Raw genomic sequence first — 576,716 nt, 5'->3', positions numbered from 1 at the left:
CCCAGCATAGAAATTAATTTCTGGATATTCGGTAATGGGTGCCTCTCCGGAATGATACACTTGTTTAATTCCCTCATATCAATACACAGCCTAATTTTTCCTGCACTTTTCCTGACCACCACCATTGGCGATACCCATTCAGACGCATCAATACTCTCAATGATACCTTGATCCTCTAACTTCTTCAGCTCAAGTTTTACTTCTTCTCTGAGTGACAATGGTACATTGCGCAGCTTTTGAGCTACTGGTTTGGTGCCTAATTTGAGTTAAAATGAATGGGCAACTCCTTATACGCATCCAATGGTATTATTTTTGAAAATTTTCTTTCGTATTTTCTCCATATTTGCTTCCGTTCCTTGTACCAGCAACACTAAATCACTTGCATTGGGGTCCAATCGAACTTTTAACAGCTTCTGGTGTGTCCAACTCAGAAAAGAGGATGCTCCATTTTTTTAAACATAAATGCGACCTTCTGCTTACCTTTCTTTGAACATTAGTATGGCACTAAACCAACCAATTAACTCAATCTTGGCTCTGTCATATGCTCTTGATCTAACATCTACTTCATGTAGAAACTCTGGTCCACAACTTTTCCATACTCTCTCCGGAATAAGTGTATATTTGGCTCCTGAATCCACCATCATTACAATGGGATGTCCGTTTACTGCAATGGTTGTTCTTGGACTATCAATCTCTTCCCCCTCATCTGACACCATGAAGACACACTCTTGTCCTTCATCAAAATCACCACCAATCCAATTCATATTTGAGGACTCCCGTCTGCCTCTACAACACCTGGCAAAATGACCTCTACCTTTGCAATTCCTGCATATAATCTTCAAAGCAGGACATGTGGTGCTGCGTGTCCAATGTGATGGGCTCCCACATCTGTAAGATGTTCTCAATGATGCTCTCACTCTTCCTCTTTGAGCGCTTCCACCTCGGTTCTGCTGTTTCAGTTCTCTTCTTCTGATCCTATATCTTCCATCTTGGACATCACTCCTTTCATCATTGGGCCTACTTTATTCTCCCATCCATTTGATGATTGGTATTCGTTCTCCTGGTTTCCTTTCCAACCACTGCAATCATTTCTTCCGACTCTGGTTGCACCACACTGACCGGTGTCTTGATTGACACTTCCTATACTCTGCTCTGCAAATGTCTTGCACACTTTTCAGTGTGTTCCACTTCTTTCAGTACTTCATTCAAAGAAGGGTCATCTTCAGCCTATAGTTTCTCCTTGAGCTTACTACTGCTACATTCTAGCATAAACTGATCCTTTATTCTCTCTTCCAATTGTTGGTCGAATGTACATGTCCTTGCCAACTTCCTCAATCTCGTGAAATAATGTTCCACTGTTTCACCCTCTTCTTGGACTCTCTTTCCAAACTTGTATCTTTCCAAAATTGTGCTAATCTTCTTTTCAAAATGTTTGTTCAATTTTATAATTGCTTTTTCATACTCATTCATGCCCCCACTTTCACCCACTAGAAGATCTGGTAAATCCTCATATTTCTCCTGACTAGCTAGTCCCAGACAGTGTAGTAGTAAGGATTGTTTTCTTTCCACACTGCAGTTGGTTCCACAAACCACACTAGCATAGTTCTTGAACACATTGAGCCACCTCTTCAATGGTAGCACAGGTTTCCGTATGTCTGGCATGAACATCTGGGGAGCTGGTACACCGTGCATAGACATAGCGCCACCATCTCTGTGAGCCGTGTTGTTTAGAAAATCTGTTGATGTCTAAAACACATATAGCTTTTAGTATTTGATTTCCTATTTCCTCTTTGATTGTCGTGCCTCTTTACACTTTTTATTATGCCCCTACTTTTCACTGTAGTACCTGTGGTTGACTGGTTGGCTTTCTCTGTTTCTGCAATTGACTGTTTGTGACAAATTTTCTTTTTTTACTTTAAAAAAAAACTGTGACAAGGAAGAAAACGATCTGATGAGGATTACCAATTAATATCTGACTCTAATGATGTTTAACGGAGCCTCATACACGTCACAAGGAAGTCTCTATAGTACTGCTCTGAAGAAGATCAAATAACGATTACCGATCCGTGCCTGACCATGTAATGGCCAGCGGATCGTCACGTAATCTTCTATTTCTTCCCTTCCTTCAACTGAAACACTGTACGCACATGCGCATGCGTACAATACGATTTTCTTCTCCTCCTTTTTTTTAACAGGATTACTCTTTCACGGCTAGCACTCGTCGCTGTCACCCCCCCTACCTGCAACCGGCCGGAGATCCTTCTCAACGGCCGTATGTGATCTCGTGGGTGATCGTCCTCGTCACCACTGAAGTATGGGGCATGGACCAGACAGTGAATTAAGGTAAGTATTTAATGAGGTGATGATATATAGTACAAGGTAATAACTGTATAACTTCTTATATATGTGTATATAATGTAAAGTGGGCAGAGGGGACATGAGCGTTGTGTTGCTTCCTCCGTCTCTCGCCAACCGTCTCCCCCTCGCTCCTTCTTCGCGCTCTGGGTTCCACTCGCGAGGACTCCTGCAACATTCAACAATCCGCAACACCATCTCCTACGCTCGATGTTACAAAGAGCTAGAGACTCTAATTACGGAGCTCCCATCTGTCAAAGTCCTGGGACCCGACGGACTCCCAGGCGAGTTTCATAAAGAGTATAATGGCACCTTAGGATCGAGATTATTGGACACTTATCAAGAGGCGTTCGAGAAGGGGCAGTTGCCATATAGCATGTCGGAATCGGTCATAGTGTCCATCCTGAAACACGGAAAGTCACCACTGGATTGCACCTCCTATGGGCCAATCTCACTGATTAACCAAGACTCCAAAATCCTCACGGCAGTGCTCGCTAAGACTCAAGCGGGTGATAACCACACTAATTCACCCAGACCAATCGGGCTACGTCCCAGGAAGGAACACGAAGTGGAACCTGCAAAGGCTCCACCATGTGGTGTGCCAAACGAACCAGAGACAGTGCGAATGCGCCATAGCGTCACTTGATGCTGTCAAGGCCTTCAACTCTGTGAATTGGGAGTGTTTGCTGAGTGTCCTTGCCCACTTTGGGATAGGGGAGGGGTTCCTCCGTTGGGTCAGGTTGCTTTATAGGAATTCCAGAGCGAGAGTGAAAAGTGGGAAACATATCTCAGAGGCCTGGAGGATCTATAGAGGCACAAAGCATGGTTACCCACTGTCACCAATGTTGTATATACTGGCCCTTGAACCATTAGCAGCCTTTCTTAGGGCCGAATACAGGGACACCGGGATAGACATAGATGGGATCCCACACCAAATCTCATTATACGCAGATGACATGCTGCTCTTTGTGGGAAACCCGCGGGTGCATCTACCAAGCCTACTAGAAGTGATAGATACATACACACTGCACCATGATACCTTGGATGCACATAAATTCAATACACTGGTGGCCTTCGAGAAGACACATAAGGCTATGACCTTCTGGAAGACACTGCCGCTAGGGATGATAGGGAGGGTGGCCCTGCTGAAGATGACTGTACTGCCACGCATGCTATACCACTTCACAAACGTCCCACACGTTACACCTAAGAAATTCTTCACACAATTAAACACAATAGTACGGGAATTCCTGTGGGGGGGGGGAAGGAATAGGATTGCGCTGAACACTTTGCAGAGTGACTATGAAGCAGGGGGCATCAGACTGCTGGACTTTGAGCGGTATTACCTGGCAGGACAACTGCAATTTGTGGTTAGATGGCTGGGGGATGAGACATCAGTAGATTAATTACTTTTTCAGCTGGCGCTGAAGTAATATTACCTGAGAGAAATGTTATGGATTGACAAGTCCCTGATCAAGACTTTGCCTAATATGGTCAAGTTGGGCATGATACTGTGGAACAGAGCATGGAAACTTCAGGGGGCACGAGACCTCTGCTCCACACAGATCCCCCAAGCGGGATTTGTAGGCACGGATACGACGACCCTCACAATGTATAGATCCCATTGGGAAGGCAAAGGCATAGCTCAGATAGGAGACTTGAGAAAGGATGGACAATGGATGGAATTCCAACAGCTGATGGAGGAGCATGACATACACAGCGGTCAGTTCATACTGCATAACAGTATAGTTCTGAAAATTAAGAAAATATGGCCAGAACTCCCAGATGACGAGGACCCGAGGGGGATGCTGGACGCATGTTACGATGTATATGAAGGGGGTCACGCGGTCTATAGACTGTATCAGCAGTTGCTGATATCTAACAATGAACGAGAGCTGCAAACGAGGGAACGCTGGGAAGGGGAGCTCCAGAGGCCCTTCACTGACGGACTCCCAGGCGAGTTTCATAAAGAGTATAATGGCACCTTAGGATCGAGATTATTGGACACTTATCAAGAGGCGTTCGAGAAGGGGCAGTTGCCATATAGCATGTCGGAATCGGTCATAGTGTCCATCCTGAAACACGGAAAGTCACCACTGGATTGCACCTCCTATGGGCCAATCTCACTGATTAACCAAGACTCCAAAATCCTCACGGCAGTGCTCGCTAAGACTCAAGCGGGTGATAACCACACTAATTCACCCAGACCAATCGGGCTACGTCCCAGGAAGGAACACGAAGTGGAACCTGCAAAGGCTCCACCATGTGGTGTGCCAAACGAACCAGAGACAGTGCGAATGCGCCATAGCGTCACTTGATGCTGTCAAGGCCTTCAACTCTGTGAATTGGGAGTGTTTGCTGAGTGTCCTTGCCCACTTTGGGATAGGGGAGGGGTTCCTCCGTTGGGTCAGGTTGCTTTATAGGAATTCCAGAGCGAGAGTGAAAAGTGGGAAACATATCTCAGAGGCCTGGAGGATCTATAGAGGCACAAAGCATGGTTACCCACTGTCACCAATGTTGTATATACTGGCCCTTGAACCATTAGCAGCCTTTCTTAGGGCCGAATACAGGGACACCGGGATAGACATAGATGGGATCCCACACCAAATCTCATTATACGCAGATGACATGCTGCTCTTTGTGGGAAACCCGCGGGTGCATCTACCAAGCCTACTAGAAGTGATAGATACATACACACTGCACCATGATACCTTGGATGCACATAAATTCAATACACTGGTGGCCTTCGAGAAGACACATAAGGCTATGACCTTCTGGAAGACACTGCCGCTAGGGATGATAGGGAGGGTGGCCCTGCTGAAGATGACTGTACTGCCACGCATGCTATACCACTTCACAAACGTCCCACACGTTACACCTAAGAAATTCTTCACACAATTAAACACAATAGTACGGGAATTCCTGTGGGGGGGGGGAAGGAATAGGATTGCGCTGAACACTTTGCAGAGTGACTATGAAGCAGGGGGCATCAGACTGCTGGACTTTGAGCGGTATTACCTGGCAGGACAACTGCAATTTGTGGTTAGATGGCTGGGGGATGAGACATCAGTAGATTAATTACTTTTTCAGCTGGCGCTGAAGTAATATTACCTGAGAGAAATGTTATGGATTGACAAGTCCCTGATCAAGACTTTGCCTAATATGGTCAAGTTGGGCATGATACTGTGGAACAGAGCATGGAAACTTCAGGGGGCACGAGACCTCTGCTCCACACAGATCCCCCAAGCGGGATTTGTAGGCACGGATACGACGACCCTCACAATGTATAGATCCCATTGGGAAGGCAAAGGCATAGCTCAGATAGGAGACTTGAGAAAGGATGGACAATGGATGGAATTCCAACAGCTGATGGAGGAGCATGACATACACAGCGGTCAGTTCATACTGCATAACAGTATAGTTCTGAAAATTAAGAAAATATGGCCAGAACTCCCAGATGACGAGGACCCGAGGGGGATGCTGGACGCATGTTACGATGTATATGAAGGGGGTCACGCGGTCTATAGACTGTATCAGCAGTTGCTGATATCTAACAATGAACGAGAGCTGCAAACGAGGGAACGCTGGGAAGGGGAGCTCCAGAGGCCCTTCACTGACCAATAGTGGTCCAGGGTCCTGAGTTACTCCGAGATGGTGTCCAGAAGTGCAAAATTTAAACAGGCACAGCTGTACCTCATGCACCGAGCATACTTCACTCCCAAAGGAATGGCTGCGATGGGGACTGGGAAGCCCCAGAACTGCCCACGTTGCTCTGAGGAAGAGGCTGACGTGCTGCACATGTTTTGGACCTGCCCGGTGATAAAGATGTTTTGGGAGGGAATCAAAAGAAGGGTGGAAGAGGGAGGAATCCATATGTGAGCATTGAACCCGGGAATCATACCTGCTGGGCCTCTTCCCTAGAGCCGATAGACAAAGAACACATCTGGCCAAGATGAAGGACCTAGTGTGCATTTTGGCAAAGCGCTGCATAGCAATGGCGTGGAACTCCAACACGGAACCGAGCATAGGTTTGTGGTGGGCAGATCTTAAGAAATGGTTGGTAGCCGAGACAGCAGTGTGGACAAGGGTGGTGCAAAGGGGAGAAGCGGAGAGTGCACTCAAAATACTTACATGCAACACCATGATACAGGACTTATTTGGTCAAAGGGAACAGAGCAGCACAGACGGCCCTGGAGGAGCGGAAGAGCATACATAGGAGGATTGGCAAACGAGCAGAACACCTCTGGCAAGGTGGAATACAGGGAACAAACATGAGATTGGACTAGTTGGGAGGGTTGGCCATCGACCATGGTGCAAGGTCATGAGATTGAGTCACGGAGAATGATGATGAAGGGCGTAATCCACAAGAAGTGCCAGAGTGACTGTTTTGTTTTGTTTGTTGTTGGTTTTTGTTAATGTTGTAAAACAATAAAGAGTTTTTAAAAAAACCACTATAGTCCACCTCAGCCGCTGTGCGATTCCGAGCAATTTCAGGCAGAGTGTCATTCAGGCATCACACCCCATTCTAAGGCCGGACTGGCAACGTCACCCAAGTGCCACCTGTCGCATGGGGAGAAAAATTAGCCAGATGTCAAACAGTAGCTGTATCTGCAAATGGGGATAGGGAGTGGTAGAAGCCACAAACATCTGCAGATTAAGGCTAACATAAAGGTGCAAACCCGCAATCCCGCTGCAATCCCAGCAAACACACATTCATGGAACGCAAAAAATCCAAAACATGCATACGATTCTTTCCTTCGGATGCCAAATGCTGTCTGCGTGTTAAGACCGAGAAGGAACGCACTGCTGGCAAACATTTAGGGCCTAATTCATGAAGCGTTTTACCACAGGATTGTGCCACTGTAAACGCTTCTTGTAAATCAGGGCCTCGTGTTTTGCACCCTTCATCAGCAACAGCTGCGTCGTTGCTTCCTAGGTGTTGAAGTGCTTTCTGAAACTAGCCAGTCGGCTAATTTACAGCTTAAATGAATGTCCAAAAGGTCAATTCCAGCGGCATCCGTTATACATGAAGCAGAGTGATTCCTACTGTTCTTTAAACAGTGCGAGGTTATTTTTGTGAAACGATTTGCAAAAAAGTCAGAAGATCATAATAACGTTTACTTAAACCGAGTTCGTCTCTTTCAGAGGCACGAGGCATCTCTGATAAGCACCGATTTATAGTCGGGTCCAACACATGTGCAATGTGGCTTTTTCAACCCTGCTTATTTAAACCAATCACGTGATTGCTGTCTTTCAAACCAAAACGGGGAAAACGGCCTCATATCTCTCACAGCGCCGATTAACAGCGTCCCCAATATCGAGGTGCTGCAATCATTTGAGTGAGCTGGCATGGAGAGATGAAGGTGCAGGAGGAGGAGGGGGCGAGCAACTAGAGGTTGCATGTGGAGGAAGAGGCATCTAAGATGAGGTGGAAGAGTTGGAGAGAGAGTTGAAGGTGCAGAGGGGGAGAGGAGAGAGAATCGGGGGTGGAGGGAGAGTTGAAGGTGCAGAAGGGAGAGGCATTGGGAAGAGTTTAAGGCATGGAAGCATACAAAGGGTGGGAGAGTGGGAGCAATAGAAGCTGAGATCATTAAGCAGGAGAGGCTAGAACATCAAACAGAATAGGATGGTGTTTGGAGTAGTGTACCCAGGAGGAGAGGAGCAAGGAGTAGAGAAGAGGACAGAGTGGTCCAGAGGTGGGCACTGGCATAGGAAGCAAAAGCTGTTGGGTGGGGGGCAAGAAGCTGACAGAGAAAGTGTGCCAGCCTCCTACAGCGAGGCAACTGCAATCAAACTGTTCTCTGGAGGAGTGGGAGGAACAACAAGCTTGTGGCAGAATGAAAAGGAGGTTAACCCACAGATAGTCCGTCGGTCAACAACAAAGCCACTAGACAGATGCCCAGTCAAGTGAGCATTGGTTTGATGAGGAGGAAAGTAAATTGTGACAGGATCAGATTTCATAGCCAGAGCAGCAAAATAGCATCCAACCCTTATCTCTGGGAGTTGTTGTGCATTATTGCAACAGAAATTGGCCATGCAGTGCCCGATCTATCTCAAGAACATTCTTTGCCTTGTTAATAATCTATCGCCCCCAGTCCCTGTTACTTTTTTTCTGTGGTGACTTTGATGCTCTTCTTTTGTCTTTCCTTCCTTCGGATATTCCCTTGATCCTTCTTGGAGATTTCAATCTCCATCTTTCCTGCACCCATACTACTATCCCCATCTTATCCATTCTTGACTCTATCTGCTCTTCACTATCCTGCACTAGTCCTCCACAAATTTCTGATTCCTCCCTTGACCATCTTTACTAAGGTCCTTTTGACTTTTTTAGACTCTGCCTAACCGCTATAGTCATCTGACGATTTCCTAATTTCCTTCTCGCTCTTGCTCTTTCCCTCAACCCCTCGGCCCCCATCTACTGCTTTTCAATGTGACAATCTCCACTCTTTTGAGACTCTTTTATTGCTGCCCTTACCTCGCTTCTTCCATCTACAGGCACCTAATCTTAACTTTCCTCTCATTCGGCTGCTTCAGCCCTTTTTTCTGCTTTATTGGATACTCTTGACTCTTTATATCCACTTTCATCCTTCTCACAATCTATCGCATCCTTGGGTGAATGCTTCTCTCTGTCTCTCTAGATGTACCATACATAGGGCCGAACATCGTTGACACAAATCCCAATTGGCTGCTGATGGTTCATTGATCTCTTCCCTTCATCCAACCAACGACTCATTACTTTCTTCTAAGCAACATTATTTTAATTAATCTGCTAATGTTGGCTCCATGCAAAAGGTTTATGACAGTCACCAATATCCTTCACCTAGGATTTACCAGAACACTACACTATCTGTATCTCTGTAAAAAGGTTGTCTGTTTATTTCCTATGTAAAATCTTGATATTCCTTGCATGTAATATTATTACTAAGTCCTGTAAATATGTACAGTCTTGTTACTCCTAGCATGTAACATTGTTATTATGTCCTGTAAATATCCTTCTTGTACTTGATCCTCTATGCAACTTGTAACATGTAAAGAACTTGCAACGCGCACAGATACCCTTGGGTTTGGAGCACTATATAAATAAACAAACAAATTCTCTCTTCTCCTCCCACCCGAGTCACCTTTTTCACACATTAAACCGCATTCTCTCTCTCTCCCCGATCTTGCAACTTTTTCTCCTCTTATGGCGTCCATGTTTGCAGAATACTTTTCTTTAAAAATGTCTCCTCTCTGCTTTTCTATTTCTTTGTGCTCCTCGTTGCCTTGCCTTACCCTCCTCAATATCTATCTTTTATCATCCCTCCTCAATTTCTACCTTTTCTCTTCCATCAGACTTCTGAACCCGGCGGTCCTTTAAGATAAGGTAACAGTATCTGAGATGGCTGGGGATGCAGATCTTATTCATACATCAATAATCAGACCGGCTCAGGAAGTTTGGCAAAAACACGACTGTTTCAATTACACTTTGTTAAAACAGGATGTACAATGGACATCAACAGAATCATTCTCTCTCAAGAGTTCTCAAACATTTAATAAAAAGCACAACTTTATACAAAAATTTGTCATGAGTGACGTCATACTAGGTGGCAAAATAAGAAAACCTATGGGGGTTTGTGATATGCTTAAGGAGAACATCTAAGTATACTTTCTATAAGGGCAGGGATCATGAATGGATCTCTAAAGTCAGGTGGACAACTAAGCCCACCCCAAGTGCAAGTCATCTTCCGTGTCATACTATTACACAACATTCTATAGGCTTCTCAAACTATGGGGCTTCTTGCTATGTGGCCCTCTATAATTTGTTGGAACACTTGTACCCTTCTGGAATATTCCACTCGCTTGCAGTACACAAGATGGTACCCCAGGTGTTAGGGGATTGGCCTGGTCATGCCTTCCCACCCAATTAGCCCAACATCTATGATCACTCCTGCTGTCCGCCATTGAATTAGTCTTTGAACTCGGCCTTGCAATAGCCTCTAGTCTCTGGGAATAAAGGGAGTGTGAGCATGGCCTTATCTTCTGGTCTCTGTGTAGCTCGCCCCAAAGTCTATTTTCATCTGAGCATGTGACTGGAGACTACGTTTTGAGCCCCTTCCTTGTAGTTAATACTATTAAATGAAGAAGACATGGCACTTCTAGTGTTTTTCCATTACACCTCAAACAGGAGCTTGGTCCGCTTCTCACGTTAATTTTATCTTCTCGAATAGATGACCAGGCTCTTGGCTGCCCTGTCTCTTGGCACTGGGCCAGGCAAGCCTTCTCGAATCATCCTTCGCCGTCAGTTGTTCTTTTCTACTGCGCCACACTTTCAGCCCTTTCATTCACAGGGTCCAATTTTGCTAAAATGCGTCGTTGAACATCCAGAATCTATACACACATATAAATATATATATATATATATATATATATAATATATATATATATATTGGCAGCAGCGCCTGCAGTCTATTCACTACGTATAGCCAGACTTATGATTACTTCGACTACTTGCGTTACTGCATCTGTACATTTATGAAATGACTTTGCATTTTCTTCAGTGCTTCTCTGCATGTGCAATCTTCATTTTGCTCCCAAAATGTTGCTTATTTCGCTATTTCGCCATCAGATTCTATAAGGCATGGGTGCACAACATACGGCCCGCGGGCCAAGTGCGGCCCGTGATGCTGCTGGATGCGGCCCGGCAGGGTTGAAGACTTTCCTAATGGAAGGCGGCCCGCAAGCAGCAAAGGTCGCCCTCCATTAAGAAAGTCTTTGTTTTCCTTGCCGGGCCGTGAGTCACGCAGTGTGTGTGTGTATGCTGCCAGGGAAGCTGGGGCTCAGTGACCTAATCTGCCCTGGCAGGGGTGCAGAGTAGGGGGGCTACGGGGCCCTCCTCCCCCCCACACCCCTGGCAGAATGAAGTCGGGGCTAAGCAATCCCCACCCCCCCACGGGCCGCACAGAAGAGGGGCAGTATGGATGGCCCTTTGTTCCATCCATACTGTCTCTCTCTGGCGGCCCGGGTAAAAGCTGGAGAAAAAAGATGTTTAAAAATGGAGGGACGGATGCAAAGCAAGAGTCTCTTGTTTTGCATCTGTCCCTCCAGTTCTAAAAATCGTTTTGGGTTGGGTATACTTCTACATCTGTGCACCGGGGTGCACAGATGTAGAGGTACACCCAACCCAAAACGATTTGGGCAGTGCCAGAAGCCTCGCCAGCGTTCCAGGACGTCTGGGTAAGTACATGGTGGGGGGGGGGGCTGTATGTTTGTGTGTGTGTCTGTCTCGGCTCCGTCCTGTGTTTTTTGTTTTTGTATGTATGTTGAGATGCGGAGGTGGGGGTGTGTGTCGGGTGTGTATGGGTGTGTTTGTATTTGTATGTCTGCATTGTATGTTGAGATGCGGAGGTGGGGGGGTGTCGGGTGTCTATCGGTGTGTTTGTATTTGTATGTCTGCAGTGTATGTTGAGATGCGGGGGTGGGGTGTGTGTCGGGTCTGCTTGAATGTGTTTGTGTGCAAGTGCAGTGTATGTTGAGATGCGGGGGTGGGGTGTGTCGGGTCTGCCTGAATGTGTTTGTGTGCAAGTGCAGTGTATGTTGAGATGCGGGGGTGGGGTGTGTGTCGGGTCTGCTTGAATGTGTTTGTGTGCAAGTGCAGTGTATGTTGAGATGCGGGGGTGGGGTGTGTCGGGTCTGCCTGAATGTGTTTGTGTGCAAGTGCAGTGTATGTTGAGATGCTGGGAGGGTTGGGGTGGAGGGGCTGAGGGGGTGGGGTCGGGTCTGCCTGAATGTTTGTTGTTGTTGTGTGCACGTTCAGTGTATGTTGAGATGTGGGGGGTTCGAGTCTGTATGCGTGCATGCTTGCGAGTTTGTGTGCTGAGTTGGGGGGGCTCGAGTTTGTATGGGTGCATGGTGCATGCTTGTGGGTTTGTGTGCTGAGTTGGGGTGGGGGGTTCGGGTCTGTATGGGTGCATGGTGTATGCTTGTGGGTTTGTGTGCTGAGTTGGGGGGTGGGGGTTCGGGTCTGTATGGGTGCATGGTGTATACTTGTTAGTTTGTATGCAGGGGTGGGGGGGTTGGGGTCTGTATGAGTATGGGGCATAGTGTTTGCATGAGGGGTGGGTGTTATGGGGCATAGTGTTTGGTTGAGGGGTGGGTGTCTTGGGGCATTGTGTTTGCATGAGGGGTGGGTGTCTTGGGGCATAGTGTTTGCATGAGGGGTGGGTGTCTTGGGGCATAGTGTTTGCATGATGGGTGGGGGCCATGGGGCATAGTGTTTGCATGAGGGGTGGGTGTCATGGGGCATAGTGTTTGGTTGAGGGGTGGGAGCCATGGGGCATAGTGTTTGCTTGAGGGGTGGGTGTCTTGGGGCATAGTGTTTGCATGAGGGGTGGGTGCCTTGGGGCATAGTGTTTGCATGAGGGGTGGGTGTCTTGGGGCATTGTGTTTGCATGAGGGGTGGGTGTCTTGGGGCATTGTGTTTGCATGAGGGGTGGGTGTCATGGGGCATAGTGTTTGCATGAGGGGTGGGTGTCTTGAGGCATAGTGTTTGCATGAGGGGTGGGTGTCTTGGGGCATAGTGTTTGCATGATGGTTGGGGGCCATGGGGCATAGTGTTTGCTTGAGGGGTGGGTGTCTTGGGGCATAGTGTTTGCATGAGGGGTGGGTGTCTTGGGGCATAGTGTTTGCATGAGGGGTGGGTGTCTTGAGGCATAGTGTTTGCATGAGGGGTGGGTGTCTTGGGGCATAGTGTTTGCATGATGGGTGGGGGCCATGGGGCATAGTGTTTGCATGAGGGGTGGGTGTCATGGGGCATAGTGTTTGGTTGAGGGGTGGGAGCCATGGGGCATAGTGTTTGCTTGAGGGGTGGGTGTCTTGGGGCATAGTGTTTGCATGAGGGGTGGGGGCCATGGGGCATAGTGTTTGCATGAGGGGTGGGTGTCATGGGGCATAGTGTTTGGGGGTGGGAGCCATGGGGCATAGTGTTTGCTTGAGGGGTGGGGGCTATGGGGCATAGTGTTTAATAAAAATAGGGGGTTGAAAAAGCCTCCTGCCACACCACGCCCCACCGCGCCTACCGCCCCACCCACATTTACTTTTTGGCCAACTATAGCCATCATGTAAGGTACTTTCGGCCCTCTGTCAAAATCAGTTGTGCACCCCTGCTATAAGGGCTATATACTTTCTTCATTAGCATATCTTCTGGGTGCATCATTTCTGCTTCATGTGACGTCACCAGTCTCCTTTTTCACTCATCTTCACACTTCTTCCTGAACTTCCTTCAGAAGACCGTCATTTCTTCGGGGATACATCATATAGAGTTTTCTCAAAGGATATCTTGTTTTGAGGATTCTTCGTGTTATAGGTACCATTACTGGCTTTGCGCATGTCGCAATTTCCAGCTGCCAACATATAGGCAGAATGGGGGCGGGACTTCAGGTAGAGGTACTTGGCTCCTTCTCTACACTTTAATGTCTCATCCTAATTTGCTCAGGTCCATTCTACTGCTGCACCTTCTTATCCCCACCCTTCCTCCCTAATTCCATCAATCTATCCTCCTCTTCCTTATCTTACTGCTTTTTTTAACTCCATCTGCTGCCACTTTACCTTCTTTTAGACAAACGTCCATCCTCCCTAATCTAAAGAAACTGTTCATTGGCCCTTCTCTCCCTGTGAATTTCTGCCATATTTCACCAGTACCTTTTCTTTCAAACCTTCTTAAGCACATTGTCTACTCTGAGGTATCTGCCCGTGTCAATATGAACAACCTTCTCCTGCCTTGTACATCAAGATTTTATTCAGATCATTCCACCAAAACTGCTCGACATGCAGTAGCACACTATTTTTTAATTGAATGGCTCGAATTGAATTTGTGGTCAGCATTCAACACTTAACCATTAAATTATTCTGTGTTCTCTTTATCATTTTGGTGTCTGGGGATGTGTTTTGGATGGGTTTCATTCTCATCTTTCCATTGCAAATTCTTGGTCTCTTGGGTTGGTCTATCTTATTCTATTCACCCTCTTTCACGTGGTGTAACTCAAAGCTCAGTTATGGGCCCCTTACTCCTCTCTTTATATTATCCCACTAGCTTCCATTATATCCTTTTTCAGATTCTCCCATAATCTGCACCAGGAGGACTCCCAGATCTTTGTCTTCCTCCTCTTCACCCACTCTTTAGTCTACTCTCTCCTTGTCTTCTCGCAATGCAAACTTGGATGCCTGCTCACTACCTTCACTTAACCCCTTCTAAGTCTGAGGTTCTTTTTTATCCCCTGGCTGAACTATTCTCCCTCCCGCCATCTCTTTCCCTACATCCACTATCACACCTTCTTCCTCTGCACATAATATGGGTGTTAACTTTGACTCCTCTTGGCCTTTTTCATCTCACATCTCTATTTCATGCTCCTGTGATTTTCAACTTTATAATATCTGGAAGGGGTGTCTGTTTATTGCTGTTCAAGTTACAAAGACTTCTTCCCTCTCTGGTTTTCTCTAGTCCATTTTACTGTCCAAACCTCTTTTTTGGCCATCCAGCTTACTTGCTCCTCTCCACTCCATTTACAATTCTTCTATCCGCCTTCTTTTCGGTTCACCTCCTGAGGAGTTGTTTTTCACTGTCCCTGCTTTCTCTTGGTTATGTTTTGACTTGAGTTGATTGTTTATTTTTCTCTGCATTGTTTTTGAGCATCAGCATGGCCAGGGGCTATCTTTCTTTTGTTATATCCTTAAACTCTCCTGCCCATCCCCTCCGTTCCCAGTCTCACTTATTTCTATCTGTCCCTCACACCCTTTATGCCTCCTCTAGTTTTTGCCTCTACTTTGTTAGCACCAAACAACTGATGTCCTTCCTCTTTCTCTCTGCTCCCTTTCGCCTCTTTAGATGCCACCTTATGGATCATCTTAGTTCTTCCAGACTGATTTATCATTGAATTGACATTTTTCTTTTGCACCGTTTTTCTATATGTAAAGTGCTTTGGTGTAAAGCGCTATATAAATACATTAAAATGGCAAATATTACTTACCAGTAATCATCTTTCGATGGCTTGTATTTGCTTAGAATCACATGATTTGCATAGGCTGCTATCTATTGGATGGTGAAGAGTATTACACACGTTTTTTCAAATTACAAAATGTGGGCATCAACAGAGGCGTACCAGTAACACTACCCCTATCCTGCGTGTAGGGTACCCATGATCCTTCATGCGTCAAACTATAGATATAGAGAGAGCTGCTGAAGCAGATCCTGTCCCATCACACCAGACTGATGGGAATGCTGAACATGGAGCCCTCATTTTTAGGTGGAGACTAATGCACGATTTCAGGGTGCCTAAGAGACTACAACATTGAGACTTGTGTTTGTCAGGCGAGAGGTTGGAGGAGGACATCATTAAACAAAGTTCCAAGACATGTGTTCTGACTCATCCTACACTGTATTTTTTCTACTGTGATAATCACTTTTCTATGCTGCTACTAGTGTCAGAAAGTGCTTCATGCCGGTTATAATGCAAACAATAAATGATCAACTATTGCTATACGGACAGCAATGCACTTATATATTTTATAATAATAGCCAAATTACTATGATCATATCACCAAAATGAATCCTGTACCCCTGGTTTATCCACTTGAAAATTGGCCTGCCAGTCCTTGTTTACTAGAATCGGTTTAATCACTGGTACAGTGCCTAGTGGTGTATTAACAAAGGAATCAGGGTTAGGGAGACAGGAGACTGGTTGCAAAATTGGTGATAAGGCTACATTTAGTAGCAGGGTTGCTTGGCTTCCTTATTGCATCTGTAGTGCGCAAAATAGCAGGAGTATCATGATTATTGATTGTGACCAGAAAGTGCTTAATTTGGTTGATATGGGTCGGGTATTAACCTCTCTCACAGGTTTGAGGAGAGTAGTAGTCTTTTTTGCCAAGCTGTATGGCAAAAGGTTTGGAGGCAATTTCCTTTTAGTCATAGTGACTCTGGCACCAGCTAACTATGTTTTAAGGGGACAGGCGTGTCCACCTTGCAGCTTGCGCAGAATGTAAGTTTGTATGCCGATATATATCTATATATAAAGGCACCAAACACTCTGCATGTGTTACCATCAACCAAGGGTCAGTATAGGGTAATATTAGTCATAAAGAGCATAACGTGCATAACAAGAAATGTTTGGGAATGAATGATGGTGGGCAGGGAATGCCAGGCTGCTCGAGGAGCTGCTTTAGTCTGACTCTCCCCAGCCTCACCGTCCGTGGCTACAGACTCCCAATAGACAAAGTGTGGCGACCCAGTTGTACGGCCAAAGGTCTAAAAGTTCACAGTGCCTGTGAAGTGCAGCCTCCCCACACAACACCCCTGAATAGGCCCACATCTAAATAAAGCCGCCTGACTGCTGAAGAAGCTAGGGTAGCTTGAGTAACCCAAGAGCAAAAGTGCACAAAGTTGGCTGCCCGACTCAGAACTCTGAACAGCTCTAAACAGTGTAGCATGGCCTTAGACACAGGCTTTACCAAAGGCTTGCTTTAGAGCCTATTTCAGAGGCAGGTACGGCGGCCCCAGGGTCCTAGTCCCCTCACTGCTCGGCATAGTGCTCCAAACAGCACTGCCCTTGGACCAAAATTAATAATTTTATTTCATGAAGGAAACTCAATACAATACAAAAAACCAAATATAATTTTACTGCCTTCAAATCTGTGGGGTAACAATTGATCCCACAGTTACCCAGTTACCGAAAATATGTATAAAGAAAACAAAATTAAAATGTTCTCTTTATTTGATAAGTGTTTACATATTAATTTCCACTTTTTCTTACCAAAGTATTCCCTCTGAATTAATCTCATCTACGACTTTGGTCTCACTAGGCCAACATGTGTTTCACACTAAGGTGGAGCATGTGTATCCAGCACTTGCACTTCTTTAAGGTCAGAAAAAACAAAATACGGAAAATATGTTTGTCTCAATTTACTAACGACTGCCTTCCATGGTTGTCCCCAATGCTCTGCTTAATAAATCTATTTGAATTTACCCAAAAATCGCGATTGAATCATCATTCAACACTTGCACAAAATAGATGCATTTCATTTTATATTTAGCGTTTAGTTATTTCAAGAAAGTGCAATAAGATACGGTTACCTTTGTTTCAAGGTAGCTTGCATCACCAACCCAATAGGTGACTAAATGTATATGGCTAGAACGTTTTCTTTTGCAGTGGGTTGAAAAATTGGTAACATGCAAAAGTGAAAATCAAAGCATAAACTCTGATTTAGGGTTAATTCAGAATTGCGGTCTATATTCTCAAAAGAACTATTCTCGTAAATTAGTAACTTACCTCTGGATAAAGGGTGAACACAGTACAATTGCTGTAAGTTATTGGAATTTTCACATAACACCCTGTGCCTTCTTAGAGGGAATTACATATTGTGTGTTGTCAAAGTAAGTAATGGACTTGTAAGGATATATTTGGGGATTTTATTGATAGTATGCAGTATGCCATATCTAAATGCAGCCATTTCAAAATAGGTGCACAATAAGTGCAAAATAGTTTTCAGTAACAGCCAGCAGGCAAAGTAAGATACCATTAAAATTACCACCAACACAAGCTAACAATATATTATCACCAAAATAGGGTAATACTAAACTATCTCTAAATGTAGGACCAGTTTATCGCCAGTTTACCAACAAAATATCACAGTAAGAAAATACCACCAAATCCCGAATTTGCCCCAATAAGACAAAACCTCCGACAAAATGGTGCGTTGGGCTTGTGGGAACAGACTGTAGAGCATCTACTGTTCCACACTGCCATATGTACATTAAAGGGAACTCATTTTGTGAGAGCAGTGTGACACTGAAAGTGAATCTCAGAATATCCCAAATTGATGCCACATTCCCAGAGTTGGTGAAATATTTGGAGGCAAAATTATACGCACATGGAACATGGTCATCAAATAATACCACAGAGTGGCACGACCGTATCTATGGGGAAGTTCAGAAAGAACCATTGGACAACATTTTTGAAGAGGGTAGCATAATTCCGGTCTGTCTTTTGAGATTATTAAATGCTGCTGACAAACCTGCAGAAAAAGACTGTTTGATACAGCTATGTGCCAAAACATGGTTCATTTTAAATAGTTCTCTGCGAATGCAAGAAAATGATGCCAAGCTTATTAGCAGACTAAATGTCGAATTATATGGCTCTAGTGAACAGGAGAAAAAGTTAAGAGCAGAACTGGAGGTATGTCAAAAGGACATGCAATCGAAGTGTAAAGAAATCGACACTCAATTGTCTCAAAGGAGGAAACAGTTTGAGGACAGTGAGCTAGAATTAAAACACTTCAAAGGATTGGTAGGTCACATTAGACAAGATAAAGAGGAGGCTATTTTAGAGATGCAAGTTTTACAAAGAGAGAATCTAGAGAAAGAAGGTGAGCTCCAGAATCTTGAACAAGAGATAGCTAAAATGTTTCAAAAAAGGGACAAGCGGGACAAATAGTTTAATGAATGTGAAATGCAGATGAGCGATATGCAAAATGTGATTAATAAAATGGTTGATGAAAACACATACTTGCGTAAGGAGGCAGACCGACTTCTTAAAAAGTCCAAGGATTTGGAACAGCAGATATGCGATTTCAGGTCCCAAGACAAGCGACAGGGCACCACATTCAATGGGATTGAGGTGAATTCCATTTCTACATGGGGAGATAGCGCCCCAGTGGCTGTGTCGGTGTCTGGGCTTGGTTGCAGCTCCTTTGGGGGTTTGACTTACCCATTGGGGGTTGCCACCAATCCCATACACCTGGGACAAGGGTGGAATCACAAAGTAATGCAATTCCAGATATAGCGCCAAGTAGCCCTATCAAGATAATGAAGTCAATCAAGGCCCTGATCAAGCCGTTCAAAAAATGAGGGGAGTGCTGTATAGAGGACCACTTAGAAGCAGTGCACAATATATTTAAGCCCTATATATACCCAAGGAACAATACAGACTGTCAGACTCTCAACCTTGTGCGGAGGTAGCACGTACACCTGCCTCCCCGTTGGGTCTTGGTGGCTGGCTTGGTAATAAACTCAGGCTTCCGTAACCCGCCGGGGAAAGAGGGTTAGGGTCCGCTGGATTGGATAGGTAGGGAGAAATTAGGGTAACCGGAAAAAGGGTAAGGGAATGTAATGGGTAGGTAAAGGGTTTTTTAGGAAAGGTCCGTCTTGCTGTCCCCTTGTGGGGTTCCTGAGATCGGTGCTACTCCACCCTTACACTCACTCTTACACTCAGCAAACTATAACCTCAGAGACCTGTTGGGTCTCACGCTATACATAATGATGATAGATGCACATATTATATTACTTTTGTGGAAGCGTTCCTATCATGCTCCTTGGGTTGTTCACAGCCTCAACCCTCTGTTCTCCCACACAGACACCCCTGGAACAAGTATTACCAAGCAGTGTAATGGAATAACCCAAAAGACACTTAGCTTCGTGTGACGTTGCTGAGAGGTATGCTAGCTGTGCCCCAGTTCTTGCAGTAACACTACGGCACGATACAAGTTCTTGCTGTACACTACAGCGGAGCGCCGATACAAGAAAACCAAAAACAGATTTGAGTTTAATGTCAACAACCGTGTTTCCTCACACGGCACAATCCCACATTCATTCGTTCCGTGCTGAGTTAGACAGGCCGTGTTGCTTCACACAAACTAATTGGCACCGGTTAAGTGATCCTCTAAAACGGACTTTGTAATCCCTCCCAGTGTTGCCGAGGCTTCCCCCCACTTCCGACGTGGGCACACAACATCGGATCCCAATCGGCGTGTTCCAGACACACGCCAAAAGTATCAGCTGTTCTCTGCAAGCGTTCCGTTGGCAGTCGCTTGTTCGCATTAGTTTTGCCCATAAAAGAAATGCACTTATCTGTCACGGTGCGCGGAGCCTGCAGTGTTCACAGGCGGGGTGTGGCCCCGCGGGTCATTGCCTGCAGGAGCACTCTATCCGCACGTCTTCTCAGGTCCATTTCCTTTAGCACAAGCATGGATACTTGCGTGTGTCGCGCGCATGCGCTGATCCTCGGGCGTTGTCCCGAAGTAGTTCTTTTGCTCGCGAAGGCGCGAGCATGCTGGGAATTGAAGTCTTTCTTGGTCCTGATGCCGAATGCTGCATTCTGCTGCCTCCAGGCCTGAACTCTACAATAAGGACACAACAAAGTCCTAAAATAAAGATGCTTGGACCACAGCCTGTCTTTCCCTAGTCCAGGCTGTTGCTCTTCGTGCGTGGTGTGCACCAAATGCCCAAACCTGCATTAGTCACAGTAGAAACCCTGACACAGACAATACTTTCACTTAACTCTGGATGCCCCCACCGCGAGCATCATCAGGGGCGAGCATCATCAGGGGATTGAATGAACAGGAGAACATGTCATGGGCAGAATTTGAAAAAGAGATTAGGTGTCATTTTTCTCCATTCCAGTCATTACAGGAGGCAAAGAAAGTTGCATACACGATCTCAGCTGGGCCAAATACATCAGCTCACCAATTTCTTCAAGAAAGAGCTTTTTCTCATTTTGATGTATCTTTTAATCCCAATTCCAATGAGTTTAAAACTGCCTATTTCTATGGTTTGCAGAAAGACAATATATCACAGTTAGTCCGCAAGTTTGATCGTGAGAAGTCCCTGGATTGTGCACCAAAGTACAAAACTGTATGAAGTGCTCTACTGTCAGGGTAGGGAAGCCTATAAAATGAAAGAAACCAGATCGAAATCTAAAGAATCCTCAGCAACAGTAATGGAGATCAGGTCAGATAAAATGTCAATTGAGTCCGCTCAAAGTCCAGGCAAAAATAATATGATACCCGAACAGAGGGGTACTCCACAGAGGTTGGCGCCTTCGGCACCGATGTTTCAGTCACATGATCCTAGTAATATGGAGAGTTACATTAGCCCTAGGTACTTAGTACACAGACCCCGGGCAGGATATCGACCCGATTTGTCAGACATGACCAACAATCAGAGACAAAATCAAGATCAAAGAAGTAATAGTCCCTACCAGACGTTGGGGACACACAGCAGATTTGACCCCAACACCATGATATATGGAAACCAGGACAGATCACGGAATGTGGATTGATTTACTGAAAATGGGAATCGGAATAGGGGACAGTACTCACTAAATGACAGACAGGACATGAGGCAGAATATGAACTATGCTCCACATCAATACAATCAATAACCGGCACCAGGGGAGAACAAGCAAAGAATAAGTACACCCGCCTCCTCGCCCTACATAAATCAAGAGTTCATAAACTTTTCAAAAAGGAATCACTCTCCTGAGAGATATCAGAATAGATTTAACCAGGCGGAGAACAACCAATATCGGCATAGACCGCAAAGAGAAGATTCTAGAGAAATGGAAAGATTTCAGTGTCTCGAGGCCCAAATAAAAATGTTGGCTGAACAAATAGGAAAACTCTGTACAGCTAATAAACAGTCATCAAATGAAGGGGCCGAAGGTCATATAAGTGACCTGGTGGCTTCTGATAATAAGTGACTAACAGGCCGATTCATGGAATAATTAGCGCGGCGCAAGTGGGCAAAAACGTGCGAATCGCAGTGGAATAGCGAAAATCGCAGTGCAAGTGCGAAAATCGCACGAAAAGCAGCGCACATCGATTCATGGAAGTCCGTGCGCGAGAAAACCAGCGGATGTGCGATAAAAAAGTGCGTGGCGCACGTTGGCGCACAGGCCATCTAACAGCGTGCGCCAGGTCACAGCGAAAATCGCACAGGCCACAGCGAAATTCGCACATAGCGCGGCGCACGCAACAAAAGTAGGCGGAACACGGGCGTTACACTCGGAATGGGGAACAACTTGCCAAAACGTGGGCGTCACGGGGGAAAGTACAGGGCACAAGAGCGCGGAACGCCCACACGCTCGCCTACAACACGTATTCATGGAATAGAATAGGGGAAAAAAGCGCACGCTAAAACCAGCGCACAAGCACAAACACGACCGCCACAAGAAAGCAGGCGGTAGCGTCTCTGCGGCTGTAAGATATGTGCGCCAAAAGGTGCGCCAACAAACAGCACCTGTATACTGCCATGATGAATGTCCTATACTGTGGCCCTCCAGGACAAATGACGTGCAAAGGGGTACCCACAAACACGGACACCCGCTGACAAAAAATACGTGTGCGTGTATACCGGGGTGCGCGGGAAGCCTCACACGCGATTTCAGCAGGGTACGTGTATTTCAGGGGTGCGCGGGAAGTTCCACACGCGATTTCATCAGGGTACGTGTATTTCAGGGGTGCGCGGGAATTTCCACACGCAATTTCAGCAGGGTACGTGTATTTCAGGGGTGCGCGGGAAGTTCCACACGCGATTTCATCGCGTGAAGTTTTTCACGCCTTCGGGCCTGGGGGAGCGTGCTACGTGTATTACAGGGGTTCGCGTGAAGTTTTTCACGCGATCGGGCCTGGGGGAGCGGGCTACGTGTATTACAGGGGTTCGCGTGAAGTTTTTCACGCGATCGGGCCTGGGGGAGCGTGCTACGTGTATTTCAGGGGTTCGCGTGAAGTTGTTCACGCGATCGGGCCTGGGGGAGCGTGCTACGTGTATTACAGGGGTTCGCGTGAAGTTTTTCACGCGATCGGGCCTGTGGGAGCGTGCTACGTGTATTTCAGGGGTTCGCGTGAAGTTTTGCACGCGATCGGGCCTGGGGGAGCATGCTACGTGTATTACAGGGATTCGCGTGAAGTTTTTCACGCGATCGGGCCTGGGGGAGCGGGGTACCACTCACCGTCTGCCTTGCATGTAGAAGAACGCGTAGCCAACACCCGCTGTGAAGTAATAGCGTGTGAACCCCAACGGATGGAAAACACACGCACCGCACGAAAAGCACGTACAGAACATAAAGGCACGCGGGATCACCAAGCCCTGCCAGGGCAACGCCCGTGCGCAAAACGTCACAGACGCGCTTACGCTGTAAGGGCCTTTGGTCCAATGAAATCGCGTACGCGTGCTGACGCGCTTACGCGCTAAGGGCCTTTCCTCGATTTTCACGCTGACATGCAGGATTTTCACATGCCAAATCACTCCGTATCAAGCTGGCCACGCGAAAACACACGGAAGACCACGCTCCTGCCCAGAAGGCCGAATTACTGCCCCCCAGTGCCCCGAGCAGCCTCCCACGTGCCATCTGCTGCTGCCTGCCTGCCTGCCTGCTGCCACCGTGCCCTGCCGTTTGGTGCCTGCACATCAGCCATCTGCAGGTGTCCAGTTGCTGTGTCCACCCCTGCTGGAACAGAAGATTCCCGACTCGGATAACATCGCTCCACAGCCCAGCCCCAGGACCCAGTTGCCCACCCACTCCTGCCCCTGGGGTTGCCATGTCGGGCACATCAACATCTGGCACCAGTGGCAACCCCCAGCCAGAGGGGCAGAGGAGCACCAGCTTCACTGCCACCGAAGTTGGTGTCCTGGTGGAGCAAGTCCTGGGGCAGTATGATGCCCTCTTCGGATCGTCCCGCGCCAACAAGGAAGGACGGGACAGGATCTGGGCTGACTGTGTGGTTGCCATCAACGCGGAGGGGGTGGCAACCCGCACCATCCCGAAGGTCAAGAAGCGCTGGGAAGACTTGAGGTCCAGGACCCTCATGAAGGCCCGGCGCCTCGTGGAGGCGGGCCGGGGCCGCATGAGTTCCATCCAGTTGAGGGTCCTGGAACGCGCACACCCAGCGCTCCACGCCCAGGTCCTTGAGAGGGAGACCCGTCTGGAGTTGAGCGGTAAGTGGCCAAGCATTGCTGTGTGAGACAGGGCATGTTGCAGTGTGCTGGTTGTCTGATACTTGCCTGCATGTGTGACATAGGCCATGTACGCATGTATGTGTGCAGGGACATCATGGGAATGCATGTGCGACCTGTAATGTGTGAACCGCACGGTTGTTGCATGTGTTTAAATGCGACATGGGGAGCCCTGTGCAGATTGCACACATGAGAGCATGGCAGTCTCTGTTCCTGGACATGGGTGGGGGCGAGGGATGGGTGCTGATGCCAGATACATATGTGGTATCCATGTCTGTGTGCCTGACCTGCGTGTCTGTGACTTGTGAGTGCCATGGATGCATGACACATGTCTGTGACAATGTACAGATTCACTGATGCAGCCTAGTCATCCTTGTATGCACTGTGATTGGGGTGTACGGGGCCAGATGGATGTGACTGAGGTGAAGTGTGTGCATGTGATAGGCATGACCCATGATGCATGTGAGTCCCATTACATTGTATGATTCGAGAGTCCATTGGACATGCATTGAAATGTCCATGGCACGCACCATGACTGTCACTGTGTGTGTTTTGCCTGGACTGACAAATGTGTTGTGGTGTGACATGATGGAAGTGTACTTTGACAGTGGCACTCATCTGCCATTGCTTCCTGTCTAGGGGACCATTGTACAGTACCCTGATGCTTGTGTTCTATGTCTCCCTCTACACAGCGGCTAGTGAAGGAGAGGGCGGAGACGGCGCTGTGGAGCAAGGCGGCGGGGATGCCCCCACGGCTGCAGCGGAAGGGGTGGGTGAGCCCCCGCAGGGGCCTGCTACGGCGGTAGACGGCGAGGAGCCATCCAGGTTGGTGGTTTCCACAGAGGAGGAGGAGGCCGCCACTGAGGCGCACATGGGGCCTGGTGGGGGCATCCCTGCTGGTGCAAGTGGTGCAGTCCAGGGGCAGGGGCAGGAGGCAGCACAGGTCACCGTGGAGGGGCCTGTGCATGTCACTGTCCCTGAACCTGTGGGTGCACCACCTTGCACCAGTAGGGATGCCCCGTCCCAGGCCCGTCCGCAGGTAGAGGGGATGTCCATGTCATCTGACTCCCCTCCACCTGCGGACGAGGGGACCCCTGGCCGTGTGGAGAAGGTCCTGATTGGGGTCGCGATGCGCACGGCTGTGATTCGTGATGCCGTGCGTGCTTCCCAGGAGGAGCACGCAGGTCATCACGAAGAGCACCATGCCGACGTGGCCCAATTGGGATCGGCCATGTTCGGGGGTTTCCTGCATGTGTCAGCCAATCTGGCGGCCCTCTCCTCCTCTGTGGAGACTATACGCCAGTCGTTCTCCTTGCCGTCTTCCGGCCCAGATGCCACCAGGGCCCCCTGTGGACCTGCCCTGACCAATGTAGCCAGCTCGGTGGGGATCCCATCCCTGCCACAGTCGAGAGTCAGAGGTCCAGCAGGGGTGGACAACACAGCAACTGGACCCCAGCAGATGGAGGATGTGACGGCATCATCGGGCAGGGCACGTGCACGACGGCGTCGGTGGTTTCCATCATCCTGGATGCCGTTGTGCTGGCAGAGGCAGTGGCGTCGGAGGCAGCAGCAGGCTCGACGTGGGAGGCATCATGGCTCGGGGCCATCAAGATCAGAGGGGCAGGCATCGGCCGGAGGGCAGGAGAACCCTGGGATGGTAGTGTCTTCCGTGTGGGAGCAGTTGGTCCAGCGGATAGGTGCGGAGCGGCAGTGGGCGGAAAAGGAGAGGCTCACCATGGTCAGGGCTAAGTTCTCCATGCGTCGGGCGTTGAGGCGGGCTGAGTGCCTCGAGGAAGCTCGCAGGGAGTTTGAGGTGAACATGGGGTTATCCCTGCGAGACCCCGGGGCCAGGACAGAGTCCCGCCTCCAGGACATCGACATGGAGTTCGATGATGCCCTGGCCGGCAACATCACAGAGTGAGCCGCAGGACTTGCCCGCTGCCATTGTATATAGTTCTTTAGTTAGTTAGTGTTAGGTTTCCTTTATTTTATGAGATTTTTTTGGACCGCTCGGACAATGGCCACTTTTCTGTATATAGTTTTTTTATTAGGTAGTAGTAGGTTTCATTTATAGTGTTGGGCTCATGGACCCTGGAATATTCTTGTGTATAGTTGGATTTTTTAAAATACATTTTTTTGATTTACATTTGTGTTCACCATGAGGCAATGGTTTTTCCTTATTTTTTTTCACCATGATTTTGCTTTGGACAACATTAGTTTTTGGATTCCTTTGTTTTTTTGATTTTTACATTACTTATCGGACAAGGACAATTTATTTTGTTATCCCCATTGTTGTATGTTTGATTAGTTTACTTCATTTTCTTCGAGAACACATGTTTTATAACTTTCTTTTGTGGTATTTTCTCATTGGTTTCATGCATGTCATGATATGGGTTTTGACATTCACTTGCACCCATTGTGTATGTGTGTGTGACGGACATGTGTTCATTTACATACTTGCCATTGGGGTTGTATCATGTAATTGCATTTGCTATGTGGGTGGATGCAATCCTTGGCTGGGTGTTTGTGCTGGGTATGCTGCCCATTACTGCCATGATTGTGTATCGTCAGGACCTGGGGGCAGGGGGACATGGTTGGGGGCCTGCTGGCAGGTGCCCCACAGTGCTGGGGGGTGGGGGTGGTGGGGAACATGAGTTGGACATGGGTGGGGGCCTGCTGGCAGGTGCCCCACAGTGCTGGGGGGTGGGGGTGGTGGGGAACATGAGTTGGACATGGGTGGGGGCCTGCTGGCAGGTGCCCCACAGTGCTGGGGGGTGGGAGTGGTGGGGAACATGAGTTGGACATGGGTGGGGGCCTGCTGGCAGGTGCCCCACAGTGCTGGGGGGTGGGGGTGGTGGGGAACATGAGTTGGACATGGGTGGGGGCCTGCTGGCAGGTGCCCCACAGTGCTGGGGGGGGTGGTGGGGAACATGAGTTGGACATGGGTGGGGGCCTGCTGGCAGGTGCCCCACAGTGCTGGGGGGTGGGGGTGGTGGGGAACATGATTTGGACATGGGTCGGGGCCTGCTGGCAGGTGCCCCACAGTGCTGGGGGGTGGGGGTGGTGGGGAACATGAGTTGGACATGGGTGGGGGCCTGCTGGCAGGCGCCCCACAGTGCTGGGGGGTGGGGGTGGTGGGAGACATGAGTTGGACATGGGTGGGGGCCTGGTGGAGGCTGCCCCTGGTGACTGGGGGGGTGGGGGTGGTGGGAGACATGAGTGGGGGCCTGGTGGAGGGTGCCCATGCACTGCTTGGGGGTGGGGTGGTGGGAGACATGAGTGGGGGCCTGGTGGAGGGTGCCCATGCACTGCTTGGGGGTGGGGTGGTGGGAGACATGAGTGGGGGCCTGGTGGAGGGTGCCCCTGGTGGCTGGGTGGTGGGAGACATGAGTGGGGGCCTGGTGGGGGCTGCCCATGGTGGATGGGCTGCCTGCGGGACATGAGCAGGGGTGCAGGGTAGTCCCCCGTGGTGTGGGCTGCCTGCAGGGGCCGTGGAGGTTGTGGAGCGTACACCTGGGAGGGCCTACACGGCCAATTCACGTGTAGTACTCCCCAGAACCCCTGAAATACACATACCCTGCTGAAATCGCGTGTGGAACTTCCCGCGCACCCCTGAAATACACGTACCCTGCTGAAATCGCTCGTGGAACTTCCCGCGCACCCCTGGAATACACGTACCCTGCTGAAGTCGCATGTGGAACTTCCCGCGCACCCCTGATATACACGTACCCTGCTGAAATCGCGTGTGGAACTTCCCGCGCACCCCTGAAATACACGTACCCTGCTGAAATCGCTCGTGGAACTTCCCGCGCACCCCTGGAATACACGTACCCTGCTCGCACTGGGCCAATCGCGTATGGGACTTCCCGCGCACCCCTGAAATACACGTACCCTGATGAAATCGCGTGTGGAACTTCCCGCGCACCCCTGAAATACACGTACCCTGCTGGAATCGCGTGTGGTACTTCCCGCGCACCCCTGGAATACACGTACCCTGCTGAAATCGCGTGTGGAACTTCCCGCGCACCCCTGAAATACACGTACCCTGCTGAAATCGCGTGTGGAACTTCCCGCGCACCCCTGAAATACACGTACCCTGCTGAAATCGCGTGTGGAACTTCCCGCGCACCCCTGAAATACACGTACCCTGCTGAAATCGCGTGTGGAACTTCCCGCGCACCCCTGGAATACACGTACCCTGCTGAAATCGCGTGTGGAACTTCCTGCGCACCCCTGAAATACACGTACCCTGCTGAAATCGCGTGTGGAACTTCCCGCGCACCCCTGAAATACACGTACCCTGCTGGAATCGCGTGTGGAACTTCCCGCGCACCCCTGAAATACACGTACCCTGCTGGAATCGCGTGTGGTACTTCCCGCGCACCCCTGGAATACACGTACCCTGCTGAAATCGCGTGTGGAACTTCCCGCGCACCCCTGAAATACACGTACCCTGCTGAAATCGCGTGTGGAACTTCCCGCGCACCCCTGGAATACACGTACCCTGCTGAAATCGCATGTGGAACTTCCCGCACACCCCTGAAATACACGTACCCTGCTGGAATCGCGTGTGGAACTTCCCGCGCACCCCTGGGATACACGTACCCTGCTTGCACGGGGCCAATCGCGTGTGGAACTTCCCGCGCACCCCTGAAATACACGTTCCCCGCTTGGCGTTTGCTGTTTGCCAGCCCGGTGAACTGGTCCAGGGTTAGCGCAGCCCTTTGCGATGATTTAGCGATTTTGATGGCTTTTCCTTGCGCGAGGGCGTTCTTGGGGGCGTTACTGGCGCTGCTGCAGGGTCGCTGCGATTCTCTGCGCCACGGCTGGTTTGGGAGCCTAAAATCCATGAATACGCTGTGCGTGGAAATCGGTTTTAGCGCACGTGCCTGGCGCAGACAATCGCACGTGGACACTCTGCGCCAGCCGCTTGCGACACTTTTCTGCGAAATTCTATGAATTACCCTGTAAATATTCATTACACCTGCAATTATAAAAAGACAGATTCCCCTCATCCGGTTTTGCATAATGACCACTGAGCAGTGTATGTCAGCAGTGTTATCTCAAAAACATGATTTGAAGCATACAATTATTGCTGATGCAAGTAAGGCATTTTCTCAGGTTGAGACTAAATTCAGTGAATGTGAAAAGGCCCTTCTGACCACTCTATGGGCATTGCAACATTTTTGTCCCATTGTTCAAGGGGAAAAGGTGATCATTGAAACAAATGATCAACCATTGCAGTTTTTACAGAGTAAAAGGATTACATCAGGCAATCTAGCACAGTCCAGAATTACTTCATGGACATTGGCGTTGCAGGGCTTTCCTGTAGAAGTGAGATATGGCCAGAATAAAAAGAGCCCAATTGCTCAAGGGTTGGCAGATCTACATGACTGTGCAGCTGAATGTGTATCAGATGAGGTAGAGGTGGAGTCCCGTTTGCATGAGTTTGAACAATCACCACACAAAGCTTTTGATGAAAATACATGCAAGGAATTGCCAATTGTGTATGTCGATGGATGTGCTTTTCACATTGAAAATGACAGCAATAAACCGTTGGTGTCAGAGATAGGAAATGTTTGGTTGAGATGTGAGGACATTCCTAATATAGGAATTTGAATTGGGGCTAGGAGTAGCCAGGTAGCAGAGTTAGCAGCCATTTATAAAGCAATTACTACTGCAGTTGATAACAAATTCAATGAAATTGTTCTGGTGATTGATTCTGATTATGCACAAAATAGCTTTGTAGAATATTTGCCTGGCTGGAAAGCAAGAGGCATGCTTACATATAACAAAAAGCCTCTCAAACATGGGAAAATGATTCAAGCTATAGATAAATTAGTGTCAGAGAATGATTTAGGAGTATAATGGAGGAAAATGTGTAGACATTTGAAAACACCAGGAGAGGATAAGGAGGGAAATGATAGAGCAGATAAATTGGCCAAGATTGGGGCTGTTATGGGAGAATTGTTGCCCATTGAACACCTAATTTGGTGAAATACAAATAGATGCTGCTACACGCTCTAAAGCTCCAAAAGAAGTTGAACAACCTGTAGTGCAATGGAGTTATGATACACCAGATCAGGATCTGATTAAGGCACAAAAAGAAGATCCAGAATTGGGGATCTATTATAATCATTTGATGGACCCCGAACAAAATCCTTTAACTGCAAATGATTGTACAGGAAAAGAAGAGTTGAGGGTGTTATTAAAGAACAAAAAACAAATTAAACTACAGGATGGTCTGATGATCAGGGAATCTATAATAGGACAGATACAGTGGGTGGTACCTCTTTCATTCAGAGGGATAATGTTACACCATGCGCATGATGCGATAACTGCAGGACACAGAGGTTCACATAAAACTTTAGAGATACTGAAAGATTATGCTTACTGGCCGCACATGTCCCAAGATGTGGAATTATATACCAGGGGTGTCTGGTATGTGCACAATTTAAACCTGCTTCACCATTGCATAGAGCTCCATTGATGAAGAGGTTTAACTCTTCCATGGTCGGATTTACAAATCGACTATGTAGGGCCTGTAAAGAGATTGAGTAGGGGAATCTGTTATCTTTTGACGGTGGTATGTTTAATGTCGAAATGGGTAGAACGTATTCCTGCACCAGATTATAGTGCCCAAATAGCAGCTACATTGCTGGTAAATCACATATTTTCAAGATTTGGGTTACCACAAAGAATAGAGTCGGACAGAGAAAGTCATTTCACGAGCACCTTAATGGCCAAGGTGTGGCAGATATTGGGGGTAAAAAGGAAGTTGCACATCGCATATCGGCCCACCTCTTCTGGGAATGTTGAACGTTGCAATAGATCTGTAGTGGAAATACTAAAGAAGTTTCTAGCAGAGGCAGGTTCTAGTTGGGATTTGCGATTACCTTTAATATTGACAGCCATCAGGTCGACTCCTGCTAAAGCGACAGGTATCAGTCCATATGAGGTGTTGACAGGAAGGAAAATGGTACTGCCACAACATTTGTTATACAGGACGCATGAGCAAACACTTGTGAGTGCATCTACAGTTCACGAGTATATGGAAGAACTCAGAAAGCATTTACAACATGCATTTGCATTTGTGCAGCGAAATTTGGAAAGAGCTGCTGATAATGCAAAGTCCTACTATGATAAAAAGGCATCTGTGAAAGAATATAAAATAGGTGATCGGGTATATAAATTTCATTTTGGGAAAGGTAAACTTAAAACTCAAAATTTCTTGCGGCATTGGCAAGGTCTCTTTGAAATAATAGATAAAGTGTCCCCAGTAGTCTATAAAATATTAAAGACAGAGGGTGAAATTGTGACAGAACAGTTTGCCCATGTTAAACAAATTAAGTCCTGTCATCCAAAGCATGAAATCAGGAGACTTGAGCAGGTAGACAGGTTAAGTGTACTGATTACATGGAAAAGAAAGATGCAGTTGGCTATTTCATAATATACATGTAACCTAATGGCAAGGTGGTATATGTCTTGTGCCATGAGAAGCCAGATATATTGTTTAGTGTTGAGATAAATACAATTGAAAGTGCCACATTTGGAAAAAAAAGTGTAGTAATGTGCATTGATGGAAGGTGCTGAATCAGGTTAACCTACGATGGTACGGTGTGGTAAAGTATTCTGCATGAACATTGTTGTGATGTATAATAATGTGAGATGTAAATATTGTTGTTTTTCTCTAACATGTGCTTAATTGCAGGTGTCCGAAAGTAAAGGATCGTAATGTTTTGGGCCACATTTTTGTTTTTGGGAAGGTAGTAGAAAGGGTAAAATAGGTATAGTGCTATGTACTTAATCTGTTTATTTTCTGTTTGATTTAGACATGATTAACTGACATCTTGGCATGGGTCAGAGGTCACAGGACCGGAGGACGCAAGAGATGATGGATTCCTGGAGACCACGGGAGGAAGTACCAGGAAAGCCATGGAGGCGAAGACAAAGTCTGCAAGATGGAGGACAATGACAATAGCGTTGGCAACATGGATGTTTGGCACTCTGATCGTGGTGAGGCTTAAAGCCACGGGAGCACAAGTCATCATTGAGCCCAGACTGAAATATGGTAGTGGAGACAAATAGACTGGGATGCTAAAAGAGATGGTTTCTGTGGAGAAACGCCCAAGAGCGTCAGGCTGAAAGAATTCCACCGAAGGGATGATGTAATGGAAATTTGGTGATCAGGACATCTCAGAGGTGCGGTCATGAAGATGGTGAATGCCATCAATGGAACAGTAGATATTTGAACTTCATTTTGCAGTGTCGCTGGTGGGGCATAGTATTGTATTATGCTTTACCAATGGTGACTGAAAATGGGAATCATGGAGACCCACAAGTTTGTTATTTTATTTTATTGTTTTAGTTAGTTATGTTAGCCATTTGTTTTATTTATTTATTTTATTGTATTATTTTGTTGTCATACATATACACTAATGAGAAATGTTTATTTCACACATATATAAAGACTATGATTGAAAAAGACATTCAAACATACGTGGACACTTCAGTTGGAAATATACGCGTGCAATGTTTCATTATACATGCACATGTGTATGAGGACTGATGGGCCCTATTTGGGATCTACTTCACTTTTATTATGATTAAGCAATGGTTTGTTATGAAATATGTAAATATTCATTTTATTAAGATGCTATTATTTCAACCATGATTCATCTACTAAGAATGGAAAAAGAGAGATGTACATTTTAAGATGTTTCCTCCAATTAAGGGTTTATGAGCCAGAATTGTCGGAAAAAGAAGGTTATGTAAAGATATATTTGGGAATTTTATTGATAGTATGCAGTATGCCATACCTAAATGCAGCCATTTCAAAATAGGTACACAATAGTTGCAAAATAGTTTTAAGTAACAGCCAGCAGGCACATTTTCAGAATATTTAGTAAAATGTTTTAGCACAGTGTGCTGTCATATTAAAATGAAGAGGTGCACATTTTTACAAATTGGATATTTTCATGTGTGTGAACTGCATTAGAAATACATAATTAATCTTATACTAACTGCCTTACTAATATATTAATTTCAACCCCTCTAACATTATTAATGCAGTTTTTGTGCACAATGAAATGCATTCTATGTTTTTACATGCGCGGTTTAAAATTCACTTTATTTTCCATGAAGAGATGCACACTCAGTCCATGTGAGCATTTCTTTCTCGTGGAGAGCAGAAATATGCCACTGGAAGGAAGGAAAACAGAAACAGTTGCTTTGCAGAGCTGAAATCTTCATTGTCTTGAAAAACTATGGCTGGTACATGACACATTCATTTATTCTAATTGGTAGAGATTGAGGGTGGATGGGTCACTCCAATAGAGGGCTGACCTAGGAATGATAGGCAGGAGGAGTTTTCATAAAGAATAACCAGGGGGAAGAGTTCCGATCGTGCTGGGACAGAGAGACAGACGGTGCTACATAATAAATGCTGCTGGACTCCATGTGGGTGTGAGCGCTTGCTATGAATTTAAACAGCTGGAGCTCCCCACACATGCAAAGGAGTTCTTGGCACTGGGTCTGCAAAGCGGCGAGGTTGTACAGATAAAATTCTGACAACGAGAGTTTCAGACTTCACTGGCCTGAGTGAGTTAGTGCCAAGTAAGCAAAAAGAATGAATGGGAGATGACATAATTTGTTGGCAGTGCAGGGAGTTAAAAAAAAAAAATACTGAATGTTCATATTTCTCTATGTTTAAAAGTGCCGAACACCAAATTCGTTTTTTTTGCAATGTGCCTGTTTGTTTTCTGTTCTCTTTTATATTTTGTAGGCGATGCTGTGATATCATGTGGTAAGATGTATTTCTGTTTATAAGTGCTATATAATACAGAGTGTAAAAAAACAAAGGCTGGGATTTTGGTGTCATTCATGCATCTGTGAATAATTTCTATACAGGGGAATCACAAGGGTTTGATGTTTATACCACAGCGGTAAAGCATTCGCTAATTTACCACAGTAGCTAAAATAGCAAGCAAGGAAAGGTGAATAAATACCTGCAAGATAGGAAGGTGTGTGTAGGTGTTGTGAGTGATTCCTTCTTTGCATGCTGAAAAGAAGGCAGTGACAGATGAGACACAGATTATTGGATGTACATAAGCTAGTAATACCAGCCACAAACCATAGTTGGCGTTCTGAATAAACTCGTTGGGTTCTCTGAAGTGTGATAGGTGTCGCGGTTCTCTACAGGCGACCAAATGACATTCTAATAGAGAGGAAAGGTTTGTTTTATGATGGGGTTGTAGTATAAAAAACCATGCTCACCACTATACCACAAAAATAAGGCAATTCTGAAAATACCACAAAGATACCACTAAAATAGCACCAACACAAGCTAACAATATATTATCACCAAAATAGGCTAATACTAAACTAACTATAAATGTATGGCTAGTTTATCACCAGTTTACCACCAAAATATCACGGTAAGGAAACACTGCCAAATCCTGAATTTGCCCCAATAAGACAAAACCTCCAACAGGCTAAAAGTTGTAAATAGTTGCTCTGCCAATTTTCAATATATACGGGGACAGAACCTATAATGGTATCTAATGTTTTGAAATGGTTATTGTGAAGTGCATGAGCTGATTATAAATTTAACATTTATGAGGCTACTGAGCTAATGGTGGTTTCTAGTTAGTTCTCCAATCATGAATTCTACGAGTTACTCCTTGTGTGATCACCATGAACATCTGTCCAGTGTTCAGCAGCTAATGGTGTTAATGAACACAATCACAGTAAAAAGATGGTATAGGAGTATCTCATTCAGTAGCTAATGTATTAGCCTACAAAGCCACGATGAAATCATTCTAATTGCATGCATAATACTACAAGACATTTTTCTAACTATGTGTGGGCGAGTTAGATCTCTTTAGCTATTTCTGTACATCAAATGTTGTGGTGTTTTCCTTAGGAGGGCATTATCGAATATACTTGCAGGAGATCCTGTACACATGAATGTTGAAGTGAAGGCACAAATTGTGTAGATGTGGAGCACAATGCTGGTTTTCAAACGCAATGTACTGAACTCTAATAATTGTTCATTCATCTCCTTGTACTTCCCCACCATAGCCCCCTCTTATTTCCTTTTTCACTCGCTTTGTTTCTTTATCCTTTATGCAATTTGCATACTGCATCAATTATTTTTTCCATTTATGGATTGATATAATCAACACTTTGTATATAGGTGACCAAATGTATGGTTTATACAATTGCGTTTCAATGTACTTTATGATGTAATATTTGTGTTAATTATTCTGATGTGATTTAATTAGACAGTTATGATAGGGTATTGCCTTGAAAAAGACTGCAAAGATCGAAACACGTGTTGGCAAGAAGGGCACTATTGATACCATTGTGCATGACCCTAGTGCAAATTAAAATCACACATTTGTTACCCTCTATATATTTGTCTGTACAAACGCACTGATTTTGCAATATCCATGGTCTTGCATTGTTATGTTATGTTATTTGGTATTTATATAGCGCTCTATATATCATTGGTATGACCTCAAAGTGCTGGTAAGTTGAACGCCTTCAGGAACCGTGGTCCATTCAGTTGAGAGAGTAAGGTGGCATAAGGTGCATGGGAGCACCGCTTATGTGTGCAGCTGAAGTGACTGCACATTGGTAGCTGCATCCTAGCATTAGGTGCGGTGGTATTTGATATCAGTAGAATGTGTGCAGTCAGGGCGATGGTCACCAGGACTGGGTTTTTGCTGTGTTAGGCCTGTTTGGGACGGTTATTTGTGCAGCTAGGCCAAATTTCGAGGGGTATAGCTGTATTCTAATTGTCTTTTGGTGTAGAGAAGAGAGTGAGCATAGCAATAGGAGAGGTGAGTGTATCGGAGGAGTGTTTGATCTAGCAGACTCGCAGTTCCGGAATGAAGGTCCACGTTTGCAATTGCCGCTTTCAGAGTGAACTTATTTGTAATTTATTAGCCGTCTTCAGTGGATTTATTGCTCAGGATTTCCAAATATTTGTCATCAGATAGCAAGGTTTGAGCACTCTTAGATGGTCATATTGGGTTTAGGGAAAGAGCCAGGTTTTTAGAACTTTGCGAAGGGCCATGTAGTTGTGGGTGTGTCAGATATGAGTGGGGAGAGTGCTCCACAGAGGTAGGGGCTAAGGTTGAAAAAGCAGATCCTCCAATCCTGGCAGAGTTGGAGGTTGGAATCTCTAGAAAGAGGGCACAGCTTGATCTGAGGGTGCGTGATGGGAGGTAGGGTTTTATCTTTTCTTGCAGGTATGTTGGGCCGGCCTTGTGCACTGCTCGGTGGGTAATGCATAGGGTATTGAAGGTGGCCCTTCGTCCAACTGGGAGCAAGTGGAGGGTTCAAAGAGCGGGAGAGATGTGGTCTCTGTGTCCCTGGGCGAGGAGGAGTCTGCCGGCAGAGTTTTGGGCTTTTTGTAGTTAGTTGAGTTGGTATGCCGGTGCTCCCACGTGTAAGGTGTTGGCAAGGTTCAGTCTCGACATAACAATAGACATAACAGCGTCAAGTCTGTTGGGGTAGGAGAGGTAGGGAAAAATGTGTCTTAGAAGTTTGAGGTGATAGTGACAGCATTTTGAAACATGATTGATCTGAAGGGAGACGGTTAGGCCTGAGTCCATAGTGCGGCCAAGGTTTTCGACTATATCGGAGGGAGGTGGAGGTGGGCCGAGGGAGGGTGGCCATGGGAGCAGTTGTGGGAGAAGGAACAAGTTACTTACCTGTAACTGTTGTTCTCCAAAATGGGTCTGGCATGGATTCACATGCTAATGAACATTCCCCGTCGTCAGGCTGGGAATCCTCGGTAAAGAAAAAAATAAGTTTCAGTTTCATTTCTGAACTGTCTTTCTCCTAATAACCAATCACTAGTCTCTGGGTCATACTGCCCCCAGCCAATGACTGCCCTCTACCTAAGCCCCTCTGGCAGCCATCTTCAGATTTGGTAGCACGTAAAGTGGCAGTAGGACCAAGTGAAGAGCCGCAGAGGGGTAGGAGGGAGGGTTTGCATGTGAATCCATGCCAGACCCATGCTAGAGACAACAGTTACAGGTAAGAAACTTGTTCCTTCTCCAGCATGGGGTCTGGCATGGATTCACATGCTCATGAATACAAGAATACATAGCAGTACACACATTCACAACCACGGGAGGTGGCAAGGCTGAACATTAAGCATTGCATCAACTCAACATTAAGCATCTCTTACCTCCTCACCAGGCCCACCTTCAGGCGAACAGGTTGTGCAGTACTGCCTGGCCGACTCTGGACTCCTCCCTGGAATCCCGGTCGACGCAGTAGAATCTCGTGAAGGTGTGCGTCGACCTCCACGGAGCAGCCCTGCAGATGTCCAGCAGGGGCACACCAGATAGGAACGCCGTGGTAGCAGCGATCGCTCTGGTCGAATGGGCTCACGGGCGGCCGGGCAACGGTCGGTTTGCCAGATGACAGTTCATGATGCAGCCGGAGAGCCATCTGGAAATGGAAGCCTTCGAGAGGGCCTTCCCCTGGTTCACAGTTCCAAAGTTCACAAACAGCTGTGATGTCTTCCGAAAACTCTTTGTGCGGTCCACGTAGAACTTCAGCGCTCTAGCTACATCCAGCGAGTGCAAAGTCCTCTCGACCGGCGACGAAGGCGACGGGAAGAAAACAGGTAACACCAAGGGCTTGTTGAGATGGAAGTCCGACGGCACCTTGGGCATGAAGGAGGGGTGCATCCTCAGCACCACCCTCGACTCGTGGAAAGTCAGGTATGGAGGCTTGCAGGAGAGAGCCTGGATCTCTCCCACTCGTGGTGCGGAGGGGATGGCCACAAGAAACGCCGTTTTCCACGACAGGAACTTCAACGGTGCCGAATGCAGAGGCTCGAATGGCGGGCCCATGAGCCTGGTCAGCACGATGTTGAGCTCCCACGCCGGGGCCAGAGCCTTCACTGGCGGAAAAGATCGGAACAGTCCCTTCATGAACTCCTTCACCAGGCGATGGGACCACAGGGATGAGCGTCCCGGAGTTCTGGTGTAGTGGGAGATAGCCTCCAGATGGATCTTGATGGAGGCATGGGCCAGCCTCGCCTTGGCCAGCGATAGCAAGTGCAGCAGCACTTGAGGGGCCGTAATCCGCAGAGGGTTAATCTTCTGTGCTCGGCACCAGACAGAAAACCTCTTCCATTTGTGTCTGTAGCACTTGAGAGTTGAGGACGCCCTGGCCTTTGCAAGCACCTCCTTGCAGTCCGCCGGGATATCGTACCTTCCAAATTCTAGTGCTGCAGGAGCCAGGCCTGCAAAATCAGCGACCACTGGGTCGTGGTGGAGGATGACGCCTCCTTCTTTGGAGAGGAGATCCGCATCCGTCGGCAGTTTGATTGGGGGGGACGCTGACATGTCCAGAAGGTCCAGGAACCAGATCTGTCTCGGCCATGCCGGTGCAACGACGATCATCCTGCACTGGGACTGTCTGAGTTGGTTGATGAGTCGCAGCAGCAACAGCAACGGTGGGAACGCATAGAGGAACAGGCCGTCCCAGGGGAATGAGAAGGCATCGCACATGCTCCCCGGCTGGGGAAACCTGTTGGTGAACCTCCGGCACTTGACGTTAGTCGCCGTCGCGAATAAGTTAATCTGGGGATTGCCCTATCGTTGCAATAGCAGATCCACTTTATCCTGCCCCAGCTCCCACACGAACGCAGCTCCCTGCTGAGTGAGTCAGCGATGGTGCTCTTTATTCCTGCCAGGTGGAAGGGTACCAGAAACATACCTTCAGTGACGGCCCAGCGCCACAGATCCTGGGCCTCCTCGGATAGGGCTGGGGATCTGGTGCCTCCCTGCTTCCAGATGTAGAACATCGTGGTGATGTTGTCGGTGAAGATCCTCACCACCTTGCCCTTGAGGGATGGGAGGAACGACCTGAGGGCCCAGAACACGGCTCGGAGCTCCAGGATTTTGATGTGTAGTGACCTCTCCTCCGGGAGCCAAAGCCATCCCTCCATGGAGGTATCCGTCGTCACCGTCTCCTGATGTGCCGGGGTCTGAAAATCCATACCAGCCGCGAGATGCGCGCGGGTGCCTCACCACCAGATTGCTTGGCAGAAGGTGTTGTTGAGTGAGATCCTGTCTTCGAAGCTGCCCGCCGCTTGCATCCAATGGGCGTCGAGGAACTCTTGCACTGGACGCATCCGCAACAATGCACAAGCATACGAGGTAGATGCATGAGGACATCATGCCGAGAGGGGACTTGATGGACCTCACCCTGGCCACGTCCATGGTCGACAGCTGCTGCACCTTGACCAGGATGGCCTTTGTCCTTTCCTCCGACAGCAAGGCCAACCATGCCACTGTGTCGAGCCTGGCTCCCAGGAACAGTGCGACTTGCGACATGACCAGGTGGGATTTTGTGAAATTGATGGAGAATCCCAGATCCGTGAGCAGCTGGACGGTCTTCGCTGTGTGCTCAATGGCGAGTTCTCTTGTCCTTGCTCGGATGAGCCAATTGCCCAGGTAGGGGTAGACGTGGATCCCCCGCAGGCGCAGCCGCGCCACCACTGGTGCTAGGCACTTGGTGAATACCCTGGGCGCCGACTTCAATCCGAAGGGAAGGGCCTTGAACTGGTAGTGCCATCCTTGGACTACGAATCTGAGAAACTTTTGATGTCCTTTTAGAATGGGGATGTAGAAGTAGGCATCGTGCTGGAGAGTGACCATCCGGAACTTCTGGGACTTAATGTACTTGTTTAAACGACGAAGGTCCAGGATGGGTCGCCAGCCGCCAGTCTTCTTTCTTACGAGGAAGTATCGAGAGTAAACTCCGGAGCCCCGGAGCCTCTTTGGGACAAGCTTGATGGCCCCTTTCCTCAGCATCACCCTTACTTCCAGCAGCAGTTGAGGGATGTGGTTTTCCTTCCTGGCCACGGGAGGAATGCAGGGCCACTTCTTTAGAAACTCAAGAGTGTGCCCGTGGGCCAGGGCATCCAACACCCAAGGGTCGGTGGAGATGGACTCTCACACGCTGACGAACTTCGCCAGCCAGCCTCCCACCGGGTTGCTCAGGTGGGGGCCCAACACCACGGCCCATTCAGACCTGCTTGGCAGCGGCCTTGCCGCCCTGACCTCCTTGACGACGACGACAAGATCCTCCTGATTTGCCGCGTCCTCTGTAGGCCTCCTGCGATGAGGAGTGGGCTGCCTGGCGGTACGTTAATGAGCTGCTGCCGAATCCTTTGGAAGTACCTTGCTTGCCTCCGGAGTTTTGAAAAGGGCAGCTGTCACTGCTGTAAAACTCCCCAGGCCTGTGCCGTTTCTGTGTCGGCCTTGATGGCCTGCAGTGACTTGTCCACTGTCTTGCCAAACAGGTTTTTACCGTCGAAAGGCATGTCCAAAACTCTGGTCTGCACGTCCTGGCGGAAATCGGTAGCCTTGAGCCAACCATGCTGGTAAAGGCAAACATCGTTGCCCATCTGGCGGAAGCCGGTGTCAGCAATGTCCGTGGTCACTGTTATGGTGTGGTCCAATGCCACCTCGCCTTCCTGCAGGATCTCCAGGGCCTCCGCCCACTTGTCGTCCAGGAGGAAGTCGAGCAGAGGAGCAATCTTAAACCACAGCTCCCTGTCGTAGCGGGCCACAATCGCAAGGGCGTTGGCTGATTTAATCGTCGGGGTCGGCTGCGCCCTAAGGCACATGGGGGCGGAATCTGGGACCCGGTACTTCTTCTCGTACTGGTCTCTCTTGGCAGGGATCGTGGACGGGTTCTTCAGGAGCTCCAGCCCCTCGTCCCAGATGTCATCAAGTAACGGGACCGAGAGGACCGTCTTCCTCTTGGCCTCACGTCGTTGATAGAGGAAACCTTCCTTCTTCTGTTCTACGGGGCAGAGCTGGAAGAGCTCAGATACCCTGGCAATCATGGCGTGGAAGGAGCCAATTTCGTCGGGAGGAGAGGGCAGAGGAGGTGGTGATGGGAGGCCCATCCCGTCATCACCACCGTTGTCATCCATCTCCGTAGTAGCCGTCTCTGTCCCCATGTCATCCCTCGGTACCGGGGAAGGAGAAAAAGGCTGTGAGGGCCGCACCAGCTGGAAGGGCGTGGGGGATGAGTTCTCTTCCGCTTACTACGATGGCTTCCCTGCGGTCCAGGCTCCGCTGGGTCATCCGTTGGGGTTAAGGGCAACCTTGTCCTTATCTCTGTACACAAGGCCTGGATCGCCATCAGGATTGCTCCTGAGTTGTCCTGTGGCCCAGGTACCGGTTGCGATGGGCCCGACGGTTGGGGAGTGGAATCCTCCGCCTCCACGGGAACCTCGTTGGCGCCTCCGTCGCTTTCTTCATCTGCCTCATCGGGATCCCTCCCGTGGGACCGGACTTCCTCGAACTTCTTGTCCAGGATCTTCACGACTGCAGCAAGATCCTCTTTCTCCACCGGGGTTCTCACGGGGGTCTTATCGATGGGTTGAAAAGAGGATTCCCCCTGCGGTGGCAGGGAAACTCTGGGCCCCGAGGTCATCTCCATTGAGGTATCCTCCACAGGCTTCACCAGGGCCGCCACGACTCCCTCGATAGAGGCCTTAGCCGGGTGAATCAAGGCATTCATGACCTTAGACGCGCCTGAGGCCTTCACCTTTGGGGGAGGGTCACCGACTCGCTCCCCTTCGGCTGTCTCTGTCGGGATTGACTGGGACTTATCCCCAAGTTTCCCCGGGTTCTCCGACTTTCTTTTCCCCGAGCCAGAGCGTTGGCTCGTGGTTGATGGCGTCGGTGAAAGTGTGCCCTGCCTTGCAGCCGAGGAGCCCAACCGTTCGGCGCTCCCGATGCCCGTGGACTCGCGGTGCTTTGCCTTTTGTTGGGCCCCCGTCGCCAGAGCGCCCTCAAAGGTCTTAGAAGACCGCTCGGACCTCTTCTTCTTCTCACCTGCTGCTGGGCTCTTACCCTTCAGCCAGTTGGTGAGGCGGATACGCCGATCCTTCATGGTCCGCTCCGACATGTTCTGGAAAAATGCACAGTCCTTCTCCACGTGCGTTTTGTCTTCGTGAAGAGGCATCTAGAATGCTCGTCCTCCTTGAACACATTCTGCAATCCACATCCAGGGCAGTTCCTGAATAGCTTGGATCTGGGCGTCGAGCTTCCTTTGTCCTGGGCCATGTCCACGGGGTAGGCTTCAAGGTCTTCTGGAATCCTCCAAGAAGCGTAGCTCGATGAAAACTTCGCCCTTGAGGGGCGTAGAAAAATCTGAAACGGGTCCCCGTTGATCGCAAGTAGAAATGGTGGAGCTTGAGGCTCGATTGACTGAAAAAATGAGATTAAACTCTTTGAAAAATCGCAAAACACAGTCAAAGCCCGAGAGCTATAGCACAAGGACTCCCAACACTTGAATGTGCGGTAAAAATATGAAGATGGCTGCCAGAGGAGGGGCTTAGGTAGAGGGCAGTCATTGGCTGGGGGCAGTATGACCCAGAGACCAGTGATTGGTTATTAGGAGAAAGACAGTTCAGAAACGAAACTGAAACTGATTTTTTTCTTTACTGAGGATTCCCAGCCTGACGACGGGGAATATTCATGAGCATGTGAATCCATGCCAGACCCCATACTGGAGAAGGGCAGTATTGCTGCACAATATGATTTCGGTTTTATCAGTGTTCAAAAGGAGGTGGTTACAAGTCCTCTATCAGTCAATATTACGGAGACAAGCCTCTAGGTCAGGGCGACGGTTGGTTTTAGTCTTGGAGATTCTTAGGATAATTTGGGTATCATCGGCGTAGTTGTAACAAGAAAGTTGCGTGTCGCAGAGTGGCCAGATAGAGGTTGAAGAGGAGAGCAGAGAGGCATGCACCTTAGGGTACTCCAGTGTTGATGAGGCGAGCAGTTGAGACAACAGGGGGGTGATGATTCTTTTGCTGTTGCTGAGGACGGAAGCAATCCATTTGAGTGCCGAGCCATGGATTCCTAGGGAGTGGAGGCGGTCAAGGAGGATAGAATGGTTAACGGTGTCAAAGGATGCAGAGAGATTGAGGAGTATCAGTGCTGCGCATGCCTCAGAATCTGAAGTGACCTTGAGATCATCCCAGATTGAGATCAGAGTGGTTTCATTTCCATGTCGGGGTCTGAAGCCTGATTGTGCGGAGTCAAGGAGATTGTTTGATTCTACAAAGCTGTTCAGCTGGGAGTATACAGTCTAGTCAATGAGTTTCGCTAGAAATCTGGTGTTGGAGATCGATCTGTAATTCTTGGGTTCAAGTGGGTCGAGGGATGCCTTTTTTAGAAGTGGCTTGACGTGCGCCGTTTTAAATGCTTCTGGAAAGAGGCCAGAGGTGAGCGAGTCGTTAAGTATAGCTCTTGCATGGTCACCTGCGCATGTAGAGGAGAATATTTCTTTCAGAACAGAGGCGGGGCAAGCAAAGAGGGGTGATCCAGAGGGTCTGCTGGCTGTTAATAGGTCAAGGAACTTGTCTCTGGAGATGTTTGAAAGAGTCGAAGGTTGGTCGAGTGGGCGTTGGGGCAATGGGATCAGGAGGGGTCAGTGTAGGGTGGGGTTTCAGCAGGGACAGTTTCAAGTGAAGGGTTGCCATCTTGTCAAGTGCGATGTTGTAAAGCTGTAGCGAGAGGGAGTCACAGAGTGATTGTGTGGGAATGGATTGGGCGGAGGTGCAGGCAGGTTTTACGAATTCAGAGATGATCTTGTGGAGTTCTTTGCTGCTGCTGCCACAGTTTAGAATGTGTGTATTCGAATAGGCTTTTTTGGCCTTACGGATCTCAGATTTGTAATTCTGGTGGAGGAGGGCGAACAAGGATTTTTAGAAGTTTGCCATTTGCGTTCAAGAGAGTTATTTTATTTTTTGGAGTGTCCTGAGGAGGGCCGACAACCATTTGGGTGACTGTCCTTTGTGTGAGGTTGCAGGGGATGAGGGGGTGAGCGGAATTCTTCAAGCCAAGAGTCTAAAAATTTGATTGTTAAGGGTCTGCCACAAGTCAGCGTTGCCGGGGAATGGAGTAGCAGGGCTTCAGCTTAGTCGGGGAGTACTTTGACTCTGTTTCAGCATTTGTGGACATGTGTTGGTGCAGGGGTGGCAGCAGGAGGTGGGGATGGTGTGTGGATTGAGAAAGGGATGGCAAACTGGTCTGTCCATATAAGTGGTATGGGACTGGATATAGAGACCAGGTCATAGGAGTTGAAGATCGAAACCAGGGTGTGCCCACCTGAGTGGGTTAGACCAGTTGTATGTAGGCAGATTAACCCGTAAACCTAGGGTCCTTAAGATGAGGAAGCAATACTTTGAGATTGCAGAAGTTACTCAAACATCAATACTCAGGCCGACTCAGGAAGTTGTCAAAACTTGGTGCTGTTTTATTTGCAATTGTCTAAAACAGGGAGTTACAACGGACATCAACGGACGTTAGGTTGATTTCTCTCAGCGCGTATCATAATTAACACAACTTTTATAGTAAAAACTCATAAGTGACGTCACACTAGATTGTAAAAGCAAAAGAAATATTGAGGCTGAGTACCACAAAGGAAATACACCAAACACGGGCTATAAAGATTCACAGATCTTTTATTCTGTGCAGTTTACAAAGAAACCTAGGTACAGATAGCTATCTGGCTCTCAACACCCCACAATGAGTACCAGCCCATCAAAGAGAGGAGAGAGAGTGCTGGACATCTAAACATTCACACTTTTATGCAGTTCTTAGAAATATTATCCTGCCCCTCTACATGTTAATAATTCGTGGTCTAGAGTTTGTGCCTAGTTCACATACAGCTTACACAATAATATGCAGAAGGATTACAAGAGTTTGCATTTCCATCAAATTACAATGGTGATGTATATTCTGGGATCCCGAGGTAAGCCTCAGTCTATATCCCTTCACAATGTAGTTCAGCCTGTGTCCATGCTTGAGATTTACTCTGTATTGTCCCAGATGTGTATTCGAGGATGCGGCTTGTTAGGGTAGACAATGCTAGGACAACAGTTCATGTGTAGTACAAGGCCTCATTACTTACTCTAAACAGTCGGCTCTTGAACAGCCTAAACATTAACAGAACTCAGAAGTCGGGAGGCTTGGTTGCAAGTTGAAAACACAATCCACCATTTTAGAACAGAGAATCATACGAACAGAAATCAAAATGGCGGATGAGACTAAAATGGCGGCGAAGTCGACCCAAAATCGGAACTTTGCAACGTAGTTTTCCCCATAGAGCAAATAGGCTTAGGCCAATATAAATCAAAAGGAGGCAGTGGATGATTTCTGTTTAAGAAACCCTCCTTTTGGCCTAAGCCAAGTGCTAAACTAGAAATTAGTTACTTTACGAGTAACTCCACATTTCAATATCCCTACATCCTAAATCACATTCATCAGATATATCAATTGCCATAAGATCTGCGGCGGAAATTTCCATCATTACAAATTCGTGGGTCATTCTTCCTGGTACGTGTACCTTTGGTCCTAATGTTCCCATAGTCTGTGCACAGCATCCCCCTAACATTGAACATATGGCAGGAAGACATTATATACAGCAACAGCAAAACAACAGACTACCCAGAATTATCAACAATACCGAGAGAAGCTTCCAAACCCAAGATCGTAAGAAGTCCCAGAACCAAGTACTAAGATCCCAATTCCCCTCAGGAACATGTACTTCAGAACTCAGGACGCGCATGTTTTGTATTGCCTTAAAGATGGTCGGGGAGGAATCTGGTGCGAAAACGCAGCAAGCGGACCCCACTAATTAACATACTTCACCACGCTGAGCCAAGATGACGTCTAATACCATCCGGTTTTGTAGCACCACTAATCTGATTGCCTTTTGCTCTAGAGTCATGTTATAGAGTTTGTCAGTGGTCCGGTTGATGGTTTTCTCCAGTACTCTCGCTAGTCTCCTAATGTCCTCGGAATTCATAATCTGCTCCCAAAATGGTACAAAAGATTTTACTACAACACCCATAATTTGTGGAGGAGTATCACCGCTCTCGGCCCGCCTTGGACGAGCCCTAGAGATTTCAGTAGTACTAGCTACATATACCCCTGGTAGCAGAATTCTTAAATTCCCTGCCAATCCCTAGGTAGCCATGGAAAAGCTTCATTTCCGCAAACGAAGTAGACAGGTTCGCCTACATACAAAGGTCTGTCCTCACTGGTCAAGTTTGCAACATTGGTGCAACCCTTGAAATCACCCATTGACTGAGTACCATTCCTTTGTATGCAGAAAGAAACAGAGATGGGGCTATGGTTAACAGTATAAGAAGGTGGCGTGGCATCACTATTACCTATAGGAGCCATCTTAAAATAAATCAGAGATTGAAAAGGTCGGGACAGTCTATCAGAAGGCCTAATGGAAGCAACGTTAAGCTTGCTCCTATTTGCAAAGCGTGAGCATCCTAGAGGTGTTAAAACTCGCCTTTCAAATTCGTTCAAATTTGTCCCATCAAAATTCCCTGAGATACTATCATTCCACCGGCCAAAGAATAATGCACGTAGAGAAGCATAACATGCAGTAGTTAAAGGCAAAGGATGAATATACTAGCCCAACCCTTTTCCCCATGTGCGGTAAACGAGAGCAAACCCAGCAGTTTGTCCTATTCAAAATGGCATAAATTGCATTCATTATTAGCAGTGATGTATTGCTATGATAGCTCTGTCTATGTTGAGAGTCTCTAGGAGATAGAGTGTGCAGGTGCACGAAAGGTGTGAAACAGTAGGAACATTCTCAGTAGGCAAGAATGTTTCAAGTGGGCGTACTTCTTCCATATACCAAAATCCTAAGGCAGCTAATACTGTGAGACTGGTTAACGCAATTACAAGAAAACAACACGTTTTAAAAGACCATTGGCCTCATTACGACCCAGGCGGAAAACCATGGTGCTAATAGCACCATGGTCCATGCCGGTAATTTACCGACTCCGCCACGGAGAAAGGGGGAATTACCACCCCATTACAAGGTTGGCGGGGCGGTAATTCCCCCTTCCTCCGTGGCCCTTCCCCATTCCCATTTTTGCCCCACAGGGCTCAATGGGAATTGGGAAGGCGCTAAGTACGGTACCGCAAATTGCGGTACCGTACTTAGCACCAAGGTCCCTTTGAGGGTCCCTACTTTAACGGCTGGTTTGGACTAGCCGTTAAGGTCGGGTCACGCAAAGGGACCTCGTAATCAGGCGCTAATGGGTTAACGGCACCGCAGCCTTTTACGGCGCCATTAACCCATTAGCGCCAGGGTCGTAATGAGGCCCCATGTATTTGATCGTCCATTGTCATTTTTGGCCACACAGTCAATTGTTTGTTCCGCACAAGTGGAGACGATAACAGGCATTGTTCCTTTGAAGCTGTTCTCTTTTTTTTCTTTCGAAAATATTCCTGCGAAAAAACTACGTAGGCCATTTGCTGGTGATCTCCTGATCACGTGCTTTCTTAATCTTTCCCTACCCCCAGCTACCTACTTTGCTTCAGATGCAAAAGATGTGACGAAGGACAAGCCCTTCAGTTGTTCCCCTGTAGGCACAGCCGAACTGTGCAGCAATTCTAGCTCCGGTGACGCAGATTGTACCTTGTGACTCCTGGTACAGTGTGATCTGCGAACAGTGTGTCGTTGCTTCCTGATGGAAGTGATGAATTTGCAGCAAGACCAGACAAAGGTGCAAAAGGATCTGTAGGAGAGTGTGGAGACAAAGCAGCAATTTCCCCAGGCCCCGCGGACTCAGGGAGTGTCTCCAGAACACCCTCGGTGGTGCTCAATGCTGATCGATCGTTGGGAACAAGACAAGTACGTTTCTCCTTATCTTCTTCGTCGTGTGGCAAAGCGAAAGGTATCCTCTTGACATGCATTGCATGCACACAGTGTTTCTTTCCAGCTACTCGTACGGCGGTCTGTGTGGCCAATAGGACCTGAAAGGGCCCTCTGCACCGCGGTGCGAGACAGGATGCTCTCTCAAATGATTTGGTCAACACCCAGTTACCAGGTCGGATGGTGTGACATGGCCCCTCGTATTTAGCTGGGAGGGCTTCTCGCACCTGTTGATGAATCAAATACAGATTTTGAATTAACCGCTCACAATATTCAGAAAGAAGTACATGCTCTATATCCCTCAAACTCCTAGGTTTAGGAAGATTCCATATGTTAGCTGGCCTCCCCATCATCACCTCATACGGGGAGAGCCCAGTCCTAGTCTGCGGGATTGTGCACATAGAGAGTAACACTATCGGTAAGGCGTTCGGGCATTTCGAGTTTGTTCTTTGAAATTCCATGTTTTATGTTTTGCTAGATGGATAAGCAATAACACAGTCCCTTCTTTACAGGCACTTTCTGAATCTGCAGCCAAAAGGATATCATCGACATATTGAAGCAATATACAAGTTTTAGGCAACTCAAGTGTGTCGAGCTGCTCTTTCAAAGCCCTACTGTAAATACTCAGACTTTCCGTGTACCCTTGTGGCGCACGGGTGAATGTAAACGAGCGTCCCCCTAGGGTGAACGTGAACAGGTATCTGCTATCCTTGTGTATAGGAATGCTAAAGAAGGTGTTCTTAAGATCTACGACACTAAAATGAGTAGCAGAAGCTGGGATCATTGTTAATATCGTTGTCACATCAGGCACAATAGGAAATTTTGGAGCGACGATCTTATTGATAGCACGTAAATCGATAATGAAACGGAAAGGAATTGCATTATTCCCTTTCTTATACACCAGTAAAATCAGACTATTGCACAAACTACCTGCAATTTCTTCAATTACCCCACGGTGTACAAAATCGGAAACTATACACTTCAAAGCCATCAATCGAAATGTTATACAGAGGAATTCCTGGCAACTTTACTCCGGGTTTCAAAACAATTTTAACAGGCTCAATTTGTAAAATACCAACATCATTGTCGTCAATTGCCCATACACATTCCAGAACGTCACTAAATTCCGGCGGCCAAGGTCTAGTCAGAAACTGTGAGGTAGAAAATAGTTGTGGTGAAATTGTCAAACGCACTCCATCCGAAGAAAATGAATTACCGCATTTAATTCCTTCAACAGATTCAACCCCAACAAATTCTCACCACAGTTTGATGTCAAAAGAAACGGACAGTGATTTGTGAATGGACCCAGTGAAATCGGTACTGGCAAAGAAACCGGACTAACCACTGGCGTACCAGAAAACCCTACAGAAACATTAGTTTGCCCTGACAGTGTAATGTCTGCAACCCGTGAATGGTCAATGGAACACTTCTGTGCTCCTGTATCTATCAAAAATAGATGTTTCTTATTTCCCACTACCATTTCAACGTGGGGACCTTTCTGATTAACGGGAATAGGTGTAGGTTCCAAACCATGCTTCGGGCAATCCTAGCGAAACAATATATTATTGAAGGGAATGTCTTCAGAAAGATAAGCAGTAGAAGGATGATCAAAAATATTTCTATTATCCACACTCCGTGGCTGATTGTCTTGCGGAAAGGACTGAGAATTCTGAGAAACCTGGCTTCTACCAGGACCCCCTTCCCCAGGGCGGCCTCTGGATCGCCTACCCATGATACCATATGTATTATTTGACCTCTGCTGGAGGATCAGGCATTGTGCTCGCCAATGACCCTCTTGTCTGCAATAAGCACATTGGTTCACATGTACAGGACCCAACGGTAGGTTACCTTGTGGGACATACTGTCCCTGAAACTGTGTACTACCCTTTCTAGGTCCTCTAACAATCTGTTGCAACAACACCTTAATTTTCAAGTCTCCTTTCCTTTTCTCAATCCTTTCCTTCTCATTATTGACTTGGTTTTCATAAATCTGAGAAATATGCAACACGTCAGACTGAGACTTAGCTTGCCATGCGCTCTCAGAAGTCATAATTTGTGACTGGATGTCAGGTAACAATCCACACACAAATGTATCCACAAATAATCTTTTTCCAGACTCTGTGCTTAAATCCTGTCCGCTAAAATCTGAAAATACTTGTTCAAACCGATTAAAGAATTTGGTAGCACCCTCAGACTTTCCTTGGATACAATCAGTGGGCTTGTAACAGACTATCCTTCTTTCAGGAATTAAGGCTTTCAATGTTGTCACTATTCTATCAGGCAAAGTCAGTATTACCTGTGGTGGTTTCTCACCAGCTGGCCTATCTCTATCTTGTCTAGTAAATTATCCCATGTGTCCCCTAACCCTGGTACATTGTCTACTGTCCTAATCGGTTTCAACAAATCGGTAGGTAGGAGCACAGGAAATAACAAATTTATATCAACCAGAGTGAATACTGACGACTGTAAGACAGATTCTATCTCTTTATAAAATCCTGTCGGATTTTTCCTAATATCTGGAATAGATTGTCTAATGGTATTCACTTCCTGTCTTGAGAACAGGACGTGAACAAACTGCGATACATAATGTGCATCAATATCATAGGCAGCAACGCCTGTTGAGGCATTAGCCGGAACCTCGACTTTAGGAACGAATGTCGAAGGAACCTCTCTCATAGGTAACTGAGTAACAGGCAACTCCGAACGCTTACTAAGCAACAAAGCCAAATCGAGCACTAAAGCAGCTGAAGGAGTGTCGGACGAAAAAGCTCTTATAAATATTCAATAATTCTGCGGGACAACAAATCTTTCTCTGTATACATTCATCCTGTAGGTACTCTACCATTACCTGTATCACTTTCCTCTGCATTTCTGGCGTATACTGACTATACGTGTCATATACTTCTATGGGAGATATCGACATATCTGAAATCCATCTACGTGCATCTCTCGTGCAAATCCGCGTTTCTTCACTCATCGATTTACTAAGAGGAAGGAACCGTTTCTGTACGAAAATAGCACCCAAACTATCACCATCTATTTCATCATTCTGTAACTTTTCTAACTCCCTTCTAAACTCAAATACCCTCTCGACGTGCTCATATACTTTCTCCGCAGTATCTCTTGAATATGCTTAAACATTTAGATCCCTTAATCCTTGTGGGATATCTACATCATTCAATCTGTTCCACATTACGGATAAATGGATTCCCATCCCTTCAATAAAACAGTTTTCTCAGGAAAACCTTCCAGAATAGAGAGTGTAGCAAAGACATCAGATTGTTCACCCTTCTCCATTCACTGCCTAGCCCATGCTTTCAGATCTCGCTTTCTTTCGTTAGAAACTGTATTGCGAGTTACAATCTTCGACTGCGCTCCCTTATCAACTACAAGTGGAGCAGAACCACTTGGAAGAGAAAGAGTAGACAAATCTTGTACAGTAGATAATGTAGGTACTATCACTGGTATTAAAGACAAATCTACCGGACCCATGTCAGCAAGCAAAGGTGAAGTTACAGGTGGAGGAGGAAGTGGAACGATAGCTAGTGGCGGAGGAATAATAAGAGGAGTAATAAGAGGTGCTGGAATTACTATGGGAGGAGGAACAACAGCAGGAAGAGGTAAAGCAACAGGATTAGGTACATAAGGAGGTGGCGCAGTGGCACCAGGCCTTCGTTCATTTAAAAGCTTATCGATCAGTTCATCTGATGCATGTAAATCTTTAGACGGGTATATTTTCTGAATGCCAAGTTGAAAAACCCTATCCATGTTTCTAACTGACTGACTGTTTTTGTTGATTGTACAATAACGCTTTCTCAGCATTCGACATAGGTCGACGTGCATGTTTCTCTCTACTTTTAAGTTGCTGCATAGCTTCTTTTTTCCAATTTTGTAATTCATCAAATGCTGCAGGTCTAGCTTTTTTCTTTAACAATATAGACTCTAAATATTCTATACGAGAAATCTCAAAGCTACCATTGATTGGCCACTGAAGTTCGGAAGCATGTCTAGTTTGTCTGTGCCAAATATTGTTGAACACTATACTACCAATGCCGGCGATCCCGCCTGTGGTGCCGGACGGCCAAATTCCAAAGATTGTCTGTCTCTGCGGAATAACGCCCTGAAACAGGCAGACAATTTCCCAGGCATGTCAGATTACTGGTGTTACCTGGTCAATAATTGTACTCGCGAGAACAATGCGCCAAATCAAATATCAGGATACTTAGGAATCGGGGCACGACTCACCTGATCAAAGGACAAAGGGAGGTCCGATCAGATTACTAAGGACAACAAAGGACCCTCGTGGTTGGTGATTTCTGCAAAACTGCCCGCCTCGATATATGGACCCTCGTCAAGATGCTGTCTCGGATCAGGTGCCCACCGTCCGGGGATAGGGCCGTGCAGTACTGTTGAGGTGTTGCATCTCATCCAAGAAGGGGCCCCCTTTCTCACCGTCCGATCCCGGTCCGATAGCCATGTCAACTCTTCAACGAGATGGAATCGATCTTGAGGGTCGCTATTCGGGCGCCATCTGTAAAAGCAAAAGAAATATCGAGGCTGAGTACCACAAAGGAAATACACCAAACGCGGGCTATAAAGATTCACAGATCTTTTATTCTGCGCAGTTTACAAAGAAACATAGGTACAGATAGCTATCTGGCTCGCAACACCCCACAATGAGTACCAGCCCGTCAAAGAGAGGAGAGAGAGTGCTGGACATCTAAACATTCACACTTTTATGCAGTTCTTAGAAATATTGTCCAGCCCCTCTACATGTTAATAATTCGTGGTCTAGAGTTTGTGCCTAGTTCACATACAGCTTATACAATAATATGTAGACAGATTACATTAGTTTGCATTTCCATCAAGTTACAATGGTGATGTATATTCTGGGATCCCGAGGTAAACCTTAGTCTATATCCCTTCACAATGTAGTTCAGCCTGTGTCCATGCTTGAGATTTACTCTGTATTGTCCCAGATGTGTATTCGAAGATGAGGCTTGTTAGCGTAGACAATGCTAGGACAACAGTTCATGTGTAGTACAAGCTCTCATTACTTACTCTAAACAGTTGGCTCTTGAACAGCCTAAACATTTACAGAACTCAGAGGTCGGGAGGCCTGGTTGCAAGTTGAAAACACAATCCACCATTTTAGAACAGAGAATCATACAAACAGAAATCAAAGTGGCGGGTGACTCTAAAATGGCGGCAAAGTCGACCCAAAATTGGAACTTTGCAACACAGTTTTCCCCATAGAGCAACTAGGCTTAGGCCAATATAAATCAAAAGGAGGCACTATCTGATTTCTGTTTAACAAGATGGCAAACTACAAAAACCTACTTAGGGATGTGATAAGATTACAGGGAACATCTAAGTATACGTTCCATACTAATGGGGGAAGTGATTGGGTCTCTACTGTCAGGTGGGCAACTAAGCCCATCCTAAGTGCTGGTCATCATTTGTGTCACATTAATACGATACACTCTATTGGTTATACAAACTATAGGGCTCTTTCATAAATGCCCCTCTACCATTGGTCTGGCACCCTTGTAGCCTTCTGGAATATTCCACATGCTAGCAGAACGCAGGCTACCATACCAGGTGCAGGGAGGGTCGGCGTGATCATGCTTCTCCATCAAGCCGGTCCGATAGCACAGCGAGTAGAGCGCTCACTTTGACATCCGTGCAGAGCCTGCTAACGCAGGTTCGAATCCCGGCAGGGCCAATCTCAGACTTTCATCCTTCCGAGGTCGATAAATGAGCACCACACACTGTGGGTAATAATAAGCAGTGCTCAGATACCTAATGGTTCGTAGCGCTATATAAATACTAAATTATTATTATTATCAATTAGCCCAACATCTATCATCACTCTTGCAGTCTGCCAGTCAATTAAGGCTTTGAACTTGGCCTTGTAGAAGCTCTCTGTGCCTGAGAAATAAAGGGAGTGTCTTCTTGGTTTCGGTGTAGCTCGACCCAATGTCTATTTTGATCTGACCATGTGACTTGGAGACCGCATTTTCAAGCTCTTTGCAGCATTTAATTCTATTAAATGATTAACTTTTGACACCTTCAATGTTTTTCCATTCAACCTCAAACAGAAGTTTGTTTCTTTCTCACGTTCGTGTAACTAGTGGATGGACAACCAGGCTGGGCTGGGTCAAACAAGCCTTTCTTGCATTTCTCCATCGCCTTTAGTTATTTTCCAACTGTACCACACTGAAAAACCCTTTACAATCATGGGGTTTCAAGCCTTGCTTTAAGTGTGCGGCGGAATATCCAGATTCTATACATTTCTATGTATAATACATTGGCGCATCGCTGCAACTATTCACTACGTAGCCAGCATTAAGATCACTTTGTCTACTTGTGTTGGTGCGTCTGTACAAGTGTAAACTGCTCTGTATTTTCTTCAGCATTTCTGTAGCATGAGCATCTTCATTTCGAGCCCGAAATGTTGCTCATCTTTACCTTCTCCTCTTCAGAGCTTATAGATCGTCTGTGTTCTTCTACCTCGTGCATCTTTTCTGGGTGCATCAACTCCATTCCGGTGACATCACTGACCTCACCAGTCTTCTCTTTCACTCATTTTCACACTCCCTAGAGTACTTCGTCCAACAGGCCATTACTTCTTCGTGAATGCATATATGGTTTTCTCAATAAATACCTTGTTTCTAGGATTTTCTGCGGTATAGGCATCCTCACTGTTACTGCACATGTCTCAATTTATGGCTCCCAACATATAGGCAACATGGGGGCAGAGCTTTTGGTGGGGGTACTTGACTCCACCTTTATACTACCACTCTGGGCGATTCATTGACCACTCTCTCATCAATGTTCATGTCAAGACATCCTCGTCTGAAGAAGTGCTTCTTTGGGACCCATATCTTTACAACTCCTTTCAGGCTTCCTGCTGATTTCACATGCTCATCAACACTTCAGGTCATAAGCATGCATTTTCCATCGGGACTGCAATACATCCATCTCCCCACATACTTCTTGTGGTTCTTGGGATACAGGAACTTTGTTCTTTCAGGTGCATTGATACTGGCCTTTATGTAGTATCTCACTGATTTATTCATCTGTTAGCTCCTTTGGTTCGAATCCTGGTTCAGCATCATTCACAATCTTCATTCCTACTGCTTTCTTTGCTGTTTTCTTGCATTGTGCGATTATTATCCTGCTCACACAGAATCCAAATATGATCATCAACAACAGGGCTCCAAGTAACTTGAAAATGTTCACCATCCATTGTGGAACCCATGAGAAGATTGACCCAAACCAGCTGTCATCACCAATGTCTTCCACTTTGTCTTACATCTTGGCATATAGGTTTGTCAGCAACGTTGTGGCCTCTGTCAAGGTGCCATTCTCGTCATCGTGAGAAGGTATGAATGTGCAACATGATTCTCCGATTTTGGCACAAACACCTCCATTCATAGCTGTGATCATATCCAGGACATATGTATTATGAAGAGTCATCAGTCTTATGGCTCTCAGCTCCTCCTTGATTGCATTGAATCCCTTTATAGTGGTGTTGACCATCTGCAGAAGCTCCCATCTGGTTATCAGTAACTATTTAGTATTTGCTGCCGTCAGGATCCTGGGCATAAAGATTGTTGTGAATATTGATGAAGTCTGACTGAACAATCTGATCATATGGGATTGCATCAAAAGCTTCTATCAACTTGGCTGAGAAATAATTCTCCCTCTTAATTCAATTCAGGAGCTCAGTAGATCTCTTCTTCCTCAGGCGAGTATCTGCTTTTGGAAATTCACCAATGTTCGGGTCACTCTTCGGAATCACCAATGCTGGAACATGGACAATCACTATAGAACAGAGTCCTCCCCAATCTCTCAGCAGCTTCATGTAAGCTCTGGATCCACAGGCCCAGTAGTGATCGATTATCCCTGCTGTCTCTTCCTTCATTCCAGGCACATCAAAGATTCGCCCACATTGAGGATTCTCTCCAACTTTTCTTATGCCATTGTTTCTGAAGCACAGTTCGGCACTAGCCAAATGCACTATCTTCAAGGGACCTCCTTTGTCTTCGACCCATGTCTGCAATTTTGCAAGTCTCGACCAGAGAGGTTTGCATCCATTTTCTACTAGTTCGATAACTGGTTTGTGATGACCAGTTACTGCTATCACTCTGCATATGATTACACCTTCTTCCCATCTGTCTGGAGAAAAAAAACAGAATCTGGCGCTTTCCTTGCAACTTCGAACCTCTTCATCAGTATTCCCTTTACAATTGAGTGTTCTGTTGATTTCCCAATTGATTCCTCCTCCATTTATACCAGGTTGTACATATTTTATTACATGATTCTTGGTGTGTGATCTCCCAATTATCTTCAAATCTTGGACATAGTCATCTTCATCTGGTGCTGACCATTCTGTCACCCATACAAAGGATGCCATGCGGCACTGGAATTGACCTTTTGTCAGGCAGAGTGCAAGGTGAGAGAGGCAATGAGCCGTTTGAACATCTCTTTCAATAGCTATGAATATCTTAGACTTTCCAATAGCATAAGGCAGGAGTGCACATACATATCAATCCTCTTCAGAAGTTCTCTTTCCTACCTCTTTCATATGTTGATACCACATATTGTTCCCAAAATGTACTGTACTGTCCAAATAATTGTTCCATTCATAATCATCCCCCCTTATACTTCTCTTAGGTCTCTTTCTTTGTTTCTCTCTCAGAATCTGTATCTGGTGTTCAGTAAGAATATCTATAAGGATTTCTAGGGACAATTGCTACAGGACTGTTACGTTTTCAATGCGGAATGACAGCGCTGGTTCATCCGCGGCATTCACGCGAAGAAAAACACACTCACGAGCTCCCCTTTAGAATCGATACAGGTTGCAATGGCGCTTGTTTGCATGCCGGCGCGTCTCGTGTCAGCTGACACCTTGCAGGCGTAAGGAACGTGCACCTAAACCAGGCCCCTCTGTACTTTAAAGCACTGCTACTCGTACAGCTCTCTGCTGCTAATTGTAGCATTACTCTCCTTGCGGTTATGTTACGTATTCCCTTCTGACTTTCAGTCAGTGCTTATTGTTGATCTTCTGGTTCCCGACGCTTGGCTATTCAATTTGGACTGCATTTGGATACTCCTTTGGTTTGGTTACGCCCGCTCCTTTACTGACCAGGACTTCTTCACGGACTGCCTGCCTTTTCCTCAGTGACTTCCTGGTACTACAGCCCACTAAGGTAATTGGTTGTCCTCTGTTCTCATCCACGGCCTCTTTCTGGTTCCTGAGGCCATTTCACTTGCTGCTATCCTGAACTGTTCATACTAGTTAAAACCCACTCTGCTGGATTTCACCGTTATCCTTAACTTGGAACTTGGTTTCTACATCCTCTGGGACTTTAACATTTTACAGTGAACTTCTCACCACGTGCACATTGACGCTTTCCGTTACATGCACCAACCCGTCACTAGTGCGTCCCTCGTGCCGCCCGGGTTACTCTCCTCTACTAACCTACCTTTTTATTATTTTGTCCTTTCGTTGATTTCCCTCTATTTGGACTTGATTCAATCCTGCCAGTTTTCCCTTCAAGTCTGTGTTTGAATTCATTATCCGTTTATTTCTGGGATGCTCTGGTATATTACATTTATGTAGAGGGTAGTAGTTTATTTCTTTTGTAGGTTAATCCTATAGCAGAGTCCACTCCTCAAATCCTATCTAGGTATTCTTTAGTACTATTGTTTTCTTGCATTCCTTCATACGTTGGCACCTCTAACCATCTTTGTATTTCTTTGCAGCATTGGTTGGCGGTATGTGTTCTCCCCACTCTTTTAGGTGATTGGCAATTCTGCCTGTTCAGGTTGAAACAGAAGGGCACATCGCAGAAAAGAGCCCCTCCTTCAGGAAGCCTGAATCTTAGAATTCAGAGGGTGTCGGGTTACCAGAGGTTGTCTTATGAATATCTGTGGAAACTACCGTCTCCAAGGTCGCCTATCTACAGGCAGTGATCAATTACTGGAGCGGTGAGTAACAAGGACTAGGTGTCTCCACATAAGCTATTGGAGTAGGAACAAACACATAAGGCATTGGCTGTCTCACAATGTCTAGTTCTGCCATGGTAACTGGAGTGGGAAGAATCAAAGGGACTACTGCTTTCTTAGGACCAATGAAATACAAAGTGTTAATTAGCAGAATCAGAAAAACAATGATAAATGTAGAACAGACATATTATGCACCAATACATGAGGCTCCACCATCGACGCCTCTCCACTCGTTAACTCTGCTCAATTTCTGGGCATGTAATATGCTCTATGGACCACATGTTTATTTGCCTGTGATTACTTTTTATGGAAGGAAAAACTCTTTTTATTCAGGTAAACTTGTCAGATGCTCTGGTAGTTGCTGAATCTGTTCAATGATTTCCACAAGTAACTGGCTGATTGCTGGATGGTTTATAGGATCTCGCATGAACACAAAAGTGTTGGTGTTTTGCCAAACAAGATAAGGATGAACTTGAAGCAAATAGTAAAAGATCATAGCAAGTAGCTTGTGGGCATCGTCATTCGACAGGACCATCTGTACCTCTAGTAAGATGCTTCGGTAACAGTCGGATCTGCTTCATTATTGCTGCCAATAGGCGTCTAATATTCGGGCCATTCTTAGGATCCTGGAGAAAAGTATGTATGTCAGTGCTCCTCCCAACAAGAGCAGGGTAAGCTCTGAGTATAAATATGAAGACAGCAAGAAGTAGTTTGTGTACATCAGCATCGGACAGAACCACAGGCGCATCCAAAGAGAAATTCAGTGAGAAACAAATCAGGGAACTGCTCCCTCTCTCCCTCTCCCAATCGTCAAACATAAAATCCAAATCTGGCATGTTCTATTTTACTTTTGCACTCCACAGACCAATGTCAGCAAAGCTCCTGTGGCTCGAGAACAATCGCTTTTCGACTCCTTTAGCTTTTTTACTCCTTGCTTAGTAGGTACAAAGAGTGTCTTAGGAAAGCCACAGTCCAAATGTATACTTTTATCTGTCTACTGCAGAGTCTCTGCGTCCTTCCTCGTCATCGATCAAGTCGCACGTGCTGAACTTCTTCTTGACTTGCTTCTGAATGGGTTGGGGGTGATGCGGCCTTTCCAGCGTAGACTTTCACATCTCCTTAGTGAATGCAAGCTCACTTCCTAGGACTTTAACTGCTGACGAACTGATGTCCTCTGCAATGAAAGGGGCGCTGAAACTGGGCTTGTACCACTTTCGTGTAAAGTTTCTAATTAAAACTTGATCTCCAGTAAAGATTTTTGATACACATAGTTCTTTAGCTGTGGTTGCTGTATGGTCTTCATCTGTGTACTGAGAATGATACCCCGTCCGCTTGACTTGATCTGACAGAGATACTATCCGTCATACATGTTAAGTACGCCCATAGTCATCTCCTAACAGTTCTGCAGTTGTCTGGGCATCACTCAAAGTCCTCGATGGAGGAGTCAAAGGCGTTCTCATTCACCTCCCAGTAACTAACTTGTGGGGTGTGAGGTGGTGGTCAGAGCCGGGCTGATTTCTCAATGCATATAATGTAAGGGGAAGGCAGTGCAGCGACCCCTTCTTCAATGTCAGTTTCAACGTAGCAATTCTCTCTTTGAGTAAACCATTGAGTGTCTCCCAAATAAACTGTTCGCTTGCAGGTGATAAGCAGTTTTATACCAAGTAATAAACTAATTTGCTCAAATACCTCATTCATAAAATGGGGGTCATTATCTGATCTCAGCACCTCACATACTCCCCATCTGGGAAATACTTCTCAGACTAAAAACTTTGCATCGCAAGTGGCGCCAGGGTTTGTGCATGGACTGGCCTCAATCCACCTTGAGGAGGGGCACACTATCATATACCTACATTCATTACAGATCTGCAGCCTGTCAACATAGTCAATATGTAAATGATGAAAAGGACCATTTGGTCGAGGAATTACTCCTCTGACTTTTTGCACCGTGTGCCCAGCAGTAAACCTTTGAAATAAAACGCAATTTACTACATAAAAAGCAACGTGTTCTAGTGTAGGTGTTCGAGCGCCACCCTTAATAAGGCTACAGGTATCGCCGGTTTACCAGTGCTGTCTTGTCAACACAGTGCCTTGGAAGGGGATAAAGAACACCCCCTCCGTGTCCACAGGTCTTTCTCTTCATGTGGGGCTACGCCCTGAATTTCCATCTATTGTGTTTGCGATAAGTGATTAAAACCTTCATTCACAATCATCATCACAACCATTTTCTCTTTCACATCAGGCGTACCAAAACTCATTATGTACAATTAATATTCAACCCTTTTTCCCTCTTTTTCCATGGCTTGGTTTCCGCATAAAATGAACTCTGTAATCTTAGTGTGCCCTGCGCACTTAACTATTGCAATGGCTACTGGGAATTGTAGTGTCTTAATAAGCCTATCCAATAAAGCAGCGTCTTGCAACTGTAATGCTGCGCTCGGAGGTAGCCTCTCCTTTTCCAATGTGCTAACCCTGCGTGCATGGCTGACGTCAAATAGGCGGAGTCACTCTACACTGTTACTTCCTGGTCCGCATGTTTCTAAAGCATGACAATCAGCGCTACTAATTCTGCAGCCTGTACTGAAAAATGAGATGGTAGTCTTGCACTCGTTATTACTTCAAATTCCCCATTAGCCTTGTGCTTCACTGCAGCGGCACCAGTCTTGCTCCATCAGTTTGATCGATTCTCAAAGAACCATCAATAAAAAGAACCTCCCTGCTGCTAGAGCATTCTCCTTCACTCTCCTGATCTCGTCATAGAACTCTTCATAATTTGAGTAATCATGCACTTGTTCATCCTCTGCCAGTGGTTCAGCTATAAACGTGGCAGGATTCCGCATTTTACACCTGATTATTTTAATCGCTGGATTCGATATATAACTACCTCATAAGCAGAAACTCTTTGAGACACCAGTGTACCTTTGGGCTTCACCAAAACAGCAAACAAAGCATGCTCAACAAATAAAGTCATGGAGCACCCAATTACTGTGGTTGCAGACTTCTCAGTAGCGAATGCGGCTGCAGCCAACGACTGTTCGCAAAGAAAGTGACCCCTCATTACTCGGTCTAAAATCGGACTGTAATATGCTAAAGGCTTGTACCCCAAGGTAGTTCTCTATGTGAGCACCTCTGTCATGACTGTTCCATTGGTGTGCGAGAATTAAAAGAACTCCTCAGAATAATTGGGAATTCCTAAACCTGGAGCTGTGCATTTTGCCTTTTTCAATTCATCAAACCCCTCTTCCATTTCTTCAGTCCATTCCATTTTTTCCTAATTCACCTCTGCCTTTTTCAGGGCCTGCAACAAAGGCCTTATTTAAAAAAAACCATGCTCTAACATAATTACATAGTCCTAAAAACTGTTGCATTTGCTTTATCGTGTGTGGTTTTGATGTTTTCAAATATGCCTCTGCTCTTTCAGGCATAACCTTCTTTCCTTCATGTGAGATTAACTGACCAATGCACAACACCACTTCCTGGCAATACTGCAATTTCTCTTTGTCCACTTTATATCCTTTCTCAGCTAGAATAATCATTCGCTGAATCGAGTCTTCTTCTGAGGTGCTGCAGATCAAAATATCATCTACATATTGCAGCATGGCACTTGGCAAATCAATATTGCTTAGGTCCATCTGCAGGACCCTATTGAAGATCGCTGGAGACTCACAGTACCCCTGGAGCAAACGTGTACTTTTCAGCTTGGTCTGATGAAACGTAAATGTCGATTGCTCTCTGTCTTCTCTTTCGTTCTCATTTGTCTTCTCTTTCGTTCCATCTCCTCATCAAATGCCCTTCAGTTCTTTGCTTTGTCTCTAACCGTCTCTTCCTCCTGTCTCTTCGCTTTTCTTCTCTCATTTGCCCTACATACCTGTTGGTCTCTCGGTCTATGCAGTCTTTTATCTCTTAATTTCAGTTCTTCCTCTTGTCGCCTTTTCTTTTCTAACCTTTCCCGTTCTTCGATTGCTCTCTGCCTGTTGTCATATTTTCTTTGCTCTTCCGCTTTTCTTCTTTTCTTAACTGCTCTTCCTGATTCAGGTGATCTCATCTTAGTCTACTCTTCTTTTTGGCCTCATCTTCTCTCAATCATTTCTCTCTTCCCTGTCTTTTTTTATCTTGCTCGTCTTGATCTTCCCCTTACCGTACTTCCTCAATGGTCTTCCCATTAAGTTTGAGCAATATCTGACTGCCCATCTATTCGTTCTGTATGAGCGCTACCTTGTCAGCTTTCTCCTTTCCATCTCTTAATTTCTCTTTCTATATCTAGAGTCATCTTTGGTCGTTCACTTCTCTCTTTGTCCTGTGGGACTTTAGAGATCACATCCCTTTCTGGAGTTTTTTCTGGACTCTCGTCACTACTATACGCAGGTGGCTCTTGCGTCGGACTACTGTATCCTGCCGCTGCGTTAAGCACCCTTAATGGATACACTCCTTCACCTTTCGTACTACCATGATTTTCTTCAGGCGCCATAGGGGAGAAAAAGGCTCAACACCCCACTCTTGACACTGGCTAAGCATCCAGTCTTCAGGAGGCAGGTCTTCCCATTCCCTCTGGTACATTTTCCAAAACTCTAAATTAGCTAACCTTTTTTCTAACTTCTTTCCAGTGTATGCTGCATTCAGGTATGTGGTCATGTGTTGTAAAACTGCCTTTGCCAGTGATCCCCCTTGTGGTCATGACATGAACATTTTATCTGCCATGCCCTTAACACATTCTGCACTATACTTCTTAAGCTTGGGTGTGTGTTTGGCAGCTGTTTGCACAGGTGCATGAGCGGGATAACATCCTCCAGCATGACTAGTCACAATCGACTCAATACTTATCGTCATTTTACACAGAAAATACTTTTCAGAAAAATAACACACCAATCGTCGCAGCTCCAATCCTCTATGTCTCACTTTACTTCAGTCTACCTGTTCAGTCAATACCTTTAACAACTAAATAAATAATCTATTCTCAGCCTTTTACCACAATCTGTTGGTTGTCGCTCTACAATATCATATCCTTAACACATACAAAACATATAATATAATATACAACAGACAGACAGACTGGCCGGCCCACATATACTTCTGCCAACGCTGCTCGTGGCTACTCTCGCCCCTAATAATGACTCTGATCAGAGCGTAAATTGGTCTCTTTAACTGATCTACCTATTCGTAGCCTATATATCCACTTGGATTCTGAAAAAACTTCTTCTAGATGTCCCTGGACATTGGATTCTGGGCTTATCTTATGGATCACTCCTCGTCCATATATCTTCACTTGACGTTCCTCATCATCAACTGAAATACCCTACCAACCCTCTGTTACTTACTCCCCATTATCACTTTCCCCATGTAATACTCAGTTATGTTTGCCACCTCTCTCAATCTATTCACCATTCGCTTTTCAGCTCCTGACCCTCGGGATCATCTCCTTCTTAACCGGCCACCTCAGCCTTCGGTCCGCTCAGTTGCCTGTAGAAAACGGGAGGGGAATTCTGTGAAAGAGGGTCCAATCGCACCTGCTTTGTTTGTCTTGCAAGATTTTGTTGGGGCCGCTTTCCGTGGGAAGTCTCGCGGTCCTCCAGCTAAATTGCAGAGGACATACAATATTTCCAAGACCCTTAAAAGCCTACTGGTTCGACGGATTCTGAACCATCCTCTCTCTGCTACCATGTGAACCCATAGACCTAGGGTCCTTTAAGACGAAGTAGCAATACTTTAAGATAGATGGGGATGCAGAAGTTACTCACATCAATAATCAGACCAATTCACGAAGTTGGCAATACTTGGTGCTGTTTTATTTGCAGTTGTCTAAAACAGGGAGTTACAACGAACATCAATGGACATTCACTCGATTTCCCTCAGCGCAGATCATAAAAAACACAACCTTTATAGAAAAACTTGTCATAAGTGACATCACACTACATGGCAAACTATAAAAACCTACTTGGGGATGTGATAGGATTACAGGGAACATCTAAGTATACGTTCCATACTAACGGGGGAAGTGTTTGGGTCCCTACTGTCAGGTGGGTACTAAGCCCATCCCAAGTGCACGTCATCTATCCTGTCACACTAATACGCAGACTCTATTGGTTATACAAACTATAGGGCTCTTTGATACATAGCCCTCTACCATTGGTTTGGCACCCTTGTATGTTACGCTCACCTGGTATCCACGGGGACGCCACTCAGCCCTGGCTGGAAAACGTGCACTCTCAAACCCTCTCCCTTGGTAATGTTTCAGATGAGGGTCGAGCCTTAATTCTTTCTGCGGTGCGCTCTCCGTCCTGCCTCTCGGTGCAGGGGCGAGTAGCTGGTGCGGGCGTGCTGCGACCTAGTTGCTTCACTGGTGCGGGCCCTGTTAGAGTCCAGACCTGCTGTGACTCCAACTCTGACAAGATAGGTTTTGCTGCCTTGCAATCTTAATATTATGATCTTTCTTGTCCCCCTTTTGTTTGTTACTAATGTCTCTGCTTCTTTCCTATAGGCGTGGAAAGAGATTTAGGTGTTGCCATGCTGATTGGAGATAAGCACGAGTCGGTAAGTTAATGTGCGGTGCGTGGCACTATTCCGTAAATGAATGCGTGGTGCGTGGCGCTATCCCGTAAGTAAATGCGCAGTGCGCGGCGATATCTTGTCTTTTCTTTTGCTAACCTGTCTCTTTCCCTTTTTTTGTAGGCCACTGTGAAGTTCCAGAATAGATACTGACCGAGGGATGACTGAACCAAGTAAGAGTCTTGTGGTTTTCGCTGTCCTTGAGTATGATTGAGTAAGCGCTCACTAATGCTATCTCGCTCTCTTCTTTCCAGGTTGCGGTGTTCCGGAGAAGGATCCGGCGCCAAGATGCTGGTGTTCTCTGAATCGAGTATCCTCAGGTGGGTGGAACTGCAGCTTGCGATGGATCGAAGAAAGGATGCTACTTACAGGTAAGTGCTGTATTAATGATGTTCTTCTTTCAGGTGCGCGGTTTCAGGATAAGGCAGGCAACAAGGAACTCTGGAGACCGAGCTGGAGATGGTGAGCGTTACGCTGCAAACCGCAGAATAACGCGAAGCATGTTCCTCTGCTTGGGCATGGCTTATATAGCCCCAGGTATCTCAAGGCCCAACCACACCCAAAACACTAGACCGCATAGCACAGTTCTTGGAACTGAGCTATGTGGGTGCTTCCATGTTGAACAAAAGTCTATTAAGAAGTCCAAACCCTAATGTTATCTTCACATTATGTATGAGCCTGGCGCCAAAGGCGCCAGGACAGACTCCAAGAGAGTCTGTGACGAGATGTCAAGGCCTTTGAGGTCACAGTGGAAGGCCGTAACCTGGCTACAGTTGGGAGGCTGACTTGCCTATGAGGGTTAGTGGTAGGGATCATGACATTGTACCCTTCTGGAATATTCCACATGCTAGCAGCACGCAGGCTACCATACCAGGTGCAGGGAGGATCAGCGTGATCATGCCTCCCCATCAATTAGCCTAACATCTATCATCACTCTTGCAGCCTGCCAGTCAATAAAGGCTTTGAACTTGGCCTTGTAGAAGCTCTCTGTGCCTGAGAAATAAAGGGAGTATCTTCTTGGTTTGGGTGTAGCTCGACCCAATGTCTGTTTTGATCTGACCATGTGACTTGGAGATCACATTTTCAAGCTGTTTGCAGCATATCATTCCATAAAATGATGAACCTTTGACACCTTCAATGTTTTTCCATTCCACCTCAAACAGAAGTTTTTTTCTTTCTCATGTTTGTGTAACTACTGGATGGACAACCAGGCTCACATGGCCTCGACTTCTTGGTGCTGGGCCAGCTAAACCTTCCTTGTATTTCTCCATTGCCTTTAGTTCTTTTCCAACTGCGCCACACTGAAAAACCCTTTCCAATCACTTTGTCTACTTGCATTACTGCATCTGTACAAGTGTAAACTGATTTGTATTTTCTTCAGCGTTTCTGTAGCATGAGCATCTTCATCTAGAGCCCAAAATGTTGCTCATCTTTACCATCTCCTCTTCAGAGCATATAGATCATCTATGTTCTTTTACCTCATGCATTTTTTCTAGGTGCATCAGCTCCATTCCACATGACATCACCAGTCTTCTCTTTAACGCATTTTCACACTTCCTCCGGGACTTTGTCCAACATGCCATTACTTTTTTGTGAATGCATATATGGTGTTCTCAATGGATTACTTGTTTCCAGGATTTTCTGTGGTATAGACATCCTCACTGGTACTGCATGTGTCTCAATTTCAGGCTCCCAACATATAGGCAACATGGGGGCGGAGCTTTTGGCAGGGGTAATTGACTCCACCTCTACAGAGAGGTTAAGTGAGTCGAGACTGTCGACCAGCGGATGGGTCCTGAGGTTGTTGGGGATATCAAACCAGATAGTGAAGTCTCCCAGGAGTGTAAGGTATGGGTGCATTACCTGAATGGTGGAAATAGAGTCTCAGAGGTTATTGGCAAAATGTCTGTCGTATCCAGGGGGTCTGTAGAGGATGTATGGGAGGATTGAGCCAAGAGACCCCCCTCCCCTGCATCCTCTCCCCCGGGGAAGTCCATGGCTCGTCAGGGGTCCTCCCTGCCACCAGGGCCCAGGTGGTGGGTGGGCCACTGGCTGAAGACATTGACCAACCCTGCTGAATTTAGCTAGCCCCTGGAAACAATTTTGTCTAATAAAGATGGTTTGAGCCCTGTGCACCGCAGCGCGGCCCCCGCCCTTGGAGAGTTTCAATTATCCCTGTGGCCGCAGCTCTCAGGCAGATCCGCTGAGAGTCCGTTCCCACGAACAGACGGACATGAGCTAGTGTTAGATACCAACACTAACATTTTACCTTCCGCAGTGTATCGCTGTTTCCAGCATGACCCGGTCAGCAGGGCCTGGGTGGAAAAGAACTGTAAAACGGTCCCCTGACAAAAGCAGAGTCCCCAAATACTAATGAGCAAACCACCTGTGGTGAAACTTTTCTCTCCACGGCCCCTCTGACTAAAAACCTGTAAACTCCATAAAAATGGCAGAGTGTGTGTTTACATGACATTAGGGATGAAGCACCCATATCCATGTAGCTATGCGCAAATAGTAAAAGTGTCCCGAGGGTTTTTTGTGTTATGTGTTTCATCAAGAAGACTGCACCCCACGGTTCCACGCCATAAATGAACTAATGCTGCTAGAGTGCAAAGGAAGACAAATGTAACCATATTGAGAGCTCACAAAAGGGGTGCACGAAAATGCACCATATGTATGTCCAAGCTCACCATGTGCCACTGCCGCCAGTCTCATTGGCGGGTTGTTCCTGCGTGCTCCACCAACCTTACTACTACCTCACTTACCGCGCATGTATAGGCATATAACAAAATGTTGTAGTTGTTAGAAACGTAGTGTATAAGTAATATGCTGGAATTGGCCATATGGATGGCACTAGCAATGTCAAAAACGTGAGCTTTGAAAAGACTGAATGAGTATTGTATATTATATGAATGTTTATGTCTCTTCCACCTAAAATATGCAACACACGAGGAAAATACCTTTGAGAGCACATGCAAGGCCATTCCCCCTTCCCCAGTGAAGCCTGCCAGACTAAAAAGGAGAGGCCTGTGCTGCCCTGCTCCACCTCCCCCAATTTGGCTGGAGCCGCTTCAAGCATTCACATTCCCCCGCAGCACCCAAGGCCACGGCCTGCCACCTGAATTATTTACAACCCAGCAGTAAACCCCGGCCGGCCTTAAAACACAGATCCAAAGGTGCCCTTTCTTAGGCTCCACGACCCACCGGCTCACCTTAGGTTAATGGCCCCTGTAAAATTAGGACACCCAATATTATGGCAACACTACAGGAACACATCCATAATGACTACTAACAAGACATGATAACGCGGACCGCCTGTCCCATGCCCTGAGACCCAACCCCGCGACCTATGATACCCGGTCAACAGGACGATGGTAACCATGCATTGATGTATCGCCACAAGACCCCCCTCTAGGTGCATTCCTCCTGTGTTGCATTAACCTGTAGAATAACCTATTGGAAGATTTGCCAGGGAAGATAATATTGCAATGTTGAATGACAGCGGCGTGCGTGGCCCTAAGGCAGAAAGTCAGGAAGGACATTCATCTCTGACACTGGTCACGGTTGGCACAACAACACCGTCCGGATGAGCCCAGCTGACCTGCCAGGCCCAGCCCAACCCACCAGGTTAACCAGCGACGTCCTCCAGCCACGGCAAACCACATCGCAGCAGCACCTATAGCTAGTCGTCACCACCCAATCCCTACGAACTTGTGTCCCTTATGGCATGTAGGTTCTTATGACGCTTTTTGTAAATATAGACGCCTGTCTTTGCTATTGTCAGACAGAGCGCTCTCGGAGTTTGCAGAGTTCTTTGCATGCCCTATTCTGATTGATAAACTCCCATTTAAGCTCACCCGCACTTTGTCCTGGCCTTATTCCCATCCTGGGAGAGTCCATTATTGTCTCTCATTGTGGGGAGGATCGTGCTATCTGGGGACGCTCGCCTTCAGTGGTGACCCCGAAAGCGTGATATTTATTTTTCTCCTAACATATATATATATATGTATCCCTACCGTCCCCTTTGGCACGTAAATCTCCGGTCGAAAAGGGATACGCACGGTGCGCCGGCTCCGGAAGGCTGCCCGCCAACGGTGACCGGTACGCTCAGATGTGCGCACTCAACAGAGAGATGGTACGGGATCCCGGTTGAAAAATCCCCTTTGAATACCGCTCGCCGGAGCCGGGGCTGACCGTTGAGCATACGGCAACACTGCTGTGGACGGACCCAGTTTCGGAGACTCTCAGTTCAAGACGGGCACGTGAGTATTGAGTGCGAGCGACCATAAAGGGAGTAGGGGAGGAAATATAGGACAGGGAACGAGACTGGTTGAAAGGGGACACTTTGGGTCTACTAAGGTCCACCCTAAACTTTCTTTGCTTTTTCTTCGCATATGGCCATTAGGATTAAGAGGTGAACAGAGATAAAGAGACAGGAACCTAGCTCCGCGAGGGGGTGGAAGGCGGCGCCGCATAGTGCTATCTTGACTAGTACTGGGAATATATGAAGAAGTGGAAAATGAGACAAAGGTGTCTGGTAAAGGAAGACACGGAGAATACATTAGTGACTGCTATTATTTCTATTCTTCTCTCTGGGTTTACGGGAAAATAAAGTGGGTTAGTACAAACAAAGATATAATCTAAGTAGAAAGACAATTTTACATCAAAATTAGGAGACAAATATATATCAGAGTAAGACGGAAAGGGACAGCTGGCAAGGGAGGAAAGGGAGGACAAACTGGGCTGTGAATAGAGTGCTGCTTATGGGTGTGTAAGCATCGCATGTGTCAGAACATATTTGTTATAATGAGTGTGTAAAGGTGGTCAGAAATGCGTAATTATGGTATGGTTACGGTAAGTGTGACCAGAAGAAATATCACAAAGAAGAGTGTAATGTGGTAAAGTGAGTGTTTATTTCCTTAATTTGTTGGGTAAAATTGTCGAAGTTATTGATGGTTTGCTCTTGTACGTGCCCCCTAAAGTGTATAGAATAGAGGCTGTGCGCAGCCATTCTCATACTGTACAGGTGGCGGGAAAACATGCAGGTCCCCACGTTCAGTAAGACATAAATATGTGAACTCATATGGTGATACATTTATATTGAGATATAGAGATAGAGATACATCAGTATCGAGCAAGTACGAAGTATGGGGGCAGAAACACCCTTATCACATATTTGTAAGAGTCGACCTGGGTACGCAGAACGGATTAAGAAATATCATGACCAGTGGATCACAGAGTTGAAGGTAGAAGGATTACCTCAGATATGGCCCGAAGGGGGATCGTTTGACAAGAGTGTCCTAGATATGGTAGCTACATGCATTTGTTTGAAATACAAGGGGAAGCAGCTGCACAATAGGAGAGAAATACTAGACCTATGGAGATTGTTTGAAGAAATACCCCCGCCTAAGAAAAGGGAATTAGATACTGATCTACCATCTACCACTAACAATCCTGATACCAAAAGATGACAAGGTATTGCCAGAAGGGGAGCCACCGATAGAGGTAACTAGGTTGTACCCAATACTAAATAAGCCAGTGCCCGCAGAGGGATACAGTGACCCAACTTATGTACCCCCAACGACAACCACTACCACTCAAGGGCCAACAGCACCCCCACCATATGAGAGTCATAGGGAGCGAGAGCAGGTAAGTACACCAAGGGTGGACATAGAGAAATTAACAGGAGACCTAGAATCCAGGCTCTCTATAGCCAAAGACGAGCTCTCGAGAATAAAAAGCATATGTGAGCAGACTGCAATCAATACCGCTAGATCAGAGCCTGCATCAAGAGCGCAGAGTGAGAATAGAACATTTGAAGAAGGGTGGAAAAAAGGAGAGATACTGTTTAGGATACAAGAAGAACCGACACGAATAATTGAACTAGAGGGAAGAGAGGGGTGCACTGATGATGAGATAAGGACCACAGGAGGCAGAGAGGAGCTACTGTGTGATATAGGAGAAGATTTAGAAGAAAGTGAAAGGCTAAGTCTGGCGATGGGAGGGGAAAGCGAGGGGTTGGACGGCGCATGTTCAGGGAGAACGATGGACGAAGAGTGGACAGGACGACTAAGAAACAGGTTGGGAAAAATGGCACCATTAGGAAAATCAGGAATGAAGGTGAGTGCAGATACAACGACAAAGGGGAAGTTACAACTCCCACTTATACACAGGGGAGGAGGGAGGCCGAATTACATACCCTGGGCTCAGATGGATAAGGCTAATTTGTTAAAGTTATTGCCCCCGCTATCAGGAGGGGCAAGCAAGTGGATATATGCCTTTGAGAAACACGCAGCCGGGTACCTCTAGCAATAGGCGACGTGAAGAGTTTACTGGTATCAGCAGTTGGGGATCAAGCTGACAGAGTATGGGTAAAAGCTGGCTTCCCGGGAGTAACGTTAGACTGCGATCGTCATGATGGTGCCTCTTTTAACACAGTACGTGCAAGGGTGTGGGATGCCTTGCGGGAAACGTTTCCAGATACCCCAGATTTGCAGTCAGTAATGCAATGTACAATGACGGGGAAGATGCTATGGATTACATTTTTCGGGCCCAAGAGATGTGGAGAGCGGAAACGGGCACGCCCTGGTATCAATCGACCTCACTATTCTACTTCATAATAAAGAGGGGGCTCCCAAAAGAGGTGCAAAAAGCACTTGACAAAATAGCAGATATTGAAGCAAAAGGATGGCCCGAAATACAGAGCATAATAGTTCACCACTGTAAACGAATAAAAGAGAGGGAAAAGGAGGTAGCACAGAGGAGATTGGCAGACGAGGCAAAACTAGTACAAACAAAGCTGGTGAAGGTCGCCGCAGCAGTAGCTGCACTCCCACAAAGCAGGGAGGGAGATGAGGAGGAGGAGGGGCTGGTAGCAATACAAGGGAGGATGGCAACTAGTTGGGCAGGAGCAGGGCAACGGCAGTGGAATGAGCAGAAGCAGAGTGGAGGTCCGCAGTGGCAAGAGTGGGCCCCTCGAGGGGGACGAGGTGGGTACAGGGGCCGAAGAGGGGGTGGACAAGGGGACGGGGAATGGGAGGAAATGGATGGCAGGGTCCCAGAGGTGCACAAGTAAGTTGTTGGAACTGCAGGAGGTGGGGGCACTTTTCCAGAGAGTGCAGGAATAGAACAAACAACGGGTTCCCAGAGGTAGAACACTATGGCCATCCTCATCCGGGGAGCCCATATGGTCTCCCAATGGGACAACAACAAAGGGACCCAGGGCAGGGGTACCCTGAGCAAAGGCAGGGACACTACTACAGAACACAGAACCACCCACAGAACAACGACACTATGCACTACGCCCCAGGCAACCCTTTCGCAACGACAGCACATGGAGCCCCAGCACCAGCCCCCTATAGTGGTGTATCAGTAGTTTCAGGGACTGTGTTCAACCAGGGGGGGGGGGGGTCAATGATACACCCCGCATAGGACAGCCTCACAGAGAACACTTGCGTGTCCTGTTCTATCTACAACCTACGATGCAGCAGAGGAACCATTGGTAGGGGCGCAGATAGGAGACAAGCAGTTCATATTCATGGTGGATTCGGGAGCGGAGAAATCATGCATTAGGGAGGGCCGGTTTCCGTTATCTAACCGGAAGTTAGAGACGCAGGGGTTCGCTGGGGCTGTAATTGAAGTTCCTTACACAGAAGCTTTGGATGTGACAGTGGGGGGTAAAACGGTAAAAACACCATTACTGTATTATGAACAATCGCCAATAAACTTGCTAGGAAGGGACCTTCTTAGCAAGCTTAACATGACAATATCATTCACAGAAAAAGGAATAGTGTGTTCGACACCAGGAATATCCCCATTACGTGTAATGCTGGTAGTACAGGCTCAAACAACTGCTCCGGAAATACGTGGCCTGCCAGTGGACGAAAGAATGTTCATTGAAGGTTTGAAAACACTGGCCCAAGTAGTTCCTGAGCTAAAAAAGCTGGAGTGGAGAATACCCGCAGAATTCATCTTCCGCCCAATAGTGCGCCCAGACATAGCACCAGGGTCAGTGGTATCCTTAGACTTGCATGCTGTACAGGTATCAGCAAAAAGGATTGCAGTGATTGGGATGGACATAGATGGATGTGAATGGCGCACTGTACTGTACATCAACGCCAATATTGCCCTACGGGACTTATCTGATGAGGATCTCTTCTCTGATTCAGACAATGATGGCAAAATAATAATGGAAATAGCAATGCCCTGTGACATTTTGATTCAGGCTAGACAAATTCCCGTCCAGTTGATGGCAGTGGTGGGAACACCACCGTCGTTTTTTGACGATGACATGCGACTGGTGCCAAACAATTTGTGGACAACAGGCCCCCATGATGTGGGATTGTTGCATGGAGTGACGCCAGTGGTCATAAAACTCAAACAGGGGGTAATCCTGCCCCGAGTAAAGCAATCTCCATTGTCCCGTGAGGCTCAGGATGGGATAAAAGAGACAATAAATGCATTATTAGCACAGGGGATAATAGTGCCTTCAAACTCCCCATGCAACACCTGTATCTACCCGATCAAAAAAGCAAAGGGAGGGGCTTGGAGGATGATCCAGGATTTACGTTCCCTAAATGACATCATACAGAAAGAGTTCCCTTTGGTCCCGAACCCTGCTTCAATAGTATGCAGTATCCCAAAAACGGCATCACATTTCACAGTGGTTGATTTGAAAAACACATTTTTCTCCATCCCCTTGGCAGAAGAAAGCAGATACCTGACGGCATTCACCTTAGGGGGAAAGAGATACGAACATTGCAGATTACCACAGGGCTACTGTGAAAGCCCAAGCATATTCAACCGCATACTACACGAAGACCTGGGTAATTTATCAGTTGAAAGCACGATCATTCAGTACGTAGACGATTTGCTCGTCTGCGCGCAGAATGAAGAGATGTGCAGAAATGACACAGTAACGCTCCTGACGCTGCTGGCAAATAAAGGGTACAAAGTGGACAAGGAAAAGCTACAATAATGTTAGAAAGAGTTACTGTACCTGGGGCAGCTGATATAAAGAGACGGAAAAAGGATAATCCCTGACAGAGTGGAAGCTATAAGGTCAGTGAAAGAACCCACAACAGTGAAGGAGATGCAGAAATTCTTGGGAATGTGCAACTATTGTAGAGCATGGATATTAGATTATGCAGCCTACACCAGACCATTACTGCAAGCACTCAAGGAGGCACAACAAGAGAACAGAAAAATAGAATGGTCAGAACAGATGAGTGACTCATTTAAGTCACTAAAATAATTGATTTCGAGTGCTCCAGTACTCGCCAACCCTGATTATGAACGCAAATTTTACCTATTCTCACATTGTAAGGGAACACTTATGACAGATGTACTGACACAAAAGACTTCCCTAGGACACAAACCCTTGGCTTACTATAGTGGCACATTGGATGCGGTGATGCAAGGACATTTCGCGTGCAAGCAATCTCTCGCCGCCGCCGCGTTCGCCATTGAGAAAAGTGCCACAATAGTAATGAGGTGCCCTGTCACGTTGTTCGTGGAACACTCATTATTTGCGATACTTGAAAGGTCAAAAAGTACACTGACCACACAGCGGGCAAGTGCCTATGAAATAATATTGTCCAGCGCCAATATCCATGTGGTACGATGCAAGACAGTGAATCCGGCAACATTCATTACAGAAGCATGCACACTGGAAGACATGCAGGAACACAATTGTGCGACTTACACAGGGGAAACAGGGGAGGATACGGTGGTGTGCGAGAATGCCCTGAGCGAGGGGGAGGTGTACTTTGTGGATGGGTCAGCATCGATTGACATCGACACGGGAGAGAAACATGTGGGGTTGGCAGTGGTGAGGTTAGAAGAAGGAGTATGAGACACTAGTGCAGTATCGCCTTCCATCACATTTCTCAGCGCAAGCAGCAGAACTTGTTGCCCTAATAGAAGCATTACATGCAGCTAAAGGTTGTGCAGTAACAATATATACAGATTCAGCTTACATGACAACAACAGTACATGGAGGTCTGGCAAGATGGGGGCGGAGGGGGTTTCGAAGAGCAGATAGGACCCCAGTGCAACATGCAGAACTACTAAAGGAGTTAATTGAGGCCCTAAAAGATCCAACAGTGGTAGCAATAGTGAAGTGCCAAGCACATACGTCCAACACAGACGTTGTGTCTTTGGGGAACGCGGCAGCGGATGCTTCTGCCAAGGAAGCCTCATACCTTGAAAAACGTGAAACAGGTGAGTACATGTTGCAGCACAAGACAAGCGAAGAGCTCCCAGAAGGATACAATGCCATGCCCATATCACAAATACTAGAGCTGCAGGAAGGAGCAAGTGGTGATGAAAAGATGATGTGGGAAAAAACGAGGGTGCAGCCAATCGGCAACAGACTTACTATGGCGACAAAATAACTCAGGGAAAGTAGTAATGCCGGTCAAACTCTTAGAAATAGCATTTCATCAATTACACTTTCCAGCACACAACACCAAACAACACATTGCAGCAGAGATACAAGAAGACTGGTCTGTGCCCTGTCTCCAGGAGCACATATCAAGATTGACAATGGAGTGCACCACGTGCCAGATATATAATCCTGGAATGACGCTACGAACACTCAGGGGAACAATTCCAAAACCTGTAGGACCCTTCAGAGAACTGCACATAGACTACGCGGATATGGGGGAAAGGTGTAATGGGGCACGCTACATGATAGTGGTTGTATGCTCGTTCTCGAGGTGGGTGGAAGCAGGCCCATGTGCACGACCTGATGCTAAAAGCGCTACAAAGTTCCTAGTAAGGGAAGTGTTCCCGCAGTGGGGAATTTGCGACGTAATTCGCTCAGACAACGGCACTCACTTTGTGAACGAGCTCTTCAAAGAAGTGACGACATTATTGGGAATAAAACATAAATTGTGCTCGATTTATCATCCTCAAAGTAATGGTGTGGTAGAAATGATGAACGGACTGTTAAAAGGGAGATTGTCCAAATTGTGTTTCTCATTAAAGAAAAACTGGATCTACTGTTTGCCCCTTGCGCTGTTTGAGCTGAGGAATCAGCCAAGCAAGGACCACCATGTGTCCCCGCACGAAATCGTGACAGGGAGAGGAATGCACACTGCACATTCCCCACTACGCCAACAATCAGATGCACACAGAAGCGCCACAATATTGGGAGATGAGTTCAAAGAATATCCGAAAAAGCTAACTAGGGCAGCGCGCGCGATATAAAAGCAGCTCTCACCACCATTCACAAGGGAAGAAGGGAACACAACGGAGTCCCTTACGGAACCTGAAAAACAGGTACAACTGATGCCAGGAGAGTTCATTTATGTCCGGAGCTTTGTGCGCCGGTGGAATGCGCCACGGTTCCACAGACCATATGAAGTGGTATTTTGTACCCCTACAGCTGTAAAAGTTAAGGGGCTCAAATACTGGATACATCTGACGGATGTGCGAAAGGCATATCATAGTGTGCAGGAAGAGGTAGATGAGGAGGCACAGACAACAGCAAACAATATTAATGAAAATGATGCGTGAACGTGAACATGTGAGTGGAAGAAATGTACCTGACAGATAAAATTGCTAACGAGAACCATTATATTACAGGTTATCGATACAAGATGAAAGATTGAAAAAAAAAAAAACGATTTATGTGTAAATAATAGTGTGAAGAATATGTATATTGTCTGTTTCCTTCTCTGTACATCCTAACCCCCCTCCCCTACCGAAACCCATCCCCCTTCCATGACCTCTTGGCACTGATAGTGCCAACAAAATGTTTACATGCATGCACTTAATGCACTTTTATATCTCAAACAGGAAGTACCATGGCAACTAACGGGCAGCCTGCAACGGATAGATTTATTAGATACAGGGAATTTTTAGCTGAGAGATGTAGATATTCGTATGAGTGTGGATTGTCTGTATGCATTACATTATTCTTTACAATTATGTTTGGCCTGATTACGTATTGGTTTATAGCGTTCATCTCTATCGAGATGAACGAGGGGGGAGGGATTAACAGGATTAATGTGACAAATGAAACAGCAATTGTAAATACTAAAGAAAGTGAATTTTTGGTATGGGATGGAACTAAACTGGTATGGGGATATTACATGACACCCTCTAATGTTGCTATCTCGCAAAATTAAGGTTTGCAGGAAAGAATGCAAAATAGCACAACTTCCCCGCCAAAAGTATCTAATTACAATGCCCGCAGTCTAAATGATCGTAACGCCTCTGCTATATCCCGGTTATAGAACACCCCCACCAGCCGGCCCGTTCCCATAACCAAAAACACACTGCTAGATAGCGTGAAGAAAGAGAATGAAGAAATGACAGCGAGATATGAAATATTATATGATGATTGGGCAAAGGGGGGCGAGAGGGAGAAAGGGGGGCCCACACTGGCCATCGCCCATGAAGCTGGGAAATACCTTAGAAAAAGAAATAACAGACGGAAAAGGGAGGCGGGGAGGAGGAAATATGACGAATATTATGGGTTAGGATTAGACAAAATGGAAGACCCACGACACCCCCACCAGACAAATAAATGGTATGCGGACATGAGTGCAACGGCTAAGAAACAACAAATGAGAGCTGTTATGTCTGCTCCCTCATTCCCTATGCTTCAGGCACACCCAAAGTATTGTTACTCAAAGAGTTGCCTATTGTCGATGCCCAGTGTCTCCTTCATCTCACGTTGTGCAGAATTAAGCACACCTTGCAGGCACATGAGGTGACTTTTAAAATGCTGCAGAATGAGAAGACCTGTTACCCGAAGGCGGTAGGAGTGGTATGTTTGGAGGAGCCATTTTTTATAATACAAGGGACACATTTTTCAGACAACAAGTGGAAGGACGAAGAAATAATGTGCAAGGCTGAAGCACTGCGGGGTGTGGCACCAGAGAAACTGCAATGGATAGAAGAGACATGCACACCAGTATGGAAGGAACATATCTCGAAATTGACTTGGGTAACGGCCATTGAAAAACCCTTCAAGCTGCAGAAAGAACTAAACTATGAACTGTGTTTCAAGGGAGACAGGAGAACCACCATGGGGGTAAACAAAAACTGTAACAAGACCCTCACCATCCCAGATATGAGAAAAGGGACAGCAGCGCTAATGGACACTTGTTGGGTATGTGGCAACCAGGCATTCCTGCACCTCCCACAATCCTGGGGTGGCAGCTGTTCATTGGCCACCCTACACTCCGCACTAATGGTAATCCCGGAAAGCCACATTGATGGGAGCAAGAAAACACGAGGAAAACCTCAACAGAGTGAGGCCCAGCCAACTGCAGAGTCACAAGTATATGTCCTGTCTTCCAGGAACAAGGAAGGGGTGCTGTCCCGAAACAAACGATCATCAAACTACATATCAAAAGCATCATCAGAACTGCTGGCACAGATCCCGGATAGATATCGATTATTCAGCTCTGCAGAAACGTTCTTCGCCTCACTCATCCCAAGCATCCAGGCACGAGCAAATGCAAAGTGGCTCCAAATCACATGTTGGGAGCTGATCCAGCTGGCAAATGATACTGAAGAAGGGATTAATGTAAAAAAAGTGGAACTGCGAGGACTATGGCTAATGACCATGCAAAACAGGTATGTCTTGGACCTTTTGACAGCAATGGACGGAGGTGTTTGCTGAAAAATTGGAAGTGCCTGCTGCACTTTCGTACCTTCCGAAGACGCAGATAACGGCTCCCTGTCCGATGTGATCGAAGCAGTACATAACCTAGGAGAAAGAATGAGAATGGAAGGTGGAGCAGAAGAAAGCACATGGTTCGACAATATCTTCTCCTGGGTCCCATCGTGGCTGGGAATGACTGTCAAATTTCTGATGCCGGCTGTAGTGTTCCTCCTTTTCATTTTTTGCCTGTTCCAGGTGGGTCTTCGATGTTGTGCTAACGCAGTGCCGAATGGTGCAATGATGATGGTGACAATGGGCAACGCCCGTGGTACAATACAAACTATGCAGGAAGTACAGGTACAAACAGGAACAGATGACACGTCAAGATACCAGATAGTGCCCAGGTACCGCGACAAGGATACAGTAGATAAATTATGGCATACTACAATTAAAGAGCCCCGTATACTGGAATGGTACGAGGAGGTGTGGGTGGACTTGGAAGGGGAGAGCGGATGTATATACCTGACCTGCACCCCAGATGAATATGCTAGGAGAGGAGAGAGTTTGCGAGGGGTGTGCAGGGCATGGATGCCGATAAAAGGCACCCCTGCATAGGATAACGCCATAATTGACGAGGAAGAGTGCAGGAGATTGGACGATTTAAAGTGTTCGTTACTTAAGTAACGAAAGGGGGGAAATGTATGGGAGGATTGAGCCAAGAGACCCCCCTCCCCTGCATCCACTCCCCCGGGGAAGTCCATGGCTCGTCAGGGGTCCTCCCTGCCACCAGGGCCCAGGTGGTGGGTGGGCCACTGGCTGAAGACATTGACCAACCCTGCTGAATTTAGCTAGGCCCTGGAAACCGTTTTGTCTAATAAAGATGGTTTGAGCCCTGTGCACCGCAGAGCGGCCCCCACCCTTGGAGAGTTTCAATTATCCCTGTGGCCGCAGCTCTCTTGCAGATCCGCTGGGAGTCCGTTCCCACGAACAGACGGACATGAGCTAGTGTTAGATACCAACACTGTAACATTTTACCTTCCGCAGTGTATCGCTGTTTCCAGCATGACCCGGCCAGCAGGGCCTGGGTGGAAAAGAACTGTAAAACGGTCCCCTGACAAAAGCAGAGTCCCCAAATACTAATGAGCAAACCACCTGTGGTGAAACTTTTCTCTCCACGGCCCCTCTGACTAAAAACCTGTAAACTCCATAAAAATGGCAGAGTGTGTGTTTACATGACATTAGGGATGAAGCACCCATATCCCTGTAGCTATGCGCAAATAGTAAAGGTGTCCTGGGGGGTTTTTGTGTTGTGTTTCATCAAGAAGACTGCACCCCACGGTCCCACGCCATAAATGAACTAATGCTGCTAGAGTGCAAAGGAAGACAAATGTAACCATATTGAGAGTTTACGTAAGGGGTGCACGAAAATGCACCATATGTATGTCCAAGCTCACCATGTGCCACTGCCGCCAGTCTCATTGGCGGGTTGTTCCTGCGTGCTCCACCAACCTTACTACTACCTCACTTACCGTGCATGTATAGGCATATAACAAAATGTTGTAGTTGTTAGAAACTTAGTGTATAAGTAATATGCTCGAATTGGCCATATGGATGGCACTAGCAATGTCAAAAACGTGAGCTTTGAAAAGACTCAATGAGTATTGTATATTATATGAATGTTTATGTCTCTTCCACCTAAAATATGCAACACACGAGGAAAATACCTTTGCGAGCACATGCAAGGCCATTCCCTCTTCCCCCCAGTGAAGCCTGCCAGACGAAAAAGCAGAGGCCTGTGCTGCCCTGCTCCACCTCCCCCAATTCGGCTGGAGCCGCTTCAAGCATTCACATTCCCCCGCAGCACCCAAGGCCACGGCCTGCCACCTGAATTATTTACAACCCAGCAGTAAACCCCGGCTCACCTCAGGTTAATGGCCCCTGTAAAATTAGGACACTCAATATTATGGCAACACTACAGGAACACATCCATAATGACTTCTAACAAGACATCATAACGCGGACCGCCTGTCCCATGCCCTGAGACCCAACCCCGCAACCTATGATACCCGGTCAACAGGACGATGGTAACCATGCATTGATGTATCGCCACAAGACCTCCCTCTAGGTGCATTCCTCCTGTGTTGCATTAACCTGTAGAATAACCTATTGGAAGATTTACCAGGGAAGATAATATTGCAATGTTGAATGACTGCGGCGTGCGTGGCCCTAGGGCAGAAAGTCAGGAAGGACATTCATCTCTGACACTGGTCACGGTTGGCACAACAACACCGTCCGGATGAGCCCAGCTGACCTGCCAGGCCCAGCCCAACCCACGAGGTAACCAGCGACGTCCTCCAGCCATGGCAAACCACATCGCAGCAGCACCTATAGCTAGTCGTCGCCACCCAATCCCTACGAACGTATGCCCCCTATAGCATGTAGGTTCTTATGACGCTTTTTGTAAATATATACGCCTGTCTTTGCTATTGTCAGACAGAGCGCCCTCGGAGTTTGCAGAGTTCTTTGCATGCCCTATTCTGATTGATAAACTCCCATTTAAGCTCACCCACACTTTGTCCTGGCCTTATTCCCATCCTGGGAGAGTCCATTATTGTCTCTCATTGTGGTGAGGATCGTGCTATCTGGGGACGCTCGCCTTCAAGGAGTAGGAAGTTTTGGGTGAATTTCGAGGGAGAGAGTTTTATCAGTAGGGATTCACAGGAGGCGTTGCATGTCTGGGTTTCGATGAGTGGGACAGAGAAATGGGGTTTGTAGAGGATTGCCTCTACGCCACCTTTGGAGAGTCTATTATGGGTGATTAGCGAGTAGCCACTGGGGAAGGCCTCGTGCGCCACTGGCGCAAAGTCATCTGAGAACTAGGTTTCGGTAATAAAAACAAGGTCAGGATTGTCGGGGGAAAGGAGGTCAAAGATGCTGTTATGGAGCGGGCAATAAAAAGGATGCATGTGACTTTGTGAGGGGAGGTGGATTTTGTGGCACTCATCACAGGTGGTGTTTGAGGGACATGGGTACAGGACAGTGAAAGGGGCTGTGGGAGTGTCATTCTGGGCGGTGGAGACTGGGAGAGGGGGTTTGGAAGTGGGAATGGATGCATGTGCACTTTGGGTGATGTGACGGGGGTTACACGTTTGGGGAGGGGAAGAGTAGGCGGGTGGTAGTAGGTATGTGAGAGATGAGGAGGGGAGGGTCAGGGGGGAGTGTAAGGGAGGTGAGTGGAGCACATGAGGTGGGGGGTTTAGGCGGATTGCTTGTGGATCGAGTCTAGTGGGTGCTGGGGGTTTAGGAGTACTGGATGAGAAGTCAAGAGCGAGGGGTGGAGAGTGGGGGAGGGGATGGAGAGTGGGGGAGGGGGTGGGGTGGGACTGGAGGTAGGGGTAGGAAAGGCTGGTAGGTTGGTCTGATGGAGAAGAGGAGAGGTGTGGTGGGTCGAGGGAGAGGACCAGTCATTCTTTCGGCATTTCTATGGTTTTGGTGCCATAGAAGTGTGTGAGAGGGTAGGGGGTTAAGGGGGGGGGGAGGAGGATGAAGCAACAGTACTGGAAAGGGCGAGGTGAGCTACTTTCAGAGAAGGGAAGGGATATGAAGCGGGGGTCTGTCGACAGGGCTAGAGTAGGGGTTGATGGAGGGGGGAGGCATTGGAGGTAGGGTGAGAGGGATGGGGAGTTTCTCGATGCGCATAATGGTGGCGTGTTAGTGGGGTAGGGCAGGGGGGGAGGCACAGAAGTGATGGGAGGTAGATTGAGAGGGTGAGGAGTTCCAGTGTGGGCAGAGGGGTGGTGTGGTAGTGGAGTGGGACTTGTGATGTTTGGAGCACCAGAAAGCTCCCCTGGAGTGAGAGTTTGATATTGTGCACGGTTAATGGACAGGGAGTGAGGGGTTGATTTCACTGGATGCAAGAGGGATGATGGTTGGTGGTGTGTTTCGGTTGGTTGAGAGGCACTTGTGAAGTTTGTTGGAGCACCAGAGAGCTCCTCTGGCTTGTGATTTTGAGATTGCGTAGGGTGTATGGATGAGGGGAGAGCGGATGTTCTCAATAGATGTTATAGGGAGGGTGGAGGTTGAAGTGTTCTGAAGGGCTGAGGATTGGGGGATGAGTATTTGATGGGGCGGGGGCATTGCGCACCAGAGGGGGTCCTCTGATCTCAGAATTGGGTGTGGGGACATAGTGGGTGTGTGTGCAGGTGAGTTATGGGTGGAGTGGAGTGTGGGATGGGTTGTGGGCTGACATAGGGTGTAGGGGTGGTTCAAGAAGTTGGGTGCAAGGGCGCAGGTAGTGTGCAGGGGGATGAATTATGGGGAGAGGGTAAGGTCTTGGGAGGTCAGGAGTGAGGGGGGCAGGTGAGGAGGGTTTTGTTGATGTGGGTTTGCCATCCTGGGGGACGTCAGGGGCAGCACCTAGAGTCCGAGGTACTTGTGACAGTGAAAGCAATGGCCCTGGATGTGATACCAGCGTCTTGAGTTGGGATCAGGACAGAGATAAAGGGTCAAAGGGGCAACAGAAAATGCAGGAATTCCGGGTGCACTAGAATTGCCTAGAATTGGGACGCCTGGATAGAGGGGAATGACCCAGTGCAGGAAAACCCTAGAAGTAACAGTGGTGCCTAGACTAGGAGCACTTGGATAGCGTGGGAAAGCCTAACACAGGGACAACAGTAAATGGGGTAGCAAGTGATCTATGATATCCCAAGATGAAACAGCAGCGCTTAACCATCCCCCTTCCATGACCTCTTGCCACTGATAGTGCCAACAAAATGTTTACATGCATGCACTTAATGCACTTTTATATCTCAAACAGGAACTACCATGGCAACTAACGGGCAGCCTGCAACGGATAGATTTATTAGATATAGGGAATTTTTAGCTGAGAGATGTAGATATTCGTATGAGTGTGGATTGTCTGTATGCATTACATTATTCTTTACAATTATGTTTGGCCTGATTACGTATTGGTTTATAGCGTTCATCTCTATTGAGATGAACGAGGGGGGAGGGATTAACGGGATTAATGTGACAAATGAAACAGCAATTGTAAATACTAAAGAAGGTGATTTTTTGGTATGGGATGGAACTAAACTGGTATGGGGATATTACACAACACCATCTAATGTTGCTATCTCGCAAAATGAAGGTTTGCAGGAAAAAATGCAAAATAGCACAACTTCCCCGCCAAAAGTATCTAATTACAATGCGCGCAGTCTAAATGATCGTAACGCCTCTGCTATATCCTGGTTATATAACACCCCCACCAGTCGGCCCGCTCCCGTAACCAAAAACACACTGCTAGATAGCGTGAAGAAAGAGAATGAAGAAATGACAGCGAGATATGAAATATTATATGATGATTGGGCAAAGGGGGGCGAGAGGGAGAAAGGGGGGCCCACACTGTCCATCTCCCATGAAGCTGGGAAATACCTTAGAAAAAGAAATAACAGACGGAAAAGGGAGGCGGGGAGGAGGAAATATGACGAATATTATGGGTTAGGATTAGACAAAATGGAAGACCCACGACACCCCCACCAGACAAATAAATGGTATGCGGACATGAGTGCAACGGCTAAGCAAACAACAAATGAGAGCTGTTATGTCTGCTCCCTCATTCCCTATGCTTCAGGCACACCCAAAGTATTGTTACCCAAAGAGTTGCCTATTGTGGATGCCCAGTGTCTCCTTCATCTCACGTTGTGCAGAGCTAAGAACACCTTCCAGGCACATGAGGTGACTTTTAAAATGCTGCAGAATGAGAAGACCCGTTACCCGAAGGCGGTAGGAGTGGTATGTTTGGAGGAGCCATTTTTTATAATACAAGGGACACTTTTTTCAGACAACAAGTGGAAGGACAAAGAAATAATGTGCAAGGCTGAAGCACTGCGGGGTGTGGCACCAGAGAAACTGCAATGGATAGAAGAGACATGCACACCAGTATGGAAGGAACATATCTCGAAATTGACTTGGGTAACGGCCATTGAAAAACCCTTCAAGCTGCAGAAAGAACTAAACTATGAACTGTGTTTCAAGGGAGACAGGAGAACCACCATGGGGGTAAACAAAAACTGTAACAAGACCCTCACCATCCCAGATATGAGAAAAGGGACAGCAGCGCTAATGGACACTTATTGGGTATGTGGCAACCAGGCATACCTGCACCTCCCACAATCCTGGGGTGGCAGCTGTTCATTGGCCACCCTACACTCCGCACTAATGGTAATCCCGGAAAGCCACATTGATGGGAGCAAGAAAACACTAGGAAAACCTCAACAGAGTGAGGCCCAGCCAACTGCAGAGTCACAAGTATATGTCCTGTCTTCCGGGAACAAGGAAGGGGTGCTGTCCCAAAACAAACGATCATCAAACTACATATCAAAAGCATCATCAGAACTGCTGGCACAGATCCCGGATAGCTATCGATTATTCAGCTCTGCAGAAACGTTCTTCGCCTCACTCATCCCAAGCATCCAGGCGCGAGCAAATGCAAAGTGGCTCCAAATCACATGTTGGGAGCTGATCCAGCTGGCAAATGATACTGAAGAAGGGATTAATGTAATAAAAGTGGAACTGCGAGGACTACGGCTAATGACCATGCAAAACAGGTATGTCTTGGACCTGTTGACAGCAATGGACGGAGGTGTTTGCTGAAAAATTGGAAGTGCCTGCTGCACTTTCGTACCTTCCGAAGACGCAGATAACGGCTCCCTGTCCCATGTGATCGAAGCAGTACATAACCTAGGAGAAAGAATGAGAATGGAAGGTGAAGCAGAAGAAAGCACATGGTTCGACAATATCTTCTCCTGGGTCCCATCGTGGCTGGGAATGACTGTCAAATTTCTGATGCCGGCTGTAGTGTTCCTCCTTTTCATTTTTTGCCTGTTCCAGGTGGGTCTTCGATGTTGTGCTAACGCAGTGCCGAATGGTGCAATGATGATGGTGACAATGGGCAACGGCCGCGGTACAATACAAACTATGCAGGAAGTACAGGTACAAACAGGAACAGATGACACGTCAAGATACCAGATAGTGCCCAGGTACAACGACAAGGATACAGTAGATAAATTATGGCATACTACAATTAAAGAGCCCCGTATACTGGAATGGTACAAGGAGGTGTGGGTGGACTTGGAAGGGGAGAGCGGATGTATATACCTGACCTGCACCCCAGATGAATATGCTAGGAGAGGAGAGAGTTTGCGAGGGGTGTGCAGGGCATGGATGCCGATAAAAGGCACCCCTGCATGGGATGACGCCATAATTGACGAGGAAGAGTGCAGGAGATTGGAGGATTTAAAGTGTTCGTTACTTAAGTAATGAAAGGGGGGAAATGTATGGGAGGATTGAGCCAAGAGACCCCCCTCCCCTGCATCCACTCCCCCGGGGAAGTCCATGGCTCGTCAGGGGTCCTCCCTGCCACCAGGGCCCAGGTGGTGGGTGGGCCACTGGCTGAAGACATTGACCAACCCTGCTGAATTTAGCTAGGCCCTGGAAACCATTTTGTCTAATAAAGATGGTTTGAGCCCTGTGCACCGCAGCGCGGCCCCCACCCTTGGAGAGTTTCAATTATCCCTGTAGCCGCAGCTCTCTGGCAGATCCGCTGAGAGTGCGTTCCCACGAACAGACGGACATGAGCTAGTGTTAGATACCAACACTGTAACATTTTACCTTCCGCAGTGTATCGCTGTTTCCAGCATGACCCGGCCAGCAGGGCCTGGGTGGAAAAGAACTGTAAAATGGTCCCCTGACAAAGCAGAGTCCCCAAATACTAATGAGCAAACCACCTGTGGTGAAACTTTTCTCTCCACGGCCCCTCTGACTAAAAACCTGTAAACTCCATAAAAATGGCAGAGTGTGTGTTTACATGACATTAGGGATGAAGCACCCATATCCCTGTAGCTATGCGCAAATAGTAAAAGTGTCCCGGGGGTTTTTTGTGTTATGTGTTTCATCAAGAAGACTGCACCCCACGGCCCGCGCCATAAATGAACTAATGCTGCTAGAGTGCAAAGGAAGACAAATGTAACCATATTGAGAGCTCACGTAAGGGGTGCACGAAAATGCACCATATGTATGTCCAAGCTCACCATGTGCCACTGCCGCCAGTCTCATTGGCGGGTTGTTCCTACGTGCTCCACCAACCTTACTACTACCTCACTTACCGCGCATGTATAGGCATATAACAAAATGTTGTAGTTGTTAGAAACTTAGTGTATAAGTAATATGCTCGAATTGGCCATATGGATGACACTAGCAATGCCAAAAACGTGAGCTTTGAAAAGACTCAATGAGTATTGTATATTATATGAATGTTTATGTCTCTTCCACCTAAAATATGCAACACACGAGGAAAATACCTTTGCGAGCACATGCAAGGCCATTCCCCCTTCCCCCCAGTGAAGCCTGCCAGACGAAAAAGCAGAGGCCTGTGCTGCCCTGCTCCACCTCCCCCAATTCGGCTGGAGCCGCTTCAAGCATTCACATTCCCCCGCAGCACCCAAGGCCACGGCCTGCCACCTGATTTATTTACAACCCAGCAGTAAACCCCGGCCTTAAAACACAGATCCAAAGGCGCCCTTTCTTAGGCTCCACGACCCACCGGCTCACCTTAGGTTAATGGCCCCTGTAAAATTAGGACACCTAATATTATGGCAACACTAAAGGAACACATCCATAATGCCTTCTAACAAGACATCATAACGCGGACCGCCTGTCCCATGCCCTGAGACCCAACCCCGCGACCTATGATGCCCGGTCAACAGGACGATGGTAACCATGTATTGATGTATCGCCACAAGACCCCCCTCTAGGTGCATTCCTCCTGTGTTGCATTAACCTGTAGAATAACCTATTGGAAGATTTACCAGGGAAGATAATATTGCAATGTTGAATGACTGCGGCGTGCGTGGCCCTAGGGCAGAAAGTCAGGAAGGACATTCATCTCTGACACTGGTCACGGTTGGCACAACAACACCGTCCGCATGAGCCCAGCTGACCTGCCAGGCCCAGCCCAACCCACGAGGGTAACGAGTGACGTCCTCCAGCCACGGCAAACCACATCGCAGCAGCACCTATAGCTAGTCGTTGCCACCCAATCCCTACAAACTTGTGCCCCCTATAGCATGTAGGTTCTTATGAGGCTTTTTGTAAATATATACGCCTGTCTTTGCTATTGTCAGACAGAGCGCCCTCGGAGTTTGCAGAGTTCTTTGCATGCCCTATTCTGATTGATAAACTCCCATTTAAGCTCACCCGCACTTTGTCCTGGCCTTATTCCCATCCTGGGAGAGTCCATTATTGTCTCTCATTGTGGGGAGGATTGTGCTATCTGGGGACGCTCGCCTTCAAGGAGTAGGAAGTTTTGGGTGAATTTCGAGGTAGAGAGAGTTTTATCAGTAGGGATTCACAGGAGGCGTTGCATGTCTGGGTTTCGATGAATGGGACAGAGAAATGGGGTTTGTAGAGGATTGCCTCTACGCCACCTTTGGAGAGTCTATTATGGGTGATTAGCGAGTAGCCACTGGGGAAGGCCTTGTGCGCCACTGGCGCAAAGTCATCTGAGAACTAGGTTTCGGTAATAAAAACAAGGTCAGGATTGTCAGGGGAGAGGAGGTCAAAAATGCCGTTATGGAGCGGGCAATAAAAAGGATGCATGTGACTTTGTGAGGGGAGGTGGATTTTGTGGCACTCATCACAGGTGGTGTTTGAGGCACATGGGTACAGGACAGTGAAAGGGGCTGTGGGAGTGTCATTCTGGGCGGTGGAGACTGGGAGAGGGGGTTTGGAAGTGGGAATGGATGCATGTGCACTTTGGGTGATGTGACGGGGGTTACGTTGGGGGAGGGGAAGAGTAGGCGGGTGGTAGTAGGTATGTGAGAGATGAGGAGGGGAGGGTCAGGGGGGAGTGTAAGGGAGGTGAGTGGAGCACATGAGGTGGGGGTTCAGGCGGATTGCTTGTGGATCGAGTCTGGTGGGTGCTGGGGGTTTAGGAGTACTGGATGAGAAGTCAAGAGCGAGGGGTGGAGAGTGGGGGAGGGGATGGAGAGTGGGGGAGGGGGTGGGGTGGGACTGGAGGTAGGGGTAGGAAAGGCTGGTAGGTTGGTCTGATGGAGAAGAGGAGAGGTGTGGTGGGTCGAGGGAGAGGACCAGTCATTCTTTCGGTATTTTTATGGTTTTGGTGCCATAGGAGTGTGTGAGAGGGTAGGGGGTTAAAGGGGGGGGGGAGGATGAAGCAACAGTACTGGAAAGGGCGAGGTGAGCTACTTTCATTGAAGGGAAGGGATATGAAGCGGGGGTCTGTCGACAGGGCTAGAGTAGGGGTTGAGGGAGGGGGGAGGCATTGGAGGTAGGGTGAGAGGGATGGGGAGTTTCTCGATGCGCATAATGGTGGCGTGTTAGTGGGGTAGGGAAGGGGGAGAGGCACAGAAGGGATGGGAGGTAGAATGAAAGGGTGAGAAGTTCCAGTGTGGGCAGAGGGGTGGTGTGGTAGTGGAGTGGGACTTGTGATGTTTGGAGCACCAGAAAGCTCCCCTGGATTGAGAGTTTGATATTGTGCACGGTGAATGGACAGGGAGTGAGGGGTTGATTTCACTGGATGCAAGGGGGATGATGGGTGGTGGTGTGTTTCGGTTGGTTGAGAGGCACTTGTGAAGTTTGTTGGAGCACCAGAGAGCTCCTCTGGCTTGTGAGTTTGAGATTGCATAGGGTGTATGGATGAGGGGAGAGCGGATGTTCTCAATAGATGTTATAGGGAGGGTGGAGGTTCAAGTGTTCTGAAGGGCTGAGGAGTGGGGGATGAGCATTTGAGGGGGCGGGGGCATTGCGCGCCAGAGAGGGTCCTCTGATCTCAGGATTGGGTGTGGGGAGATAGTGGGTGTGTGTGCAGGTGAGTTCTGGGTGGAGTGGAGTGTGGGATGGGTTGTGGGCTGACATAGGGTGTAGGGGTGGTTCGGGAAGTTGGGTGCAAGGGCGCAGGTAGTGTGCAGGGAGATGAATTATGGGGAGAGGGTAAGGTCTTGGGAGGTCAGGAGTGAGGGGGCAGGTGAGGAGGGTTTTGTTGATGTGGGTTCGCCATCCTGGAGGACGTCAGGGGCAGCACCTAGAGTCCGAGGTACTTGTGACAGTGAAAGCAATGGCCCTGGATGTGATACCAGCATCTAGAGTTGGGATCAGGACAGAGATAAAGGGTCAAAGGGGCAACAGAAAATGCAGGAATTCCGGGTGCACTAGAATTGCCTAGAATTGGGGCCCCTGGATAGAGGGGGAATGACCCAGTGCGGGAAAACCCTAGAAGTAACAGTGGTGCCTAGACTAGGAGCACTTGGATAGTGTGGGAAAGCCTAACACAGGGACAACAGTAAATGGGGTAGCAAGTGATCTATGATATCCCAAGATGAAACAGCAGCGCTTAGATTTGGGATACCAGGATGGAGGGAGAAAGGCCAAACACAGAGACAGCAGAATTTACTTAGTGTGACTCAATGCATTGCTAATAGTTTTGTAAGTGTGCGACGCAGGCTAGTAAATTCACAGTACTGTCACACTAAGCACCTTCTAGGTATGAGTCAATGAAAAGCTAACGCATTTCTAAGTGTGAGTCAGTGTAATGCTAATCATTTTCTAATTGTGCGACATGGGCTAGTAAATTCATAGGGCCTCATTACACGGACGGCGGTAAGGGTTAACGGTCACCGTTAATGGCAACGGTGACCGTTAACCCTTACCGCCGTACTACGAGGTCCCTTTGCGGGTTGGAGGAATCAACGCCTGCTTCTTGCAGGCGTTAAGTACCAACCCGCTAAGGGACCTCGGAGCTAATTACGGCACCGCAATATTGCGGTGCCGTAATTAGCGCCTTCCCCATTCCCATAGAGCCCTATGGGGCAGAAATGGGAATGGGGAAGGGCAATGGCGGAAGGGGGATTTACCGCCCCTCCAACCTTGGAATGGGGCGGTAAATCCCCTTTCCGCCAAGGCGGTGCTGGTAATTTACCGGCATGGTCCAGGGTGCTAATAGCACCCTGGATTACCGCCTTCCGTGTAATGAGGCCCATAGTACTGTTACAGAGGGCACTTTCTAGGTTTGAGTCAATGCAGTGCTAACAAATTTCTAAGTGAGCGACGCAGGCTAGTAAATTCACAGAACTATCTCAGTGGGCACTTTCTAGGTTTGAGTCAATACAATGCTAACAATTTACTAAGTGTGAGTTAAGGCAATGCTAGCAAGTTTCTAATTGTGGATGCAGGCTACTAAATTCACAGTACAATTACAGTGGGCACTTTCTAGGTTTGAGTCAATAAAATGCTAACAATTTTCTGAGTGTGAGTCAATGCAATGCTAACAATTTTCTAAGTGAGAGCGCGCGTCGCAGGCTAGTAAATTCACAGTACTATTACAGTGGCCACTTTCTAGGTTTGAGTCAATACAATGCAAACAATTTTCTGAGTGTGAGTCAATGCAAAGTTTCTAATTGTGCGACGCATGCAGGCACATGCACAGTACAATCACAGAAGCACCAGAAGCACCTTCTTGGTGCAAATCAGATTAACATGAACAATTTTCTAGGTGTATGACGCAGGGCTGTTCATAGTGCAGGTGAAGTGGCACGAATTCTGAGTAAGTAGATAGCTGTACTCTGCACCCAGGCCACGCCTACCTTGATAGTTGCAGCTGGTTGACGGCTGGATTCAGGCTTCCCCTGCTAACACCTGCAGACACAATCTGGAGCCGCCTTTGTAAGGGTCACCCTTTGCTTTGGGCCCTTAGCCGCAGGCGGGCACGGGCAGAGGGCTGCCCTGGGAAGGTCAGTTATGACCAGTGATCTGACCTATCAGGGTTGGGAGGGCGGTCTAGGAGGCAGGAGGAGGGTGGGGAATGGGAAGTGGATACACCGGAGAGGGTCGGAGGAACAAGGCTGCACGCCGGGGCTGTGGGGGGCTCAACAAAATTTTTGAATACTAAACCAAGGCTCAGGAGGGTCTTGGAGCCACTTCACTCACCTGGGGATGCCGGGGTGAAAAGAGGGGATCACCAGGCACTGGCGGCGACTAGGCCAGGCAAGACTGCTATAGTCGCCTATCAAGTAGGTGGGGCGATCTGGGAGGCAGAAGGAGGCTGGGGAATGAGAAGTGGATACACCCAGGAGGGTCGGAGGAACAAAGCTGCACCCAGGGCTGGAGGGCTCAAAAACCTTTTAAATACTAAACTAAGGCCCAGACGGGTCTTGGAGCCGCTTCACTCAACTGGGGACGCTTGGGTGAGCGAAGCAATATTATTGAATATGGTATCAATCAATGATTTTTAACAAACTATACATCTGAGTAAATGGAGACACAAATATTTTCCATACATATTTTTTTAAGGCCCTGGAGAATCATGAGTGGCGGAAACACGTGCTCCACCTAGGTCCGAAACACGTTAGCCTAGTCAGACGAAAGTCGCAATTAAGATTATTTTAAAGAGAACACTTTGGCCACACAAAGTAAAAATGCATATTTATGGAACTGCTATGTAGTGTAAACACATCAAATAATTCAAATTTCATTTAACTGTGTATTTTTGTAAGTTTATAGATACTTACTTGGAACTGTTGGATCATTTGTGACACCATAGATTTGAAGGGTATCTGGCCATTGCATCGAATGCAATACCATCGAAAGCCTTACCATAGAAAAAATTGCATTAAAAAAGCATCAAATGCATTTTTTTAAAGGTAAAGGGTTTGGTTTAATTATAATAGGTTTTAAAGGTTAAAAAAGGGGGTTGAGAGGGACCCCCATTAAAAGATTTTTTTTTTAAATGTATTCGATGCCATTTTTTTCGATGCCTTTTTTAGATGGAATGGTATGTCGATGGTAGGAATTTGTTGCAATGACTATAAACCATTTTAAGCCAGTAACGTTCTATTTGGTTTAGTGTATTGTCTTTTTGAGATTCCTTTTTGAAATGTTATCATCAATGTTGGTCATTATTTTTAAACATCAGCATACTGCAATAGCTGAGGGGTTGCTGCAAGTTAAATATGTTTTTCGTTCACTGTGTAATAACATTGAGTCACATAAGTAGAAAATCCCCTGAGAATGCTTTCTGTACAAGAACTTCAAGAGCCCAGACTATTAGATGCAACAGCAAACTCATAAGTCCTCTTTCTATTGCCCTCCAATCAAATCTTCTTTGCAGTTTAGAAAGACCAATCAGTACTTCCAAAATAAAATCTCAGCCAGTTTATTGGTACACAACACACTACATGTATTGACATTAAAAGAGCCAAAGTGGATCAAACCCGGCTCAGGCATTCACAAATAAAAATATATTTGGTCTCTAGAAGTATCAATGTTGAGTTGGCAGAGGCGGGTTGGGCCTTGGGGAATTGACAGCACTTGCTGAAAACCCGCTACCTCTATAAGACTGGCAGGGATGAGGTGGTGTCGATGGAAGGTCAGGTAAACCTCTGGGGCTCTTCATCAGCCCTGTGGATGGAAAAAAGGGGAGTTGATTAGGAGGGAAGTAGACGAAGAGGCCTGGAGGCAGTGTACATTGCCATGGTGCTCTCCAATCGCTTGTTATTTAAAAATGGAGACAGTATACAGTCTGTACCATCAGGTGGCAGTTTTCACAAAGGTTGAGACTATGGAGGGTGTTGCACGAGGAGTACAATAACATTTCTAGATGATTGCTACCCAAGATTGAGGTTAACTGTCATATGCTCTTCAGGGTCTCTGCTGATATGCACTTTTTTGGATCACAGCGGTGGACTGCCACAAAGCAGAATTCTTGGTGCAGTGAGGCTGCTTCATGAGCAACAAGCACCAACTGTGGTCCTGAGACCATTTTGGTTGGTGCCCTCCTATTGCAGCAGCAGAATCCTTTGGCTGGCCAGTGGCTGTTCCATAGCGATCAAAGGTTGACCAAACTGCTCAGCCCAGAAATACCCTTGATTAAGCAAGACCCCCAAACCAATGTCAACAGCTTTCACGCCCTTAAAAAAGTGTGGCGGGTGTGTTTCTTAATTAGATGGCACAAGTTACTAGTCATCAAAATGGACATGTGAAGTGTGTTCACCACTTCATCAATGAGGTCCCAGACTATGCCAGTCTCTGGAAGTCATCCTAAAAAGCCACACTCAATTGGACAATCAACCTTAGCCAAGGCTGCAGCCGCCTGTTTCCTTTTTCAATTTTTCCTCCCCGCATTTACTTAGAGCTCAATGCCAGCAAGAGTCTTGTCATTTTAAAATTCCACTTAAAAACACATTTAAAATTATTAAAATATTTGTATACTAGTTGATCCCAAGTTTGTCCTGAGCTTGACTTTTGCCGCACACACAGGATTATCACAGTGTGGAAAAATTAAGGGGAAGGCAAGAGTGGGCAGGGTCTAGGGCCAGGGGGCAGGTCGGGGCACAGGGTTCCTGAGCTAAACATTTAAAAGTGCAGGCACTTGTGGGGCCTTCATCCCAACCCTCTCAAATTGTTTACTGGTTTTCAACATCCACCTCCAAATACCCTCTGGAGGACAGAGTTCAGACATACTATAAAAATGATTTATGAGATAGGATCTTGCACTAGACGGGGGTCAAACAGGTCTGAGGTATGGCAGAAATCTGACCCGGAGTCAGTTTCGCAGGGCATGCACCATCTGATCCAAGCCCGGGTGTCACACTGTGCAGATCACCGTGACCAGAATAATATCTGTGACCACTGAAAGGAAAAGACCCCCTCAGGGAGCAGATCTTATAGTGCACGGCCGCCACCCTGTTATTAAAAAGCCATCAACCTGTTCTTGGATCGGCTATTGATCAGAGAAAATAAAGTGATGCTCTTATGCAGCCCTGATTTAGAAGCAGTCGTTCCCCTGTTTAACAGCATCCAGAGAAAGAGTTCGACAGTGCTGATCCTTTGGTAGTTCATGACACCTAGATCCACAAACACTTATTGGCCTCATAGTTGTTGGAGTTCTCTGATCAAATGGTGAGGCTTAATTCTGGATTCCATGATGTAGTCTTTCGGGAAACCACAAGGTGGGCATTTCATTCTTAAAATAGTAGACGTAATACAGTGAGTGGAAGCAGTGCACAGGTGATTGACAGAGAAACCATTGGGCTGTTTCTCCCTGTGCCCGACGTACAATGCTCCTTATTCTGGCCAATGCAAGCCGCGTAGGCCATGACATGTGGTATGTAGTTCTGCTCATGGACACCATGTAGGAGATGTGCCATAGGGCCCTTGGCAAAAACAGCCACATCCTCGCCTCCATGAGTCTCCTGTCGCAGGGGCACAGCTGACTGGGCCAAGTAGTTTGAATGAGCTGCATAAAAGAAATACATGTAATGAGTAGATGGAATAGTAAAACATAGCCCAACAAAAAGCAAACAATATAAAGTATTAAACAATTTTAAAATGAGGTGGTAACATTTTGCCATGCCGGTGTTGCTTTACTAAAAAGAGTCAAGTCTGTTTTGTTTACAGTTGTTTATTTGCAAGCTATCTTTCTTAGTCTTTGCATAAATTGGTAAATGTTCACAGGTTGGTCATGTGACATGACAATTTGCAAAAGTCACCACAGAGGATCAATAAACCCAGCACACGCTTCCCACTTCCCACTGCTTCACCAGGACTGTGGCATATAATTAATACTGAAGTACATTTCGGCGATCATTAGAAAATACCCAGTTGGCCTCAAGACAATCTATCCATTTTAAACTGCCCTCCCCTTGAGAAACACTCCATAGTTTGCCATTTTCACAGATCTGTACTTCACTAACATTTGTAGGGAGTATCTCAAATAAAGTGAAACACGTGGTGGCTTTTTGGATTGATACTCTGCGGCTGCAAAGGACAAAATACCATGCATTAACAACAACATTTAATTTATTTGAAAACATGATATAACGAGCAAGAATTATTGTTTAAATGGAATTTCAGAATCCACCCTTGAGGTGGATTCTGAGAGGCCATCCTGCTATAGTGAACAGGGAGAAGATACTGATGTCTAGCCAAACTCAATCAAGGGAGGGTAGCAGAACAGTGAGGATTGAATCCCATGAGGGTTTGAGAGTTATCTAGGGCTACATTGAGACACACACACACACACACAGACAGATGTACTAAAATACACAATTATTTATTAGGCTTTTGAAAATACAACACAATAGAAGCCTCGGGTATGTATTGCCTTGCAACTACAACTAGGTTTGAAAGTTCCACATAGAGAAGCCAGAGTTTCCCTCTGTTAGTTATACAGTTAGGTTTCAATTGTGGGACCTAGTGGTTAATTCTTCCACTGTCTGTTTCTTTGTGGTTTTAGTGTTTTTATGTAAAATGGTAATGTCTGTCAATCATTATTGTACTCGTTTCTATTATGATTATTTGTATGTCTGATTATGTTTAAATTAAAAAATATATTTGATTGATTCTGGAGTGTTCAGTGAGATGTACTTCAGTTAACTCAGTGTTTGAGCAGTGTGTTTATTATGTTTGCAGAGATCTCCGGGTGATTCAGAAGATATAATTGCTGTAATCTCGGATCAATAGACAAGACTCAGCGCCACACTTGATGGTTGAGCAGAATTGTGAAATTGGCTCATACTGATTTACAAATTATTCCTGGTGTGAGAACCTTCTCTGTTACTTTGAAACTTCCCCAGTTCCAGCCAGAGTTGGGGACAGCCAGCATGTTTGATAGTGCAACTACAACTATACACACATATGCATTTACTGTTTGGGTGTTCCACTAACAGAACACTAATAATTTACCTTTTACAGAGTTTGGAAAAAGTAAGCCATGTTAAGACCAACACCTTAAGTAAATGAGTATGGTAAATAATGAGAAACCGAGCAAAAGGCATTTTAGAACCAGTTAGAGACAGGTAAGTACATTGTTAGAAAACAGAGCACCCACAACAACAAAAAAAACAGAGGAGTGGGGGGGCAGCTAGAGAAGGGTGTAATAAATATGCAAATTCACCTTGCCTTACCTTCAGATTTCTTCAGCAACCATGGTACGATGGGTTTTCAGAATCCACCCTTCTGGTGGATTCTGAGAGGCCACCCTAGTATAGTGAACAGGGAGAAGACACTGAGGTGTCGCCAAATTCAAACAAGATGACTCAGGAGGATGCAAGAGTGTTTAGGGCTACATTGAGACACACAGAGCACTTGAAAAATTCAAGTTAGACAGAAGACATACAAAAATGTACAATTATGTATTAGGCCTTTGGTTGCACTCTAAGCAATGCAAACCTCAGGTAAGTATTGTCACATAACTACTATCTTATACATATATACTTTAACTATTTGGAGTTCTACTAGTAGAACACCAACACTTCACTTGCTATTGCACAACTTTTAACGGAAATGTTAGGAGCAACTGTGTATGGTAAAACAAGTGACAAATAGAGCAAAACACAATTTAGGAGGAGACAGTTAATTAAATTGGTAGCAAACAGTGTGAACACTCAAGATAACCTATATGAATGTCCTCAATTCTTAGACCAACCCTGCTGGGAATTGGGGGGCTAGTGCCCAAAAGTCACCAGTTCCACAATATATACTTTTGAGGAGGATTTACTGTGTGATTTTCAAGCAAGAGTTGCCAAAGACAACAGATGCAGGTAAATGTTCTAGATCTAGACGTAGAATAAAAAGGGAAGAAAAGTTCTTACTAGTTTCTCTCTAAATCCCACCACTCTAGAGGACGCCTGGGGGGATCTTTGACCAGACCACCACCTATCTTAGCCAGGAAAGAAAAAGGTAGCTTAGGACTTTACGCCCATACAACACTATGGCGGGAGTGGTGTAGCAATAGATATGCAAACTCGCACTCCTTACTCAGATTTTATCAGCAACCACTTGAAGGGTTGCAGAATGTGATGGCCCCACTTACTTCTAGGCTTTGTCCGGTCAAGGGAGGTCCAGGGGCCGTGTTGCATATTTTACTTTTTTGCATCAGGATTTGGTGCAGCTAGTCGGTAGTCCAGGACTCTGATGAGGCGATTCTGGAGAACGGACAGCTTTACTTCCTTGACATGACGAGATGAAGACCTCCACAGAGCAGGTGACCTCAGGAGCCCTCCAGGACGAAGTGGGTTGCAACGCGACCAACACAGTCAGGCAGCAACAGGATATCCTCGAGAGGAGGACAAAGAGGCATGCCCGGCACGGCTTCTCTTCAGTCAGTAAGGCTAAAACGGCAGGGACATGTGTCTTGTTCCACAAGATTAAGGTCTGCAGAGTTCTAGGTTGAACTCTAAACAGCAGCCAATGCAACCAGGTAGCCCAGGAGAGCTTGTCAATCCACTGGGTATTATAGAGACACTTCCAAAGACTCAGCAGGTACCAATCCTCGAGCAAGGGTTGAGACATGTCGTTTGCACGAGTCCAGGGGTTGAAAAACCAACAAGGGCCTTCTGAAGATCTGTAGATAGTAGGAGGGCTTCACTGGGGCATGACTGACACTGTTTTTCTCAGGTCGTCAGTGGGCTGCATTTCAATGCAGGGGTCTTGGCTCCAATATCATCCCTGGAATGGATACAAGAGTCCTTTTAGCAAGGATTTGCACTTGTGTCTCCCCCAAGCCTACCAATGGTAAGGATCTACACCATACAAACTGGCATCTGCTGTCCAATCATGGACAGGCTCTGCCCACCACATCTGCCCAGCAAGAGACAAACTGTGGCCTGGATGTGGACTGGGTCCAGACAGACCTAGCCCCTGTTGGGGGCCCACCCACGGGTCACCGGAGCGGGCCTCCCCGACGTCAGGATCCCCCGATGTGCTCACCAGTGCTGCGGTCACGCGGCCAACCATTGGCAGGGATCACCCTGCCTTCTCCGGATCACCCGAGTTACCCAAGGGGTCTGGGGGCACCCAGCATAATGCAACCCTGGCTCTGGGGGCACCCAGGCCAGGGTTGCCCATTCGACCATGATCACATGGTCCAGGCATCCACAGGGGGACGCTGTTGCCCAGCAGGGTCGCCGTCCGAGATGAGGGCCACGTGGCTAGGCCCCATGCATACAGTGCTGCACCAGCATGGTGCACAAACAACGACACCATGCTGGAAGCCGGAAATGGCTCTTCCCTTTTATTAACATGGTCACATGGTTACTCCATGTGAGCATGACGTCTCCCCTAGAAGGTACCATGTCCCCCCACAAGGGGTGACATGCAACAGCCCCCACTTTTGGTACACACACAGACCACCACTTTGCCCGGGAAAGCAGAGGTGCAAAATGGCCAGGTAAGGTGATGTGTGCAGTTTTAAAAATACAAGGCGGGGTCTAAAGCAAAGGAAGTAAAGTTGATGGCTTTAATTACCTCCAAAAGGTCAGGTCAGGATGCAGATAATATCAAAAAGATTGGGCTGGCCTTTGGAGTCTATTGGACATAAGCAGAAAAAAAGAAAATCTTTCCTAACATTAGGCAGCCTTTGTGGAGGTATATTTTTATTATTTTCTAGTTTTAGTCATGTGCATAACATTTTATGCCCCCTCGAACCCCATATCTCAGAGGGAAATGTGTGCAAGTCCAAATGTAATACATCAGGCACCAGTCCAACTGCCAATATGTACGAGCAGACTTCTGTTTGTAAGGTGTAGGGTGGGCATCCTAAATAATCTTCTGCTGCCCAACATAGTCCTCTGCTGATCTGAAGAGCCATTACCCACTGTCCTCAGCAAACTATACCCCACCATGAGACCTACATGACTGCATGTTCCTGCAGAGTGTGTACCCTTCCACCGGAGCATGCGCTGCTCAGTGGTGCGAGATGCAACAATAAAGAAGTTGCTACTTGTTAGGGTAGATTGTGTACTTTCGTCCACAAGTGTAATCAGAGTTGCAGCTGACATTTTGAGAGGAAGTCATAAATGTCATGGCTGAAAACGTGGGAGTCATTACATATTTTTGGAAGTTAAAATACTTCCAGAATTGGAATTGTCAGTCAATGGCTTCCACAACTGCAAACACTTAAAGGCAATGCTTAGATACAAGTAAAATGCTCTTGCTTTCTGTTTTTAAAGTCTGAAAAAAAGTTGGAAATGGATGTTTGGTACTTCCAATCTGGTAACAAGGAGTGGAGGGGCTAACTCCAGGAGTCACCGAAGGAGTATAAATCTACCAGGAGAACGTTAAGGAATACGGCAGAGGTTCTACTACTGGGTGTCGTTCTAAAACTCAATCCACTCAATTTCCATAGATATTTTAGATTTTCAGGGTCCTGTTTTTGAAAGGTTGTTTGCTCTTTCAGGACCTAAAAAAGAAAAAGGCTGATCTGTACCGCTCCATGAAAGGGTCAATGTTAGGAAATATTTTCTTTTTTTGGTTTCCTCCCATAGACTTCTATGGGACACCTTTTTTCTTTGTTTTGACTAGTGATATGACTTTTTGAAGGTAAGTAAAGCCTTCTGCTTCACTTCCTTGCTTTGCGCTCATTTTTATGGGGAGACGTATGAGTCCATAAGGTCATAAATACAGAGAGACTGTTTTATGGATTTAAAATGGCACACATTGCCCTAAAGGGAAGTGCAGTTAGGATACTTTGCATCTTCTTTTTCTTTTGTAACTTTTGGGTTGCAAATACAATGCTTCCCGAATGAGCTGGTAGCAGCAGATATTTTTCCACCATGTTTTGAACTTCCTAATCGTGCACTTTTGCAATTACCACAAATGGCTACAAAGAGTGGCTAGCACTCTAAGATGGCTGTGACAAAAGATTTATGGCTGCCTTTTGGCCATATAGCCATATTGTTTTCTGGCCTTCTTCCTGCCCCCTCGGGTCTTGAATTGCCTTACATGGAATGCACTTTCATGGGGAAAGCCACTTCATTCGCAGCCAAGGGGTGGTCTGTGTGTGTGGCTGTAAGTGAGGGCTGGGACTGTCTGGTCACGGTCCACATCCATGTATCCATGTGCCTGAATGTCTGTTGCTGGGCAGATTGTGTGGGTTGTGGTTATCCATGATTGGCTAGCTACTGCCAGTTTTAATGAGGCAGATCCATACCAATGGTGGACCTTGGTGAGCTTGCAGTCTAATTCTTGGAAATAATGAAGACTCCTGCAGCCATTCCACAGATTGTTGAAGCCAAATCTTCAACAAAGATATGTAGCCGCTTAGTACCAGAGGACAATCTTTGCAGCTGACCAGCATTAACTGCACCGAAGTCCCGTTGAAGCCCTGCCCCTTTATCTGATCTTAAGATGGCCATAATAGGTGCTTCAACCCCATGACCAGTGGAAGCAACCAGTCTCGACCCATGGTCGAGGATCTGTGCCTTTGGAACTCTCTGGATCAACCGGTAGGCTAAACAGCTTTCTCATGGGCTACCTTGCTGAAACCATCACTGTTCAGAGTGCATCCTGGGAACTTTAAGGATCTTCAGCTTGAACTACAAGACCCCTGCTCCTGCATGTTCAGTCTTCTTGCATCAATCGGAGCCATGCAGGGCCCTGCTCCTTTGTTCGTCAATTGAAGATCACCTGTTGCCACCTGATTATGGTGACTCCCAATGCAATCAGTATTCTTCGCTCCCTGGAGTGGTTTTGAGGTCACCAGCTATGCAGAAGTATTCACCCTTTCTTCATAAGGGTGCTGAGCTGGAAGGTGCCTGGAACCAAGATTCAGGCACTGCGACCAACTGAAACTAAATCCCAGCTCCGAAAGTGGGCCTCCCTCGACCGGACGAAGTAAGGAAGATTGTATCCCCAATGGAACCCAGAACAATGGTCTCTGGAGAAATCTGAACCAACAGGGTAAGTTAGCATACCTATCCCCCACCCAGTCCTCCATATAGGTAAATGAGCATAAAGCCATGTCCCCATCTCCCTCTTTCCTGACTTAGATCGGTGCTGATCTGGTCAAGGATCCTCTCTTAGGCCTATCCTAGTATATAGAGAGACAGAGAGTTACTTACTTGAACTTTCTTTAACTTCTTGAACTCCGAGTCACAACCACTGGCATTATCCATTCACATAGTAAACCAACCTGAAAAGTATAACTTTGGAACTGGTGACTTTATGACAAGGCCCTAAGCCATCTTATGGCTGGACTTACAAAGCACTAGGGAATTGTTTTATGGTTTCTCTGAAGTGTTTCTATTGAACTCTATGCATTAGAGAACCTTTCTGTTTCACACTGGTTATTGGATCAAATTATTTCCATCTTCTTCTAAAGGTGGATGTATATATGTTTTATAGTAAGTGTGTGACAATATTTGACTAGAAATATCATTTTAGTGTGTAAGCCTTATATATTGTTGTAATTACCTGTCTAACTGGAATTATTGGTGCGATTCTGTGGGGACTCATTGTAGCCCTAGACCACTCTCACACACCCTCCTACGTCTAACCCGTACTGCTCTACCTACCTTGATTGGGTTTGGATAGACTTTAGTGTCTTTCTTTTTCACCATAATAAATCCACCCCACGGTTAATTTTGAAAATACATCTTAACAGTGAAGTGTGGGTCAACCTTACTGTGTCAACATTCCTCCGAGCAGGGAGCAGGCCAGCTGAGTTTTCAAACTGGTCATTTCATGGAAGTAAATTCACGTATAGAAGGACATATCACATGGCCCTTCTGTTAGATAAGGGAAATGATATATGCATTTCACTTTTAGGCAGAAGTAAGTCATCCTGTATAAAGACTTATTTAACAAGCGGCAAAGATGAATTCTGCTTCTCCCTCCCCACCCCCCACCAACCCCCACCAGGCCATATGTGTGCTGAACAGGCTTGAGCCAATTCAGAAAGTCTCACTGTGCGTCACACAATCATTTGAATCTGTCTGTTATCCATGCAATCTTTTCCATTGCGTATTGTAGTGTCCTTCACTTTCACAACCATAATGGTCAAGGATGTGGGTACTATGTGAATACATTGATATTTTTCAAAATTGATTAAAAAAAAGACTGATTTAGAAAGACTGCTCAGAGGGACTGTGGTACGGACATGGGTGCGCACAGGGGCCGACAGGCATGGCGGGACCCAGACGAGGAGTCACGGGAGTCAGAGGTGTGTTTGTGTGTGTATGTAAAAGGAACGTTTATGAAGGAGGAGTGAGAGGCAAGGGGAAAATGTAACTTGTTGCATGTGTGTGTGTGAATGTGGTGGGCGAGTGAGTGAATATGCTTGGGACGAGAGGAGACAGTAGGGAGGCGGGAGCAAGGAATTAAGGGAGTTGTCGGGGGTGAACTCTTCGATTTCATGTTATTTCGGCATTTTTGATGAGCACACAAAATCGACTCAAATAAATCTTTTTTATGTGTGGCCTTCAAAAGGTGGAAATTTCACAAAGAACCAGGTTGTGGCATCTAATGATTTGATGAAATATGTCCCCCTCACATGCCCTGAATTGAAGAGTCCATTCTAAAGCATAGTCCCAGAAAAGCGTGGTGTTCAGAGTTGTAATTGACTCATGCATCTTTATGTTTGTTCATATTTGAGAAAGCACATGGGCGCAGCTAACTTATTTGGGGTCTTCAGTGGCGTCCCCTGTCATAGAAGAAGTGGGATGAGGAGGGAATGTGACTTGGCAGAGCAGTCAGGAAATACAGATGGTTGGCAATTCACAGAAATGTTAAAATAAAATAAAAAGGTAGGCAAACTGGCCTCCTTTCACCATCAATTCACAAAGGTGCTGAAGATTTTCCTCTTCAAAGATCATCTCATGGACTGATAATCTCTGGAACCTTCCAAGCCCACGCTGAATCTGCATTTCCCTCCCTAGCCTGAATACCCAGTCTGCAGCCCCTCGTATCCCTCTTCTCCAGATGCATCGCACTGCATCCCCAAAATCATAATTTCCTTACAATTGTAGCAATATTATATCATTCTATCACCGTACCCTCCTCATGTTACACAGCAACATGTTGCTTCGCAGTCCTTTAAAAAGAAAATGGGCATTACCATTTCTAAATGTAATGCTACTCAATTAATGGATTGTGCAAGGAAAAAGGCATGAGTCGCTTATGGAGGGATTTGAACTTACGACTTCAGGCTGACCATGGATATCGCAACAGCAAGAGATTACCTCACTGACAAACATCACTATTACTTTTAATTAATTGTTCTTCAAGATCTTAATTTTTGTGCCCTAAAAGGGAAGGAACAATCTTGTGTTTGAACTCCATAGCAGTGTTTGATTTGTTTATAAAGTGCAAATTGCACAAACGGGACCACCAACAACTTGTTCACATGATCAGTGGGTGTAACAACCACACTGGTTTATATGCAATCAAGTCAGGAGTTGTTTTTTTGAGGAATGTTTGCTGCGTTTGATTTCAAAGTGCTGACGGCATCTTAGAAACGCGACAGAGCAACAGATGCAAGATTTGAGGAAATGGAGCAACTCAATGCGTAAGAAGATATTTATGATTGCGAATTCTGTATTATTTCAGTACAAGACCAGTCATTAGCAGATGAGATCAAGATTGTAACTGATTCTAAGCTTGACTGATGAGCTTATCGATGGAATGCCATTTTTGGACTATGTATTAAACCCTGATGAGGACCTCGTGGAGGTCGAAACATGTGTCGGCTTTGTGTGTCAAATGAACATTAAATCTTTGAAGATTTGATGATTTTGTGCTTTATATTACTATCTATTTCTTGTGATTTGGAGTTCCATTAGTCTAAATGAGTAACTTCACGTATGAGACAATTTTCCTGATTGCTATTTTTGGGAGATAAGGAGCGGATGGAGCATAGTTCATCAATTGTACTTTGTTTAGTCTGGCCTTGGGCTGAGGCCAGTTTCTTTAATCCATGCTAGCACCCTCCAAACAACCTAAGTTTTTAAACTAATGTAGTCAGCTTACATAGAAAAGTTTGGGAGGTAGCTTGACTCGATAGGGGCCGACCCAGTTTACTGTTCAAGTTTGTGCACTGGAGTCCCTTTCTTTCTTCCAAGTCTCCTTGTTTGCATTATGAAATGCAAAACAATGCATACAAATCCAGGCAGACCCAGAATCATATATATTTGTACTTCACAGTGTAGACAAGTGCATATGCCTCCCGCCATATACGCACGGCGGGAGGCATTTAACATGGATTGTAGAGCAATCCAATGGATGTATGGCAGAATCAAATCCAGAAGCTGCAGTGGAAGAGAATGGGGGAAGGGTGAAATGCCACCGCTTCGCCTGATAACACAATTACCCAGAACAGCAAAAAAAGACATGAAACCATGTACAAAAAAGTTACACTTAGTTTTAAATACGTTTTATCTCTGAGGGGACTTTAAAAAGACTACCTATTTTACCACTCAAGGGGATGATAAAAAGACCACCTCATGTGGAGTTAATAGTTGTGCACACAATGTTGCATTAATTGGTCAGCAACATGACAGACACAAACCTTTAGTAGAGTTCTAGGTGTTTCGTATTGCCACTCTACTCAATCAAACATAGGCGAAGTCCGGTGTTCCGTACAAAAGTGCTAAAATGGATAAAAGTTTGATCCCCCCAGTCAATCGCTAATACGAGGAACTACGGGCACCTGCCAAAGTGCAAGCATGAATAAGTCCTAAGAGCAGAATCTTGGGATTACAGGGACTTCCTTACCAGCATATGAATTTGGAATCACTTTGCCACACCCAATACCCTGTACATATGAGCGGAAGGTCAGTGGTGTAAATACAATGCTCCATGGATTAGGCAATGTGAGAATGCGCCACCATTCATCGCTGTTAAATATTAAATATGTGCGATCAGCAGATCATCATTTGTACAAGAGTACAACGACTGCTGTTTCACTAAAATGCATGAAAACCTCAATTCGTCCAATGTCGTGCGCTGTTGGGCAGAGCGCGCTTCTACAATTATTAGCCATTAACTAAGAAGCTGCAAATCGATGGATCAGATCTTTTGAAATTTCAGGATAGAAAGAATACTCACTGGAAGGCTTCAGGCAGCAGGGGAGTGCAAGGGAAGCACTGCAAATATTAAGCACCTGGCATTTTAAATACCCTGACCATAGCAAAGGTGAGTTATCGGGCTAAAGGAAGTCATGCTGAATGTTGAAAAGTGGAGGCTGCCCTTTGTGGTGCTCAAAAACATGGGGGGAAAGCAGGGTTTATTGAGCCAATAAGGCATGGACTTTACAACAATGATGACCAGAACAGCATCTAGTGCCCAGCCATTGTCAAAGCCAAGAGGACACAGTGGCCGGGGGTCCATGCCAGGACCAAGAGAAGTAACTGGATCAACACGCAATTAGAATTAGCTCTAGCTTACCAGCATTTCTGACTCAATGAGACAGCATATATTTGCCTCAGCTTTCCTACAGAACCAAAGCAGCCTCATGGGTTTCCTTCTTTCAGAAACGTGTTCCTTATAAAGAAGGTCCAGTTGAAGTGAGGGAAACAAGTCCACGGTTGAAAGGACGGGACAGGGACGAGCTCTGAAGCCGACACAAGGCAGCAAGTGTAGCATTAACTTTAATAAAGGTTATATTGATTAATATGTATGTATTTTTAATATTTACTAACATATTGTAATAAAAAGTGGATAAAGGAGGTCTTCACCATGAGCACAGACTCATTATTGGGTAATTTTAAAACAACTATTTAAGAGGCTGTCCGAAGGTCAAATAATACTCAGAAAGGGACAGAACGGGCAAAGAGGCTACAAGAGGGTGTCAAAGGAACTGACAAGAGCTCAAGTGAGTTCGGGGAAAATAATCAAGAATATCAAATCCGCGAGAACCATCTATGGAAGCCAGTTTTAGAGGAAGGCAGTACCTACATCTGCCTAAGGAGCCATGGGCAGGTTAGCCAAAATCGCTTAGTTCTGGCAAAAGGTTACTGCACCAATGGTGACCAGCCAACTTGATCCAGACTTGCATTTCTGAATATCTAGGTCAAGTTAACATCGCAAGCTTGCAGTCACCAGTCAGGCATTTAAGAATTAGAATTCAAGTTTAAGTTGAGATAAGAGGACGTTAAAGCAAAAGCTGCAAGGCAGTAGAGCATTAAAATAAGTGAGCAAGTGTGTACTTTAGAATCTAAGATGGACACAACATCCTGGACAACATTTAGCCCCAGAACAATGTTTTATAAAAACGATTTTTGCAAGGAGTAACAATGGGTAAAATTCAGCGGAGGATAATGGATAACCCACGGCAAAGCAGGAGGTCACTCCATAGGCAAGTACGGCTTCTAACCAAAGAACGTGAGAAGAAACGAGCAAATCACCCAGGACACACAGAAGGTCCCAAAAGGGAAACCCAAACTACTGATAATAACCGGTTGTCTTAGAGCGCTTGCTCCTGCAGTTTTGCCCTTTCCGACCGTTGGATAGCAGATGATACCATCAGTGAGCTTAATCAATTACTGAGACTGGATTGGCCCTGCTGTACAACAGATCTGTGACTTGAAGGTGACGGATATCAGAAGCAAGCATCCAATTCAATAAACAATCCCTGCACCTGCCGCAGTGCAGTGCCATAGGATGCCTTAAAATGGAGGATTCAATTCCATCATGACTTACAGATGAATAATACTCCAGATTCTACAAATTCCCAACACAGCATGCTCAGACATAAAGCAGACATGGCTGGAGTGGCAGAATTGCAGATGGATGAGTGCTGAGTCGGTTCCATGTGTTAATATCCCCGCCAAAATATCGCCATATTTTTGCAGCGATATTAAGGCATGGAACCTGCGGGGGACACCCCCGCAACCCATGCATTATTTTTAAATGAGTTGGGGACACCTCTGCAACCCCGCTCCCAAAAAACCCCAAAATTATCCCCCCCAAAAAAATATCACCTATGGCCGTTCCAGACGACCATATATACGGCGATATTTTTGGTGGAGATAATATGTAGTGATACCGCCGAGTCTCATGATATAATGGAGGATGCTGAGCAGGCTGACCATTGAAGTAAGGTCAGAGTTCAAGGGAAGTCTGCTTGCAGTCCGTGGCTAACAGGACATGATTTAGTCAAACTGAACCATTCATTATCGCATGCAAAGATCACCCTGCTGGAAAAGGCAAATTCCCATTGGGCAATGGGAGCAAGAAATCAATACGAAGCAGCTCAATTCATTGCCGAAAAGGAAGAGAGAACATATGATGCTACTGAAAGAGAAAGGAAAGGGAATCGCTGGCAAAGAGCCATTGGTGGTCAAAAATACCAACACGCCATGTGCAACCTGGAATCACCCCACCAAAGTAAAGAGAAAGATAGCTTGTCTAGGAAGGAAGCACATCTCTGCAAAGAAGGATAGACCATTTCATGCAAAACAATGGGAAAATGACAAATGTAGCACTCATCTTTTAGGAGCAGTATGTACAGAAACCTGGTACCCATTTCCCTGGGAAATGCACAAGTACCAAACCCCACACAGGCAAATGCTCAAGTGGTCCTGCTGGCCAATACGTGTGAGACACATACAGTACACATGATAGCCTCTGGCACAATCCAGAGTGCACATAAAGAGAATACGCCAAGACTGACACAGCCTTTACTCACTAAATATACATAAGATCCTGCTGAGAAGAACTGGTAAACATAAAAGCGCCCTCCAGTCAAGAAAATAGGAAGGCAAACTGATGCCACACTATGATTTTAATGTTTAAAGGGGAGAGTGGGCAGTGCCTGCCAAAGGACCTTTTAAGTCTAGGAGAGAGTAAATGGATGAGGGCAATGCCAAGCCACATGTACCCAAATATTGAAATGTGAACAAGTATGGGACTTTTTGACATACACAATCTCTGATGTGGCGTTTTGTTGTTTTATATAATGCAACCTCTGCGATTTTCTGGCTCCCTTGGCACTTCGGGACCTCCAAGAGAAAGGCGGTGGGTAAGAGCGGGTCAGCAGGAGCACAGGGAGCAGAGCAGGGTTGTGTGTGCTTCTGAAAGCTCTGCCCCTTTGTGGTTTGTAAGTTTAGATAGTTTGCAAGCTGCCCAGAGCAATGGTTAATGTACACTGTGCGTTGGCAAAGGAAGTGCTAGTGTGGTTTTTAGAGTTATAAAATAGGTATTTCATTTATTTGATCAACTGTACTTTTATACTACCGAGAGACTGGACCTGTTTTATAGAGTTCCAGGGCATCTGAAGACTTTAAAGTGATCCTAAGTATCAGAGCAAGTCCTGATGACAGGCCTCAGGTATATATATATATATATCTTGCAAATTGTAACAGAAATATCCTAAGTACTCCTAACAGTAGACATCGCTGAGCGGATTGTAGATCAGAAGGTTGTGTCATCTGATTAGCAGTGAAGCAGAGCAAACTCAGGGCCCAAACCCAGAGATGGGGTCTAAAAGCTGTCCAAGATTCAAATTAAGGAGTCTGGTACATGGGTGAATAGACAGACAACTAGCAAACCTGAGAAAATAAACAAGAAGCAGAATCCCACTCCAGAGTGCAAGAAGGGAGGCCCCCAGGTTGCATTTCATAGATATGGATTGCGTACAAGAAAACTCTAGATTCAAACAAAAAAAAGAAAGAAGTCTTCTGTGGGAGACCAGTTGCTGCGAGTCAGTGAATGTTGCCGGAGCAAAATCCAAACGGCCTTAGTAGGAGAGAGGCGTAGACAGGGTAGGGCCTGAGCGGGCAAGACCCACCCAAAATCTGGGAATGCCCGCTCAGCAGTGCTCTGGGGGAATTTACAGATGTTAATGTCACTGCGGGGGGGGCCCCCAACTACATTAGCTTCAGGCCCCACTTGTTAACCAATCCTGGCTATGCCTCTGGTCATGACAAAGCAAACCCTGAGGTTAGTGTTTCCAAATGGACACGTGCCTGGTAATGAAGTGGCCCTTCGCGTGGGAACAACGGATTAAGGCAAGGATCTGGAGCCGCTCGGAGTGCTTGCTGTGAAATATTTGAAAATGGGCTTACAGCTAGAAATACAAAAGGGGCACTGATGGATGAAAGTGACCAGAGTCTCATTAATATGCGGCTTCCTGGGCGGTTTAAAATATTAAATATCTAGAGGGCATCAACTTTGCATAAAATTGCTATATTTAGTGCCAATCGAATTGAATATATAGGTTTCCAGGATGATGAAACAGAATTCAAGCTCTTGCTCTTACTGTGAAAGACTATAGCCATTCAATCGTTCAAGGGCTTTACAATCAACAGTGATGTGAAGATGTATTCCCAAAAGGAGCCTACTTCAGCTTCAGGACTGCTTAGAAAGTGAGGAGACTAAATCCAGGCAGGAAGGAATTTCAATCGGAAAATACTTCATCTTGTTCAATTTTCTAGATCATTTTAGCGACGTCAGAAAGATGGCGCCTTATTTAGCCTGTTCCACTGCTCTTCAGAAATTGACCTGGTGGACAAAGCGGATTTGGGAGGAGGGAAAACAAAAGCAATGTAACCGGTCATCACTGTGATACTATTATTAGGTTATACTGAAAGGCATGCTGTCAGCCATAGGAAAATGCGGGAGAGACAAACAGGCTTCCGATTGATTGGCTGCGTGGGATAGTGGCCCTGATGTTACCCAGTCCACGAATGTTATGTATAGGCTCACCAGTAAAGATTATATCAATTTTAAAGATACCACCTGGTGTTTGGGATCAGTTTGGTGCCTTTCGAAAATTGAGCTGAGTGAATGGTATATTTTGGTTGGGTATCTACAGCACTTTGCAACTGTGGCCAGCCAGGGATCCAAACCAGAAGAGGTCAGCAGCCAAGGTTCCTGGTGTTCTAGTTCTGCAGTAACGGAGAAGGGGAATCTGTCTGAGCATGCTGAGCACAGCAGGACAGCTAGGCGACAGGGCCGTAGTGCCCATCCATTGGCGGCACAGATCCAGCCGTGGAAGGTGCAGTTAGGGTCCAGGTAGGAATAGCATCTTCCCTCAGTACATAGATTAACGTATGGTTCTTTGTCATTGTAGTTCTGCTGTACTAGCTGCAGGTGTCAGACAAATTTATCAGTGCACTGGGTGTCCTGTGCTCACTTCACTTTGTGTTGGATCCATGGATGAAAAGGAAGCAAGCTTTCATGAGAGCGCAAATCACAAGGGCTTGTCGACTTGGCTGGGCCTTCCAGGTCAGAGATGGTGAGCACCAGGCTGGGATTCACTCGGGTTGAGGGAAGTCAGGCATCTTCCCTGTTAAGGCAGAATTTCATTCATTTGTGGGGTTCAAGATGACCCTGCTGACCCCTGACTGAGCTTTCTATGTTGCTTCTCATCACCTGCTGAGCCCTGGAAGTCCATCCTCATTGTGGGAGTCACATTGGCAGATGTCCCAGGTAATCTGGCCTGTCCAGCTGCAAGTCAGCTGGAACCGGATCTCCCATCGGAGATCGGAACCGCAGCACAGCCAGACCCAAACCCAACACCACCTTCAGCTCCTGCACCCATAAACTCTGGACTGCCTACACCCCAACAAACAGCATGGAAACTCACCCCCAGTAATTCAAATCTACCGCAGGGTAGATACGTTGAGAACTGGGGTAAGGAGGCTGAGTGTACTTGCCACTCCCCACTCCTCCCCGCCCCCTTAGGGGTTGCAGCGCATAGACTCCACACCTTACACCCTTACTTTTCCGTGGGCAGTGTAGTCCTGTTTGGGAATTCCTCCCTGGGAGGTCCCATCAATGACCCAGAATTAGAAGTGTACCCTTACCTTTTGTAGATCTTATTCGCTAAACATTTTGGACTTTTTCCTGTTTTACTAACTTGTTGGCTGAAGGCACGTCCTGTTCCTGAAGCCCCACTGAACTTACTGAACACTTACTCAGGTACTTACCCATAAATAATGATACATTTTTCCACTAGGTTTTAGGGTACTTGGCTAAGGGATGGACCTAGTAAGGATCGTGGCAATCCATTCAATTATAAAGTATATGGTTCTGCATTAAGTAACCCTCTGTCTCCCTTTACTTTGAAACTCTTGGTGTATGTTTTTTAAGTGTAACTGAAATACTTTACTCACTGAAACACATTAAGTGCTGTGTAAGCCCAAGATTGGGGTTGCCTACAGCATACATTATGTACATATTGGACGGTCCTTTATGATGTGCAGTACTGTTGATTTTTAAATGCATGCGTTTTCCATGAAGTAAACAGTATATGTTTATACTGGGACCACATTACAAAAACTTTGCACTGGTGCAAGTTTAAAGCGTGCACGGCATTAGCACTAGGGCAAAGTTTGCCCTGTTTCTAAAAACACTTGTAAATATTAGAAAACCATTGCACCATGGCAAGTGCATTTTGGCATGTTATAAGCAGTAGGGTAAACATTGCTCTAGTGCAAATAAGATACATTTTCACTGTATTTTCGCACCAGGGCAAAGTTTGGCCTAGTGCTAATACGGTATGGTATTAGCATAGGGCAAACTTTTCCCCGGTTAAAAAATGCATCGAATATGTATCTTTTTTGCAGTAGGGCAATTTTTGCCTTGGTGCTTATACCATGCCGAACTGCACTTGTCATGGTGCAATGGTTTTCTAATATTTACAAGTGTTTTCAGAAATAGGGACAACTTTGCACTAGTGCTAATACCGTGCAACGTTGCACTTGCATCAGTGCAAAGTTTCTGTAATCTGGCCCCTGAGCGCCTCTAATACTTGATGCTCTCTATGAACCTCTACAACACAATCCTGACCTCCTAAGAGCCTTTCACTGCTCAGTTCTACACCACGAGTTTGATTAGATCAAAGTGTGAAGGCCCTTGCTAATTCCACTAGTTTGGACTTCCAAAACACCACACCGTTGGTGGTTTTGAAAATCCCTCCTACTTCTCCATATCAGGCAGATATTGGAATTTTACTGGTCCCGGCAGTGGTTCCTGACGCCTGATCTTCCTGTTGGAATCTTCTTCGTCGTAGGTTTCAACAAGGTGAGGGAGCAGGACATCCACTGTGATTGACTGCTGGATCTGTGGGGGGGTCATATTCAAGCCCCAATTAAAGGATTGAATGCATTCTTATGGCTACGTCGTATCACATTATTTCTCCACAGGGATAGTACATCGCTGCAGGATTTTCAATAGGGTGGGCAACGTGAAAAGGATCAATAACTGTATCCGACTAGAATCATACAATTGCTACCACCAACCAATCAAACCCACACAGCTAGCCGTGTAAGGGAAGGGAAACCAGGGTGCCCGGGGTACCCCGACCTCTAGGGATTTAGGGAACCTAAGGAGGCACATAAGGAACTGCCGTCTCTTATGAGGCCTCAGATGAGGACTCCCCAAGGAAAAGGATGGGCAAAAAGTCCAAAATACTGCCGCCTCTCAGCAGTGTTGTGAAGTGTGGGTCTTTCAGTCTCGCAACAACTAAGTAAGCAGCTTCAGACAAACATGGGGAGTTCAAGAGATGTCCAGTAATGCCTACAGTTTAACCATCACACATTTCACAAGTGGTGGAAAACCCATCGTGTCCTGTAAGCACAGAGGAAAGTAAGCCGTCCATTGAACGCAGACACAACTAAGGAGCCTTATTAATGCAGATAGGAGAGATGGAGAGCATAGGGTCCTATTAGGGTTTTATATTTCGTGCTAATGCAGACAGGTGAGATGGAGCCCACAGTTGTCCTTAATGCAGAGATTAGAGACAGAGCCATATGCCCTCTTAATCCATAGGGATGGGATGGGAAAAAGTGGGTGGCGGGTCATCTTACTGCTGCATTCTTTTCATGGTTTACCTCAACAAGGGATACAAACAAAAAGGGGGTCTACGGATAAGCGCAAGATAAAGTAAAGAAAGGAGAATCAGAGTAGCCTGCATGAAGGGGGAAGAGGGATACATTGATTGCAGAACTCTACAGAAAAACCACACCGGACTATGTCCATGTGCCCTCTCAAAGCAGGCACTGTAGATTGATCACATGTTCTCTCTCACTGCAGCCAGAAATTGTGCCATCATGCCTTGGACATGAGACAGGAAAGGCGGGCTGCATCCTCGATCAGGACCCAGGAATTGCCCCAGACTCCGCCTTCTCCCCTCATTGGTAGCCAGTGCTCAGAGCAGCGCATTACAGTGCCCAGAGAACTGCAGGAATATCTGTGAAATGGACCCTACGCTCACTCCACACCTCTATACACCATGTGGTTGTGTGTTCTTGCGTCCACTTTGCAGGTGCACCAGCAACACATATGTAGTCGGTGCATTCTTCTCTTCTGTAAACAAGTAAGGAATAACTGTTCAATTCATTCTCATACATATTGCCTCATCAGGAGTTTGGCGGTAACCCTTAAATGCGGTGGTAACGCTATTACCGCTGCATTGAAGGGTCCGGCAAATCACGGGTTTGACAGGATTTACCCCCAGCACTGAGCTAGTGGCAAATCTGCAGTGCTTTTGCCGATTTTCAGTGCTAATACCGCTGGCGGTAGTAGCAACGAACATTCCCCATTGAGCCCAATGGGAAATTCCCGAATTGACCCATTGGGGAATGGGGACTTACCGTTCCACCAAACCTGCTAATAGCGCCGGTGGGTTTGGCAGTAACGCTAATACCCCTGGCGGTAATTCCTACCGGGATTCCGCCCAACTCATGATGAGGCCAATAGTATTGAAGGAGATTCAATATTGGCTGGTGTTCGGAAATATTTTCTTTTTGCTGCTTTCCATCCATAGACATTTAGGGAGCCCCCAACTTTTTGCTGTTTTGAACCTGACTGACGTAAGTAAAGCCTTATTGCTTCACTTAACTTGCTAAACTCAATTCTTTTGTGGGAAACGATCAATACCAATGGCTATCAGTGCAGGGGGAAATGCCCCCCGCTAAAAAATTCACTGTTTTTTCATTGCACACATCACCTTATAGTGCAGTGTGATGTTTTTTTTGTATGCCTTTCTCTTTGTTTTTAGTAACTTTGTTACTTTTTTGATGTGTCCAGGACGGACTAATAGCAGCAGATATTTTTCGACAGTGATTTTTTAACATTCTCGCATGTACATTTTCATTTTACTGCAAAATGACTTTTAGAGCAATTTACACTAAGATGGCCATGCCATGAGATTTCGCCTTGTCCTTTGGCCAGCTAGTCTTTTGTCCTTCTTCCTGCCCTCTCAGGCGCCATATCTGGTATATGGTAAGCCCTTTTCTCGGGTAAAGCATCAGTGTGTGCTTGAGGCCAGATCTGGGGGCTGCATCTGTCTGCTCCCAGCCCATATCCTGGCCGAGTCAGTTTGTTGCTGGGCAGATGTGGTGACCTGAGGATGTCCAGGATTGGACAGGCCCTGCCAGTTTCACTGATCCAAGTCCTTGCCTTTGAGGGATTCAGGGGCAACTCCTGCTCGAATTTGGGCTAAAAAAGGGAGCCCTGTAGCCATTCTTCAGATTGTTGTTGTAGCCAAGTACCCATCAAAGAGGAACATCCGGCTGAAAACCTGGATCTTTGCAGCCAGCCACCATTTTCGTCTTCAACCATTCGGGTGAAGCCGTGCTCCTTTGCTAATCTCCAGAATGCCTTCTTCAGTGCTTCGACCCCTTGGCTACTGGGAACAACTGATCTTGACCCCTGCCTGAGAAACCTGCCCTGGTTAGCCTTTGGAAGCATACTGGAACCATCATATGGGCCGATCATCCTCCTCCCGGGCTACCTCACTGCACAGGTTGCCATCCAGAGTTCGGACATGGGACTCCACAGACCCTCAACTTGTGAAACAAGTGGCACCCTCCTGCGGTTGCAACTTTCCAACATGAAGAGGGGCACTGCAGCTGCTTTGTTTCCACCATGAGGGTCGACTTCCGCTGTTTGATTACAGTGGCCATCACTGCTGGCCACCTGTATCATGTTCTGAGGGTCCTCTGAGGTGGGCGACAACCTGGTGGTCCATTCTTCAGCATTTTATTTATTTATTGGATATGTGTAAGGCGCCTATACAACAAATTGCGTTTCAAAGCACCAAAAGACAAAAAAAGGGGCAGGGGGACAAGGGAGAAGATAACAATAATGGTCCTACTTGGCCATGTGACATTCGGATCGTGCAAGTGCAGTAATAAAAGGTGGGAGGGAGAGGGTGGGGGGTGCAGGTCTGGGCGAAATGTGAAGTGCAAGGGTGGGAAGGGATGTGCAGGGTTAAGAGGGGAGAGTGCAAGTGAAGAGGGGAGTGTATGAGGGGGGAAGAGGGCCACAGGGTCTAGACAAGTGCTAAGGGGAGGGCAGGAGGGCAAGTGCCGGGTAATTGCGAGGGGTGCAGGGGGAGAGGGCCCCCATGCTAAATGCTTGGCGAGAGGGGGTTGGGGGGGTCTGGTGCTCTGTAGAACTCATAGGGAACCAGGCAGCCAGCCACTGCAGCAGACAGGGATGTTAGCACAGGAGGGGGAAGAGGGAAGGAAGAAAAGGAGGTTCTTGGGGACCTTCCCGAACTTAAAGAGGTCCGGCTAAAGTCTGATAGGGGCAAAGAGACCATTCCAGAGGGAGGCTCCAGAGGGAGGCTCCGGCGGAGGAGAGAGATCTACCCCTGTTAGGACTGATTTTCTATACTCTGGGACAGATGTATAGAAGGCCAACCTATATTGTGACAGGGACAACTCTGAGAGCTGTAGCCAAACCAGTTCAAGGTAGCAGTGATGAGGTCTAGGCTAAATCTCAAGAGGCGGTGAGTTTGTAAGGGGAAAATCTATCCCTGCCTCAACAATGTATAGTATTACAGCGTATTCAGAAACAGGAATTGTTGAACCAAGTCTATATTTCTTCCATGAACATTTCGAGGAGGAAACATTTCCTTCTGGCACAGAGCCGTTTTCTCTTTATTCACCCACAAAGAAGCATGTGCATACTGTATAGATCAGTTGGTATGTTATGGTATAGTATTACGGTATTTACTATACATTTTAGAGGCAGGAATAGATTTTCTCTGCTTGTTCCAATTAGATAGGCAGCACAGCAGCCCTGACCTAGGGACAGCATTACCCTATAGGGATAGGGTGTGCATCTGACTAGGGACAGTGCTAGCATATACATTAAGTGTCTGCTGTTGAAATACTGATGATAAAAATAAGAAGTATGCTCTATGATTGTGTGTGATACAATACATTGAATACCCATCAACAGGGCCGATATCCCTCTAAGGTGCTTTTTTACCCTAATCAGGTACCCTGATTGTTGTTCACCTTGTAAGGGGGCTGCAATGAGCACACACAGTGAAGCAGTCAAGGAACACACTTAGAGAAACAGGTATAAAAATACTCATTTACTTATGGCTAAAACACACAGTGAAAACTGACTACTAACAGGTAATATGATCATACAATACTAAAATTAGATACATAAATACAGTCACTGTTTTAGGGCAAAATACAAACCCCTGAAAAGAAAGGTACAGATTAGTATTTGCAATAATGGTCCAAAAAGAATAATCCCTAACTTCAGAAGTCCAATCCTAAATTGCCTTGGGCCTTATGCCCAAAAGTTCAGCACACTTTTATACAGTTCTTTGAAGCTGGAAGAAATGAAGGTAGGGTCTCTGGGGTCCGGTGAACAGTGACAAGTTTCAGGGGACAAGTTAATCTAACTAATAAATGTGTTCCCAACTTTCAGAGTGCTTGTCTGAACAAGCTATGGCAAAGCAAAGTGTTATAATGAATGTTTGGTAAAAACAAACTTTTAAAGGGTGTTTAGGGGGCAGGTAAGTATCGCTATAACTCACCCCCTTTACTGAAACTTGGCAAGTCGGTTGAAGAAGGTCTGAAGTTGCTTTTCCCACCGTCTGCCTTAGTCCTTGTTCCCCAGGGGTTGCAGGGTCGAGGAGCTCTCTGGTTGGTGGCTGCTGCTGGTGCAAGGACTCTCAGTGGATAAATGCAGCAAAACACGATGCAGGGCACGTCTCAGGACAGGAATGGATGCAGGTAAGCAATTTCGGGTGACTGCCACCAATACACAGCAAAGCAAAGGGACACACTTGCGGCAGTTAGACTTTACCTCATATCTCGGGTACCCTTGATGCCAAGACCACAACATTTCGCACAGGTAAGTCTTGTAGTGCAAGCTGAGGATCTCCCAAGTTCCAGGCCTCAACGTGGAAACAGCAACATCTGCAGCACGGTAGCCGAAACTCAGAGTTGGTCAGCCACCGGGCAGTCTTGGGGTACTTCCGAAGGCTCTTCTTTGCAGGACTTCGAGCTGATATTGGGAATGGATGGTTCCTCCACTCCAATGGTCGCAGCTACTTCGCAGGACTCCTGGAGATCACCTTCAAGGCAGGGCTCTCCCAAGACAGCAGCAGAAGTTGGTCGCCAAGCCGCCTTCCGACTGGTCTCCTCGCGGGTCCTGCAGCTTGACAGGAGTCTTGGCTCTTTCAGTTTCTTCCAGGATCTCTCTAGAGTGGGTGCAAGGGTCCACTTCTTATCCAAAAAGCCAGGTAAGAGCAGCAGCCCCAACGAGCCAATAGTAGATCTGCCCACACTCCAGCAGTGGTCCAACTGGCAGCACTACCCATTCATTCCACCCAGACACACTGGCACCAGTATGTGGATTGGGACCACAATCCCAGCCCACATCCTGGCAGAAAACACACATGGCCCTTCATTAGCCCACCAAAAGCTTCTGCTTTCCCGGGCACTAGTAATATAAGGATTATCCTGGCCTCACAGGCCAGGAAGGAGGCTAAAAGACAAGTTGGCCAAAGGACAAGCGAAAAATCATGTGGCATTGCCATGTTTGACCAGTAGCCACAGTTAGTAGCAAAACGCGGTAAACGCAGTAAGGCTATAACAAAAAGTAACCAAAAATTGTAAAAAGTCACTCCTGCCACCAGCTTATCCTCTTAGCACACCTAGTGTAACCAAAAATCCTCTGAGTGTAAGTCTAGGGTAAAACAAAAAGTGTACCCACTGTACTGCATTGTAAAATGCATTGTACAAGGATAAAAAGTTACCACAAGTGATAACAAGTTACTAAAAGTAGCAACCAAGTAACTAAACTAAGGGTTACAATGTTTCCCAGCACTGACAGCCTGAAGGACATGTCAGTTTCCCTATAACAGATGAGCAAAAAGACAGTGTAGTGAAGCTTAAGGCTTTGTTCTGTAAAAAGAGCAGGACAGATAAAAAAATAAAAGCAAAAAGTGTGGGGGTCCATAGAAATGGAAGGAAAGGTGCAGTAAAGAGAAATCTTTCCTAACAACCCCCCACTCTCTCCTCAGAGAAGCATCTGATCTGCAGAGAGCTGGAGCTAGAAGACTGCAAGGGCTCTAGCAGGGAGGTATTTATGGGAGAGAGAGTTGCATGTAGTGGGGTATCAGACACCAGAAAGCCATGTGGATGATGCAGAGGGTCTTGAACTTGATCCTTGCAGCTACCAGGAGCCAGTGGAGAGATTTTAGGGCTAGAGAGATGCAGTCCCTGGACTTGAGTTCAAGGATATGTCCCGCAGTCATATTCTGGATTAGTTGAAGGGGGCGAAGGGAAGATAATGGAAGATTGAGTCAGAGGCTGTTCCAGTAGTCCTGCCTGGAGAGGAGCAGACTTGTGGAGACATTGAGCTTCTGGGGGAAGGTGAGGAAATGGAGAACGCCTGTGAAGAGGTGTAGCTGAAAGTGGGCCTTCTTGGCAAGGTCTGTGATGTGAGAAGAGAAGGGGAGAGAGGAGTCAAAGATGAAACCAATGTTTTTTGCCTCACAAGAGGGTAAGGGGAGGTGGCCCATTGAGGGCAGCCAGAGGGTAGAAGGGCAAAGAGGGTGCTGGGGTCCCAATGAGAAGGATATCAGTCTTACTGGCATTAAGGCAGATATCACTGGCAGCACATCATGCCTGAATAGCAGTCAGACGGTGAAGGAGGAAGAGGAGGAAGTAGAGGGAAGCTTGAAGGAGAGATGTGTGTCGTCTGCATAACACTGGAAGTGAGGAGAGATGGCGGCGATCAGGGTGGCCAGAGGGGGAAGGTAGATGTTGAAGTACCACGGTCAGTGGATAGAGCCCTGCGGGACGCCGCAGGTGGAGTGTGATAGGAGAGAGAAAAGGGACCAGTTGAACCTGGGAAGGTCGGTCGGAGAGAAAAGAGGTCATCCGGTCGAGTGCCAGGCCAGTGCTGCCAAGGGTGTCACAGAGCCGATTCGTCTGGGTGGTATGATTGACATTGTCAAAGGAGGAGGAAAGATACGGAAGGATAAGAATGGATGGAGAGTTGGAATCGAGATTTGAGAGCAGGTTTTCACAGGTGTTCAGTAGATCAGTTTCCGTGCCTCTGGCTGCGCTGAAGCCAGACTGGTGGTTGTGGAGACAACCGACAGATTCAGTGCATTTGATAAGTTGGGAGATGGCCAGCATGTCCAGGAGTTTGCCCAGGAAGGGGGTAATGGAGATAGGGTGGTAGTTAGCCGGGCAGGAGACATCGGCAGAAGACTCTTTGAGGAGAAGATGCACAAGGGAGTACTTGAGGGGTAGCAGGAAGGAGCCAGTGACAAAGGAGGGGTTACAGAATTTGGCCAAGGTTGGCACAAGGGAGACAATGTTGTCCTTGATAGTTCTGGAGGAGCAGGGCAGCACCTGTTTGGAGGAGACTTTCATAGAGAGGGCTTGTCTAGAGACCTCATCCGGTGCTATGGACGATAAAGAGGAGAGTAGAAGGGAAGGGGATATGGGGGTGAAGGGATGTCTGAGAGCTGGGGAGAGAAGGGGGAGGGGAGTATAGGAGGGTGAGGACAGATGCCCTGAGTTGTGGTTAAGAAGTGGGAGCCAGTGAAGTACAGACGGTCAGGGATGACAGGGGAGAAGTGGAGACTGCAGTAGGGTTGGCAAGTTCCTTGCAGATTTTAAACAGTTTGCCCATGTTGTTAGTAGCCCCAGAGATGCAGGCTTGGATATGGGCCCTCTTCTTCGAGCAGATGGACAGTCTGTAATGCCTTTGGAGCAGGCGGCAGGCCAGTCTGTCAAAGGAGGTGCCTGATGCCCGCTACTTCAGCTCAGCAACTCTGCACTTACATAGAGAGGCTAGTTCAGAGTCATACCAGTTGTTGCACTTGGAGGCAGGCATCATGCAGAACCTCAAGATAGGGGCAAGGATGTCCAGGGTGTTGGTGATGGAGAGGTGAAGATTAGCAAGGACAGAGTCAGTACAGGTGTCGCAGTCGGGAGGGGAAATGAAAGTGGCGGCAAAAGCAGCAACCGACACTCGATTCATCTGTCAAATGACAGAGGGAGACTGGCAGTGCGGGCAGGGGCTTAGCAGGGGGACCTAAGAGATCCAGGTGAGAGGACAGGAGATCATGGTCAGACCAGGAGAGAGGTGCCGCGAGAGGTTTTGAAGATGGGGATGTCTGCTGAGATAAGAGCATCCAAGGTATATCCAGCTGACTGTGTCAGACCAGAGGGATGAAGGGTGAGGGAAAGCAAGTCACAGTGTACAAATCAGGAGAGTCAAGGTGAATACTGAAGTCTCTGAGGAGGAGATGTTGGCAGGTGAAAGCAAGTAGAGAAGAGGTGAAGTCAGACCACTCTGAGAGGAAGAGGGAAACTGGACCAGGGGTCCTGTAGATGGTGGCGAGAGTCAGCGAGAAGGTTGGGGAGACACCAATCCTGCAGATGAGGCATTCAAAGGAAGAGTAGGTCTGAGTTGGAATGATAGTAGCAGGGAACCATTCAGGGAAGATCAAGGCCACTATGCCTCCATACTTGTTAGGCCCGGGCTTAGAGAGGATCTTTTAGCCCTCAGGGAGGAGTGTGTTGAAAGCAGTGACAGAGCTGGCAGTGAACCACGTCTCAGTGAGAGCCAGAACGTCAAGGTCAAAGTCTTCAGGAAGGAGACAGATATCAGAGGAGTGTTTAACAGCAGAGCGATAGTTGAGGGTAGCTAGGTGAAGCTGGTTGCCACCTTTTAAAGTCGGTGGTGGAGAAGGGGCAAGTGGGGTGGCAGACAGAGGAGTGGCAGGAGATGGAGGAAGTTGATGTGAGACAGAAGACGCCGATCAAGAAGGAGGAGATTGGGCTGAGAGCTGTGGGCCATTACAGTGCCATTCTGATAGACAATAATACACCTAGAGTATGTGAAGCATGCCAATATTACTTCCCATCTGGCGCCAACATTGATGGGTGATGAAGAGTAAGGGGAGAGGGCAGAGACCATGTGGGGAGTACATAGGTCTGGAGAGGGAGCGACAAAGAGGATGTCTGTGACAGTCTGCCTGGAAGAAGCATTCACGTCAGTGTCTGTGATGGGCACACCTGGAGAGAGAGGTAGGATAGGTGATAGAGTAGCAGTTAGAGTAAATAGGAGAGAGGTAGAGCACCATGGGGGGAGAGGGCAGAGAAGTGGAAAGAAGGAGAGAGAGAGAATGGAGAAACTGCACAATGCACAGAGACACTGCACAATACACAACAAATTCACCAGGCAGCCTAGCAGCAAGACAGCTGCAGACAAGTCAGAAGCATTAGATATCCAAGGTCGCCGAAAAACAGGGTGAGTAGCTTGAAGCAAGGAGAGACTCCCCTTATTTGATGCTAAGGGTAGCAGGGCCTCCCAAGCTTTCCGAAGTGCTGTGCAGCATCAGGAGCCATTCACCGTTGGGGCCACTTTGCCATGCCTGCAGCCGACCAGCCAGTCTGCAAAGCCCAGCGGGTCGTCCGGTAAGACTATTGCTGGACGGGTGAGCTGGATTGTGGAATTGCAGACTAGCCAGACCTACATTCGGACAACACAAATGACCTCTGCACCCATGTCTCCTGGGCCTCCCTCAACAGAAACAAAGCATGAAGCAAGTGGGCCCAGAAAATTCAGGAGCTACGGAAATGGTCTCTGAGAAAATCACAGTACAGGGGGTGAGTTAACATACCTGTTCGTACCCTCCCACCTCCTCATCCGGTTTAACGGCATAATGTCCTTGTCCTACTTCTCTCTTGCCTGACCAGGATCAGTGGAGTTCTGGTCTAGGATTCCTACTGGTATTGCCTTTAAGGTGGGGTCCATGGCTGTTAAATGGAATGCTAAACGCTCTGATGTTCTTCCTCTGTTGCGCATAATTTATTATTGATGGTTTAAGGCAGACGCTCAACACATTCGTTCCCTTTACTCGTCCATCGCAGTCTGCATCGTTCCCTGGCTCGGTTTGGTCATCCTGCACATCTGGTCTCCTTTCGACACCTCATTCCGCCACTTTCCATACTATTCTTACTTTATTGGCATCCTTTAAGCTGACTCAGTTGACATGCACTGCCAGCCTTCTGCTCAGGTAGGTTTCAAGGCACACAACAAGAAACCTACTTCACAGATTGTTAGTTAGAGTTTAAGCACTCCATTTATGGAGCAAGTCCAGAAAATGCCCCAAAACTTCAAAAGATAGACCCAAAGAAGTCAAATACTTACATAGATTCTCATTTCTGTTGCACCTGACATACTATGCTCCGCCACCACGGCACACAACCGTGGAGTCCTTTTTGATGGCGAGCATAACCTTCACCACTTTATTACTTCTACTGCCACTGTGGCCAATAACCTGGTAAATATCAGTAGAATCTGCTCCCTCGTCACTTACAGTGCTATCATAACCCACATACTGATCCTGGCACTCAGCCACCTCAATGATTGAGACAGCCTAGTTCTCCACCTCCCACTCTACTCCTTATCCCCACTTGACAAAGTACTCAACTTCACCACCCACACCCTCCAAAATCGTCACAATCATCTCCCACCTCCAAACACTTCCTCCATACAGTTAGACTTTTGAATGCAAAGCGTCCCTCTTTAAATTCCTGCTATTTTTTTTCAAACTCCTACATGAGCTTGCAGCGCATCATTTAGCCAAAATTAATACTACTCATCACCTGGTATTCCTCCACTCTAGTACACTTACTAACCTCTGACCCTTGGCCACCCTGTGCATCTTGCTTCCGCTCTTACTCCCTACTTACGATACACCGCTGGACTACCTTCCCCTCTATGCTTAAAAGGTGACTACTATTCACTCCTTATAATCTGCACTGAAGCTCTGCCTTTTGAACCTGTGAGGAGCTCCATCTACATACTCTCACATTGCTTAAGCCGTGCCACACCACTGCACACAAAATCCCATTATATATTTATTTATTTATTTGAATTTATAAAGCGCACACCGGCCCGGGGGCATCGCAGCACTGTTACAGTGAGCTTGCTTGGTTACAGTTACATGGAGTAGGAGAAAAACATAACAGGAATTACTTAGTTATAGTGGTTGTATAGTTATCGCAAATGATTGATTGACGCAGGTCCTGAGGTTGCAGGAGGACCAGGGGATCTTTTAAGGTAGGGCTAGTTTAACAGCTTGGTTTTGAGTGCTTTTCAGAAGGCTGTGAGGGAGGTCTAATTCCTGAGCGCAGTGGGTAGTTCGTTCCAACTTTTGTGTGCTATGAATGGAAAGCTTGCCCCCCCCCCCACCTTTGGCTCTTTTGACAGTCAGGACGATAAGCTGGTTGGAGTGGAGTGTTGGGCTCTCTTGGGTCTGATAGAGGTGGCTCATTGAATATTTTCTGCCAGGTGAGGAGGGGCTGAGAGGGAGAGGCACCTGTGAGTGATGGTCAAGGTTTTGAAGCGTATGCACTCTTTGACAGGAAGCCAGTGGGCTTTGTGACTGGCCTGAGATATGTGTTCCCTATTAGGGATGCTTAATGCAGCTCTAAGGGCATTATTTTGGGTGATTTGTAGTTTTTTGAGGTTTTTTATTGAGGTACCTAGAAAAAGAGCGTTGCAATAGTCCAGCTTGGCCCCAATAGTGGCTTTTGCTATGGTGAGGAAGTTATTGGGGAGGGGTACGGTTTGACTGCATTTATGATCTGGCTGGCAAGTGCTGCCGATGAGGAGATGGCGCTGACTTGGCCCGTCTTTGAGAGGGTGGAATCCAGGAAGACTCCCAGTGTTTTGACTGCTTCTGAGGTTTTGATAACGGTGTTCTCAATATTAAAAGATTTACATTGGCTGTCAAGTTCATTGAGGGTTTCCATAGGTCCTACTAGAAGGATCTCTGTTTTGTATCCATTTAGACAGAATCCATTAGCCGCCATCCAGGCTTGGATGAGGGCATGTTTTGTTGAGGGTGGCCAAGTCGAGATCATAGGAGCCAGAGAGGGGGATGATAACTTGTGTATCATCCGCATAGTTGGTATATGCTATGCCGTTATTATCCAAGTCAATGAAAAGTGGTAGGGTAAATATGTTGTATAGTGTAGGCAAAGTGCAGGAACCTTGTGGAACTCCACAGTGGATGGCGGTGGGGGTAGCACAGTCCTGATCAGAGAAGACTCTCATAAGTCTTCCTTCCAAGAAGGAGGTGATCCAAGAAGTGGCGCCCTGGAAGAAAAAGGCAGCATCCTTGAGATGCCTGCATAGTGTCTTTTGATCTACAAGATCAAAAGCTGCTGACAGGTTAAGGAGCAACACTGGCTTGCCTTTGTCCATGATTTCACCTAACTGGTTTTTAAGGTTGAGTAGGGCTCACTCTGTTCTGTGGCGTGGGCGGAAGCCTGATTGTCTCTTGCCAAGGATATAGGATACCTTGTATATAGCCAGTGCCCAGGGACATCTCATGTGTACCTGGTTACTATTTCACGTATTACCCATCACCCATTGGTAAATTGCTGACTAAAATGTAAGGCTAATGTATTGCACCTGATTTAGGATTACCTGGCAAGTCGATTACACTTGCAAGTGTTTCTGGGCAAAACACCCACCTATCATGAATAAATACAATACATAAATATAATAAAGAAAGCAGTGTTAAGAATTATTCTGAAGCTCCCAAAATGGAAGTCCACATTTTAAAGTATGCTGATGGTATTTTGATGGCACCCCTTTTGCTACTTTGTGGTCGGTGTGTTCTCAGACTCCAAAAGCAGAAGGCAGGACAATTCTGCCGGTCTTCTTAACTAGTGACTTTCTCTTTATTGGTCACAGAAGTAATTTGCTCCCAACATTTCAAGCATGCAAGTATGTGGGCTTCCAGATAAATGGACTCACTTCAAAACCTTTAGGCCTGGAATTGTATGACAGCCTCTCCCAGGTGGCGATCTGGAATTGCAGTGGTTACTTCAGGTTGTGGTGAGGCCTACACTAGCATAGTCGTGTGTGGACCCCACCCATTGAATAACAGAGGTTTCAGATTGGTATGAAGGTGCATTGGCAGATGTGCATATTTGGTCATCCGTGCTGGAAACTCAAGAGGTGCCTTATGTGAGCGAGTAGCATTCCCTGATCTATCTGCGGGTTCCACGACTGGGATAGTAGATGATATAGCAGCTTGTAAATGAGCTGTATTGGTAGAGCTACTTGTGGGTCCCAGTACTGGGATCACAGTTTGGTCTGTGGGTGCCAGTGGGAATAGCAGGGTTTTCTGTGGGCCAGGGTCAAGGCGCACTAGCAATAAGGTGTGCGGATCACAGTATTGGTTTAAGTGAGTTAGAATTGAGCATAACATGTAATATGCAATAATGTGTGGGTTATTTTAGCAGAGTGGTGTAGGTCGCTGTATTGCTGAAACACGCAACAGATTGAGTAGAGTTGGCAGAGCCTGCATGCTTGAAAAATATGTGGCACTGGGGTGCAGGTCCATAACGATTTCAGGTTGACTAATTGTGTTCAATGTTGCCAACAAAAGAACTCACCAATGTCGACTATGGAAACATTTTCTCTCACGCCGTTGACCAACTTGTAGCCTGGTCCATTTCCATACAGAATGGCGGTGTAGGGCCGTTTGTCTACATCACTCATAGCTGGAGCCAGACCTGCAAAAAGCAGCCAGAAGACAAGTTAAGAAAAGACAGGAGCGTGGAGGAGGATGGGTGGAGAGGGAAGTAGCGAGCATTATCAAAATTGCACTTTTCAAGTAATAGGTCATCCCCACTCGAGGATAAGCGCGGTACCAAAATACTTCACACAAATATGAGAGAGTGAAAAATTAATGTGTGTGCTTCAGTATGACAGACCAAATTAACTGTGGTGAAAACAGGACATATGACAGACCAAATTAACTGTGGTGAAAACAGGACATTACTTTTCTCTAACTCATAACTGCTTGGTGTGCCCGGACAAAGTCGGTCAGATGCTAGGCTTGTCAGAACATCCCAGTGTTGGGCTCCGCCCTCCCAGCTTTCACCGATACCGGTCAGCCACGAAAACAAATAGAGAAAAGGGAAAATCTTCAAATGTCAAATTTGTCACACATTGTAGATTAGATTAACAAGTTACTTACCAACTGGTAATGTTCTTTCGACTGGATGTTCCTCCAACGCATTCCACATCTTTGACATATAATGTCCACAGCTGTGCACTTTGGAAACTTTTTCGGCAGAGGGCGTCCTGCCTCGGGTCCATGTCCTTCGAAGGCCTCCGTCGAGGGCAACATCACAGGATGTTATAAATAGGATGCATGGCGCCCGTAGCCTCAGTTTAAGTTTTTTCCCCTAGAACGTGTGGCACCAGTCTGATGCCTGCTGGACTGCACTTATGCTTGCAGAAAACAGAAGCTGCAATCGCATAGGAAATTCTCCTGAGGGGCAGGCTGGGAGGGCGATGTGGAATGCGTTGGAGGAACATCCAGTCGAAAGAACATTACCAGTTGGTAAGTAACTTGTTCTTCAAATGGATTGTGTCCTCCAACGCATTCAACATCTTTGACAGACTCCCAAAGCAGTACCAGCAAATGGAGGAGGGAAAAGAATTTAGAGTACCCAATCAGATTGCGGAATAAAGAACCGCATTCCCAAAGGCCAAATACTGACCATGGATTGTACCCAGGGAATAATGTTTTACAAAGGTGTGGATGGAAGCCCATGTAGCAGCATCACAAATATTCCTAATAGGAACACCCCGCTGGAGGGCTGTGGAAGTACCCACGCCCCTAGTGGAATGAGCTCTCAACCCATCAGGAGGGTCCTTACCCACCAATCGATAATATTTCGTAATGGTGAGGATAATCCACCTGGACAAGGTCTGTTTGGTATCTGCCTGGCCCAATCGGTGTCCAGCATATCCTACAAAGATCATCCACTCTGACCCTGGCCATCCTAGAAATGTAAAAGATCAGAGCTCTCCTAGGATCCAACCGATGGAGTGCTCCTCTTCCTTACCAGGATGAGGAGAAGGGTAGAAAGATGGAAGAACCTCCTTTTGATTCAAATGGTATTCAGAAACTACCTTAGGTAGAAAGGAGGGACGTACACGCAGTACAACCCTGTCCTTGTGAAACACAGTAAAGGGTGGCTTAGATGAAAGTGCCTGCAATTCACTCACTCTGCGAGCTGAAGTAACCACAACCAAGAACACAGTCTTGAAGGACAGTAATCTCAAAGGACAAGAGTGCAAACGTTCAAAAGGAGCACCCATGAGAAAATTCAAAACCCAATTTAAATCCCAAACTGGCACCTGGAAAGGGGACGGCGGGAAAACATTAGTCAGTCCTTCAAGAAACTGAGAAATGAAAGGAATCTTAAAATAAGAACATTCTTCAGACGAGCGCTTAAAGATGGACAGCGCCGCCAGGTAACCTTTAATGGTACCTACTTGAAGGCCCTGTGGGCCAAAGAAAGTAAGAAAGACAAAACCATAGGAATGGAACACTGAAAAGGATCAACATTGTGATCCCTGCACCAGTCGCAGAACTTACGCCAACAGCAACAGTACAGGGATTTTGGTGCAGGCTGACTGGCCGAAAGCAACACCTCCATCACGTCATCCGAGAGGTCCCAATCCTTATACCTCAACCTTTCAGATACCAAGTGTGAAGGTTGAGAGTCTTGACCTCTGGATGGAGAACATGACCCACCCTCGCACGAGAGCAGATCCTCTTGGTGGGGAAGCTCCTGGCCCAATCCGGAGCAATGAGGATCATGTGGGAACCAAACCTCCATAACCTCCGCAACACTTGAGGAATGACGGGGACTGGAAGAAATGCATACAGCAGTGGGAATGACCAATCCACCATGAACACGTCTCCTAAGACTCCTCTCAGAGGAAATTCCCTTGAGCAGAATCTCTCGCACTTCCGGTTGACACTGGTGGTGAAGAGATCCACTTGTGGGGTTCCCCAAAGGGTGAAGATCTCCTGAAGGACTTCCAGAGCCAACTCCCACTCATGAGAGACCGCGCTCTGCCTGCTAGGAGCGTCCGCCGCCGCATTGTCATCTCCAGCCAGATGAACTGCCGAGATCAAAATTTCCTGCTGGATGGCCCAGAACCAGAGCTGCATTGCCTCTCTGCACAACGGAAGTGACCCTACCCCCCCTTTTTGTTGAGGTAATGCATGGCCACTGTGCTCTCCATCATGATCAGGACACTCTTCCCCCATACAGAGGGCAGAAACGACTTCAGGGCTAGCCTGATGGCCCTCAGCTCTAACAAATTGATGTGGAGTATGGACTCCGACGGAGACCAACGACTGCTGGTGGTCAAGTCGTTGACATGAGTGCCCCCTCCTGTGAAGGAAGCATCCTGGGAGACCGAGAATGGAATCTGAATGGGATCCGACAGCTTGCCTGAGAACTGCAACCACTGCATCTTGAGCGCCCACTGCAGGGATCTCATCCGCAGCCTGGCCTCCGACACCAGAAAAATGCAGGATGCCATGAGGCCGAGCAACCTTAAGAATTCGAAAGCCGGGAGACTCTGGGCATGTTGAAACTTGTCCACCATCTGCACAATGTGATGAGCCCTTACCTTGGGAGGCGAACACTTCCCCAACGACGTGTCCAAGCCCCGATGTACTCAAGCTGTTGGGAAGATGTCATGTGTGACTACTTGAAATTCAGGGAGAAGCCCAGCCTGTGAAGGGTGCAGCAGGTGACACTGAGATGATCCAACGCTGGTCGGGAGAGCGTGCCCGGATCAGCCAGTCGTCCAGGTAGGGGTAAACGTGAATCCCCCCTCACCTGAGGTACGCTGCCACCACCACCATGAGCTTGGTGAAGACCCTGGGGCAGAGGTCAATCCGAACGGCAGGACCCAAAACTGAAAGTGCGAGTGGCCAGCTGCAAACCTCAGGTACTTCCTGTGCGCGGAATGGATCGACACATGGAAGTAAACATCCTTGAGGTCCAGAGACACCAACCAATCCTGAAGTTGAAGGGCCTGGAAGACTTGAGAAAGAGTGACCATCTTGAACTTATCGTTCCTGAGAAGTTTGTTCAGCCAACGCAAGTCCATGATGGGTCTGAATCCCCCGTCTTTCTTTGGGATAATAAAATAAGGGGAATACCATCCCTTGTTCCTCTCTGCTACAGGCACCAGTTCTATAGCGCCTTTCTCCAGCAGGCTCAAAATTTCCTGCGCAAGGAGCGGATCCGGAAGCTTCAAAGAGAGTTTCCCCGGTGGATTGTCGTGAGGCCGCTGAAAGAAGGGAAGGCAGTAGCCGTGGGCAATGGTATCCAGAACCCACGCATCTGAAGTAATGGCACGCCATTCTTCGAGATGCTGAGACCGTCTGCCCCCAACCGGCAAACCATGGAACATGGCCTCACAACTGTTTGGAAGCGGCTGCAGCAGTGCCTGAAGGCAAAGAGGCAGCTGCCTGAGCGGCTTTGGCACCACGATTTCCCCGACCACCACGGGTACTTTTTCGCTGGCCCCTTTGACTGGCAGCCCCTCTTGTCCTACCAAAGGGGGAGTAGTAACGAAAGGAACCTGCCCTACACTGATGTCCCCTAGGACGAAAAGGCAAAGGTTGACGCACCGCAGCGCTTAAAGATTTTGCAGCAGCTTTTGAGGTCTGCAACCTCTCAAGGCTCTTGTCAGCCTTGCTGCCAAACAAATGTGCGCCATCAACGGGCCTTCACATCCGGAGCAAACCCCGACTTCCGCAACCAGGCAAATCTGCAGATAACGGTGCTCGCAGCCATGGATCGGCGAACACTGTTGGCTGCATCCAAACCCGACTGAAGGGATTCACACATGGCATCGTTGCCTTCCTACACGAGAGCAAGGAACCCATCCCTTTCTTCCCCCTCGGGAATATGCTCAGCCGCCAAAGAAACACAATTCCACAGAGTGTGTGAAAACCTTGCCAAGGCACACGTGGAGCTGGCCGATTTCAGGGCCATGCTCCCAGCAGAAAATACCTTCCAGACCCAACCGTCGAAGCGCTTGTCGTCCCTATCTGGAGGGATGGTAGGGTATGCCGCCTGCCTCGAGGTGGCCATAGCCGCCTGAACCACCAAACGTTCAGAAGTGGGGTGAGTAGATAGATAGCTGGGGTTACTAACGGAAGGGCGGTATTTCTTGGTCAAAGACTTATTAACAGCCGGAAGAGATTCCGGGGACTGCCAAGAAGCTTCCACCCTTTTCTGTAAGATAAGATGAAATGGCAAAACAGGGTCAGAGGACGGACCTTGATCTAAGATGTCCGTCAGATCATCCTGCACAGAGTCTTCCGGGGGACTAGACCAGCCCAGATACTCCAAGACTCGTGCCATGAGTTTCCTATAAGAAGACTCCGCATGAGCCCACGCTCAGGTCTACCAAATTCCACTTCCGAGAAGTGTCCAGTCCAATTGCATCATGGAGGGACTGCCTCAAATCCTCCAACTGACTGTCTCCAGAAAAAAGTGGAGCATCATCAAGGTCACCAGGTTCCACAACCTCACACCTTTCCTCCTCTTCATGAATATCATCCAGAGGGGTTGAAACCCAGGTCTGGGGACAGAAGAGGGCCTGGAGGCCAAAACCAGCCTCACAGACTTCGACATAGCCTTCCTTGGAGGATCCATGCTTTCCGGGTACTCCAACGGCAAATGTCGAGTAAAAATCCCCAAAGGTGCCGATAGCGGCGAAGGCTTTGACGTCGAGAGCGTCGACAACCTCGACATTGTGATCGCCGAAGGCGGCACCGTGAGTTGATACGATGGCAATGTGTCGATGTCCGAATCGGATGGACACGGCGCTGAAAGAGTCGAGGCCGGCCCAAACTCTCAATAGGTTGCTGCAGTTTTGCTGGAGATGAGGACCGAGACCTAGAGACATCTCTTGCAACCTTTCGATTCCTTGTCCGTATGGGACATCGACGGCTCCCGATGTGTGTCGCGTCGCAAACCCGAAGGCGTGCGAACCATGCAACGAGACCGATCCTGGTCGGCTTCCGTATGAAGGCGCGACCGGACCCATGTTCTGCGATTGAAAAATCGCCATCATGGATTTCTTAAACGCCGCCCATTCCTCCGGAGTCAAGGACTTCGTAGGGCACATAACATTCCACGAAGCACCATCCTCTGAAGAGGACGGGGAAGGCGACCGGTGACGGCGCTTCCTTGAGTGCCGGGATGAGGAAGACAAGTGGCGGGAACCACTCCGGGACCGAGAACCCCGGGAATCCTTCTGGCGCGGAGAGTCGCCCCTCGAGTCATCATTGGAAACCCCCTTGGACTTGGACTTAGAAGCACCTGACTTAACAGGCTTCGAGCCCCTACCTACCTGGAGCTTCCCCTTCCGCTCCCGCATTGCCTTGGCAGTCAGCGACTGGCATTTTGAGCAGTCGTCGGTGTCGTGCGACTCGCCCAGGCACCACAAACAAATGCAGTGGGGATCGGTGAGAGACATCTTCGACTTGCAGTCCCGGCAGGTCTTAAAGCCAGACCGCGGAGTCGGAGGCGTCAAAGCGAAAGACATCTTCTACGAAGAAAACACACGAGGCGTGCCAAGTCTCACAAAGTTAACACGTTCGCAGAAAAAATGGAACTGAGGCTATGGGTGCCGTGTGTCCTATTTATAACATCATGTGATGTCGTCCCCTCGACAGAGGCCTTCGAAGGACATGGACCTGACGCCATTGACGCAGGATGCTCTCTGCTGAAAAAGTTTCCGAAGTGCACAGCTGTGGACATTACATGTCAAAGATGTGGAATGCGCTGGAGGGCACAATCCATTTGAAATACATATTATATTACGCGTGTCTGTTGTAGGTAACCAAGTATAAAGTGCTCTGGTCTTAGCACATTTCATAGAAAATATGTCCATGCAGAGAGTAAGGATAGCTGATTGTGTCAACCGGACTTCTGGAGGTTAATTCATCAAAATTCTAGGCGTTGCGGAAGGAACATAATTCACCTGATGACCTAACAGGAAGTGACATCACATGGTCTTTGCTCAGGAGGTGGTGTCATTTGAGTTTCGACGCTGATAGCAGCAAAGAAAGTGACATCACATTGCTGTCTTGATATGTAATTTGTGCAATCATGGTATCCCGGGGTCACACACATCAGAACCATCAAAGGCCAGAGCATCTTGATCCGATTCCAGTACTGCCTCAAATGGTCACTTGCTACCATTTTATGACGGTTTAAGCCTCACATGCCAGGTATAGTCATTGTATTCTAACTATGGCCTCCCATGCTAGGCACTAATGCCAGATTAAGCTTCATGGTTTCGTATAGTCATATTATGTAAGTTAAAGCCTCATATGCCCAAGTGCTGTGATCATCTCCGAAATGCAGTCTCAATCGCTCAAGTATGGTCATCCTTTGACAGGTGGAGCCTGGGGCACTGGACACATAATTCAGCAGCTGGGTGTTTAAAGACAGATAAAAACTCCAAAAGGTGTTAATTAATTGGGGTTCATAAGTAATACTCGAATCAGTCATTTCTAGTCTATATGACTTAGGGTAGCCATAGAAAAGTGGACAGCAATATTGAAGAATGCCTTTTCTAAGTATCCAAGTGTTTGGCAGCTCTTTATTCTCTACGCACAGAAGAGTGAACTTGGGTGTCGTCAATGAGGTTTTTACTGATCCGAACCTGATAATGAGCGGGGCCTCTACATTTTGGAAGTAGTGTCCTGTGCTCTAGCACCTTGGAGCGTCTCTTGTGCTAGATGGACTTGTCAATAAAGATCTCAGACCAAAAAACCGGACAGACTCTAAGAATATGGAAAAGTACTACTTTATTTTTTGACAAACGGTGAGACTTTTTTTTACATTTTCACGGGATGCCCGTGACCTTTGACAGCATCACTATTATCATTCAGGTCTCTGACAACATGAATGGCCAATCATGCAAAGCGTCTTCCGCACGTTTTATTTTTTTAATTGTTTACAATCGCAGCCATCTTTTTACCGCAAGTATCTCGTAGGCTGCCTAACACGCAGAAGCTGCTCTCGAGCTGCTAAGAGTGACTGTTTTATTCATTTTCGAACCACTGGAAATACACAAGTGCTAGCCTTTTGACAGACATGACCATTAGCCCCACAACTAAAACCACTTATGCCTTGCAGGTCGGACAATTGAAAACGAAACCAGCTAAGCCCAGCAACACATTTCTTCTCTGTTTGTTATCCACAGCAGGAGACTCAGGTGAAAGCCTTATTGCCTTTAGCGTTTGCACAGAGATTGTTAGAATGACCATCATTAGTCACTCTACATTATTCAAACACAGGACATCATTGTCCTTTTTCAATCTTAGATAAGAGACGTTTGACACCTTTTGAATTCTATTCATCAATGGATGAGAAACCAGTTATGGACTCTACGTAGCAGCACATCAGTTGATGGATAAGACAAATAGTTATTTTGCTGATATTATATCGGTTCTACGCATAGGATTTAGAGCCTACTGTTTCCCTTACAGAACTTCACACCACAGGAATTAAGAACTATGTTTGACAGAGTTGCACAGCCCTCCCATTTTGGACATTACCAACTTTTTAGTAAGATAAACACCATTAACCTATTTTCCCCTCGCCTTAACTTTTAAGTTCCTGTTCTTACTGTGACCTCTACATTTACTGTATTAACTTTGAGACACTTTGGTTTCTGCCAGATTACTGGCTATACCAGATGGAACATTGATGAAAATTGTCCATATTACATACACAAGACCAGAGAATTACTGGAGTTTTTATCCTAAAGGTGATTAATCAAGCTTAACGTAATTTTGACTTGATTTAAAGAGATTTTTGTTTTATGAACAACATGTTTAAGCAATTTACATTCATTTCTCTTCTTTATTTTGTTAATTTACAGCATATTTCACAGTATACCCCCGATGAAGAGTATTGTAACTCGAAACACGTTGGGTTTCCGAATTAAAGTAACCACTGTGAAGAAAAAAAACATTTTCTGAGATGCACTTGTTTGAAGAAAATTGGTTTGAATACTGACATGATTTTAAAAAGTTTCAAATTGCCCTATTATACATATTTAAAGATAACATTAGACAAATGTCTGGTTGATAATCAGCCTTTGAGAGTGTGCAGGGACGGGAGTTCCCACACCTTGGGAACTTTGTTTTGTATTGCACATTTCCATGTGCCAGGACTGGATTTTCTCTGCTGCAACTGGAGTTTCATGTTTAACCGGTATAGATGTCATTTTACCCTGGATTGACAAGATTAATCTTTTTACATCGGTGTGCAATGGGAACTGTCTTCATAAACCAAAGTTTCCTGTCTGTAGTTGACATTGTACTCTTGTCTGTTCTGGGACGTTCAAGGGAGTATGAGAACATCACTATATTCAATCACAGCTTAATGAAGAGCCCTTATTTTCGACTTCTGCATCACGTGTGAGGAGACCGCAAATGTGTCCATTTCAGCCTCCTATTTACTGCTATTTGATTCAATTATGCAGGGTGTTATTGATTTGGCCTCTAGAGACTTGCTCACTCCATCTTGTATGAGCCTTATTCACTGTTAATTGTCCAATACTTGGCTCTTGCACATGTTTTCATCTTCTTTAATCTAAGAGAAATATGTCTCACCCTCATGGCTTATCCGTCTGCCTCCCTTTGTGCTTTGCAGATGTTCCTTGAAATAGCATCCTTGATCCCATTCCAACACAGACTCCTCTTCGCTTGCACACAAAACTGTTTTCCAGCGTCTCCTGACTCTGCAGCCCGGGTCTGTTTCTGAGGTAGTTAGAATGAATCTTTGCATGAGCCAGCATCCATTTTCCAATTATGGCCATCCTAGCCACGTTATATATTCCTCTATAACAAGCTTCTATATGTTCCATCTACCTTGCATTGCTGCATATTTACACTTATTGATCACCAAGTTTTTTGATCTTCTTTTGCATACATGATTCCTTTATCATTTCATACATATTGCTCTTGTTACTTCAGTTACATTGTATATCAAGTATTTTCATATTGTTTCAGTATGTCCTCATATATCTTCTTCATGACATCACTCTGCCCTCGTCAGATGTCACTCAGCATTACATAATATCCAATGGTGCGTGCAGACATCCTTCCACTCTTTCAGTGCGAGGGTACACTCGGTATGGTTGTCTGAGTGCATATCGTCTCTCGTACACTCGATGCGGTATAGGGACTACACAGGGGGGTCCCACATGCAGCTCTTCTCCTGCTGTTCCAGTATGACGGTGGTGAAGGGGTGGGATTTAGGGTACATATGTCCAACTGCTCCTCTAAAGACCCATCCCATAACCCTTGTAAAGGCTGGGAAAATCTCTTGGATAACTGATATTGCACAGGGCAGATCCCAATGCCTCCAGCTTTGCGTTCTGGGTTTATCCTTTCCTTACATCCATTGCGCTTCCCAAAACAACAATCTACCCCTTGGACTTGCACATATAGATGCTTCGTGCTTCCATACAGTTTGAAAATATTCATGCTCTTCTTTTAATATTTAATGTTATGATCCATTTTTGCTGAAATATTTTGGATGCCTTTTTACCACAATTTCTTAAGGCAAAAATAAAGATTAGGTGGGGTGGGTTGAGTTAGGTATATAGAAATTAAGGGGGGGGGGCAGTGGAGTAGCTTTGCTGTAAATGTTGTGGGGGGACATGACATCTAAAGGAAAGGGGCCTCTCCCAAATGACGGCAACAAAATGGTGTGCCATGAAAGTTGGGAGGGAGGCAGACACCATTGTGTCCTCCCACCCCTAAAATCACGCCCATGGGGAAGAGGGATAATGTGGGGTTTCCCCTGCTTTTTTGCAGTAAAAAAGGGGTAAAATCGGAAGAAATACAATTTGGTGAAAATGTCCTCCGGCAAAAATAAAAATAAAGGAAAATCAGGAAATCCTCTTAGATGGTACACTTAGATGGAATTACTAACTTCATTCTTCATATTCGAACATTTGAAAATAAAATTCGAACCCCTTCCAGATTGGGGCAATAAACACATGTGAATCTTTAAGAGATTCACTCAGCAAAAAGGAAATGATAGCCCTGTGGTCACCGATTGGTTTGCTGAATAGGCAGTACTCCGATTGGTTGCTCACATGAGGCCAATAGTTTGATTCCCGCTGCTGGTGAAAATGCGTGCTGCCCACCAGGTTGTGCAGAGTAGCCTCCAGTTCAGAAAAAGCTGCAGACAGTGTCCCTGCTGGGGGTGCATCACTGTTTTGCTGGTGGTTAGACATTGCATATCTAGCTAGCTATGAGGCGCTTGCTGTCTGCCAGGCATTGGGAGTCATTTCCGGCTTCGTAATGCAAACTTCATATCATTTAAGAATCGGATAGGAAATGGAGACCCTCGGTGTTGTTTCATCATGGGTTCCATCAAAGTGGACTTCATATTCCTGTCGTTGGCCAGAGGCTACTTTTATGAGATGTTGATAACATTTTGGGGGATTATCATGTGGTCATATCGTTCATCTTTCCAGTTGCTTACATGTTGCTTCTGTTACGACCATCCCCATAGATGCCAGAAGGTCAAAATTCCAATAAATCCACAACATTTGCATAAATTAGCCATTTCCTTATACCTATGCACAGTTACAATGGGGAACCAGCATACAACACAAGTGAATTGCAGACAAAACTGTACTTTCTTTCCAATATTTTATACATCAATTTGGCAAGGAGAGCCAGGGGAGTCTACGTTTTCGCAGATATGCCGAGAGCACTTTTTCAGCAACCTGTTGTACTGTTTCTCCTCCAATGCCCTTATTAAATGGGAGACTTCACATCCTTCAGAAATACAAATGAGTAGGAAGGTAATATTAATGGTCTAATCTAACAATTCCCTGCATGGCTTTAAGAAGCTGTGCCTCTGTCCTCTGTCCTCAAACTGATAAATCAACAGTGTTTTTGCAAACTGTGCAAGTTGTAATCCATATTTATCAACGTATTTATATTTCTGGGCTTTTCTATCGTGGTAACGTCCCTTTGCAGTCGGTTCAGTACACTTTAATCGGGGGAGGGGTGTCGGGAGGAAGTGGACTGGAAGCAGTCCAATGGACCAGTGGATGTGCACTCGTGACCTCCAAGCACGCTAGGCAGATCAAAGTCATCACAGAAGAGACACTTAATCACTCTGCAACCTAAGCAACACATCTCTTATGCAAGGCCCTTCCAAGATACACATAGAATGAGAAAGAGCCTCCCCCTTTGACAACTCTGAAAGTCATCCAACACACTTCAAGACAGCTCATGAAAAGGCCGCAAGAAAATACAATCACGGGACCACTATCCACAAGGAGCTGCACTGGCTACCCTTCCAAGCATGCATCAGGTTTCAGACAGCCTGCATCACCTACAAAGCCAACACAACGAACGTACCAGTCTGCCTGGCTGACAAACGCCACCTAGGGAAGCCAGCACAGAAACAGGAAGCCTTTTTTCAGCATGATTTAGGGGGGAGGCGAGTTCCAGATGGTATGGGATTCATGTGGAGGAGTGTCCCCCAAACCTTTTGTACCTAGCCCGATGGAGGGCTATTGGGTTATGTGAGGTAAACATTACACAATGTTTAGGCAATAAGGACAGAAGAACCTACAGGGTGCTCATCTCTGTTGTGCCTCATGGACAAGATGAAGCGCTTTGTAGCGAGATCCACACTAATCGGGCATCAGTGCAAAGCCTTCAAAAATGGGGTGATCTAATCTGTATGCTGCAGTCCAAGCATGAGGAGCTGCGTAGTGCAGTTTTCTCTTATGTTGATGACTTTACAGAATATTGCGATAATCCAGGTTTGATGTGACCACTGTGAGAACCAGGCAATATTACAAGGGGTTTGTTGTTAGTGAGTCTTCTGCTTCGATAACAGGTGGAAGAAATGTTTCCTGATCAAGTTGGTGAGGGCGGGATGAAGATCCAAGTCAGCTTCCATCATTATTCCAAGTTCCATTACACTAATTCTAGTGTTGGAGGATGAAGCCACTACCATCAAGGCACATGTCTGTATATTTGTGGACACAAATGTGCACCCACCCTAGTAGTTGCAGGCATTTCAGCATTTATTTATATGCGTTGCTGGTGGCAAACACAAATTAGGTAAAAAGGAGTGTTGCCTCTACACAATGATAGGTTGTGACATACCTCATAGTATCAAAAATAGAAAGGAATGACACCCAGATGGCCAAAATCATTGACTGGGTCTAAGTACAACAGAATTAGCAAAATCTGATTAAAGAGTGAAAGAGTGCCACTTGGTGAGTATCCTATGATGGTTTCCTTTTCGGGAGCGCAAAGGATGCAATATAGATCATTTTAACAATGAAACAAACTTAAAAAAGAATGTGTCTTTTACTAGAGCTGTTAAAGTTTTGCAGTTTTAGCTCACTGTTAGAACATTGATACTATTAACTAACTCAGCAGTGTTCCTTTTACAAACCCCAAAAGGATGAAACAACAAAGAAAAATATGGGAATTGCGGCAAGTCAGAAGAAAACTAACTCTGAGTTTCCATCTAACTGCTGATATATATTAAATGAAGGGTGGCAACTCACATCTTTCCCTATGCCAAGGGTGTTCCCGACCTAACAAATCTAAGGTGCTCGTCAGTCATTAGTGAGTCCAAATCAAGATCAGTCCACTGTCCAAACTAACCTATCTTAACCCTACCACTATTAGAACAAGAAAAGCAAAGGAGAATGGCCCTTCTCCTGTGAGCTGGTTCTTCACAGAGTTCAGTCCAATAAAGTATTCTTAAGTAGTTCTTGGTAACTACTTTTATTAAATCAAACAGTTCTGATACTGGGTTCTTCAAGATTTGAACCGTCTTTCACTTGATTACTCTTTTCTTTCCTTCTTGTTCTCTTCTGGTCTGATTCTAGTTGTGTTTGTCCCCTTCTTTTTTTGGGACACGTTTATTCCTTTCTCTTCATTCAGATTTAAATGTTTTCTCCTCATTCATTGTCCACTCTTTATCTTGACTGTGATGAGTATGAGCATTCCAGTAATGATTCTAGCTCTCTTCATTTACTCTTGATACTTTATCTTGACTGGGACGAGTAGGTGCATTCCAGCAATGCTCTTCAGTCCCCATCCCGTTTCTCCCGCCTTCCCGGTTACCTGGATTGTTCAGGGATAATGTCACCGGGGTTCCTAACCATCTCAGACCCTCTCTTTTGCTTGTCTGGTTGTCTTCTCGTTTCTTCTGTGGCCGCATATGCGGTTTCTCAGGTATTGGGGAGTGGGCTCACCTGCCTGACGTCACAGGGAAAAGCTCCCCCCTGAGGAGAAGTGACAGAATCCCATGATTCATCACAGAATCTGAGTGTGACATGAACCCTGAGCAGTTCTCGGCAAGACAAGCATTTTTCCATTGATGATGCCCAATAAGGCAGTCATCAGTCATTAGAATCCAGCGGTGAGGACAAAGGACCGCTGCAAAATCGAGGAAACATTGAAGTCCGAAGATTAACAACACAAAAGCCACATGAAGGAGCCAGTAAACGGAACACCATGAGTAAAACGCAACACAGAGCACTAGCATCTGTTGAAGCGCAAGCTGCTAAAGACAAGTTCAGAAAGTGTACAGAAAAAAGGATACAAAAGGTACAGGCACCACGAAAAGAGCAGCTCTCCCACAAAAACAAGCAACAGAGATCTAGAACCATGATACGTCAAAGGAAAAGGACCCGTGAAAAGGAAGTAGTGCCGCTAGGGCTCACAAGACACACATACAAAAGAAGCCATCAAGTATTGGAAGCTTGGGAACAAACACTGGGTAGACAAATCAAGCCACTCTTGATTGTAGCAACCGGGTGCATTCTGCAGATCGTAATCTCTCAGGGCAAAGTACCAGAGGGGGACCATAAGAAAACAATGCACTTTGAAGAATAAGAAGTGATGCGAGCAAGAGCTTATAGGGTAAACTTGTAGATGGTGCACGGCTGCAAGAAACAATCTAAGACATTGTGAGAAGAAACATCCCAAGAGAACAGCGAAATAAGCATCAAAGTGCAAACAATCACGATAATTGAGAGTCAGCTATCCCCAAATGAATTTCCCATTTTAATGGTTTTTAATAGTGTGAAGTGAAATAAAACATGTAGGGCTAGAGATGTGTGAAGTATGAATGAGAGTAATACAATTTTAGACAGAGCATGAGGTCCATGTGTTTATATATTTTAGGAACACAATGAATTGCTAACAGTTGAGAAAAAGTAGGAGCTGACCACAGTGAATTGTATGGTATTCTTGCACGTGATAATATTTGTTTTTCACAATTTAAAGCTAAAAATAAACAAAAATATTTTTTACAATCATTCAATAAAATTGATATTTAAAATTAGACACCAAATGGAAAAGATTTCTCTTGTTATAGGTTATTCCTCAGAAATAGAAAATATGGCAAATGATCTAGTTGTAGTGCAGTCTAACACCATTTAGGCAAGTTGAACCCAAGTGCACAATAGTTAAACATCTGGTGTGAAGTTTGGGGGGGTTTCCCCTGCAGGTGTGAAACACCACAGTGTGTTTCACATCCCAATCCCCAGCGATCCCTTACTCAGGTGTCCAGGGAAGGGCCATCGCTTTTGGATCGGATCGGGGTGGACAAGCAAGGGAGGAACAGCTTGGTGGGGGGTCGTCACGGGGAGAGGAGAAACCCAATGGCGAGATATGGTATCCCCCTTTTCCAACTACCCCAGAAATCACTGTCCCCATCTATTTTATGGGAAACTGCACCTCCCAGAATTCCTCCCTATTTCACCTTCCCAAAACCAATGAGATGAGGAAAAGGAGGAATAACAGGATGAGGATTACCTCCTATGTTGTATCGGAGCCATGCCACACTAATGAGGTCAGGCATGTAATCTCAATCACACACACCTGAGACTTGTTAATGCTTGGCAGAGTGATAAAAGGGGGCAGGCACAAGCACACAGTGAGCGAGACTGGGAGCCAAGAGAAGCAGTTCCAACGAAGTCAAAGGAGCGAGGTACTGTCAAGCGGGAAGGCCAGCGGACTGCACGAGAAAAGTTGCGAGTGGCAGAAACCCTGGTGGGAGACCCGTGTTTGAAGACATCTGTGAGCCACTCGAATGGAACAGCGTGTGCACCTGAGAAGCACACCTTGCAGGTGCTCCAGGACAGTAGGGCAGCCGGTTCCCCTCCCAAGCAAGAGGAAAGGTTGGGGAGGAAACAATGCTGCGGTCGACGGCCTTGGAAGCAAGCAGGAAGGCGTTGCTGAGGAAAGCAGTCCCTCTTAAAGCCCCCCAAGTACACGACCGGTGAGTGACCTGAAGGCCGGCTCGTGTGAGGAGTCCGCGGAGAGCAACGTTAATGAAAGGTTGCGACAGAACTGCAGAATGCTCAATGAAACAGAACTATTACGGTGAGATGAGAAAGGATACAGATTAACAGAGGGGTTTGCAAGGAAACATCGGCCCCTCTAAAGACTATGTAATTCTGCATAAAAGTAACATTCCGTGCAAAAGGGAATGCAAGATATGGGAAGCAATAGAGAACCGCCATTAAGCAAAGCAAATAATGGAAAATAATCTGCAACCTAGGAAGCTGAGGTTTTGTGGAAGATTGAAAGTAAACAGTGAATAAAGATTGTGAAAGGGCCAAGTGGCCAAATTAAGAAAACCCGATGAGTGTATTAAGAACCTTTTGAAATTGAGAGAACTGTTCTAATAGGATGTCAGATTGGTCATGCAAAGGTCTGAGTCAAATCCTTGCAGTTTTGAAAGTCTTCGATAGTAATAGCCCATGGAATAAGAAGCTGAAACAAGAGAATTAAGACATGCAGAAGGGAACCCAAAGGTGAAAGGAAAAGGCAGGCTCAAGCCCGGCAAAGGGAAGCCTGGAATGACCTTTTGGTGAACTGAAAGTGAATATTGAAATATTGTGAAATGAAGGTGAACATTGTGCTTTGGTGAAAGAAAAGGGAACATTGAAACAGGTTTGAGTCCTGCAGAGGAAGACCTGTGTAAGATGGCGGTCCTATGATTGTTTCAGAACTGGAACATTGTGCTGTGGTGAAAGAAAAGGGAACATTGAAACAGGTTTGAGTCCGGCACAGGAAGCCCTGTGTAGAGGGTCGGATTGGCCCCTCAGCCTTTCGGCCTGTGGCCGGGCCGAAATCATCCCTGAGGAGTGGGGGCCAGTTTCTGGCCATGCCTGGGCCAGTTTTGAAAAAAAGAAATTTGGAAAAAAAATATTTTTTCCATTTTTTTTTCTTTCAAATAGCCTTTCATCCTTCTTAGGTCGATAAATGAGTACCAACACAGGTTGGGTGATATTGTGTGCATATTTGTTATATAAAAAAAGAGCTTAAACGCAAGTGCTACACAATAACATATTGGCCTTGGACGTCTGCTTGGATTCACAGTAATTTAGTGTACTTAGGAACAATGCTATTTGATGCCATTTCCTGTTTGTTTTGTCAAGGGGTGAAAGATCGTGTTTCATCCCTTTCCGGGATGTCACTTTGGGGTGGGGTCTCCAGTGATGTCATCAGAGGTCAAGGGTCAAGAGGCGAGGGGTGGGCCATTTCTTTTTGGGTGACTGGGCCTATTTCTTGTCCCAGTCTGACCCTGCCTGTGTAGGACGATACAATGGTCCTATGGTTGTTTCAGAACTGAACTGCACATCGGAAATGCGACAAAGAGAGCTTAATGGAGCTGTTGAACTGTGCAGGCGTCTCAGTAAGCCAGAGTGTGCTGAACTTGATGAAATTGTGCCTGTCACGTATACATCGGAACTCTCTAAACCCCTGTGCTAGTAAACGTGGGGAAGGGAACTGCTATACAAGCCATTCTGATACTTCTTTTCATAACATTCTTTATTTCCCCTGTACACATTTGTTGTTAGAGAAAAAGGGCTGGGTTAGGTTTCTTTAGTATAGGCTGTTATGACTACTCCCATGTTAGAGTTAGGATTAGCTAGGAATTACTCCAACCCGGCTGATTTTTCTAAATAACGGTTTTTGAAACTTGCATCTGTTGTTGTGTATATATGCTGTTGATACCATGCCCGCTTTGCACAGGTTATTTCTCTCATGTCTCAAATATACGTTATCAGAGCATACTGAGGCAGAAACATGTCTTAGGTGGCTTGTGGTCTTGTGCAGAAGGGATGTGACCAAGTTATGACTGCTATGACCAAGTTGTACCAAAGCACTAAATATCATTAAACGAGCCTTCTACAACAGCCCCCATTTCTTTTTATGGGACAAATTGTCTTGTTAAATCCTGCTGCAACCCCCCAGCAACCTCAAGATCTGCCCTACTTCTTAAAGATTCCATCATAAGAAACATATATCTGAAGCAGATCTTTTCCAGTCAGAGCCACTCTCCTTTTATGCGGCAAGGGACTCCAACTTCAACACAGCCTGACATGGAAATTATCCTGCCAACTACAATCTATTCAATAAAGTGTTTACGGCCCTGCCTTTTTCAAATACTTGCATTGTAACCTACTGTTAATATGTATTTTCTGAATAAACACTGGTGGCTGTTTCTGAGAGGCCACTTGTTAGAAACGATTTTCTTTTGACACTTTCCTCCCATTGATTTTTATGGGAGATTCATTCTTTTTGCCCTTTTTAGCTCTTTCTTTTGGGGAAACTGATCAGTCAATTAGACGATCAGCAGTGAGAGACTACGACTCTGAATTTCTTGTATCATTACTATAGCACACATCACCTCAAAGTAAAGTGTGGTTAGGATACATTGGGGGTCATTCCGAGTTTGGATGCAGTCATGTTGCTATTAGCACCATGGCTGCATCCAAACTCGGGTCCTGGTCCGGGTAGGCGGAATGGGGACTTACCGGGACATTCCGACCTATGCGGACCCGGTAAGTCCCCATGCCAAATACCATTCCCCATTCCCATCCAAGCCCCCATAGGACTCAATGGGAATGGGGAAGGCGCTAATAACGGGCCCGCAAATATCGGGACGTTTTCAGCGGGTCCCGCTAGGGAACCTCGGAATAGGGCGGTAAGAGGTTACCGGCACTGGCATCCTTACCGGTGCCGGTAACCCCTTACCGCCCACCTCGGAATGACCCCCATTGTTTGTTTGTTTACTTGTTAATGCGCGCCAAACCCAAAGGTAGTCGGGCGCAACAGTTTACATGAAAACCTAAGCTTGTTACAGTGTTTGGCATGAATATGTACAACACAGTGGGAAAAAGAGCGCAAATATATATGAGACTATATACAATCATATGCATATAAAACACAGCGGCAAAAGCAGATATGTACAAGAATATATACAAGCATGTACCCAGAGGCGGGGCATGTCTTTGGGTGTCCAGACCAAGGGTGGGTCGTGGCTAAGTAGGAGGCTAGGTGAAAGTTATGTGTCATTGGCACGCAGCCAGTTGATTATCTTGTGCCTGAATTTCGGGTACGGTTGTTCCGTTCTGAGTTCAAGTGGTAGTTTGTTCCAGCAGTGAGCAGCTTTGACAGGAAAGCTGGATCCTCCCGCGGTGGAGCGTTTAAACCTAGGAATCTCTAGTTTGGAGGTGTTAGCAGATCTCGTAGGTCGCGTGGAGATTTTCCTGTAGATTTTTTCCATAAGATACGGGGGGGCTAGGTTGTTTAGACATTTAGATGTGAGGGATGCTGTTTTGAGTAGGATTCTGTATGTTATTTTTAACCAGTTAACCTCTTTCCTGGAATTAGTGATGTGCACTCTGTAGGGGATATTTAGTGCTGCTCTTAGGGCATTGTTCTGTAGTCTTTGAAGTTTATCAGTGATATATTTGTTGGTTCCAGAGTACAGGGCATTACAGTAGTCTAACCTAGACATGATAAAGAAGTTAGCTAAAGTAATACAGCTGGCACTAGAGAGGTAAGGTCTAGCTGCACGGATGAGTTTGCAGGTGTAGGTAGTGGAGGAGGCGAGGGAGTTGACCTGCTTTTTGAGAGTAAGGGAGGAGTCCAGATAGAACCACAGACATCACCTTGATAGGGTTGTTATCAATGCTGAAGGATGTGTAGTTTGGGCATAGTTTTTGGATGTTGACTTCAGAGCCTACGATTAGTAGTTCTGTTTTTTCGTCATTCAGGCAGAGGCCGTGTGTGGCCATCCATGCCTGAATGATAGTGTATATCTTGTTCACCAGGGCTAAGTCTGTCTCGTAGTTGCCGGAAAGGGGTATAAGGATCTGGGTGTCATCTGCGTAGTTCGTGTAGATGACATCCAGACCGTCCAACTTGTCAAACAAAGGCTTGGTGAAGATATTGTACATGGTGGGGGAGACACAGGATCCTTGTGGGACACCGCAGGTTATTTTGATAGGGTTGGCTGAGTTGGTGGTGGAAAAGACTTGCATGGAGCGATTTGCTATGAAGGATTGGACCCACGCTATAGCATCTCCGGTGAAGTTGGCGGCAGATTCGAGGTGATTGCATAAGACTTCATGGTCCACCAGGTCAAACGCAGCCGACAAGTCCAGTAGGAGGAGCAAGGCTGTTTTCCCTGTTATCCTTAAGTTCCTCAATTTGTGTCTTGAGGTCTAACAAAGCTGTTTCCGTGCCGTGGAGTGGACGGAAGCCAGATTTCCGTGAGCCAAGCAGGTGGTTAGCCTCCAGGTAGTCCTGGATTTCTATGTAGGCAGCTCTGTCTAATATTTTTAGTAGAAAAGGCACTGTGGTGATGGGTCTGTAGTTGGTGGGAATGGTGGGGTCCAGAGTTTGTTTTTTCAATAGTGGGAGGACCCATGATTCTTTGAGGTTGGTGGGTACCGTATTGGATTTAAAGGAAGAGTTTATACGCTTGCAAATGAAGGGAGCTAGATCTCTAGCTGCGTCCTTTATTAATTGTGCAGGGCATAGGTCGCCCTTACAGTTTGAGGGTTTGAGGGAGAGTATTATTATTTCTGTGTCAATTATGGAGATAGGTTTGAATCTGAATGGAGCAGTGGTCTTATTCTCCTGGGATTGGGGTATATGTTGGGGCAGAGGTGGAAGTGTGGCCTTTTTTTTTAGAAATTTTACATTGAAGCAGGGAGATTTTGTTAGCAAGGGCATTTTGTATATTTGTGCACCAGGCTTTGTTTTTGGGGCATTGTATATTGTTTGAATGGGGGATTCTAGCTCGCAGAGGATGGTAAAGAGCTCTTTAGTATTAGAGTTAGCTTTTGCAATCCTGTCATTAAAGGTGTTCTTCTTGGTTTTGATGATTTCTTTTTTGTAGAATTTGGCAAATTCGGTTAGGTTGTTTTTGTTGTGTTCAGTGGGAGAGTGGCGCCAGATAGATTGGAGCTTTCTTTTTTGTAGTCTTAGCGATTTGAGGTGGGGCGTGAACCAGACATTTAAATGGGCTTCCTGTTTGGCTTTACGTAGTTTGGCTGGAGCAACTGCGTCTAATGCTTTGGTCATAGCGTCATTGAAAGTATTTACCAGGGTGTCCAGGTTGTTACTTTCCAAGCCAGATATGGCTGGAAGGAGGAGAGGGATAATGTTTTCAACAGTCATGTCCTTCTTGCTTCTGGTCAGGAGAGGGGGAACCATGTTGTTGGTTTTGGGGCTAAGGAGATCCAGAGTGGCGGAGAAGGTTATTAGGTAGTGATCCGTCCATGTTTGTGGAGCAATATCGGTGATACTGATGTTACAGTTCAGTTCTGATACCCAATCGAGGGTCCTTCCTTTAATGTGGCTAGGGGAGAGGACTTTTTGATCAAGACCGTGGTCCTTGAGCAAGGCTGCAACTGACTCTGCGTGCTTATTGTCGGTTTCATTAAAGCCAAGGTTAAAGTCTCCCAGTAGTAGGGTTTGGGAATGGTCTTTAATGTTATTGGCTATAAGGTTCGTTAAGTCATCTTCAAAGGTGCCCAGGGGCTCTGGGGGTCTGTATATTACATGGATTGAGAGCGTGCGGTTGTTATAGAGAGGCATTTTGGCTGTTAGTGCTTCGCAGGATGGGTAGGAGACTGATGTGGCTGGTCTAATGGGAAGGGTAGATTTGCAGATGATGGCTAGTCCGCCACCTCTGGCATTAGGCCTGTCTGCTCTGAGAATTTGGTAGTTATCGGGCACTGCTAGCATCAGTGTTGGGCCTGCCGCATCGTGAAGCCAAGTCTCAGTTATGGCTAGTAGGTGCAAATTGTCCTTATTTAGGATGTCCGCAATTTCTGTGGCATGGGCCACCATTGATCTCGCATTAATGAGAGATTCTAGTAGTATTAGAGAGCTATTGAGTTTGCTGGTTATACAATGTGCCTAGGACGTGCTGGTGGCAGCAGTTTTGGTACAGTTTTTATAACTTTTCACTTGTGCACGTTTGCCTTTTGTAAATGGAAGCTAAGGGTGACTATCACCCTAATATGGCTGTGCCATGAGAGTGTGATTATGCAGATAAATAGTCGGGACCAATTTCTGCCCCTACTCCTCATTATTACTGTACAGGTGAGAAACAATACAAACTGAGGCAGCCATACCACCCCATGAGCTTAGGGGTGAGAGACTACGTATGTCAAGCCGGATTCCACAAAATAAAAACAGACAATGCAAATGCATCTGCCATAAAGAATTAGTTAGGCTGCACGTCATTTGTAGGGATTAAAACTAGGTTATAGAAAACACAAGTAGTGTGCTCTAACTTGCATAGAAGGAAGGAGGGTTCCTGCATACCAAGAGAGGAACTCACACACTGATAGGGCAGAGGAAATTATAGGTAGGTAGAGATGCAGAATACACCAGCAGGGAAACCAATGTACAGCGAATGTACAATATGTGAGTAACATGAATAGAAACAAATATGGGTCGCCAACATGGAGGTGAGAGTGCAGAAGTACAGCCATGTTTCCTAACACAGAAGCTGCACCAAACCGAAGAATTAGCAAAGCCTTAGAATCCAAGATGCTGAAATCATAAAAACACATTTATTTAAGAAGCTTGAAGATGCTCAAACAGTATTTCTTAGTACAGCGCCAAGGTTAGAATGCGAGGAAGGTAGTAGTGCAGGAGCAGACGGTAGGCACGAGATAACAGGTCCCAGGGCGCGAGGCAGTATGCTCCCAAGTTAATTAAGTTTCAATAAGAGCACAAAGAGCCACTGATGCTCAGGTGCATAAGGTCAGCACACCAGAAGACTCCATAGAGAATAGATGAATGGTGTCTCAAGTGATCACAAAGCAGAACAACATGCACGGTATAATTAGCTCAAAGCTCAATAAATAGGAAGAAATTGATTCTCCAACACGGTCCCCCAACATGTGATCATGACACTGAAAACATTCATTATGAGCTAAATACAGATAGGACACCTGTACACAGACACACACTAGATGATACAAACAGCCAAACACAAAGGAAAGGATAGGCCTCATCGCCTGGGAATGACAACACGCTACTTGTAATTGGAATCATTGAAGACCATGGACTTCTCTCCTCCCACATTATGCCTCTCTCATATTAAGTGTCCAAGGTTGGTGAGTAATGACCAACCAATAGAAATCACTTTTGCCACAACGCCTACAATGAACCAAGCCAACAAATCATGTGTAATTGTAATGATGTAATGAAAGTAGTATCTATAATGGGCTAGGCCCAGGAGGAGACATCAGATATGTTTTAGCCAATGATGGAACTAACACCTATATATTCTATGTGTAGCCTGGGATAAAAACCAATCTGAAATACTTGTAATGTTGTCATCAATATGTGTGATAACAGCTTGTCTGTCTCCCACTCTTTCCCTCCTTGTCCTCCGATCCCACTCCCCCTCCAGCATTATCTGACTTGTCGTGATAGTAGCTTGTTTTGTTCTTCTCCTTCTCCCTTACTCCAACCCCACTTCCACCCTTCCCTCCTCCTGTTAAAATCCGGCACTAAAATAATTGTCGTTAGGCATAGTAATGTAGCCGCTTGTCTGTCTCCTTCTCCCCCCCCACCTACCTTCTTTGTTCCTTGCACAAGCACTATCTGAAATGTCGCTAGGCTGATTATGAAAGTTATTTTTCACATTCTGAATGTATCAAGGACTTATAAGAATGTCAATGTATTCTCCAATGTTCCCTTCCCTGCCTTGAAGCACTTTGAAACACATTGTGTTTAGGCACTATACAAATAATCGATTCAATAAAAAAATTAATACAATCGATACAGTAGTATGACGCCATTGATGACATGTCTTTAGTTTAAAAGCTGCTCACAATCATTGTGTTCTTGAGAGCTGATTATAAGCTGTTCAGCCAAGTTTCAAAACTTTGAACAAAGCTGGGTTTTACTGTGCACTCGGAGTACTCCATTATTGAGTATGGGCTTTACTAGTGTGGCAAATTGAGTCCATCTCTACAAGGTCTTTGCTTGTCCTTTGGCCATATTTTTCTTTGGCCTTGTTCCTGCCTTTCCGGGTCAGGAAATGCCACTTATGCAATGCTCTTTCCTGGCGGAAGCTGCTGCCTTCACATGCACAGGTGTGGTTTGTGTGTGAGCGCGCACGTGGGGTCTGGGACAGCTTGGTCTCAGTGCACATCCTGGTGACTGAATGTCTGTTGCTGTCACTGCCATGGTGAATGGTACAGATGCTTACCATTGGTGGGCTTGGGCAAGCACCCAGCCCAAATCTTCAATAAAAAAGGTATCCTGCAGCTACTCATCGTTGGAGCCAAGTCCTCTGCAAATAAGAGGAGCCAGTTGACTACTTCTGCAGGTGACCATCATCAACTCCAGTGAAGTCCCAAAGAAGCCCTGCTCCTCTGACTGCTCAAGAAGACCCTCATCAGTGCTTCGGCCCCTCGACCTGTTGCAAAACCAGTCTCGATTCCTGCTTGAGGATCGCTACCTTCGGAAGGGTCCCTGAACCACCGTTGGACTGACCAGCTCTCTCCCGAGCCACATCGTTGGAGTCATTCTGAGAGCATCTTTTGACCTTGGAGGATCTTCAACTAGTGTAACAAGATGCCTGCTCCTTTTTCAGCCTTCTTGCATCAAGGAAAGCCATGCTTGTCCATCTCCTTTGTTCATCCATTGAAGATCGCCTTTTGTTGCATGACCGTGGTGACTCCCCGTTGCAACTAGTCTTCCTCCCACCTTGAAGGGTCTGCTTTGTAGAAGTCTTCATCTTTTCTTCATTTGGGTGTTCTACTGGAAGCTGTCTGGGACCAATACATAAGCACCTTGTAATCGAGAACACTGGCAGTGGTCTCTGGAGGAATCGGAGATTGGGGTGGGGGAGTAGTTAACATCCCTGTTTTTATCACCCTGTTCTACATGGGGTTACATTAGCTTAAGCCCTGTCCCTAAATCACTCTTTCCAGACTTTGGTCAGTGGATGCCGGACTCTTATAGTCATAACTACTGGCCTAGTCAATCTCTTAAATAAACCTACCTGTGAAGTGCAATCTTTGAGCTAGTGACAGTCGAGCACAAGGCCACAAACCATCTTACATTTGGACTATAAGAGCAAGGCAAGCAGTTCTATGTCTTTTCTGCTTCTAATGCATCTTGGAACTTACCCACTGGTGCACTGGTTACTAAATCATATGATTTCCTCAATCTCCTAAGAGTGAAAGTATATAACTGTTTTGTAATGTTGGTGCAATAATAGTTGCCTAGAAGTAGTTACTTGCTTAGTGTGTATTGTATTTTAAAGGCCCAATACATCATAGTATATTGATGTACTTACCTGTCTGACTGGAATTACAATTATTGTTGTTCTGTGCAGCTGTAGTCCTAGACTACTCTCACACGCCTCCTAAGACCAAGCCTTGCCGCTCTGATACCTAGCTGGATTGTGTATGGCTAAAATCTCAGTGTCTCTGTGTTCACCCTAAAATTATAGCCTCCCAAAATCTTCCCCAAGGTGATTTTGGAAACGCATCTTAAAACCACCCTATTCAGGTGAACAGGTGGTGCTTCTTCTGACGTCCAGAGTTGGGGAGGTGCTGGTTTGATTTATCTTCAGTGGGATCCCTTTGTGAAGCCCGCCAAAGCGCCACAGTGTCTGAGGACAGAAAACGGTGGAGGACTCCGAACCTTTGCTGTTCTTTGTCTTCTGCTGTGCCTGCCTGGAACAAGTATCAACTGTGATTGCAGCCACCACCCATACTTTGAATGGTGCATGGGGTGGATTGGCTGGGTTCCTGCACAAGATGCATGGATCCCTTGTTCTAAGCATCAGGAAAGCCTCAAAAAGGAGGATTCTCCCCCTTAGACTGGGGTTGAATCCGTCTCAAGACAACCTGCATTGCAACCCATTCCCCAGCGAGCTTTGATCTTCCAGGGCTGCCAACCGCCAATACCCTGGGGCCTGTGACCATCGTGCAGCGCATCTTCCTCCGAAGTTCAAATCCTCCCGAAACTTTGGACTCCTCTGGACCTCAAGAGGCATGATTCCACTCTTGAAGACCCCTTACCAGACTGCTGGACTGAGAAAGCGAGACAAATCGACCAGGCGGTAATCGTTCTTCACTGGTGTCTTGAAAAGGGCACCAAAAATCACAGCACCATGAGGCATCCTTTGCCTGGAACCTCTTTAGTCGACTGCTGATGCGAGATCCATTCAGTGTCCCTCTTCAGTCTGCCTGACCAAAATTCTGGTGACCGTGCTTGCTGCATCGTGGGGGCATCGTGCTGCATCCTCTGCTTCACTTCTAAGCTACTGTGAGACTCTTGGTAGAACTTGCCCAGAGTTGCTTTGCTGCTGGAGTGCCGATTTGTGTGTTTGGGAATTTGCCTATATATGTTCGGTCAGCCCCAACGCCTCTGTGCCTACATGTAGCCTTCTCCAAAGTCCCAACCCTTTTGCTCAACAAAAAGTGTTACTTACTTGCTATTGAAGACTTCCTCTGGAACTTTTGAACTTTCTACAGCTTGTGACTTACATGTTTTTCCCCCCAATCTGACTCTGAGACACTCATAACTAGGTAGGGATGGACTACAAAAGACGTATTTACCTGCTTTATGTTGGTCTTGCTTCATTCATTTATCTGTTATAGTACTTACCTTTCATATAAATTACTTTACCTTACTGTATATATAAAATAAACCATTATTTGTATGCAACTTTAGCGTGCTAGTGTTTCTTTGGCCTATGTTTATGCTCCAAGTTCTTTGTACCTCGCTACAGATCTTCCTCCCTCCTAAAATATGCCTGGCTGCTCAGCCATTGGTACCAAAAAACCTGTGTGGTTCAGGTGTATACTAAGAGTTGGAGCTCTGTGTCCCAAGTTTCAGTTTTCTAAAATCCTACATAAGGTGGACTTTTGTAAAACTCCCTAACAAAGACTATTCTAAAAACGAATTAAAATAGCAGAGGGGACAGCTTGCACTTTAGTACCACCACAACCAAGCCTGTACGTTTTACGTGTTCAACCAAAATCAGCGCATTTGTGATCAAAGTACCGTATATTCAAATACCTGTCCATTACCAGGGGTACCCAAGCAATGTACATTTCTCTAATTATCAAAGCTTAATTTGTTTAGAAGGGGAGAAAAATCTAAATTATTTTCTTTTTAAAATGCAATGTAGGTTTATGAGTGTCAAAGAACTATTCATGTCTATGGGTATCTTATTCAATTCACAAGACATTGTGTTACAGATAGTCATGTGAGCCGACATCTGTTGCTGCGGCAGCCTATGGGAGCCTTAGGCAGTTCATTCTCAGGCTCACCCACAAGGAAAAACCTGCCAAGCTCGCAAGCACACGGAACTATTGTCATCAATGCCACACTCACCAAAAATCGGATTGCCACGTGGGGTGTAACCGCCAAGTGTAAAGACATGAGAGTGGTCTGCCGTGACGACAGTCAGGGTATCCTCTTCGGAGGTCATCGATCCGGCAAGGCCGATGGCTTTGTCCATTTCCACTGCCTCGTACAGAGCTTGCTTTGCCTTTCCTTCGTGGTGTCCATGGTCAATCCTTCCTCCTGAAGAAAGGGAGATAGATGGACAAGGAGCGTAGAGGTGATCAAACACTGGCATAAACTGGACATACCCTAAAGGATCAAGACATCTTTCACAAGCACTGTGGTCACGAATTGCACATCTCCTTAGGAAGGCAGACGAAAGCACTTGTACATTATATATTACGAGACTAGACATGTCGGTCTCTGCTCACTCATGTATGATCTGTCATGTTTGTTAAGGAGAGAACAGGCCTGTTCAGAGCGCCCCAGGTGTAGAATGGAACATTACTTGATTGCACATTACAGTTCTACAGCCAGGATAAACCTTTGATAGTTCATTAAACACTTATAAATAAATGCGCTACAAAAGGATCAGTGTTTCTGTACACTAGTGAAGTATCGTCAGTTAAAAATATCATTCAATTACATGTGGCCATGATTTGCCTCTGGTTCACAGTTACGTCCCCGCAATACACTAGGCACCTGTGAATTCTCAGTGAAGTTTAGCTTTAGAGGATGGAACTTCAATACGCAAGACATCCAAGTTATGGTTCCTGGTTCACTTAAAAGTAATCTCTTTCAGGATACAAGAGTACCATGGTGAGAGGCAAACTTATCAGATGCAGGAACTAACTCAGATTTATTTTTCGTCTTTCAACTTATCTCACTTTTTTTTCTGTATGACTCTTCTTGCTCTTAAGCAGTGCGTCAAAGTACCCTGCCTTGCTCCAGGGCAGCAGATTCAACATGGGCACTTTAACAAGAGTAACACTGCTGGTAGATCTCCATAGAGAGGTGTGGCGAATAACCGTGGAGAAACCTAACCTACAGGACAGATTCTCAAAGGGGGTAATCTCCTGGTGGCGGTTTGCAAGCCCAACACACAAACCAACTTGTTGTTGAACAGGGCTCTCTCCAGCTCAAAAGTTGACTTTGTCCATCCATTGCTTCAGAACTGGAATGCACAGCACTCACCGACTGCCCAACTCTGCCCACTAATACTTTCGGATTCTGATGATCCAAGATGGTGAACCACTGAAAAGAAGCCACGGTCCATGGAGAAAAAGGGCATAAGGCCAGAAACATGAAGCGGCATAGACCACCACCCAGGAAGGACTTCAGACCAATCAAAGGACCATGGACTGGACAGCCTGTTTGCCACTCATTCTAAGTTCAACCCTGGAAGGGGGTGTGGTTGGGAGAGTATGAGAGGTGCATTGAGGCACTGGGTAGTGTGGGAGTTTGCACAAGACCAGGAGGAGGAGCTTGTTGATTTGATTTGAATTGTATTTATTAAGCGCAGCATTTACCCAAAGGCATCTTGGCGCTCCTAGTGGGAACTGTGTTTTAGAAGAGAAAGGTCTTCAAAGCCTTACGAAAGTGCGTGGTTGGTCATTCCAAAGTCCAGCCGCTGCGACGGATAAGCAGCGATCCCTAAGGCGGCTGTATTTCAGCCCCAGGGTACACAATAGGCAGGGTTCAGCTGAACGCAGTGCACAACCAGAGTGATAAGGCTGAAACTTCGTCTGTAAGTACTCTGCACCTAGTCCATGGAAAGCATGGTGGGCCAAGCACAGAGATTTGAAGTGAATGCGCTTGATCACCTGGAGCCATTGTAGTCTGAGCAGAATAGGAGAGATGGGGGAGAATAGTTCTTTGGAGGGGAATTGACTAGGTGAGGAGAGTAGTGAAGGTAGCTCGGGAGCAGGAAGAAGGAGGAGGCAATAAGAGGGAGCAAACAAGAGGGAGGGAGATAAAAAGAGCAAACCATAGGGAATGAAAGGTAGTGAAAGGGGCAAACAAGAGGGAACTAATGGGAACAAGAGGCAAAGTTTCCTCTTGTTTCAACATAAGGTGAACCTTACCGAAAATTTGTTTGGCTGATTTTGACCCTAAGCAGTCCTATTCTATGTCTGAATTGGGCCCTTTTTTCTTTCATAGTTACATATGAAGCCCATTTAAAATACCATTTAAGTCAATGTGTCTCATTTAACCCCACTCAGGTTTGAAGCAGCAGCCTATATTAACTGTCTTCATGTTCACCATCTTTCGACATTTATTTTCCCTTAACACTTTCCATACACTTGCAAGCTCATTACTCACCGTGTCCTTCAATTTTTTTTGTTTTTGTTAATTTCTGGGCATTCTAGTTGCAGTTTGTTAAATGTTTGCACATGAAGTGCATCAAGTAAGACGACATTTCCAAAATCAATTACAAAAAATCATTTAAGTAAAAGAGGGACAGCCTCACATAGGCATCACGTGTCCATCCTCACATGACTTAGTACAGATGCCATGTTATGCCCAGGCAGTGTTGTTCAATGGCATATTGTTTCCTATTCCCAGTACTCTCATCCTATGCGCGTTGCACCCTCACATGCAGTTTATGGCCTTCATATGCCCAAGTGCAGCCTTACCCACATCTCAATTATCTTAAGGCACTGTGTGCAGAGGTCAGTGGAGTTGGGGAGGCCACTGTAGCTCCTCGCTGCCTCAACATAGCCTGGTCAACCAGCGAGACAAAGCTCACGCCTCTCTGTCGGTGAGGAGTCAAGTAAGGGTGCTATATAGCCAGGCTGCAGATTCTGGAATGTGTTGAGTTAAGAAGAATGCACACTTCTGCTCCTCCTTTGTCCAAGCACCTTTTCTACCAGTTTCTAGTGACGCTGTCAAACAACAAGAGGCTCCATCACAACTTCCCTCCTAGACCTCTCAGCCGCAAATGGGAGGCTGGGAGATAAGGCAGTAGCACAGTGTGGGAACTGGAGAAAACAAGCATGGCTCTTAAAAATCACTACTATCATTTTGCTACCGGCGCTTCCTCGATTGCAGAGGAATCTCACGTGTAGCAGTCGCATGGCAAGGGGTTGTAAGTGAATTTCTAAAGGTAGTATTACCCAGTGTGGATTAACCAGTACCCATTTCTATGGTGGTTCGTTCATGCTGATTACAGGGGAGGCGTAGGCATGCCCCTAACAAGCTTTACATAGCGTTTTGGAATAGATTCTAAAGATAAGTTGACTTAGACTGTCTCAACACGTCTCTGGGAGCAGGTCTTACTGTTTCTAGTGCAGAATTTGACCAACATCTCCAGTTGGTTATCCGATTTGGAATAGTTTGCTGGCTTCCCTAAATTAGGCATTTCCAGCCCTAGCTGCGCATTAGCCTTCATTCTAGTTGTTGCCCTGGCTGTGAAGTGTCCGCTTCAGTCGCCTAAATCCTCTGGGAGTTTTCCATGATGGTGGTTTGTTTCAGTTCCACACCAGACTTGACGGTCGGTGATCACATTTTAGCAACAGTGCCTGTTTGCTATGCTTACTGTTAAATGACATAGTAATAATAATTTCCCTTCACTGGTTTCTACCTTCTACCATTTTAGAAAGCTTTTCCCAGTGTACTATTTTCTGGTTTCAGGTTTTCTGTTAGAAAGTATTACTTGAGTCAGGGGGGCCAGGTAAACTCCCTGTCAATTGGAAGCAGGGTCTCCAGTTTTGAGCTTTCATTTCAGATGTTGATTTGCGTCATCTGAACTAACTCAAAGCGTGATGGCATGTCGGGACAGCAGAACATCCAGAAAATGAAATTCTGCCCAATTTCATGGGAACCCTAAACCTTGCACCCACCGCCACCCCCTTTTTCATGCATCGTTCACTTCATTCTGTGGTCCAATGAACTACTTTGGTCACTGCAACCATTTAAGAATGTGGTCCTCGCACAGGGCTGCCTTTTAAGCACTCCATTCTTGCCCTAAGGTAGATATCACCCCATATTAATTTTATGGAGTAAATTAGTTTTGGCTTCACCAGGTGAGCAATGCGATTTTCTGCAATAGTAGCCTAAGATACCTTTTTGATAGGGAACTAATGCATTAAGTCCAGCTCGTGGCCATTTTGTTTCTTGGCCATTAATTTGTTTGGGGAACCATGAGGCAGGCCTAAAATGGCTGCTTTGCACAACTGGGTTCACGCTTAGCTGAGCTCTGCAGCCTCAAGTGGTTTGGGCTGGTTCCGACCAGTCCCTCGCCTCGGAAATGTCTGTTACTGTTACGCTCACCTGGCTCCCACAGGGGTGTCGGTCGGACCCGCACAGCTGCGGTCTCCACCACCGTGATGCGTAGTGCAGCGATGACTGACTGGATCTGCCCTCCTAATCTTGTCTGCTTAACCCGTAGAAATATTCTCCTGCAAGTGGAGAGATGGATTTAGCCACTTGTGGATTCAAGTGATGGCACCCCCACAGTCCTCCCCAACTAATCACCTCTGAAATGCCCTCACAGCAATCTCACCTTATATTCTTGAAAGATGAGCTCTCCATCCTGCGTGGATTTGCAGGGGCGCGTCGATTCCAGTTACTTCACTGGGTTGAAGGCTCGGGAGAGTTCCGGAGAGTATTGACTCTGAGGTTCCTGGTGAGGACCAGTAAGTATTAAGTTCATAGAGTTCAATATGTCCGATGTTCACTCTTGTTCCCCCTTTCCTTTCCTGTCTTGCAGCTGGCTCGTGAAAAGATGCTCTTGTGGCAGCTAGTGGCGCTCAGGTAAGAGTCTGTATTACCCGGCGCTGTCCGGTAAATGTTGCACGTGGAAAACTTGTTGTTTTGTCTCTCTTTACAGATGCGGCACGTGAAAATATGGAGAGTCACAAAAGGATGCCTCTGGTGGTAAATCAGGTAAGTTTATGGTGGTAAGAATTATATTTGTTGGTTCGCTCGGCTCACCTTGTGATTTTCTTTTGTCTCCTAGGTGCCGAAGTTCGGCGAAGAAATGATGGAGGCAGCGCCGACCCGAAGGATGCTGTGAAGACTGGTGAGTATGGCGCGGTGCTGCAGCTGGAGGTGCAGCGCGTGCAGACATGATATTCTTTACAGGTCCGGAGACAAGATAGATCCAGAATCAGGTGTGGAATAGAAATAAGTTAGTTTTCTAACCTTGTCCCTTTCTTTCCTCTTTGTTTTAGGAGCTCCGGATTCGAGGCGGGCGTGGCAGAAGAGTGGATGCAGGCTGCAGGCACGGTGAGCGTTACGCTGCTGGATGCAGAATAACGCAAAGCCTGTGTTGCTGGTCGGGCGTGGTTTAAATAGCCTCAAAAGTAGTCCCAGGTAAGAAGTCCCTAGAACCACACCCGAGTAAAAAATAGTCTCTGTAGAAAAATAGTCCCTTTTCAGGCTTCATGTTGGATTGGAGTCATTTGCACCATTGGTCTGCCTGAGGTAAGTAATGACTATGAGCCTTAGGCGCCAGGACTGAACCCAGATAGCCCCTAGCCGGGGCTGCTGAGGTTTTACTAAATGTCTAGATGCCTGCTCCCGGGGCTGATGGGCTTGGTCCGGATGCCTGGGGGTAGGCATCATGACAGCACTCCCCCCCAAGGCCTCTCCTAAAGTTGTTCTTCCCCTTGGCCCTGGTTTGTCTGGGAAGTTCCGATGGAATCTTTTCACCAACCTTGGTGCATAGACGTGGTCACTAGGTTCCCATGACCTTTCTTGTGGTCCGTAGCCCTTCCAATCGATTAAATAAAAAAGTTTTGATTTAACCATCTTGGAGTCCAGGATATTTTTTACCTCGAATTCAGGTTCTCCATCTTTCAAGATGGGGTCGGGTGGTTTGGTTAATCTTGTTCCTGGTTGAACTGGTTTTAAAAGTGAAACATGAAAGACAGGATGAATTCGCATATTAGAGGGTAATTCCAATTTGACGGCAAACCGGGTTGATAATGGCTTTAATAGTGTAAGGTCCCAAATATCTAGGGTTAAACGTCTGAGTTCCCTTCAGAGGTATGTGTTTTGTAGCCAGCCAAACTTGATCCCCAATCTGGTATTGTGGAGTTTCACTTTTATGTTGATCAGAATTTTTCTGATATTTCTCTTTTGCTTCTTTCAAATGTTCTGTTGCCTCTTTAAAGGCTTGTGTAATAGTAGAATGCAAATGACTAACTGCAGGCATTTCTAAATGCTGAGGCGAATCTAGTTCTGAGGTTCGAGGGTGATGTCCATATATGGTATAAAAGGGGCTTTGTCCGGTTCCTGAATGTACAGAGTTATTGTATGCATACTCGGAAATCCATAAAATATCTTTCCAATTACTTTCGGTCTGGTGTAGCATGCAACGTAGGTACTGTTCAAGGGTCTGGTTGGTCCTCTCCATCTGACCATTGGTCTGGGGATGGTGACTGGTTGATAACCTCATGTCGATTTGCGCCCGTTGACAACATTTCTTCCAAAAATGTGAAATGAATTGACTACCTCGGTCAGAGACCAATACGGAAGGAAATCCGTGTATTCGAACAATGTTTTCGAGGAACTCCTTGGCCAGAATTGAAGCAGAAGGTAATCCCTTTAGAGGAATAAAGAGGGCCATCTTGGAAACAAGATCCACAATAACTAGAATGATGTTAAATCCATTACATGGAGGTAGATCTGTAATAAAGTCTAACGATAAGGTGTGCCATGGTGTAGGTGGAATATCCAAAGGTTGTAAGAGGCCAGCTGGTTTTTTCTTCTGACTTTTGTTTTGGGCGCAAATGCCACAAGTCATTACAAATGACTTTACGTCTTTTCGCCAGGTGGGCCACCAGAATTGTCTCTTAATTTTAGCTTCAGTTTTTGAGATACCCGAGTGTCCTTCCATCAGGGTGTCATGATAATTGGAGATGACTAGTTCTTGTAGTTCCTTGTGTGGTAGAAATAGTCGCCCTTGATAATAAGGTAGGTCATTGATGACTGAGTAGTCCGAGCCTTTCTTCACCCAGTCCGGCAGGGCTGTTGGATCGAAGAGTTGTTGGATCTTTACTTGAATATCCTCTAGTGTCTGTAGAGTGGTTATGCCAAGAATTCTTTGTTCTGAAATTATAGGCACCGGTTCCGGATTCACATATGCTTCTCCCATATCTATTCGGGATAAGGCATCTACCTTGCCATTTTTTTACAACCTGGTCGATAAGTGATCACGAAATCGAACTCGGCAAAGAACAATGCCCATTGAAGTTGACGCAACGATTGGGCCTTGGCTGTTTTTAAATACTGCAAGTTCCGGTGATCGGTGATTCCGTAATGGTATGCCTGGCACAGAGAAGATAATGCTGCCAAGCCTTGAAGGCGGATTTGATGGCTAATAGCTCTTTATCAGTAACCGCATAGTTTAACTCGGGTGCCGAGAACTTTCTGGACAAAATGCTACTGGGTGAAGTTGACCGGTTTCAGGATCCTTCTGGGACAGGACAGCCCCCATGGCTAAACTGGATCCATCAGTTTCAACTATGTATGGAAGTTCGGGGCGTGGATGATTTAAGAAAGGTGCAGACGTGAATTTCGCTTTCAGCTCTTGGAAGGCCTTTTCAGCTTCTTCGGTCCACAAGAAGCGTTTGTTTTTCCGCAAAAGTGCTGTGATCGGGTGTACAACATGTGAGAAATCCGGAATGAATCTAAGGTCGAAATTAGCAAATCCGAGCATGCTTTGTACCCCTTTAACTGAACTGGGTGATGGCCACTTGAGGATTGCATCCACCTTTCGAGAGTCCATTCGGACTCCTTTTGGAGTCAGGACAAATCCAAGGAATTCAACTTCCATAGCATGAAAAACGCATTTTTCCAATTTTGCATATAACTTGTGCTGGCGTAGTTTCTCAAGGACTGCATGAACGTGCTTCACATGGTCTGATTTTGAAGAGGAGTACACTAGAATATTGTCTATGTATACAACAACACAGACGTCAATGAGTTCACGAAGGACATCGTTCATAAAATACTGGAAGGCTGCTGGTGCATTGCACAACCCGAAGGGCATAACCTGGTATTCGAATAACCCGTACTTAGTGCGAAAAGCAGTCTTCCATTCGTCGCCTTTCTTTACACGTTCCAGATGATATGCCCCTCGGAGATCTAATTTAGTGTAGATGCAAGCGTCCTTTACTTGGTCTAGTAATTCGGGGATCAGAGGCAATGGGTATCAGTTCTTAACCGTGATCTGATTTAATGCACGGTAACTGCACGACTGGAGTAGCGACTGTGGCCAGGCCTTGTTTCAAGGGTTTTTTCGGGTAACAAGTATGTGCACAATCCGGGAAGGTTATTCTCTTCTCTCGCCAATCAATACAAGGATTATGTGTTTCCAACCAAAGTATCACCAGTATTATTTGGAACTGCGGGGCTTTGATTAAATCAAACACAATAGTCTCTCGATGCCCATCCTGACCCAATAGTGTCATCTCTGCGGTGGAATGAGTTACAGGCCCAGAGGCAATTTCAGTTCCATCGACTGTGGTGATGACATCCGAAGTGGTCTTTTTGCAGAGAGATAGATTCATCCTAGAAGCCAACTCGTGGTCCACATAGTTTCCTATGGCCCCGCTACCAATGTATGCCCTCAGTGCGTGCATATGTGATGGCTGCCTTGGATCTATAAGGACCATTGGTATGATGAAGTGCGAGGTCTGAGTATCCTTCTTCAAGCTCGGCAAGCGGACCTCTACGCTTGTCGGGCATGGTCATTTCCCAAATCAGGCTCTGTTTGATTTTTATCAGCAACTCCAACTACTCTTTTAGATGTTTTTATAGAGCAATCCCGTAGAAAAAGTCCTGAGGCCCCACAGTACAGACACAATTGCATCTGCCGTCTTCTTTCTCTTTCCTTTTGAGTTAAGGGTCCCTTGACCCCCCCGATCTGCATCAGTTCTGATACATCTGTTCCTTTGAGGGTAACATTGGGTTTAACCAATACCCGATTCTCGAACTTAGCTCGATCAGCCTTTCTATTCTGAAGTCGGTGGTCTAACTGGACCACTAAGTCTATATATTCTGAAAAATCCTGAGGTTCTATTACACTCACCTGGCTCCCACAGGGGCGTCAGACGGACCCGGACCGCTGCGGTCTCCACCCACGTGATGCGTAGTGCAGCGATGACTGACTGGATCTGCCCTCCTAATCTTGTCTGCTTATCCCGTAGAAATATTCTCCTGCAAGTGGAGAGATGGATTTAGCCACTTGTGGATTCAAGTGATGGCACCCCCACAGTCCTCCCCAACTAATCACCTCTGAAATGCCCTCACAGCAATCTCACCTTATATTCTTGAAAGATGAGCTCTCCATCCTGCGTGGATTTGCAGGGGCGTGTCGATTCCAGTTACTTCACTGGTTTGAAGGCTCGGGAGAGTTCCGGAGAGTATTGACTCTGAGGTTCCTGGTGAGGACCAGTAAGTATTAAGTTCATAGAGTTCAATATGTCTGATGTTCACTCTTGTTCCCCCCTTCCTTTCTTGTCTTGCAGCTGGCTCGTGAAAAGATGCTCTTGTGGCAGCTGGTGGCGCTCAGGTAAGAGTCGGTATTACCCGGCGCTGTCCAGTAAATGTTGCACGTGAAAAACGTGTTGTTTTGTCTCTCTTTACAGATGCGGCACGTGAACATATGGAGAGTCACAAAAGGATGCCTCCGGTGGTAAATCAGGTAAGTCTATGGTGGTAAGAATTATATTTGTTGGTTCCCTCGGCTCACCTTGTGGTTTTTCTTTTGTCTCCTAGGTGCTGAAGTTCGGCGAATAAATGATGGAGGCAGCGCCGACCCGAAGGATGCTGGTGAGTATGGCGCGGCGCTGCAGCTGGAGGTGCGGCACGTGCAGAAATGATGTTCTTTACAGGTCCGGAGACGAGATGGATCCAGAATCAGGTGTGGAATAGAAATAAGTTCATTTTCTAACCTTGTCCCTTTCTTTCCTCTTTGTTTTAGGAGCTCCGGATTCGAGGCGGGCGTGGCAGAAGACTGGATGCAGGCTGCAGGCACAGTGAGCGTTACGCTGCTGGATGCAGAATAATGCGAAGCCTGTGTTGCTGGTCGGGCGTGGTTTAAATAGCCTCAAAAGTAGTCCCAGGTAAGAAGTCCCTAGAACCACACCCGAGTAAAAAATAGTCCCTGTAGAAAAATAGTCCCTTTCAGGCTTCATGTTGGATTGGAGTCATTTGCAGCATGGTCTGCCTGAGGTAACTAAGGACTATGAGCCTGGCGCCTTAGGCACCAGGACTGAACCCAGATAGCCCCTAGCCGGGGCTGCTGAGGTTTTACTAAATGTCTAGATGCCTGCTCCCGGAGCTGATGGGCTTGGTCCGGATGCCTGGGGGTAGGCATCATGACAGTTACACATCCAGTGGGGGTGGTTCTGGGTCTTGGTGGCCAAACCAATTGGCTGGCCAGCAAAACCTTTGTTTAAAGCCCCTTTTTGTAACAGGTGGGTTTGCTTAGGCTAGCCTCTTGTGTATGGGATTTCTAGGAGTGACCCTGTTTCTACACTCAATTTTATTTAACATTTTTGAGATTCAAGCAGGTTTGCTTAACTGTGTGAAAATGTCCACTCTGAAGAAGCGGTTTCTGCCTTTGTAGGTACAGACATGGCCATACTGCTGGAACCCTTGTCCTGGGCTTACCTTTGAGCGGCCGAAACCCGCTTGTCCAGTGTCTTCCCAGCAGCCATCTTCACCATTTCTTTCACTTCTTAGTGTTGGGTCCCACTAATAGGAAGGTGCACTGTTCTTTTGGGCCTTAGAGGTGGTTGTTTGTTCAGGGTAAAGGTTTCTGGCTAGTAGAATTCCTACATTTTGGCCTGCAAAGGAGGACACTTTACTTACTGGGTTTTTTCACGGTTCCTGCTCCAAGATTTCAGAAACTGCCACTGTGACTACCTTTCTCTGTGTCCTGGGTTGGTGGGTCATTGAAGATACTTACCCCCAGATGTCCCTTGGTCCTTGGTTGTGGGTTCTTACAGGTCCCCTGGTACTGGAATTGAGAAATGTACTTATATTGACTCAAATCCTGTTCCCGATCTCTTCTCTTTGGTACGGCTGGCTCTTCAACTCCCACTGAATTGTTCCAAGAAGACCTTCTCTGGTGTCCCCCGGGGTTAGTTGTGGTCATCTCCTGACCTGTGGTTGTGCACTGGGACTTATCTTGCTTTTCACCATCATAACCACGGGTCTGGCTACTAAGTTGTCCTGTTATTCCTACGGGGAATGTTTGCAATTTACCTAGATCAACTCTGATGTGACTTATGGGTACTTACCTGGACATTCACATAGTCAAATCCCTCCCCCCTGGATTTTTCCCTAGAGCTCAGTGTGCCTTCCAGCTTCATGCTGGTGCCCTATTAGCTGCCTTCCCGTCACCAAATGCTACCTCCGCTACTGAATATATGTGTGACTTTATTAAAGTGTATATAACTTTTCAGTATGTCAATGCTCTCTGTATTCTTTCTGTACCTACTGACTAACTGAACCTTGCTACCAGCCTTCCTAACTCTATCGAGTTAGGTCTTACGACTCTGCTAGAGCTATCACTTTAGCGCGGTGTGGCTTCCTTTTTGGTTGCACACGTAGTTTCACTATTCTTTTAGATGATTGCACATGCCTCACAATCTAACAATCGCCCTATCTTGGCGTGCAAAAGGAGATCTAAGGCCTGAAGCCATGCTTCTGCAATCTTTCTTACCCTGGCAAAGACTTGCCCAGGTGTACCAGCATCAAGTTGCTAGCTGAGCAGTCCTGTTCGTGGACAAGCGAGTGCATGTGCCTCGCTGCCAGCCCCGTCACCATAATATCCCGAGTTACAGTTTGCAGCTAGCGTAAATGCACTTAAGGCTACACATTTTAAGAATTATGCCTTTGATTAATCTGGTAGAGTAGGTGGTTGAATTTTATTTTTGCCTCCATCGGTGCTCTGCATGCTCCCCCTATTCCAAGTGATCTCCAATGCAGAGCAGTCTCCCCTCAGACAGCGAATCCTTGACAAGATCCATTGAAATATGGCATGGGTGTGTTGGGGATCAATAAGCAAATATTACGTGTTGCTGGACGGGAGGAAGCAGGGTCCTGTAATCTATACCTATCCGACCAGCAATCATTTACTGGAAGGATTAGAAATTGAGGATTTAATTTACATAGGATTATTTTAGATCATGTTACTGGAATCAGGGATTCAGACTGGTCTTACGTGGAGTACTACTGTGACTGGATGATTTTGTAGCTAGACTGGATCTTTTTAAGACTATGGTTTCTTTGGGTCTTACATTTGACAGGAAACCAAACTATTGATTAAACAAGCAGCTAAAACTCCATTCAAATCCTCACAGGAATGATGGCTAAGGAAGAAAGGGTATTGGGTGGAGAGGATGCTGGCATTGGAATTGCAGTGGTAAAGACGCTTCCAGAGCCATTCGCTTGCAAACATATAAAGCGAGCTAATAGGATAGCTTTAGATTGTTTGGAGGTAGGGTAAGGTGTACAGTAGGGGAAGCCCCTAAAAAAAAAAATGGTTGGGGTTGACCCCGCTGTTGTTACTGCTGACATTTAAAAGCTGGCAAATTCACATAGAACCATAGAAAGGGCAGGCTCCTGTTAAAAAGCAGCATATCATGTATAATTGTTTTTTTTATGATACGGTTAATTAAGCAATAGGCCCCGAGCAGGGAGGGCATTACGACGTCAGGCCTGAGCAAAGGGAGGGCCTTAACGAAGGTCCCGGGGGTTACCTGAAGTGGTAATGACCCCTATGCGAGGGGCCTATTGCTATTAGTTCCCCAGCCCTTAAGACTGGGGTGCTAAAAGTATTTTTTGGCATTTTGGAACAGAAAAAAAAATGTCAAAACAATCGCCGCTGAGGGAAGGGAAAACAAAGTCAGTTTTCCCTTTCCATGGCTGCCATTGAAAAAAATAGAAGTAAACAAAAAAAAATGGCCGCCATGGAAACGGGAATACATGTGCTCCCTTCTCTCTTCCCATGGCACCCATTTAAAAAAGTAAACAAAAAAATGGGCACCATGGAAAGGAGAGAAGGGACTAGGTGTAGTCCCTTCTTCCTTACTATGATGGCCTGTCGCAGCTCGTTAGTGGACACGCTGGGGACAGAAGTGTTGTGAGCGCATCTGCTCCCGAAATGGACTTCAATTAAGGTAAGTGGTGATGAGGGGTGGGAGGGAATTCTGTGGATGGGGAGGGCAGAGTGGAAGTGGGAGACCACTTACCTCATTCACTAGTAGGGGAAGATGGCGGCTTCTGAGCTTCCTCATTGGCTGAGAAGCTGCCACAGCCCCCTGCCGGGTACTAATACCGAAGAGGTTTCTAAGCACGGACCCGGGATTTTAACCTGTGTTGCTCTGTGTTGTTTTGCTTCGAAGATGAGCGCATTCCCACTGAGGTATACTACCCATGACAATATATGTGTGACAATATATATCTGCTTCATATTCACTGCGATAGAGTTCTAGGTTTGGGATGGCATGCAGCAGGCCAACAGCTAATACTTCACAAGCAGACTCAGCCTTAGGTGGAGGCCCCAAACCAAAGCTCATATACAATTATCATGGTTATGCAGAGAAGATGGCTACTGCAAATGATTAGGGCAAAGTGGGAAGACGTTAGTTGTAAAGATGCCCCAGGTTATAAAGGTTCAACCCTCTCGTGTAGAAAAATACGGGATACATTACTCATCGTAATCATATTTCTTATGCTTGTATCTGCTTAGATTCACATGCTGTGCATAGGCTGACATCTAGTGGAAGCTGCGGAGTATTACAGTTTGTTTTTCGAAACTCGAAAATGGGCGTTGACACAGGGCGTGCCAGTAATACTATCCCTAGTGTGACGTCCACTGTACCCATGATCCCTCACGCGTGTAGGACCCTCAGATTGTATTTTTTCTGACATGAGGTAGCATGAGGAGTAGCGTGAGTATGGATATCCAAGCAGATAGATAGATAGATAAGACTACAAGCATCCATGCGCCTTCTCTCAGAGGGGAGGAAGGGTGGGTCGCATGTGAATCTAAGCAGATAGATACAAGCATCAGAAATACGATTACGGTGAGTAATGTATCCCTTCTGAGGCTTGTGGAATCTGCTTAGATCACATGCTGTGCATAGATTAGCGAGCAGTGTTAGAAGAGGGAGGTGGGATGTGAGAAGGGTCATGAGCAAATAAATGTCTTAGAACCGCTTGTCCCACTTGAGTATCTGTCTTGGAATGGGTGTCAATGCAGTAGTGCTGAGTAAAGGTGTGAATAGAGCTCCAAGTAGCTGCTTTGCAAATAGTGTCAAGGGGTACATTTGCAATGAAAGCCAGAATGGCCCCAATGCCTCTTGTAGAGTGGGCTCTTGGCGTGAAAGGCAAAGTTTTTCCAGAAAGGGAGTAACACAGCTGGATACAGTTAACAATCCATTTAGAGATGGCACCTTTAGAGACGCGATCTCCCTCTTTGTCTCTAGCTACGGAGACAAACAGTTGGTCTGTTTTCCTTAGCGGTCTGGTCTTGTTTACATAGTATAGGACCGCCCTACGCACATCTAGAGTGTGTAGTTTCACCTCAGCCGAGCTTTGTGGGTCTTCGAAGAAAGCCGGAAGCTCGATGGACTGGTTCACGTGGAATCTTGAAATAAACTTAAGTGAGAACCTAGGATGTGTACGTAAAACCAGTTCATCTTTATGGACTGTAAAGAAAGGATCCTGCACTGACAGAGCCTGAATTTCACTGACCCTTCTTATCGAAGTAATTGCTACTAAAAAGGCTGTCTTATAAGTAAGGTGTTTGAGACTGCTTTTATGCATGGGCTCGAATGGGGGACCCTTGAGTTTAGCTAGCACCACGTTAAGGTCCCATCCTGGTGGTGGGTTAGAAATTGGAGGGTGAAGTCTCTTTACTCCTTCCATGAAGGCTTTAACCACTGGTACTTTCCACCACAACACCTTGTTATGGGAGGTGGTGTATGCTGACAGAGCTGCCAGGTGTACCTTTAGTGAGTTAAAAACCAACCCTGCGTCCAGCAGGTGGAGCATGTATGTGACAATTGTGGAATGATTGCAATCAACAGGGTTGATTTGCTTATTCTGGAACCAGATAACGAATCTTCTCCATTTGTCAAAGTAGCAGTGCCTCGTGTTTGGCTTCCTAGACTCTCTTAGAATGTCCATACATCTCTGCGGCAAATTGAGATGTCCAAACTCTATGACCTCAGGAGCCATGTTGCCAGGTTGATTGAGTTGGGTTGAGGATGCACTTTCTGACCCTGGTGCTGGGACAGCAGGTTGTACCAGCCCGGGAGTTTGATAGGTTTGCACACCGCTAGTCTGCGTAAGTGTGGGAACCACGGTTGTCTCGCCCACATAGGAGCAACCAGGACGAGAGTCATCGATTCTCTGTTCATCTTGTTGACCACCTTCCTGATGAGATGTGTTGGTGGAAAAACGTATGCAAACATCCCTGACCAGTTCATCCACAGGGCGTTCCCCTGGGAGTCTGGTTGGGGGAACCTGGATGTGAATCCTGGGCACTGTCTGTTTTTGCTTGTGGCGAATAGGTCTATGGTGGGGAACTCCCACTGAGAGAAGATATCTTCTACGATTTCTCTGTGTAGACACCATTCGTGTTCTTCTGGGAGGGGATCTCTGCTCAAAGCGTCCGCCAGAGAATTGAGATCCCCTGGAACATGTTGAGATGACAGGAAGATGTTCCGTCTGAGTGCCCATATCCAAATTTTCTGGGCAAGCTGGACAGATTTAGCGAACAAGTCCCTCCTTGCTTGTTCAGGTAAAACATGGCTGTAGTGCTGTCCGTACGGATCTGCACTGACAGGTTCAACAGGTAGGGCTCGAACGCTTGAAGTGCTCTGAATACTGCCAGAAGCTCTAGCAGGTTGATATGATTCTTGGCCACTGAGTGAGACCAGAGACCCTGAGCTGTGTGGTGGAGATGGTGAGCTCCCCACCCTGACAGGCAGGCGTCCGTTGTGACTACCGCCTGTATCTCGGGATCGTAAAAGGGTTTCCCCTTGGACAGATTTTCTCTTGTCCACCATGGATGACTTTGTACAAGTGTTGGCGAAACTACCACTAGATCGTCCCACTGACCACTTGCCTGAGACCACTGTTTCGCCAGCCATTCTTGCATGGGACGCATGCACAGGCGCGCGTGGGGGACCAGGTAAATACATGACGCCATCATGCCCAGCAAACGCATTGCTTTGCGTACCGTTATCTGGCGACCGGCCTGATATTGCGGAATTTGCAGCAGTATATTCCGAATTCTTTCCTCTGATGGAAAGGCCAACCCCTCTTGTGTGTTTAGGACAGCTCCTAAGAACTGTTTGGTGGTGCTTGGCACCATACTTGACTTTTTCTGGTTTATGGAGAAACCTAATCCGAAGAGGAGGTCGATCGTTCTTTGATGGTTTGTTCTGCAAATTACTGGGGTCTCCCCCGTGATGAGCCAGTCGTCCAGATAAGGGTACACTGGGATTGCCTCCCTGTGTAGGTGTGCCGCCGCCACCGCCAGTACCTTGGTGAATACCCTTTGAGCCGAGGCTATCCCCAAGGGCAGTACCTTGAACTGGTAGTGCTGACTGTCCACCTTGAAGCGCAAGTATCTTTTGTGCGCTGGGAACATGGAAATATGAAAATAAGCATCTTTCATGTCCAATGTTGCCATGTAATCCCCCTTTTAGTAGTAGTCATGCGAAATTTTGAGGGCTTGACATACTTGTTTGCAGGCCTTAAGTCCAATACTGGGCGCATTGTCAAATCTTTTTTTGGCACAAGGAAGTAAGTTGAATAAATAACCTTGTTTACCTGGTGTCCTGAGACGAGTTCTATCGCTTCCTTTGCTAGAAGATTGGCAACCTCTTCGAGGAGGGTCTTCTGGTGGTCTAATGAGTGTACTTTCTGACGTGGCGGGTGGTTTCGGGGACGCTCTAACAGTTCTATGCAGTATCCGGCGGACACTGTGGACAGCACCCAATTGTCTGATGTGATCCCTTCCCAAGCTTGGGTGAAGTTGGTAATGCGTCCCCCTACTGAGGATGCGTGAGAAGGGACCCTGAACGGAACATCACTGTTTTGGTGGAGGCGTGCTGCCGCCTGTACTGGGTCTGCCTCTACCCTTACCACGTCCTCTCTTATTACCCCTGCCATAACTCTGGGTAGACTGCTGGTTGTTGTTGTTCCATGGTGTACCCTGCCCCCGGGAATAGTTTGTTCCTCTCTGGGAATTTTGTCCGCGTGGGCGACGAAAATTGCCATTCCCTCTTTGAATCGGGGGTTTGTTGGTTAATTGGCCTAGGGATTTGAGAGTCTTGTACTCATCCTTGGCATTTTTCAGGGCGTCCTCTACCGCCTTGCCAAACAGTAGATCTGTCTCCACTGGTTTGTCTATTAATGATGCTTGTGTTTCCGGTTTGAACCCAGACTGGCGTAACCAAGCATGTCTTTTGATAACAGTGCTTTCTGCTATCAATCTGCCAGAGTTATCCGCGGCATCAAAGGTTGCTCTTAAAATGCAACCAGACACGGCTCTTCCCTCCAACGCAACCCGTGCCAATTGGCCTTTTAAGGGTTCTGGGGCGGAGTCTATGAGTACCGCGACTTCCTCCCACTGGTGGCAGTTGTAACTCGCCAGTAGGGTGGTGGAGTTGGCGATCCTTGCCTGGTAGGCGGAAGTGGAGGCTACCTTCCTGCCCAAGCCATATATCTTCTTGCTCTCCTTGTCGAGAGGAGCTTTGGACGATGACAGGGGTGTTCCCGCCCTCTTTTGTGTGTTCGTAACTACCAGGGAGTCCGGTTTCAGTTGCCCCCTTATGTACAGCGGGTCTGATTGGGCTGCCCTGAAAAGTTTCTCTATCTTGGGGTTTACCGCTGTGGTGAGGTTGGGATTTACAAGGGAAGGGTCTATCCTTCTTTGTATCGATTTAAGGATAGGGATGGCCTGGGCAACAGGTCTCCTTTCTCCCACTAATTCTTCGGCAAAGTCCCTCTCTTCCTGTGCTCCCTGTGTGTCAATGTGGAAGTGTTCTGCCGCTCTGGACAGAACTTCATTCAAGAGTGGTTGATTGTCGACCGGGGAGTCGGTAACTGGGGGATCTTGGTCTACTGGGGAATCTACACTGTAGGCTTCTGGGTCGTCCTCTTCCTCCTCTTGGTCCTCCTCATCCCCATAGTAGCCCGTCCCAGATTGTTCTCCCAACATGCCCAAGTCAGGATCCTCAATAAAGTGTGGATCCTCATTATATTGAGAGTAGGGCTGTATACAGAAAGGGTCCGAAGACCGTGTTCGTGCTTCAACCCGGGACTCCTTACTTGGGGGTATCGGGTCCCTAGAACCTGAAGTTGAAGCCCCGTCAGGGGTATATGAGAGGAAGTGTTCAGGATTCTTGGCATAGAATTCTGCCAAAGATGACATCCTAGAAATAACTCTGTCTATGTCATCACTAGACCATTCCCTTGAGCTGGGAATGACTCTTTCCTGGGAGAGTTTCCCTGTCTTGTCCTGACTGGACCTCTGTGTTAGTGCAGGGGTCTTTAAAATGACAGAAGACTGAGACTTGTCCGTCTGTTTTTGCCTGTCTGACTGCTTCTGAGGTGTGGAAGAATGCTTATTTTGTTGTTTTCCCCCCTCCCTGCGGGTGGAAGAGTGTTTTCCCTGTTTATTCGCCCCTACGGAGCCTTTCGACGTCTGGCGTTGCAGGTCGGGGGTGGTGTCCCCATCTCTAGAGTGTGGAGGTTGGGACTCGGGAACAGCCGTTAAGCGGTCTGCTGACGCCGACTCCTGGAGTGCAGCCTGAGGATCTAACCTCCGTTACCTTGGGGAGCGAGGCACTCTTGGCAACAGTGGATGGCTGCCTGGAGTCATGCGGCGATCTAGATCGAGAACGCCCAGAGGACACCTATTTGGTGGACCGTTCTCTGTGTGCCTCTTTCCGAGGACTCGACGTGCGCGTCGAGTCTCGGTGGGACTTATGTTTGGTGGAAGTGGTGTGGGTAGCGCTTGTGTCACTGGGTGTTTTCCCCATAGCTGCCCTGCCGGACGACCTTCCGAGGTCGGGGACTTGCGCTTGGCTGTCTCTCGACGCCACATTGCCCTCACCGTCCGAAAGCACGGCGTTGCTGCCATCGCTGAAGGCGCCCTCTGCTGCCATGGCCTCTTGACGCCTGGCGTGGTGGGCCCAACGCTTGATCGAACGGTCCTTTAGTGTTTTTGGTTTAAACCTACTACACGGTCTGCAGTTCGCCTCGGGGTGGTCCCTCAGCAAGCAGAGGTTACATGTGGCGTGTCTGTCAACCCAAGGGTACTTGCGGTTGCACTTGGGGCAAAATTGGAAAGGGGTACCCTCCATATGCACCTTGTGGCAGCGGGCTAATGATTGTAGGAATATATAGAAGATGTACCTATATATAAAAAGAGTGTAGAGTATGTACCACCCCCCACTCTCCCTACTTGCAGGGCTGAGGCCAGTGGCCTTCCGAGGCCCGGGCCGAGGCCAGAGGCCTTCCAAGGCCCAAGTCCATCGTGCAGCTGGCGACGGTTGATTCCTTCTCCGGGCCGACGTCGAGTGTCGAACTTTGGCGGCTCGACGTTAGGGTGGAGAAATGGGGAAATATTAAGATATTTTAGCAAAATTGTGGCTATGGCCAGGAACTCCGCAGGATGCTTCCGACCAGTATGGCGGAAAAAAACAATCTGAGAGTCCTAGACGCGTGAGGGATCATGGGTACAGTGGACGTCACACTAGGGATAGTATTACTGGCACGCCCTGTGTTGACGACCATTTTTGAGTTTCGAAAAACAAACTGTAATACTCTGCAGCTTCCACTAGATGTCGGCCAATGCACAGCATATGATCTAAGCAGATTCCACAAGCCTCAGAAATACTGTTACTCTGTCGCTGCCTATTTTAGTAGTATTAACCAAAACATAGGCACGTTTTTTCTGCAACAGTGGATCTGATTGGGTCTAGACTAGGCCCAATCCGATGACCTTTCAGTTGCATGTCGCTGTACTTGTGCTTGGATTCTCTTCCAGCCTACCTTTTAATGACTGCAGTGACTTATAGTGTGGTAGTCTAAATAAAAACTTTAATTTCTAGAACAAAACAGGATAACTATTTCATGAATCGCGTCTCCAGTACTATGAAGCTCCAATAGTCAACATGGATGGGACAACTTCAAGACAGCCACTCAAGTGTCAGGTCCAATCCTTTAATGCATGTTTCAGCTTATCCCGTCAGGAAGAGAAACTTGTACTAAACAGGATAGGGGAGTCTGAAGGGAAACTGCTGCGTGTATGCTTCAAGGTAGTTGTGTTAAGAGAGCATTGATCCCTACACCACCCGTTGTAATGAAGCACTAGAAATAAACAATTCCTTTTTATTAATAGCAGGTGAAGAAAAGATGCTTTCCAGAAAGGACTGGATAAAACAAATCGAAAGCATATGTTAAAAAGAGAAAAAAGGAAGAGCGATCAAAAGAAAAGGGGATAGTATTAACAACAAAAAAAGAATAGGCGATGAAGGGTTAATTGGGAGTCGGGACAGAAAAGGGTAATTGAATATCATGAAAAAAAGAAGTGCAGAGCATGATGTAAGAGAAATAAAAGAGCAAAGATGTTGAACAAAGAGTGATAGAAACCAAGTGAGAAGAAAATGGGAAATAGAAATGAAAGAAAAAGAAAAGTCAGAGCCAGGAACAGTTGAAGAATAGCTTCTAGCAAGAGGCTGAAGAGGGGAAAGAAACATGTTAAGAAAGAATGTTTTTAGAAAGAGAAACCACAGAAAAACAAAAGTCAAGAGAAGTAGCGACAAATGAAATAGGAACACAGATAGAGATCTTTGAAGATGAAGATTGAACAAAATATATAGTCAGGAGTTAAAATGAAAGAGAGAGAGGGGGGGGCACACGTGCAGACATGTATCATCCCTCTTTGCTGCTGGTTTTCTGAACCCTCTCCAACTATTAAACTCAAATCTCACCTTCCACAAGCAAAAAGAATCCATTTGGGTTTTTCTTCAAGATTCTGATGGCGATGCTCACCATCTCGGGCAGCGAGGGATCGGTTTCATTGTCCCTGTCCAGCTCATACATCATATCCATTGGTTCAAAGAGACCTGCAACAGGGACAGAGGATTAGAAAATGGGTCTTACGCTTGGTGATTAAACAGAGCAACACAGGGTCTCAAACCAACACACATTATGGGAATATCCAACACTCCAGACTGAGGAGAAGTTCAATGCACTTGCATTTTATAGCAACACCACACAAATTCCAATAAAAATAGCATGCAGAGTGAAAGCTAACAATCTGGCCAGCACTGGTGACTGAGGACTTGGCGAAAAGGCTTCATGTTGGGAAAGATTTTATTTAAGTAAGTTTCCCTCGCCCCCACACTATTTACTATTGTTTGATTCCTGTCCTGACATTTCAAAGTAAGAAAAGCTGCCTTGCTTGGCTCATCTGTTTTCGGGTCTCTGGTCAGGCCCGAGGGCACCAGTGCAGGAGGGCACCATCTCCCCTTTGCAAGATTCCTTGTTTTTAAACGGCACACATCACCGTCCAGTAAGATGTGGCAGCAGTACTTTGTATCCCTGTTTTTTTTTTTTTTTTTTTGGGTAATATTTTTATTACTTTCACTGTGTGTCCAAGACAGGCTGGTGGCAGTGGATATTCTTTTACCATGTTTTTCGTTTTTTCATGCGTGCACTTTTGCATTTTACAATATGGTCATAGGACAGGGCAAAACATGTGTGATACTATCATTTTGAATATATGGTACTTAAAAAGGCATTATGCACTCATGAACAGGGAGGGACTGTCTGGTCCCATTCCACATTCTTGGAGCCAACGAATCTAGGTGTGGGGCATCAGTAAAACCAATAGTTGTCCCTGATTGAACAACTACTGACTGTTTCAATGGTGCAGATCCTTACCATTGGTGAGCTTGAACTTGCTTCCTGGTTGGATATTTTATTAAAAAAAAGACTCCTGCAGCCATTTATTCAGATCAGCATTGAAGCCAAGAATCCCTCGTAGGGGAACAGCTGACTGAAGATCCAAAGACACCCGAAGAGGCTCAGCATCCCCCCTGCATCTGGCCCCATGAAGCTCTATTGGACTACCTGACCTGCCAAGGCCCCAAGTGGTGCTTCAACCCCTGGACGAGTGGGACCACCCAGTCTTGAGGTGTTTGAGCATCCAGCCATCCTGAGCCTTCGGAGGTGTCGCTGGACTACCCAGTGGACTGACCAGCTCTCCAGTGGGCTACCTTGCTAGAACTGTCGCCATTGCGTGCTTGCAACCAGAACTTTGGTGGTTACCAGCTTGTGGTTTAAGTTGCCTTGCTGCCAAACTACAGCATCCAAGCTTCAAGGGATCCTGCTCTGGAAGGACTTCTACAACCGTGACTGGAAGGGCACCTGCAGTTTGTGCGGTGGCCGTTGCTGGAACTCGTCTCCCCCGTCCAGTGAAGTGTCCTGACGAGTGCTGCATCAGTGCCTTCTGCAGTTCTCCATCACCAAGGGTTAGGGTTGCAGTCTGCCCCTGGACCCAACCCAGTCGACCCATCTAGTCCTCTGGGAAAATTGGAATCAGGGGTATAAGTAAACGAGACACCTGAGCAGTAAAAGCTGAATGATAACACATTTTTACTTACCAGTGACTTTGTTGCATCTCTTCTCTTGAACTATCACCAACACAAATAACATATGTGAGAAACCTCAGGGTATTCTCCCAAGTAGACCTCGGGAGTGCCTTATTCAGTTCGCCAGGAAAGGGATGGCGCTCTCAGTTCCCAACCCTTGGGGTGGACCAGCGAGGGAGGATCACCTGGGTAGGGGAACCCAGTTTATTTTTTGGGCAAATGCTCCATTAGAGACGCAGTATTGTACAGAAGGAGGAGAGGAGGACAAGATACCTAAAGCCTTTGCAGGCTGTAATACATCTACCCCCCTCCTACCATCAAACCTCCCCTGTACAAATATAATAAATCCTCTGGAATCCCAGACTCAGTTACATCCAGAAACCACCTCTCTCAGAATTCCTGCTTTTCTCCGTCCTACCCAAATACTCTGTTATTCTCTTTCCCAACACTCTGATTATCATTACCTACATTCTCAACCTGCTCAGACAAAACACTATCGTTCCCACAAATTCCCTTGCTTTAATAATCCCGATCACTCTCGTTTTCTTCACAAACTTTACCAATCTCATTATTCCGAATTTTCCCAAACTCCTAGGACGAGAACCATAATCCCATACAACACCTCTTAATCTCTATACCCCGTAGGATACTCGAGCACTCTAACCCCCCCTTTCCAAAACTAACACTTTCGCACAACACGGAAGACAACAGACTATTACCAGAACTGTTCACATGACAGGCCCCAACCTAAGGATCAGGCAAAGTCAGGTATTTGACCAAAATCACACACACCTGACGGCCCTTTCACTTCCACACAGGGATAAAAGGTGGAGTACGAGAGCACAGGACGAGCACAACATCAGAGCTAACTCAGCACAGCAGTTCAAGAGAAGGCCAAAGACAGCGAATACTGAGTGGGTGACAAGGAGACAAGTTACCCTGCCCTTTCCTATCGAGGCCTGTGAAACCTCAGCAGACTGAAACATAAGACCGCGAACAAAGGCCATCGTGTGTTGCAGCAGATGTCGATGGTACACGTGACCCTCCTCTGCTGATAACCAAGACAGAGAGAGACGCTGGTCTCCGTGGTACCAGAAGAAGAAGAAACCCAAGCGGTTCATCACAGCCAGTGAGTCGAGGGGAGAGTCAATAAGAAACCCGGCTGTGTTGAATGAAAAGTTGCAAGCATCTAATTTGAACTTTGTAAGGCTCAAAGGAACTATTGAGAAAGAGGGGGAAAACCCACAGAGGCGTCCGGCACCACGTGGGTGCTCATGCAGGAAACTCTGGGTGATTACCTGAAGGTAGAGACTACTGCAACCAGGCCTTGGGAAGAGGCGAAGCCTCTGTACCATCAAAAGTCTTTGACCGACAGATGATTGCGAAGAAGGAAAATCAACCCTGCATGGTGAAATCAGTATATGAACTCTGTTTCGTAAATGTTGGCAAGAGTGAACCCAGCGGAGGGATGCTAACAAGAAAGGGTGACGTCTAAAGTCCCGTAATGAACTGTTGGTAAAAGTTGGTGAGAGTGAACCCGGCAGAGGGAAGCGGACAACCAGACTAGTGTGTTCAACGAAGTGAACCCGACCAAGGGGTGTACACAGGAACTGTCTGTAAAGTTTGGCGAGAGTGAACTCGGCATAGGGAAGCCAACAACCAGGGGCAAAGCCACAGGAACTGTTTAAAAAGACATTAAAACTTGTGAATGCAAGAAAAGCCATTTGTGAACATGAAGGAGGGAGGCTAGCATTTAAAAAGGGGTCCGGACCCAAAAGAGGGAGATCCAGGGTTGGAAAGTTCATTGAGAAAGGAACTGTTCAATTTATTTGTTGAATACAACTGGTGAGGTGTCTGCGCCCGGAAGAGGGGCACCCAGAGGTGAAGCCATCACCCAAAGTATATGTGGAACTGAACTTTGTGTTTGTTGAATACATCAGGCCCTTGAAAGCAAGAGACTTTTATTGAAAGGAGACTTTGCCATCGAAGACGCTGATAGCTGATGATACAGAACTCTCGACTCATGCTGGGAAGGCTCGCATGTGTGCTGTGCTCAGGAGACGCACCTTTTCCTGTGCTGAAAACATGGGGAAGGGAGACCCCTGGCAATCACATGCTGGCTCATTATTTGGAACACTTCTTTCTTTATTGAAAACCTATCCCACACTCTTTCTGTAATTAGCTGCAATTAATTGGCAATAGGATTTTCTTAGCATAGGCCCTTTTATTTTGATACAACGCCACAAGGGCTGCCTGATTTTCATTTGATGGTCGAAGCTTGCTCCCATCTAAGATTTAGATTTAAGTTAGGCGTTTTTCCACCCTGCATTAACAGTTTAATAAACAGCCTTGAACTGTGATCACTTGTGTCTGGCTTTACTCTTCCCACCATGCGTTCCTTACACTTGGGTGTGTCAGATACATTCTGGGGAGAAACCTTGTGACTTTTGGGCACAAGGCCCACCTTTTCTTAGGGAATGGACAGCTGGAGCTAGGGAATAACATTTGTGATTTGGTTCCATCTTACTACATCACTTGATTTACATATGTTGCTCATTTGTTCAGAAACCTCTGGGTATTAAGCGCGTTATAAATAACCTATCATATCATTTAAGTAATTGAATGCATTTTAAGAACCTATGGTGACTGTATGTATGTTTATAATTCAGTGTTGTGCAATATTATCACCTGCTTGTTTAATTTTCTGACTGTGTGTTGAAGGCCTAGAGTAAATATTCTATTTTTATACATTCCCGTCTGAATTGAATTATTGTGTGCTTCACTATGTGGACTAATTGTAGACCTCTGACCCCATTCACACTCTCCTGAGAATAGCCTTGACGTCTCTCCATTACTACATTGATTGGGTTTTGGAAAACCTCTCAGAGTTTCCCTTGTTGGTCACTATAACACCCTAGTTATAGTGAACAGGGGAACTTTGAGAGGTTTGCCAGGCCAGATTCTAGAAATCCATCCTAATAATGTAAAGGGGCCTTTAAACATGCTTGGTTTGGCAGGTGACTTCACCTTGCTACCAGAATCTATGGACCAATGGACTTGCATCTCTTTTGATGCAGAGAGGAAAGTAAAAGGACCGAGACCCTTACCTGTTGGGAGAGAGACAGCCCTTGGGAGGAAACGAGCCACAACAGAAGCTCAGCATGCACACAGCGGAAGCCGGCACTTTGGTGCAGACACAGTCCAGCCTTAGAGCAGGACCGCGTTCCATACATGTTGGATGGAGGAATCCCAGAGCCCACGGAATGCTGCAGAGTCCAGGAAGGCGCAGAGCAAAAGCCACCTCAATCTCAGAAGGAGACCAAACCACTGTAGACGCGGCACACTAGCATGCACGAATCACAATGCTGGAACAAAGCACCAATGAGAGAGAGAACAGTTGACCCAAGAAGCACAGCTCTGACATTACCAGACCAGTCCCCTCACCCGACGAACGCTGTGGAAAATCTAGTACGCGGTTAGGACAGCAGAGCTCTGAGGCACTCGATGAGGGGGTGAGGACAATACAATGCAGGCTAAAGAGCCCAACAGCGCATATGGGGCAACCGGGGACCCAAGAGAAATCTAAACACCAGAAGGGATGAATCTGAAACAGATCCCGCAAGGGGGTACTAAATACCTAAGTGAAACATAACACCCAGAAGGGGTGAACCGGAAAAAAAGACACTGCAAGGGGTTTCGAGAGACCTCAGAAAATAAGAAATACTCTGGAGAGGTGAGCCTGAACCTAAGGCCCCATAAGTGAACAAGAGTGACCAGAGAACCAATAGGACTGAAGGACCTCAGAGAGCCCAGTTTGTGCTGCGAACTCAAGCCACTCACAAAAGGTGGACCCACTAAAATTACCAGTAAAATCAGAAGTTCCATGTTGGACCAAGACAGTCCATTGCTTCAAAGGAGTTGATATGCCTTGGAGGGGCGAACGAGACATTAGCTAGAACAGTGAATGATCCAGAAGTTCAGGTGTTGCATTTAGGAATTAATTTTCCCAGCTAAGCAAGACATTTGAAGGGGCCAGGAGGTCCCTTTTGCATAGAAAGCCAAAACACTTTTTTTTTACTGTGCAAGCAAGCCTGAAAGTCCATGCAGAGACTTTGAGAGACATTTGGGAGGGGGCCATGCACCAACCAGCACAAGCTAACAGAAAAGGGGGAGTAAAGAACACTTCTGTAGGCAAAGTTATGTTTTTATTATTAGTGGCTGGGACAGTTCATCGGGTAACAGAGGTTTGGACAGAGGACAAGGTTTATTTGCCTAAGAGATCCTGACGTGCACCCTTTTGTTATTTTCTAGGATATGGAAACTTCATCATAGAATCAGGGATAGTGGAGGCATTTTCTTTAATAAAATAATCTTAGGATCATTGAAAACATGTCTTGTCCGTCTTCTATGTCTGACTAACCACATAACTTACAAAGAAATTACAGATTCAAGAGAAGTATGATCTATGAGCTTTAGTCAACGTTTGGGCATAGGAGTTAAAGCTTTTTCCTTGGTTTCCCTGGCAAATAATATTTTGTGTTTGTGTCTGTGCTATGTTTATGGATCATCTTTGCAGCCTGATCCATCAGGGATGGGCTGGCATCTTTGAGCATTGAGGCTGCAGTTCTGGGCGTCAGGTTTTTGCGTAGCAGCCATAGATATGTATAATGATTGGCAGTACAGCACATGCCATTTGCCAGTCTGTCTCTGCTTAGTATCTTCCTTGGTGACCGGACAGGGTGTGGTTACACTATAGTTGGCAGCGGTAGCAACCCATTCCAAGAGGTCTGTCCCTTTTTATCTCGATTTTCTTGCAGGTTTCTGCTGATGGATTTTCTGGAATAAATATGGAAAGTTTATACTTCCTCTCCTGTCATATCTCATCATAGGATTATGAAAGGTGTTAGTAAAAGGGGGAGATGTGTCACAACTCTCCACAACAATACTCTAGTTCTGTCAACTACCTACTGGTCACAAAGGTTTGTTCCAAATCCTGAAAAAAGCTAGGATATGTGTGTGGTACTTTTTGGCCTACAAGTGGTCATTTCCTTTTAGTACTCTACCTACCCGCCAGTTGCATTACAGAGGTAAAGCAATGGCTTCCAGTAAGCGTCACCCATATTCAATGCGTTTATGATGCTCCAAGTCTAACAGTTTAATAGAGATCAATGGTTCATTCTGAGGAAAGAATACATTTTCAACAGAGAGCATCTTTTACTTGATTCTTTGAAGGAATAATGGGTAGAACTCTTCACACTCATAAAGGAATGCTGAATTTCACTGAACCCTTGACTGGTATGTATCTTGGACATAGGCTTAGGGCTGGCTGTTACCATAGACAGGCAAGGAATACCCAGTCTGCTCATAAGGCCCTCCAACTCCAGATTAAAGCAGACCAAAAAAATTTAAAAAGGGGCACATGCCTGGTGCCTGTTCCTTTAGCAAAGACAGCCCCCATAGGGCCTACAAGAAGGGAGAGCACCAGAGCGCCTGATGGGCTGTTTTTGTGTGGGCCTGTGGGGAGAGCTAGGCTGTTAGTAGGCATCCTCTCCCTGCTCCCCCCACACACATTTTTCACTTCATAGCGAAATAGTGAAACCTAGACTGCACTTGTGGCCTTGAATGCGGTTCAGTCGACCACCATTCCTAAATCCTGGTTATTCGTCCGACTGCATAAAACATAATTGATATAAGGTTCTTAGTCCTGAATGTCCACTGTTGAGATTTTGCTAGCCGTCCTCAAACCTGTAGTAGCTGGCAAGGTGGCTCACTATCACAAACTGCTTTTCATTACTTCTTTGCATAAACTGAGTAGATCCTAGGGGCACTTTTATGATAGAATGTGTGGCGTTCTAATGCAAATTTGGCCAATAACACTGGTAAAAACAACCAGCTCTGTAGTGCATCAACTCAATCTAGTTTACATTGTCCCACTAACTGGTTGACATTATCCATAGGGACTGGTCCTTCGGGCATTGCCCTATAGACCAGTCTGAGGTGGGAGGATTGGAGCTGCTGCAGTTCCTATGCAGACTGCAACACTTCTGCCCGAGTCACTGCCTGAAGTGGAGGAACAGAAAGTGCACTAGTCTACAATTGATGCCATTGGCTCTCACTGTGAAGATGGATTTATTTACAGAACCAGCCCTGTAGGAATGTTCTGAGAGGCCACCTTAGTTGAACAACAGGGTAATTGACACTTCAGTCCATTACTCTAACCAAGAAGCAAAGCAATCTTCAGCGGATAAGGGAGTGATGTAATAGTACTATTAACCACACATAGAGCGCTCAATAAGTCAATCAACACAGGAGTGTCTTACATTAAGTAAGAAAGAGGATACACTGTATCCCCCCAGCACTCAACATAAGGTGGGGTGTGCTGGCTCACTAAAATCAATGTAAAGGGGGTGTAAATCCCACTTCACCTCTTGGGAACAGTAGGTAACCCAAGAAATAACAGAATTAAAAGGAAGCCACAATATTTATGATGCTGTGTGCTCATATAGCACATTGCAATCAGTCCAAAGTTATAGGAAACTATAACTCCAATCACACTCTATGGAGAAGGTCACACATAAAAAGAGTATGATATGATATGATATGATATGGCATTTGTAACGCGCCTATACACAGGTGTTTCAAGGCGCGACGAGGCAGGGAGGGGAGGAACAAGGGGAGACAGACAACGATCCTACTAGGCCAGGTGTCATTCAGATCGCGCAAGTGCAGGGGTGTGGAAGGGGGAAAAGTGCAAGGGGAGGGGGGAAGTGCAGTACAAGGTAGGTGGCGTAAAGTAATAAATAAATAGGGCCAGCTGGTGGCAAGTGCAAGGTAAGTGCAGAACAAGTGCTGGAAGGGGGGGGGCTGTAGGGATACAGAGACAGTCCCGCAGTGCAGAGGGGTTCCAGGGCATCAGTGCAAGTGGAGAGTGACTGGGCCCAGGACCGAGGCTGTTAAGAGTGGTCCAGTTGCAGAATCAGTGCAGTTTCAGTGAAGAATATTAGATGTTCAGCAGGGGAGAGGGAGGGAGAAAGCAGAAGCAAAGAGGAAGGTTTTGAGGTGCTTCCGGAACCGGAGATGGTTCTCCTCAAGTTTCAGGGAGGCAGGAAGGCTGTTCTAGAGGGAGGCCCCTGCCGCGGAGAGAGATCTACCCCCAGCTCGTAGTAAAAGACTAGGTGGGGGGGGGAGATTCCCATTCACCTAGGGAGAAGGTAAAATAATTACCAAGGCCATGCAAAAAGTTCTGGGTTTGACACAGGTCACGAAGATTGATCATAAAGATGAAAATCTTACCCAACACCTCTGCCTCAAGGTCTTCTTGCGAAAGCGTTTGACTACTCCAACTTCTTTTCCACCTGTTTAGCATAGGTTGCTGACATTTTTGTACGGCAAGCTACCAGGCCTTGGCCCATGAGTCGCTGTCATCCCTTGGAGGGCAACTGGTGCACACGCGGTGCATTTTCATCCAAGTGAACTTAGTATTGCACCATGGGCAACATTTAAAAGGAGTAATCTCCATTGGGACGGCTAGGAATGGCCGGCGCAAGTTGAACGGGTGCATGTAAACTTGCAATGGGGGTTGGAGGCATTCTCTACATTTTCTGTAACTTTGAGAAATGTTAGCCCTCCCCCACTCTTCCTACAGCATCGGCTTTTTGACGTGTCGCACCTTTCAATGTTCCTCTGAAAAGCTGTCTATCTATTCTCAGTGCTCAGCTGCAGATTTCTGGGAGCTTAGGTCTCGGTAGGCCGAAGCGGTTGTTCGATGATGGGGACGCCACGTTTGCCATTCAACTTTAATGGCTGAAAAACCAATCCAAGGACGTCAATCTGTGAAGGATCATGGGTACCTGTACATGTACAGTAGGGATAGCTTTAAAGGTACTCTGTTGACGACCCTTTTTCAAATTTGAAAAGAAAATATGTAATATTCTGCGCCAACCACTAGATGGGAATCTTTGCAAAGCACAAGCTACATAAATATTTTTATAGAAACTTGATTGGACATTCCCTTTATATTGGACTGTATTACTGTGTTCTTTGAGTCACACATGGATTGCATTCATACTCCTCTTAAAACCATCACCTCCCTTCGGCCCACATTACCGCAAAAGGCAAAGGAGGCGTATCCATTAACTGTGCCTCTGTTACCTTTATTATTGTGTTGGCTCTTGGGTTATAGAAATGTGAGGCCTGAGTATTTTTGCCCCTATACAGCCTTATATTCCTGAGAGTATAAGGATGTGAAGTAGGACCCAATTCGTCACTCTCCTCACCGAGCACCGGTCTACCAGGTAACAAGGAAGTCCTCCGGGTCCCGTGCCACATGAACAGATCTAGGAAGCAAAGAAAGCTTCCTGCAGCTGCGCACAACAGCTGGAGCACTCCTAACTCACTGCCCATGGTGCCACATGTGGCCTGAATGTGCGAGGAATGCGTGAAGTGCCCCTACACAAATTCAGAGGTGCAGTTTCCCAGCCTGTTTGCAGAAGCAAAACACCCACGGCATTGCATGATCCATTGGACGTGCGTGTTGGGGAACAGAAACCACGTTTCCCTTTGACAGTTTAAGCCAGCCCAGGAGTGCTCCCTCTGCTGCAGAAAGAGGGAGTACTCAGTGTTTACACTGGGCTGGCTCAGGTCCTGCATAATGGGCTAGGATACTGCCGGGTCAGCGCTGCCTTGCCCATTATAGAGGAGCGCTCACTAAGAGATTGCACTAGGAGTTCACAGTAGCAGGACGTGCAAGGTCCAGGCTGCTTTGGATGTCAAATGTCAGCTACATGCCACAATTGTTCAGAACCCAAGGGGGATGACCTTGGAGATGGAGATACAGGGCTCTAAACTTGTTACCAGGTCAAAGGAGGGAGGAACTGTGGAAGGTGTCCCTGTCAGTAAAAGATCAGAGCCTCACCTTATGGTAGATGGCTTGGGGAATGCTTATCCCAGCAGCAGTCTCTCAGTGTACTTCTGCAGCCTCCCGTGCACGGGATTCCTGGCATAAATGATCAACTAATGGAATCACTCTCGATAGTATCCTGTTATATGAAATCCCAGTCCACCCATCAGGGACTAACCAACCTATCTAGGTGGCGTGACTGAGCAGCTAGGCTTAGGAAGTGTGAGAATGGTGACGAGTTCTGTTAAGTACACTCAGAGCACTCTAAATACAAACTAGGTAGAATGTATGAAGATACAATATATGTAGGCATTAGACTAACCCTTAACAATGAAAACCACAGGTTAGTAACAAACTAAAACAATCACTACTATTCTATGCACATTCACTATGGTTTGCTCTGCTAAGAGAACAGACTTCATTTTAGTTTTTGAATACTATAGAATAGTACAGCAAGCAAATAAAACAAACCATGTGCGCAAGCATCAGCTAGAGAGTTAATATGTTAAAAATAAAGGAGTTGGAAACACCATGCAAAGGCTTGTAAATGAAGGACCTACACCTCAAAAGTCCTTCCCCCAGCTAGAAAAGATGGGGCCTAGTGCCCTAGTGTCACAAATCCCAGTGTAGTTCCCTTCAGAAGGCTATACGTCTTAAGAGTCTCCACAAGAGTTGGCAAAGCCAAGAGGCAGTCTGTTAGTGTCTCAAAGCTAGATTACAATTGAAGACCTCTTCTTAGCAGACCCCCTTCTCCCAATCCACAAACTAATGGGAGGATCCATGACCAGATCAGCACCACTTAAGGTCGCGCAGGGGGAGCTAGGTTAAAACCTTTACACTTGTTAAACCCTATGAAGGTGGGGGGTGGAACAGGTAGGTTCTCCCACACTTTGTACTCCTATCGACTGAGGGACCACTGTAGAAGTCTCTGGAATTGCTGGGTCCCTTTTCTCATACCATTGTTCCAGAGAAGGAGGTCTAGGAGTCTTGGATGCAGAGGTCACTTTACTAGGGTATTATGTGGTCCTATGTGCTGATGGATTGCTTCTGGACACTTTTACTAGACTGAAGAAATACCACTCCAGCCGCAACCTCAGAGGACTTCCAGGTCACAGTGCAAGTGGCGATCAGTAATAGCGACTCCAAAAAAATGGTGGCAGTCAATCCTGGTGAGGGAAACAACAACAAAAACTAGTCCTGCAAGGCCCCTCTTCAGGGTGGTGAGCTGCAACTTCAGGGACATTCTTTGTGTTGCATAAACTGAGGATCTGCTGAGGCCCAAGACTCAACTCAGAACGATCACGGGTGCAGCATGGTAGGTCAAAATGAAGCTGGTCAGCCCACAGAATGGTTCCGGGAGGCTTCCAGTAGCAGTATCCTCAAGCAGGGGTCATGCTGGGTGTTCCTGCTGGTCCAAGGGTGGAAGCACAGATTAAGACCAAGAGATTCGCAAAGGAGCAGGACTTTGCCGGGACAAGTGAAGAAAGTGCTGACTGGCTGGCTTCTCAACAATGTGTTCTGTGTCTTCAGCAGGATCCTCCTCTTTGCAGGGGTGTTGGCCCCAACGACGATCTGAAGAATGGCTAAAGGAGTCCAACCTTTTATCCAGAAATCACAAAGGAGTCCCCCAAAACCCACCAACGGTAAGGATCTGCACCATTCAAACTGGAATGGGCTGTGCAATCCTGGACAGCTTCTAGCCATCACATCTGCCTGACGACAGACACTTTGTCATGGATGAGGACTGGGATGAGAAAGTCCCCACCATCATACCCAGCCACGCACACACGGACAGACCGCCACTTTGCCTGGGAAAGAAGGAGCATCTCCCAGGAAAGGGCTTTCCTGACTGACATGGTAACCCCAACCTTTTGAGCGCAGGGAGAAAGCTAAACAACAAGATGGACGAGAGTCAGGCAAAAATCCAGTGGCATGGCCATTTTGAAGTATATGGTATTCTATATGGCATTAAGTGGTAAAATACAAAAGTGCACAAGGAGGCAAAACGAAAATGGTCGAATAGTATTTACTGCCCCCAGTCCATACTAGATACGTAAGTAACCAAAAGAGTTACGAATAAAGCTACGAGTATGACATGTCACAAAAGGTGATACGTTCTGGGTTAAAACAGAGAATTTTACTAAGGATAACAGAGTTCTCTGGTACTGATAGCAATAGGGACTGATCAGTGCTACCAAAGCAGATGAGTTTAGCAAAGTCAGTGAAGTAAAAAGACTACACTGGCCTCCAAAAGTCAACAGGTTCAGAACCGTCGGAAAAGGTGGGGTGTCCCATTGATGTCTATGGAGAGAATGCAGCAAAAAGAAAATCTTCCATAAAAGCCGACACAAAGGTCAATTAGTTATGAACCAGTAGGAACGTTACCACATGGTTAATTATTGCACAGAAGTTCACTGGTGTTGTGCACCCAGCAATGCTCAACTACACTCTGTTAGCTAATATCAAATAACGGATTTTCGATAGAGATCTGTGACTGAAGCCATTTGCCTGGGAATCAGGTTAGAATATGCACTTTTGGGGTTTACGCACCTTTATTCACAACCATAGTGAAATTGACAAGGTTTGTTGAAACGTCTCTCTGGGGCATTTTGTTTTGTCCGATTGCAGCAGGGTATTATAACTGCCACAGAGCAAAGGTACGATGCATTAAGTCTTACACTGCGTGAATTTAACAGTAAAAACCCAAGTTACTAAGCCATTTACAAGCAGTTCATATACAATCTACAATTGTACTTTATAAGACTGAGCCCATAGTGATAATGTTATAATTTCATATTGCACTTCAAAAAAGCATTAATTGGTATTGTGGATCAATGCTTTTATTGACATTCTACTATCAGTACTTGAGTCTCCTATCCTGAGATCATATTCTCTTTGTAAGGAATGCATGTGCAATTTTGCGCTTTTGGAAAGATAGGGAAATGGCCTTGAAAGTTCTAACATTCAAGAAAAAGTCAAAGATCCTTCTGCCTGCCTCCCTTACTCTTTTCCTGCTGCTTTCCTATCAGTCTGTGAGCCTCATGGGCTCTGCTGGACACACTGTAGTTAATGCAGGTTGGGTTACGCCCCCCCCCTCCACTTGGCATCGTCCAATGCTCCCGGCTGTAGGGAGCGATCACTTTCAGCATCCGACTTCCCGAAGCAAAGCTTAACTACCATAGCTGGCTATTTGGTGCACCAAACACGTATTTGCTAATGTGGCGAAACCCACAATACAGACATTAATCATTTTCATGAGTAGGCAGAGAACGCAGTTAATTGCTTTGAACCTATTGTGATTCCATACTTGGGGCAATGCTTGATCATTCCAGCAGTGCCCCAGCATAAGGACGGAGAACATAGGAAGCCTTTATGATTTCACGAGGAACACTTCGTGCCAAAGAGGCCCTTAGGCTTGTAAAAAGTTCATGAATGACCCGCAAATTGCTAGAATGAGGACTGTAGTGCACAGTCAGAGACCATGGCAATACATGCTTTTGTAATTGAAACAAAGGCTTTGTAGGGAGACCAGATGGGAACTAATGCTTCCGGCAATTCATGTGAATTACTTGAAACCACTCAAGATGCTGATCTCAAAAGACTGCTTTATGGCGCTGGCAGAAGTTTTCAGATAAGGTAGCAGCAGCAGTGAAGACTTATTTAGGCTACAGTAGAATTGTGCCAGCTTAAATTCAATAGCTTGGATGAGTACTCCAACCTCTGACAAACCCACCCGGGCATCATGCCAGCACCGCATAACAAACTCAATCAAGGTGATTTTTGAAAGTGCACCCATTGTGCTCACCAGAACTCCCATCCACTGATTGCTTTTCTAGCCCCAAAAAGCATTTAGAGGAGTTCGATTGTGATAGATTTGCATGAATGAGGAAACAATTTATGGATCCTGCAGCTAGAAAAGTAGGGTTTTAGATATGCTAGAAGAGTGGTCTGCAACCTTTGGCTTGACAGATGTTTTGGATTACAATTCCCATCAGCTCTTGCAAGTATAGTCAATAGTGCAGCCTCATGGGAGTCGTAGTGCAAAATATCTAGAGACAGAGGCTACATGCTAGGTCCCTGCGCTAGATTGAGAAATTAAGGACACAGTGAAAAGGAGGGTTACATTAAATCCTTATAAAGCTTTATGTTTCGGGGACTCCAAAAATCCAAATGAACAGATGTTTAAATCAGGATGTGCATTAGCATCTATATAGTTACATTTGCATTCCCTTAGCACACTTCGAGCAACTCCCCTCCCAAAATGTGCCACTCTGTCGTGGGGTTCACAAATGACCATGATTCAGTCCTGCTGCACGTACCCCAATTAGCCTATTGATTGGTAGTTCGCTGGACAAAGCATTGCTTTCAAAGAGGGGAAATCTGTACTCAGTAAAAGCACCACTGCCCGAACCCGACATTTATTGAGTCTCGCAACTGGCCCTGACAGATCCATCTAGTAAGGACTACAGCCTCTATGAGGCTATATGATTGGTGAACTTTAATTACACATTTAAAAAAAAAGCTGTTGGTTGGTACCTTGACTTCCACCTTGACTTCCAAAGTATCTGAGTAAAGTCTGGTCAATCCTGAGCTGTCCCGATAACATCTGGGATGTGAAGGACTTCAGAAAGGCTAGTTAAGTGATTGCATATGGTTTAAATATGCTTTGTGCCATAGGCCATAGACACTGATTAAGAGCCGTTACAATATATGTTCTTTTGTGTGTTGGCCAAGTTTTACACACCGCGAATGGGAAATTGAAAATTGTTTTTAAAAATGTTTTTTGTTTTTGTCGCATTGCAGTAGGACATTATATGAATGTCTCACTGAAAAAGAAAAGGAGGGCAACAGGGCAGGGCTGCATCTAAACCAATAACTTAAAAATGACTGTAGCAGACACACAAAGAGCTCAGTAGTAGCGAAGACACTCGGGCCAGAAGAATTTCCAATATACCAAAAATGGAGAAAAGGATAATAGCCTGTTTGTCTTCGTTGCCCTACACCTAAGACATGAAGGACATCTGGGCATAACGACTTGGCTGAATATCTACGACAGTCGTGGTTAACGTGGCCAGGCAAAACATTTCAAGAGAATAGTGTCCACTCTTCTGGTGATACAATTATTAATACGCTACAGGATTGTTTGCCTTTGGTCCACGATAAGGTGTTACCCATAGACCGTTAGTGTGAAGAAGTAGAAGATATGATTCTGTCATTAGCAGCTCTTCCAGTGCTTTAGTAGATTGGGATCCTTCTAAAATAGCAGGCAACTCCACATTGACTAAGATCGGCCCAACGTAGATGCCAACCCTACACCCAACAACCTGACATTGGTTTACCATAGAAATGAACCCTATATTGACAATCAGTTTAACGTACAAAGCAGCCCCAATGAACATACAGGATTGGTTAAAGGTACACGGTTAGACAATACAAACTAACATTGAAGAACGGGTTGGCTGCATAATACGTGGCAGTTATTTGTGAAGGGTAAAGACGAAGACCAGATTCTACAGTGTGTCTTATTTGATCGAAAGAAGAAGTTTCATTGTCTTGTTCATCTGTGCTCCGACTGCTTTTCATTATAATTCATTTTAAAATACTTTATGGTTAAAAAATAATGTACCGGCGTAAACCACTGAAACCTGGCTTGACATACTGGTACAAAACGTTTTATTGCAGGGTTTTGAAACCAATAACAGCATTTTGTTTGAAGTGGCTTTTAGGTGCGATAGGAGCGCCATCTCTGGCTTCAGTAGCGCAGAGCGAAGGTCACAACGTGGCAATGGGTTATAAAAATGGTCAACCATTGATTTAGGTGATCCAGTCCACTTTGTTGCCATTGGTCGCCAAAATGGCAGACGTTTGGCTATAAAACATCACTCTCAAGGCGTTGATGATCCGATCGGTATCACTGTTGTGATCGTTATGAGCCAAACCTCAGTGCTGTGGCCAGATGTAATCTTTTACCTCAAAACCTTCTGGTGTCATTAGGCCACGTGTGTCTATATAGAAAGAAAAACAAATCATTGACAAATCCCGAAATGCCTCTCTTCCCATTTATATTGAACCACTTTGGCATGTGCATAATGTTGATTGTGTGAGGCGCATATTGCTAGATATAGGTAAAGAGGCGCTCTCCAGGACAGAAGAAACTGGACCCGTTGTCTCATTAATAGATGGGCCAAGCAATACTTTATAATACCAATGATGATGGTGAAGGGATTCTGTTGGGGAGATTGTCCACAACACTCTGGTGATGGATGTGAAACCATCCAACCAAATGGCAAAACAGGGTTCCAACCAAAAGGTAGAGCAGACCGCACTATAATGGTAGCTTGTGGTAGTGCGGTCAGGCTTAACTCCAGGGAGGGAGGAAGGCGAGTAGTAAAGGACGGTTATTCCACATATAGTTACTCCTACAGAATACACTACACGGGTAGGATGCAATATACACACATTCTAATACAATCACCACAGGATATCCATCAGATCAAACAAGTGCATGTAGTTTAACAGAACTCACACTGTATTTAGAGCATATGCTCAGTGTAGACCAAACTAACTCCCAAACTAAATGTTTTGCCCAGTAAATGTGTACCCCAAGACTAAGGAATGGGAAGAAAGGGGGAACCCACTGGATCAGATCCCAATATGCCATGCACAAACGAGTCAGAATGAATTCCTATAACTCTAGCGCACAGCTGCAAATGATTCAAATTCACATCATACATTGAATACAGCATCTAGAGGGGACACGTACAATTTAGATTGGACTCCTGGTACCAGACTCACTAGGTCTTATTACACTCCTAGAAAATACACTGTTAACACACAGTGTTACGATGCAACAGCATTTTCAGGAGGCAGAAGTGTAAAAGCAGGTCTTTGATAATCAAGAGTATATGCTAAAATTCCAGACCTTTGGCTGAAAAGGACAAGGACAGATGCACATTCCTTTAAAGCAAATCATTTTTTATAAGGTGCTTGTTGGGAGGAGAAACGCATACAGGACAGGCCAAGGACGTCATTTAAGGGTCGCCAGAGGTCACAACTGCGACCTCTGAGGTCTCCCTTGCTACACTTGGGGTCACCCTTGCTATCCCTTAAAAAAAAAAATAGCCAGCACCATGTGGCTCTTTACTTCTGGAGTGGTTAGCTTTCTTGTTCGGGCATCTTAAAAAAAAAAGAACAGGGGTGCCACAAGTCTAACACTTTCAGCACTGACCCTAAATAATAAAGAATAGGAATACCAAATAATGTGTCTTTCTGGAATTCTATACAATAATTGCTAGACTCTTTAAAGGTTCATTTAAGGCACACTTCAGGGGGTGAGTCACTGGTTTAGTCTGTTCTTAAACACCTCAATTCAGCCTTTCATCCTTCTGAGGCTAATAAATGAGTACCAACACAAGTCGGGTGATATTGGGTGTATATTTTTTCTATATAAAGCGCTTATGCGTAGGTGCTATATAATAACACATTATCATTTGGCCATGGACGTCTGCTTGCATTCACAGTAATTTGGTAATATGGGTCTATATACACTGATCCTAACAATACATATGGCGATCCATTCTTGTATGAAATGTACATCACATTATAGTGATATCGCAACCATATTTTTCGTGGTGTACTTAGGAACAATGCTATGCAATGCCACTTCCTGTTTTGCCAAGGGGTGAAAGGTAGTGTTCCATCGCTTCGCGCGAAATCACTTCGGGGTGGGGTCAAATTACATCACTTCCTGTGATGTCATCAGAGGTCAAGGGTCATGTGATGTCACTTCCGCTACCCCAGGCATTTTGGTGAAATTACATCCCTGGGACAGGCCTGGGCAGTTTAAATAAACTATTGTGGAAGCAGGAGCACAATGGATTAGTGTGAAGAGATCACATTCGCACAAGTTCACTACGACTTGTAACAAGGTAAATGAAGCCTCAACCATCTACAGAACTCAGGGGATAGTTTCACAAAAAATAAAAATAAAATGCATTTGAAAAGCATGGCTTCCACATCAGGAGTGTGTGCAAGGAAGTCTAAGGCTGTTTAGGGGCCGGGGGTCTGTCTGAGGGAATATTCCAGAAATGGTTCATACTGGTTCCCAGTGGAAGGTGAAACAATTGCAACATTACCTGCCGCTCAACCAACCCCCCTTCAATAATATCCCTTTACGTACCCAGGAGGTAGTCCACATCTTGCTCTCTGATGGCCATGAGCTGCTTGCGGTTCCAGACATACTGTGCAGTCTGAGGAGAAAATAAAAAAACAAAACAACAAGAGAGTCACGCAGTGCTTTAAGCGGGAATACATAATTGCGGTGGGGCCGTCTCCAACAAGAGGGCATAGCCTCAATGTTGGGCATGCCCTAAATAGTGATGAGCATGGTGGACGAGGGGAGCCACCTGACCCAGACAATACATCATGAGAATCTGCAAAGGTGTATTTTGGGTCACTCAGCATGGCTTCAGATTACATTGTTTGGAGCCAATCTGCATGTTGTAAACCAATTTCTCTGGGATTAGTAAATTACTAATACGCGCACTCAGTATATAAAAAATTCAATCAGAGAGTAAATGACCCCCATTCTTTAAACAAGTCACCTCTGAGAAAGGGGAGGGGACGAATAGCACCAATGTGGCTGCCTGGTAATTTGCATAAAATCAAGTTGAAAACATCAGAATGATCACAAAATATTTCTTTTTTTATAGTGCAGTGGTTAATTAATAAAAACCTTAAACACATATCGTACATAGAAGCTAAATAAATAATTAGTTACAATACAGTACAAATTCAAGAAAACAAAAGAAAAAACAAAAAAATACAATTTCGTTCATAGCACCAAATTTCTAAGAACATTACAATAAAAAACCTACTACAAAATTTCATATTGGAAATATATCGTACAACAAGGGATAGTCTCTCAGCACATTTCATTATTCAAAGTCTATTCCAGTATTTGTAATGCCTCTTTCCAAATAAAAAACGCAGAGGCAGTTATAGCAGTCGATTCTGCACAGTATATAGAGTTCCAAAATTGATCTGACTTAATAGATTCCATTCTAGAGACCGCGGCTGCAAACCCTTTATTATAGGTATTGAAGAATTTGACACAGCCCCTCAGAATGTGCTGAACCCATTCAATAGAAAGACTACACAGTTGACACAATCTTTCCTCATGCAGAATCCATAACCAACACCCTATGTACTCCCTGGTAAGTAGAATGTTAAATCTCAAATAAATAATGAATCGTTTCTACTGCACACTGCCAGACTTAAGTAAATATGTACGCATGTGATTAAAACAGAAGCCTTGAGAAGATAATATTGCATAATTTTTCTTGTTGTGTAAATAGCAGAGATTAGCGTTAGTGTCCCATACATTGGTCTTATTGTTCAGTTTCTTGTTTTCTGCATTGGGACAATCTGTCAGCTGTCCAACGTAAGCCCAATATTAAACAAGTGTTTCGTGGCAATATCCTGCAGTTCCACAAGGAGAAGGCTGGTATGAGGTTGGTGATACTGCTTAGCAATGAGACCCAACAGGAGGTTGGCATGTAAATGAGAATAATACAGAGATAGAACAAATTTGAATACGTGGAACAGCAAACACGCTCTGAGAGATGGGAGGCCACATTCTAGCCTTAGCGCTTCAACAGGTAGTGAGGTAGGTACACCTACAATTGGGCACAGAATGTTGCCCTCCAAAATCTCCAGCGATTTCATTCTCGACTCAGAAAGGGTAGTGATGCCATAAAGAATACCTGGGACAATACTAGTCCTATACATAGTAATTAAACCTGTGTTAAAACCACCCTTATTATAAACTTTAATACCAGCCATTTCCTTAGAACATTGGGCATAATAAAATCTCCATGCAATGCTTGTTTAGGATGTGACTTAATAAGGGCCCTGAGATAGATGTAACTCCCTACTACCTCAACGAAAGGGGCTTTTCCTCCTGGAGCCAGAGCTCATTATTACGATCTTCGTTTTGTTAATGTTAATTTTTAGTTTATTATCTTTAGTATACATGAATAGAGCATCAATAGAGCTTTGGAGACCAATTGGGGTATGGTCCAGCAGTACAGTGGCTTCAGTGTACCAATGCCATGCAACTGGATCACAGCCCAATTTAGGTGGAAAGTTCTGCACTGCTTCAATTGCCCGAGCTAGGTCAGAGGTGTACAGGTTATAAAGGAGGGGTGCAAGAGCACATCCCTGTTTCAATCCACAATTTGTAGATGTCGATTGGGTTACCTGGCCTTCCTGGCTCGTGCGCATCATGACTGATGAGATACAACAATCTGGCATTGATACCCCAAGTATATAATTTCCCTCAGAGACTGGAGCGAGGAACTGAATCGGTTGCCTTGCTAAAGTCGACAAATAGAGATACAGTTTCTTATCCTTAGGATGCACTGCCTCCGACATTATGCTATGCAAGGGACAAATATTCAATGTGCTAGCATGTTCCTTTCTAAAAAAACAGTGTGTAGTTGGTGCAGAGGCCCCTTTTCCTCGGCCCATTTATTTAACCTCTTCAATAGCAGCATAGCAAAGATTGTTAGGCTGCTGTTCACCATAGCCAAAAGCCTATAATGATCAGGATTGTTTGCATCTCCCTTCTTAAATATAGGGGTTAGTATGGACATCTGCCAGCTACTAGGAATCAGGCCTGTAATCATAATAAATTGATAAAGCTGCTCCAGGGTAGCAGCCCAGAACTGCGGGTTGAGCACAACCAATGGGGTCCATACTGCTATGAATTCAATTAGAAAATTGCTTGAATGGTGAGTTATTTAATAAGTGTACCAAAGAGGTATCACTAAACCAATTAATTTAGGCTACTGCAGACTCAGAAAGCAATCAAGGTAGTCTCAAGTTAAAAACAGTAAACATATTTATTTTGCAAACAGACACCATAGACAATGTATAAATAACTAAAGAAAAATGGATAAATTTATCTATTGGTTAAACAGTTGAACATTGAAAACGTCTGAGACCTGTCAATGAAATGAAGAATATAGAATAATCCAATTTTGGTAATCCAAAAAAACGTATGTATTGGTTGAATACAAGCCAAATCTAAGAGTGTTGGCTCAGTTTTAGGCCGTCACTTAGTTTTTGCAGTTTTTGTTTGTTTTCTTGCAATTCTTGAAGTAAGACCACTATTTCTGTTTTTGCGTTTTCAATGTTCAACTCTTTAACCAACAGATAAATTCATCCATTTTTCTTTAGTTATTTATACATTGTCTACGGTGTCTGTTTGCAAAATAAATATGTTTACTGTTTTTAACTTGAGACTACCCTGATTGCTTTCTGAGTCTGCAGTAGCCTAAATTAATTGGTTTAGTGATACCTCTTTGGTACACTTATTAAATAACTCACCATTCACACAATTTTCTAATTGAATTCATAGAAGTATGGACCCCATTGGTTGTGCTTAGTTTACAGTCCCTCTCCATTACTGCTTCTGGGACACTTCCCCCTCTCTTTGGGTCAGAACTGCGGGTTGGCCTTGATTACTGCATTTGCTACTCCATTGGGGCCGGGGACCCTGGAGTTCTCAAGTCCCTTAATAATAGTTAATATACCATCAATATCAAACTCAATCTCCTCGGCAGAAATAGTGGGTCATACCTCAACAGCAGCGACCTACTCGCGGACATCATGGTACAAAGCTCTTATTGCTACTGTCCACTCCACCTCAGAGATAGAATTATCTTTCTGAGAGGAGTGGGCCGCCGAGTGACACCTAATCATAGTCCACAATCTTTTGTTATTGTTACCTCATAAAAAGCTTAAAAAGCAACATCAAGTTACTATTGATAACCAAAGATGTATGTGTCTTGAGCCAATTCTTATATCAAAGCTTAAGTCCATCTTAATCAATACTCTGGCCCCGGCGACACTCCCGTTTTTTATTTTGGATGCAGGCATCAAAAGGTCCATTGTCTTGCGCTTATAACATAATTAAGGCCAAGATGTATACCCAATTCCTCAATAAATATCCCAGAATTCCACCTGTGCTGCTCTAACCATGCCAGCAAGATAGATTCCATGTCAGTAATGCATTTAGTTAGCCTCTTCACATTCCGCTTAGACCAAATTATACGATTACCTTGAGTGTTAGTTGATACCTTCTGATCAATGTTTTTCATGCTGCTGGGAAAATCTATGACCAAAGACCATCTTAAAATAGCATGATCGCTGAGATTAGTGTGCTGCAGCGTCAGCTCACTACAACTCGAACAAGTTTTCTTGTCAAGAAGGACATAGTCGAAGCATGAAGAAGCCTGCCCATTGGTCCAAGTTGTACCAAGCACATTAGTCAAATGCCCCTTTGTATTTAGGCAGGACAGGTCACATGAACCAATTAGTCTTCCACATTTAGCACTTCTGTTTGTTTTCCGCCCATAGTGCCATAAAAATTATCAACCTCAAATTCACCAGTGAGAGCCGGCTGGGTGTAGAGAGTGGGGGTGTTAAAGTCCCCTAGTAACATCATGTTCCCACTCAGACACGGCTCCAGTCAGGATGTAAATAGTGCTTCCACAATGCCAGAGATACCATTATAGCCTATATCTGTGAGGTGCTCATATATTAACTATCAATATTTGTGTTCTGAGACATTTAGGATCACAAATACCCGCCGAGAGAACGTAGGGGGATATGGGGCTAGAGACAAAAATCTTTAGGTTAGATTGTACCTGAGCACCAATGGCCAGACCTTTCATCGGTCGACCACGAGGTTTACTAATAGCAAAAGTACAAAGGACTTGGTATCCATCTATGTTAAACTCTTTGGTTAGCCAAGTTTCTTGCAGTATGCCAATATTGCTACTAGTAATTTAACAATAGCCCTATGGATGATGTAAAAAGGAACAGAAACCTCTGGTATTCCAACATAAGAAATCAAAGCATGATTTAGAGTGACGATGTCAGTTTTTCCTGGCACCCAGTCTATCACGTATCCAGGGGACCACCACCTTTTGCCCTGACACTGTTACCCTAATTTTTCCCAATGAAGCACGAAGGCTAGACCTTTCTGTCATCAGGCTATTGGGGGAGGCCGAGTGGCCAAAGTTGTTCTGCGAGACGCTACCTCTAGAAAAGTCTGTTGGTGTAGAAATGAGTTTCCTACAAACTGGAAGTTCATAACCCAATATATTAAGATCAGAAAAGCAAGTACTCAAGAGAGCCACAATCACTGGGAAGATAAATTCTATAAGGGCCCAGTTAGTTGGGCTGCCCGCAGTGGCCAGCTCTATATGTAGTATATCTTTTGTAGTAACACCACTCACGACAAGGAATTTGATGCCATAAATCAAGAAGGAAATGGGGATTAAGAAAAGGCCTTTCTGCTCTACGATTAAGCTCTTCCAGTTTAACCCACCATTTGCTATGAGAGGTAGTAAAGTATTAGGATAAATGGGCAGATTATGGGGTAATGAGGGTAAAGGCAATGAGTTTACCAAACCCAAAATATTGACTCTCTCCTGGCCATAAATACCAGATGTGTGTATATTAATATGCTCGCTAGGATTATTATTGAATTCCGGCAGAGCTCCCTGATTAGGTAGCAAATGTCTGACAATAATTCAAGCATGAAACCCCTCTGGGCGCTAATGTACACTGGCCTCCTGGCTCATTTAATCATGCAATTTGTCACGTACCTCAACCGAACAATAAAATGTCAGCAAAGCACAAGACATACAAACTCATTTGGACAGGTCAGTTTAAAGATATGAGACTTAGGCAGAGAATGGTTCATTTCCCTAAAGGCTTCTAAGAGCTTGCAAATCAATCACTCATCCCCCTTGTGAGTCCCCCGCTCAAACCTTTTTTCAGAATAAGAACCTAAGAACACACACATAGGAGAAAAGTCACAGGGAGGATAGCTCAGGGGCAACATACTCGCCTTGGAAGCATGACGACACAAAGCACAACAGGTTCGATTCCCAGGTCCGCGCTTAGAAACCTCTGGGTATTAAGAGCGTTATAAATAACCTATCATATCATATCATAGGCCGATTGTGGATGGCCTGCCTCTGGAGCCGTTCTTGGTGATTGCTGGAGCTTTGCCCAAGCTAGTTCCAGCCTACTTAAAGCCATGGGTTCCGGAAATGAGGAGGCAGAGGGTTTGGGGAGCGCGCTTCCACAGAATACATGCTGTAACCTTGGGAGTGTAGGCCAAGAGCAAAGGCAATACGTTTTGAACATTGTATGTCAAGTGCAGCCTCAACTTCCCCAATAAGTGTAATGCCATGATTAAAGGACCACAAGATACTATCATTGCATTATTTAAAATAAAATGGGTACACACTTCAAACAAAAACAAAAACGAACAAAACAGCTTTGTTCAAGCCTCAAACATCTTACACACTAACGCCAAAGGCAAATAATTGTAAGTAAAATACACACAACGTGCACTGTTCCGAAAATCATTAAGCCAGAAACAGGCAAAATGAAGGACACCAACGGTCTTGGCTCCACCGGGTTTCTTAAGAAGCACCTACGAGCCAACAAGATTGCATGTATGTACTTCCTTTGTCCTCCTCAGAAATCCTTGCTAAAAGGCTAAAAGGAGTGCATTCTGGATATTGCAGTCCCGCTTAAACCCTTTCAAATCCCGGAAATGCACATATTCCAAAATGGAGCCATTAAGATGGTTTTTCAGAACCTAAACTGGGGAAGAGCCCCGAGAAGCCAACTCGAAGGGGCAACCAATGTACTCTCAATGTAGCTGAGCAGTTGGGCTTTGACTCCGCTCAGGAGGGGACAGGTTTCGTGTGAAGTACAGTTAAGAAGAGGAACATCTGTTGAGGAACTGAGGTCCACACAGGGGAGTATACAACCATACTATGCGTTGACACAGTCAGTCAGTAAAGTGAACACTCTACTGATAAGTAAACCCATTATGAAAAACACCTAAACCAAAGTTTCTTAATACCAAAATGGGTTGCCCACCTCTTTAAATTACAACAGAGTCAAAAGTCAAACACTGTTGAAGGCTACATTGGGGGCAACACTACAGATAAAAAAAGATACAAGGTCACCAAAAATAGTAAGTGAAATCCGTCATACGCTTTCGCAGTAGTGGAATACACAGCTTTAGAAATGCATTAACAATCACTAGTAGATGCTAAAATTCCAGCCATTGGCCTAAAATGCACTGAACCCAAACACAGGAAAAGCATCATGGGGCTGGTAGGTACGCCCAAATATACATTGCAGGGAGTTACAGGCGAGTAAATGTACTTCTAGAAATAAAGGAGTGGCAAAGTCATCGTTTTTGGCATGTAGTAAGTGGGTCATAGGGGTTACACTGCTCTAGTGTACATGGTTTACAGCCCTGGTAAACAGAACTTAAAGGTGTGTTGTAACATGGTTGGTGCCATGGTCGATGGTTGTTAAGTGTGTTAGGTCAGAATTTTAGAGGGCTCTGCAGTCTCATTTTATGGGACCCCCTACATTTTTTGCTCCCTCCCCCTCTTCATTTTTTGAGTTGTCTAATGTATTTTGGTAGTAAGAGCGACTTTGGCTTATGTCCACCTCTGACTACATCCCTTTTTACCCAACTTAAGGTAACCCATAAGGTGCCCAATCCCAGGGGTGCCTTTCAGACACCTCATTATTGCCCTAGAATGATTTTATGGTACGATATTGTTTATTTATATAGCGCCTATACACAGGCAAGTGTTTCAAAGCGCTCAAGGAGGGTGGGAACATGGGGAAAAAACAAACAGTCGCTAGGAGCCCTTGAAATTCTGAGATGATAATAGTCTGCACAGGCAGAGTAAGTGCGTGAAAAATACTTTTAACAGTTTGGGACACGGCAAATAGGGCTGACAGCGATTCTGCAGTTTTAACAGTGCAATCAAGGGGTGAAGACATGGGAGACAGAGACGACCTTCAGGCACGGTGCGTACGGATCGAGCAACTGCACAGAGGGTCACATGAAGGGGGAGGATCAAGTGCACCCGGTCGGTTGAGACTGGGGTAAGTGCAGAGAGGGAGCCACTTTCTTGGGTTAGTTTCTCAAGTGCATTGAGTGTGGGGAGTAGGGCCCTGAGGCAAGTGCGAGAGAGGACTGGCGCGGGTGCCAGGGACCAGTGAGTTTCTGAGGTACACCCAGTGGCCAGTCAACATGCTGTAAGGAAGAGGAGGGAGGGAAGGAAAAACAGAGAATTGGTTTAGCAGGGTGGAGGGAGAGAGAAAAGTCTTGAGGAGTTTCTGGAATTTGAGGAGATCCGGCTCAAGACGGAGGGCAGCAGGGACGCTATTCCAGGGGGAGGCACCTGCTGAGAATAATGATCTCCCTCCAAATCTCTGCTTGGAGAACCGGCTCACTTGTGGAAGGTTGGAGGTAGATGAGCAGAAGGCTCGTGAGGCACAGTATTTAGGTAGGCAGCGTTGCAGGTTGGTAGGTCCCATGCCGTAGAAAGTCTTGTGGACAATTGAAAGGGTCTTGAATTTGATCCTTGCAGCCACTGGGAGCAAGTGAAGGGATTTCAGCACCGGAGGGATGCAGTTCCTGGGCTTGAGCCCAAGGATAAGTCTTGCGGTTCTGTTCTGGAGGAGTTGGAGAGGGCACAGGGCAGAAGAAGGGAGGTTGAGGAAGAGGCTGTTGCAATAGTCCACCCTGGAGAGAACCAGGGCTCTGGAGACAGTGAGCGCCTGGGGGAAAGTGAGGAAAGGTAGAGTACCTCTGAGAAGGTGAAGCTGGTAGTTGTACTTTTTAGAGATGTCTGAAATGTGAAAGAAGGAGTGAGTGCAATCAAAGATGACCCCAAGGTTTCTTGTTTCTAGGTGGGTGCAGGGGTCCACGGCCAAGGGAGGCCGGCCAGAGTGAAAGTGGGAAAGCGGGAGCAGGGGTACTAACATGAACAATCTCAGTCTTAGTGGCGTTGAGGCAGAGGTTGTTTGCAGCACACCAAGACTGAATAGTGGACAGACAGTCGGGTATGAGCGAGGAGGAGGAGACAACTGAGGGAAGCCTGAAAGATAGTTGTGTGTCGTCCGCGTAGCACTTGAAGTTAGAGGTGAAAGTGGCAATCACACGTGCCAGGGCAGCCATATAGACGTTGAAGAACCAGATGGATAGATTAGAACCCTGGGAAACACCACAGGTTCAGAAAGTGATAGTCGAGTGAAAGGCTTTGAGTTCCACCTGGGATAGGCGGTCGAAGAGGAATGAGGTTAACCATGCCATAACCTGATCTGTGATTCCCAAGGGGTCACGGAGACGTGTGTTCAGGATGTCGTGGTTAACTGTGTCGAAGGCAGAGGATAGGTCAAGGAGAGAGGCTAGAGGGGGTGTTAGTGTCAAGATTTGAGAGCAGGTCCTTATGGGTTTTCAGAAGAGCAGTTTCCGTGCCTCTGGATGCTCTAAAGCCAGATTGATGGTCGTGGAAGAAACCAATAGATTCAGTGTGGAGACGCAGCTGAGAGATAGCCAGTTTCTCCAGGAGTTTGCCCAAGAAAGGAGTGGTGGAGATAGGGTGGTAGTTTGCCAGAATAGAGGGGTCGGAAGAGGGTTTTTTGAGCAGTTTTTGATAACCCTACATTGGTGTTAGGGGCTAGACTGGTGGCAGATATGGTTTATATTTGGATTCAACTGGAGGGCAAGAAGATTTTTTGCATTAGTGGCCCACTGTGCCTTTATGGTTGCCATTGGGCTACTGAAGATTGAAGTCCTAATTTCATCCATTTTGTTTTAGGGGCTTCCTTTGTTCAGGCAAACCATGAGGCTGTTCTGCCCACATGGACTCTTTTTGAGAGCCCAGGCTGGCAGCCACCATGGTGCTTTGAACTTGTTTAGAGCAGTAGCTGGCCCTCCGCAGCTCATCACATATCTGGGAGGGGCTGGGGGGATGCGAGGGAGGCTGGTGTTTGGCAGCTTTTTTGGGCTACCGTGTTTGGCTGGCTGCCAACCACTTTTCTTGAAAGAGAAAACATTAGAAGGTATTGAATGGCGAAATACCAAAATCACCAAAAAAGGCCTTGGCACTGGGGGTCGGGAGGGGACCCATGGAAGTTAAAGGGTTAAATCCCCTAATGGGATTTGTGGGCTGGCAGAAGCCAGCACCTATGAGTGAAGGAGCGTGGTGGCGTGCGCCTGTAATCCCAGCATGAGTGCGGGAGGCTGAGGTTGTGGACGGGGGTTTGCGGCTGCTGTTCGCATCCACTGGTGATCTGTGCTAGAGCTATTCTGAGTATATTCTGAAGGGATAGATCAGGGAAACCCTGTTCCTGAGCTCAGTGTTGCTGGATTTGTGGAAGGTGTGCAGATCTGCTTTCCCGCTCAAGGATTTCCCACAGTTTGCCACTATTTCTGCATTTTTTTTAAAGCCCCCATATGCCTGGTCCTCTGTACACAGTCCATATGGCCATTTATTTATTCTTTTGGATGCTCGATGCCCTTTGAGATTTCCACATCCTGCTACTATTACCCTCATCTGCTGATGCCTGGGCAGTTTTCCAGGTTGTTTTACTGTATTTTACTGCCATTCCTCGTCAGGGTCTGCCACCTTGGTTTTGGAAGCTGCCACCACCTGTAACATTATTGGGACCCAAATAACATTTCAAATTTGCTGGCTTGGTCCAGCTACAGTCACTAGCATCGGGGTCCTGCTGCAGGGGGCGTTTTTTGCAGTGTGTCATCCAGGTTTGCCTGCTTAGCCATCGAGGGCTGCTATGTGCCGTTTCTCTCTCCTCCTGGAGCAACCTCCGTCATGGATTTCACTTATGGATAGTGGATTCCACTCCTGTAAAGGATGATTGTTCTTTTTTAACATTTTAAATAGATGAACAACCCAACTTTTAAAATATCACAACATAGCCAACACATTACAGTTATACATTCCATTTCCTCATTATAAAACATCTAGGATCAAAAAACTTTCCTCCACAGGATAGGAAGATGGAGAATGCACGCCTCCTAATTACCACTCAGGAACAATTGCCACAAGTCTCCAACGGGCATCGTCACCTGTAGGCCTGCATCTCTAAGTGCGACCACCCGTAGAGCATGAAGTGCCTCACAAGACATTAGTAGGTGTCTGGCTGACTCCACACATACATCCCCACACAATCTGCATTGCCTACAGCCTCGTGCTACATTATCTGATGCTCTGACAGTTTAATTCGTCTTTACAATATTTAATTTAACTTTCAGGTAGTCCCACACCAAAACGTTTCTAAGGAAGCTGTAGATGTACCTCAGAGTTTTGTCTCCATGCATGATGTATTACATGAAAATGGCTGTGTGGCTCTTTGTTGCCAAGTCAACCATTAGTTGCCCGTTAGTGCGTCAACACAATGTTCGCCACGTGACTTTTAAATTTCCTGACTGCCAGCTAAATACTTAACCGTGTACCATCTCTAGCCATCTCGGTGCCACAGACCAAAATATCAATAAACTGCTATTTGGCATGAGATTTGCTCTGCTTGATATTACCACATACCGTGAACCCAACAATGAGTCCACTGGAGCATTCTGTGCCTTCCAAAGCAAGGATAAACAGCTCAAGTGCAGTTCCACATAAATAGGTGTTACATGAAATTCCAAATAAAGCATTTCAATGGACGTTCGAGGGGGTAGTCTTAGTAGCCCCTTAAGTATCATTACCTCCAATTTACTGATATCCTTGATATGGCACATAGCCCAGATCTTAGCCCAGTATAGCACAGTCGATAGGATCTTTGCCTGATATAGTTGTAAGATTGCCTTCAAAGAATAACCTGTACCCTTAGATGCGAAGAAACCATTGGCTCCGGCTATTGTTACAGATTTCAGTTTTATGTTTTCTATGTGCTTGGTCCCCCGCACCTCTGTATCCAAGTGGATGCCCAGATATTTAAAGATCGGGATGACTTTGACGGAAACACCATCCAACGTCCAATTGAACTTTTTCACCTTCCCACATTTCGGGCAGAAAACCATGATTTTTGTTTCGTCGATGTTTATGACCAGAGACTTACATTTGGCATAATGTGCTAGTTTGCTCAGTGATGCCTGCAAACCCCAATGAGTGGAATATAGGAGAACGAGGTTGTCAGTGTTAGGGAGAATTTTCATTTCTGTGCCAATTCCCTTTAACCTTAGTGACCCCCAGCTCTTTTGCTGGATTTAGGGCTTTTTAATTTTTTATCCCGCTCTCGCATGTGTTTTTTCTGACTAGACTTTTGTGTTTCTTACTGTTTAAATGGAGTCTGGTAAACTCTGTAGGCATCTGCTTTTTGCATTGTGACACAGAGCAGCTTTTGTGCATTGCCACTAAGAAGTCCCTTGGACTTCTAATAAGAAGTCCCTTGGACCTCTCTAAATGTTTAACTACATTTTCTTGAGTAAACTACTGTTCCCAAGAATAGTAAGATGACTCCTGTCATCAGCGTAACCCATCCAATGCACTGATCTATTGCCCAATTTTGGTGGGTTTGTAGCACAATTAGAAATCTCTTCAGATTAAACAACATAGGCACCAGTATACTCCCCTGTTTGAGTCCTTTAGATGTTACAATCCATTCAATGGTTCTACCTGCCTGGTCCATACAAAGCTTCACCAAAGTGCGATCATGGAGGAGGATTATCATCTTTAACAGGCCCAATGGTATGCCACCTGCTTCCCTCTGTCAACATTATCAAACGTTGCACTAAAATCGATGAATGCTGCATGAACTGTTGTTTTGCGTATGGACCAAGCCGATAGTCTCCAGAGAAAGGCAATTGATGGTAGTGTTGGAGCCCTTGCGGAAGCCGGTCTGGTTTAGTGGAATGATGCTGTGTGCCACCGACCAGTCTTCTTCAAGCTCTTGTCAATAATACTTGTGCAAAGTTTTTTCAGGAATATCCAACATCGCCAACAGGCGATAGTTTTTGGGTCAGTGTGCATATCTTTCTTTAGAACCGGTACGATTATACCCTCCTGCCAAGAGATGCCAGGAATTTTTGTAGCATACAGATCCAGCCAAAAAGATAATGGAGAGCCTCTGCCCAGAGAGCTGGATCAAAAGTAAGTAAGAAACTGCAAATCTGGCCCGGACTTGGGGCTCAAGAAGGCTTACAGGCCATTATAATGCTATGTATGTCACAGATGCTTTTTTCAAATAGTCACATGGAGTTAGTGAGCTGTGTGGGAATGTTACACAGCCCTCCCCTCCGAAGTGTTTTGTCACATAGGTTTCCCAAATTTCCCTGAGACTCCATTAATGTCTCTGGTTCTTGAGATGTTACCATTAATTGTCCTCAAAATCAATGTTGGATCATGGATTTGAGCCGAGTAGACCCTTCCTTAGCATGTGTGTGTTTTCGTAACCACTTTGCGTAAGATTTTTTAATGCCTTTTACCTCTAGGGCATAAAAAGCTGTCTAACTGCCCGTGAGATAACGCTTGCAGATCATGACGCATGGCCCTTTTTTTGTCCCCGACTTCCTTGCCCGGCCTATTTTGATATTTCTTATACAGGGCAATACCGGCCCTATTATAGGTTTTAGGCATCACTACAGAGAAACCCTTGATACTCTCCATGCATGTCTCAAAGTGGCTTATGGCTGTTATCTGAACTTCGTCCACAGGTTTGTCCTGAAGAAAACCCCAGGCCCTTGAGTAGCTATCTAAGGTGGCCTGGCCAAGAACAAAGGCCTTCCTTAAAGTCCCTTCGTGCCAGGCGATCCGACCCAGTGCAGCGTTAATTGACAATTGCACGCAGTGAGTGGGATCTGAAGTGACATTCACAAAATTCAAGCTAGCCAATAAGGGTTAATGGTCACTTTCATCCCTTTGGAATACGCACAAGTCAATAATCAGATTATATGCATTTGGCACAATGATGTAATCTATTATGCTACTCATTTTGTTCCCAATGCGTGTACATTTTGGAGGAGTATCACGTGGGCAAGACACATTTACCATAAAGAAGTTACTAAAATAAAGCAGGTTGGCCCAGCTGGAACCCCGACTACTGGACATGTTCAGTCTGCGAGACTATCGGTGATGAAGCCAGTCAATGCAAGTTTTGGTATTCTCGCGGAGGTTCACTGGAGTTCTTCACAAAGCTTTGGATTTTTAGAGACTTCCCCTGATTTATTAAGGATGTGTTAATCTGTGTATTACACTCTGGTCTTGGGGGAAACAATGTTTCACTGTGGTGCTACTGCTTCCCTCCTTGATGTGTAACATCCCCTTGTTCTCGACATCTAAATGATAAAACTGTTACGTGCCTGTGTATTATGGTATACTACTTTATTTAAAATGCAGTGAGACAATTGCGCTGTGTTGGCACTGCTGGTTTTGGCTGAAGGAAGGATTTCTATCATTTCTACCCTCAATGACATGCCCACTGGGCTTTAAAAACCGATGCTCTCACCCGTTGTTGGCGCCGCTGGATTTGGCTGCAGGAAGGATTTCTATCATATCTACCCTCAACGACACGCCCCCTGGGCTGTAAAAACCGAGGCTCTCACCCGCAGTGGTGAAGCCCATTGTGAGAAAAGGGCACAGTGTTGGCACTGCTGGTGTTAGTGCTGGTGGTGGTTTGCAAGAAAGGAACGTGATCCCCCCATTTCAACTCTAGTAATCTGCACATTGGAAGCTTTTTTCCCCCAGTTCGGCTCAATGAATGGGAGTAGTGGAGGTGGCAACGCCAAAGGTAAACTGCGAGAAGTGACCTCTTGGCCACAAGAAAGCATGGCTGTGTGTCGATTAACCCTTGCCGTGTGAATAGAATATTGATATCATTTGCACTGAGGCCATCAGTGGGGGTAAGGGTGCGGCAGAAGTACTTAGCCTTTTTTGGAGTACTCAGGTTGCCGCAGCGAAGGCGGTGATTCGGACTACAGATGCCCTGTGAGCCACTTGGGCGTTCTTTGCTGGGACCTACCAGTATTATTGTACATTCTAATTGGTGCAAAAATTAATATTACGGTTATCGGTGTGCGCCTCTAGCTCCACGCCAAAGGGGTCGAATTCCCTTTAATGTGTGATTGGTGGCAGACCCTAAGACTTAAAAGATCTAACTCCTAAAGAACAGCCAAACACTTAACGTGGGTGTACTAAGGGGATTAAGGGGCCAAGGTTGTACATTTCACATAACCTTGGACAATTGCAAGAGCTGAAGTCCTAATGACTAAGGGGACTGAATTTGCACTCTTTGCATAGTTTCACACTTGGTTTTAAACATACAAAGAAAGCAAAAGCTGGACCGCACTCCAGGGCACAAAAGAATAATAATAAAGGCAAAACCGTGGTTCAAATGAAACACAGAATTTTATTGATACAAATGTATCACTGACAAAAGCAGGGTACAAGGGAGAAGAACACAAATGACACGTTTCACACTTCCCGAGTGCTTGTTGATTTTAAACAAATGGGCATATGAAATTGGACATTCTCTTTAGCAATTTTTTTACTTTCTCCATCTGCGCATCTCTTGTGAATATTTACTATGATGTTTTAAATTGGTTTTATATATTTTTAGTGCTAGTGTTTACCATACTGGCAATAGGATGTAAGTGGACTGCCATAAAATGTTTTTATGTGCTATAATACATTTGCTATGCACGTAACATTGTTTCCTTTTGAGCAGCAGAGCAAAGGAGTATTTTATGTATTGCATCATACCGTTAATTTAAAATTAATTTTTCAACGTAATCTAGCCACAGGGACTGTGCAGGCTCACAGCATTGGTAGAGGAGACCACGTGTATGGGTGTATTGTGTGTTTACCTGCCACTTCCCAAGGCATGTCTAAGAAGAAGGCTGCATTTGATACCTCCCCTTGGAGGGGGTAGACAAAACTTTTTTTAAATGTTGCAACCAATCTATTTATATATATATATATATATAAAAGGCTTAGGTATGTTTCCGTACTCAGCTGATGCAATGTATCAGTGTTAGGTTGCCCTATGCTGTCCAAATGGCAAAGTGCACCCACTTCAAAATCAGCTATCTTTTCACCAAACAGAATGAGCACGGTTCTACGCTGTCACCTTCACTTTCCACTATCGCAAACATTCACAATACTTTCAAGTTTGGCATGGTATCACAAGTTAGACACAGATACAAATATACACGTTTCAACACCTTTATTAAGCTTTGAATGGGGGTTGGAGAATTCCTAGCTCACCCCAAGTCTATAATGGGAGTAGTCTTGACCATGTAATAAAATTAATTAGTCCGAGTCAGTCTAGTCAAAATAAAGAAATGTCTATATCCGAACCTCATGCTTGTCCTCACGCTTTAACAATAATTAATTGGTGGGAAATAAGTCAAAACAAAAGCGTATCAAAAGAAAGTCAGGATGGCAATGGAGTTGGATAGCACTCACTTCCCCAAGCTTGAGTGATAAGAGTTTGTTAGGAGCTTGGGTGGCTAGTTTGCACAGTTCAATGTATCACAGTCCTTCCAGGCTTCCTTCCCCTGGCTCGAAATTCAACAGCATACAGTTCACTCAGGCTCCCCTCGTCTGGTTTGGTATCAATTTCTCAAAAAACAGTTCTCTCAGGCTTCCCTCGCTTGGTTGGGGGTCAACTCAATGTTTCACACTGGGGTTCCCTTCCCCAACAGTTGAACAATCATTCAATGGTTTACGTGACAGAGACCTTTGCAAACGCACAGTATTCCCTAGCCCGGTACGGGACCACTCTGTCAGTGAGGCTTTCACACAATCGTGCCCTTGGCACTTCTTTACTTCATAGCACAGTAACAGAGACGTTTGGAAATGCACAGTATCTTGCTAGGCCCCATGCGTGACAACTGTGATAGTAAGGCGGTCCACACAGTTCGTGCTCCTCGCATTATACTTCACTTGGTCGTGCCCCCGGCACTATCTTTCACAATCTTCACTTGGTCGTGCTCTCAGCACTGTCTTTCACAATTCTCCTCGGGGTGCCCAGACCCACTTCTCAATTTTCATTATTTGTCCCAGACCCTCTTCTTAATTCTCATCACGGGTCCCAGACTCCCTTTGATGATTCCACAAGCATAACAGTTCTTATTTCACTTTTGCTCGTGCTTTGAGCCCTCTGTAATTCACAATCTCAAAACGTCTCTCTTTACCCATGTAAACATACACGAGGGCTTGCCGTCAATTTGTTTCGTATCACACTCTTTCAACAATGGACAATTTAAGCTTTCATCTTCATGAAGGCTCTCGCCATACGCGTGCACTCGTTTTGCAACATTGAATTTCACTCGCTCCTCGCGCCTTTCACAAACCAGGCTACCTTCTGCTTTGAACTCACCGGCTGCATTTTTCTTTATCGCTCGTGGCGAGGTCAGGGTCAACTCCGCTGCCCCTCTGACACTCTCAGGCCTTCTCGCACACCCAGAATTTCTCTTTGGTATTTGTTTCCTCAGGCGACCCCCTTCTGGCTCCTTGGAGACACGCCTCCCTCGTCACACTTTCTGCAGCCTTTCCGCTTCTCAGGCCCTCAGCGTCTCGGCGCTTCGTTCTCCGCTGACAGATTTCGGGGTACCTAGGCAACCCAGTTGACCTGCCTGCTCGACCTCCAACTCATGCTCCTTCTTGGGCTCCAACTCGCTCGCTGTGTGATTCTATGCTCCACCTCTTAAACTCTGGGTAGCCATCAATGTGTTTCAGGTGCATGTGATTATTATTGAATGCTTGACCCTGCCTGGCCTCATTACTGGGACAGGACCATTGTATATTAATAGTGGTAATCTTCCTAATCTCAGTAGTTGGGCTGATACAGAAAGGAGGGGAATAATGGGAGTTGTAGTATCACATAAAGGTAGAGGGAATATGGGGTGAACAATTGTCGGGAAATGGGGGATACCGTGTCTCGCCTTCCGGTGCGTCTTCCCCACCCCCCAAGGACACCCTACCCAGGTGATCCTTGCTCGCTTGTCAACCCCTAGGGTCAGGATTCAATAGCGATGGCCCTTTCCTGGCCACCTGAACAAGGGATCCCCGGGGATTGAGTAGTGAAATACCCTCAGATTTTTCACAGTCTCTAGAGAGCAAAATGCTGTAGGACAAATACCTCTTCACAAGCTAAAACTAAAAGTAGGTGCTGTAATTATGCTACTATGCAATCGTATGCCATCACAGGGGCTTTGCAATGGAACAAGGTTGACAATTACGCATCTACAAAAACACATCTCAGAGGCTCGAGTGATAGATGGAACTTGGATACAATTCTTATACCGCGCATACGTCTCATTCCATCTGATATGTTTAGCCTTTTCAATGACCAATAATAAGTCATAGGGCCCTACACCCTGTTCCCAGAAGCGATTGGTGATAATTCTTATATTCAAGAAGGGGGACAGAAGTGACCCTATGAATTACCGACCAATATTGACGTTTAAGATTTGCTAGAACGGCGTATGTTACATCGGAAACAGCTAATGAATGAAGTAAACTTATTAATCACTGAAATCAAGGACTTGCTGAATGACACTGAAGGGGGCACTGGGGCAGTAAAAAATGAGGGGAAAATCAATTTGTGTGGCGGCAGAGGCTGATGGAGGCCTGCTGGACATAGCCAGGGATGACTCTCACCCCAGCACCCTTCCATCGCTGTCTGGCCGCTGCATGGTAAAACTGGCAGGCTACACAAAGAGTCTCTGGACGAGCTTGCAGTAGGAATGAGAGAGGGGCAAGAAGGGAGGACACATGTTACCAGTTGGGAAAATTGGAACAGCAGGTTTGGTACTTCTGTGTATAATATAACATGTTGCAACCCCCCCGACCCCCTGTCCCCAGGGGAAACACCAGTGCTGGCCCAGCTAGCTCCCTTTGAGATCATGGAGGACCTCGACCCTCCCACCCAAATAAATGACGTGAGGGACATAGTGGTAGTTTCACCAACAGTTCCAATCTCAAATAGATATTTGAGTCTATGCACAGTGGGTAAGGATATGGCTCAATATATTTCCATAAGTGCTAACCTCCCTACAGCTGGGACTGCAGGGCACATGTAATTATGCAACAAATTAGGCCAATATATGCCCCAGCAGGGGGGGATCAATGACAACCAACGATTTGAAACACAGAAAGGCCTGGAGGGAGTAGACTGACTGATACCAGCCACTCCAGTGCCAGCCCCGCTTAAGCTGTTGTCTTGGAACATTGTGGGGGTTAACAAGCATCTCGTTGATAGTGAGTGGGTGAAGTACTTGGAGGATTCAGATTACGGGCCTCGGAAGAGGTGGCTATTCAGGGTTTTTCATCATTTGTTATTAAAGCCAACAAGGGCCTGAGGGGGAGGCCCTCGTAAGGGCTTGTAACATGGCTAAAAGCTGCTCTTAACTGGGATGTTAAACAGATTAATTCTGGTTCATCTGACCTCCAGCAGCTGGAGATCAGCATGCCTGGAAACCATCTCATGTTATTGTTTAATGTCTAGAAAACGCCAAATGATAGACAAAACACTAGTGTAATCCCCACACTCCGAGACTGTACATAAATGGGAATCGGCACCAAGATAAATCATGGGATTGTAGTCATGGGTGACATTTACATTCAACTGGACCCTCTAATGGAATTCAAAGGATTGCGGGAGCATCAGGATGAGACCTGGGATATCCCCTAGGTGGAGGCAAGCACACCTGTGAGAAACCTTAGCACTGCGGTGGACACCGCTAGGATCCTATACAACCTAGACCCGCCCGCTAACGATACTTACTATGGCCCTAAAGGCATGTCAAGAATAGATTACACGCTGGTACTGGCATGTGATTGGAGCCAGGTGGTAGGTTTTCAAGAGATTGACCGCTTTGAAAGCAACCACAAGTCTATAATGCTTATCCTTAAGAACAATGGCATACCTGACACACTTAGTAGCACAAGTACCTCTGATACCATAATCATGGGACATGCCCGCCACTCATTGAAATGGGCATCACTGACTCAGAAAGATCTGATTTCCTAGCATATATGGCAAAATATATTACTGGAATTTGGAAAACTGATTGTCCACACCCAGCCTCTCCTTACTACCGCAAAACCTCCTATTCTCAATGGTACAAAAAAGGCAGTAAATTGTTTGATTGGGAACGCAGGAATACAACAGAATAGCCTATTTGATTACCTGAAAACTCACAAGAAAGTTGACAGGGAGCATTTGCATGCTCTGAGATGTGTCTATAAAAAGGCGTTGCCTACTAAGAAATGGGACTTCATGTTTAGAGGCTGTTAAAGAAGGAGACTCAGCCAAATCTTGGAAATGTGATACAGAAAGATCTAAAGGGGGACATGTCTTTCCAAGCTTGCATTATCCCAGATATGTGGTACAACCACTTTGAGGCCCTGTATCAGCTATAGTGTGGCATTTGCAGTTTTGAGACGTATCTTCAATGCCGTCTTGGCCACAAATAGAATTCCTAAATCTTGGAAGGTTGCCGAGATTGTTCAAATCGCTAACAAGTGTGCGAGAGCGAACCTGCACAACTACCGCCTGATTCCTTCTTGGACGTGGCAGGTAAAATATTGACCAAGACGGTGTTGAAATATCTCCAGCCTTGGGTCGAGGCCATAAACCTGTTAAATCATCTGCAAGCAGGCTTCCAGTCAGGTACAAGTACCATAGATCAAAGCTTTCGACCATACCTTCTTTATTGTTAGGTACTTTTGTATAATCAGGTAAAGTTGTATGTGGTATTTGTCGACCTGAAGACGGCGTTCAAAAGTGTACCAAAAGGCTTATTGTGGAAGGCATTACGGGCCAAAAATATTCCTAAAATTCTCTTAAGCCTGATACAGCTCCTCTGTATAAACAGCGGTCTGCTGGAGTTTGGCGGGGGACGTCACAAAGCCTTTGGCAGTAGAAATAGGGGTCCTCCATGGTTGTGTCCTTACCCCCCCACTTATTCTGCCTGTATATAAACAAGATCATTGGCCAACTGCTCACGATTGCTTCAGACCCCCACGGTTGGCGAATTACCGAATCCCCACTCTTTTCTTTGCGGACGACGCAGTGCTGTTTGTTGTCCACGACCGCTTCAGGGCTGCGCATGGCCTTATCCTGCTTCTCAAAGAGGTGTGATGATTTGGGACTAGAGGTTAATACTAACAAAACATCGTCCATAGTTTTTGGCCCACAAACATTCTAAATGTAAATCCCTGAATATAAGTTTGGGGGCACTACACTCGAACAAGTGTTTTTGTATTATTACTTGGGGGTACGCTTTGCAAGTGGCACAGGCTGGGCTAACCAATTGCTAAAGGCCAAGGGCACTTTGGAAGAATAGTGGGGCCCTAAAGGTTTTTCAGCCACAGTGTGCGTCCCATGCAACCAGCTCTTTAAATATACCAGGCACAGGCGAAGGCATCAGCCCTGTATGGCTCGGAAATATGGGGATACGTGAATTCTGCCTCTTTGTCTGCAATTGAAAGGACATTTCTCAAGAGTGGCCTGTTGCTGCCACAAAGTACCTTGAGTGTGACAGTGGAAATGGGGCGTGACTTGGGTTTTATTGACGATGAGGCAGGGGTGAGACCCGTGTATTATTGGCTGAGAGTCTGGTGGAACCCGGGTTTGGTAAAATATCGGGAAGCCCTTGAACATGTGCCGTCTCGGGGCGGGCAAAGAAATCCAATGGTTCAGGCATGTTAGAGAAATCGGCTTGGGAGACTAGGGCTGAACTCTTTTTGGGGGGAGCCAGCATCAATAACCATGGATGCAAAAGCACGAGCAAAGACAGCCCACCTGTGTTATAAAAGAAGTAGGATGATTGCACGTGCTCTGCCCTGGCCGCTGGGCCAAAACATTAGAACCACAAGAGTGTGCCAGGATATGAGGAATTTCTTGATGTAATCAACCACCCCCCATTCGCGTGAGCACGGTACATTAGATTCTGAATGGGCTGCCTGCCGCTTAGGTCCTATATCTGCCACTGGCAAAGGACATCCGGTGCAAGTGGTGACGCTGTTGAAAGCCCTCTCCATTTTATAATATATGTGAGGGCCTCAGTTAATTAAGGAGAATGTACCTTAAACCGCTGTTTGTATTGTACAATATTCACATGACAAGGGCGACCATGTCCTTTTTGTAAATCAAGAACAAATATGGATGTAGTATTCTTTGTATCTAATTACATTCATCAGGCATGGCTAAAGAGGAATAAACTGTTAATAAACATGTAAAAAAGCACTTGTACATTCAGAATCTCATGTACTAACACTTTGTCTTGCCCCATACTATGGGCCTCATCACAAGTTGGGCGGTAGCCCTCCAATGCGGCAGTAACGCCATTACCGCTGCATTGAAAGGTTCTCCTGTTAGGCAGAAACCTGTGCAGTTCCCTCTGGGACCACTGCAAAAGATTTAAGACTACAGGTGTTTGGCAGTAAACCCACTTGGTAGCAGTCTGTACCACACAGATTCACCTGGTAGCTGTGGCTGAGCAGTCAGACTTCCCTCAAGAAGAGTTGGGCAGTATACAGAGTATTCACAATAGGTCAAAAGAACACAGTAAAACAAGTAAACACTAACCAGAGCTTGGTGTAAAAGAGATATAATTATTTATTTAAAACCACATCTAGAAAAACACACAGGCACTAATAGTAAGCAATTCAAAAACACGGTCACTAAAAGATATACACTCCCTTAGAAAAATATTAGACAAGTCTTAAGTAAAGCCCCACTTATTTTCAGACAGCGGTGAGCGCTTAACGTAGATGGCATTCTAATAATTTGTTTAAAAAGGGAGAGAAAAGCAGAGTATAATATGAAACAGATCCCAACACTTTCATAGGAACAAAACAAAAGAGAAAGGCAAGTAAAACCGTGAAGTTAGAGTTCAGTAGGCCGGATCCACTTTAAGAGGATCAGAACGAAATGTGTCCAAGGTCACATGGTTGAAGTGCACAAGAGTCTTGCAAAGGTTCAAAAAGAGTTGGACCAAAAGAAAGGGACCTGTTAGAGGGTCAAGGCGGCCAGCCCAGTCCAGAAGGTTAAGGGGTTATTATTACCTTGTAGCAATCTTTAGAAAGGGAGGCCTGGCAGACACGGTACCTTAAAGTGGTGAGAATACTCCAGCGGGGGCAGTTGTTCCTGGCAGCGGATGCAAGTCAGTGCTTCGTCTGGGGGAAGAGAGGATCTCGTCGGGGAGGAAGACAGGAGTCCGTTGCACTGCCAGGGAAGAAACCAGCCGCGGAATTCTCAGGTAAAAGGAGCGGTCCTTTTATTTGCGGTCCAGTGGTAAGTGGCTATTCGGTTGCCGGGGTGCTTGGCACGGGCAATTCGACCACAAGGCGGTCTGGGGTGCGAAGAGAAGAAGGGAAACTGGCTGTGCCCACCAGTCAGGGGAAGAAGCCTCTCCAGCCGGGAGATCTTCTCTGTCGTCGGGAAGTGGTGAGTCGGTTCCGCAGGGCTCCACCGGTGGTGTCGTCGTGGTAGGTCATCTCAGCTTCTCCCTCGTCGGATTCTCAGGTCCTGTGGCGACTTCTGAAGTTCCAGTCCCCAAAGCCCTGCTTTTATGCAGCACACCCCCATTCACTCAGCCTAGCTGTCAATCAAACATGCTAAGTGGTGAGCCGGCCGGCTCACCACTTGGGCCAATCACACAAGAGTGCGACTTGAGTTACCAAGGTAACTCAGTCCAGGGTGCCTAAACCCCCTCCCACACTCCCTGTGGTACCCAGACAGAGTTGCACCACTTTTGGAGGCTTCTGTGGAGAAGCCCACCAAAAAGTGGAACAAAGGGCTCGACTTGGGTTGGAGTCACAGAAGAGAACACAAACGCCATTTTAGAATCGAGTCCTGGCAAAAAATACCAACCGGCGAATTAATATTAAATAAATAAACCGGCGGTATGTTCGAGGCTATGAGAATTAAATAATTAAAGTTGGTAGCCTCGAACAATGGGAAAATCCCATAGGGATATATTCGCTGTCGAATGTAAAAAGTAGTATCCACTGCCACCAGCCAAAACTCGATCAGGGGGGACGGAGACGTGCCCCCTCGACTAACAGACCCCGGGGCAATCGAATTGCCCCGACCAGTACGTCCACAATATGATGGTTTGTACCAGTTTCTGTTGATAATTTGGGACTAGTAAAGCCAATGGTGACTTTACATGCCCTGGGAGACAGTAGTCAGTACCAGGGTAGGGAGTCTATGGTGGGGTGTCACTATGACACCCCTGTGTTACTGCACGGAGGGTGCTGTGTAACACACATAGAAAAAACCCATTGGACCCTATGGAGTAAAGGACCCCATAGCCCATAAAACACATTAACAGTCAAAGGAACACCATAAATCATGTCCAAGAGTGGGAGAAAAAGAGTCTCACTCTTGGCAGGAGAAAAAAACAAACTCTAGAAATCCAGCAAAGCTGCTGGGGGACTCACTAGGTTAGGAAATTCAGCCTAAAGAGAGAATTCTCCCTAACATCTCCCAATCACAAGTCTGGCAGCATTTACCCCCCAGCTCTAACCTGGGGGTAAATGCACCAACTTAATACCCATTTTCGGGCGCAATTAGCGCAGTGCTATAAGTGCGCGCCAAATTGCGCTGAAAAAGGGCCATTGGTTACAATTGACCCAATGGGGAATGGGGAATGCACATTACCACCCAACCCTTGATCCGGTGCTAATAGTGCCGGACTGGGTAGCTGTAACGCCATTATCCCAGGGGGTATCCCGCCAGGATACCACCCAACTCGTGATGAGGCCCAATGTCTTACCCCATAAATTATCACGCACAGTCTAGGAGGAAGGAACAAGCCCAACACAAATCTGTATTGAAGCGCCCATTCACTGCGATTTGTAAGCACTAGCACTTTATGTTCTGTGTTTAAACTTTGTATAACGTATATTTGTGTATCAATTGGCTCTTTATATAAGAAGCATGAACTATAACCTCACTGATATTTACTCTTGCTAGTCATTTGTAACGGCCTTGCGTGTTGATGTGTCTTAGAAATTCTGTAAAGTTTTTGCACCTAAAGGATCATCCAGAATAAAGGTTTTACAACAAAATGTAGTAGTAAACCTATGCCAGGTTCTGTTTGGTACCCTTGGATCAAGAACATGATGGTAATTTTTGTTGATAATATGGTCTAGGGGTCAGCCCTTTAACTTACATCTGGAAGTCTATATGTACTGCATGTGCCACCAGGAATGTGGCTTACATTTTAGGGTAAATTAGGCCTTAACTGGTCCTTTAATTTTTTTTACTTACACTATGCTCTGCTTTGTAGTCTGTGTAACCAGAGTACCCATTTACCCCATCATAAGTATTTTATGTGTGACTTTAGAAATAAAGTGTATGTTTCATGGTTAATTGTACCTCCCTGCCAGCCTGTCTTCCCTCCTGAAGTGAAGCCTGACAGCTGCGCTGCTGCTTCCATTGTAGTATTTTTTCCCTTTTTCAAAGTTAATTATCACACAGCCCTTTGCAAAAATCTCTCCAGCAGTACAGAGATGAAAAGCATTTTATGGGCCTACACAATGCGTCAGCTGCACAATAAAACGTTAGACTATTTAATCAGCGACCTGAGGTTAACAGTTCACCCAATAGTCACGTGATGACTGGCACTTTGGATGTTCTTTGTGCCAACCCCATTCTTTAAAGGCTCAACACAAATGCATACCTATAAACCTAAAACGCAGTGCATAACTGCAGAAGCCAAAATGATTGGCTTGGCCAATGTTTGTTTGGCTATGCTTAAATCATGTTTTGTCCACGAGTCTATTTTAAACTCTACCTCTGGACCAGAAGCAGGACCATAGGGTCTCAATGTTCTGATGTTGGAAAACCGTCTACATCTTCAATTCCATTTTTGGGAGGTGAGATCTCCCAATAAAATGTACTTCATAAAACGAAAATAACTAAAGCGTGCACAACTTAAAGGGAGAGGGAGTATCTTCCGAATGACAATGCATTACTTACCGTAAAAGCATTTCTAATGGTTGTATCTGCTTAGATTCATATGCTGTGCATAGGTCCGACATCCAGTGGTCACTGCGGAGTATTGCATTTTGTTTTTCGTAGTCGAAAAAGGGGACGTCGACAAGGCGTGTCTGTAACACTATCCCTATAGTGACGTGCGTTGTACCCACAATCCCTCACGCGTCGAGGTCCCTCTGTTTGTATTTTTCTGCCCTCAGGGAGCCTTCTAGACGTGAGTGAGTACAGAAAAGAGAGAAATATAGAAAAGGATGTCTATGTTCCTTCCATCCGAGCGGGGAGGAAGGGTGGGCGCATGTGAATCTAAGCAGATACAACCATCAGAAATGCTTTTACAGTAAGTAATGCATTGTCTTCTGATGTTTGTTAATCTGCTTAGAATCACATGCTGTGCATAGACTAGCGAGCAGTACCCGGAGTTGGCGGTGGGTTATGAGAAGCAACAGTAGAGAAAAGATGTCTTAATACTGCCTGTCCCACCTGGGAGTCAGATCTAGAGTGTGCATCTAGACAGTAGTGTTTTGTAAAGGTGTGCACAGAACTCCAGGTAGCCGCTTTGCAGATGGACTCAAGGGGAACATTTGCAATGAACGCTATGGAAGCCCCAGTGCCTCGAGTGGAATGTGCTCTTGGCTTGAAGGGTAGTTCTCTCTTAGCAAGAGTGTAAGAGAGTGATGCATTGAACAATCCATCTAGATATAGTGGAATTTGAAACTGCATCTCCTTCTCTTCCTGCTGCCACAGAGACAAAGAACTGATTAGTCTTTCTCTGTGGTCTGGTTCTTTCCATGTAGAACATGACAGCTCTGCGTACATCTAGTGTATGCAGACTTTTTTCTCCCAAGCTGGAAGGGTTTTGAAAGAACGTTGGTAGTTCTATTGACTGGTTTACATGAAATTTCGAGATGAATTTTGGTGCAAACCTTGGGTGTGTGCGTAGAACCACCTTATCCTTGTGAACTGTTACGAAGGGGTCTAGTACAGAAAGAGCCTGTAGTTCACTTACTCTCCTAATGGAGGTGATAGCTATTAGGAAAGCAGTCTTAAGAGTGAGGTCTTTAAGAGTTGCCTTGTGCATGGGTTCGAAAGGAGGGCCCATGAGTCTAGAAAGTACCACATTTAAGTCCCATCCGGGAGCTGGGTTAGCTATCGGAGGGTGTATTCTCTTTACCCCCTCCATGAAGGCCTTGATAACTGGTATCTTCCACCACGACACTTTAAGTTGGGAAGTGGTGTATGCAGAAAGTGCCGCTAGGTGGACTTTAATGGAATTGAAGACTAGACCTGAATCCAGTAAATGGGTCAAGTACAGAACAATGTTAGTGGGAGAGCAGTCAACCGGGTTGATGCTCTTACCTCTACACCAGATGACAAATCTTTTCCACTTGCTAGAATAGCAGTGGCGAGTATTAGGTTTTCTGGCTTCCCTGAGGATGTCCATACATCTCTGCGGGAGTTGTAAATGTCCACATTCTATGATCTCAGGAGCCAGGCTGCTAAGTTCATGGTCTGAGGGCATGGATGCAGTGTCCTGCCCTTGTCCAGTGACAGCATGTAGTATGGGCAGGGAAGTTTCACTGGGGGAGATAGGGACATCTCCATCAAGTGAGCGAACCATGGCTGCCGGGCCCACATTGGGGCCACTAGTATCATGGTAACCTGCTCCTGGTGCATCTTGTGCACCACTTTGTTGAGAAGGGGAGTCGGGGGAAAGGCGTAAACAAATTTCCCTGACCATTGAATCGACAGACCGTTCCCCTTGGACTGGTTCTGGGGGTACCTGGAGGCGTAACTTTGGCATTGTGAGTTCTCCAGAGTTGCGAACAGGTCTATTTCCGGGAACCCCCATTGCGTGAAGACGTCTAAGACGATGTCTTCGTGCAATTGCCATTCGTACTCTTCGGGCAGGGGGAAGTCTCTGCTGAGTTTGTCTGCTAGCAGATTGAGTTCCCCTGGTACATGTTGTGATAGTAGGAACATGTTGTGTTGAGAGCCCACTTCCATATATTCTGGGACAGCTTGGGCAGTCCTGGAGAGTGAGTGCCCCCTTGCTTGTTGAGGTAGTACATGGCTGTGGTGCTGTCTGTGAGGACCATCACTGTCTTTCCTTGTAGGTGTTCCTGAAAGGCTTTCAGTGCTTTGAACACCGCTAGTAGTTCCAGCAGGTTTATATGCTTGGATGCTAAGCTCGGAGTCCACGCTCCGTGAGCAGTCTGATGGGATAGGTGAGCCCCCCATCCTGTAAGGGATGCGTCTGTGGTTAGAGTGGCTTCCACTGCGGGTGTGGCAAAAGTTTTCCCTAATAACAGGTTTTCTTTTGTCCACCACCGTAGCGAGAGAACCAAGGCCTGCAAGACCACCACTAGATCGTCCCATTGTCCGCTGGCCTGACACCACTGGCTGTAGAGCCACTCTTGCATTGGGCGCATGCGCAGGCGCGCGTGAGGTACCAAATAAATACACGACGCCATCATCCCTAGCAAGCGCATTGCTTTGCGTACCGTCACCTCTCAACATGCCACATAATGGGGGATCTGAAACAGCATGTTTTGGACCCTCTCGTTGGAGGGGAAGACGAGGCCGTCCTTTGTTCGAATTAGAGCCCCTAGGAATTGTTTGATTTGGCTGGGGTCTAAGCTGGACTTCTTTTCGTTGATGGAGAAGCCCAGTTGGGACAAAAGGTCTACGGTCTTTTGGGTATTGGAGAAGCATGTTTCGTAAGAATCCCCTGTTATGAGCCAGTCGTCGAGGTAAGGGTATACCGGGATGGATAACCTGCGCAGGTGGGCCGCTGCCACTGCCAGTACTTTCGTGAATACCCTTGGTGCAGATGCTATCCCGAAGGGTAGTACTCTGAACTGGTAGTGTTTGTTCTCTATCTTGAGCCTGAGGTATTTTCTGTGCGCTGGCAACATTACAATATGAAAGTATGCATCTTTCATGTCTAGTGTTGTCATGTAATCCCCTTGTGATAACAGTGGGATTACTTCCTGCAAGGTCACCATACAAAACTTTTGGGGTTTGACAAACTTGTTCGCTGGGCGCAGATCTAATACAGGGCGCATGGTTAAGTCCTTTTTGGGTACAAGGAAGTACACTGAATAAATACCTTCTGTTACCTGAGATAGGGGGACAGCCTCTATAGCCTCTTTTTTCAGTAGCTCTTCTACTTCTTGAAGAAGAATGGTGAGGTGTTCCGGTGTCATGCGTCGGTTCCGTGGGGGTCTGTACTTTGGGGAACCGTTGAATTCGATGCGGTATCCGTGGGCTATGGTGGATAATACCCAGCGGTCTGACGATATTCCCTCCCATGCTGAAAGGAACGATGTTAGCCGGCCCCCGACCGGTGATGCATGGGAGGGGACCCGAATCTTCGGGTCATTTGTTGGTATTGGGCGTGGAACCTTTGGGGCTGGAGCCACGACCTCTTCCTTTGCCACGGCGTTGGCCTCTTTGACTGAACTGGGTGTTGTTACCATGGTTAGAGGGCCAGGTGGTAGCAGAGTAAAATTGCTGTTGGTTTTGCTGCTGGTGTTGGCCACGAAAGGAGCGTCTATTGCCATAGCTGCGTCTGTTAGGGGGCCTAGAAATTTGGTCAAGAGCCTTGATGGTATCAAACTCTTTCTTCGCATGTTCTAGGGCCTCATCAACTGCTTTCCCAAACAGATGTGTTTGTTCTATGGGCTTATTTATCAGGGAAGCCTGGGTTTCCGGCTTAAATCCCGAATTGCGCAGCCAGACATGGCGTTTGAGAAGTATTCCCTGAACCAGGGAACGGCCAGCCGTCTCTGCGGCATCTAAGGAGTTCTTTACGATGCCCTGGTTTACAAGAGTTCCCTCTGAGATTATAGCTAACAGGCGTGAACGCAGGGGTTCTGGTGCGTCCTCTGCTTCGCTGCGCAGCTTGCTCCCTGTGCATCTGCGTAGCTAGCTAGTAGGGAATTGTTATTTGCAATCCTAGTTGAGAAGGCGGCGGAGGTCGTGATTCTCTTCCCAAGTGCACAGAGCTTCTTGCCCTCTTTGTCAGGTGGTGCCTCTCTAGTGGATAGTGGTACCCCCGCTCTTTTTCTTGTATTAGTAACTACGAGGGAGTCCGGAATAGAATGTCCTCTGATGTACAAAGGGTCAGAGGACGAAGGGCTGAAGAGCTTTCCTATCCGAGGGTTGACCCCTCTGACTAAGGCAGGATTGGAAAGGGAAGGAGTTATTCTTCTCTTTATAGAAGCCAGGAGCGGAATAGACTGACTAACAGGGGCTTTTTCTTTAATAACTTTCTCTACAAAGTCTATGTCAGGAAGAGTCTCCCCTGTGTCTATTTCAAAATGCGCTGCTGCCTTGCGCAATAGTGCCTTAAGTGAAGGTTGGTCATCTATGGGAGAGGTGTTTCCAATAGGTGAATCCTTGGGAGGAGAAGGGTGAAAGACATCAGGGTCTAGGTGCACTTATGGGGATTGCCAAGGCTGCACTGATGGGGATTGCCAGGGCTGCGAGGTAGCTGTATCTTCTTCAAAAGCTCCTCCACTAGTGTAAGGATCTTCTTCAAACCCCTCTTCCTCATGTTCTTCCTCTCCACCCAAACACTCCTCATCTTCCTGGAGGTATTGCTCCTCTTCAGTGAGGTCATATACGTCTGTAGAAGGGGGAAACAGCCTAGGAATCTTGACCCTATGGTCATCCTGGGGCCATTCTCTTAGTCTTTTGGGTGTGGGTGGGTTTTGGCTTCCCAAAAACCTTTCCATTTTCTCCATACAAGAATGGAGTCTTTCAAGGGTCTCATGTGGGACCCCTGAATAGTCTAGAGGGGGGAAATCAGTGTCTTCACCTTCAAAACGCTTAGAACGCTCCCACAACGTCGAAGAAAGGTTTCCGTCGCCCTCTGAAAAGCCCTCCGGTAGTTCAGAAGTGCCCTTAGATGAAGGGGGCAGTTCCTGGCTACTCTTGCGCTTTTTCGGCATTTCCATAGCTTTATGTACGGTATTCGACGATTGTTTCGTCGTCTGCTTACGTTTGTCTTCGGAAACAATTCTCGCCAGGCTCTCGACAACGAGTTTGTCAGTAGAGGGCTCTCGTGTCGACGTTGCCTGCGTTACGCATTGTTCCTCGACGGCCGCTCTATGGAGCGTTACGTCGGATGATTTTGAGGTAGCGCCCGTGTTTGATGAAAGCCCAATCGCTGGTCGCGGCTGCGTTTGCGGGTGGGGCTTGAGACCCTTACGGTCTGAGGTAGACGCCGGAGTGCCCTGCATCCCCTTCGGCGCAGATGGATCCTTCGTCTTCGACGAAGAAGAGCCGTGGGTTGTGTGCTTAGGCCTATGGGGTCTACGTGCGTCCTTGTCGCCGGGGTGTTCATCCCCATAAGCAGGGCGTGAGCCGAGCCCGTCGGGGCCGGGGACGGACGTCGAGGAGTGCGAGCGCTCCTTCTGGGGGTTAATGACTTCCGTAACGGACGTCGAGTTATCACCCTCCTCGTCACTTTCTGTAACAGCGGCGGCGGGTGAGGAAACTGACTTCGACATAGCGTAGTCCGCCCACCTCTTAACTTTTCGTTCTTTAAGAGTTCTTGGTTTCAAGAGCTTACAGGCCGTGCAGCTGTCCTCCTTATGATCGAGGGGCAAGCAACGATTACAGAGCTTGTGTTTCTCCTTCCAAGTGTATTTGCCCCTACAGCGTGGGCAAAACTTAAAAGGTGTCCTCTCCATAGCTGAGGCAATAATAACTGGTGATAACAACCCCAAGGGAAAGATAGGGGAGAAAGAAAGACATTCTCAAAGAGAAGATAAAAGTTTGAACCCCCACTCTCCCTACTGTATGTTGGCCGGCGAGGCCAGGCCACGTGTTCGGCAGCGCCGAAGGATCTCCTCCGTCTCTTCCCCTCCGTCGAAAACTTGCTCGGCGGAGAAACAGCTTCACAGCTAACGTCGAGGGGAGGGATCTTTAACAATATAATAAGTATAATTAAGGACCGAGGTCCGTAGTAAGTATTTGCAATGTCTCTCTAGGAGCTCCGCGTAAGGCGACCAGAAGCTGGGCGGAAAAAAACAATCTGAGGGACCTCGACGCGTGAGGGATTGTGGGTACAACGCACGTCACTATAGGGATAGTGTTACAGACACGCCTTGTCGACGTCCCCTTTTTCGACTACGAAAAACAAAATGCAATACTCCGCAGTGACCACTGGATGTCGGACCTATGCACAGCATGTGATTCTAAGCAGATTAACAAACATCAGAAAAATGCTTACAGTACTTCACAGGAGACTCACCGTTCACATTTAAAGAGTTCTACCACTCAGGACAAGAACACATCAATTACGAAAACAGTTCATTACATATTGTACTGCCTGTCCTTCCAGTTACTCTCCGCATAACGGGGCACAGGTCCTTTTCCTAAGACTTCCCCAAACCCCCTTTTGTGTGTGAACAAATGCATGTTCAGTCAGGTTGTTTGTGTTTTGAAATAGGACCAATTTTCCAGATGCTCAGCTAGGACATATACAGATGTTTTCAACCAGTAACCCAAGGTTCCCACCCACCCCACCCGAGTGCCTATGCCTGGTGAGATTACTGCCACCTTCTCAGCTTGGTGCAAAATCACAGAGCAATCTAGACTGTTTCCCAGCATGCATCTTGCACACCCACTCTTAATAAAGGGAAAAGGACTCAAGCAGGCACTCCTAACCAGGTCCCTACCCATATGTTTAAACCTTTTCCAATCTTGGCTGCTTTGCAATTACTTCACTGGCTCCCAACCAGCTTGCATCTCTCAACGTCCGCCAGCTCCACACACTGGCCCTCATTACGACCCTGGCGGAAAGCGACTGACCGGAGCGCCACAGCGTAAATAGCGTTTCCGCCATTGCACGAAGGAGCAAAGTGCGGCCCATTCCGACCCATCGGGCACGAGCACCACGGCATGGCGGAAGTGCAAAGTCCGCGATGGCGGAAATGACCCCAAAACGGCCCACACCGCCGCTGTACGGCGCCCTAGGTGCAATACCGCCACCCCTCTTAGCGGTCACCGCAGTGTGCGCCTACCGGAAAGTACGGTGCCCGGAAATATACGGAAACGGAAGTTAAAACATGGGCCCGGAACGGGAAACATCCCGGCGTACACCTATAAATACACTAAAACCACACAACCACTAAAATCACTACCCTGAAACACACCCCAACCCGTCAACCACCCTAGCGAAACCAAGAAAAATGGGAAAAGTAGCGAAGAAAGCGTGCGACCGCAAGCGGCAGGTCCACTTCTCCCGTGAGGAACTCACCGTGCTAACAGAGACCCTCCAGGAGAATGCTGCCGTCGTCTTCTGCACGCAAATGACCAGGACGGCACTTGCAAACAAGAAGGCCATATGGGCTCTGGTGGCACAGCGGGTAAGTGCGGTGGGGACCGCACCCCGCACCCCACAGCAATGCCGCAAGCGATGGGACGACCTGCGGATACGCGTCCGCAGCATACTCTCTGCCAACCGCAACATTGCCACAGCCACCGGGGGAGGTCCTGAATCACCCATCAAGTTGACCCCCTGGGAAGAAATCTGTGCCTCCACCATCGGAATGGAGAGCATAGAGGGAGTCGGAGGGATGGAGAAAGGAGTGCAGACATCCGAAGATTCAGGTAGGTGGGCCAGATAAAACAATGCCAAATCCACACAGTCCATCCATGTGAAGTACCATGCGTCCACATAGTGCAACAGAAACACATGTCCAGGAGAACGTCCACACACATCGGCCTGCAAGCGCACGTTAAAACCCACAATAAATACATAAATAATTAAAAACCCCTAATACACGCACTACACGTGCAGCAGGCACACCCTAACTGCAGGCTGCCAGACAACTGCACCCTCACTCCACACACAAATCAAAGCACCTCCAAGGCCCCGACCCAAATCACCCTCAGGTACCACCCCAATGCATGTGATACAATGCCATTCCAATTCCCACAGACCCATCAATAACCCTCGCCCTCCTTTACTCCACCACAGGGTCCGATCCAAACGACGAGCTACAGGACACCCCTACCAGCACACCTGCAAAGAGGGCCAAGACCAACGGCCAGAGACCCTCCACCTCAGCTGCACGCATCAAGACACGGCAGCAGCACAAATCAGGTGGCAGCACAGAGGAGGGAACATCAACAGGCACCCCAGCAGCCAGCATGCCCACAACACCACCACCACAGGTCCCCCCAATGGATGCCACAGAAGGCACTGCCTCTGGTGGCAGCAGCACCATAGGTGACACCCCATTGATGGCAGCATGCTCGGACACAGAAAACGGGGATGCCGAAGTCAGATCCATCCATGACCTGTCCCAATCCCCCTGTCTGTTCCATCCCGTACAACATGAGGATACCACGCAGGGGCACCCACCAGACGACGACTGGCCATCCCCCACAAGCCCTGTGGCAAGGCAACATGAGGACAACAGCCCCTCTGTGACACCCCCGCAAATGGCCATGGCCCAGCAGAGGCAACAGTCCCTCGACCAGTTGATCGAACAACAGCAGCAACTGGCCACACTCCTCAAGGACCATGCCGATGAATGTGGGGGCACTAAGGCAGACATAGAAACATCAACTGAGACACTTAGGGCAGAAATGGAGAGAGGTACAGAGACGCTAAGGGCACAAATTGAGAGAAGCACCGAGAGCCTGAGGGGGGAACTGCATGCGACGTCCAAAGACGTATGTGCCGAACTTGCCGCAGTGCGCCGTGTGCTCACTGAGCTCTCGCAAACCCTTAGGGACATGCATGGACGTGAGCAGGCAGACACATCATCCGTTGCAAGTTCCGTCCAGGGCAGCCCCCAACGTAGATCTGGAAGGAACCTGCGCTCCACAGGCAGGGGTGCCCCTGATACCCGCAGAGGGGGCATGCAATAGCGACAGCCCACTGACAATGAGCATCTTTGGACACTGGTGTTCGGGGGGGAGGTAGGAGGGTGGAGGGGGTGTGTTGGGCTCACTTGGGTGGCGGGTCGATAGGGTGTTCAACATGATATCACATATGCCATAAAAAGTGCACGATCAACCAATGAGAAGTGTGGACATTGATCTTTGTGTACTAGGCCATCATAGGCGTACAGTCCATATTGTGCATGTCCCAGACACACGCAGTGCCACGAGTCCCGTGTCCATGTATCAGCCACCAGGCGTGAGTGCTAGAAGCATACATCAATGAGATGCTGACGAATGTCACGGGCCTCCGGTGCCTCGCAGACTCCATGAGGTGCTGCCACATCCCCACCCTCATCATGACCATCATCAGGTGCTTGCAGTTCTGCGTCAGGGGGCATGGGCACATTTCTACGTACGCACATGTTGTGGAGCATGACACATGCCATCACCATCTTTGCAACCTTCTCATGGCGGTACAGGAGTGCCCCGCTAGACCTGCTGAGGCAGCGGAAACGGGTCTTCAGTAGGCCGAATGCCTGTTCAATGACTACACGGGTACGTGAGTGGGCATGGTTGTAGTCCTCCTCATGCTGGTCCCGTGGGTTCCGGACTGGTGTGAGGAGCCATCTCTTCAGTGGATATCCAGCATCACCTGTATGTGGACGAGAAACGTATGATGTGGAATGCCATTGATACGTACGCACACCCCCCCCCCCTTCCTGGCAGGTCAATGCCAATTCACATACCCCACATCATCATGCATGTAATGAGACTCACCGAGTAGCCAGGATCTGTTCCCTGCGTGTCGCTCCATGTAGCGTGGTATTGTAGAGTTCCTCAAGACCATAGAATCATGGGTTGATCCAGGGAATCGGGCACAACAATGTGTAATGATCCTGTTGGAGTCACACACCATCTGTACATTCAGGGAATGAAATTGTTTTCGGTTGCGGTACTGGGCCTCCATGGCATGTGGGACGACCAATTCAACATGGGTGCAGTCGATGGCACCAATGCAACCCGGTATGCCGCCAAGTGCATGGAATCCCACTTTTGTGTTGGTTATTTCCTGCTCCGAGCGTGGTAGAGAGATGTAGTCGTCTGCGTGCTTCAGGAGGGCATTGAGCACTTGCAATAGTGTCCGTGAGAACAGTGGCTGAGAAATGCCATGCAACTGTCCGACTGTGTGCTGGTAGGTGCCTGTGGCCAGGAAGTGGAGTACAGACACCACCTTCAGTAGGGGTGGGATGGCGGTTGGGCTATCTATCATGCTGACAAGGTCAGCCTGTGTCATGTCCACAATGGCGGTTATGGTGTCCCGGTCCAGACGGTAGAGGGTGTGGATCTGCTCATCAGTGAGGTTGAACGGATGTGCTCGGAGGCGTGGGATTGCGGGCTGCCTGCGTGGTGGTAGTGGCTGTGCTGGCAGCCCTTGCTGGCCCTGCCTTGGCCTCCTCCTCCTCCTGCGTCTCCTCCGTGCGGCTGGTTGTAGTTGGTGTTCGTCTTCTTCTTGGAGTCGGAGCGCTTGCAGTGCTATCAGGTCCCCCAGGGCCAACATCGCGAGTCCTGCCGGTAGCATTTCGGTGTGGTTGTGGGAGGAGACTGGCTGTGCAATTTATGTGTTTTCAGGCTGTATGGCCTCCACCTGTGGTGATTGATTCCACCTGTGCAAACTGCTCTCCCCTTTGGCCGAGCACGTCCCGCGCACAACGCTGCAATTCGGGGAATTGTATCTTGCTATTGCAATCATGTATTTGTACCCGATGGCCGTGTAAGATTGGTTGATATGTTCATTCTGCTGTGGTCCCATTGTTTCACATGCATTCATTGCAGTCGCGAACAGACTTGTGAAGGGTCACTGGAACGTAGTACTCGAGTAACGGTGGACCCTCATGCATCACTGCACCGAGGTTCAACGACGGGCGGGGCGTCCCATTCGTGGGTGAAGGCAGTTGCCATTTTCACACACAGCCGCACTCGATGGAATAATTAGTGATTTCAAACGGCCACAGATGCCTTTTTGACGTGATGTTGCAAATGAGGAATTCGAGGGGCGGCGCTTTCGGTTTCCAGCTAGCGGCGAGGAGATGCCCACAGGTCTGACTGCAAATGTAACGTTCTATTGTTCTATGTCCTTGAGACAGGGCCCATGGCGAGGGAGCAATGATTGATATGAATAGTTTGGGATGCGCAATAGCGAAGTGGGCGATGAGGCCGTCCGTTCCCAATAACATGTTACTTCACAACACTGGAATTACGGGCTGGGGCACTGTGGATTTAGCAGGCTGCATGACGCACGGACTCAATGGATGTTTCTAATGTTATGTGAGTAATTATTCAGGCATTTTGATCCCGGGATGAGGGAATGATGGATGGATGCATGGGCAGGTGATTTGATACAGAGTTTGCCATGTACAGGGCTTCTTGGGATCTATCCGCCTCCCCTACGCTATGTGATGCAGGGCTGCCATTGTGGGACCATCGTCCATCTGGCCTTGTTGAGCCCTCCCTGTCTCGAGGCGCCCTCAGACACTTGTGTCCATGCACGTTAACATTCCCATCTGATGGAATCTGTTTTGACAGACGCATGCACAGGTACACTCGTTTGTGATGGTGTTTGCACCTCGATATAGATGGTTATGAGTCGCAAGTGGTTTTGGGGTGGTGATGATCCTTTTGGTTGGGCTAGCATGCATATGGCTGTGGATTTCGTGTGATCATTGAAGTGAGTAGTTGGAATGTAGTTCTGATGGCCATTCTGTTCTTTTTCTTTTCTTTTGGTTGACAGGTATCTCCTCCCCTTTTGCCACTGCCATCTGTATGCCACTCCTGCAGATGGATTTTACTCCCGACACCTGCTGCTTCGTGTTAATCAGTGGAGCAGCATTATGATCTTATGGGACGATCGCCAATGGGCCACATGCCCTTACGCAGTACTGGTGGCTCGGAGCAACATTTCGGCCTTTCAGCTGGACTAGTGCCTCCCCATTGGGACGGCCCTGCGGTTCTGTGCGCTTCCATGTTGCATTTTCGTACGTGATTGTGGCTCTGTGTACCATGGGGGAACAGGGCGACACACAGGTAGTGGCTGGTCATTTCTTGCGGAAGCAGCCCACAATGGTGATTGGTGTTTTGGAGTTCATGGCCTGATGGCTGTATGGGCTTGGTGATTTTGATGTGCATAAAATTTCTATTCGGATTTGGCCCGTGTAGCGTTTTTCTTTGCAAGTGATGTGGCATATGCCAATTTGGGGGGCGATGTATTGTGAGGAGATCTGCATCGGGTTCCGGCTTCGGGGTTTAGTTGCGTGGTACTGTACTGGCCGCGTTTGCCTACGAAGCCCAGTGAGGTCAGGGATGGGGGCTGCCAATATGACAGTTTGAATGTTGTCATGCTCAGGGGCGGGGGATTGGGTTTTGTGTAACAGATGCCGGTCAGCCAGGTGGACTGGTGGAATGATGTGATTTTCGGAATATTGCTGGTCACAGGTGCCTGTGTTTGCGTGCGTTTCTTGGTGGGGGACTGTGGTCATGTCCATTGGGATGGCTTCTGTATTCGTGCCATCTGTGCCCTGCAGCTCTCATTGGCCCCTGTTGTGTTTCTTTTGTTCGTTGGCATGCATGGGTGACTTGTACATTTCAATGGTTGCATTGTGGCTTCATTGCACCTACGGGGAGTTGTACTTTGTGGGCAGGGAGCGGTGTACAGGCACTCAGTGGGGCCGTTTACGGTTGATTCGCGATGCCGTACTTCTCGCCATGGCGGAATGGTACATTACGCCATGCCTGATGGCGTTAGGTACATGTCCGCTAGGGTCGGAATTGGCGTACCGTTGCACCATGGTGGTGTTTGCGGTTTGGCATGGCGCGCGCGCGCGTGCTTGGTGCAGTTAGCGTTGGCGTTCACTACGGTGTCGCTAATGGCTTCGTACTTTGCGGTGACGGGTCATAGTCGCACCGAGCGCTATTCGATGGCGGTATTGCATTTCCGCCATCGTTTTTCGATTTCCGCCAGGGTCGTAATGAGGGCCACTGTCTGTTAGGGAGAATTCTCAAAATGTGCTAATTCCTCTCTACCTTAGAGACCCCCAGCTCTTTTGCTGAACTTTGGGACCCTGTACTTTTTAATTCTATTTGTTTTCTGTGTTTATTTCTTTTGATTGTGGAGTTTTAGACAACTCCATAGGCATCATCTTTTTTATTTGTGTTACAGAGCACCTTCAGTGCAGTGACACAGGGATGTCTTTTTAGACTTACCAAAAGGTTTAAATACCTTCTCTGGGATAAACTACTGTTTCCCAGAGAATGTAAAGTGAAAGTGACTTTACTAGTCTTTCCAAATTCCTAGGCCCAGCACACACCATCTTACAATGGAGTGCTGGAGGCGTTACATAGTATCCCCTGTGTCTAAATACTCATGTAGCAGTCAGATGCTACCCTTTCCTATTGGAAAGGCTGGTGGCAGTGGTTTTACAACGAACCACCACGATTTTGCCCGACTGCGAACACCGGTAGCTAAAAATCACGGGAGCCATATTTTCCAAGATGGCACCTTAAGCCCCTTTGTTTAAACGGGTCCCGTTCTTCTTTTTTCGCCATTTCTTTTTGGAAAGGTCCTTCTAGTGTTTGTCTCTGTGCGCCAAGCCAGGTATGGTCCCTTTGTTCGTATCCCTTTGGCCGCCTCTGTCATCTGAGTGTCTGGGGTAAGCAGGAAGTGAGGGAGGTGCCTGAAACTCCCTGTGCTTAGTCTCCTAGGAGACACAAATGCACTCTGGCGTGATTGGCTGGCTGACTGTCCGGCAAGGACAGCCACCCTGTTGGGTGAGTGACAGCTAGGCTGGAATGAAGGGGGGAGAACTGTTTAAAAGGCGAGTCTCCAAGACTGGAAAGCAGAGTCAACCAATGGAACGAAAGAACCGAGGACGAGCTGGAAGAGGACGGCTGCTGCAACTCCTGGACCTTTGGTTTGCCCGGTGAAGCCCTGCTGCTGGTCCGAATTCCCAAGTTCATCTCAACAGAGAAGCCCCTTCAAGGACGACTTCTTCCTTTGAGTTGATGGGACCAATCAACTCGTAAGCCACCTGGATACCATTCTCAAGGCTGGTTAGGATTAACCAGGCAGAGGGACACCAGCTTGTGCACTTTAATCTACAGCTACTGGAACTGAACTGACTCCATCTTGTTTGCTTTTCCGACGATCCCGTGCAGTGCAGGAGTCCCACGACGTCCTCCCTCTTGTCCCCACGACTGAGGATCAGGAACAGTGAGATCTGCAGGACCTGCCAGGAACCAACATCGTCAGCTGCATTTTGTTCTTTATACTAAGGTACTGTGTCAACCCGATTGAGAGAACGCAACTCTCGCGGTGAAAGTTTGTGAAACTTTCCCAACTTGCAGGCCTAATCAGCTTGTGACCCGACATATGATTCTTTTTTGCCTAAACTACTGAACTTTCGCAAAAACTTCTCCGTTTGATGACAGAACTGCTCTTTCCTATCCTGAACACTAGCCCATTGACTTTGGCTTGGCCTATTGACTTGAATTGAACTCTTCTGATGAACTGAAACTATTTGCACTGTCTAATAAGTATATGTGATCTGTTACTTAGAAGGGAGCAAAAGGCACAAGGTAAGTAAAATAGAACTGCCATTTGGCTCCTATTTCAGGGGAGCTCAAATTGTCTTAAAACCTTAGGAGTTTGTATTGAAGTGTATTGGTTTATAATATTAAGTTGCCTCCTTCTAGTGAAATGTTTTTAAATGATTGTGTAATAAATTAATAAGCGCTTTTAACAAGAAACCTTGAGTATAAGTGTCTTCTTGAACCACTGTGATTGAAAGTCCTCTGTGTAATTGCTTGTACTGCTCACATTCACTCTTGATAAGCCTGGCTGCTCAGCTCGCTACCAAAAACTGTGTGGTACAGACTTATACCAAAGGTTGGTTTGGCTAACACCTCTAGTCCTAATTGTGTGTAGTGGTCCCGGAGGGTACTGCCTGCAATTCTGCCTAACACTGTCTTGGCTGACGGTCTTCCTCGTTAGTCTGACCAATCATCTCTGCCTGAGTCGCTCTCTCACACACGACCCGCATGTGCTGTATATGGACATTCAAACTGCCCAGATTTTACAAAGACTCATGCACATCTCCTTAGTCAAAGGCACCCTAAGGAGCGCAGTCTATAACCACGTCAGTCATACTGCCATTCGCTTCCGTCATTGGCCAGGAGGGTATTTAACTTACTACGGCATTAGTTCTGCTTACTCGCAAGTGAGCCCTGAAGGGCGCTCACCATCAAGTAGGATGCACCATGGAACATGAACCCAGGAATGTATATTCTGCCAAATACATTTTTGCAATTGCTTTTCTCACACACATGCTCCTCTCTAGGGAAGTCAGCCTGGCATGCGCAGGAAGTGTCTGGTATTGGGGTGCAATTTAAGGAATGGAGTTAATGAAGAGTACTTGCTATCTACAAGCTCCCTAGCATTTGCGGGAAGCATTTGTGTAACCTTAAGTCAAAACCCCCAAATGCACAACTAAATCGCTAAATTGTTGCCAATGATCACGTGGTCTATCATTGTTGTGCGGCAGGGTGCCACTCATTGGTGCAGAATGGTGACACCCCACAATTTCATGACATGTCAACCTACGGTTTCATCGGCTGGGATACCACAATCCAGGCCACTGTTGCAGTGTATTATTGATATTTTATTTCTATCACGCTCGTACACAAGTGTTTCAGAGCGCAACAAGGCAAGGGAGGGAAACAGGGGAGAACAAAACACAATTCTACTATGCCCAGTGACATTGAGAACGCGTAAATGTACATGTGAGAGGGGGAGGGGAAAAGTGCATAGAAGGTGGAGAAGTGGAGAGAGTGGACCAAAGGAGAAACGGATAAATAATAAATAAATAAATAAATAATAAAGGGAACAAACAGTGGTAGTGCAACCAGCAATTGGCAAGTGCTGGGTTTAAGGCAGCAGACAGGGTAGGTCTGATAAGTGCAGGAAGAAAAAAGGGGGGGGACTGTATGGGCACAGATACAGACCCCAGTGCAAGGCGTGGCCTGCAGGCAGTGCGCAGTATTACTGTGAAAAACGTAGCCTGAAAGAATTCTAGACCCTGGTATAGCCCTCCACCCCTCCAATCCCAGTCACCAGTACCTTGCCTTTGTCTTTTTTTTCTTTCCAAACATTGATGAGGTTCACGCCATCCAATCGGGTGCCGTTAGCTTTCTCGTCCGTGGGGTACTCCTCGTCCGAGTGGTTCTTTGGGTACATGTACTTGCGACCGCCTCCCATGATGACCTAAGTGAGGGAGAGCAAACAGAGCTAATGATTCAGCAGCAATGGGAGTTCTTCACCTCTACCAGCCACATATCGAAACTCCTAGGAACCTCAACTATTCCATAACCATGCCTGTCACACTCCTGTATGCGAGCCACTCGCTGGCAAATACACCTGGGTTTGGAAAGCTTGTGATGACAAAATGCACCCTCATTGCAAGCATATATGCACATCTGGGGGCAGATTACAGAATCTTTGCACCGGTGCAAGTGCAGTGTTTTCACGGTATTAGCACTAGGGCAAAATGTGACCTATTTTTAAAAACATTGGGACACAGTAAAAAATCATTGCACCTCGACAAGTGCAGTTTGGTATATTAAAAGCACCAGGGAAACAATTACCCTAGTGCAAAAAAGATGCATTTTCACTAAATGTGTGCAGCAGCGCAAAGTTTGCCCTAGTGCTAATAGGGAATGGCATTAGCACTACGGCAAACTTTGCCCTGATGCAAAAAATGCATCAAAAATTTACCTTTTTAGCACTAGGGCAATTTTAGCCCTGGTGCTTTCAATATGCCAAACTGCACTTGTCGAGGCGCAATGGTTTTTTACTGTGTCCCAGTGTTTTTAAAAATAGGGCACATTTTGCCCTAGTGCTAACACCATGCAAATTTTGCAATTGCACTGGTGCAAAGTTTCTGTAATCTGGCCCCTGTAGTCGTACAGAAAGTGTGCCTTTATTTTCAGATTAAACCGAGGCGCAGAGACATGACATTTTATTTGACAAATACACAATTGCTACAGTAAAGACCAGTCCAGAGTGTGACGAGGAAATCAGTGATTCGTAACTAAGGTGCAGTGGTTCACACCTCTGTGCCAACGGGGGTTGTCTCATGGTTTGGGGGGTGAGAGGGGGAGGGGGTCATTCTGACATTCTCTTTAGGAGGTGAGCAGATATCAGCCAGCTTTGCTTGTGAGGCTGGAGCATCACAGCCGAGGTGGTGCTGCAATTACCAAAGTCCTTTCGGGGTGGGCATGCTCCTTCCGGTCTATATAGCTTGTAGCTTCCCTCTAGAGTGGCTAATCAAATCATCCAATTGGGGTCTACCTCAATTTATTTGGCAGAACCCTGAATCGCCCAAATTTCTGCTATGGTCTGGATAGTATTCTGAACTTGACACATTTAAGCAATTCAGGGAATTATCTGGGTAACCCAATGTGCCCGTCTCTATAAGGAGCTTGCTGCTTGAGCTCTTCAGCTGTCACTGCGAATCTTTTAAAGAGGAAGAAGAGCGATTTCAGTTGCTGCTCATTTTTGAGCTGGAGCTTTTTACTTTTACCCCGCTGAAGCGGTCGCCATTCTGAGTGCATCCTTGAAACTTCAGTTTGTGCTGCAACCATCTAGTCCCAGCAGAAGACATGCAGAGCCCTCCCCTTTGTTCACCAACTGAAGACCACATGCCGCCGCCCGATTGTGGCGTCTTCCACTTGACAAATCCCACTTTTTTCAGGTGCTGGACATCTCCTGCGGTGACCTGCCCAGTCAAAGTCTGCATCTCTTCTTGCCAAGGGTGTCCAGCTGTCCAGTCAGAAGAATGTACCACCGGAGTCTGAAACATCTCGACCAGACACATCACAGAAGTAAGAGGACCCACTAGATCTAGGAAGCTCTGAAGTGGTCCCTGGTAGAATCAGAGTAAGTTATACTACCTACTCCGCCTCCTGCCATAGGGTTACATGGGCATAAAGTCCAGTCCCTAGCCCTCCCTTGCCTGAATAAGATTTGTGGTGGTCTGGTGAAGGAAACCCTACACCCCCTTGGCCTTCCCTAGCATGGTGGGACTGAGAGAGACACTTACCTGAACTTTTCCTGATTTCTGGAACTCTTAAACGCAACCACTGACATTGCACAATTCCAATAGTAATCCTATCTGAACAGTATAGCTCTTGGAATTGATGACATTTGCATACCGGGCCCCATTTCATACCAGGCTTGGACTTGCTAAGGATAAGGATAGGGATCTAATTTTGGGATTGCATAAAGAAATCACGGGTACGATCCTGATCAGAATGCGCTAAAGCCTTTGTAAATTATCAACAGCGGGAGGCCACATGCTCCAATCCCATAGGCCACCGTGGGAGCCTATAAAATGCAATACACAGTGAAAATGAGCTGGGTATTGGGTATCAGCGCTCTTCCCAAACAAATGATCTGATATGGTAAGATCATTGATCTATCCAGCGCACAGTGAAAGACTGGGCATCCTACCGCATTTTACTCATTTTTCGGCACTATCAGACTGCGCTTGGTATATAAGGGGCATGTTTTCAGAAGAGTATGATTTACATTCTGTCAGCAGTACACAGTTTGGTACTTCCCAATCCGTGGATGATTCACCAATTAACCTCAAAGGATAAAAATGTTGAGTATCTTAAATTTTACTATCTGTGTCTCTGTTTTGTTCTTCCGGCTCCTGCAATACCTCTCTTGGAACACATTTCAATGGATATGTAATCATGTTAATAGCGATTTAATGTTGTGGTTTATGTATGCGGCCTATTATTTGTGGGTTAATCATAATCAAATTTTCTTTGCTATTGTTTTCATATCTCCTTGGTACCATTTGTATTTATGTTTTTCTCATATATGTACTGGAATATGTCAAATGTGTGTAATGTCAGCCTTGAGGACTACCCAGAGGGTCGAAACACGCGTCAGCTTAAGAACTTGTCTTTGGGACACCAATAAAATAATTCAAATTTGTACACAATGCGCTTGATAGATCAATGAACTTACCATATCAGATCATTTGTTTGGGAAGAGTGGGGATACCCAATAACCAACTCCTTTTCACACATTTTAGGATTGCTCATAAGTGCTTCACTACATTGTTCAACATTGTTCTGTTTGAGTACTTACCTGTATCTATTGGTTTTGTATAAACTATTTGTTTGACAACACAGTTACTGAAACAATTGCTTAGGACTATGCTGTAGATCAACTCTCGAAAACATAAAGTGAAGGGGTTCTACTTAGACCCACATACAATAGTGAATGTATATATGCATTTTGATAATAGTTTAGTAACAATGCACACCTGAAGTTTTCATATGTTTAGAGTGTTCAAATGTCTAATAAATAATTGTAAATTTGTACACTTCTCTGTCTAACTGGGCTGATTGGAGTGCTCTGTGGATTTCATTGTAGCCCTAGACCACACACCCCTCCCAAGTCCAAGCCTTCTGCCCGGGTCCAAGCCTTAACCCTCTGCTACCCTACCTTGACTGGGTTTGGTTTGACTTCAATGTCTTTCTTGTTCACCATAATAGGTTGGCCTCTCAGAGTCCACTCCCAGGGTTGGTTCTGAGAATCCATTTTACAGGTTGACTGAACCCGCACCCATGCGCATCTTGGTCGAGTGGAGCAGCTGATGCACAGGAGCACTTTGTATTAGCACACTGTGGACAAAGGGGAAAATTGTGGGGAAGATATCGTTTGCAGGGTCTTGCAGTTGAGGCCAGGTGCAAGATCACACAGCACAACACTAGCAAATTTCAAGTTATGTATAGCAATAATCAACAACGAATCCCGAAGTCCTCAAAGCCAGTAGTCAAACGTTGGAGGGGGAGATGAAAGCATGGACATGTTGCTGCTGCAGTTGTTGGGGTTTTACTAGTAATGGGTGGCAGCATAGTGCAGCAACAAGTAAAGCAGAAGTAGCACATCAACTACGGCTATAAGTGGTCCAAGCATTGAGACAAGTGTTAGTACTTCTAATGTCATCATTGTCTTGGATGTGTCTGACACTTCACTACTTCTAGTCCAAACCACACCTTCCTGGATATCAAAGTGGGGCTAAAGTGGGAATGTATCCTATGCTCCCGGGTTGCAACCATGTAGGTCTATGGAACACCTACTGCTCCCCCCCCAATCCCCCATTGTTATGCCTCTTTAGTCTGTGAATCAGATCATGGGAATAATTATGGTTTTGAATCTGGTGAGGGTTGTGCGTTGTTTTATCGAAGTGAATTGCTTCATGGTAATTAACAGACAAAATCGAAATGAATTAACATTAAGTAATTTCCTTCGATAAAACAATGGCAATAGCTCACCTTTTCTCAAGAGAAGGCAAAGATAAAGGTATGAGAACACCAACAGAGTCCAACCCAAGCTTCAGCAGTGATCCAAAAGTACTGACTGAGGAGCAAGCAAATTCTAAAATAGTGCTTGCCAGCACAATTACTTGCATACAGAGTGCAGATATTACACAACACATGTGTTTCTCTCTACACTGTTTGCAACACCTAATCACAGACCCGTAGTGTCAGTGGGTTAGATAGTCGCAAAGCAACGGCAGAACATACTGGGGTGTCACAGCAACCTCTGACACACATTCACCTTGCAGAGCACCATGTTTCCTCTCTTCCTGCCTTTGCCCAACAGCCAATGCCACCTACTGCCGCTACTATGGGTCCAAAGGACATACTTTACGTGGAATTATTTTGCTCATGGTCAAAATCTCCATATCTTGCACACTGATTTAAAAAGTGTTCCATGGGTAGTGTTATGAATCTGATGATGTCATCACTCCTTTCCCTGGGGTAGCCTCACCCTGTGCGGCCAGAGGACGGCAGCCGCTACAATATCCTGACCCGTGTGGCGGCTACATGAGGGAGGACCACCTGGGGGGAGGCGACTCTTGAGGGAATGACATGACATCATTAGGGAAATGTACATACCCTCCATTGCCCTTAGCAGATGTTCCCTCCATTCTGCATGCCTTAATAGCATACTGTAAGACTCTTCCTCAACCCCTTGCCAGACCTACTGTTAGTATTCCTCAACCTAACAAACAGGTGAATACATCAACTACTGAGCCGAGAAAAAGGGAAAGAACAATAAAGATCACTAAGACCGGTAAGCCTACACAGCCGACTGTTGGAGGTTATTCAAACTTGCCGAAAACTTAAAAAGCAGTGCAGCTTACAGCAAGAGGAGTCAGCTGCAGACGTGGAGCTGATGCCGACCAGTACGCAGAGTAGAGGGACGCCACGGGAGACAGTGTCCCAGCTGATCCAGGTGGCAGAAGAGAAAACCGAAGTGCAGTGGACTCGCTGCACGAGAGCGCAAGGCAGCGGGAACTGAAAGACACAGCAAAGGCAAAGCAGTTCACAGGACGCATGCTGAGCCAGCAACCAGAAGGAAATCAAGCAGAGAGGCGCAGAGAACACTACAAGCACCCAATAAGCCTAGGGAAGTCAGGTGGTTTACCGGGTGGCTAAACAGTGTGCGCCGCTTCGTGGAAGTAAGATGAGAGTCACGCAAAGAGGTTTATCTACTTGTAAGCTATGCCACAAAGGGGTCATGGGATGTTGAAGTGTGAGAAAGAACCTGGCAGGAGAATATACCAGGTGACCTGCGACTCTGAGACTTGTAGCCAAGTTGAAATACATAGGAAGTCACATGACTTAAGATTTTGAACTATTTGAAACATAGGGAGAAACCAGGGGAAGTGAGTTATTCCCCTGGAACTGTGAAGGATTTTAATTACTCTTTGTTGGACCTTTTTGTTGTTGTGAAACCTGGAGAAGAAGCCATCCCCTGGAACAGTGAACATTGTCCACTCGCCGTAGCCAGGGACCAATCGGCATAGTTCATCAATGCTTGGCACTGTGCCCTACGGTTGCCCCAGAGGCAGGAGATGTACTAAGCCCATAGCAAAATACTCAAAGCAGTAATCAATGCTATAGTAGTAGAAGCCGGACAATGGGTATGCTGCTAGCCAATCTCAGAGAGGCATTAGAGTGCAGCCTGAAATATCAATGAAACCATTGCAGGGAGTCCCGTTAACTCCTCATCCTGATCTGTGGAGTAGCATAGGTTCACTCTTCCCCCAGAGACGACGTTAGAGAGATTTATCATTTTTATGCTTCATCCCCTCTCCTAGTAAGACCCCCAGCACTTTGTGCTGGATTTCTTTACCTTTTTCTTGCTATCCTGCATGAGGGGAGCCTTTTTCCCCCTCATTCATTCTTATTTGTTTTGACTTTTGGAACACTGTTCTCTCTGTTCTAACTTTCTTATGGAGTTTGCTTTCCTCCATATCTCTTTAAAGGCATCTGTGTTTAACTTGTGCAGCACACAGCACCTTATGTGCAGTGTTGCTGGGAAACCTTTGGGTTCTCCTTTGAGATTATTTTACCATCCTCAAGTAACTACAGCGTCCATTCATCACCACTAAGATGCCAGCAGGTCTCTAACCCCCACCCAACCGGTCCAGAGTCAGCTCCAAACCGCTCACCCGACCCCCCACACCTCCGCATTCCATGATAATCAAGGGACTCTCCTGGCCCAACACTAATCAAATATCCATAAAAGATCTAAGCATTCGTGACTGTTTTTCTCCCAGCATAAAATTGATCCTTTGTAACACGAGGTACAGGGAGGGATAAATTAAAGATTAAACCAAGGGTGGAGACATTGAGTGCGGGAGGTGCGGTATCAAAGCCCTGAATGAATGGGTCAGCATGACTGTATTTTACCCTCCCTTCCCCCTGGCACCAACTCCCCAAGCTGCCCAGGTGCACACCACAGTGAAATAGGAAGTAGGATTAGCATGTTTGGATTAAAAGCAACATTGTAATTGAGTGCCTTGACCTTCACCGCAAAGATGAGCCCAGCGGACCCACGTGGATCCTGATCGACGGGGAAGAGACAATTGTATCCTGGCATCCCCTATGGAGCAGGCCCATGTGTAGGCTCCCACCAATCAGTGGCACCAGTTTGTACTGTATGTGATGACACTATTTGGCTTTTTAGGCTTCTGTTTGTAGTAGGAGAACCAGAGTGTTCTTGAGCAACATAGTCCTTTGCTGATATTCTGTACAATTAAACCTTGTTATCCTTGCAAGCTATCGCTTGGCCTATTTCTCTAGAGGGTTGTATTCACTCTGTAGTGTGCGTTAAAGGGGACTTGCCTTTAATAGTTTCCCAAATCAAAGGGCTACCCTTTTTTAGCACTGGAATTAATGTTGCTATTTGCCAAGACATAGGCATTTTTCCTTCCTCTAAAACCTTATCAAATAGGATCTTTAATAGGGTAGACCAGAAGTCAGGATTTTGGCTTAGCACAACATTTGCAAGGCCATTAGGGCCCTGGTGCCATTGAAGAGTTCAGTTTACTGATCATCACTCTAATGTTGTCTTCATCTTTTTCCAAGGGCCAGTCATGTTGTCCTGCTTCCAAGTGCACAATAGGAGCCATCACAAGTGATGTACAATGGATCCTAAGGAATACTACCCATTGATCTACCTAGCTGGGTATTATTTTATTTTGTGCAAGTCAAAGATTGAGAAATGAACCTGCTGTATGACAAGAGCTGGGAATCATGTAATCAAGAGTTGGAATTGCAGATTGGTCTCAAATCACAGCTCAAAATTGCCAGTCGCTAAATCTTTCAAAATTGTCAGTCCTTAAAAGTTGCCAGAATACAAAAATCTCACTCATATGTTTCAACTGGCAGCAATGCGGATTCATATATAATACGTGAATATTAGCACATTGCACACCTAAAAGTCTTTATTTATTGGTTCACCAGTGGCAACCACACTTGAACACCACAGCCTTCTCCTAATCCAGCATGTGTTTGGATGCATGAACCTTCCTATTCACTCCCAATTGTCTATGCTATGTTATATGCATCTTCCCCGACCAGTCTGTCGCCTGTATCCATGCTTCAGCAGTCAAACTTTCTCGGAGGCTGCAAATCTGACTTCTGTTCTTCTGCTGGGATATGTGGACCTTTTTCATATGGACACAGGTCTGTGCCCTGACCGTATATTGTTTAAATGTGTCCTGTTCTGATGCTAGAACACAAGTGGCTAATGTGGGCTTCCCTATTGTTCAGATTCCAGCATGGATGAAGGGGATCAGTTGAGTCCAAGGGCATTCCAGTACCTACTTTGATATCAGTCTGGGGAGGATATCAAGTTAAGGGCTGTGATTGAAATGGTTGGAGGTGGGGGGGGGGGGAGCTGGCAAACAGATTCTCAGATCCCTTAATTACCTTGGCTTGGGGAGGGCCCCCCAAAGGTTGCCTAGGCCACAGCCACCAAAAAACCCTTAAGATGGACATGCCACTAAAGGAAAATAATAAATCCTGCGGCCATACCTCAATGTCTGGAATGTTCTCCATCAGCTGCCGGGCAATGTCCTTGCAGCCCATCTTGACTGCTTCCGCAGGCATTTCACCATCGCCAAACCAATCCCTGCTAACACAGTGGGCATATGAAGCACTAGGGGTGGCATGGTTGACTCTTGTGGTGGTCACCACCCCCACAGATTTGCCTGCAAGAGAACAGATGGAATTGTCATGAGTACATATTTGTAAATTGTGTTCCTTTTCTATGTACCCCCCACCCTTGAGCACCCACATTTTGCATAATCCAAAACCTCCACCACTGCCCCTCTCTGGCATATGTGCACATATCCTCACCACTGTTTGTGGGTGAAATCTGAATGGGGAAAATGAAACTGGATAAATGTTCTTCGAACATCTACTATCTTTGGTTGTAAAACATGGCCTTACCATTGTTGAGGCAATAGAACAGGAAATGTGCCTCTTTAATCACAAGAAAAATGGCATATAAACAGTCCAGAGGATGTGCTTCTATTAGATGGCCAATTTTGGGAAATGTTTAGGTCACCTCATTCACAGAGGGGGCATGAGGATGTGGGCCAGCACAAATCCCATGGTAGCCAGCCACCTTGCATACATTACTGCTGGGAGAAGGTATGACAGGATCTCAGCACCCACGTAGGTGCTGGGAAATCATCACAAGGACAGACCATCAACTTCTTCCTCACATTTTGTAAGCACGAATCTGTGGATTCAGGATGCACTTTCAAATGTGAGAAAAGACCACTTGCTGTTCTCGATTTGCGCACTTGAGCACAGAAGACAAAGGTGTCTCAATATGCCCAGCTTGGAAGGGGATTGGTAGATTAATGCATGGCCGAATTGGTCAAATCCGATTTGATCGCAGTATCTTTATCGAAATTGACTGAAAATATATGTGGGCGGGGGAATCGTGAATAGGTGGTTGTTGAGTGGTTGCGTGGGGTCTCCCCTCCATATATTTGCCGCCAATTCGAGAAAAGAAAAACTCTACCAATTCGGAGTTGAGCAAATAGTTTCGATGTGATCTACCTAAACCCTAGGAAGCGCTCTTTCTGACGTCCTTTGTGAATGGAGTGCATGTTTACCAGCGCAAATAAAGATGTGCTACTGCGTCCATTTATTTGCGGTACAAAAACCTTTGGAAATCGGGGCCAATGATTCATCAGTAATTACAGAAAGCCATTTCTCTCGACCTTAATTTTTATTCTGCAAAGCCTTACAGCAGAACGGGACGTAGAGACAGAACAAAATAAAATTGTTTTTAATACTGGACCAGTCACCACCAACGTGATGCAATTCCAGAGAACCACACACATATTCATATAAGTACTCTTAAAAGCCAGGTTAGTGGAGAATTCCCAGTTGCAGTGCTTAATTTGTGGGGGTGTTTGGCAGGGCTCAGCCCTGGCACTTATTTCTGAGCTCCATTGCTTGGTGTCTCAGACTCAGTGTGATTATGATTTGCTGTTTTGATACCTTTATTATTTTAACTGCCAGTCACATAATAAACACCTTTAGAATCAGAGCAAAATGTAAATGATGATTGTATTTAAAAGACATACTTAAACAAGTGTCTCACGTCAAGACACAACGAGTATGTTATTTCCTGTGTATGTTTGTAAATCACACATCTGCCGTGTGAGTACATCCATCAACCACAATAAGCCGGTGGGAGTTGCAGCTTTAACCCCATATATGTTGACAGCATGGGGAGCAGCCATGGGTGGTAGAAACAGTGGGCAGGGAGCTGCTCATCCTGATATGTTATGGGCGTGTTATAAAATATTTGAGCCCCAGCACTTTGTTTATGAAATGATATGATGTAATATAATAGGTTATTTATAACACGCTTAATACCCAGAGGTTTCTAAGCGCGGACCCGGGGATCAAACTTTTGTTGCTCCGTGTCGTCTTGCTTCCTAGGCGAGCACGTTGCCCCCGAGCTATCCTCTCGAGACCTGCAAGGCACTGCCCAGTTGGCAAATGTTCCCCAAAGGTATAACCAGGACGTCAATAGGCAGAGCTCTGGTTATGGAGAAAAGGCAGAAGTCTGTTTTCTACACCACAGGTGCAGGAAAGGGTGCAACCCACCAAGCGGATACCATGGGACATCCAGCCCGTCCAGTGAGGAGGACAAGGGACAACCCAAAACAGACATTTAGCAGTCCAAAGATGAAGCTGGAGCTTAGGGCCCTCACCAGTATTGCCAAATCTGGTCCTAATATTTCAGCAGAACATCTTTGCAGCAAAATCCTCCAGCAATGCAGCTAAGTAAACCTAGAAAAATCCAGCAGACTTGTGGAGTGTCCAGGGTCTCCCCAAGACATACATTCACTCATGTGCTGTCCTATGTGTGACCTCAAATCACACAAAAGGCAAACACACAAATGTTTTGGCAGCCTCTCAGTGAAGTTGTGCATGAAAACCAGCAACCACTCAGGTCTACTCACACAGATTGTACATACCTGGGATGCACCAGCTAGATGTCTGCATTACTGGGTTTTAGCAGAGTATAACATACTGCTTACCCATTTCTAGGCATCCTCTGCATGAGAGAGCCCGACCAGAACCAGCAGGGTTGGAGCATCCCTATTGTGGACAAAGGAGTACTGCAGTAGGCATAAGGAGTTGCCTAGTAAGGGAGCAAGGTCCCTTACACCTTCAAACCTTTATATCATCCTTGCTAAAGACATGAGCTGGACTCATGCCTCCGATGTCTACTTGGCACAATTGTCCTTGGCTGAAAGGAACTCACATACTGCATTTTCTAAAATCAGCCTTGCTTCCTTGACATACGGTGTGTTTTCAGGGTCAACTTTGCTTATGCGCTGAAGGCACAGGACTGTTTCTTTCAGTCATTAATAAAAATACACTTCTAATTATCTGCTGTTCGTTTTTTTACTGAAAAGTGAGTCTGAATTGTCACAGTGCACCACCTTTTGATGGGTGGCAGTTTCAGTGAAAATGCTACATTTATTTCCCAGCCAGTAATGTGATGTGCTTTTAAAAGCTGCACATGGATTACTTTTTTGTTTTAGCCTTCTCTGGATTTCCACTGCAGAAAGACACTCGCATAGTTGTTTTTGTGCCAGTGTTTAAAAATCCTGTTTTTATGTGAAAGGGACCTTTGAATTTCTTCTGCCTTTATGAACCAAAAATGCTGGTTTTCCTTTGGTAATGACAGGTAGGCCTTTTTCACATGGCCCTTCAGTTCTGATAGTGTGGGGCCTTTCATTACACCCCACACCGGTTCACCCTACTGCCACCTGTTAACCTAACAGCTCAGGGAAGTGGTTTGAATGGGGGTGGTTTATATGAAAATGATTACCACATTAACCCAGAAACCACCTAAAGTATGCATACTCTCTGTGGTATCCTAGGCCTGAGTGAGGGAGCGAGCGCAGGTCGCGGCAATAACAGGCCGACACGGAGAGGTGCTGTAAACTTCCTTCTTTATTCGTGCCTCAACATTAACTAACTCACCCCGCCCCTCCCGCGTCACTTCCCTTCTTTTCCCGCCCGGGTCCCTCCCGCCCCCGTCATCCAGGATACGTCAACATGACATCTCCCCCCTTTTTAAACCATTACCACACTCATCGCAACAGGCGATGATCTGGCAAGTCTCTATTCCATTTCCTCGATCCACCGGCGAGGTCTGGTCCGGACTCGCTGTGGTCGTGTCAGCTCAGCCCGGGGTGACGATCTGCTCACAGTTGTCTCGGCTTCTGGATCTTGATCCGATTAGTCGGCATCCCACGGATCCTCTCCTTGTTGATCACTGTATTCTTCCTCTGGTGGGGCCTGTACCCTGCCGCTCAGGCGTCTTGTTCCGGGCGGTGGGAGTTCCTTGAAGTGGAACGAGTTCCGGGTTATCGCTCCCGTGGAGCCTTGTGCAGTGATCATCGACCCCTTCCTCTGGGTAACGAGAAGAGGCTCTTCCCGAAATGCAGGCGTGTGCTTATGAGTCGAGGGTTGTCGAACGGCCACCACATCTCCTATGGTTATTTGGGATGTCTGGGCTCTTCGGCGGGCGTCGGTATATTCTTTCATTCTGTTCTTTGCTGCTTCATCCCGCTCTCGGACTTCCGCATCCATCGCCGGGCGTGGTGCACTTGTCTCTGCTTGGGGAATGCGGGTTTGAGGGTTGCGCCCAAACATGAGTTCAGCAGGGGTCTTCCCTGTGGTGCTATGGGGCGTTCCCCGGTAGTCCCGCAGTAGCTGGTTGAGTACCTGTTCATATGGTTGTTCCGTGAGGCGAGCAATTTGCAAGGCCCGCTTGAGATTTGCCATGAATCGTTCGATCATCCCGTTTGCTTGCGGCCACAGCGGGGTCACCTTCCGATGTCGGAACCCCAAGTATTCCGCAAACCGGGCAAATTGATGTCCACAGAACGGGGCCCCGTTGTCGGTCTTGAGTACTTTGGGCACTCCGTAGGCAGAGAACATGTGGTCCAGTGCTGGGACGACGTGATGCACGGCCGTGGACGAGATCATCTGTACTTCTGGATATCGGGAGTACTCATCCATCACTGCAAGGACATACTTCCCCCCCTCGATGGGTCCAAAGAAGTCGGCGGCCACCGCTTCCCATATGTTCTGCGGAAGTTCGGACATTTGCAATGGCTCCGGATGTCGGTTTGGGGTGATGATGCAGCAGGTGGGGCATGTTCTCAGGGCGGCCTCCACTCGGGCATCCATTCGTGGAAACTACACCTTTTGGCGCAGCATGCGCTGTGTGGAGACAATGCCTCGGTGGGTCTCGTGTGCCAGGTTGATGACCTTCTCTCGCAGGGTTGCTGGGATCACCAGCTTGCAGTCCTTGAGTAGTAGTTGGTCTTCTGATACAGCCAACTCTTCTTTCACGAGGAGAAGTCGTTCCACGTCTTCCCATGTCTGGCCCCCTGCCGCTTTTCCTCTCTCTTTAGCCCTTCTCCATTGTCCGGATGTGAGGCCTTCACATATGATGCGGCATGCAGGGTCGTTTTTAGTTTCTCTTGCCAGTTCTTCTGTGTTAACCCCCTCCGGCGTGGTTTGATGAACCAGGTATCTGAGGTAGCGGTCCGCCACCGACGGCTCAGGTCTGCTCTCGTCCCTCGGTCTCCTCGACAGGAAGTCAGCCGGGTTTTCACCCTTCCCTGGTCTGTGAATGATGTTGAAAGCGTAATCCTGCAGGCGCAGTCCCCACCGGGCGATCCTCGGGGGCATCTTGGCTTGGGGATTGCCATAGAGAAACAGGAGCGCCTGGTGATCGGTGACCACCTGAAATGGCTTTCCATACAGGAATAAGTGGAAGTGTTCACATGCCCACACCACCGCTAGTCCTTCTTTTTCAGCCTGGGAGTAGGCTCGTTCAGTGGCGGATAAGCTGCGGCTGGCATAGGCAACCACGTGTCTCTGTTGTGGGTCTTTGGGATCAACTTGAGCCAGGATGGCCCCTAATCCCACTGGACTGGCGTCCACTGTTAGTTCTGTTCTCCGGTTGGGGTCGTAGTAGGCCATGTTTTCCGCCTTCGCAACCCTCTCCCTGATGGTTTCGAAAGCTTCTTGACATGCACCAGTCCACTCGAATTTCTCGTTCTGGTGTGTAAGTTTCTGCAAGGGTTCACTGACCGAGGCAAAATCCTTGATGTACCTGCTGCAGTAGCTGGCTAGGCCTAGAAACGAGCGAAGTTCTGACACATTGAGTGGTGCAGCTGTGTCATTCAGGGCTGAGATTTTGTCCGGATCTGGGGTCATCCCCACCTCTGAGAACACGTGGCCAAAGAATTTTAGCGTGCTCTTCCGGAACTCGCACTTGTCCTTGTTGAGTGTGAGGTTTGCATCGTGTAGAGCTTTACACACCTTCATGAGGGTTTCATCATGGTTCTTTATGTCCGTCCCAAACACCAGAATGTCATCCGAGTAGTTGAGGCAGTTAGGGATGTGCTTTATGATGTTATGAACCTCAGCTTGGAAGATCTCTGTGGCTGACGACACCCCAAAGCTCAGCCTTTTGTATCTGAATAACCCAACGTGGGTGACGAATGTGGTTATGTTGCGACTCTCGGGGTGTAAGACCAGCTGATGGTAACCTTTCTGGAGGTCTAGTTTTGAGAAAACCTTAGCTCCGTTTAGCAGATGTATCATGTCCGTTATGCGTGGCGCAGGGTATCTTTCCCTGCGGATTGCTTGGTTGGGACGTCTCATGTCGACGCACAACCTGATGGTTTCAGATCCCTTCTTAGGGACGGGGACGATGGGAGAAACCCAGGTGGTTGCTCCCGAGGCCTTCTCAATGATGTCCTGTTCCAGCAATTTCTTCAGCTCATCCTCCACCTTTTGTTGGATGTTGACACGGATCCCTCGGTAGGGCTGGGCCACCTGGCGTATGGAGTCGTCTATGTGTAATTTTACTTGTCGGTTCTTGAGTTTTCCAACCCCTCTGAATATTTTTGGGTACAAGTTGTTGATCATGTCAATCGGGTCGATGTACTTGTGAACCATGATGTTGTATAGGATGTGTATCAGGCCCATATCTGCGGCGGCCTTGAAACTCAGGACACATCCGCTGTCCGTTTCGGTGGCCAGGACGTGGATTGGGACTTTCATCTCTTGGCCCTTGTATCGGCATAGCCCACTGAACTTTCCTACGCACTTGAGGGGAGTTTTCGCGCCATAGGCGTAGATATCAACGGTGGCTGGCTGGAGCTTTGGTTTAGGGGTTAGTTCGGCGTACACCTGTTCACTCACCACGTTGACGGTGGCGCCAGTATCGATGAGGAATTCCGTTGGTCTTTCCTGCAGCTTGATGATGAGGGTGGGGCTATGAGCGGTGGCTGTGGGATTTCCTAACGCGTAAACGTACGCCTTCCTTTTATGATCACTCCCGGAAGAGCTAGGGTCTGATTCTGTGGGGGATTGTTCGACTAGATAGCGAACGTGGCGTCTTGATCTTCTTTCGGGTTTGGCCCGTGTCACGAATCTTCTCCTTTCTCTCCGCTTTTGGCGGTCGTCGCCGGAGTCCTTCTCTCTCTGGTCACTTCCGGGTTGACTTGGAGGGTTGGAGATGTTACTTTGGGTCGAGTGGGTGCTCGGTGTTCCCCCATATCGATTCCTCGAGCGAGTGGTGCAGTCTTGGGGCCTCTCTCTCCCTCGATCCCTGAACAGTCTGCACACCGCTTTGAAATGGCCTTCTTCACCGCATATGGAGCAGCGTTGTCCTACAGCCGGGCATGTCCCTTCGTGGGGATATTCGAATCCACATTTGTAGCAGAATAGTTCCTCTGTCCTTTTCTCCAGATGTAGTTGTTCAAATTTTCGCCCTATGGTGTGCTCCCGAAACTTTCTACTTGACAGTCAATGGCTCTTTCGACCCTGGCCAGTGCCAGTATTTCCTCTAACGTGCAGGACTTTTGGAGCAATTTCCTGCGGAATGTTTGGGACTCGCACCCTGATATTATTTGCGATCTGAGGGCTTCAGTGTTCGAATAGTTTGCGAAGTCACAGTGTTTGAGTTTGGTGCGGAGTCGCATTACATACGCGTCCATGGTCTGCCCTTTTGCCTGCTTTGTGATGTGGAACAGGTGCCTTTCATAATCGACATTGGTGTGAGGCGCGAAGTATGCTGCTAGGGCGTCCTTTAGTTTTTGTATGGAGTCTATGGAGTCCTGGGGCATCTCGTCTATGATGTCTCGGGTGGCGGAGCCGACCGCTAGCTTTAGGAGGCACACTTGCCTTGCATCCGCCACTGGCCCCGTGGCCCCCATGTACAGGTCAAAGTCTCGAATCCATTTGGTCCACCTGGGGCCCATGTTGCTCGTGTCCGTCACGTCAAAGGCTCCAGGCATCTGGGCGGCCAGTGTGTCCGGCAGTTGGTAGGGCACGTGATCTGGCATTTGGTCTACGGGTGCTGGGGGCCCATTTCCTGCAGCTCCCGCACCTTGGTTTGCATCCTGATTAGACATGGCGCTGGGAGCGTGGCTTCCTTACGCGGGATTCCGCTGTCGTGGTGTGATGGCCGCCTTAGGAGGCACGAGCACCATCGATGAGCACCACGCCTGTTGAAGCGCTCTGGCGTGGGCCTGGCCCCCTGTGCTTGAGCCGGCACCGTATCCTGCCGCGTATTACTACGCGCACGTGCGCTCGCCTGCTTCTCCGTGCTCACCGTCGCGGCCCGGATCTTCTCTCCGTCCTGTCTGTCAGGTTCCTGTCAGGTTCCGCGACGCCCCAACACTGCAGCGACACCCCTCGCTTCTGGGCTGCTGTGGGCGTCGGTCGGCGGGCGTTCTCGTCGCTGTTGCGTGCCGATGCACGGCGCTCGTCTCCGGTGACCCTGCTTCTCAGCATCCCATCCTCGTCGCCATTGTGGTATCCTAGGCCTGAGTGAGGGAGCGAGCGCAGGTCGCGGCAATAACAGGCCGACACGGAGAGGTGCTGTAAACTTCCTTCTTTATTCGTGCCTCAACATTAACTAACTCACCCCGCCCCTCCCGCGTCACTTCCCTTCTTTTCCCGCCCGGGTCCCTCCCGCCCCCGTCGTCCAGGATACGTCAACATGACACTCTCCAAAATGGACCAGGGATCCTCAAAGATTTCCAGGGAGGGCCCAGTGACTGTTCAGCAGTGTCAGAGTTGTATTCTCACCATTAAATCTTCATACTGAAAGCCACCCTAACTTATCTTAAGAGTCATGAACTTAACCCTACTATAGATCTGGGGCTGAATGACCTTCAAGGCTGTTCTTTATAGTCATTGGCACTTACATTGTTGGCTGAAGGACTCACTCCCTGCTCCTCTGTGCTGTGTGGCAGCCTTAATGCAACATACAAGACCCATACAAACTAAAAGCATAGCATTCTGTGGTATAGTCATAACACATGTAACCCACAGCACCGAAATACTGAGCTGTGCAGCAACTGCACTCTCAGACAACATACTGTCAGAATATTACACTATTTCCCCCTCTTTCGTGTGTGCCACACTAGCAACATATCAATAGTATGTTGTAGAGATAAATCTCATTTTTTTATATTAAAGTTGTGTGCAAAAAGACATAAATCCAACATTTAGAGAAATTAAGACATCAAAATGGTTTGCTAAAACAGAACAATCAGACAAAAAAATATATTTACAACACACAGTGCCAAAAAAACGTTTTTTGGGACAATCTCCAAATTGCGTGTGTGTAACAAACCCGACTCCTATTAGGATCTGCCAAGAAATTCACATATTGCAGTGTACATATTCAAGTCAACATTTGTGGAAAACACATAGAACAATGGTAGGTACACAAAATGTCTTTTTGCACACAACTTTAATATAAAAAAATGAGATTTATCTCTACAACATACTATTGAAGAGTGATTCCTTCCTTAGCAATGCAGAGTTTGATAATACATGTGGAGGTGTTGTTCTCAGCATCCTTGGACCTATTCATTTGTATCTTTTGTTTTCCTTGCATTGAATTTATGACAGCAGTTAAATCTCACCAGCAGATAAGCAGATCACTGTCTTATTAAAGACATATTAAGCATACGTTTTGCGGTGCACTACGGAAGTGAGTTGTCATAATCTGACACGCACTGGCAAATCCCTTTCAATAGAACATCAGAAGAGCCATACACGTTTCTCTGTTTCCAATTTTGTATGAAACATTCATTTTCTGTCTGCCTACGCCCCAACATATGCAACCACCGTTCTATCCTCGTGTCCCCTCTTCATTGATGTTATTTTCTGTTTAAGATTATGTCAATTAAAATTCCTGACAAATCCCATTCATAGTGCCCCCCAGCACTGAGGCTCACTGGACTGCGCCCAGAAGACTCCCCTCCCCGTCCTTCCCCTTTTTCTCTGTTCTGCTTCCTTATCCTCTCAGGTCCTTTTCTTTCTAGACAGACTGCGTCTTGATGGCCTTTATTTATGCAAAGCTGGCCCTTTAAGCAGGACCGCTCCCATATTTGTCTATTATGGCAGAACTACGAGGGCGGATGAATTACTAAACCAAACCTATGAAATAACCGTTGAATCATTAGTTATGGTCCCTGGAACTGTGACCTCGGCATCAATGGCCTCCAGTGAGGTCATAGCTCATGCTGCAGCCACATGATGGTGGCGTGACTTAGTGGGCGGAAAAGGGAAGAGAAGAAGAAAGACAAAACAGCAAGTAAGGAAGGTTCTATGTGAAAAATGTCCCTGTCCTGTCTCCTAATGCATTGGGCCTGGGGCGATGTGAGGGGAGGGGAGAAGTGCAAGATGTATATTGGCTCCAGGGCCAGAAGACATGGTACATAAATAAATGAACGGAGCAGTGAAGAGAACTGCGCTTTATTATTTGCCCCGACCAAATGCCGAGCGCAGTAAAATCATTGCACGTATGCGTGTAGGAACGCGCTCTGATTGGGCACAGTCCAGCATGACGAGTCGGCACACGCCGGGAGTGAACTGTGTCCTCCCCAGGACACAACAGACCCCATGAAAATGTAGTCAGCAAAAAGTAGTTCAGACAAATGTAGTTATTCAGTACAAGCAATTGAAAGTGTGAAAATGTTGCCAGTAATTAGGTCGCCAAAAAAGCAATTTTTAAATACAAGTAAAGTACAAGGCTGTAACCCTAAATCTGGCCCAAACCTCTAACAAAACCTCCACAATCATTCTCACTCCCTCACTAAACCTTCCACTAACTCTAATTACAACTCATATTATACCGTGAACTCATACAGAACACTAACCGTTCAGCGCGCTAAAGCATTTTATTTGCATGAGACTCAATACAAAATAAATAGAAAATGAACAGTGAACCTATCTCCAACCCCATCACCAGTTCGCCAGAGAGTACATACCCCTTACCCTATTTGAAACCCTTGCTCTAATACTAACTTTAACCTTTCACTAACTGCAACTCCACCACTTAACCTAATGCTTACTTTACCCTAACCACGGATTTTACCCTAACCGATATCCTACACCAAAATCACCAGCCATGTTCAACCTCCCTATCCCTTTCTTTAACATTTACCCAAACCATTACTCTATTAGCCCTATCCTTGCAATAACCCCTACACTACCACTAACGCTGACACTTAATCTACCCTAACGACTAACCAAACCCCAACTTCTTTACTGCAACGCCTATTCTTACCCCAACCCCTATCCTAACCCTAAACCAGGCAATCACAAGCCCACTAAAACCTCCTTACCCCTAACAATTACCTTAGCAGCACTACATTTTTTGCTACTTTTCAGCTGCATGAATTGACAACTTTTTTTGCTTGGCCACGTTTTCACTGCAGAGGCATTTTCACCACGACTTTCACCGACTACATTTTTGTTGGGCTACATTTTCAAAAGATACCGAAAGGAAGAGGTATAAAGATGTGAAGAAAGGAGGATGGGAGGGAGGCCATAAGAGGAATAGAAGAGAAAGGAGAATGGATGATGGATGGATGCCATGGAAACCTAGGACGCACGGCAAGGAAAAGGGCTATGGATGGAAAATGGAAGAGGAAGGATGGATGGAAAAGGGGGATGGAAAACAGGGATGTATGGATGGAAGGACAGACGGATGATGGAGAGCTGGAAAAGGGAGATGGAAGAATGAAAATGAGGAAGGATGGACAGATGCAAAAGAGGGATGGATAATGGAAAAGGGGGATGGACGTATGGAAAAGGGGGATGGATAATGGAAAACAGGAATGGATGGCCAGATTGACAGATGGAAAAAGGGGATGGAAGGAGGAATGTAAAGGTCAATGGATGGACGGACAGATGGAAAAGGAGGATGGGTGGACGGGTGGACAGACTGAAAATAAGGATGAAAAACATGATGAAATGGGGAATGGACGGAAGGCCAGATGGATGGAAAAGGAGGGTGGATGGAAGGCAGGAAGGATGGACGGAAGGCAGGAAGGATGGAGAGATGTAAAAGCAGGATGGATGGAAATGGGGGGATGGATGGAAAAGAGGGATGGACAGATGACAATAGGGAATGACCGATGGAAAACTGGTATGATGGACAGATGAAAAGATGGAAAAAGGAGGTACATGGAAGGAAAAGGGAGATGAATGGAAGGGAAAGGGTGAGTTGATGGCTGGACGGACTGAGCTGAGGACCCCAGCAATGTCCACCTTTCTAACAAGAGGTCCATACCTAGAACAATGGGGGGGTGGGGATTGCCTCATCATCACACGTCTGCTTTGCCCAGTTCGCAAGAGTAGTATACAACCACCACTTGTAGATCTAGTGACCTTAACAAGACCCACGTCAGCCACGGCTCTGAAGTAACAAAGCATGTATTAGGAAAGGTTTCTCTCTTGGCAACCTTCTCTCCATAGTTTCTATAGATCCCCAATCTTTTTTCTTAGTTTTTTTTAAACTGTTCTGACTCTGAGGGGAGGTAAAGCCTTCAGCTTCAAATCCTCAGCCTTTTGCTAATTTATTATGGGGAAACAGATCAGTCCTTCAGACTATCAGTACTGGGAAACTGTGTTTCCCTTTTATCTTTTGGTAACCTTTTCGCATCGAACGCAACATATTACAATGCAGTGCAATGAGGATACTTTTGTACCACCCTAGACTTTTCTATTTGGGATTTTTGGTTACATTATATGTGCCTAATGACCAGTTCATTTTACAATGTTTGTGTTATTTCTAGTGTGCACATTTGCGTTCACCGCGTATGACTACTAAATGTAGCCAGTTCCCTAAAATGGCCACGCCGTGAGATTTCGTTTGTTCTTAGGCCAGATTGTTGTTTGGTCTTTGCGCATTGCAAGGTCTAGAAATTCTTTACCATTGGTGGACTTGAACTTATTTACAGGCTGGATTTTGGATAAGAAGACTCTTGCAGCCTAATTCGTCAGATCAGCATTGGAGCAAAGAATCCCTTGTAGATGAAAAGCAAACTGAACAAGACTCCTGAAAAGGCCTGGCACCCCTTCCCGAATCCGGCCCAGTGAAGTCCTGTTGGACTACCTGATTAACAAAGGTCCTGTGCAGCGATTCAACCCCTGGACCAGTAAGACCAACCAATCGCAACGTGTTCGAGGATCCAACAATTCTGAGCCTTCAGAAGTGTCCCTGGACCAACCTATGGACTGTCCAGCTCTGCAGTGGGCAACCTCGCTACAACTGTCACGGTTCCCAATTAGCACCCAGAACTTTGGTGGTCATTTTGTAGTAGAAGTCACCTTCTTGCCGAATTTCAACATCCCAGCCTCAAGGGATCCTGTCCTGGAAGGACTTCTACAACCACGAGTGGAAGGACGCCTGCCGCCATCTGTATGAGGTGGCTGACGCTGGAACTCACCTTTCCCCATCCTTGAAGTGTCATGAAGAGGGTTTACATCAGTGAATCTTGTTTTCCTCCATCGTCAAAGGTTGCACTCTGCTCCTGGACCCGACCGGAAAAATCCTTGCACCCGCCACTTCTGGGCACCCCTCACTGGAACCAATGGCAGGAAAACCAACCTCGAGTGACCCCCCCCAAGTCAGCCCATAAAATCATATGGGAAAATTTGAGTCAGGGGGTAAGGAAACACAAAGCATTTGTCTACCCCTGTCCTCCATAGGATAACATTGACAGCAAATCTCTTTGCATCATTCCATGGCACCGCTTTTTGGTTGTCGAACCTGGGTAATACAATCTGAAAGAGAACACATTTTACTTACCTGACAACTTTGTTACATCTCTTATTTTGAGCAATCACCAACACAAGTAACTTATCTGCTACAGATACATTTTGGAAAGAAGAATTATGGATCCTCTGACTTTTGGGCCTAAAGCCCCATTCTTCTTAGGGATTGACTGCTGAAGTTAATTAATATCACCTCTGACTTGGTTCCATCTTTACTGCATCATTTTACTTACCTCCTGTGCCGATTTAAGTCAATGCATTTGAAGAAACTATGATGAATGTGTATATGTTTATTATTGGGTATTGTGCGATAGTATCACATAGTTGTTTGAATTTTTTCAGTGTGTCTAAGGCCTGGAATTAATTTGTATTTGTATTCATTCCCGTCTAAGTTGTATCACTTGGTGGACTCGTTGTGCACCTCTGACCCAACTCTCACTCACCTGAGAATAGCCTTGACTGCTCTGCATGTTTACCTTGACTGGGTTTTGGCCATCCGCTCATAGTTCCCTGTTCATTATAACTAGTGTGACCTCCGAAAAACTGTCCACCAGGCCAGATTCAAAAAATCCATCTTAACAGCATGCAATTGTTACATCCTATGAAAAGGCGTTTCATTCAAATCCCTCAAACAAATCACCCAATATTGAATTCGCCTAATGAAAGCTGGGAAATCACAGTTTGGGGATGCAGGGCTTTTAATGGTATGTGGTTCCGTACCTATTGTACATACAAATTAAGATGTCCACACTTGATGGCTAGTTGGAGCGTTCCCGCCATTACGCAGCAGTCTCCTTCCCATTATTACTGCAGTGACTTCTCCCCATGTCACTACGTATGTAGGCATCTATGTGTGCAGCTGCACGGGCCGTCACATTCAAAATCAGGCACACTCTCCTCCACATGAGACTCCCCCAGCACGGTTTGCTGGACTCATGGATATTTGTTCTGTTCCCCTGAGTGAGTGGGAATCATGCAGGTTTCTCCCATTTATTTGCAGCCTTGCTGTCACTCACACAGCAGGGTGGCTGTCCTCCAAGGACAGCCAGCCAGCCAATCACCTTCACCAGTGGACCCCGCCAAAGACAAAACAAACAAAGGGACCAAACCTAGTTTGGCACACAGAGTAAATCTCAAGAAAGACCTTTCCAACAAGAAATTGTGAAAAAAAGAAGACCAGTGCAATTTTGACAAAATGGGCACCCAGGAGTGCTTTACTGCAGCTGCAATTGCAGCCCGCAGTAGAAACACACAATGGTAGGAAAAGGTAAACCAATTTTGACAAAATGGGCACCCATGGGTGCTTTACTGCAGCTGCGATTGCAGCCCGCAGTAGAAACACACAATGGTAGGAAAAGGTAAACCACTGCCACCAGCCATTAATTGTAGAAAGGTTAACAAAATTGTTACATCCGAAACTAGACACAGGGCATACTAAGTAACCCCTACAGCACCCTATTTTAATATATTCTCTGCTGGGTCTAGAAAGTTAGAAATATAAGTAAAGTCAATTTCACTTCACTGCTCTTGGAAACAGTAGTTTAACCAAGAGAAGGTATTTAAACATTTGGGAAATCTAAGGGACTTCCCCCTGTGCCAGTGCACTGAAGTTGCTGTGTGTCACAATGTAACAAGATGATGCCTATGGAGTTTGTCAGACTCCAAAACCAAATGAAACACAGTGTTCAAATTAAAATAAAATACATGAGAGTGGGAAAAATGTTTCACTCTCACCAGGATTGAAATAAATTAAAAGTCCTAAAGTACAGCACAAAGAGCTGGGGGTCTCTAAGGTAGAAGGGAATTAGCACATTTCTGAGCATTCTCCCTAACACTCTTACTGACAGATAAGACCTGACCACTACTGCTATCCGCTGAAGGTTGCAGAATTGCAATGCAATGCTATCCAGACCACCACATAACACTTCAACCCACCCAAACTACCATCCACTTATCACCATAAGAAGAAAACCAGGACAGACAGGATCCTGTGGACTGACATTTTCTAATGCCAGGATTCCACCCTCCTCACGAACGTACTCACCTTTTCTTCTTCCAACTTGTAACAAAGTAATCTCTAAGGCTGGAAAATGTGGAGGGAGTTGGCTTGGGAAAACCACCTGCTACATGATTACAATCCCAGCTAAGGTATTGCGAGAATCCCCCAGGGCCTCACACCCATTTACAGCGTTTGCAACCTGGCCATCCGCTTTACCCCAGCGACAACTTTCCTGGGGACCGCAGTTCAAGATTTACATACTAGAGTGTGAACTATCTTCAAAAAAGTGAGACATGAACACAAGTGTGGTCCGAGGAGCAGACTAAGCACAAATTTATGAGGTAAACACAGGTATAGGGAAGTCAGCAGAGGTCACAAACACTTAAAAGTTGCAATTACATAAAGGCTTGTTAGATGTGTTGGGGGCAGGACTTAAGGCACACTTTCAATCCAGTTAAAAGCTGAACTATTCCTTTGAGATATTCTCACTGAAACCCTCATTTCTCCAATCCCAAAAAGGAAACTAGTAAAAGAAGGGTGAACCCTTATGGTTCTTTAATTGAGGTAACACATCATACGATGGAGGGGATGTAGAAAAACTCTTACACCAAATAACAAGACCCACTCAGGAAGTTGGCAAAATGTCTCTCTCGACTGTTTTATTTTCAATTATCTAAAACAGGGAGTTACAGCATAGTCTCAACACGTTTCATAAAAAAACATTCTTATATAGCAAAAACTTGTCATACGTGACGTCATACTACAAGGCTAACAAGAAAAACCTAGGTGAGATTGTAGTTGGCTCAAGGGGAACATCTAAGTATACTTTCTATATTGGGACGGGTTGTGATTGGGTCTCTACAGTCAGGTGGACAGCTTATGCCCACCCCTAGTGCAAGTCAGCTTCAACAATTAAGTACATAGAATACTATAGGTTCTTAAACTATATGGCCCTTCGCTATGTGGCCCTCTGCAATTGGTCGGCATGCTTGTACCCTTCTGGGACACTGGATCCACTAGCAGCACGTAAGCTGGTACCCCAGGTGCTGGTGGGTTGACTTGACTGTGCCTCCCCACCCAATTAGCCCCATATATCATTGCTCGTGCCTTCTCTTCTCTGGGAATATAAGGGAGTATAGACACATCCTTATCGTATCTCAGGTCTGCATATCCACTCCTAGTTTCATCCTCAGCTCACATGATAGGAGACCGTGAATCAGCCCTGTTATAGCATTTAATTGTCTTGAATAAAGAAACTTGGCACTCATGGTGTTATCTTTGCAACTTAACGAGGGATGTCTCGGTGTCTCACATTCACTGTTCTTCAAGGACTGATAACCAGTTTTGGCTGCTTCAGCCTTTGACACCAGGCCAGAAAGCCTTCTTAGTCTTGCTTCGAGCTTCAGCTAATTTTTTGCTGCGACACATGCATAGCTATCAATTCTTTCTCCATGGGTTTGAGCTTACTAAAATTGTGACAGCGAATATCCAGATTCTATATAATGGCAGCACCGCCTGCAGTCTATTCACTACGTATAGCCAGCCTTATGATTACTTAGTCTACTTCCATTTCTGCATCTGAACAGTTATAAAATGGCTTGCATTTTCTTCAGTGCTTTTTCACACGTGCAATCCTCAATCAGCATATAAAAGTCTTCTCAAGTCTTTACTTCGTCATCACATTCTATAAGATCTAAGCATTCTCTTCTTCTGCCACTCTTCTCAGTAGGTCATGCTTTTTTTGTGACGTCACCAGCTTCTCTTTCTCTCATTTTCATATTCCTTCGAGGATCTCTTCCAGGAGATTGTCAGCTCTCCAAGGATACATTAGATAGGGTTTTCTTAATGGATACCTTGTCTCGAAGACTCTTCTTGGAATAGTCACAGTCACTGATGTTGTGCATGTCACAACTTCTGGTTTCCAGCATACAGGTAGCATGGCGGCGGGACTTCCTGTAGAGGCATTTGGCTGCTCCTCTACAAGGGGACTGGCACATGTCAGAGTATGGGAGTCGAGATTAGGAGACCGTGTGGAATTTCGAACGTGCAAGTAGGAGCGCAGAACAAGGATGCAAGAGATGGGGAAGGAAGGTGTTGAGGGCGCGATATCAAGGAGCATAATATTCTTGTATGTGTGTGTTTCTAGCCCTAGGGGCATTTTAGAATATTTTTAAGGGATTGAATATCAATTTGATAATTGTGAAGTGATTTTATTGGATTAACTGGGCTCACTCAGTTTTATCATTTTATTATACTTAGTAACTAGCCATTGCCTTATTTTGTAGTCATCTATTCATTTGCAGGAAACGTTTGTGTGCCGACAAGCTCTTTTTCACTCGGGCTCCAGCTAAACTACATATCCCAGCAGCCCTGTAGTTTTATGGCCATCTTATTGGCCAACAGGCACGACAGACCCTTGCCGGTCATTGCCAGTCCGTGCCGCTGTTGTGCTGTGCTGCTAGGGCAGGATAGTTTTTGACTTGTGGTTTCCGTACTGCAGGCAGCATTTACATTTACCTTTGATTACACTAGAACAAGTATCTTGCTTCTAGGTTTGGGTGGTGTCATGCACCGGCAAACCCTCCCGAGCCTCCTCCTCACCTGGGTCGTCGGTGGCGCTGTCGCGGGTCTCTGACTGCTTCCTTCTTGACCTTTTTGCTTCCTTGGTCTTCTTCTTTAGCCTTCTTATCGTGGAGGTAGGGACAAGCTCCCCTGGAGGCCACCTTGGCCTGAATAAAACCCAAGCCAAAGGGAACCCCGAGGAGCAAGCCCCCTAAACCAGGGAAAAAGTCTTTCGGCACAAAAAACACTGGCCGGAGTGAAATAAGGAAGCTTCGCCAATGGGTCTTCAGATGGTGAATGCTCTGCTGTGCTAAAGTCACTGGATAGCAGGATGAGGTTCTTCTTGAAATCCTAAGCGCTAGGTATGACCCCACAAGTTCGTGGTTAGCACAGATGGTATTCAATAGGGCCAGAGGAGCTGATTCCACACAAGAGGGTGGGTGTAGTGTGAGAAAGGTGGGATCCTATTACTAAGGTAATCTGGAACAGACTAACGCTGTGCATTAGTAAGTCCAGCCGAAGATGGAGTCCAGAGCTGCCTTCCGGAGAGAATAGCAGGAACGGGAATGAAAGAGAAGGAAAGCCTTGCGAGCGCGAGAAAAGCTAGTCGAGGAAAACAAGGACAGGTATGTGTGAAGACAGAGATATGCCGAACAAGAACGCAAGAGACTGCGGATAGAACAGGAAAAAGTATAGTCAGAATACCAGCCGAAAGGGCTGGACGTAAATCGAACCTGAACACAGGGAAGATGCAAAGCGGCCGAAGAGCCTGATGCAATAAGGCACACCCGCGAAGAAGCAGATATGAAAGCTGGGCAAATGCCACAGACGCCGGGGAGAAAGGGCACAACTAGGCGAAGGATAAGATTAAGATAAGAGGGAAAGGAGGGCACCGGCAGAGAACCGGAGGGGGCAAGTCAGCCTCAATGAAGCAAACAGGGAAACTGCTAACAAGCAACAGCAGCGTAGTCCAAGAGGAAACAGATACAACGCACTGTTCCTATGGCACGGTGCATAGTTATACTTGCGACAGCCATCTTGGGTGAGGACTAGACCGCAGACTCTGGTAGATGGAGCTACTTAACAACTCTACGCTGAACTCTCCACCGTTGCCAGAGTTTCCATGGTTGTAGTATTACAGGTGGCTCCCCTATTGCAGGTGGGGTTAAAGATAATTTTTCAGAGATCCCCAACCCTGGCAGTTTCAAAAATATAGCCAAACAGCAACATTTTAACATGCTACTACTTAACACTAGATCGCTAGTTAAACATGCCACAGAAGTGGCTGATTACGTCTCTGAACACAATGTTGATATCTGTGCCATTACAGAGACGTGGCTACACGATGCAGCTAGGCCCTCCATAACATTGGCGACATCTAATAAATACACTATGCAGTATAAAAACAGACATGGCCAAATTTGAGGAGGAGTAGCCTTTATTTTTAAAGAGCACCTGGTTATCTGGGGTGTGGTACCCGCTTGATAAAGGTACGGACCGAAGTGACTACAACAAATAAATATATTATTAATATACCGGCCCCCTACAATCATGAAACACTTTACAGCCCAACTGAGTAGCTTGATATTGCATTTTTTTAAACAGTCCTCCAAACGTATGCTGATGGGTGACTTATGGAAAGATAATAAAAATGACACACAGGCATCACAATTGGAGAACATGTTATCCAACATGGGGTTCACCCAGTTTGAAGAAGAACCCACACATATTAAAGGCAACATACTAGACTGGATTGTGACCTACAATATTCCACTAAGTACACCGAAGATTACACCTTGCTCCTGGTCCAACCACTTTTGTATTCATTTTACTATACACTATCCCAAGAAAACAAAGCCCCCAATAGATGCTAAAACCTGCATCACCACGTGTATAGGGAGAGTGAAGTCAGAGAATTTGCAAGTATGGATTTTAGCACTTAAAACAAATCTCCCCAACTTGCACGTGGTTGCCCAGCTTACCATATCCTATCAAAGGGCGATGGAGAATGCTATGAATGAACTACTCCACTTAAAACCAAACTGGTGGCACCCAAGAAAAGTAAGCCTTGGTTCCCTCCTGAGCTAAGGACCCTCAGAATCAGTAAAAGGAGCTTCTATGTATGGAAACACTCCCATCTAGATAGTGACATACTACTATATAGTTTTAATGCCACAAAATATAAAATAGCTGTGATACAGGCAAAAGAAGAGAGTCCTCTGAATCTAGAATAGAGAAGACTTAACATGATTCTAAGGAATTATTCTCAATATTGCAGAAACTGGAAACACCCTTGGGTAACATCTCTGAGAAGTTAGTCGAAGACAAAGCCTGGCGTTCCTCTATCCAGGAAGCCATGCTCAAGAAATTAGAGGGAATAAAAAGTAGAATACGGAAGGATAGGCATATGATGGATCATATAGATACTTGAGTATATGACAGCTGTACAAGTGATATAGCGCCCACACAATTTCTGCCTATCCCCACTTTTAATTTCAGATCAATAACAGCAGAAGAACTTTGTAATATTCTAAGTAAACTTAAACCTACTAAGTGTAAAGGAGATTTGTGCCCAGCAAAGCTGGTAAAAACAGGTTCAGGCTCTCTTCTCAGCATTCTTACTAAAATTGTGAATACCTCACTGAGTGAATTCCAGGTGCCTTTAGATCTCAAAAGTGCATGAATAACTCTGCTCATAAAAAAAATCTGGTTTAAACCCTAATATACCAGGAAATTATAGACTTAACACAAATTCCCCATTTTTTTGGGGAGATTCTGGATAGGGGAGCCTGCCAGCAGATATTGGAACACCTGACATAATATGAGGTCCTTAGTAAATGGCATCAGGTTTCAGACCAGTTCTCAGCACTGAATTGGCGTTCCTGGATCTTAAGACGAACATGCTGCATAACATGGATAAGGGCCAAACCATGCCACTGATGGTATTAGATCTATCGACCGCTTTTGATATGCTCGAACACCCTCTCCCACTGCATTGATTGAAGGAAGTTGCCAACTTTAGCGATGATGAAGAGGAACGATCCTGGAGGGTAGATCGGTCAGGGTCTGCAGTCAAGAGGCAGAAGCTTGCCCAGTCCATCTCTCGTATGGTGTACCACACAGTGCCTGCTTTCTCCTTCATTGTATAACATCTTCACAGCTCCCCCTTGTCAACAGTTACAGAGTAAGGGAATCTGCTTTTCTAATTATGCCGACGATACACAGTCTATCATCCCTCTATCAAGCAATTATGTAGAGGACACGCGGGTGATCAAGGAGATTTTTGATGGTGGAGAATGGACTTGCATTAAATAATGACAAAACCGAACTGACGATCATTGGCACGAGTCCCAAAATTGACATGTTAGGAAGTGAATACTCAGAATTCTGTATAGCAGATTGTAAAATTCCTACCAAAAGGAAGATTAAAACTATCAGAGTCTATCTTGCCAAAATCTGAATATGAGAATGCACGCAAGTAATCTGGTGTCTACTTCATCATATTACATTAGACTACTAACTCATATAAGACCATACCTCTTCATCAAGAGCACTGAGACTAGCGCTAGAGCTCTAATAGGTTCCAAGATCGACTATTGTAGCAGCTTGCTGATCGGTGTCAACAAAGGTGAAATCACCAGACTACAGGTTATCCAGAATGGTTCTGTCTATGCAGTTGTTGGAATTAAAAAACGTGATCATGTCACAAAGGGTAGGAGTGGTCTGCACTGGCTCCCAGTGGAAGCCAGGATCCACTTCCGTATGCTCAGTATAGTCCACAAATGTCTAGAGGGATCTAACCCACAATATCTTGCAGAAAGGATCACCAAGAAACCTGCGTTAAAAATCTGAGATCTGATAATTCCAACCTCCTTATGGTGCCCAGAGCTAAACAGGCAAAAACGAATAAGTGTGCCTTTCACACAGCAGCGCCCAGACTACGGAATTCAATCCCACCTGAGCTCAGAAAGGGAAAATCCCTGGATACATTTAAGAATAAGCTTAAGACTTCCCTTTTTAAGTAGCTCCCTCTATTGAGCAGTTGTAGTGGGAATTCAGGTCCCCTATATGTGTTGACAATTGTTCATTTGTGATTTTACTCTTTAAGTATCATCGTATGCCTCCGGGCCGGTTTGGATAGCGCAATACATATTAAATAAAGTGAAGGGGACATTGGAAGGTTGAGGGACGTGGTTGAGGAGAGAGAAGAGAAAGACAGGGAAGCAGAAATGACATGTGAGGGAGAGGTTGCATTTTACGAAGGACCGAGGAGGGGGAGGAAGTCGAAGAAGAAAAGTTGTCACTGGCGATGGTTGGAGGACAAAGGTGAAATAATGAAGGAGAGCAATATCAGAGGTAGGGTGAGTGAGGCTGGTCGCAGAAGATGGTCACACATACTGGCCAAACCACAAGGGTCACAACTGGAGTGCATGCTGAGAGGCAAGTGGTGATACCTGTGGAGACCGAGCTGGGTGCAGCCAGGGTACAGGCACTATGGGGGTGGACAGTCATGTTGACTTGGGCCCAAAGATTAGATTGGCCTAAAGTCTACGAAGTGGTAGAGTATAGGTGGATTCATGCAGAATCCAAGCCAAGAGGACTTACAAGCATTTAAGAGTTTATGGTGTCCCATTCCACTGCATTGGGTGAAATAATGAGGGCATGAAATTCAACTACGTACAGATGGGAAAAAAATAAGCTTAACTGCAATCTCAGTGACTGTTAAGAAGAATTTCTAGAATCTTGCCTGGTGGACAGATTTTAGGAGGCCACCCTAGTTATGGTGGACAGGGAGCTCTGAGAGTTTAGTCAAAACCCAATGAAGGTAGCAATGGAGAGCAGTCAAGCCTTAATCTCAAGAGAGTGTGAGTGGGGTCAGGGGCCCTCACTGAGTCCGCACAGTAGAACACAAAATAATTCAATTCAATTAATTACAAATTCTGCTATTTATTTAAGGCCTTATGAACACACTGACAAGTGGAACTAGCAGGTAGTAATATCTGTCATGACCCTTGCCCCTGGCCCTCACTGGCAAGTCAGCCTTCCAGTTAGGGCCAGGTCAAAGGCCTTAAAACCTCATCCAAGACTCTCTTGGAGTCAGTCCTGGCGCCTTTGGCGCCAGGCTCATAACCATCATGAAGACCAACATTAGAATGGGACTATTTACTTGGGACTATTTAACTTGGGGGGTTCAGCCAACATGGAGGCACACACATAGAGCTTAGCTATGCGGTCTAGTCTTGGGTGTGGCAGGCCTGGGACTACTTTAGCTGGACTACTTTGGGTGTGGCAGGCCTGGGATCATTTTACCTGGACTACTTTACCTGAGACTATTTAAACCATTGTGGGCAGCGACGCTCACCGTGTCCAGTTCTTTGATACCAGTTTACCTGAAACCAAGGACCTGCAGAGAGAGAAAGAACACTACGAAACTTACCTGGAACAGTATCCTGTCTTCAATCCATCGCCGACTTCAGCTCCACTCACCTGAAGGTACGAACTCCATCATCCGGCACTGCATGCATTCTGGAATACCATAACCTGGAAAGAGGAGAAACAAAGAAAACATTAGTAAGCGTTTACTCGCGTTTCCTTCTGAATGAAGAAAGCCACACAATTCTTACCTGGGTTGTCATCACCTGGTCAGTATCATTGCTGGAACATTACGGCGCTCGGCGAGGAACATCGCAACCTGCAAGGAGAGAAAAGACACAGGTTAGCAATATAAAAGGAGAAACAACGCTGCGCATCGCACATTACTCACCGGACAGCATCGCACACACCGCGCTTTTGCCTACCGGCCCATGCTCATCTTCAAACTGCATGACAACTCCAAAATACCTTTCCATACCTAAAAGGAAAGAAGCAAGACATTATTATCCGAACTAAGAGGAACATAAGAACTGCATATAAAGACTGTAAAGCAGCAAACTTACGGAGTCGCAGCAGGCCTGCATTCCCACAGGGGGGCTTGCACCAGTGAAGTAACTTGGTTGCTGCTCGCCCCCCACATCTACGCGCCCCTGCCACGAGGAGCAGGACGGAGAATCCACCTTCTACAATATCAAGGTGAGGACAGGGCCCAAGGGGGAGGAAGGAGTTGAGGCCAAGGGAGGTGGGAAACATAAAGACAATCTGGTATTGAATCCAGCTCTCCTATATTGCAGACCCATCTTTAACCAGTGGCCTTACCAAGGGACCAGGAGAGGGTTCGAGAGTGCAAATCATCCAACCAGGACTGGGTGGGGTCCCCGTGGATACCAGGTGAGCGTAACATATCACACAACATTCTACAAAACAAATACATACAATCACCAGGAGGTTCACTTAATAGACATCACAAACGTAATCAAGCAATGCAGGTAAGTTAGAGTCCAACACAAGGCTTCTCACCAGTAAGTGTTCTCTTTAGAAAGGATGTAATGTGATTGTGGTGGTGATGGTAATTAGTCTCAAATTAATTAAAAGTTCTACAACAATTTACCAAAGGAATGGTAAGTGTTCTCCTTTCTGCCACACCCAGGGCTAACCTAGGGGCAGGATACACAATCCAGGTTCCAAGACCAAAGGTGAGTGGAATGGAAATAGGAGGCAAAGGGAATTGTTCCCAATGTTTTCCTGAAGAGGACCGGGGGTGGGGAAAAGGTAGGGGGGAGGGGTCGAGAGACTTATGCTTACTTATCCCACCAACTTATTTTCTCCGATGTATTTGTGGATTGTCTAGGGGTTGCTGGGGGCTTCATCTTCCACACTTTGTTCTGGTGGGAGGTGCCCAGGCGTTGTGAGATTGAGGCTCCTTCCGGTCGGCTGGTAATACAAGATGCAACCCCTCTCGGTTAAGGAATTTGTAATCCAACAATGCAGGTCTCCTATAGTCACTTCACTGGATGGAGGAAGGCGAGTTCCAGTGACTACCACAGTTTGCAGGTGTCCTTCCAATCACGGTCACAGCAGCTGCTCCAGGACAGGTTCTGTTGAAGTTGGGAAGCGGCAATTAGGGAAGAAGGCAACTTGTGGCACAAGCTAGTGTGAGAAACCTGAAAGTGTCTGACCCACTCATCCCCGAGGATCTGTCATCCAGGTGGCCAAGACACGGCCATCGCTATTGGATCCAGTTCCTGGGGGTGGACATGGGTGGGAGGATCACCTGGATGAGGGGTCTTCGGGGGCGGGGGAGTGGGACCTGACTTGTCCCAACACTCTGGTCAGGCAAGGTCAGGCAATTAATGATCATTATACACACCTAACTCCCATCACACTTCCCCACACAGATAAAAAGCGGAGCACGCAAGCACACTCTGAGCGAGGAAAAGCACACGAGGAAGCAGCAGTTCCAAGGTGGCGATTTAACATGAGGTGATAGGCAGCAAGACCGGAGAGGGTTGCAAGGAGGGAAGTACACTTGACCTCTAGAAGCCGCTATTTCCACGAGCCTTGGAAAGTGAGAAGCCTGAGACAAGGAACTGAAGCTGACCAGACCTGCGCTGTGCATCAAAGGTATCTGGGGAACTCCCTTGTCGATAACCCAGGCCAGGAGGAGCGATTGCCGCTGTGGTACTGTCCTTGGCTGCTGCAGGAAAGCCGCACCAGTAAAAACAGCACAGCCGGTGAGTCGGAGAAGCCAATACAAAATCACCCTATGTATGAACCAAAATTGCAAGCAGCAACATTGTGTGAAAAATTCCACAAAGGACTGTGTTTGAAGTGCATATGTTAAACGGCTCAAACAACTAGAAATTAAAGGAGTGAATGAACTGTTGAAAGCTAAATCCGTTATCAATACGGAGTGGTTCAGCGCCACTGGATTGCCCAGTCAAAGGTCTCTGTTAAGTATCGAACTGAAGGGAAGCTACGTTGACAGAAAGAAACTTTGTATCAAAGTGGTCCTGCGACGGGTCATACAAAATCCTGTGCAGAATCGAAAGTCTTCAATACATATAAAGAGAACTGCAATTAGTCCGATCCCGGCTAGGGAGTTTAGTTGAATGTGAAGAACGATATGAGCCAGACTGAGGGGGATCCAGGGTGAGCTGTGAGTCACCCAAGAAGGAAGAGTTTGGGAACTACAAGGAAAAGGGATCTCAACCCGGCTGATGGGGATCCAGGGAGAATCATCCAAAATCATTTAGGTACAAGAAGAAAGGAACTTTCTATTTTACATCAGGGCCTCCAAAGCAAGAGACTTTGATGGAAAAGAGACTTGAGCACAGAAGGCCCTGATGCTGGAACTGTTATTCTATCCTTGTACCGCAAACACCAGAATGTACACTTTGTGAACCGGCTTGCCCCGTGCTGAAAACCTGGGGAAAGGAGGCCATCGGCCCAAGTATCCCGATTATCATTTTGTGAACACTTCTTTCTTTTTTCATGAACTACACCCCATGCTATTTGTAACTAGTAGTAAGGATTGGTCATAGTTTTTTTAGTATAGGCTCTTTTTATTTGACAAGACTCAACTAGGACTGCATTCTTTATTATTTTGATGGTCGTAGCTTGCTCCCATCTTAGATTTAGGTTTAGAAGTTCAATAAACACTGTGGTCACTTGTGTCTGTTTGTGTCCCTAAAGCCAGGAGGGGTTTCCCTGCCTCAAAGAAATCGAAGGAAAACCTCAGGATGTCAAACAAATAGTCTGTCAATGTCGTTCCCCAATAACCCTACTTCTGACCCGAGCACTAATAACCTAAATCTAATGTGCAAGGGTGTTCTGCTCCAAACTAAAGTGGTAATGACAGTTCCTGCCAACAGAAAACCTCCCAATGGCTCGGGTGGTCAAAACGAAAAATGAAAAGTTCCTTTTCCCTTAATGTATTGCTTTAATGATTAGGGTTTAGCTCCATTCCTGTGGCTTCCTTATGGTTCCACTTTAGGAGCTTCTCTCCTCATTATGTGGTTTATTTTCCTTTTCTGAACTCTTTGGTTACCTCCTTAAATGTACTTCCCTGTAGTCTTAGATTTTCATATGGGTCCGAGTTCCAGACTCGCAAGGTTGTATTCTACCAGCTTGGTCTATTCTCCTGTCAAGCGAAGGTTTCCTTTGGATCTGTCTTTTACTTTCAGGGTCCCAGACCTTGTTATTCTCAGGTCCCTATGTGGGTGTGGTTGTGGGTCCCAGACTCACAAACTGCTTGCTTGGTTTACTCTCCTGCCAAGCATACAAGTGTCTTTCTTTCTCTTTTATTCTTGGGGTCCCAGACGCTCTTATCTCGTGTTCCCCAATTCGTCCTGAACCTGCAGCACCTCTCGGTCTGCCCACATAACTGTTTGTGTGGTTTGCATCTTTGGAGCACCAGTGCTTCATTGCGAGGCTCTGGCAGAGTTCAGGCGTTCTCTCTCGTCGTCGGTGTCTCTGCCAGTCGATTCTCTTTCCTTGGGCTGGATCTTTGGTCTACACCAGTCGTTGCTCCCTTCTCGGGCTCCGATTTTGCTTTTGGTGGCTTTCTAGACTTGGGACACCCAGAGATTTGTTTTACGGCAGCCTGTGAAGTAGCTCCTCCTCCCTGGCCTACCTTCACGCTCCCGTTTGCCTCCATGCACAGCGTCTCCTGCAGCAGTCCCCTGTTCACCAGGTCAGCATATCCTGGGTTTCCTCGTCAGAGGATGGCTCTTGCCATGGTGGTTTCCCTCTACAGTTTTGTATTTCGTTTGACAAATCAAATTCTCTGAGAGAGTAGACCGTTCACTCCTGTTCTCTGGAGTGATCTTCATACTCCTGGTCATCTTCACAGTAATTGCATTGGGGTTATATGAAAAGCAATTAATATTTTCAGGACCACTAGTCAGGTCTAATATACCAGGTTGGTTGACTTTGCAATAAAAGACATTGGCTCTGCTTGGGAACAGGGAAGGAGAGTTTGGCTTGGGGAAAGAGGGAAGGTCTAACAAAGCAGAAGTATACAGCGTTCTCTGGGAACGGTCGTACTTAATTCCATAAGGGGCTTCCTCTCCCACATGATCCTCCGCCAGTGCACCACTCACAGGGGGAATATTGTAGTTTAGACGCACCACCCTGGCCCCATGGGAAAGGGCTCCCCCTAGGGCAGAAGGGATGATATCCACATATTTGTCATCCCACCCAAACTTTTTTGGGGTTCAGTATTTTTAGGTTTGTCCTTGAGAGTGGTGGCTAAAGTTGAATAATTAGGTATGAAGCACTGGTAGTGTGGGATGATTCAACACACTTTTGCTCTGCCATGCGGCATCACTGTATTATGATGGTGCCAGAAAACATCAAAATGAACGCAAAATCCTTGTGTGCGCCAAAACCTCTGAAAATCGCGCTTTGCAAAGCACAAAAAGATGGCTGCCCAATCTGCCATGCATGTTGTCAGTGGTGGAACAGAGATCTCACTCCTGAAATATGTCACTGGGCTCCACAACAAGTGAAGATGGAGTACAGAAGGAAAAGACAGTGCTTTGCTAGATGAAACCCAAAATCGTGCTTTAAATCACTTTTTCTTGATTGATGAAACTGCAGAATGTCGGTACAAAACACCCTCAAACATCCAAAATTCTTACTGGGTGCTACAATTTACTTAGTGCAAGAAACCATTGTGAACGTACAATGTCCTGAAAAGGTGAAAGCATCAAGGGATTTCCACAGCAAAAGTGGTTTGTCTGTGGATGTCAAATTCTGGGTGCAGTACCCTCGGCCGTCTGAATGACAGCTGTCAGGGGTCTGCAGGATTAACATGCATAAACTAAAATCAAATGTTTGCAAGCTAAGAGGCCCGTTATTGAGAGTAACCCATTTTGTAATTGTTTTGATTCCATGGTTTAAAATCTTGAAAAAGTTTTTAGCTGTGATTTGATCCCACAAGTTTGTTGTATGCTAAGGAAAAATGCAACAGAATTAACAGTTAAAATAAGCTGGCTAAAGCTACCAAACCGGAATAACAGCTTTCCTCACAGAGGCAGGGCCTCCCCCTCCAGCTCCCTCCACCAGGAAATCACATCTAAATGATAATTATAGGGTGTGGGGAGAACCTGGTCTGCAGTGGGGAAGGAAACAATTGACAGCTGCTAAGCAGGAAAGGGAAAGGCTAGGTGTGAGGACCGTCATAAAATGGTCTCTGCCAAGAGAACTAGGAGGAGACTGCTCCTGAACTGAAGGGAGGCAAAAAGAGGCGGAGACAAACAACCATTTGTGGCTGGACATTCGCAGAGAACATTTTGTTTAAATACATATAACTTGCCACTTAAAATTGTCAAAAACACAAAAGTAACAGAATTGTAAATCTAATTTTTGCCTGCACATTTCAAGAGGCGGCAAGATCGGGTGACATATTGTGGAAGGAAATGGCAGAAAATGTGATTTTATACCAAATGTATTTCTGATAGAAGTATGAAACTTTATACACTTATGCCCACGTTATACGCGCACGCTTGTAGAAATTTGCTGATAAATGGGACATTGTGTTCCTGATGAAAAGGGGGAAATTCTGGGAAAAGCAGACACAAGCTCCCACAGCTACGGGGTTTGAAGGTGTAGCTGCTGTACAAAATATGTAATCTATATATGTGGTTGTTATAGAGGTTGCACATGTGGAAATATGTATTGTATCAAAAGTAGATTTTGTGTTCAAGAGGCTAGGTGTGGACTCTAATCCTCATAAACCCACACCATAAAGGTGACACCCTGTTTTTCTCCTCCTATCAAGGCAGAGAGGAGATTCTGACCAATCCCTGTCAAAGGGGCGAGTTTAGGCTAAACCAGCACACACAACCCCTTTACCATAGCATAAATAGAGACAGCAGAGGGCAGAAAAAGACAGACAGATTCACCCACTATCCGAATGCTGGCGGAGCACCCTGCTGCAGAACTATCCATCTTCCTTGCTCCAGACTCCAGACACTTGGCAAAGCAGAACCCATTGCATACCTGAACCACTTTCAGCTAGGCCTCAATTTCCAGAACCAGAACCAACCCCACAAACCTAAGGGGAACTAAAATACAGCCGGGTTGTGCTGTACTGCTTGCCTGCTGAAATAATTGTCAGAACCAAAAAGGGCAGATCCAATCCAGTCCTGTGCCGTGTTGTGACCAGAGTGCATTGCAGACAGATTCAGTCCTGTGCCGTGCGGTGTCCAGAGCGCCTTGACGCTGCCAAATCCGATGTGCCCAGCAGTCTGTCCTGACCAGAATCTCTGACCAGAATCCCTGACCAGAATCCCTGACCAGAATCCCTGACGGTTCCGTTTGAAACATATCTAGTGAGTATCTATAGATAGAACTGTGTCACTAGCATATGTACCTTGCTTAGTCCAATCCCTATCTTAAATCCATCCTATCTTGTCTTCAGAACCTGCATTGTTGGAAATACTTTTGAATTGTCTGAACTCTCTTCCTCCTGTGCTAGTATTGCTAAAACCATCTTTGCGCGGATTTTTCTCATCTGAAGAAGTCGAGTTTCACCCTGATCCAGTGATTGTAATCCCTGTGTGGTATTCACCTCTTCATAGTCATACCCTAGTGTAAGCAAACTCATTTGTCATTTTTAAAAGTGCATTTCTGTTTTTCCTTCTCGTGCCTATTTCCAAAAACGACCTCCACTAAAACGTCCATAACTTCCTCAGTTTAGAAACAAAATTTCAACTTCTGCTTGTAGCTAACATCCACAGCTTTAAATCTAAAACCGCATTCCAAATCCTTACAGTTATCGCGTTATCACAATTATCGCGCAGTGAAAAGTTTGCTGCGAAATTTGTTTTAGGGAAATTCTTACAAGTGTAAAACAGCTTATGATTGCTCCCAACCTTAATGTTAAGATTTCAAATTGTTTCTTGGTATTAAATCATTGCTAGTGTTTGTGTGCAACTATCCAAAGCGGCTCCCATACGATTTATAACAATTTCAGCAATTTAAACCATATTTAGTGTTTTTGCCCAATCCATTTTCAAGATAATGTTAAAAGCCATTCAGACAGCTTGACAGTCAACTCTGTTTTCTCTTGTGTTTGCTGGGGGACAGTGGGATTGTGATTTTGTTTGAATTCTGCCATTCCTGAATACCTGCACTCTCCTCCTATCTCTTTACATTGCCTATTGGGGGGTTGAGGGGTGCGCAGGGGGAACCTTTAACCACAGTGCAATCTGATCTGAACACACACATACAAAAGTATTATTTCTGTGCTGAATTGTTTTGCTAACTATTACTCCTTGTGTATTAAATAGATCATTCACTGTTAGATCACCTCATTGGTGATTAGTGTATACATATTAAAACATAGTGTGATTAAATTGTAAATACATAAATAAATATTTTAACTGTGCTAACCAGCCTGATTCCTGGTTCAGTGTGACCAGGGTGGGGGGTGGGGGGGCGGGGGTTCCAGGAGAGGGGCGTGATATGAGTGGTACATTGTTCAGAATAAAGAACTTTTAGACAAAAATAAATAAGGATTTCAGTTGTGCATTACACGCTAGGCATTGACTTGGGTGTGTGCCGGATTGAAATCACTTACAGTAGTATCCGGTTAGACCCAAAAATGCTAGGAATTCCCTCTTGGATTTGGGTGTTGACATACCTGCCTAACCTCTGGAATTTTTCCGGAGACTCCGGAATTTTAAGCATTTCTCCTGGTCTCTGGAAAAATCCCTTGAATCTCAGGAATTTTGAGATTCTTTCCGGGTCCCGTCATATTCTCCACCTGATTGGCTGCCGCGGGTAGCCAATCGGGTGGAGAAGTGGGCGGGACCCAGAAACGGCAAGAAATGTTCGTGCTCACTGCCCACATCACCACTATATGAGGCTGCTTCTCCCTCAATGCGACCCCCCAACCACCGTAATTATAGTGCTTTCAATCCATATGATTGGATGGAAAGCACTATTATTACGGCGGCAGTGCCGCATTCATTTTGCTTACCATAGCACTGAAAATCATTCATTCACTGCTATGGTAAGCAAAATGAACGCGGCACCGCTGCCGTAATAATAGTGCTTTCCATCCAATGACGTGGATTGAAAGCACTAATATTTCGGTGGCGGCGCCGCCTTCATTTTGCTTGCTATAGCATTGAAAATAATTCATTCGATGCTATAGTAAGCAAACTGAAGACGCTGCTGCCGCAATAATAGTGCTTTCAATTACATGGATTGAAAGCAATATTATTTCGGCGGCGGCGACGCCTTCATTTTGCTTACTATAGCATTGAATTAATTATTTTCAGTGCTATAGTAAGCAACTGAAGGCTACAACAACCGAGTTTACCTTTTTGACAGGTGGGAGTGGCGTGTGGGTGGAGCTGTGTGCAAATGGGTGGAGTCTTGTGTGGCTGTGGGTGGGGCTTAAATCTCAGGAATTTTGATTTTCAAATGTAGGTAGGTATGGGTGTTGGAGTCATTTGGACCACCTTAATCTTTTCATTCTGTGGTTGGACTAACCCATCATCCACGAAAAATCCTAGGTATTTTACAGCAGATTGTGCTAAATGGCACTTTTGGGGATTAGGAGTTAGTCCAAACTGTCTTAATGCCCTGACCACTTCATACAAAAGGAAAAATTGGTCTGCCCATTTTACTATGGATGACTATGTCATTGAGATAGGCACCACAGAAATTACTAAACTGTCTCAACACCTGATCCATTAAGCACTGGAAAGTAGCAGGCGCCCCATGGAGGAGCCCAAATGTTAAGAGTTTGAAATGAAATAATTCCCTGAAGTGTTGAGAAAGAAGTTTTCTTCCGATTTGAGGGATTGACCAGAATCTGCCAATACCCTTTTGTGAGATCAATCGTGGAGATGTACTTGGCTGTGCCTAATTTGTCAATCAGATGAACAAGTTACTTTCTTACCTGGTAACGTTCTTTCGATGGGATGGTCCGACGACGTATTCCATATCTATGACAGGTAATGTCCACAGCTGTGCTGCTTCGAAAAATCTTCGGCGTCTGCGTCCTGTGTCGATGACGTCGATGCGCCGTCCCCGAGGACCTCCTCCGACGGCTGACGTCACCCAATGTGATAAGTAGGACGCACAACGTCCATAGCCTCAGTTACAGTTTTTTCCCCAGAACGTGTGCCACCAGTTTTCTGCCAGTCAGACACACAAGGCCTTGCGGAACGCAAGCTGCAATCGCAAAAGAAATTCTGCAGCGGGGAAGGTATGGAGGGAGCGATATGGAATACGTCGTTGGACCATCCCATCGAAAGAACGTTACCAGGTAAGAAAGTAACTTGTTCTTCGGGGGGATTGGGTCCTCCGACGTATTCCATATCTATGACAGACTCCCAAAGCAGTACCAAGCAAGTAGGTGGGAAAAGAATTTAGAATACAAATTTAGCATGCCCAATCAAATTGCGGAATATAGGACTGCCTTGCCAAAGGCCAGATCCTGCCCTCTGATGGAATCGAGGGAGTAGTGACATACAAAAGTATGTACTGAAGCCCAGGTGGCTGCATCAAAGATGTGACGAATAGGAACACCCCTCTGCAGGGCAGTAGACGCAGCCACTCCCCTGGTAGAATGGGCCCGCAAGCCAGCCGGAGGGTCCTTACCCGCCAAGCGGTAACACTCGGAGATAGCTAAAATAATCCAACGAGACAAAGTCTGTTTCGTCTCAGCTTGTCCGAAACGCTGTCCAGCGTAACCAATGAAAAGTTGACCGTCCACTCTGACCCAGGGACATGCGCGAAATATAAAAGCTCAACGCTCTCCTAGGATCAAGCCTATGGAGCCTCTCCTCTTCCTTACCAGGATGTGGAGGAGGATAGAACGCCGGAAGAACAACCTTCTGGCTCAAATGAAAATCCGAAACCACCTTCGGAAGAAAAGAAGGACGAACTCTAAGGACAACCGTGTCCTTATGAAACACAGTGAAGGGTGGCTTAACTGAAAGTGCCTGTAACTCACTCACTCTGCGAGCGGAAGTAACCGCAACCAAAAACACAGTTTTAAGAGTTAGCAGTCTCAAAGGGCAAGAATGTAAAGGCTCAAACGGAGCACCCATAAGAAACTTAAGAACAAGGTTCAAATGGTGTCCGGACATTTCATCGAAAAAAATTCGTCGACAGGACATTTGGTCGACGTAATTTCGTCGAAAACCAAATGGTCGAATTTTTTTTTTTATTTATATATATATTTTTAAGGTTGTAGTTTAGGGAAAAAAAGGTTTTTTTAGAAAAAAAGAGGGTTGGGGGGACCCCCCCCAAAAAAAAAAAGGGGTAAAAATAAAAAAATAAAAAATTCAACCATTTGGTTTTTGACCAAATTGGTTCGACCATTTGTCCAGTCGACCAATTTTTTTCAATCAAATGTCTGGTAACCGGTTCAAATCCCAACCGGGCACCAGAAAAGGTGACGGAGGGAACACACTAGTGAGCCCTTTCAAAAACTGAGAAATTAAAGGAATCTTAAAATAGGAACATTCTTCAGACGAGCGCTTAAAGATGGACAGCGCCGCCAGGTAACCTTTAATGGTCCCAACTTGCAAGCCCCTGTGGGCCAAAGAAAGCAAAAAAGACAGAACCATGGGAACGTCACATTCAAAAGGATACACATCCACTGCACCAGTCGCAGAACTTTTTCCAACGGCAACGGTACAGAGACTTTGTCACCGGCCGCCTGGCCGAGAGCAACACCTCCATCACGTCTTCAGGGAGGTCCCAATCCTTATGCCTCAACCTTGCAGAAGCCAAGCGTGAAGGTTGAGGGATCTGACCTCTGGATGGAGAACCTGACCCCCCTCCCGTGAGAGCAGATCGTCTCGGTAGGGAAGACGACGTGGAGGGCAGATGGACAAGTCGAGAAGGTCCGGGTAACACGTCCTCCGGGCCCACGCCGGAGCAATGAGGATCATCCGGGAACCTAACCTCCGTAACGTCTGCAGTACGTGCGGGATGACGGGGACTGGAGGAAACGCGTACAGCAGTGGGAATGACCACTCCACCACGAACGCGTCTCCGAAGGCTCCTTTTGGAGGAAATTCCCTCGAGCAAAACGTTTCGCACTTCCGGTTGACACTGGAGGCGAAGAGATCTACTTGAGGGGTCCCCCAAAGGACGAAGATCTCCAGGAGAATCTCCTGAGCCAGCTCCCATTCGTGAGAGATCGTGCTCTGCCTGCTCAAAGCATCCACCGTCTCGTTGTCGTCTCCGGCCAGATGAACCGCCGAGATCGAAACTTCCTGCTGGATGGCCCAGAACTCGAGCTGCATCGCCTCCCTGCACAGAGGAAGTGACCCTGCCCCCCCCTTTTTCTTGAGGTAGTGCATGGCCACCGTGTTGTCCGTTAGAATCAGGACACTCTTCCCTCGTACAGTCGTCAGAAAAGCCTTCAGGGCAAGCCTGAGGGCCCTCAGCTCCAACAGATTGATATGGAGTCTGGACTCCGACGGAGACCAACGACCGCCGACTGTCAACTCGTTGGCATGAGCTCCCCATCCTGTGAGGGATGCGTCCATCACGATCGTCACCTCTGGCCAGGGCAGGCAAAATGGGGCCCCTTTCATCAGATTGCCTTTGACGGCCCACCACAGAAGGTCCTGGGCGACCGAGGGAGGCACCTGAACAGGGTCCAACAGCCTGACGGAGGACTGAGACCACTAGAGCTTGAGTGCCCACTGTAGAGATCTCATCCGCAGACGAGCCTCTGGCACCAGAAGAATGCAGGATGCCATGAGGCCGAGCAGTCTCAAGAACTCGGACGCCGGGAGATTCTGGGCAAGTTGAAACTTGTGCACCATCTGCTGAATGTGAAGAGCCCTCACCTGGGGAGGAAAACACTGCCCCAGGGATGTGTCGAGCACTGCTCCGATGTACTGGAGCCGCTGCGTTGGTGTCAAATGGGACTTCTTTAAATTGAGGGAGAAGCCCAGCTTGTGAAGGGAGTGGCAGGTGATGGACAGATGATCCAGGACTTGCTCGGGAGAGCTCCCCCTGATCAACCAATCGTCCAGGTAGGGGTAGACGCGAATCCCCACTTTCCTGAGATGTGCTGCCACCCCCACCATGAGCTTGGTGAAAACCCTCAGGCGGAGGTCAATCCGAACGGCAGGAACCGAAACTGAAAGTGCGAGTCACCAACCGCGAACCTCAGGTACTTCTTGTCCTTGGGATGGATCGGCACATGGAAGTAAGCATCCTTGAGGTCAAGAGACACCAACCAGTCCTGAAGTTGAAGGGCCTGGAGGACTTGAGAGAGAGTAACCATCTTGAACTTGTCCTTCTTGAGGAGTTTGTTCAAACCGCGCAAGACCATGATGGGTCTCAATCCCCCGTCTTTCTTCGAAATCAAAAAATAAGGGGAATACCATCCCTTGTTCCTCTCCGCTACAGGCACCAGTTCTTTGGTGCCTTTCTCAAGCAGGGCTTGAATTTCCTGCGCAAGGAGGGGATTCGGACTCTTCAAAGAGAGGTTCCCAGGTAGATTGTCGTGAGGCCTCTGCCAAAAGGGAAGACAGTAGCCATTGGTTATGATCTCCAGAACCCACACATCTGAAGTAATGGCTCGCCACTCTACAAGATGCTGCTCCAGCCTTCTCCCAACCGGCGAACCATGGGACCTGGCCTCATGACTGAGTGGTAGCGGCTGCGGCGTTGTCTGAGGGCGAAGAGGCAACTGCCCGAGCGGCCTTGGCACCTCGAGTACCTTTGTTTCCACCTCTGGCACTCTTACCGTGGCCTCTTTGACTGCTAGCTCCTCTCGCTTTACTGAAGGACGAGTAATAGCGAAAGGAACCTCCCCTCCATTGCTGTCCCCTAGGACGAAAAGGCAGAGGTTGGCGAACTGCAGCGCCCAACGACTTCGCTGCAGCTTTGGAGGTCTGCAACCTCTCAAGGCTCTCGTCAGCCTTGCTGCCAAAAAGATGTTCACCGTCAAAGGGCATGTTGAGGAGCCGGGACTGCACATCAGGAGCGAACCCAGATTTCTGCAACCAGGCAAACCTGCATATTACCGTGCTCGCCGCCATGGACCGGCTGACACAATCTGCCATGTCCAAACCCGACTGAACGGCCTCACACATGGCATCCTTGCCATCCTGAACCATAGCAAGGAAACCATCCCGTACGTCCCCTTCGGGAATACGTTCAGCCGCTAATGCAACACAGTTCCACAGAGTGTGTGTGAAACGAGACAAGGCACATATGGAGTTGGCCGTCTGAAGCGCCATACCCCCTGAAGAAAACCCTTTCTTCGCCCAGCCGTCCAAATTTTTGTCGTCTCTATCCGGAGGGATGGTAGGATACGATGCCTGCTTTGCCGGGGCCGTAGCCGCCTGCACCACCAAACTCTCTGGAGTGGGGTGCCTGGACATGTAGCAGGGGTCGCTACTGGCTGGACGGTATTTTCGCGACAAAGACTTGCCCACTGCCGGAAGACTCTCTGGAGCAGTCCAAGCCGCCGCCACCCTTCTCTGCAGAGCCATATGAAACGGCAAAACCGGGTCATTGGGGGGACCAAGATCAAGGATGTCCGTGAGATCATCCTGAAAGAACTCCCCTGGGGGAGCTGACCAACCCAAGTACTCGGTGACCCGAGACATAAGGTGCCGATATGAAGAATCGGCATGAGTGCCAGGCTCCGGCCTACAAAACTCCACCTCCGGAGAGGTGTCCAGTCCACTGGCATCATGCAGTGACTGCCTCAGGTCATCAAACTGGCTATGGCCCGAGATAAGCTCATCTGGTACCGTAACCGGAACCAAGCCGTCATCAGAGCCTTCATCACCCTCTGAAATGTACTCCAGGCTGGGAGAGGAAGACCTCTGGGGACCAAAGCAGTGCCTGACCTTAGCCAGAGCCTTTCTAGGGGCTAACCCCGTGCCACGGGGCCCCTCCGACACCACCGCCTCGAAAGGCGTCGAGGGCGCCGAACGAGTCAGCGCCGGCGTCGACAGAAACGGCATCGACGTCGAGCGAATCGGCGTCGACGTCAGCTGCAGCGCCACCAGCATCGGCGGCGTCGACACAGGCCTTGAAGCCGGAGCTCCAGCGTGTCTCTCGACGACCTAGGCGCCGACAGCGTCGACGACCCCCTCGGAGGCGGAGCCTCGAAAGAAATCCTCGACAACCTCGGCGCCACAGGCGTTGACGTCTTCTTCGAAGATGGCGCAGGATCACGCGGTCTCGAGCGCGTCGAGGACCGGGACCTGGAACGGGCATGGCGAGAACGGCTACCCTTGTCCGAGCGGGACCCCACTCGGAGGCGCGGACGGACCGGTGCCCTGCGATGCAAGAATCGCTAGCATCTGCTTCCTGAAGGAAGCCCATTCCTCCGGTGTCGCTTGCATGGAGGGATAAGCGACCCGCCGACGGGCGGAGTCCTCGGAAGAGGACGGGGAAGGCGACCGATTCCGGTGCTTCCGGGAATGCCTCGAAGAGGCGGAGGAGTGGCGGGACCGACTGCTGGAAGGAGACCCACTGAACTTCCGACGATGACGCTGAGAGTCGCCCCTCGAGTCATCCGTCGAAAGCCCCGCAGACCTCGACTTCCAGGGCTTAGACACCTGACCTACAGACAGTCTCTTCTTGCGTTCCCGCAAGGCCTTTGCCGTGAGCGACTGGCAGTCGACACAGTCTTCCGTATCGTGGGCCTCCCCAAGGCACCAGAGGCAGGCGTCGTGCGAGTCCGTGACTGACATCTTGGGCCCACAGTCCCTGCATTTCTTGAAGCGTACGTCGTGCATCCTACTGATCACATCGGGTGATGTCAGCCGTCGGAGGAGGTCCTCGGAGACGGCGCATCGACGTCATCGACGCAGGACGCAGACGCCGAAGATTTTCCGAAGCAGCACAGCTGTGGACATTACCTGTCATAGATATGGAATACGTCGGAGGACCCAATCCCCTCGAACATCTATTCTAGGCATGGAATAATGATCAAACAGAGTGTTTGATTTGAGTTTTCAGAGGTCGATGCAGAATCTCCACGATTCATCTGGTTTGGTCACTAAAGCTATCAGGGAAGACCACAGCCTTTGTGATGGTTATATGATGTCCGCTTTCAACATTTCTTCCACCTCCCTTTCTTCTATTCTCTTTTGGGATTCACGATCCTGTGAGGTCTCAAGTTTACAATTTTCTCCTGAGGAGTCCTTAGTCTTTTACCCTCCCTGGCTGATCCATGAACACATCGATGAATTGGTCCAATAATTCCTCAATATCCATCTGCTGGGATGGTGATATATTTATGGTAATCTGGGTGTTTGTTTGGTCTACTTCAGTGCAGGGAGTGGCTATGGTCATGGTGGAGTACTCACTGGGGTCTGTTTTCCACTCTTTTAGGAGGTTGACATGATACAACTGTGTCTTTAGCTTTCGATCAGGTTGGGAAACAAGGTAGTTAAAAAGTATCCTTCCTCTTGAGAAACGTATAGGGACTGAACCAGCTTGACACCATTTTGTTATCAGAGTTTGGTAATAATGCAAGAACTGATTGTCCTACAGAAAAGGCGTGGGGTATAGCATTATCGTATTGAGCCTTCTGGTGTTCTTGGGCCTCTCCTGTTACGCCTCGGCAGGCCGGCAGGAAGGTTATTGCCCTCCGTAAGGGTATGCGTCATATTGCAAACCCATTCTATGCCCACTGGCAACTGCCCTGGAAAATAGTGGCTTCGGCTCACTCCGCAGCACTCTGCGGCAAGTTTGGACTACGATTCCCAGCTTTCCGCCTCCCGCTGTCAGCTGAGAGGCGATGATGCGTGAGCCTCAGTTTCGTCCAGTTTCGCCTTCTCCTTCCCAATTTAAACCTCGGAACCCGGCGAAACGCTGCTTCTGATTGAAGTTGCATCCCGGTATTTAGAAGTTCCGTCTTCAATCCTACTTTACTTACCTGTGTACCAGACCTGTTTCCTCTTTCACGGACTGCTTTTGCCTGCCTCTTTTTGGAAAACTACTTACCCGTGTACCAGACCTGTTTCCTCTTTCACGGACTGCTTTTGCGTGCCGCTTTTTGGAAAACTACTTACCTATGTACCAGACCTGTTTCCTCATTCACGGACTGCTTGTGCCTGCCGCTTTTGGAACCTTGTGATCACGGCATCGGTAAGGCTCTTCTTTTCACCACTTGCTAACAAGCATATCTCCTGTACTCATTGTACCTTGCCGCTGAACTATATCACCTGCAATACTCCAACTCAATTGTGTCCTTTTTGTTGCTGTTACCATCCTTTCCACAATCAGACTTCCATTGGACATTCTTCAGTAGTGCACAGGGACGCTTTGCGGATAGTGCACCTACCCGACTCTAGTGCGGCCCTCGTTCCGCCCGGGTTCAGTTTCCCTAACTAACCTACCCATTTGTTATTTTGCACTTCCGTTTTCATGAACTCTTTGGGACAACACAGACTCAACAGCACATCAGTGGTAAGGGCTTTCTTTTGTATGATTATCCATTCTCCTTAGCTAATTGACAACTATAGTCAGGATAGGTTCTATTCTCCTCTCTTACTTGTAGGTGGTTCCGGTTGCCTTGAAACAAGGGGAGGGCATAGTTCAGGTACTACTAGAAAGAGGTATCGAGGGAAAGGGATCTTTCTTAAATTTCCAATTGCTCACCTCTTGTTTTTCCTTTACAGCTGGGTTCTTGGCGGCGTGTTCTCCCCGCCCTTTTGAGCGATCAGTCCCTCTGCCTGGTCCTACCCAGCAGAGAGTCATATCGTTAAAAAGGTCTTGTGCCCTCACAGAGAGGAGGCTAGGTTGGAGGCCCCGACCTAGCTCTTCAATCAATAGTTCAGTCCTGTGCCTTCCGGCCACCGATTTGGTATACTTCCCGTCCGGTGAGTAACATCTCCTAGATGTGGGCCTGTCCTATGTGTTTTTAGACAATCTGTCTCACAGTTGTTTTATGTAGGCACACGTTGTGTGCGGTCTCAGAAATGTATTTATTTATTTGGATTTACAAATCGCCCAGAGGCATCATTGCGCTGTTACAGTATATTCACTTAGATACAGCTTAAGACAGATACTTCAAAGGCAGAATTACAGGTTCAGATACAATGTTCAAAAACAAGTGTAGTGTTCCATGGTTACAGAGTAACAACCTTAGACACAATCAGGTACAGTCTAGTTGAATAGCTTGGTTTTTAGCGCCTTTCTGAACGCTGTGAGAGAGTCTTCTTTTCTTAAGATGAGTAGAAGGGCGTTCCAGGCTTTTGGGGCTAGCGCTTCGAAGCTGATGGTGCCGGCTTTGACACCATTGAATGTCGGGACTAAGAGTAGGTGAGAGTATAGGTCTCGTTTTGGTCTATGGACGGGCACCTGATGTATTCGTCCTAGGTAGGATGGGGCGGTCTAAGAGAGGCACATGTGTCTAATCGTGAGGGCCTTGAATATTATGCGCTCTTTGACCGGGAGCCAATGGGCGTCTTTTCTAGCTTGAGAGATGTGCTCCCTCCTAGGGATACTTAGGGCAGCTCTAAGGGCGTTGTTTTGCATAGTTTGCAGTTTGTTGATGTTATTAGTGGATGTGCCTAAGAGTAAGATGTTGCAGTAGTCCAGCTTTGCACCAACGGTGGCTCTTGAAATGTTGAGGCGTTTTTTTTTGTGATAGGTGGGGTTTCACTGCATTTATGATTTTTGTTGTGAGGGCAGCAGATGATGAAATGTCACTGACCTGTTTTTCCATTGATAAGGTGGAATACAGGTACACACCAAGGGTTTTTACTGCAGCAGAGACTGTCATAACAGTGTTCTCAATACTGAAGGAACTGTAATGGTCATCTATTTTTTTTAGGGACTCTTTAGGGCCTACCAGTGGAATCTCTGTTTTATCCCCATTTAGACATAGTCCATTGGCTGCCATCTAGGCCTGGATGCGAGCATATGTCTTTTGGAGGGTGATGAGGTCTTGCTCATAGTCACCTAATAGCGGGAGAAGAATTTGTGTGTCATCGGCATAGTTCGTAAAGGCTATGCCGAACTCTTCTAGGTCGCTGAACAGGGGGAGAGTGAAGAGATTATAGAGGGTGGGCGAGGTGCATGAACCTTGTGGGACTCCACACCCAATGGGGGATGGAGTGGCTGATGCTTGATCAGAAAAGACCCTCATGGCTCGGCCTTCCAAGAATGATGTGATCCAGGCGGTTGCTTTTAGGGAAAAAATGTGCAGTGTCTGAGAGGTGTTTACACAAGATGTTGTGGTCTACCAAGTCAAAGGCAGCCGAGAGATCAAGGAGTAGGAGGAGTGAGGATTTGCCTTTCTCCATGGCTTCAATTAGCTGGTTCTTAAGATCAAGCAAGGCTGATTCTGTGCTATGACGAGGACAGAAGCCTGATTGTCTTTTATAGAGGATGTTGTGTGCCAAGCTTCCTTGAGGGAGGGTGGGATGGTACTCACAGCGAAGGAGGCATTAATAAAAGGTAGTGACAAATGGGGCCAGGGCTGCCGCAAAGTCTTTAACTAGACTATCTGGGCACATGTCGCCTTTACAGAGCGATGGTTTAATATGCTTCATGATCAATAGGACTTCAGGTATTGTTACTTCCCTAAAGGCAAATGGTTTAGGGGTATTTATGCCATGTGAGCCACCCAAGGTTGGCAAGGTGGCAGAGGGCCCTGCTATAGGTGAGGTGACCTTAGGCAAGTTGTCAAGTTGTGTCTTGATTTTTTTCTGGAGTGTTGTAATTTTGTCTAACATGGCATGTTGAATGTTGTTACACCATGTTTCGTTTTTCTCGGTTGGTTGTTTGGAGGTGGGGGGATAGTCAGCTCATTATAAATGGCGAACAACTCTTTGGATTGGGAGTTAGCTTTCTCAATTCTAGTGTTATAGGCAGATGCTTTGGCTGTGGCTATAGATTTTTTGTACTGTTTTGCGACTGCCAGGTAGGTATCTTGTGTAGACATGGAGGGACTTGTTTGCCATGAAGTCAGTGCTGCCCGTTTGGCGGTACGTATTTCTAGAAGATCTTGAGTGAACCATGAGTTAGCATGAAGTTTACGCTTGGCTCGTTTCATTTGCAACGGGCTACCGCGTCTACTCTCTCTTTAAGTGTAGCATTGTAGAGCTCTACTAGTTCTGTAAGGTTGTTTGATGTAGGATGTGCTAGAGCTGAGGTTTCAAGGAGAGGGAGAATTCTGTCCATGGTGAGTAATTTTATTGACCTTGCCTTGGTAGCTGGCACAGGTGGGCTAGGATTACCTCTTATTTTAGAAGTGCAATAGGTGATGGTCGGTCCAAGCGCATGGAGTGTTGGAACTGATGTCAGCAGCACAATTGTGATCTGTTATCCAGTCTAATATGTGACCTTTGGTGTTGGTCGGACTGTTGACTAGTTGGGGAAAGCCTAGATCTAGGAGGGCTTTGGCGAGAGCTTTACCTTTCTTGTCTTTGGGGTCTTTGAAGCCAAGATTTAGGTCTCCTAGGAGAATGGCTCTTGTGTTAGTTTTGAGGTTGTCACCTAGGATGTGTGTGATGTTGGATTGGAAATCAAGAGGGGGGCCTGGAGGGCGGTAGACAGTGTGTAGAGTTATAGTGTCATTAGGTGAGAAGGATATTTTTACTGATAAAGAGTCGAAGTTGTCTGACTTAGCAGTTTTTATTTGCCTGGAGTTGATGGTTTCCTTGAGGATTAGGGCAACGCCTCCTCCTTTACTGGAGGTTCTATCTTGGTGGAGGATTGTGTAACCTGGCGGTAGGGTTTGGCAGATGGCTTGTCCGGAAGCTTCATGTAACCAGGTCTCTGTGATGGCTAAGATATCTAGATCCAGATCCGTGATGAGGTCATGAATTTCTATGGCATGAGCTGGGAAGGACCGTGCATTGATAAGTCCACATTGGATTTGGGTAGTAGGGTTGTTCCCTAATTTCGTTTGCATGGGGATCTTGTTATTATTCACGGGGGTGCTGAGGGTTTTTGGCATGCGGGTGGAGGCCGATGAGGGCAGGTCGGGAGGTCGCTTTCCTGGGTGTTTTTTTTAGAGTAGCTGAGGTGTGGGCAGAGCGGGTACCTAGCCTTAGATTTCTCAGATAGAGTGGCATGGGGTTTGTAAGGGCTTGTGCATCCCGAAATGAATTGGGCAGACTGGTGGTGTGTCTAGGCGGGAGAAGTAGCGTGGCAGTCTTAGCGACTGGGTTATGTGTGCCTGTAAGAAGTGCAGGTAGGAAGGGTGTAGGTGGTATATTGTGAGTACATGGCAGTGAGGGTGACATGTTGTGAGAGACTGCTACTGAAATGATACAAGGGCAGTTCTGGTCAAGTACTGTGGGCTGATTGGGGAATTGAGATCAATATAGTACAATCAATTACAGAGGGCTACTACTAACAGGAGCGGAGGAACAGACATAGCCAGATACGTTGTGCTGGTGCTGGGCAGGGCTTAATGGGGATGCATTCAGGTAAGGTGGGCTAGTGCTAGACTTGCTGTACTAAGTGTTGAAGTTAGGCAAAGATTGAGGCAATAAGGTATATTGGGCTAGTGTTGGGCAAGATAGCTTTCTCTCTCTCTCTCTTCCCATGTTTCTTTAAGCATGTCTAATATGTTGTGGGGTTCCCTTCCATGAAGCAGTTTGAACGGAGAATATCCCCAATGAGGCATTAGGAGTTTTCCGCACAGCGAATAGGGCCCAGGGAATCATGGTATCCCAGTTTCTTCCATTGGCTTCTACTAGCTTGGCCAGAATCCTCTTTAGTGTTTGATTAAAACGCCCCACTAGGCCATTGGTCTGAGGGTGATGTACTGAGGTCCGGAGGGTTTTTATGTGTAGGACTACTTTTGCCTCCCACATGAGGCGAGACATGAAGGTGGTACACTGGTCAGTTTATATTTCCTTAGATAGAAATGGGATGAGATGTATCAGGATCTGTTGGCGTGTGTTATTTCTTAACAGGACAGCTTCATGATTTATTTATTTACTGTTTGCTTGTTAGGCGTTTATACAGCAAGTAAAATACTGTTTCAAAACATCCACAGGGCGAAGGGAAGGAACAAGGGAGTGAAACGCATTACAAAACACAATATATAAGAGCGGTGGGATGAAAAAGGACAAGCTTACTATGCCCTGTGAGTATTCAGAATGTGCAAGTGCAGCAAGGAAGAGGGCAGAGGGGGTAAGTGCTGGGTGAACCTCTAGGGCATTGGGTGTGCCAATGCAAGTGCTGAGGTTAGACAGGAGCTGGGCCGATTGGGTGTGGGAGGTCAGAGGCCCCAAGGATGCCTAAGGGCCGCAGACACCAATCACAGCAACTGTGGGATTAGCAGAGGAGAGTGGAAGGGAAGGAGGAAGTGGAAAGTCTTGAGAAGCTTCTGGAATTTAAGAAATCAGGTGACATAGTCGACAATGACCAGGATGAATTGGTTATCCAATTTGGAGGTTTCAAGGGGCCCCAAATATGCTCATCGCTATCCTGGAGAAGGGAATGTCAATAATGGGGAGAGGTTGTAAAGGAGACGGTGGAACTGAATCGGTGGCTGTTTTCTGGCACAAGTCACACAACGTGACATAGTTAACATCAGTGAAAACGCAGTCCAGTAAAATGTTGGCCTCACTTGACTTTGCCTTTTTCTGACCCCGTGTTGGCCTGCAGTCAAATGAGAATGAGCTGGTTCTAAAACCACTCTCTGATAACTTCGGGGTATGACTAATTGTGCCTGATGAATCCCGTCGGGAGTAACTTCTCCCCTATACAAAACAGAAGAAGGGACTGACTTAACTTCGGCCTTCTTCTTCAGGAACGACTTTTGCAAAGGCATCTGCCAGTATTGGATTGTTTCTCTACGCGAATGCCAAATGCGGTAAGAGACCAACGTCTTCCGTTACTGACAAGTCCTTCCCTTTCGGACTCTCATTCAATATGCCTTGCATTATCTTCTGTGTCCCAATTTTTCTTAACTTTTCTCATATGGACATTAATGGTACACTTGGTTGACAACAGCAAACTTTAACTTGTTCTTCATGTCTTTCGTCATGTATTCTTATTGAAGAACGTGTAGTGATCTTAGGTTTAGGAAGTTCCTCACAGGAACAGGAGTCCTTGTCCCCAAAGGGTGAGCATCTCCCGGTGAGGTCCTGCTTGCCTCTACGACTAGTGAGGGTGTTGAATAGTGGTCTCACCTCCATGGCCTCACAAGGAGAAGCAAAAGAATACCACGATTCATCACAGAGTCTTAAATTAGTTGTCACATTTCTTTGTGCAGGCTAAGGATCAGTCAGTAGAGACCTTCCGGGTTTGTGTTTTATGCACCATTTAGTAAGACGTATGACTGATGAAAATTACTATTTCATAATAAATAATTTAAATAATAATTTACCATTTATATAGTACTACGAACCCTCAGGCACCTGAGCACCGCTTATTATTATCCACGGTGTGTGGTGCTCATTTATCGACCTCAGAAGGTGCAGGCTGAGTTTGGCCATGCCGGGATTCGAACCTGCATCGTCAGACTCTGCACTGATGTCAAAGCAAGCGCTCTACTCGCTGGGCTATCTGATCGGCTATACGTGCAAGAGGTACGTCACTGAGCAATCCACGTTAAAGAGGTTTAGTAGCAACAGACTCAATATGGAGGAATTCTTTTATGGGATATGTTGGCAATAAATACAGCTTTTATCACATTGGGCCTCATTCCGAGTATGGCGGTAAGGGTTAACGGTCACTGTTAATGGTAACGGTGACCGTTAACCCTTACCGCCATATTCCAAGTTCCCTTTGCGGGTTGGCATTTAACGCCTGCTTTTAGCAGGCGTTAAAAAACCAACCCGCAAAGGGACCTTGGAGTAAATTACGGCACCGTAATTTACGGTGCCGTAATTACCGACATCCCCATTCCCATTGAGCCCTATGGGTGCGAAAATGGGAATGGGGATGGGCTATGGTGAATGGGGAATTACCGGTCCCTTCAACCTTGGAATGGACCGGCAATTACTCCATTCACCATGCCGGATTTCCATGGAGTAAATAGCTCCATGGTTGCCAACCATGGAGCTATTTACTCCATGGTTACCGCCAAACTCGGAATGAGGCCCATTATCTTATTTTAAGAGGGTCTATAAACTAGGAGGGAGGAACTGATTAGGACAGGGTACACCACAAATGTTGCTTAAATGCTGTACAGAAACGGATGGTTTTAGGTTACATTTGTTTATAAGGAAAGGGGTTTTCCAAATGACCCTTTCTTTTAAACAGATGGGCGTCTTATGGGTGTGGTGAAAGGGTTAAGTTCAATGAAAAGGATGACTGCGACTTTAACCTACAGAATTTGAGACGCAGGTTTAAGCAAGCATAATGAGAAGTTTGGATTTTTCACAAAAGTTGCGCCTCTGGTCTACACGGAACGGCACTCCGGCAAGAGAATTTTTGCTGGAGCACAGCCACCGCTAGTTAATCTGAGTAGCCTTGTAAAGGTTCTCTGTGAGTATTAAGAACCAACACGGTGGCATAATGCGTCACACAGCAGGGCAACAAGGATACTTCAGGGCATGGACACATACAGGAACAAAATCACTCTGTATGATGTGGAACACTGTGCGACTTGCTGATCACCAACTAGTGAAATCTCAACACTGGGGATAAACATCAAATGTCAGTACTTGAACTGATCTGTAGGTATGTTAAGGTAGCCGTGCTAATGGCAAAAACCACCCAAATCAACAAGCTCAAAATGCAGCTATACAGGACAGATATTGTGGCAAAGGTAAGTCCAAAACGAAATTGAGTTTTCATTTTTGGTGAACTCAATATATCAGATTTCATGGGCAGAGCAATGAAGGAAAGAGAAAAAGAGGCGATGCAGTATTTCCCTCTGCACTCACCTGCCATTTTAGCCCACTTCAAAATGGACTCCACTTCATTGCCCTTGGTGGTATTGCACTGGCCCCGCACAGCAGCAGCATTCACTCCCACCGTGCCTTCATTGGCTTTCACCCCGCAGAGATAAGCTGTGGCTGTGCCAGCGCTGTCTGATACCTGAGCGTCTGTGTTATAGGTCTACAAGAGAAAAAACAAAGGGTTACAGTTACACGCCTCTCAGACAAGGAAACTGAAAACAGAATACTAACAACTGGCTATCGAGTAAGCTTTAAAGAATCACGATACTTCCAACTACTTAGATAGTGGATTACATAAGTAAATGCCAATAATCCCAAAATGTATCTGAACAATTATTTTCAATACACAAATACAATTCTGGCCATCAGGGCAGTTAGGACTTGCACTATTGGAAGTTGTATCAATTGTAATAGGCGAGGAAAAGGATTTTTAGGGATAGATGGATAGACCACATTTTAGAGGCATCATTTCCACATGGAGTATCGTTGGCGACTTTTATGTCGAGTAACTTGGAGTCCACTCTTCAATCATTTTTCTAAAATGTACCGCTATGCTTTGACGTTGCCCCTTTGATGCTATTTCGTTGCTGGTCCTTAGGGAAATTTGATCATGTTGCAGTATGGGGCACCTAAAACCTTAATATTATAGTCATATTTTCTTTGTTCTATTGCATGAGTATCCACTAAGAAAGCAGGAGGAGACATTTCAGAATAGATTTGGATTTTTGTAATAGTAACCCTTTTACTGAGCTAAAGATATTGGTTGTGCACAAAGTGAGCTTCTTCAGGGCTGTAAGGGAGATTTTCCCAAAGCCCTCTCATAAGGGTGTAAACGCCATCTAAAGTATGACATGATATCCACAAAAGAAAAACCAAACTCTCTATTGGTAGACATGGCAGAGCATTCTTGGCTTTACATGGAGGACAGAAGGAGGGTAGCTGGGTAAAGCTCATCCCAAAAGATAACCCATAAGATTACACTACCCAGGTACACTTAAAGAATGTAATTACTGCATAGTTACACAGAATTCTCTACAAGTTCACATATGTACTATTTGTATAAGACACATCACAGAATAAACCCATTTGTAGAAGGAAAAACAGAAGGGACCATAGGTCAGACCCTTCCCACTCCTATGGATATTACCTATGCCTGGTGGCAAACATGGGGTATTATATTGCTACAGGGTGGGGACAGGGAGTGAAATTAAATGAGGGCGAAGGGGAGAAATGAGGGATCCCAGACATAGGCAACACACACTACTTAACAATGAGGACCCAGAAAGGTCAATACATGAATAGCCACAGTATTCCACACACTAGTTACTATCCTACTTCGAGCTTACTCGCAAGTAACCCTTGCACCTTAAGCCTTAGGACCTCTAGACTCAACTCCAGACTGACCAAACTTTTCGAACCTCTTACTAGATCACAGCCCATGACAAACAAGAAAACTAACCACCCTTTCAGCAATAGGTCTAATAGCAATAAGTCTAGTAGTGCAAACCGCGTCTCCAGCCCGCCTCCTCACCGTTATGCCACCACTAAGCAATACACTATCCACAATCCTAAGAACACTGACTCTTCCTTGACTAATTCTATCTCTGCCATAGCCACGACCACTGCCCACCCATTTAAAGGAGCTCTAATAAATGCTAGGTCCTTGGTTGCTCACGCAATAGACATTTCTGATCTGATACTGGCAGATAACCTGGATTTTCTGGCCATTTCTGAATCATGGTTGCATGAAGTGGCAGGACCAATGCTTTCACTAGCTGTCCCAGACAGCTACACTATACTTAGACAGAATCGAGATAAAACACGAGGTGGAGGCATTGCCATTATAGCGAAATCATGCCTCTCGCGGAGACTTGCTCCCTCCCAAATCACTCAATCCTTTGAAGTCCTCACTGCTAAACTACCTTTAATTAACTCACAGACCCTTACCATTCACCTAATCTACAAACCCCACGGCCCACTTGGAACATTTGAGGAGGACATATACACTCTACTTTCGAATAATCTTAAAACTACCTCTCAACAATTATTACTAGGCGACTTCAATTTAGGATTCAATGACCCCCTAGATAAGCATGCCATAACCACCGCCAATATTCTGCCCGAACTTGGCCTATCACAAAAAATTAGCGAACCCACCCATAATAAAGGGAGAACCCTAGATTGGGTGGCTGACTACAACTGCACAGCCAACATCACCTCCATCTCACCGCAATTGTGGACAGACCACTTTCTCGTGTCCTTCACACTTCTTACTACTAGACCACTCCCGCTGGTCACACCAATTGCCCCGCTTTGCTTAACAAGGAATAAAAAGAACATCACAGCGGAAAAAGTTATCCCTGCCATCCTCCTGACCCTCAATTCGCTTGCTGACAACCTAAATCCAGGTTCATTGGTCAACGAGTACAATAAAATCATGTTAACTGCACTCGACAATATTGCCCCACTTAAACTTAGACCTAGCAAGCCTAAATCTCACCTGAACAAGTGTTTCACCCCACAGCTAAGGGAACTATGACTCCTAAAGAGGAGTTGTGAAACTGACCGGAGATCTCTACCATCAGAAGTCAACAGATCTAAACTAACTAAAATCTTGTCACAATATAAAAAGGAAATCTGCCTGGCTAAACGTAACTCATACAATGAACGTATATCTAACGCCAACTCTAGTATGAAGGAATTATTCACCATCTTAAAAGAACTTGAATCTCCCGTCCCTACACTTGATATCTGTACTAAAAATAAAACATGGCGTTCAGATATTCAACAGGCACTAACTAACAAAGTAAACACTCTTCAAAATAAAATAGCCCAAAAAAAAGCTTCCCTCAACTCTCTATCCCAACCGACTAATATTGACCTCCCCGCAGGGAAACATGATCTGACTCACCTCCCAGATTCTACTTCACTAAAACATCCATTCTTGAGGTAGAAAAAGTAACTCTCTCTCTTAAGCCTTCTAACTGCAAAGGTGACCTTTGCCCAGCCCAGATTATAAAGGATGCTGCAAGAGATCTTGCCCCCTTTATCTCCAAACTGATCAATGCCTCATTTGCTTCTGGCATTATCCCCACTAAGCTGAAACAATCCTGGGTGCTCCCACTGTTAAAAAAGCAAACCCTTGATCCACTTATACCCACAAACTACTGTCCTATTATGACAGTTCCCTTCCTGCTCAAAAATCTTGATAAGGTTGCATACACTCAGATTCAAAAACATCTGGAACTCCATTAACTCCTGGGAACGAGACAATCAGGATTCCGCTTCAACACGGAACGGAAACCGCCTTCATCGACCTGAAGACACGGGTCGATGAGCTAAGAGACAAAGGTAAAACTGCCCTCCTCCTACTGCTAGACCTCTCAGTCGCATTCGACCTTGTGGACCATAAGGTCTTATGCAGCCACCTGGACTCTGCTGCCCACTTCTCCAGAGAGGCCATAATCTGGATAGAGTCTTTCCTGAGTGATAGAACCATGAGGGTCTTTTCCCCCTCAGCAGCGGCTGACCCTATCCCCATCACGTGTGGTGTACCCCGAGGCGCATGTGTCTCCCCCACTTTATACAATATATTCACTAAGCCTCTGTTCGATGATCTGGACCTTCTGGGTATCGCCTACACCAATTACTCAGTTGATACTCAGATTCTCCTCCCACTTTCCGGGGATTACGACAAGGATTTGGCCTTGGTGAATAGAGTGTATCTCATCATCCAGGCATGGATTGCGACCCATGGTCTATGCCTGAATGATGACAAGACCAAGCTCATCATCCTGGGCACACACACTAACCTCAAGAAACTAGGCCAGGAGTACTCATCCTTCATAATTGATGGAAACCTCATCAAGGTGGCTAAAGAGGTAAAGACCCTTGGCTTCTACCTTGATTCCACCCTCTCCTTCGCCAAACAAGTGAATTCCAGGGCCTCAGCCATGGCCTACACTTGTAAGCTCATTAGGACCGGCAAACCCTTTCTTTCTGATGACAATTGCATTATCCTGGCCAGAGCCTTAATACTCTGTAGGCTAGACTATTGTAATGCCCTTTACAACGGCGCCAACAAATTCCCTAGATTCAAACTCGCCAAGGCAGGAGGCTACAGCTTTCCCGTGAAAGAGGCCCAACTCTGGAACTCCCTCCCTCACCCTTTCAGAGAAAATCAACCTTACTCGACTTTTAGACGCAGTTACATCAACTTGCTCAAAACCAGTGACCTTTAGGCCTGCTCGCCATGTTACCTACACCCTTGTATCTGCATACTCTTTTCAAAGAGTGCAAACTTCACCCTTGTAATGTATCTGTATATTCCTCTCAAAGTATTTATTGAGATATGTAATGTACCTGTATACTTCTCTCAAAGTATTTTTAACATATGCCTGTCGTGTATCTGCATTATTCCTGCATATAACCTGTAACCATGTAACCTAAACCTTGCATATTCTTTAATTGCTGCGCCCTGATACCCCTGGGTCTGGTGCGGATTAGAAATAAATAAACAAACAAACAAAAAAAAACCTAATTCAGAGTAAAAGAATTAACTCACATACTTGAGTGAGGTACCTAGTGTGAAGAATCAAGTTAAATCATCTAAACAATGTCAGAGGACCAGCAAACGTTAGAATACAGTTAGATTTCCACTACAAAATCTACACTACAGGTCTGGGACAAGGATCTAGTACCCAGGGACTTGAACCCTGCTTTGAACCAGCGACTACCCAGATGTGTGAAAAAATATATAATCTGTCTACCTAAGGGGATGACCCACTAGGCAGAAGCACCAGTGAGAACGGAGGCACCTGACAAAGAGGAACTCAAAAAAGGGAATACAGTAATTTTGAGGGTCAACAATGGGTAGCAGACAAAAAACAAATGGTACAAAGGTGGGGCAACCGATGGAGATGACCCAGGATGCTCCAAGATGGAGAAGGGGTGACTCACCACTCTTCCAGGCCAGGGAAACTCCCTCCCTTGAGGAGTTTGATTAAGGAGAATTTGGCAAGGAGTCAGCAGAGCAATGATCTGGAAATGGTGCCAGCTCAGTGTTAAGGAGATTGTTGCACAAACCTGTGCGACGGCTGTGTAATCATCTAAACTAAGGGTAGGACTCAATGGTTAGCGTAGCAGAGCAGGCAGACTCAACTACAGGAGGGAAGAAGACTGGCAGGGAGGCACAATTAATCTCAATAGTAACCACCGAAGAATATACCCCATTGGTATACTGAAAAATACACACTATTGTAAAGTCACACGTAAAAAAGTTATTATGGGAAATGGGACACATAAGTATCAAGGTTACAAAGAACACATAGCAGGGCATAGTATAAGTAAAAAGTAGCAAAAGGCTAACTGTAGGCATAACTCTTTACCCTAAAATGTAAGCCCCAGACCTGATGAGACATAATGCATGTAGACCTTTAGATATAATTTATAAAAAAAATGTTTTTTAAAAAGACTACATGCCAAGACAATATTACACACAGTAATGGCCATCATGTTCAGAATGCAAGGGTACCACACAGAACTTAGCACAGGGTCCCTACTACATTCTAAATAAAGTATAATTTACATGCATATACGGGGCAACACAATGTTCAATACAGCCTGGAGGGCTACCAAAGTCCATGATATATTTTAAGAAGACAGTTTGTATGCCCAGGACAACAAATTACACAGGAAGGAATGAGAAGCAGCACCATAGGGGAACAATGTATATCCTACGTTGGAGTGTAATGCATAGATTTTAAAAATACCCACAGCTTCTGGGCATGGTGGAGCGCTCCAGGGACCATAGACAAATGCCATAGTACAGTAGGGTACCTTGCAGTGTCACATCTAGGGGATCGAAGAAAGTGCCCCAACAGTACAAAATATATAAACTAGATAGCAGTTACGATGAAAGGCCAGGCAAGTCCCAGTCCTGCCCACGGGTGGCCAGCAGAATGAGTTCGACACTAGGGAACACCGCTGGATACACAGAAGATGAGATCTAGGAGAGGGTTCAAGCCCCAGGAGCAGAGTTGCAAAGCAAGATTCAGCCCCCACTGTTAACCAATAGTGACATGCAGTAGAAGGGGACCTGCAAAATCAGACCACAGGGACCCCTGAGGTGGAGTATCTTGAATACCCACCAACCCAGGGTCCAAGGGCGTATCCTGAAAACACTATTCCAGGAAATCAGAACACAGTAAGTAAAGACTTATTTTTAAAGGGTGAAATGAAGGATCTTTTCAAGAAAGGACTTAAACCCTGAACCAACACTTGCCCAGAGAGCCTAATAGAAGAGAAATCATGCACAGGAGTGGGACTCCCCATCCAGAAAGAAAATCAATGACAGATGGTTCCAGAGGGATGGAGGAACCTGCTGTGATGAATCTGATGATGTCATCACTCCTTATCCGGTGGTAGCCTGTCCCCATATGGCCAGGGGACGGCACCCCCTACCTGATCCTGAACCTGGAGGGTGGCTATATGAGGGAGCACAACATGGGGCGAGGTGACAGGACATCGGATGGGACATGGTATCCCCCCTTTCCTTTTAGGGATATCCCTTCCATTCCCTATGCCTTAATGGCCTATTCTAATAGCTCCTTTCAACCATCCATGGGACCTACTGAAAATACTTTCCAAAGGTCTTTACATAAGTTACCAAAAACTGACTACCATTTCCATGCATGTGAAAGTACTGTAACGAGAAAGCTGAACGGAGCTATGAGGATCAGAAACACTTGAAGCAGAAGGGAAAAAAAAGTCGGCAAACAAGCTGCCATTCTGGAGTGAGTTATCCAGAGAGAGATGAGCATCATTTGCAGAACAGTCCTAATGTGGATTAATGTGAATATTCTATTCCCTGAAACCTGCTAACAATTTGATACCGAAGAAGTTGTTGTTGTTCTAATTTAACATTGAAGCACTTTTCTGTTCTGGTGGTTGAAGAAGTTCAGTTACAATTTTCTACACATTGTACCATGTTTTGGCAGACATCTCAGAGCAGTTGGATATATGCCATATGCTGCTTGCATTTACTAGAGCGCCGACACGTGTTTCGACCATAGGTCTTTCTCAAGGCTGTTCAGTGATCTGATGGTAATGGAGTTGTGCAATTATCGTGACATGGTGCCCTGATAAAGCAATATTTTCCATGTTAAGTTCCATACATGTTGATTTTTGTGCAAATCACGAAGTTCGCTTAACACAATGGAGTACATGATTAAGTACATTATAGAGGGTATCATGCTGATGCACCTCTTGCCCTCCGCATCACTACCTTCAGCTCCAATTTTCAATGTTATGCGCATTACATTAAGCTCTCTTTCAGGCTCCCCTCAGTTATCTCTGCTTCTTCTCTCATACCTGACTGTCTGGCCGCAATTCAAGAATGGTGTGCCACCAATGATCTCTGCCTTAATGCAAGTAAGACTGAGATCCTCCTCATTGGGATACCTGCTCACTCCTTTCCCCCTCTCTCTCTGGCCGCCCACTTTGGGCCCTCTTCCTGCTCTCCATCCTGTGAGGCTAAGAACCTTGGTGTCATCTGCGACTTCACCCTCTTCTCACATCTCTGACGTCTCTTAGAGGTCAAACTGTCAGCTGCACCTCCTCAGAAGTATTCTTCCTTTTCTCACTTTCCCCCAGAAGCTCACTGTCTCCAGAGCTCTGGTCCACTCTAGGCTGGACTATTGCAACAGCCACTTTCTAAATCTTCCTGCCACTACTCTTCGACCTTTACAACTTATCCAGAACAGGACTGTGAGACCTGTCCTTGGCCTCAAGCCCAGGGATCGTATCTCTCCAGCTCTGAAATCTCTTCACTGGCTCCCCGTGGCTGCAAGGATCAACTTCAAGAACTTCTGCATCATCGACAAGGCTTTCTGGGCCCCGGTACCGCTCTACCTCCAACTTTCTCTTCCAAAACATCTTCCTTCTTGAGCTCTCTGCTCATCCACCTCCAACTCTCGGAGGGTCAGACGCTTCTCCAAGCAGAGAGTTGGGGACCGATCTATCTTCTCGGCTGGGGCCTCCCTCTGGAACAGCCTCCTTGCCTCTCTCAAACTTGAGCAGAACCACCTCTGGTTCCGGAAGCAAGTCTCCTTTTCGCTTCCGCTTTCTCTCTTCCTCTCCCCTGCTGATGCACCTGACTGCTCCACATACTGGTCACCTTGTCACTGTCTGAACTCGGGCCCAGGCTCCTGCATGTCCAGTTGCCCTTTCACTGCCTCCGGGCTCTCCGGGACTTAAGGGTCTGTATCTGCAACCCTACAGTCATTTCTCTGTACTGCTGAGCCACCCACTGGCTGCACTTGCGAGTTAACTGCACTTCCCCCTTCCACGCCCTCCTGGCACATCTCCCCTTCCCTCTTCCCCGCACGTGCATGATCTGAAAGGCACAAGGCCTAGTAAGATCATTATTTTGTCCACCCTTTGTTTCCCCCTCCTTGTCTCGTTGCGCCTAGAAACACTTGTTAGGCGCTTTATAAATGCCACATCATATTTCAAATCGTAGGTCAAAACAGGTTGGTAGCGTTTATTTAACAGATTAGATTTCAAGGCCTACATTCAGCTCCCGTTTTGAGACTTGTTTTGCGTGTGCAGCGGCTGCTACCTCCTTCCTTATGACTGCTTTTAGGAGCTTGATGCAGGACTACTGCTCATGCTGGTCTGCCCCTTACCTTAGTAGATCGATTATTGTTTTTAAATAAATTTCCGTTATTTTCTAGAGAGAAAGGTAGGGTTCAAGGTTCCAAACGCAGGTGATCCGAGAGCTATTTAGCTCCAACTTGTAACCTAGAAGAGCCTAATTAGCATAACACCAACAGCTACCAGGAGCTATTTTTTGCTCCCATGGCAAACAAATGCCAAACAAACGGACCTATGTGAATTTAACGCCGAGTTTCGGACAATCTATATAAAAAAAAAAATAAGACACATCTATCAACATTTAAAGCATAAGAGGTCATACATATTGGACACCATGGTATGTTTGCATCTTATGTGGATGTTCGATTTGCAGAACGCTATGTTCTAGCTCCTTGTTCCCCAGTGGTAGCTCCTGGTCACTGGTTATTGCAGGATACTCATGGACTGCTTTTAGTTTATGGTTACTCAATGTTAATTTTCGATCCATGTGCCGTCCCTGAATGGAGTTGTGATGGTTGGCATGTGCCGCACCCCGGTGGAGTTGTGGTTGTTGGCACGTGCCGCACTTGGATGGAGTTGCGAATGTTAGCATCTGCCCAAGTAACCAACCCACTAATAATTTCACCCCTCTGCATACACCTCTCAAACTCTAACCAAACACAACTACAAACCTTTAACACAACAATCCGCACAAACTTCACTACACTGCAACAACAAAACAAACCACACAGACTAGCACAACAGCACACGACGACTACCGACCGGAAAACACCCCAAGCCCAGCCAACAGAGTTACCGGGTTGAGGCTGCCAACAGTACATCACTGCTCTCTTGCACTTTTCCAGCTTACCCCCACTAACTCACCCGCCTCCCTTTTTTGTTTTCAGAACCACCAGAGCGGTGGTGATAGTGCACGGTACAAATATCCTTTAACATTAACATCCATGGGGTTGCAAATGCTCTGTACATCCTGACTAAAGTTTCTGTGAACAAATGGTTACTAATGGTATAGGTGAGCATCTGCTGGACGCCTGAAATACTCCATCAAGTCTCCCTCTTCTCTACTTGGTGGAACACAGATTTTAAGCTTTTAGTGCATCTAGATAAGGCTTAAGTTGTGCCAAAGACACTAACGTTGTCTGGGCACCTAGAGTAGATCAGGGTTATCTATAGAGTCAAATATTTAGAAAGAATAATGTAGGATCGGTAATAAGACGCTAAAATAAAATGTAAAAAAAAAAATAGTACATCCAAGTGGTAAAGGGAATCCTTTTTCCATTAAAAAAACACCATCACTACGTCTCGAGAGCAAAGGGAGAGCAGTGTTAAAGACATGGTCACCAATCCCAGTTGCTAAGAGGAGATGTGGACTAGGGCTGGAATTCCAGCTTTGGAATAGGGAAGACAGGGGTTACAATCCCCACTCTCCTTGTCCACATTGTGTGATATTGAGCAGTTCACTTTGCATCAGCTCCTTAATCTGCCAGCATTGGTAGCACTTGCAAATATGTTCAGCCCCAGTTTAAAAAAGATCTTTTTAAAAAAACGGGGTATTTTAATTGGGAAAGAAAAGAAACAACACACATAAAAGACAATTATAGCCACAGCTTCAGATTCTGGCAGGTCCATAAATTAAGCACTATCCAATTAGGTTACAACAACCATTAAGAACGTAGGTACTCCCAGGATGAAGGGCTACATAAAATGCTGATATCACTGTTGGTATTATTACTTTCCTCTTGCTGTCACCTGCACCGCTATGAAGTTGGACAGAAGCGGCTTTCCCGCCTCACTAAAGTCCACTGGTGCCCAAGTCCTAGCACATGCGAGCTCGGCCCAACAGGGCATCAGGTCCCTGCCATGGCTAATCCTACGGCGATCGAGGGAGAGGAAGCAGAGTCCCCTGAGAAGGGGACTGAAAAGCCTACATTTATTTTATTTATTTATTTATTGGATCTTTGCAAGCTCCTATACAACAAATGGTGTTTCAAGGCGCCATTTAAATGTAAATGGGTGTAAAATGCCATACAAAATGGAGATGCTGTTCCTCGCATTTGATTGTCACTTACAAGATTGCTGGTGAACATGGTATTTATGCATTACCTATTAAACGAATAAATAATATTAAGTAAAGAAGTTGGATTCCAAGGCGCTGCAATTCATTATTAATCCCCGGGGATTGGAAAACCTTCTGTGAGACCCAGGGATGGATCAATATCTCGGTCTAAACATGGGTTTCTAATGCCTGGGATCAGAAGGGTCTTTGGCAAGTGGTTTCACCAGTGTTTGCACTTCAGATGGATAATTGAGCCCTGAAATCAGGAAGGTCTCTTGCAGTGCAATGGAGGGAGATCATTGCACAAAGTTGTGTGCCTGTGCTGGAAGCTGAATATTGCGAACAACCACCACTCCTCCTCCGCCCCTCACTCCATTATACCCAGAATGCAGCGCAGGGAATATAGGCCAGGACACACGGAACGCGGCCCATCACAGCGAAGACCCTGTGAAATCAGCCCTACTGTGACAAGTCCACACAGACCAAGAAGAATCCTAACCCACGACTACATACTCAACCCGAGAAGATGGAGTAATGAGGCTCAAGCCTGGGTATCCAAAAATCACAGCTGATGGATAAAATCTATCAGCAAGAAGACAGACAGGCTCAGGAGCGGGCCTCGGCAAACGGCTACGTCTTCTGGGAGCCCTCGAGTGGCACTCCTGGCCAACAAGTCTTCTGTGAGTCGTCTGCTCTATGAAGCATGGGTCGGTCGCTTGTGCGAGTGTATGGCAACTCGGCCTCACAACAGAATACTCCCAGCTAGTCCTGAAGCCAAATTACCACACACGCAGGCAACCCACGTTTCAGTAGACTAGGCATGGGCAACTAAACAGCCAAAGGCTCGGATACTTGATATGGCTGTCCAGACTGGTGTACATGCCCTGCAATGGAGGAATTTTCTTTCTTAGAACAAGTAGCATGACCAATTCCGCACACCCCAACTTCCATTATTCTATCAAAAGAGTTTCTTACTGAATAACAATAAGACATGTTTAAAATGAAAAATGTTGCATATACTTATGTTCCCATAATGCTCTTTGGTTTTATGCAAATCTCCAGGATTGGGTTTTTATTTTTATTTATTTTGTTGTGCATTTGTAAGGCGCTTATACAGCAAGTAAATTGTGTTCCAAAGCGCCCACAGGGAAACAGGGAGGGAACATGGGATTGAGACAAATTAAAACACTGAAGGATAAAGACGGACCTATCAGGCACTGTGAGCATTCAGAACGTGCAAGTTCAGAGAGAAGCGAGAGGAAGAGGGAGTGGGGGGTAAGTGCTAGGAGTGCCCTGGCTCGTGAGTGAGCAGCAGATGTAAGTGCCCAGTGGAGGAAGTGCTAGGGAGAGGTCAGCTGCCAATATATAGGTACATGCAGGCCTACAGTGGCATAGGCCAGTGGGTGACAGGCAAGTGCTTGGAGCGTGTGGAGGCTGAACGTGATTGGCTGTGGGGGGCCAGGGCCCAGAAGGTCACATAAGGGCCCTGGTCCCCAATCTCAGCAACTGTGGGATTAGCAGAGAAGAGAGGAAGGGAAGGAGGAACTGAAAAGGAAAGTCTTGAGAAGATTCCGGAATTTGAGGGGAACTGGCTCAAGACGAAGAGGAATGGGGAGGCTATTCCATAAGAGGGAACTAGCTGAAGAAAGAGATTGGCCACCAGCACTCTGTTTAGCGAAGCAGTTGACACACAGGGAGCTGATACCAGAGGAACATAAAGATCGAGAGGTGGAGTATTTAAGAGCAAGTTTCAGATAGCGTGGTCCCTGGCCCCAGACAGCCTTATGGATGATGCAGAGGTATTTGAATTTGATCCTTGCAGCAACTGGGAGCCAGTGGAGAGTTGTTAGAGCTGGAGAGAAGCCGTCCCTGGGCTTCGGGCCACGAATAAGTCTTGCTACCCTATTCTGGATTCTGGATTAGCTGGTTGCAGAGAGGAAGAGGGTAGATTCGGGAAAAGGATATTGCAGTAGTCTAGCCCAGAGAGAACCAGAGCTCTGGAAACATTGAGCTTCTGGGGGAAGGTGAGAAAGGGGAGAATTCCTTTGAGAAGGAAGAGTTGAAAGTGGATTTCTTGGCAAGATTGTGAATGTGAGGGAGGAAGGAGAAAGGAGTCAAAGATAATTCCAAGGTTTCAGGCTTTGGATGAAGGAGATGGGGGAGAGTCTATAGAGGATGGCCAGAGTGAGGGGAAGAAAGAGGGGGCATGAGTCCCAATAGGAAGGATCTCAGTCTTGCTGGCATTGAAGCAGAGATCGTTGGGAGTGCACCAGGACTGGATGGCAGATAGGCAGTCCGGAATAATGGAGGAAGTAAGGATGGGATAGGAGGAAAGTTTGAAGAGGAGTTGAGTGTCATCTGTGTAACACTGGAAGTTAGGGGACAAGGTAGAAATGAGGTATGACAGTGGTGTAAGGTTAAGTGTTAAAGAGCCAGGGAGAATGATTGGAGCCCTGGGGGAACACCACAGGTGGAGAAAGAGTTAGGGGGGGGAGAAAGTGCCCAGAATGACATGGGACGGATGGGCACGGAGGAAGGAGGTCAGCCAGTCCAGTGCCCGTTCCGAGATACCCAGGGTATCATGGAGCCGTTTTATGAGGATGGAGTGGTTGACCATGTTAAAGGCAGGGGAGAGATCAAGTAGAACGGGGACAGCTGGAGAGTTAGAGTCCAGAGATGCAAGCAGTTCCTCACGGGTGTTCAGAAGAGCAGTTTCCGTGCCTCTGGATGCTCGGAATACAGACTGATGGTCGTGGAGGCAACCAACAAGTTCAGTGTGTGAGTTAAGTTGGCGGAAGGCCAGCTTCACCAGGAGTTTACAGAGGAAGGGGGTGATAGATATAGGGCGATAGTTGGCTGGACAAGTGGGGTCTGCTGAAGGTTTTTTCAGGAGGGGGAGCACAAGGGAATGCTTGAGGGAGGAAGAGAAAGATCCAGTGGCGAAAGAGTGGGTTCAGAAATCAGCAAGTTCAGGGGCAAGAGAGCCAATATTGTCCTTAATGGTTCTGGAGGAGCAGGGGGAACCTTGTTTGGAGGAGAACTTCATGGATCAGACAACTTTGGTGACCTCATCAACTGTGATAGGGGAGAAGAGGGAGAAAAAGGAAGGAGGGTGAGAAGCCATAGGAGTCACGAGGGATGCAAGGGTGCTCAGGATGTCCTGTGTTTTTGTAGTAAAGTGTGTGGCCAATGCATTGCAGAGGGTTTGGGAGGGGTGGGTGAGTAGGAGACTGTGGAAAGGTTGTCTAGTTTCCTGCAGATTTTAAAGAGTTCAGCCATTTTGTAGGATGCACTAGAGACGTGCGCCTGGATGTGGGCCCTTTTCTTAGCGTTGATGGAAAGTCTGTATAGTCTTTGGAGCAGTCGATAGGCCAGTTTGGTATAGGGTGAACAGAGGTCTACTACTTGTTCCACAGTTCTGCACTTGCATTTCAGGGCTGCAAGTTCAGAGTCGCACCAAGTGTTCCGCCTAGAGACAGGTTTCAGGTGGATCCTTATGACTGGGGCAAGAATGTCCAGAGTGTTGGTAAAGGCCAGATGGAGGTTGCTGAGAGCAGAATCAGAGGTAGAGTCTGCTGTGGGAGGAGAGGGGGGATGAAGGTGGATGCGAAGGCAACAGCTGACACTTGTTTCATCGGACAGATTTTCATGAACGAGGTTGGCAGGGCTGGAGGACGTGTGGTCAGAGGGCCGAGAGGACCCAGGTGAGAGGAGAGAGTGGTCTGACTGGGAGAGAGGGGTGATCAGTGCGGAGGGGAGTGGAAGATCAGAGTGGATGAAGGTATCAAAAGTGTGTCCAGCCGAGTGGGTTGAACCAGAAAGGAGAATGGAGAGGGAGAGGGAGAGCAAGCTGCAAAGGTGACAGAAGAGAGTGGTGTCCAGATGGATATTGAAATTGCCCATGAGAAGTTTAGAGGTAGTTGTGACGAGAGAGGAGAAGAAATCGGCTCATTCGAAGAGGAACAGGCTGGAAGAGCCAGGTGGCCTATAGATAGTGGCAATGGTCAGAGAGGAGGAGGAGGGAGAGATGACCAGATTGCAAACCAGGCTCTCGAAGGAAGAGTAAGGCTGGGTGGGTATGAGGGCGGAAGGGACCCACTCAGGGAAAATCAGGGCAACCCCACCACCAGCACGGTTAGGGCGAAGTTTGGAGAAGATTGTGTAGCCATCAGGGATGAAGAGATACTGTATTGCATGACTTGGCCTAGGACCGCGCCCCTCGGCCCGCCCACTACTCTACTACAGTCCCACCCCTGCAAGGGTGAGAGGGTTTCCCAATACATTATTCCCAATTCCCGCACTGCCACAACGGAAAATTCTGCAAGGGTCCAGTAATGGATTATTAGCATTCAGGAGTCCCCGACAGTGTATGGCACAAGCCCTCCTGATGGCAACACTGTGCAGAAGGTGCATGTCACAAACCAGGCAAGGAACTGTGGGCACTTCAAACATTGATTGAGGGCAAGCAGCAGGTTTGGGATTCACACATATCCAAATATTCCCTCCTACCCCTGGTGACACAATGAAATGTCACGATAGCCTGGCATTACACAATAGGCAATACCAAAAGGCATGGTCGTAATTTATGGTGGGGACAGGGGTGTTTGTCCCCCCCCCCAACATTCATGGCACACCATTTTGTCCCCGTTCATTTGGCTGGGGCAGCTTTTCTTCAGATGTCATGTCCTCCCCAACATTTTCAGCAAAGTTACTCCATTGCCAGAAGGAGTACAAACACATGGATGCGGGTTGGGTTCATGTGGCGCCATGGTTGCGGGAAGAGACGCTGGCAATATGTCTTGCCCACATACTTTTCCTATAAATGTACTGTGCTCATGCTTCAGTGCTTTGAATTCGCATGCATTGTGTTTTGCATATAAGGTGCACATTGTTCTCAGCGAGATCTTTTAATTCTTCAGAGGTTGGCTTGTTTCTCATTGCACGAGTGGTTGACTTCAATGCTGAAGAGAATTGCTCTGGGAGTCTACCTCCTGTGGGAACTGAAGCAGGGCTTGGGTGTAGATTCACGGCAAGCAAATCATAGGCTTGCAAAAAGGATTTTTTTTAAAGGCTAAAATAAACATTGTTTTAAAGAGGTGTGTTGAAACATATATCAATCACATAATGAACCAACCCAACAACATACATTATTACAGTAACCTGTTCAGTAGGAATTAGTATGACTGTAGCTTTATTTTCCCCATCCTGAGTGGAAAACAAAAACTACGAACATTCAAAGATGACTTGCTGGTAGTGATCGTTTCGCATAGCATGCAGCTATATGCCCCCTTACATAATCACCCATCATATGCTCGTATAAGGGGATATGCCACAGACCATAGTCACTCATTATCCACTCACTGTTGTTTCTGTTGCCATTCAATGTCAACTGCACCTTCATTTAAACAAAATTCAAAAAAGACAAACCGGAGCAGAGCTTTTCAGAGTTCTAAATTAGCACCATGCATTTGGTACTGCTCAACACTGTGGGTCACTAAGGTGACTTGGGGCATGAGCTTTTGGATTCTTCAGATCCTCCGAATTTGTTTGCAGGATTTTACACCTAAGGAAATCTGTCCCAATTACTGCATTGGCCGGGGGCTCATGGTCAACAAGAATGAGAAGAAGAGATCATCACTTTCAGTTAAAGCTGAATAACCAGTCAACTCCAGTTGGGGTTTTATGTTCAACCAAGAAATCTAGGATCCTGGGTAGCAAAGTTTCATTCATATCAGAGGGGGGATCTATGGAGTCCGGAGAAGAAGGAGATCTGGATGGTCAAGGTGCAGATTTAATTAGGCAGTGTGACAAGACCTGCATGCAGACCTTGGGGGAGGGTGCAAGAGGGAGTGAACCCTGCCCCAGCACTCCCAACGGTGCCCGAATGTGGGCAGATCCCCTTCCACTCCCATCTTGCCTGGAGGATGGTGGCGGGGCTAGGGAGGACCCCGACGCAATGATGTGTCACCGCCGAAGAGGAATGCCAGAGCCAGGAGCAGCAGGGTGGAGCCCCGGGACGCCGCAAACAGGGCATCGGGTTGCCCTTCCCCGTGGGGTATGTGGCAAGCGCAACCACACCGGATGCCGTAGACAGACAAAGAGCGGTGCCGGCGCATGTACGGGAAATCACAACTAGGCCACCAAGGATCCTCCCTAGAAACAGGAGGTCCACTAGCCCACCAAGGAACATGTTTTTACAGTCCTTACTTAGAGACCCACTGAGCCAACAAGGAATATATTAATTATAAAAGCCTCCATGTAGACCTTGAGGACCCACTATGCCACCAGGGATATTACTATGAAATGGCCTCCTAGAAGCCCAAGGACAGCAGTTTCCCTAGGCCCTTACGTGACCCATAATGAGGAAAGACTGCCTAGGAAAAGGGGGCAGGGCTTACAAGCCCTTTTCATGATGACTCAACGCCTTCCCTAGGATACTTCCTGTGGAGACAGGTGAGTGATTGTCTAGGGTAAACATCCAATCCAGGGAGGGGGTGGGGTATTTAAAGGGAAGCCTGTGAGTGCGCGGTGTGGACAAGAGGTGGTGGAGGACGTCCACGAGACCAGAGGAGGCAAGGGTGACAGGAGTGCGGAGGACTGTTGAGTGTGTGAGAGACAGAGAGAGTGGACAGCACAAGGAGTAGAGGTAGAGTAGGAGTAGCGGAGTGGTAATGGTAGAAGGGGTAGTGGTAGACGTTCTAGAAAGAGGGCTAGTGGCAGTGGGAGAGACAGAGTAGTGAGACTGGGAGCAAGAGGTAGTAGGGAGTAGCAGCTGTAACAACCCTGAAGGTTAAACCTAGAGGGAGGGAAGGTAGTAGAGTGACAGTGTTAAGAATGGAGTAGGAATAGTAGCAGAGGAAAGGGAGTGGGATAGCAGTAGCTAGTGGTAATAGGAGAGAGAGAATACAGAAGAACAGCAAGAGGCAAGGAAGTAGAATGGGAGGAGGGAGGGAAGAGGATAACGGCGGGGTTAGACAGAGAGGTATTTGGGGCTGAGATTAGGAGTAAGCAGAGATGCAAGATCAAATGGTGGAGGTGAAAAGTCAAAGTGAGAGATCAGAGGGGTAGATATGTGGTGGGCAGAGAACAATGGGACACCCAGTGTAGAAAGGGTTAGGTGAGGCTGTGGGTGCAAGGAGAACAAGTGGCAGAGAAAGGAAGAAGGCACCATCCGCCTCTCCCTAGAACACTAAGTGGATAAGGCCAGGGAAACCCTAGAGGGCCCCTAGGGAGGTAGCTGGCCAACCACCATCATCTTTAGTCAAAGCACGAGACAGAGAGGCAGAGAGGTGTCACCTTTGGCAAGTTACTAACATCCCAGCAAGAACACCTGGGATAGGGAGGTGGGGAAGGCAGGGAAGTTGAGATAGACAGGGACAGGCCCAGCACCATTAACCCAAGAAGATGGTTAGCCTGGAGAACTAGCTGTGAATCCCTTAGACCAACCATTTGTAAAGCCTCAATGAACACCCTGGGACCTGCCATTCGAGTCAGCGTGGTTGTTTGTGGCAGGCCACCCCGCCACAGTAGTCAACTCCACTGCATTTAACATTCCCACAAAAGAGGAAACCCAGGTATTCATTTTACAGGAGGCAGAGGGTGGCAAGAAAAGTGCCAGTTAGCTTCTTGAACAATAGAGCCCACAACTGATGTGGTGTTTGGGCAGTGTAGGAAGGTTGCCAGAGAGCTTGCATTTCGGCTAGAGAGGGAATACTGGCTGAGCATTCTAAACAAGGTAAGTGGACATGGCCGTGCAAAATTCCCAGTAAAGCAATATTCATTAACAGTGCGGATGCATACAACTATCCAACATGATCTCTGAATATACAGTGGGGATGGTGGGAAAGCAAGCATTGGCCAAGCTAACAGAGTTGCCTTTTCTATTGGAAGATCTGACCCCACACACCATTCAAATATGTGTAACATTGCAACTTTCATGTATTACAATTGTGTACTAATGATCCCAATAAAACGGACTCAACACTCAAATGTGCTGACTGGATTGTTTTAAAAAGACTTCAGCCCACTGGCATTACTATGGGCAACCCTTCAGATCACTGGTCTGTCTTCCATGCACTTTCAGAAGGGGGCAGACTATATGCAAACCAGGCTTGGTCCCAACCCAAAAGGGGCAAATAAGCATGAACTACTAGGCCACGCCCTGTTTGTGCTACCTAGACTGCAAGATGTTACCCCTAAAGAACCTTTGACAAAAAGGGACAGCCACAAGCGCTCACATTTAATTGGGAGAAGATGCAATCATAACTAATGACATGTTAAGGTCTTTTGAGACTATCGTTTTATTTGTCCTGCTACAATATTTTAAGATTTTGGTTTGTCAATAAGGACTACAATCAACAATGTTACATTCTTTGTGAAACTCTTCCTTTTGTGTTCTTTCCCCCCACCCTTATTTTTTCCATTTCCCATGCCCAACTTTTTGAGATAACTGCAGTGTTTTTCTTTCTTCCCAAAGGGGGGAAAAATGAGAATTCAAATAATTGACGAAAAATGTAGATCTATTTCATGGGTCTGGCGCATTTATATCCCTCCACAAATGCCCCAGTGCAATGCACACATCCCTTTTATACCGATCGTTTTTCTCCATCTCAACGAGCCAAAACGAAGAAGGGGGTTTCTCTCCAGCTTAGGCGATTCAGACGAAAGCAAGGCCTCCGTTCAATGTGGCCCCGGCCATGCAAACGTTTTCAAAATAACTACACACATTAATTAAAACATGAACATTTTCAACAGTATCCTAAAACATTACTCCTCTGTGCGAGCGGGCACAACATGCCCACAAAACACATTCCTAGTAGAACCAACTGTTGCATAGCTAACGGGAAAATTGTGCCACATGACAAACAAGTGTCCAACTGAAATAGCTCACACCTGATAACCCAAATTAGTAACTGTGCAAGTGGTTGCAGCCAATCAGGTGGCCTGGAAGGCAGGCTGTATCTGCCAGCTGAAGGCCACTTTCCATTCTTTCCAGATAGGCCTCGACACGGGTCTGGCATTTTTTCGATTTGGCCACTGACCAGAGCCCTGTATTTCCCAACTAGGTTCACCCCAAAACCTAGTTTGCACATATTAGTGACATCCCCCACCACCACCATCCCCCACTTCCTTGTGAATTCTCTCCTGTGACACCTTCCTCTACACACCTGCTGTAGGCTCTGCATTGGAAATCATGGAGTGACTTTCTCCCTTTACCATTTCCTCCGCCGGCCATCTTGGTTTGTAATTTCTTTTTAAAAGGAAATGGGGCACATGAAAAAGTCACAATGCAGTATTTCTTTTAGGAAAAAGAAAAATAATAGTTGGACTCCAGCAACGGTCTGGGGTGTTAATGACCCTGTTTTGGGGTTGACTTGACCAATAACGGCTATGAGCCATCACTAAACTTGGCATTCCAAGCAGAATCTATGGAGCTCCCAGAAAGGTGGTGGATCAGGAAGGCTCGCTCCTTGATAAGGGGCCCAACAAACCCAGTTCAGACAGTTCAGTAGACCACTCCCCCTGAATTAAAAAGGGCCATGTGTGCCGATTCCCTGGTTGTACACTTCTTCCTGCATTGTATAGGCTCCCACTGCTCAAAGGTTGGCTGGATTTCACAGTTCTCTTCAAATTTCTGGCACACCTCACCAATGGCAGCTTTTCTCCAACGGAATCTTTGTTGGCTGGTTCTTTCAGGAACTCAGGAAGCCCAGCCTCAACTCGGATGCAGCAGCCATCTTGTTTCAGGGAGGACTTGGCAAAGTATCTCAGAATCACAGTTAGGCTGCCAGAGGACCAACCTCTCAGTACACATATCTCTCCTCGAGACTAATCACTCTACATGCAGCTGTGGCATAGGCTCAAATGTCAAGACGCATCAACGTTTGGTGGGGGTGCATTTTACTAACCTTAATAGCTTTACACAAATAATTATCAGTGATATTGGCCACCAGTAACCCAGACTCCTAGTGTCCAGAGTTCGCCCACCAAGAAGGCAGTCTGCCTCCTTGCAATGTGCTATCCACAGCTGTGTGATCTTTACACAACAATAAGTTGCAAATAAATGTTCTACCCCCTGAAGCCCCAGGTCTGCTTAGGCGTCCGCTTTCAGAGGAAAAAACCCTGGTGCACACATCACACTGACCCAGCCAATGTTAACCTGAAGACCCATTTCACAACTTCATAGCTCAAAAATGGAAGCATGACATTTAAACTAAAAATGGCCTATTCAACAAAACCTTATGTTGTATACCACCGAAGCTGTTACAGTGTGTGGCTGCTTTTTGGGTGTTAAGGAAACATTAAGCCTCAGTCCTTTTCGTTTTGTATCCACGACATGGGGCAAAGTAGCCTTTCCACAGAGGCGTAGACAGGGTAGGGCATGAGCGGGCAAGGCCCACCCAGAATTTGTAGATGCTGACTGAGCAGCTCTGTGTGGGCATTTACAGATGTTAATGTCACGCAATGGGCCCAACTACATTAGCTTCAGGCCCCAATTGTTTGACAATGCTGGCGACACCTCGGCATTTCCAGTCCCAGAACCTATAGGAAACATTTCTGGGATGGGACGGAGGTCATGTATGGATTCTGAAAGTGTGTGCTACTAATCTCACCTGCAATGGGAGCGCCTGTAAGACTTGAGTGGCAGGCTCCCGAGTCGACCAGGATCCGGGGAGCCACGTGCCGGCAGATCCTTAAATCAGAGTTCAAGCACACCACTCTAAGTGAAACCGGTGCAAGGGAGCAACCAGCAGAAGTGACTTTCCACCCAGACTCCCTAAGCGACAGGACTGAAAACCAGTCTTTATCCGGCCGCTTGGTCACACAGGTGGACGGTGGAGAGACAAGCTATTTCCGAGAAGCCTTTCATGGGAGGTAAAAAGGGGCTTGTGTTGCAGGCCCCCAAATTAAGCAGTGGAGGGCACATGGCTGCCTGATGTAAAGAAGTTGTTTCCAATTTTTTCAAAATAAATCCTAAATAACATCCGGAACTTTCATAGTGCACTGCATTCAGATCAATTAACCATATTATATTGCCTGTGATCACTGCAGCGGATACATTGTGTGTGTGTCTGTAGCATAACTCCTGTAGCCTTTTCAAGTTTTCATGGACAATATAATGATCGCATGCAAAAAAACCACAGCTGATCACCTTGAGTGTTATTATGGTTCAGACGATAGCTCAGTGTGGGAAGCACTTGTTACAGAGATCTTTGTGCGTATGTCATGACTCTGCCTTTTCTGTGCCTGTGGTTGATAAACCTGCAAATACATATACTTTGGGGACAGTACCGCCTACTGTGTTACAAGCAATGCACTAGATCCCACTTGCCACAGAAAAAGAACGTAGCAGGAGTGAGGTGCACTTCTTGAACACTGTTCCTCCTGAATAGGGTTGTAAAATGGCACTTGTTTATTACTCTGATTCCATTAAGTGTCACGACAACAAAAGGACTTTAAGAGAGTACCTTTGCTCATTGCACGAGACCAGAGAATCAGGGTCCCTTCAATTTTTGTAGAGATCATGGAAGGCCCCAAGGCGTCTATGCCCCTACACCAAAATTCCTCAAGATGGCCCCGATTTCCAGTTGAAAGCATAACACTATGCTCAAATACAGAAGACGTCACAGACAGGGTGGCCGAGGGAGAGACGAAAAGGGGCAGGTAGCTCATAGGAAAGAGAACCCGCATCGGCGCCAGAGAAGATTCCCACTGTGTGAACGTTCCCTGGTCTGGCAGGAATTCTCCCAGGTACAGTGCCTGCCCTTTCAGGCTCACAAACCACCCTGTGCTCCTGGCCCTATTAATAGAGGCCTGTGGCGCAGGGTTTCCCGTTGGGCCCTATTTGTCCTGGATGGATTACAGGTACGACACGTCCAGGGAGCCAGATGTGCGCAATTGGCAACCTCGTTCATTTTAGATTAAAACCTCTGGAGGTTCCATTTGAAAGGGTTTGCAAGCTGGACAGCAACAGCAAAAACACCCGTGCGCATCCCACAAAACAAAACACAAATTAAAAAATTGTGGACATTGGGTTATTTTTTGCTACATACCAAAAAAAAAACATGGACTTAAAACAAGTGGCGATTAATGGCGAGGCGCGCAGTGGCTGGGGGAGCTACACCGTTGAGAAGATGGTCTGAGCGGGGACATGCCACACGGGGCCACAGGACAATTTAAGGAACGGTGTGGTGGACACTCTGATCAGTGAGGCCTTTCTGGCGCCCCACTGCAGCTGTCAGGAGACTCGCCGGTAACACGTCTAAATCGGGCTGTTTAAAGTAACGCAAACATCTAGAAATTAGTAGGCTGAAGACCACAGCTATTTCGGCCACAAAAATATGAAACATGCGATTTTATTTTTTAACTAGACTGGTCTTGCCATTTTTTGGGTTGTCTTTGAAAACACTCAACAGGTGGTAGGTTAGGTAAATCTCCCAAACGACTCTCGAAGTACTATGTCGTTCCAGGTGCTCCTGATCTGCAATCCACCTCACTGTACCAGGCATGCCCTGTGCCTCCTCTCGCTCCCACTCTCCCTTCTATCTCATTGCTTGTGCTCCTGATCTGCAATCCACCTCACTGTACCAGGCATGATCTGTGCCTCCTCTCGCTCCCACTCTCCCTTATATCTCGTTCCATGTGCAGGCATGCCCCGTGCCTCCTCTCGCTTCCACTTTCCCTTCCATCTCGTTCCATGTGCTCCTGATCTGCAATCCACCTCACTCTACCAGGCATGCACTGCGCCTCCTCTCACTTCAACTCTCCCTTCTACCTCGTTGCTTATTCTCCCGAAATTCAATCCACCTCACTGTACCAGACATACCCTGTGCCCCCTCTCGCTTCCACTCTCCCTTCTATCTCATTCTATGTGCTCCTGATCTGCAATCCACCTTACTGTACCACGCATGCCCTGCGCCTCCTCTCGCTTCCACTCTCCCTTCCATCTCGTTCCATGTGCTCCTGATCTGCAATCCACCTCACTCTACCAGGCATGCACTGCGCCTCCTCTCACTTCAGCTCTCCCTTCTACCTTGTTGCTTATTCTCCCGAAATTCAATCCACCTCACTGTACCAGACATACCCTGTGCCCCCTCTCGCTTCCACTCTCCCTTCTATCTCTTCCATGTTCTCCTGATCTGCAATCCACCTCACTGTACCAGGCATGCCCCATACCTCCGTTCGATTCCACTCGCCCTTCTACCTCATTCCATGTGCACGTGATCTGCAATCCACCCCACTGTACCAGGCATGATCTGTGCCTCATCTCGTTCACACTCTCCCTTCTATCTCTTCCATGTTCTCCTGATCTGCAATCCACCTCACTCTACCAGGCATGCCCCATACCTCCTTTCGATTCCACTCGCCCTTCTACCTCATTCCATGTGCTCCTGATCTGCAATCCACCCCACTGTACAAGGCATAATCTGTGCCTCATCTCGTTCACACTCTAACTTCTATCTCTTCCATGTTCTCCTGATCTGCAATCCACCTCACTGTACCAGGCATGCCCCATACCTCCTTTCAATTCCACTCGCCCTTCTACCTCATTCCATGTGCTCCTGATCTGCAATCCACCCCACTGTACCAGGCATGATCTGTGCCTCATCTCGTTCACACTCTCCCTTCTATCTCTTCCATGTTCTCCTGATCTGCAATCCACCTCACTGTACCAGGCATACCTTGTGCCTCCATTCGCTTCCACTTTCCCTTCTATCTCGTTCCATGTGCTCCTGATCTGCAATCCACCTCACTGTACCAGGCATGCCTTGTGCCTCCTCTCGCTCCCACTCTCCCTTCTATCTCGTTGTCTGTCCTCCTGATCTGCAATCCACCTCACTGTACCAGGCATGCCATGTGCCTCCTCTCGCTTCCACTGTCTCTTCTATCTCGTTCCATGTGCTCCTGATCTGCAATCCACCTCACTGTACCAGGCATGCCCTGCGCCTCCTCTCGCTTCCACTCTCCCTTCCATCTCGTTCCATGTGCTCCTGATCTGCAATCCACCTCACTCTACTAGGCCTGCACTGCGCCTTCTCTCACTGCAACTCTCCCTTCTACCTCGTTGCTTATTCTCCCGAAATTCAATCCACCTCACTGTACCAGGCATACCCTGTGCCCCCTCTCGCTTCCACTCTCCCTTCTATCTCATTCCATGTGCTCCTGATCTGCAATCCACCTCACTGTACCAGGCATGCCCCGTGCCTCCTCTCGCTTCCACTCTCTCTCTTCTATCTCGTTCCTTGTGCTCCCGATCTGCAATACACCTCTCTGTACCTGCCATGCCCTGTGCCTCCTCTCGCTTCCACTCTCTCTTCTATATCCTTCCATGTGCTCCTGATCTGCAATCCACCCCACTGTACCAGGCATGATCTGTGCCTCCTCTCGCTCCCACTCTCCCTTATATCTCGTTCCATGTGCAGGCATGCCCCGTGCCTCCTCTCGCTCCCACTCTCCCTTCCATCTCGTTCCATGTGCTTCTGATCTGCAATCCACCTCACTCTACCAGGCATGCACTGCGCCTCCTCTCACTTCAACTCTTCCTTCTACCTCGTTGCTTATTCTCCCGAAATTCAATCCACCTCTCTGTACCAGCCATGCCCTGTGCCTCCTCTCGCTTCCACTCTCTCTTCTATCTCCTTCCATGTGCTCCTGATCTGCAATCCACCCCACTGTACCAGGCGTGATCTGTGCCTCCTCTCGTTCACACTCTCCCTTCTATCTAATTCCATGTGCTCCTGATCTGCAATCCACCTTACTGTACCAGGCATGCCCTGCGCCTCCTCTCGCTTCCACTCTCCCTTCCATCTCGTTCCATGTGCTCCTGATCTGCAATCCACCTCACTCTACCAGGCATGCACTGCGCCTCCTCTCACTTCAGCTCTCCCTTCTACCTTGTTGCTTATTCTCCCGAAATTCAATCCACCTCACTGTACCAGACATACCCTGTGCCCCCTCTCGCTTCCACTCTCCCTTCTATCTCTTCCATGTTCTCCTGATCTGCAATCCACCTCACTGTATCAGGCATGCCCTGTGCCTCCTCTCGCTTCCACTCTCCTTTCTATCTCATTTCATGTGCTCCTGATCTGCAATCCACCTCACTGTACCATGCATGCCCTGCGCCTCCTCAGGCTTCCACTCTCCCTTCCATCTCGTTCCATGTGCTCCTGATCTGCAATCCACCTCACTCTACAAGGCATGCACTGCGCCTCCTCTCACTTCAACTCTCCCTTCTACCTCGTTGCTTATTCTCCCAAAATTCAATCCACCTCACTGTACCAGACATACCCTGTGCCTCCTCTCGCTTCCACTCTCCCTTCTATCTCGTTCCATGTGCTCCTGATCTGCAATCCACCTCACTGTACCAGGCATGCCCTCTGCCTCCTCTCGCTCCCACTCTTCCTTCCATCTTGTTGTCTGTGCTCCTGATCTGCAATCCACCTCACTGTACCAAGCATACCATGTGCCTCCTCTCGCTTTCACTCTCTCTTCTATCTCGTTCATGTGCTCCTGATTTGCAATCCACCACACTGTACCAGGCATGATCTGTGCCTCCTCTCGTTCACACTCTCCCTTCCATCTCATTCCATGTGCTCCTGATCTGCAATCCACCTCACTGTACCAGGCATACCTCTTGCCTCCATTCGCTTCCACTTTCCCTTCTATCTCGTTCCATGTGCTCCTGATCTGCAATCCACCTCACTGGACCAGGCATATCCCGTGCCTCCATTTGCTTCCACTCTCCCTTCTATCTCTTCCATGTTCTCCTGATCTGCATTCCCCTCACTGTACAGGGCATGCCCCGTGCCACCTTTCGCCTCCATTCTCCTTTGTATCTCATTCCATGTGCTCCTGATCTGCAATCCACCTCACTGTACCAGGCATGCCCCGTGCCTCCTCTCGCTTCCACTCTCTCTTCTATCTCCTTCCATGTACTCCTGATCTGCAATCCACCCCACTGTACCAGGCATGATCTGTGCCTCCTCTCGTTCACACTCTCCCTTCTATCTCATTCCATGTGCTCCTGATCTGCAATCCACCTCACTGTACCATGCATGCCCTGCGCCTCCTTAGGCTTCCACTCTCCCTTCCATCTCGTTCCATGTGCTCCTGATCTGCAATCCACCTCACTCTACCAGGCATGCACTGCGCCTCCTCTCACTTCAACTCTCCCTTCTACCTCGTTCCTTGTGCTCCCGATCTGCAATCCACCGCTCAGTACCAGCCATGCCCTGTGCCTCCTCTAGCTTCCACTCTCTCTTCTATCTCCTTCCATGTGCTCCTGATCTGCAATCCACCCCAATGTACCAGGCATGATCTATGCCTCCTCTCGTTCACACTCTCCCTTCCATCTCATTCCATCTGCTCTTGATCTGCAATCCACCTCACTGTACCAGGCATGATCTGTGCCTCCATTCGCTTCCACTCTCCCTTCTATCTCTTCCATGTTCTCCTGATCTGCAATCCACCTCACTGTACCGGGCATGCCCCGTGCCTCCTTTCGCTTCCATTCTCCCTGCTATCTCATTCCATGTGCTCCTGATCTGCAATCCACCTCACTGTACCAGGCATGCCCGTGCCTCCTCTCGCTTCCACTCTCTCTTCTATCTCGTTCCTTGTGCTTACGATCTGCAATCCACCTCTCTGTACCAGCCATGCCCTATGCCTCCTCTCGCTTCCACTCTCTCTTCTATCTCCTTCCATGTGCTCCTGATCTGCAATCCACCCCACTGTACCAGGCATGATCTGTGCCTCCTCTCGTTCACACTCTCCCTTCTAACTCATTCCATGTGCTCCTGATCTGCAACCCATCTCACTGTACCAGGCATACCTCGTGCCTCCATTCGCTTCCACTTTCCCTTCTATCTCGTTCCATGTGCCCCTGATCTGCAATCCACCTCACTGGACCAGGCATATCCCGTGCCTCCATTCGCTTCCACTCTCCCTTCTATCTCTTCCATGTTCTCCTGATCTGCAATCCACCTCACTGTACCGGGCATGCCCCGTGCCTCCTTTCGCTTCCATTCTCCCTGCTATCTCATTCCATGTGCTCCTGATCTGCAATCCACCTCACTGTACCAGGCATGCCCGTGCCTCCTCTCGCTTCCACTCTCTCTTCTATCTCGTTCCTTGTGCTTACGATCTGCAATCCACCTCTCTGTACCAGCCATGCCCTATGCCTCCTCTCGCTTCCACTCTCTCTTCTATCTCCTTCCATGTGCTCCTGATCTGCAATCCACCCCACTGTACCAGGCATGATCTGTGCCTCCTCTCGTTCACACTCTCCCTTCTAACTCATTCCATGTGCTCCTGATCTGCAACCCATCTCACTGTACCAGGCATACCTCGTGCCTCCATTCGCTTCCACTTTCCCTTCTATCTCGTTCGATGTGCCCCTGATCTGCAATCCACCTCACTGGACCAGGCATGCTCTGCGCCTCCTCTCGCTTCCACTCTCCCTTCCATCTCGTTCCATGTGCTCCTGATCTGCAATCCACCTCACTCTACCAGGCAGGCACTGCGCCTCCTCTCACTTCAACTCTCCCTTCTACCTCGTTGCTTATTCTCCTGAAATGCAATCCATCTCACTCTACCAGACATACCCTGTGCCCCCTCTCGCTTCCACTCTCCCTTCTATCTCATTCCATGTGCTCCTGATCTGCAATCCACCTTACTCTACCAGGCATGCCCTGCGCCTCCTCTTGCTTCCACTCTCCCTTCCATCTCGTTCCATGTGCTCCTGATCTGCAATCCACCTCACTCTACAAGGCATGCACTGCGCCTCCTGACTTCAGCTCTCCCTTCTACCTTGTTGCTTATTCTCCCGAAATTCAATCCACCTCACTGTACCAGACATACCCTGTGCCTCCTCTCGCTTCCACTCTCCTTTCTATCTCATTTCATGTGCTCCTGATCTGCAATCCACCTCACTGTACCAGGCATGCCCTGTGCCTCCTCTCGCTTCCACTCTCTCTTCTATCTCGTTCCTTGTGCTACCGATCTGCAATCCACCTCTCTGTACCAGCCATGCCCTGTGCCTCCTCTCGCTTCCACTCTCTCTTCTATCTCCTTCTTTGTGCTCCTGATCTGCAATCCACCCCACTGTACCAGGCATGATCTGTGCCTCCTCTCGTTCACACTCTCCCTTCTATCTCATTCCATGTGCTCCTGATCTGCAATCCACCTCACTGTACCAGGCATGATCTGTGCCTCCTCTCGCTCCTATTCTCCCTTATATCTCGTTCCATGTGCAGGCATGCCCCGTGCCTCCTCTCGCTCCCACTCTCCCTTCCATCTCGTTCCATGTGCTCCTGATCTGCAATCCACCTCACTCTACCAGGCAGGCACTGTGCCCTCTCTCACTTCAACTCTCCCTTCTCCCTCGTTGCTTATTCTCCTGAAATGCAATCCATCTCACTGTACCAGACATACCCCGTGCCTCCTCTCGCTTCCACTCTCTCTTCTATCTCCTTCCATGTACTCCTGATCTGCAATCCACCCCACTGTACCAGGCATGATCTGTGCCTCCTCTCGTTCACACTCTCCCTTCTATCTCATTCCATGTGCTCCTGATCTGCAATCCACCTCACTGTACCATGCATGCCCTGCGCCTCCTCAGGCTTCCACTCTCCCTTCCATCTCGTTCCATGTGCTCCTGATCTGCAATCCACCTCACTCTACCAGGCATGCACTGCGCCTCCTCTCACTTCAACTCTCCCTTCTACCTCGTTGCTTATTCTCCTGAAATTCAATCCACCTCACTGTACCAGACATACCCTGTGCCTCCTCTCGCTTCCACTCTCCCTTCTATCTCTTCCATGTTCTCCTGATCTGCAATCCACCTCACTGCACCAGGCATGCCCCGTTCCTCCTCTCGCTTCCACTCTCTCTTCTATCTCGTTCCTTGTGCCCCCGATCTGCAATCCACCGCTCAGTACCAGCCATGCCCTGTGCCTCCTCCCGCTTCCACTCTCTCTTCTATCTCCTTCCATGTGCTCCTGATCTGCAATCCACCCCACTGTACCAGGCATGATCTATGCCTCCTCTCGTTCACACTCTCCCTTCCATCTCATTCCATCTGCTCTTGATCTGCAATCCACCTCACTGTACCAGGCATACCTCTTGCCTCTATTCGCTTCCACTTTCCCTTCTATCTCGTTCCATGTGCTCCTGATCTGCAATCCACCTCACTGGACCAGGCATATCCCGTGCCTCCATTCGCTTCCACTCTCCCTTCTATCTCTTCCATGTTCTCCTGATCTGCAATCCACCTCACTGTACCGGGCATGCCCCGTGCCTCCTTTCGCTTCCATTCTCCCTGCTATCTCATTCCATGTGCTCCTGATCTGCAATCCACCTCACTGTACCAGGCATGCCCCGTGCTTCCTCTCGCTTCCACTCTCTCTTCTATCTCGTTCCTTGTGCTTACGATCTGCAATCCACCTCTCTGTACCAGCCATGCCCTATGCCTCCTCTCGCTTCCACTCTCTCTTCTATCTCCTTCCATGTGCTCCTGATCTGCAATCCACCCCACTGTACCAGGCATGATCTGTGCCTCCTCTCGTTCACACTCTCCCTTCTAACTCATTCCATGTGCTCCTGATCTGCAACCCATCTCACTGTACCAGGCATACCTCGTGCCTCCATTCGCTTCCACTTTCCCTTCTATCTCGTTCCATGTGCCCCTGATCTGCAATCCACCTCACTGGACCAGGCATGCTCTGCGCCTCCCCTCGCTTCCACTCTCCCTTCTATCTCTTCCATGTTCTCCTGATCTGCAATCCACCTCACTGTATCAGGCATGCCCTGTGCCTCCTCTCGCTTCCACTCTCCTTTCTATCTCATTTCATGTGCTCCTGATCTGCAATCCACCTCACTGTACCAGGCATGCCCTGTGCCTCCTCTCGCTTCCACTCTCTCTTCTATCTCGTTCCTTGTGCTCCCGATCTGCAATCCACCTCTCTGTACCAGCCATGCCCTGTGCATCCTCTCGCTTCCACTCTCTCTTCTATCTCGTTCCTTGTGCTCCTGATCTGCAATCCACCTCTCTGTACCAGGCATGCCCTGCGCCTCCTCTTGCTTCCACTCTCCCTTCCATCTCGTTCCATGTCCTCCTGATCTGCAATCCACCTCACTCTACAAGGCATGCACTGCGCCTCCTGACTTCAGCTCTCCCTTCTACCTTGTTGCTTATTCTCCTGAAATTCAATCCACCTCACTGTACCAGACATACCCTGTGCCTCTTCTCGCTTCCACTCTCCCTTCTATCTCTTCCATGTTCTCCTGATCTGCAATCCACCTCACTGTACCAGGCATGCCCCGTGCCTCCGTTCACTTCCACTCTCTCTTCTATCTCATTCCATGTGCTCCTGAACTGCAATCCACCTCACTGTACCAGGCATGCCCCATTCCTCCTCTCGCTTCCACTCTCTCTTCTATCTCGTTCCTTGTGCTCCCGATCTGCAATCCACCGCTCAGTACCAGCCATGCCCTGTGCCTCCTCTCGCTTCCACTCTCTCATCTATCTCCTTCTATGTGCTCCTGATCTGCAATCCACCCCACTGTACCAGGCATGATCTATGCCTCCTCTCGTTCACACTCTCCCATCTCGTTCCATGTGCTCCTGATCTGCAATCAACCTCACTGGACCAGGCATATCCCGTGCCTCCATTCGCTTCCACTCTCCCTTCTATCTCTTCCATGTTCTCCTGATCTGCAATCCACCTCTCTGTACCAGCCATGCCCTGTGCCTCCTCTCGCTTCCACTCTCTCTTCTATCTCCTTCCATGTGCTCTTGATCTGCAATCAACCCCACTGTACCAGGCATGATCTGTGCCTCCTCTCGTTCACACTCTCCCTTCTATCTCGTTCCATGTGCCCCTGATCTGCAATCCACCTCACTGGACCAGGCATGCTCTGCGCCTCCTCTCGCTTCCACTCTCCCTTCTATCTCTTCCATGTTCTCCTGATCTGCAATCCACCTCACTGTATCAGGCATGCCCTGTGCCTCCTCTCGCTTCCACTCTCCTTTCTATCTCATTCCATGTGCTCCTGATCTGCAATCCACCTCACTGTACCAGGCATGCCGTGCCTCCTCTCGCTTCCACTCTCTCTTCTATCTCGTTCCTTGTGCTCCCGATCTGCAATCCACCTCTCTGTACCAGCCATGACCTGTGCCTCCTCTCGCTTCCACTCTCTCTTCTATCTCCTTCTTTGTGCTCCTGATCTGCAATCCACCCCACTGTACCAGGCATGATCTGTGCCTCCTCTCGTTCACACTCTCCCTTCTATCTCATTCCATGTGCTCCTGATCTGCAATCCACCTCACTGTACCAGGCATGATCTGTGCCTCCTCTCGCTCCCACTCTCCCTTCCATCTCGTTCCATGTGCTCCTGATCTGCAATCCACCTCACTCTACCAGGCATGCACTGCGCCTTCTCTCACTTCAACTCTCCCTTCTCCCTCGTTGCTTATTCTCCTGAAATGCATTCCACCTCACTGTACCAGACATAACCTGCGCCCCCTCTCGCTTCCACTCTCCCTTCTATCTCATTCCATGAGCTCCTGATCTGCAATCCACCTTACTCTACCAGGCATGCCCTGCACCTCCTCTTGCTTCCACTCTCCCTTCCATCTCGTTCTATGTGCTCCTGATCTGCAATCCATCTCACTCTACCAGGCATGCACTGCGCCTCCTGACTTCAGCTCTCCCTTCTACCGTGTTGCTTATTCTCCCGAAATTCAATCCACCTCACTGTACCAGACATACCCTGTGCCCCCTCTCGCTTCCACTCTCCCTTCTATCTCATTCCATGTGCTCCTGATCTGCAATCCACCTTACTGTACCAGGCATACCCCGTGCCTCCATTCGCTTCCACTCTCCTTTCTATCTCTTCCATGTTCTCCAGATCTGCAATCCACCTCACTGTACCAGGCATGCCCCGTGCCTCCTTTTGATTCCACTCTCCCTTCTATCTCATTCCATGTGCTCCTGATCTGCAATCCACCTCACTGTAGCAGGCATGCCCCGTGCCTCCTCTCGCTTCCACTCTCTCTTCTATCTTGTTCCTTGTGCTCCCGATCTGCAATCCACCTCTCTGTACCAGCCATGCCCTGTGCCTCGTCTCGCTTCCACTCTCCCTTCTATCACCTTCCATGTGCTCCTGATCTGCAATACACCCCACTGTACCAGGCATGATCTGTGCCTCCTCTCGTTCACACTCTCCCTTCTATCTCATTCCATGTGCTCCTGATCTGCAATCCACCTCACTGTACCAGGCATGCCCCGTGCCTCCTCTCGCTCCCACTCTCCCTTCTATCTCATTGTCTGTGCTCCTGATCTGCAATCCACCTCACTGTACCAGGCATGCCATGTGCCTCCTCTCGCTTCCACTCTCTTCTATCTCGTTCCATGTGCTCCTGGTCTGCAATGCACCTCACTCTACCATCCATGCCCTGTGCCTCGTCTCACTTCCACTCTCCCTTCTATCTCCTTCCATGTGCTCCTGATCTGCAATCCACCCCACTGTAGCAGGCATGATCTGTGCCTCCTCTCGTTCACACTCTCCCTTCTATATCATTCCATGTGCTCCTGATCTGCAATCCACCTCACTGTACCAGGCATACCTCGTGCCCCCATTCGCTTCCACTTTCCCTTCTATCTCGTTCTATGTGCTCCTGATCTGCAATCCACCTCACTGTAACAGGCATGCCCCGTGCCTCCTCTCGCTCCCACTCTCCCTTCTATCTCGTTGTCTGTGCTCCTGATCTGCAATCCACCTCACTGTACCAGGCATGCCATGTGCCTCCATTCGCTTCCACTCTCCCTTCTGTCTCTTCCATGTGCTCCTGATCTACAATCCACCTCACTGTACCAGGCATACCTCGTGCCTCCATTCGCTTCCACTTTCCCTTCTATCTCGTTCCTTGTGCTCCTGATCTGCAATCCACCTCACTGTACCAGGTATGCCCCATGCCTCCTCTCGCTCCCACTCTCCCTTCTATCTCATTGCTTGTGCTCCTAATCTGCAATCCACCCCACTGTACCAGGCATGATCTGTGCCTTCTCTCGCTCCCACTCTCCCTTCTATCTCATTCCATGTCCATGTGCTCCTGATCTGAAATCCACCTCATTGTACTAGGTATGCCCTGTGCCTTCTCTCGCTCGCACTCTCCCTTGTTCCTTGTGCTCCCGATCTGCAATCCACCTCACTGTACCAGGCATGACCTGCACCTCCTCTCACTTCCACGCTCCCTTTGATCTCGTTCCTTGTGCTCCCGATCTGCAATCCACCTCACTGTCCCAGACATGCGCCGTGCCTCCTCTTGTTTTCGCTCTCCCTTACATCTCGTTGCATGTGCTCCTGATCTACAATCCACCTCACTGTACCAAGCATACCTCGTGCCTCCATTCGCTTCCACTTTCCCTTCTATCTCGTTCCATGTGCTCCTGATCTGCAATCCACCTCACTGGACCAGGCATATCGCGTGCCTCCATTCGCTTCCACTCTCCCTTCTATCTCTTCCATGTGCTCCTGATCTACAATCCACCTCACTGTACCAGGCATACCTCGTGCCTCCATTTGCTTCCACTTTCCCTTCTATCTCGTTCCTTGTGCTCCTGATCTGCAATCCACCCCACTGTACCAGGCATGATCTGTGCCTCCTCTCGCTCCCACTCCCTTCTATCTCATTGCTTGTGCTCCTAATCTGCAATCCACCTCTCAGTACCAGCCATGCCCTGTGCCTCCTCTCGCTTCCACTCTCTCTTGTATCTCCTTCCATGTGCTCCTGATCTGCAATCCACCCCACTGTACCAGGCATGATCTGTGCCTCCTCTCGTTCACACTCTCCCTTCTATCTCATTCCATGTGCTCCTGATCTGCAATCCACCTCACTGTACCAGGCATACCTCTTGCCTCTATTCGCTTCCACTTTCCCTTCTATCTCATTCCATGTGCTCCAGATCTGCAATCCACCTCACTGTACCAGGCATGCCCTGCACCTCCTCTTGCTTCCATTCTTCCTTCTATCTCGTTTCATGTGCTCCTGATCTGCAATCCACCTCACTGTACCAGGCATGCCCTGCGCCTGTTCTCGCTTCCACTCTCCCTTCTATCTCATTCCATGTCCATGTGCTCCTGATCTGAAATCCACCTCATTGTACCAGGTATGCCCTGTGCCTTCTCTCACTCCCACTCTCCCTTCTATCTTGTTGCTTGTGCTCCCGATCTGCAATCGACCTCACTGTGCCAGCCATGCCCTGTGCCTCCTCTCACTTCCACTCTCCCTTCAATCACGTTCCTTGTGCTCCCGATCTGCAATCCACCTCACTGTACCAGGCATGACCTGCACCTCCTCTCACTTCCACGCTCCCTTTGATCTTGTTCCTTGTGCTCCCGATCTGCAATCCACCTCACTGTCCCAGACATGCGCCGTGCCTCCTCTTGTTTTCGCTCTCCCTTACATCTCGTTGCATGTGCTCCTGATCTGCAATCCATCTCATAGTACCATGCATGCCCTGTGCCTCAACTCGCTTCTACTCTCACTTCTTGCCCCCTTGATTTGGAACCCACTTTTCTTTACAATCAAAGCCTCCCGATGAAAGCACTTGCCCCCTTTCCGCCCCCGCTACCTCCCAGAGGTTCATGATCTCTGCAAGTCCCCTGTTTCTTATTGTTCATTTTGTTATGTCCCTGGTCTATGTCCCACTTTGCTTGCACCCTCAAAGTAGCTCACCATTGGTACTCATCTTTGTGTTATTGTAGTATGACAAGGATTACGTGTGGACCGGTCAAGGGGAGCCTAGGAGTCCCTCCCAACTTGGGAGAGGGGATCTACCAGGGCATAAGCCAAAGCCAGCCCTGTCCTAAAGGTGGGAGTACGTTTCTGTCCTTACCCAATCTCCATAATTATAATAAATATAATTGTTTTTTTATAAAAAGCTTAATACCAGAAATTAGTTTCTAAGCACGGGATCAGGATTCAAACCTGTGTTGCGGAGTGTTGTCTCGCTTCCAAGACAAACGCATTGCCCCTGAGCTACCCCCCCCCGCGCCTGTCCATCAAGTGCCATGCATGCTAACAAAAGGTACCACTAACTCTGACCTTTGCCTGAGGTACCCCTTTCTGGCCAGAGTTCTTTTTTTGTCTCTAGAGGACTATCTGTCCCAGGAGGCAGTGTAGAAGAGGGGACTGGCACTATGCCATGGAAAAGAACTGCCTGTTTTGCTGTATGATATGATATATGTCATTTATAACGTTCCTGTACACAAGTGTTTCTAGCCGTGAAAAGACAAGGAGGGGAAAACAGGAGGACAAAACAACTATCTTACTAGGCCTTGTGTCATTCAGATCGCTAGAGGGAGGTGCTGGGGGTAGAAGTGCAGGTACCACAATAAGTGCTGCCAGAGGGTGGCTCATAAGTGCAGTGAAAAGGGCCTCAGTGTTGCAGATACAGACCCTTATGTGCTGGGGGTGCCCGGTGGCAGTGCGAGGGCAACTGGACATGCAGAAGACTGGGCCCGAGGTCATTGGGTGGCCAGGTGGCCAGTGCGCGGAGCAGTCAGAGACATCAGCAGGGGAGAGGAAGAGAGAAAGCGGAAGCGAAAAGGAAGGTCTTGAGTTGCTTCTGGAACAAGAAGTGGTTCTGCTCAAGTTTGAGAGAGGCAGGGAGGTTGTTCCAGAGTGAGGCCCCAGCCGAGGAAAGATCCGCCCCCCACTCTCTACTTAGAGACGCCTTTGACCCCCAGAGAGTTGTAGGTGGATGAGTGGAGAGCTTGAGAAGGAAGATGTTTAGGAAGAGAAAGTTGGAGGTAGTGTGGTTCCAATCCCCAGAAAGCCTTGTGCAAAGGGTCTTGAACTCCATCCTTGCAGCCACAGGAAGCCAGTGAAGAGATTTCAGAGCTGGAGAGATGTGGCCCCTGAGCTTGAGGCCAAGAACAAGTCTTGCAGTCCTGTTCTGGATATGTTGTAAAGGTCGAAGAGAAGAGACAGGCAGAATTAGAAAGAGGCTGGTGCCATAGTCCATCCTAGAGAGAACCAGGGCTCTGGAGACAGTGAACTTCTGGGGGAAAGTGAGAAAAGGCAGAATAACTCTGAGGAAGTGCAGCTGAAAGTGTGACTTTTTAGAGGCATCAAAGATGTGAGGAGAGAAGGAGAGGGTGGAGTTGAAGATGACAACAATGTTCTTAGCCTCACAAGAAGTAGTAGGAAGAAGGCCCAGAGTGGACGGCCAGACAGAGAGGGGAAAGGAGAGAGCAGGTGATGCGATGAGGAGGATCTCAGTCTTACTGGCATTAAGGCAGAGATCATTGGCGGCACACCATTCCTGAATTTAGCTGGGGTGCAGCCTGGGCTTGCGAGGTGAGACGTGTGATTTCGCTGGTGTGCAGCCTGGGCTTGCGAGGTGAGATGCGTGATTTCGCAGGGGTGCAGCCTTGGCTTACTAAGTGAGATGTGTGATTTCGCAGGGGTGCAGCCTTGGCTTGCGAGTAGAGATGCATGATTTTGCAGGGGTGCAGCCTAGGCTTGCGAGGTGAGGCACACCTTCTCACAGGGGTACTGGATGGTGGGCCAGGGGTGGCGCGGAGGCTTGCGCAGTGTTTGTCCTTTTGCTTGCTTTTTGGTGTGCTTGGGGGTGTGTTGTGGGCGTTCCTCATGCAGCTTGTTATCCTTGTGCGACGGCTAGTAGTGCATGTTTAAATCCATGAATACTCGTGGTGCGCAATATTGATTCTGCGCCACGGCTCGTGCAGGGTCCTTCTAGGTGCGCAGACCTTGCACCATTTCTGCACACCAATCCATGAATTGGGCCCTAAGTGCGCCCCACTCTCGGGAGCGGCGCGCATTTAAGAACAATAGGGAGCTGATGTAAAGCATTAGCAGCTGTTGAAAATGTTTTGGTTTTGCAGCCCAGGGCGCTATGGCAGCTAAGATCGGCCCTGCCCCCAGTCCATTTTGCGTGCATTCTCCTTAGTCCATTTTTCACGCATGCAAGTCAGTCCCTCAGACAGGAACATATAATGCTTTGAGGAAATGCTCACTTTTCCAATTAAGGACCCCGTTCAAACAATCTGCTAGCATTTGATAAATTACGAGAGGACAAAAAAAGGAGACAAAAGAAATTAAAGGGACTTATGTACGAAAAAGGAGTGTGGAGCTTGTGACAATTTACTCTTGGCTCATCTTCCTTCAGTAAAGATTATTAGACGAAAAAAAAACAGTGTCTCCATGCGAAAATTAATTGTATTCATTGAGCTTTATATTGATTGAGGGCCTACAATGACAAAATAAATGGTTGTGATATATTATTTAGCCCCATACACAAGGTCTACTAGTTTCAACCATTTCCTAAAGCATGCACTATTCTTCAGGGCATGAGAACCATGCCCAATATCTGGGCGTGAGGGACGGTGGCCAGTGCACCAATTACACCAGGATCAGATACCTCAATACATATTGAGCCTCCCTCAGCATGGAAGTCTTGTTTGGCACTTGGGTTTAAGTTTGGGCCACGAGTTCCAGACCGGTACATGCCAGGGGGGGAGGCCAGTCGTTCTTGCAACAGGTAGCTCCTGGGTGGTGGGCTGATTTTGGAGACAGTACAAAGTATTTCTCCACACTTCAAAAACTGCGCCACACTATAGTATTCCTGCATAAGGATTATTATTTATTATATTGCCCTTTGGATAACACGTGTTTCGACACACAAGTGTCCTTTTCAAATCAGGGCTAATGATAACACTGTTATTTCACAATTCACAATTCATTCACAAATCAAGTGTGTAAAAAGAAATAAAAAAGAAAATAAAAAGGAAAATAATATGTGGACACATGAAAACAAACATTACATTATCGATACTGGTGTTGATCAATCACAGAAAGTACAGGAGGAGCGGAAGGGTAGGAGGTTTGAGGTAAATGAACAAAAGAAAATACAATACAAAGAGAAAAAATGCAAAGAGAAACAGAGTATTAATGAATATGTCACTATCAAAAATACAAGTCAAATAAGATATTATCAATCCTTAGAAGTGTGGTTTTTGAAGTGTGGAGAAATACTTTGTACTGTGTTTCCAAGGGGTCGGGGTCAAAGCCCCTTACTTGCCCCACACCAACAGCGACACTAAATTGTATATCTATCACGGCGCATGGGAACTGTGTAGTTGGTACGGATCAAAAACCCCGGAATTGTGTTACAGTGATTTTGGAGACAGATTTACCACTCCCACATAGGGGAAAAAAACACTTATCATTTGGATTTTGATGACAATAAGTCTTGCCAGAGGGCCCAAGGAGTTCATGTGGGATCCGCATCCGTTTTCCATAGTCATCACTGCAGATTATACTTTGAGTGTTCGCGTAGTGCCGCAGACTTGGTTCCTATGGCTTCCAAGCATGGTAAGAACACAACCTTGGAAAGATGAAAGTCAGAATCTGCTCCATCTCTGGAATTGAACTTACAAAGTGCGGGCTGGGCACAAAGCGCACGGGCATACATTTACAGTAGAGCACAGCCTGGTCATCCAGAACCAGCACAGACTTAATAACAAGATTGTAGATCACACACCAAGTACATGCCCAACATAAAACCGACACAAGCAGAACCTCGGATCCCAATGTATTTGGTTGCTTTTCCACTCTGATTGTACAAATGCACCCTGCATCCACGTTGTTTCGTAAAGCACTTCCTGGGTATGGTATTGTTTCTCGGCACATGTGCTTAGTGCCTGAGACAGGGCTGGACTGGGAACTAAAAGAGGCCCTGGAAATAATTACTGGGTACCAAAAGAGGCCCTGGAAATAAAGTTCAAAGTGGCCCTGTATGACACCTTTTCAGCAAGCCCAATGCTTTTCCTATGAGAACATTTGGAAATACCACAGAAAAGAGGCCCAGGTTGCAGAGGCCTACCGGGAAATCTCCAGAGTGGCCTGAGATACACGAGGGATTTGGGGCATGGGGACCTAAGGTCCTCCATGGCATTGAGAAAATCACACTCCCGAATGGCCAGAACTCCTTACACTTGCATCTCGTGCCCACAACAAATTCCAGGTGCCTCAAGATCGTCACACATTCAGTTTGCTTGCCCAAACCTCCTCAACCATCACATCAGTCAATGACACCTGATGCCCGCACTTACCCATGCACTTGCCACATGCTGGCCGCTTACTTACTTATTGTTATCATCTTCCCATGTACAGCACTGTCCCTTCCCACGCAGTTGCGCGATCCGAATGACACCTGGCCTAGTAGGATCGTTGCCCGATCTCCCTTTGTTCCCCTCCCTTGCCTCGTTGCGCCTCGAAACACTTGTGTATAGGCGCGTTATAAATGCCATATCATGTCATATCATATCAATGTGCCCAGGACTTCTCACACGGAAAAGAAGGCCCAGTTAGTGTACTCCATTCATGTGCTTCAGCCACACACACCATCTGTTCACGTGCGCAAAGTCCATCCCTGTAGCACAGATGTCCATCCACATTCCCCAAAGATCCTTATGCAGTCAGTTTACGGCCCCATCCAAAAGCACACGGGGTACATGCTCCATGATGCAGTGCATGGCTGTCCATATCCCCCATGCTCAGGGCTTAAAGTGGGCCGGGGCTAGCCGGGACAGAGACCCTGCAGTCTCCAAAACCTCAATTGAACAAGGGCTCACACTACCCCTGACCACTGACAGCCCAAACAGCCACTGTTTTCTGTGTGGAGAGTTCAAACCCACGGACTGCTGGTGACTAGCCAATGCAACATTGCACTGTTCCATTCCATGTGTACTGACCTCAAATTAGTTTTGTGAATATTTTTCAAAAATGTGAAATTATGCTAAATGAATAAAAAGTTGAGCCTTATAAAGTTGCATGATGCATGCAGCCTTATCTCAGCATATATGATTAATTTGCAAGTCTATTCAAAAAATGACAAGCATACCCATCCTTGGCACTTAAGGGGTTAATTTTCTATTCGAAACTGATCATATAGTTTTGTTTGAATGTGCAGAAATCTGGAAGATCAGGGTCATTACCAGGTAACCCTTGGTTTAGATCCTGTTCCCCAAGATCCATACGCTGTCTGTCCACATTCCCATGCTAGTGCACACTGTCGGTCCAGGAGCCCAATGCTATAGCACACCATGCGTCAGTGGGCCTCATTACGACCCTGCCGGTCCGGTAAAAACAGTGCCGGTAGGCTCACCGGCACCATTATTAACGGACCAGCAGACTAAAGTTTGCGAGCCGGATGCCCTCCCGCCCACCAAGTCTGACCTGGCGGGCGAACAGCACCCGCTCGCAGACTTTGACGGAAGCACCAGCACTGTTGCACACAGTGCCGGGTGCTTCTGTCCTCCCCATTCCCATTGAGTCCTATGGGACGAACACAACTCTGGCGGCAGCCTGCTGTTTTTACCGGCACGGCTACCGCCGGAGTTATAATGAGGCCCAGTGTCTGCCAAAACTCCTCACTGTGTCAGTGCATGTGCCGCACGTCCAGGCTCCACCCACTAGATGATTCCTCCAGTGCTCTAGATGGCCAATGACAGGTTGCTTTTTCTGCTTTTCCAAGAAGCACATTTCTAGCTTTACTTTGTGCATGATACAAACAGCAAATATTTGCACTCGGCTAAATTTATCAACGTTCCTTCATTGGTTTGTCATACCCATAACTGCAGGGCACAATCCTTTACCACAGGCACAAAGAAGGGACTATACGATGTGGGCAGTGCCTTCCATGCGCCTGAGTCACTCAACTGCTACTTAAAGACTGAGTTATGCGGCCCCTGAAAGTAAACGTCCGCCAAACTGCATCCAACTAAACACAATTTACACAGCTCTGCACTTTAGAGATGACTAGAAAAAGGACCAAATGATCCCTACACTTTCCCCCGTCTGTTGAAGAAACTGAAATCCCAGCTTAGGGCCTCTTTACAGCTCTGGTGGAAACGCTAAACAGTCAGTATTTTGCTAATCGCAATTGTTCTAGCACCCATCACATTACAGCCTTGGGTGTATTTACAGATGGTGGTATAACAAGGGTTTATCACTAGCGCTAAATACTGCACGATTACAAAGTAGAATTCAGCCTTGTAATGCTAGCTCTGTTGGGGAGTGGGGACAATAGTCCGAGGCCCCCCAAGAGGTTTTGTATGAGGCAGAGGCATACAAATGTGATGTAGGGACTCTGGGAGCCCATAGGGAGCAGTGGGATGTCCACAGAAGCTGCCGCATGACCATCTTATTATACGCTTTTGATGTAGATTGTGCTGGAAGTGAAACGCCATCTCAGAAAACAAGCAGCCATTTTGAAAGCATAGCCTGGCGCCGCATTGCAAAGAGGGCAGCAGGCCCGAGCCCAGAACAGGGAAATATGCAGCGACAGGATGTTACATAGACAGCAGTGAGAAGACTAAACCCTCTGGGATTTATAAACCTTTAGTTGTTAATGTTAAAGATCATTTATACCGTGCCCTATCACCACCGGAGTGGTCGCCTGGCGCTCTAGCGGATTTGAAAGGTAAGAGTGTGGGATGGGTTAGTAAGGCACGGCGGGAATAGGTAGAGCGAGAGTTGTGATGTCCTCTTGACAGCTTCAGTTCGGTTTGCACAGTTCGCTGAGCTTGGGTGCGATTTACAGCCTGTAGATTCCCATGTGCTGTTGTGCGGGACTTTGTGTGGTTTGTTTTGTTACAGTGCAGTGAAGTACATGCATATTGCTGTTCAGAGAGGTGGCTGCATTTGTAGGTTGCAGTTGTATGTAGAACTTGAGGTTTCAGGGTTGGGTTAGTGGAGCTTTTTCCATACATCGTTGCTCGGACATCTGTGTTCAGCCACTCTGTCCGTGCTGAGTAATGGGCATTTAGTGGCAGTTCATTTGCTGGGTTCTGCACAAGTTTAATGAGGCTTTTCTCTGTAACTGTCTAGTGGTCTGCAGGCAGGCCTGTGGTGAAGGCCTCCCCCCACCCCTGAGTAGAGATCGGTAAGGTTGAAGGGTTTGCTCTTAGGTTGTCAAAGGGTGTGCTACCATTGCCTTCCCAAGCTCCTTGGGCGTCCCCACCCTTCGAAGACCAGGTGCTCTAAGGTCTCCTGGGGATCCAATATTGGTTAATGGACCCCGCGTGCAGCTACAGTGCCTGTCCCTAGGGTGATGTCTAACGCGGGGGTTTGGTTGGGTGTGGGTCTTTCTTGGACTCCATCCCTGGCTTCTTACTTCCATGTACACTTGTTGATGTGTGTTTTGTTTCCAGTGGTGTCTTTTTTTTCTAGTTATTTCCATCTGATTCTGGAGTGAAGAGCCACGTTTTAAGTAATTTCCTGAATTTTAGGTGATCCTTCGTATTGCGTATTTCTTTTGGGAGCGTGTTCCAAGTTTTTGCTGCCAGGTGGGAGAATGAAAACTTCCCACCTGCCCTCAAGTTTTTTCCTTGTTTATGATTTTGTTTCCAGGAAAAAGCTGTTGCTTGATCTGAGTGGTCGTGTTGGTAGGTAAATGGTTATTTTCTTTTGTAGGAATTCTCCTCCTTGGGGGTGGATTGCTCTGTAAGTTATGCACATTATTTTGACCATGATTCGTTGTTTCATTGGCAGCCAATGTAGCATTTTTAGCACTGGGGTGATCTGGTCCCTTCATGGTAGTCTGAGGAGAAGTCTGGCCACTGCATTTTGGATACGTTGCAGTTTCCTTAGCAGGCGTTCCGGGATTGGGGAAGGAGTCAGGGGGGAGTCCTAGGCTCGATAGGATTCCAGGGTTATTGTTGGGGTGTCTGGTAATCTCACTAGAGGGGGGTAAGGGGAGTTACCCACATTGCGAGATAGAGTCCTAGTGTTCCACTTTCTCGTTTAAGGTGGATCCAAGGTGGGGAGGGGTTCAGGTTTCTAGGCATAGCCGAGAGAGCAACTCACTTGGTGGCATTTTGGTTTGGAGGGGGGGGGGGCTGACATGAGCTTAAAATGTGTTTGAGACTGAGATCTACCTACAATCAATTGTTTTCTCTGGTTAGCTGGTCGTGGTTCTGATGTCCAACTAGTGCAGTTAGGGAGGCACATCTAACTCAGAGTTTGCCGGGTAGTCAGGGAGGCTTGAGTTTCAAAGTATAGTAATCAGGGTAGACACCTAGATTTGAGATTCCTGGGTAGTGGGAAAAAGGCCTTGGTTTTGAATACAGCAGTGAACGAAAAAGCCCACCTAGATTTGAGATTCCTGGATAGAGGGAAAAAGGGCCTCGGTTTCCAATATGGCAGTCAATGAAAAAGCACACAGATTTCAGATTTCTGGGGATTGGGGAAAAGGCCTAGGTTTCAAATAAATCAGTCACTGAAAAAGCACAACTAGTTTAGAGATTCCTGGATAGTGGGAAAAAGACCTAGGTTTCAAATATGGCAGTCAATGAAAAAGCACACATAGATTTGAGATTCCTGGGTATTGGGTGAAAAAATACCTAGGTTTTAAATATATCAGTCAATGAAAATGCACACCTACATATGAGATTCCTGAATAGTGGAAAAAGCCTAGGTTTCAAATATAGCAGTCAATGAAAAGCACACCTAGTTTTGGGATTCTGATGGATGTCTAGCATGCAACTATTGGGGAACTAGACCGGTGTGCTATGTGTAGGGGCGGGGGCCTCCCTGCCACCTTGAAACTTGAGGAGAACCATCTCCGGTTCCGGAAGCGCCTCAAGACCTTCCTCTTCGCCTCTGCCTTTGCCCCTCCTCTCCACTGCTGATCTGTTTTTCTCTTTCTGCATCATGCTTATGGCCACCTTTTGTCCTTCGGGCCCAGGTACCTGCTCATCCTCCTGCATGGCCTCCTGAGCCATCCCTTGCACTGGATCTGTATCCATACAGTTCCCCCACTTTTCTTCTGCACTTATACAGATGCACCCATCTGACAAATGACGCACTTGCCTATGCCTTTATTTATTGCATTTATTTACTGCACTTATTATTTATTCTTTTCTCTCCTTTGTGCTGCACTTTCCCCTCCTCCCCCTTCCTCGCACTTTCTCCCTTTTCCTTGCACTTGTGCGTTCTTAATATCAATGGGCCTAGTAAGATCGTGTTGTTTCTCTCCCTTGTTCCCCTCCCTTTGCTTGGTCGCGCTCTGAAACACTTGTGTATTGAGCACGATATAAATAAAATATCATATCATATATGCCGGTGGTGGGAAATAACTAAAGATTATAGGCAAATGTGAGTGGTGGGGTAGTTTAACAGGCATGGCTGTCCCCACGGTTTGCTCTTTGCCTACATTGTCAGCTGCTGCTGGTTGACGGCTGTCTCCTTCCCCAGCTGACACCTGAAGACATCATCTGGAGCTGCTCCCGTAGGAGCTGCCCCTTGCCTCTGGCCCCTTTGATGAAGGGGGCTGCCACAGGCAGGTGGGCTGCCCTGTGGGGATGCTCTAGATTGGCACAATTGACCAATCCGGGTAAGGGGCGGGATGGGAGTCAGGAGGAACGACAAGGAAGCGGGCACCAGGCCGCAAGACAGCTGGCACAGCACTCCCACAAACAAATTGACCTCGGCAATAACAAATTGCAACAATAAAATATAGAAGTTTAGCATAGGGTGGCCCGGGGTGCTTTACCTCGACGCCGTGGAACCGAAAGTGGCATTAGTGAGTCATTATCTCATACTGCCAGCATTTGTATCACAGAAGGAATGCTTCCTGTGAAAAGCTATTCCACGAGGAGGGCATGAGCCTCTGACCTACACAAGTCCAAACGCAAAGTACTAGTGGCCCCCGTCCCAAGACACCAGCATCCCAGAATAATCAGTCAATCCCAGACCACGAACCATAAAGCTGTGATTGTGGGAATCCATCAGGAAGATCATAGCAGAAAGGAGCGCTTGCCCCACCTTGGGTCCCTGTGATTTGTGCTAAGAGGTGCCAGGGAGGGAAAGTAACACATGTAAGCTCTGCGTGGGAATAACTGTAACGGCGCAAATGCATCTGGGATTGAGCAGGGTTTAGGGTTATCATGACCTCGGCAGTAGCCTCTAGGCCCATGCCTGCAGAACCAGGTGCACATTAGGCCACAGATAGGAGATGTGCTGAATTGTTTTAATAACTGCCAATTAGGAGCTCTGCGCACGATGATGTATGAAGAAGAATCCCACGCGGAAGAAGATGAGCAGATGAAACTGGGAGCAATGCCCTGGCATCCCATATGGAGCTTGTAGCCTATGTCTAAGGTCGCCCCAACTAGCTATGTGGATTTGTAACTTTATGATGAATGTCAGCTGCAACGCTTTTTTCCTTTAAAAACTAATGTTCATGCTAATTTTGTCAGAGTGCTCCATGGCAGCAGAGTTCTTTGCATGCTCGTTTTTATGAGAATAAACCTTGTTCTCCTTGCAAAAGGTGTGCAGGGCCTGAGCGTTGAAGGGTTTTTCTGCATTTTTGGTGACCCTGATGTGATCCCAGGTTTTACACAAAGACAGAGGCTTCTAGGCCGCACAGCTAGAGGGGGCTGCGGCCTCCTGCAATGACCAGTCCCAACCACTCAACACGTAGTGGTGTACAGGAGCCGTTTTCACAGAATACATGTCTGCTTTTTGGTGCGGGGCACAGCTCCTGGGAAGGTGCAAGACATTATTGGGACCCTGTGACGGAGCAGATCGGGTGAGCGCGCATATGTAAGTACACCTCTTGCGGGCAGCAACAACGGGGGTCGACACTAAGTGAGGAGTGGGGGGAAAGGGGACAATGGTGTGTGGATTTGTGAATGTGAAAAAGAGGGAACGAGAGTGTGGGTAGATTGGTGCAGGTTGGAGTTGGATAGTGTGTGAAGGCCACATGGCATTTCTTTTCATTATTATTGTTTTATGTATATCAAAAGAGAAACAGAAGTGGGATATTTTCCAAGCTAGGTAAGAAGATGGTGCCATATTCTGAATTGTGATAAGGGAAGAAAGAAGTATGGGCCCCTTATAATTAGAGAGCTTGGATTCCTGTGCCAAACAGATTTTGGTGGGGGAATAAGATGAAGAAGTGGTTGTTATTTTAGTTTATTAATTTAGCTTGTTGTTTTAGTGTTTTCAGATTTTATTGTGTAGCAAACGGGGACCAAGCAAGGGTCTGTGGAAGAAGTAGTGTGCATAGTGGGTGTGAGGAGTAAAAGTTTGTGTGTATTAATGTGGGGGGGGAGTGCAGGTAGGTGCCGACGGGGGAATGGGAAGCGAAGAACTGGTAGGAACATTGATGACGAATTGCATCTTGCATAGGGTTTGATATATTTTTTAATTCAAATGTTGTCAAGATGGGGGGAATGACTCAGTTTGAGTATATGTGCAGTGCACATTGTGGTTGTACAAGGATAAGATTGAGAAATACCACAAGCAGTGGGTGGTGGAGACACATGGGAGGGGGTGTTCCACCGATGGCCAGAGCAGGGTACGAATAATAGGGCGATACAAGAACATATGTACACATTTTTGGCTGCAAAATACAATGTTAAGAAACTGCAAAGGAGAAAAGAGATCTTAGAATTGTGGAACATGGTGGAGGACAGATGATAATGACGAGTGCAATTCCCAGTGTGACAGCAGCCCAGCCCTGAGTGTAGCTAAATCAGTAGCACCTGAGGGAACACAGTCACCCGCACCCCAAATAGAGCTTTATCCAACCCTTCCCGCCACAGGATATATAAACCCAACTTATGCACCCTCACCCACCAAAGCCCCACCCAGCCTCCATCAATACTACCACCCCATACCAAACGAACACTAACACAACAGTGCCACCAGATAGAAATCCACAGAAGAAATTAGAAGCTTTACAGGCAGCGCAAGCAAAATTGGCACGGTTGTGGGCCCTCCAGGAAGAAGGGAGTAAACTGGGAGGTGGGCTGGATGGAGGGCCGGAGAGATTTTTTTCCGACTAGATAGCACAGCAATCAAGGATGTACATATTAGGAAGGAGAAGAGCGATGAGCGAGGAGTGTAGGCTATGGGGACAGTGAGGTTGGACGGAGATACAGAGTTGCGTGAGGAGGAGTGGGACACGATGGATAAATTGGAGGGCAAGGAGGAGGTACTGGCAGTTACCCCACGAGTAGAAAGCTTGTGGGGTCTGCAGTTGAGTAACAGGCTTGGGCGAGCAGCAGTGACTAGGAAAGAGGGAAGTGCCAGCAGGAAAGGAAGAAGGATAATGGGCACGCAGTTGCCATTACCGCGCAAAGGCCCCAGGAGGGTGAAGTATGTGCCCTTGGCTCAGATGAATAAGAACAACCTGATTAATTCCCTCCTTCTCCTCACTGTGGAGCAGGGAAATGTATATGCTTTTGAAAAACAAACTGCAGGAATTCCTTTAGCGGTGAGGGACATAAAAACTTTGCTTGTAGCAATTGTAGAAGACCAGGCAGGGGATGTTTTGGGTAGGCTGGATACACGGGTGTGAAAATAGATGACACGCATGATGGGGCACCTTATAATAATATCAGCACGAGTGTGGGACTCACTGCAGCAAGCGTATCCTGACACACCGGACTTGCAGTCCATAATGCAATATACGATGGGGGATGATGAAGACCCCGCTCAGTACATTTTAAAGGTATTGGAGATGTGGAGGGCCAAGAAAGGAGACCAATGGGACCGACCAGTTCCATTTTTCTATTTTGTTATCAAAAGGGGGTTACGCAAGCAAGTGCAGAAGGCTCTCAATAAGCTCATAGGCGTAGAAGCAAAAGGGTGGGCCAAAAAATGTAGACTATAATAATAGACCATTATAAATAAATAAAAGAGAGAGAGAAGAGGAAATGGCACAAAGGCTTCAGGCCGAGAAAGCAAAACTGGTGCATAACAAATGAGCAAAGATAGCAGTGGAAGGGGAAGTAGCAGCAGTGACAAACAGATTCTGCAGAACAGGCAACAGCGCAAATGGGCACAAGAATAGCAGCATTCTGGCCATGCTGAAGACAAGAGCAATGGAGCGCTGGACCTCAGCTGCAGTATCCAGAATGGTGCCAAGGAGGTCAGCAATGTGGAAGAGGGGGATTTCATAAAGGTAGAGGGGGCAGAGGTGGATTTGGAGCGGTTGCGCAGAGAGGGGGGAGCAGGACCAGTTCAGTGCTGGGGATGCAGGAAGGGGGGTCATTTTTTTATGAGGGAGTGTAGAGGCAGAATGGGAGCGGGGTACAATGCATACACCCATGCAGGCCTAGTACAACACTAGCCAGACGTCCCTGCACCACTGATGCCCACGCCCATCCCATACAAAATACATCAAGCATACTGAAGTGGGAGAATGGAAGACCAGGCTCCCGTCCTTCACCTCTCGCGTCTGGCCTAAAGGGTCACGACCCAGACACCCGCCGCGAGAAGAATTTGTCCATCTACCAGACGACCAGGTACCCTGGTACAGGAACATACGGATGTGTCCACCTGCCTGCCCAGCAGCCCGCACTGGCCATGCCGACACCTGCGGCTCGGATCAGCTAGACTAAAAACCACACGTCGTTAGAGATGCCATGACGACCTAGACAACGGGAAGCACATCTGTATAAAAATACACACTTAACATTCCCACACCAATCTACACGAAGAATATACTCAGTGCTCTGACGTAGGCGACAGGCATATTCACGGACGTGCATCTTTATTATTTTTACATAGGCTTTCAGAGTACAGAAACGCAAGACGCATCATGAACTCATCTATAACGCTTGCTCATGCTTCCCTTGAAACCCGTTACCACCGTGAGAGGTATAATGGAAACACGATCTTGGTCATGGAAATATATGCCACTATAATCTAAAGCACCCATGCACGAACTGGATCACTTATGCACCAGGCCCAAGTAGGCCTCAAGCAAGAGTTCCGTGGACATTAACAAAGCAAAAGTCAGGTTGCTGATCCTGCAGAATGAGCCTGGTGGAGCACCCAGCCAAGGTCGCAATGTTGCAAACCCACATCCAAGAACAAATCATCAAAGGCACGATGTTGCAACCTCGCACTCCGCGTACCAACGATAGAATCATATCTACAAATTAAACCAGACACACAGTGGAAAAACAATATTAATTGTGCAGAATTCTGCCTCAAACACGGTCCCGCCTCACGTGACCAAGCCGAACCTGACGAGATGCCAAAACCCAGGAGAGACAGGGCGTCTGGGTCCCTCACTACGAGGCACAGGCCGGGACACTTGAAAGGCTCAATGGACACCTGCTACAGTGGGAACGGTCAGCTCCCACCTATGAATAAATCCTCACATTGTCTGCATGTACCCATATTGAAACATTGTTGCAAACACGGGTACACCGAGAGCTGGGAACAACGGTGGTCCCAGGCTGGGGAGCTCACGGATGCACCAATCAGAACATGGGGCTCTTATCTCAGACGTCAGTAACATTAGCCAATCCTCAAGGGTCTTCATGTAACAATTCTTATGTATCTAATTGAAGGGACAACCCAGATATACCACCTGACTACACCTTGACCACTAATATCATTCTCTATATGTATACTATATTAATCCTACCACTCGAGCAACCAATTAAGAGTGGCGATAGGTTTTTTGTTAACTTTCTGAAGTGACGCAAGTAGCGCGTCATAATGTAGTAAAAAGGGCCTGCGAGCCCCACGATTGTGTGTGTGTCAGGACGGACGCGTACGCTCCTTGACCCATCCCTGCCGTTTTGCATAAATAAACAGCAGAGTCGCCTTGCTCCTTGTGTGCGTCTCATACTCTATCTCACACCTGGGATATACGGGAGGTGTTGGGGCCTCCCTGCCCGGAGGTCTGCGGACGGCCCGGCCGACCCCGGCAGAATTTCCCCCCGACAAGTTGGAGGCACTGCTGAGATCTGTTTAAGATCAACTTTTATTTTTAGTTTTCCAGGCACTCCCGTTGCGAGGAGGCCCGGCGGTGCAGCCCCCTCTGCCGTTGCCCCCTTCTGAGGACTACAGGACCATCGCGGAGCCGCGAGAAGACCGGACAGCGCAATCCGGATATTGGCCCTCGGGAGCCGGTTGAGAAGTATCCCGCCCGCGGTCGGCGAGTGTCCAGACGTGGTCCAGACGAGGGGAGGTGGCGAGCCGCTTGGAGGGTGCACGCAGTCGAGCGGCCCTGCATCGAGAGAACTTGGTGAGCATGACACGCACAACAAGCAATGCGAAATTGTGAGGGAGGGGGAGGAAGTAAATAAGGGAGGGGGGAGGTATTGTAGAGATGTGCGGCGAAGGTTTAACTGAGTGTTGCAAATGGAATGAATGGTAGCGAAACGAGTGCGAGAACAGTGAGCTAACGTTACGCGAAAGAGGGGGGCGGGGCACGAAAACATCACGTGCAGCCGCTCGTAACAAGTGAGCTAACGTTACGCGAAAGAGGGGGGCGGGGCACGAAAACATCACGTGCAGCCGCTCGTAAGACACTGATGATCTAAATTGCGATTAAGTGTGAGGATGGGTGTGTGTGGTTTCCTACGACTTGACATTTATTGATCAATGAGTAGATGAGGTTCCCTATTGTTCGAGCAAGAAACTCGATAGGTAGATGAGGTTCCCTATTGTTCGAGCAAGAAACTCGATAGGTAGATGACGTTTCCCTGTGGCCGGTAGCTAGTCACATAGTTGCCCAAAACGGAAGATAACTGGCTGGTTAAGCCCTCCTGTTGAGGGGCGTATCACACGCGAGGCGACGCAGCGTGCGCAGTCCGGTTATAATATTGATGAGATTACCTTGTTCCAGGAGAGACAGGAAGACAGCTGTAGGGTTAGCGGGGTAGATTGTAAGTGTATTTTGAACTTAAAAAACCATAACAAGAATATACCAGTAGCTCGAAGAAATAGGTGACGTCACCAGTAGGGATTTAATAGGATATAGCGAGCACAAGGAATTTTGGATTTCAGAGTGGTGGGAAAGAGAAGCATGATAAAGGAGCTGGTACGGAGATAAACTATAAACCAGTGGATAGAAAGAAGAAGGGGAAAGGGGCGTGGCTGCGCACGGAGAACGCCGGCCACGGCAAATGTAAAAGGGGGAGGAGAACGGAGAAACAGGACGACTGTATAATATCATCGTAAGGGGTACGCAGCCGCAGGGGGCTGCGTGCGCTTCGGCCGCAGGGGGCCGTAGGGGAAGGAATATACTATAACATCATATCTATTATTATTGCATAATTTGTCAGAGGATTATCGTAAGTCCCCACACTTACGGGGCGAGGTAAGCAATACAAGGTTGTATATTGTAAACTGCTAAGTAAGGGGAAGGGCAACACGGGGAGTGAAATTATGTCATACGGGAAAGGGTCGGGAGGGTGGGGGAACACCCTCACTACCCCACTACAGCACATATGCACCACACTGCCACCACATAGGGAGAAGTTAATTAAGTACAGCATAGAGTGGACCCAGGGGACAGACAATAAAATGTTAACACCATGGCCGCCTAATGGCAGTTTCGATCCATATGCCCAACATTCACTACTAAACCATCTGCACAATACATACAAGGGGAAGAAGTTAGCAAACCATGTGGAGGTGTTTAACTTATGGAGGATGTTCCAGGGGTCTAGACCAGGACCGAATGGAATGTTCACTATGGGGGAAACACCGGAAGAAAAGGAGATTAAGAAAGAAGGAACGGATGGGGAAAAGGAGTGCGAAAGAACAAAGAATACGGGGAACGAAAGACAGGGGGGAGAAAAGATTGATAAATCAGACGACATAAAAAAGGAACCGACCAATGGGATACCCATAACACCGGGAGTGAAAACAGAGGGAGGAGGGTTGTACCCTTTAAGAGAATTAGGAGAAATAGCAGGACAGTTAAGGGCGGCTGAAGGATACTCAAACCCGGAATACAGCCCTCCACCATATGTGGCTCATGGGAAGATACCAATGGGGGACAGGAGGATTAGAGAAGAACAGACTGTAGAGATAGGAAACGATGAGTGGATAGCTGCACAGATATTGCTGAAGTTACGAGGCTCACTAACTGGAGAAGAAAGGGAGGCGGTAGAGAGAACAAACGAGGATAATGCCAGAGAAAGTGAAATAAGGGGAGGGGAGCTACTAAGGCAGAAGGAAGAGATTTTGGAGGGAAGATTAGCAGAACTAAGGGATGAGCAGAATGAACTGGTTAAACAACTTGAGCGGGAGGAAAGAGAGAGAGTGAGGAAAAGGAAAGAAGGTAAGGACGAATTGGAAAAATTAAGGGAACGAAGTGAGGAGAAAAAGAGAGAAGCTGAAAGGGTAAAAGGAGCAGCAGATAGGATATCGAGAGTAGTGCTGAGAGAGAAGAAGAAGGAAGAAGAAGAAAAGGAAAAAGAAATGGAAATATGGAGGAGGAGGATAATATCAGAGGCAACTAAGAAATATGAAGAGGGGAAGGTAATAGAGAGTATAGTAGAAAGAGAAAGGGTGAAATGGGAAAGGAAGAAAGAGGATGAAAGGATATTGGAACAGATGAGCAACGAAGTAATGGAGGAGTTGAAAAGGAAAAGGGAGGAAAATAGTAGGGAAATGGAGGAGAGGAGTGAAGGAGGAAGAGAAGAGAGGGGTTGGGAGAGTGAAAGATGGGGAGATGTATATAAAAATAGAGAGGTAGCAACAACATCAGCACAAAGGGGAACAGTTGGTAACAACGGAAAGGGAGAAAGAGACCTAATAGACTTAAAAACAATAACAATAAAAGGAAAAAAGGCAGAGTGGGGGGTGGAATTTATGAATGATTTTTGTAGTGAGGAGGAAGGAGGAGTGGAGAAGGATGGAAGGAAGAGTGAAAGGGAAAGCTTAGATAAACTATACCTTACTAGAACAAACATAGATTCGCCCTGGATGAGTAGAAGATGGGAGGAGCTGGAGAGAAGTAAGGAGGAAGTGAAAAGAATAGGGGAAACACAAACCAATGAAACCACGCCACCCACATCACCACCGCGCCCTCCCACGTCACGCCCTACATGTTCAACTACCGCGCGCTCTCTGCACAGAATAAAGCTCGCGCCCTTCATGAATGAACTTACACCTTATGCATGTCGGCTTAGGGACCTCCCTAGTCGTAGGCAAGACAGGCAAATAAACATACCTATATTGAACACAGGAAATGACGAAAAAAGGGGAAAGGAAGAAGAGGGAGGTAGGAGCAGAGGTAGTAAGGAAGAATTTGAAGTAGTAAACGAAATGGGGGAAGAGGAGGGGTGTGAAGACTCAACATTATGGAGCGTAAAGGGTGACGAAAGACAGAATTTAATGCCACTGCTAGAGAGAGGAGGGGCTAGACCACAGTATGTACCTTGGAAACATACGGATAAGGAAAATATAAAATGTAGGCTCCCATCACTAAGTGGAGGTGCAGGTAAGTGGATATATGAAATGGAAAAACACACCGCAGGACAGAAACTAGCAGTAGGAGACGTGAAGGGCCTGTTAATATCAATATTAGGGGATAGAGCGGATGACATTTGGAAAAGAGCGGGATTCCATGGGGTAACAATAACGAACACATCGCATGATGGGGCACCATTTGCAAATTGCAGACATGCGCTATGGCAGGCACTGAGAGTACAGTACCCAGACACATCAGACATAGGAGCCATTACTTCCCGTAAGATGGGCGAAAATGAGGATCCTGTTGATTATATCCAGGATATTCAAGAGAAGTGGCGCATGGAAACTAGAGAACAATGGGACAAAACACCAGCCATATTTTATCATATACTAGTACAAGGGCTCCCAGAAGGAGTTCAAAAACAACTAAAGAAAGTAGTGGGGATGGAAGTAAAACCATGGCCAGAAATACAACTGACTATAGTACATCACTGCAGAACATGGCAAGGAAAAATGAAACAAAAGGAAGAGGATAGGAAAACAGAAGAGGCCAAATTAGTACAGAAAAAACTTACTAAATACACAATGGAAGGGGCACTAATAACTACGCCCACACCAATGGCCCAAAGCCCAACGCAAGTAGTGGCTGCACAAGATCCCGCTCAAATAGCGCCTCCACAAGGGGTAATAGAGCAAGTGCCGCCTCTGCAATTACACGCACCAAACATGGGAGGAGGGTACCCAATGCAAGGAACTGGGTATTATAGTTATAACAGAGGGAGAGGAGGGTTTATGAGAGGGAGAGGATATGGATATAATACCCAACAACAGGCTGGGGGACTTAGAAATAACTACTCCACAGGGCAACCCGTATACCAAGACAACGCAGGGAGCTTCCCATGGCAAAACAGGGAACCACCCGTGTGTTGGAGCTGCGGAATATTAGGACACATGTCACGTACATGTAGGGTCAGGCCAGGAACACCAGCATGGAATGAACAAGCACAACCTAGGACATCACAAGAACAGCAGGGCATACAACAGCAGCAGATGTCACAACAAGGGAGTGGCCAACCACAACAACCACAACAGCAACAAACCTATTTACTGCCACAACAACAAATAACACAGTATCTGCCACCGCCACCACAGCAAGTAGCGTTAATACAACCACCACCACAAAATGAACGAACACAATTGGGTGGGGTGACGGTGTTGGGACACAACCCTTACACAGGGAATGGCCAATCATTGTACCCCCAATAGGCCAGCCCACAGACGGCCTTGGTGTGTCCCATCCTGTCAGTAACACCTAATAGTGCGGAGGAACCACGCATAGAGGTAACGATAGGTGACAAAAAATTATCATTTCTTGTTGACACCGGGGCAACCCGGTCTTGCATAAGGGAAGGTAAATTTAAGATGTCAGGCGAAGCCATGAACACCCAAGGATTTTCTGGGGCTAAAGGGTTGGTTCCTTTTACTGATAACGTTCCGTTATCTATTGGAGATTATGATCTGTCAGTTCCACTTTTGTATTATAGCGCCTCACCAGTAAATATACTGGGGAGGGACATAATGAACAGGTTGAACATGACGATCTCGTTTACAGAGGATGGCATAATTTGCTCTACTCCAGGGATTAACATGCTCGCAGCACGACAGATTTTGCAAGCATACTGTGGACAGACAGCGATTAGGGCGGAGCCAGTAGATGGCGAGATATTTCAATATGGCACTGACATGGCATTTGCATGGATGCCAGGGATAGAAGTGAAAATATGGAGGAGACCAGCAGCCTATCTATTCCGACCAGAAACACCAGGTAATGAACTAGAAGGGAAGGTGTTTGCAGTGGACATTGAGAGCATTATTGCAACAGCTGATTATGTTGCTGTGCACGCCCAAGATACAGAAGGGAGAGCATGGAGGGCGGTGATAGCACTAGCAGAAGGATGTAGGCTGACCCAGGTGTCAGATGAAGAGCTGTTCTCAGAAGAAAAGGAAGAAAATGAAATGGTGTTCATGATGAGTGTAGAAATATGGCTAAGAGTGGCTCACAAACAAATAGCACAGAAAATTGCCATGGCACTTGAGGCACCCGCAGGCACCCCAGTCCCATTTTTTAAGGAGGATATGTCAAAGGTGCCCAAATCATTATGGACTATTAGCCCTTATGACGTAGGATGCATAAAAAGCATAGGGGGTGTAAGGATAAAGTTGAAAAAGGGTGCCATACTACCAAGAGTGAAACAGTACCCATTGTCAAAAGAGGCAGATGAGGGAATATATGAAACCATAACGGCCCTTATAAACAATGGCATATTGGTCCCCTCAGAATCACCATGTAACACAGCTGTGTACCCGGTGCGCAAGGCTAAAGGGGGGTCTTGGCGCTTCATACAGGACCTCAGACCCTTGAACAACATAGTAGAAGCAGAGTATCCAGTAACAGCAAACCCGGCCACAATATTGTGTGGCCTTCCGGCAGAAGCATCACGTTTTACAGTGATTGACCTTAAAAATGCTTTTTTCTCAATACCATTACACCCAGACTCACAAGATTTGACAAGCTTTACTTACCGAAATACAAAGTGGAAACATACCAGATTGCCACAGGGGTATTGTGAATCACCCTCAATTTTCAATAGAGTAATACAGATGGATTTGGGTAACGTTGAGGTGGAAAGCACAGTGTTACAGTATGTGGATGACATAATAATTTGTAGTACAAACGAAAGCAAATGTAGAGAGGACTCATTAAAAATGTTGACGATACTGGCAGAAAAGGGGTACAAGGTAGACATGGAAAAGATACAATACTGTCAGGAACAGGTACTTTACATTGGCCAACTGATATCCCAACATGGAAGAAGGATTGCACCACAAAGAGCACAGGCCATCTCAAGCACTCCCGTGCCACAGACTGTGAGAGAACTACAGCAATTTCTGGGGCTGTGTAACTACTGTAGAGCATGGGTATTTGATTACAGCTCATACATAGGACCCCTGCTTGAGGGTTTGAAGGAAGCAAATAAAGGGGAGAAAAAGTTGGGATGGACTATGGAAATGAGGGAGGCATTTGACGAATTAAAAGACGCAATATCAACTGCTCCAGTACTGGCATCCCCAGACTATGAGCGGCGCTTCTTTATATTCTCACATTGCGACTCAGCAGTGATGAAAGCAGTGTTGGCCCAAAAAACTAGCATGGGCTATAAACCAGTAGCATTTTACAGCGGTCACTTAGACCCTATAATGTTAGGCCACTTCTCTTGTGAACAAGGTCTCGCTGCAGCTGCTTTTGCAGTAGAAAAAGCATCAGCAATAACTATGGGGTGTCCAACTACACTATTTGTGGAACATGCACTATTTGCGATATTGAATAAACCTAAGTCCACATTAACGACACAGAGGGCATCAGGTTATGAGATTATTTTGTCTAAAGCTGAACTAGCAATTGTTAGATGTAGCACGGTTAACCCTGCAAGGTTCCTAGCAGAAGTAATTGAAGAAGGAGATTACGCCCACGACTGCACCCAAGTAACTGAACTATACTCATGTACTAGGAAAGTTGAAGAAAACGCACTAGAGGGAGGTGAGCTTTTGTTTATTGATGGGTCATCAACTATTGATCAAGGAGATGGGATACGACGGACTGGGGCAGCAGTAGTAAAAATGATGGAGGCGCCGGTGTGTGTGGCTATGAAGTGTGTACAATTACCACAGCATTACTCTGCTCAAGCGGCGGAACTCGTTGCACTCATATTGGCATTAAAGGAAAGTTTTAATAAAAGAGTAACCATATATTCCGACAGTGCATATGTTACATCCACTGTCCACTCAGGGCTATCAAAATGGAGAAGAAGAGGGTTTAGGAGAGCTGATGGCACTCCAGTACAACATGCCCTCTTGTTGGCTGAACTAATTGAAGTAATAAACGATCCCCAAGAACTAGCCCTAGTAAAATGCACCGCACACACCAATGGAGAAGACTACGTATCAAAAGGAAATGCAGCAGCAGACGCACATGCGAAATATGCTGCATATTTTGGTGAGATATGGAACCCCACCGACTCACAGAGAGGGAGAGGGAGGGGAATAGCGAGGGAGATGTTAATAAGAGAAGGGTACACCCATCTCCCAGCCACACAGATTATGGAGCTACAAGCGGCTGCACCAATGGCCGAAAAAGAAGTATGGGTGAAAAGAGGATGCACAATGTCACCAACCGACGCACTATGGCGCCAGGGTGGCACTGGGAAAGTTGTAATACCAGTGGCACTGTTAAATACCGCCTTGAGCCAATTACATCACCCTGCCCATACAGGCAAGGAAATAATTGCAGCACGAATTAGAGAAGATTGGTTTTGTCCCGAGTTAACCTCCCATGTGTCAAATTTTATCAGCAATTGCCTCACATGTCAACAGTTTACGGCCGGTCATACTTTAAAAGTGATAAGAGGTACAATACCCCGGCCAGAAGGACCTTTTCGGCACCTTCACATTGACTATGTTGATATGATCAACATCTGTCAAGGCAATAGGTATATGATTGTAGTAGTATGCCCATTTTCTAGGTGGATTGAAGCAGGGCCCTGTTCACACCCTGATGCGTTTAGAGCAGCCAAATTCATAGTAAGGGAGGTCTTCCCCAGATGGGGAGTGTGCGAGGTGTTAAGATCAGATAACGGCCCCCATTTCGCAAATGAAATGTTCCAGCATATCACATCCCTGCTGAACATTAAACACAAATTTGCATGTGCATACCACCCACAGGCTAATGGTGTATGTGAACGCCTGAATGGCCTGTTGAAGGAGGCAATTGCTAAAATACAACAAACAACAAAGAAAAGTTGGTTGTATTGCCTTCCGTTAGCATTGTTTGAACTTAGAAACAGGCCAGGGTCCGACCACCACCTCACCCCTCACGAAGTGGTTACTGGACGTCAAATGCGCCTTCCCCTAACTCCAACGTCAAGGGCATTCACCGATAACGAAAGTTCAGCGAATGTGCTAGGAGATGAAATGTATCAATATGTGTCTTCTTTGATTACTAGTGTGGTGTTTGTGTCTCAACAGCTCGAGCGCACACGGGGCGGGTCCACCAGCAATCAAGAAAAAGACGAAAGTACGGAATTGGGAAAGGAGAACTCCTGCAAACTTGCCAAAGGTGACCACGTAATACTTCGCAATTTCAATAGAAGGTGGCACGAGAAGAGGTTCACTGGCCCCCATCTGGTAGAGGACGTATCAACAAGAGCAGTAAAACTAAAGGATAAGCGTGCCTGGAACCACCTACATGACGTAAAGATCTACAAACTGCAGACCCGCCCCAGCGCCAACGACAGGTCCGTTGGACGAACAGCAACAACATCGCCGACAGCGGAAGAAAGTTCCACCACAGACAACGACCCAATTGTTCTCTCGGAGACGATAACTGACGAAGAAAGGGGTGATCCCCATACTGCCCACCCCATGGTCACGCGCTCAAAGAGTAAAAATACTTTCGCCATCTGAGCACAAAACCCCCCCCCATTGACTCCTAAGTACAATTGTAACAAAAATTAAAGGACATTGCGCACACCAATACACATGTAAACACGTGAATGTTCTCTTTTTCTCTCGCACATACAGGAACTGCGTAATATTGTATTGTTAAGAAAAGCTAATTAACAAGTTCAGTGTACAGGCGTAGATGGTGCTGCCAGACGATAACTACCCAGAAGAATTGTCACACCAATTTGTATACGAAATAAAGAGGCCAACATACCTAAAAAAGAGAAGGGTACGTGTATACTACACAGCCTTCCTCCTGGCCATAGAATATCACATGCCCCACCTCCACCCATACTTGCCAGTGCTAAGAGACCCATCACTTAGAGTAGCATGGGAGCAGCTCTTCGCCTGGGCACTGAATGACTACTTAATAGGGAGAGCTTAAAGGTAACAAAACTAACATTTAATAACCAGCACTTTTGAGAATTTTCAGGCGGGCAACTGTAACGTCGCAAGAATAAGCTGCCAGGACCGCAGCAAGGTAAGAGCAAAATGCCGGTGAAATTAGCATATGTAATAAAAATAATAGGGATTTTTATGATCACCGGGTTCTTGGCTGCTTCTGTCTGGCAGTACAGCTATGCTATTGATTTTATTGCTGCACCCAACCTTAATATACCCCCGTCCCCTGCTGCAACAGGTGTTACGTCAGGTGGTAATAGTAATTTTGCACCCAAGCAAAATAGAGTTAAACGCAGCACATACTCAGACAATAAAGGTATTGATAATTATGTACAAGATTCAGCACACGTCACAAACAACATATGGTACCAACACATGACCCGCATTGGTAAGCAGACAACTGAGGATAGCTGTTACGTTTGCTCCTTAATACCATACGCCATGAGCACTTCACGAACATTTGTTGCCACAGAAATAGATGAAAAAACAGCACAGTGCGTAATATATTTGGCCCTGTTCCAAACGAAAGGAAGATTTCAAGGAACAGTAGTGCACATGACATGGAAAACACGAGACTCATACCCATATGAAAACAACTTCCTCAAGACCTATCTGAGTTATCACAAGACCAGTTTACATGCTGAAGCATTCAGGTACATAACAAGTGGCCCTGCAAAAGGAGAAACAAAGAAGGTAACACTGCAGTACCTACCATGTGATTGGTACGCCACTGAAGTTCCGGGTAAACAAGGATGCTGGGAAAGGCCGCTACTGACGATAACAGGAAAGGTGTTCCTGGGCAACAGCTGGGAGATAGGAGTGATTGGCAGCAACATGATAACAAAAGAAACTATCTCAACTATCGAGACACACAATCATCGATGTTGGACGACGTGGATCAAGTATGTACCAATGCTCACATGGGTAGAAGAAGATGAAGACCCGATAACTATACTACCATTGACTGCACCCAAAGTATGCTACCAGCATAAAGGAGAGGTGGACGTAGGATATAACACCAATTGTGCAAACGTGATGGAGTTACCTGAGGGGGGAGCGGGAACAGCAGTAATAATGGACCATTATTGGGCCTGTGGGGAAAAGGCATATCATACATTGCCTCCCCTGTGGAATGGTGTGTGCACAATGGTACACGTCAATGTACCATCACTAGTGGTACCTAAGAAGCATGTCGATGTGGCGAAATTTCCTAAAATGGATGAAGGGGATAAGAGAAGAAAGAGATCTGCACCACTCCAGAAGGAGCAAGGAAACAGGACCAACAACAATGATACTGTCCTAAACAGGAGAAAAAGACAAGGAGAGCCATTGACAGGAAATTACCTGTGGGGAAGGTCGGAAACGGAACTAACATCAATACCGCCAGAACATAGACTATTCAGCAGAGCAGCAATGTTCTTCTCCTCAATAATACATCCGGGACTGCAGGCATACGCAAACGCAAAATGGCTCCAAATAACCAGGTGGGAACTAATGATGACCATCAATTCAACAGTAAATGGGTTCAACGCAATTAAAGAGGAGCTGCGAGCTGTAAGGATGGTAGCACTTCAGAACAGATATGTATTGGACCTCCTCACAGCAATGGAAGGAGGAGTTTGTGCGAAGATAGGACAATCTTGCTGCACGTTCATACCTGCCAACGATGCTGACAATGGTACGCTGACAGAAGCAGTTTCACAATTGGCCCAGATGCACTCCAAAATGATGGACGAAAGTAACGGTGTGAACAAGGATAAGAGCTGGTTTTCACTATTATGGTCATGGATGCCATCTTGGCTGTCAGATGGACTGAAAATAATAGTGGGATGTGCTATTTTGGCTGGAGCTGCCCTGATCGTAATTAGGTTTTGGAAGGCCCGGAAGGCACGCACGACTGACGAGTTGCTGGAAATGGTGGGAATGCACCCCTTAATGCCAGCAGATGACGGCCAGCATACAGGTGTGATAATACAAGAAAGGGAGAAGTTGCGCACCCAAATTATCACCAATCATCTAGACCCACCATCAGTGAAGATCGAAAACCCAAGGAACCCCAGGAGCTACATAGGAAGATGGGTATACTGTACTCCTGGAGGAACATGTGAATACATGTATTGGTCATTTGAAGATCATGTAAACCATTATGGACATCTCGGCGGGATAACTAAGATATGGAGGGTAAGAGGAGATAACGAGAAGGATATGTTTGTGGTCGACAAGTCGACCAGAGGGGGGACTGAAGTGGGAGAATGGAAGACCAGGCTCCCGTCCTTCACCTCTCGCGTCTGGCCTAAAGGGTCACGACCCAGACACCCGCCGCGAGAAGAATTTGTCCATCTACCAGACGACCAGGTACCCTGGTACAGGAACATACGGATGTGTCCACCTGCCTGCCCAGCAGCCCGCACTGGCCATGCCGACACCTGCGGCTCGGATCAGCTAGACTAAAAACCACACGTCGTTAGAGATGCCATGACGACCTAGACAACGGGAAGCACATCTGTATAAAAATACACACTTAACATTCCCACACCAATCTACACGAAGAATATACTCAGTGCTCTGACGTAGGCGACAGGCATATTCACGGACGTGCATCTTTATTATTTTTACATAGGCTTTCAGAGTACAGAAACGCAAGACGCATCATGAACTCATCTATAACGCTTGCTCATGCTTCCCTTGAAACCCGTTACCACCGTGAGAGGTATAATGGAAACACGATCTTGGTCATGGAAATATATGCCACTATAATCTAAAGCACCCATGCACGAACTGGATCACTTATGCACCAGGCCCAAGTAGGCCTCAAGCAAGAGTTCCGTGGACATTAACAAAGCAAAAGTCAGGTTGCTGATCCTGCAGAATGAGCCTGGTGGAGCACCCAGCCAAGGTCGCAATGTTGCAAACCCACATCCAAGAACAAATCATCAAAGGCACGATGTTGCAACCTCGCACTCCGCGTACCAACGATAGAATCATATCTACAAATTAAACCAGACACACAGTGGAAAAACAATATTAATTGTGCAGAATTCTGCCTCAAACACGGTCCCGCCTCACGTGACCAAGCCGAACCTGACGAGATGCCAAAACCCAGGAGAGACAGGGCGTCTGGGTCCCTCACTACGAGGCACAGGCCGGGACACTTGAAAGGCTCAATGGACACCTGCTACAGTGGGAACGGTCAGCTCCCACCTATGAATAAATCCTCACATTGTCTGCATGTACCCATATTGAAACATTGTTGCAAACACGGGTACACCGAGAGCTGGGAACAACGGTGGTCCCAGGCTGGGGAGCTCACGGATGCACCAATCAGAACATGGGGCTCTTATCTCAGACGTCAGTAACATTAGCCAATCCTCAAGGGTCTTCATGTAACAATTCTTATGTATCTAATTGAAGGGACAACCCAGATATACCACCTGACTACACCTTGACCACTAATATCATTCTCTATATGTATACTATATTAATCCTACCACTCGAGCAACCAATTAAGAGTGGCGATAGGTTTTTTGTTAACTTTCTGAAGTGACGCAAGTAGCGCGTCATAATGTAGTAAAAAGGGCCTGCGAGCCCCACGATTGTGTGTGTGTCAGGACGGACGCGTACGCTCCTTGACCCATCCCTGCCGTTTTGCATAAATAAACAGCAGAGTCGCCTTGCTCCTTGTGTGCGTCTCATACTCTATCTCACACCTGGGATATACGGGAGGTGTTGGGGCCTCCCTGCCCGGAGGTCTGCGGACGGCCCGGCCGACCCCGGCAGAATTTCCCCCCGACAATACACACAGCTATCACTACCGTCCCTGAAGGCCAACTGCCTACCCAGTCCAGTGCCCCAGTGCAAGCAGCACAGCTGAATCAATTATACAGTGGTCCAGTGACTTGAGTAATGCTGTCCTGAGTGGGCCAATAGCACTTTATCGCGGGTGTGTGTCCTGGGAGGTAACCCTTTCACGTTCCCAGGTACCAACAAGTACCCTGTCTAGTACAGCCCACAGAAATCTCTTGCGTGCCCCATCCCATCTGCCACTAAACACCCTTACGAGGAACCCTTGGGCACTGAGACAGGAAACAAGCAATTTATCTTCATGGTTGTCACAGGTGCCACTAAATCATGTATCAGTGAGTGAGACTTCCCGCTATCGGGTTAAATTCAAGATGCAAGGCTTCTCTGGGGCTGTCGCCACGGTTCCATACACAAAAGAGGTAGCTATTAAAATAGGAGGAAAAGTGGTGTGTGCACTCTTATTGTATTCAGAGACATCCCCAAGTTAATTTGTAAGGGTGTGACCTCCTGAGTAAATTGAACATAACCATCTCCTTCACAAAGCGAGGAATAATATGTGCCACCCCAGGAACGTGTGTTATGAGGGTGATGGTGATAATATAGGCCCGTGGAGGGGAGGTGGCGGTTTGTGGTATTCCTGTTGACCCTGTTAAGTTTGTGTATGGGATTACAGTTTTATTTGATGCTATGCCCCAAATTCGTAAGGTATGTTGGCGGATACCATCTGATTTCATCTTTAGGCCGTTGTGACCTCAGAGCTTTTGGAAAGGATGATACTTCATTGGATCTGCAGGGGTTGGTGGTCGCTGCAAAAAGGATTCTTGTAGTGGGAACAGATTCAGATGGGTGTGAGTGGTGCACTGTAATGTGTATTGAGCCGGCAGTACCCCTAAAAGAAGTAACAGATGCAGAACTGTTTGAGGAGCGGGTCGATGATGGAGAAATAGTGTTGGCTTTCTGTATCCCCTGTGGACGTATGGTGCAATATTGCAAGGTGCAACGCTCTTTGATGGCCTTTGTCACTCCGCCTTCTTTACTGATACCAACCTAGAGCAGGTCCCTCTACAGCCCCATACACTTCCCTCCTAATAGCTCAGATAATTGAGTTACAGATGCAGGCACCACAAGAGGAGAACGAGTTGTGGAGGAAGAGGGGGTGTACGCAGTCCTCTACAGCTTTGTTATGGTGGCAAGATAGCACAGGCAAAGTTCTTATGCGGCACGGACTAATGCGGATTGCTTTCGACCAGTTACACCATCCAGCACATTTGTCAAAACACTACATTGCTGCAGATATACAGGAGGCCTGGTTTGTTCCCAATCCCCAGGAGGTTCTTTCCACTATGGTGATAAATTGCACAACCTGACAAACATACAGCACAGGTCAGACTAAGAACTATACAAGGTACTTTTCCCTGCCCTACTGGGACATTAAGAGAGCTCCACGTTGACTATGCAAATATGGGGAAGAGGTGTAATGGGTCAAGGTATTTAATAGTTTTGGTATGTCCTTTTTCACGATGGGTTGAGGCTGGTCCTTGTGCACATTCTGATGCTAAAAGTGCTTCCAGATTTTTAATGAGGGAGGTATTCCCTGGTTGGGGTGTTTGTGATATCTTGTGGACAGATAATCAAACACACAAAAGAAAGACCCTCTTTGCATTTAACACATTTTTCATGGAAACCAGATTTCTCAAATGATGCCTGAAATGGTGTGCGCGCGATGCGTAGGGCATCAATAGTATGTCTGTAGAGCTAGCTGTTCGTGGAAAAGAATGCATGGGTATAAAGTTTAAGCGGTACCATGCTGTATCTTAAATACAACAAAGATAAACACAACATTTATGCAAAACCTTCCCATAGTACGGATAAAGTACTGGTATACTTAAGACATGCTGTTGTATATATTTAAACCATTCTAGGGTTGATGAATGTTAAAAGGTGAGAACCTACCTATTTCTTTCAACATATCTAGCGATTTGCTCGAACTTTGTGGAATTCTACGCTTGGGTAGATGCTGTTACACCCAAAATGTCTATGACCCCTTTGTCACCTCCACAGAAGCTCACCGAGATGAAGTTCTTAAGAGAGGAAAAGGCCTCTCAAACGCCCACCTCTGAGATTGGAGTTGATGCAGACTCTCAAACAGAGCCGATTGAGTTAACTCAGAGATTCCTCTTGGCAAACTAAGTTAGCTCCGCTAATGACTCGTCCAGGGACTCCAGTGCTACAAGAGAGCACATTACCTCCTATGACGTTTGCGCCACGTTTGGCCCTCCTTCGACCTAAGGATATTCGACAGAAAAAAGCCACCTTGCCTACAATTGTTGACTCCAATGTGAGGACCTTCGCACTGGATCCAAGAAACATCGTTTTAATCAATGTGGACAAGCCGAATCTAGGGAGTCACTTAAAAATAAACTTTTTGCATGGCTTCATAATAAAGTGGGTTCCAATTGTGTTAGATCGCAGGACCTGAAAGTTCTCCGGAGATTACAGATCAGCAATTGGTGCCAAGTAGACAATACTCACTGTATCCTCAATGGTTGTGGGTCTAGCAGTTAGCCCGAATTTATAAATAGGCTCACCAATGTACAGGACATGTCCCCTCACACAAAATTGAGAATTGTGATAAATTAAGTTTTTCCTCTGTACTTTATGATGTTTGATGACCCACTTTTTGTGTCTGGCTATATATGACCTTTTGCTATTCATATGCTATAGATTTCATTACTGTTTGTTATGTTATGTATATTATGTATTTCTGTTTTGTTTGTCGGCGCCTGTAAGCCTGAGGGTACCTTGTGCGCGGTACAAATAAATAAACATAAACATATTGTTATCCAAGTAGTGAGATGGAAACATACATTGTGCCTGTAAAATGATAGTTCACATTCTTAAATAGGCAACAATGGGTAGTTTTCTCACTATATATGGATAGGTAGTGTGATACATATGCATGGTCGACTTATATGCTGGTAAATGGTGCACATTCTTTTAAAGCGGACAGTGCAATGTAATGTCCAATGCACGTGTGATACAACCTTATAGAGCAGGGTAGGTCACATGTTTTGTTACGTTGTACATACAGTTGGTAAGTATACTTAGTGCACTTTAAGGAAGTAACCGTATTATTGGGCATAAAGCATTGGAGGTGCACAATTTACCCCCAGGCCAAAGGGGTTGTAAAACAGATCAACGGACTGCTAAAGAGTAAACTCTTGTAGATGTGAACAAAGCTCAAGAAGAATTGGGTGCATTATTTGCCCTTGTCGTTCTTCAGTATGCGCTCGCAGCCCTGTAGGGATCACCATTTATCACCTCATGAGGTGGTGACATGACAGCAAATGCACACGTCACTATCTCCTATCAGAAAAGCTTTGTATGCTCATAGGGCAGTGTATATTCTAGAGGATGAGTTCAGTGATTATCTTTCTGCCTTAACAAAAGCCATAAAATGTATTTCTCTACAGATAGTGGCACAGCGGTCTGAAGATACAACCAGTACTGAATCTCCCTTAGTCGCATCCACACAACTACAGCTGCTCCTGGGGAGGTCCGAATGTAGAGGAGCAGTTACATGCCTCTGCAGGAAATCCCACCCCCCTAGATCGTGCCGTGTTTTGGCACCAGCATATTGGCTGAAGAGGATGCATGGATCCTATAGAAACTAATGATGAAGTAAATAATCAAGTGAACTTTTAAATACGAAAAAAAGATTACACGTTCACAAAGTGCTGCAGAGAATCAACCGTTCAATAATTGTATAGACGCTGAAACGCAAGGTAGACTAAGCCATCATAGAAGCTGGCTGTATGTAGTGAATATAATGCAGGCGAAGCCGCCACTATATAGAAGCTGGACATCAGTATCATAAATGTTGGTAAGCCAGGACCCATGAAGTAGGAAGAGAATTGTGTTGAAGCAAGAATAAGCTGAAATCGTGGAGCTGTATGGCGAGGCTGTCTGGCCCGGTATCAAAACTGACGCAGCCAAGGTCGGCTATCTATTCTTGAAAGGAGTGAACGTGCGAATGATGAATCATCTCTTGTTAAGGTGCAGAGAAAGAACACCAAGAGTGCCAAGTTGAATTCATTGAAGACATTTAAAAGCCTGCAAAATGGACCAAATCATCGTCTACGGTCACATGAGCCAAGGATGAAAATAGAGTCGAACTTGGAGTCCTAGAACATGCGTGCTCACACTCCAATGTATTCCCACAGACAAGGATACTTTGCAAGGCCAAGTTCAAAGACAATCTTCATGGCAGAAGGCTTGGGTGCTGAGAGATGTTGGGCTAATTGGGTGAGGAGATAGAATCAGGTCTACCTCCTTGCACCTGGGTCTGGGCTTACGTGCTGCTAAGTGAAATGAATGTTCCAGACATGGTACGAGCGTGCCAGTCAATTGTAGAAGTCTGTATAACAAAAGACCTTATAGTTTGAAGACCAATTGAAAACTGTGTACTTAATGATTTTAAAGATGACATGTTTTAGAGGCAGACATATATGTAATGTATACTTAGATGTTCCCCTTAGGCCTATCACAATCCCTAGTAGGCTTTTCATTATTTGCCACGTAGTGTGACCTCTGACCTATTTTTTGTATAAAGTCTATGTTTTTTGAAAATATTGCTGAGAGAAATTAAGTGATATCCATTGTAACTCCCTGTTTTAGATAATTGATAATAAAACAGTACTTTGCCATCTTCCTGCGTTGGTTCAGTTATTTGGACTCTGTTATTCTGCAAATCCATCCATAGCATGCACGGTGCTAAGGGGCCCTGAGGTCACAGGTTTTCATCAAAAATGTTGTCCGCAGATGGAGTGAACCTCGATACAATGGTCCTTTCACCGTTGCCTGTGCACTCCTCTTATGGTGAAGGTTAAGGAGCTGAGGTAGTAGATACACCTTTCGGATGTCCTGAGTTTCGAAAAACTGATATGTCAAAACAGCAGACATAGGTGTGCATATGTATATAACCAATGGTAAAAAGTGATATCACAATACTATCTATAACACGTTTCTTCACCAATATTACTGTGTTTGTGCTATTCGTATATATCATTATCTTACCACTGCTATACACGATTTTCACTTTATTTCTCTATACCCCCTCCCTTTTACCTTCCTCCATCTCACTCCCAATATCTTTTTCTTTCCTTCTGTTATGATGAAAATACAGATGCCTGAGAATGCGCGGTCACTGCCTTTTTCTCGTGAGCGCTATGATACAAGAGCGTTTTATTCTTTTTATAGTTGTGTGATGCATTGTGTATTTGTATTGTTTAGCTTGTCTATGTTTTTATTAGGAATATATTTGGGATATAGTTTTATATGGGGAGGGCATATAAAAGGGGGGGAAAGGGAACGTGAATGCCAATATTTCTTCATCACTTAATGCCAGTATTTTGTCATCACTGAATGCCAATATTTATAGCAGTTGTGCCATTCTTCCCATGTCCCATTCAATACTGACATATTGAATGGGACATGGGAAGAATGACATGACTACTATTAATGTAAATACAGCTCAAAAAGAGATGACAAACCTTACTTAACATGTCATTTAATTATTATTCCCTCTTGGGACTGATATTCTATACTCTGGCCTGGTGGACAGACGTATAGTAAGCCAACCATATTGTGACAAGGACAATTCTGGGAGCTGAAGCCAAACCAGTTCAAGGTAGCAAGGCGAGCGGTCTAGGCTAAATCTCAATGGTTGGTGAGCTTGTAAAGGGTCCACAATGAGTACACACAGTGAAGCAGTCAAGGAACACACTTAGACAAACAGGTATAAAATTGCTCCTTTACTTATGGACAAATAACACAGTGAAAAATGACTACTAACAGGTAATATCACTGAACACTAAAAATTAGATAGATACATACAATTACTGTAGTAGGGCAAAATACATATCAAACCCCTGAAAAGGAAGGTAAAGATTAGTATTAGCACTACTAGACCACAGAGATTGAATCTTAACATCAGAAGTCCATCCGTAAGAAGTATTCGGCCTTGTGCCCAAAAGTACAGCAACGTTGCATACAGTTTTGTGGAGCTGGAAAAAAATGAAGCTAGAGTTTCTGGGGTCCAGTGAACAGTTCCAAGTGTCAGGGGATGAGTTAAACTAGCAGACAAATATGTTGCCAACTTTCAGAGTGCTTGTGTGTACAAGCAATGGCAAAGTCAAAGTAATCTAAACGTTTCTAAAAGTTAACAAACTTTTAAAAGGGAGTAAAGGGGTTCAGGTAAGTATTGCTACAACTCAGGCCCAATCTTCCGATTCTTCACAGGACTTGGCAGATAGACTGAAGAAGGTTCAAGGTCGCTTTTCCCACCATCAGCCTCAGCCCTTGATTCCCAGGGACTGCAGGTTCGAACAGTTCTCCTATTGAGCAGTTCTCGTATTGTGGACTATTGCTGGTACAAGGTCTTCCCGTGAAGAAATGCAAACAAACTCAATGAAGGGCCCCTCGCAGGACAGGAATGGATGCAGGTAAGCAGTTTTGGATGACGCCACGCATGGGATTCACATGCCTCAGTCAGACTTTCCTTCCTATTTCGAGTCCTCATAATGATAGGACGACGAAATTTCGCAGAGGCAAGTCTTGTTGCACGCACTGAATATCCCCCAAGTTCCAGGCTTCAACTCGGAAGGGCATGGTCTGCAGCACGGTTGCCAAAACTCAGAGCTGGTCAGCCCCAGGGCGGTCCTGGGACACTTCCTAAGGCTCTTCTTCGTAGGACTTTGAGCTGACATTGAGAATGGATGTTCCCTCCACTCCAATGGTCCCCAAGGACTCTCCATCCTGGTTATCCTCCCTCGCTTCTCCGCCGCCAGTGTCGGTATCCAATAGCTTTGTCCTTTCCCTGGCCACCTACTCAGAGGATCCAAGGCGACAAGGAGTCAAAATACCCTCGGGTTTCTCACACCATATTCAAGCCGAGTCAAACCATTAAAATAGCTACTCCAGCAACTCAAATTCCAGTTTGAATCCATTTCAAGCCTCTGCTCCAAATGGTTTGAATCGTTCAAGCAGAGTCGAGCACCCATTGTTTGGATGGGCTCAAACGTATTTTGAGCAGAGCCGCCCATCCCCAAACTAGACTATGACGTTTTGGCAAATGGCTGCTTAACCACCTCACGCCAAGAACCTCTTGTGTACAGTCGTGTTATAAATGTCATATCATAAGAACCAGCACTTACCTTGAGACTAACCTTGGTAAAATGCTAACTTTGCACTTCACGCTACCGTTCAGACCATATGACCCTAATTACAATCCGTTACATTTTCGGTGAAATGGTTTTGCCAGGAGGTGTTTCCATTGGAATATAGATCAGTAAAAGCGAATTGAGTCTGCAAAGCATATCTGCTCTCCACGCGTGAGAGCAAGCGCAGGAAAGTGGGCTGCTCCACCCACTGTTCCAGGAAAGAAGTCCCTAGTTGCAATTATCACCCCCCCCCCCCGCACACGCTTTGTCATGTTAGCAAATAAAAAGTAACTTGCCAGGCTCAATGACTTTTCCAGCCATGGTGTCTGATGTCGATTTTGCAAAACCCCAATATGTCATGTGACATATAACAGCGAACTTCGTTTGGGTGTACAAGCTCATAATACACACATCCTTAATGCACCTCTTTAATCTTAGAGTGCCCATTGAGAAGGCACCCAAAAAGACGTTGAGCATATTCGGGAGGGTTCGGAAGGTATGAATCTGGCCAATGATGCAAACCCCTCCTCGCAATACGCCTCCTGAGAGGAGACAGGCAGTGCCCCATTAGGCAAAGCTGTCAGGCAGCACAGAACCAACATTTAATAACACAAACACTCCTCTTTACAGAGAGCAGTTGGAGGTAGAAGCCGGTGCACTATCAGGACAGAAGACCTCAGCTCACTTCCATGCATACAATGTTTCAATGCATGGGAGCAATTTAAGCGGGGGGACAGGGAGGGGAGACAAGGGTGTTTGTCCCCCCCAACTTTTGTGGCTCAACATTTTGTCCCACTGATTTGGCAGGGACCCCTTTCATTTAAATTCCATGCCCTCCCCCAACATTTTCAGCAAACAATTGCTCCATAATTTCAATGCACAGTGCACCCACTGCAAGTCTCAGAATTTTCTGTTTTTCTGTATTTCTGTATATTAACTATTTCTCAGACTTTAAAAAGGTCCAAGCGGCGGCATGTTGGCACAATGTAAAAACTAATTTAAAACACCTTAACGACTCAAGCTAAAAAGACAATCCAGAACACTATCGGATATATAAACCTATCAATGCAGAGATGGCCTTCTGTGGCCCTGAATGGTGGAACGCCCATGTGTGGCCACCTCCAGCAAGGCACATGTGAGCTAACATGCTTTCATACATTCAGGGTATTTCTAGGGCTGATCAACATAGTTTTATTGGAGCCAAAATGGGGAGAGTAGATGAATTTGCCCCAATCACAAGTCTGAGCCAAATACTTCTATTTGGTGTGATCCATGAGGCCGTGCACATTTTCTTCCTTTATTGGCCAGTGCTGCACGTGGATCGCCCTGTGGATGACATCCATTCTTCTACTTCGCTTGATAATCATTGGGTCTTTCGATTGCAATTGGGCTACAATATTGATGCAATGGATATCCAAACCTACACTGAGAAACGGGCTAATGTTCCACTGCGCTGACCACCTTGTGATTTAAGTAGCCACTAAATAATAAAGGTTTGGCACTGATAGGCTGCAAAAAGGGGAAAAGGGAGATAGCTTCAGGCCCTGTGAAGCACAAAAATCTGAACTACACATGTTTTTCCGATTTGCGCCACTGCCAAATAGTAGGTGGGCTTTGCCGGCATGTGTTTTGACCCTTAAACTGAACGTCCTCCTCTGCGCTTTTGCCACCACAACAATAAACACTTAAAACAAAAAATAGAAGCAAGACTTGTACAAACCATTGGCAAACCATTGTGTCACAACATAGTGAAAAGCGGAAATAATATATGGTAATCGTGAAAAGCAATACAGGACAACATGAAACAAACAAGAGAAAAAACAAACAAACAGAATAAAAACAATTACAAGATTAGTTACAAATCTGATATTAGACAAGATTGGAAATATTTTTAGACAATGTTGTCTAAAAGCCCTGAGGAGGCCCTTCAATTTAAAGGTCGAAACACGTGTCAGCAAAGTCCACCTACTATTTGAAGATTGAGATTGCCGATATTGTTATTCAATATTATTATTTATGTGTTTTCTCAAATTGTAAAAAGGCAGTGGCGCAAACGGGAAAAACTTGTGTGGCAATCCAACCATAGATTGTCCAGTCATTAGATGTATGAATCCACACACTACATGTGGATAACTGTAGCCTTGTATTTCTTGCCTTGGGGCTATACTGGTGGTTAAATGCCCAGTGGCTAATACCCAGAGGGAAGAAAGGGCATTAACAAGGGTTGTGGTCTTAAAGGCCAGTACAGCCTGCAAGTGCCGCCCTTCTAGTAACCTATGCCGCCAGGGAGCTATCATTTCTCCTCTAGTACTCAATCTTTACATTCAACTTTTAGCCAAAATTCTTCATTCCTTCTACCATTTTATACTAACGCTAATGATACCAAGAGCCCCATCTGGTGGAAGAGCCTCACTTCTCACTGGCTTTGGGAACACTCGCCAACTGGATGCAGCCACAACAGGGATTCTCCTATGTGGTCACTCTGGTCTGTGCATCATTTTGGCCCATTTCTTTGTGATCATGTCCCCCGATCTGAAAAAAGTTCGCTTCTTGACAGTCACAAATGACAACCAATTTACCCTGATCCCTCAAATAAAGGGGTGGCAGGTTCTTGTTTTGGATGGACAAGACCGCTCCATCACTTACGACACTTTTTCTCATCGGTTACAAATTTAAAAAGCCTTTGTGTCATTCAAACTGAATTTTGGCAATGGCATTTATTTAAGCTTGCCCAAATGTACATTTTGTAGACTACGGATCTTAAATGAATTAACCAGAATTCCACTTAAATTTCACCCTATAGCACCAACATCTGGAGTCCTGAGACAACTGCACCGATAAAGAGTAAAATACAGTGAATTTGAAAGGCCTTTACTTGGTGCAATAGGCCTATTGGCAGCCAGACAAAAAGGTCAAAGGTGCTAAATAGCCAAAAAGTTAAAGGTGTGCAGGGTCCGAACGCTGCTAAAGGGGACTACAGGAAGGGTGAAATGAGGACCCCATCAGAAAAGTCTGAGCCCCTTTTCCACGTCGAAGGTTCCATGAAGACCATTGAGGAAGCAGGAGCAGGGAGGAGGGCAAGCTAGAGGTTGTAGGCGAGCAGGCGATGGTCAGAGTTATCCAAATCAGTGTTCAAATGGATTAACCTCAGAAGATGAAAGGCTGAGTCAGCCTTATAGGACTTCTGACATGCAAGCTATTTGCAAGACTAAGTGTGACTTACTCCTGGAAAAAACAACGTATTACAATTTCACAAAAGGGTGTGTGTGTGCTCCAAAGGGGTATTGAAGACTTTTCTATTGGCATATATTTGGGTAGATGTTTCACACACCTGTGCAATGTACTTAATTGCAACTACTGCGAGACCAGCAAAACACGGTATTCCCAGAGGCTGCCTCATGGAAGATGTGTAGGAGTGCAAAAGGGAACGGTGCTTGAAAGAGTGAAAAAGAAAGGTGTGCAAACATTTCACAGCTTTCACACCTCTTGGGCCGCATGTATATATTTCAATGGCTTGTGTGATCCTGGACTGAATTTTGGGAGGAAGGTATTTTTCAACCTCACTACCTGGCGCAAGTCAGTTATTTTGTGGGCACTGGGAAGTTGTTATGGCTACCAATGCAGGGGGACTTCCGCCCCCCATTTGTGTCCTTTTTGGTGTACCAGTACTACCTCCCTTTGGCGAGTAGGGCTTGGAAACATTGTTTCACCATCTGCTTTCTTTTAGTGCATGAAGCTACAGTTTCGCAGCATTATCGGGCTGCTGGCAGTGGTACCTCTTTACCATTTTAGGGGACACTACAGTGCACCCATGTATTTTTACGGCTGGGTATCTATCTTAACTTATTGGTGGTCCAGGCTAGCAAAACCTTATGTTTAAGTCCTTCCTTTTATATTTCTGTCCTTTGATCATTTTCCTCCCTTAACAGGTAGAAAATTGCCATTTACCGTCATGCACTTTGCGAATTTCTTCTAATACGCCAGGAAGATGGCCAGTCTGTTTGGAACTGGCTGGAACTGGGTATAGCAGCTGACTGGTAAAAAAAAAAAACACATTTCAGCACACGCGATGCCATGGTTGCTGCAGCTGCTAGCTTCCAGGATAGGATAGGCACTCCCAGTTTGAATGCGTCAGGTCTTTTCTTTGGTGGGCTGTGGTCACCCCAGGATCTGCAGCTATTCTTCGGTCAACCACTGGAGCCAAGAATCTAAGGATACATTTCACAGAGGGGGGTGCCAGAGGACTGTTGTTGTAACCTGCATGGACCAGGCTAATCTACCACTTGCAAAGCTCTACCTGTTAAATAATGGATATATGTACCTGGTACCTCCATCCCTTGGACTAGTGGGAATAACTAGTCTGGAGTCGTTTTGGCGGCCATGCAAGCGTGAGCAGACTCCGAGAGGCTCCCACTAGATCCGACTAACGATCCTGAGAAAGGCGAAAATAAAGCGTAGAAAACCGAACAAACGCCAGGAAAAGACATCGGAAGACCCAAGGCACACACGGGAGAAGACCCGAGAAAAAACGGAGGTCGGAAGAGTGAAAACGGGAAGAGGGAGAGACGCGCGGCACCACCAACAAAATGGCGGGCGCACAACGCTGAAATAGCGACCCGCGTCCCAACACACGAAGAAGGACCGAAGGAGAAGAGCGGTGCCGGGTGAGATAGCCGGCCAACATCCAGCCCAGGCAGGACCGGAGTACCACCAGAGCGGCGGAAACACGAGGCACCAACTGCAGCAGGTGGAGGAAGAACCCGAGACAACATTGCACGCAGCAGCGCGGTACCGAACCGGAGAAGGTAAAGACGGCGTGGCTCAAGAACAGGAGGCGGCCCACAGATCGGACCGAAGGAGAGCCCTTCCCTGCCGACGCGGAGGTGAGCAACAGCAACGGAGACCCAGCAGAGCAACGAGGGATCCCGAGAGGCGAGGCAGTGGAGAACGTGAGGCAGCCCACAGACCGGACCGAAGAAGAGCCCTTCCCTGCCGACGCGGAGGTGAGCCCGAGGGGCGAGGTAGTGAAGAACGGGAGGCGGCCCACAGACCGGACCGAAGAAGAGCCCTCCCCTGCCGACGCGGAGGTGTGCAGCAGCAGCGGAGACCCAGCAGAGCGACGAGGGAACCCGAGAGGCGAGGCAGTGGAGAACGTAAGACGGCCCACAGACCGGACCGAAGAAGAGCCTTTCCCTGCAGACGTGGAGGTGAACTGCAGCAGCGGAGACCCAGCAGAGCAACGAGAGATCCCAAGAGGTGAGGCAGCGGAGGACGAGAGGCGGTCTACAGACCAGACCGAAAAAGAGCCCTTCCCTGCCGGTACAGAGCGGAGCCGAGGGAGACAGCAGACCAACACCCGGCCCGAGCAGGACCGGAGCACCACCCCGAGCGGTGGAAGGTCAAGGTACCAACGGCAGCAGGCGAAGGAGGAGCCCGAGCACTGCAAGAAATCGCGTGGCACCGAACTGGAGAAGGTAAAAACGTCGCGACCCATGAATGGGAGGCGGCCCACAGATCGGACCGAAGAAGAGCCCTCCCCTGCCGACGCGGAGGTGAGCAGCAGCAGCGGAGACCCGGCAGAGCAGCGAGAGATCCTGAGAGGTGAGGCAGCGCCGAGTCATCAGAACTAAGACCGGGGAAACAAGAGACAGACTGCGGAGCCTGCGAGGGGAGCCGAGGCCAACAGGGACAGCACAGAGGAGAGAGGTAGCCACCGACATAACGAGGTGTGCAAAAGAAATACACACAGACCCAGACCCCGGCCCAATCGGCTGCCCCAAAGACCACTAGTAAGCGGGTGAGAGAACATAACTCACGGGGCAGCACCTCAACAGTAACTACGAGCCACAAATCCACCCGACACGACGGACCTCCCGCCACAACACCAGAACAAAGGCAGAGACTAGGGGAAGAGCCGCCCCACGCTAAACACAGACTGCAAGTACCCACAGGCGTGCGAGAAGAGAACACTACAGAGAGACACGGCAAACGGACAACGGGGGAAAAGAAACAGAAGGAAGACGCTCACTAAAAGCCAACACACGCAGGAAAGTGCGAAAGTGAGTGCGAGGACCGTGTGAGAACTCACCGAAGCGCAAACAGACCCCGACCAAGCAGGACCCAACCGCAGGCCAAGAGTAGCAGGTACCAGCATGCCAGACAAGCCAAAAAGCGGCAGAGGAAGACAAACAGTCATGGAGACATTTGCCCGCAAAAGTGATGACCAGCAACCGGAGGCAGGGGAGAAAGCTACGCCGGAGCCATACGCCACGCAAGGAGAGATCAGGCAAGTGGAAGGCAGCATATTAGAAGCCATAGGGGCGTTAAAGACGTCGATAGAAGGCAAGCTGGACGCAGTGATGGTGGATGTAGGACTCCTCAGACAAGATACGAGGAACCTGGCGGAGAGGATGACAACAGTAGAACAACAAGTACAGAGCAACTCAGTGGGAGTAACCACCTCGCGAACACAAATGTCGGAGGCACTGGAGAGAATCAATATGCTAGAACGCAGAGCTGAAGACGCAGAAGGCAGGGCCCGGCGCAACAACGTACGCATAGTGGGGCTGCCAGAGGGGGAGGAAGGTAGAGACCCCACGAACTACATAGAGAACCTCCTGATCCAAGAAGTGGGAGCTGAGACCCTGTCCCAAGGCTTCGTAGTAGAGAGGGCACACCGGGCGCTAACTAAGAAACCGCGCCCAGGAGCACCACCAAGACCAATGATCGCAAAAATCATGAACTTCAAGGACAGGGAAAAAATCCTGACTTTCTCAAGAGAAGGAGGGAACATAACAAGAAACGGGGCCAGGATAACGATATATCCAGACTATACGGTTCTCGTACAAAGACAGAGAGCCCAGTTCTGGCAGACCAAAGAGCGCCTTCGAGCGGCAGGGGTGAAATTCATGCTGCTGTACCCAGCCAAACTAAAAATACTGCATGACGGAAAGACACAGATCTTCGAGACAACGACCGACGCCCAGGAGTGGATGGACCAACGAGGGATTCCGCAGTTGGCAGAGAGAAATGAGCGAAACAGAAACCCCCCCCGGCAAAACAGGGACTAGAACCGAGCACGACATGCGAATCCAACACTACGGGAACAACGCGGTAGAGACACCCTACCGGGAAATAACGAAATGGGGCAACCGACAGCCTCCAAGTTGAAAAGCCTACAGTAAAGAGACTTACAAAGGGAGCACAAGACTCAGGGAAGTGGAACCGCCAAGACCCACAGAGAAACCCCAGTAAAAACAAAGTCTATAGTGTCAGTTTCAAGACACTACGCCGCGACAGGCATGCCCGAGGAGGAAGAAGCGGCACCTGGAGAGCGGTGGAGCCCGAGCAGATGGGGGGAGGCTGGGCGTTTGTTGATGTTATTTAGGTTAATAGTTATAATAGTTCGAAAGTTAAGGCTAAGCCCGCAAGGAAAGAAGAAGAGCAGAAAAGGAAACAACAGTTGTCACACACAAAGAATCGGCATGAAAAGCAAATTCAGGGAGCAGCACCCACAAACAAAGAGCTGGTGGAAAGCACAAGGTGAGACCGTCCACAACAGAGTGCAGCCAACAGCAAGAGAACCAACCCGAGAAAGCGGACGAATAGACGATTCAAAACTCAACAGCCAGAGAAAGGGACACAAATCCCCGACAGGTGCAAACCAAGAGAATAAGACACTGAGCGGGCCCATGGGAAACAACAGACCGCGAGCGCTAATCCCCACAAGGACCGAGATGACCTGAGGATTGTCACGTGGAACGTCAGAGGGATGAATGCATATGTCAAGAGGCTGAGAATTTATACCTGGTTGAACAAAACGAGGACCCACATTGCACTGTTGCAGGAAACGCACCTGACGGCCGAAAAACAAGCTAAAATAAAGAAAAAATGGGGAGGTCAGATGTATAGTGCAACATATTCTAATTACGCAAGGGGAGTAATAACCTGGATCGCCCCGGGCGTCCCATTCCAGCTCATCAACCAGGAAAAAGACGAGGAAGGCAGAATCCTGGTAGTCCACGGGATGCTAGAAAATCGGGAGATATGCCTGGTGAACACCTATGCTCCCAACCATGACGCCACGGCCTTCTTCAGGACGCTTTCGTCCCGGCTGGCCCCGTACAGGAATGCAACGGTGATCTGGGCAGGCGATCACAATTGTACATTGGACCCCCGGCTGGACAGGTCGGACAATAAGTACAAGAGAGCGGCGCCACCAGCGAGAGCACTACGACAGACACTAGACCAACTCGACCTCGAAGACATCTGGAGGAAGGTACATGGGGAAGAGAGGGGATACACGCATTATAGTGCCCCACATGGGACATTCACACGGATAGACTACCTGTTTACGGGCAAGGAGACACTGGGGGAATTTACTGAGGCACACATACACGCGCGAACCCTATCTGACCACGCCCCCCTGAGAATCACATGGGCGCACACACGCAGGAGAGCCCCTATACCCACGTGGAGATTAAGGGCAGAGGCATTATCGGACGTGGGCTTCCAGGAACACATCCAAAACGTAATAGAAGACTATTTCGAACATAATGTGGGTAGTGTGGAAAGCACAGGAACGGTCTGGGAGGCCTTTAAGGTGGTAGTCAGAGGTGAGGCGATGGGGAAAATGGGAGGTCTCAGGCGAGAAACCCTAGCACAACTAGATGAGCTAGAAAAGAAAATCGAGAAGGCCGAAGGACAAGCGGGGCAGAAAGGGGCGGAACGAGAGAACCTCACCACCCTGCGACAACAGTGTGCGGAGACCTGGGAAAGATTAGGGCGGCTCGACTATGGGAAATATATACAGAAACTACACACTGAGGGGGACAAGCCTGGCAGGCTCCTGGCCTGGCTAACCAAACAGGAAACTAGGCGGGAGCCGATTAATGAAATTCAAAATAGACAGGGAGAGGTGATTAGATCCCAAGAGGGAATAAACGAGGTGTTCTCGCAATTTTACGAGGACTTATACTCCAGGGTCCGGGAGGCGGAAGAAGGGGACCTAGAGGAAGCCCTCGCGGAAATCAGACTCCCACAATTGACGGAGGAACAGGCCCAAATGTTAGACGCCCCTCTCACTGTAGAGGAACTAACAGACGTGATCGCCCAGCTGCCGACAGGGAAATCTCCGGGGCCAGATGGGCTCCCGGGGGAATTTTATAAACAATACAAAAACGACATAGCCCCGAGACTGCTAGAAACACTAGAAGAAGCATATGAGAAAGGAAGACTCCCGAATAGCATGTCAGAATCTATAATAATCCCGATCCTTAAACCAGGTAAGCCGCCCCTCGAATGCGGCTCCTACAGACCGATCTCCCTAATAAACCAGGACTCCAAGATCCTGACGGCGGCATTAGCTAACCGCCTTAAAAGAGTGCTACCCACCCTGATCCACACAGACCAGACAGGGTACGTGCCAGAACGAAACACGTCCTGGAACCTACGCAGACTCCATTATGTTATAGAAAAAACGAACCAAGAGGGAGGGGAGTGTGCCGTAGCCTCACTAGATGCAATTAAAGCATTCGACTCAGTGGGATGGGACTGGCTCCTGGGAACGCTCACCCATTACGGGATCGGACGAGGGTTTACACGATGGATAGAATTACTATACAAGGACCCGAGAGCAAGAGTCAAGACGGGTAGACAAGTTTCTAGGGAATGGAGCATAGAGCGAGGCACAAAACAGGGATGCCCCCTGTCCCCAATGTTATATATTCTGGCCCTGGAGCCGTTCGCAGTATTCCTAAGAATGCACTACAAAGAAATGGGCATAGAGATAGATGGGGAAATACACCAGATATCCATATACGCAGACGATATACTCCTCTACATACAGAATCCACGCACCCACCTGCAGGACTTGCTGGAAGCGCTGCGCGCGTTTGGTAGGCTGTCCGGAATAGTGGTCAACAGGGAAAAATCCTTACTGTTTCCCCTGGCAGGCCTACGCGCAATACCGACGGATCAATTGCCGCACTTGGGTATCACATGGGCCCCGAACACCTTCAAATACCTGGGAGTGGACATTTACCACGACACCATGGAAACACATGCAGGTAACACACAAGTAGCCCTAGACAAAATCGAAAACGCCATGAAATTCTGGCAGACGTTGCCGTTGGGCATGATAGGCCGGGCGGCACTGCTAAAAATGACGGTCCTACCCCGACTCTTATATTACTTTACAAACATCCCATATAACATACCAAGGTCCTTCTTCAAACACCTACACACCATGGCGAGAACCTTCCTGTGGGGAGGGGGAAGAAACAAGGTGGCACTAGACACACTACAAAGAAGCTACGAATGGGGGGGCATTAAACTCCCAGATTTTGAATACTACTACTTGGCAGCACAACTCCAATTTGTGGTGAGATGGCTGGGTGAAGAGACCTCGATAGACACAATACTTATGGGACCAACACTCCGGAGATACCACCTGAGAGAACTACTATGGATAAAAGCCGCCCAAGCCAAAGACCTACCCAATATAGCCCAACTAGGCCAGACACTATGGAAAAGAGCCTGGAAGACACAAGGCATACGAGACCCCTGCTCAAGACATATCCCACTGGCGGGGCTGGTAGACACCCGAGTGGCCAGCCTGGCCACGTATAGAGCACAATGGGAAGACAAAGGAGTAGCACAAGTAGGGGACCTGTGGCGTGACGGACAATGGGTTGAATTCCAGACCCTGATGGATGAACAAGATGTACACAGGGGCCAATTCATCCTGTACAATAGCCTAGTTCGGACAATAAAGGAGAGGTGGAACACCATGCCGGAGCCTGAGGACACCGAAGGAGAACTAGATGCATGGTATGATGTTTCCGAGGGAGGACACACTGTGTCCAGACTCTACGAGCAACTACTGGGATACACCAACAAAAAGACATTAAAAGCACGAACGAAATGGGAGGAAGAACTACAACAACCCTTCGAAGATGAGGAATGGAACAAAGTCCTCACGTACACAAAAAAGGTGTCCAGGAACGCCAGGTTTAGACAACTGCAAATCTACAGAGTGCATAGAGCATACCTAACTCCCAAGAGAATGTCGAGGATGGGAGACGGACAGACCCGGTGCTGCCCGCGCTGCGGAGACGAACAAGCCGACATGGTGCACATGTTCTGGTCATGCCCGCGGATAACAGACTTCTGGAATATGGTGAAAGAAAAGGCGCTGACAGCAGATATACATATGCCAGCAAGATCGCCAGCAACATATTTATTGGGCCTGTTCCCAAGGGGGCACCGGCAGATGTCACATGTGGCAAAAATGAAAGACTTAATGACAATATTAGCGAAACGCCGCATAGCGATGGCATGGAACAAGAGCGAAGGCCCCTCGAGGGAGGGCTGGTGGGCCGACCTACAAAAATGGGCAATAGCAGAGACAGCAGTCTGGGCGAGAGCCACGCAAAAGGGGGAGAGCAACAGTGGGACCAGACTACAAGCATGGAACTCTCTGGTGCAAGACCTGTTTGGCAGCAGAAGCAGGGATGACGCGGACGACCCAAGCGACTCAGGAAATTAAGAAATTGGCCCGCCCACGCCGAAGGGGCACCACATAACTTAGAGAAAGGGAAGAAATGGGAAGAAGGAGACGGGATCGGGACCAACGCACACACTGAACAATGCAATCCTACCTGGAAAGGCCAGCGAATACACACATGGACGAAAGCAGAGGAAACTCCCAGGGAAAGAAGGGAGGTCGCCGAGAGACCGGCCCCCCCACTATAAACTCGACATCTGTTTGAGCCAGGCCCGAGGAGGCATCGGACCATAAACATACTGCGGCTGCCTTTGGGGAGAGGGAGGGGGGAGGAAGAGGGAAGAGGGAAGAAAAGGGGCTATGTTGTAAAACCAATAAAAAGAAGTTAAAAAAAAAAAAAACTAGTCTGGAGTCCTGCTCTACTGTCCCAACTTCCTAGAGCTCAGAAGATCCATGGCGTGTGCATCAATTTGAGGTGCCATCCTCACTGCACAGATCTCATATGGCCCTATGGCTGGAAACCACTTGGGCACTCATGGGGCATGAACCTTGTTGTCCCGCTGGTGCTGCCTTCTGGCCAAACATCAAAGTCTCCTGCAGCCAGAATGCATCTGTCCTACCTTCTTGCTCCTGCGTACCCTGGGCGAGGGTACCTTCAACAGCATCTCGCATCTGCTGCATCCTTAAGGTCCTGTCTCATCACAGAGTTCCTCCGCTGGAATGCCGAGATCCAACCTGGTAGCACATGCAAGGGTCTGAGAACCATCAGCTCTTGCTCGTCAGGGGCTATTGGTGTCTTTATTCAGAGTTCATGGGGCAGTGAAGCATATCTGCTCTAGAGCACCACTGGTCCCAGTTCTTTATATATATAAGGTCCACTTCTATGGCTACCTGACCTTGACTTTTGGTGGTGGAAGCTTAGTCTGCGTAGACCTCCTGGGGTGTCCCTGGTGCATTTGGGATAGGTGGCTGCCCCTTTCCTTCAAGGGAAATGTGGCTTCATTTTATTACAAACACCTGGGTTGACCCTAGCACTACATTGAACTTATAGGAGAACTAGGAGCAGTGTCAAATTATTCTTTCAGAATCCAAGAACTGCATTACAGGATAGGGATTGGACTGGTGAAGTTCAGTGTGTGTGTGTGTGTGTGACTAATACATATGCCTTGCTAAATAAGTTGAACTATTTGTGTATGTCCCATATGGAGATTCTGGGCTTGTTAATCTCTATTCTATGTTAATTGTACTTTACAGCTAACTACCGACCTCCTAATTCTCAGCCTAACCGCTCGTTTGCGGTACCAAGAGAGAGTTAAAACCTTTGCAGGGCGGCTAAATTGGCTTCCTAGAACCGTTCCCCAGTAGTGGTCTAAACACTTAGCACAATTCTAAATGTTTTGTAAGGGTGCAGAAGGAGAAGACTGACACACAGGTGGCATTGTGATTGTTATAGAATTTTATTTAGTCAGAAATTAAAGAGGAAACCTAACTCTCCCTATCTCAACTAAAATACTAAGGGTTCTGTCAGAAGGTCTGTGTAAATCAAAAGTCCACCATCCTGTGTCAAAACCCCCACTTCTGTCCCTTGCACTTAATACTGAAATAAATAAATCAGGCCTTCTTGGTCCAGAAGAATGACTCCTTTTATCTGGACTGTGAACAAAAGATAGTTTTCAAGTTTTGGCTTCTCCTTAGGGCAATGGCTTCGTTCCCTGGGTCAAAATAGTACTTCAACACAAAAGCGCAACAGTTCAAACACCTCTCAATGGCAGATATGCTGCCTGCCTTCTAAAAGTCTGTATCACAAAGTCTTTACACTTTAGTGACCAGGAGAATGACTCGCCCCCTTCTCCTGGTATCTTGAAAGAGTTCAGCACAAAAAGGGGGAATGACTCCCTTCCCCTTGCCTTGGTTATCAGGAGAATGACTCCTTTCTCATTGTATCTTGGTTTCAGGGTTTAACAATGCCAGGCAGAATACTTTCCTTCCCCCAGCCTTTCTTCCACTTGCTTTACCACAGTTCACAACACCAGGGGGAAGGACTCCCTTCCCCTGGTCTTTCTTTCACTCGGAGGGTCCAGACCCAAGCTTCCCTCTCTCAGCTTGGGCAGACATCACTTGCTTTCTTTTGTCGGGGTTCCTAGACCCCTCTCTGGTAGCTAATAGTTTCCCTAATATTACTGTGAAGAGGGAGCTTCCCTCTGAGGCTTTATTCTTTGCACTTTGGGTCCCAGGCCCCTCTCTGGTGGCTAATGGGTTGTCACTCCCACTGTGCTGAGGGAGATTCTTTGCAATGTGAGTGCAGTGGAGAATGTGACTGCAGTTGGGCAAGTAACGTTCAGCTTTTACCTGGATCCACATACTGCTTGAACTTGGCTCGTGAAAAAAAGCCCTTTGCCGTTCCAGTCAGGTTATCAACAGTATCAGGCTTTGACTATCTTGCCTGGGAGCTGGGCTTGGCTAGCTTTGCCTGGAATCACCTTTGAAAAACCCACCTCATACGGGCGAGTGGGGCTGCAGTTAGGCGGTAAGGTGTTGTGTGAATTCTTAACTCTGCACCATTATACTGCATTGTACATTGTGCTCTATTGATCTCAAGTGTATTTCTATTGCTATCTTGATTTGATGTATGACTTGTGTAGCGGAAGAGGAATGGCCATCAACTTGCCTTTTAACTCGGTTCACATTACGGACCATTGATTATTGCAATTGGACTTCCCCTGCCCCCTTCAACAGTGGAGGCTACTCCTATGAGACAGAACTCTCCTGAAGTGGTGATGAGCTCATCTGTGAGCACACAAGTTGTGAGTTTACCCGCAGCCTATTCACATAGGAAAATCGCAGATTACTTTCGTGCTGGGACCTCGCATTCTGGGAGAATCATCTGAACGCCGTAACCCGATAACAAATGAGGTTACCATCCCGCTTGACTCAGACTGTTCGCGGTGTTCACCTGTTTCTCTTCTGTGTGGTCGGGTATTTACATCAAAATCTCCACACCAACAAACTAAGAGTCCTCTTTTCTCTATGATGAATTCACCCTTGAACATCTCTCTTTTACTGTGGTCTCATTCACGCTCACCCTCACTTTTGTCTACGCCAGCTGATCTTCCAAGCCGCAGACTTTCAACTATGTTTAAGCATCTGGATGATAGCTCGATTGGGAGGGGTACAGAGGGATGGGGAGGCGTTTTAAGCAAAATAAGTCAAGTGCTATGTGCCCTAGTTTCTCTGTACGGAGGGATTAAGCTTGAGACAAATGCTAATTCTGTTATGTTGGAATCCCTCTTATGCAAATTGAGCAATCCAATGGTTTACAGCAGACTTCAAGATTTTGTTAGTCGACAGCAAGGTCTAGTTCCTTCAGCGAACCAACTTTAATTGATGCTAATGGTGAATTAGCGACTGATGTGAATGGTTTAAATTTGGGAGTGATATCCCAAAATCAAAAGAATAACCAGTTACCTGGTGGAATCTCAACAGGCGGGAAGAGTGGGGTTGCACTTACAGCGGATTTAAATATAGTGCAAGATGCAGCTATTTCTGCCCCGCTCCTGTTCTCACAAACAGGTGAGGTCGGTAACAATGCACTGCTGGAGTTTCAAACTCCCTGTGAGCAACCAAGTGCAGATGATTCAATAACTGGGGATGCTGTTCTTTTGCCTCCTAATGAAGATGTGGAAGTGGGTGTTCCTTTATCAGTGGCAAATGTGGGGGTGGAGTGTGAGGTTTTGAGGGGAGCATTTTGTGGTTGGAAGTCGAAAAATATGCCCTTGATCAAGTATACAAAACAAAATTTCCAGGTGGTGGATTTAACGCAACCAGGCTTATCTTCTAACTTGGGAAATCTGGCTATGCATACTCGGGAGAGTAGAGTCCAAAATTCTGATCCATTTGTTATTCTGTGTGTGCCTGTAATTATCTGCAAAAATCCCTTCCCTCTGTTGTCATTGGATGCAATTTTGGATACTGAAAGAATCGTGCCCATTAACCCATTCTTAAAGAGTAATTTCTTAAACTCCGATTATGTAAGGATTTCTAATACTAGTTTAAAAGATTGGGTGTTTGTGTATCAATCTCGCACAAATGCTTTCAGTATCCTTAAAGGCACCAAGGGCAGCAAGCAGCCCACTGTAGTTTCTAGGGACAGATATTCACTTTGTCCAGAGGGGATGAGAAACAGGAACAGGTGGGCTCTTCAGCAAAGGGCAGAGCTCGACACCTAGATCAAGAGTTCTGCTTGAGAGTGTCCTCCCGGATAACAAACAGGTAGTGCTGAATCGCACTAATATACTTCGGTTGTTTGATGCAATCCCATCCCTTGAGGCTCTTAACTCTCGTGACTGAGCGTATGTATTTCTCTGACCACTTTAGAGCAGTAAAAGCTATTCACTCTATCCGTTCTAGATTGATCATGGAGGCTGTAATGAAGGAACAAAATACCAAACACATATTTGTTTTTTATGTTGTACCTTATGTGGAGAAGGGCTGGAATCAGGTCACTAACCCAGATGGGTGTGTTCCTGTGGTCTTGCCTAAGGATATTGTGATTTCTTGTGATCAGAGTTTGGGTTCGTCCAGATTGATTCAGCTATTTCCTAGCACAACCAATGTGGCAGATGTGTCAAGGGATTGGCCATGGGTTGCAGGAGCAGCAAGTAGGTGCTGAGCTCTCCCAGTCCTCCTAACAGTAAGTTTCATGATATCTGCTTCCTATCTTGGAACACCAGTGGTCATGTTCATCTTTTCACCAATCTGGCAGTGAGCTCTCCTTAAACTCAACTCGGTAGTTAATTCACAGGAAACATGGCCGATAGATGGTTGTGCACTTGCTTTTCAATTGGCTAGAAAGGGTACAACTGGATGTCTTCTGACGTTGGTCAAATCTGCCTGCATATTTTCTATAATTGAGCAGGTTGATGTTTGCTTTGCTATATTAGCTACGCATATACAAACAACACTTACTCCCACAATTGACATTTTAGTTTTGAATGTCTATTGGCATGCGTGCTATGGTAACAAAAACAGCTTTGTCGAAAGGATACTGGGATTCACCAATGAATGGCTGGATAATTGGGAGAGAGTTTAATTCTCTTCTCAGGTGATCTTAACTCCTCATGTCTGCCCCATCGATCTCTAACTGGATTGGGTGTGAATAATGAGGGGAAAGACATCTTGGTCATATCTGGTTGAAAGCTCTAACTGGAGTAGCTCTAGTGATGTTGAACTGAGCTGCTTATGGGGATGTACCAAGTCTTTTTCTATGGTTTAGGGGTGCGTCATTCAACCTTAGATTATGTATTTGTTAGTCAAGGGCTTGTGGAAAGAGGTCTTCATTTAAATATCTGTCCGACATATTATAGTGACCATTGTACATTATCTGCTAAATTGAGGCTGGGAGTAGAGTCAGGGTGTTTATGTATAAAATGGCCTTGCAGGATGGGAATTGGAAGCACACACTCATATATATGATGGTGAGATTGCTGTCCGTAAAAGAACGTTAAGGACTGCGACTAGAGTCATTCATAGATCTCTTGACCTTTCTGCATTTGAGAAATCCAGAATTATTTTAAAACTCAAACAGGCTTACAAAAATTGGGTAAGGGGACATTGTTATTTGAGGGATCAGCGTGAAGCAGAACACATGCTCTCAATCCTATTAAATAAAAACTCTCAGCCTTTTGGCAAGTACTAGTCCGGGTGGAAACAAGAGCTGGAACTCAGAGCTGGCTGGAAAATGTGTAGACTCTACCAGTTAGCTCTGTTGAAATTGAGGAAATTATTAGAACAATCAGTTCCTCAGGGGCACTTAAGTAGAGGCAACAAGAAAGCTGGAATCCTTTCTCCATTTCGAACTCTTTATCCCCATAATAGAATTAGAGGCACATTTTTACGTTTTTGTGGGAACCCATTACCGACTAGGGAGGTTTTAATGCGTTATGGACAACTTAATCCTGAAGTGAGCTTTTGTAGATTTTGTCAATAAGGAAAAGAAGTGGAAACCTTGCAGCATATTATCACAGCTTGCCCTGCATTGATCACTAAAATAATTAATTTTAGTAGATATGTTTATTTGCCTTGTGTGATTATGAGTTGGTTTGGCAGTTTTATCTCTCGGGGAGAATTAGTGCCATTGCAATCGCAGTGACTAACTGTTTGGATTCTTTGTTGCTCGATTCTCCGCTCCAATGTGTTGTACCATACATCTCAGAATGTGTTTAGTCTGTTATATTGCACTTTAGATACTTTATGAACTGATAATTGGGGTTAACCGTTTATAAGCGTAAGCACAGTGTACTTCTGATATCTTATAGGCTTTGAATAAATTTTATAGGTGGCATGTTTAATTTGTTACGTATTGTAAATGAAAGTAATACATTATTTTATAGGTCACATGTTTAATTTGTGATGTATTGGAAATGAAAGTAATCCGTTAACAGAAAATGAATTTGTTATGTAGGATGATAATGCAAATCTGTATGTTTTTAATTGTGATTTTTTAACATTGTTATAATGTGATTCATTGCTTTTATAATTGTGTATTGATATATCAAGATTGGTTAAAGGTTATTTTATAACCATATAACAATAAAGGAAAAAATAAAGTTTCCCTTTGATTCTTATTTCTTGAAACTTCAGGTCACAGACCCTGTGGAGCGTTTCATTAGCCCACCAGGTGACTTGGGATTGTGGAGGATAGTTGGTGGCGTCCCACTATCTCTGCCAACCCACTTGTGCTTCCTGTTACCTTCTGGTACCATCTGCTGCTTCGGCGTCTCTGTGGATGCTGACGCTCAGCAGTCTTGGCACAGCTTAAGGACCGCATGGCCCACCTCGCATACTAGGTCCTGCCACTGCGTCGCCACAGTCTGCCTGGGCTCACCAGTCATAGAGCTCCCGGGAACGCCTCTAGCTTCCTGCTCATGTCTCCGGTTCTCAGGCTCTGGCTAGTTCAAATCTCCCGGGTCCGACAGCTTCCTTCCTTGCTGTCCCGGGACCGGTTCGGCACCTTCTGCAGTCATCTGGTTTTTATGACAATAGATGTTTGGTAACCACTAGAATGCTCACCCTTAGTTCTTGCTGAATTCTTCATGGCTCTGCCCCTCCTCGTCTCAGTACTAGTGCTACCAGCCTCCAGTGGGTAGGATGTACTCTTCGTCTCAATACTTGGTAGGTTACTGGCTCTACACATGTACATGGGGTGGGTGGGTATGGTATCGCGGTGATACAGAAAAAATTGTGTCCTAATGTTAGAACTCCACTGCGCAACTTTATGCCGTAGATGCAGCCAACGTTTAACACATTTTAGGCATGAATTTAGCAAACAACAAATAGAATAATTCACATGCAGTCTTAAAATAATAAAGCTTCTTTTACTTCTGCAGAACAGAGCCCACCGTGCTTTGCGGGAAACCCCCTTCTTCAGGAGCAAAATGGTAATTACAATAGGTAATGATTCAATTAATGCCGATTCCACAAATACTTTTCGACAATACTAACAGATTTACACACAGACAAATTCCTGTGTAGTGCCATGTATGGAATTCTATGCGACCACATTAGTCAGTGTCCCGATCATGAGCAAATTAGATAAAAAGTGCAGAGAGTAAGACCTATAAGTGAAATGTACACGTATGAATCTCCTGTTAAGAAATTAGATAAACATTTGCATTGTCTGGGGATAGCACTGTTACCAGTGTGTTAATCCGAGTCAAAAACCTGTGTGAAGAATAAATAATCACAGGATGCGAGCCAAGGGGAGAGAGAAAAGCATGTCCGCCAACACTATTCATTCCAAGAAAGATCAAAAGATGCAGATATCTCGAAAATGAAAATAAATATACTCAGGGCAGTATAACTGTAAACTGAAACTGAAGTGGCACCTATCCAATCAAAACAGAACCATTGTCAAGAAACCCTAATGTTAAATGTGAAGGCAATTACTGTGAACAATGAATCACAAAACATACTTTTGCGGTATCTGCCAGTAAGTTACACAACAACTTATTGTAAGTGACTGAACTGCAGATAACCCAACAACTATGGTAAGTAAACAAAAGAATAAAGAAATGATTGTTAAGAAAAACATCACCTTCAACATCATCAGATCTAATTATGACTATAAAATTATGCTTACACTTTAAAAGAGGTATTCACACAATGGGACTGTGCCCATCAAGGTTTTCATCACAAAGTCAAGAGCTCCAAAGATAACTCCCCAGATCCCAAGTCCAAAAGCCTTAATTATGCCACTGCTAGTGCCCATAAAGCAGCCCAAATCGCTATAAAATGAAACATACAGCACATTCCTAATCACCTAAACTATCCCTCAATGCTGAGCGTAGTATAAACGCCCTGTAGTGAAACTCTAATCAATTGGAGCTTACCTGCTCCAGATCACACTGAGACTCGTCTCATTGAAACCAGTAGTCAAAATTGATGCGCCCATTTTGCACTTATATCAGGTCTGCATTGAGTCACAAGTTACTGCCAGGAAACGGTCCGGTCATCGGTTCATTCCCCAAAAGCCACGCAAGAATATGCCTCGGTTCCGGATTAAGCTTCCTACCTATGGTTCCCGATCAGTTTTTCGATCTTCTTGTGCTACACCAAAAACGTTTTCCCCTAAGAACAGCCGCCGTGTAGCACAGAAACGGCGTTGGTCGTTACTTTGGAGACGCGCTCCTTCAGCGTTCTTGCAGTCACGTGTATTCACACGTTAAGCCTTGCTAACTGTATCACGTGACTTTGCATCTTACTTTTGCTCCGCCTTCTCGTTTGTTCAATGCTTCTGTATTTGTGTTCTACAGCCCTTGCTACCTTGTCTTGAACTACTCTCTGAAATCATTGACCCGGCTACGTCCCACGGAACCCCCTTGTCTTGCCCTTACCTGTTGCTTGGAAAACCTGTTGCCAACTCGGACCGAATACGACCCGTTCCTCCTGCTGAACTGTACTTCTGCTGCCCGCAAGGTAACTGACTTGGAACCATCCCACGGAACTCCCTTGTCTTGCCCTTACCTGTTGTTTGGAAAACCTGTTGCCAACTCGGACCGAATACAACCCGCTCCTCCTGCTGAACTGTACTTCTGCTGCCCGCAAGGTAACCGACTTGGAACTCCTGACCATTCTACTCATCAAGCATTTAACCTTGCTTCAGTCATACATACCTACCGACTCAGTTTGTTTCCCCTGGTCTCCTGAACCGCTCTACGTGCACTACGCACATTTCATCCTCACAAATTTACCTGCTGTCTCCTGCTCCGCTGGTCTCCAGACTCACTTCAGGAATTGTTAGGCGTCTGCGTTCCGGCGGGTGCCAGGTGGTTTCTGGAACTTGGATTCTTCTTGGGAACAACACTAGGCGTCCTCATGCCACGGGTGTCAGGTGGATCATTGCTTCACTGGATTGGCACTTATCCTGGGAACATTTCTAGGCGTCCTCGTTACGGCGGGCGTCAGGTGGATCATTGCTTCACGGGAACTCTGACATTTTCTACTGGTAACATTCCATCTCAGTTTCACTTCATCCTTCATTCCCTTCCCTGGTCCTATGGTAAGAATTGTGTTCATTATTCTCTCGTTGTGACTTGCTACCGTTTTCTTGGTTTACTCAACCTATCTACCATTATCTATTTCCATAGGATACATCCATACTCAACTCAGGATCATTGACCTTGTAATGGAGTCTTGTTTTCTAAACAAGGTATTTGTTTTGTGATTCTGCTGGTTAACTGTTTATGTGTTCACGCTGGTACTAATCTTGGCCTTCCTTTACAGGTCAGCGGTATCCTGTGATGTCCATCCATCTTTAGGTCAATTAACTTCTCAGGTGGTTGTGTTTACATCCCTGAGGGGTACATTGGCAGAAAGAACTCATTGGCTACACGACGGGTTCAACTGCTGGAACAGAACTCCTGCCAGGAATTCTACAGAGCTCTGACAGTTACATAAACAAAATGTGATGAATCAGTCGAAGAACCATGAACAGAATTCAGTAATGTAAATGCACAACAGTAACGAGTGTAGAAATTACGGACATGCACTTCTAATACATCTTGTGAAATAACAAGAAAAACGAATAAAACCCTGTGAGACAACAGAGTAAAATTATACACTCACCTGTATTTTGGTAAAGAGGAACTGTACATTTTACACAGAATAGCTTTTGTTTTTGTGACATGGGCTCTTCCAAATGCCACTTTTGTGAAAAGGTTAAAGATCGGGTTCATAGAGCAACACAAGAATCCCAATCTTTAGTCTCCCGGTTTCCTTTGGATAACTTACTCCCAAAACCTCTGTGCTTACTTCCTGTGTCAGTCATAGGTTTGTTACAATAATATTTTAGCTACCTACTTATTTGGTATCAACCATTTTATATGCACTTCATTTTCATAATTTTAACATCTGGATGTCAATCGCTGGCTTTTGTCAAGCCCTCAACGACGAGCAGGTGCTCCCAAGCTGAGCCCTCTTCATGCCTCCCAAACATGTTACAGGATCCAGCTGGTGAGTATGGATACACATTTATGTCCATAACTCAGGTGTGGTCCGGCTCCAACCCACCCAGGCGCCACCTTTATGATCACCCGTCAAGTCTAAAATATGTCTGCACCTAGGACTGGAATTGCGACAGTGAGAAAAGTCATCAGGACTCCGGGCAGCAGTTCCTTTTAATCGTTGGTTATCATTTCTGACCGGTAGGCTCCGAAACTCCGTTTTGTCCGCACCCCTCCTGAGCTCAAGATGATGTTCCGGTCTCACAAATTTGCCAAGAACCCACTTCCAGAGGATCTCTCCAACTTGGCAACAGGCGGGAAGAGTACATTAGATGGTTTTAGGGGGGCTATTTATCAGTCACACAAGAATATCACATGCTTTTTTTTTATTGTGTCACTGGCGGGCTGCCAGATACATTCTCCCTGTATCTTAATCAAAGTTGTGGGGGAAAAAAGGAAGCTGCAAGGCTTACCTTGGACAGAGCAACAAAAGGAAACTTCTCCATCTCCAGCTGGAAGTCCTCTCCTGGCTGATTCGCCAACTGTCCTTTCAGGATGCGGGTGGCAGTCACTGTGGAGACTCCCATCCCTGAAAACAGAACAAAACAGAAGAATTGAAACAAAACGGCTCACATGATCACTGGCCATCCTGAACTCACATATATCTGCAATATCTCTTGTTTTTTTTTTTTAATTTAATGGTCGACTTGGCCTCTCCTTGCATACTCTGAGAATTACCGAGATTGGAGGTCTTCCCCAACTGTATTGGGAGTGTGGGGGCGAGAGGTGAGGCTGAAGGGTGGTGGTCCTCTTCAAGGTTGAAGATTGTATTTTGAAGTTAATTCCTGGAAAGACTTGTTAAAATATGTATGTGGTCCATATAGGATTAGTTCCTGCGGAACACATGAGTGTGGTAAGTTGCTCATTGCACTTTAAATAGATTGTCACTCACAAAGTATGGCCTTTCTCGAAATGAAGAGGTTGTCCCAAGAATGGTGCAGCTGAAAGGATAGAAGTTTTTGGCAGCGTCAAAAACATCAGCAGCTTCCGACTAGTGACGGACTCTGCTCCAGTCGGCTTTTAAATGCCTCGGCATGCTGTGCAATTTCCCACCTCACACAACCTTGTCAGACACAGTCTTAGGAAGTGATCCCTTCCAACGGGCAACAACTCCAACCCACAGCGAAAGCCCGAGTCTACCTGCCGAGTTGCCAAATCCTGAGCAGAGGAAGAGATGTGGGGGTTCATTGATGGAGAAGGCCAGGTGAGAACATCAACTCATTCAACGCAGCATGTGTTCACAACCTTAAGAATGCTTTGTTAGGTGGTTGGGACACTTGTGGGTAGTACAAACAAAAAAAAAGTTTTATAGTGAAAAATCTGCTACTAAATGTTCTGATTAATGATCTACTGTAAGAGAACAACCACTCCGTGATCTGCCTACAAGCGCTACATACACAAACAGCAATATTGTGCTACAATTTAAGGGATAAATAATGATAATGATGTGTTATTTATATAGCTCTTTCACCAAAGAGCTTTCAATAGAACATATTTACATACAGTATCACCCATCCGAAGTTGGGGCTCTTATCGACCGCGGTAGGATGAAAGGCCGAGTTGGCCATGCCAGGAGTCGAACCTGCGACCTGCAGATCACACACAGATTGCAGCGCTCAACCAGCGGAGCTATCTCAACACCTTAAATGCAAGGTTTGTGAATATTTCCTTAATTATTCAAAAATTATTTGGGAACAGAATTGTGTGTGCCTTTTAAATGTTTTTAGGAGGAACAATAGAATATTGATGAACATGCAAGTTAATTTTGGATTCAAAATTGTGAACATCTTTTTTAATTGAATAATAAAGCAATATGCCCCGAGCGTCGAGGGCATTACCAACTCTCAGACCTTCCAGGATTTTGCGGCATGAAATGGCAAATTTTGCGGCACAAACCTTTATTTATTGCGGCATTTTTGCCGGACATTTTGTATTAACTGGAGTGTGTAAGATTGCCACATTGCAGGACATAGGCAGAGTGCAAGGCTACAAGAGAGCCAGGGTATCATTATTATGTATCTTTTGTATTAATTTAATAGGAAGAGTCCCAGATGTCTCTGGCTTGGCAGAACAGTGTTTGATTTGGCTACATTTCTGGTTTAATGTTCATGCCTATTTAATAGTATTTCAAAAAAGGTAGCAGGCGCTCCTCTCCAGAAAGAACATGGCATGATTACCTGTTCTGAGATGAGAGTTTGCAGCACATGCTTTTTGCTCACTGTACCTTTCACAGATGGGAAATATCCATTTGCATATCAGTCTTTGTCCCGCCCACATGGGCAGTCCAGCACCGAAACGCTATGGCAATTCCTCTCTGAACAAGAGTACCAAAAGTAACCCCATACACGTGTTATCATGCCATGTTCTTTCTGGAGAGGAGCGCCTGCTACCTTCTTTGAACTATTTAATAATATTAACTAAATTGATCATTATAAATTGTAATGCTGAAAATATTCCCCTTCTATGTTCTCCAATCCCCCAAACACCCACACACCTCTCTCACCAACACACATCTCACCAACTGTCCATCCCAACTTACATTCCTTAACCTCTCACTCTGTCATACAAATACTTACGTGCTATGTCACACTGTCAAGTCACAATTTGCACTGCCGAGCCCCTGCCACACTCCAAATCATACTCCCAACTCACACCTTACACTCTACAATTCCTCCCGCAATATACAGTTTCATTCTTTTGTGCTGCTTCTGCATCTTGCATCCTTTCTCCGATTCTATCACACTCTTCCCTCATCCTTTTTCCCAATCTGCAGCTCGCTGCCTCTTTCTGGCCAACCGCTTCCTCTCTGCTTTCTGGCTCACTGACCACACGCTCCCTCTACTTTTTGTACCTCTGCTCGCTCTTAGATTTCTGGCCCACCGCATCACTGCTTCCTCTGCTCTCTTGTGCTGCGCTTCCTCCTCTGACCCACTGCTCTCCCTTTGCTTTCTTGCCTATCACTTCACATCTCACCCATCACTCTCCCTCTTTCATAGTGTAACCATTTTTTTATTTTTTTTAAAATGTAGATTTTGACCCAGTTCCTCAAATAGTGGGGCATTTAAAAAAAGAACGGAGGATATGCTATTTTTAGACAACCCATTTTTGGAAATGAGCAGGTCACTTTATTCTCAAAGGTGACCGGCGCATTTCCACAGGCTTGAGCTGTAGCGCAAATTGTGCGCTGGCCAGCTGCCTTGAATGGTGTTCTGGGTTGTTTGACCGAAGTGTAATTATTTGCGGCAGAATTGACCGTAGTCAATTTCGCTGCAAATTGATTTGCACGTTAGCCAAACAACCCAAAATGTACCTTTCACCACCACCCCATCCCCTCCCCTACTTAACTGCTTGGTCGCTGCCACTTCCCCTGTAACCCTGCGGTGCCAGATCCGTCCCTCTAACGTGGGTCGGATCCGACTCCGCAGGGTCCCTTTTTTGTTATTTTCTTTTTTTTTGTCCCCGGCTCCAATTTTGAGGAAAAAGGGGAAAACACTTCTGCAATCACCCGAGACCAAAAAAGCTGAACATGGGGAGCGGGTGACACCCACGCAACACATGTTCAGTATTTATAAAAATGGATCGAATAGTACTGGACGAAATAGGTCAAACTGTAACATTCGATACATTTTTGTCATCAAAATGGGCAGTACTTTGAATAGAATTGCTCTCCAGACAGTGTTCTGCAAGCTCCTAGCGCCTTTCACAGGGACAGGCCCTCCAGGTGCCTGCCGCTGTAAAATGCGACCCAAAAAATGCATTTTTATCCTGTTTGAGGAACAGAAATGCAAGCGGCACAGCAGCGGTTCATACCTTAAAAGAAATGCATGACAGGGTCAGGAAAGACCCTGCCATGCAGTGGCAGCCCCACATCCCGTGCGCATAGGGTTGCCTACAATTTCTGCACATTTAAAAGTGCATCTTGCTTGGAAATGAGAGATGCGCTTTTAAATTGACAAAAACGCCACTTTATTTGATCAAGGAGGTGAAAAAGGCCATCTGAATGGGCGCGCATATAGAATGTGCCCATTCATGTGTCCCTTGTGAATTGGGCTGCACTTTTTTGGTGCGCAAGTGATGAGATGTGTTAGCGCATTTCATTACTTGTGTAAAAAAAAGTTGAGAACTTGTCACCCCGAGTATTATTTTTTTTAAAACAGTAATTTTTGCAGATTACTTAAAAAAAAAGTTAAACATTTTTTTTTTTTTTTAAAGATGCAATTTTTGCACAAAACGGCCGTTTTTGCGGCATTTTGCGCAAAACGGCCGTTTTCGCGGCATTTTGCGGGATCGCAAAATCGCTATAAGCTGGAGGGTCTGGGTAATGCCCCGGGGCCCATAGTTATAACGAAGGCCTCGGGGCATTACCAGAGTCGGTAATGCCCCCGCCGCGAGGGGGGCATATAGCTATTAGTACCCCGGCCCACAAAAACTGCGTAACCGGGGCACTAAAAGCTTTTTTTTTTTTTCCCGAAACGCTGCAGCGTTTCAAAAAAAAAAAAATTAACGACAAAGGAAATGGCCACCGGGAAAGGGAAAACCGAGTCAGTTTTCCCTTTCCATGGCGGCCATCGGGAGCATACGCGCTGGAAACAGAAGCGTTTCCAGCGCGTCCTCTCCCGGAAAAAAAAAGAAGTTAAGTGCGGTTGGGAGGGCGGAAGGGAGGGGAAGGGGAAAAAAACGTAGAAAAAAAAAACAAAAACATACCTGGTTCCCCGGCGGGGGATGATGGAAGCCTCCAGCCGTGTGGCGGCCCGGAGCGGGGATGGCCCCGGGGCCCAAGGGATAGAAGGTAAGTGGGGTGGGGAGGGCAGGGAGGTGGGATCCCTGAGTCACCCCACATAATGATATGATATTTGATTTGTATCGCGCTCATACATAAGTGTTTCAGAGCGCAACGAGGCAAGGGAGGCAAGGGAGGGGAACAATGGAAGACAAAACATCGATCTTACTAGGGCCAGTTACATTGAGGAAAGTGCAAGGGAGAGGGGGGAAACGGAAAGTTCTGAGCAAAGGATACAACAATACAAAAAGGTAGTGCAGCCAGCAAGGTGGCAAGTGCAGGCTTTGAGCCAGACAGGTGGTGTCTGGTAAGTGCCGTTAAGGGGACTGTAGGGTAACAGATACATACCCAAGTGCAAGGGTTGCCAGGGGCAGTGCAGTGAGTGGCTGGGTGGGCAAAGACCTGGGCCCGATATCATAGGGTAAACCAGGTGCACTGCGCCGAAGCAGACAGATCAGCAGGGGAGCGGGAGAGCAAAGGCAGAAGCAAAGAGGAAGCTTTGAGGCTAGAAAGGTGAGCCAAATATGTAAGACACTCCCTAGGGGTCTGGGCAAGTGGAACCTCACTGGGAGCGAATCCCCATTAGGGGACAAGGACTCCTGCTTCTGTAAGGAAACGCCCTGGATCAGCCACATGATCAGAACATATGGGACTGATTCCTGGGAAGAAGAATGCAAAATCCTGATATGTGGCTGTGGCCAATGCTGAAGCAGAACTAGCAGAGAATTTAAAAGATGTCCCTTTAAGAGTCTTGCACTTGACTGAGATGAGCAGAGGAGTAGAGAGTATTGGACACAAGGCAATACCCTGAAGTGATCACACCAAGAAGGGGCAGGGTTGAGACTAGCCACAGAGCCGAACAGCCATGGATCGCCAAAACGAGATGCCGGGAGGCCAGCAAGCAAGGCACTGGGGAAACCGCTGCCCAAAAGAGAAGAGGTATCCAGGACCGGGTGGTGGTGTGACCACAAGCAAATCATTGTGGGCAAAGTGCTCGCACAACAATACCAAGACCATCGCTGCTGGGAACGAGCAGTGTTACCGGTGGTCCGAATCTGAAGGCAGCAACCCAAAGGGAAGTCGAGGTCAGAACGCTGAAGAAAGCTGATCAAGAGGAACAGAGTTCCGAGAAGAATACCGGAGTGAGTGCCGAGCCCTGCAAGGTTCCCAAACTCGCCTGAAGGTACCGGGAATACGGGAAAAGCATTAGGCAGCATGGGAAGAAATACATGAAGAGTACATCTCATCCCAGTCATAAAGACGAGTCAAGAGGAATGCAACAGTTGAATTACCAATGCAAAAGGGATCTAGAGCCAATACCCTGTAAGGGGAATAACATACATGAAGTGTGCAACTCGTCCTATCCCCAAAGAAGATACACAAGGACTACAGATGTTTAACTGGCAATATGGAAAACTCGTAGAGCGAATACCAGATAAACCCAACAGGGTAATAGAGGGAGACTGGAGACAAATACTTGGGAGGAAGGGATACAGTCTCATAAACCAAGACAGTATGGGAATAGAAAAGAAAGCACTGAAGAAAGATCCCAGGTGAGAGACATTTTACAAGGGGATCAAGTCCCATGTAATTTAATCAAGGGTGACTATAAAACAAGAGACAAATGTGTGCAAAGGTATGTAAAGACTCACTGGCCACAAGATATCCTTAAAGAAAGCAAACAACTCAGGAGTGTTGTCCAGGAATGAATAGAGCTCATGCAGGAGATATCCAGGGGTTATTGAAGATTGGATTAAAAGACTATTTCCACTTTTTATAGAGACTACTGATGAAATCACCAACCCAAGAGAAGAAGGATCTTCTTTTGTACGAGTCTCAGTTGTTTATTTTAGTGGTAGGGTCAGGTAGAGTTATGTTTGTACCACGGAAATAGGACTTCCTGATGACTGAGCACCCTTAGTTCTTTTAGTTTGGTTGGGTGAACCCTTTAGCGATAGGAAAAGCTAGGCGTTATCTATATAATTTCTTTATAAACCACTAAAATGTGTGACTCCTTCTTCCGACCCGTCAAAGAGCTTGGGAGCTGCGTGTGCAAGGGCTCTTCTGGTCAGGTCCAGGAGCAGAGTGCAACCCTTGGTGATGGAGAAATGCAAGCTTTGCCAATGCAGCCCTCTTCACAACACTTTACAGGACAGGTGAAGGAGAGTTCCAGCGGCAACCACCGCACATATGACAGCAGGTGTCCATTTAGTCCATGTTATAGAAGTCTTTCCAGGACAGGATCCCTTGTGGCTGAAATCCGTCAGAAAAGCGAGTTATACCACAAACTGGCAGCCACCAAAGAAGCTGCTGCAAACGCAGAAAGGTGACGATTCTAGTGAGGTAGCCCACTGGAGAACTGGACAGTCCACTGGGTGGTCCTGGACATTTCTGAAGGCTCAGGATGGCTGGATCCTCAAGAACATGTCGAGATTGGTTGATCCCACCAGCCCAGGGTTTGAAGCATCACACAGGGCCTAGCAGGTAGGTAGTCCAACAAGGCTTCACAGGGCCAGACGCAGGAAGGGATGCTGTGCCTCAGGAGTCCTCTATGGATCTTCAGTTGGCTGTTCTTGGAGGGATTCTTGGCTCCAAAGCTGATCTAAATGAGTGGCTGCAGGAGTCCTCATCTCATCCAAAATCCAACCTGAAAGCAAGTCGAAGCCCACCAATGGTAATCTGCACCATTCAAAGAGCCAGTAGTTGTCCAGTGAGGGACAACTATTGGTTTCACTCATGCCCCAGACCTAGACTCACTTGCACCCTGGATGTGGAGTTGGACCAGACAGTCCCTCTCACGTCCTGGGTGTCTGACACACACACGCTAACAGACACACACTGACAGACACACACACCACCAGCCAATGAAGGCTGCAGATTCCCGAGCAAGTGCGTGATCTTATATGGGATTTCCTGACTTGGCAAGGCAGGAAGAAGGCCAAACAACAATATGGCCAAAGAACAAGCGAGAATCTTGCGGCATGGCCATTTCAGGGAACTTGCTAAGTTTAGAAGTCATCTGCGGTAAACGCGAATGTACACACTAGAAACAACACACAAATAATAAAAATATAATTGCTGTCACCAGCTTGTCTTTAGGTGCATATAAAAGTAACCAAAAACCCTAAATTTAAAAGGCTAGGGTGATGCAAAAGTATCCCCATTGCATGTCCCCACAGATGTTGTGCGCAATGTTAAAGTTACAAAAGTGTAAAAGTCAAAAGGGAAACAGTTTCTCAGTGTGGATAGTCGGATGGACTGATCCGTTTCCCTATAACTAATTAGCAAAAGGCAGGGGAAGTGAAGCTGAAGACTTTACTTCCCCCTCAAAAAGTCAGAATAGGCTCAAAAACAAAGCAAAATGATTGAGGGTTCATAGAAAATATAAAGGGAAAGTTGCCAAAAGAGAAATCTTTCCTAGCGGCACTTCTGACTTATGAATGAGGGAGTGTATTCATGCAGAAGCATGACATCCAACCATCAAAGGCTTGAATATTATACACGGACATACTGGGAGCCAGTGTGGTTCACCCACAACAGCAGCCTAGCGTCCACGCTCTGTAGGCGCTGGAGCTGGAAATCAGTTGTCCCAAGAAGATGTCATTCCAGTAGTCAATACATGAGAAGAATGGGGCTGGAAAAGAGGAGCGTATACTCATTATACCGGATCATAACCTAAGAAAGAGAACACATACGTACCATCTCCAAGGAACATGATGACATTTCTGGCAATGTTGGTGTTAAGCTTCTGGAGCTTCAGGGCCCGTTGCAGTGTCTGCTGTGCCTGGTCTCTCCAATAAGTCGAACTCTTCTCTTTTTCTAGACATAAAAACCCACACACATTAGACTGTATCAACAAATAGACACACATGCACAGGAATGGACACACACAAATACACCCCCACTTTGGATGACCCATCCTACCCCATCTAGAGAGGAAGATTTCCATCATGACAGTGGGCGCTAGAGACAACCGTGCCATTTCTGTGTTCGCTGGCAAAGTCAATTAGCGTACCCAGATGGCAAAGGGTACCTTGCATGCGCTTGACCTTCCTTTTCCTCAGCTTCCCCTTACCTTTCCATTCACGATCTCAATGGATACAAAAGGACGTGGGGGAGGGGAGGGTCAAACGCAAACAAACATGAGATGAGCTGTGCATGCCATCCTCTCGACTCCACCCATATTGCCAGAGCAAAGGATGCCCAAATAGTGCCAGGGGTACATTTGCAAGAGGAAGAAGAGTGCAAAGTGCATGGAGAGGATTGAACACGCCTGGGTATATGATAAATGAATGTACAATCCTCAGCCAGACTAAAGGCAGCACAAGTAGCAGCACTTTCCAGCTGTGGTGCGTGCTGAAGCTACTGGTGATGCTATGAAACTGGGGAGCAGTCGGGGGACACAGGGGTAATATTAAACACGTTTTAATGGACTGAGTATGCACTTCATGGAACAGACAGAGGAACAAGAAAACAAAATCCGATCGTAAAGGGTAAGACCACATAAGATCCACAAGGCAGGAGAAGGGATTGGGTGGCCGATGGACAGAGCAAATGGAGTCAGTGGTCATTGAAAACCATCACATGCTGTTTCAATAGTTCTCTCTACTGGACCATCAGTCTGCAGATCAAAAGCAGCAAACGCACCTCGGTCAACCCTGAGCGACCACTTGCTAGTCGACTTAGACTGACAATTTCTTAGACTGACAATTTGCTCTGGACTTTGATGAAGAGCATGTGAAGACAAGAGACGGAAAGTCTTGATGTGTCCCTCTCCTCCTGCATCTCCAGTCAACTGCCTGGGACCACCAGCAGAGGGAGGCTGTACAAGAAAACAGCTAGCAGTGATACAAGAGGAGAGAAAGCGGGAGGATGGTGGGAGAGAGGAAATCAGGACAGGACAGATCTTCCTCTGGGTGCACAAGAAATGTGCACAATAGAGGGACCTAGCACCGGAAGAAAAAAGTAGAAGCGAGAAAACAACATCACCACTGCAAAATAGGAAGGAGGGACAAACAAGACCGGGCAAAAAGAAAATGTGTGGGGGTGCTCGTGATGCAGACATGTTCAAGCCATGAAGTGTCAAGATGTCCGGCAGGTTCTGGAACCTGCGGAGTCAATCCAAGAAACAATACGGGGAGTATGTGCTTCTTTCTTATCGTCATGGACTCCAAAAGAAATGGAGTCATCACTCTCTGGCGGTGGACTTGTGAAGATCCCCGTGGTTATACCAGTCCATCCAAGGCACTGGACAGGTCAAACCATTTGAAGGAATTACAGTTTGCGGCATCTGCCGAGCACACAGGATGACAGCGGCACTCTGCAGCTCTTTCGACATAGCACACACTACCACTCTCTCTTTGGAGAACTTTGAGAAGACAAAGAGGAGCGCTGCATCTAGACTCCCTTTTCTTGGTGTGACCCAGAAGTTTCACTTTTATTACCTCCCCTTTTGTGGAAAACGGGTTGCTCGACACCCTTGGTGGAACAAAAACGCCTGTTTACTTCAGTTTGTGCCTCCTCAATGTTCTCACCTACCGCTTCGATGGGCACAATATTCAAGATTTGAAGTTCACCCCCAAATTCTAACAGAGTGCCTCTGGGACTGTGCCACTTCTGCCCCAAACTGGGGAACTTTGGTTACTGAATGGCATATACAACGGCATATGTAGAGAAGCTTCTTGACTTTAAACACCCACCTTATGACTCTCAGGTAAAGCACTCTAAACACAATCCCTCCGCTTAGTGCCATTTTCTTGGGGACGGTAGCATGATGCCACAGGATGCCAGGAATTTCTTCATCTCGGCCAACGTCCATTGTACATGGTTAGAAAATAGTTTTTTGCAGCTTTCCTCCCCTAGACTTGTATAGGACACTTTCTTTTTGCCTTGTTTGAACTCCTGACCGGACATTTTGGATGAAAGTAAAGTATTCTGCTTTACTTCCCATGCTCTGTTCACATTTTAGTGGGGGGCGGCGGGGCTGATTAGTCCATAAGACTAACAGTCCTGAAAGACTATGGCCCTCATCATGAGGTTGCTGGTAAGCCGTCAGTACTTTCGGCGGCTTACCGGCAACCTCGGCTTAACGTTTCCACTGCCCGGTTTCCCAATATTACCGGGATATTACAGGCGGCAGATGAACGGAAAGTTCCCATTACATGGATTCGCCTTTGGACTCCATGGATTGGGAACCACTGAAGCACCGACACCATTGTTAACAGGGCAGGTGCTTTCGTGATTTTTCTGCCGGTAGTTCACTGTCCCTACCGACAGACTCGAAGTAACTCAGACTGGAAACCATGTCGGAGCCGGTAGTACCAGCCGTTTTACTGGAATTTTTTCCAGACCGGGTCACTCATAGTGAGGCCCTATATCTCCCTCTAGGGATTTCTTATATTTTTACAACTGCCTGTATCACCCTAAAGTGAATTACAGTTACGAAACTTCATATCCTTATATTGTTTTGGGTTACAAATACAATATGTCCAGTATGGCCTGGTGGCAGTGGTTGTTTTCCTACCATGTTTTGAGTTTTTACACATGCACATTTACCCCCAAATGGCTACTAAGAGTGGCTAGCACCTTAAAATGGCAGTGCCATCTGATGTTTGCCTATCATTTGGCCATATTTTTTTTTTGTTTTGTTTTTTTTGTTTATTAACCCAATTTGGGTTTTTTACAAAATCGATATGCCATGGCGAACTGTATTTCGTCTTATCGAGGCTACTCAAGACACCACTCAAAGGACCGCAGGTCCGGTTTAACATTCAGGTTCGGGCGTCAGCTTTGAAGAAATGGAAGAAGCGGGACCAAGAGCACTTGCTTTCGCAAGGGCTACTTCGAGAACTTTGGCTGCCGCTCTAGGCCATCTCGTAGAATCGCCCGCAATCAGTCGAAACCATATTGTTTCTTCATCAAGTGTCGTAGGGCAGGTGACGAGTGGTGCCAGGTGAGCCCGCCTTTCTGCCGCGAGTCCTGCGCAGGAGGTGAGGAGATGTCGGACTGACTCTATTTGGTCAGCTAGGCCACAAACCCGGCAGTTTGATGTTTCTGCAAGGGCTCTGGTGGCCAGGATTTCTCTAGTGTGAAGTAGGTTTAAGCGGGCCCGCATAAGTAATTTTCTCAGCTTTTTCTCAGGGAATTTTTCACAGTATCTCAGCGGGACCTTTGGCCGGTTGTGAGTTGGTGGCAGATCTTTTAGAGATTTATACTGGAGTATTTTTTCGTTGGTATGTATCCAGTCTTGTTGTGAAAGTTTTAACTTAACTCGTCCAGGGTTTGAGATGAGGAGGTCTTCACTGCAGAGGACTTCATCTAGTTTTTCCTCAATTTTGTTTGCCCAATTCATTAGAGGTAAGCAAGTTCCTTTGTTCAATTCAGCTTCTACTATTCGAAAGATCGGGAGGATGACAGAAGTCCGTATTATTCTGTAGAGTAGAATTGCACTTTGGAGTACTACCGAGGCTAGTGATTGGAGGCCAAGGTCGCGACGAATGGCTGGCATGGGGGCTGAAGCTGGAAGACCGAAAACCGATTTCCAAAGATAGCCTTCAAGTCTTGACCAGAATTCCTCAAGTAGGTTTAGATTGGCTGCCATGCCGTATGTTATTGCAGGGACTACCTTGGTTTTGTAGAATTGTAGTACAGGTGTCCATGAGAACTTGCCAAATTTTCTGTCTACTGCTCGAGATTGGGCTGTTAGGTTTCTCATCTTTGCCCATAGTGAGGCTTGAAGTGAGTTTTCATTCAGAGAGTTGTCTAATTGCACGCCCACATATTTAAATTCATCGACCACTTCGATTATTGTTTCCTCAAGGAACCAGCTGGGACTTAACATGGCTTTTTTTGCGTTTTTTGAGAAGGACAAGATTTTCGTTTTGTTTTTGTTAATTTGGAGATTGTTTTCTTCCATGTATTTGGACAGATTTGTTAGTTGTCTTTGGAGGCCAATCGCAGTCTGGTCCATCAAGATCAGGTCATCTGCGTACCAGAGTCTTGAGACTTTCGATGTGCCCACTTGAGGGGGAAACGATCTTAGTGTTTTTTTCCGAGTCTTGGAAGTCCCCGATGAAGGCAATAAACAGGGCTGGGGCCAGGGGGCAGCCCTGTTTTACACCGCGTTCTGTGAAGATCTGATCCGAAAGTACTCCTTGCTGGTTTAGGCGGACTCTGAGCGAAGTGGTTGCGTGTAGTGCCATTATCGGTGCAAGAATCGGAGCCGGACATTTCCAGGTAGATAGCTTTTTCCACAGTTTTTCCCGATCTACTAAGTCAAAGGCCTGGGAAAGGTCCACCATTGCCATGTGGACCTTCGGTGCTCCTCTCTTTGCTTTTGCTTTGATAATGTTAAAAATTAGCAGATTGATCGCCGTCCCAGCTCCCTTCTGGAAGCCTGTTTGGAAGATGTCGGCTGCCGGGGAGGAGCTTGCCCAGTCCTTAAAGCGGCGTAGTAGCAGCGACGCATAAATCTTCCTTATGATATCAAGTAAGACTATGGGTCTGTAGTTGGCCGCGGTACTTCTGTCGCCTTTTTTGTAGATGGGCACCAGTACTGCCTCTGTCCAGGTTTTGGGAATTTGTTTGATTTTTTGAGCTTGATTGAATATTTCACCAATAGCTCGTGCCCACGCCAGTGGATGTTTCTTCAGGTCGGTATTCGTCTGGCCCCGGGGCCCTCGAAGATTTGAGATTCATGATCACTTCCCTAATGTCGTCGGTAGATGATAAGGGGATCCATGGAGAATCAGGGAGAGCTGCTTGCGACAGAGATGAGGTCGAGGGACTGCGGTATAGCTCCGTGAAATGCTGGATCCACCTTTGCTCAGGGACGCAGCTAGAGAGTGAATTTGCCCTTTGTCCATTTATTGATTTTAATAGCGACCAAAAGTCACAAGTTTTTCTTGTAGCCCAAGTGTGTAGCATTGCTTCGGCATCGTTCTGGTATATTTGCAGTCGCTGTTGTTTTAGCCACGATTTGTAGAGCCTATATTCTGATAGATATGCGGTCCAGGTTTCTGGGGAGTCTGTTTTTAGAGCCATTTTTTTTAGTTTGTTTACTCTCTGCCTTTTTGTCGCCACTTCTTTATTGAATGAGTGCGTGTGCGTGCGTGGGCTGACCGGGATTTTTCCCCGCAAAGTTCACTTTGTGGGGGGCCAAGAGGGAGACGTACTCCGGTCTTTTGTCGCATTTCTCATCCCTTACTTGAGCAAATTTCATGGAAATATTGGACGCAAAGGATCTTACATTGTCGGATGTTAGGCGAAGTCTGTTTTGTCGCAGGTTTGACTCAATGGCTGCTGGGTAAAGAGATCTTGTTACAGCTGTCCCGTTCCACGACATTTTGAGAAGATTGTGATCACTTTCCTTTGTTTTTATAACTGTGAAGTCGCTGAAATAAGGTATCAGCCCTTCTGTGATAAAAATATAATCCAGAGTGGCGGCCGAACTCAATCTTTCCCACGTTGGAATTCGGGACCTTTGGTCTCGAAGAGATGACATGTTATGGAACTTTCTCATTTTCATTAGGAGGCACCATGCCCGTCCTCTTTCATCCATCGTTGGTTTGGGACTTTGTTCGTCTTTCATTTTTCCTTCGCATTTGGCGTTCAGGTCGCCACAGATTATGATATTTAGAACTTTTCGCTCCACCGTCAGGTCATCAATTTGGTTGGCAACCATGGTACAAAACTCAGTAGTACTAGTTTTGGCCGGGTTCCAGTACACATTTATTATGCCTAGTTCCGAGTTTATCCAAACGTCTCTGGTTTGATCTTGGTGGAACCATGAAGTCAGCGTAGTTAGCATTCCGTAGGCCTCTGCTATTTTTCCCTTGGGTGTGATCCCGGAGCCTAGACAGATTGCTGTTAGTACGCCTCCAGAGGGGCGGCCTAGGATAGACTTGGATGCTGCAGAGGCTTCTATTACATAGCCGTCCATGGAGGGCTTATGAACCAGCGATGTTTCTTGTAAGCATATCAGCTCGAAAGTGCTCAGGAGTACATCACTTGGCGTGGTTAGGTGCCGGTACCCTCTCATATTCCAGGATGCCATGTGTAGGGTGCTCTTTGTTCGAAGATTTGAGGGACCGGTATTGAGCTTCTTTGTAGAATTCGGTCCCTTTGTTTGTTGCTATTTCTTTTGGTTTCGAGAAAAGGTGTCCGTGATCCATCTCCATGGTTTGGGTGCAGATGGCGCACTCAGTTCTTTTCTGGATCTAATCTCTCTTGTATTTTCAGTCCTAGACTCTCTTTGATCTCTTTTCTCCTGATTTTCTTGGGTTTTTAATGTAACATGGTTTTTGCCTGGACTGGTAATTGGTGGAGTAGTTTGGTTATATCGCCATCGCCGTTCGGTGCCATATGTCAGGTTTTCACTCCTCGGGGTCTTCTGTGCGTATCTTTCTCTCCGTCGTTCCATGCCCTGGTTTGAGCATTCCCTTTTGTCTCTCGTTCTGTCAGGATTGTCCTTTGGTAGCTTCTGGAGGAGATGTAGTTTGAGGCCCAGTTTGTGAAGGTCTTTTTGGACTTCCGTTCTGAGCTCCATCGCTACTTTACTTCTTACATGGAGGTAAGCTTTCGCTCTATGTTCGCGATGGTAAGGTTCGACCAATATTAAGTCGTCCGATCTTAGGTGGCGGAGCTTGTCTATTTTTCCCAGTCTATTTAAGACTGTTCTGCGATTTAGAACCAGGTAGCTGTCCTTGGCCGAAATTTGTTCCAGCTTGAAGAGTAGTGCCTCTTCGAGTTTTCTATCTTTATTTGCGACAGCCTCCTGGAAACGTCTCGGCTCCTTCCTAGAATGAAGTCGCGGTCTATCGGCGTGATGTGATCTGTTGTATTTTTGATCTTGATCTTTTCGTGACTCGTGTTTAAAATTTTCATTTGTATTCTTTAGATTTCTTAAAGCTTCTAGTGCAGTAGACGGGGAGTTTGGGCCTAGTCGTTGGTCAGTGTAGTCGCTAGACACCTTGTTATGCTTTACCTCCCCCCCTTCCTGGGTAGGGTCAAGATCTTGTGGGTGGATTTCTTGGGACTGTTTTGGTGGGTCACCTCGCTTCGTCGGAGATGGTGAATCTAGTTCCCTAGCATTTGAATACTGTGATATGTTTTGCAGGTCTGAGGATGAGTTTGAGTCCACACTTATTCTAGGTGTGTCTGCCATATCCGTCTGCTCCAAGTTTATAGACGTTGAATTTTTAGCAGCTTCCCCTTGGTTTAGTGACATCTCCATTCCCCTGATAGAGCTCCGTGTAGGCGAAGTTTCTGGCAGTGATTCCTCCGCGCATAGGAGCACAGACGCTTTAGTGCAGTTTTTTCTCTTTTCCTTCGCCTTCCCCCTGGGTAAAGACTTTGGCGGGGACAGTAGCACTGCTGTGACCGAATGCAGTTTGGTCTTTGGGGGCATTTTTGCGAAGATAGGGGCTACTTCTATGTTCTTCTCAGTCTGGGTGGTCTGTGTGGCTTTCGTCAAGAGTTCTATGCTTTTGTTTGAAAGACCACCTCTCTTTTGCAGTTCTGTGGTCAGATTGTCAATTTTTTCCTCTAATTTTGCATATATGTAGTTTGAATTTCTTTCAGTGGCTGTTAGATAGCCTTCAACAAAAATCAGCTTGTCCTTTAGTTCGCTGGTCATTGACGTATTGTCTTTCAAGGCCTCATGTATCCATTCATACAGCTTTCCAAAGGGATTTAAGGCGATTCAGAATACCGACATCACCGACAGAAGGTCTTTTTTCTTTTTCGAGGGAGAGTCACTTTCCGACGTGATTGATGCATTAGTAGGGCATCTGTTTTTAAGCGGGTTATTTGATTCTTTGGAACCCTGGAGTACCGTGAATCTTTCTTAGAGCCTTCTTTCTGAAGTTAATGTATTGGGATGTATTGCCTGCGGCAGATTTTCTAACACTTGATTCGGGTTTCCTTGAATATGTGGCCGGGTCCACGCGAAGTTATCTGTCTGCTGGTTGAAGCAGAATTTTTGGGTCGGTTTAGGTAAGCTTGGGGTGGTCGAAAGGTTTGGAAGAGTTGCATTTGATGTCTTTGACGGACTTGGGGGGTCTTCGACTAACTTATTGGCAAGATCTGATTCCTTTTCAGGCGAGTCCTGTTGGCTTATTTCTTGATGCAAGACTTTTGATGGTGTTGGTCTCATTGAATCTAAGCCCCGCAATGGTGCGGTGCCGAGTTTTTCGCGTGGTGGTGTCGTCTGTATTCGCCCTTGGAGAGTTGAGTCAGTTTTTCTGGCTTTGCTCGATGGTGAGTTATCTTGGATAGCCTCCAAAATTTCCGCGTCTGACAGTTCAGGTTCTTGGCCTAATTTTCTTTTATGCTGCTTCAGAAAATATTCCTTGAGAGTTTTCAGGTTCGTCGAACTCAAACTGCCTTTGTGCTCCCCTTGGGATTTTGCGGTGAATTTTTTCTGTTTCTTTGACCTAGTTTTCCCCATTGTTTGGTTCTGATTTGAGCTCCCATTAGTGAACAGAGTCTTTGGGACCTGAAGTGATTTCTTAGGGGCTTGTCCCCACTACTCAGTGTCACTCAGCTGTGCTTCAATCACAACTGGAGGCGTGCCTACAGCCGGGTTTGGTGTACGAGTTCTCGTAACTGAGTCCCGATCCTGGACTGGAGGTTCACTCGCCACTTTTGACCTTGTGGTCTCGGTGTTGACTTGGGGGTCTTTGGCCGACTCGGGGTCCGTGGTGCTAGCCGCTTTTGGTTCGGCATCCACCTCTGACACCTCCGACACCTCCGACACCTCCGACACATCCGGCTGTGTGTTAGGCGCAAAGACCTCGTCCTCCGATTCCGTGTCCCACGAGTCAATCGGACTAATTTTCTGGGTGGTAGGTTTCAGCCTGTAATGATGCGACCCCCTTGAGAGGCCTGTGTGATGTACTTGGATCTGAACTGTAGTAGCTATGGGACGGGTGTCCGTTTGCCCAGTCTCAGCTGCTGCTGGTACGCTGGCCAACGGGTCCTTTAGATTTCTCTCGGTCTTCTGGTCTGGGCTGTTTGGCTGGCGCGGTGAAGCGTACGAGCCGGCCGAAGGGTCGAGATGATCGGGGTGATTGTTCTTGTCAAGACTTTTGTGCGGCTGATTTGGAGTCGTCGAGCCCGGCCGATCAGATCCCAGCCGCGACCGTCCTCCGACGGCCTCCGGCGAGGAATCACTCGTCGAGACGGTGATCGGACCGGGCATAGAGGACCTTCTTGCAACCAGGCTAGATGGGCTTTTCGTACAAGCCACTGATGGTAAGGAGTTTTTGGATGAAACGGCGTCTTCCGGCGCCCCTGCCCGCCCAGTTTTCTTCGTCCGACGGGATCCACATGTGAGTTCCGGTGAGGGAGCGGGAGAGGGGAGCACGCCCGAGGCAATTTTGTGCTGGGCTCTTTCCCTACTGGCGGGGATAGCTGCTGTTGAAAACCCTTTCTCGCATTTCCGGGCCCTATCAGGCACTTTTGTAAGGTCTTGATAGTCTGGATGTAGATCTTGGCCTGTTTTGCTACTGCGTAGACGTCGGCTGATGTCGTCCTCCGTGGGTGATAGTGGAGCCATCTATGATGGGTGAGTGGCAGCGGGGTTGAGGGAGGTGGACCGGGTCGTATCTTACCTCCAATCCAACCCAACTCCCGACACAAGACACACTGCTCCGCACACCGTGCCTGCGCGGTGCTTTTGTAGCACGTAGCACGTAGAATCACTGGTAGGCGAAGGCGGACTGGAAAGAAAATCAGAGTGGGACCAGCAGAGTCCTGTTCTCACTCCTCACAAGACACACTGCTCCGCACACCGCGCCGTGCTCCGCGCCTGCGCGGTGCTTTTGTAGCACGTAGCACGTACAATCACTGGTAAGCGAAGGCGGACTGGAAAGAAAATCAGAGTGGGACCAGCAGAGTCCTGTCCTCACTCCTCACAAGACACACTTTGTTCTTTGGTCTTCTTGCCTGCCAGCTCAGGGCCAAAATGGCCTTCTATGGAATACCCTTTTCTGGGGAAAGATGCTGTTTTCGCAAGTTAAGGGGTGGTCAGTCTGTGTGGCCAAATACGGGGGCTTGGACTGTCTAGTCCCAGTACACATTGTGGTGCCTGAAGGTCTGTTGCTGGGCAGAATGTGGGACTATCCATGATTGGTTAGCCACTTCCAGTTTGAATGGTGCAGATCCTTACCATTGGTGGACCTGGGCAAGCTTTCAGTCCAGATCCTTGATAAAAGGGGGATTATTGCAACCATTCCACAGATCATCGCTGGATCCAAAACCCCTAAAAAGAAGAGCAGCCCGCTGACAACCAGAGGACAACTCTTGCAGATGTTCAGCACCAACTCCAGTGAAGTCCCAGTGAAACCCTGCTCTTGATCTCTAGAAGACCCTCTTTGGTGCTTCGACCCCTGGGTCAGAGGGAACAGCCAGTCTCAACCCCTGCTCAAGGATCCATGATTCATGAGCCTTCTGAAGTGTCCCTGGACCAACCTGTGGACTGTCCACGTCTCTCCAGGGCTACCTCACTGCAGCTGTTGCAGTTCTGAATGCATCCTTGGAACTTGGGGGATCTTCTGCTTGTTCTACAGGATGCCTGCTCCTACATGTCCAGCCTTCTTGCATCAATGGACACCTGCATGGCAGGATCCTTTCTTCATTAATTGAAGATCACCTATCGCCGGCCGACCGTGGCAATTCCCATTGCAATCTTCTTCATACTCTAGAGGTGTCCTGCGGTTGCCTGCTCAGAGAAGTCAGATGTTCCGTGGCAGGTCCGACGAGCAGTTGCTTTGTTTTCATACTAATGCAAAGGGTTTAAGATTGTCCACAGTGGATACATCTCTTGACCAGTGCGGGCCACTGCCTGTAGCCAGTTCCATTCTGTGAAATACCTAAGTGGTAGCACCTTGTCCTATTTGCGCAAGTACAGTTGCTGGAGCGAGCCTTGGGCTTACGTTCTTTTAGGGAATTGCATTTGGTTGGAGGCAGGCATTTACTGTTTCTTGTTCACCAAGCCAGTGCTTCCTTATGTGTTTGTATTTTAAATAGTTATCAGTGTTTACATTGTACATAGTTACCACTGTTGGGATCCAGTGACTTCTCATCCTTAAGCTGTTGGAATTGTTATGGTTTAAGAGAGGGAATACTGGAATAAAGTTACAGTGAACACTGAGGGGTTGGCTGCAGTCAGATCTTGGTGCTTATAATTAATCTAACCTGCACACTTATTTGAAGTCTCACTGGTGTAATTTCATGCCTCTTCCATTTACAATGCTGGCAACGACCGGCCATCCTGACTGTTCTGACTGCAGTGGAGAGACGCGGTTGATGATCGAGCCTGCACTGCAAAGCAGGAGAGGAAAGACGCCACGGAGGGAAGTGGAAATCTCATCTAGGCCAGGAGTGACCCATTCCAAATTTGCCATGCTGAGCTGAGCAGCGGGGCCTGTGAAGGCGTATGCTGTATACTAGCGATGTACCAGTGGGAAGTAGAGAGGCAAATCACTGTGCTGGCGAAGTGGATCTGTGAGCAGAGTGCTACCCCGACAATGCAGACAAGGAGACAGATGGTACACACTGGGGGCCCCGCAACCGGTAAGGAGGAAAGTGCTTTTTTTGTGGGGGGTTGGTTGGGTGGATACGCGTGGGGAGCCAAGTGGCATGAATACAGTGAGTGGCCAGACGGCTGTAACAAGCCTGGCGAAAGCTTCCAGCAGCAGTGAAGTGCGCAACCTCAGCGTTCAGCAGCGTTAGAGGAAAGGCCCTCGCTGTGTGAACGTGCATGTAGCCATCTTAGCCCACTGTTGGTTGCAGAAGCAACAAATCAACAACCTCATGCCGTTGCACAGAAGGTGTGCGGAGTACAGCGGCAGCCTCATCCTTGTCCTAGTACAAAGTTTTCTTTGGAAGTTTCCCTTTTGTGTGCATTTATGTAACATTGGACAAGGAGATTTGAAGGTAAATGAGGACTGTCTTTTATTAGGAGACTGTTTGGAGCCTATCAGGGTTTCTTTATTGTGCATGTTCAGAGGTGACTATGTGCAATTTCTTCAAGCAGGTTTTTGTACACTGCTGCTTTCGTCGGAACATGTTGGGGTTCTGTACTGTACACTTGTGTGTAGGCAGGTTCTTACCAGCTACTTCATATTTTGCCATGGCCAATATTACTGGTCCGGATCTGTTTCTACCCCAGCCTGGTGAGGCGCTGAGAAAGGAGAAAGACTGGAAGGAGGACTTTAAGTTTGTCTTAGCCGTGTATGGGACAAATAATGCGGTTGAGAGGAAAGATGCTTTCCTGTATCACTCTCTTGGCCATGCAGGACAAGAAGTGTTCAAAAGACTTCCAGAACCCACCCAACTTTCGGAGGTAGCAAGATGGAACAGCGTTGACATCAGTATGGCCAAATTAGACTCAGTAGGAGGTCAGAGAGACAAGGTTTTAACAAGGTATCATTTTGGTACGAGAGAACAGAAGTGTGGCGAGACCATAGAGGATTTTATGCCTGCCCTAAGAGGTCTCACCATCAAGTGTCGTTTTGGACACTGTCATGAAGAACACATACAAGACCAGTTGATAATCAACTTTTCTGATAACAGGAACAGAGAAAAACTGTGGATTGAGAGAGATCCGAACCTGAAAAGGACGATTGAGATAGCAAAACAGGTTGAGCATACTGCTCATCGTATCAAACAACTTAGTATCATAGGAGACAAGACAGCTGTGGAGACATCAGCCGTGGGGGTCAGTGCGGTCTCAAATTCCATTAGTCACCGCCAAGGGAACAGGAAGAGTGGTGAACCGAGAGGCAGTGATGATCGCAAGTCCAAGAACCATAGGAGCAGGAAAGAGATTATGGAGGCAAGGGGCAAGGGGCAAGACCGAGCGACTGCTCTAGCGATTTGCAACAAAAGAAATGCTTTAGATATAGGAGTTTCCAGCATTTTGCCAACCTGAAGGAATGTCCTGCAGTATATATAGAGTGTTGATTATGTGGCCTGGGAGGTCTTTTGGTGAAGTGTTGTAGGATGTCTACCAAGCCTGGGAGCATGCAGGATATTGAGTGAGGATGGAGAATCGGTTTCAGAACATGGATGTTGATTCACCAAAAGTCCAGGGATAGCAGAAGTGACATCACATACCTGGTGACAACACAGGAAGTGATGTCACTTGCCTTTGACCTAGATGACCTCAGTTCCTCCTTAACCCTGGTGAAATTACCCAAAGTGGCGTGCAGGAGTAAAAAAAAGTACATAAAACGTACACATTTTAAAATACCAAATACGTACTGAAGCAGACAAGAATATTTTAGATACCAACCAAATTTTAACAAGGGTGCGGCCTTCACATGCCTTGGATGGGGTCAAAATATAATAGGGTTAGACCCAATAGTACTACATAGGCTGAGGCAAAATGTGTTCCTATATATCTTTAGGCAATAATTATGACAACGCATTGCGCAATTTGTGGAGTATTGTGTTGCTGAAATGCACCCAGACAAGCTTACATTGATGGAAAGCCCGGTGAAGATGTACAAAAAAATGAAAATTGTAAAATGGGGAAAGATATACAGAGAATGTCATTGTATAAACTACAAAGGGAGCTAACCCCACACCTGAGGACACATAAGGAGATGCAGTCCTCTGTGATGAGATTCCCAGGGCCGAAATATCATTACATTTATATATCGCTTTCATCTTAGCTTGCTAGGCTCCCTACAAAGGTGGAGATTACTTGGCAAGAAAGAAATTGCCGGCTCTGTAAAAGGCAGTGGGAAGCAGAAACGCTAAAATATTCAATGATTGGCTATAGCGCAACTGTAAGGCAGAGGAAAATTTGTTTGGGGTAGTTCATAAGGAGATTAGAGGATTAAAAAGTGAAGTCAAGTGGGCTAGGCTCTAGTATGGATAATCTATCTCAATGACCATTGCTTTAGTGAATATTTTAATAGTGATACGCAAAAGGTTGAGGGAAAATGTTTTTCTCGATTAGTCCACCATAATGAAGTAGGGAAGGAGTAATTTGTCAGATAAGTGGAAATGTAATCTTGGGGTTTAGAAAGGGAGGCCTGATAGTTATATAGAATAGATATTATATTGTATCGTGTTGAATGAATTAATGTCTGTAATGTTTGTTTTAGAAGGTGTGCCTGGAGTAATTTGCCATTTGTAATGAACTAAGAATTGTGAAGTATACGATTAGAAATGTGTTAAAGTTTTTAATAAACTATAAACACACACAAAAATGGGACGAGGCACTGCCACTTCAGCATTGTATAGCCAGTTACTTCCATATTCTGCCAATTATAGCTGCTGGTCAGGTATTGTCATTATATGAAAAGTAGATCCCCTATATTGCCAGTTGCTGTGATAATACAATATCCAAAAATCCAATAGATACTAGCCACTTACAGTGCACAGATGCATTAATGCTTTAATGATTTGTTATTTATATAGCGCTTTCGCCAAAGTGCTATACACAGATCATATTTATATACAATTATCATCCCAACCAAAGTTGGTACTCATTTATCTGAAGAATTAAAGGCTAAGTTGGCCTTGCCAGGATTTAAACCTGCGACCTGCAGATCACACACAGATTTCCGCAGTGAGCGCTCAACCCTCTGAGTTATCTTACTGCTTTACAATTAAAAATGCAATGCCATCATAAGAAAGCATGTCAAACTGGCTGCACAATGTAGGCCAGGCACGTAATAACACTTATGTTTGCTGTAGCCTTGATGATGCACTGTAAAAAATGCCATGCCACGGTAAGACATACCTAGACTGGCAGCACCAATCCGCCAATCTAACCATGTTATAACACTTAGCATGCTTACTTTAACATAGCTGCTCAGAAAAATATACAAGGCCACAGTAAGGAAAGGTTGCACTCAAAGGCCAGTCTAGACAGATAATAAACACTTATCATTCTTACTTTATCATAGATGCCCTATACAAATGTTATGCACATTAAGAAAGGACTAGACTCGCTGTACCAAAATGCGAGTCTGGACACTAATAACACATATCATGCCTGTTTTTATCACAGATGCCCATAACTTGATAGCGCACCCACCACCTGGCCCACCCTCCTGACATGTCCCCTATCCCTCTAACCCCAAACTCAGACCCTTAGCCCAGCATTATCTCTGCCTTCTACTTCCTAGTCCCAGCACTTCTGTATGAGACAAGGTGCTTCATAGGCAAGTACTGGGATGAAGAAGAGTAGGACTAGAAGTAATGCAGATTACAGGTACGTAATCACACACAAGCACACCATTCACATGCTCATTTATACTGCACCCATCCACCATTCACCAACACTCCCAGCCACCCATACATATGCATACAGACACGCCCTTTCATGCAGGCACGCAAACACATTTACAAAAAAAAACCCTTTCTTGCCTTTTCCAAATCCATTGCTGCTCCAATGAGCAACTACTCTGCAGGCAGGCTTATCTCCCATGCACCATGCATGCAAGGAACCAGCTCTGGTTTCGTTCATGCGCAGAGCAGGGGAGACCGAGACTTCCATGTCCTGTGTGGGTCAGGGGGTAGGGAGAGAGGGTTCTTTTTGAAGTCAGTATAACTTCAAAAAGAAATTAAAACTGTAATGGAAATAATTACTTTTTGAAGTCAGACAGACCAGGGGTTGCAGAGACAAGGGTAGCACAGACGTTTCCAAGGGTTGAAATTACGACCCCTGGCATCCCCTGATCAAACTGCGGCTAGATGCAGTTCCTGTAGTGGCGAAATTGAGGACTGCGCCCCTCGCACTGAGGAAGGAAGTAGAGATTAAGCTGGACTGGATGATAGGAGAAGGTGTGATCGAGCCAATAGAGGCGTCCGAACGGGTGAGCCCCATTGTAGTGGCAAGGAAGGTCAATGGAGAAGTGAGATTGTGCATCAATCTGAGGGAATTGAACAACACTGTTATTGCTGAAAGGTTTCCTTTGCCCAAAATCGATATACTAATCTCAGGTTTGTCTGGTGCTGTAGTATTTTCTCTTCTTGACTTGAAATCATCATATGCTCAGATCCCTTTGCACACTGATTTGCTAGACAGGACTGCATTCATTATTCATGTTGGTATGTTTAAATGTGTACATCAGTCTGCGGTGAGCGTTTTTCAAAGTGTTATGCACACTCTACTAGGTGATCTTTCCGGAGTCAAGTGCTATCAGGATGGCATCTTTAACTGGGGGAGTGATGTGGAGTAGCATGGTCGTAGGCTTTGCTTAGTCTTAGAGAAGTTGGGCGAGTCAGGTCTGACATAGACGTTGGAGAAATGTTGTTTGACAGGGTGAGATTGAATATCTTGGCTACAGTCTGTCAGGAGCGGGCATCAAGTCCAAGGCCAGTGTGGGCAAAGCCATTATAGAGAGGTCTACCCTGAAAAACAAGATGGAGGAGGTGTCGTTGTTTCTTCAGCTTTTTTAATACTATGCAAAGTTTGGTAAAGGCTTGTCCAGTTGCACGTATAATCTTAGGAAGCTTACGAGAAAGGGAGTCAACTTTGAATCGTCTTTGAATTGTGAGGAGTTTGTCTATCAAAGACCACCTGTTGGGAGAACCAGCAGTCTTTGGTTTCAGAGGGGACCTCAGGACTATTGTTGTATACACGGATGCTAGTGAATTGTGCCTTAGGGCTGTTCTAACCCAGGAGGATGCTGCAGGGAACAAGAGCACAGTGTTGTTTGCGTCTAGGATGCATAAAGATGTAGAGAGATATTGTGCAGGAGGTGTTGGCCATGCTCTGGGTCATTATGAAATTGAAAGTCTATCTTTACGGCAGGCCATTCACTTTGAGAACTGACCACAAGCCTCAGGTGAACATCTTCAACAAGGAGGGCTTCGATGGTGTATCCAGTCGCCTTGTGAAGTGGGTGACGAGAGTTCAAGGTTTGAATTTTCAGGTTGAACATGTAGAGGGTATAAAGAATGTGAAGCTGATGGGCTGTCATGTAATGCAGTTGCGGTTGAAGAATCTGGCAGTCATGAGGAGCAGGATGACTGTATCAAGTACATTTCAAATGTTGAAGGGGGTTTGGCAGAAGACAAGTGGTCTGAGTCGTATGAGGGAGACTAAGTATATCAGCAGGTTAAGCGTCTCGTTAGGGAGAGGTGGCACTGTAATGGTGAGGAGTTAAGGGGAGTCTGTGCTCCCAATATAAAGAAGTTTGAGCACATCAAGGTTGAACTGTGTGTACGCAGAGAGTTGGTTTCCAGAGGTGAGCGATTACTTGTACTAGATGGCACAATAGCGGTGATAGAGCTGGGTCATAAAGGCCACATGGGAATAGAGGACCAAGTTGGTTATAGGAGCAGACTTTTGGTGGTCACAAATGGATATTGACATTGAAGGACAAGTTTGAGACTCTGGAATTTGTACGGATAGTTGTACGGATAGTGACAAGGTATTGAAGACGAGAGTGTCTCCCATGGTCGCACCAGGTGTACCGCAGGTCCTGTGGGCGGTCAGAGCTATAGACTTGTTAGGGCCCCTGAACATGCCTAAATTAAGGAATAGCTATATTATTGTGGCTGTCGATTTGTTGTGTAAATGGCCTGATGTAAGGGTTATGAGAGAAATCACCACGGCTAATGTGATCAGGTTTTTCAAGAGTGTGTTTTTGCAGGAGGGTTTTCCTTCCAAGATGCTTAGTGATAATGGGTCCGCAGTTCACATCCTCAGAGTTTGAGACATGACTCAATTCTTTGGGTATAGAGCATAAAAGGACCTATTTGTACTACCTGCAGCCTAACGGGTGTATCGAGAGGTTCAATAGGACCATCATAGATGGGGTGAGAAAAGCTGTTGCCAATGATGAAAACTGGACGGAAGTCTTGTTGCAGTATAGGGTCAACCAACATGGAATGGCGGCAGTGATGCCCGTTGAGCTTTTTAGAGGTCAGAAGCCTAACATCTTTTTAAAGCCTGCGTGGCTTGGAAGGTCGAGGCTGGTGAGCATAAATTCTGAGAGGATAACAGACCGCATTGTCATGTGTGCAGAAGTGGCAAAGGAAAGGTATGATGAGAAGCGAGGGTGTCTGTCTACCAGGTATGAGAAAGGTGACAAAGTGAAAGTGTTGTTACCAAGGAAAGGAAGGAAGTGTAAGGTGAGATTTTCCACTGAGAAGGTGGTGGAAAAAGATGATTGTAATGCTGTAAGTGTATGGCAATGAGGTGTGGAACAAAGAAAGGGTGGCTAGGTTTAAGTGAGTTTGTGGCTGGTGGTGTGCATTAACAAAATATATATTACTAAAGAAAGGAGGTGTGTTGTAATGTTATTTCCTGCTACACTGAATCTTGTTTATTAAACCAGTGCTTCCTTATGGGTTTGTATTGTAAATAGCTATCAGTGTTTACATTGTACATAGTTACCACTTCACATTCCCAGTCTGTTGGAATTGTTACAGTTTGAGAGAGGGAATTCTGGAATGAAGTTATAGTGAACCCTGAGGGGTTGGCTGCAGTCAGATCTTGCTGATCATAATACATCTAAACTGCACTCTTATTTGAAGCCTCCTTGGTGTTATTTCAATCACCTTGACTTTACAATAGGAGGCAATTGCTTTTTTCTCCCAAGCTATGTGGGAGAAACTTGCACAAGTTCAGGGATCGTTAGTGACCTAGTTGCCTACTCTACCCCACACTACCACAATACCAACAGTGATCCCAATAATAAAAGGTAACCAAGGCACAACATAATAGTACACCTAGTTCACCTCTAAGGGTAGGGCAGGACAAGGGAAGGCTATACTCTTGGAAGGGGATGTTTAGCACAGTAAGTAATCGGACCTGATCACAAAGAGATAGGAACCCCTCTCTGCCTGGGCAGGAGGACTACCAGTATGAACACCAGAGCCAGTCCTACCCTAGAGGGAAATGGTGGCAGTTGAGAGCCCCAATGCTTATCCCCTCTCTAAATGCCTGCTTGAATTTGATTAGTACTGTGATTAATTGAATTCTGTTCTGCAGAAGTACACATATGGGGCGGGGCAAAAATGCCCACTAAGCCCTCACACGTCTACAAACCAAGAGCCAACACACCATAATGGTAAAACAGGCAGAGCTAAGAGATATACCTCCTCTGCCTTTTGTGGCAACATGGGCCGAGGGAAGGCTGTGCTCTTAAGAGGGGTGAGAATGTGATCCAATAGTGACCGCAACACAGTAAAACAGTCCAAAATAAAGCGAATGTCCAATGAAGGTTATATAAAAATATATGCACCGTAATCAAACACACCATCTGCAATAGAACCATCTAGAAAACACTGTACAAAACCCACCACTGTAGAAAGAACAGAGAAGATGGAAGAAAGTAGCACTCAGAGTAGGAACACAGAAGTGATAGGCAAATTAACCACAAAAAAGGATAGGTGCCTCTGTGAAAAAAGGTGCAAAGTGCCCTAACTAGTTTCTAGGGTCGAAATGGACCAAGAGGGCAGTTGTTGGTCGACAGTACCTTGTTTTGAGTCTTTGGTGGGTTGACGGTGTCGAATCCAGCTTTGAGCAGTGGTGCGTATGAATCAAGCTAATTTCTGGCACAGTGGATCATGTGGGCCAAAGCAGTACACAGGCGTAGAGCAGGTTTAAAGGTGGTAGCTTTGTGCAGCTCGGAGGCAGCTTTCAGTGGTGAAGGTCGGGCGCTAACCAGGTTCTCTTTGGGGCCAAGTCGAGTTGGGTTATAACCGCTGGGAAGGGTGAAAGAGTAATGCTGCAGTAGTTTAAGCCGACAGCCGGTGGATGTCTGGTGATCCTGTTGCTCCGATGTGCAGTTTCGTGAAGTGGCAGTTGGAGGGGCGAGTTGGGTCCAGTCGCGGTGCAACTCCTGTTCTTAGTTGGCAAGTGACTTTCCAGCGGTTCGAGTCTAGTCCCAGTGGAAAGCAGTGGATTTGAGCCCAGCAAGTGACCGACTCAGCAGGGATACAATGTAACGTCGAGCGGGCTCTGTGTGCATCCACTTGTTCGAAAGTACAAAGGATTACCAATTGTTCGAAGGCACGGAGGAGCACCAGAGAGTAGCGCCAGCCATACAGAGCAAGAGCAGAATCGCAGAAAAAAAACACAGCGATGTGTGGAGACCAGAGGCAGTGCGGTTGCTGTAGCTTTGAAGGCAGAAACCCCCACCCAGCAAAAGCCCACTGAGGCAGGAATCGCCACCACCACCGAGGCCGAGAGTTACCAGAGTACAGACGCCGACTCTCCCAGCCGGTGAAGTTGTGAGACATCCCGACGAGCATCCATTTATTGTTTGGTAACATAGGGATCCATCGTAGTGGTAGGGATTAGAGAAGGTTTTCTTTACTTTTTTCAATAAAGTGTCATTTAACTCTGCCTCTGTGTCCGCCTCCTCCGTCGGACCTACTACACAACATAGCATAGTGGTTCCGAGAGAGGGCTAAGCGGACACCTTTGTGGAATTGTGATTTACAAGTTGAGTTTACACCTCATTTTCTCTTATTTCAGACGATGTTACAATGTGATTTCTGCGTCACAAGTCACTTTGAAAGCTTGACTATGTGCCATTTACCCAAAGGCTCTGTACTGTAGTGTGGAAGCTGTAGTAAGCTCACGGTTAGTAGTGGTGCACACTTTTCAAAAGGATTCCTGGAGTTTTAAAATGTTTCATGGACAGCATTTAAAGATTGCCTCACTTTCATACATGTGTGTTTTACTGTCGGTTTCTTGCACTGTGTGGAAGTATTTGATTGCACAATGTAGTTGCGGGTGATGACGGTCTTTCAAAATCTGCTGTTGTACCTTTTTGACCTGGATTTTGCATTCAGTGCCAAATTCGGACCAGTGCTGAAAGTGAACTCCACAACCAGCGTCACTCACCGCTGGAAAATCAATGAGGCAAATACAGACTCGCTGCAGGGCAAAGGCGCCACGGGTCATTTTTCTCTTCCACCTTGTGTGCAAGAATGTGTGTTATGGAGAACGGTGGTCACTGAAAACGTGTTGCAATAGTGCAAGGGCTCTTTTTTTTTGCATAATTTGATCATTAAGGAAACAAGTTGCGAGCCAATACAAATAAGGGGCGAAAACAAATGTTTTCAACTTTTCCCCTTTTTATAAGGGATGCAGCAGATTGACTTTGCCTAAAAAGTTGCGTTTGCAGAAACATTACAGCGGGACTTTGCAGCTTTAAAAAAAAAAAAAAGGAATAGATCGAACGGATTCGGGTTAAAAGGGATCTATGTGATTATTGCGACGAACGAAAATGCCGACTTTTTTAAAAAAAAAACCTTTACACCACATATATATGCGCAGCCCTCCCATATTATATTCTATACCCCTCCTACATATATATGTCATATATGTGGTGTATGTGGGGGTCTAAAAAAAAAAGTCGGTATTTTCGGCCGTCGTAATTCTGAGGGCGACATTTTGGTACAATTCCGTTAAAAGTAGTCCTTTCTCTAAAATGTTGCATCTTTGCTTAAGTGTGTTTTCTTGTACTGCATAACTAACGAAAATGATGCAAACCCAATTTGCTCCATTATGCAGCTGAGAAAATTCTGATGTAAAATACTTCTTCCGGGTCGCCAAATTTCGCCTCTGCCAGACTGACGATCAATCTAGCACACTGTTTAAGATACCTTAATTGGCTCCCAGGGGGGCGTGGCCTGATATCCATGGTGTGAGGACGCGGTTCCCGTGAGCTCCGGCCGAGCCGCGCAGTCCGATCCTGTTCTGGGTACCGAAAACACAACAAAACAACCCATCCTTCGGTGCAGCTGTACATCAGGCGATTAGCTGCACCCTACGACTTGTTCCGACAGAAATCGGAGATCAGGGAACTTCTCCGACGCTTCGGCCCGGCCTCCCCCTGCCCCCTGAGAGAGGTGCACGGGAGCTGGCTGAGTCGCGCAGTCGCTTCCCGATTCAGGCGTTGTGGCTTCCCTGCGGCGCCCAGCCTTTGGTGCAGCCGTAAATCAGGCGATTGGCTGCACCCGACTTTTTGCCCCGACAAAAAACAGAGGTCCGGGGCCCGCTGGGACGCTCCGGTCGGGCTCCCCCTGTCCCCCATGAGAGACTCCCAAGATGGCGGCCGTGTCGATCTGACGATCCCGGAACGACCCCGGAGCAGGACAGGGAGCGTACACCCTGAAGGGGCCTGATCCCAGCCCCCCAGACGCCTCTACCATTGCCCCCTACTGCCCCGGGGTGCAGGCCGCTACAGGACCCCATCGATCCATCGATACATCGACCACGGACCGTGGCGGGGCGCTTGGTGCTGGTGCCCGCGCCAACGAAGCCGGAGTGCGACTGGGGGAGGATCACCGAGTCGGGACTACTGGACTTTCTGGGCCACCTACTGCATCCCTGACCCGGGGCGCCCAGGACGGACTTCCTACTCTCCGGAGAGCGGATTCCCCCCGCCAGCGCAGACCTGCACACTTCGACCTGGACCGGAGGCTGGCTCTAGATCCACTTGAACTACAACGCTCACAGGTGAGACCTTCCCGGGTTGGGCCATTCCCAGCGGACTGGGCCTGGCGGCTTTCTCACGGGGTTGTGGGACCTTGCCTGCTCGCCCCAAGCAGCGCCGGGGGCCCACGCTGCGGCGCTCCCACTGAACTCCCGACTCCTGCATCCCCCCCCAGCCAACCACACTACACCAGGCAACGATGTCACCCTGAACGACCCGGACCTCTCCTGTCCTACTAAAGGCAGGGTGCTCACATCCGCTGTGCGCCCAGATCCCGAACCACACAGAGCCTAATATCCCTGCACCTCTACGTCCCGCCGAAATCAAGCCAGAAAAGAGGAGAGAGGCCGCCTGCCCCGACAGGAATCCCCTGCGCTCCCAATCAGAACCGAGACAACCCACCATGGCAGCAGCAAGAAACAAAGCCAAAAATGCCACCCTAGATCCTTTTGTCACAGCGAAATCTCACCCCACCGCCCAGACTACAACAGATGACCCAGCAGCACGAGATAGCCCGGACACCAGACACAGTCAGCTGCTAGGGGCGATTGAGGCCCTAAAATCATTTATAGACACGAAGATAGGTGAAGTAAAAGCCGACATCCAGCTGGTAAGGCAAGACGCTCGCAACCTAACTGAACGTGTCACCATTGTGGAGTCCTCTCAAGAGGACATGGCAACCGAATCGGCAGCCATGAAATCAGAACTCGCAGAACTTAAACATAAGGTAACCCTGCTGGAGGCGAGGTCCGAGGAAGCGGAGGGCCGCGCTAGACGCAGCAACATTAGGATACTGGGCGTACCGGAGGGGACAGAGACTGCTGACCCGACGACCTTCGTGGAATCCTTAATCCAACAAGAGATCGGGGTGGCAAACCTCTCACAGGGCTTCGCCATAGAGAGAGCACACAGATCGCTCCAGAAGAAACCACCCCCAGGCTCCTACCCTCGCCCCATCATAGCGAAGGTCCTCAATTTCCGAGACCGGGAGGTGATCCTGAAGTTTTCAAGGGAGGGAGGAGAGATAGAACGAGGCAACTCAAGAATCACGATATACCCCGATTATACTCAGGCAGTCCAGAGAGCGAGGAACTCCTTTGTCCCAGTTAAGGCCAGGCTGAGGAAATGAAACCTAAAATATATGCTGCTATATCTCTCCAGGTTGAAGGTAATTTATAAAGGAAAAGCAATATTTCTCGAGACACCAGCCGCGGCTAACATGTGGATGGAACACAATAACCTGGCTGAGATTCCTGTTGAATCCCCACACGGGAAACTTAACATAGGTACCCAAGGATGAGGGCCACACGTCCCGACACAGGTGCTTGCACCCTTCCACAAATGCCTGAGAGGTCAAGAAACTCCAATCTCAAGAAGCAAAACTACAATGTGAGAAGCTAAAAGACTGCGGGGCTCGCCCGATTTCCCACGCATGGACACGGATCTCAACCCCACGAAAGACCAGTGCAGGCCAGTTGCCAGCACACACCTACTCGCGCCAGACACCCGGATTGGGACAGGCAGCGCGGGAGCACCTGAGCACTCCACCTTTGTGTCAGTCGCTGGGTGCACCAGTTTTAATTGTTCCACACAAGTTATTACCGTTCTGACTGCCCTGACTCTGAGGACCTTTGACCAAATGGAACCGAACCCAAAACTAACCACTGGAGCTAATCACTCCACTCAACGAGAACAGACCATGGCTCACAATAACAAGCGAACAAGCCCCAAAGAGGTCGTAAACCCCTCCTCGACAATTAATGCAACCAAACAATGGCACCAAAACTTAGGGTAATCACATGGAACGTCAGGGGGATGGGGTCCTACCTCCGGAGAAATCGAATACACTCTTACCTAAAGAGGAAGAAGATATCAGTCGCACTCCTACAAGAAACACACCTCTCTGCCGACTCTGCAGATAAGTTATCAAATTACTGGGGGGGCCAAGGCAACGGATCATCATACTCGAAGTACGCAAGAGGAGTGTACACATGGGTGAGCCCAGACACACCATTTCAACAGCTGGGGGTGGAGCAGGATAACGAAGGCAGGTACTTGCTGGTGTGGGGCATGCTGGAGGGCACCCTTATATGCATAGTGAACTCGTACTTCCCCCAGCATGGCATACCCTCTTACCTCAAGAAGCTGTGCGCTAAACTCATGCTCCACAGGGACCACAACCTGCTGTGGGGAGGCGACTTCAATTGCATCATTAATGTGGAAATGGATAGATCCACCACACCACGATCAAACAATAACCTCTCTGCTCTGGCCCTCCACAGAACAATTGAGGACCTGCACTTGGTTGACACCTGGCGAGACCTTCACCCCACTGACAGATCATATTCATTCTACTCGGCCCCCCACAACCTGCACACCAGGATAGACTACCTCTTTATAAATGACGAGCTGACCCCTCAGGTCGAGTCCGCAGAGTATCTAGGCAGATCAATTTCGGATCACTCCCCACTAATAGTACAATTCTGCCTGCGACCCCCCCACCTCCTATCCCAACGTGGCGTATGCCAGTGGAGACATTAACTGACCCTGCATTCAAGGACCACCTGGCCGAGAAACTAGAGGAGTATATAGAGATCAATAAGGGATCAGTGGAAAAATGGAGCACTCTCTGGGAAGCAATGAAGGTGGTGACAAGGGGAGAGGTGATTGCTGAGGCGGGTGGAATCAGGAAGCAATTGAGAAGGGAACTAGAGGCTGAGGAGGAAAAGATCAAGCACCTCGAAAACAATTCCCCTCCCACAATTGAGACAGAGAGCAAGCTGAGGGAGATCAGGGAGGAATGCAGAACAGCATGGGAAAGGCTCTCGAAGTTTGACTTCTCTACTCGCACCATGAAAGCTCATAAAGAGGCGGATAAACCAGGCAGGATACTAGCCTGGCTGTGCCGGAAGGAACATCCGAAGCAGGCCCTCACAGAGATCAGAGACGGTAATGGCACAATCCACAAAACACAACAAGCAATAAATGAGGTCTTCACTGACTTCTATGCGGAACTGTATGCTCACAGTGACCATATACCCGAGGCAGACATAACTGAACCGGGAGCAAAGAAATATGCTGGGAGAGGTCATCACGATCGAAGACATCACCGAGGCGATTAGATCCCTCTCCACAAGCAAGACCCCTGGAACCGATGGCCTTACCCCCGAGTTTTACAAGGCATACGAAGAGATCCTCTCTCCCATACTACATGAAGTCTATGCGGAGGCATTCGAGACAGGCACGCTACCAGGCACCATGAGAGAAACCCTCATAGTGCCGATGCTCAAGCCAGGCAAACCACCTGAAAACTTGCGCTCCTAAACTATGATAGCAAAATTCTTACGACCATACTGGCTAAGAGGCTCTCAAAGGTGATAGGTTCCCTGGTACATGTGGACCAATGCGGCTTTGTCCCCGGACGCAACACTACAGCCAACCTGAGAAGGCTCCAGCACATAATGGCACAGACAGAGGAATGCAAAGAAGACCTGGCGGTACTCTCGCTCGATGCCATTAAGGCCTTTGACTCGATCTACTGGGAGTGGCTAATCGAAACCCTGAGAGAGTTTGGAATGGGTGAATACTTCATCCGATGGGTCAAGGTACTTTATAATAACCCAGTGGCAAGAGTTATGACAGGGGGCTTGGTGTCGGGGGCCTGGGCTATTCAGAGGGGGACCAGACAGGGTTGCCCGCTCTCGCCAATGCTATATATTCTAGGTCTGGAACCAGTGGCAATTTATTTCAGGAAACAGCTGTTCGATGCGGGCATAAGTATTGGTGGTACAGATAACATCATTTCCCTGTATGCAGACGATGTTCTTTTATACCTTCGTGACCCCCAGATGAATGCCCTGATAGCTCTAGACATCTTAGATAACTTTTCGAAATACTCAGGCATAAAGTTCAGTCGACAGAAATCATCCGCCTTCCCTCTGGCTGGCCTCAGGAGAAAGAGCACAGAAGAGCTACCCGAGATTGGGATTCAGTGGCAAGCTGAGTCCTTCCGCTACCTGGGCATCACCATCAAGCACACACCAATCTCCACTCACGAATGCAACACTGAAGCCGCATTATCGGGGGTACGGAGATCCGTCAAATTTTGGTCAAAACTACCGCTATCAGTGATGGGCAGAGCTGCAATATCTAAAATGATAATTTTACCTAGATTCCTCTATTACTTCACCAATATAACATTCTACATTCCCCCATCCTTCTTCAGGAAGCTAGAATCCCTGATCAGAGATTTTCTTTGGGGACGAACCAGGCACAGGATTACACTGAACATCCTCACACTTCCCTACTCCACTGGAGGAATCCAGCTACCCGACTTCCAAAGATATTATTTGGCGGCACAACTAACACATGTCGCCAAATGGCTGAGTGATGAGCCCTCGGCCGAGACGAACCTTCTCTGCCAACTGACCTCACCCCTGCATCCTAAAGAACTAATATGGAACAACAAAATAGGGCCTCCTGACCCGCCCATAATAGTGCAGGTGGGTCGACAAGTGTGGAAAAAGGTTAGATCTATGCTGGGACTGCAGCACCCATACTCACCCGAGATTCCCATTCTAGCTGACGTATGTGAAGTCCCCGATGACCTATCAACAATGAGGAGATTGGAGAACTGTGGTGTCTACACGTGGGGAGACATGTTCGACGAAGGGCAATTCAGAGACTTTGAATCACTACAAGGAAACGACGGGCTCACCCCGAGCCACTACCTATGGTACCAAAAGGTGAAATTTATCGCCAAGAAGAAATGGAATGTGTGGCCCGAGGAGCCCGAAACACACGCCCTGATCCAGGAGATGCACAGAGTTAGCGACGGTTGGAAACCAACATCAAGACTATACACCCAAATAAATGACAGGCCTAACCCAAGAAGTACACGTTTGAAAGAGAAATGGGAATCCGACTTGGGGACCGAAATCACGGAGGGAGAATGGTCAAGAGCCCTAGCATACCCGAAGGAGATATCTAGGAACGCCAGATTCAGGCTAATACAGCTCAATGTCCTCTATAGGACCTACATGTCCCCACATAGAATATCCACCTTCAACGACAGAGTCAGCCCGCTATGCCCATGGTGCCCCTCTGACCACGCTGACATGATCCACATGTTTTGGACCTGCCCTAAATCTCAGAAACTATGGTTCGCCGCTGAACAGACCTGTAGGAAAGCTGGCCTGGAGATATATGAATGGACACCGAAAGAGTGCCTCCTAGGCACCTACCCGAGGCTGAGCAAAATCAAGCACTTGGTGAAACTAATGGACATAGCATGTGTGCTGATAAAAAGAACGATCGCAATGGCCTGGAAATCCTCAGCAGGCCCCAGGTACGAACCTTGGATCAGGGAGATGGAAAGATGGACGATAGCAGAAACTAGAGCATGGGAGGAAGGAAGTAATCGGGGTGGGGGAAGACTCGAGCACCACACTTGAGGCCTGGAAGACCCTTCTGAGAGACATGATCTTCTCGTCGACCTATAAACCCCCCTGAATCAACCACCCACAAATGGCACAATGGCCAAATCCACGCACTGTTGCATCCATCCTGCACATACTCCCCCCCCCCCCCCCGTGCACCACGAAGACCAGTCAGAGCCCAACGGAATAGAGACTGGGGTTCACCTCCATAAGCAAAGACCACAATAACTCAGAGATCAAAGGACAGTCACTGTTATCACTGTTACTTCTTTTGTTTCTTTTCCCTTTTTTCCTCTTGTTTGTTCTGTTCGCTGTTTAATGCTACCCATAACTTATAAGGCATAAGTGGTATGTAATTCATGTATCGATATAAACCATGATTGCAATGGTCCGGAATATAACCGTAAATGCCAAATGCCAATAAAAACATTATAAAATAAATTAATTGGCTCCCACTTGTTTTGTGATTGTGGAGTTGGTGGCGTGAGGTGGGGGTAAGGAATGCGGTCACTCTTTAGGGCATCGATCACTAGTGTCATATTGGAAGCCAGTCATCCTTTACAGGTGGAAGGCCAGTCATCATTTATAGGCCACAAAGACTCACCTATGGCCAACCCTGTGCTGCTGAAACCTTAAGCTAAAAGAGGAGGCATGTCGAGCTTGTGTGCCACACCCTCCGCTTTCAATTTCATCTGCTATCACTTCCTGCCATCTCAGGAGGTAATCACGATGTGTGAGGTCACTTCCGCACCCTTATGAATGTCGAGAAATGACACTGATAAGTCTTGCGTCAGAAAACGGGGTCGTGGAGCAGATAATGCTGCCCGCAGGCCTCACCCTTGATATTGGACATAATGCTCAGGGGCAAGACGACGCGGAGCAACACAGGTTAGATTCCTTGGTCCACGCTTAGAAACCTCTGGGTATTAAGCACGTTATAAATAACCAATTACAATTAGAATGCGACTTCCATAGGTACAGCCGAGTCGCAAACCACACATACCCAGAGACTGTGACAAATGTATGCCACAGCCCGATGAAAAACTGTGCCCGCGCTCCAGTAGGAAATGCACACCAAACAAGCAAGCGCTGGTGTCTATCGTCTTCTATCGCGCCTAGAAACACTTGTGTAGAGACGCGTTATAAATGACTTAACCTATCATATAATTCTGTTGTAAAGTGCTGCTAAAAATGGCAACTTACTAGCCAAGCATGAAAAGTAACTCGCCCCATCAATTCTCCAGACACACACAGCACACCATTTCTAACTCGCCAAGAATCAATTATCGCTGGCCAGGGTTCGTGGCAGGTTCACATTTTGAGGCTTACAGAAACAATCAGAGGGAAGTTTATACAGTGAGTACACTTGAAGACCAGGAAAGCGACCCAGACCCAGATAGACGAAGGCCTGGAGAACCTTGATGAAAAGCAGAACCTGCCTTCCACTGGGATCCAGCAAGGGCTGTTCTTATTCCAAGTTACAATAGATCACGTGTGTAGGAGCATATGGCACCGTTTCCGATTATAATGTGTTACAGGTAACAAAAAAGAACGTGCCCCCCCTTTTCTCCAATGTCTTAATTCTCGCTCGCGCCCCCACCCTGTGCTCTTATGTGCTTCCGCAAGACTTTACAGCAGCACAAGTGATGGAAGATGTCCCTCTGCACTAAAGCCCCAGACATGTACCCCTTCCTTTCTCATCCAGCTTTCTCTCTTGTGCTTTGAAGCAGTCTTGGGCAGGTAAAAAAGGAGTAACCTGCCCATGGTTTAAAAAACAAACAAATGTGTGCTACCAAAATGGAAGCATTCGATTGTTTTTTGCTCATCTGTGTCATTGCATAAGAGTATAACCAAATGCAAATTAGACTTAACCATGCCTCCAATAGGAGCAGGCCAGTCTGATCCACTAGTCCACATCTCCTGTATTTGGTCCTTGGGTGGAAGTGGGGGAGGGGTCCTCAAAAATCCTGTAAAAAAACATAACCAGTAAGAGAAAAGGCAATTTACAGCAACCCCTGTGTGAACAGACGAAGTCATTGAAGGTACGACTCTGTGATGGCAATGAAAAAGGCACACATCATCTTATGATCTAGGGTCCATTTCTGGCCTATCAAAAATCCAGGGACTGTACATGGATGCGGGTTCTTTCATGTTCAAAGGCCAAATGATTGTTGGTCGGGCATGATTCATTGTCCCCCAAAACATCACCACTGTGTTGATGGGATTTACCAACTGGTGTTCATTGCGACAGTATCCTAGAAAAAGCTATATCCTTGTTGGACTATACGGCTGGCTACACCACCAATTGTTTAAAAGAATTGGAGTGTGACCTGCGTATTTGTAGAGAGTAAAACCATTTATGCCGATGACGGATGTTAAAAATCAGAGAGGACGATTCCTGAAGTGTCTTCAACGTGTCCATTCCAGGATGGATGCTGGCTTCAGACTGAACACAAAGCCAGCCCCTGTTTGGAGGCTTCTCAAGTCAACGTGGGTGGCAGCGTGTGGAAGGATCATGCTTTGTAGAGCCGCCTGGCACACACAGGTCACTACCATTAACGTTTGGTGAACATTGCCCATGGGCCATGTTTTGTCAACTTCTCCAATGAGGCACTGACACATTGCCACTGTAACTGTTTGTATCATTATGAAACCCATCCGATTCAAAGAAAAACAGCAGGTAGGCGAGGGAACGTGGGATTACTCTGAGAAAGCTAAACATCTGAGAAATATCCCATTTCAGATAGTTGGGCTGCTCGTGGGTGCAGTGTTAAACTTACAAAAGGGCAAAATGTGCAAATTCAGCCAACCAAGGCACCTTAACTTGCCTGCCCATTCCACCCACAATTCACTACCCATTGTCGGAGTTCAAATGATGACTTCACTATGTATTCCGGCCCATCAAACATTCGACCACTGTGTTAAAAACCAGTCACAAATTGTCTTAGTGTGAGGACATTACCAGTGAATGGGGGACGGGGTGAGATTTGTTTGCAAACACACCCTAAATGAAAAATGGGATGACTTTTAGGGCCTGATTCATGGAACGTTTTCCTATGGGACTGCGCCATTATAAAATACTTCCATGAATCGGGCCGTTAGGGTTTTGTACTGCAACCTTAGCATTGTGTTGCTACTACAACTGGAGGAATTTGTGAGTTTTGAAATTTTCGATAGGGTAAATAATCTCCTCACAACAAAAGATTATTTTAAGTGTATATATGAACGCATCAGCACATACTTGCATAAAACGGTGAGTAAAAGGAATGAGTTCCTGTTTGAGAAGTGGGAAACTAACCCTTTGTACACAGCTAATTCCCAGTAAAAAAAAAAAAACATAAAAATTTTAAAAAATAATGGTACGCGTAAACGCTTATACTATTCAACAATGAACAAAAAAAGATCTATTGGAGATTTCTTTTATTTCTTTTTCTGTAAGCTTTCAACAGGCCAGGTGTGACGGCACATTCAGTGGTACCTCTGGGAGATGTAGATTTGCACCTCGCGCACCAGTAACGGCTGCATTGCCTACGAAGGTGGGCGGGGCAACACAGCAACAGGACACAAGATCACTGAAGGCTTAGAGAGCTGTTATTGGGCGGAGATGGGTGGATGTTCCAATGGGACCTACGCACAGGTTTTCAGTTCGATATTAGGGGAACACCTGTAGAATTTCATAGCGAGATAAAACAAGAGCATCCGGGACCCACATACCTGGAATGATGGCAAGAGCCAGGGAGACTTTCAGCACAAGAAAGACCAGATGTGCCTTCATCGTGGATGGTCCTATGGGGGCCCACGGCGTCAGAGGAGGAGAAAGAGGGTCCGTCCAGAAGAATTGCTCACAGTGATCCGACCAGTCTTTTACTTCCACTGCAAAAGGAGACATGCAAGGACAGAGTTAGAGTGCAGTTCCTAACCAGGGACAAAGAAGGCATGTTGATGGACTAGGGATCATGTTGAACTTGCATACAGTGGGACATGTACACTCTCCCTATAGATCTAGAAGCCCCTATAGATATTCTTAGGGGCATGCCTAGTTTTATCAGAAGCCCAGGCTATTACCCAAGCTAGAGAGTGGAACATGTGAGGAATTTGGCATACCACTCCCTACAAACTCTGCTCTTCATCACCCCCCTGAGGTCCCCTCCCCATTACATTCAGACTTGAAAAAGTCTTGGTTATTCCAGATGGTCTGTGGTGCTCTTGAGTAGTGGTGGGGTGCGAGAAGCTTTACACCCCAAGTGTAAGAAAGTAATGAAGGCCGTGAGGATGTAGGGGGAGACATCCAGGCATCCATCACAATATGCAATGCCCGTCAGTTGCATCTCAGTCATAATGCAATTTCTGGAGGCACTGCTTAGACAATGCTACACTCTTCGAAAAACATTCCAAGATCGGTTTCATTCGGAAACACAATTTAGTTCCAACTAACAAAATAGGAAGTTAAGGTTGTATGGTATTTTTAGGGCGGCCCACACCATAGTCTGGCATTGGCAGGTTGTAAATCCCATACAATAATGATAACTTGTTTTATCATATAGTACATCCATTCACAGTCAATTTTGCAAAAGTGTAATTAACAGGTTTAATAACACCAAAAGTTAATAATGTATACTCTGAACAAAGCTGGACAGCTATATGCTCAGGAACTAATATGAAATTGATTTTAACAACCTTGTATGTGTGGTAGAAAGTGATGAAAATAATTGAATTAGCTGGAAAACCACTGTGCTAGTTTCCCTCCCTCTTTCATTTCTCGTATCATATTACTGGTTGGCTGTTTTTATTGTTATCCTTATGCTCGATATATATTTGCTGTTTTTATCTTATTGTATTGTATTGATTGTGATTAATGATGTATAGTGTTCAAGGTTTAACCAATGCACTTTAATTTAATTTAAAAATATGTTTTATTTCAGAAAATGTCCCCCAGGGATCGCACCTGTGACCCTCAAGCTGAACACAAATCACAACAGCAAGCACCTAACCCACCAAGTTGTTTGACTTCCTAAGACAACAGGATATGTTATTTATTTATTTAAATGTATATAGCACGCAAACAGCCCCTAGGCATCGAGGGGCTGTTACATGTCATGACTTAGTTACAGGAGGCATGTGAATGGCATTTTAACATAATTACATCTCAATACACATACTTACATAATATATTACAGTCAGGCATAGTGTTAGTGCTGAATACAGATTGCAGGGTATACAGATGGCCTATACTGCATGGCCAAACTCGGCCCATTGCCTAGCTCTGCAAACCAGAGGTTATTTTCGAGGCCAGGAAGGAATTTCAGGATGGCTCTGACCTGCCCGTGCAGCATAGTCCAAGTCCTGTTCAGTATTACATTTAGAACATGGATAATGGGTTTACATTACACCTTGGCATGGAGGAGACCCACAGTTAATATTATGATGCCTTGGTGGGATGGGAATTGTCGCTAGGTCTGCCTTGGGCATCAACAAGTCCTTGGGATTCTCTAGCCAACCACAACATAAGTACATAGAGCCGTCTGTCAAGAGCTAAAGCCTTGTTGCCCCTCTCTTCTAAACATGGTCATCAATTCTTACTAAATCACATCAGTCTTGGGAACAAATAACAATGGTGTGGTGTCGCCACCATAGAGTTAAAGAGAGGAACAGTCCTCTCTCTTTGTTTGTTAGTTGTTTGAGTGGGCTTCGCCCAACGCAACAGGAAAGGGAGGGGTTACCGCCCAGCGCGGCGGTTTATGTTTGGAGAAATAAAGTGTAGGACGTGTTGCACCCCAGCTCCTGTGTCAGCCTGTTTCTTTGGGGCCGAGGGACGCATGCGAGCGTGAGGAGGTCCACGCAGGGACACAACATCTGGCGACGAGGCGGACACGCGCCCCGCTGTGCCCGCCACCTCAGGTCGCAGCGACCGGCGCCCGCGGCGCCTCCGCCCTCCGACCGCCGAAGATAGAGGGTCGGAGCGTGAGTCTTCCCACCGTCGGAAGAGGCCCCAAGCGCGCATCCCACGGGTGGAGCAGGAGCTGCAGCTCCCCGTGTGCCAACATTCCGGGCGTAGGAAAGAGAAGTCTCTCTCCCGCCGACGGCACCAACGCCGGCAGGCGTGCATCCAGCGCCGCGGGTGGAGCAGCGGCTCCCCGCACCGCGCATCCGGGCGGTTGAGGAGCTCTGGCCTCCCGCCAACGGCAGAGGATCACCAGACACATCGTGCCCACGCTGCACTACATAAAAGGGTAAGCAATAACCCCAGTGCAGGCAGTGAGTCCAGAGGCACATCTGCAAGGCCTCATAGGGCCCCACGTAGCCACCCATACCTGATTTGACACGAGGAGAGTGAATCCCCTCGGACACAGCGCCACATAGTGGCAGTCAGACGTCACCGCACTTGCAGACACTAGTCAACCCAGATCAAGCCCATGAGTGGCTCCGGAGAGGAATCACCTACCGCCACAGCGACCCCAGCCCGCAGGGCATCACTCACAGTCCCAGTAACACCAGCACATGAGGAGGGATCCTCCGTCCCAGCGTCCCCGCACAGGAAAATGACGGACAGCCTTCTGGCCCAATTGCCAGCAAATTTTGACCTCACAGAGACAAGCACCCTGGGGTCAAGGTGGAGAAGATGGCTGAGAGACTTTGAAGTATGCCTAAATCTTTTAAATCATGCGGTTGGCTCCAATGTACGAGATATCCTTGAGGAAATGCCGGAAGACACCATAGATTCATACATCAAGCTAAAGACATCGCTCACAGAGTACTTCACACCCCACACAAACGTAGATTACGAAAGGCACATATTCCACACTACCAAGCAAAACAAAGGAGAGTCCATAGACGCATTTGTCATGAGACTGAGATCAAAAATGAAGCATTGTGACTTCAACAACTACTCGAATGAGGAGGCCCTCAGGTCACAGATCATAGTGGGGTGCGAAAGTGCGGAATTCCGGAAGAGACTACTACAGCAGCCGAGGAGTCTAGAAGAGATCCTGCGCCTAGCGAGATCTGACGCTGCCCTTGCAGTGCAAGTGGAAGGCCTGGACGACATAAAGATCACGCACGGCAAGCAAGAAAGCATCCATAAGCTGGAGGCTATGGCAAGAACCAACCAAGACCCTTTCTGCTACAGGTGTGGCCACGAGTATCCACACGAAGGAACCTGCCCGGCCATGGGACAGACGTGCTCCGCATGTGGTGGCGAAGACCACTACAAGTCTGTATGCCTGATTTTTCGCAGCAGAATGAGAGGCGCCAACAGAAACGGGAAGCCTTTGATGGAACCAGAACAACACCAAACCTCCCGCTACAATAGGGCAGCGCACCACTTCCAGGAACAAGGGCGGCGCCGTCCTCACGACGACCAACCGGAAAGAAGGCAAGAGAGGAGAGAATGGAGGGAGAGCAAAGCCACTCAGCCAAAAGCGAGGAGACGACCCAGAAGATATGTGAGATGCCTCATAGAACAATCACAATCAGAGAGTGTGTCAAGCGCATCCTCAGAAGAGAGATCCCGCAGGCCGGAAATGCAACAAGAAGCACCACGGAAGAAGGGATATCTATATGCTCTTGGAAATGACAAGGCCAAAGAACACAGCCCGATGCTAAGAATACGAATAAACCAAACAACGGCAGAATTCCTAATAGATACGGGAGCAACCGTGAACGTGATAAGCGAAGAGGTATACCAAAGCATACCGAACGCCCCTCGCCTACAGCCAGCAAGAGCCCTCATCTATCCCTATGGCTCAAAGACACCCCTAGCCTGCAAAGGGTTCTTCATGGCATCATGCCAGTACAAAGAGCATAAGAAAAGCATCCCCATGCACGTGCTAGAAGCCGCCACCGAGAGTGGATGCATCTTGAGCTATCGGTCAGCCGTAGAGATGGGGCTCATTCACATACTATACCGCCTCATGGTGCACAAGTATCTAGACCCAACAGCAAGCATCGATCAAATATTCCCGGCACTATTCAAAGGCCTAGGAAAACTAAAAGGAAAACAAATTGAACTTCACATCGACCCCCACGTCACTCCAGTAGCCCAGCATTATAGGGGCATCCCCATCAACATTCAACAGCAAGTTGAAAACGAACTAACTAAGTTACTAGAAGCCGACATCATTGAGCCCGCGGAAGGCCCTACACCGTGGGTCTCTCCCATAGTACCAGTACCCAAGCGAGACTCTCCAGACATTAGGATATGCGTAGACATGAGGAGACCGAATGAAGCCATTCTAAGAGAACGACACCAAGCCCCCCAGATAACGGACATGGTACATCTCTTAAATGGGGCGACAACGTTCTCGAAGTTAGACCTAAACAAAGGCTACCACCAGCTGGAGCTCAGCAAAAACTCGCGATACATAACAACATTTGCCACCCATCTAGGTTTATTCCGTTACAAGCGACTCAGTTTCGGAGTATCCTCAGCGGCCGAAATTTTTCAAGAAGAGATCCACAATATCATCAAGCATGTGCCCAACTGCTTAAACTACAGCGATGACATTCTGGTGTTTGGTCAAACTCAAGAACAACATGACGACACATTGATGAGAGTCTGCATGGCCTTAGAGGAAGCCCAACTAACACTCAACAAAGAAAAGTGTGAGTTCCGCAAGAAGACACTCAGATTCTTCGGACACATATTTTCAGAAAAGGGCATGACACCAGACCCCGAGAAAGTCAGTGCGCTCCGTGAAGCTGAACCGCCTACAACAACATCAGACCTCAGATCATTCCTGGGGCTCGCAAGCTACTGCACAAGATACATATGTGACTTTGCTTCCATCAGTGAACCCCTGAGAGCTCTAACCAAATTAAACACTGAGTTTGTGTGGCAACCAAATGCCAAGAAGCATTCCAGACCATCAAGGACCGTATCTCAGATGACCGATACTTGGCGTACTTTGACCCCAAGAAGACAACAGAACTAGTTGTAGACGCCAGTCCAGTTGGGCTGGGTGCCATTCTCACGCAACTGGACGATAAAGACAGAGGCGGGAAACACATAGTATCTTACGCCAGTCGAAGCCTATCAAAAACCGAACAAGCCTATTCTCAGGCAGAAAAGGAAGGTCTGGCAGTTGTCTGGGCCTGCGAACATTTTCACCTGTTCCTATACGGAAAACCTTTCACAGTGGTGACGGATCATCAGGCACTCACTTTCATCTACGGCAACCCACAAGCCAAAATGCCACCAAGGATAGCCCGATGGGCACTCAGGCTGCAGGATTATCGATTCACCATCATACACCGACCAGGGAAAGAACAAAACCCCGCGGATTTTCTTTCTCGACACCCCAAAATAAAGAGCGAACCCGAACAATCTATTGCTGATCAATACATCAGATATGTCGTCCACAGCAGCACCCCGCAAGGACTCGACACAGAACAAATAACGAGAGAGTCCAACGCAGACCAGGGAATACAAACCATCCTGAGGTGCCTTGAAACAGGAAGGTGGAAACATGCAAAACAGATCCGAGAGACAATGAATGAGGAAACCAAACAAGACATTACGTGCCTTTTGGCCGTAAAAGAAGAACTTGCAAAATCAGAGGAAGGACTACTACTAAAGGGGACAAAGTTAGTAATACCACGAAGCTTACGCCAGAAGGTGCTAGAGCTAGCGCATGAAGGACACCGGGGAATTGTGTCCACAAAAAGGATGCTGAGGCAAAAGCTATGGTTTCCCCAACTAGACGTCTCGGTGGAAGAACTATTAATTAACTGTCCCACCTGCGCCATCGTAAAGCCTCACACAGTCCCGGAACCACTAAGAATGACCACACTACCAGAAGGAGTTTGGGAAGAGATCGCCATCGACCATTTTGGGCCCATGGAAGGAGGTGAATACATCCTGGTAGCCATAGACGAATACTCTAGATATCCCGACCTACAGATCATCCCATCCACCGCCGCACATCACACCATCCCGGCACTGGATCGAATGTTCACAACATATGGCATACCGAAAATTGTAAAGTCCGACAACGGACCACCTTTCACGGGACAAGACTTTCAAAGATTCGCAGAATACATGGGTTTCCGTCATCGCAAGGTAACACCGTTATGGCCTCAAGCGAATGGCACGGTGGAAAGATTCATGAGCAACATCAAGCGCACAACTCAGATCGCACGCCTCACAGGTGAACCTGTTGAAAAAATGCTGTATCGACTGATGCGTGATTATAGGAACACCCCACACAGCACCACGGGGAAGTCACCATCAGAGGTAATGTTCGGACGAATGATTAGAACGCGACTACCGCAGGCACCCGATCATGATGGACAATACGAAGAGGACGCGGAAATGAGAGCAAGAGACTCCCTCATGAAGGAACACATGAAGGAAGCGGCCGACCGCAAGCGCAGAGCCAAAGAGAGCGACCTGGCACCAGGGGACATGGTCGTAGTCCGACAGCAGCAACAGCGCAAGAATGTGACTCCGTTCAATGAGGAGCCACTCATCATCACTAAGAAAAAAGGATCGCTCATCACGGCCGAAGGAGATCACCGGTCCGTAACGCGAAACTCTTCGCACTTTAGAAGGATGCCTGGTTTTCATCATGCAAAAGGGCCAAGCACATGTGACTCGTTCTCCCACTGGGACGCCCCCTATGAGGGAGACAAGGAAGATTCCGGAGATGACGTGACACCAGAAGAATGGATGGCACCCTCTACAAGCATGGATCGCCGTCCACCGAGAACCAAAAAAAAGCCTACTCGTCTCATTGAAGAAATGGGCTAAGAACGCAACTGACTGTTTAGTGATGGGAGGGTGTGGTGTCGCCACGATAGAGTTAAAGAGAGGAACAGTCCTCTCTCTTTGTTTGTTAGTTGTTTGAGTGGGCTGCGCCCCACGCAACAGGAAAGGGAGGGGTTACCGCCCAGCGCGGCGGTTTATGTTTGGAGAAATAAAGTGTAGGACGTGTTGCACCCCAGCTCCTGTGTCAGCCTGTTTCTTTGGGGCCGAGGGACGCATGCGAGCGTGAGGAGGTCCACGCAGGGACACAACAAATGACATTCTTTCCAGAACCAGAAAAGTCTCTGCTCTCATTTTCCGGCATCAAAAGAACCACAACGTTCAACAATAATAAAAATGCAAAAAAAAGCAACTGGCATGAATGGCTCAACCAAACGCAAACGGAGATCAACATGGAAATAGAACTGCATTCACTTGAAAACAAATGTGTTCTTGCATGGCGGCAAAGGCCTTTTTATAAACTACCTCGGAAACAAAAAAACAATGATGATGCCAAGAACTGTGGCGTTTGTAGTGAAAGTGCGTTTGGTGTTCACACATGTATGCAGGGGGTCGGGGGGATGGGTAGAGGAGGCGACACATATGCGGGGACGGAGACTGTGTGGAAGATTGCTTTCATTGCCATCACGTTCCATAGATTACAAACACACAAGTGTTGCCATCGTGCCCATAGATAGATGTTGCAATAATATGCCAAGGTACTTGCATCAGATTACAGATATTGCATCAATTATGAGATGCTGCCATCCTATGCCCACGTACTCCGTTCACTGGACTTAGAATGTCTTACTATGCCCAAATACTATCGTTTTCCATTTTTACTGAATTTCAATCGCCACATATAAACGATTTTTGTTTAAAATAAACACAACACATCGTAATCGTAAAGGTTCTAAATAATGACGTATACCATTGATATTGTTTGTGTCCATTAAATGGGTTATATTATTGTAAGAAAATTCTTCAGTTAGTCAGTAGAATTTGGGGTTTCTCAGATTTCCAGTGCATCCGAGGTGAATGGACTCCACTCCAAAATGGCCGCCACTAGGATCCACGCACCCCAAGACCATGCTGTGTGGCATTCCATTCACCCTTACAAGGCGACCATCGTGATCACAGAAGCAACAATGTATCTGAATGAGCACACGACTAACTCTTCTGTCTTCTCTGGTAAAGGGGCATACAATAAACAAGAAAGTTAACAGTTTAACTTATGGCCACTGTTATATCCGCCCTACGTCCCGCAGCGCGGTGACGTAGGGCAGCTTAATAAAAGCCCCGCCCCCTCGAGTGGGAGGGAGTTCCGGGCAAAGCGAAACCAGCGTGTGTGTGTTCTTCAGCGCTCCTGCCTAGGCCGCGCTCCAGGCCACGCGGCCTCCTGGACCGGAGCCAGCCCCTTCGTGCTGGGCCTCCGGGGAACGCGATCACAACAATGGCGACGAGGTGAGCGAGCATCCACGCGCTCCACCACGACCTCGCACGCGGAGGCCACACGGACTCTCCGTGTGAATTTTTGGACACCCGGTGGGGGCCCCCACGATCACGTGACCCCCACCCCCAAAAAAAAAAAAAAATGTTTTTCTTTTCATTCCCCTCCCACACCTCATCCTCAGGGGGTGAAAAAAAAATGTTTCTGCTCTTCTCGTGTCATCCTGGTCATCACCTGCACAACGTCTCCTGTATGGCACACAGGCCACGAAGCGCCAATCCATCGGAGTACAAGTGCCGGTAGGACACTGCCCCAACACAGGGCGCGCACGAACCCAGAAGGCAGAGAATCGGTGATCAAGCGCACGCAACACCATGGCGACTGGGTCATCGACCCCTGGACCCTCCACACCGTCCAGGATGGCGGCAAACCTGTCTATGGCATCACCACCGCCTCGCACGCAGGGGAGTTCGTCGACGTTGATCCAACCATTCGACCCATTCACAGACCCATCGTCCAGTGGGCCCAGATGGCAGCTATGGCTACAGAAGTTTGATATGGCCATGGAATGTAAGGACGTCACGTCATCCAGAAAAATGAAAGCTCATCTACTCCTCAGTGTGGGCGACGAGGTGCTGCGCATTTTTAACTCCCTGGATGTGGATGACGGCCAAGATGCATACCGGAGTGCGAAGGACGCTCTAACAGCACATTTTCTCCCGCAACTAAATCCAGACTATGAAACCTTTATCTTTTGCACAACCATCCAGGCCACCGATGAGACTCTCGACGCCTACCACACGAGGCTGAGGAAGCTGGCCATGTCGTGTGAGTTTACGAACACTGAAAGGGAGATCAGGAGGCAAATCATAAATGGAATTCACTTGGAGAAGCTGAGGCGTCTCGTGCTCAGTGAAAAGGGCATCCCTCTACAACGCAACCTGGAACTGGGTCGCCAGAGGGAGCTTGCCCACTCCAGGGCCGCCAACATGGAAGTGACCCTACAAAAACTCCAGCCGTCATTTTCCACAGCGATGGTTGCTCAAATCTCGGACAGACAATCAACGAGGAGCGAAAGTGGCAGCGATTACACCCATAACAGGTGGCAGCCTCGAGCACCAGGACCAACCGAATGTGGATGGTGTGGCGGTCAAAGGCACGGAAGGCGAAACTGCCCGGCGCAAGGCACCACGTGCGGAGCATGCGGCAGGAAGGATCACTACGCGAAAGTGTGCAGATCAGTGAACACGCCACTACAGCCTCCACAAGGATCCCAGGAAAAAGGGTCATCGAAAAAAAAGAAACAAGCCAGCGCGAGGAGGGTAGCGGTAGTCAACTCCTCGACAGAAGAAGAAGGGGATGACCTCTCAGCCCTACGACAAACAGCAGGCACGGAGAACGAAGGAAAGGGCCGAAAGGTGTACTTAGTATCGACACTAAACCAAGGGCCAGCACCGTCGAAAAGAACCGCCAGGCGACGAAAATGCATGGTCAACATACAAGGCCAGGACATACAAATGACCATTGACACGGGGGCCTCGGTAAACGTCATGCCAACCACCGTTTTCCAAACCCTCGCACCACGACCCGAGCTAAAATCCACAGACACTCGGCTATTTGCCTACGGCAGTCGGAAACCTCTACCAGTCATCGGGAGGTTCCGCACCACTCTTGAGCATGGCGAACAGAAGTTATGGTCGAAGATCTATGTTGTCAAGGCGGGAATTGAAAGCCTGCTGAGCGGAGATGCGGCTGAAGACCAGGGCGTGGTCAAATTCATATGCCACGTTGACGACACATCCGAGGTAGAGAACTTCCTCAGGCAACACCCCAAGCTACAGAGGGGGATAGGCTGTCTCAAAGGAAAGACCATCAAACTACATATTGATCAATCAGTGCAACCACGCGCGGTAAGACACCGAAGGACACCCTTCCACATGAGGGAACAAGTTGAGAAGGAGTTAAGGTCACTCGAAGCCGCTGGTATTATTGAAGAAGTCACGGGACCAACACCGTGGGTTTCCCCGATGGTGGTCACCCGGAAGCCCAAACAGCCAGGAAAAGTTCGGATCTGCATTGACATGCGCCTGCACAATGCAGCCATCAAAAGATAGCGACACATAACGCCTACAATTGATGAAATCATCTCTGACCTCACTGGATCGTGTGTGTTCTCGAAGGTAGACCTAAAGGCGGGGTACCACCAGCTGAAGCTACACAGAGAGTCGCGCTATATCACCACGTTCTCAACCCACCTAGGTCTGAGGAGGTACAAGCGCCTGAGTTTCGGCATATCGTCGGCCGCGAAGGTTTTTCAACAGACCATCCAGGAGGTCATCAGAGGCATACCAGGGGTATTGAACGTGAGCGATGACATCCTAATACATGCACCGGACACCAAGGAACACATCATGAGACTCAAGACACTACTGGGCAGGCTGGAAAGCGCCGGACTCACAATCCATCGAGAGAAGTGCGAATTCCTAAAACCGGAAATAACTTTTTTTGGATACAGGTTCGACCGCACCGGCATATCACCTGATCCCCAGAAAGTGGCGGACATACAAGCTGCCAGCCCCCCCACGACTCCCACCGAGGTGCGCAGTTTCCTGGGAATAGCCACCTACTGTGGCAGATTCATTCAGAACTTAGCAACCCTATCCGAACCGCTGCGGGAACTAACAAAGGCCAGCACCAAGTGGGACTGGGGGCCCGAATGCCAGGAAGCATTTGAGAGCATAAAAGACTCCCTGTCGACTGATACCAAGATGGCCTACTACGACACGGACCTCCCGACCGAACTATTTGTGGATGCCAGCCCAGTCGGACTTGGAGCAATCCTGATGCAGGTCACGAAAGAGGGCACCAAAAGGTCGATTGCATATGCATCCAGGGCGCTCACAGCAACGGAACAAAGGTACTCCCATATAGAAAAGGAGGCAATCGCCGTTCTATGGGGGTGTCGACACTTCCCCATGTACCTATATGGGCGTAAGTTCACGGCGATCACCGACCACAAGCCCCTACTACCAATCTTCATTGGGTCATCGGCACACCCACCAGCCAGAATCACCAAGTGGTTACTACACCTCCAGCAATATGATTTCGAACTTGTCTACCAACCGGGCAGTGGCAACCCCGCGGACTTCCTGTCGAGACACCCACGACCAGCCACCCAGCAGGAAGTGCTAGTCGCCGAAGAAACGGAGGAGCACATTTGTCAAGTAGTCCACACCATGAGGCCCAAAGCGATAAACATTGAGGACATTGCAACAGAAACCCAGAATGACCCCTGTTGCGATCTGGTAAAAGATGCCATCATGTCAGGCAACTGGAAAGACTTCATGTCGCACACACGCAACAGAACCGAGGGGGCCAAGGAGTTCCTAGCAGGCATGTTCACGGTTCGACAAGACCTCTCAATCACTGAGGGAGGGCTCCTGCTAAGGGGTGACCGCATCATCATACCCCCGAGGCTGCAAGACAGGATAGTTGCTCTAGCGCATGAAGGACACCAAGGGCTTGCAAGAACAAAGGCACGGGTCAGACACAGGGTATGGTTCCCTCACATCGACGATCGTGTTGAGGACCTAGTGAACACATGTCTACCCTGCCAAATAACGAGTGGACCACCAGACCCAGAACCGATCCTATCGGCCGAGCGTGGCCGGGCACGATGGGAAGCGATCAGCATTGACTTTTGCAAAATCAGAGAGGGTCTACATCTACTGGTGGCAATCGATGATCACTCACGCTATCCAGAGGTCGAGATACTGGAGTCCACCGCCGCGGAAGTGGTCATCCCGGTAATAGAAAAGATGTTTGCCACCCATGGTCTGCCCACGACCATTAAGAGTGACAATGGACCCCCATTCACAGGGGAGGAATTCAGGTCATACCTACAGGAACTGGGCATTAAATATCACCACATCATGCCAAGGTGGCCACAAGCGAATGGGGACGTTGAGCGATTCATGAGGACCATCAACAAGGTACTCCGAGTATCAAAGGCAAACGCCAGCCCGTGGAGGGTCGACCTATTCCGGTTCCTAAGGAACTATCGGGTCACCCCCCACAGTACCACGGGCATACCACCTGCTGACCTTATGTTCGGAACTATCATCAACTCGTCGATTCCCCATCATCCAAGCAGAACCCCTGACGACGTCGACCATGCACGCGTGGAAACGAGGAGAACACGTGCCAATGCTCACATGAGCGCCAAGAGAAGAGCAAGGCCCTCAAACCACAGAGTGGGCGACCAAGTCATCATGTTGCGAAATCCCACGAAATCCAAGTTAGACACCAGGTATGAGGAACTGCCATGGACTATCAGCAACCGGCGTGGGACCATGATAACTGTCACACGGGGAGGTCGGGAAGTAACAAGGAACGCCTCCTGGTTCAAGCCCGTGCCCCAGCACCTCTGGACGGACTGCGAGGGGCCTCACGACGACAACGAGCAACAAAGCAGCGACGTGCCGGCGCAAGACCCCGAGGAGGAATCCACAGGGGATTGCAGCTGGCAATCACCGAGACTGCCCAGCAGTGAGGACACATGCAGCGAAGGTGAGCAGACTTACGAACCGAGCGGGGACAGCCCCCAAGCGAAGCGGTACAGTCTGAGAAAGACCACAAGACCGCCTACGAGGCTGAATGACTATGTATGCTAAGCCAACAGCAGTGGCAGGAGTTTATAGTTGAGCATGTTGCTTACGTTTGTTTTGTTAGGTTATTTTGAAATAAAGGAGGAATGTTATATCCGCCCTACGTCCCGCAGCGCGGTGACGTAGGGCAGCTTAATAAAAGCCCCGCCCCCTCGAGTGGGAGGGAGTTCCGGGCAAAGCGAAACCAGCGTGTGTGTGTGTTCTTCAGCGCTCCTGCAAGGCCGCACTCCAGGCCACGCGGCCTCCTGGACCGGAGCCAGCCCCTTCGTGCTGGGCCTCCGGGGAACGCGAACACAACAGCCACAACAAAACTTCTACCCCGATTTCTTACAGTTCGTAAAAACAGACGCCGCCACAATATTCGTTATGTTAAAAATATTTAAAGTCAATGAGTGTTGTGGGGGGCGGTCCGTAGGTAGGGTGGCCAACTGTCCCGGATTTCGCAGGTGTGCCCCACAATTAGGGACTCTGTCCCGCAGTTTGCAGAGTGGCTGTGCGGGGCGCAGGTTGTCCCGACTTGCATCGGGACAACCTGCCTCCAGCACAGCCACTTTGCAAACTGAAGTGGCAATCTACACAGCATGGCGCTGCCACCTGCTGCTTTCTTTCCCCAAGTGGCTCTGCAGCCCCGGCTCCTTTTGAGCCTGCAGGTGGAGCTGTAACGCTCTGACACCTGGCTTCATTCCAATGCGAATGCTTTGTTCCTGGGGTCGTGATGGTCATGTTTTCAGTTAAAAAACGTGACCATCACCTCCCAAGGACAAACCATTCGCATTTCAATTAAGCCAGGAATTAAGAGCCATTAAAGAAATTTCAATAAAAAAGGGGCGGGCCAAACAGGAGTGACTTTGTGACATCATCACCGCCTTGTGGGCAAGTGTCCCGCGAAAGATTATCAAAGAGTTAGCCACCCTATCGGTAGGCACATGGACCGTCCTCAGTGCTGGGGGCATCCAGTATCATCTTCAATGACCTTTGTTGCGGGCAAGCTCACGGCCACACGGGCCAGTCCGATAGTTGCTGGGGGCCCCCTGCAGACACTTACAGTTGCTCTAGTCACATGGCTGACATCAGTTGCCAGGGACTCCCGGGCGCTCAACTCTGTGACAGTGGCCTGGGGGCTTCCAGGTAGCACCTGCTGATCTGGGAGAACCCAGATCGGTGGGGGCTCCAATACCGTGATCACACCGCATTAGCCTGCAGGCCCAATAATGAGACGAGGCAGAAGGGTCAGTCATGGAGTCTGCTGCCGTTCTGCCGCACGTGCCGGCTGAAGCTTCTTTTATTGACAGTCAGTCAAGACAAAGTCATGACACACATTTATAAAAGGGAACACCACCACAATGAGGAAACGAAACACAATGTTAGATTACATTAACAGGTAAGATCATCTCCACAAATAAATTTGACAAGCAAAGGTTTGCGTCAATGGAGGTTATGAATGCGGTGAAATGATGGCGAACTTTGAGGGGCCTCTAGCGGGCATCACTGCTCACCCAACTGGTCAGGGCCTCATCGCTCACAATATAACGTTTAGCTCCTACACGTGTTTTTGGGCAAATCACAGGCGATGCAATGCTTGCTCTCTCCAACCCCCATTTAACAGGTAAACCCATCATGCTAAAAATAGGAGGTTTACGTGCACCTTATGATAATGTAATCAGTGTGTAGGCAGTTGGGTCATTAGACTACTAATGAACAGATAATAGCTTTAATTCTGTTATCTTTTGCACTCTTTTGGGTCGCAGTTGAAAATCAATGTGCAGCTGATTTTCTCATTAGAGAGATACATTTCAACTCTTTGTAGTGTTTTGCAAGCACGTGTTGGGTTTTACTTTGCACTTTTCTTGAAGGCGGCAACTTGTAGGAATTGTGGTTACATCATTATGTATATTTTGGTTGTAAAGGACCCAGTGACCCAGTGGACGCAGTCCATCGCTTCGAGGGGTATAGGCGATTTAGCCTAAATGCCTACAACTTTGTAGTTACGCTGCACGATGCACATGTAAATGGTTGCTAGTAAGACGCTGTTCAGTGATTTTCACCAAACATTTCTCAAAAGTCACATGTGCATTCCTGAACACTGTACCTGAAACTCGAGGTTACAACAGGCAAAGGTGGCTTTTTAACTGCCTGTGCCCCTGGTTTGAAATTGGATTGTGTACCAGAGTTGCATGCTGCACGTTTCCCCTTTCTGTAATGACTTGGCAGGTGAAGAACAATTGTCTGGAGGGTTGCCCAGAGCAATTGCCAGAGGTTTAAGATTCATTCTACCACCTCTTTGTTTTTGTTTTGGTGGGACGGGTAGGCCCAGACGTAGGTCAATTGCCTGCTAGGCCTAGAGACCCAAGCCACTCCTCACTGATGATGCCCAGTAAAGTCAAAACATGTCTCGAGATGCTTGTAGTTTCATGCAGAAGGGATGTGACCCAGCAATTCGGGCTTGGCTGCCCCTTTGGGGGTGGGTGTCAAGCCTGATTTGCATATGGTCTTTCCCATTTCTGTAATGGCTTAGCAGGCAGAGCATGATGCTCTGGAGGGTTGCCCGGAGGTTTAAGATTAATTCTAAATCTTCCAGAAATCACCTCTTTTACTTTGCTTTTGAAATAGGCAGACAGAGGAAGGGGCAGAGCTAGACTACCCAGAGAAAAGCTTTTGTCCACAGAGTGGTCTCGCAGACAGTGGAAGGGGGCACAGACTAATTCAGAGAAAAGCTTCAGTCCACAGAGGGGTCTCGCCATCTTCTAATTTGGAAGACCTCACAAACTTCCAGTCCCATCTCCCCCTACTTACTGCAGACAAGTTACTTTGGGAGTGACATCAGCAGACAAATAATACGTATTACAGCAGCCTGGATTAGACCTTTACAACAGGCTTGCTCTGGCTCAATCCGTTGTAGAATTGCAATTAGAGGGAAGAGGGGGTGGAGGGACCCACCTTTTTTTTATACAGCTGTGAACTCACTGAAACATGTTCGAAAGTACAGGTCATTTAGCCGTGTCCGTTCTCTCAGAGGGGCACCTATGGACTATTTTTGCATGATTGGAAGTTCAGCCTACTCCAAAGTCCTCTGCCAGAGAGAAGAATGTCAGGGGTTCGAAGGAAGAGAAAACAGTTCTCTCCACCCATCGAAAGGACATATTTCAGGTGCAAAAATACCTACTGCAAATGAGGCACTGGTACCCAGGACGCTTCCACTCGCTAGAACAACTGCAAGTCTTCTCTACAAATCTTCCTGACTTCGAAATGCAGAAAAAAAATGAACAGCAATGCCCTCTTAGGGGCTGTAAAGCCCAAAAATCGGGTTACCACCTCGAGAGGCTTTGATTCAGCTCAACCATGCTTTGAGACACTACAGGACTTGACACTGAAAGAGGTTTGATTCACTTGCTTGCTATTTGAAACACCAACTCTACCTATTGAAGAGCACCTCTAATTAACCTGATCGCTGGCTCAACTCCATGGAAGAAAACTACTCCCCATGTCCTGACCACCGACTCGGTCCAATGGGAGCATTGTTTCAACACACTCGCACCTATCTCGAATGCAGACTTGACCCAGTAGAAGCATTGTCTCGCTGCCGACTACCAGCTAGAAACCATGGACTCGACGCACGTCGAACTCAGACTCAATCCTCTTGGAGCCTCCACCTCAAAGCATCTCGATGCCAATTTCCATTGGGGTAAATACAAGTTGTCTGGCTTGACTATAATAAAGCAGCTGGAAGCCAGGCTCGGTGTGGTTCAAAACCAAGTATTTGAAGATGCCTTGAACCCCCTCTCCGATCCATCTATAAAGGACCCTAATGGCTTTTAATCCCAATCTTTATGAAAGGTTTGCAACATTGTGTAATGTTTGCAGCTTCATGCAGTGTTGGTCTGTTTTGTGACCAACCCAACTCCCTCTTCTTCTTGTACTCTACTCAAAATCCATATGCCTCTACACTAACACCCACCAGATACTTTTCCTTGACCATCACACTGCACAGTAACCACCATGGCAAAACCTACCTAGGTTGATGCCCAACCGGGACAGGATGCAATTTATGTAGGCTTAGAGGCATCAAGCAACCCAACCACCCATGAAGATCGCCCTTTAAGACACCGCCACACATTTCCCACAGCATCTATCCAAACGGTCCTTCATCAGGGCAGAATCTTGAATAATGCATAACAACGAGACAACAAGCATCAACAGGACAGTTGGTGTTTGGGTAAATAACCAAACACCCACAAGCAGTGTGTCCCTCACATCCAGTCTCCCTCCCGTTTGACACAAACATAATATTTTCAGCCTACAAAATGGAGCTGAAACACTTCCTAGTTGCCAAAACTAAAAGTTGATAAATCAGGAAAGTTTGGGGATTTCCAGACAGCTTGACATTTGAAATCGGAGCTAAAAATGTTTAGACATTAACGGATGGCTGGAACCGGTTTTGTTCAATGCATACCACCACACTCACTAACATTTAATTATTTACTGCTTTGAAAACATAATTCCCCCTCATCAATCCAACCTGCCCCCTTGATCATCATGCCTGAAACTTTACTTTGCACTGGGCAGAACAACTATCGAGATGCAGGAGGCTGTAGGCCTTCTTAAAAAAAGAAAACCTTGACACAAGTACTGGCGATCTTTCTTCCAATATCTAGATGTTTTACCCTTCGCTCCCGGGCTTGGTACTTGTGGCACAACTGGAAGGCAGCTTCTCACCAACCAACCTTACAGGGATGCGCTACAGCCACCAACCATCCAATGGTGGTCTCCTTTGCCAATCAAGGAGAAGTGTACGCCAACCACAAGATGGCCGCCATGCAATCAGAATGTCAAACACAAAGAAGGGAGGAGTGCCCGCTAACACAAACAAATACAGATGGTAAACGCAGAGCATCGTGTTGAAACTTTTTTGCCACAGCGCTCGTTTCTTACGAGTCCTCACTACTTGTTCTCCCTCTTTTATCCTACTTACTGCCCTTCCTTGGAGCTTCATCGCTCCTGCCTTTTCTACAACTTTGTTGTGCTCATGGTCCGTGCCGCGCCTTGCCACCACTCGGATCCGTCCCTGGGGACATCTCCCCACTTATCAGATTCAGTTAGACTTCCGCTACAGCTATGCTGTCTCGTCTTCACTTCTCTACTTCTGGATTATCTTTACCAGAACCTGCACCGATCACCACAAGGTTTTTTTTTTACCTCTGCAGGAGATTTTTCCTTTGATCTGGCCTTTCTGTCGGCCAGACTACCCTGTGTTCCTCCAGGGGAGTCCTGGCAGCCAGGAAGGACCAAACTTATTTACACGAGACAAAGACTAAGTCTTCACACAAACTGCAGGTAAGAAGCAAATCTAAGATTGCAATGCAAGGAAGAATCAACAGCCGAAATGGCACAGTTACAGGACTTCCTTACTGCGGTACAGAACCTCACTCTGGAAGTCCAAAATGTGAAAACAGAGAACGCTTATTTTGGGCAAACCCTACTAACCCTACTAACGTGCGACACCCTACCACCGGGTTCCTTTTCGGTTGTGGAGAAATTCTCAGGCAACCCTAAATACCTGAAGGAATTTCTGGATTCATGTGCGGTCCAGTTCTCCTTTAAGGAGGTCTCTTTCCAGACTGATCGCTCAAAAGTGGGCTTTCATATAATGCATCTGACAGGCAGCCCCTCAGCCTGGGCCACCAGAGCAGATGAACCAATCTTGAACTCCTACACAGGTTTTGTCACCGCCTTAAGAAGATTGTTCGATCGCCCGGATCTCGCTTATACAGCTCAAGAGGAACTTCTGGAGTTACACCAGGGTCAAATGGGCATTTTGACCTACACAGATAAGTTCAAACAACTAGCCCTACAGGCTGATTGGTCCAATCAGGCATGTTTTACATTGTTTAGATGCAGGCTTTCAGAAGAACTAAAGGATGAACGTTCCAGTGTACCGCAACCGACAACATTGGATAACCTAGTGCAACTTGTAATCAGATTGATTACAGACTACAGAAACGAAAAAAACATTGTATTGTATTATCACATCCTTTTTCTACTCCTAATAATCAACAAGAACTCCTTAAGGATACATCCAAACCTATGCAATTGAGCACAGCAAGAGGTCCTCTCTCTGCAGAAGAAAGGAATAGACGCAGTGAAAACTTACTTTGCATGTAGTGTGGTTCTGAGAATCATTTGCTACGAACGTGTCCTTTGTCACCAAAACAGAAGATAAACTCCAACTCATGTTGCTAGGAGGGATGCAGGATTGGGAGCAATTACAAGATCCCGCTAGCTAGGATAACGCAGTAATGCTAGCCACTGTTAAAGAGCATTCTCTACTACTTGTGCCCACAATAACCTTGCAGTTCACCGAATCACAATTCATCCAGGTATCAGCATTAGTTGATTCAGGTGCGGGCAGCATCTTCATGGACCATACATGTGCCAGAAGGATGGCTATGCCACTGCAGAAAAAAGAAGAACCCATCCGGTAGAAGGGGTGGACGGACGACTTTTGGAAAGCGGGCCCATCACGGAACATAATGCACCTCCATGGATGCAAATGCAGCACCATCATGAGAACATCCAATTTGATCTCCTCCAAGCCGGACACTATCCGGTTATTTTAGGAACCCCGTGGCTTACTATTCATAATCTTTACACTAACTGGAAGGCCCATACCCATTTCTTGGGCTCGGAACATTGTGTTACCTCCTGTCTGGTAGGAGAGTTATCCATTCCAGTTATGGGAACTTCTTCGCCTGCAAGTCTATCCAACCACTATTGCGACCATTTTACCAGAAAAATATATACCCTGCAAGAAAGTGTTTGAGAAAGAAACCTGGAAATCTTTACCTCCACACAGACCAGAGGATTGACCTATAAACCTTGTGCCTAACACTACACTGCCCTTCAACCGCAGACATGTTCCGCCTTTCTCCAAATGAAAAAAATGCCTTAAAAGCCTATCTGCAAGAAAAACCTGGCCAACTGTATTATTCGAGAATCTGTGTCGTCTGCCGGAGCCTCACTTTTCATTATCCCAAAGAAAGAAACCTCAGAACTCTGGCCTTGTCTTGATTACGGAGGCCTCAATGCAGTGGTGTTCAAAGACAGGTAACCACTCCCGCTTTTTCCGGACATTCTCGATGCTGTCCAGGATGCCACAGTCTTTACAAAACTAGATCTTCGTGGCCTACCATCTCATCTGTATCCAGGAAGGCGATGAATGTAAAACTGCCTTCCGAACACCGTTTGGACATTACGACTCTATGATCATGCCCTTTGGTTTGGATAGTGCCCCTTCTATCTTTCAGCGCTTCATGGACCACATCACATTTTTAATTAAGTGTTCGCAAAAACTGTATATGAACAAAGACACATTCTCCTATGTTGACATTGACCGGTTCTTGGAGGAGCTCCCACTTACATGCGTGTAGGCAGAGGTTAGTGCCCTGTTAGATCTTCCCCTTTCCGGGGAGGAAATCACTCGGGCCATTGATGCCCAACCTACTGGGAAGGCACCGGGCCGTAACTGCCTCACAATCGATTTTTATAAGCTTCTTTAAAGTCTGCCCTGGTGCCTTACCTCAACGGTGTATGGGTGGATGGTCTTGAGAGTCGTCTCCTCCCCAATACTATGAGAGAGGCAGTAATGACAGTGCTATTGAAGCCCAAGCTGATCTTTGCAGCTCTTACTGACCCCTCTCTCTGATAAATTCAGACATTAAAATCTTTGCAAAAATATTAGCCCCCTGACTATTTGCCCCATATTACACATCCCGATCAATCAATCCACTGTGCCGACTTCTTAACGTCCTGGCCTAAATAGACCCGTGCACTCAGGCTGTGGCGTCTACGTTTGATATACAAAAAGCCTTTAACTCGGTTTCATGGTGCTTTATGTATGATGTATTGGAGGAATGTGGTTTTGATCCTGGTTTTATTTCACGTTTGCGTCTGCTCTACAACTCTCCAGTTGCTAATGTTAGCACTAATGGGACACTGTGGGCCTCAATTCATATAGCCAGAGGCACTCAGCAGGGGTGCCCCCTGTCACCTCTTATTTGCTACAGTCCAAGAACCTTTGTCAGCCCCTGTCAGGCATAGGCACAGGGGCATCCGGATCGCTGGGGAGCCTGAAATTATATCTTTATATGCAGGCAATACCACAGTGTCTTTGAGGGACCTGCAGACCCATTTGCACCCCATCATGCATGATGCTGTTGCTTTTGATGAACTATCAGGACTTCAAGTGAAGTGTAGTAAGTCAGAGCTTTTCCCTCTCAATGAAGCCATGGCAGAGCCCTGTGAGCTACTTGGGTTCACGTGGTCACAAACTGCAGTGCATTGCAGTATGGGGGTCACAGTGGCTAGGCATCACAATGCATTGTATGATTTTAACTATGCCAAGTACCTGGCACACCTTTTCTTAGACTTACAGCCTGAGCGTGTCTGCTATGGACCATCTCAGGTAGAATTGCCTTACTCAAAATGGCGGTTCTCCCCAAGATCCTTTATTTTTTTCAAAATATTCCTCTTTGGCTTAGTGCGACTTTTTCCAGGGAAGTGGCAGCTGCTGTCAGCACCTTTGTGTCGCCCTCGGGCGGAGTGCACCTTAAATGGGACACCTTAGCCATGTCTTATGCGCAAGGGGGATTTGCCGCGCCCGATTTTCAGGAACATTGGTTAGAAGCGCAAGCACAGTAGGCAGCCTTTTGGTTTTCAGAGAAGGATGTCATGCCGCATGTCAGGATCTAGAGGCGCTCGGCGGGCATGCAAAACATTGGGGTGCTAGTGTTGCCCCCAGGGTTGGCAGATCCTTGCCCCTACAATCCAGCGAGTGTCACCTCGCTGGACTGGTGCAAAATATGGTAGCTGTTGGGATTATCACACCGTTACCACAGAAGCTTCTCGCTGTGGAACGGTGACCGGGCATTTCCCGGGGTGGATGCCTTTACTTTGCGGCGTTGGACTCGGGATGGATTTCACATGCTAGGGAACATGTTTTTGAATGGGAACTTTATCTCTGCTACCGACATCTCCGCACTCACGCAGTATAAATCCCTTCCATTGGCTTTACTACATTGGGGTTCCCAAAGTTTTTAGGGCTAAATGGGAGGGTTTCCCAGTGGATCCTGAAAATGACTCCCTGCTTGGATATATTATGGGAGCCTATGGATCCCGGGACACGGTCTCTTCCCTGTTTAGGTTAACACAAGATCGAATGCTGACGCCCCTGGAAAAGTTATGATCTAAATGGGCAAGGGACATGAATCTTGAAATTACAGATGACACCTGGGGGGAAATGTGTTAACAAACCCGCAAGGTCTCCTTTAACTCCCGATTTCATTTGATACAATTTAAAGTCCTACATAGGAATCACTATACGCCGGCGAGGCTGAAGCTCTTTTCACCCCAACGGCTACGGGTTGTTGTCCCAGGTGCGGGAGGAGGGAGCTGGATACGTTCACATGGTGTGGAGTTCCCCCTAAATTAGATGACTACTGGCGAGATGTTTGCACCATTCTTACTGATATGACAGATGTCAAGTTGGATGCGACATCCATGCAATGCCTATTTCATGTCTTTCAAGAATGGGAGTGAGGAGGTCGAAAACTAGTGAGTCTGTGGTTGTTGCTTGCCATGTGATGTTTGTTACTACATTGGCTGAAACCCACTGTACCATCAACAGACCAGTGCTAGTCAATGTCATTTTCTCACGAGCATTGCCTGGGGAGTCGCATACCTGTATGTACAATACCAGCCAGCCTATATGTTCTATTTGTGTAAGTGATTACGTAATGCTCTGAACCAAGTGCTTCAATAAACAAAGTTTCAACAACAACAACTTCAGACACTGAACGTCTGAACCCTTTTGTAGAAAGTTTCCCATTTAACTTTAAGGAATGGGACATAACTGGATGAAGCTTAAATCAGCAAAACGGAGTCTGTGGGCCCACAACAAGCCGTCCTTGTGTTGCGTGGACACGATTCGGCTAGATTCACTGGGCCTTGCCTTCAGCGTTCATGGGGGAACCATACCTGCCTCCTAGTTCACATCGAGCAGCAATGAATGCAGCATTGTGTGTGTTCTGGGTTGCTGCAAGACTTGAATCATTGAAGGGTAAATTATCGGGAGAGTTACAAGGGAATCAGAGGGGTAAATAGCGTCGGGGGAGCAGAGGAGGGGTAGATTTGGTGGCATCTCTACCCCTTTCCCGAAAGTAAATGGAAAACTAGAAAAACATGGTGGCGTAAAGATGCAAACGAATGAAAACAACCGCTATGAGACTGCTGGCGGGTTACACCGGCTCCATGATGCAGCCAGCCTTGTTCCGCCGCCAGATTCTCAAGGGTCCATCCTCAGCCTTCGGAAATAAGCGGAGGGTTCCAATGGACAGATATTGGCCCGAGCCTCCAGATCCGTTCAAAAGGATTTTTCCATCATTGCCCTTTCCCTATTGAATACAAATGAAATGAGCTTTGATCTCGTCCAGTGGAGATTGCAACATGCCCAGAAGGCAGACAAAAACACGGCGACATAACCGTGCCTCCTCGTGTGCGGCGAGCTTGCACTGGCTGTCAGGGGAGAAGACATTCTACTTCCATTTAGCCTACATTGGACACCCATCATTTTACAATTCGTGCGTTCAGTTTCTGAGAGACCAGCTAGTGCAGGGTTCTGCAACCTGAGAGACCTGCTAGTGCAGGGTTCTGCAACCTGTGGTTCTCCAGATACTTTGAACTACAACTCCCATCAGCACTAGTCAATGGTGAGGGGTCATGAGAGTCGTAGTAGAAACCATCTGGAGAGGCAGAAGTTGCACAGCCCAGAGGTGGTTGTCCAGTTGATTCTTGCACTAAACCTGGTGTCCACCCTACTGAAGAAAGGTTGAACAGCAGGGGAGTTCCTTTCAGTCTATGGCCTCCCTGGTGGATAACATCCCAATTGAACATTAAACAAATTCTGGGTAATCAAGGGACCAGCAGTTCTCCTGGAAATTGGAGATCTGTCACCCACAAACTCCATTGATCACTGGAAACTTATTGCAATAGGCCGGCTGCTTTTGCCAAATGGCAAGCTCTGGTACTGACCCACTAACCAATACTAACAGGTGGGTCCTATTGAAGTTTTCTGTGAGTTCTCAAAGTGAACTACCCGCCTTTCCCTAAAATCAGGCAATGCACACATTCGCCCATTGCTGTATTGGTTTGAGAACATTCCATTATCTAAGAAGTTAGGTCTGTACTTTTAGATAAACTTGTAAAGGATACACTTCATCTCTTTGATCCTATTTTCTTCAAAGGTAGCTGAAGGTTTTAGGGGCTGGGACCAGTGTCTCGACTCCTTATGAAGTCTTGTGACTCATTAAATAAACCTCCCATGTACACAGGGGCTGATGCTATTTGTGCATACCCTCATCACTAGTTGGGCGCTAACCCCGGCGGTATTACCGCTAGGGCTATTAGCCCTACCGCCAAACCCCCTGCGCTATTAGCGGCGGATCATGGGTTTGGTGGAACTGTTAGTCCCCATTGGGCCCATTCGGGAATTTCCCATTCCCCATTGGGCTCAATGTGGAATGTTTGGTGCTATTTCTGCCAGCGGTATCACCACCGGCTGTACTAGCGCCGAAAATCGGCGAATTTGCCCCCAGCTGTTAGCTGGGGGCAAATCCGCCAAGCCCGTGATTTGATGGACCCTGAAATGCGGCGGTAATAGCGTTACGACCAAATTAAAGGGTTACCGCCAAACTCGTGATGACCCTGTGGATTTACTGTGAATGCGCATGTCCGTGAATCAGCAACCCATTTATCCAAAGACCTCAACCCTAAGTGGCTCAGTCACTTTACCCAGAATCCTCAGCGAGCAAGATCTCACAAAGGCAGGCACACAAAAAGACAGCAAGCCTGTCGCCAAGCCTCTCTAAGCAGCAAAGCATAGCCAAAACACTCCCAAAGCTCACGCCTGCCACCAACCACGAAAAGAGCACTTTTAAGTTACTCTCCACAGGAGCCAACAGTAAAATGTACCACATTGTTTAGTGCTTCAAGGAGGCCAACAGACTGGCACAGATGGCCAGTAAAACATTCTGCATGCCCCCGACTTCAACGACCCAGTTTAACAGAATATGAACTAATGCTACCTCTCTGCAGCACACAATGAAGACTACTATGAACACGAGGGCTTGGCAGGTGGATCAAGGACACAGCGAAAATAATCTGCTTTAAATTCTGGGTCCAGACAATCCCAGACAGCCATTATGCCAGGGGTCTGCAACCTGCAGGGGTCTGCAACCTGCAGCTCTCCAATTGTTTCCACTATGAATCACGTGATCCCTAACCATTGAATAGGCTGATGGGAGTTGTAGTCCAAAAACCCTATTTCTCCTTCAAAGGGCAGTATTGGCAAATTTAAAAATGGACTGAAAGAACAAACGAAACAGTGTTGGCTTGTAGTTGGAGCTTAAGCACCACCCAATAGCTAAAACTACAAAGATCCACGCTGGCATATGGCTTAACACCTCAAATGAGTATGATTGTGGTGTGCACCCTCCTTGCATATGTATAGACCAGGGGAGCTACAGGATTGGGGCAGGTGTATTGCCTCTGGTAAAAGTTACAGGAGTCCCAGTGTCACGGGACTAGAGAGAATTTTGAACAAATAAGAGACTTAATTAGTCCCAAAGACGAGGTCTCCTACGTTCCAATGGGCATGGGTCGTGCAAGTTGGCCTTTGCGGGCTAGGGCCATTGTGAGTTGTGGGGTTCCACTTCATCCTTCCATATGGAAAGAGGCCGCAGCTGCACATTTAAGGTCCAGCCCAGGCGCCACGGTCCTATTCTCTGAATATTGTCTCACCATCTCAGGGTCGGATTGGCCCCTCGGCCTTTCAGCCCGTGGCCGGGCCGAAATCGTCCCTGCGGAGTGGGGCTGGTTTCTGGCCGTGCCTGGGCCAGTTTGGAAGAAAAGAAATAGAAAACAAATATATATTTTTTTCACATTTTTCTTTCTTTCAAAAAGCCTTTCATCCTTCTTAGGTCGATAAACGAGTACCAACACAGGTCGGGTGATATTGTATGCGTATTTGTTCTATAAAAAAGAGCTTAAGCGTAAGTGCTGTACAATAACATTATCATTTGGCCTTGGAGGTCTGCTTGGATTCACAGTAATTTAGTGTACTTAGGACCAATGCTATTTGATGCCACTTCCTGTTTTGTCAAGGGGTGAAAGGTCGTGTTTCATCACTTCCCGGGATGTCACTTTGGGGTGGGGTCGAATGACATCACTTCAGGTGATGTCATCAGAGGTCAAGGGTCGTGAGGCCAGGGGTGGGCCACTTTTTTGAGGCGAGGTGTGGACAATTTTTTGTTTTTGGGTGACCGGGCCTATTTCTTGTCCCAGTCTGACCCTGTACCATCTCCTAGGACTTCAACTGAAATGAGGCCATGCGTTCTGATCCACGCCTTGATAAACTCACAAACGCAGATTTTCTCATTGCTATACAATTTTAGCATGAAGTAGACGCACAGTGCTTTTGGTAAAAAGTGTAATCCACATCCAATCCAAACACCAAAGTTTGTAACTAGAAAAATAAAAAATATACATATTTTTTTTAAAGTGCAATATCTCTAGCGTGTCATCAGATGGTGTTATTTGTGTGTCAGAAACGCAGGGGTATTGGAGGACAACCTACAGGCGAAATAATCCAGGTCAAATGTCATATTGAAAAGGTCCTAAAAGCGAAGCAAAAATTGACTCAACAAAAAAGGACTGCCTTCCCGTCTGCCATTCCTGATGTCCTAGAGTTCCTGGACCTTGCATCTCATCACATTGCTACCTGAACACGGCTGCCTCCAAGCATTACTAGGCTTTGGTGTCATGTCCATGCCTGGTCATCACTTGCACACTCTCCTGCCCACCTCTCAGCATCCAGCCTCATGCCTGGTCATCACTTGCACACTCTCCTGCCCACCTCTCATCATCCAGCCTCATGCCTGGTCATCACTTGCACACTCTCCTGCCCACCTCTCAGCATCCAGCCTCATGCCTGGTCATCACTTGCACACTCTCCTGCCCACCGCTCAGCATCCAGCCTCATGCCTGGTCATCACTTGCACACTCTCCTGCCCACCTCTCAGCATCCAGCCTCATGCCTGGTCATCACTTGCACACTCTCCTGCCCACCTCTCAGCATCCAGCCTCATGCCTGGTCATCACTTGCACACTCTCCTGCCCACCTCTCAGCATCCAGCCTCATGCCTGGTCATCACTTGCACACTCTCCTACCCACCTATCAGCATCCAGCCTCATGCCTGACCATCATGGGTAGCTTGCTGGAGCTCGGCCAGACCACCCAACTCCCCTCAAATGCACACACGCATTATATTCTTTCTGACAATGTTCCCGGACCTTAGACTCGGTCCCCCGAGGGCGTTCCCACAACAGGTGCCTTGAGGCCATCCTAATGGGATAAAGGTGCTGTATAAATGACAAACTACTACCAATACAGGCTCAAATAAAGGCATTCATACAGATCTAGACTAGAGCCCATTGCTGAACTGTGAAGACTATAGAAAGAACGCCAAGACATTTCCACCTCTCCCCTCTGAGTTCAGGTCTGCAGGGACTGGAGAACACCCAGGGCCATCGGCAGGCATGGCTGCCCTTCAGTCTCACCCTATGGGACAAAGAAGCCCCCACCCATTTCTAGCACCGCTATTTCACGGTCACTGCATGCATTAAAGACCACCACCAGACAGGCCCATCCTTCAATCTCACTGCATGAAGAAAAAAAAAGGCTGCCTGGGAGGTTTAGCACCATTATACCTCACTGTGCCACTGCATGCAGTGAAGGTCTACCCTTCACTCAAACTGTATGGGACAAAACACTTGCCAGTATTCATTGCACTGCCATGCCTCTGTGCAGTATTGGGCACAAGGTATTTCTTAACCCCACTCACTATGGAGCAAAGAACCCCCTCCCCAGCCCCTGAAGCCCCACCGCCGGTATGGCCTTCACTGCAGTCGCACAATGCCACTGTATGCCGTATGGGATACCACCGGGGAGATCTTCTCTTCACTCTCACGGTATGAAACAAGGGCCAGTGCCTGGTATGACTAGCAGTCCTACCTCACTGTGCCACAGGATGTAGTGTTGGCCACTGTCTGAGATTTGTACCCATCGATCTCATTCTATGGCACAAATAACAGGCCCCTCCCAGCGTTTCTAGCACTGATGTTTCATTGCGTCACTGCTTGCACAAATGACCACCACCAGGCAGGTCTACCCTGCATTCTCAAATAATGACACACAACTCCCACCCCAGAACGTCTAGCATTCAAGTTGAAAGCTACCAGCCAGCCAATAAAAGTCACTCAACACCTCAATTCTACACATACACAAAGCACGCCATTTCTTTCCGCCCAAGAGTCAATGACAACGAGCTAGTGTCGAGTTCATGCAGATTTACCCTTCAGCCTCATTGTATGGGACAAGGAACTCCCACTGAACCATTTCTAGAGCTGCCATTTCACTGTGCCACTGTATGCAAGAAGGGACATCATCCTGCATAGAGGAACCCAACCTCCATAGCAAGCACCATTGCCATCTCAACCGAGCCGCCAGCAGGCCCCAGGAACTTCCACAGAGCCTGGCAAAGGCCATCACACCCAGTGGAGCCACAGACCAGAATCACCCGCATTTAAGAGTGCCCATAGTTCCTCCAAGCTTTCCGCTCTGGGGAACCTGGCCACTCCTGGGCATTAGGTGCCAAGGGAGTAAGTGGACAAGTGTGCCCTCTCCTCCTTTGGGCATCGCTTGAATACACCTAGACCGTGCAGGGCCTAGTCACGGGCATGAACGCTCACAGGTTACTGGTTTCTTGGTGTATACGCTGCAATCATAAATATTTATTACAAAATTGGACTTTATTTATTTATTTTATTTTATTGGGCATTTGTAAGGCGCTTATACATTAAGTAACTTGTGTTTCAAAGCGCCCACAGGGCAAGAGGGAAGGGTACAAGGGAAATAGCAATACAATGGAATATGCAAAATACAAAAAGCAGTCCTGCTAGGCCTTGTGAACATTTGGAACGTGCAAGTGCAGAGAGAGAGAGAGAGAGAGAGAGAGAAGGGACAGGGAAAGGGGGTAAGTGCTAGAAGATCCACAGAGGGTGGAGAAGCCAGGGAGACTGTTGCAAGGCAACAGGTAAGTGCAAGAGCCGGTAGCAAATGCAACAGGTAAGTGCCAGGCAGTGACCACAAGATGGAAGAGGGGTCACCAGTCCATGCAATAAGTGCAGGCCTATGAGGCAGCACATGCCAAGTGGTGCCCGAAAGCAAGTGCAGGGGGAGGGCGGATGCTGCAACCAATCGGCCAGAAGGCCAGGACCCAGGAGGAAACAGGCCACCAATCACAGCTACTAAGGGGATTAGCACGGGAGGGAGAGAGGGAAGGAAGAGGAAAAGAGGAAAGTCTTGAGGTGTTTTCGGAACTTGAGGAAATCCGGCACAAGACAGAGAGAAAGGAGGAGGCTGTTCCAGAGGAGGGAGCCATCCGGGGAAAGGGAATGGCCGCCTGCTCTCTGCTTAGAGAAGCGCTTGAGAAGCAGAGAGTTGGATCTGGAGTATTGAAGGGGTCTGGAAAGAGTATTTGAAGAGAGCGAGTTGCAGATAGCGTGGTCCCATGCCCCACAGACAGCCTTATGGATGATGCAGAGGGATTTCAATTTGCTCCTTACAGCAACTGGGAGTCAGTGTAGAGATTTTAGGGCTGGAGAGATAAGGTCCCATGCCTTAAGGCCAGGGACCTTATCGGAGAAGCAATGTTCTGGATTATCTGGAGGGGCCGGATAGAAGAAGCAGGTAGATTAAGGAAGAGGTTGTTGCAGTCATCCAGCCTGGAGAGGACCAGAGCTCTGGAGACATTGAGCTTCTGGGGGAAGGCGAGGAAAGGGAGGAAGCCCCTGAGGAGGAAGAGTTGGAAATGAACTTTCTTGGTAAGGTCCACCATGTGAGGATTGAACGAGAGAGAGAGGAGTCGAAGATAAATCCCAGGTTTCTGGTCTCAGAGGAAGGAGAGGGGGGGGACAGCCCACCGAGGGTGGGCAGTACAAAGGGAGAAAAGAGGGAAGAGGAGTACCGATGGGAAGAGTCACAGTCTTGGTGGCATTGAGACAGAGGTCATTGGAAGTACACCAAGACTGGATAGCGGACAGGCAATCAGGAATGGCAGAGGAGGTCAGAAGAGATTGCAGAGGGTAGTCTGAAGAAGAGTTGGGTGTCGTCTGCATAATACTTGAAGTGTGGTGAAAATGTGAAGATAAGGTGGGCAAGAGGGGCGAGATAGGTGTCAAAGAGGCAGGACGAAAGCATAGAACCCTGGAGGACGCTGCAGGTGGAGATGGAGGTGGGTGGGGAGAAAGACCCAGGATAACCTGGGAGGGGCGGTCAGTGAGGAAGGAGGTCAGCCAGTCTATTTGCACTTATGGCCACCAGTTATCTTGCCTTTCAATGTCACATAGGTCTAGGACGGCCTGATGAGTAGACCTTCATTTTATGCATCTTAGACATATCTGTCAATTTTGCATGGGATTGTGTGCAATTCATATTGTGCACGTGTTCTCACAGCCCCCACCTGTAGCTTTGCCCTGGTGGGTGTGGAGGAGGGTGTTTGAGTGCCTGGTAGGTGAGCCCCGTTCCACTCGTAGCACTGCCCTCATAGAATAATGCTGCATCCTACGTAAAATGTGGTCCAGCGGAGAGTCACTGGCCTAGCAACCCGCACCGCGCCTGAACACTTCATGCGACTTCTATGACATCATACACTAGTCATCTCTTCTAAATAAAATTGAAGTTGCCTGAAATGAGAGATGCCATGTGCAGGCAATGCTCTTTTTATTTCATGTCTGTTCAGACTACTCCCTTCTGAGGGGCCATCGAAGCCGTAGCAATGGCAGTAAGCCGCTATACGAATAACAAGTTAAAAAATAAGCAGGCCTGCCCTCAATAGCAGGTATGAAACAATGACCACTGCCTGGTATTTCTACCCCGATTATCTCCCAATGGCACTGTATACAGTGATGGGCATCGCCATGTATTTCTACACCACACTCTATGGACCAAACAACACTCGCTAGTTTTCCTAGTACTGCCATATCGCTACACCACTGCATGCCAAAGAGGACCTCAGCAGACATGCCTGAGCCCAGAGGCATCGCCGGTGGTTTAGGGGGGTGGGGGGGTGAGGGGGCTATAGCCTCGGGTCTTTTGGTTGTGGCTCCGGATAGAAGCTCAGAGGCCCGACAGCTCCGACATTTAGCGTAGCCCCGGATCTTTTTCCAGACCTAGCAAAAAACCCCGTTTTAGGCTCAGTCTCACTCTATGGAGCTAAGAACCCCTTTGAATATTTGTATCGCTCCTTGTTTACAGTGCCACGCTGCATAGAATAAAGGCCACCCTATTCATTCGATCACAATGCATCAAGCAGAAGGCGTGGCACTGGCAAGCGTGTCTGTGTCTATGCCTTCCGATTCACTGCAGGGTTATATATACAGATGCTTATCTGCCCCCACCCCCACTCACTGCATCGGAGTTTAACCCACTGGAAGACCAGCCGGCGCCACCGTAGTCCCGGGTTGGCGTGCTACCCTCCTGGTAATTTCTGCACGGTGACCGCGGGCCTCACCTTGCCAACCCTCTGCCGCTCTTACCACTCCAAGCGCCGACGCGCATGATCCGTTGCTATAGAAATTCGTGTAACCATAGATATAGATTTAAATATGCAGTGCGTTAAGAAAAACGACGCTTTTGATCGAAAGTAAACGAATGGCGCTTGCCTCTGCAACAAAACGCAACAGCATAGCGAGGCTAGGAAAAAAAAATATGATAATCGGAAGGGTTAAACATGAATGCATATGTGTACCAACCAAAGCTGAGAAGATAGGCAGTCACATGACAAAAATCACACCCCGGGTACAAACCTGGACTTCAGTATTTACCTAAAGTGTGCCACCCTGGGCAACTCATCCCAGCGCAGTGCGCCTCATCTTCTAAAAGTTAGTCTTCTGCTCGGAGAGGTGCAGGGATAGAGGGGTGTCTTCTTGGAGCTGCTGTGCTAGATTCCTCCGTTCTGTGCAGGGATAGGTAGTCCTCGGCTCTGAGCTGTGCAGGGATAGAGAGATGTCTTCTTGGAGGTACGGTGCTAGATTCCTCTGCTCTGTGCAGGGATAGAGAGATGTGTTCTTGGAGCTCAAGTGGCAGAGACCTTTTCTCCAAGCTATGCAGGGGGGTGGGGGGGTGAGCTCTTCAAGCTCCAGCGCTAGAGTGCTCTGCTCTGAGCTGTGCAGGGATAGAGAGGTGTTGAGCTCAAGTGCACAGCTTGGAGACCTTTTCTCCAAGATGTGCAGGGATGGGGGCTGGGGGTTTAGGACTTCGAGCACCAGTGGTAGTCCTCCGCTCTGAGCTGTGCAGGGATAGAGAGATGTGTTCTCGGAGCTCAAGTGGCAGAACATTTTCTCCAAGTTGTGCAGGGGAGGGGGGGGGGGGGGGGTGAGCTCTTCAAGCTCCAGCGCTAGATTGCTCTGCTCTGAGCTGTGCAGGGGTAGGGTGGGTGTGCTCTTCTATCTCCTGTGGCAGTCCTCCACCCTGAGCTGTGCAGGGATAGTGGGATATGCTGTTCGTGCTCCAGTGCTAGACTGCTCTAATCTGAGCTATGCAGGGATAGTGGGGAGCAAGAGGGGGAGCTCTACAAGCTCCAGAGCTAGAGTGCACTGGAGCTGTGCAGGGATAGGGGATGGGGGATGAGCTCTTCAAGCTCCAGCGCTAGAGTGCTCTGCTCTGTGCTGTGCAGGGATAAGGGGGTGGTGGTAGCTGAGCTCTTCAAGCTCCAGCGCTAGATTGCTCTGCTCTGAGCTGTGCAGGGATAGTGGGATATGATGTTCATGCCCCAGCGCTAGAGTGCTCTGCTCTGAGTTATGCAGGGATAGGGTGGGTGTGCTCTTCTATCTCCTGTGGCAGTCCTCCACCCTGAGCTGTGCAGGGATAGTGGGATATGCTGTTTGTGCTCCAGTGCTAGAGTGCTCTGCTCTGAGCTATGCAGGGATAGTGGGGAGCAAGAGGGGGAGCTCTACAAGCTCCAGAGCTAGAGTGCACTGCTCTGAGCTGTGCAGGGATAGGGGATGGGGGATGAGCTCTTCCAGCTCCAGCGCTAGAGTGCTCTGCTCTGAACTGTGCAGGGAGAGGGAGGATGTGCTGTTCGATCTCCTGTGGCAGTCCTCCACCCTGAGCTGTGCAGGGATAGTGGGATATGCTGTTCGTGCTCCAATGCTAGAGTGCTCTGCTCTGAGCTATGCAGGGATAGTGGGGGGTGGCTGAGGGGGGTGAGCTCTACAAGCTCCAGCGCTAGAGTGCTCCGCTCTAATCTGTTCCAGGATACGGAGGATGTAGTCTTCGATCTCCTGTGGCAGTCCTCCACCCTGAGCTGTGCAAGGGATAGGGGCAGGGGCAGGGCCGGCCTGATCCGGTTAAAAAATAATTGGTGCCCCTGATCCCCCTGGTCAACAGGGGGAGGGGTGGAATGGGGGGCAGGAGCACAACATTTTGTTTCTATCTCCCTGCTCCGGCACCTGGCAGGGAGTTAATCACTGGAAAAGGACACTCATACTAATGCTTTAGCACCCCATTCCAATGTAAACCACCCCATTCTCCCATCAGAGTGGGGAAGTAATCACCTGAATAGGGCACCTTCTTCCACTACACCAGCTCGGGGGAGCCCTTGAAAGACTCCCGGGAGCAGGCGTGGCAGGGGGCTAGTGGCGCCCTAAGGGGCATGGTGCCCTGGGCGGTCGCCCGGCCCGCCCTGCCCCAAGTCCAGCCCTGGATAGGGGGATGCGCTCTTCGAGCTCCAGCGCTAGAGTTCTCTGCTCTGAGCTGTGCGGGGAGAGGGAGGATGTGCTCTTCGAGCTCCTGTGGCAGTCCTCCGCCCTGAGCTGTGCAGGAGTAGGGGATGAGCTCTTCAAGCTTCTGAGCTGTGCAGGGATAGGGAGGATGTGATCTTCGAGCTCCTGTGGCAGTCCTCCGCCCTGAGCTGTGCAGGGGTAGGAGGATGAGCTCATCAAGCTCGTGTGCTACAGTGCTCTGCTCTGAGCTGTGCAGGGATAGCGAGATGTGCTCTAAGCTCTTGTTGGTGAGTCATCTTCTCCAAGCTGTACATCTGTAGGTGGATGTGTACCTAAAGCGCGTGTGGCAGAGTCCCCGGCTCCAAGCTCTGCTGGGAAAGTGGGAGGTGCTCTTGGAGCTCCTCTGAGCTGTGCAGGCGTAGAGGGTATTTTCTTGAAGCTTGAGTGATGGATCCTATTCGCATCATAGAGGTGGCCTAACCTAACCACTTGGCTCTGCTCAGATCTAGCCTGCCCCAGTGGAGGAAGTGTATGAAAAGAAGTAGTGGGACTATGTTCTCTTCTGGCCCGCTCCAGTTACCCACAAACCCCATTGCCACACCCACTGCTATGCGCACTACAAACCCCAAACCTGGGTCCCGTCTTTCCTCCATTCCTCCCCTACCACTTTGTAAAGGCTGGAACTCAATGAAAGAAAATGCATTTTAAACGACGCCTCCCCCATTATCTTTAATCATTGTCCTCCACAGCATGCAGCTTTATGCGCCCTCCCCCTTTCATATTACTCACCATTCACACCTCTTAAGGGGCACGCTAAAGATTAACCAGCCCCCCCACCTACCCATTAAATGCACATACAGCTGTGCTTGCAGCATTTGATTTTTTTTTTTTTTTTTTTGGTTGGCTGATTTAATCAACCTTTCAAAATCAATACAAAATCATACGTTCATTTCATTTAGATTACATTATTCACATAAACAGATCACTGATCAAATTCTTTAAAATGTGGCATTGTTTACTGATTTGATTAGCACACAGTGCTAGCTAGGAATAAAGCACATTGGTAGATCATTGCTACCCATTCTACCTCGATATTCCTAGAATCAAATAAAACAGTTTGGTACATTTTATCATTAGTCCAAGTTAGTTATGTTGTGCACTACCTTGTCTAGATAATGTACAAGGGCAATCTTAACTGACATTCTAGAGGTCGAAAAAAGAGCTTGCCATATTTCATAGGTAGAGCGGGGTCAGCGTATAGCAATGATATTTTTGAGATACGTTTCGCGTTCCGCCTCCAATGCAGGACACTCCACTACCAAATGTTGCAACGTTTCTTTGTGTAAGACTTCTTTACAGATACGGCAAAAGTTTGGAACTTTAGGTAGGATACCTCGCCTTGCTAGGATCTCATTTGTAGGCCACAACTTTAGGTAGGATACCTCGCCTTGCTAGGATCTCATTTCTAGGCCACAACTTTAGGTAGGATACCTCGCCTTGCTAGGATCTCATTTGTAGGCCACAACTTTAGGTAGGATACCTCGCCTTGCTAGGATCTCATTTGTAGGCCACAACTTTAGGTAGGATACCTCGCCTTGCTAGGATCTCATTTGTAGGCCACAACTTTAATCTCGGTCTGAGATATTGATTTCGAATATATGGTGAAGGACATCGCGCTACATAATCTGCCATATTTCGAATTCTTTTTTGTGTCCAAACAGAAGTACGTTAAATGCAGTATTTTCACGTTAAGTTCCTTGAATGAAAAATAAAATGCTGATTACCGAAGCAGCAGGGCTATGAGGAGTTTTGCAAAGGCCTTTGTCTCAAGCAGGCTACTGAGAGAATAACAGCCAGCCAGCAGTTCTAGTATAGCTTAGTGTAGTGTGAGGTCACATCTGATCCATCAGGTCCCAGGTTCGAGTCCCTAGTAAGGGGAAAGCAGAAATCAAAGGTGCCTGCTGTTTAAGGGAAGCTAGTACGCGTTTCTACTTCCTCCTACACTTATTTTAAAATTAAACCATTCCAGAACGGGTTGTGTAAAAGGAAGGTGTAGGAACTGTAAAACTTAGTTTAAAAAAAAAGTAGAGGAGCACCGCTCCGGCCCACTTTCGACCATTGACCTGCCCATAACTGTCGACAGGGGAGCAGCTTCATGGGGAAGGGAGTGTGGGGTATGACCCCGCTCCAATCTTGAGGAGAACAAGTTCAGCTCTGAATGGCCAGGAGTCAGTTGCCTGCCTGGCTTCATTCCTGCCAGCTTGGAGGAATGGTAAATGGGTCATGGGGGAAAAGTCCTTTGTGGTTGACCCTTTCACATAAACAATTCCAATTCTTTATGGAGAAAAGTGCAATGGGTCATGTGCATTTTAAAGCCCACAGCAGCTCAGTACATTGGTTAATTTGTGAAAGAAGGTCAAATGAATACATTTAAAAAACGTACAGTTACCTACTTGTTTGACAAGCAAAAAGACTTCTTGCAAAGCTGCACTTTTTCCCCCTCACATAATGCCTGCTTGCTCCAAATGATGACAGATGCAAGCAACCATGATCGATAACAACCAACCCACAAAAGACTATACTGTCATTTCAAATTTCTGCAGCACCACGTGTCTAGGACATCCAGCCAATCGCAGCAGAGGAGACATCACCCACACCAGGCGTAAAGGGCAGTGGGGTGCCTGCATTATAAGGCTCTAAGATCTAAGTATAGAGCCTTACAAATCAAAATCAAACTGCTGCACACCCCCTCATTCAAAGCACATGCCGCATCGGAGGCAACGCACTCGCCTTGGAAGCAAGACGACAGAGCAACACAGGTTCGATCCTCGGTCCGGGGTTAGAAACCTCTGGGTATTAAGTGCTTTATAAATAACCAATTACAATTACCTGCATATACCACCGACAAATGAAGCTGTCCAATGTGACATGCGAGCAGTCGGTCCAGCCCAGACTTGCTATTATATTTGCATTCTGGTACCTATAGCTCCAGACCAAAAGAATACTTTGCCGGTACAACTATGCAGAAGTGTCCCTATGTGGGTTCTGGGAGGTCAGGGGGGTTATAACCCCAGGTATTTTGGTTGCATCACTGGATAGAAGCTCAGGGGATACAACCAAAAGGCTAGCTAGCCCCGAGTCTCCACAGTGCTGACATTAGCCTAGCCCCAGATCTTACCCAGACCTAGCAACACCCCTGCAACCATACAAAGAACAAACAAGTTATGGACATGGTGTGGGAAAATATATATATCTCTGCCTTAAAACCACCACATAGAGTAAAATAATAGTAGAGGTGGAAAAGTAACTTGAAGTCTAAGAATGCAAATCAGCCAGAAATCCCAGACGTGTCATGGCGCCTCTTTGCAATGATTAATGCTTTGCAGCAAGTAGCCATCCCCCCCCCCCCGCCCCTGTAGTTTTCATATATCTTTTAATCTACTGAGACTCCACGGCAGTTGTTGAAATCGGCCGTCTGTGACGTAACAGATCCCATTGAAGTCTATGGGGAATTATGGGGATTTGCCTTCCACATGAACGTAGTCCAGAGTGGGTGATATCTGCAAAATGCAGGTGCGAAGAGAGGTAAAGTATGGATCAGGCAGGCCCAAAGTCAAGCATTAAGATACTCCACCAGCCGTGGCCTGCTCCACCCTGTACAGCTGGCACTTGCAGATCAGCGTTTATATTGCAAAAATGAAACATCCCTATTGTGGAACGTATAGCTCAATAAGACAGATGACACGGGTTTGAATCCCGGGTCCGTGCTTGGAAACACTTCGGTGTTAAAACTAATTATAATTGTGTAAGGCAGCAAGATGGCATACATGAATACAAAAAATAAAAAAACACAAGCGACAACACAGCAACCCAGGGCCTGAGTGTTTTTTCAGAAATTAGTGCAAATTAAGGAATTAAGTTAGTGGCCATTACATTTGTCAACATTACTGGCCATCAACATGTTCTTACTCAGAAGTTACTTTTTATGTAGACTCTTATTATGCAGGTGGACTAAGGTGTGCCATTTCCCCCACTCGGCTCTAGCTTTCTGAGTTGCCAACTTTTAGTTTTGGGTATGAGGAGGTGTCTGGGCTCCATTTTATAAAAGTGGGGAATCTCATAATTACACCCCTAAAGTGTCTGCCTTAGATAAGTCTGTGGCGGCATAGCCAGTAGACTGGGGACCGCCCTTTGTTTGCCCATGTGCAAAGGGGCTTGGGTCTAGAAGGTGTCAGAGCGTGGTAAGTAAGCCTTTGTCAGGAATATAAGGCAGAACTGGTTCACCTCATCAACAGGCCCCCAGATGGTATCCTCTCTGCACGTCACTAATAGGTGCTACGAGAATTGTACTATTGATCCCATAAGCATGAAACACCACGTCCTTCCTACCAGGATTCCCATCACACATGCACGCTCTGCAGCAGGGCCTCAACCCAGTGAGCTGTGTTGCCATCCTAGCCGTGCATGTTAAGGTATTTTCTGCTGAATGCATCGGTTCATGGGAAACTAATCATTGAATATATTATATATAGAGATGGGATTTCCCAAGTTCGTCAACTTTTCAAACCATTACTCCTAAATCAATGTAGAAAGCTCATTTTAATACATATACATTGGGTTCTCTTCCTTGAATTGTGGTGTGGGGACGGACAGATACACGTTTCAACCAGCATCTTTGCTGGATTGCCTTGCAATTATTTGCAGACACGCTCAGCTGTGCTCTTTTGAACTTTGAGAGAAGCATACTTGATCAGATTGGTTTACCATGTGGTTGGGTGTGCGGTAAGGCAGTTGTATTTAACACATAACACTAATGTAGCTTTTAAAAGCAAAAATATGCAGAAAGCATTGAACGTTGATGTAAAACTAAAAGGTGGGAAGAGAAATAGGGGGTCATGGGCAGAATGGCAACATTTCCCACAGAAATACTGCCATACTCGTTTACTGTTAAACAATCATTCTATGTTGCACTGTCACCAAAGGCATCATGGCGCCGATACTGTTACTGCCATTTGTCTCATTGGTACATTTTCCGGATTGTGAGTGGGAGTAACTGGTTGTTGCTCCCCAATTATAGAGTCCCTGAGGACTCCATTTTGGGGACTTGGGGCCTTACCATAGGCGGTAATTGCACCTGCAGGAATCCCTCCAGTTTTTGGAGGTAAAGTGGAGAAAACGCCTCCAGCGGCGTCCTTCATTGTTTGATGGCTGCCCCCTCAAGAACACCAGGCACAGATCACCAACTCTACCCGGGCCTTCAGCTCTGCCCCTGTAACTGCTTCTATGCTCTTTTGAAGAATATTGTCGATTTGTAAGGCAACCGCTGCTAGAGCAGTCGCTTCCTGTTGCCCCATGCAATCGTGTATGTCCCAACCAGTGTACTTGAAAATACACAGATTTGACTGTCAGATTAAGCAGCAGCAAGGGTCTGCAACCTCTGACTGTCCACTTGGACTACAACTCCCATAAGGCCTAGAGTCAATAGTGAGTGATCATGGTAACTAGTCCAAAACAGCTGGAAAACAGATTGCTGAGCCCCGATAAATTTCCACTTGGACATTTTTTTTAAAAGTGGATAAAATGCTGAAATGCTCTCCACTTTTGCGGCTTCTGTAACACGAATCAATACAGCACGAGGCAAACCGGTGTTTGCCCCAGTTCATTTTTCACTGGGGCAAAAATGGAGGTAAGGACTAATGGGTTCAAAATCAAATGTTTAAATAAAAAAGTGCAGATGCTGCTTCTCTATGATGTCAATCATTTTCGTGAGTCAGAGTTTTTAGCAAAGCACACATGGCTTGTAAATAAACAAAGATGCCAGAGGCCGCTTCTTTAACTCGTATTGCGCCTCATCCAACAACATATGGAAATAAAACAATGTTCTTCATTTTCTCTCTCATCGTGAAAATAGGCTTAACATTTCTTTTGCACCCATTTTTTAGTATGTAGAGCGATGGAAGAGATTACACAGTTTGCTCCATGTTTGTCTCACCCTGCCAAACCTACTTGCTCCACTTATTTATAGATGTATAACGCGCCGGAGCCCACAGGTATCCATTCCCCAAACAGCAAAAAAACAGCAAAAAGGATTTGCTCCAATTCTCAACCAGCGCAAAAAATACTCTCCCCGCCCACCCTCCAACCCAGCGTCAGCAACATCTTGTCAGAGTAGGTCCTTGGTGATCGTTCAACGACCAAACAAATATTGTACCACTGGTCCAACCTGCACCCATTCTACAGGGATTCGGGGGCTACCGCTTCCCACCGACCCAACCCAAAAACATGGGCAGACTTACCCAGCCAACCGACAGGTGATCCAGAAAAGGAAAACGAAGACTACCAAAAGTAGGACCAGGCAGACGGCGGCGGTCAAGAAAATCTCCATCCAGTGCGAGAGAAACATGGTGGAAGATGCAGTTGGAGGTAGACAACCTCTGCGGGTTCTTCTAGGGGCCGGATAAGGACCACCTTGTGTGCCTTGTTCCTAGCCGACGACAGCACCCACAATACAGGATAACAACACACTTGCAGGAGCTTGCGCAACAAGCAGCCCTTCCACGGTGACCAAAGGTGTAAGCTCTTTAACTCGAGCAGCTAATTCCCAAGATTAGCCTAGAGGGAAAAGCATTGAGCGTCTAAACTGCTACGGTCAATGAGCAGGGTCAGTCTGCAGTGCACCCACCCTTGCTCCCACTCTTGCCTGGCCAAACACCTCACCTTCTGCCTCATGCCAGCCGGGCACAGCAGTGTAGATCCAGTGTGCGTCCCATTCTGACCAATGGCCAGAGAACATCCGAGCCTTCCAGCAGTGGCACCTAGAATTCTCCAGAACGGATGCCAAATCTACCCGGAAGTCAACAACTAACAATTCCTCACTGCGCCAAATCCACAGAACTACTGCTGAGTGGAAACTCCAGACACCCGTGGTCATACGGCAGAAAATTGGTCAAGCTGCAGCAAACAGCACAACAGACCCACGAAACACAACACAGTATTCCAGGCCCACTTTGGCCCATATTAGACATTTTACATCGGGTTAAAAGCAATTAGTACTGTGGGGGAGGGAGAGACTAGGGCGTCATAGGTGGGGGTAGGGAGAATCACTCTCTGCAAAAATATACTTTCAATCCAATTCTTCCACAAAACAATATTGGCCCTCGTTCTAGTCATTTGTCCGTGTGCATAAATACATTGAACATTTGATTATACCGACCCAGTATGACAACCTGATACATAAAACGAAACCACAGGGATTATGAGACATACAACCCACTAACCAAAACCTCAAATTTCTGCATACATAATTCACACAAAAACCCACACAACCACCTCTCTCACAGCAAACCGCAGAGACTTCAACACACCGGAACAACAAACAATCAACACATAGATCACAACAACAGCACACAAGGACCCACTTGGACCCTATATGCACACCCAAACTCAGCGCATGGTGGAAACAGAACTGAAGCTGCCAACAGTACACCACCTCTCACTTTCCTACGCCCTCTTCACCCGGCAACCCACTCCCACATTTTTGTTTACAGATCCACCTGAGTGCCTGGAGAGCAACTCCGTTGGTGACGGTGCACTATATAAATACCTTTAAAATTAACATTATTGCAGTAGGGCAGTTGTTGCCCAACTGCTGATGCACTGGAGAGGATTTTCCAGGATACTACCCCTAGAGTGGTAGCGCAAAAAGTGAAAGCGATTTTACTTACTCTGTTGAAACGCTGAAATGCAAAATGCCTCAAGAGAAGTTCCACTGCTGGGAGAGATCATGTGAAGGGCCAACGACATTATGTGCCATAAAACGACGCAGGCCATAAAAATAGCAGAATCAAACACACCTTGAGGTTGTACTACGGCTGTTGGAGGAGCAAACAGAGATCCTGGAAGCTTGGCACGAGTGGAGTAAGGCGGGGCCTCTTACCAGATCCCAAGCGACATGGGTAGAGCGGAGAGCGGCTTGCAGATTTTGCTCAAAATGTTCTCCTGACCAGCTTGCTGATTGGTCAATAAGGCTAGGTCATATGAGAATACCTATGAAGGTTTTCCAATGAAGGCCTCTCTAGCCATGGCAATTCACGGCTCGAAAGTGAGGCAGGCTGGGAACTAATTAGCTCCAGCTTGTAGCCTAGAAGAGCCAGACACCAACAGCTGCCAGGAGATACTGCAGGCTCCCTAGACCAACTAATGCCAAACAAACACACCTATGTGAATTTAACTCTGTGCATTTGGGACAATGCATGCATAGAGATTAGGACACATCAATGACATTTAAAGCATTAGGAGTCATAAATAATGGACACAATTATATGTTTCCAGATTATGCAGAAGTTAGAGTTGCGACACACTATGCACTAGCTCCTCGTTTCCCCAGTGGTTGCTCCTTGTCCCTGGATAATGTTGGATACCCTGGAGCTGCTTTAGCTCCTGCTTAGCCAATCTTCATCTCGGCCCTGCAATTGCAACGACCAGTGCTGTCGGGAGCTCAGACATGCTGGCAGTAAGCGCAGAGGCTGCGCCAGGTGAAAGCAGCCATCTTGGAATGCCGGGTACATAGCTTCACCTGCCATTCTAATGGGTGTCCTGACTTGCAGATCATGCTCAAGAGGCCTTAAGAGGGAAGGGGGCCACAGGGACAACACATTGATTGGCTGAATACCCTTTAAAGATAGGGGCAGGTCACAGAGGAAGTAGGAAGGGACAAGAGGGTTAGATAGGGGCAGGTCACAGAGGAAGTAGGAAGGGACAGGAGGGTTTTAGAGCAAGAGGCAGCATGAGGGGAGCACAGAGGGAGTCAAGACCACAGACGGATGATCGGGAACTTGGTGTGGCCAACTGTCCACATCACAAAGTAAAGAGCAACACATTTGGGAACTCCTGCCCCAGAGGTGGGATTGGGGAGTAGTGTGGGCCAGAGGGGCTACATAATTTTTTTTTTAACTGGGGTACTTGGGAGAGGCCTAGAGCAAGGTCCTCGGTTGGTAAAGCCTTTGGGGCCAAGAGAACAGCAGTGCCAGTGAGTAGAGCAGCACGGCTGCAATCTTTGGCGATGCCTGGGCGAGCAGGCTGGTCTTTTGCTCGAGGTGCACTGGGACAGAGGCCACCGTCTAGTGATGGGCCCGCACAGGGTCACTGCTCGGGAATCCGAAGGTCAGGGACTGGTCAGGGAGCTGCTACTCAGAAGTGAATAAACGATGGAAAAAGCAGAAATAAGCCACCAAATCTAGAGGAGAGCCGTGTCCAGGCCATAGAGCATGCCGGATCCAGAATAAATAAGAATGAGAGCTAGGTGGCCAAGTGCAGCGACAGAGAAGGGTCTCTGAGGCAGACACTGCAGGTCCCCCTCCACAACACAGAGGTTTAAGCAGTCTGCTCGGGCAAGAGGGATGTTTAGCATGGTGTGGGGTGAGGAGGCCAGAGAAACAGGGATGCGGAGCAGTGTGTGGGATGAGGAGGCCAAGGCAGCAGGTTGACACGACCACGGCAGAAGATGAACATCGTGGCCAAGGGTCCACTTTGGTGAGACTGCCCAATGTTAGATGGGATAAGAGTCACCGGGCAAAGGGGGCAGTGCCATAGGGGTTAATGTTGGGGAGCGGTAGAATGGCCAGCAAAGGAAGACTTAGGGTTGGTAACGATCGAGAGGAAGAGTATTCTGCAGGTGTGCGTTAGGGATTTTCAGAGGCCACTGGCGAGAAACTGGGCCTGGGTGGAGAGAGGCAAAGGCGCCAGGGATGAGATGTGGAAGGTTCCCCTGCACCTGCCATGCATGGGCATAAGCGCTTGGGGCACATTTGTTGACGTTCGATAAGAAGACACAGGCAGGCGGACTGGGGGAAATTGCTCAAGCTGCTACGATGGGTGTTTTGCTTTAAGGAGGAAGAGAAAAGGTAACTAGGATTGATCTTCGGGTGCCATCACCAGAGGATCACTCTAGATCAGCACTCTTGATACAAGCTAGCGGTTAGCCTGAGAGACTGTAAGAACACAGCATTGTGAAAATGCACTGATAGGATCAGAAAAGCACGTCAGTTTCTGCGAACTTGGCAATGGAGACATCTTGGCAGAAACCGGGACTGCAGATAGGATTTTGAAACGAGATACTTGAACTCACAATTGTTAATTAGGAGCACAATTATTATTAAAGGGAGCAACAGGGTAATTTATATTTCCAATGTGGGTATTTTATGGGTGAGTGAAGATCTAGGATATATATACATATACATACACACACATATTGTGTATCCAAACTTCTTTGCAATCTACACTTCTTTGGATCTAGAAATTGAAGCTAGAACCCCTTCCTCTGGAGCTACTTTGCTGGTACCACTGATCGGAGTATGTGCATGGAGCTGTGTAGGCAGGAGGTAGGCTGTTACTCTTCTGGTACCACTGATCGGAGCATGTGCATGGACCTGTGTAGGTGGAGGCAGGATGTAGGCTGTTACTCTGGTGGTACCACTGATCGGAGCTTGTGCATGGACCTGTGTAGGTGGAGGCAGGATGTAGGCTGTTACTCTGCTGGTACCACTGATTGGAGCATGTGCATGGACCTGTGTAGGTGGAGGCAGGATGTAGGCTGTTACTCTGCTGGTACCACTGATCTGAACATGTGCATGGAGCAGTGGAAGCAGGATGTAGGCTGTTACTCTGCTGGTACCACTGATCGGAGCATGTGCATGGAGCTGTGTAGGAAGGATTTAGGCTGTTACTCTGCTGGTACTACTGATATGATCATGTGCATGGACCTGTGTAGGTGGAGGCAGGATGTAGGCTGTTATTCTGCTGGTACCACTGATCGGAGCATGTGCATGGAGGTGGAGGCAGGATCTGAACATGTGCATGGAGCAGTGGAAGCAGGATGTAGGCTGTTACTCTGCTGGAACCACTGATCGGAGCATGTGCATGGACCTGTGTAGGTTGAGGCAGTATGTAGGCTGTTACTCTGCTGGTACCACTGATCGGAGCATGTGCATGGACCTGTGTAGGTGGAGGCAGGATGTAGGCTGTTATTCTGCTGGTACCACTGATCGGAGCATGTGCATGGAGGTGGAGGCAGGATCTGAACATGTGCATGGAGCAGTGTAGGTGGAGGCAGGATGTAGGCTGTTACTCTGCTGGTACCACTGATCGGAGCATGTGCATGGACCTGTGTAGGTGGAGGCAGGATGTAGGCTGTTACTCTGCTGGTACCACTGATCGGAGCATGTGCATGGAGCTGTGTAGGTGGAGGCAGGATGTAGGCTGTTACTCTGCTGGTACCACTGATCTGAACATGTGCATGGAGCAGTGGAAGCAGGATGTAGGATGTAGGCTGTTACTCTGGTGATACAACTGACCGGTGCATGTGCATGGAGCTGTGTAGGTGGAGGCAGGATGCAGGCTCGTATCTGTCAGTGTGCCATTAAAAAAAAAATGTTTTTACTTAGGTTATCTTTAGTCACCCATTTTTTTATTGGGGGCATTTGCCGGTTACCAGGGATTAAAGAGTGGCAGGCTTGCCTCTTTCCTGCGGGATGGGTTGAAGCTAAAAAAGAAATGTTTAAAAAGGAAAGTGGGAGTGGTGGGCAGCGGGGAGGTCACGTGGTGCATTATAGGTCACACTTTAGCCGAATCGGATATATGCATGGTGCTGTTTTCCAAGAAAACGGCTGGCAAGACAGGTCGATCCATCCCATTACTTCAACACTTCAACATGCACCAGGTGATCGAGTTGGCTAGGTAATGTGATAAGGAGTCAAGGAAAGCAAACACATAAAATCTGCATTTCTCTTTTGCCAGCACACCTCAAAGTCTTATACCTGCTTGACGTGCCATTCGATGGTCACATCTCTGCTGACAAGTTGATGCCAGTAGGCTGTCGCGGTGGCCATTGTTTGAGATCTTTGGCATGTTCCTGGAGGGGTGCTTCTTGGTCAACACTTGGTAAAGGAGCAGGACTGCCAGGTTTGTGGCGAGAGCAGGGATCGAAGGGGGGTGCAGGCTTCTGCTTCAGGGGCTGCAGTACCTGGGATAGAGTGGGGGACCAGTGTGGGCATAAAAAAGGACAGGGGTCCATGAACCAGTTTGACTTTCCGGAATTTAGACATGAATTCAGATGCACCGATTACCAGGCGGCCTGTAGACTAAGTGGCAAGGCTGCTGGACACTAGGACTGTGTGCAAGGGAAATGCAACAGCTGAAGGCCTACTAGAAGTTGTTTGGTCACCTGATCTTTGCATGCAAAGTGGGGGATAGCCTTTTGTAGGCAAATTGCACTGTCCAGTGGTCATTCACGATAGATGCACCTCTGGGCTAAGATGATGAAGGTCATGCTGGAAACTAGTAATACGCTTTTGTCCTATTAGAATGAGGGAACCAATGTGGCTACTTGAAGTAGTCTCAGACTCAAGTGGGTTGGGCATCAAACTCTTGTGTAGAAAACCGATGTGCTGGCGTCTAGTGGGGACAAGGGACACTGTATTGCCTTCTTGAACTGGTTTACCATTATGGGGGCAGTTTCACTGTGGGTAGGCAGCAAGGATAACAAGAGGGAACTTTTCAATTGTGACAAGACTGCAGTGAGTTAACACAGAGGCGACCAAAGGCAAGTAGTTGCTCACTTTTTTTTAAGGGTCTTGGTGGTCGGCAACCTCTGGTGGAATATAGGTTTTGGAGCTCTGGACGTTCTATAGGTATGATCGGCATTGCGGATGCATTCTAATTGGTCAAGATTCCGGGATCGGGCACCAGCAGTCCTGCTGGCAGAGTGAAAGCTAGGAGTGTGAAGGTCTTGTAGCAGTGAATCTGCGGGCAGTGGTAGCTTTGGGTGGGCAGATAGACAATCATCAGAGGAGGCGTTCTTCTCCGTCATCAATAGGCTGTGAAATAAGTGTTAGCACATTCTTAGGGTGTGCATTTTAGGTTGAAAGTTAACATGGTAGGAAAAGAGGGGCTATTCAGAGACATGGGCTACAATGCTGTTACTGGGATTATTACCAAGCACGGATGCCATTTGACTAGTCGCCAGGTGCCCTGGCAGATCCGGAGTGGTTTGGGTATGGCGGGCAGGAAAGAGGGGGAAAATGAAAAATACTTTTGCAGTTAAATTGATGCATACAGACCTGAAATACCCTGAGCCCCACTTACAGGTCTAGGTGTTTGAGTCAGGAGCTTTGACAAGTTGCTTTTCCAGAAAGAAGACCATGTGTGCACCAAAGTGGTAGAATGAATTGGCTGTGGTATGGAAGCTGGCAGAAGAGGGTACGTTTTCAGTTTACCATCTGCTAGGAGGGGTATTAAGAGGTCCCGTACGAGTGGCTTTGTTGATTTGTATGTAGTGTGTTTGGTCATGGAAGAAGGTAGTTGGTGGGTCAGGTAATAGAAACCAGGTCAGCCATCTTGGATTTTGTCAGGTACTCTTCGTGGAAGCCAACACATATAGCTGCTACATCGTGGAGCGAGAAGAGTGATGAACTCCTGGTTTCTGAGTAACTTACCATTTTCATTTCGAGGGTTGTGGGTGCTCCAGCACATTTCCCTTCAATGCAGAACCCCTTTGGTGGTGGAGGCATAAGGCCAGACAGCAGCTAAAGACCTACAAGAGCTGTCCTCCTTGCCACAGAGCCTATAAAACATTAACGAGAGTCCCTGGCTGCCCCACAAACGCTGTGTTACATAGTTATATCAAACTCTTTGCTTCAGGGCAATTCCATCCTTCTAAGCACTACAAAAAAAGGCATAGAAAGGGGACTGTCTGAAGTAAAATTAATGAGTCAGTGGTGGATTTGGGTTCCAGACCCCTGGTATTGGGTTATAAAGCTCATTACTACCTTCACCAGTCTGGAAGAGTGGGTTCATAAGCCAGTTAGGGAGAGCTGCGCTATTTAGGGGTGCAGGAAAGGTTGACCATTGAACTATGTAAGATATGCACTCGTTTGTGGGGTTTTGCTGTACAGCAGCCTTCAGTAATCGTAAAACCAAGAGGCAAGTCTTTTCACAGCATAACCCCCAAAACACATGCTGAGGCTCGGCACCAGTCAGAACAGGCTCTTCAACTTTAAATAACGCTCGAGAGTCTGAAGTTCTTCAGCACCCCCCTGCCCGTTGGTCTCGGTCAGTGGTGCAGACCAGTGGCATGTACGCATATATGCATGTATACACACACACACACACACACACAAACCCCCCCACCCACCCCCCCCCCACCACCTCCCCCCAACCCCCCCCCAACCCTCCCGATTTAGGCGGGAGACTCCTGATTTTTCAGTGAGAAATCGGGCTCGTTTTCACTGTCTCCTGCCTGAAATAGCCGTAGCCCCAATGCAAGCCTATGGGGAAATGTTGGTCCCCCGATTTCATTGTGGAAATCTCACAACTGTGTCTGAATGTTGGCATGTATGAGTTCTTGCCTTTTCACAGTCCACGGTTATCCCGCATGCAGATTACTGCTACACAGCACAAAAGAAAACATAATGTATGGTATCATAACGCGTGATTTCATGCACAAGCACGTAGGCCAGCAGAGGCCTTTGTGGAACCTGAATGCATATTCCGTCAGGTTCCTTTCTGTCCATCACCCTTACAGAGTAAATCCCTTAAATTACAACCCGGATCCGAGCCTCAACAGGCCTTTAATTATGTGCCTCTTTCTGAAGGCCGGAGCTGCTGCAGGGGCAGGCCGCTTAAAGGCCGAGAGAATGCAGTTCGGTCACGTGAGGCAGGCGTGTATGCGCGTGGTGCGCCCTCACGTTACTCAACTCCGACGGCACGTTTATTCAACTGCTGGCACCTGGCAGGGCACGCACAGGTGGCCATGTGGCTCCCCGAGACACTGCAATCGATACCCTTGCGCTTCTACCCGAAAACCCCTGGAGACGGCTTGGCAAGTTCCCACATGATTTAAGTTACAAACTTAAAGAGTTTGGATGCCTTACTTTCTGCTAGATGTTATAATCTATGCTGGTCATGATTATGGCAATGAATGTTGTGTTGGTTGAAGAGAGGGACATATATGTTATAATCTGTGTGGGATTGATTATGGCTATGAGTGTTGTGATGGTGGTGATGTCACTAACATTCTAGGTTGAGTGTTGGTGTGGTGATGTCACTGGGATTCTTGGTGGAATGTTGATGTAAAATAGCGGGTTTGGGCTCTGGGAAGAGTTTGTGGTTGAGTTAGTTTTCTGTTTTTCATTTTAGATCTTGGTTAGATCTTGGAGTAGTGGTTGGGCTCAGTGGGGGTAAAATGTTTCTGAGTTACAACATTTCTGGTAATTTACTCTAGGAGTGGTTTCCATCTTGGGTCTAGTTTGGTGTTATTGAAGAAGGGGGCATATGTTATAATCTATGCTGGTCATGATTATGGCAATGAATGTTGTGTTGGTTGAAGAGAGGGACATATGTTATAACCTGTGTGGGATTGATTATGGCTATGAGTGTTGTGATGGTGATGTCACTAACATTCTAGGTGGAGTGTTGGTGTGGTGATGTCACTGGGATTCTTGGTGGAATGTTGATGTATGTTTGCTGTGCAGGGTTCCACTGGTGTCAGTTGGGCCTAAGCTGCTGGGCTAGATGGATGTCCCAGTGCTTTCTCGACTTACTAACTAAGAGAATAAAACCTACATGTAAACTACTTACCTTCTGGTCTTGGTCTTATGGAGAAGGAGCTTTAGTTTATAACACTAGACTTAGTCGCGATCATTCTAAAGCTGCAATCATAATCCCTTTGTTAATGTATTTCTACTAGGATGTCATGTTTTATATATTTTAACAGCCAGAGCTGAGAAGATATGTGCTCAGTCAAGGGCCTGAATTGCAAACTCGGCTAAAAGCCCAGATTCCTCACTAAACTAAAAAAGTGTGAGCCTTTCAAAATATATATATATATATATATATCACATTAGGTGAAGTACCAACTCTGAACTTATGCAGGTACTCTCTGACAACACTTCTATATAAAGAATCAATCACTTCCCTGATCCTCGACCAATGATTAAGGTGATTTTCTATTGCACTAGATCGAATCTAGAAAATTGAAATGCCATAACTGATCCACCTAGAGCTCTTCATTCTAAAAGAACCTTTTGTACTTACTTTTTGTAGACGCACAAAAGCATCAAGTATGGAAAAAAAATGCATTGAAAATAAGATTTACTGCTCCTGATGAAGGGACTCGGATCCCAAAACGCATAGAGCTCTTTATTATTTGTGTTTATTATTACTGTTTGAATTTGATTTAGAATGCATAAAATAGTAGCAACAGACATTTGTCATTTTAAGCAATGAGATTGCTAGGAAGAGGTTGATGCCTGTATATTAGTACCAGCCCTGAAGAAGACCTTGTTCAATAAGGTCGAAACATGTGTTGGCTGTCCAATAAAAGATAATATGTACTGATCCTTTCAATACATATTTCAATGCTTTCATTGGGTCAGTATGACATTGAAGTGAATATCTTTGGGTGTGGCACAAGTGGTCCTTGCAATATTACTTGTTAACCTTGGTGACATTGGGCTGTGGTCACTTCACTTTGATCAATGCTAGCAAACCCACAATGGTAGAATTAGGCAGGTTGAAAACTGAACTATATTTAGTGTTGTGGTAGATAGCTCAATGGTGTTCTAGCCCATTCTTTGTTTAGGAAATAAAATGTGTTCGAAAAAAGGGGGAAGGGGTGATTTTCTGATTCAATGTTGTGAGAAGATGCAGATCTCACTATTCGCCTGGTGGAGCTGTGTGGGAGCTTTCAGAGCCAAAAGCTTTCATCACCCAAACAATAATGCCAAATTAAAGGATTTGCTCCCATTCCCAGCTGACGCAGAGGTGCCCGTTGAAATGCAGACATGTTAAGGGATTTCCAGTGTCCCAATGCAGTGGGGTAGCCAGGATTGTGTAAGAAGTGGGGCCTGCAGCTAATTTAGTAGGGCCCACCCTAATGAAAGCCCGCAGAGGAAAGGTGGGGTTTCTTCAGACCCCACCAAATACCCAGGAGTGACTGAGCATAGCAGTGGAGCCTGAACTAGCCAAGGGGGAATTCAGGAGTGTTCTCCCCAGAGACTTTATTTTTTAAATAATGGGTTAAAATTGTGAATTTTATAGTAAACTCTGTGACAAATAAGGTAAAAAGCCACACATTAACAAAATCCACTGTTTACAATCCATTTTGTAGGATAAGACATAAAAAGGTCCATCAGATGCCAAGTCACCAATATTGCACAGGAGCATTTTCCAACACATTTGCATAATGCCTGTGCCTTTGCCCACTATATCCCAGTAATCTGCAAGTGGTAAAACACATTTTCATACGGATTGTGCCCACATATGTCAATTCTGGTGCACATATATATGCCAGTATTCTCACACAAGAAAATATTCATGTTTGATTTGCCGACTATATGCCATTAATGATTCTAGAACAAAAGAGGTTTGTTGTGCTGACATCGCCAATATATACCATTATCCCCACATAAGAACACCCTCCTGTTGGCTTTGCCTTAATGGTATTACAAAAAGAAAATAGGTCCTTGCTGGCTACACAACCCCCTCATATTAAAATAAACACGTTTCTTGTATTTCCACCCTAATGCTAGTAAACAAAATGTCATGCCACAGTAAGAAAACATTGCCTTGCAGGCTGTACAAATAACACCATCCCACCCATTTATGAACAGGTATGTTGAATTCGACCTTAATACCAGTAACACAAATGGCATGCCACAGAAAGGAAACATGCCCTCCCATCCCCATGTAAGACACCCCCCTGTTGACTTTGCCGTAATGGTAGTACAAAAAGAAAATACATGGTAAGAAAACAGCTCCTTGCTGGCTACACAACCCCCTCATATAAAAGCAAACATCTTGTATGTTCACCCTAACGCCAATAAACGAAATATCATGCCACAGTAAGAAAACATTGCCTTGCAGGCTGCACAAATACCACCCTGCCACCCATTTATGAACAGGTATGTTAAATTTGACCTTAATACCAGTAACACAAATGGCATGCCACAGTAAGGAAACATGCCCTCCCACGCCCATTCGAGAACAATCTGTTGGCCTTGCCCTTAATGAGATTGCAAAATAAAATTCCATGCCACAGTAGTACCCAGTCAGCCCCAATGTACAAACCCCTCCTTCACATAACACTCAAGTTGGCTTTGCTTGGCGCATAGACCCCAGTAAAACATGCCATGCCCCTGTGAAAACATATTTGTGCTACAATGCCCAGCCCAGCCTCACATACACACACAGATGCATGCACAGACTCATACATAGACGCACACCAGTCACGCATCAATACAGCATCTCTGTCATTCACACAAGCACCGAAAACATTGACACTGCATTCCCATTCAGGCACGCTCTGGCACTCATGAACACCATTCACACTGCATTCATACGTGTGCACTTAGACAGCCTCTCCCTACGTACACGCACCTGTGCATACATAAAATCCTCATGCATACATGAACAAAACCACTTTTTCCTTACCTGTTTCCATGCCACGGTGTCACCTCTTCAACTGAGCATTAGGTCTCTCTATTTCCTGGTTCCGGTCTGTGTGGGTGCCAAGAGTGCTTCCTGGTTCCTGACATGCGCCCAGCAGGGGTCGCTCTGCCTGCATTACTGCCACAGCAGCAGGGGAGAGCAACCCCTGCTGCTCAGGTTGCACAGTGGCATTTGTAAGTGCCCACTCACCGTTGCTGAATGTCATTTACATTGTTGGGTGGGCCTTGCCCCCCTACCCAGTCTACGCCACTGCCTTAATGTGATCCTTGTGGGATTGACATTAGGGGCACAGTATTCTCCCTAATGAAAGCTCTGGAGGTCAGCGAGGGCTGCAGGACCCCAGGAGAGCTAGGCCCTTTGCAGCCGCAAAGGTGCCACATGCCTTCCGCCAACCTTGGCTTTTTGTTTAAAAAATAAAGGTAAATGTGGACATTGTTGAGATGAAAGTTTGTGTAATGGCTTCCTGGAGTCAAAAGGTGTGATATTACTTCTGTAACCGATATGATTTTGTTGATATGACGACACTGCAACACGGTCACTTTTGCTGCCTCACACACATTACACACAGCGCTTCATTTTTGGATTTGCCACACTTTTAAGCACAACATAATAATTCATAATCAGTGTCACTATTATTTCCCCGCTAGTTTTATTCCATTTATCACCTTTGTGGGGACTCGAACCCAGGTCTATTCAGCATAGTGCCGTCCCCAAGCGAGCACATTGCTTGTACTGGTCGACTGATTTACAGAACTGAAAAAAACTCAGTGGTTGAAGTGGGCGGGAGCGGTGCTGCTCTACTTTTTAAAAAAATATTATGTTTTACTGTTCCGATACTTATTTTAGAAAAGAAACCGTTTCCGGAATGGTTTTGTTTTAAAATAAAAGTGTAGGAAGAAGTTGAAACAAAGTTGCACTTCAGTGCGCTGCACCAAGCGTTCCCTTAAACAGCAGGCGCAGGTGTTGGAGGGTTTGTATTGTGCGTCGGAGGGGGTGTGGTGATGGGGTCTGTGGGTAGCAGGGGCAGACCAGTAGGAAACATAGTTGCACTACTTCTTTTCGTACACTTTGACCACTGAGAAAACTGCAAAACTGCAGGGCGCGTAATTCTGTGGAGCAGCTGTCCTGGAATACCGGCTAATGGAGTTTCTGCTCTCTTCTGATCGATGCTGACATCTTCCCATTCCACACGTGCAACTCATTTGCGTTTCACAAAGACTTCCAGAGCTTTCTTAATTCGCATTTCAGGCCTTTGTATTTTTTTCATCCAAACCAAAACCCTAAAAGGACTTGCACGTTTTTTTTGGAGGAAACCTGCTCTTAAACCAAAAGCACCAGATGGCCAGATAGATAGGTTGTTTCAAACCCCATAAAAACTAAAACATTGCTTAAAATATTCCAACGATGAACAGTGTAACAAGAGAGTAGACAAAGATAAAACAAGCAATGAGCTAAGAACGGCGTGTTCTTAAATAAGACAGTATAGCCAAGGAGATAAAAAAAAGTGAGCAGTGTAATAGCAACAAAAAAAGCTGATCTGTGGCCTCAGTACAACCATGAAAGCCCTCAGCGCAAAGGCAAATTTATTTATTTGCCTTTATAGAGCGCACAACTGATTCCAAGTGATCCGATCGCAGCTGATTTTGCCGCGGCCGGAAAGTTTGCATGAGAAAGGTGCGAACTACCAAAAGTTTGCACCTTTCACATACGAACAAACTTCGATACTACGGGGGCTGCAGTGGTGTTTCCCGCAAACCCCTCTCACTATACTGCAAAGTATAGTGAGCGGGGTTTGCGGGGGACACCGCTGCAGCCCCCGTTTTTGGGGGGTTTTTGGGGTTTTTTTGTTGCGGGTGTGCTGCGGGGGTGTCCCCCGCAACACCCCGCTCACTATACCAAACAGTATAGTGAGCGGGATGTTTTTTTTACTTACCTGCAATGCTACCACCAAAGGTTCAAACTTTTAGTGTTCGAACCTTTGGTGGTAGCATTTTACGGTCGTATTGTACGGTCTGACCTTTTTTTTCCGGTCCGATCGTACAAAACCGCACAACTGTCCGCAGGCATCACGGCACTATACAAGAAGGCTTACTTGGTAACATAAGTGCTTGAGCAGACAACCATGCATACATGGTACAGAGTACCATTGTAGCCGGGTGCGGCTTATTTAGTTACAGGTGCTTGCAAAAACGTACAATTTGTGTAACCCATTTGCAGGTCAGCAACAGAATACATATGCAAAGTCTGATTAGGTGGCTTAGACATGTTGCACCGCCCTTTCTTATAGGGTGGGAGCAGCATACAAATGCAAAAGACAATTCAGGAGCAAAAGACACGGTGCCTACCCCATGTTGCAGGGCGGCAGCACACATAGATGCAAAAGTCAATTCAGGAGCAAAAGACATGGTGCCTACCCCATGTTGCAGGGCGGCAGCACACAGATGAAAAAGTCAATTCAGGAGCAAAAGACATGGTGCCTACCCCCTGTTGCAGGGCGGCAGCACACAGATGAAAAAGTCAATTCAGGAGCAAAAGACATGGTGCCTACCCCATGTTGCAGGGCGGCAGCACACAGATAAAAAAGTCAATTCAGGAGCAAAAGACATGGTGCCTACCCCATGTTGCAGGGCGGCAGCACACATAGATGCAAAAGTCAATTCAGGAGCAAAAGACATGGTGCCTACCCCATGCTGCAGGGCAGCAGCACACAGATACAAAAGTCAATTCAGGAGCAAAAGACAAATCAGAGATGCAAGTTAACACATTACTGACCAAAGTTCTGTACAACAGATTTAATGCAAATGCCCACAGGGCACCACGCCAGGAAGGTGCCTAGGTTAAAAGCATCGTGAAATAAACCCAACGAGAGCCAGGAAACCCCAATAGACCACCGCCAAAGCTTCTAAGGGACCCAAAACGCATGGAGGGAATCCTCAGAACAAGGCTTACTATCGCCCCTCGCTAAAGTGGATGAGGGAAGAGCGAGCAACATCAAACATGAGAGAAAATGGCGTTTAGTTAAGCATCAATATCATTTCAATTGTTCATTAGCTCAAGGTTTATTCCAAAAATGTTGAATGTACCCATCATTGTGTTTAGTTGTATTCATGGATTTAGATTACTGTTGTGTATGCACACTGAACTTTTTGCTTTCCTTCCCTCCTTTATTATATCAACCCTTAATACCCAATTTACAAGGTACATATACAGATCCCTATTTAAAAAATGTTGACATGACTATTTCATTGACTGGTCATAAACGTATGTATTACTATAGATTTTATATAATTGTTATTTATTTATGGTTTCTTTCTTATATCAATAATGGTTAGTTTGCTATTTGGATCTGAATAAAATAAAACAAAAACAAAAAAAAAAAAAAGGGAGCAAGCGACAGCCCCAATTCACCAATTTGCTAAAATTGGCAAATGAGACTGCACTCGGCGCGCTCAACTGGGTCTTGCTATAGGTTTTGATACCCTCCATCAATATAGCCTTTAATACTGAAAAAGTATCTGTGGGATCGTTGAACCGGTTCACGGCATTCTGCTGAGACCACACAGAAGACTAGACCTCACCCACTCGCGTTCGGGTCTAACTCGACATGCAAGGAGGGATGGATAAAAAAGAAATCCTATGTCTTCCATATTACAAACAGATGCAGCAAAATGGAGGAAGGGTTTAGTTCCCCATTTACTCTCTCGTCCATCTTCAGCCTGTATTGCTCACTTGTAGAGAGTATTGCACATGTGTAGAGTTCTCAATTTGTTCCAGGTCGGATGGATTGGCATGTTCAGGTCTGGTTTTTGCTTTGCATGCTGGTACTTGTAGTGCTTTAGTCATAACATTGTCCAGTATGCAATTAGAAAAGCTGGAATAAATGTGTTCCTGGCACTTGCGTGCTGTGCCCAAGTCATTCCCATTTGACTGTTTTAGGAATACAAAGGAGCACATTTTTTGTTAAAGTAAATATGCTGCATACTCACAGTGAGGAATTCCACCATCCGCACAATGGGCGTGCGCTCACCTGGGCTTTTTGAAATGTTTAATTAAATGGAATGATGGTAGACCAGCCTCAAGAAAATGTGTGGGGCTAAACCACACAAATGTTCCTATGCTCACAGCAGGACAAACACATAGACCCGTGTACTCTGGGTGGATACAGCCTACAGGCACAGCCCCCCTGTCATATTTAGTTAGGATATGACAGCCAGGGGTACAAGATGCATCTCCATAAGAGGGAGAACCAAATGTTCCCCCCGATAGGGCCAGCCTGATTAACAAAGGCTCTATGGATCTGCATTGCTCTTTTGTTGGGCCCTGCAGCTGGTGGCAGCAATTACCATACGAATAGGGTGTACTTTAAACAGGCACACATGGGACCTGGCTGCAGAGGTTAACAAATGAGACAGGAATCCCCAACAATCTTTCATATGCAAGTATGTCCACCTGAAGCCAGCTCCTGTCCTCAGTATCAATGACAGTGAACTGCCATGTTTTGGACTGCGTGTTTAAAGTAGTCCACCCCTCAGTGGGACCCCATTCATAAGGCACGAGATTGTGGTTGCAGGAGCCAAAGAGTCTAGTCCCACCGCAGCTTCAAGGGAGATCTGCAGCTTTAATCAGGAACCACAGAGAGCTCCATTAACCAGAGGGACCCTTTGATCCACAATAGAAAGAAAGATGGGTGGGATTTCGTATCGCATGTTTTCACCCCTTTACCTTTTGTGTTGCAAAGCACTCTGGTTTAAGACCTCATGCATACAGGAAATGGTTGGTGGGGACCCCAGAATTGATTCATTAAGGTAGGCGTAGCCTACACCAATCACTGAGGCCCATTTGGCTTTAAAAGAGGGCCAAGCCCCTCTTTTGGCAGATCTGTAGACTTTGCAAGGAGTAGCAAGAACTCATCATTGGACCCTGGCTGACAGTACAGTCCGCCTTACATCTTCCGCCAATGAAGGAAGGCCAGGACCTCCAAAGAGAGATGCCAGATCCCTCCCCTAAACATCTCCCAGGGAACAGAGGGACATACTGAATCCAGAGGACTCTCCAGGCTCTCCAGTTTCATTAGGGCCTCATTACATTCTGTGCCGATTATTTTGGGTGAAAAATACTACTAGCAGTACATAACACAATGGGCAGAGGTACTTCCACCCTTCCACCCTACCACCAGTTGAGTGGTAATGGCATTTAATACTTATGATGGTGTTGAGGGTGTGGGATTCAGAGTGGAAATATTGGCATATATTGTGGGCACAGACATGTAAATGGTGCATGCTCCAGTTTACAGTTGGTGGCTAGATGTCTATTGGATGTTTTGTGTTACCCTACTGAACAGATAGCATTGTATGCCATTTTCCCTCAACAATTGTAGTAAAATTCTCCACCATTCACGTCCTCTCCCCACACACACAGTACTTAGTAGTTCTGCCTCGTGCAAAGTCAGAGGAAACATTAAACCCACTATACTGAAATGTGTTGCCATTTACCACGGATCCTAAATCATTTAGGAGTGCCTGGTCCCCCCACCAAAGAATTACCAGTCCCAACACTGAAAGTGGTCTGCGCAACTATGCTAGTAGGACACTTTACCTTGTACATTTTAGGACATGACCGCTGGTAGGACCAGCCTCGTACTCAATTATCCATCCCTGCATGCTTCCTCAATATTCAATTTCTTCAAATCTTGCTATGCTTTTATCCATCCATAGATCCTCACACATTATATACCATTAAACTTGTAATCATTCCTACCATTTTCAAATTCGTTCATGGATCATCCAGCACCAAACCCTTGCCGATTCATCCATTTTCATAATGATTCATTCATTCATTCATCCTCCCCTGGCTCTCATTGATCAAGCCCTGCATTGGTTTTCTTTCATCCGCCTCTCGTGCGCCCTTGTACCCACATTATGGTCATCCTATTGGGACAGCACTTCCATCTCTGCAGCAGATACATGGGGGGTCTGGCACGTACTTGTATTGGGGTTTATATAGCGCAAATCTTGCTAGGAAGCAACAGACAACTGTACAAGTAATTTGGGATTAACAGAGGTCAGAAGAAGGGAGCATATGGGTTACAGTATCTTGGATATCCCACGGCCAATATATACATTGAGGTAGAAAGTTCCACTTGCTCTGCACACATTAGCATAGTTAATGGGTGGTGAGTGCTTGTGCTCTTTGGGCAGGTATTTTTCACCACAAAAGCCACATTCCATTTTATCGTTACGTCCATTGTGCAGATCTTCTGTTCGCTGGAGGGGAATGATCACGATAGTCCATTTTGTTGATCTGCTCTCATTTAATAGATGCTTGAAGGCTTCAATTCTATGTGGGTTGCCCCAACATGGGTCATTTCCTCAGATCACTCCAGCTCTAGCGCAATTAGGTTGGAGCAGATCAGATAATCCGAGGGTCAAATCGGAGCTGTAAAGCCAACCACAGCCTTGAATGGCCTGTGCACAGAACTTCATTTTTGCCGGTGCTGTCAGGTGCTCAGCCCCAGGACTTATTTGAAACAGGGGGTGAGCACCAGTGAATTCTGGCAGGGTGATCGGACTTCTGTTTCATTGCTCATAGTGCAGACTGCATCGCAGTACGCCCCTTGCAAAGCGCATGCTTCGAACGCAAAGCAGAAGGTGGCTGGTGCGTGTAGCAGTTGCACTTTGCCCCCACAGTGTAATATTGCGATTGCGGTTTCTTGCTACAGTAACACATTTTAAAGGATTGGATCGTTGCACGAGTGTGTGCCATCAGTGTGTCAATTCTCTAGTTGTTTAGCCAATATAGTTAGCGAGAATTGCTTTAACACAACATTTGGCTGCCATTTTCTTACATTTGTGGAAGATCTCTCGCTACAGAACTCGCATCCACCTAAACAGGGATCTGCAACCTTTTGGCTCTCCAGATGTTTTGGACTTCAATTCCCATTATCCCAGACAACTTATTCAAACATGAGAGATCATGGAAGCAGTCGTCAAAAACATTTGGACATTCATAGTTTGCAGACCCCTGCCCAATAGCATTAGGCTCCCAGAAAATTCCAATGCTGCGCACAGAGGAAACAAAGAGGCAATGCTCTTGCTGGCACTCATGCACTGTCCCCCTAGTAGCACACATCGGTTTAATTTAAGGGATCTGGCACAGAAGTGTCCCCCTAGTATTCTGGTTTGTTGACTTCAGTAGGCCAAAAAGCTTTATAATGGGACTATTTTGTTTCAAAAGGTCAGATGGTTGATAGGTCTTTTAAGGAATGAGATGTGAAATGTCTGCAAAATTCCAAACCAAAAAAATTAAATAAATAAAAGAAAAACTCTGGAACTTCAATGTGCTGTTCCCCATCGGGCCAACTAAGATGAAAAGATGACAGATGCTGTGGTTATACAAATCAAGCAGTGCCCGAACTACCGCGTCACGGTCCGTCAAGATACACCTGCTAATGCAGTAGTGCGGAACTCCAGTCCTCTAAGGGACCAATCATACCAATCTTTTACAATAACCAACTGTAAATTCTCCCCATTTAAATTTAAACTGTCTGTTATTTCACCCAAACACGGAAGCTGTTGGTCGAGTTCTCCTAAGCCCGCTTCACTTGGAGCAGCAAAAATCATTAATAGTTGGCATAGATTTGTGGCATTAAGTGAGCACGGAGCATCCTGGTGGCAGCACCATTGCCAACCATCGCTCAGTGGCAGGGGAAGGGCTGGTGCCCCATGGCACCAAAACCAGCCGCCACCACTGCCTCTGTTGGTGGAGGGGCCTGGGAACACAGTTCTGGGGCAATCTCTGGTGGCATTTCAATGGTGGACACCTGTGCCATCTGAAGTGCCCATGCGAGACCAAGCCAGGAAGAGGTCAATGGGCATGACAAGAAGAAGTCTAGGTGCAGCTGCCACCAAATTCACCACTCGCCTCGTTGGCTGGCACTGCCCTTTGCATAGCATACTTATGGGATCCTTGATGTGCCTCTCAAACATTTTGTTGCTGGCATGTAGGACAGTGCCCAAGTAGCAGGTTCAACAGACTAACATTTGCTAGATAGTTGCCACAAAGTAAGCCAGTGCGATGCGTTACTGCACTGTGCAGCTGGTAGTTGGTCAATCTTACTGACCAAATGTGCTTTAAAATACACTATTTGCAGACATTTTTGTCAAAAAAAATAAGCACACACAAAATAACACACATACGGTTTAAAAAGGCTTCACCTGAAATGTGAAAGTTGAAAAATCCACTTGAGCCAAGTTACACATGCCACAACACCATCTAGTAGCCATCACTGGAAGTTCACCTACAGTTCAGAGCTGCATCAGCAAGGCATTGTGGGTATGCAAATTAACCCAAATGCAAACCTTTTGCTCCAGGAAATTGTCAGTCATATAGGGCAGTGCTACTTTATACATAACTTTATCATAGATGGCAGAGTATGATAAGTGCCCTCTGCGGGAGAAATACAAGGTCAATATAGCAGCAACAATCTACTGCCAAAGGACCCAGGGGACAACTAATCTTAAATCTCATAGGTGAGCAAGCACGGTTGGATTTTGTAGGTGGCAAGATTAAGTCCATATTGGTATCCCCGGGCAAGCAGACAATCAGGAACTTGGAGCACCGGCCACTTGATATCTTAAGACGATAACTGCTTCAATTAATAAACTAAACCACTCCAAGGCTCCCAGCCCAAACGGGCTTTCCAATGCAGTACTCAAAAAGGATCCACAGGGATGGGCTCCAATATTGGAGGTCCTGTCGACAGGGTCTGTGCGGAGCATACCATACTGACCTCAGGGTGGCAGTCTGTACTTCTCCCCATATACAAGAAGGGAGGCAGGACTATGCCAGAGAATTACAGACTGCTGTCCATGTTGGACGTGACCAGTAAATTGTTCTCGGGTATGGTGTTGAAGGAGGTCCAGGCCTTGGTGGTGAATAACATTCTTTGTAACTTGCAGTCAGGTTTTCGGCCTGGCTCTACCACAACCAATAACATATGTATGTTGGACCGATTTATCCTAGAGTCTTCACAAAAGGAGGCTCTGGTCTTATAGGGAATACATTACTCACCGTAATCGTATTTCTGGTGCATGTATCTGCTTAGATTCACATGCTATGGATAGGCCGACATCTAGTGGAAGCTGCGGGGTATTACAGTTGTTCTCGAAATTCGAAAAGGGACGTCGACATGGCGTGCCAGTAATACTATCCCTAGTGTGAAGTGGGCTGTACCCATGATCACTCACGCGTCAAGGTCCCTCAGATTGTTTTTCTTCTGACATGAGGTAGCATGAGTGTCATGGGAGTACAGTTTTATCCAAGCAGATATATGTAGAAGCTCATATAACATCTGCACTTTCTCTCAGGGGAGGAAGAGTGGGTGCATGTGAATTTAAGCAGATACAAGCACCAGAAATACGATTACGTGAGTAATGTATTCCTTCTGATGCTTGTGTAATCTGCTTAGATCACATGCTATGCATAGATTAGCGGGTTGGCATTGTCGTTTTAGATGCCACCCAGTATGATCTAGAAGTGATGCGCCAACTTAATAACCCTATGGTGTACCATAAATTCCACTGAAGGAATTAGTAAAGAAATCAATGCTATTTGCACCACAGCACGCGAGGCCAACATTATCAGTGAAAAGGAATTTCTATTCCTCACGGACAAGGGAACTAGAGTCCCCCTATTTTACATATTACCCAAAATACACAAAGATCTTTTTAATCCTCCGGGTCACCCCATAGTTTCACTTTGCAGTTCTATATTAGAACCACTGGGACAATTTCTCGATTACTTTTTGAAACCTTTGGCATCCAATACTGCGACTTATGTATCAGATACTACGGACGCCATTAAACAGCTTGAGAATTTGCCCTTTAATCCAGAACATGAGATGCTAATTACTCTGGATGTAGAGTCACTGTACTCCAACATACCACAAGCTGAATCTCTAAAAGTTATTAAACAATTTTTGGACACCCGTACTGAGACCCAACGCATACCGAGTGAGTTCCCGATTCAGCTTTTAGAACTAGCACTTACTAAAAACTACTTTAGATTCAAGAACTCCTACTATGTACAGGTTAAGGGAACGGCAATGGGGGCATCTTTTGCCCCTAATTATGCTATCCTTTACATGTGGCAATTCGAGAAATCACTCATATTACATGAGTCCAATCCATTCTTTGCGGCCATACGTCTATATAAAAGATACATAGACAATATTATTATGGTTTGGGATACTACCAAAGGGGATTATACCATCTTTCTCCCTTGGATTAATTCTCTTAATCCACACCTTAAATTTACTATGACTTCTAGTAACATCTCGCTTCCCTTTTTGGATTTAACAGTCAGGACTGATGGTGATCATATTTTTGTGGATTTATTTCGCAAAAAGACAGACCGCAATTCTATTCTACGGTTTGATAGCTTTCACCCCAAAGCACTCAGAGAAAGTATCCCTTATGTGCAATTTTTGAGAGCAAGACGGAACTGCACCAAAGTTAGTGACTATTCTACTCAGGCTGATATCATCACAACCAGACTAAAAGCCAGAGGATATACTTAGACAGGCACGGAAGAGAGCTAGATATCAGCATCGAGATATATTGCTTACCAAACAGAATAGTCCGGATATCACCAGTCAACGCATTGTATGCGTGACCACTTTCAATTCTTACCATAAGGAGATCAAAACAATGATTTATAAACACTGGCATCTCCTCCAACTTAATAATCCAGAACTGGAACGACCTCTGTTCGCCTTCAAAAAAGGAAAAAACCTTAAAAATTGGTTATCACAGGCAGATTGAGCTAAACCTGTTTCTCGACAACCCACACTACCCGCACAGTGGGGTTTTCAACCCATTATGGGACACTTTCGATGTGGTTTCTGCAATGCTTGTAAATCTACTACAGCATGCTCTACAATATTTATCAATGGTAAAGTTTGGTCCCTCAAGCAACATACGACGTGCAACTCTTCTAATGTGATCTATGTTATAATCTGCCCTTGTAATAAATCTTACATAGGCAAGACAGCAAGACCTATTAAAACTAGAATTTCGGAGCACAAATCGAGAATTCGGACGAATACCCACAATGCTCTGCTAGTGGCCATTTTCTGGAATTAGGCCACAATTTTGATGATCTCAAGTGGTGGGCACTGGAACGAGTTGTGGGGACTGATCGTCTTAACACAGCAACCAGATTGGCACAGAGGGAGCAATGGTGGATGTACCAGACCGACAGCTATCACACTGGACTAAACCATCAAGAAGAATGGCTTCAGTGTGTGACCTGAGGGCTGTGCCACATCTGGTCACCACCCCCTATGCACTTGCTTCACCTATACATAGAGGATGGTCACTCACCGGGTAACATTGGGTAATGCACTGATGATTATATTACTGCATTATGTGCATTAGATAGTGATGCTGTATCAGTTAGAGATCCCTATTTCAATTTTTTCAATTTTTTCTCTCCTCTTTCTGCTTTGCGGCCCTGTTGGCGGTAACTTGGTGGCCTTTTTGCAATGATGGCACGATATTTGAGGTCCCTGCAGCACGTTATAATTTCTGTGTAGTGCCCCTTTAAGGAAGCAGACTAATGAGTCTTTGTCACGTGACTACTAGCGTTAGTCACGTGGCACGACGAGATAATATTTCAGGAAGTCAAGATTCCTTTTTCTTTGACTTCCGACTTAATTAGTGTAGTCCGTTGAGGCACGTATGGACCCGGGAGCAGTTTGTTTGAACTGGGCTTCACAACGGCTGTAGCTCTACGCACGGACCCGGCAGCAGCTTGTGGAACCTGGCTGCACAACGGTGGCAGTTCTACGGCCGCCGAGGATCACGCCGCATGCGCTGACGCGGTAAGAGTGGATGCCCCTTCGTTTTCTCTTCTTTTTCCCCCATTTGCTGATTCACTCGTATTTCGAGTGGCGTTCCCCGTTGGCTACAGTGTATGAAAGGGCCGTGACAGCCTCAATTGTGGGCTGCTCTCCCTCTCTCCCTTCTCTTCTGGTATATAACGGGTATTAGAGGCATAGCCGTGGAGCAGGGTATTGGTTAAGGCACTAGCCACGTACTGCAGCAATTTTTCAAAGTATTCACATAATCCTGCCTATAATGTGAATTGAGGACAGGATTGTTGCGCAGAGGTCATATAATGCTTTATCTGCCCATTATAGTACCACTTAGAGCAGATTTGTATAGTCCTGGGGAAATGACATTTAGGTATTTTCTGCACCACACCAACTACGGGGTGTCCACCGAATATCATTTCCTTTGAGACAGAGGGTTTGACTTTGTTAGGGGAGGGTATTTTTGAGCCCATTAGACTTTCGCATGGCTCTCCTTTGCATTCTTTTCATACCCTTTTCCTGTCTGTCTCTTTTCCTTTCTTCTCTTTTCTATGCAGGATCCGGTCCGCTCAAGATCATCAGGTGATGGATTCTTCCCCACCCAGCTTGAATCTTTTGCACCCCGATAAGATCCGAAGGGTGCACTATCAAGAGAATTTCTCTCTACTTTGATTGCTACAAGAGGAGTCCCTTCCCCCTTTGAAGGTATGGAAATGCAACTTGTTTATGTATTGAACTGCCAGGATGCCTCTCACTCTGCGCTCTAGTTCTGTTGCCACCGGGATGGTAGTGGATTCCCAGATTGACTTTGGCTTCCCTCTCCCTTTGTTGCCTGGTTGGATTAAATTTTTTGTATATTCACGGCACAGATACAGGGATAATATGCCCTTTTGTCATTTTCCCACAAATCAATTTGGGACTCCCCTTCTCCGACTTACGAGTAGATTATGGGGCTATCCCTTGATTATAACTAAGGATACCATGATTTCAAATTGCGTGTAGGGAGTTACATGTGGGGTTGCTAGATCGGTTCAAGGAATGTTTTTAATTATGTAGTTTTTATGAAGGCCTTTAATTTATGTATTGTCTCTGTTTTTTTGTATATTCTTCTCCGATGTATCCCTAGTTTCTGAACATTACTAAGAGGGAATACATTGATCATCCTTGTGAACTAAAGAAGAACCATTTGAAGAAGAATGGACACATGGAATAATATCAAGACACTTTTGTATTGCTTGGCCATAAGTGCCTTTTGAATATTTATATGTGGAGAAATTGCATGTTTATATTTTAGAACTAATTACCTAATCTGTCCTGTCCTGAGGAAGACGACTGTCAAGCTTTCTCTCTCTTGCTAGGGTGAGAGACAGATAGCTTAGACATTGTTATTCAGTCATCGAAACTACCTGCGTTAGATACCAGTACAGCCCACGAGACAGTTAGGCGCTGTACCAGGTACTGGTCGTTGACTACTTTGGTCAGATTGGAGACAAGTATTGCTTCTGTTGCAGTATGTATTGATGCTATCCTGCTTGTCTGTTTTCAATAATAAATTGGTTGGTTTGCTTAGGGGACAACCTCCTTTATCCCGCAGAAAATATTGATTATCCTGGTCTGCGTGGACGGGTTGCCCTCTATATTTCTTTTACCTTTTTGTCTTTCTAAAAACCTTTGTATACTTTTCCTATTTTCCCTTTTCCCCTTTTCTGCCTTAATTTTGGTTATAAAAACTTTTTTTGAATATAGATTGGGCACCAATTGGGGAGTTTAGCTGTCCTCGGATGCTATGTACTTTTGAACTATGTTATGCACAGTGCACTCATTTTTACATCTTAGGATGGCTACTAAACTAATATGCACTTTAATCGGATATGTTCAGCATTGATTATATGTTTTTATGCTGTTTTTATCATGTGTATGGTAATTGAATATGTGTTTATTAAAGATTGATTGAACAATTTTTTATGCTCCTTGACCTGATCTATCCCCACATTTAGTTCCTTTACAGTGAGCAGTTAATTCCATTGATCTATTCTATGGCTTCATTCACATGAACCCTCTTCCCCTCTGGTTGGTGTGTTATGCATAGATTAGCGAGCAGTGTTATGAGAAGGTGGTGGGTTGTGAGAAGGAGTAGCGGCAAACAGAGGTTTTAGAACCGCTTATCCCACCTGAGTATCTTTCTTGGCATGTGTGTCAATGCAGTAGTGCTGAATGAAGGTGTGAACTGAGCTCCATGTAGCTGCTTTGCAATGCTGTCTAAGGGGACATTTGCAATAAAAGCTAAAGTAGCCCCAGTGTCCCGTGTGAAGTGGGCGCTTGGTGTAGAAGGCAGTGTCTTGTTTGATAATGAATAGCATAACTGTATACATTGGACTATTCATTTGGAGATTGCTCTCTTGGAAACGCGCTCTCCTTGTCTGCCTGTAGCCATGGAGACGAACAGTTGATCAGTCTTCCTAAGCGGTTTGGTTTTATCTACGTAGTAGAAACCCGCCCTCCTCACATCTAGTGTGTGGAGTTTGACCTTAGCTGAGCTAGTTGGCTTCTGAAAGAAGGCCGGAAGCTTGATTGGTTTACGTGGAACTTGGAAATTAATTTAGGGGAGAACCTAGGGTGAGTCCGTAAAACCAATTTGTATTTATGGACGATAAAGAAAGGGTCCTGCACTGACAAGGCTTGGAGTTCGCTTACTCTTCTTATGGAAGTAATAGCCACTAAGAAGGCAGTTTTATAGGTAATGTGTTTAAAAGTAGCTTGATGCAAAGGCTCGAAGGGAGGGCCCGTGAGTTTTGCTAACACTATATTGAGATCCCAGCCTGGCGGGGGATTAGAGATTGGAGGGTGTAGTCTTTTCACTCCCTCCATGAATGCTTTAATGACTGGCACTTTCCACCATGAAACTTTACCTTGAGAGGTGGTGTAGGCTGATAAAGCTGCTAGGTGGACTTTTTAAAGAAGTAAATACCAACCCTGAGTCCAACAAGTGGAGCATGTATGTTAGAATATGTGATGGAGTACATTCTATTGGGTTGATTTGTCTAGATTGGCACCAAATGACGAATCTCTTCCACTTGAGGGAATAACATTGTCTGGTGTTTAGTTTCCGTGCTTCCTTTAGGATATCCATACACCGCTGTGGAAGATTGAGGTGTCCGAACTCTATGACTTCAGGAGCCATGCAGCCAAGTTGAAAGAGTGAGGTTGTGGGTGAATCGTTGTCCCCCCGTGTTGAGTCAACGGGTTGACCTAGTACGGGAGCTTGATGGGGTTGCACATCGCCAGCTTGCGCAGATGAGGATACCACGGTTGTCTCGCCCACATAGGAGCAACTAGGATGAGTGTCATCTGATCCCTGTGTAACTTGTTCACTATTCTGCTGATTAATGGAGTCGGGGGAAAAGCGTAAGCAAATGTCCCTGACCAGCTCATCCATAGGCCGTTCCCCTTGGAGTCTGGTTGGGGGAACCTGGACGCGAAGTCTGGGCATTGCTTGTTTTCTTTTGTTCCAAACAAGTCTATAGAGGGGTAGCCACATAGAGAGAAGATGTGGTCTACCACATCCGTGTGTAGTCTCCACTCGTGTTCTTCTGGCAGAGGATCTCTGCTGAGAGAGTCTGCTAGAGTGTTGAGTACTCCTGGAACATGTTGAGAGGACAGTGACATCCCTCGTTTGAGTGCCCTCCTCCATATTCTCTGAGCCAGTTTGGAGAGTGTGTACCTCCCCGTTTGTTGACATAGAACAGTGGGGTGGTGCTGTCTGTGAGGACTTGTACCGACTGGTTTGTTAGGTGGGTCTCGAAAGCTTGCAGTGCTTTGAAGATTGCCAATAACTCTGGTAGGTTGATGTGGTTCTGTGCAGTAACTTGTGACCCCAGGCCATGTGCTGTGTGGTGAAGGTAGTGTGGCCCCCCACCCAGAGAGTGACGCATCTGTTGTGACAACCGCTTGCGCTTCCGTTTTCGGAAGGGTTTCCCCCTTGAGCAAATTTTCCCTTGACCACCAGTGTAGATTTAGAACCAGTGTAGGCGAAACAACCACTAGGTCGTCCCACTGACCACTTGCCTGAGACCATTGTTTCGCCAACCCATTCCTGCATTGGTTGCATGCGTAGGCGTGCGTGGCGGACCAGGTAAATGCACAATGCCATAATGCCTAGCAGACGCATAGCTTTGTGTACGCTTATCTGGAGACCGGCTTGATACTGGGGTATTTGCCGAAGCATGTTTTGTACTCTTTCCATGGATGGGAAGGCTAAGCCTGTCTTTGTATCTAACACAGCCCCTAGGAACTGTTTTGATGTGTTTGGTACCAGACTTGACTTTTCCTCGTTTATTGACAAGCCCAATTGGAAAAGAAGGTCTATGTGTCTTTGCTTGTTTATTTTTCAAAGATAGTAGGATTCTCCAGTGATCAGCCAGTCGTCCAGGTAGGGGTACACTGGAATTGCTTCCCTGCGAAGGTGCGTAGCCCCCACTCCCAGTACCTTGGTGAATACCCTTGGAGCTGAGGCTATCCCGAAGGGCAGCACATTGAACTGGTAGTGTTGTTCTGCCATCTTGAATCGCAAGAATCTTCTGTGCGCTGGGAACATTGAAATACGAAAATAAGCATCTTTCATGTCCTATGTTGCCATGTAATCCCCCCATTTTAGCAGAGGGATTACTTCTTGCAGCGTTGTCATGCAGAATTTTTGAGGCTTGACAAAATTGTTCACAGGGCGCAGGTCTAATACCGGCCGCATGGTTAGATCTTTCTTTGGAACAAGGAAGTATGTTGAATAAATACCCTTGTTTACCTGGTTGTATGGCACAATTCCGATGGCGTCCTTGAGGAGCACAGCTTCGCCTTCCTCCACCAAGATGAGTTGGTCCTCTCTTGACTGTCCTTTCTGTCATGGGGAGAGGTTTGATGGGATTCCCTGGAGTTCTATGCAGTAACCTCCCGCTACCATACATAACACCCACTTGTCTGATGTTATCCCCTCCCATGTGTGGGTGAAGGGAGAGATTTGTCCCCCAACTGGGGAGGGATAGGAGGGGACTAGTAGCCGAGCGTCATTGCTTGGGGGATGTTCCTCCACCTCTGGTGGTGGAACCTCTCCCTTTTCCGTGACCTCTGCGCTGGCCTCTGGGATAACCCTGGCAGGCCTGTTGGATGTTATATGAGGAACCATGGCTTTGACTATAGCCGGTGTCTCTTTGTGCGTTTTGTCCACGAAAACGCCAAAAATGATTGCATCCTCTTTGGTTTGTTTTTCTGTTGGTTAGTTGGCCAAGGGACTTGAGTGTTTCATATTCGTCCTTGGCGGACTTCAGCGCGTCCTCCACTGCCATTCCAAACAAAACATCAGGCTCAACAGGCATGTTGAGCAGGGTAGCGTGTGTTTCTATTTTGAATCCAGACTGCCTAAGCCAGGCATGTCGTTTCAGGATGGTGGCCTCAGCAATAACGCGCCCAGCGTAGTCTGCTGCGTCGAAATTGTTTTTGAGTAGGAGGCTTGCTTCTTCCGGGTCGGGGTAACCATTAAAGAGTATTTTCTAACTTGGCCCCTTATATACAAAGGGTCTGAAGGGCTGGCCGGAAAAACTTTTCGGTTCTAGCGTTTACCGCCATAGTCTGATTAGGCATTACCAGAGAAGGTTGAATCCTTCTTTGTACTGACTTGAGTAAGGGAATAAACTGAGTTTTTGGTTTTTTGTCCCCAAGATGTTTTCTGTGAAATCCTGATCTTGCTGGTTTTCCTTTGTCTCGATACCAAAATGTTCAGCAGCCCTGAGAAGTATGTCATTAAACAGGGGCTGGTTGTCCACCTGGGAATTGGGTAAGGGGAGGTATTTCGGGACTGGAGAGTCCATGGCAAAGACTACTGACTCAGTGTCACCCTGGTCGTCCCCTTCACTGACGTCGTTAACCCCAATGTTTTCATCATAATAGGTATCTACGTCTGGGTACTCATCGGCTCCCTCGTCTAGGTCGTAAAGGCCAGTGGAGAGGAATGGTACCTTGTGGACTGGTTCGTCATACAGTTCCACTGGGGGTTGAGATCGCTTTCCTGACTGGTGTGTACCCAAACTGGATTGAGAGGCCACATGTGTAGCCTTAGAGCTTGACGCCTGGGTAGTGTGAGACGTGTTTATTAGGCTTTCTAGAGCCTGGAGCTGTTCATCAAAGAAATTTGCAAAAAAGGACATACACACCATAATCCTATCTATATCCTGGGAAGACCAGGTTGCTGAACTGGGAAAAATCCCTGGGTAAGTAGTGGTAGGTAGGCTACTGTATAACTCATCCTCCTCCTCCTCCCCCTCTATGATAGGATCAGGCTGATGTGGGCTGTCCTGTGTAGGAATACTATCAGGTTCCTGTGGGTTGCTTTGGCAGGGGGAGGGTCCTCCATAGGCTTGTCCCTTTTATCCTGCCTGTCTGTGTTCCTGATTTTATGAGATGAATCCCTAGATTTATGTTTTCCCCTATTTTCCCTACGATCTGAGCTCTTGGAAGCTATCTTCGGAGAGACAGAGTCCGTAATAGGGGCCTTGGGTAACTGTTTCTCCACAGGACGGGACAGTCCCGACTCCCTGGGCTTTTCCTTGGGTGTTGGTCGAGTTTCGACTAAGGGAACGGCATATGCAGCGTCTTTTGACGTTGCGAGGCCGGTAGAGGGAGTTTTATGACCAGCTTCTTTTTGTCTTAGCGGGCTTGTCATGAGGCAGCTGCTCGGGGTGCCCAGAGAACTGTGAATCCTAAGATCTTCCCTCCGACATCAGCTCTCGGCGTGTGACACACACATCGCCGCGGGGTATGTGCTTGGTGTGGGGTGCCTTTGCCGCCAGGCGTCTTCCCCATAACAGGACTGCTGGCCTGTCTACTAGGGTCGGGGGCTAGCACTGGGGAACGTGAAGGTTCACCGTCACCCTCGTCGTCCGAAAGGACGACGTCGCTGCCATCGCTGGATGCTCATTCAACGTCCATTGCAGCCTCGGCCTGCATGGCGTGATGGGCCCAATGTCTTGGGTTGAGGCAGTTTACAGGCCCGACAAGGAGCCTCGTCGTGGTCCCGATTCAAGCAGAGGTTACACACCTTGTGCTTGTCGACCCACGTGTATTTTTTATTGCAGGACGGGCAGTATTTAAATGGCGTACGTTCCATATGGGGGGTAGGCAGCAGGGCGACCCATTGAAGGGGTGGGAAAATACATGTTGTTATGACCACCCCCCACTCTCCCTACTGTAAGGCCTAGGCCCAGTGGGCCTTCCGAGGCGGATGGTTCTGTCAAGATCTCCATTCGACGGTCAGTTTCTGTCCTTTCTTGAAGTCTTTTTTGCATCGAGGCACGGCGTCGATAAAGGACAGAAAGATAAACTAATATTAAACTTTTTATAAATCAATGGCGTAAGCCGAAAATGAACTCCGCTATATGCGACCGCTCACGATGGCGGAAAAAAACAATCTGAGGGACCTCGACGTTTCTCATCTTTAGGTCGGCTTTTGTCCTTGTAAATAGATTCAGGCTTTGTGAAGATGCTGGCTGTCCAGGGTGGCTCCTCTATATAATCTCTCTATAATCCAGTGCCTGCATGAAGATACAGGAGCAAGAGTTCGCTTGGATAACCAGGGCAGGGTGCCCTCTGCAGTGCAGCTCAGCAGGGGAGTTAAGCAAGGTTGTGTGCTGGCTCCTGTGCTGTTTAATCTGTACATTGCAGATCTCCCTGAATGAATGCAGGCCAGCTCAAACTGTCCCCCTAGGATTGGAAGGACAAGTGCCGGCAGCATGTTATTTGCCGACGACCTCGTCATTTTTGATGACACCCTGTAAATCTATGATGGATGAGTTGGCCAGTTATGCGAGGGAGAATGATCTTGAAGTCAACATTGATAAAACTAAGACACTGCTGATTTCTAGCAAGAAGGTTAGCAGATTGAAGCTGACATCCAAATTGAGGAAAGTTGACTATGTAGATCATTACCCCTACCTCGGGCTGGAAATGAGTGCAGAAAGGGATTGCCCATACATTGACCAACAAGAAGAGAAATGCAGCACTACTGACCCATCTTTTTTGCAGGCTTGCACACCAGACTGCAGGTTATTCCCTCAAGAGCATACTAATCCTCTATAAATAGTGTTTCTGTCTGGCCATTTTCTACTGACTTGAAGCACTTATTGCCTGAAGGGAGCCTTTTGGAGGAAGATCATGAGACTCAGACTATCAGTATCAATGGAATTATTCTGATTAGAACTCATTCTGACCTCATTAGGAAGGCAGGTGGAAAGAAAGAAGGGTGAACTTTACCTGAACGCCAAGATGTCCCCTGAGTGTCCCATTCTGGAATTCCTGGCTGCCAGCTGTGGGAGGGACTGCCTCATAAGTGGTGATGCATTCAACGACCTTGTTGATGACCACATTTCAATCTATTAATTGGTAACCAAATGGAACACAAGGGGAGGTTTGAAAGTTTTAAAAGTCTTGTCTAAGGATACATTTGGCATATGGGATTGGAACAATAATTATGATCACAGTGCCACCCTAAAAAGTCTAAACGCTGTGTCCAGAGTGGTCCACAGGTTTAAAACGTTGCAACCTTACCTTACCTTGAACCCCAACTCTGCACTGCGTAGGCTCATGTTGTGCCTACGTGTTAACCAACATCCACTGCTCTCAGTTCTGGGCCCACAAACGCAATTACAGCTGGATGCCAGATACTGCTGCATTTGTAAACCCCCATAGTATGAGGTAAACATCAAAGTATTTGTTCACTGAGTGCACAATTCTGAGTACAACCTATAAGTGCGCGTACGAGCACTTCATTAACTTCTGGAACCATTGTCTGCAGTCCATCTCAGTTTCCGTACAACTAGCCCTGTTTGGGGTTTGGAAGCAAGTAGTAAAACTAATGAACACCGGAACAAACCTAAACATAAACTTACATCAATTTGGTTGTTGATCGTAAAGGTGCTCACAATTTCCGTCTGTTGGTATTTGGTTATTCTTGTCCACATCTAATCCAATCGACAGGTATTTTTATTCTTGACGGCTGCATCCGCCACACCACCCTCTTTTGCACATTTGCACATGATCCCAGTGTAGCATTATTGCAGTGTGGACATTACACAGTTGGGGGGGGCATAGACAAGTTGAATATGTTTTAAGTATTAAGTATTCACTCATTCTTGTACCTGCATCCATTTGCATCTACTAGTACATTGCTCATATGCACGCACCTTGACCCACCAAAACTGTACCCCATTTCACCACTCTCTCCGGTACATGCTAAAGGAGCTCTTACATTTTGACAACAGGTAGCTATTAACTATTTTAAGACGTACATTATCGTCCTTTATAATATTGTGCAATATTTTTAAATTGATTGTGAGGATATTCAATTCTTTTTTATGATCTTTTGCTGTGAGCTGTTATTGATGTTTGAAACTTGTATATTTATTGTTGTTTTGTGTAGATGATTTGTAAAAAGTCATTTTGACTAACTACAATAAATAAATAATAATAACTTTATCAACCCAAGACAGACATTTCTCAAGGCTGCCAAACAACCACATAACTGGTGTTACCCTTATTAGGGATTATCAGTGCAGTGCAGTGTAGTCTTGACAATATTGTGGTTGCAGCATTGGGGCGTGCCTGTAAAAACACCAACAAAGTTGTAACGGGTTTAAAAAGGCTTGCAAAAAAAAAAAAAAAAAGCTTTCACCTGAAATGTGAAAGTAGAACAATCCATGTCTACCAAACCACACATGCCACAAAGCCACCTAGGAGCCATCGCTGGAAGGTCAGCTCCAGTTCACAGCCACAGTCTTGGGTTGTTGAAGCTACCTTTAAAGTATAACTTCCCTATAGACAGACCATTTCCTGGAGCAAATGGCTTGCATTTGGGCTAATTTGCATACCCACAATGCTTTGCGGATGTGGGTCTGAAGTGCACGTAAGCTTCCAGCAGTGGCTACTAGGTGGCGTTGTGGCATATGCGACTTGGCTCAAATTGATTTTCCTATTACACTTAACCGTTTGACACGAAAAGTAATACATTACCATGTGCAATTGCGGGCCACTTTATCATTGGTGCCAAGGCCTAGATCATGTTCCGGCCCGACTCTACTCCCATTTGCAGAAGGGGTGCAAAGGGTGTGCGCAGGGACACATTGTGATGGGGGCTGCAAAGGAACTACACAGCAACAGGCACTCTGGGCGACAGACCATGAACAGGCTGCTCACTAGCCCAAGCATTGTGTGTGTGTGTGTGCAATGCATGCCCGAAACTTGCGTTGAGTAGTGTGGGGCTCGGCATGCAGCCCCACCTTTAACTAACGAGGCAGGTTTGTGGCATACCCTACATAAACGTTCTTAATGTTTTATATTGCTATATGGGCCATCATCCTCCACCACAAAAGCACAAACCTTGTGGTGCAATTGTGAGCTCCCTGCCCCCCGCCCCCCTCCCAATCTCTACATAGATGTGTACAGGGGAGGCTGAAGACAGGCAGACTGTTTGGACGGGCTTGTAAATTCCCCCCACTCTCCCCCGACTTTACAAAGAATAATATTTGTCAATGGTCCCCGCTGGCGTCAGTTGTGCCTGTAACTTTAGACAGCACGATTTTTTCAAGAAACGCATGTTTCTAATGTGTACAACTTCCCGTCCAAACCAGGACCAGGTTTTCCGGGGTTGGGGTGTGGGGGTGGGAGGGCGAGTAGCTGGGCGCAGAAACATGGTCTTCTTTATGCACGAACTTGCAGATATTTCTGCCTGGGTGGGGGCCCGCTAATAGATGCCCTTAGGTTAGAGAATCTGGGTCCTCCTAAACTAGCAGCTTGTTCCTATTAACGTACCCTGGGCCAGGGAGGCGGCCTCTTTCTGAGTTGTAAAACCCTGGGAAAGCAAACGTATCGCACCCCACCCCCTGCCTTTCCATAGTCCCGCCACTGAGCTCCCATTTCATTTTCTACCAACCACAATTGATGCACAATCGTGTGCCCTGTTGTCAGTCTTTCCAATGGGATAGACTCCGAACTCCCTTCCTAAGAGCTTTTGATGGGCAGTGGTGGGCAAATTCACAAACCCCATTCTGGAGCCAACTCACAAAGATTTGCACTTGAGCATCTCAGATTTGCACTGCAAGCCTTGTACCCGACTCTCAAAGCCTTCAAATGAAGCAAATGCAGAGATGCTCCTGGAGTTCAAGACGCCTCAAGTACTCTGCAACCCTGCTTGGAGAGCGCAGGGCCCAGAGGACCAGTCTAACTGAAGAGATTATGAATGTGTTGAACGTACACCATTTTGGCTAATCTCAAAGTGGCACTGCTTTACTTGCACAGAGCTTCACAATTTCAATGGCAACACAAAAGGCGCCACTACCCTTGGGGTTTCTCAGCACCAAAATAGCCATAGCGAGGAAAGAAAATATCAAAGAGACAGGCCAACAGAGAAGGCAAACTGAGGTTCCAATTTTCATTTGTCACATTTACCTTGTGTCAAAAAATAACTATTACCACCTGTGGACGCTTCGATCTTGACATCTTTTGGTCACTGCAGAAAGGGAGAAGGGTTGCGACCATCGTGTACAGTACAAAAAGGCTTGATCGCAAGTCTGTCCATTCAGGCTTTGTCAACCACATTTAAGAAGAAGAAGAGGGGGTGCTTAGGAGGGTACATGTGCAGTAAACCATCAGTGCAACCAATGGTCAGCCAGTCAGGCTGCGTAGTGTGTCAGGTTATTGTCACAGTGACCAGTCTAGCTGGCTATTTCTAGGGCTCCTCTTAGAACGCCCAGGGTAAACATTGGGAGGCCTGTTAGTAGGATGCTTAAATGGTCCAGAATGGACAATGTATGTGTTTGAACTGTAGGCAAAGGTGGAAGTGTGACAAAGTATTTGAAGTGGTACTGGCGCAGATGGTAGGGTGAGGCTCATGCGTTATGGGTTGGAGGGCAGGATGGAGAGACAGCCAAATGGACAAAAGAAGGTGGCCCTAGTGGACGGTTTCCATCTTGTACCCCATTGGCCAAAAAGCATTTCGGTTGGTGGGCAGGGGCAGGGGGCATGGTCGGCAGCCCACAAGATGGACTCTTGTTACAGATCCAAACATGTTGCTTATCTCAGCAGAAGAGAGCCCACTTTACTGGTATCGATATGGAGACACACTGCCGATTCATTCCTCCTAGAACACCTTCTGGAATGCAGAAGGCTTTTGAGCAATTTGTTCAGGGGAATCATTTAGTGGATGTATGGCATCTTTGCAATCCTGCAGAACAAACACATCTTTTGTTCCCAAAAGATTCTAGAATAGTCTGTTCCAAGTAGGAGGCTGATGACATGCGTTGAAATCTCGCCACATAATCTCAGACAATGCCCCAGTTGTCTTATTTTCGATTGGGGGTATCCCACCTAGAAATAATAAATGGTGCCTCAACAGTGTTACACATTTAGGAATTTAATTGAGTAATTTGTGCAGGAATGTTTTCCGTTAAACGAAGGAGCTACACCTGTAGCCAGAATATGGAATGCATATAAAGCTTCCCTCTGGGTCCACAGCATTATTTCTGTGGCCCGTAAAAACAAATTAGCGAATCCAAATAAAAGTGAATTCTCCTGTTTATAAAGAGAAAGGAATGAGGTCATATGCGCTCACTGACCCCAGACAAGTAATGGCGGGAAAGTTGATTTTAACAGGCAAAAACACAGACATAGCATCCAGAGGACCACGGAAGCACCAATCCAAATTGGTTGGGTGCGCTAATAAAGTAAGATTCTTACTGGTCCGTTTAAAAACTAGAAATCATAATAATAAAATTGCTGCTCTTATGGTAGGCGATAGCTCAATTGTCAAAGATAAGGTTATACCAGGGGAAATGGTAAAGCTTTTTGAAGACCTCCTCACACCTGAATCAGTACTCTCTTATAACCTTATAAGCCTTCTTACAAAATACCCAGCGTCACTTAATTCCCCCAGTGTCATGTCCTGACCTCCTTGGCGGCTCTCAGAAAACATGTAGCCAGTACACCCCTGGATTCTCCTGGGTCTCCCCACCATCTCTCCAGGCAAGGAAGTCTTATCCTGCGCCCCATGGTTGGGATATTTCGTAGGATGATTCTGCAGGGATGTTAATGGGAAGTCAACCTCTTGCTACTTGTCCCCCTCACCTTTTGTGTGAATCCTACCCTAAGTGTTCTACATGACGTGATCAACTAGAACTGGTGCGGATAAGGATGACGTGAATTCCCTTCCTCTCCCGGATCAATAACAAATGAAAGATTAGGTGGCCATTAGCAGCATGGCTACCTCTTCAGAAACGATAAGTGGAACTTCTATAAGGCTATGGAACGTCAACAGCTTCAAAACAAAAAACAACTAGATGCCTAAACTGCATACCTAATGCTATACTCACCAGGACAGAATATTACGAGTTTCTCTTCCAGTAGTTGCAAGATGCTGAAGGCTTCCTGATGGGTATATTTATGTCACGGTAATATCATCATGCCACGCAACATAACGCGCAACTGCCATCTTGCAGTGGACCGGAATGACAAGGCTGCCTCCATCACTGTAGAGACATTTATCCACAAACCGCCAGGTACCGTTGCATCCATTGGGGTTGCCAGAGGCGGCCCGGCAGTAATCTGGACTTACTATCGGTGGCAGGGGCAAGAACCCCGACACCCAGCTGATTTTGAGGCATTAGAAAGAGCACTTGTTAGCAGGAATTAAGCTAGCATTAATACGCTGAAAAAGGCAAAAGCTATGGGTCCTTGTGGGCTCCCCATAAAGTTCCATCACACCTTTATAGAGCACCAGAGCTACAACTCAGATAAGGTTTCCATGATGCCATGATCCAGGTTATACCCAAGCCTTTGAAAGATTCCCTATTGGTTTAAAACTACAGACCCATATCTTTGTTTAATACAGAAGTAAAAATCTTTGCCAAAGTTTTGGCAAAGAGACTTGAACCACTGCTACCCAAGTTGGTGCAAACAGACTTCAGTAAGGTAGGCTATCCCCAGCTAACAACTATGATATAATCTGGGTTACATTTCTTTTTTTAAATGCGGCTAGCCTTGGGCAGCTTTCACGTTAGATGCAAAAAAGGCCTTTAACAGAGTGGGATAGTCCAGCGCGGGTTGGTCTTTTGGCTGAGGTACGATAGCTTGGGTTTAGGTGGAAAACGCCTCTCTCCCACCCCTGCTTGTTCTGCAGGGCCTCCATTGTCAGCCTCCTCGTCGCAGGCAATTGGAGTTCTTTTTTTTTAATTGACAGATTCTTTCTCTTGAGAATAATGGCATACGTTGTGTTCATTTTAGCCAATCATCTAAAAGTGGTTGAGATTTACACATCGGTTTGTCCCATGTATGCCACCACACCGAAAGGCTTAGGGACTTCCTCAGAGGAACGGCAATCCTTGTCCCCAAAGGGGGAGTATCTCCCAGTGAGGTTCCACTTGCCCAGACCCCTAGGGAGGGTCTTGCATAGCGTACTCACCTCCATAGCCTCAAAGGGAGAGGCTCCCTTTGGGGAGAAGGGACCAATTTCCTAGATATCTCACAACATGTAAAACCTTACCCTCTCTGGTTTAATAAAAAGGTTAGTAGCTGGTACAACCATACATAGGCCTGCTTCTGTAAAACAGAAGATCTTGTATGCAAATGAGACGTGATCTGCCTGTAGGTTGCTTCCTTTTTCCTCTTTAATCTTAAAGAGACGTACATGTATCACACAGTGAATATAAACTTAGAAGGTGCAGTTCCTCAGGATCCTATCCCCGGCCAGTGTGTTGAGCCATAAAAATAATATTGCAATTGTATGGAATAATGACTCTGTCTACTAGTTCTGTATCACTTTGGCAGGCCAGCTGGCCAGAAGAGGCAGTGCACTTTAGTGGAAGCCTCAACTACCCAAACTCTATACATGATATAATGGAGCCCTCTTTACATAATCAGTACTTGAAAAACCAGGTCAGGACTCCTTGAACACTCTTTGTTGTTTATGCCAGTTGGAAAGGGGTACTTTCGGTACACTGGTGAATTCTGGGCATCAATGTGACCCCCGATTTTACATTGTTTGCGATAGATCCATACCCTTTTCAACTTGCTCAGTCATGAGTGGCAGTGGGCACCCAGACTTCACTGACTCAAGGAAAACTTTGATGCTCGGATTGCCATAGCCTTCAAGGCAATTACATCAAACTGGAAGCATTTTCCAAGCTTTCTGTAGCTTCTTGCTGGAATCAGGTCCACTAAATGCATCGAATAGAAATGCACTTTTAGTACAAGGCTTCTAATCTGTGGTATAGGCGTCGACTCTCGTACCCATTGGAAGATTTGTCCTGCAACTCCACATTTTCAACAAGGCAGGCGACATCTGATCATCAGACATAAGCCACAACTTAAAAATTTTTTACAGGCAATGGAATGCTACGCTAAAATGTGAAATGGGATGGGGACATGAAGTGGGTGACATGGATTATGGAGGTTCACATACCACATTCAAAGGCTATACACAGAGCTCTCTAATTCGTCCAAATGCTCAAAAATATTTTAACACACCCATGGAAGAATCATCTTTGAGCGGGGCTTGTGATGAATCTGGGAAATTCGTCCCGTCTTCCCTGGGGGGATGCCTCCCTCTTTGGGGCTAGGAAGGTGAGCCTGCTAAGCAAGACCCTTCCTAGGGGCTTGGGCTAGCGGGACCTCACTGGAAGTGATGCCTCTTCTAGGGGATAAGGACTCCTATTCCTATAAAGGAACTCCCCATAAAAAATGCCCAATTTGCATAAATGGGAATAGAATAAAATTGATAATTGTTTAAAACATGCAAACACTGCTCCAATACCTTTTGCTGAAGGGAATTCTGGAATCCCCTCAAACTCGAAGGATATCAACACGCCCCTTTAAATACAGCGGTGAGAATAAAGAAATGAGGAGACTTGAATGGCGAGAGGAATCTTACGCAGAGACAAGCCTTTTGATGTGAGAACTTCCTCTGGCGTCGATAAATGAGGAGACGAGAGAGATGTAGGAAGGCTGGCACTAAGAAGGGCGAAAGAAAAACGGTCTCACCTGATGGCGTGACCATGCTGCAGCCGTGGTGGGCCTGGGGCCCACGAACAGACGCAGAGACCAGGGAGGAAGGAATCCTCTGAATCCAGTGTGAAGAGCACACAATCTGCTCAGACGGGCAGAACAGGACAAGCAAATGCTTCGGATGAACAGCTCTGCCCTTAGTGAGATGCCCCTCTGCTGGAGCACACCAGATGACAGAGAAGGTACTAAGGTGGTCCAGGGTTGTGGGAGGTGAGGCAAACAAGATGAGAGGAGAGAAATAAAGAGCAAGTGGAGTGCTACCACATACAGGTCAGTCACGACCCCAGAGAGAAGGATAAGGAGGGCTACGGAAGCCCTAGAAACCTGAGTGTTGGACATGGGCAGAAGCCCAAGATACAATCAGAAAAGTTAAGCCAATCAGAGGACGTAGGGGGTCTGGAGAGCCCTAGAGAGACGAGTGGCATTGGGCAACATATTGTAGTTTATTGGCAGGGGAATCACTCTTAGTCATAGGGACAGCTAGGCATGTTCCTCTTTTTAGTTAGATAAACAACCTTGAACAATGTCCTCGAGTCGGTCTTCTTGTCGGCCACAGGCTACTAATGGTAGCTATCCAATTTTCCTCTACAAAGAACTACGCTTTCCCTAGATTAACCAGCGGATACTTAGTTATTTCTAGAGGGAAATCCGATCGCTAGCATCAGTAGTCCCATTAAAATAATTGTTACCTGAAAGAGGATTCTTCCATGAGCGGGTTCAAATGGATTGTCAACCTATAGTATGTTATTCATTAGCATTTGAAGTGACGTTTCACTACTTCCTTCATTGTTTACTCCCCTACATCCATCTACCTTCTGCGCTCTCCCTATCTTGAGGCTTTATTTTCCCTTTCTCCCTGTAGAAAACGTGCTCCTGCCGGCTGCCAGGATGGGGGTATTTTAGCAAATTAATGTATTCTGTTCAATTCTATGTATTCCCGAGAGGTATGCCACTCTGCAGCACATGCCCGAGGGCCCGGAGCGCTCTACAAATAAATAAAACTAAACTAAACATTGTATTTTGTGATGAAATCCTGTTGTGGCTGGCCCAAAGTTCCCTTTTTTAGTCACAAAATTGTGGATCCAAATGTGTCAACATACAAAAAGTATTTCAATTAAGATGTTATAGCTGCGAGGGAGTTGGGGGATGTCCTCATGCAAAGACAGTATTTGATGTGATGGAGGTGGCTATTTAAAATTCTATTTAGTGGCCCGCCCGTATATACATTGAAAGGGCATGAGAACGGACAGCAATATAAAACAGCAGGCCTAACCAGACAAGTGAAAGAACATTATTTCAGTGAACTCTGTTTGCCAGAACATTAAATTAAAGGGGGATGTTTTTGCTCTTTAATTTAGAACAGTAATGTAGTCAAATGTTGGCTTTCCTCTGTACTGTGTCTGGGAGATTCCATTGACAATGCTGAAATTCTGCTTTTGTAAAAAAATAAAAATAATAATAAAATAAAAAAAACATACAAACCTTTGAATCAGGTGAGTTTAGAAAAAAGGGCAAACTTGGCCAAAAGGATACATGTACCTAAGAAATACTCTATGCGTTATATCCATCCTTCAAGATTCCTTCAGGGCTTCAAGAAAAAGAAGAATAATGCACAATGCATGTGAGCGCTTCTCCACTATTGCAACATATGTGCCAAAATGAGCCTCTCTAGGCAAGGCAGATCTGTCGTCTCATCCACACCTGTGCAGACGCTAGCTAGCAGGCCGGTGGTAAACCCTGCCGGTGCTACCGGCGGGTTGCCGCCGGACTCGTAAAATGTTACCGGTGCCTGACTTCCCAGAGCCACCGGGAGATTACAAGTCCGGCGGCCCAAGAAGTCTGGTGCCAGTAAAATGTAAGTCCTCATTCACATAGAGTCCCATGGGACTCTATGGGAGTGGAGACTCAGAACCGCCGGCACTGTTGGTAATTTTGCAGGCGCTTCTGTGGAGTCTGCCTACCGTGGCCGCTGCGTCCGCCAGGGTCAGACCTGTCGGGCGGAGCGGCCCGACAGGCCAACACGCCAGTCCAAAAGAAACAAGGGTGCCTGTGAACTTACCAGCACCCATGTTTCCGGACCAGAAAACTTGCAATGAGGCCAATAGTGTTATTGCATTGCAGCTCAGGAGGCGACCTATAGAAACAATTAGTGTCAAAGAGCCTATTGAGTAAAATTAACTTCAAAAAGAATAGTTGGGTAACTGTGTACCTTAAGAACATGTAGTGAAACTATTAAGAGTAACAATAAAAGCAATGAAACTCAGCTTACGTTGGTGTGCGTCTACTCTGGTTGTGTGGAAGTTATTTTATATCTATGCTGCCTAATTCTTAATTGGCCGCCCCCCCTTAGAAAAGGTGCCTAGTCGTGCATTTGCTCAGGGAAAGGGAGTTGTGCATTGTGAAGTTAAATGTTACCTTCCGCATGCTACTCATTTTACAGTTTAGAATGGCCAGGGCATCCTGTCATGGCTGCAGGGTCGGGGAGATGCCCAAGCTGCACCTCACTGATGATGCCCAATGAAAGAAATCTGGAGTTTCTTGTGCAGGTCAGGCTGGACTGCCCCTTTTAGGGTGGGGCCAAGCCATATTTGCATATATCCTTTTCCCTTTCAGGGATCCCTTGGCAGGATGGAGAACAATGGTCTGGAAAGCTGCCCAGAACGATGCTAGGGGTGAAGATGAATTCTAAACCTTCCAGCCACCACCTCTTGTTTTGAGGTCTAGAAAGAGACAGTGGCATCAGATGAGCCAGCATCAGGAATTCTGCTAGGTCTGTTTTTCATTTGCATGAATATCTAGTCATCCATTTTGAGGTCTGGCTGGCCTAAATGAGGGAGCGTGGGGGGACCTGTAATGTCTAGCTCTGTCCTCAATGCAAAGGATGTTCTTCCAAGAGGGACAACTAGCCAACCCATCATTTGCATGCGACAGCTGATGAAATGAATATGTCAAACAGCATTCTGTGAAGTGTAACGTTCACAGTTTTGATTGCTTCTTGGCGTGGATGGCCGTCATAGAAGGGAGGACTTATTTCACCAGAGGTGAGTGGACCAGAAGGATCTTTTTCCTGGGGGAGAACGTGGGGGGCATCCTGGTGTCTGATGCAAGTAGGACTTTGGCACATAGTGGAAGGAGGTCTTCCATAGCATCTTGCTGTCCATGTTAGCATAGATGAGCTGGCCAACGGACAAGCCGCAGGAAAGGACATTCCTGTATATACTTATTTCCTAGGGCTGAGCGGCTACCTATGGGCAACTTCTATACAGAGGAAAGCGGAGTGAAAGCTGCGAGCAATGCCCCAATTGAGAACTTTTAAACATTATTATTATGGTATTTATTGAGCGCGGACCTGGCTTTGAGAAGCAACAGAGCGCTTTACAGAGGTGTACCACAGTACAGATGCGTAACAGCGCTTTTCAGAGTAACAGAACAGTTATACAGTGGGGGTGCAACACAGAGGGGCACAGAGGACTGGCTGGGGGCTTTTTGGGGGAGGGTGAATTTCAGTGAATGGGGGTGGCCTCTTTTGTGAGTTTATCTGCATAAAACCAGCATTCTGTCACCTTCTCCACTTGGGCTTCAGTCAACTTGATGATGCTGTAGAGTAAGCGCACGCTTGCAGGTGTAGTTTGTGCTTTAGTCCCTTCTGAGAATGCGAGTGCTGCATGTATGCATGCATGATTCATTTATTTGAGTGTTTGGTGGAACGCTATAGGTCACACTCCCGCTTCTTTGAAGTGCGCGTCAGCCCTCGCGAGGGCATCGCGTTAGAAAGTGCTGCCTCATCCTGGAGCGGTCATGATTGGGTTTACAATCTTGGGATTCTAATGCTTGTTCGCTTCAGTTGAACCAATGGGCTAGCCCAGATCATGGCCGTGATTTGTAAAGGGAACACAGAAGACTGGCAATGTGGCACTTGAGTATTCTGGTGGCCAGATTCCTGTACCGCCTGTCCTGCCTCTTGCTCTCTTCTGCCATTGTTCTGCGTCACTCACACTCCCACTCCCACTAGCTCGCCCTCCTGCTCCTTCCTCCTCTTCTCTACCACCCTCCCCCCTTGATGTGTTGCCCAGATTGGTTCACATTTTAGAACCAGCATACATACAAGTTATATACATGTCAGATATAAAGTGCACACATAGCTGGGAAGCCACAGAGCGCTGTAACTAGGAGTAATTACCCCATTAAGTGCTAAGGGTGCGCATGTTTGTCCTGTATTACCACAAAGAAACATTGTGGGCTGCACCCACTCCTGCAGTTTTAATAAGCCACCATGAACTACTCCCTACTCATGGAATGCAGGATACGGTTTTATTAGAAATTATAGCAGATGGGGGGTGAGGCGAAGAGGTCAAGTGCCTGGCCAGGATATTAACCTTGTTCATTGACACCAGGTTATTGACATTGTTCATTGACACCAGGATATTGACATTGTACATTGACACCAGGATATTGACATTGTACTGCGACAAGCTGGTGTTCAGCAATCAGGATCTGTAGAAATTCCTCGTTCTCTATTGAGAGGATAGATGCTGATGGCACACTTCAATAAAAATAAATAACCCACAGACCATTCAAAAGGGCCGCCGCATCAAAAATATATCCACAATGGATTTAAAAAAAATTAAAGTATTGTTTTTTTTTAGATATACAAATCATTTTTAGCAAAGAATGATGCCTGGCTTTTCATTCGCACAGTAAAGATTGGGGCCATTCATAAATTAGGTGGAAACATTTCCTAAATATGGGACTGATATTGAAAGTACGCTACAATAGCGCAGGTTTCGGAGTTTGCATTTGTTAAATCCCAAAAGGAAGCTTCAGGGCAAGTTCCCTTAACAGGTGAAGAGACCGGTGTGTCGAAACACTGGTGCCTTCGTCACCAAGAACTGAAGGAGACAGCCGGGGAACTTCAAGTGCAGAGGTTATGGGATAGGGGCATGAGGGTGGCAACACACATTGGTAACATCGCAGGCCTCCATTTTAAAAGTCCTGGGCAAACTACCATAAAAGAAGCGGTTCTTGAAAAGCCATAGAAAAGGTTTACAGCTTTGGAAGTGGTTTTAAAATCATATGTGACGTGGTGACGTGCAAGGTTCGGACACGTTGCTGGTCAGCTCGGCTGTCTTAGGCTGAAGGAGAGGAGGGAACAAAGTGTCACTGGTGGCATCTGTTAAATATAAACATTAGTTAACCAGGCATGAGCTGCTAATGAGTTTCTCGGGCTTGCTTACCTTCTCCAGGAATTGCAGGGAAGCCAAGGGTTGAAGGTGCAGCGCTCAACTGGATGGATTTCTCTGAATGGTGCAGGGTTCCCAGTGTACAGTACAGCACTGTCCTGCGTAGAGCTTAGAAATGGCCTGCCGAGTCGCTGTGCAGAATTGGGTAGGCCAATTATAGGGCAATTACCATCTTTTTCGTGCCGATCGTAATGATGGGCCTGGGGGTTCTTTTTGTCAGAAATACACTACACTGTCACCAGCTGCAACATGAAGCCCCTGATGACTGTGAATGCCGATCGTTAAGCTCAAGGTTTCCGACAATACCTCCATCACCATTGTTTCTATTTATCACCCTGCTAGTGCGCTTCCTCTTTTTGAAGAGCAGTTTATTTCTATCCTTAATACAGTTACCAGGACTAACACACCAGTGTTGGTTCTAGGTGATTTTAATTACTGGGCAAACGTCCCGACTGACTCAACCACTGCCTCACTATTGGGAGCCCTTGTAGATATTGGTTACATGCAACACTCCTCTGGCCCCACACACTCCGCTGGCCATACTCTTGACTGTGTTTTATCTCACGCTTTGACTATTGGCGATCTGGCAATATCCCTGTGTTTCTGGTCAGATCATCACCTAATTTCTTTTAACGGGAATATACCTAAACCACCTGCTAGGCTTGACACCAACCCCAGATTAACAATTCAGTCCAGGAATTGGAAGAATGCATCGCCTAAAAATGTTTCATCCCTTCTTACTGCACACTTGGGGTCACCAGATCATTTTGAAATGGCAGATGACTTGGCCAGCAGTCTGCTTTCCAGTCTTGAAGATGCCATTAATATCCTAGCACCAATTAGATCTTGTCTAGTTAAAAGTTAAACTGGCAAGAAGAGACAAGAGGAATTGGCTTAATGAAAGCATTCTTCTACTCTGACAGGAGAAACGGTTGGCCGAACGACATTGGCGCTCCAAACCCCTCCCCCACTACCTTGGCCTGTTGCTCACGCCTTATTCTGCAATATAAGACAGCTATTATAAAGGCCAAATCTGTAACCTACAATGACAGGATCAGTCAAGCCAAATCTAGCTCAAGGGAGCTTTTTGCGATACTTAATGAATTCAAGTCCAATCCTTGTCTGGTGCCTGGGCCTGTCAAAAATGATGACTGGTGTCAATCGATCAACAACGCCTTTATTAAAAAGGTTGCTGCGCATCAAAATGCCACCCTTGTGTTAAGGAATTCTCTTAACTCCAGCGACTCACTCCAAGATCCTGGTGAACTGCCCACCTTGTCCACTTCTGTGCCACCCATCTTTTCTTTTTCTCCCTGTACTGAACATTTCATTGCTCAGTTGGTCTCGCAAATGAAACCAACCTGTTGTCAGGGGGATGTCTGTCCATCAAGCATCTTTATTAAATGCCTCTAGGTATTGTGCCTTTGGGTCACAAAACTTGTCAATCTATCCTTCTCGGAAGGCTCCGTTTCTGGTCCTCATGGATGTATGGATATCTCCCCTTCTTAAGATGGCGAATTTCGATCCCTTTGCAATAGACAGCTATCACCCTATCACTAACATCCCGTTTATCCTAAAGATATTGGACAGAGCGGCATACGTACAATTCCACGACTTTCTCAAGCAGAATAATATCCAGGGCACTCATCAGTCTGGTTTCAGAGCCTGCCATGGTACTGGGACAGCCCTTCCTAATCTTCAAGCCAAACTCCTTAATATTGTGGATCAAGGGCACTCTGCCATGCTGATGCTTCTTGACCTTTCGTCAGCTTTTGATCTTGTGGACCATGCCCTCATAGTTGAACATCTCCAATCTGTGGTTGGTTGCTCCAGTTTAGCTACTTCATTGATCTCCTCTTTTCTGGGGCCACGGCAGACTAGAGTTGTTAGCAGGGATGCCCATTCCGTGCCTTCTTTCATCACTTGTGGGGTGCCTCAGGGCTCTTGTATTTCCCCATCTTTGTAATGTTTACATTCTACCATTTTTGGTTTCGTTGGACAACCTGGGTGTCCATTATGCCAATTTTGCGGATGACACTCAGGTTGTCATCAAACTTTCAGGACAATATGCCACGGATTCTGCCAGATTGAATAAGATCTATGGTGCCATCCATTAGTAGATGGCCGTTAACTCGCTGGTCCTTAATGCCACTAAAACGGAGCTTCTTATTGTGGCCTCTGTTCCCAAACTTAAAACCTTTCCAACGGAGTATCTTAGTTTCACCATTTTGAATGCCGTTATCCCGGTGGCTAAGAAAGTGAAAACCTTGGCCGTCATGTTCGACTCTGAAATAACCATGAGGCATCACATGGCTCAGATACGTAGTTCTTGTGGCCTTGTAAATAAGCTGCTCAGTAACATCCGACCGTATGGGTTAACAGAGAATGTTACCATTCTGGCCACGGCCCTCATAAATTCAAGACATGATTATTGCAATAGCCTTCTGAGTGGCTGCACTCAGTCTGCTTTCTCTTCTCTTCAAGTCACACAGAATGGTGCTGTGCACGCTATGACAGGTTTGGCTAAACGTGCACTTATCACACAAGCGAGGCAAAAACTGCACTGGCTGCTGACACACAAGTATCTGCTAGATACAGCACCCAAATATCTTTCAGCCTGTCTCAAGCGTTATACCCCTACTCGCTCTCTAAGATCTGAGAATCTGCTCAAACTTGTTCAGCCAAGGTTTAGACTGGTTTCGGCGGGTGGATTGAGCTTTGATGTGCGTGGCCAGACTGCCTGGAATTCCCTCCCGCTGACCCTTCGGTCTATTTCTTCGACCCTGGATTTTAAAAACGGACTAAAGACAATGCTATTCAACCCATCCCCTGATTCGTTTGTCTGTGCTACTCCTCCAGACACCGCCCTGACAACATGATCCATTTCCACCTGTGCTACATGCTTCGTCTCCTCGTTTTGGGTTGTGTGTGCGCCCCGAGGCCTGCGGGCATGTGGCCCAAGAAACAAACAAGAAGTCTAATACATAAATAAAATAAGAGGTTGATGATGCACATTTGGTTTTATAGATGGACCCGGGCGGGAGCATATGATAATGGGGTACACATGGGTGTTAGTGCATGGTTAAAGAGCAGGTGTGTTTGGCGAGAAAAACCATTGCTAATTATTTGTCTCTGAACCACCATGGAAGCCTCGCTTCCCCACATCCACATCTGCATAGATTGCAGTTGGTCCTATGGGCATAGGCACACATGTTTTTTTTTTCTGTACTGGAGAAAAGATATTGATGTTAAATAAGGACCAGATTAAAGCTTTGGTGTTAAATCTCCAAACAGGCAGGGTTTGAAAAGTCCACCAGTTTTAGCAGCCATCTTAATTCAACTAGGACAATAAATACTGCTGGCGGTATTCCAATACAATAGGTATTGCTATATTACAAGGAGCAAAAGTACCATTGGGTATGAGCCAAATTCTACTGCCTTATAAAATGGTATTAAAATAATGTTAATTTACAGAAGTGAACCTTTCTAGCACAAAAAAATAAAATCTTTAAAAAGAAATACAGTAGCTATGTGGTCCTCTATGGTACATAATCCGTTTCCATCTTCAAAATGTGGTTCAGTCTTATTCATGCAGAGCAGATCGCCACAAGCACCAACAATAAATAGTGCTGGTGGGAAAAAACAAACCATAAATCTTTCCCCTAGCGTAGAAATTTGGGGGCTGTGCCTGGCTCCGGTGTCTCGACATCCAACTGTACCAGCCAAAACTGTACGTGGCCAGTAATATTACACACAGTAATGATACCATAAAAAGCATGCTCACGCTGGCTATGCCAGTATACCCATGTATGGACACTCTTGTTGACTGTGCCCTTTATGCCAGTACAAAATCTCCTGCCACAATTCAAAAACATGTTATTACGACTGCACAAATGCTTGCAACCCCTGCACCACCCTGGGGGAGTCTGCTTTGTGTTGACTCAGCCTACAAGTTCAGTAAAACATGCAATGCCACAGTAAGAAAACATTTACTTGTTGACTGCACAAGTGCCACCACCCTCCGCATGTAAGAACAGGCATCATTGCCCTTGTTCCTTATGTGAGTAAAAAATTGAATGCCACAGAAAGAAAATGCCAGTCTGCCTGCCTCATTGTGCTATAAACCCCTCACCCCAAACCCTCCATGTAAAACATTCACCAAGTTGGCTTCATCCAGAAACTCTAATAAAACATGTAAGAAAATGTCCATGCTCTAATGCCCCTTGCCTAGGCCTCAGCCACACACACATTAATACCCATTTTCCCACCAACCACTCACCCAGTGGTGTCTGGTGAATATTTTAATTGGAGGGACGTAAACATTTCCCACAAATATTCCAGAGTAACAGAACGTAGCGAGGGAGCCCGAATCAAGGAGTGTGTGTGGATTCTCCCACCTGTTTGAATAATGGGTTAACTTTGTGCATAATACAGAACACTTTCTGCGAACAACTGGGTACAAATCCAGACAGTTTGCAATTGCTTTTGTAGAGTAACTAATCCAAAATCCAATTGATGCAATTCACCAACAGTGCACAAGAGCAGTTCTCAACTCGTTTTCATGATGCCTCTGCCCACAATATACACCAGTATAAAAACACTGGCTCATCCCATACATGTCCATGATGGCTGCACCAATATGTGCCAGTATTCCCAAATAAGAACATACTCAAGTTTTGCGCAAAATGTGAGCTATGATACGTCTCCAGGCTGGCTCTGATAATATATGCCAATACCCCTGCTGAAGGACATACTCCTGTTGGCTCGGCTATTCAAAATGCCATGCCACAATAAGAAAGCGTGTCCAAATTGGCTGTACAGGCCAGTTAAGGCACATAAAAACAATTGTGTTTGCTTTACCCGTGATGCCAAGTAAAATAATGCCACATTAAGGAATGGCTGCACCAAAATGCCAACACATATCATGTTTGTTTTATCATGGATAAAAATGTCATTGACACCTAGTGCATCTCCCTCTACCCCTACTCATCAAAAACAGCTCCTCGACGGCTGGCCCATTACAAACCCAATTGCTCATTTACACACACTACCATACACTATACACTTGCACCTGGCCACCCATACATCATACACTCATGCACACATTACATAATACACAACACACCTTTGCATGCATCCATGCATGCATATATATATATACACACACACACAAATAGGTCCAACTAAATGCCAATTAAACTAATGATGCTAATTAAACCAAATAGAAGTAGAACAATCAAACTCACAAAGATCGCTCCAATGGGAGGCCAGGTGATCCTTCTGCACCCCCTGGAAGCAATCAGTAGATCGCAGCAGAGAAATTAACTTACAGGCCCTTCTATTACTACACCTCCTTGACTTGCCCGAATATCACACTTCATGGCGCCTTTGTGCCTCCCCATCCTTGTTGAGCAAGTTGACTAAGTGGGTCTGTTTTGGCCAACGTTGGAGAGGATCAAGTCCACAAAGAAATGGTTTATTGCTGTGGGTTTCTCAATAGCAGGTTCTGAATATAAAGTATCATGACGATCTTGCCATTGCACAATTCGGAGGAGCCAACATTTTACTGAAGAATTCAATTTTGTTATTTCTAAACCCAGCAGCAGCATATTTGTTCAATTTTCTAGGTTGCTATTTATGGTCTAAAGAAGCAGTTATTTTAAAAGTATTGCGAAAGGGTAAACTATCAGGGTCAGGACACTCATGTCTATTGAAATGGCCAAGAGCTGAGTGAGTGGGACAAATGTAGTGCTTCCAGGTGTTATTGCAAGCTGAGTCAGGGTGTTCATTGTGCAGAGTTCAGGCTGGATCAAGAGCCACGAGAATTGAAATGTTACGCGAATTCAGGGTGGCATTAAGAGCAAGAGCCTGAGCTTAATCAAGAGGTCAGTGAAAGCTCACAAATACAGAGTGTGGGCTTTGTAAGGACTGAGTGACTGTGGGCACAATACAGTGGCTAGGCTTTAAATGGAGGCACTGTACTAAGTCTGGGATCTGAATAAGTGCATAATACAGAGTCTGGGCTTTGTAGGGACTAAGTGACTGTGGGCACAATACAGAGGATAGGCTTCAAATGGAGGCACTGTACTAAGTCTGGGATCTGAATAAGTGCATAATACAGAGTCTGGGCTTTGTAGGGACTTAGTGACTGTGGGCACAATACAGAGGATAGGCTTCAAATGGAGGCACTGTACTAAGTCTGGGATCTGAATAAGTGCATAATACAGAGTCTACCCTTTGTTAACAGGGGAGTGAATGTGATCATTGCAATGAGTCTGGGCTCGACTAGAGCCGAGTGCCCATGGTTACTATGCAGAGTCTACTCGTAATTGAGAGCAGATTGGTTGTGGCCATAATTACTTCCTCACTACTGTGTCCCACTTGAGCACCTCCAAAGTCCATCATGCAACCACACACCAATGACATCTTGCACTGGACATCACCTGGTCTACGTTTGGCCATCACAATAAAGCATTTACCTTAAAACGAGCTGCACATTCTTGAAAGTTTCTCATGGTTGAGAGAAGTCCTTTCATTTCAAAACATGTATCCCTATGGCAACAAACTCATTATCTCTCCCTGCATTCCAACAGTTTTTTTACCCAAGTTAAGTGGTTGATCTACTGGCAGATCCCCCTTGTTCCCCACCACCCCTCACAGCCTTCTTCCTTCACTATTCAGAAACTAAGGTCTTGCGACACCCGGACGGGGCCAAAATACACCTCCCCGCGGACAAGGTTCAGCTGCCGCAAGACCACTATGTTGGCGATGGACACAGAATAAGGATAGTATACATAACATAATACAGAGTTTAGGCCTGATCCGGAACTCAATCACTGCGAGCAGTGCACTCATATTTGTTTAATCAGAAACGGAGTGAATGCTGTCATTGTGCTACATGTGTCTGGAATTAAAGGTTGGTTGCCCCTCGGATACCTCGGTGCATATGTAACTACTAATGGTTATACCATCACCAGTTTGAGGTCAGCAATCACCAAAACTATAACGGATAACGTGGTCTAGCAAGTGGCCCTTGAAAGCCGATGGGAGTGCAGCTAGGAGGCAGAGGACATTTGAGGAGGGGTGGAAGGCACATGTGTTATTTACCCACCCATTGACTGCCCATGGCCATGCTCATCCCCATTGCCATTCCAACCCACCACCTGCCCAAAACAGATGCACCTGGGATCTGATCTTTAGGCTAGCTATAAAGCAGTAACATCAAGCATTGGCCCCCCAGTATTATTCATCAACAGGCTCCTGAGAGTTTAGTGGTTTAATTGCAGCTGTAAATATGCTACAGGTGTAATCAAAACGGTTGTTTAAAGTGTGCCTTCAGTCTCTTGATTTACACCGAAGTCCTGTTAAAAAACAAGCAGTGCCAAAGCCAACACTGCTGCCTTGTTTCGTCCTTTTCCAGGCATTGCTGCCATATGCCCAGGTAATTGCACCCCTTTACAGATGTTGCCTTCCTCTAGTCAGGCAGTACCATTAAACGCCCATCCCATATCTACACAAAAGCCAAAACTATTGGTGTTGACAATGCAGGTTTTGTGATGTCACGGAGGTCACAAGTGACAACATCCATTTCATGATGTTGTCAGCTATGCAATATTTTGTAAACAGAAGAACAATAACACATTTAGTCCCCAAATGTTGCCTGGAAAAGGATTCGGTGCTTGGCAGTTTCATGGAAGAAATGTGTTCTCTTCATTGCTGACACGAGTAGGCAGAGGATCCGCCTGTTTCGTTGCTGACCTCCCCCATCACTCATTCTTATGATTGTATACGCTACTTAACCTGGGCATAGCTCAGAGCCGGTTCTTTTAGCATAACCTGATCATTTAAGACTGGAGCCTAATAACTGTATACATGTAGTTAACAGGGTATCAGGTAATATTATCCCCATATATATGGTCGCCGTAAATAATATTGCCGGGAAAAGGTCGCCGCGATATTATATGGGTGACCATATATATGGGGACAGGGGCAAAAAAAAAAATGTTTAAAAAAGTTAAACAAAAAAAACGAAAAAAAAAAATTTGGGGATTGCGGGGGTGTCCCCCGCATGTTCCATGCAATAATGTCGCCACAAAAAAAGGCCATTTTTCGGCGATATTTTTGCATGGCAAGATTTTTGTGGCGACATTATTACATGGAACCGTTAACAGCTGTGCTGTCTGAGGCTTAGAGCTGTGTAACTAGAGAAAGGTTGTCCAACTTTAGGCCTCACATGTCGGATTTTCAGGATATCCCTTAATAGTCATGCAATACATTTGCTTAAAATTATTCTAAATGTATGCAACATTTCTCATGAATATTAATGAGGTAATATATCCTGAAAACCAGTCAGGATTCCAGCGCAGAAGGCCTGGAGTTGGACAACCCTGCATTAGAGGGTCAGTGCTGCTGTCTAATTTCTAAGACTTTCAAATGTTATTATAGGGAATTACTTTTGTGCAGGGCTCTGCCCCCTTGCCCCCCCCCAAAGAAAAGATCTGTGGCATAGGGGAAGAAAACGTGTCATAATGACCAGTTGTGTATTAAGCAGATCGCATAAGCTCAGGACTCATCAGCGACCCAAGTAACGCTCACACTCCCTACACCCCTGCCCCGCTCCCCCTCGAAATCCCTAGATGTGGAACTCACAGCCAGCTATCTAGGAGTGGTTAGTCGTTGCCTTTTATCAATTACAACTCACGCAGCCTCTCAACCGCCAGCTGTGCCTATGTAGAAGCCGGGCATTACTCCCAAGTGACAAGTGAAGGCCATCGGCGCTTGAGCACACATGGCCATGGCTCTGCTAGCCAGAGATCGCCAAGGTCTCCGTGGCCATGACGAGAGGAAGCCAGCCTGATTAGGGTTGAGCACCGAATGTCAAGGGGGCAGCGCTACTTCCTCAGCTGTTACTGGGGGCTGGGAACCCCAGGAATAACGCTGCTGTCTCAGCCGTTACTGAGAGATGGGTGACCCGAGGGATAGCTCTGCGCTCTCCCTTCTTGGAGGGCCATCTTGAACTGTGTGCATAAAATCACTCATGTAAGCAATACCTACATATCATTCTTATTCTACATGCACAGTTATTTTTATAATCGTATGCCAGGACAGCCTCATATGCAACCTTATGCCAGCACAGCCACATGCAATATTGATTGATTGATTTATTTATTTATAGAGCGCTTTACACCAAAGCCCTGGTTTTATGCCAGGAAAAGCCTCACGCCAGGCATAGTTACGTGAGAAACACAGCACCACATTGTCAGGTGTTATGCTAAACGTGGCCTATTAGTGGATAGCGCCATTGCATGCACGTTATATACATAGGCTTATCTAATAAGACAGCCTAGTATACGTGGGGGCTACCATCATATGCCATATGATTGCCATCCAATGACCCATGCACTTGCCACAAGCTGGCCGTTACTTACTTATTGTTATCTTTTCCCCGTGTACTGTCCCTGCCCCCCTCCCACGCACTTGCGCAATCTGAATGACACCTGGCCTAGTAGGTTCGTTGTCTGTCCTCCCTTTTGTCTTCCCTCCCTTGCCTCGTCGCGCCTTGAAACACTTGTGTATAGCGCTATAAATGCCATATCATATCAGTTCCCAACTCATGAAATGGGACGGGGAGGAAATGTAAGGGAGAGCATCATGGGTGCAGAGGCCGGCCTCATCTGCCAAGTTAGTCTTTAAAGTTATCCTTAACACCTTCCACCGCCAATGAATGACCCATACCCGCTGCAGTCCGTCTAAGATACAGCATCATGAGTGCAGATTCTGCCCCTCATCCATGATCAAATCAGCCCCTATACACAGTTACCTGCAAGGCCGCACGACTGTTGCTTCGGCTCCGAGGTTAATCACGGTCTATGGCTCCACCAGTCTGCTGCCGCCCCACAATCCGAAACAAATGCTTGCTCGTCTGCTGTGCTCCCACTCTTCCCACAGGGACTGCAGTGTCAACTTCCTGTTCAAACAAGGCTAGGAAGAGGAGTTTCTACTCCTTGCCCCTTCTTCCGCAGCCATTAGGACGCAGCTGATAAAGTGGTGGGAAGTTCCCAGCGTAAACATGGCGTTTATCAAACTGAATTTAATTGGGTTTCCTGGTGATACCACCGTGATCCCTGGGGTAGTATTCTTAAGTGCGTCAACTTGGGAATCAACCAGTGGGGGCGTACACCAGAGTTGCCAAATGCCCGCAAAACCACTAGTTTCCCACAGTCCTGGCCATTGGGCCGGATTTTTCGCGGATCCGGCAACTAATGTTTCACCGGTTCGTGGAAATCTATTTGCAAGTGTCCAGTATTTCAGTGTTCTTGACCTGCTTAAACTTTGCAAAGAGTTTCCGTGCTCCTGATCTTGCCGAGACGGGATTCGAATCGATGACGTTAGGGAGCCACTCAACCACAAGACCACTTAAAGGTCTGTTCAAAATGCCAGTGAAATTGCTCGTTTCAATACTACTCTGTAGAAAATATTTAACAACAGTCTTTTTAAGGTGTGCACCAAGTAAACTTGACTACACTAGGGTTAGAGGGTTAACACACCGTCACTCTTTCCCTGCCGTCATCAATTTACTCTTTCCTGCATTGTGTTTTCAACCTTCCACTATTTTTACAAACGTCTACTGTATTTCCCACATTAATATCTCCAACTTAGTTTTCTCGCTTTAATGTTCAAAATATTCACCAGATCACAAACCAAGGAGGGTAGGCAAGAGGTTTTTGTTTGTGGGTGTTACACTTTAAGCCTTCCCCCACTCTTCAGGTAGTTCTGCTCCAGAGCCGAGCCCAGAACCCTGATGCCTTCCACGTTGCTAACGCAAGATCCCTGTTTCCCACTGCCCTATGAACTGCAGTACCGCTAGTTTAGGAAGTTGAAGGTCATTAGATAAGTAACTCCAAAACTGCATTAACGTGCATTTACGAAATCGCCCTTTCTTATATATACAGAATAGTTCTCACAAGAATGGACATGTTTTTCATCTGCTCGATATTTAGCTGCCTTGCAAAGTGAAATGCATTTCTTGCTCGGGGTTTTCAATTCAATTAATACTTTATTTTGGCCATAGGCCATACAAGCAAAGCACACTTAAAAAAGTGAAATAGAAACAAATCCAGAGGTGCTTAGTTAATAACCAAATAAAACACGGATAAAACTGCATAAAATATGGAAACAAATACAAATACAGTAGATCAAATTGACAATATGCTAATGCCATGAAGTGCGAGTGCCATAATTCACACTTTTCACTCCATTTTACATGTGCAAATCTAATGCAATCAAATGAACAGTACTGTTGCTTATTGGTGTCCCAAAAAGGGGGGGGGTGCTAGGCGGTGTGAGGAATTGCCATCTGGTAAGGGTGCGGAAACCTTAGCTTTCTGATTTTCATTAAATAAAATGATGCAGGTGATAGCATCGCAGAAGGGGTGGTCTGCTAATTAGACTCCGCCCTTTCATAAAGCTTCATGCCAAAACCATAGTGTACACCCATGCTCTGCTGCATCACGCCATCAGTCTACCTGATCTGGAGCCCCTGCTCTTCAGTGGATTAGAGTAGGTTCATAGGTTGCAGGTGCCCTGTTTGATAGCTGCTGTGACAACAGCATCGCTGCAGAGGCTGCATTTAAAATGGCACCTCTGATCCAAAACCATAATTATGATCCAAAGCATAATTATGATAAACTATTGTTTGGTGACAGAGTAATCATATATTGCATACGTCGACACTGAACCCAGGCCAGCCATGGGAATGCTATGTGGATTCTAGTCAGAATGCCGGTCTCTGCACAGACAGCAGAAAAATTGACAGGGAGACTGCCTCCTTGTATCCTTTGTGAGGTTGGGTAACACCTCTCCAACCCAAGAAACTCCAACAGGCAGACATCTGGGATTCAGGCTTCAAAGATGTACACCGACAACAAAAGGGCCATCCTCACACCAGAGTGTTGCATACATGTTGCATGAGTTGTATCCTCTGGGCTTGACCAAACATAGGAAGGAATGGGAATGATAATGTAACACCACTACCTAAGTAGAGATATTGCTCGCCCACCAGGGTGTACTAAGCTCAATAACTTAGCTGGGGACCAGCCTCGCCATTGCCCTAGAAACTAGACAGTCATGGAAAGGGAAGACAAAGAATATACCTACCCAATGGACCACTGACAGTAAATAGATGGGAAGGAGCGGGAGAATGACAATATAACACCATTATCGAACTAAGGGATGATGCTCACCCCAACCGGGTGTACTAAGCTCAATAACTTAGCTGGGAACCAGCCATGCCATCACCCTAGAAACTAGACAGTCATGGAAAGGGAAGACAAAGAATATACCTACCCAATGGACCACTGACAGTAAATAGATGGGAAGGAGCGGGGGAATGACAATATAACACCATTATCGAACTAAGGGATGATGCTCACCCCAACCGGGTGTACTAAGCTCAATACCTTAGCTGGGAACCAGCCACGCCATCACCCTAGAAACTAGACAGTCATGGAAAGGGAAGACAAAGAATATACCTACCCAATGGACCACTGACAGTAAATAGATGGGAAGGAGCGGGGGAATGACAATATAACACCATTATCGAACTAAGGGATGATGCTCACCCCAACCGGGTGTACTAAGCTCAATAACTTAGCTGGGAACCAGCCACGCCATCACCCTAGAAACTAGACAGTCAGGAAAGAAAGAGAAAGAATAAACGTACCCAGTATGACAACCGGATACATAAAACAAAACTACGAGCATTAAGAGACCTATAACCCACTAAACAAAACCTCAAATGTCTGCATACTTAACTCACCCAAAAACTCACACAACCACTTCTCTCACAGCAAACCGCACGCACTTCACCACGCCGCAACAAACAATCAACACATAGATCGCAACAACAGCACACAAGGACTCGCTTCAATCCTATATTCACACCCAAGCTCAGCGCACAGTGAAAACTGAACTGAAGCTGCCAACAGGACCCCACCTCTCACTTTCCTACGCCCTCTTTGCCTACTAACCCAACCACACCTCTTTGTTTACAGATCCGCCTGAGAGCCTGGATACCAACTCTGTTGGTGACGGTGCGCTATATAAATATCTTTAACATTAACATATCAAATAGCCTTTGATGTTGCAGGCTTGGGAATGGTGTGGGATTAAACAGTCAGATAGGGCAGAATGCAATGGGTGAAGCGTTGCTTCATATTGGTTTTCTGTGGGCTTCTCTTTTCTTCCGGTGCCCTCCACTTCCTTTGAGGCAAAACACTTTTGGTAGAATGCAAAGCAAAAGTCACTTGTTACATTGCCTTGCTGGATTCATTTTGGACTCTTAAGGACAGAAGAATTTGTTTGGCAGAATACTTCGGAAAGGACTGCTCTCCAAACCAGGTACAGAGGTAAAGACGGGTGTCCAAAGGCAGAGGCAAGCTCTGCTTCCCAACCACCCCAGGGAACATTGTCCAAGGCCTGCAATCTGCCAGCTGCACAGGTACCCAGGCTCCTCAATGGAGGCGAAGTACTACTGCGGGTGCCAGCTCGCTCCCTGGACTAGAAGTGAAGAGGAAAGGACTCACCTTCTCCTACACCTGTAAGGAACTCATGGTGGCAACGTGAGCAGAGGGCCCTTTGGGTATTGTGCATGCAGTGAATGGGGATGCAGAATAATTCTGACACTAAATAATCGAACCAACTCAGGAAGATGGCAAAGGTTGCTGTTTTAATAACAATTATCTAAAACATGGAGTTACAACGAACATCAACGGACGTTCGCTCAAGCTCTCAATACATTTCACATAAAACATCCTTTTATACAGAAAATACGTCAGACGTGCCATCATACTACGTGGCAAATAAGGAAAACTTACAAGGGGTTGTGATAGGCTCAAGGGGAACATCTAAGTATACTTTCTATAAGGGGTGGGATTGAGATTGGTTAGCTACTGTCAAGTGGACAACTCATGCCTACCTCTAAAACATGTCAGCTTCAACACTTTTAAGTACACAGTATATCATTGGTTCTCAAACTATAAGGCCCTTCATTATACGGCTCTCTATAATTGGTTGGCATGCTTGTGCCATGTCTGGAACATTTAGTTCCCTTAGCGACACGTAAATCCAGACCCAGGTGCCAGGAGGTGGACTTGACTTATCTCCCCACCCAATTAGACCTTCTCTCATCAACCATGTCTTCTGCCATGAAGATGATCTTTGAACTTGGCCTTGCAAAGTATTCTTGTATCTGGGAATATAGGGTGTGCGAGCACACACCATCGTTGTCCTAGGACTCCAAGCTCAACTCTATTTCCATACTTGGCTCACGTGACAGGAGACCACGATTTGGTCAATTTTGCAGCATTTAAATGTCTTAAATGAATAAAAGTTGGCAAGCTTGGTGTTCTTTGCAACTTAACAAGGGATGATTCAGCGTCTCACGTTCATCGCCTTCAAGAATAGATAACTGCCCTGGGCTGCCTTAACTTTGACACCAGGCCAAACAGCCTCACCATTAATTTCCACAATCTCAGCTTATTCTTGCTGCGACACAGTTCTCTGCCTTTCCTCTCAATGGGTCCGGGCTTATTAAATTCATGACACTGATGTCCAGATTCTATACAATGATGGCTTTGCCTGCAGTCTATTCACTACATATAGTCAGCGCCTAAGATTACTTTATCTACTTGCCTTGCTGCATCTGTACAGTTATTGAATGGCTTGCATTTTCTGTAGTATTTGTATTTTATTTATTTGTATAGCGTGCCAAGCCCAGGGGCATCTCGGTGCATTTCTCAAAAGGTTACATTACATGTATAGTTAGATAATTTACTGTGGCTTTACAAGGTTCACAAGCAGGGTTAGTAAGGCATTAGCGTGGTACCTGAAGCTATGGCTAATGGTCCTGCACTACGAGCCAGGTTTGGCTTTGCTTCTAAAGGAATGGAAGGATAGTTCAATTCTGAGAGAGCTAGGTAATGAGCTCCAAAGCCTCACAGCCAGCACCGGAAATGCTTCACACACATGCAATCTTCTCTTCACATATGAAAGTTTACTCGATTCTTAACTTCGTCATCAGTTTCTCAGGGCGTCACACTTGCTTCTCGTGACGTCACCAGCTCCTCTTTCACTTGTGTGCATATTCCTTCCGGGAGATCCTCCCTCAGATTATTGTCTCTTCGGGAATACATTTGATAGGGTTTTCTCAGTGGGTATCTTCTTTCGAATATCCGCCGTGGTATGGTCACAACTGATGGTATCAAGCATGGCACAATCTCAGGCTTCCAACATACAGGAGGTAGGGGGGCGGGATTTCCTGCAGAGGCATGCAGCTGCTCCTCTAGAAACAGTAAAGACAGTCACAAGTAATCACAGTTCAAGGGTGTTTATTAAACTGTATATGCGGGTTGGAAGAATGCCTGATCTAAACCTAAATCTAAGATGGGAGCAAGCTATGACCATCAAATTATAATAAGGCAGTCTTAGTGGCGTCTTGTCAAATAGAAGGGCCTATACTAAGAAAAATCTATTGCCAATCCTTATGCTAAAATACAAATAATGAATGTCCGATAAGGTTCACAGGAAAGAATTGTTCACACATAATAAGTCAGAATGCAGTAGTCAGGGGTTTTCCTTCCCCACGTTTTAAGCAAGGGACTAGGTACGACTCCAGAGCACATCGCACGCTCGAGCTTTCCCAGCACAAGCTAACATTTCTGCTCTCAACTATCAGAGCCTTCGGTGGTTAAGTCTCTTTTCTACTTAATGTCTCTTGCCTCTGAGGATCTGATGGGTTCCAAAACAATAAACAAAAGTTCCTTTCTGCTTGCACGTAGGGTGATACCTTTTCACCCCTGGATCCCCATCTTCCGGGCTCAATTCTACAAGAAGTTTTCAGCAGTATCAGGCCCTATGGTATTCAAACTTCTTGCTTCCGAAGATCTGATGAACTACCAAAATATTAAACAGGTTAACAAATATTCAAAAATTCCAAAGTTCTCCTCTGATGGTCTCTGATTTGTTTGAGGGATAGCTTTTCGCACCTGGGTTGCCCTTCTTCCGAGCTCAAACGCTTTGCGCTTGTTAGCCACCATCCGCTGGGTTCACTATGGCTTCAACACAATCTTCCTTTGTGACATCTATAGGATTCAAAAATCGTATTGTCTTTTTGAACAGCTCACTGTGGACATCCCTCTGCCAGGTTCACTCTTGTCAACACACTGTTAATCGGGACTTCAGAATTCGCCCCTTTTTATCAGCATCCCTCAGTCAGGTTCACTCTTGCCAACTTTACGATGTGGGATTCGATTCCCTTAGTTTCACAATCATCTGTCAGTCAAAGGCCTTCGACAGCACAGAAGATTTTACTAGACCCCTGTATGACCACTCTGACCCCCTTCTCGCCTTTCTCCCAAGGCCTTCTGGTAACGGTAGTTCAACAACAGGGTAATCGCCCAGAGTGTCCCGAAGGAACACCCAGGTGGTGTTTGACTCTTCTATGCTGGCTTTCTCCTTGCTGATCAACAGTGCTTTGTACTTTCTTTAATCAGCCACTTGCTACTTTCGTTCAACACAGTTTGGTTTCTGATCGGCCCTCCCCTCGACTCACCAGCTGTGATGAACCGCTTGGCTTTTCTTGTCTTTTGAGTCAAGGCCAGTACCATGGGGCGAAGCGTATCTCCCCGGGTTGGTTGTCAGCGGATGAGGGCCATGTGTACCGTTGACATCTGCTGCAACACACGCTAGCTATTGTTCGGTCTTACAATTCCTTGTGGAGGTTTCACAGGCCTGGCTCGAAAAGAGCACAGTTGCTTTGAACCTTGTCCGTCTTTCGGTTCGCACCGTCTTTCTCCTCCTCTTGAACTGCTGTACTGAGTTAACACTCTCGTTGTGTGGTCTGTCTTGCTCGTATTGTGCTCTCATGCTCCAACTTTTATCCCTGTGGGGAAGGGAAAGGGCTGTCAGGTGTGTGTGATTCTGGTCAATTGCCCGACTTTTCCGGACCCTGATGTTGAGACATGTCAGAAAATGGCTTTCGTGTTTGTCTGTTGTGATGTGCGAAAGTGTTCATGTCGGAAAGGGGGGGGGGGTTAGAGTGTTTCAGTATCCTACGGGGTAGGATGGGGAAAAGGTATTAGAAGAGGATACTGCGTCCCACCCGTTGGTGTCCCACTTCCACTTCCCGAGGACCCCCACATCCAGGGGATCCTCCCTCACTAGTCCACCCCCAGAAACTGGATCCAATAGCGATGGCCGTGTCCTGGCCACCTGGATGAGAGATCCCCGGGGACTAATAAGTGAGACACCTTCAGGTTTCTCAAATACCCCCCTGGGCTATGACTCCTAGCACCCAGAGAAGCCCAAAGCAACAGGAATCTGCTTTTCCCTGCTTCAAACCATCACTGAAGTGGCTAGACTATGTTCGAGGTCTTCGAACCAGAAGAGCAGCCTTTGTCACTCCCAAACCTTTGAACGGCTATGAACCGTGTTTGTCGCCCTTTCGAACCAACACAAAACCTGCCGTGCTGCTTTGGCACTCTGTTCACACCTTCGAACCACTACTTGCAAACTTCGAACTGGTTCAACCTGCAAAACCAGCACACAGAAGCCTAGTATGATGCTGTCAAACAGCCCAAGAACCAAAATAAGATATGTTGAGAGGCCAAGACCCCCATGCTCCACCATTTGGGGCCATAGTGACTGATAAGCCCCAATGTGTACATTTTTTGCTCTGAAACCTATCCTTTTTAAAGAAACATTGCTGCAATGTCTTGCTCTTCAACCCTGCTATATTATCCAGGGTGCTTCCATAACCACATTGTGCATGTGCGGTTTCTTTCCACAGGGATGGGTTTTTGCCAGTGTTTTTATAGTACGGTATTCTTGCATATTGGCGAGTATAAATATTTATAGAAGATTGATTGGGCATTCCTTTATTGTGGAGTCTTGCACTATTGGTGCTTGGGTTGCTACAGTCATTAAATTCACACCCCTCCCAGAGCATAGCCTGCTCCCGGTCCACTTTACCATAAAAGGTGAAGTAGGAAAATGCCTTGACTGTTCCAATTTCACCTTTAGGATTCGGACCACTATTAGTTTGTAGTAGTAGATTGAGAACTGAGTAGGCTGTTTAGTCACTACTCACCATGTTACTCCCACAGAGAGGAAATGGTCCAATCATTCACAGCCATGGAAAATTCCAAATCAGTTAAGTGAAAGAGAAGGGAGTTGGAGAAGTGATGAACAGGCAAGCAGGGCCATGTATACTGTGATGAATCAGGATTATTGGTCCCTTCTCCCCAGTGGGGAAGCCACCCTCTTTGAGGCTAGGGAGGTGAACTCGCTCCACAAGACCCTCACTAGGTGTCTGAGCAAGTCGGAGCTCACTGGGAATGACTCCCGCTTAAGGGACAAGGACTCCCTTTCCCAAAGGGAATTCCCTATGCAGGACACTTTCTATGCATACATGGGACTGCCTTGCATCCAAAACATTGTGTCCTCATTCTGTTTGGCTCTAGGTAATGTGGAAACCAACACGTTATCTGAATATAAAGGAGATATCACTTTAAGAAAGGAGTATGAAAACAGGACGAGGAGACCCAAAGGAGAGAGAATGGTACACAGGGGTTTACAACGCCAAAAAGAGGAGGAGCCGAGTGCGCACTCAGCACTCCGAGAAGCAGGGAAGGCAACTGGGAGACGTCGAAGGACCGGTGTGGCAGACAGTGGGAGAACTGTTGTCGGGACAAAATCAGATTAACTGTCCAAAGAGGTAGCATGACCTTGGAAGTGCCGTGGTGGACCTGGGGTCCTACCAACTATGCCAAGACCTGGATAATAGGAAGTGAGGAAAGCCTCCACCAGCTGGCGTTCAGGGAATGCAGTGAGTTGCAGAGAAAAAGAGCCCGGAGCAACCAAGAGAAAAAGCTAAAGAGAAAATTGACCTACCCGATCGTGAGCCAAGCCCCGTTTAATCACCATGGCTGATGCAGGTATATAGGTGTGCTGGAGGAGTGGGCCGTCACAGGTACAGCGTATAAATAAGCAAGGAGACTAGGATTGTGATACATGTAGGAGCGGAATAATGAATGAGCAGAAACTGATATTTGAGAAGATATTCAAAAGCCTAAAGGAAGGAAAAGGTTGTGAATTGTTAAGATAGTGCAAACAATTATTGTGGGGGAAAAGAGAAAACCCCATGAAGGAATTTCAAGAGAATGGTTAAAGAGTGGGTCGACCCCTTTAAGAAAAGGTGTGAAACGTATTGGGAGTACACATTGAAGTACACAAAGAAAGAAGGAACTTGATAAATCCATCTCAGAGATGGGGAACTTTCAAATCGAATAAGTCTGAGGAACAACTCAGAGTGAACAGAAGGAGTTTTAGAAACTACATTCAAGATAATATTAAGGGTCACCTGATCAGGAAAACAAGGCCCGCCAACAGCTTGGAAGAGCTGCAGATGCTCATGAAAAAGACAGTACATTAAGAGAAGATATCATCCTAAGGAGTGGTTTTGTGATACAAGAGACATTTACATACTATAGACTTGTGTGAAACCAGAAAACCCTGGTAGCAGCCTCAAGAGAAAAAGACAAAGGAGTAGGGTCAGGTAGCTTTAGGTTGGGACTGAGGACATTTTTGATTTTCGACCTAACGACAGACGAGCACCTTAGTTTAATTTGGTTAGGTAGGAAATATCCCTGTAGCAATAGGGCAAGAAAGCCTTTTATGTTATTTAAAATAAAAGCATTTCAAAATGTTCGTGTTGTGTCTGACGTTTCTGAGGGGGCGTGGCTGGGTGAGTGGCTACACCCCTCTGCTAGGCACGTGTCCAGACTAAATGGGAGGTTTTTGTAGTTGTGGTTTTGCAGGACTTCTGTGATAAATGCTTGCCCACTGGCGACAGTCCTGGTCCGGGGACATTTGTGTGCAAGGTCCCACGGTGAGCAGGGATGGGTAGGCTTTGGAACAGTAACGATCTGTGGGGGCTGGCAGATCGGGATCCGGGGATGCTGGACGTGGGTCGATGGTCTGCGGGCTCTTCTAGGTACCATTTCTCAGGTGGTGTGGCTGGGGGCTCAACTTCCTCCAGGGCATTTGCTTGTGCTAAGTGAGGGTTTTGCAGGTGTGTATTCTGGGAGCTGTTGTGATGGAGGCCTGCCCACTAGCAGCAGTCCTGTTGCTCAGAGCCATTGGGTGGAGGTCCCACTCCAAGCAGGAGATGGAGGGCTTTGGACGGGGAGGGTTTGCAGGGGCCCCGAGCACAGGACCCGATGGTGCTGGATGCAGGCAGAGGGTCTTCGGGCTCCCGGGTATTGTTGCTCTTGGGGTGTGGGGCCACACCTTTCTGACGGGCGCTGGCCCAGGCTAAGTGGCAGGTGCTCTATTGTGGTTTCTTGGGGGTTTGTTGGGATTGATGTGTGCCCCCTGGCGGCAGTCCTGACGTCCAGAGCCAATGTTGTGTGTGGGTTCCACTTCGAGCGGGGCTGGGGCCCGGGAGGATGGGACCCAGGGGTGCTTGATGCAGGCAAAGGGTCTGTGGGTCCCCCGTGTATCGTTTCCCAAAGGGTGTGGGGGGAGAGGGGATCCCGCCCTTCAGCTGGGCTGTGCCCATACTGAAAGACAAGTGTGTCCATTGTGGTTTTGTGGGAGGGTGGCTCACTTGATAGATGCTGGGCCCCCGGTGTAGCAGCCCTGTTGTCCAGAGCCCTATGTATGGGTGATCATGCTTCGAGCAGGTCTGTGGGACTTTAGGCAGAGGTTGGTCGGCGGAGGTTGAATTATTGCAATGAACCCATTATGGTTATGCTATCGTTGTATTAATAAGGTTGCGTTTATACTGTACTGATGATGCGTAGTAACGTTAAATGGATTAAACGTGGCCGTTTTACGTTCCAAAAAGAAAAGCATGGTGTTGTTTCTCCAATCAAAAATGGCTCTGCCTCCCTGCTAAGCCCACCGTTTTCTTTGTGCAGCATGCATGCAGTGCCACCCTGCACTCCTGAAAGCAAGTCAAGGAACGGTGGAAACACACGGGTTTGTGAGCGCTCGACCTGCACATGACCCTACCCAGAAGGCATCTGGCTAGGTTACAGATGTGAAAAGGACCCCTCTGTACACAGCCCTTTTCAAAGCCCCTGATGAAGTCCAGATGGGAAATAAATACCCTCCTCTTTAAGGAATAAACTAGGGAACAAAGCCCCCTCTAGTGACCTAGAGATCGGAAATGCACCCCGTGTATCTAGTTCCAGGCCTACAAATAAACCCACGTGACCCCGGGTGACCTCCGAACGGGAAACATTACCCTCCGCGTGAAGCTCTGTAAACAAAGATTAGAGGCCGTGATTAACGACCGGTCTCCACGTGGGCTGTGTGTAAACCTCTCCTTTATTGTTCCAAGGCATTCAGCACATGCTAATGGTCCTGGCTAATTTCCCACTGCGCTCCCAGTGGGCAACAGTAACGGCTGCCATGTTTGGTTGTTCAGTCACGACAACGACGTACGCGGTCGGAGGCCCTGGGTGACGAAAAGACTACAGCTGCAGGAGTACAAAAGCAGAGTAGCGACCAGAGTGCCTAGCCCAGCGGGAGACCATAAAAAAGCACAAGAAAACGATTATACGTGGCAATAAAACCTATTGCAGTGGTAGATGCACGACCACATTTACTATTCGTAAAGGAGTCTAAAAACACCAGTTTGATGCCGAATCCAAATAAACGAAAGGCCTACGTATTGCGGATTTTAAATAGGAGACTAAAGTAGAATGTGAACATGGCTGATTTCAGATCTAAAAATAGAAGAGGTGTAATCATTGTGGTTGGTTTAGAATTTAAAAGATGTAGGACAAATGAGGACACTGTATAATTGCAACCTCCACTTGAAAACAAAAGTGAGGCTGAGCCACAGGTGTCAAGAGGCCATTGCTGCGATTTCACACGCTCACCACAACTCCTTCAATCAGAAGCCAAGCCATTCAGATCGATGCTTCAGTGACTGCAATAAGAGCAGGCTTTCCTCTCCAGTTACTAGACTGCCATGTTATTAGCAATAGTCACAAGAGAAGTAGAACTCGCAGGTCGCCAAGGGGTTTTTAATTAAGTCATCAGATTAGCAAGGTCACCAACGTGCTAAAAACGAGAGGCCACAATCGTTAAAAGCCAAGAGGGATCAGACAACGAAGCATCAAACGAGTAGAGAGAAAAAGCTGCGCCAGGCCACATGTGGCCTTCATCAAGTAAACTTGTATGGACATTTCCTGAAAAGCTTAAATCACAGTTACCAGGAAACAACCACACCTTGTTTTTTGCTCTGCTCTTGCCTTGCTTTACGCACATGTCCCTCAGCGCTTCATCTCAACTTGCTAAATGTACCTTTAGCATTCAAATCTGGGTTCTTCCTTTTTCCACAACTGATTTTAGAAGCGGGCTACTATTATTAATTACCTGAATATGTAATTCATAAAACCGACAGGTTAATTTGCAGAAAGTGGGGGTGGGGGACCTCTGCCAAGCAAGATGAGCAGGTGCGACAGGTGGACATCTCCACTGCTCTTTACTGATCTGTTTATGTCTCTCCAGAAGCAAAAGAACAGAGGATTCTGACTAGAGGGAGAATGAAGGCGACGCCAGGCTTCAAAATCTGCACGTACAACTAGCCGTTGGCCAGCGAAAATTGACTCTTGGCAACTATAAAATGGTGGGCTGTATGCAATGTAGAATTGAAAGGGCAGGTGGATCTGTATGCCTGGCTAGTAGTTTGCTACTTGAGATTGTGGATATTGTAGAAGGGACTTATTTTAGCACAAAAAAAGACAAGGTTCCAGGCTCCGTGTGGAGGCATAGCTACTTTAAATCTGCGTAAAACAGTGCTTTAAATGGAAACTCAGATGTGCAGGTACTCACTATAGCAGAGTTTCCGCTAACAGTTGAGAAGTGCCGGTACTCCTCCATTTAAAGCTTGGGCTACCTGCTGAGAAGTGCCAGTACTATGCCTTGTAAATAAAAGAAGTGCAGCTGCTCAGGACCAGCAAGTACCACCTGCCCACTTAAAGCACTGGCATGAAATAGCACCATGAGAAAAAAAGGCACCTATTTTCTCTTTTATATGTTGGAAGCAATCGCTCCATTTCTTAGCTTGAACACTGGTTGATAAATGCAGTTGGAGGAAAGTTGGAAAGAGTAATTGTTTCTTCTGTTAATTTGATCATTCTGCCAGAGCAGCAGGCTTACCTGTGAAGGAGCCTTCAAAGCTATGGCGTGTATTTTAGGTCAGGTCCTAAGTCAGACTTGCCAGATCTGCTGTTACTGAGGCTTTACTTCTGCTGAAGTGGCTAAAATCCCAGTGTTGCTGCAATTTTTGGGGACCGGTTTAGTAGTAAGTAAGGGTCATCCCAAAGATGTATTAACTACTCTGTGCAATAGCACCTGGACTGTTCCAAGTGCTGAATAGGCTTACTAAATAAATTATCTCAGGCCCAAATAACTGGATAGAATATGGCAAAATACGACGTTATTATCAGTTCAATTAAGTAGGGAAACCTGGCAAACAAACAGATTGTAGCTCACACAATCAGCACAGTTCCATTGTGCCAAAAGGCTTTATACCTCGATGTATGTCAGCTATGACGTCATCCTACGTGGCAAACAGTAAAAACTTATCAGTTGGAGGGATTGGTTAAGGGAGACATATATATCTATAGATTGTGTAAGTGTAAGTATCATCATTGGCTGCCCCATATCCGGTTGGCACGCCTTGAATAACCTCTAACTACCTAAAATACAGATACTAGCATACAGAGGCGTTGCTAGAGGGGGGCTAAGGGGGCTATAGCCCCTGGTCTTTTGGTTGTAGCCCCAGATAGAATCTCAGGAGCTACAGCCAAAATGCTAGCTAGCCCCGAGTCCCGACAGTTCCGACATCAGCGTAGCCCCGGGTCTTTTCCAGACCTAGCAACACCCCTGCTAGCATAATAACAGCAGCGGATGGGCTTCTGCAACAATGTATGGTTCACCATTACTTAGGGCCTCATGATTGGTTGGCACTCACTTCCCAACCGTAGACATTCAACTTGTTAGCAGCACGTAGGCAAACGAAACCCAGGTGCAGGGGAACGTCAGACAACTGCCTTTCTTAGCTAATTAGCCTACCGTCTCTCATCAGTTAGGCCATAAACCAAGGCTTCCTCTTTGTAGTTGACCTTGCTGACTGTTCTCTTCTCTGAAACTTTAAAAGGGAGTGAAGGTACACTGCCATCTTCGTCTGGAGCGTTATGAATAGACCTAGTTTCCTGGTCTCACGCCATGTTGTGAGAAGACCAAGATTTTGTCCATTCTGTCCTTTCGTTTAATGCCATTTAATTATATAGGGTACTATTACTCCTTTTGGCCTCTGGATACTTGGTCGCTCCATCTTGCATATGTTTTCTGCGGTTTATAGTCATAATGTCGAAAAAAAAATGTCGTCTTACAAAAATGTCGAAAAAAAAATGTCGAAAACAATAATGTCGAAAACCTATACATATAATGAAAAGAGTCCATTTTTAGAAAAAAAAATGTCGAAAAAAAATGTCAATTAGCACCATCAATAAATACATAAACAAGAAGAGTATCATTTAATAGGGGGGCCGCCCCCCAACCCACTTCACCCAACACCCCCCGGCCACCCCCACCACCCTCTCACCCCTCATACTCAAAACATTTTAATTATATATATATATATATTTTTTTTTTCGAAGAATTCGACATTATTGGTTTTCGACATTGTTTTCTAAAAAAAAAATTAGACATTTTGACTTTTGACATTATTTCATTCTACATTATGACTGACCACCGTTTTCTGCATCTTTGATTGTTCAATACTTGGCACTCATAATTATTCTCTCCGTTACTTAATCAAAGAGAAATATGTCCAACTTACATGGCTTATCCTCTTGGACTCCTTTCCTTCCTTGCAGTTGCTTTTTGCTGTGGCATCCTTGATCCTGAGCCCAGCAAATAGCCTTTGTTCTTGCGCAAATCTGTATTCCAGCGCCTATCAGCTTTGCTGCCTTGGTCTCTCTCCTCGAGGTTTCTCTCTTACTATTGTGCAATGATGACATCCATTTTCTCAACATGGCTGCTTTACTCACGTTATATTTCCTACATTAGCAAGCTTCCATGTTGTCTCATCTACCTTGCATTTCTGTGTATTTACATCTCCTTCTACGTGTATATGGTTTTCTTCATATTCACATACAGGTTTACTTTGTTGCTTCAGTTAGATCTTCATTCTTCAGAAATACATCAGATTTAGTGCATCTATGCTTCTTCTCTTTTCATGACCTCACTTCTCTCCTGTTCAACTTTACTTATTATTCTTCTTTGCCCTGTGGTTTCTGCAGACTCACGTCTACCCCTCAGTTTGAGGGTACATTCGATATTGTTGTCTGAGTGCATACTGTCTTTCATACCTTCGATGTGGTATTGGGATGATACCAGGTGTCGTACACAGTGTTTTCTTGCTGTTCTTCCAATTTGACAGAGGTGAGCCGGGGGGCTCTATAGATGATGTGTACATCTGCCTCTCTACAACTCCTAAGCAGATGATCCCTTTGTATAGCGATCCTGAAGGCCATGTGCCAAATTGAGTATGCTGCTTTTCTAAGGCATAGGCTAACATCTAGTTACTGGTTATCTAACAATAAAAATCCATCATCATGGTGGAGCAGATATTTAAAAACAAGGGTTTAAGTTTGCCCAATAAACTTCAGGTTATACAAATGTATGTAAGAATGATTGTTCCGCAATAGTCACCATACAGGAATGGCCAATTTGTACCCACTGTAATGTCACTCAACAACGGAAAATAAAACTGGATGGATTCGTGTATGAATTAGCATAACAAGCACTAAATCGGATTCCATGGGATTCAGTTACTAGTTATTGAAAGAACAGGAGGCATTATATGAAAGGTAATCAAAGGAGCCTTCACTTGTCTAGTAAAAGGTGCACACACCAAGCTAACGCATTTCAATTCTCATGGAGTTGGCAGGCAATTTCAACTTAATCATGAACACGAGTCTCGATGGATCATTGGCAAGATTAAGTTAAGCTGATCGAGCTCTGCATCAAGAATCAGAGTATGATTTGTCCTTTGTCAGATCCCTGTTGGTTAGATGAAGGCAGAGGACCACACCCCAGAAAGAGACCTCGTTCTATTTGCCAGTAAATTGTGCAATAGACTAGAAGCTTGCGAGCAAGAATTCCCTGCCAATGTGACAATGTACCCAGGATGTCGTTCAAGCCTGTAGTTTGTACCTCTAGCAAGTAAATGGTAGGTTCTTTCGAATTTTCCTCACACCCTTCTTAAACAGATCAGACAACAGCTATGCGTGTCTGATAGATACATAGTGCCTTCACCTATGCCTCGTTGGGATATGTAGAGGTGTAGGAAATACAAAAGTTACTTATTCATAGCTAATGAACTCCTAACACCAAGCGCCATTCAGACCTCATTTGGTAAGTGTTAGTTAATACACTACACATAACCTAGGAGGAGAATCAGCAACTACTGCAGTTTAGAATTATGAATACTTTAGCACTTCAGCAATTAGCAAAACAAGGGATTTCCTAGAATTTGGGCACTCTATGTATCCAGTAATTGAAAAAAGCACTGAACTGAAGAGTCAGAATCACTGAGCCGAGAACACTTTCAACAAGCTAATAACCAGCACGATCTTGGTGGAAGATCCTGTAATGCTTTTCTGGTCTGCAAGGGACCAGCTCACCATAGGAGACCCCTTTAGTTCTTGGGCACAGCAAGCAGAAATGTGATATGTGCATAGTACTTCATTCCTAGGAGCTAGGGACCCTTATTAAAAGGTAAGCAGCACTTTTTCAGAGTCTGCAGACTCTGCGGGACGTCAGCCTAGGGTACTCCAAAAATACTGCCTCCCGATTTATTGATCTAGTGACAGTTTCTTACTGACAGCAAGGCATAGACCAGTCCACTCAAAACAGACATCCTCAATGCCTTCAGCTTCCAATGCCCTTTGGAACAGCCTACCGACCACCCTGAAACTTGAGGAGAACCATCTCCAGTTCCGGAAGCACCTCAAGACGCTCCTCTTTGCTTCTGCCTTTGCCCCTCTTCTCCCCTGCTGATCTGTTTCTCTCTCTAGGCACCGTGCACCTGGCCACCCTCTGTCCTTCGGGCCAGGTACCTGCTCACCCTGCCTCCCTCCTGCACTGCCTCCGCCCCACCCTCAGCACTGGGATTTGTATCTGTACCCAAACAGTACCCCACTCTTCCTCTGCACTTATCAGATATACCCTGCCTGACTAATCATGCACTTGCCTCTTGTCTGGCTGCACTACCTTTCTCACTGCATTATTTATTTATTCCACTCATTATTTATTCTGTGCTCTCCTCTTTTCCACACTTTCCACTTCTCCCCCTCCACGCACTTTCCCCTTTTTCATGCACTTGCACGTTCTTAATGTCACTGGGCCTAGTAAGATCGTATTTTATTCTCCGATGCTCCCCTCCCTTTGCTTGGTTGCACTCTGAATCACCTGTGTATGAGCGCGATATAAATAAAATATCATATCATAGCTGTGCTGGGTCACATCACCTGGGAGGTAATGGCAGCTCTGGCTTTTTGTAATCATCTCCATCTCTTCTCCATCAAGCAAAATAAATCTTGAGGCCAGTCATCTCCCCAAAACACATCTCATCTCCTTGTTGATCATTTATTCCATTAGAACCTCCACAGATGGTACTTCTTTGTTAACCGCGTTTCCTCACTATCTTTTCTAGTACTGCACATAGTTCCCTCGTGTAATAACTGAGTTACCCATTCTGGGATGCAGATCTACGTTAAAATTACGCTGTGAGGAATTCAACCATCTGCAAGGGGGATGGCCAAACCTTCCCTCTGCAATAGCCAGCCTGGTTAACTATCAAAAGGTTCCATGGATCTGCCCTGTCCTTTTGTTGGGTCCTGCAGCTGGCCGCAGCGATTTGCATACCATTCACAGGGTAATTCAAAAGGGCCCACATGGGACCTGGCAACAGAGGTTAATAAAGGAGACAAGAAACCCCCAACAACGTTTCATATGCGCTGAGTCAACCTGAAGCCAGCCCCCGCCCTCAGTATCGATTGACAGTGACTGTCACGTCTGGGACTGCACAATTACAGTAGTACACCCCGGAGGGGGGCCCTATTCATTTGTACGAGAATGTGGTTTGTCGGTGCCAGAGAGTCTGTCTCGCTGCAGCTTCAAGGTAGACCTGCTGCTTTAATCAGGTACCAAATAGAGGTAGCGCATAGAGAGACAATTTGATTCACAACAGACAGGAAGATGGGTGGGACTTAGTATTGCATGTTTTCACCCCTTTTCTGTTGCAAAGCACTCTGGTCATGACTTCGCGCATACAGGAGATTGTTGGTGGGGACCCAGGTTTGGTTAATTAAGGTAGGCTTAGCCTACACCAATCCTTGTGGTCCATTTGGCTTTAAAAGAGGGCCAAACCCCTCTTTTGGCAGATCATCAGAAGGCTTCACTAGAAGCAGAAGGAAGAACTTATCATTGGACCCTGGCTGAAGGTATAGTCTGCCTTACATGTTCCACGTGGGAAGGAAGGCCAGGACCTCCAAAAGAGCAAAGCGAGATCCCTCTGCTAAACATCGTCCAGGGAACAGAGGGAGATACCAGATCCAGAGGACCCCCCAGCAGCTCCAGAAACGATACCTAGCCAGCACACAGTTTACCCTGCTGGGCTCTGCAGCAAACTTCCTAGGTGGGAAGTGCCAGAGAGTCTCTCTACCCGAAAAAACAGCAGCTGCCTGTAACACACTCCTCAGCTTTGTGTCGTCTGCCTTAAATGATGACCCACGCCCAGCGAAGAAGCTAGGAGAAGTGCTTCGACGAGCATCTACCTGATTCCTGACCGCAAACCGCCACATAGGCCAGCCTGCACCCGTCCATCCGGCTTCGCTCACCGAACTGTTTGCCAACTGATACCCGCAGCTGTCTCCCATCTTGAACTCTGTCGCAGAAGCTGCAAAGCGCCCTGAAACCGACTCGACCCTGTCGAGCTCCAAGAACGTCTGCAGCACTGGGTACATTGTGGTTCTGTCCCCTGGTCCTTCTCCGAAGGCCCCTAGGGACATTTCACGACCCATTGCTCCCTTTGTGCTGAAACCAAGTAACCTTTAACTGTTGCAATTATTTACTATACCAACTACCCTCCTGTTAGTATCCAGAGTGCATCCCTTTTCCTTCTTTGAAACGGTCTGTCTTCTGCATTTCTTTACAGGGTGGGTTGAATTTTGTAGTGTGCTAGAACTGTTGTGATAATAAAAAAAAGTAGATATTTTTTTATAACCATGACTTGACAGTCCCTTTTATCATTGGGTAATAAGTGTATTTTCACTGTGTTGCAACTAATCAACAATCCATGACCTTTCAGAGATAAGCCTGTCGTTACGTCCTCGTTACAAAAATGGACAAGGATCTTTAAAATTTGTTTGCGTTTCCAATCTGTTCGGATCCCTTCTGGTGTACTGGAGGTGTGGGACTGATTGACGGTTTAGAAACCGATATTCATCCTGGACCACTGGTGCCCCAGAAGTTGATTCATAACACACACGCTGCTGGAAATAACGCATCAATATTCACTGAGGCACAATGCTTCAAATAAAAAAATTTAAAAGTCAAATCCCTGCATGTACACAATGGACGGACTTAGTGCACACTTTTAGCACCAAATCGCAAAAAGTAAACCAAAAGGTCTTATGAGCAACTTGCATTTACAGTTTTCATGCCGGGTAATCACTCGTTATTGTTTTGCTGTTTCCTGCTCGTTTCCTTGCGAGAGTGCGAAACCAGGAAGGAAATGTAAATCCTTCCAACATACATTGCAAAAAATTAGAATCACAGATTTCCTAAGAGCTAGTAGCACAGAAATTAGCCCCCGTAATCATTTTACTGAACATGGGGATCGGTGGACACCCCCGCAACCCCAGTTTGGTTTAATGTGTTTCGTCATTTTCGCTCATGCCGTAAAAGCGCATTCAGCATTTATTTTTTTGAGATTTTGGGGGATTACGCCGGGATACTACCTTATTCTGTTTAGGATAGCAGCTACAAAGGCAACATTACATTTTGGACCACGCCCATTTTGCTGATCAATTTCTCCCTTTCACCGAATTAATAGAGAGAGCGAAATTGCAAGACAATGATTCTGCCAAAAGGATCCCATTAAAAGAAGAACATTAGAGAAGAGATTGAAAATTGCTTAATTAACAAGCACACAGAAGGAGTAATGGAAGGAATACACCTGCATAACTCACATTAGGTTTGTGGAGAGGTCTTGAAAATTATGATTCAACACTGGAAATAGAGTTCAATAAATGTATTACGAGTAAATATCTTGGTGTTATAGAATGTAAAGTTTTGTCCTCGAGCAAAACAAAAAGGTGTGATGGCTGGAAGGTTTATAATTAATCATAACCTCTGCCAACGCCCTGGGCAACCCCCCCCCCCAGACCATCATGCTTCACCTGCAAAGCCATTTCAAAAGGGTAAAAGACATATTCAAATCAGGCTTGGTCCCACCCGAAAAGGGGCAGTCCAGCCCGAACTGCTTGGTCACACTCCTTCTGCACGGGACCACAACCATCCACAAACATGTTGCAGACTTGTTGGGCCTCTTCAGTGAGGAGTAGCTTGGGTCTCTAGGCCCAGCAGCACAGGACTCACGTCTCGACACGCCGCTCCCACTCAGGGTAACTAGAGCAAAACAAAATGTGCAATGGCTGGAAGGTTTACAATTGATCATAACTGCTGGCATTGCTCTGGGCAACCCTCCAGACTATCGTTCTTCACCTCCAAGTCATTACAAAAGAGGAAAGACCTCTTTAACAAATGGGGATTTGTGGGCAGAATGGCGCACAAATCCCCGATTTTCGGCGTAAAAATTCCATGAATCAGCGTGATGATCTTCAATCATGGGTAGTTCATTCTCTCCCTCTTTATTTACTTTTGCCTGCATCTTGAAACTAACTGAAATTGCATGCTGGGAATTGATATAATGTTCGCAATGTGCTCCAAGAACTTTCACACCCGGTTACAGCAGTATTAAAAGAGCAACATTATGAATTTGAATTGGAGAGGGAAGATACAAGAATGCCCCTTCAACAGATAAAGGGAAGCCTTTGTGATCATAAACTGGAGTTCATATTCAGAAAAGCAATAAACGATGTCAAGTGTGTCTACCTTTCGGGGTCTCCGACTGCTCCCTGCAGCAACCTGCCCAAATTGTGCATGCCAGTCGAAAACCCACATAGCAACCAAGCACCCCACATGTGGCATTTTACAAAAAAAACCCACAGAGAACAATCTAACTGCTACACCTCTGCACCCAACTTCCATACCACACATTCGGCCAATGCATCTTAGCACCATGTGCACACACGCCCTCCCATTTTGGCACAAATGGCTCTAAGCTCTTTAATTAATCTTTTATTATCCGCATAATACCGGAGACCAGTCTCTATGCACAAGACCAGGATTTTCACAGGTGTCGCTCTGCGTTGTCTTGCTTCCAAACACACACGTTCCCCCAGAGCTATCCTCCTGGCCCTCAACACAGACCACCTGTAAATTGACCTCACTGCTCCCCACAAACAGCTCTGGATACTTCTTGTCTGAATGCATCAACACAACAGCAAAGCTATCGTGCATTTTCCCTGCCCTCTCGGTGACTTCACCCACAGCCCAATCAGAGATCCGCCAGAGAGCACTGCGACAATGCAAGAGAGGGGCTGGGTCTAAATCACAGCAACATGACGACAGCTCTGAAGGGCTGCTATACCAGTAGGACATTAGCAAATAATCTCCAATGGCACAATGTATCCTCTGTGCTGCTGGCTATAATGTATAGTGCTTTCAACCATTTCCAACCTTGCAGAAAGGCCAGTTCTAGGACAGGCATAGACTCTCTACTCTATTTTAGAATACTGATAAGGTGTGTTGCGCATGGGAATGTTTATTTTTTAATTTTTTTTAAAAAAAATTTTTCACACACACCTCACTTTTTTCAGATACACTGCATGCGATTGACTGCCCTCAGCCTACGGGCCCTTCACAAATAGCTTCTTTCAGCTCACATTTGTATGGCATTCGTGTAAATAGAGACAGATGCATGGCTCTTCGGATATGCTTGATAAACCTTCCATACATTTCAACCATGGACGTGTAAAATTAACCCTGTAAATGCCCCATTTTCCACACCTACGGAGGCCCACATTGCCCCAACCGAAGAAATGCATCCGCTCCCATCCCCACTGAATTGTGTATTTTCATCCGAACCGAAATCACAACCTCCCCCCCACCCCACAGAGTATGTCCCAGGAGTGATCAAAAGGTTAAAAGAACCAAGGGTGATAGATGTTGCTCAATTCCAAGTCTCTGCCTTTCTTGGACATTCCACTTCTGAGAAACACTATTTCGCTGAAGACACCGCTCAGAAGTCCCAAACTGGTGGTTATGCGCTAGCATCGTGAACATTGGTTAGAAACCAAGAGTAGGTGGTGGAAGGCGGGGGGGGAGCTGCCTCTCCCTCTAAAGTGACTTGTCCCAATTATAGGATCTGGCCCATCAGAGTCAAAGAAAAGGGGACAATTTGACCTACACCTACAAGTCTGCAGCACGCACCAGGAAAATCGGAGGGACAGCCACCTAAGGACTATTGTTTACTGGAGCTGTAGAGCACCCTCCAGGAGAACGTATGTTAACCTGGTTTGCTCTGACTCATTGGCTGCAAGAGGAACAAAGAAGGGCCATCAGCTGTGTGATGGAGGGCCATTAACACAACAAGACATTGCGACTTGCTTTCACAGAGCTCCCTCAAACAGAGCATGTGCATGAAGTACAGACATGCCAAGACTCCTGCAACTCGTGGGAGTGTTCAGAGGGTGACAAACTCCATCACTTGCTGTCACCTAAAATAATTAAAAACCCAATGCAATCCTATGGGGAAATGTCTCTCCCGCCTCCTGAAGCAAAATCTCCCTCCCACAGGGATGTCATTTGGGGGGTCACCAGAGGTCGCAGCAGCGACCCCTGGTGTTTCCCCCACGACCCTTGGCATCATTATGCGACCCCTGAGCTTTTCTGTTAATAGTTTGTTGTTTTCATTGAAAATATGTTTAAAAAAGCAAGCGTGTCACAGCAAGCTCTATAATGCCTGCCTTGTGGTAGGCGCAGCGCCACTATGTCTGGAGTGTTCGAGACTCGAGCTCATGGTTGCCTAGCAACCGTGAGCTTGTCCAACGTCACCTCCTTCCCCTCACCCTCACCATCAGGGCAGCCGGATGCTGCCTTACACTCGACTCCCACAGCTGCTCGCTATGCTTTGTGTGCTAGTAGGCAGTGCTTCATTTTATTTGTGCTGGGCCGGGCTTTCTGCTGTGTGGCCCCAGCACTTATTTTGCAGGCGGGCCGAACATCTTTTGGGAAAGACGATGCAGCAGATGCCTGACCAGGGTCGGACTGTGACAAGAAATAGGCCCGGTCACCCAAACAAATGTGTCCCACCCCTCGCCTCAAAAAAGTGGCCCACTCCTCGCCTCACGACTCTTGACCTCTGATGACATCACCCCAAAGTGACATCCCAGGGAGCCATGAAACACAACCTTTCACCCCTTGACAAAACAGGAAATGTCATCAAATAGCATTGTTCCTCAGTACACTAAATTACTGTAAATCCAAGCAGACGTCCAAGGCCAAATGTTATTGTGTAGCACTTACGCTTAAGCTCTTTTTTATAGAACAAATATGCATACAATATCACCCAACCTGTGCTGGTACTCATTTATCGACCTAAGAAGGATGAAAGGATTTTGAAAAAAAAAAGATTTTATTTTCCCCCAATTTTATTTTTCCAAACCGGGCCCTACTGCCCAGGGACGATTTTGGCACGGTCACGGGCCGAAAGGCCAAGGGGCCAATCCGACCCTGTGCCTGAAAAAAGTTTAATTGAGGACTCAGGTTCAAATCCTGGGAAGGAGGAATTGGCGTGGGGGTATGAGGGAGGTAGGAATGTGTAAGAATAGAGCACCTTGCTTTTTGCTTCATTTCATTATTGGGTTTTCAGGTATAAAGAAGTGAGGCTGTCGCGGTGAGGTCTTGTGGGCTTTTCTTGCTTCCACTTAACAGTGCCTAACATTTGTTAGCTATTTGTCTATCTCACACATAGGCTCGCCACTGTTTCTTTGTGTATGCGTCGTGGTTTGCTCTCTCCGTGAGCTCAGGGTAATTACGAGGAAATGCACTGTGTTCTTTGGCTTGGTTGCACAACCGTTGGATGGGTCAGCACAGTTGTTAACATCACAGGGCGCAGGTAACTCCCAGTTGCCTGCCCCATATCTTCATGCACAAACCAGCGAAAGGCGAAAGGCACAGGTTGTGAAGATTCCATTTTGCACAGCGCGAGTCCGAAATGTTACAAGAGCATTTGCCAAAATATAAACACATTGACGCAAGCCCACAAGCCTCTAAATCCGCTTTTATGTGGGGGTATCTGATGCGCCTTTGAACCAGCCGCAAGCATAATGCCAGTGTTCAAGGTGACTAACCGAGTTCCCGTGTTTGTTGTGACCACATTGCTGGGCGTTATGTTGACAGGTCCCTCCATATCTATGTGACATAATAGGAGTGCTCTTGGCACCAGCAGCGTTCTCGAATGGAATTCGGCTCAATTTACTGTACTCCATTGTTCCAAGTCATTCAGGGAAAAGGAGAGGTTGGAGTTAAAATATGAGCTACATCGTTAAAAACGAAACAACTTTCACATGGTTAGGCAGTGCAGTGAATATTGCGCCCCATTCTATGTACCCTGATGCTCTGCATTCTATGTACCCATTTTTAAAATGTATTTTTATTTGTAAGGCAACGACAGGGCAAGTCTTCATATGCCACATCCAGCATTACATGCCCTGTCAACATATTCCAGAAAAACCTTTATGTACCCAGGTTCACCCTTGCTTGCCCATATACCCCCAAAGTATGCCAAGGACACCTTCAAATGCTCAGTTTCTGCCCTACCTTCCAATCTATAGCCAGCGGGTGACAGCAACACCTTTATATGTCCAAGTTCAGCCTGCATACTGTGAGGAATCTGAGGGTGTCCTCACTTCTTTCCCTCAATATATCCTCCTCACAGGTGGCCAGGGAAAGGCCTTAGCTACAGGATCCGGACCCTGGTGGCGGATATGCGAGTGACAATCATTTGGGTGCAGGAGACTTGGGGGGTGGTGATGAGACACCCTTGGTTGGGACATGGATTCCCTTTCACCATGAATACAATGTCCCCCAAGCCTTTATAGGCTGTTGCCAATCCATTCTACACTTTTCCTGTAAATCAAACCCTAAAACACACCAGTTATATACTGAGACGAGGAAGAGACCAACTGGAGACAAGCAGCCTCTCTTTATTGATAAGCATAGATACAAACATCAGTTATGTACTGGGACGAGGAGGAGGCAATCAAGAGTAATACAGAACTCCCAAACCAACAAAGGGCGGTCTACTCTTTTTTTGACCAATCAGGCTGGTGGGAGGTTTAAAAGCAGGAAGACTGAGGAACATGTAGACAACTGTAGAAGCAGGTATTAGGACTGCGGGTCGAGACAGACCTCTCCAGGAAGGCAGCTCGGAAGACTAAGTGCTTGAGGAATTAGAGACGATGCAGAATGTATGCAGCGGGAAGCACGGCTAAAGGAAGCTGGACGCCGGTGGCAGAGTCCAGAAAAGGAACCGACGTGAGCAGGCAAAACTGCTGAATGAGACCCGAGCTGCGAGGGACACATCGTTGGTGTGAGCGAGACCACAGAGAGCCGCTGCGGGAACGGAGCAAGGAGCTGCACGAGAGAGGATTCACTACAAACGGGTGCCTCACTAGAATGCCGTAAGAACCGACCAGTGAGTCATCATAGAGAAGGGGACACCGGGTTGGAAGATGAGCATGTAAGACTGATGAAAACAAGTATCTTGAATACAGATTTAAATGAAAGCAAGCACTTTGATGAAAACAAGTATTTGGAATACTGAGGTACATGAAAGCAAGTACTTTGGAACTTTGAATATCGATTCGAATGAAAGAAAGCACGGTTGAATACTGTTATGAATGAAAGTGGTTTTGTGGAATCACACAAGTTAAAGGAACTGTGCAAGCATTGGCAAGAGCCACATGGAGATCATTGTGAACTGTAATGCACCGCACCCCAGCTCCACATTACCAAGAAAATGGCTGTGATGCGTCAAAACGGCATGACGTCATTGCGTACATTGACGCGATGATGTCATCACGTTCACGGCATAAATACTGCGAAAATCCTTTTCTCCTCTGTTCGTGGAACTGCGAATGAGGAGACAAGCGCATCCCTCAAGCAAGAAAGTATGTAAGCTAGTATCTTGACAGGAGAACCAGGCTTCTTCTTTTCTTTTTGTTAATATATCCTATTGGAGTTAATATACTTGGAAAGTTACAACTTATTTGAAGTTATAACTATTAATTACAGAGGCACATATAGTGTAAATATAAACCTAAGGGGGCTTAAACTAGACACTCCACTAAACTAAAAGATACAAGCACCACCAGTTTAGCATCTCTCCATTATCCTGCTGCTATTCTGTAGCAAATATACTGAAAATAGAATAATGAGTTACAATATTCAAAGTAAAGTAATGAAATCAATTACCCATTTCAGGAAAATCATGACATCTCTTTTATGACCTTGGATAGCTGTGACATTCAACAGCAAAGGAGACATAACCACATAAGGAATTAATCTTAGAAAATAAATAAGGAAAGGGTAAGTCATGATTCAATGATTATATATAATGTTCAGAAATGTAAATGAGAGTATGATTGAACTGTTGCATGTAAAATATTATTTGTTTTCGGATACTCTCCTGAAGATCCATGTACAATACATGGTGAAACACGTGTTGAGAGAGAAAATAAAGAAAAGATTACTCTCATAAAGGAAATTGTGAAGCAGTCTCATTTCAAGAAAAAATGTAATATACAGTATAGCTGGCGTGCATCAGAAAGATACCAAATATACAAGCAAGTTTATCGCTATACATTGTATACAAATAGATGTGAGGACAAGTATAGATTTTGCACACAGAGATATTTGCTTTGGACTTCCTGGCACAGACTATCCTTAGCTTTATTTAGGCAGGGAACGCTCACCTCAGAATAGGGTAAGTAATGCCTTTTTCCAAACGTCTTAAATTGAATAAAAGTTTGTAGCTCAAACTTTCAGTGAGTTGTCTGTGTCTCATTCATGATGCATTCACAATACATATTTCCCACTATTGCATGGCATGGTTTGCCACCGCGGGCACAGATGCAGCCCCACATGTCCAGGCTCATCACCAACAAGCATGGAGTTAACTATAATGTACCCAGGTGTGTTCTCATATGCCCATATACTACCAAAACGTGCCTAGACAGAATAACAAGCACAGGGCCAGCCTCACATTCCTGCAGAAATCTACAATACCAAGAACAGTTTCACATGCCGATGTTCAACTTCAAATCCGCACAGCTTCAACCTCACATTCATACAGTTTTCTTATGATTAGTTCAAACTGGAAAGTCATAAATAGAATGCTACATCCAGATTCAGTTTCACATGCGCATATACTGAATCACCCAGCTCAGGAGACATTGATGTGGCAGTTTCTGCAATAACCTCAGCAAATTGCCATGGCAATTTCCACATCGCTGTACCATGCATAGTACAGGCAGAAGCAGTGTAAGTTTCCCAAACACTCACCGAACAGGTCCTGCAGAAATAGCAGCACTGGACATTTCCATCGAACAAGAGTTCAAGCACAAACAACAGCAGTACAGGGCATGCACAACACAGGCAACAGATGCAAGTCCCCACGCCTCACAACAGGTACAGTGGAAACCTCCCTTTCACAGAATAGATATATCACATGCTGGAGATAACAGTGTAACTTGCACTCTGACCAAACATCAACCTTACAAGCAGCAATGGAAGCTTTCCTCGCATATAACATGTAAACCACATGCAGCAGCAGTGCAAGGTTCACAACATTAAAAGTACAGCACATGCAGTGTAGGGTTTGCACAGGTACAGCACAGGCAGCAGCAGACATGGCTTAAAGTGGGCTGTGGCTAGCCGTTGTGGTGCTCGGACAGTCTCCAGATACTCCTAAACTGTGGTATGCATATTTCTGGATAAATAGCTGGTAAGATAGCTTAGCTCACTGCTGGGGTCTGTGTGTGTTCTGCCCGTCATAGGTTGGAATCCTAGCAATGTCTACTAAACCATATATGCCACTGACCATATAGCAAAGACATGTTTGGTCAAAAACATACGAGGTCAGCGGCATATAGGAGTACAATGCTGTGGTGTCAGCCAATTGCGCTGCCTGATGATGAACCATATATGTATTCCCTTTCATTTTGTGTATGGACTTTTGAATAGAAATTTGATTATATTGCCTCTACAAACTTGACCTTACTATTTTTTGCATTAGTTTAAGTGTAATTGTGCACCCTGACTACGCGATGCCATTTTCTTCTATGCCATCTTTCTGCGTCCTGTGACACAGGACTGCGAGCAGGGTGGCAAGAGCACACCAACACCAAGCAGTAGCAGCTTGTATTGACTTGTCCAGAAACTCGAGATTATCATAATTGCAGGCAAGCCAAGCTAAGTACAGATACTTACATTCACAATCATTTGGTAATATGGCCAATCTGTACGATTTAGATCTGTTTCACCACAATCCACCATTCCGCCACACCTGCGAACCAAACACAATTCCACCACCCCTGCAAACCAAAACGAGCGGTGCAAAGTTTCTTGTGCCACTGCGCGAACCTAGCACGGATCAAAAAGATCAGCACAAAGTTTCTATTGCTGCTGCGTGAACCTAGTACAAATTAAACAAAAAGCTGTGCGAAGTTGCTCGTAACGCTGCGCAACACTAGCACAGATGGTGGGAAACCGCACTAATCTAGTTCGGATTGAAAAAAAGATCTGCATGTTTCTTACAGCACTTCGTGAAACTAGCAAAGTTCAAGAAAACCCACACAAAGACCCTCATGTCATGGCACAAAACTAACATGGGGCCGAAACACCACACTCCGCGTGAGACTGCACAGAACTGGGCGAAATTTCAGTGTCAGTGGAACCGTAATGTTGATTTCGCAGAACGGGCAGAAGCGTATTTCAGTGCGGAATATGTCGTTTTTTGCATTGCGGGCAAACATTTTGCTCACCCCTAATGAGGACAACAAAAGATGCAAGCCAAAAATGTGCGGTGTGAGGGGTACACATTTGGAAACCGTGCAATCAAGACACCCAACTGGGCTTCCCCATTTGACCAATTAATGTGATCCTTAATGTGGGCAAACTACCTAAATGGACCTTAGTTTCTTTGGCTACTAGTGGCACACTGAGGAGGGCAGGATAGCCTGGACTTTTTTGATTGTCAAAAATAAAATGTTGAAGAGAATTTGGTTTCTGAAAAGGAGGTCTGATCAGACGCATCTTTCACATGTACTCATCTGCCTCTGCTGTTTCCATCTACTAACGTCTCCAGAAACTACCCTACAATGGCAGAAGGGCAGGTTGAAATGTCACATGTGCATTCCTAAACACAGCTGCTGGAACAAAGTTCCAACAGGCAGAAGTAGCTTTTTAATCTACTCCTTCGACACAATACTTTTGTATCTGTCAGCCTGGTGGCCCATTAAATGTGAACAGGCTTGCTTTGAACGAATCTGCTGTAGCATTTTGCCTTTATACGTGTGGGGGCCTTTGCCCTTAAAGGACTCATCTTCAGGCTTCCAGGTGAATCCTTCTGGTCTTTAACTCCGTTAGGGGTTACAGTGAATTCCAAAGTCCTCTGCCACAAAGGTGAAGACAGAAGCTTCTAAGTTAGAGGAAAGCTTCTCCCTTCCCACCTGAGGGGCACATTTGGGGTGTCACTTCTATGGGCCAATGCCTCTCTGCTGCCTGTGCACTCAAAAGCAGGATGCTTCTCACTGGCTGGAGGTACATGACAATTGTAGGCGCCAGGCAGAGTGGTAGCATGGAGCAAAGGACTCACTGTGTCTATGGAGACCCTGCTTTGGCTTCCCAGCAACTCAGAACGCTTTTCATCACCTCTAGACATCTCCAAGAAGTTACAGAACCCGCTGCACTGCTTTTGACACTACAATCTTCAAACCACTTGCCTGGTTCTTCGAGCTGTCTCGACTGAAACCATTGAATTCGACCACCAGCTGGTTGCTGTGGAAGCACTCGACTTGCAGCATTCTGAGTGCCAATTGAACTCAAAAGACACATCTTGTAGACCAGAATTTAAAGTTTCCTTTAGAGGAGTGGGTCTTAGTGGTGTTAATTCGTTGTGTGCATTGAAGTGCTTATTATTCATAGAGCCTTGTTTTGACTTTATTTTGGTACACCATCCAATTGTTGGTTGTGTTGAAACCCTCAACTCCCACCCCTCATGAAGAGCGCAGCCTGCCCTGCTCACAGTAATAAAAGTGGTGAAGGGGGCATACCTGTTGGGCTATACCCAATTCCCCTTTATGATTGGGCTTGCTGCTTGTTTAGTGGTAATATGGGGCTCAGTAGGAGGTTTACCACTACTAATCCCTGTACTCCTGCATAGCAGTAGTCATTTTGTCACACAGCTAAATAAAATTGTAATCGACTGGCAGTAAATAGCCTCACTCATACATCATTTAACAGAATATGGCATTTGTACCCATATATAATGTACATTTATATTTAGAATTCAATGAAAAAATGTTGTTAAGGTGACGTTATGGTTAAGTTGCACTGATAAAAACCTATGAAATTCAATGAAAAACCTTTGTTAAAAAGGGACGTTATGGTTACAAGTAAAACCGAAAAACCCCAGAAATTTGCCAGCTATGGTAAGCTAAGCAACCATAACTCATGCCACCACCGTGCACTGCTAACACTAACACCAAGGACATCAAAGATGACATCACAAATGTCATTGATGACATCACTGAGGAAATCACTTATCTGGGCCAATTGTTTTTTTCACCCCGCATATATAGGCCAGGTGGTTTTGATCACTGACAATCAGAATATTAAAATTGAACAAGATGCTATATTTCTAGACGTCAACCTTGTCATATGTTCTTTAAGTACTTTTCTTAGGTTTTGGTCTCAACTCATGGTGCACATACGTGGGGAAATGAGCAGGCCTCAAACACACAATTCATTTGTATACATGAAGATACACTTTAATGTCATTAACATTTTCTGATGTGCTGTGTCTTTCTTCCTTACTTTAGTTTCCTTGTATGTGCCTCTGTTTTATATGCATTGTGGTTCTTCATATGTATTGTTTGTACCAGCAGAAGTGTTGTAAGTCTTGAATTGTTAGCTAGTTATTATATGTTTAAAATTACTCAAAACTCTGATACGGTAGCATTCATTATTGTACTATCCAAAATTACCAGATTATAAATAGTGTATTTCTATGGTGCATGCTGCAGTCATTACCTAGGTTTATATATAATTAGGTTTCTGTATTAACAACAACACTCCAATACAATGATTTTAGATTAGTACATTCTTGAATAGATTAAGTAGTTCATGATAGGTCTCCCGATCACCCCTGACATTTTGTTACCAACAATATAAACACAACTCCTTGTAGGGACTTTTCATCAAAATGAATTTCACATGTGATGTCATCAATGACATTTGTGATGTCATCTTTGATGTCCTGGGTGTTAGTCTTAGCAGCGGTGGGGTGAGTTATGGTTGCCTAGCTTACCATAACTGGCGAATTTCTGGGGGTTTTCGGTTTTACTTGTACCATAACCTCCCTTTAACAAAGGTTTTTCCTTGAATTTCATAGGTTTTCCAGTGCAACATAACCATAAAGTCCCTTTAACAACGTTTTTTCAGTGAATTTCATGGGTTTTTACCAGTGCATGCTATTTTCCTACAACTTACTAATATCATACATACCCAATATAGCAATATTTGTGTCCAATTTACAAAGTGTCACCTTAAAACTCTGCCATTTCCACCATCTAGAATCATTTTTAACACTTCTATACACTTTTTGCAACTGTTTAAACTAGTTTTACATCCGTAGACGTCTACGAATATCTAACTTCATTGCAACCTTCGAGACAGTGCCTCAGGACCATACGCTGGCGCGCGGCATGATGACATGTCCGAGAACCAGTCTCGCACTTCACGATAAGATCTGTGCTTCGTGGACAGTTCAGAACTCCATTTTCTACTGATTTAGAAACTTTCAACTTCAAAATTTCCTTATTCCATGACCCAGACAATCTGGCCACTGCCCATGGCCACAGGCTACACCTCAGTCACCAAAAGGTATATCACTATTTTTTGTACCTACATTATGACACTTGTCAAAAAATAAAACACGGGCACATTTGCAAAACCATCCTTTCAGGTCCTTCTCAATGCCCCTTACACAAGTTTGCTGGAAATCCACCTATGTTTTATTTTTTCAAAAGTGTCAAATGTATGCACATACAATCGTCATATAACCTAGCCCCCACTGGAAAAAATCCATTCAGACTTTACGAAAACATTTATATCTAGATCTATAATCTTTTTGCAAACCTTTGTATAGATTTGTCAAATGGCACCACATGTATAAGCCTTTACAATATTTTGGGGACCCCCCTCTAATTTTGCCCCTCTTGACATAATCCCACCAAACTTCGCAAAACCATTTATATCTATATGTATTATCAGTTTGCCAAATTAAGTGTAGATTTGTCAAATGGACCCTCATTTATAAGCCTTTACATTATTTTGGGACCCCCCTCTAATTTTGCCCCCTCTTGACAGAATCCCACCAAACTTTGCAAACTCATTCTGGATCAGGTCAAGAATATAATTGAAAATTTCATGCAGTTTCATTACGTGGCGGTAAAGTTATAAGCCATCCAAGAACTGCATTTCACCAACCCTGTAATGCTGAGGTGTCCGCGAACTTCACAGGACTGTTCGTGAACATCCAGACTGTTTGTGGACTTTTGCGGTGAAAAACACCCATTTTTTTGCTTCTTGCAGCCATATTCCATCCCATCCACATCACCCCTCACCTCCCCAGAGATTATTTGATAAATTTGACAAGTGCAATGTTGTGTTTTTAATATGTTTTTACTGTGATGTCCGCGGACATTGGCCACTGTCTGCGAATCCAAGATGGCGGGCCTTTGCAAAAATCTGACTCAACTCGCACTTCACTCCAACCAATCAGCGAACATTGTGTGTCTGCGGATATGATGCAAGTCTATTAGCCAATCGGTGTCCTGTCCGCGGCGCGAACAGGGAAGTGTGTATGCTGAGCGGACATAGATATCACACATTTTTTTAGGCCTACTTTTTGGTCATTTTAAAAAAAACTACTGGATGGATTTCCACCAAATTCACAAAAGCACGCTATCGGGACCAAGCGCCACTCCTGCCACAAATTTGGTGAAAATCCGTCCAGCGGTTTGGGCTTTAGGCATGAGCAAAGTTTTTCTCCATTCAGTCTATGGGAAAAAAATACATTTTGGATCCCCCCTATAACTTGGCCCTGCATAGACCAAACCACCAAAATTTGCAAAAAAATTCTGAGTGGGCCATATACTTTTTTTTGCAAAGTTTGGTGAGGATTTGTCCAGCGGGAGCGAAGTTATAAGCTGCCCAAAAAGTGTTCTTCCTATGGGTTTAGCAACTTAACCATAACTACATGGCCGCTGCCGCGGGCCCTGTAATGATCGTTTCTCATGCCAGGATCATTTGTGATGTTTATAACAATGGTTACAAGGATACTCAGTCATGGCAATCCAGGGAAGCTGGCTTCCACATCTGACAGCTGTACATTTTAAGAAGGCCCCTTTTCACCACGGGCAACTGATGGTGCCCTGAACTGAACATCCAAGACTACCGCAACAAAGATTAGTACACACCCGGGGAACAGTTGGTACTTGCGGCAGTGGCTATAAAAAAAATGAGACATTATTTGTAGTGAAATGAAAGCCGCCACAGAATAGAACATCTTAGTCGGTGTAACCACATCAGCGATTCCATCCAATGTGCCTTCTGAAAAGGTTGTCCTGATGAAGGCCATTGTCATCTAAAGAGGGATCAAAGAATCCACTCACTGGTGGCGGAAACACAGTGTGTGGACGTTTCGATTGCATTGAAGGGTGGTGATAGTGGATCCCACAAAGCCTATGAATTTGTGTATGTTGAATGCACCATCACTGTGTAAGGGTCAGATGTTGTTTTAGAAATCAGGTTTGCTAGCTTATATCCTACCTCATTGATCTATATGCATGATAGTACCCGGGTGTCCGTAACAGTGTCGATTTTGATATGAGCTACATGTCCGGGCTATTTTAGATCAATGAAAAAAAGAAGGAATGTATATTTTGTGATAAGTAGCCACTTCCAGTGGTTTACTCTATGCCTCAATGTTGAAATTCACTTTTTGATCAAATAACAAAGAAGGCATTTTGCCTCATGGTAAAGCCCCAGTCCTTGTCCACTTTTTGTATAGTTGCCATTATTTGTGAGCCACAGGACACTCTAACAGGAAACTAATAAATACTGCAACATTTGGTTGGCGATGGAGACTTCCTGGGCCTTGACTGTAGAAGGAGTCTGGCAGCCCGATTTAATCTTAGCACCCCTTACTTTCTGCACCCCAAAAAACCATCATAAGGTGGCATTGGCCCCATTACAGAAGGGCACCAGGCAGAGTTAATCAAGTCTTGACCCTGCTACCAAGGTGTGATCTGTAAAGTTGCCCACAGCAATTCTAGCGGTTATGATTGATTGACAATCTTCTATTCGTCACTCTTGTGGAAAATAAACTGTCGCGAAAACACTAAATCTAGCCAGCTGACACCCACAGGCGCGGGCTGTGAGGCCAATTCCCATGACATCACCTGGGTCAAAGGTTGCACCAAAGGCTCAGGACCCTTTTAAATTAACTTGTTGGAACCCTAGCCCTGCGAGCTTATAGGGACCCCGAGGTGACAAACAGAAGTCTAGAGCGCTGTGCTCCATACATGAAGAAAAGAGGGAGAGTGAGGAACCGTGTTCTTATAGATGGTCGCCCGACTAAGACACACCAATGAGTGGTGGCCTAAGCTCACATATGCATCCCAGAGACTGCAAGAAAGCTTCAGAAAATCCACCAAAGTGACGAGAGGGCATGTCCAGGTGGGCGAACGGTGGGGGGGGGCAAGAGGGACAGTGTGAAGTCCCCGAGGACTTCTAATCATCTCGATATAAAAACGCTGGGCTTCCGAAGGACAGACTGTTGGATCAGGCCCGCTGCTCCATATGAAAGATGGCGTACATCCCTGCTCAGACACTAGGATCCATGAGGCTGGGACTCGCTGGCACCCTCTTGTCGCTACACAGGCACAGGTTTATCTGTGATAGGAACAGAGAGTCCCATGGAACTCCGGAAATCTATTAGATGTCCTTTTTTTTTTTACTGAACTCGCCACCCGTCGCTGCTTCCCCTCTCATGGCCAGTCTCGGTGCCCCCTGAGGCAATCCGGTTTGCGGTGTGTGCAATATAAATAATTGAATCCCAGAAATGAAAGGAGAGTAGCTGGCAAGAGAGCCAGCTCAGCTGGAGAGATGCTGTGGCCGGGGCAGAGAGCCAGGCACACAGAGCGGGGAAAAGGAGGGGGAACAGAAAAAGCTGGGATCCTCACCAGAGAGGATGGAGGCAACTAAAAGGAAGCTCGCGGAATGCAAATGGGGGCACGCCGGAAAAGAAAGAGAGACCCAGGGACAACAGCACACACAGATCTTCCAACGCAAACGGTGATCCAGGAAAAGTGAAAAGGGAACCCGGGAAAGACAAAGTGGATCACGGAGCAGACTCCTAGCTAGTAAACACAAAGAGGAACCTGGAACACAGAGTGATGAACAGGCAAAGGGATCCAAAAACGCGTCAAACGAAACACCAAAACACAAAAAGTTGCCCTGGAAAAGATGTATGCTTCAAGGAAACCCCGGAGGGTACAGAACACAAGAAAGGCCCAGGAAAGCAAAGAAGTGCCCTTGAAACTAAGGGGGAGCCCTGAAGAACTAAGGACAACCCCGACATATAAGAGGGTTATCCCAGGACACACAGAAACAGAGAAGGGAGGGGCAACAAGGAGGAGCTTGGTTTTCTTTGGCGGCTGGTGTTTTTTTTTTTTTTTTTTAATGGTGGGGCGTACATATATCCCATGAAAGTATGTGAGCGACTCAGTGTAGCAAGCGAGCCCAACCAAGTTGGACGGGTCTGAGGAAGGGGGGTGGTGGGTTCTTTCCACATAGAACATATTTTAAATATTGTGTTAAAATTGTGTAATTTCACAGCACATGTTTTGCAAAGAAATGGGGAAAACACCTTACAATTTACAAACATTGGTATAGAGTAAAATTAGAAGAAAAAAAATATACTATGTCACCAAAAGTACATAAGAGCATTTCACAACATATGTTCGTGCTGCCTCGGCCAGCACTGACCCTGTAAAGCAAAGCTTCATGATGACTGTGCCCACAATATATGACATTACTGCCGCTGTAAAAAAGCCTTCCTGATACATATGTTCATGCTGCCTCGGCCAGCACTGACCCTGTAAAGCAAAGCTTCATGATGACTGTGCCCACAATATATGACATTACTGCCGCTGTAAAAAAGCCTTCCTGATACATATGTTCATGCTGCCTCGGCCAGCACTGACCCTGTAAAGCAAAGCTTCATGATGACTGTGCCCACAATATATGACATTACTGCCGCTGTAAAAAAGCTTTCCTGATACATATGTTCGTGCTGCCTCGGCCAGCACTGACCCTGTAAAGCAAAGCTTCATGATGACTGTGCCCACAATATATGACATTACTGCCGCTGTAAAAAAGCCTTCCTGATTCTGGTGTCCTCATTGAATGTCATTATTGCTCCTTAAAAGTCCTTCCTGTCAGTGTTGGCTGCACATTTTGTAATCATTAACAAGAGAAAAGACTTCTACATACTGGTGTACACACTATATGTAATCATTGCTACTCAGAGACATCTTTATGGGAGGGCAAAAGGGGCACTTGCCCCAGGCCCCCACCTTGGAGGGGGGCCCCAAAGTGCAGCCTGATTGAAAGAAGTCAGTTTACATTAGTCACCAAAATTAAACATCACACGTCAAGATATTTTATGGCATGCTGCTGAGGCTCTAAACATATTGCCTGCCATTGCGGACAAGCACATTCTGCTCCAATCTTTTCATCTTAAGTGCAAAGGACGAGTATGCTCGTCCTTTTTGCATAGAATTGCATAATAGCCTGGCAGTTAAGGGGTTAATGCTTTATACTGTCACTGTTGTATACATAGTTTGTGCGGCACAACACCCGTAGCATTCTCATCTTTCTGTAGGGATTATAGTGATCATTTGTAATAGCCAAATTTGAAATGGATATTGATACATTTGAGTATCGCAATGGTTCAGAGGATAGCTCAGTGTGCAAAGCACTCATTGCAGAGATGTGCATTCATATGCAAGATTACGGTACCAAATTCCAGCAAGGCGGACTCAGTCTTTCCAATGTATGATGTTGATAAGCCTGCAAGTATATGTACTTTGATTTTTACCACACCGGGTTTCATCATCACTGATGTACCTACACCAGATAGCGCTTGCTATAGAAACTAAAATAGCATCAGTATGGTGAAGGTCTAGAAATATGTTTGTTCAGATGGGGTGTTGTAAAACCTAGGCAGGCACCTCCAATGACAAACAAAGTGTTAGCCCACATAGGTGATTATACAAATTCCACACTGAGTAAGCAAAGTGTTCATGCGTGAATCCTTGCGTTGCCAGCAGACGATACAGTGATATTGAACAAATCTTTTATCACTGATAGTATTGTGCTGTCTTCTATGAAAAGGTTTGTGCTGGGTCATATGATTTGCATATTTTCTAATTCAGTTCTGTAAAATGTAATTCCTTTAGTTCAGGAAGAACTAGAAAAGAAAGTGGTAAAGTGCAGACATTGCAGAGAGGGTATGAATCGCAGTATCACCTTTTAACAAATCTGTGATCCTGGGCATCTCATTTGTATTGCCCCACCTGTCAGAATTGCCAGTCCCTAAAACATTTCAAATTGTTAGTCCTTCAGAGTGATTTCGTTCTCGGGGTATGATCTTTAAAAAAGATTCACTCATGGTTTCACTGGCTATATACAGTGTTGCTATAATAGTGAGCATTGATATATTGCACACCAGAGCCTCTTGTTTGCTCTCAAATGCAACACTACTTGATAACCATGTCTCTCTTCTAATCTCACTCCGTTTTGGATACAGACACCTTTCTGCTGTCTTCAAATCGTCATCCACTCTCTATGCTATGGTATGTGTAGCTTTCTCCTTGCTTCCCATTGGTCACCTGTATCTATGAGTGAGCACTTTTGCGTTCTATGAGGCAGCTAATCTGAGTCGCTTGTCTATTCTGGATTATGGGCCTCTTTTTCATACGATCTGTGACCTGCAATTATACTGTGTCCGATATACCTTCCTTGTGGCCATTTTTGATTAAATGTTTACTGTACCTACGCTAGAACACAAGTACCTGGTATGGTATTGCTCATATATAAAGTGCCTATACAAAAGTATGTCTTTCAAAGTGTTCAAGGAGGGTGGGGACATTGGGGAAAAACAACAGTCGCTCAGAGCCCTTGAAATTCTGAGACAATAATAGTCTGCACAGGCAGAGTAAGTGTGTAAAATACTTTTAACAGTTTGATATAGAGCAAATAGGCCTGACAGCGATTCTACAGTTTTACCAGTGCAATTAAGGAGTGAAGACAAGGGAGAAGAGACAGATGATTATCAGGCATGGTGCGTATGGATCGTGCAAGTGCGCAGACGGTCATAGGGAGGGGGGGGCCAAGTGCAACCAGTCATTGGAGACTGGGGTAAGTGCAAAGAGAGCCCCTCTCTTGGGTTGTTTCTCAATTGCAGTGAATGTGTGTGGGGTGTAGGGCCAGGGATGTCATTTAGGGGTCTCCAGAGGTCGCACCTGCGACCCCTGAGGTCTCCCTTGCTACCCTTGTGGTCTCCCTTGCTAACCATAAAAAAAAATAAAAAAAAATGTAAACAACCTTTAAAAAAATCGAATTGAGGCTTCTGGGCTGAGGCCGGCAGCATGTGGCTCATTGTTTCTGGAGTGGCTGTTTTTCTGTTATCTATAGCTGTTAAAATGGCTCAGTGGGTTGACTGCTCACTGCTGCAATGTGTGTGTGATCTGCAGGTTGCAGGTTCGACTCCCGGCAAGGTAAACTCAGCCTTTCATCCTGCTGAGGTTGATAAATGAGTACCAACAGTGGTTGGGTAATATTGTATGTATATTTGTTCTATATGAAGCACTTAAGCATAAGTGCTATATAATAACACATAATTATCGTTTGGCCTTGGACGTCTGCTTGCATTCACAGTAATTTGGTAATATGGGCCTATACGCACAGATATTAAAGATACATATGGTGATCAATTCTTGTACAAATGTTTAATCACTTTACAGTGATATCGTAACCCATTTTTTTCACAGTCTACTTAGAAACAATGCTATGTGATGCCACTTCCTGTTTTGTCAAGGGGTGAACGGTCGTGTTCCATCACTTCCCATGATGTCACTTTGGGGTGGGGGTCAAATGACATCACTTCATGTGAGGTCATCAGAGGTCAAGGGTCGTGTGATGTCACTTCCACTTCCCCTGGCATTTTGGTGAAAGGACGGCCCTGTGTAAGGATCTAAGGCAAGCGTGAAAGAGCACTGGCAGGGGTGCCATGAACTGTGGGACTCTGAGGTATACCAGGCGGCCAGTCAGCAAGCTGTAAGAAAGAGGAGGGAGAGAGGGAAAGAGCAGAGAACTAGGTTAGCAGGTTAGAGGGAGGGAGAAGGAAGAGGAGAAGAGGAAGGTCTTGAGGAGTTTCTGAAATTTAAGAAGATCAGGCTGAAGACAGAGGGCGGCAGGGAGGCTTTTCCAAGGGGAGGCACCTGCTGAGCATAAAGATCTTCCTCCAAATCTCTGCTTGGAGAACTGGCTCACTCGCAGAAGGTTGGAGGTAGATGAGGGGAGGGCTTCTGAGGGACAGTATGTAGGTTGGCAGCGTTGCGGGTAGGTAGGTAGGTCCCAGGCCTCAGAAAGCCTTATGGACAATGCAGATGGTTTTGAACTTGATCCTTGCAGCCACAGGGATCCAGTGAAGGGATTTCAGTGCCGGTGAGATGCGATCTCTGGCTTGAGGCCAAGGATAAGTTTTGCGGTTCTGTTCTGGATGCGTTGCAGAGGGCGCAGGGCAGAAGAAGGGATGTTGAGGAAGAGGTTGTTGCAATAGTCCAGCCTGGAGAGAACCAGGGCTCTGGAGACAATGAGACGCTGGGGGAAGTGAGAAAAGGTACAGTACCTCTGAGGAGGTGTAGCTGATAAAACTTTTTAGAGGTGTCAGAAATGTGTGTTTCTACCTTTGTTTTAGACTGATAATGTTGCCCTTGAAATGCTACTTGTTTATCATTATGATTACAGCAAAAATGAAGAGGGTAAGGAGGCTGAAAGGGGGTTTGCCATGCTTATTTTGAGCTGGCAAATAGCATATCAACCTCCTTTGGTCCAGTGGAGGGGGCTCCAAAGATGTCCATGCCCCAAAAGTGCATAAGATGGCCTGCCCGAGGGGTGCTACCGAGGTCTAGGGGCTAGCCCAAAAGACATCCAGATCTGTTCCTAGCATAGCTATGGCATGCCCAGCAGACTGTCTGCAGAAACAGGCAAAGCCTCACATACTGTTTAGCAGCTGTCCAAATTCGTAGATATGGCTTGCAATTTACATAGACTATTTTGTTAGAGTGAGTATTGTGACAAATGAAAAGAGTAGAGTCCACTTTCCATTATTCACTCAGTAGGGTTTCTTGCTGAATCACTATCAGACATGCTTAAAATTTAAAATTGTGGGTATTCATATGTTCCCATAATGCTCTTTGCTTGTAATCGCCAGGCTTGGGTTCAATGAACTCTTGAGCGATTTGAAACACACATGTGTTGCCCGTTTTGTTTGATTCCTCTACCCTGCTCACCCTCCCCTCACCCCTCCAGCCTACTTCTGCAGGAATGTGTCCTGATACATTCTGGTTTCCCCATCACCATCTTGTGACCAATGCTGGATTTGACTTTTATGGACTTCATTGATTCACGGTGCGTCACCCTTCCTCAACTCTCATGCTGGACTTCCTTTGCATCTTTGTTCCTGGCTATGCAACATTATGTGTTACTACTGACTTCTGCAATTGTATTCGCTCTGCCCTCTTGCTTCTCCACTCTTTTTGACTGTTTACTCTCTGTTCTCTCCTCCCCTCCTCCCCTTACTTTCTTCTATGCACTTACTCTATCAGAAGTGTCCCTGAACCTAGTATGATAGCAACCTTGTCTGTCTCCTCCCCTCTACCCTTATTTGTCCCCCCACCCCAGCACTACCTACAATGTCATCAGGCCTAGTAGGATAATCGCTTGTTTTGTTTCTCCCCCCTTTCTGTACCCCTCTCCCTCAGCTTTTGTTTTTCTGAGGCTTGCCTGTCTGTTTCCAATTCCTCCCCACTCTCCCCCACCCTTCCTTATCTATGTCTTAGCTCTTGCACTATCTGAAATGTCATCAGACCGAGTACGATAGTTAATTTCACATCCTTACTGTTCATGGCCTGTAAGAATGTCATTGTATTTTCCCTGCTTTCCTCCCTTGCCTTGAAGCGCTTTGAAACACATTGTCTATAGGCGCTATATAAATAAACTATCATATCAGATCATATAATATGAAGAGATGCTCTGATACATGGCCTGGCCCTATGGCCTCTCCCCTTGGCCCCACCGCCTCCCGGCCCCTTTTTATTCCCTATGCACTTTTTTGCCATGTCCAGCACTGCAGAGAGAGGGTAATTCATTTAGACCCCTTCTTGCTTTTTACTTTCCAGCAGAAGAGCAAAACATCAAATGGCAGAATAGCCAATTTAAAAAAGGGGGCGGAGGGAGTGGGGAGGACAAGGATGGCTGGCAGAAGGAATTGCACTTGACATGCGAGAACACATTAGGGTCACTGTGCTCCGCTCCCCTTCCAATCCCCACCAAATGAATCCTATGTATGAGCTCAGAGCAAACGTGTCAACATTCGTCCTATTCAGGAGAGGCTAGCCCAGTCCTGGTTTTAACTTTACATTCTGGGACTTTTAGTGCTGAGTTTTTCCATTATACAACCAGGACTACAAGTCCCAGAATGCAAAGTTAAAACCAGGACTGGACTAGCCTCTCCTGAATGGGACAGATAAAGTTGGCATGGCCGAGCAACACTTTGTAGGGAACTGACCTTTAATGTGACCTGCTGTCCAGATATGCAGGGGTCTACAACCTGTGACTTGTCTGTCATTTACAGCTACCACTCCCATTATCCCTCACTATTAATTATGCTGGCTACGGGTGATGGGAGTTGTAGTCCAAAACATCTGGAGAGCCAAAGGCTGCCGACCACTGGACAGGAATTTGTGTGCACACACAAGCCCATGAATTCACAGGATTTTATTATTTTGCCCTGGACCATAATTAGAAATAATATTTCTTTTTGCGTAATAGGGGCTAGCAATACTGAGGAGTGGCTCCTTCCCAGCCTAGGTCTATAGTACACCTGCACCTCCCCTTCCTACGTGAGACTGGGTGATTCGCTCCCCACTGTTCCCTCTCCGGTTGTTTAGAGAGCCCTTGCTGCCAACTTGCCCGCCTCCTCCCTCCCTGCTGACCTGCTTCCTTCGCTGTATTCTTCTCCTAGGATTGCAAAGCGATCTGTTGCTTCCTGAAGCTAGGTTTGCACCCTATAAACACAATAACAATAAAACCATAACTCAGGGAACCCATTCGCAGACCCGGCTTATTTGTGCGTTACTTACACGCTGAGAGTTGTAGCCTCGGTCCATAAAATCAACAAAAGAAATGCAAACAGCCAACATGCCCCGTTCCATTCCGGAGATGGAAGGCCAGTCAGGGTTTTTTCTTCTTCACAAAATAGGACTGGATAAGCACCTCCCGGATGGTCAGGGCCATGCATGAAAAGGCACATTCCTGGACTACGGTGTCCTAGAGGTGACCCGGCATCATCTAGCAGCCTAAAGTATCTATCACCCTATTCAGCATCACCTGATCAATCTAACTAAGCTGAAAGAGTGAGCCGGCAGGAATGACCCAGCTCTAGTCTTCCTAAGTGCAGTGGCGTGTCCAGAGACTCACGACTCGGTTGGCACGAGTGGGGCACTGACGTATGCAGTGGTAGCATTAAGTGCGAGCAACTCGCACATAATGGGTGGCACATTGGGTGGCCAATCAAATCCCAGGGGTAGCACGTGCCACCCCGGACCACTCCCTGGATACGCCACTGAGCCTGTGACCTGCTGCAGGTACACACGGAAGCGGCGCCCACTTGGCTATCGCATATGCTGCTCTTAAACATTAACACAACGGAGAGAGTAGCTGCAGGCGCTGGGCGTTTGCAGAGATCAGAAGGTGGGTGGGTTTTGTTATAGAGCGACGGCCTCTGCTGGTAATTTACCTGCACTGCACGTGTGCATCATAGGGAAGCCAATATACTCGACCCGTTACTTTTTAGGAACTATTAACGGACAATCAAAAAAATGATAAGCAATCAAGCATGCAATAAGAGCCAGTGTTTGGGGTGGCTCGTTTTAAATTACACTTTGACTTCTGGGTAAAAAAAAAATGTATACAATATTTGCAGCAAAAATATTTTACCATCCATGGGTGTTCAGCATAAAAAGGTTTGAACACCACTGGCCCAAAAGGAACAAGAGAGGCGCATGAGGGAGTGCTCCTTGAGGCATAGGTGTGCTGACTTGACGCAGCAGAACCCCGGGTGCATCCCAGCCCTCCCTTACAGTCAGAACTCCTGCATTTCAGCTAGTAGAAATTCGGAGACTTGACAAAACAGGCATTTCAGATTTGCCCCACAAACACAAAGTGGGATAGCTCTTAGCCTTAGAAATGAAACACTACTAAGGCAGAATAACACTACTTTACCGTGCTCTTCCAAAGCGGACAGGACACAGGCAGGTGTTTTGGTCCTCGCTGTAACCAAGGACAGCGCTCTACCGGAGAAGCTGTCGCGAGACCCCCGTGGCGGCGGGGCTGCAGCGAGTTCCTTGATGAGGCGCCGGCGAGGTCAATGCTTGGGGAGTTCTCCGTTGACTACTCGGTCCTCGTGAGTTCACCTGGTGCGCTGCTCAGAGTTCCTCTGCTGCTGTGAGCTGCCCGCCTTAGGTATGTGCTGATGTGAGTTCAACTCCGCTTTCTTTGAGAGTTCTGCCCCTTTGGTACCTCTGACAGTTTTCGAGTCTCGGCCCCGATGAGAGTTCTCCGCACTAGTCCGTGAGCTCCTGGAAGTTCTCTGCCCTGCCCCGACCCTCCGCAAGTTTCCCGACAGCCCCCTCGCTTCAGCTGACTTATCTTCAAGTCCCCCCTGCAGTGACTTTTAACAGCGGAGTGGAGTGCAGGATACCTCCTCGCAGCCACACTGCCTCCACCCCCCAAACCCATCCTCCCCTCCCCCCAGGAAACGTGCTGTGAGGTTGCACACGCACGCCAAGTCTCCCTGGTGCTGCTTTTAGCCCCGGATCTCCCTGAAATGCATAGAATAGCAAGCACGTCTCATTGAAGGTGCACAGAAAGATTCGCCGCTATGAAAACCTGTACTTAAATACTTTAATATATTATAGGCGAACAAAGCGCCTCCTCTGCTCACAGGAAAGGTAACTAGGCGCTACAGCTCATCCCCTTGGTAATTGGGGGATGCGTTGGTTGACTTCAGCACGGTGCCCTCCCCAGGTCGCGGATTCAGCTCCGCCGGTCTGCATGAAAATAGGTAATAGAAAACACGTACCTCTCTCTCTCTCTCTCTCTCCTCCGGCTCCCTGGAGCTAAGTTTCCAAGCTTGGGCTGTCTTGGACTCGAATGGTGGCCTCCCCTCCCCCTCTCCCTATTATCTACCCACATTCCGCGCAGGCATTCATTTCTCGCGCAGCTGGCAGCGGCCGGGGAGCCCCTCGGATGTGTGAGGGATGGACTTTTGGTTCAGTTGAGAGGGGCGCCGCGCTCCTTGGGCAGGGGGGCAGTCAGAGAGGCAGAGCAGGGGCCGCGAATGCACAAACACTCGACGAGGTTCAGCCGTTCAATGATCCGCGTTTAATCAGAAAATTCCGGTCTATCGGAATGTCCGTCCTTCTCCCCCGTTCCGTCCCCGACTTTCCGTGATGCTGACTGACCTCTCTCATAATTAAGCACAGATTCATCTGAGCTCCCCACACATCTCCCTAAAATGCTTTCCAATTCATTTGCAAAATCAGAATCCTCCCTTGCACAGGGTGGTTCCAGGGATAGAGCCCTGTTGCTATCACACAGCTGGTGGGCGAGTGATGGGCGATGGTGGTGGAGAAAGGGGGCGAAATCCTCCGATCACCATTAGCAAAGCCAAACTATTTCAAAATAAGTATCCCTTAAATGCTGCGCTATTATGCACTCGTGGGCAAATAGGACAAACATACTCTCGCTTGCCACTACGGGGCTTTATTTAAACATACTAACGTGGCTGGCACACCCACAAATTCGGCCTCTGCTAGCAGCAGGAACGTGTTCAAGAGAAATGGCTAGGATTATTCTTTCATGTCTTCATTATTTCATTGCATTAGAATAATATTTAGAATTTAAGCGACCACTTAATTACTAGCAAAGGTGGCTATTTTATTTTATTGTATCGACTATTTCGTGGGTTTGAGGCCTAAGGGGGAATGGGCCAATCAGTCATCCTCCAAGGACAACTGTCTGCAGTTGAGGGCACTGCTTTACTTTACATGTAGAACACATCCCGACTGAATAACATGCCGTCATATACAAATTACACGCACATTTGTCAAATATATAAAATAAACTTGTAATGTATGTCAACTCGTCTGTAATAGAAAGGTCATGCAGTATAAATATTATATATTGTATACAGTGTTGCACTTTTGAACATGTCAATGGAGTAGAAATGTTTTATATTGGATACGCATATAGGGCCTGATTCATAGAATCTGGGGCATAAAAGGCACAAGGGCCGCGCATCGAGAAGGAGCCTGCGCCAGGGCTGGCGCAGAAAAATGTTTGCGCGGCATGCGTATTTATGGATTCCCAGAGGCATCAGTAGCCGTCGCGCAAGTAACAGCAAGCTGTGCCAGTAACGCCCCCAACACGCTCCCAGCACAGTAAAAAGCAAGTAAAATGCCCAACACGGCTTAAGCCTCTGCGCCATCCCTGGGCCAGCTTACAGACCACACAGGCCAAATCACACACCAACACCCCGCGATTCCCATACATTCCCCAGCGTAATCGCGTGAAAACAGCTCGCAATCCCCGGCCGCACACCATGGTAAACGTGCGAAAAACACCCTACAATCCCCGTCCGCACCCCAGCGTAATTGTACAAAAAAGAGCTTGCAATCCCCGGCCGCACCCCAGCGTAATTGCGTGAAAACACCCTGCGATCCCCGTCCGCACCCCAGAATAATCGCGTGAAAACAGCTTGCAATCCCCTCCACACCCCAGCATAATTTTGCGAAAACACCCTGCGTCCCTTTCCGCACCCCAGCGTAATCGCACGAAAACACCTTGCAATCCCTGCCTGCACCCCACCGTAATCATGTGAAAACACACCACGAACCCCTTGCGCCCCCCAGAGAAAACACGTGCCCTCGCACGCAAGGCCTGGCCTGCCACCAGTCAAATGGCGCTCCAAAACCTTGCAATCTATGGCATTTATCCTCCTCCAGATGGGACACCCAACCCCCATCACCCATGACCGCACCCTGCAGGTAGCCCCCTCCACATGGGATATGCCAGCCCCCATCACCTGACCAACCTGCAAGCAGCCCCCTCCACTTGGGATACCCCAGCCCCCATCACCGTGACCCCACCCTGCAGGAAGCCCCCTCCACATGGGATACACCAGCCCCCATCACCCGTTACCCCACCCTGCAGGCAGCCCTCTCCACATGGGATACCCCAGCCCCAGAGAAAAATGTGCGCGGCACACGTATTCATGGATTCCCAGAAGCGTCAGTAGCCATCGCACAAGTAACAGCAAGCTGTGCGAGTAACGCTCCCAACACGCACCCAACACAGTAAAAAGCAAGTGAAATGCCCAACACAGCGCAAGCCTCTGCGCCATCCCTGGGCCAGCATACAGACCCCCCCAGGCCAAATCGCACGCCAACACCTCGCAATCCCCGACCGCACCCCAGCGTAATTGCCTGAAAAAACACTGCGAACCCCAACCGCACCCCAGTGTAATCGTGCAAAAAACAAGTCGCAATCCCTGGCCGCACCCCATGGTAAACGCGCAAAAACACACCGCGATCTCCGTTTGCACCCCAGCATAATCACCGAAAACAGCTCGTAATCCCCGGCCACACCCCAGCATAATTGTGAGAAAACACCCAACGAACCCTGTCCTTACCCCAGCATAATCATGCAAAAACAGCTTGCAATCCCAGGCCACACCCCATGGTAAATGCACAAAAACACCCCGCGATACCCGTCCGCACCCCAGCGTAATCGCGCAAAAACATCTTGCAATCCCCGGCCGCACCCCAGCGTAATCACATGAAAACACCTGCGATCCCTATCCGCACACCCCAGGGTAATCGCACAAAAACACTAAAATACTATGCAATAACTGCCTGCACCCCAGTGTAATCACGTGAAAACACCCTGCAAACCCCTTGTGCCCCCCATAGAAAACATGTGCTCTCCCACGCAAGTCCTGGCCCACCACTAGCCAAATGGCACCCTAAAACCTTGCAATCCGCGGCATGCAGTGCCCTCCAGATAGCACACCCCCACCCCAATCCCCATCACCCGGCAGTCCCTTCCACATGGGATACCCCATCACCCGTGACCCCACCCTGCAGGCAGCACCCTCCACATGGGATACCCCAGCCCTCATCACCTGTGACCCCACCCTGCAGGCACCCCCCTCCATGCGGGATACCCCAGCCCCCATCACCCGTGACCCCACCCTGCAGGCAGCCCCATCCACATGGGATGCCCCAGCCCATCACCTGTGAACCCACCCTGCAGGGAGTCCCTTCCACATGGGATACCCCAGCCCCCATCACCCGTGACCCCATCCTACAGGTAGCCCCCTCCACATGGGATACCCCAACCCCCATCACCCATGACCCCACCCTGCAGGCAGCCCCCTCCACATGGGATACCCCAGCCCATCACCCTTGACCCCACCCTGCAGGCATCCCCCTCCACATGGGATACCCCAGCCCCATCACCCGTGACCCCGCCCTGCAGGGAGCCCCCTCCACATGCGATATCCCAACCCCCATCACCCGTGAACCCACCCTGCAGGCACACCCCTCCACATGGGATACCCCAACCCCCATCAACTATGACCCCACCTAACAGGCAGCCCCTCCACATGTGATACCCTAGCCCATAACCGTGACCCCACCCTGCAGGCGGCCTCCTCCACATGGGATACCTCAACCCCCATCACCCGTGACCCCACCCTGCAGGCAGCCCCCTCCACATGGGATACCCCATCACCTGTGACCCCACCCTGCAGGCAGCCCCTCCAGGTGGGATACCCCAACCCCTATCACCCATTGCCACACCCTTCATGCAGCCCCCTCCACATGGGATATCCCAGCCCATCACCCATGACCCCAGCCTGCAGGCAACCCCCTCCACATGGGATACCCCAGCCCATCATCATTGACCCCACCCTGCAGGCAGCACCCTCCACATGGGATGCCCCAACCCCATCACCATTGATCCCACTATGCAGGCAGCTCCCTCCACATCGCATACCCCAACCCCCATCACCCGTGACCCCACCCTGCATGCAGCCCCCTCCACATGGGATACCCCAGCCCAACACCGTGACCCCACCTTGCAGGCAGCCCCCTCTACATGGGATACCCCAACACCTATGACCCCACCCTGCAGGCATCCCCCTCCACATGGGATACCCAAACCCCCATCACCCGTGACTCCAACCTGCAGGCAGCCCAATCCACATGGGATGCCCCAGCCCACATTGCCCATGACCCCACCCTACAGGCAGCCCCCTCCACATGGGATACCTCAGCCAATCACCTGTGACCCCACCGTGCAGGCAGCCCCCTCCACATGGGATACCCCAGCCCCCATCACCCGTAACCCCACCCTGCAGGCAGCCCCCTCCACATGGGACACCCCAGCCCCCATCACCCGTGACCCCACCCTGCAGGCAGCCGCCTCCACATGGGATACCCCAGCACCCATCACCCGTGACCCCACCTGCAGGCAGCCCCACGCACATGGGATGCCCCAGCCCATCACCCGTGCCCCACCCTGCAGGCAGTCCCCTCCACATGGGAACATGGGATACCCCAGCCCCCATCACCCGTGACCCCACCCTGCAGGTAGCCCCCTCCACATGGGATACCCAACCCCCATCACCCCACCCTGCAGGCAGCCCCATGGGATGCCCCAGCCCATCACCCATGACCCCACCCTGCAGGCAGTCTCCTCCACATGGGATAGCCCAGCCCCATCACCCATGACCCCACTTGCAGGTAACCTCCTTCACATGGGATACCCCAACCCCCATCACCCATGACCCCACCCTGCAGGCAGTCCCATCCACATGGGATACCCCATCACGTGTGATCCCACCCTGCATGCAGCCCCCTCCACAAGGGATACCCCAGCCCCCATCACCCGTGACCACACACTGAAGGCAGCCCCCTCCACATGTGACATCACCTGCATGATGTACCCCGACATAGTGACACATCATCACTACATAGATTGTGTGTCATGCACCTTGACCGCCGTCTTGTGACACCAGCCAGAATATCCACTGGAACAGGTATCCTGCAAACCAAAATGAATGCATTCACCCGGGTCACATCCATGAGTGTGGCAGCTGACCGAACAGAATTGCTGTCCGCAACCATCTCCCAACATACACATGTAACAAGTTAATGTAAAAGTGAGGCCCTGCTGGCAATGTGACATTGTCATGGAATCAATCCCCAGGGACAAATTGTTCATCAATGACAGAATCAAAACCACCCTCAATGTGTGCCACATGAACACATACTTGGCAGGTGTGTCACAGCCTGAGCCTCATTGAGATGCTATTCCTAGAAGAGAATCCCTAATAAACACATCACTGGTTAGCCCATGTGTGAAGGACATGGCAATCAGACAGTACACCACGCACTGAGACAGCTGCATTGGGCAGCCAATGTGTAAATACAAAAAAATGCCAGTAGTGTATCCCAGTGCAAGAGGTTGACCAACACCAGAGATGATGATAACTGTACAAACACATGCTGGTGAAGGGGAAAAGCAACACATGTGTTACACAGCATCAAGCAAATCATGTGCAAATGTCCTGAACATGTAACACTCCCACAGTCACCCCACCCACCTCACTCACAAACACACTAAGGGCCAATACACAGTGATGCTGCAGATGTGAAAGGAAATGCAATTGGCCCGTGCACGCACAAAATCCCACTTCACACACCATCACCGGTCTGCTGCATGTGTATACGCACCCTGGCAAATAAACCCTGAACATAACAAATGCAGGTAAGCAACCACACACATGACTAACAATGGGCAGGATCAGGGCTACTAAATGGACTACCAAACAGACACACTGCAAAAATAACTGTGACAGACAAGGACTGTGAGAGTAAAAAATGAATATATTCAACAGTATTATTTTCTGCATACATACTGTAAATAAAATCATAAAAGATGTCCATGTTAAAATAGAAAAATAAAAATGTCCATGTGTTTATAAATGTTTACACAAAAAATTACAAAAAATACAAATTAAACATGGTTGCCATGAACCCTCAAACACACAAAAAACTATGTACAAGAAAACATGGTGGATAGTCCAGAGTCCACTCCAAATAAAAACATAAATAAAAGGAAACTTACACCTACAGAACTATGTACAAAACAAATTGATTAATGTCTGTGATTCAAGCTCCAAATAAGATGGAAAAATGAAAGGAAATGCATATCTACAAAACTATGTACATAGGCAGCGGGCTAATCCTCCTCATCACCAATGTCACTCAATATCTGGAACAGGGCATCATCGAGCACAGTGTCCACTTCCCCCAGATGGCCCTCAGTTCTCTCCTCGATGGCTTGCACGGACACTAGCATGGACCTCTTCATCCCCTCCCACTCCCTGCAAGTATCCTCGAGGATGGTAGTCCGCCTCCTTGCCAAACGCAGTGCAATCTCCACTCTGCCCATGCTGACTCTCGCCTCCTAAACCCGTTGCCTCTCTTTGTGTCCTGCCTGACGCCGGATAACTGCCCCCTTGGGATGGTATGCCCTGAGTACATATGTCTCCTGCTCAGAGCCTGCTGCTGCCATATCGCCCGGTGCCTGCTTCGTATGGACACCCGCAGGCATGATGACACCAGCCGGGGATGTCTGGCCCATTCCCTGTTCCTGGGGGCCTTCTCTCCCTCCATTGCCATTGCTCCTGTTGTTGCCTGGATCGGCATGGTGACCACCTCAGCTGATCCACTGTCGACTCCCAACTCATGCAGGGATGTTTGCCTTACATGACCTCGGGCGAGCAAGCCACCCTAGCAACAGACACATAGAAACCGTAACGCTGAACGAAGCAGTAGTACTGCAGCCGCGGAGCCTTTCAACTCTCGAACTCCAGAACATTACTATTCTTCAAACTACCTTTTTTCTACCTCGACAACAACACCATTACACCAGAAGACCCAGGAAACACCACTCTACAACAATATGAAGTCTGAAGGACAACTCTGGGGACTGCAACCCTAAGAACCTAGTCAGTACCTAGGAATTATTTACCGACACTAAAGAGACGGTTTGGCCTGGCACTCTCAACATGTATTAAGAACAAGACTTTGTGGGCATTTATCAATCTAGATTTACCCACTAGAAATACGATTAAGGACTCTACGCTGCCGCAACAGCCAGAACGAGTTCAGTTCTACCAAGCTTCCATCTTGACTCAAGCTGTGGACATGTTCAGTCTCAGCTTCCACACACCCCTGAAGAAGTTCCTAAAACTAATCCTAAGGACTACAGGAACGAAACATGTAGGGTTATTGCAGATACTAACATCAAGTACCTGAATAAGGATTAAAAACCCGCCAAGGTGTATTTTAGGTATTTTGTAACCAAAGCACCATGTTTTGAGACATTCAAAAAGGATAAGTCTCATTTTCTGTATTTTGTGTGGCTTTTTTGTTTACTAAAACAAATCAAAGGTTGCCTTTTCTTGAGGTTTCTATACCAACATTGTAAATAAGTACCTGTCAATTTAGAATTTGTATGTACCTGTAAGTTAGATACAGTTACAGTATGTATTTTGTACTTTATTAGCACCTTTTGGTGATTAGCACACAGCACTTTATTTGACAGCACTGGTCACTTTGTTAGTCTTTTTACTGACTAAATTTTATGTATATGCTTTTTAACTTTATATGCTTTGTATTAAAACTGTTTTTAACAGAATTAGCAATGAAGTCAGGTTGTATCTTCCATGAACTTTTAAGCGTCACTGTTCTGAATCATGTTCTAGTGTGATGATTCCTGATCAGCCAGACAATTGAGTGTCCAAACCCCTATTAGGTACAGGAGCCTCTATGGTTTATTGTTTTCTAATAAGATATGTCAAGTTTGCTCCCCGATTACCTCCAGTATACCTGATTTCACTCCAAGTGTGTCTAGGGATGTTTGCCCCACCAGAAGGGCCAACATGGGTGGGACTGGTGCACAGGGGGCCCAGGTGGTATGTGGGCCGGAAGGCGCCCGGGAGGACGACTGGAGCACAGCGGAGCAAGACGAGGAGGGGGTCACAATAGTGGTCAGCCCATGCAGCATGCTCGAGACCAGGAAGACTGCTAGCCAGTTCAGGAAACGCCAGACCTCATTGTGATGATGTGCAAACACACGAGTGCAAGCCTGCACATCATCATGAATGACGCCAGTATGCTTCCCGATACCGACTAGCAGGGGTACCACTCTGTCCCGAATGGCAACATCCGCAGGCATTGGGGTGTCGGTGTGGGTGAAAACATCCGACACCTGCAGATGTGTTTGGCCTGGGGCATGCTGGCAGGTGCATACTGCTGCAGGCACTGACACAGGGACACGATTTTGGACAGGCACCTCCACGACAACCTGCACAGCCTCATGCCCCTGGGTTGTGACTGCAGCAGTCACACCCACATCACCACCCCCGCCTGACCCCATGGACTGGGTTACTAGGGCCCCCTCCTAGTCCTCCCCTGCCATCCGGGATGCCTCCTGAGCATCTTCCCCCCTGTGTTTGGTCACCTGTCCCGCCCGCTGTCGAGGACTTCATGTCCACCTTCGCCCTCTTGGACTTCCCCTCGGCAGCTTTGGCCGATGGTCCAGACGCGGCACCAACCTCCTCGTTCCACGATGATGTTGTGTCCAGAGAGCGTGACTGGGCCTTGCGCCTATGCCTGGTGGGGCATCCCCACTGCCTTGCTCCACAGCACCGTCTCCGCCCTTTTCTTCCAACGCAACTGCAAATAAGGAAACATAGAACACAAACATCAGGGTACTGCACCGATGTGTTCTTAGCACAAAAAATGTGCGCATGAAGTACACTGCTAAAGGGTACAGCCATCATCACCATGCACAACAGAACAGGTACATGCAGTGTACATACATACACATACATGTCGGTCCTTCACACCAGCCAATCACATCCGGGGACATGGCACTGTCACAACCTATCAATGGTGCATGCTACACACACATGCATCATGGGCTCATACACATGTCATGCACACACATCACCTGACAGTCCTCAAGCAGTGCACTGAGCAATCACATCATAGTCCCCTCAACAGCAATCATGCAGCATGACTAGGTCACACATTGAAATGGACCTGTTACATCCATGCAGGAGTGATGGCCAGTCACACAGTCACATCTTAGACACATACACATGAACACCATGCATGCACATGTAGTTGCCAACACCACCTCATCTGTCACACTTCTCACAAGGGCACATGTCAGACACTTGTAGCAAACCATGTGCATGCAGTGAAATGCTGCAGTACAACACACAATGCAAATGTAAGACCATTGAAATCACACATGGTTCACTGAACACATGTAGAGCACCGTCTGGGACATGCACACAGGCATCCGTACAAGAGGCATACTTGCTGTTAGCCCAAGGTGCACACTCCCACCATACATGAACATGCACTGTGGAGCCCAGCAACACATGGCCACTCACCTGACGGTTTCAGACGTTGCCGCAAATCGATGACCTGGGTGTGTAGCGCCGGATAGAACTTCTCCAGGACCACATGTCGGTGGTGTTCGTCCCGCCCCTGCTCCCCCTTGGTTGGAACCAGCCTGGAGGAAGAGCAGGGCCTTTCTGTGGGTCCTGGATTTCAGGTCCTCCCAGCGCTTGTGCATGTGGTTGTAATCACAGGATGCCACCTCGTCCGCGTTGATGGCTTCCACCATCCGGTCCCAGATCAGCTTCCGTCCTTCGTTGCCAACTTGCGTTGGGTCGTTGAAGAGGGCATCATAATGCCCCAGGACATGCTCCACCAGGATGTCAACTTCCATGGCGGTAAAGTTGACAGCCCTCTGCCTCACTGTCACAGGGTTGCCGCTTACGTCTGAAGATGTTGGTTGAGACATGGCAACCCCCGAGGTAGGTGTGGGTGGGCAAGGTAGTCCTGGGGCTGGGCTGTGGAGTGGTGGCGATGTTCTGGCACGTTCGGAGTCTTCTGAATCATCAGCTGAGGCGATCACAGGGCTATGGACAGGAGCAGTGGCAATGGCTGGACAGCAGGCACTCAAATTGCAGGGCAGGTGGGCAGCAGGCACACACAGTGGGCAGGCAGCAGCAGATGACTCGTAGGAGGCAGCTCAGGCAAGTAGGAGGCAGGTAAAAAAGCTCATAGGCAGGAGCGTGGGTCTTCCATGTCTCTCGCATGGGCAGCCGGAAACAGAGTGATGGTTACTGTGTGCGTTTGAAATTACTGCGTACACATGAAATCAGAGGAAATGGCCTTATCACGTAAGTTACGTGACACGTGCTGGGCATTCGGCGTTGGCGTTCAAATTTGGGATAAAGGAGTGCATTAAACTGCACGTGCGAATTGGAGCGGATGGACGTGTGGACTTCTGAGGGTTTTGGGGTGCCATGTAATTTATTCACTACTGTGACAGTGCAAACAACTTATTTTGGTGGGGGATTTGCCTCCGCGCGCCCACGCATGCACTCTACTTTTTTCTGAGGAGGTGAGTCGTGTATGCTTTATTCATACTCTGGGTGTCCCTGTGTATCGCGTTCCCCATTTCATAACATGACAGTGGTTTTCCTGGGCTTCATGTACGCATTTTTTGTGTTGCTGGGTGCGACAGCGTACCGCGTAATGCTTTTTCTTTTCATGGGAGCTACTGAGGGGTTGTGTACACACATTTTGGATATTTGGGATGCCTGTGCGTTACGCATCCCGTACATTTCTTCACCAGGTGTAATATTGAGCCTGCTGGACCACACTAGTACGTTTGACATCACGTACCCTGCCCCCTCACTCAGATTGCACAGGGCAATTGCTTGGTGTGCCTTCCATTGTACAAATTCATCTGTACCATGAGTGGGAAGGCCACAAGAGAGAAAGGTGACAAAGGTGGCCGGGTTTGGGGACGTGCAAAGAGAGCTGTGCCCCACCCCCAACAGGGTCAGGGAGCTGCAGGGTCATCTGCTCTCCCCACCACCCAAGGTGAGGGAGCTGCAGGGTTATCTGCTCTCCCTACCACCCAGGGTCAGGAAGCTGTACAGGCAGCTGCTGTCCCCAACACCCAGGGTCAGGGAGCTGCAGTTATAGCTGTAGTCGTCCCAGCCCAGGTACACGGACACGCATGGGCAGATGCTGTCCGTGCATCCAAGGGGAAGGGAGGACCATGCAAAACACCTGTCCCCAGCACCCAGGGTCAGGGATCTACAACGATAGCTGTAGTCGTCCCAGCCCAGGTACACGGACACGCAGGGGCAGATGCTGTCCATGCTTCCAAGGGGAAGGGACGTACAGTTAAAAGTCCTGGCCCCAGCACCCAGGTAAGGGGACCTGCAGGGGCAACTACTGTCCCAGTATTAGTGGGTGCTGTCATGGCCCAGGCCACTTGTGGTCCAGCATCTGGTGCCCTGAGTGGTCCCAGCCACACAAGGTCTGCACCACATGCCAAGAAGCAAAAGCGTGCAGAACAGGGAAAGGCTCAATCCCAAAGCACGGCAAAGCACACCACCACATTGAGGAAGAGGAGCTTCAATGATGAAGAACTCCATATCCTCGTGGACTACATGTGCGAACACCACCGTAACATGTGCACGCAGCCAGGGTGCACACATATACGCCTGCTCAGCATATGGTCCACTGGCAGTGAGTCACGGATTGCATCAAAGCCTTGGGGAATGAGAGGCGCACCGCTCGTGAGGTCACGAAGCGGTGGAATGACCTCCACCGTCAAACCAAATCGAAGCTGGTGCCCAACCTTGCATCTGCTCTGGTGATTGGAGGTGGGTCACCACAGGAGCAGGAGTTCACACAACATGAAAAGGCCGTGAGTGGGTTGATTCACGTCGATCAGCTGCAAGGCGTGGGAGGCCTGCCAGATTAGGAGGAAACGTCCGGTGAGTGATGAAGCGTGTGCATCCTCAATATGTGTATGTAGATAAAATAAATGTGTATGATTGTGTAGCACTTCTGCCTGCATTTGTATGACTGCCATGGGTGCCATGGTGTACTGACCCGTGCTTAGTGTACTTGAGAGTGCGTACAACCCATGTGCTACACATCGGTTGAACGTGGCTTTGGGATAGTAGTCATCAACAACCGTCAGATACTAAAAGACATTTCCGGCATGCCAACACAACGTGGCATCTGGGTATTTACATCAGTGATGTTAGTGACTCAGCTATGCCAGTCAAGTGCTTGTGCCTGAAGCACGT

The 576,716-nt window shown here is 46.8% G+C and overlaps 1 protein-coding gene across 4 annotated transcripts; it reads right to left on the bottom strand.

Moving 5' to 3' along the window:
• Window positions 1-92,258: 92,258 nt before the first annotated feature.
• Window positions 92,259-564,662, bottom strand: LOC138472257 (alkaline phosphatase, tissue-nonspecific isozyme-like). Of its 4 annotated transcripts, none has more exons than XM_069610359.1 (12): window positions 564,525-564,662; window positions 423,727-423,885; window positions 391,848-391,967; window positions 383,782-383,897; window positions 290,326-290,500; window positions 242,449-242,624; window positions 234,155-234,298; window positions 192,374-192,443; window positions 173,631-173,765; window positions 152,698-152,889; window positions 125,543-125,662; window positions 92,259-94,356 (listed from the first exon to the last, which is right to left on the bottom strand). In XM_069610359.1, the coding sequence occupies exons 2-12, from the start codon at window positions 423,785-423,787 to the stop codon at window positions 94,085-94,087; spliced, it is 1,581 nt and encodes a 526-aa protein (XP_069466460.1). In that variant the 5' UTR covers window positions 423,788-423,885; window positions 564,525-564,662; the 3' UTR covers window positions 92,259-94,084. The 4 variants fall into 4 exon arrangements, with proteins under 4 accessions (XP_069466460.1, XP_069466458.1, XP_069466461.1 ...); XM_069610357.1 differs by lacking the exon at window positions 564,525-564,662 and adding an exon at window positions 563,666-564,089; XM_069610360.1 differs by lacking the exon at window positions 564,525-564,662 and adding an exon at window positions 562,525-562,663.
• Window positions 564,663-576,716: the final 12,054 nt, after the last annotated feature.

Source organism: Ambystoma mexicanum, chromosome 8, assembly GCF_040938575.1.
Source record: "Ambystoma mexicanum isolate Mex_15411 chromosome 8, UKY_AmexF1_1, whole genome shotgun sequence".
NCBI classification, from domain to species: Eukaryota; Metazoa; Chordata; class Amphibia; order Caudata; family Ambystomatidae; genus Ambystoma; species Ambystoma mexicanum.
Note: the sequence above shows the minus strand (reverse complement) of the source record. Positions and strands in the feature narration are given on the sequence as shown.

What these genes read in the sequence shown, in the direction of transcription:
- LOC138472257 (XM_069610359.1), bottom strand. Translation starts at nt 423,787, where the DNA reads ATGAAGGCACATCTGGTCTTTCTTGTGCTGAAAGTCTCCCTGGCTCTT. An exon ending in CATCATGTTCCTTGGAGATG is followed by an intron (nt 383,898 to 391,847) that starts GTACGTATGTGT and finishes TTCTGTTTTCAG; the next exon opens with GGATGGGAGTCTCCACAGTG. An exon ending in AGAACATTCCAGACATTGAG is followed by an intron (nt 234,299 to 242,448) that starts GTATGGCCGCAG and finishes TCCCTCACTTAG; the next exon opens with GTCATCATGGGAGGCGGTCG.